The sequence below is a fragment of the Aedes aegypti genome, chromosome 3 (assembly GCF_002204515.2).
Source record: "Aedes aegypti strain LVP_AGWG chromosome 3, AaegL5.0 Primary Assembly, whole genome shotgun sequence".
Taxonomy (NCBI): domain Eukaryota; kingdom Metazoa; phylum Arthropoda; class Insecta; order Diptera; family Culicidae; genus Aedes; species Aedes aegypti.
The window spans coordinates 247,398,955-247,975,670 of NC_035109.1; the positions used below are offsets into that span (position 1 = coordinate 247,398,955).

Sequence of the window (576,716 nt, forward strand, 5' to 3'; positions counted from 1 at the left end):
TTCAATCAGGATAATTTTCATTACCTAGAAGCCCACAATATCCGTTGTGAAATGTTAATAGAAAAAAACAGCCTTGATTAAAAGAAGGAAAAAACACTGATCAATGTGTTAGCCATATGGCCATAGTAGTAAATAATCAAATGTTATTTCGGCCTAACGACCCTTTCGGCTTAACGACAATCGGCCTAACGACTTGCACCCCAGGAATCCTTCCAGGAACTTATCCAGAGATTTCTCAAAAAATTTCTTCAGGAAAGAAATTCCTGTAGGAATCTCTAAAAATATTCACGGGGGAAACCCTGCAGGAGTTCTTATTCTTTTTGATCAAATTTCTGGAATATTCTATGGGTACATCTCTGTAGTAGCTTCTAGAGGAATTCTTGGAGGAATCTGCGAAGGATTTTTTTGGAGGCCCAGAACCAATCTCTGGAGAAATTTCAAGAGAAATCACTGGGGGATTACCTGGAAAAGTCCTTAGAATAATTCAGGCGGCAATTTTAAGGGAGGTATCGCTGGAAGAGTTCAAAGACAATCTTAAGGAATCATGAAATTGATGAAGTTATTTCTGTAGAAGCCCTAGATGAACTTCTGGTAGAATCTCCCGAAGAACTCCTGGAGCGATCCCTACAAGAAATCTCAAAAATATTTCCTAGAGAAATCTCTAAAGGACTACTAGAGGAACTTCTGGAGAAATATCAGAAGTAATCCTTGAAGATATTGTCATTCGTAGTGTAACCTGAGGAAAGCCATGGAGGCATCTCACAATGCGTTGAACGTATGGAGATGCGGGACAAAAATCAAAACTTGAAGATCAAGCCATTTGAGCACCGTGGTATAGAAGGGAAAGTTGATTCTGATCAAAAGAGCAACAATTTGCATAAATGACGTATACTAGATGCATAATCGCAAAACTGTCCCAAGCGCCAATTTCATTATTTGCCAAGAAAAGTCTTGCAATTCGTACTTTTAATGCTTATAATGATGTAAGAAGTTATTTGCAAGTATGTCTCTTCTCACTCGTAGCTGCGAAAGTGACTTATACGCTTTTATGCAACAAAATCGATTTTTTTTAAATTTTTCGGTTTTCAATATGAAATTTGAATAAAATCTTAGAAACTACATTTAAAATAAATTATTTTAAGCATGTACTTGCTCTGGTGTAATGTCTGGTTGAGCCATGGCTACATTGCGTCGCAAGATTTTCGGATTTTTCATCACAAATAACTCATTTTCATACTTGTGCTGGTTAAGAAGTATACCTAAAAAAAGTCAAAAATCTCGAAGAATTGCAGGGAGTTGCAGCTGTATCTTTCAGACCTCCTAGAGGACACTCTAAGAAACGTATCTGTGAGTGATGTAGGTTGGAACTCGGTGGAACTTTTTCTGAATCGATAATCAAAGTTACATGTAAGTATTTCATAAGTTTGATTTTATAGCCAACTCAACGTGCCAATTTCTCATATTCAAAGTTAAAATTGTTGTTCTTATCACATCAAATATACTTTACCAACCTTCAGTCATGTTCTGTTTTAGATTTTGATTGAATAGATTGATTACGATACTCTCCGTGCTAGTTGAAAGGAATGCTGAAAACATGCGACAAAATTTGTTTTTTTCTGCTACTTCGAAAACTGTCTCTTCCGACGCTTGTCGTAGATGTTTTAGTGCTTCGTAAAGCTTATAAATACTTGTTTCGATAACGAATGGTATCTATATACACTTGTGGATACTTATTATCGCCGGAAAAAATAACTTGAAATTTGATTTTTGTCTATGGAGCGTTCTATCAAGTCTCGCATAGCAATTTGCGCATACCAAGGATGGAAATCTAGTGATCATGACAAAATAAATGATGCATCGCGGTTGTTCTTTATCGTGCGATCATAGCAACAACGATTAATCGTTAGTCGTCAAGTCCTAACAACAAACTCCGCTCCGCGAAAAATGAATCGCTTGGCATGTGTGCTAACGATCAATTGTTCGCAAACCAAAGTCATAACTTTTGGGGGATTTTTACGTTTTTATTCCGCGATCTGCTTTGTGGTATGTCATTTAAGATTCGAATGTCATTCGGGTATGATTTGGGTGAAAAATTATGCCGTGAACGCGTTCTGATTCATGTTAATCGCGGTTTGTAACAACATCCGACAAACGGTTTGTCCCGCGACAAACAGTTCATCAGATGCTCCATTTATTCTTACTATGCGCGCATGATGAGCTGTTCAAATCATGCTTCTGCAAGACCAACGGCCCTCTTCGACCATTCAAATACTAGAGGTGATTTTTTTCCATCCTTGGCGCATACACACTTTATTGTATCATCCTTCACAGGACAGACGTAAAAATAACCTACGCAAATTATGCATTTAGCATCCATGCGGCAATATTTTGTCCCATTACGCACAGGTGCCTTTAGATCGTCACTCTTTAATGCCACTAATTGAAGTTGACCGTCAGCAATCTATATAATCAAATCCCGTACATCTCCACAGGAAACGTAAAGTTGTAATGGTAATAATAGAAACGAGGAGTGGAAAGCTTTTTGGCACGACATCAAACTGGGGCACTTTTCCAGTTTTCCGCTCTGTTGCTTTTTTCTTGAACTTTCAGCAGCCTTGAACTAAAGTTCTTTGTAATTATCGCGCCAAACTTGGAAATGAGATCACTGTGGAAATTGCACCGACGGTTCATAGATGGCTAGAGGAAAACATGCAGACATACTCGTATGGTGAGTAGACTAGATTGTGACACACTCGAGCAGCGTGATTCACACATACCCACGGTGACGTTTAGTAAGCGACAAAAATGTTGTCGCATCAACTATTTTCCTTCTTCCGCGAAGGTGAGCTTGATTTTCACAAGAAAATTAACCATGACGTGTAGGTGTACGAAAATTGCTCGAGATTTGGGGTACCAATGATCAGTTGGGCAATAGTGTTGGACAAAATTTATATTCTCGCTCTAGTCCACTGGATTGCATTTGGGTCCCATAACAGCTGTGCAGAATTTCAGCTCAATCGGAGAAACTATTTTTAGCGCCAGCCGTTTAAAGTTAGTTTGGGATTTACTATGGAAAAACTTACTATTGCAAAGAAAAATCGCCAGAGGTCGCCCATTGAGTCTTATAAAAATTCTGCACGAAGAATCTGATACGTATTTTTAAGATGAAGAATATTGCCAAAGACTGCGAAACAATACGACACTTGTGAAAAAAGTTATTCAATGAAAACCGATTGGCAAGGCGACGTTGATTAACACGTGAAGGGATAACAATAATAGCAAAATTGGGCAAAATTAACGAATAGTCTATGATTGATAACTTGTTTTACAAGCATCGGACTGCTTTACGGTTGTTGTTCATCGTCAAAATACCTATCGACCTATAAGAATTTTTATAGAGGTCAATGGGCGACCTCTGGCGATTTTTCTTTAAAAAAATGAGTTTTCCCATAGTAAATCCCAAACATATTTTGAACGGCTGGCGCTAAAATATAGTTTCACCTATTGAGCTGAAATTTTGCACAGTAGTTATGGGACCTAAATAAAATCCAAAAAGTGAACTGGAGCGAGAATCTATGCCGTCCGTGCGTGTCAATGTGGGACAGTTATACTCCTATGGGTTTTCACTGCCCATTGGAGCATAACTGTCCCACATTGATTTTATAACCAACACCTTTTTTCATCTCATGCTTCAATATAAAGTATACAAATGTACACACCTTGTTTGAAAATGTTGTGGAAAGTTCAAGCAGTCCCATATTGAAAAATAAAGACATTACAGTCTTATATAAATTTCAAACCAAATAGCAACTGGAAAACGTGAATTGTGTTAAAGTTTATATTTGATCAAAAGAAGCAAAATGAGTTATCTGCGAGGCGAAGCTTTATGAATATAGCGTGCAAAAATGTTGTTGCTTGCATCACTGTTCCTCTTGGCTACTGTACCCATAGACGGAATCAATGCACGTAAGCGGTAGTATTGTTCCAACAGAAATGTCATTATTCGCCAGGGCAATGTGAGTTGTGACTTGCAAGAACTGTTACACTGTAGTTTGGCTGAAAACCGTACCGTGTAAATCTAACTTAATCCTATATTATATTAACGTTGCAGTTTGTACCAACACAAAGAATTCTACTGAAGCTAAACCTAACTATTATCACAGTTGTTATTTCTTAATCTAAATGCAGCTTATCTAACCTAGAACATTGATACATATAGTGAAACAAACACCCAGAACATAGAGACGAATTATTCGAACATGCGACAAACCGAAAATTGTAAGTAGTTTTAAGTATTTGTAAATCTAAGATCTAATAAAATATACATCAATAGCTTAAATCTGATTCGCACCCAAAACCCGAAGTTTGCGAGCTGCTAAAAAAAATTCGACGAAAAAGCCTCTGTGTTCCCGCAACAAATGTCCTAGAAAATTATAAACATGTGTATGAGAAAAAAATCTAACTTATACTTGATGCATTCTAACTTAAAAGTGAAGGCTCACAACGAGGTGGTATGGTTATTTATGTTAGAGAATTAATTGCACACAAAGAAATATCCAATGAGCAATGCAACGGGTTCCACCATTTTCAAATTCACCTGGACGTCGCTGAATCGCCGTTTGTGCTGCATGCTATATACCGTTCACCATCCTTTAGCTTGCATCATTGAGGTCCTACGTTTGCGCGATTATCGAGGATATAAATATTGTGCTTTGCTTTTATGTTGTGCTTTGCTTCGATAAATGGATTATTGGGAAAGTTGTGTATTGAACTTTGAAGGTCACCAAGCAGTGGTTCCAAATATGTTTCCATGCAAATGGATCCATACCCAAAGTTCTTCAAATGTACATTTACGCGACAAATTACACTAGTTTTTCTATCCAAATGCAGATTTGCACTTGACTGCTTCATTGCCACAATTAATTATAATCGAACAAGCCTATTTCAAGTGGCTGACATACTTTCACAAATGTTTTACAAGCAAGTTTTCGTGGAACAATGAAAACAAACAAACTAGCAACCCTGCTGAGAGCACATGCTTTTGCTAAAACATAAACAATTTTCGTTGGCGTAAAACCGATTCACTGCCTTTCCTTGTCCGCCAACGGCGAAAACAAAGGGTTTGACGTTTCCGCACTTATGAACCCGCCCGCACTTCTGAAGTGCGGGGTCCAATAAGGTGGGAACTGCGCTATATTCTAATCCACATAGAAGTGGGGCAAAAGTTCGACCTTAGTGGTATTATCAAAGTTTCCAGGAAAATAATAGCAGATGAAACAAATCAAATACCATACAGCGAACCTTCAACATATTGGCTATAACTTTGCTAAACAAACTTGTGTCAAAATATTTACCCATTTTTAGTTATAATAGTTTCAAAATTGATTGTCTAAAACGAACTTTTGCCCCACCGGTGGGGCAAAAGTTCGAATCTAGTGTGGGGCAAAAGTTCGTTGGCTGAAACACAAAATATCAATACTTTTATGCCAGGCATACTTTATACCAGCCGTAATCTTATGTTTGCCGAGAAATACACACTAAATTTTCATCAAAAAATGCCCAAAACAGGGTTAATTGTAATACACCCAAAAAATAGCAGTTTTTCGCAAAACTAAGTGAAAATGTAAAATTTTTGTGATATTTTTCGCACGATCAGGCAAATTTCGCTAAATTTAAAGATAATATGTAGATTTTAGGAAATTTGAAAAAAATTTCCGTGAGTTTATACATGGGTCGAACTTTTGCCCCGCAGATTCGAACTTTTGCCCCGCTTTTGGGCAAAAATTGACAATTGATTCCAACTATTTATGCAAAAACTAATACACGTCAAAGCATCTTTATGATAGGCCTAGAAACGCCCTTACATAAAATATTGAAAAATATGTTATCTTCATTTGGTTCCATGCATCGAAAGTTCGACCAAATGTTACAATATTTACGTCGAAAAACAACAAATGGCCATAACTTTTCCAAATCTCAATCGATTTTTATGATATTTGGAGTGAAAGTCTCTTACTTGAATAGCATTCGAACCACCATGACATTTCTAAGTTTTGATTTGATTTGAGCTAGAAATCTTAAAAAGAAACTCTTGCCCCACTCGAACTTTTGCCCCACTTTACTCTACTAATGTAAAGCATTGTGCAAGAACACCTAAATCTGCTGAATTGTTACAACTTCACATCTACGAATACATACTAAACCATGCTGGCAAATATTTGAAGGTTTGTTAGAACGGATCAAATTTGTTACACGTAAAAGTTGATGAGTGGTCGAATGTCCATGGCGGAATCCGAACTGTTCATTGCAAAAATTGGATTTTCGTTGATGTGGGCCGTCATTCTGTTCAAAATGACCTTTTCAAAAAGTTTACTAATGGAGGAAAGAAAACTGATTGAACGATAGCTATAAGGTTCTGCAGGATTTTTGTCTGATTTTGAAATTGGTACAACCTTAGCATTTTCCCATATGACAGGAAAATATGCTAATTGGAAACATTTGTTAAATATATCAACTAAGAATGATAAGCTACTTTCTGGAAGTTTTCCTCCAAAGCAGTCTCCCAGGAAGTTTCGAAAACGTACTCTTGATTGAGAATATTTTCGAAGTCCTGAGTGACTTGATTTTTAATTGGACTAGTAAGTCCTAAATTGAAATTGTGCACGCTTTCAAACTGCATAGCAAGTTTTTGAGCTTTTTCGCAATAAGTTAGTAATAATTTGTTTTCCTCATTCAATGCCGGTATTGGCTTCTAAGGTTTTTATTTTCAAAATTTTATATAATTTTCAAAAGGACTTAGAGCCAGGGTTCAATTGAGAAATTTCATTCTCCTGGCTTCAATAATGGAATTTGTTGAAGTTTTAAGAGCATTGTCAATATCATCTTTTATTTGTAAAGAAATGTTAACATCGTGATTACTATCGATATATGTTTCATATATGTATATTAACTTGCTGTCCAGAACGTCGAAAAGACAAATAGGCAGCTATGAAAGTATTTTTACCAATCTGTGTTTACAACTGAAACACCTAAAGTTTCAAAAACTTTAATTTCAAATGACGAAAACAGTTGATGTTTCATACGTATATGAATGATGATTTCAACTCCCCCACATGCCCCATCAAGTCAATCATTACGATAAACAAAACAGTTAGGATCTCGTTTGAGTTTAGATTCAGGTCTCAAAAACGTTTCAGTAATAACTGCTATATGCACGTTATTAGCTATAAAAAAATAAACAGCTCGTTCTCTTTTCCATTCAAGGAACGAGCATTCCAATTTAAAATATTTAAATTATTGTTTATTGGATCCATTAGAGAAACGTAATCCAATAACAATTTGATTAGTAAGTTTTACGCCGACTTGGACTGCTTCAGTCATAGTGGTGGCTTTGAACATTGCATCAATCATTAAATTCAATTGTACAGCTATAAAATTAAAATCAGAGGCAGACTTGAAGTGGGTACATTATCTGATGATTTTCCGTTAGAATTTTCGGTAGACGATGAGGCGGAATAGAAGTTACCTGTGGAGGCAGGGGTTTTCCATTTGATTTGAAACAATTAGTACCGTAAAATGGGGTAAAGTTGATCACTTTTGAGCGATTCTGTTCTATAATTCCTTGTAGGATGCATGTATTCTCATCCAAATATTTTTAAAACCTGTACTAATTGGATGTATATAGAATTATAGAAATGATATTTTTACGAATTGTTATCATAATATCAAAAACAATTTTTAGAAATCAAAAAGTGGAATTTTTGATTCCGGGGTGAAGTTGATCAATTACTGTGACATGTTTCCTAAAATAAAAAGACATGCTAATTACTAAATTTGGGATCACTGATCCCGAATCAAGTCTCAAAAATCTTACAACTTGTTGATAAATCGGTCAATTTTAGAATTGAATACTCATAGTATGAAAAGGGGAGGAGTTCAAATTACCTGCTACGATATCGGCAAAAGATTTTCCTTTGGGTAGATACATTCGAAATTAAAAGATTCGAACGACTACCCGACGGATTAAAATTAGTTTGTGAATGAGCATGATTAAGATCTTCCTGATGGGTATGATTCTTGATCAAGCGATCGTTAACTGAAAATAGAGCACTGTTCGGTACTCTACCAGGCAAATTCCGGAAACGACAGTTATCGTAACGGATTTTATCTTTCATCTGCCTGGCACGAGCCTCGACGACTCGCCTACGCGAAGGGCAAACCCAAAAATGGTGGTATCTTCCTTCACTGGACAGACGTCCTTGGCGTGAGAAAAAACCTCCGCAAATCATGCATGCGACAATTTTTTGTACCATGACTCCACTTTTGACACCGACGGCACTGAGTGGGGTTCTGGTAATTTCCTCCAGGTTTCTGGAAGTGTTCCCATGTCACACGAACATCGAATATAAGTCTAGCTTTTTCTAAAGCTTTAATATTATTTAGATCTTTTTTGTTAAAGTGAACTTAACAATATTCTTGAGAAAACCCCTTCCAAACAATGCCAGATTGTGTTCTCTTTTTCATAATGATTACTTGGACTGGGGAAAATCCAAGCAAATCATTAATTCCATTTTTGATCTCTTCAGGTGACTTATAGTCACTTTAGAGACCTTTCAAGACGACTTTGAACAAACGTTCAGTTTTGTCGACATAAGTGAAAAATTTGTGCTTCTTCTCTTCAAGATGTTTGAGCAGAAGTTCGCGATCTCTAAGAGTTTCCGGCAAAACGCGACAGTTTCCTTTCTTTGCGATTTGGAAGGAGACCTTGATTCTCCTAATGGAGTTCAAGATATCCTGCCTAAATCCCTCCTCCCCCTTTTTGCTTCCTCACTTGAATCAAAGAGCCTAGGCTAGAGGCTGCTTCGATTTGGTGTTCGGAAAATTTGTCTAGAGCATCGAACTGATTGCTCATTTCGATGCAATTATCAACACTATCCATTTCACCCTTGGAAGAAAGTTCGCATTCCGGAGAAACGTCCTTTCTTCCATTCTTGCCACGTTTAGTGACAGTTTTAAATCCCACTTTTTTGGAAGGAAGTTGTGAATCCAGAGATTCACCCTTCCTTTTGTTTATAGTTGCAACCTGAGAGAGACTCGCGAAGAGGAAAAATATCAACGTCATATGCAGCCCAGATTCCCCTCTCACGAAACGTCAAATGCAGCCCACCGTTTTTATGGCTGAAAAAGTGAAAAGTATTGTGTTCAAAGTAAACTGTTATTAAAACCCTCAGTCGGCGGAGCAGTTTTTTCCAAAGTTGATGATAAATCTAAGCAGAAGATTAATTATTTCAAATGTCTGCTACGTTTGCTGGCATGAAATTTCACTCAAACGGCTATTTATGATTCGATGTGTTGCAAACTCAATCATATTTTGCTGAGAGGTTCATGTGAGAATTTGAACAGCATGCGCATAATTGGTATAAACACAAAGTGGAATAAGAAAAAAACTCAGCAATCACAGAAAAAGAAGACCGTCTTCGCGAGTCTCGTCTCAGGTTGCAACCATGTTTTTTCCCAAGACGGTGTCCAAGAAGGATTACCACCGCAAGCTTTCACCAACGGGTCCAACGAAAAATCAATGGCACGGGTCCAAAAAAGGATCGTAAAGAGATCAATAGTAGAAAAAATAGTACTGCAAAGTACTGTTAAGTAGCACTGCAAAGTACTGTTTTATTGCTTTAGGTAGTTTTTGAAAAACTTCCAAGAGTAGAGAAGATTCGTGTACGCACAGCACGAAGGTACGATGCGCAGGTGCACTGATTGACTGAAATTGTTGATTATTGCATTTTAGTCTATAACTCAAAAACAAGACATGATACGATATTTTTTGAAACGGCAATGGATTCAGAAATCCTATTTTAGTAAGCAGTGGTATTTTGGTGCTTGAGCCAAACAAATATGTTTCGCAATGTTAAAGTTATTTCAAAATCAATCAAAGTTTATCAAAAACCTTCAAGATCGATTACATGAATTGTGGATACGTGGTGTAATATTATCCGTTTGTTAACTGATTATTAATTTTGATGGAAAAAAATATTCTAAAAGCTGACCATAAAAGCTTCGTACCAACAAACTTCGTACAAGATGATTATTTTTTTATATTTTTTTATTTTCCGATGCACATTAGCAATGGTGCATGTAGCCCTTTTTTCAAGAGAATACATATTTGCAATGGTCCATCTGAGTAAAGAACTGAATACGTAATAGCATAACCAAAAGCAAACTCAGATCTTACATGTAACTGTGGTAAACGAAGAACTATATGTGTAGTATGTACACGTGCGCCACCAAACAGCCATGTGCGAGATGGCAAGTACCGAAACTCAGTCAATGGAACTTAGTCCGATCCCTAAGAGGTGTATGGGTATTGCAGCATTGCAAAACGTAAAATGCCCGTTTTGTCTGCACAGAGGGAGCGAAGCAAACCAAAACAAAAATATTGCACGGACGGTTGGTTCCCCATGACTCTTTCTCCGAAGGCTACACGGTATTAGTGAAGCTGTAGCTCTCCTCAGTACGAATTGGACCGGCTTCATGCGAACAACCAAAACGTTTGCCGCGAACAGTTAGTCGAGTCGCATCGTAACGGACAGTGAACTGTTTTTTTTTTTCGGACTAAGAGTTTTCATCGTCCTGTGATTTTAGCGCGGAATTGTTTTGATCAACACTCGGACCCCTACCGGTCACTAAAAATTCAACTTGGATAGAAAGATTGTTTTGTTTTCCACGGATTATACAGTTCAAGGTTGGGTGTCCAACCATTCGGGGATAAACAACGCAGTGTGAAGATATCAATGCCTTTAATTGCTTGATACAGGCGAAGAAAATCTGACTACAGTATTTGATAGAGCGATTTTGGTAGAAATGAAACGTTTTCATCGCTCAAGGTGCCTTAGCAATAATCGGAAAATTTATAGCTACCAACTGTAGTCCTACATACCTTTTGGTCATTGCCATTTGAGTATCTGCTGAGTGTCGTAGAATGTGACCATTGAAAAGCTGAAAATGTCTCTCGTCGCTTGGTAAATGTGTCCCAATGGGTCGTGTATCTGTAGATGCTGGAAATTTGCAGTGCAGTTTGGTCTGCGGTTTGTCCGTTCGACGAAAATCATTTAAATATAGAAAGTGAATCGGCAATGTGCACAAGAATGTTGTCCTGAGGAAAGTGTGTAAAAATATGCCAGGATAAATAAAAGTGAAAGTGAGAATACAGTAAAACAGTGTCCCATTTCCAAAAGCTGAAGCAACCATGACCCAATCGGATTCTCGTTCAGGCGCCCCACAGCGGCCAAGGATCAACATAACCGTCCCGCCAGTCTACATGGCGCCACCGAATCACTCTGCTCAATATTCGCCTGCTCACTATTTTCAACACTACCATCAGCAGCACCAAAATCCACTGTATCAACCGCCACCTCCATCCAGCCCATCGCGAATATCTGTGGTCATTGATGGGACCAATCAGCCACCCGACTATACCGACTACTATTCCATGTACCCAGCAAAGGCTGGGGAATTCGTCTTCAAACAGTTCGAAGGATTCAAAGATTTCACTATGAATACTGCCAAGTCGGGACTGGGAGTAGGAGAGAAGTCAGTGTTCTGGCTGTACACGAAAATCACCAAGTGGTCGCGAAATTGGTTCACCCATATTTTCCTGTTTTTGATGCTGTTTCTTTATAGTGTGGCTGGTGCGGCACTTTTCATTGCAGTGGAAGGTAAGCTTAATTGTTTTCTTGGTTGCATGGTTATTATAGCGATGAAATTGCTTTCGTTCCCATGTTTACGCCAGTTTAATTATCGAATTTACTCTGTCTGACCGAAGAACATAGCCGGGTCGTTTTAAAATTGTTACCTTGTTTTAAAATTTTAATCACAATATTGAATTAACTTCATTGCCTTGAATTTCCTCAAATGCATCTGTTTTCATTTTTATAAATATTGACATGACTGAAAACATAATGCTCAAACTAGCAAATTTATTCATATTTTTGAAATTTAAAGTTTATAATAATGTGTTATTTTTTCATGTTTAGTAAGTACTCTACCGACTTTTCTCTTTTGCCTATTGCAAGCATTCACATGTTAATTCAAGTGGTATTCAACATGAGCAGATGAAATTATGTTAGCATTAAGTGTATTTGCTTATAACTTCATACAAATTGTATGCAAGTCAAAAAAAAACAAGCCAATCTTCTACGAATTATGCTTGTTAGCAAGTGGAACGGAAAAGTTTGAAAACAGTACAATATTTCAGTAAACCTAACACAAGATTCACCAAAATGTCGCTTAAACCCGTTAGCGTTTGGGTGCCTCAACTGTTTTGGAGGTATTCGTTTCACACACAAGACCACATTGACTAGAAACCATCACTACACTTTTTTTTTATTTCTGGAAGGGATTATTAGAGTATGTTTACGAGAAATTAAACTAATAAAACTTTAACACTTCACTTCACTTTTGCAAAAGAAAAAAATAAATACTGAAATCACTAGTAAGGCGAGCAAATACCTTTAAACTCTAATATGATGCTTATCCTGACAGATAGGCCTATTTCGTCTGCGTCGACGACGACGAAGTCGCAGACGAAGTAGGCCTATCTGTCAAGACAAGAAACATATTAGAGGTTAAAGGCATTTACTCACCTGACTAGTGATTTTTGTATTTTATTTTTTCTTTTGCAAAAGTGAAGTGAAGTGTTAAAGTTCAATTAGCAGTTTTTTTTTCTAGATGCCAACAGATAAGCAAAAAAACATGTGACACATTCCACGCTCATCTTCGTCAAGATATCAAAACTTCAAACTCGGGTGTATTTCCAAAGCTGTGCAGAATTTAAAATATAATATGTTGAAATGTATAAAAAACATGAATTTGATTGAAAATACAAATAAAACATACCTGAAAAGTCATATAAAGTTAATATAATTTATTGATGAGGAATTGAGACATTTAAAAACAAGACTCCTTATAGAACTATTATTTTGGAATCTCTTCCTAATCGTCAAGATACGTGTTTTCATAAAAAAAATCTAAAATCGAACCATTCTTCAAAAAGTTTCACTAGCCGTAAAGTTATGGTGTCGCGTTACGTTAATTTAAACCGTAAATTTTCTGTACGTACCGACAATTTTTCAAAATGTTCGCTCTCAGTTATGCTCCAAGCAATTTTAGAAATTTTTGGCTTTTGGTGGAAGGCAATACTTGTACTAGCTTTTAGTGTTGGTGCTGCCCCGCTGAAATCCTCCCCGTTTTTGTGAGATATGAATATGTCAGTTTTTTCTCGTTTTTTGCACTAAAAACTGATCACATAGCTCTTGGTTTTGAATGGACTCGTTGGTTAGTGACCCAAATCTTATCAGGCAGGAGCCGTTTAGTGAAAGAATAGTCTCTTACATATTGGGGAATATTTGGCTCCGATGGTAAACACCGTGGCTCTGCGGCGGAAAATCCGGAACTTCCGTAAAAATGGTCATTTCGTGAAAATCATCCAAGACCACTGCGGTTTTTTCCAAACATATCGGAAATTATAATTATGAAACATAACAGATGATTTGGATTATTCATGGATAAGAGTGTCCATTAAAAAGCACTTAAAAGGATCTAGAATAATCGTAAAAATGGTCATATCGTTAAAATCAACCTAGACACATGTAGTTTTTATTTTTAGATCTCCCGCACTTAAAACATTCTACAAGCTCGATCAACGTGTTTCACATGTGAATCTTCACTAATTGTAAAACATGTCAATCGATGGTGTAAAACCAGTCGCTTTTGGCAATCCAAACTCAAATGTAAAACACGTTAATTTACAAATTATCGAATTATTGCGCATTTCTTTCGTCACTGGACTATCGTAGAAGTTCTACAAGTGCGGGAACGCTAATAAAAGTGCGCGATTGCGTAAAACCGCTTATTAATCAAAGTCTAAAGAATAAGTGCTCTGAAGACACCAACATGATTCAATGCAATCTCGCACTTTTATTCGCATTTTTGCACTTATGAAGTCGCACTTCACAGTCCAGTAGTGGAATAAATAGGGGAACTGTGGGTAAAATGAACAGGTTTGTGTTTTACGGTAATTATGCTACAAACCTATGTAAAATCACCATCCTAACTCCTTAGAATAAGGAACTTTTTCGACAACTCTAGTGCGATCTAGAACTGTTAAAAGCTGGAAAAGTTAACAAAAACAAAGTACACCTCTCCGTTTTCTCATATGATGTAAATTTTTACTCGTGGAATTTGAGGTTTTTATGACTGAACCCATCAAAGATCTATTGAACTGCGTAGCACATCATATTTTTATAGTATTTATGATAAGTAAACGGAAATTGAAAGTATTTGTACCTTCTAAATTCCTAGATCAAATGATTTGAAGATGTTGATTCTTTAGGGTAAAATGAACCCCTCGAGATGGGGGTGATATGAATACCATGGCAGAGCAAATACTACTGGATTTTTTTTTAGATGCCGAGAGTTTTCCAGAGAAAATACAAAGACAGACACGGACAGCCATCCAAATGGTCGTGGCTAATCGTTCCATCGATTCCGGAATGTCTGTGAGATCTTCATTGATCATGTACCAGATGCCATGCTGCAACCCGTTCAATTTAAATGGTGTTCATTTTACCCCCAGTATATGTTCATATTACCCCCATACGGTAAATTTGATTGCTCACCAGCTAAATTTGTTCTCACTAGGGAACATACATTTATCGGTTGAAGCAGTTTAACTGACCGAAAACATAAGTTTCGTAACGGGTGACCTTTAGCAAACTGCTAAGAAGGTGACATATGTGTGGGGCCAAACTTGCAAATGTTCATTTTCGAAGCTTATTGCTCGAATATTATTATCAAGGCTTAGTTATCATCAAATACAAATAGGTTTATCATTCCTGTGAATAAACTAGCCGTTATATTCTAGTGAAACTATAAGAAAAATACCCTTTTGTTCCAACTATTGCCATAATTGGTACTATAGCCATAATTAGTACTTTTACCCTAGGTGATAATGAGTAATCTTTGAAAAAGTACATTTTAGCGATGATGTCGCGTTACGAAATACAACGTCTTTTATATAAGTGTTAAGTTTCAAAATGAATGTCACAACATCGAGTACATTTAATATGCAAAATATAACACCTGTTTAATCACATGATCACAAGGCATATTTTCGAGAACAGGCCTAATTTGTTAATGAAAGTCGATTCCACGTGGTGTCGCGTCACGCTGGAATTCGTCTAATGCTTCCAAAACTTATAATATTCTCACATAAACCAGAAGCTCTTTATTCAAAACATTCAAGTAGACATGTTTTGGCGATAATAGGGGTTCCAATAAATTGGTCAGATGAAGTTAAGGTGAAACAGTTTTGAATCACCTTCGAAGATTGCACTAGCACTTCAAATCTCGCGAAGAAAGCATCCCACAACAGTGTACCTTTTATTTCGGCTTTGTGCACTAGCAGAAAGCTTAAAATAAGAAGATCAGGAACGTTTGTCAACTATTTCTCCAGTTTTGTGCCTTTGAAAGCGCGAGTAGGGGACAAGTCGGCCATTGTGCCGGCCATCTTTGGATTCCAAGATGTTTCACCTTAAGTATATAGGGTTCATGCTAGATAAAAAAAATAAGTTTCTAATATCACATTAAGGGCATTCAAACACAATGTAACAAATATATAAAATGTCTGTATCCACTGACTAACAGAAAATCGAAACTTTGTCTTAAAAACAATCTTTTGACCTTCAAACAAATTTTTAGGCCAGCCATGTTGTATGCTGTACCAAAATGAACTAGCTGTTCTAGAAAGAAAACTCAGCAGAGTATTCAAAATAAAATTTGTAAAATGATTCTGAAGACTCCTACCTGGTATAGTACTAATGAGTTACAAAGAATATCCATTGGAACAAATGTCGAATAAAATGATTAATTATTTTAGACAAAAGTCATTGCAATCTTCTATTGCCACGAGAAATGCGTTAATAACTAGGTTAAGTTTATAAAACGTTTATTTTTTCTCATAAGCAAGTGAAATCAATTCATCTGTAAAAATTCTGAACTGCTATGGCAAATGAAATGTAATATGTTGCTAATTAATGCCTTATTTTGTTTTACCATATAAGGATGATAGAGATTTGTCCAATGCAGAACACCTAGCTTAAAGATATGAATGTAATATTTTAAATGATAATAACGAAGAATTTAAAAAAATGTAACAACAAGTAATATACAGTAGTTATTCTAGAAGTTTCTACTGGCATTCTAAATAACAGATGAATAACGTATTTTGATATGATAGCAGATTTTGCTATTGTGATGACATATGCAGCTTGCCGTGAATGTTTTAGAAGTCTCTATATTAGTGCTAATGACATTTTTTTTTATCATTTCTGGGAGCTGTGATTCAACAAACTTACCAAATGAAAATGGTAACTGCATGTTCCAAGAACAACAAAGGCAAACTTTTCACCTTCACAATTGTATGAGTCAGTCTGACTTTAATATAGTCTTAATTTAAAGCTCATAAATTAGGATCCATTTGTGGTCCAAAAATATCCCACATGATTATTAGCGGAGGCAAGCCAATATTGCCGCAAAGATGCTCTAAATATGCGCATAAAAATACGCACGTCCTTCAGCGCCACTCAGTGCCAATGGTTATTCGGTCACTCAAGATTTTTCTTTAATTTTCTCACTGTCAACGATAGCGGCCAAATGTCCGCTTTTCAGTTCATGCCATGCGCCACCCGATGGCAGACGGGTTACATTTATGACGCAGACATATCCAATTTAGAAAATACCTTGAAATGATCCGGGAATGCAGTACAGTAGACATGTGGTGCTCAAGGGCTCATCTGAGAAGCAAACATGACGCTCACACCTCTTGGGTTCCATCATCATGCATCGTCAGCAACAATTGACATAGTGCACGCTGCATTTCTGCCGATGGTTGTACCTTTCTCCATTATTGACGCGATAGCCTCCCGGTGACGGAAACGACAACAGTTGAGTAAAATTTAATTTTAGATTGTGATTAACGGAAAAATATTGAGGAAAATGATGAAAAATAAATAAATATAGAAAGTCGTGCCATCTCCATCGGACGTGGTAACAGAGTGATGATGGTGGACGATTACAGACTCTGACATATGCGCTTTGAATTGCATTTCCAGCTCAATGGGAGTACGGGATATACAAGACACGACTCAGAGATGATACCCAAATTATGTCACGCTAAATTGCGATTTTTTAGACCCCACCCTTAAAACACATTCTGTATAAGACCTTAAAAAATGCATAAGGCTGGTCACATCCATGTATAAATCCATGACATGGCAGTCTATAAAAGCCCATTAATTATTAACTGAGAAACTGATTATTAAAACATTTGTGCATTTTTAACTCTGTTTAGTGATTGTTGTTATTTTTTGAAACATGATCATCCGTTTTTTATTTAAATATGCACACTCCTGTGAAAAGTTTAATTTAATATACAAAAGATATAAGTTCATATCATGACACGCACTTATTAAACTGTAGAACTTAAAATTTAAATAAACGCAAAAAAAAACAAAAAGTTTTCACTAAATGCTGTGAATACTGATTGCTATTTAAACCCTCTACCGGCAGCTTCATTTTTTACCGCAATAAAAATATTCATACCTTGATAACTTTTTTTCAAAAACTCTTCTAGTTTAAGAATTTATGTCGATATCTATCATTGGTTATCTGGTTTTAAAGATATTCCGATGTTCCTTGGGGGACCGACATTCTCCATATGAAATGTCTTTGGCGGCCATTTTGTTTAACGTCAATTTATCAAAAAAAAAAATAAAATGTGAGCTACACAAAGCTAGGTGATAAGGAGCTACCCTGAAGAAATAATAAGGTTAAGTATTCTAAAAGATATCTTAAAATAACGATATTATGTTTTTTGAAGTGTTTAAGATCTTTATTTTGCCAGCGTGAATGCTCATTACTCAAAGACGGCTGCACCAAATTGCTTCATTTCACAACATGCTCTCATTAAGGCGAAGTAGGCCGTCATTGAAATTTGTACGCGTCGTCGATGATTGTTGCTAATTCATCTCACGATTTCGAATCAAAGAAAATCAGTTGGTTTTGCACTAACACAGCTGAAAAAGTATCAGCATACTTAATGCATGTTAGCGCGTGCAGTGATACTTTTTCAAGGCAATATAAACTATCAAGATTGAGTTTTATCACTTTGAAATGCAAGCTGAAAAGTCATCATTGTTGCCAAAACGAATGACAGGCTACTTTTTTTTTGGAATGAGGGAAAGCCTGTAGGAGTGAAAAAAATCTCTTCTCCTATAGGCATAAAACCTTCAAACCTATCTTTATTTAGGCCCTTACCATAAAGTATTAGGGGCTGATTCAATAATGTTATATACAATGTTTGTATTAATTTTGTTTAGCTTCTACATCTTGTCATACTTTCACGACAAGTTTGAAGTTCTAAACTCGGGGCTTGGGATGCATCGTAGGACGATTCTCTTGTCACTCCATCTTCTCAATGGATTTGTGAAGTTGCTCAGATGAGATGGTGATGATCAGCTCAATGGTATCATTGGAGGCGTCGTGCAGTTCAAAATGGTGGCTTGAGGAAAATTTGAGGAAACGGAATCGGTTTGATATATGGCTTAAGACATCCGTCAATCACTCAAGTCGCAGGTAATAGTAATTCACTGTTAAAGACAAAAATTATATAGGAAAGTCAATAGCTTTTTTTTTGCCGGTCTTCAGAATACGATAAAAATTCTGTAGCATGAGATATTTATGAACATATAGACCTTATACTGATCTATAGCGAGAAAAAATCCGATGTACATTCGATTTTTATAATCGTCTGGTTCAGATATAGCGTGCCAAGGAATTTCAGAATATCTCAGTATCCAGTTGACATATGAAAAATATTGACATAGATTCTGTTCGATTATAATATTTGATTTGGAAATTGTCTTCGCGTTTCTACCACACATTCTTATCAGTCACCTTTACGATCACCGCTCATGTTTGTCTGCCTAACACAATGCTGCTTCAAGTCAACACTGTGGGGCTGAGCATGCGATGAGAGCACAAAAGGCTATACATCAGACAGCAAGAGATACGATTCGATCTATCGTGCGGGACGGCAAAATTTGTCTTTTATGTGTTATTTATTTGAAACTTAGATTAAGCAAACATTAAATAGTTTAAGAATAAAAGTTATATACAGTGCATGCAACAAATAAGTGTCTATCAATAAACTTAAAGGTCTAAAATCTATGTGCTAAGTGTTTAAAATGATTGATTGAGTGCTGAAAGAACCGTAAATGTTTTGTGTACAAAAATTGCTCCGCTGACTTCCCTGGCTATTCGAACATGGTCCTTCGAACCGGATTGGTGCGTCGATAAGTATTCGCCCAACCAGAATATCTTCAGTTTACGCAAATATCCCAGCAAAGACGCCGTTGGATAGCATCAAAAGAGTTGAATGGGGAAAACAACAGGCATGGCGAATGTGGCACCTAATTGCATGCAGTAATAAATAACAATACAAGGCATATTCCATGCCTCACTAAGGTGAGTGTGGTTCCATTCTCTTACGATTTGATGAAATTTTCTACCGGATCGTTTTATTTTGCACATGTTCTGATTTACCATCGCATTACTGGCCCTCGATGAAGTGAATGCTGATTCAAGAATCTTTCAACCGAAGTTTTGGATGTCGGTCGATGAACTCGATGACCGGTCAATGAACTCATATCATTCAACGTTAGACAACTGGAGAAGTTGCCATATCGAACCTTCAGCTTCACGGCGTGCATCGGCAGAGAAATCATTTGTCACTGAGTCCGACCAACCCAAATTACTAATAAGCAAACTGAAAGCGGAAGTGATCACGAGCTATTTCAAATAATACAAGGCAATAAATTGCCTGTTACCAGGTAATTGCGATTCCATATCTGTTATCCTGTGTTGCGTGGTCTACGCGGATCCTTTGGTTTTAGATTCTTCCATCGCTATGTCGGCGGCCGACCGGAAGCTGCGCGGTTTAAAGAACCGAAAACGCAGCATCGTTTCATCATTTGCTGGCATCAAAACGTACGTTACCGGTTATCAAGCTGAGAGAGATAAATGTGAAGTCCCAGTCCGTTTGGAAAATTTAGTTGCCCTGTGGAACGAGTTCAACGAAGTGCAGACTGAACTGGAAACACTAGAGGAATCCGAAGAATCGCTCGATGGTTATTTAAAAGAGCGAACCGAATTTGAGCGGGCTTATTATCGCATCAAGGGTACACTTTTGATGCTCAATCAACCGTCGCCCGAAACCCAAATCGTCGCTGCACGTCAAGAAGGGTTGAATCAGTCGAACGTCAAGCTACCGGATATAAAGCTACCGGTATTTAGCGGAGAATTTGAAAGCTGGATGAATTTCCATGACTTGTTCATTTCTCTTGTACACTCTTCGACAAATTTGTCGACGATTCAAAAATTTTATTACTTGCGATCCTCATTATCAGGCGAAGCACTTAAACTGATCCAAACCATACCGATCAGTAATGAGCAGTACTCGGTTGCGTGGAATTTGCTAGTATCTCACTTCCAAAACCCAAGACGGTTAAAACGTTCTTACGTACAGTCCTTGTTCGACTTTCCAAGCATGAACAGAGAGGCTGCGCCAGAACTGCACGCTCTCTTAGAAAAATTCCAAACGAATGTGAAGATCCTCAAGCAGTTGGGGGAAAACACAGACCACTGGGATGTATTGCTCATATATCTTCTAAGCTCACGATTAGATGCAGTTACCAGGCGTGACTGGGAAGAATATTCCGAAACGCACAACGCTACGAAGTTCCAGCAGCTAATTGAATTCTTAGAGCATCGAGTTAATGTTCTTGAAACCATTGCCAGCAATTCAGCAAATTTGCCTCCTGTTGCAAAGAAGAACAATCTTCCACGTTCAAGCAGTTACGGTGCAGTCCAACAAGCGTTTCGGCCATGTCCAGCGTGTTCAAATCAACATTTGCTGTATCTGTGCGACATATTTTCGGGCATGACTATCGATGAAAAAGAAAACTTAGTAAGAAACAATCACCTATGCCGAAACTGTCTGAGATGGGGACACTTGGCGAGGAACTGTGTGTCTGAAAGCAGTTGTCGTAAATGCAGTGGACGTCACCATACGCAACTATGTATCACAGAATCAGAAGCAAACAACCAATCAGCTTCAGCAATCGAAGCTTCTAATTATTCAAGTGGCATTGACAGACAAGAAGAATCCACAGCATACAGTGGGATTACGAGCTGCACATCTCGAACCATAACGAACAGCTCAGTGCTGTTAGCAACGGCAAATATCATCCTGGTGGACGAAAGTGGCCACGAACATCATGCAAGAGCACTGCTTGACTCAGGCAGTGAATGCAGTTTTGTAACGGAATCTTTAGCTCAACGAATGCACGTTCGACGTTATTCTGCAAATTTATCGATAGTTGGAATCGGACAATCATCGACGAGGGTACAATGCAAGATTCGATCAACAGTGAAATCTCGAATAACTGATTACAACACCACAATTGAAGCATGCATTCTCCCCAGAGTTACAGTAGAGCTTCCATCCAAATCCATTGATGTTTCAGGTTGGCCAATTCCAACTGGAATTCATTTGGCAGACCCTGAATTTTATCAGTCTAGACCAATCGATGTGGTGCTCGGAGCTGAAGTATTTTTCAACATCTTCAATGTTGCCGGACGTATTCCATTAGGAGATTCACTTCCAACACTGATTAATTCAGCATTCGGCTGGGTTATGAGCGGTACTGCTGGGACACAAGGACACGTATCTTCATCTGCCGTGTGCAACCTGGCTGCAATGGCAAACAACGGGCGCTTCTCACAAGCACGTCACTCGCAATCTAGAGCAGGAAGCAAATCTGGTCGTTCACAGTATGCCACTCACAATCAACAACCTCAGAAATCACGAGTTTTCCGTTCTTCAACTTTATGTTGTGCTCAACCACAATTTCGACGAAACGACCGTTGTTATCCTGCAGACATAATTCGTCATTCAGGCATGAACCGTCAGAGTAAACCAACATCAGTTTCTCAACAACGATAAAAAAATCCAAGGCCCTTATAATTATGGGTCCAGGTAAGGACCTGTCCATTATTTTTCACTTATCAAAATTAGGCTACCGGTCTTATTCTATGTTACATGCTTATCTAATCAACGAGCTACACCAAACCAGCGAGGAATTCAAAGCACGAGCGGATTTACTACAGCTACTTTTCCAAATGCTGCTCCAGAACTTAAACGGAAACATCAGAAGATTCAGAAATGGTTATTTCTGCCGGGGGCAGGATGTTCGATTATAATATTTGATTTGGAAATTGTCTTCGCGTTTCTACCACACATTCTTATCAGTCACCTTTACGATCACCGCTCATGTTTGTCTGCCTAACACAATGCTGCTTCAAGTCAACACTGTGGGGCTGAGCAAGAACGATTTATCACTTCATGCGATGAGAGCACAAAAGGCTATACATCAGACAGCAAGAGATACGATTCGATCTATCGTGCGGGACGGCAAAATTTGTCTTTTATGTGTTATTTATTTGAAACTTAGATTAAGCAAACATTAAATAGTTTAAGAATAAAAGTTATATACAGTGCATGCAACAAATAAGTGTCTATCAATAAACTTAAAGGTCTAAAATCTATGTGCTAAGTGTTTAAAATGATTGATTGAGTGCTGAAAGAACCGTAAATGTTTTGTGTACAAAAATTGCTCCGCTGACTTCCCTGGCTATTCGAACAGATTCTAAAACTAGAAGAGTTTTATGAGAACTTCTGAAATAATGGTGCGCATTCGATATTAAAAAAATTCTCTGATCGTTTTCTGATTTTTCTGATTGTTTAATTGGAGATTATCATACTTTTCCATGAATGTACGTATATTAACCTTTCTAAAAACAATTGGTAAACGTTTCTCTCTAAAGATTTTGGTCAGTATACACAAAATAACTTACTACGGAAATAACACAGAGTTTAAATGCGAAATCATTGCAGCAATGTTGTCAATTTTGAAAGTTTTTGGGCTTTGAGAGGATTTTTTAAATAAAAATATTAACCTACCGTACCTAATTAGCTACTATATGAAGGCTTGTTGTTCTTCCTCAATCTCCTACAGTGATGGAAAGTGGCAAAAATGTCTCAAAAAAAAAATAAAATTGCATAATTTTCTAGAAATTTGAAACCAATTCAGAAATAATCGAAGAAATTTCATAAATCTAAGAAGTTTCGAGCGTATTTTATTATTGAGGAAATAATCCTCATTTTCTTAAAGCCAGTCAGGAACTCTTATTTGACAAAAATATTCTCCAAGAAGACTGGGAATTCACAATATTTAAATAGAAACCAAAGATTTTCCATACATCTTCACAGCTATAGTTCCAAGAATATCTACTTATTCTTAAATATCACAAATAGTTATTGAATAATAAATGACAATTCAGTAATAATCGCAGAATTTCCTAATATTCATGACTGTCCAATTATGTGTACACAATCTTCCATAAAGTTTAATGAATTAATTAGGTAAACCTTGACAATTTACTGGGAAATCCCGAGGAGAATTAATGAAAGTATTTCAAGATAAGTTTCAGAAAATTTCTCTGAGAAATTATCGAAAAAATCTCTATTGTTATTAACAGAATTAATGGTGGAATTCGAAGAAAAATATAAAAAAGAACTACCAAAGAAACTCTTGAAGGGAAGTTTTAAATGATTCCTTACGTATTTAGCAAAGCATTGCTGTAGAGAATGCCTGCCAATAGTTCTTCTTAAAACTCTTGAATGCATTCCGAAGAATGATATCTAAATTCCTTTAAATAATCCTAAATAACCTCCACGAAAATCATTGTGGACAGAAATAGCTGAAAAACCAGGAAAATCAATGGCGAGGGAGAAAAGGCAGAGAAGTCAGGAAAAGGATAATTATTTAGGTATATGAAGCCTCTTACACGTTTGTTGACCAAAATTGTTTTTAAGCTTTGTGTACTATTTTATTTTCTACAAATTTGACTAAGGGGCGATCCATTAATTACGTAAGACAATTTTGGCTATTTTCAGACCCTCCCTCCCCCATGATACAATTTTTTGTATGAACATTAAAACGAAATCTCTTAAAAATATTGTTTAAATCCTCGAAAATATAAAAATACGAACAAAAATTGAAACAACTCTGTTGGACTCTATTAAGAGAAATCCATGACAAATATAATTCAGTGTGATCTCGGAGTGAGGATAACAGTAAGACTTGGAAAATTTTTCGAGATATTCACATTCCAGTTCAAGACTGGAGGGGGGGATCTAAGCAGTACGATTGTGCTTTTTTGAAAAAGCTTATTCTGGCCCAGATTCAGATACACATTTTCTCTGTCTTCAATTTTCCATAGCCAATAAGTTACATTCACATCTCAAGAGTACCATTTATTTTGTGGTGTTATCACTTAGCAAGATAAATTTGATAATAAAGGTGAAAATCATCCGTCCCGAAAGGGATAAATAATCATATTTCAACAAAATTCGAATGCTGTCAAGATAAACGCAATGAAACGACTAATGTTTGTTTTTGCTTATGACAGATTTCCCTTGGAGCAAGAATATACGTCTAGACCCGTCTCTTGAAAAACAAATGAAGCAATCCTCTACGAAGGCATTTCAGAGTGAATCAATGGATGGTTTCTTAAATATATCTACGGCCTTAGTTAATCCCTTAGAAATATTTTGAAGAAAATTCCTACTGAAATTTTGTGGCATCATTCATAAAAATATTATGAGCAGATTTTGACGATTTTTTTTAATGATTTTTTTTTGGAAGGAATTTTTCATGAAATTTCAGCGGAATATTATATGGAGTTGTAGCGCGATGACACATTTTTCAAGCATCTTGACAAGCAAGTTTCTTCTGAATACTTTTGCGATTAGCCGGATTCATCCATTTGTTATTTAGAAATAAATTAGGAAATAAGAACAACCTCACTAATTGTTAAAGCAAGAAGTTTGGTCTATTTTCATCAAATTTGTTAAATAATATTGATTTAAATATAAAGGATATTCATATTTGTTAATATAAATAATTGCAAAAGTGGATCCAATGAAAGATCCTAAAGATAGGACTGGTAGTATGTTTCTTTTCAAAAAATTTATACAAGTCTCTAAAAAGTCTCTACTTTTAATCGAAAGTCTTTATTTTCCCTTATACAGCTTGTATTGAATCCTGATGCAAATTTGTGCAGGCTCGAAAGAAACTTCCAGAGACTATAACGGGTTTAACAGGCTCTATAGGCACTTCAATAATTTCTTCTTAGATTCCACGAGGAGAAGCGTCAGGAATTACCATAATGATTTTATTTAAAATTCTTTCACGGTCTTCCATAGGGATCTCTTCAGAAATTTTTAGAGATCCTCCCAAAAAAATTTTCAGCACTTTTTCAAAGGATGCTTAAAATAATTTCTCCAGAATTTGCTCCAGGTAATCCTTGAGAACTCCATACCTACTACCTCCTGTAATGTCCTCAGGTCCTTAGAATATCATCAAGACATTTTTACACTAATCCTTCAATCGAATTCTCCAGTTGTTGAGAAATCTTCCAAAGATTTAAACTTTTTTTTTTTCCAAATGAAAAGCCAAACCAGACTAGCCCAAGGTTTTTTTTTATTTTTCAAGAAATCCTGAAAGAATTTCTCCGCCTTTTCATGTAAATTCTTTCAAGAATCCATCCACGTTTCCTCCCTAAAATTTAAAATTCTTTGAGGGATTCATGGAACTAATCTTTTTCTTTCCAACATTTTATCCTAGTATTACTCCTGCAGTTCAACCAAACATTTCTTAAAAAAATTCTCGAAAAAATCCCATGCTATATTTAAAAGTTTGTTTGAGTTTTTATCGATTGATTTATTCGTTTATCTTAGCAAATTATCTAAGAAATATTCTTGAACTTCATCAAGAGTAGTGGAGTTATTCTAAAGATCCTTGTTCAATATGGTTGACTCTAAAACTTACCCTTATCAGAGGATATTCTAGGATTTAAAAATACCTCATGGATTTATTTTTCATAGAAAAAAATATTGGTATTTCCCTGGAGACATTCCTGGAAGAGTTCCTGAAAAAAAAACTTTCGAGACATACTTGAGAAATTCTCAAAGAATAACTGGAGGAATGTTTTCTACAGAAGAAGGAATCTCTGGAGCAATTGCTTAAGGTATCTTTAGAGAAACCTTTAGTTGAAATACATATCCTGAAAGACAATTTTAAAGGAAATCCCTAGAATTTTTTTTGAGAAATTATTGATTGATAGAAGACGTTTTGACCGGGAATCGTGGAGGATGTCTTAGGGAAATCGATAATGAATCTCTGGTTATAATCTTGGAGCAATTATGCCTTTCTTGAAAAACTTCTCGAAGATTTTTTGAAGGATTTCAGATAATTTCTGGAATATTTTTTAAAGAAATGTTGTTTCTGTTCCAAAACCAAAGTTGTACACTTGAGGTTTCCTAAATAAAATGCTTAGAGAAATTCCCATGGTAAATTCGTAGGGGAATTCCTTGTGAAATAATCACTAAATGAACACGTTTAGAAATTTCCGGAGTAATACTGAAAATACCTGAATAAATTCATGATGAAAGTCCTAGATAACATCATGAAAAAACACATACAGTAATACTTGCCGTAATGTCACTAGCTGTTCTCAATAAAAAAGAGATTCAGATCTTAGAAAAACGTCTGCTCTGATGCTATGAAGAGTCAAACTCTGATTTCCTGTCTCCTATTAGATTAGATTTTTCTTGGTTCCTTTTTGGTCTCTTTTCGATTCCTTTTAGGTGTCTTTTCTGGCAAGTGACATTCAATTTTCTATTTTTAGGGTCGACCAAAAGCTTTCTTAGTCTTGTGGTAGAAACTGGCATGAAAATTACGCCGCTTTGCGTTTGAGCCCCTCAAATATAGTAACTTTCAATTTTCAGCTCAGAGTTAAAATTTTTCTTAGCTTCACTGTGCACAAAAAAAAATTGCTAACGTTTGTCCTACCAAACATGGACGCGCCTCTGATCACATCATATCAACTGTTAAAATCAATTCAATACCCGCACAATTATTTTTACTTAAAAGCGGTGTAACATTTTTAACAAAAAAGTTTCATTATCTCAAAATCAGCATTCGTTTCACAATCTGAATTGTTTGAGTGTTTGTGAACTAATTTTGTTTATTGCATCCTCCTTACAGAATCATCTTCTTAATCTTGCCATGTTTTGCTTGCCCTTATTCTGTAGATAAATTGGCTAACCCAAGCACTAATTGCTATATTCTTATTGTTCCTTCCATTCGAATTTGCATGATATACCTGTATAGGTGAAGCTGATAATGAAATATTCCCAACTGATATTCCTTTCGACGACAACTTTACAGGTGAGCAAAACGTTAAATGTTTCCCTTGCAATCATTCACACCGATGCCACATTTAGCTGGAAAATAACATTTATTGTAAATAACGCAAAACATCATGAAAACCTACTCCTTCACTTTTGCCTAGTCTATAAACTTGAATTTGTTTACATAACCCATCAAGTGCCACTCTTGTTTATTGCGGGTAGATCTCGCCTCTTCCGAAAAGCAAAAATCATTTACTACTGGCCCAGGACAACACCACCTTTCAAAAAAAGATCGTGTGTTTACCGCAATGTTCGACAACCACTCTCAGTAGGTATACAGTAATCCTTCCATTTAAGTTTTAATTAAGTGGTTAAAAATGTTTCGTCTACACGTACTTCAAATTTGAAACGGATGAACGAAGTTCTTCCCAAATAATGAAAGTTCGACCCAAAAATTACAATTTTACGTCCACAAACCACAAATTGCTATAACTTGCCCCACTTAACTCTAATGATAATTGATTGTTTTCCTCAATCACCCAATCAAACATTTTTAACGAGTTACAAATCATTTTATATAAATACCACTAAAACCGGATTTTTAGTATAACTATGTTTTAATTTTTTATACAACAATGTTTGTTGTAGAAAATTGTGAACATTCCAAAAACCATTGTTTTTTTTTCTAAAACAACTACTTTATATCTCATTTTTAGGGACAATGGAAATTCGCGATTTCGCGGAAGCCGCGAAATCCGCGAAATTTGGCCTTAGCCGCGAAATTCCGAAAATCCCGCGAAATGCCGCGTTTGGTACACCATTGATTTTTCTGATTGTCGAGGATTGTGATACTCGTATTTAAATACGTTGGACAGCGTGTCCACACTCCAAGGGTTCAGGTCACTAGACTGTGTCTTCGTTTATTTACCTAAGGTCTTAAATACTAGATTACATTTGTTCAGGTAACTGTTTATTGTGTATTGTTTGTGTTTATAAATAACGGTGCTCAAGAGCGGGTAGCTCTTGGCATTGGATGGATGGTTTGGGTTTTTTCTTGAGGCTGTCATAAACAAGCGGTTTATGGCGGTCGGGGTTTTTGGTAGTTTGCAAAAAAATGGTTTGTTGCTGATGGCTTGGAAATTACTGACCTAAACGAGGTAATTAGTGCTTGCTAAAACTAATCAGTATTTATTGATGCTAAACAGTATTTATTACTCTACTTGGTATACTACACCTCCCCCCTTTAGGAGAATGGTGTAACCATTCGGAAAAAAGAAAATATAAGTCTTAATGTATCGGTAAAAGTATTTAACTAGCTTTTAAGCTTTTATTAATCTATTTTTATGGACTTTGGTGACTTTATTCGTTACAGTATGTTTGATGAAGCAATTTGGCTCTTCTAATTTTACAATTTTGTATGGACCTATATAAAAGGGATCTAGTTTCTTCCTGTTTTCGTTTGTGATGTATACTTTATCTCCTGCATTTAATGTGATGGGGTTTACATTTGTATTTGCTGTATTTTGCCTTTTGTGTTTATTTTTAATTAAATTGTTTCTTGCTATTTTGTTTGAATTTTGAAGTCTAAATTTTAGTTCTGCATCATATTGTTCGAAGTTATACATTGGTTCGACTTCTAAACTTAAGTTTTTAGACTCTTGCGGTAATCTTGCCTTTCTTCCAAAAATTAATTCATAAGGAGTATAACCATGTTCTGTGTGAGGTGTTGTATTAAATGAAAATTCATAGAATTTGACCCAATCATCCCAGTCTGTTTGATGAGCATTAGTAAAGCATCTCAGATATTCGTTTAAACATCTGTGATTTCTTTCTAATGTTCCAATAGACTGTGGGTGATATGCGGTGGAAAAATTTTGTTTTATTTCTAGGAGTTTACAAATCCGTTCAAGAATCTCGTTGTTATATTCTGATCCTTGATCGCTTCTGAGCTCCAAGAATGTCCCATAAATCAAAATAAAATTGTATACCAATGCTCTAGCTAATACTGCTGCTTCTTTGGTTGGTACCGGAATTAGCACGATGTACTTAGTTAGATTGCATTGTATTGTTAAAATATATCGGTTACCATTATTTGTTCTTGTCAGTGGTCCTGCAGTGTCCACTGAAAGTACTTCAAATGGTTTAGATGGAGTTGTAGTGACAACTTCTGGTTCCTTGGTGTGTCTTATTACTTTGTTGATTTTGCATTTTTCACAATTTCTGACGAAATTGGATATTAAATTTTTCATGTTTTTAAATTTGTAAATTTCTCTTAGTTTTAAATAAAGTCTGTGTTGGCCTACATGACCTCCCGTAGGTGTCATGTGATACTGTGATAAGATTTTAATAATTTCTTCTTCGTTCTCTATAAACGTCGGAGGTTTATAAAGAATTATCTCATACGTGGAAATGGCATTGTTTGCGATTTCCTTTAGTGTATGTAAAGAGATGAATTTGAAGATTTCGTTTTCCATTGACAATGCAAGCTTGTCTCTTTTGTAAAATTTCATATATTTCATTAATTCTAGAAGAGCAAACTCTAAGGCTTGACTTCCATTATCGCGCGTAAATTTTGTTGTAAATTGCTTGAGTATCTTTCTGCTGTTATGATTTAATAATATTATCGTTAATTGATTATGGTGCACTACACAATCAAGTTTTAAAAGTTTCTGGACCTCAGAAGGATTTTCAGTTTCACGCACAACCAGGTGATCAGTCTGTAAATGTGGTTCCACTAATTTTTGAGGTGTCACTTTATCTTGCCCTAAATTTTTTTTTCTTAACCATGGATCTAGTATTTACAAATAAAATGGATAGTTGCTTAAGTTCTTCGGAGTTTAGGACAATTCGTGAAAGTGCATCTGCACCCACGTTTGCTTTTCCAGGAACGAATTCTATATCGAATTCAAATTCCTCCAAATCTAAACGTATTCTAGTCAGCTTAGATGTAGGTTTTTTCATATTAAATAAATAAACTAATGGACGATGGTCTGTACGGACCTTAAATCTTCGTCCATATAAATAAGGTCTAAAGTAATCGATTGCCCAATGAATGGCGGTTAATTCTTTTTCTATAATTGGTTTATTTCTTTCGCCTTTTGTAAAACTTTTACTGGCGTATGCTATGGGTAAGTCTCCTTCTTCGTAGCGTTGCGAGAGGATTGCTCCGCACGCCACGTCTGAAGCATCGGTAGTCACTATGAATTCTTTAGTGAAATCCGGGTATCGTAATATTTGGGGTGACATTAAATACATTTTTAGTTTATTGAACGCTTCGTGGTGTACTGAATTCCATTCAAATTTTGTGTCTTTTCGTAACAGATCATTCAGTGGTTTTGCTATGTTTGCAAAATTCGGGACGAATTTGCGGTAATAATTGCAGAAAGCTACAAATCGACGAACTTCGTCTGCATTCGTAGGCGTGGGAAAGTTTTCCACGGCTTTGAATTTGGAATCATCTGGAAGAATTCCATTGCTTGTTATTTTGTGACCGAGATAAGTCACTTCCGTTCGGAAAAAATTGCATTTGTTCGGGTTCAACTTGAGGTTGTAATATCTCAGTCGTTCGAATATTTTTCTCAAATTGTCAAAATGGTGATTGACAGAACATCCTACGACAACAATGTCGTCAATGTATACAAATGCGCATTCTGGCGTTAAGCCTGCCATTGCTATGTTCATCATCCGTTGGAAACTATTTGGACTAATATTCAGTCCAAACGGTAACCTTGTAAATTGGAAATGTCCGGATGCTGATGAAAAGGCTGTATATTTGCGAGAGTCTTCATCTAGTGTTATTTGATGAAAACCCGCCATCAAATCTAATGTACTGAAATACTTGGCTCTTCCCAATTGGTCAAGTATTGTGTCAATACGTGGAAGTGGAAATTTATCTGCTAAGACTTTTTTGTTTAACTGTCGGAAATCGACAACAAGTCTCCACTTTTTTGTATCATTGTCCGATTTCTTCGGAACTAATAAAATTGGTGAGTTGTATGATGAAATAGATGGTTCTATTATTTCATCATTCAACATTTTCTGAATTTGGGCTTCCATTTCGCCATTTTGTGAGTGTATATTTTTGTAGTTGGGGATATACACAGGGATTTTATCGTTAACATGTATACTTTGGCTGTAAAAATTGTTCGTGGGTAGTTTCTCATCGGGTAGACTGAATATATCTTGGAATTCTGTGATGAGCGCTTGGAGATTTTTCCTTGCAAATTGTGGTACTTTATCGAAATTTATTTGTGAGATAACTTCCTGTACTCTATCTGAGTTCTGCGTTTTACTCAAATGATTGTGTTTAATGGTCACATAATGATTTAACGGTTCAATTTTTGGTTTAAAATTTTGTATTAGTACTTCTTTCTCAGTAGTGTTAATGAATTTTACACATGGTGAATTTTGGGAGACTAAAGTGTTTCCACAAAAAACACCGGGAAGTATCTCTTGTGAATGCACTAAAGTATCCTCTGAGACATTGAAGTTTGGAATTTTTCGTACTACTTCGCACCTTGCTGGTATAAGTATTTTTCCGTTGTAGTTGTCTTCAATGGGAATCGATATTTCCGATTGTTGAAATTTGAAATTTAGCAGCCAATGCTCGTAGTCAATGGTGCACTTAAATGTTGTCAGGAAATCACGTCCGAGTATGCCATCGGTTGGAATGGGGAAGTTAGATTCTACTAACTGGAAATTGTGGTTAACTATTAATCCGTTATTGAATTTTAGTGGGGTAATTGCTTCGGCTAATGTCTCCTTTACACCATCCGTTATACCGCTTATTCGGTAATTTTTGCTTCTGTCAACTATTTGGTGTGGTAGGAGCTTATTGACTTTTATAATTGATATGTCGGCTCCACTATCGATTATAAATGAGCATATTGAATTGGTCATGCCAACAAATACGTTGACGAAATTCGCTGCGCTTAAATTTAGTGCATATATTGTCCCAGATTGGCTTGGGATGCCAAATTCCCTAAAAAAGAGTTGTTGTTTGTTACAGGTTGAGATTGCGGGATTTGTGCAGAATTTGTAAATTGTTGTTGCATTTGTGGTTGATTTTGATCTGTTTCTATGTTTGTGGCATATATCCGACGGAAGGAGTTATGTCCGCCTCTGCCGTGATAATTGCGATTGGATTGTACGTTTTGTGGGTGATGTGAGGATCCATTACCTCTTTGATAATTTCTGCCAAAATTTTCCCTTTCTTGAGGTTGTTGGCGTCTAAAATCGTTATTTCGAAATTCACGTCTGTTATTGTTGTAATTATTGTTGTAGTTAGAATTGTAATTATCATTATAATTGTAATTGCCGTTATAATTGTAATTACCTCGGCTCCGAGTAGTGCCACTCCGGTTCCTATTGAACTGCCGATTGGTATGTAAGTTTAATATTTGGGAGTTGTTAGTGTTGCTGTTTGCATTTTCAGCAACTTTCTGTATTGCCTGTTTCACGTCTGTGAAATTTCCGGCTTTTAAAATAATTCTGGTCTCGTGGTTGGTTACTCCGGTTGCGAGTGCATCTACGCCTGCTTTTGTAGCCATTTTCTTTGCTACGTTGTCGGGAACTCCGCTTGCTATGTAAGTCGCACGGAGTTGACTGCAGAGGGAATCGACATCATTACAAAGACTGTCGATATCCCCTTTTTGTTTTATTGTTTTTAGTTTTGCCAAAACACTTTCAGGTGTTACTATTTCTTCGCATCTTGACTTTACGTTGTCAATTAAAGCATCGATGGTTGTAAGATTGTCAGGCAGACCTAGTCTTGCCTTGCCAGTTAGTCTGGTACGTAAAAATTTTATTGCTGTTTGTAAATTTGTTCCGTCGACCGATTCTTTTAATAGATTGGCCGAGTCTATGAATGTATCTAGTCCATTGGGCGAACCATCATACGGCTGTACAATGGCGGTAGCCAATTTGATATCGAGAGGCATGGTGGTGGTAGTAACCGTTACGTTAACTTCTTGATTTTTGAAGCTCAATCGATTGCAAATAATTGCTGCTTTGGCTATTGCCTTAAATGTTGGTAGTATTTTGGATCTGTCTAGAATTGTGTGACATTCCTCAAATATTAACTTTAGTTTCTCGTAGTTTGTTACTTCGAGGTCCCAAACTTTTGGTGTTAGTCTATATTCGTATGACTTTAAAATGGTTTTGTACTCGTTACGAAAATCTTTTAATTTTTCGGATTTTTGTAAGATTCCTTGGAGAGTTCTAGCCCTGTTAATACTTTTCTTTAGGTTTTGGTGTTCCCTCTTTGTTTCTTCTTCAATATCTCTTAACCTATTCATTCAAGAGGCTTTTAATTTACTGAGTTTCTCGTTAGGCTAGTTTGCAATTATTATTATTGTCGTTTTTTTTTTTGTTATAATACTAATAGTTATTCAATCCGTTTAATAAAACATACCGTTTTCTGCCAGTCTCATCCGGGTTGCTCATTGCTCATTCCTCTGCTAGCTGGTTAAAACATGCCTGTTTCTGTTTGTCTCGTCTGGTTTGCTTATTGCTCGTTCTGCTGCTCGTTTGTGACATCTGCGATAATCGATCGATGCGCTGTCGCGATGATGATCTGCATTAATTTCCTGTTCGCACTTTGCTTCTTTCTTCTTTGTCTGTCATAGTATACTAGCGCAATTGCTAAACAAGCTAGTGCTATCACTATTATTACCGTTAGCACAAGCTCACTGTTATTGTTCGATTCAATTTCGTGCACTGTGGTCGTTTCGATCGAGGTGCTGCTCCACGATGTTGTTGGTATCGTCGTTGTCGTCGTTGTCGTCGTTGCAGAAATTGGCCAGCAGCCACTCATTCCACACACTATTTCGAACATTTGCGTATTTTACGGGTTTGGTCACTTTAAACTTTAGCCTGCCACTTCGTTTCCATATTGTTCATGCGGATTTCTTGTTGCATAGTGTTTTGTAACGATTTCTTCTGATATTTGTTGTATAGACGTAGGATCAGGTATCCAACAAGCACGACACTGATGGTAATGGCAACACCGACCATAATTCGGATTTCTGTTGTCGGTATTTCGACGGTGTTCGAAATGAAATTATCCGACGTGAACCATCCCATTGTGTTTGACTTTCTTTGCACACAAATCACTGGAGTTGGGAGTTTATTGTTGCGACGATAATTGTTCAAAGTCGTGATTTTCACTTCACTTCACTATTCCTCGAGCTGTGTTGAGAAGAGGCTCAAGTCACAGGTCGCCATTTGGTACACCATTGATTTTTCTGATTGTCGAGGATTGTGATACTCGTATTTAAATACGTTGGACAGCGTGTCCACACTCCAAGGGTTCAGGTCACTAGACTGTGTCTTCGTTTATTTACCTAAGGTCTTAAATACTAGATTACATTTGTTCAGGTAACTGTTTATTGTGTATTGTTTGTGTTTATAAATAACGGTGCTCAAGAGCGGGTAGCTCTTGGCATTGGATGGATGGTTTGGGTTTTTTCTTGAGGCTGTCATAAACAAGCGGTTTATGGCGGTCGGGGTTTTTGGTAGTTTGCAAAAAAATGGTTTGTTGCTGATGGCTTGGAAATTACTGACCTAAACGAGGTAATTAGTGCTTGCTAAAACTAATCAGTATTTATTGATGCTAAACAGTATTTATTACTCTACTTGGTATACTACACGCGAAATTTGTTAAATTTTGAGAATTTATATGACAATTTCAGTAAATTTAGGATATTTGCTTATGAAAATGGGTAATTCATTTTTAATTCGAGGTTCCATCAGAAATGTTCTAATCATTTAGTTTCAAGTTGGATGGTTTTCTGGTTTTCTTGTTGTGTTTTAAATTTTGCATCGATAATATAATATTAAACTTATAATCTAAATTTGGAAAATGAAAAAAAAAAATGTAATAAAATTCCGTTAAGTTTACACATATAAAGAATATTGCCATTGTAAACATGCATTTGCATGTTAAATATGGTCAAAACTATGGGACCGCGACAAAGCCGCGAAATTTTGATTTTATTGCCTGGGCCACCCGCGAAATTTCTAAAATTTTGCCGCGAATTTCCATTGTCCCTACTCATTTTACTAAGTTTTAACGGTTTTGATTAAAACAAAATCACTTTTTGTCTCAAAATGTCGTGGAAAGCGACAAAAGCGGAAAACCAAACAACTTCCATTTGAAAGATACTCTTTCATCGTTTTTATTTTGATATTATGGTTTTGATCGTAAATAAACAGAAAAAAAAAACAAACAAACGAGAGCCAAACAATATATGAAATTTTATACATTTAGTTTAATTATGATTACAAAATAAGAGGATATGAGCTACCAAGTATATCACGAATAAATCTACGGATAGAATTATAAAAATTGAACCACTCATTAATTGCACTCTTGATATGTCCTACATCTGAAACATACATATTATAATCAATGTCATAAAAAATCCCAATAAATTATTATGTTCTATCTCATGTTCGTATAAGTTTCACGTAAATAATAACTTCAGTGTATTAAATTTCCCTCATCATTTTCTAATTGTGACGACGGCGCGGGATCGTATTCACCGCGATCTTCTATAAGAACCTCGATTCCGGTGAAATTGATGACGACATCGTGTATAGTCAGCAAGCCAGCCAGTGCGTGGGAAGTGCGGTTTTATTTACTAATAATGTCACGAAAATATTTTCTCCCAGCGTGATTATTAGTAAATCGAGCCGTGTTTTTGATTTCCGCACTTACAAACCTCCGAAATGGGTTGTCGTTGCTTTAAGCTGCACGAGCAAGTCAGAGTTGGCTTCCAAAAATAACCAACCAGTTGGTAGTCGCTGTGGTTGAGCGCGGCATTGACGACGTCATTGATGATTTAATGAGGTTTTTCGCGCCAGTTTTGATGGACCAATTTCACTGGGGGTGAAAAATCGTGCGGCGCCGATCTCTTCGGAACGCTTGTTCTCTTGACAGTCACATCGTGCCAAACACTGCGAAGATTCTAAACCCAATTAAATTAGCATCCAACCTAGTAAAACAGATGTTGATTTTGATTACATTGTTTGTTTCTGATAAACAAATAAATAATATCTTGGACGCATGTTTGAAAATTCATTGCGTCATTGTCAGAGTAGACAGTAATGATATGTGCGGAGGAATACGATGGCCAATTTAAATAAACGGTATCAGTCCTGATTTTAAAGTTTACCATTTGATAAATAAATTGAAACGATTGATTTATTGACCACAGTATCTTCCAAATATTCCAAATGAAAATTTTAAGTAATTCTCAAAGCCCAGCAAAATCTTAAATATCTCCCAAAGATATAAAAAAATCGTCTACGTCTTGTGACAAAATAACAAATCTGCAAAGGATAGTACCATAAATCTGTCAAGCATTTGCTGGATAATCTTGTCAAGACATATTTCAAAATTTCATCAATTTTTTTTCTAATGACATTTTAAGTAATTTCTTGAGATTTAAAAAAATGTTTTTGTAAGCTTTTCTGAGACTATGCCATTCAAAATTGCAAAATTGAAAAAGCTTAGTGTCCTAAGAGCACTTCCACAGTTATAAATGGATCATTGGTGGTGAATTTTTCGGCACTCACCGCGTGAACACTTCAGCCGTCGCGCTGTTGTGTTTTGTACAACAATGTTGAAAAAACCTCGCTTTTCATTCTAATAGCCGCGTGGTGGTTCTGACGGTGGCAAAACGCGCGACGACTGGAAGGTTAAATCAAAGGCACCACCGTATATGGGATTTATCGTTGTGATAGAATTGCTGTTCTGCCAAGCACACCAGACTGGCGCTGGTTTGGTTATTTCAATGATCCTTTAGAAGATTTTTGTTCCAAGATTTCCATTCTCGCATTATTTTATTTTATGACAGGTACGATGATACTAAAGCCTCTGAGAGATATATGAAATTAATTTAAAAACTTCAAAATCTCTAAAAGCAATTAAAAACTCAATAAACGTAAACTGTTTTGGTTTCAAAATCGATTCGTTCGTAATCCGAGGGAATAATGAACTAATCATGCCTTTTCGAGTCTGTTTCTATAACAATGATTTTTTTAGAATTTCATCAGTCTAACGTGTGTTCTAGTTACGATCTTTCAATAATATCTTGAAGTTTATGCATACGATTCCGCGTAAATGGAGATATATTCACAGTTTCTAAGTATGAGCATGTATCGTGATATTTGGCAACACTACTTTTAATGTCGAAATCATCGTATTGCACACCGCTCTGTAATTTTTTTATTACTTCATGAGCCTTAGAATCTACATTCGTTAGCAGTTATTGATGATTTCAATAACAGCATAGCTTTCTAAGAGGCAATACCCTTGACAAGCAGGCATAACACTCGGACTTATTTCATCGTACAGAAAAATAGCGCTCAATTATAATATTTGGCGGTGCGCTCGAGGCGTACGTGTCGCTGTTATTTATGGTTTCTTAAGGCTGATTTGCTACTGACAAGAAAAGGACTCGCCTATCTCGATGCGTGGAAAATTGCTCCCAAGAAATGGTCAAGAAAATCACTTTTTTCTGATCGCAGTACGCAGTTGAGAAGAAATGTCCCTTCAAAGGGGGCTCTCTGTAGAAAATTTCTTGACCCTTTCAGTCAAGGAATTTCTTTACTTTTCTTGAGCGAAACAGCATACTTGGCTTTAAGGCGAAAATCATTGCTTTTAGCATTGGGCGTTAATGTTTGCGGTACAATGTATTAAAAAAATAATTGTTCTAACTAATATGGCTTTTTGTCTGTGGTAGTACTTTAGCCTTAGCTTATTGATAGTACAATAATATACATCTCAGAATGATATTAGTAGACTATTGGAAATTTTGAATTATTTGTATTTTTGAAAAAATGAAGAACAAGAGAACTTAAGGCTCAAGAATCCATCATTCAATCATCACCATCATCAAGAATGAAAAACCAGTTTTTCGTTCAAATTCAATTAAATCCTCATGAAAATCTATCATCGCATTACAGATAGCAAGTACAGTGTCATGATAGATTATATTGAACATTGCTTCAATTTTGAGCGAAAAAACTGGTTTTGAAAATTTGTAAAACGATGATGGTTATTGCGGGGAAATTCAAATATTTGGATTGCTTCGCGGAAATAACGTGCAGCGAGCAATCTCCGCATAGAACAAATGAACCAAAGCAAGCTCTGCAACTAAGTAGTAGGAGAGTAGATTGAATTTGATGACAGTAAGCAGCATGACAATAGTTTCTTGATGCCGCTACGTGAAAATTGAAATTTTTATCTTTCGTTTAAGTTACTGTTTCTTAAATGGGGCATGATGTGACGATCAGCAGATAAACCTAATCAGTCCATGACTTTTCAAAGCCAAAGGCTTAGAAAATAGACCTTGCAATCCGACGATGTGGTCTTGTGAACCATTTAATTGATACATCATTGAAGTGCATAAGCGACCCGGGCTCTTTTGCTAGCTATCGAGAAACGGATCACTCATTGAGCATTTTCTTCTCGTTTCAGAAAGAAATACATAAATTGCTCCATCCCAAACCTATCAATGATGAGCCACTTGATTCATTCAAAAGCTCCGGATTAGAGAATCTTAATACACAGGTTCTCTAACTCAGAAAACTGGCTATCTCTAATCAGAATTATCATATAAAAATCAACATAATCCCTTTGGTGTCGCGGGCCAAAACTGCCCGTTGACAGTGCTGTGTCATAAACAAACATAGTTCAATATTTGAGGTCGCGGGTGACTATGATTAATATGGTTGAAAATTTTCCAACAGATTACCCTGGATTTTCCAGGAATCAAATTTTTTCTTGCAACGCGTAATATTTTCCTCTTAAAAAGGACCATTTCGCATTTGATGTGTAATTCAAAAAAATATAATTGATATTTTTCTCATTCAACCAATCACTCATTCGCCTGGTAAATTAAAACCTACTTTATTTTTTCGGATAATTGAACTGAACTTTCTTTGTATATACAGACAATTTATTCAAAGCTCGCTGAGTTCGTACTGAATTGAAAATACATAGGAGAAAACGAGAGATCAAAGTATGCTGTTATCGTGAGTGAACCTGAAATTTTTTCCTCCGCTTCACGTCCCGTCAAATTTTGGATTTAATTTCAATATTTACGAAAGCAAAAAAAATAAAGTTTGACATTCTAGTGGTTGCAGTTGCAGAGCAATAGAGTGCAGGACGACATTATGTGGACCAGTGTGGCGATTTTCAGGTTCAGGAGGGCGAAAATTGGGGGGCGAAAATGCTAGAAAGGGGGCGAAAATGAGAGCAGCTGAAAAACAAAAATAGATTCAAATTTTGTAAAAGACAATCATATTTTAATGATAGCATATACATCTGTGGAAGAATTTGTTTGACACCTAACTATTCCATCGATTCCTTACCTCTCTAAACACTCTCTTTTTTAAATTATGATGGACAAATTTGACGATTGTCATTATGATCTGAATGGTTTTTACCAAAAATAATATTGAATACACTTAGAAAGCAGAAAATATGTGAAAATTTTTGGCGATGCCTAAAATATATTTTCAAGTCCAAAGTAAAGTTTGATGACTTTTTGTTATGAGATTTTATAAGGCATAATAAGGCAGCTTAAGTTTCTATTATTTCTCACGCATTTGTAAAACTACTCATTTTGATATTTTGTTGACACGCATTCTAATCAGTATTTCTAGTACAATTCATTTATAAATAAATGTTTTTGGTGGACAAAACAAGGGTTCCAATGATAAAATCACTGAATGACATACACGTAAATTACTTACTTGATGGGCTACAATCCGCTACGTTGAATCTACGCCGAATGGATAATTCTTCTCCACTGGGCTCGGTCCTGAGCCAATCGCTTCCAGTCGCCCTGAAGGTTAAGTGCCCTTAAGTCCTCTTCAACTGCAAAAAGCCAACGTGTGCGCGGCCTACCACGAAGCCGACGGCCTCGTCCGGGTTCTCTACTGAATATTATTTTTGCTTGTCGTTCTTCCGGCATTCGTACCACGTGACCAGCCCATCGCAGCCTGCCGTGTTTTATGAGCTTGATAATATCCACTTCTTTATATACTTGGTACAACTCATGATTCATGCGACGCCGCCAGATGCCATTTTCTTGTTTACCGCCGAGTATTGTTCGTAGCACTTTACGCTCAAAAACTCCAAACGCTTTCCGGTCGACCTCTTTTAACGTCCAGGATTCATGGCCGTATAGATCAACCGGAAGGATTAGAGTCTTATATAGCGCGAATTTTGTTTTCGTCTGCAGGCTACGGGACTTAAGCTGGTTACGGAGCCCGTAAAAAGCCCTATTCGCAGCTGCAAGACGCCTTTTCATCTCACGGGTAACATCATTATCGCAAGTCACTAAAGTACCAAGATACACAAATTCTTCCACTACTTCAAATTTTTCACCACCTAGCACCACTTCACTACCAACGTCACGATTGGAACCACGCTGTCTACCAGCGATCATGTACTTAGTTTTGCTGGTGTTGACGGTAAGTCCAATCCTCGCTGTCTCCCTTTGAAAAGGCACGAATGCCTCTTCTACGGCTCGACGATCAATTCCGATTATATCGATATCGTCCGCAAAACCCAGGAGCATATGCGACCGGGTGACGATGGTACCGCTTCTTTGCACGCCCGCTCTCCTTATAGCTCCTTCGAGAGCAATGTTGAACAAAAGATTCGGAAGCGCATCTCCTTGCTTCAATCCATCTAAGGTTACGAAGGAGGTTGAAGTCTCATCCGCAACCCGCACACTTGATTTCGATCCATCCAACGTTGCACGAATCAGTTTCGCCGGAAAACCGTGTTCTACCATTATCTGCCATAACTCATTTCTCTTTACTGAATCGTACGCCGCCTTGAAATCAATGAACAGATGATGTGTCTGCAAGTTGTATTCCCGGAACTTATCAAGGATTTGTCGCAAGGTAAACATTTGATCCGTCGTTGATCGGCCCTCACGAAAACCAGCTTGGTATTCGCCGACGAAGGACTCCTCCAGCGGTCTCAATCTGTTGAACAGAACACGTGACATTTTTTTGTACGCCGAATTGAGGAGCGTTATTTCTCGGTAATTGGCGCATTCCAATCTGTGGCCCTTCTTATACAGAGGGCAGATGAGGCCCTCCAGCCAGCTTATCCTTAACATTACTCTCCTAAATTACTCTACTTAAAAATTGACCTGAGTGACAGAAAACGCATGTATCACAGGTTTTAAAAAAATAAGTTGAGCGTAATATTTCAATGAAGGAATAGATTAAAAAAGTCCAAATTATATATTTTTCCATATACACTCCCGTGCATAAGTTTGAGTTCACCCCCTTAAAAACATGCAAAAGTTTTCAGTCCATATCTCTGTGATTACAAGACCAATTGAAACTCTCCAAGCCGCATCCGAAAGGCAAAGAGTTATTCTTACTTCCTATGTAATTTTCCAAAAACATTCTTTGAATTTTGTATACTAAATTTTTACTTTAATGCGTGACATTTTTCAAAAAACACACTGAAAAATCATATCTAATTTCCTCAGCATTGGATCGACCAAAATTTTAAATCAAAATGTCATTAGAATCGTAATCTTACATTCTTTGAAGAGACCCCACGGAATTTTGACGGAAAATTCTAGAAAGTATTCAAAATCAATGAAACAGTCAGTCAAGCCATCGTGCAAAAGTTTGGGTTCACCCCTCAGTATGGTGTATCGTGCAAAAGTTTGGGTACACCTGAACATACTTAAATCTGTGAAATCTCGAACCAATCATGTACGTGTCATTATTTGCGCTCAAAAAAGCTTTGAACTATTAAAATCGGTTGAAAAATGGCAAATATATTGACAAAAATGATGTGCGTACGGGCCATGTGAACCCAAACTTTTGCACGATTTGCATCATACTGAGGGCTGAACCCAAACTTTTGCACGATGACTTGACTGACTGTTTCATTGATTTTGAATAGTTTTCAGATTTTTCCACCAAAATTTTAAGAGCGGCCTTCAAAGAATATATGATAATGATTCTAATGACACTTTGATTTTAAATTTTGGTCGATCCAATGCTGAGGAAATTAGATATGATTTTTCAGTGTAATTTTGGAAAAATGTCCCAACTTTAAGTAAAAATTCAGTATACATATTTTAAAAAATGTATTTGGAAAAACACATAGGAAGTAAAAATAACTCTTTGCCTTTCGAATGTGGCTTCAAGAGTTCCAATTGGACATGTAATCACAGAGATATGGACAGAACACTTTTGTATGTTTTTAAGGGGGTGAACCCAAACTTTTGCACTGGAGTGTATGTAATTCACATCGGTACTATTCGGTTTATGGATATTTTGGCATAAGATTTCTCTGTAAAAAGGAAACAATCATCGGGCACATTCTCTGCAAAATTCGGTCCAATATGTTTCATGCGAAATCGATTCCTGGAGTCCCGGAAGGTGGCCAATCTGGACAATTCATGACGATTTTATGTTTGGATGTATTTTGCCACAAGGACGGAAGGATGATTATTCTGGTCCTTTTGAAGTACCAAAATGGTCATCGGGATAGCCGTAATATGGGACTACTAAATTTTAGCACCAAAACTAGGAATGCGACGGCTCAATCTTCGTGATTTTGAATACATGTGACTCTTCTAGATCAATTATAGATGAATGATCACTTTGGCTCTTCTGGGCCATCGAAATAATCCAGGAATGACTACCGGAAATATCCGTATTGTGTAGCATTTCAATTTTTGTTTCAAAACTAGGCATGTGACGACTCATTCTTAATGATTTTGAATACCAGTGATTTAATTAGAGTTGGATGACCACTTTGGTTCATCTGAACATCCGAAATAACCTAGGAATGTCCACGGGAAAGACCCGTATTGTGGGGCAAACTAGGCATTCGATGGTTCCACCCGCCTAGTTTTCCAGGTATGTGAAATATCCTACTCAGTAATGAGTTAATGATCACTTATGTCCTTTATGACCTCTGAAATCAGCCATGAATTACCACTGGAGTATTCTGTATTAAGGGACATATCAATTTTTTTTCAAGACGAGGCATTCAATGGTTCAATCTTCTAGTTTTTTTTTAGAATCTCACACAATAGTAAGTGATTTGTTACTCTGTTTTTTAGTTGCCACTGAATACTGAATACAGACATGACCATCAGAGGAACCATATTAATTTTTGGACTTAATACAGTCAATCGACGGCTCAATCTTTCTAGTTTATTGAGCATGTGACATCTCACACAATAAAGAGTGGATGATCAGTCTGTTTCTTTGTGGCCATAGAAATGTCCACCGCAGAAACCCATACGAATTTAGGGACATTTTAGTCATAGTACAAAAATGATATATTCGACGACTCAATCTCCATGATTTTTGAGCATGTGCCATAATGCTCAAAAACTAGGGAGATTGAGCTGTCGAATGCTTGTTTTTGGTACAAAAACGGAAATGTTTCACAATGCGGGTTTCTCCAGTATTTCTTCCGGGTCTATTTCTGTATTCAAGGCACAAGCATTCAGACTAGCGAAAACCTGCACCAGGATCCGGACATATGGGATGAGTCATATACTCATAAAAAACAGGAAAATTGAACCATCGAATGAATGAAAAGGTTCGGTACAACTGGTACAATCAAGAAGTACAAACGTGGTGATTCGTCTACAATTGTACTAGATTTTGTATTCACAAAAAGGGTATCCCGGGTGGTCAATTCTGGGTTATTTCAGTGATCAAGAAGAACCAGAGTGGCCATTAATCTATGATTGAACTATAAGAAATACAGGTATTTAAAATCATGCATATTGTTTTGGTACAAAAACTGAAATGTCTCACTATATCCGGTAATCATTCCGGTGGGGCAGAGGAACCAAAGTGGTATCGTTAATTGAACTAGTAGAGTCACAGGGATTCAAAACCTTGAAGATTGAGCCGTCGCATTTTGGTGCTGAAACTTAGTAGTCCCAGATTACGGGTTTCCCGGTTCCCATTTCGGTGCCTCAAAAGGACCAGAATAACCATTCATTCATCCTTTTGGCAAAATAAATCCAAACATAAAACATCGTTAAGAATTGGACACCATTCATTTCGTTTTGGAACATAAATCCGTGTAATTTCATCTAATTTTCCAAATTGGCCACCTACCGGGACTCCAGGGAGCAATTTCGCATGAACCATATTGGACCGAATTTTGCAGAGAATGTGCTCCGATAATTGTTTCTTTTTACAGAGAAATGTTATGCCAAAATATCCATCAACCGAACAGTACCGATGTGCATTACATATACGATGCAAACTTACTTTTCGGATGTTCCGGGTTTCCGGAACCGGGTATGAATAAGTAGATGATTTGAGAATCTGTATTCCCAGTCCTCGTGAATACCTATTCAACAATATAAGGACGGAGGGGGTGGACCTGGTGTGGTGGTTAGAACACACGCCTCTCACGCCGAGGACCTGGGATCAAATCCCATCCCCGAGATAGTCACTAAAAATTTCAGTGACGACTTCCTTTGGAAGGGAAGTAAAGCCGTTGGTCCCGAGATGAACTAGCACAGGGCTAAAAATCTCGTTAATAAAGATAAAAAAAAATATAAGGACAGTTCATATTAAGGTAAGGTAAGTGGGGCGTTTCGTCATAGCTCAACTAGGAAAAGTTTTTCATGGGGGTATTCTTCTAGAAAGTTGAAGATACAATGACAAGGAATGTATTTAGTACTAAACATATTGTTATTTTTATTACCAAGTGGTTCATGTAACAGTTGTCAGTTCAGCGCCATTTTCAACTTGCATGACAAATTGTGACACGTTTCACGTTTTGCATTGGCTCACAAAAAATAAATGTGTTTTAAATCTAATTTCCATCAGTAAGCTATAATTTTTAGTATTATTACAAGCTGCATGAGCATGAGCATATATGACCGTACAATTCGTAGCTGCTACTCCGTGATTGACTAGAGCAATCGAAGTTGCACAGGGAATCAATGAATGGGGCTTGGGATTAGCTAACCATTCTTCAATGTGCACAAATCGAGAGCTCAAATTTTAAAAGTCAATAACGGCGCCGGCCACGTCCTTACGGTCATCGGGGAAGGGAAGGAATGTTAGCTAGACAACCGTTGTTACTAGAGACCGAAGAATCTTCTGCATCTCCACAGTTATCATGGAAAGGATATTGGGTTAGTGGGATAAGGTAAAGATCTGGGAGTCATCAGCGATTGGTGATGCGATCCATGATACATTCACGCCTAACCCGTTTAACGCCACTGTTTATTCATGCCGCGCGAGCGACGCGCAACACGATTGATCCTGCTCACATCACCCGCCCCCGCAGGAGCAAGCAACGCGAGCAAAGGATCAAACATTACTGACCCTATCCGCGAATCACGCCACTATTTATTCGTGCCGCGCGAGCGACGCGCAACACGATTGATCCTGCTCACATCACCCGCCCCCGCAGGAGCAAGCAACGCGAGCAAAGGATCAAACATTACTGACCCTATCCGCGAATCACGCCACTATTTATTCGTGCCGCGCGAGCGACGCGCAACACGATTGATCCTGCTCACATCACCCGCCCCCGCAGGAGCAAGCAACGCGAGCAAAGGATCAAACACTACTGACCCTATCCGCGAATCACGCCACTATTTATTCATGCCGCGCGAGCGACGCGCAACACGATTGATCCTGCTCACATCACCCGCCCTCGCAGGAGCAAGCAACGCGAGCAAAGGATCAAACACTACTGACCCTATCCGCGAATCACGCCACTATTTATTCGTGCCGCGCGAGCGACGCGCAACACGATTGATCCTGCTCACATCACCCGCCCCCGCAGGAGCAAGCAACGCGAGCAAAGGATCAAACACTACTGACCCTATCCGCGAATCACGCCACTATTTATTCGTGCCGCGCGAGCGACGCGCAACACGATTGATCCTGCTCACATCACCCGCCCCCGCAGGAGCAAGCAACGCGAGCAAAGGATCAAACACTACTGACCCTATCCGCGAATCACGCCACTATTTATTCATGCCGCGCGAGCGACGCTCAACACGATTGATCCTGCTCACATCACCCGCCCCCGCAGGAGCAAGCAACGCGAGCAAAGGATCAAACACTACTGACCCTATCCGCGAATCACGCCACTATTTATTCGTGCCACGCGAGCGACGCGCAACACGATTGATCCTGCTCACATCACCCGCCCCCGCAGGAGCAAGCAACGCGAGCAAAGGATCAAACACTACTCTTTAGTATTATTACAAGCTGCTAACGATAAACCAGTACTTTGTTTTTATTTCATATGAAATTTTCGATGGTCTATCTTACCCCAAAATATATTTGTACTTGGGGTAAGTGGGACCTATCAAAACAAAAACCAGAATCAAAACTTTTCGTACACGTTTCATACATTTTGCTAGAGAGTAGCACTAAACATTCAAACAAATGATTTTTATCAAAAAAAATCAACCCTCAATTACGTTATTGCATAAAAGGGAGAAAAAAAGTGGTATTATTCTTTATTTTTTAATTATTTTTTTATTTTTGAAATACGACTTCAAAATTGAACAAACACACAGCTGAAATTTGAACTTTATTTGTTACTTCTACCAAATTAATTAATGATGGAAAACAATTCCATCCCATAAGGTGGTTTTCTGCCATGCATATAAATAATAACAAAACATATTTATAATTTCGTCAATTATTGATTGTTTATGTGCTACATTTTAATTAACAACTAATAAATGATATATTTTGACCATGTTTATTTCTTTTTTACGCTTTTATTAAGGAATTGTCAGTTAATATTAAATGTGAGGTGACTTACTATTAAATAATGGGTTTCTTCCTAAAACGTAACGTATTTTATGGTTGATTCCTTATGTACATCAAATATGTACTTAAAATTAAAAATCTATGACTTATCAATCCTATTATTGTAATGGTTGACTTACTGATGTGGATTGACGCATGAAACTGGATGTGTCCCACTTGCCCCGCTTAGCGAGGTAACTGCGTCCATTGGCTCATTCTAAAACTTTCTCCCAAGGTTTTCACAATATCGAAATGATTCGATTAGTTCCATGCACACACCAGCAAATATATTGCCAAAACGTGATTGTGTTGTTGGATTTGAAAAATATTGACATTTGAAAATTTTATTGAACAATTTGTTTGAACTATCGTTTTTTTCGTTCCCACTTGCCCCGCGGTACCTTACTTGTTTAGTTACGAAACTACAGGTTGTCAAAGTGAGGGTCTCTATAGAGACTTTTCCAAATGTAGTGGGCTCCCGGTGGCAATAGTGATCAAATCCAGATCTCCGAGAGGGTTTCTGAAACTATACATGTGTGCTTTCATTGAAGCCCAACAGAATTGAAATCGCTCAACATACTGATTTTTGCGAGCTGATTGAATTTTCGGGTCGAAAACGACCCTAATTCACAAATTTTTAACTTTTTATTAGGGACTAAACAAGGTTAATATACATATGTACACCAACATCACATCAAAACAATATGTAGAACACCAATTACTTATTTTGCACATAAATGTGTTGATGTACGTTACCTGATTTACTACATCAACAAAACAATTTAAAATAATCCGTAAATTTTCTGTATAATAATCATATCTCCCATTCCACATACATAGGTACCCATGAGAAAAAGATGGAAACGAACGTAAACCACGCAAAAAATATTCTTGCCAAGAATTTGCGGATACTGGCGTTGGATCGTGAAAAATTGGAGGTGAGTGGCTATACCAACCCGCCGAACACTGACCAGATGATCTAGCTCTAGCTCTAAGCTGATGAAAAATAAACTAAAAAATGATGATTTGATGACCTGTTGATGAGAAGAAGATTAAATGGTCCCGTAAATTAATAGCAGTGAACGATCGTTCACTCAGTGAATTTGGCATTAATTTCTCACATTTTATTGGTTTTTCAGAATCCCGATCCAGATCTGTGGGAAGGCCGAGCGATTAACCTGGTGGAGGAGTACAGTGCAATACTGTACGAAGCATACAAGCAGGGATCGTTCGAAAATAAACACAACAAAAAGACGTGGACTTTTTGGAACTCGGTGTTTTACTGCGGGACGATCTATACCACAATCGGTAAGTGCGGAGATTTTCTATCACATATGGAATGGGGGAAAGCTAATGGCAAAAGCTTATCGTATGGCAATGTGGCTGATAAGTACGATATGATTGTTAATAATAGCAAAGGTCGTTTAACGGGATTAGACAGTCATTCTTTTTACGTTCAACGTGTTTAATGTTTATGTTGTTCATCAAATATAAAATGGTTAGTGTGGTGTTTAAGTAATCCATGACACGAATTGTATGATAAATGAGCAGAACATAAAACGTTTTCCACTTCTCGTCAATGATTTACCTGCTTAAATAAAAAGCGTCGATATCTATTACATTCTAACTCATGACACTTTCCGTTTAGGCATGAAAACCTTAATGATCAACGAATTCATACAAAAATATTGAAAACAACCATGAGATCGAAATTGTTTGTTGTTTATAAGCCATATGGTATTTTTATCTGAATTAGAGTGACCATTTCCCGGGCATTTTGTAGCATATCCCGAGAGATACCGGGATCCCGGGATTACTAAGAGTTTCAATTAAACAAGTATTTTTTTTTTGTTGAAATCGAAGTAAAACTTCAACAATACAATTTGTTTGCAATAAGCACGATGACGATGAAGCAACTTTCCAAGCCAAAAACTTAAATTTCAACATATTTTGTATGACTGTTTTATTCAGATCAAGTAGGTAACTCAAAAATAATCAAAGCTTCCCTTGACTTATTACCGATTTTATGTTTTTCAAATTATTCATAATATAAATGAAAGTGTGATAGACATTCAAGTCATAATATCAAAACAATTTGCTTCAGATTGAAGAAAGTGTAGTGGATCATGTGAAAGCCTTATTACTGAATATGATCGACTTAAGTTTAGATGTACTTTCAGATTGATCCTCTGAGCATAGGTTTATAAACACGGCCAATGTTGAAAAGAAACAAAATAAGCAATAAATAAGCTTTACATTTAGAAACATTGGAATACACTCGATTATCCGAAAAATCGAGTTTTTTTCACTCCGGATAATCTAATCACTAAAAAAAAGTTAAAATCTGCGATAAAAGAATTTAATTATATTTTTTTTTTGTTGTTTTATTTATATGATGCAATAACATAGCCAGAAATTATTTCTAAGTACTTAAGAATTCTACAGAAGAAAAACAAATTTTTGATAGGCAAACACAAAAAAATCTTTTCCATTCCCCCCCCCCCCCTTTTTTACCTACGTTCAAAACCTGTTGAATCATTCATATTATATATTGCAATACTTAATTATCTCAAATTTATGCATAAAAACTAAACAACATTTAAAAAACATATTCCGGATAATCGAGTCTAAAATTTTGGATAATCGAATCCTGGATAATCTAGTCACCGGATAATCGAGTCTGACCTGTATTGTTCACAATCAAATAGTTTGGTATTTCATGGAAAAATAATGGCTATTTATTCTCTCTTGTTTATGACACTTTTCTATTTTAGCGAATTAGGATTGAGCCATCATTTTACATTAACATTTAGTGGTTTTCATCAAGTTTAACGTTCATTTCGGGAATTCCGGGACGTTTGGACTGATATCCCGGGAAACGGGAAATCCCGAAATTTCTGAAAAAACCGGGATTTTTTGTCCGGGATCCCGGGATGGATACTCTAATCTTTCCTTCCTCTTCAAGAATATTCGTGATTTAGATAACTGCACCTCCAACTTTTTTTTGTCCTTAAACTCGCAAATTCCACCTCTTTACGCAAATTCGTTCATAATTCATAAAGAATCCATCATTCAATAATCAGTAATTATCGAGAAAAATAATATATTTTTCCGCTAAAGAGGAGGAGAGGAGAATCGTTTAATAAACTTTCATAACCAGTTAGTTTTGCACAACATCTAAGCAATGCACATGACAATCTATCATTACACTTCACTTGCCATTTCATGTACAGTTTTATGCTTTGCATGAAAATTTATTTATTTCATGCAAAGCATAAAACTGTACCGTAATCCGGGGTAACATTGATTTTTTTTTTTAGTTTTTCTTAAATTTTTCATTTCACAATACAAATGTTACAAGTTTCATATTTTTAAAACAAGTACTGGCACCCACCGCTCCTAACTATGTACTTTATTTTGCTTTTCGAAAGATTCAAACATGTTTAAATAAATGTTTTAAGTGATTTTTTGATTCAGCTGATATGGGGTAACATTTATCACCCAAGTAAACAATGTTCGCTAATATTGGAAATGTCGTTACTTACTAAAATCAGGGCCCCTGAAGCCGAATATGAAGACCAAGCTCTTACAAGTCATTTACTTTTTGAGTTATTGAGTGATTCCAAGCAACAGCACCAAAATTTGGTAAATTTTTTAATTCATTTTTTTCTATTGAGCTGAAACTTTGCACAGTTTTCCAGTTCCATCTAAATCGTCATTTTCCGATATCAAATCTTCAAGTTGAGTCACGACTAACTTTTCAAAAGGGTGTATGTGAAAATGGTTCAAAAATATTCAAAAAGCTGCACAGCAAAAACGGTTCGTTCGATTGTTAGACAACTAAAGAAACAAAGTTAGACAACTAAATAAAGATTCCAAAAAAAATACACACAGTAAAAATTTTTTTTTTTGCATTAAAAAACATAATTTTTGACACAAAAACTCAAATATCTCAAAACCCTATCGGAATACCAACGTAATTTTTTGAGGGAAAACGGTCCATTATACTAGCTATCTACCATAAAAATTTGGTGATGGTAAACCAATAAACAAAAAAGTTATGACATTTCAAACATGTCACAATTTTCACATTTAGTAGAAAAAAAAAAATTTTTTTTTCGGTGTAAATTATTACGGGAACCGCAGTTTGTTGCTGATTTTATTGTTAAGGGCCTTGCGTAAATTAAACAAGTCGTTTTCATGTATTCATTAGTATTATGTATATTATATGTATAAATATTATATGTATATGTATATATGTATAAATTAAAATGAATTAACAGATTACACGAAAATATTTTTTTTTTACCAGGATATTTTTTTTAGAGTATGATCAATGAGTTTCTAAATGTTATATATAAACTTTAAAAGTTTTGGATTTGGGTATGCGTTACGAGATCATGAAAACATTTTATTAATACTTATTTATTTATTTATTGTTATTCAATTTTTTTACAATATCGAACACTTTTGCATCATTTTCAGTACAGTTCGAGTATAGTTTTGCTTTAATTTTATTTTCTGACAATGGAATTTAACAGTGAAATTTTTGGGTTCCTTGGATCGTTTTCGCGTTATTATATTGCTCGCTGAGCTCTGATGCCGTTAATTCGTACTCTTCAGTAGTAGTAAAACAAAATGATAATTTTGTTAAATCTTCTTCTTTTCTGCGATTCGCCCAATCAAATAGTTCTTTTGCAGTTTTAATTGGATGCTCACGTTCTTTGGCTAAACTTGCTCTTGTGGCCATGCGCTTTATGGTTCCTCCAATAGCATCACAAGGACCTTTGCCATGTGACGTAGCAAAGAAATGCCATTCTGCATCAATTCCGTACTTTGATTTAAATTGACATAGGCTCGAAAAATTCTTACGGTTTTTGTACTGCGATGCTGCTCCATCAGACATGAAATATATCTTTCTGATTTCTTTATCCTTATCAACGCGTAAAAAGTTAATCATTTTGGCAATGAACAAATTTACAGATACTGAGTCGCGTCTTAAATCTTCGGAAATTACAATAAAACTAAAATGTTCAATTTGCGTACTTCCATTGAAATAAATAACGAATGGATGAATTGTAGCTTGTTGTACGTTCCAGTGATGAGACTGCACTTCATCATGCAATACAAAGCTATAGTTTTCAGAAAAATCACAAATGACTAAAAATTCAGAGTTCTGTTTGATCTTTCGACCTTGACACTTGCTTTTGCCGGGGCGAACGACGAGGGCAGGATCAAACATGTCGCGCGTTGGTCTAGTAAGTGAAAAAGTGGCGTGATCGGTGAGTTCGGTTGGAGTAACTGAAAAAGTGCCGCGATCGGTTAGTTCTGTTTGATCCTTCGACCTTGACGCTTGCTCCTGGGCAGTGCGTCAGGAAAGCCCGAACAGTTTTTTTTTTTTATTATTCTTTTTGGGTCGCGCGCTTATTTTTTTTTTCCTGAGTGCTTTTTTATAGCCGAGCAAACGAGTGAAGCCGAAAGTGGATTGTGGCTGCTCAGTCAAGGATAACGGATCAATTGGTGAGCTCGTTTCATGCTACTATTTCTAATCTATAAAATATGTATGACTGCACATTCAATCGTTACAATGGTGGGATGCAAATATGATTTTTCAACAAACTATGGATGGTTCGTCACTGTGAGTGTCGACACAAACTCTGATTCATGATTTATTTATGTTTAACATTTTTTTTTCAGAACACCTCTTATATACCTTTATTTTTGTAATTAAAAAAACTTTGAATGGTTCAACACTACAAGTGTAGACTTGCGAAAGGTTCACTTTATTCAACAAACTTTGGATGGTTCGCCACTGTAAGTGTCGGCATAAGAATAAGAGTGTTCTATGATGTCCCAACCAATCGAGTTTTTTGTTTCTTTTCAAATGAGTAAAATATAATAACACATGCTTTCGTCCTGACAGCTGTAGGAATGTTACATTTAGGTATTTGTTCAACAAACTTTGAATGGTTCGTCACCTCAAGTGTCGGCATAATTTTCCTCTACATAGAAATTGTTCATATCAAATGAAAATATTATATTTACGTATAAGCATGTATATATCTCACAAATCATTGTTTATCATGGTCTAATCGCTTATCAAAGTGAATCCTATGACCCAACGATCCTCCCCATTAACAAACATCCCTCCCAGTAACCTTTGTGGAGATGCAGAGGCAAACACGGTCTCCAAAAAGCAAAGGTTACACACTAACATTCCTTCCCCCAATCCCACCTGACTGCAAGGACGTGGCCGGCGCCGTTATTGACCCTGTATAAATAGAGGCACTGAATTATGCACACTGAAGAAGATTATGGCCAATCCCAGCCGAACTTCTAGTTGATTCTTTGTGCATTTTCACTGACTTCGGTCAATCACGGAATAGCAACCATTGATATGTGTAGTCAGTCTAAGCTAAGCTAAGCTAAAATCACAAATGACTAAAAATTCACCATCTTGTAATGTATTTTTCGTATTTTTTAAAAAGCGGGATTGCTCTGTTTTAATAAAGTCGTGAGGAATTAAACTTTCTAATTTCAAGCAAAAAAATGACACAAACTCATCTACAGGTTTTACAATAGTTTCTAGGTCACACCTATCCGTGGTCACCCATTGCTCAAATGATAACTGATCAATATAATTTTCTTCAAACTCAGCGAATAAAGTATTTTCCAATGATGAAGAATCTGGACAATCCGAACAAGATCGTAGATAGCAATTTGATGTTGTATTTTCACACAAAAGACTACCAGTTAACATTTTAATATCCTTTGATAAATTGATTCTTTTCAAACTATGTAAGATTAGATTAATATTTTCGTGTGTTGTACACACACAAACATTATGTGTTCCTGAATTCTATCCAATTCAGGAACACATACTGTTTGTGTGTGCACAACACAAACGGACGAAGGCTTGCAAATGAGGAAAAATCTACCTTAATATTTTCGTTAATTTCCTTGAAGCGTGTATACGCTTCTTTCAAAGTAGTCATCATTAATCGTTTTTGGATTGCTTGACGCTTTCCATCTTTTTTTACAGATACATAATCTTTTTGGCCAGGCATAGCTCTACTTACTTCATCGTCTTCAAAATATTGAATTATTTTTTCTTTTGTCTCATCTGTTAATGAAGTACTCGACCTAGCATTTTTGGTTGCAAGACAGTTATTTTTGAATTGTTTTGCCTCTTTTGCTGTATTTCTATTGGTTTTGGACTCATCAATGGCATCTTGAATAGACCACGAGCTTGGCAGCATCGACAACATCAATAATTTTTCTTTCCTTGTCGTGGCTAGATTCGAGAACCTTTCCTTCATATTCATAATTACCTCATCGTAGTCTGTATTTTCCACATCCTAAGGTCCTAATGTGAAGAGGTTTCTTCGTACAGCTTCGTTGATTTCACGGTATTTTTTCTCGGGATAATTGACGTAACCCATCTTCGTCCATTTAATCGGAGTCACTTTTATTCCAGCTATCCCTTCGTTGAAGCGTTCGATGTTGACCTTCTGGATGCACTCATCTTCTGATTGATTTGTTGAAACAGGTGTCGCTGATGGTACCGTGGCAAGACTATCTGCACTTGGTACTTCTGGTAACTCCTCAGTTGTTGTCGGTGCATCTAGTAATTCCTCAGTTGTTGTTGTTTTCGAACTTCCTGCAACCTGATCCACCGATGATGTACAGATTGCCCGTTTGTCAACGTTTAAACGGCAGGACGTACAAATGCGTAAATTTGTATTCAATGTCGCTTTCAGTTTATCTATGGTGCTTTCGGTGAGATTTCGTAGCTCTTTCGAACACTTTTTTTCTGCAAACGGCCTGCAACAGTTGAGAAAGCGACTACTCATGTTGCTCGTTAGATTTTAATAAACAAAATCACTTTTAAGTTTTTACTGACTAGTTTTGTGTCGTTTGCTTGACTGAAGAAAAATTTTACAATTAAATCTTTTATAACCATAGTGGTAGTATATTTTTAGCTTTTTCGTGAGTATGTTCATGGTATGTACCTATCATGTTTTTGATGTTGTTGAAGTTACTCGCTTTCTCCCAAATATGATTAACAAAGTCTATTCTCTACCAAGGCGGGTCTATACCCAGGTGTAATCAGATTTTAACTTTGTGGAGAAAACCAGCGCCGAGAAAACCGACCTGCTTTACGTATACTAGATCACCCGCCTTGTTCTCTACGAGGTTAACTTTTTGCAGGTAAACTAGTCGTATACCTGTATAGAAAACTTTTTTTGTAGCTTTTGTCTTCAATATTAGATTTCTTATAGGTTTCTTTTATCAGAAGGTTTCAACACTATTGAGAGAATTTTTCTTCAGTTACGTACAATAAAAAATATGACACTATCAAGACTTTAGATCACAACACTGGATCGCGTCTAACTTTCTAATAGATGCTATAATAGTTATGAATAATTAAATAAAATATCATGAAAACAACTTGTTAACCTCATGTGGTACCCTTAACAAAAAATTCAGCAACAAACTGCGGTCCTAAAAAAAATTAACAATGAAAAAAAAAATTCACTAAGTGTCAAATTTGTGAAATATTTGAAATGTCATAACTTTTTTGTTTATTGGCTTACCATCACCAAATTTTTATGGTAGATAGCTAAAATATTGGACCTTTTTCCCTCAAAAAATTACGTTGGTATTCCGATAGGGTTTTGAGATATTTGAGTTTCGATTTAGATGGAACTGAAAAACTGTGCAAAGTTTCAGATATTTTTGAAATGGTCGATCAGAATCGACTTGCATGCCTCCGTGGAATCCCTCTATTTCAAAATTAAAAACACCTTGAACCGCGGAATACGCCTAAAAGTAGGCAATTTCCTCAGGAAATTCTACATTCGTAATAGTAATTAGTTAATGTTGCCTAATTTAATAAACTTATGAAAGATTTGACAACGGAATCGTTTTCGGCGATGCCATTTTTAGTAACACCCGCATTTTCCTCGATCACATCGTCTGCAGAACTCATGTGAGACATGAATTTTCGGTAGTGTCAGTGAAAATGATAGAAATCATTGTTTCAAAAAGTTGACAAATTTGCGCATGAACTAAACGCAATTTTGGCAAAAACCTTAATTATCATTAGCTTATGAATATACGAAAGAGGGGCACCATTTATGGTTCGAAAATGTTTCATCAATAAATCTTTATTTGAACGTTTAACAAGATGAGTCATCCCGATCAATGTTACCCCGCTGATCAATGTTACCCCGGATTACGGTACATGAAATGGCAAGTGAAGTGTAATGATAGATTGTCATGTGCATTGCTTAGATGTTGTGCAAAACTAACTGGTTATGAAAGTTTGTTAAACGATTTTCCTCTTGAAACAGGCACCGGTTCGTAGCCACAAAGTGTTTTCAGTTTTCTGAATACTTTAAGCATGATTTAAATAATGTTGAAATTGATTTTTCATTTTGGTAATTTAGGGTAACATTGATCATTTCTGTTATGAACGATTGATAGTGCTATTTGGAAATACTGTTTCGAACAACTTGTTCGAAGACTTCATGTTCATTACTTCAACACTTTTCAAGATATAATATATTAAAAAATGCTTAAAAGTGTATTTTTTCGACATATCTTTTCTTATTTTGATTTTAAAGTTTTAAAATTAGTGTAAGCGTAGTATAGAGTAAGTCTCTTAGAGTTGGATCATTTACACGTCATTTATAGTGAACAACTTGTATTTTGTATGCATCTGATATAATTTCCATCCTTTTGCCTAACTAAACAACGTTGAAGGATTTTCATAAATACAACATAAACAACATAAATACAACAAAACAATGAAGTCATGAACATGGTGTCTTTGACTAAGTCATTCAAAACAGAATTTTCTAAAACTTTTGTAAAGACGTGAATCTTGTATAAAAAAATAATTTTCTATCTCACTCTTACGGGATTAGATCAAAATGCTGAATACACACACAAGAAGCGCATTTATTTACTGAAAAAATTATTACATTATTTGGACCATTAAAAAATATATACATCACGATATTTTGTTTTTTGTTTTCATTTCATTTTTTTCACGAGTTCTCACAATCTGTGTCAAATTTGGTCATTGGTTTCCTGATTGGCCAGTTGAGTTCTTTACAACTTGTAAAAATGATGCAAACATATCTGAAGTTTTAACCAAATCAAATTTAATCTTTCGGTTGTCGCGCGAATTTTTGTAACGCGAGTAGTTGCGCGTTGTATTTTGTACAACACCCTTGGTTTTGCGAATACCCCAGGAGTCTGGCCACTTAGAAAGATGACGTCTTCGGCAAAATTGTTCAGTAGCTCAAGGGCTATCAGTATTTTAGCCAAGCAATTCGGGATTTTGCCACTAGGCGGCGCTATTTAACATGAAACTTTTGTTTTGTAGATCTCAGGGTCCTGACCACATAGAGAGTCTTCGGCAAAGTTGTTTTGATAACTCAAGGGATATCGTTGTTCGAGCCAGTTGATTTAAAATTTTGCCACTATGCTGCACTAGTGAGCATAAAACATTTGTTTTGCAAATATCTCAGGAGCCTGATCACTTAGAAAGATGGCGTCTTCGGCAGAGTTGTTCAGTAGCTCAAATGCTAAAAATGGTAAAATTATGATGGTCCCTTCTGAACAGCTTTGCCGAAAATGCCGGTCTAAAAAGTCAAGATCTTGTAGTATACACAAAACAAAAAAATCATGCTCACTAGCGCGGCCTGGTGGCAAAATATTCTATTTCTTGGCTCAAAAAATGATAGCCCTTGAGCTACAGAACTACTTTGCAGAAGACGCTGTCTTCCTAAGTGGTCGGGCTCCAGAGATATCTGCAAAACAATAGTTTCATGCTCACTAGCGTCGCATATCAACTAGCTCAAACAATGATAGTCCTTAACTTACTAAACAACTTTGCCGAAGACGCCATCCTTATGAATGGTCTGATCCTGAAAAATCTGCAAAACAAAAGTAAAACTTCAATGCCCACTAGTGCCACCTAGCGGTCAAATTCCGAATTAAATACGGTACCATCAGATAGCGCTCCACAACATCTGTACTGAAGACCCCAAGTTTCTAAATTACCTGGATTTTGAGATATATCGATTTCAAACTGTGGTTTACTTGAACCGTATATAATGCGTTCAGCACCTTTGTTGATTTTACCGCATTATAAAGGGCCATACTGTATATAAAAACTGTCGAGTATCGTTCTTAAGAAAATTCTTGAGGAATACATTTTGGTTTGATGTCGATAGATATCTTTGTTGCAAAATGATAGCATATAAATCACAACTGTTGTACAAAGTAATACAGCGCGACAGCCCGAAGGTTAAACCAATGAAATCTCCCCATAATCGAGATAAAATAATAATAACAAACTCAAACCATTATTATACATCTACTATTTATTTATCAGCTCTCGTACCTGCAACAAACACTTGTTGCACAACTAACACCTTGCGAGTCGTGCAACATCGCAGCATCTTATCCCACTGGCCAAAACAAACTACGATTCCAACTTCGGAAAAATCATATGTTTTCCTTCTCTTCTTCGCTCAGTAGACCGACCTCACGCACACATTCGCATATTCCTCTCGGGAAAACTGTTGAATGGTTTCCCTACCTGTTAACTGCATTGCACCAAATCGACGGCTGCTTCATCATCCTCATGCTTTGTTTTTGTAACGTCCATACATTCTGTCAATATGTAAAGAGGAATGAAAATCAAAACAAACTAGAATTTCAAACGTTTCAAACGTTGAGCAATATTTGATCAATAATTAATTTGGGTTTAAAATAAATAGGAACATGCCCTTTGTCACGTTTGTACTGCATATGGGATGCACTGCAGCTATGAAAAAGTGAGTACTGCTGTCAAAAACGAAAACTAATAACACCTAATCAAACATTTTGAATGATGAATACCGAATGCAATACACTTGCATATATTTCTCACTCTCTCTTTAAAATTTGCAAATTGCGCTAGTTACGCAGCTGTTCTACAGGTTGCATTGTTAAAATGTTTCAAATCAAACATGAATTTTTGCGGAAATATAATTTTACTTTTAATCTTAACTAATTCTATAAACTTTATTTTTTGAGAATTGTACCTACCATAAGTGGAAATGATTTGAACTAACTATTCCATTTTTTAATAAACATAGTACAAACCACTGCCATGAGATACGTAACATGATTATGTGACATCACGTTACAGGTATAATACAGTTTATAACATCAATAAAATAATGTAAAAAAAAGAAAAGATTTCGGCTTTGTTATGCCCTACGGCGCCTGAGCCTGCCAAACAAACGAGATAAGTAAAACAAAAACATCAATAAAAATAAATCCTATTTTTTCAACTTTTCGATTGTTTTCCTATGCGTAATCTATTTCAATCAGAGTTACTGTTCACGTGCTGTAGACTTAGGTAACTCATTATCTACATGCAAGCGTACGGGCGCGCAGTACATTGTGAGATATTTTTGGTGCACCTCATTTTGCTTAAGATGTGTCTCAATGTGGTCTCATGCGCTTTGTCACATGTGCTGTTTAAAATTCAGCGCAATAACTTATGACAACATTTTTCAACGAGGATGACTCTCAGATCACGAGTCTTCGACCATAGTTTCAAAAACTTTGGATCTCGACCCTCTGTGGGGTCATGAGCCGTTTTTTGTTGGGCCGCAAATAATATCCTAATTATATATTTCCACATTTTTTTCCATCGATGAAGACTTGATACTTAGTATAAGCTCAGTTTACACTTACGAACAAGACTATTTGACTCAAAAAAGAACGTGTTTGTTTTTCAAGAACACCACAAAAATATTACAAAACTTTGCGAAAATATTCACATATTCCACATCAATGCTGCTGTATATGAAATTTACACATATTTTCTGTGATAGATGATATGTTGCGGGTTTTAAAATTACCGCATTTATGGTTTTGTACGTTTTTGTTACATATTTCATAGAGAACTAACAATTGCCAAAGAAACCTTTTTCTCCACGCCTACATGGACTTCGAAATGTAAAAAGATCAAAACGTTAACCCTTAAGAAGCACTTTATTTACACGCTTTATATATTTTTGAGAGGCCCCGATAGCCGTAGCGGTAAACGCGCAGATATTCAGCAAGACCAAGCTGAGGGTCGTGGGTTCGAATCCCACCGATCGAGGATCTTTTCGGTTGGAAATTTTCTCGACTTCCCAGGGCATAGAGTATCTTCGTACCTGCCACACGATATACACATGCAAAAATGGTCATTGGCATAGTAAGCTCTCAGTTAATAACTGTGGAAGTGCTCATTAGAACACTAAGCTGAGAAGCAGGCTCTGTCCCAGTGGGGACGTAACGCCAGAAAGAAGAAGAAGATATATTTTTGAGACTGTTGTTTAAACGAAACATTCTTGAATTGCATAGATAGTTTTAAAGTTATCATTGTTAGAAATTTATTAATTGAGTTCGTCACAGTCCTTATTTTTTGTATTTTGTTAACAACATTTTTTTTGAGTGAATTCGATACCACCAGGCTCTTCTGGGGCTGTCCATTCCGGTCATACGGTCATTTTTTTGAATTCCAAAAGTTTTTCAAAAAAAGTTTTCAAAAAACTTTTTGCTCACTTTTTTGTTATACAAAAACTCACAAGGAATTGATTGGATAACAGGGTGTTCCAAAAACACAATGTCTGAAAAGTCGTGATACTTAATTCTGCAATGAAAAATAAGCTTATTTATAGCATATTTATCGAATATGTGTATCAATTTTTTTAATAAATATGTTTAGAAGTTTTGCCAGCAGCATTACGAAATCTTATGTTTGAGATTTCTCACACTTGAGTTGTAACTCACGCAACCCAAAGCATCATGCATGAGTTGGCTCATCCGTTTAACTTATATTTCTACACAATCTTTTGTTTCCTTGTTCGCTTGAAGTAAAACAAACCATACCAATGTAAATAAAACCATTGGGTTTCTACAGATTTCCGATGGATTTTATGATTGAAGCATGCCTAACGGCATGAGCACATTTTGCATCAAAATATCATGCTTGAGTTTTGCGAAGCAGATCTTTAATGAGTTTACTCACGCGAGAGAATTCAATGTTGAGTTTTTAGTGTGGAGTCTGCTGACACTGGCGGTTCACCAGGTCGATCTTTGAAAAATGATAATTTGATTAGTATTAGTAGCAAGCATGGGAAATACTCACTCGATTATTGCGTTCCCCTCGATCACTTCCACACGCATTCAATAGCGAGGTTGCCGTTTCTCCAACCCAGCTGAGTATTTTTATTTCCAATGCGTATTCTACTTCTTCGGCGAGCGAAAATTTGGCCAAAAACGGCAACAGAATGATTCACTACCAACTCCGTGTGCGAAGGCATGATAAGCAAGCATTCTATAAAAATTGATTTATTAACTACAGAACAAAGAAAATAGATGGCTGTTTCTACTATTTGATAGAAAACATGTTTGTCTATGAGATAATGAATAAAAAAGGCTTATAATATTGTTCTTCATAGCTTAAAACGCTTTCTTCCTTAGAGGGCGCGTTTTACCCCCAGTTACCCTACGATCCGATTCCGTTCGAGTGGCATTCGCGTTTAAGTGCAAATGAGCGCTCATTGAATGGCAAAACAACCGGCAAAATGATTCAGTGAGTGGAAATCCGTTCAATCAACTGAATGCATTCAGTGATTGAATGCTGAACGAGTATTTTCGTGTTTCGCAGTTACGAGTCGATTGGTTCTCACTCCACTTCGTGTGTCTTTTGATTTTCGGCTAATTTCGGCTGTTACTGAATATTCAGTGGCAACAGATATTTTACTATATTTTATCGATAGTGAATAAGATTTTATCGGGTGAGTGAATGAATTTTCTTATGCTTAATTAGTAGTAAACACTTCATGTCAAAACTGTTTTCGTTGGAATCGAGAACATTTGAGGCTTCACATGCGAATAAAAAAATATTAAACGTCTCTGTACGATATGTTCTGCAATTATTTTTTGTTATTAAGTTTTAATGAGTTCATCACTTAGTCTCGAAATCTAGTTATAGTAGAACTTGAAATCAGTTTCAAATTTCTTAGCAAAAATCGTTTTTATAAATTGGGGTCATTTTAGTAATCATAGTCAATAATTTCCATAAAACGTTAAACACCTAAAGCATAGGTTCCGGTTTCGGGATGCACCATCCACCTAGCCGACAAAATTATTTTTTGCGACGCACCAGAGAAAAGCAGTGAGAAAAACTTTCTTATAGAACAAGGCTATTGTTTTCAATTTATTTAAATTTTCGGTGTTTGGCAATTGTTTACCATAACTTTCCAAAAAGTAATAAAATACTAGATAGATATACACTGTAACCTCCATTTACGAACTAGTGCGTAAATTGAATCAGTGCATAAAACGAGGGAGCTTAGTTCGTAAAACGAAGTTTTGATTTTTGGAGTCTACTTGTATGACATAAATTCTTATTATTTAGAAAACCTCCTACACCAACCTACATGAGTTAATGAAAAAAAAAAATATTTGTAGTAGAATATCTCACAATACTGGACCCTAGAAGATTATTATATTTTGAAGAATCGTCTGTATTGTCAGATTCAAGTTTTGGTTACTAAGTGAGTACAACAGATGTTCTAGTTCATCAAAAAAAACTTCGTGGACTATATACCTGCAATGTACTGGCGTATTTAGCGATCCTTTGATGTTTTTCTTTAAATATGGCAAATGAGTATTGCAATAATTTGTACCGGTGCGCTAGGTCCTCCAAAGACATCATCGAATATAGGCCTTAGGTTCTACAAGCGTGATCAATGGTCTGTCGATAGTTTTTTAATATGGTACAGCCTCTTAACCATTAATCTAAGTCATCGGGATATGTTGTTGGTTTGTACGGATGTTTTTGGTCCTCCAAGGACTCCATTGAACATAGGCCTTGGGATCATCGACCCTAATGAGTGATTTAAGGTTAGTTTTCAAATACTCCAAAATTCTCTAACCATTCATGTCAGTGTACAGTGTATTGTATCAATTTGTGCGGGTGTTCTTGGTCCCCCAACATCTCTATTGAAAATAGGGCTTAGGATATACAAGCGTTACCAATTATCAATAGATGCTGAAATGAGTATTGTTATAAGTCGTACCGATGTCCTTGGTCCTCCAAGGACTTCATCGAGTTTAGGCCTTAGGTTCTACAAACGTGACCAATAGTCTATCGATAGTTTTTTAATATGGCACAGTCTCTAACCCTCTTGATCCTCCAAGATCTTAGGATCTACAAGTATTTGTATTGAGTTGTGTCGCTGTTCTTGGACATCGAAGGACTCCATTGGATGAAGGCCTGAGTATCTACAAACATAAGTAGTTGTATATTGATGATACTTAGTTATGACATAAAATCTTTACTCTTCATATAAGCAAATAGATCAATAAACTAATCTGTACTGATGTTCTTGAATTTACTTCGTAAAAAAGTGACGTCAATTGAATTTGCGTAAACATAGAATTCGTTAGATGAGGTTTTGATGAATTTGATTCCAAAATGGCATCGAACATCGATTTTCGTCATCCCCTCTTCGTGTCCGTTCCGAAAATACCCATGTTACATAGGTTTCCAATGATTTTCCCCTACCGGATGTCGCCATCTTGGATTTTTCAATGCCGATTTTCGTCATCCCCTTGTCATGCCCGTTCCGAAAATACCCAAATTGCATGAGTTTTTAACGTTTTCTCCAACCGGAGGTCATTCCATTACATAATTTCCCACATACATAGTTATCTAGTCGCAATTTACGCACTTCGTAAAAAAGTAACGTAAATTGAATTTACTTCGTAAAAAAGTGACGTAAATTGAGTTAGCGTAAAAAAGACTTCGTAAATTGAGATTTTAGTGTACATTAACCCGTATAGGCCTGAGTGAAATCAAACATTTCAAAACCCTCACCGCTCAGAGAATTCTTAATGGATTCAAATGATTTTTTGTCAGTATACTGGCACACATATCTAGTTTCTAGAAGTGCATGTTTGCATGTTTGTTTCATTCAACAATACATTTGTTGCGGCGTGCAACGGGGTTTGCTCTGTTGAGCTTGAACGGAACGATCTGTTGATCGTCCGCTAACCTGTTGCTTGGTGCAACAGGGCACAGGACCGATAGCTCGACTGAAATGGACTATTGATGACTCAAGCCTTCACGGAAGGCTGCTTGGCTTCCACTGGTGGAGGAGGAAAAGATGCTTTGAATTCACTTGACTACTGTTCTGTATTCTCAACTTGATGTTACAAAGCTTCAAAGAAAACTGATACTAAACTGAATCGAAACTGATGTTAACTCAAACGAAACTGAATCGAAACTGATGATGTTCTTGCGCATGCAAGCTGCTTATATAAGCTGCAGGTAAACAAAGTCTTGCATGCGCAACGGTGTGGGGAATGATGGAAATTCCCACTGCCTGGAAGATGCTGCAGTGGGTTCGATGATGATGATGATGATGATGAAGATTGTGCAAGTGGTGGTGCAATCTGTTTGGTTGATGCGTTCACGCTATACATAGCTGGCTAGATGGATGGCAATTAAATGAACAGAAAAGGGACGCAAATTGTCCTTTGGGGTATTTTTCGCTCCCTATTTTGATGCTGCAAACCAGGTAGCACAATGCAAGGATGTTGATGATGGAATATTCCGCTGCTGCCTGCTGCCAGCATTTCTCGAACTGAATTTTGTGACGTCGGGACGGAACATTCTCCCCCCGGTTGAGACCTCGTATCAACAATTTCTTGCAGCGAAAGGTTGATGTTGTCCTCGATGGGAAGGATGGAATCTGGTTGATTGAATGATGAAGTGTTGAACTGCTGGCATAAACATCGCTGGCTGATTCTTGGATGAATTTCTGCTGATGACTTGATGGTGGCGGAATGCTTGGAGGATTGACTCGCATCTGATGGCTGGTGTTGCTTGAAGACTTTGTTACTAACGTACTCGTTGAGTGGTACTTCCTGCTCACGATCCTCGGTTACTATGCTCTGGATGATCTCTCGGTTGCTTGGGTGGATGCATACGGAATACGCACTCGGGGATTGCTTCGCTGACTCGACATTGCATGGTGGATTCATCTGGTGGTTTCTCCTGCCTTGAGTTGATATGGGGGTGCTTGAACCACTAGTCGGTTTGACCGGTGGCATCATCTCGATCGATCTCTGGTACAGAGCTTCTCTCAATACCGGACGTAATCTGGTGGGCATCAGGATTGTCTCCCTCACTGGACGGATTCCGGCTGTCGTCGGGATTGACATCGAGATCGGTGGAATTGTGGTTGAATGCTGGAACCACTTGGATACCGGATGGCTTCCGGTTGACTCTGGACACGACTGCTTCGCTGGATACATCTCGTTCATCTTCGGGATTGGCTTGATCATCGGAGGTATGCCTGCTGACATCCGATTCGGCTTGATACTCGCAGGAGCTAGCTGAGTTACCGGAGGAATACCAGTCAGCAATAGGAACGTCTTGAGCACTGGTAACATTTCGGTTGGCGACCGCAACTGCTTGGACACCGGAAGAGGGATACCGGTCGAATCTGGAGGCTTCTCTGGAATGGGATGGGTTCCGACAATACACGGGAACTGCTTGGGCACCAGTTGGAACTTGCTTACTGCTGGAAATCGCTGGGACATCGGCTGGCATCTGGTCACAGTATATGGTTGCTTCAGTACCGGAAGGAATCCGGCTACATTCAGATGCTGGTCCGAGTTCACACAGAACTCGGTCACAAAGCTGGGATGCTTCGACACTGATTGAAATCTTGCTACACGCTGGAAAGGCTGCACTACCGAAATGGATCCGGTCAGGCTGGATGAAAACTTCAATGCCGGAATGGATCCGGCCACACATGTGAATCGCTGCGGCGTTCGATGAGATCCGGTCAAACGGGATGATTGCTTGGACGCTGGACGGAATCTGGTCCTACAAGGGAATCGCTTCACGACCAGACACAATCCGGTCGCACTTGGGAACTCTTTGTTGATTGAGCGGAATCCAGTCACACAAGGGATCCGCTGGAGCACCGGACGGGAACCGGATGCGCACTGGAACGTACTTACTGCTGAATGCTGGAGTGGCTTGGGCACTGGAAGTACTTCTGTTGGCATTGGTGCCAACCTAGGCGTTGGATGGAAACCAGGTGGCACGAGGAATGTCTTCGGCAACGCACCAAATCCGGTAACTCTCTCGAATGGCGTCGGCCTCGGATGGATTCCAACATGGTTGATTGGAATTGGAAACGTGTTCGTCGCTTGATGAACTGCTGCAGGATCATCATCGTATGGTTGGTAGCTTTCACATGATGGGATGTTGCTCTCGATGTCGACAAACTTGGTTGTCTCATTGCCGACGTTGAAATCCGCTGCTAGTGTCGGATTTGCTGGATTAGCTTGATGCTCACTCTGCTTGCTTGGAGGGTTGGACTTGTGTTGGTAGGCAACTGTTGTCACCTCTACACATCTCTTTGGCACTTTTCCACGGTGGGTGGAATCTTCATGGGTTGGTAGCTTTGGTAGCTCACATTGGGTTAGCACCTCTCCTTGTTGGATTGGCACACCTGCTCGTTGGGTTGATACTTTCTCTCGTTGTGTTGCTTCTTCTTCTCGATGGCACTTCTGAGCTATTGGAGCAACAGAAGGCAGGACAATCGGCGTTGGTGCCGACTTGCTCTTGATGACCTCGGCGAGATCACCCTCGGAATGGACCAGGGCTGCTCCACACACAGGATTCAACTTCATGGCTGAAGTTTCAGCGCTTGGTGGCTGCACGGAATGGATTGGGTTGATGGCAAAATGGCTCACCTTCAACTCGTTGGCTTGATCTGGAAACAGCTGCTCTGGGGACAGTTCTCTCGGTGGCGACGTGTTTGGCTTCTCCATCACGTCCGGAATTGGAACGGACTGTTCCGGCGGTGGACTCGGTGATCGGCTTCGAATCAGTGGGGTGCGCCAACGTGGCGCAGTGGTCGCAGCGAAGTAGTTGGATGATGGTGAATGATACATCTGATACCTGTCACTGGTGCTCGGGAATGAATGCAACAAGGTTTCCACCAGTAAGCAGGCATCATCGTGGAGGTCATCGAAGCGCTCATAATCCTCGTCCACATCCGAGTACCTGTCGACTGGGACTGCGGACAAGATCTCACCGTTCACTCGTTGGTATTGCTTGTAGAGGAACTGCAGCTCTCTTTGATACAGCTTTACACGTGCCAAACTCGGTTGAGCGGTGCTGTCTCTCACTAACTGCTGCTGAATCTTGGTCAATTTGGCCTCAATGAGGCTGCGTTCGGCGAACAGCCTTTTCACGTTGGCCATTTCGGGACACACTTCACACACACGCTTCTTGTCTTGATTTGGACTTTTTCACTACTTCACTATCACTTTGGGAATTTCGTTTTCTCTCCGCCAATGGAAACCAGGAATATGTTCTCTTCGCTCTTGTGTCGAGCTACCGGGCAGGAACAACAGCAATCCTTTGGTAGGAAAGCTGATTGCTATCGGCGAATGGAATTGTCTCAATCTGTTGATTGACGACTGACTCTGCTGCTGTTGCAGCCTTCAAGGAACTGGCTCCTCGATCCGGCTCGATTGGACCATATGTTGCGGCGTGCAACGGGGTTTGCTCTGTTGAGCTTGAACGGAACGATCTGTTGATCGTCCGCTAACCTGTTGCTTGGTGCAACAGGGCACAGGACCGATAGCTCGACTGAAATGGACTATTGATGACTCAAGCCTTCACGGAAGGCTGCTTGGCTTCCACTGGTGGAGGAGGAAAAGATGCTTTGAATTCACTTGACTACTGTTCTGTATTCTCAACTTGATGTTACAAAGCTTCAAAGAAAACTGATACTAAACTGAATCGAAACTGATGTTAACTCAAACGAAACTGAATCGAAACTGATGATGTTCTTGCGCATGCAAGCTGCTTATATAAGCTGCAGGTAAACAAAGTCTTGCATGCGCAACGGTGTGGGGAATGATGGAAATTCCCACTGCCTGGAAGATGCTGCAGTGGGTTCGATGATGATGATGATGATGATGAAGATTGTGCAAGTGGTGGTGCAATCTGTTTGGTTGATGCGTTCACGCTATACATAGCTGGCTAGATGGATGGCAATTAAATGAACAGAAAAGGGACGCAAATTGTCCTTTGGGGTATTTTTCGCTCCCTATTTTGATGCTGCAAACCAGGTAGCACAATGCAAGGATGTTGATGATGGAATATTCCGCTGCTGCCTGCTGCCAGCATTTCTCGAACTGAATTTTGTGACGTCGGGACGGAACAACATTTTTGGTGATTTTTGCATCTAAACTATTTCCAACTGTAATGATGTCAAACAGTAGTTTGATTGTGGATTTTCATGTGCCTTTGGTTTTGAGAATGCAGGCCACATTTCCACAGACTAACTTTTCTTGATGATGAATTACGAACAACTAATGGAAATAGCCTGTTTTATTATTTGAATAACTAACATATTTTTGCATTAAACTTGATGTAATTTAAAAATGGCTACTTCTAGAGAAGTGATCATCAAAAGCATTTATGTTTAGAACAATGTAAACATTCTTGTTGTATCATTAAAACATATTTATTTGATAAAATCCAACTTTTTGTAAATCGACCAACTATTTTGTCCAAAATTCTTCCATCATGAAACTTTGTCCCAAGCATCTGTTTCCTATCAAGATTCTGTAACAAAAATAAAAAATGGGCTTTTGAATAATTTAAAATTTAAGTTTTATATCTCAAATTTTCATGATAAAAATAATTGAATCTTCAGTGTATATTTTTTCATGTCGCTCAAACGGTCACTATAACTCCTCCATAGAACATTTAACTTTAAAAACAAACAGTATCTGAACTTAATGTTTTCAAATAAACTTCATACAAAATTTCATAGGCCATTTTCATAATTATTCTGTTATTCTTGAGTCGAAATGATTGATGTATCTATGTAAATCTATGTTATTCTACCACACTAGAAACATGCGTAAAATTTAAACCAAATCGAAGGTTATCGAGCGTGATTTTTATTTATTTTCCGATCCATTCTGGATGGAAATCGTCTTTAGCAACTAGTGTTTTTTTTGTTTCGTTTTTACCATCCCATTCTGTCTAGCGCCAATAGCGCTCTTCTCCGCTAAATATGTCTCAAAATTAAACCTCCACAAAAACCATACCGGCATTTCTCTCGCTTTTTCGAAAATTTCCCACTTCTATAATTCGCTGCGACTAGTTGCCTGAAGGCGATGGATATTTTCGTTATTTTTAGCTCTTTCGCTCACAATTTTCCGAGCAGCGGTCCTGAACGGTCCGGTCCCCGTAGTTAGCGAAGCGATCACGTGAAAATTTTCCACATTAATTTTCCCTTAAATGGGCTTAACGATGTGATGCATCCGCCCCTAGTTCAATCAGCTGACGTGATGGCGAAAATTTGTTTGATTGGTGAAGATTTGAATTTTCCAGAACCTTGAAGGACAACGACAATGTGTGGCATATATTGAAAAGGAGTGAAAATACGTGACGAGAAGAAGAAACGGAGAATCAGGAAAATGTGTAATACTGGTGTCGTATGAGTGTGCAAGTTTGAATTTATTTTAAACCATAAATCGGTGACTTTGAGTATCTGTGGCCAGTGACATCAGTGAACGGTGACGACATCCGAAACGACAATGGACCCAAAATCAGATGTTCCGGTAGTTGCCCGTCGGCGAAGGAAGGCGGCCAGGCAGCTTCGTGAGTCTACACCGGATCCAACACAGCGAGGGGCGGTAACAGATGGAAGTCAGAGTCAAGCATCGGACGATCAGAGTGGATCGGATTGCAGAAGTACTGGCCGAAGTACGGTCGATTCTAGCCCTCGTGGGTCGGTTAATAGTAAGAAGAGTTTTATCGAACGAGCGATGGAATACGGAAGTCATCGGAATAAGATCCTCAGCAGGAAGGATAAGAAATTAACGGTCATGTCGCAAAGAAGCCGATCAGTACCACGCGACAGCGAGGAAGTTCCCAGCAGTCCGGAGATTTTTTCGTTGCTTCGTCGAGCGAAAAAGAGCTTGTCTTCGTCGCGGTATGTTACGGTTAGGTGATTGGTTACGACGTACACCATTCATGTATGAAACGATGACGTAGGGATGGGAACGTTCGAGGCATTTGGCACGCGACTTTACCAGACGGCTAGGTGACATGACCGAGGGAAACTATAGCAGACATTTTGTGTGACAACGTAGAAAAATGTTGGCAACGAATCAAAAATAAACGCGCACTTGTTTATGAAAATGATATTGATAGTGCAGGTTTAAGAACGCAACACGCCATCATTGCCGGCCGTGTTTTAGACCTCCATCTTCGTCGGTCTTGGATGATATATTTCCAGTTTTTCCTAACGTTTCTTACCCTTTTTTCATGCGTCGTTCCAATTGAGATAGAGCCTGGCTCTCAGCTTAGTATTCTTTTGACCACTTCCTCTGTTACTAACTGAGAGTTTATATTGTATTAATTCATCCATTAATTTTTCGTGTAGAAGCACACAGATACTTTATGTCCTGGGAAATCGATGAAATTTTCAACCCGAGAAGATCTTCGATCGGTGGGATTCTAATGCACGTCTCTCAGCTTCGATTTGCTTAGGGGCCTTCCTTAGATGAGTGGTTAGAGTCCGCGGCTACAAAGCACAGCCATGCTGGAGGTGGCTTGGTTCGATTCCCGGTCGGTCCAAGATCTTTTCGTAATGGAAATTTCCTTGACTTCCCTGGGCATAGAGTATCATCGTACCTGCCACACAATACACGAATGCGAAATGGCAACTTTGGCACAGAACGCTCTCAGTTAATAACTGTGGCAGTGCTCATAAGAAAGAATACTTAGCTGAGAAGTTGGCTCTGTCCCAGTAGGGACGTGATGCCAAGAAGAAGAAGAAGAAGATTCGGTTTGCTGAATAGCTAAGCGTTTCAGGGGGCAAAATCCGTCATTAGTTTTAAAATTTTCAAAAGCTGTTTTTTCGTTCAAAATTTAAAAAAATACATGAGAATGTGTTCACTGTATTCTGTTCTCCAACCGAAATACAGTGAACACATTTTCATCGAATAATTTTTAGTTTTGAACAGAAAAAATGCTTTTGAAGTTTCAATGATGACGATGATTACGATGGCGGAGCGTTGAACGTTAATACTACGGCTATGTGGGTCCCGACGGTTAAAAAAATATTCAAATCGTGATAACTTTTTTTTCTCGATATTTTTGCACCATTCGTTTATCGTATGGCAGGTACGATTATACTCTATGGGGAAAGGGAAGTCAAGGAAATTTCCATAACGAAAAGATCCTGGACCGATCGGGAATTGAACCAAGACACCATCAGCATGGTTTTGCTTCGTAGCCGCGGACTTTGACCACTCGGCTAAGGAAGGCCCCTAAGCAAACCAAAGCTGAGAGACGTGCATTAGAATCCCATAATCATTGCTGATCTAGTTTTGAAAATATTCCGATGTTCCTTGGGGGACCGACATTTTTCATATAAAATGTCTTTGGCGTCCATTTTATTTTTGGTCAATTTATAACAAAAAATAAAATGTGTATTATATAATGACAGGTAATAAGGAGCTACCCTGAAAAAATCATACAAATCTGTTCAGTATTCTTCGAGAAATCTGAAAATTACGAAATGAGGTTTATTAGAGTTTTCAAGATCTTTATTTATCCAGTGCGGTACCAAAACATAAATGATCATTACTCATAGACGGCTGCACCAATGTGCTTCATTTTTTCATAACATACTCGAATTAATGTATCATTCCGTGGAGTAAATATTCGAATACGATAAAAATGCTGATGCCTGAGATATTTAAGTGGGTTATGGCTACACGTCGGTCCCCCAAGGAATTTTGGAATATCTCTGGATCCAGATGATCAATTATCAATATCGATACATATTCTTTAACTAGAAGAGTTTTTTGAGGGCTTGTGAAAAAAATGGTGCAAAAATATTGTGAAATAAAAAAGATATCGCGATTTGAATGTTTTTTTTAGTGGTTAAAAATGAAGCTGCCGGTAGAAGGGTTAACGCAGGTTTTTCGAACCGATCGCCTCAAAGTGGCTTAGGACAAAAATGACTGTGACGCAATCACCCTCTCATTGACCAATCATGTCATTTCACAGATAATTTATCAATCGATTTACAATTTCAACTATTCGTCTTTGACAACTTTGTTTCACATACAATTGTAGTAAACCAAAAACGGATGATTCAAGCGATGGCGGTAAAATATCGGATACTGAAGTTCGCAAACGGCGTGAACGAATCGAGCGCTACCAATCCGAACGTAGCAAAGATGGCGATCAAAAATCGTCTCAACTTCAAAATAATCTGACTCGCTTCAACGAAGAGCGTCGTAAATTTGAGTTGGAAAAACTCAAATTCCTTCAGGAAAAACGAGAACTAGATAGGATGAGGCTAAGGCGATTCGATAAGTACCGCGAGGAATTGTTGGAAGAACAGAGACAAAAGCTCCAAATTGAGCTACGCAACCGGGAGCGAGATGAACGCTCCAAGAGCATTGAAGCTCCGATTCTGCCTCCAGCACCACCAACGAGATCCAAAACTCCTGTGTCACCAGGAGCGGCCAGGAAGAAAATTTTAATTATTCCAAAAACGTCCAGCCCATCGGCTTCGAGTAGCGAAGAAGAAGGCAACAATACAAGCGATGAAGAACATACAGCAACTATCAGGAGGCGATTTTCACCAAGAAAACCCAAAAGGCCTAGATCTGCAAAGATCGATCACTTAAAATTGTCCAAAACACCAGAGCCGGCGACGTCTCCGGAACCAGAATCAGAACTTCCTTCAGATTTTCCTCCGGAGCCGGAGCCTGCAGAACCGGAGACGGTTGTTATTGCCGAAACGGAAACACCTACTGTTGCCGAACCAGAACCGTCAGCCGATTTAGAGCAGAAGGTAGAAGAAGAGATGGTGTTGACTCAGAGAAAAACTGCGAAATCTAATGAGGATGGAGCAAAGGATGAACTAGATAAAAAGAAAATCGAAGACGACAAATGTGAAGGGCACGATACAACAGATCAAAAGAAGGTCGAGGCAGCTGTGGATGATAAGGAGGTTATAGGTCCTAAAGAAAAAAAGCGCAGGCGAGCATTGCTTATTTACGAAGAGAAAAAGGACGATTCGTTCACCTGGAGTGAAATATTAGGCGAGATGAAAGACTTCTGGTTAGACTTTTTAGATGATAACCCCTTAGAAATTCGACGGATAAGATTACAAATCAATGAATGCGTTTTCTATTTCGGAGTTATGGTTTTACTGTGTGGAGTAGGAGGCATCATTTTCAGAGTCACTGAGGGTACATTCGAATCACAATACAAATGCGGTGTCAAAAGGGTAAAGAGGGACTTCATTGATCAGCTGTGGGTATCCAGTCACAGTCAAAGGTATTGTTTGATCAAGCACTTCGATTTTTTTTTCGGAAGTATACATGTAATTAAATTATTTGAAGGGAAGAGGACTGGAAACAGACGGCTAGAGCCAGATTGAGGAAATTTGAAGAAGAGCTGCAGGTTGCATTTGAAGCTGGAATGAAAACCTACAGTGGCAATACAGCATGGAACTTTATCAACGGTGTGATCTATTCTCTGACTGTGGTGTCAACAATTGGTAATACTGTTGTTCTAATAAAGATGTTTCTTTTTAATTAAAAATCTGACATTGAAGTCAACAACATTTCTTCTATTATTTATTTGACTGACTAGTATTCTCGTTTCCTTTTTCGTTGCAGGATATGGCCACATATCACCATCTACAACGACGGGTCGAGCGTTGACTATTGTATATGCTATTATCGGTATTCCCATATTTCTCATAGTTCTTGCTGATTTTGGCAAACTGTTCACTAGAGGTATCAAATTTATATGGGCATACGTTCGCCGATTATATTACACCGGATCGATTCGAAAAGTGCGAAAAACAGCTCAAGTTAAGGTGAGAATGATGATTCGAATAATACATTTCAAAATTTGTTTCAAAGTCGTGACATAAGCGTATAAACCGGATCCCAATGTAATTGTTAGTGAGTATCAGAAATATGTATCTAACTCTCGTTCTAATTTTAGGAAGTAATGAAAGGACTAAACGTGATGTATGATATGGTGAGACGTCCCAGCGGTGACCAAGAACTGCAACCGACTAACATCCAAGGCACAGAACAACCACAGCCTTCAACTTCAGCGGATGTTCCTCCGACTTGTGAATCTCCAGCCACCCCAGTTCCTGAAACATTCGAAATCGACGACGAATTCAATCTTCCCATTTCAATTGCAATCTTCATTCTTGTCGCTTACATGCTGTTTGGAGCAACCATTTACTACACTTGGGAGAATTGGTCATTTTTCGAAGCTTTCTATTTTGTGTTCATTTCGATCTCAACTATCGGTTTCGGAGACTTTGTTCCTCAGCATCCTATCTACATGATGTGTAGCATTATTTATCTCATCTTCGGCTTAGCCTTAACTTCGATGTGTATCAATGTTGTTCAACTCAAATTAAGTGATAGTTTCCGACAAGCTAGCGCTAAGATTGGAGCCACTATTGGCTTGCAGATGGCAGAAGCCGCTTCATTACAGCAATCTCAGTCACAATCTCACGTACAAACCCCGGTGGAACTGAACACAGTTCACACAAGCACTCCAACAAGTGATAATGGAAGCCAACAACATCCAGTACCACCCACTAGTTTGAATGGAGATGCAACCATGACTCCAGTACTTCCGGAAAGGCCGAAAAAAGTTAGCAACAATGCTATCAAAGATGACAAAAAAGAGTAAACGAATTACATAACGAATTATATTTGAACACTGACTGATTAACGAATGAAAGTTGTGTGAAAACGAAAGTTTTAACAATAAAAACCGGTATTTTTCCCGATGTTCTATAGCTACTAAAATAAGCGAATATGCCATGCACAATCGCCATGTTATTTGATAAGCGCCTTGCGAGAATGAATTTTATCATATTTATATACAATCAATAGCTTTAAGAACAAAAATGCACCAAAAATACATATGAATTATATATTTGAACTCTTCGCCTTAGATAGGATATGTTAATAAGGGATTTTCGGTCCAAACGTGATCTATGCAAAGCGTGTTTGTTAGAATCTTGTTAAATGAGTAGAACGGCAGCGGACTAAACCGGAAACATGCAGTGGAAAATAATAAAATGCTTTTAACTAAAATTGTTACTATAAATTTATTTCGGCATTGCTGAATTAAAAAAAATGCGAATACATACCACTTTTTATTGCAATGTTGATGATCACATCCTCCGACCTTAAGTCAATCTTCTATCGTTTTCAGATAGTGTCACAAATATTTTTTCGCCCAGTTGGCATGTTAGGGTATAACAGAGCCGAACAAATATATAGTTTTATTGCTAAACACTCATAATGATACTAAATCCTTTCATTCCAAAAACTTTATTAATAATTTCACGGTCATAACTGCATTTAAAAAAAAGAGCACGATATTTGTTCCAATGTTTCATCATTGGATATTCTATGTAACTCATTAGTACTATACTGCCGTGAATCGCAAGTCAGTCTGCATTTTCGTTAAAATTGAGTTGAATTCAGTTTTCAATATATCTTCCTATGCTCTTTCAGCTGCACTAATGAGATAATAAGATTTCTTCGGAAAAAATAGGAAAAAACAGCAAGTCATAATGTCCCATAATCAAAAGTAACCGCATATAAATCCCACTATAGATTTCCGCACCGTGTAACACAAAAATGAACCGTGTATTGTTCATCTTTATATTTTTTCCGGAAAGATATCGTAGTGTTTAACCTTTCGGTCGTCGCGCGAATTTTTGTAACGCGAGTAAGTAGTCGTGCGTAGTACTTTGTACAACACCCTTGGTTTTGCTAATATCTCAGGAGTCTGACCACTTAGATAGATGGCGTCTTCGGCAAAATTGATCAGTAGCTTATGGGCTATCATTATCATAGCCAAGAAATTCGGGATTTTGCCACTAGGCGGCGCTAGTGAGCATTAAGCTTTTGTATCCCAGATCTCATGATCCTGACCACTTAGAAAGATGGCGTCTTCGGCAAAGTTGTTCGGTAACTCAAGAACTATCATTGTTTGAGCTAGTTGATTCAAAATGTTGCCACTAGGCGGCGCTAGTGAGCATAAAACATTTGTTTCGCAAATATCAGGAGCCTGATCATTTAGAAAGATGGTGTCTTCGGCAGAGTTGTTCAGTAGCTCAAATTCTTTCTTTGTTTAATCCTTAAAGTTCGAGATTTATTAAAATAACTAGTGGTCCCGGCAAACTTCGTCTTGCCATCAAGTAGGCTGTTGAAAACCGCTACGAATCGTCTCATACAAAATGACAGTTCCGTTCACTCTCGTTTTTCCGACTTTCCCGGTGAATATCCTGGAACATTTATACACACAAACACGTCGGAACCCTTGACGAACAGAATGGAGAAAGAATCATCAAAATCCGCTGACCCGTTCGTAAGCCATTTCGTGACATACAAACACCATTCCATTTTTATTTATATAGATAGATGATAGTCCCTGAGCTTCTGAACAACTTTGCCAAAGGTGCCTGTCTAAAAAGTCAAGATCCTGCAGTATCCGCAAAACAAAAATTTCATGCTCACTAGCGCCGCCTGATGGCCAAATATCGTATTTCTTGGCTCAAATAATGATAGTCCTTGAGCTACCAAACTACTTTGCCGAAGACACCATCTTTCTAAGTGGTCAGGATCCTGAGATATCTGCAAACAAAAGTTTCATGCTCACTAGCGCCGCCTAGTGGCAAAATTTTGAATCAACTAGCTCGAAAAATGATAGTCCTTAACTTACTAAACAACTTTGCCGAAGACGATATCCTTCTAAATGGTCAGGATCCTGAAAAATCTGCAAAACAAAAGTAAAACTTCCATGCCCACTAGTGCCACCTAGCGGTCAAATTCCGAATTAAATGAGGTACCATCAGATAGCGCTTCACCTCCAGAACAACTTTACTAAAGACTCCAAGTTTCTATATTATCTGGATTTCGAGATATGACGATTTCAAACTGTGGTTTCCTCGAACCGTACATAGTGCGTTCATTATTATGCGACTTCCATGTACATTTATTGATTTTACCGTATTATAAAGGGTCATACTGTAAATAAAAACTGTGGAGTATTGTTCTTAAGAAGATTCTTGAGGAATACATTTTGGTTTGGTGTTGATAGATATTTTTGTTGCAAAATGATAGCATATAAATCACAACTGTTGTACAAAGTACAACAGCGCGACAGCCCGAAGGTTAAACAAGTTGTGAAAGTTTCATTAGGATTTGAAAATTTTCCAATCCTCTGGATTTTTTTAAAATTCGTGAGGAAAATGATTTTGGAAATTTAACTGTCCATTTTCTCAATGCCTACTTTTTACAGATGGGATTCATGGCAGTAAACCAGGACAGGGAGAAAGCTTCAGAATCGTTTTCAAAATTTTATTTTGAATCCTTTGCAGGCCTGTGTCATCCAAAAACAAAGATTTTTGACATGCCAGAGCTAACTAAGGTAAGTCAGATTAAGACCGCTAGGGTAAAAGCACTATATTTCGACCCATGAAACCAGCATTTGATTGGAATACTCCCAAAAACGGCTAAAATATTAACGTCCCATAAAAAAATATAAAATTCCCATAAAAAATGCAAAATTTTCCAGTAAAGAAACAAGGGTAAAATCGACAGAAAAGTTAAAAATTTGCATAAAAAAATAAAGAAGTGCATAGAAAAAACAAAATTTTCCATAAATAAATAAATTTTGAGCAATAAATAGATTCAAAAGTGCAGTAGAATCGACAATAATCTCACTAAAAAATATCGAATTTTACATTTAAAAACCTCAAAATGTCCCTATTTTCTTCACAAAAAGCAGGTATCAGGTATCAGAAGGCCGGCTCCAAAGGCACGTTCCCCACCAGTTGGGAGATTTGTGCCATCGCCATATTTGAGCCTATTTCATCATCTACCCGATGGGAGAGGAAAGGGAAGGGAAAGATGGGAGGAAATAGGAGTGGGTCCCTTGAAGAGGGAAGATCGCATAAGCGAAATGAGAGCATGTAGCTCCATACCACAATGGGTTCGAACAGCGCCCTAAAAAGGGCACTGCAAAACGCGTGAGCGTAAAGAGAGCCTATAGCTCATTACCACAGCGGGTTAAGAATAACAGGATGTCCTGAAGATTCAGGCTTCTGTATTCAGTTTCACTTAATAAGTGTTTACCAAGTAATTGGAATCGCATTTGCGCAAAAACTGGACAGTTACATATCAGGTGATACGAAGTTCCATAATCGGAGTCACAACTATCACACACAAATGAGTCAGCACGCTGAATATTTGCCATGTGATAGTTGAGTCGGCAGTGGCCTGTCAACGCTCTGACCAAGAGACTGCAATTCTGCTTTGACAGATTTGTTAAATACTTCGCCACCTTTGGAGATGGCTCAGTAATATACAATTTTGTTTGACGACACGACTCCAAACTATTCCAATATTGCTTGTGCTGAGTTGCCGCCCAAGAGTTTATCTGAAGCTTCACCCAGCACTTCGAAATTGGAATAGCCGGCTCAGGGCCAATGAAGTCATGCGATGCTCCATCGCGAGCTAGCTCATCAGCCAATTCATTTCCAGCGATGGAAGAATGGCCAGGTACCCATACAAGGTTTACAGAGTTGACTGAATTCAGTTCCTCAATTTGAGTTCGACATGCGATAACAAGCTTCGACCTTGAGTTGGCCGAAGCGAGAGCTTTTATAGCAGCCTGACTATCTGAACAGAAGTATATGACTTTACCCATTACGCGCTGTTGAAGTGCTGATTGCACTCCACACATAAGAGCAAATATTTCCGCCTGAAAAACGGTGCAGTTTCTACCAAGTGAGTAAAACTGATTCAGCCTTAGCTCACGAGAATATACTCCTGCACCAGCTCTACCTTCAAGAAGGGAGCCATCAGTGTAACATACTATATTGTTTGATATACTTCTTTCCAAATAGCCAGACGTCCACTCTTCCCGTGAAGGGAATTGTGTGGTAAATGTCCTGTAAGGAAAGTTACAAGCAATTGTGAGATCACTTGGAGCAAGGACAATTTTGTCCCAATTCACCAAAAGTGGAAACAACGAAGTGTGTGTAGATCTACGATTCACTGGATTTTTCTCCAGTAGATCCAGTACCCATAAACGGTAAGAGCAAGAAAGTGCTTCTTGTTTAAGATATATGTGTAGTGGCGCAACGTCGAAAAGGGCCTCGAGCGCTGCTGTGGGAGTTGTAGAGAACGCACCAGACATCGCCATCAAGCACATCCTTTGGAGATGGCCCAATTTTGATTGGATTGTTCTCACTTCGCCCTTTTGCCACCACACAAGACATCCATATGCCAATATTGGTCGAACAACTGTTGTGTAAATCCATTTGATATATTTGGGTTTGAGGCCCCAAGTTTTACCAAAGGTTCGCCGGCATTGACCGAAGGCCATGCAAGCTTTTTTGACTCTGAAATCAATGTGAGGTGTCCATGAAAGTTTGGAATCTAGAATGACTCCGACATACTTTACTTGATCAGTCACATTAATCTCAGTGCCAAAAAGACGTAAAGGTCGAATTCCATCGCAGTTTCGTCTTTCCGTAAAAAGAACAATAGATGTTTTATTCGGGTTAACCGAAAGGCCATATTGGCGACACCAACTCTCGACTACCTGAAGAGCACTTTGCATCAGGTCGAATAGGGTGCTTATGCACATACCAACTATCAGAGCTAGATAGTCGTCGGCAAATCCATAAGTTGGAAAACCGCAATTATTGAGTTGCCTCAATAGCGTATCTGCTACGAGATTCCACAAAAGTGGTGACAAGACTCCCCCTTGAGGGCATCCGCAAACACTCAATTTTCGAATCGCTGCTTGACGCAATGTCGAGAAGAGATGTCGGTTTTTGAGCATTTGATGAATCCAATTGGTAATCATTGTAGGTAGCCCATGGTTTCGTGCGGCTTCCAATATGGCATCGAAAGACACGTTATCAAAGGCACCCTCAATATCCAAGAAAACACCCAAGCACGATTGCTTCTGAGCGAATGCTTTCTCGATATCGTATACAACTTTGTGTAAAAGAGTCACAGTGGACTTTCCAGATTGGTAAGCATGTTGATTCACATGAAGAGGCATGTTTGCCAAATAAACATCACGGATGTGATGATCGATAATCCGTTCCAGACATTTCAGAAGAAAAGAGGTCAGACTGATTGGTCTAAAACTCTTCGCTTCCTCATACGACGCACGTCCTCCTTTTGGGATAAACTTTACAGTAATATCACGCCAGGATTTGGGAATGTACCCGGTAGCAAAACTGCTTACAAGTAGCTTTTTCAAAACATGTTTGATAAACTCAAATCCCTTTTGGAGCAGAACAGGATAAATCCCATCCGCTCCTGGAGATTTGAAAGGAGCAAAACTATTAAGTGCCCATTGAATCGATTCAGTAGTTACGATACTGCGAGCCGAGGCCAGAGACTCGTAACTACATGAAAAGACATTTGATTCATCCGTAGATGCTATGTCCACACATCCGGGGAAGTGTGTATTGAATAAACATTCTAAAACTTCTTCATCGGAAGAAGTAAAGTCACCATTAGGTAAGCGAATTTCGTTCACTTGGAAATCCTTAGATTTTGCAAGAATTTTGTTCAACCGACTGACTTCACTCAAACTGGAAACATTTGTACAAAGGTTTTTCCAGCCGGATCGTTCAGCAGAACGAAGAGCCTTCTTGTAAGCCTTGCGAGCTGACTTGAACGACTCTGATCCAGCTGAACGGCGTCTGTTCCAACTCCTTCTACATTGTTTCCTGAGTCTAGTCAGATCGGAATTCCACCATGGGGTCCCTCTTGTAGTCTTTACAGACCGCAGAGGACATGCTTCTTCAAAAGCTTCCATAATGTAGGATGTTGTAGTATCAACGGCATCATCCAGATCACTTGGATTTTCAATGGACGGAGAATATCCATGAAATTTGGTCGCAACCAATTCAATGTAGAGTTCCCAGTTTGTTGACCGGGGATTCCTAAAACGCAAAGTCTGCGCAGTTACATTTGAATGTTCAAAGAAGATGTAGCGATGATCAGATAATGATTCCTCATCTGATACATGCCAATTCGTCAACTCGTGACTGATTCTATTCGAGCAGAGCGTTATGTCTAACACTTCTTCTCTATTAGAAACCATGAAGGTTGGGCGATTGCCTATGTTAAGTAATCCAAGGTCTGTACTACTTAAGTATTCCATCAGACTGGAGCCTCTCAAATTGATATCCGAGCTGCCCCAGATGATGTGATGAGCATTGGCATCACTGCCCACAATCAGCGGAAGGCCTTTTGTTACGCAGTGTACGACAACTCGTTTGAAGTCATCCGTTGGGGATGGTTCATCATGTGGTAAATATACCGAACAATAGACGTATTTCCTGTTGAGGTCACCAACAGAAACATCGATTGTGACAGCACATACATCTCTGGTAGTTAACTCAGAAATGAGTGTAGCAACGATTGCTTTATTAACGAGCACGCATGCGCGGGGCATGGAGCGCGAGTTTGCCATTTCAAGCTTGCTAAAAGTAGCAAAAACTGGGTCCACAAGGTTACCTAGATAGAAGTTCCCTCTACGAAAGTAGGGTTCTTGAACTAGCGCCACTTGGGCTGCACCATTTTGCATGAGTCTGCAAAGATTGATCGTTGCTGTTCTTTTATGCTGAAGATTGATCTGAGCTAACCTAACCGTAGCCACTACCCAAACTAGGCAGGATTAAGCTTTTTGCAATCTCAGCACGAAAAAGACCAGCAACGAAAAAACCAGATCGGTATCTATTTAAAGTCGCCAAAGGCGAAAGAGCACAGAATACACTGTGTAAAACGCATAATGCGAATCCATATAGGTGATAATTTAAATTAAATGTCAACATATTCATAATCCCACCCTTATTAAGCCTCAAGATAGAGACTGAAGAAGGGCAGCCGATTATCTCGGAGAAACACAAGGTCACCTGCACCATTGCTCCGGGTAGCACAGGAAGGACTCAATACTGTGGAGGGCGCCCTGGTACCCCACAGGCTCCGTTTGCGGTTAGGTTTTATTTAGACCCCCCTAACCATTCATTCTTAGGCACGGTACGCATCACACCATAAATTAGGGGTCACCTGTGAGGTGGACTTTTACCACCGGAACAGGCAATCCGTAGTGTTAATTCTTAGCCAGTTGAAACAACCGCTACCGACACTACGCGGCTATCTAGGCTGCTCGGGAAAAGGAGGTTAATATTGATGATTAACTCCTGACGTGCCCAAGCAGCCACTAAAAGTTAAAAGTTAAAAATTTGCATAGAAGTGCATAGAAAAAACAAAATTTTCCATAAATAAATAAATTTTGAGCAATAAATAGATTCAAAAGTGCAGTAGAATCGACAATAATCTCACTAAAAAATATCGAATTTTACATTTAAAAACCTCAAAATGTCCCTATTTTCTTCACAAAAAGCAAGAAATAATTATAAATTTTCCACAAAAAAAAGCCAAAATTTGCAATAAATAAGTAATACTTCGCCCATAATAAATCAAAAATTTCCATTCTAAAAATCAAAAAGAGCAATAACAGTAAATGCAAAGTTGCAATAAACAAACCCAACTGAGCAATTCAAAATGACAATCAATACATGAAAATGTTGTTCTTGTTTCTTGTTTCCAATATTTAAGTAAAACTTTCCATAAAAATAACGTAATTTTCCAATAATGATTAATAATATTACACATACGGAAATTCACTTTCATCTTTGGTGTAACTGCCCACAGCAGTTGCAGAAATGTGTATACTTCGATTGATGAGTTTTTTCCTAAATATTTTTTTTTTATTTGCATACGAACATAACGCTTTTTAATTAAAATTCTTCTAATAGGTTCATTTTTAGATCTAATGGGTTGTCTCAGTACTACAAATATGGTTAAGCATGCTGCATTATTTTTTTTTATATGGCAAGAAATATTTTTTCAAACCCGGCCAAACTCCCCGCTCTCCCCTCCCCTAAATTCTTATGTAATTAATTATCGAACTCTAAAATGCAATGACTACATCTACATACGACGACTAATTAGCTCCAATTGTGAAAACAATGCTTCAGTTTGACTGAAAATTTATGAAATCCATTACACACATTATTACTCATTATTGGATAATTACGTTATATTTATGGAAAGTTTTACTTAAATATTGGAATTTTCTACAACATTTTCATGTATTGATTACCATTTTGAATTGCTCAGTTGGTTTTGTTTATTGCAATTTTGCATTTACTGCTATTGCTCTTTTTGATTTTTTGAATGGAAATTTTTGATTTATTGTGGGCGAAGTATTATTTATTTATTGCAAATTTTGGCTTTTTTTGTGGAAAATTTATAATTATTTCTTGCTTTTTGTGAAGAAAATAGGGACATTTTGAGTTTTTTAAATGTAAAATTCGATATTTTTTAGTGAGATTATTGTCGATTCTACTGCACTTTTGAATCTATTTATTGCTCAATTTTTTTTTATTTATGGAAAATTTTGTTTTTTCTATGCACTTCTTTATTTTTTTATGTAATTTTTTTACTTTTCTGTTGATTTTACCCTTGTTTCTTTACTGGCAAATTTTGCATTTTTTATGGAAATTTCATATTTTTTTATGGAACGATTAATTGTCTGCCCCCAAAAACCCTGCAAAAAAGCATCAACTAATATTTCAATTTGGCAGTCGAATAGAAAAACATATTATTTGTTCATGTATAACTTGTATTAGATGATATTTCATTGCATTTTTTGTATTTTTGTAGATTACTGATTTTATTTTTTGTGCATGTTTTCGACCCACTGATTTATTTTTCGACCATGCATGTGCTAATTTTCGACATGTGCCAGATTGAAACAATATAGCGGGTATATTGTATGAAAAAAACTTGAAACTGTTGAATATTCTTCGATGATTTTTCTTTTAGAATTACATTCCAGTGGAAACAGTGTATGCTTACCATTTCCGTAACGAACTTTATGAAAAGCAGCTCAACAGTTATTATCTGATAGATCTATGGAAGGCTCCTGAATACCATAAATACTGATTTTGTATCCCTGTCACATCCTTTGAAGATATTGAATGTAAAAAGTTTCGTCAATAGTCTAATAGTTTGTTTGTGGAATTGCGTGATTAAGTTGTGAACTACGATATCATAATTTAAGAAGAAAATAACCATCATCGTTTTACGTTTTTTTGCTCAAAATTTAAGCAATGTTCAATGTGTGTGTGTGTTTTTTTTTTTTTTGTTTTTGATGATTGCTGATGATTGAATGATGGATTCTTGACCCTTATGTACAAGCTGTACGACCAAGGAAAAGCGACAAAACAAACGGTTTTACGTGGATCAAACTACATTATATTCTACTGTTGCCATAGGATATAATACAGCAATGGGATATTGTCATTTAAACATGTAAAATCATTTTGTTTAAAACATTTATTTCATTTCATTATTCAATAGTTCAAGTAAAAACTCAAATTCTTTTTTTAGCTCTCGACTTTGCTTGCTTTTTTAGGCTTTGACTTTTATTTTATGGGTCATTTCGGCACATTGTTTTCTGTTTTTTCACTACAAATTTTGCTCGCATCGTTTTGCTTCAGCGTGGTCTTGTTTCTTCATTTCGGATTCTCTCATCAACTCATTTCTAATAATATTGCGATATTATTTATCTTGCTCTATCAATTCACCTGGATGGTTGTCTTTAAAATAGTTTTGCCTTTCAGCAGTATCAAGAAACCCTTCAACATGCTCCAACATTGAGTCACGTTTCATTAGCCATCCCCGTCGCTGACTGCCGAATATCAACTCTTCAAATTCGGTCTCCTCCTCCATTGTGGTCGGTCCAGGACGAATAACGGACTGATAGATATTTCTTGAATATCTTGAATTGAATATGTATATGAAATTTCGGAATTCAATAATCGAGTTCTTGTTGACTACGTTAGATGCTATTTGCTGGATGTCGGCTTCTGCGTAGACTTGTCTGTACTTTTCTGGGTGCTCTAATATGTTGATCCATGTAATTTTGACAAAATTGAAGCAAGATCAGTATTTTTCTTACCGTTTTGGTTAAAAACCGTTGAAGCAAGAAATTCAACTCCACGAAAGAACAACTACCACTATGAACGATGTTTACTTTTGATGAAGGGTCGAAAACTAAAACACATCACCTGCTGAAATCATGGCATGCTTTTTCGACCGGTCGAAAATTGAAACCTGGTGTTTCAATTTTCGAACAATTTCAAACGCGTAATAAAATTTATTTTCGCTTACAGATGCACAAAATTAATTACAATTTGCTTAAATTTTACCAGGTTTCACCAAACTTTATCGATTAGGCATCACTTTGATCAGTTTTTATACTGATTTGAGCCTTTTCAATATGTGACGAATTTTCATCAATGGAAGAAAAAGGACTGATTCAGACACAAGAAAATCAGGATTTATCAATTTAGGTTTAAAACTCCGTTATATAGATGCAATTTTTATTGGATCATGATAGATATAACAGCAATGGCATATTCCAGTGATTTATAAATGTTTGAAAATTTCAAATAGTAGTTAAAATAACGTTTGTTTTATCAATGGGTCGAAAATTAGCACTGGGTCGAAATTTAGATCCCTTACCCTACTGCTTACCCACATCTGTTAGGTATGTAAGTGCTAGATTATAATACTACATATTATTAAAAAAAATGTATGATAATGGACAAGCGATGTAGAATTCGTTCACATATGATTGTGAAGCACGATCAAAGCAAGCGAAGAAAAACATTCCATCTGTAGGGGCTATGTCAATGTGCTTCACTTTTTTATTAGTTTCATTGGTTTATGTGGGAATAATATTAGTTGAGTTTTGGAAGCATTACGAGAAATCTTCCATTTTTGCAAGTGTGAAGAAAGAATATCCAAACTTGTTTGCAATCTACTACTTTGGCTTCCTTTGGCGGAGAGGCCTGTGTCATCCGCAAACAAATATTTTTGACATCCCTGAAGTAACTCAGGTAAGTCAGATGTAAAAATATTGGCCTAAAAATGCTGCCTTGAGGAAAACCAGCTCATAGAGGAAGTCTTGGTTCAGTGCGGAAGTCTTGGAGGAAGTCAGGCTTGGAATTCTAATAATTGTTCTGAAATGTACGATATAACAGATAACTTTGGATCAGTGTAACAATGTATGTTGGAAAATTAAATATTTTTAATTTTACAATCAAGCCTTCATGTTATACACTGTTGATGCTTGTTCTATGTCTAGAAGAGCAAGACCAGTAGAAATACCTTCAGATTTGTGCATAGCAAGTTTTTGAGCTTTTTCACAATAAGTTAGTAATAATTTGTTTTCCTCTTTCAATGCCAGAATTGGATTCTGAGGTTTTATTTTAATTTCAGATAATTTCTGAAAGGGGTCAGAACCAGGATACAATTGAGAAATTTTATTTTCAAAATTTTTATTTATTAATCGAGAAAACCATTTTTTAATTTTTTTTTCTGCAGATCCTGCCATATCATTTTCATAGCAGGATGGCGATTGCGTTGAAATTGCCTCATCCTCACGTTTTAGGACAATAATCACGGATTCAAATTGTACTTCACATTCTGGTATTGCAATGCCTTTTGCTTCAACAATGCAATTAGTTAAAGTTTCAAGAGTATTGTCAATATCAAGTTTTGTTTGTAAAGAAATGCTAACATCAAGATTATTATCGATGTATGTTTCATATGTATTCCAGTAAGCTCGAAAATAATTGGAAGTGGAGCCGATAGGATTGAGAATCGCTTGATGGGACATTTGAAATGTAACAGGTACATGATCAGAATCAGAATCAGTTGGCTACAAAGGTGACAAGAAAAGACCAAATCAATCGTAGAAGAGTTTCTATACGATGAAAAACAAGCAGGACTATCAGCCGATGATTTTTTTTTAAATTTATTGCGAGTCCATTTCCGCAAAGTCATTTTGAAGCAAATTAACTTCCTGTCCAGTGCATTGAAAAGCCAAATAGACAGCTATGGAGCTAGCTGGGTTTCAATAGAAACACCCAAAGTTTCCAAAACTTTGGTTTCAAATGACGCGGCGAACAGAGGCAACTTTTTTTGTATTTATTATTCTTAATTATTTGTCAAAGGTAACTAGATTATCATTAAATGTAATATAATCTGCTGTTTTCATAGTCAAAGTAATGAATAAAAATAAACATATTAACATAAAATTTTGCCTTTAACTAACAAATATTATCTGAGGACGGGGTTGGTAGTCTAATGGCTACTGCTTCTGCTTCATAAGCAAAAGGTCATGGGTTCAATTCGTTGTACTTTGTAGTTGCATCTTTCACTTGCTTCTATCTACCACTCTGAATATATCACAGTTGATCTATCACAGTTCATAGCATTTGCTAGAACCCGAGACGGACAGAAATAACCCGTTTCCCTACGATCCATTCTTCCCTTACGCCTGCTACATAGGTAGTCTGCTAACCGAACCAGCAAGCCTCTCTACTATAAAAAATACCCCACCCCTCCACCCTTCCCGCATAAACTGGCGTAGACGCAGTGGTATATACGGTCTTCCGTGGGAGCCAGTTGAATGAATCATCAACTCCTTCCCTTTCCCCTCATTGGTCTGCATTCGTGGCAGGCGCCATTATCGCCGAAAAATAGAAAATCACCAGCACTTATACACTGAGGGTGTCTGTTAATCCCAAGCAGTCATCTGGTTGGTTCTTTGTGTAAGTGCAGCTGATCTGGTGATACTGGAGTAGCCACTACGGGCGGCCAATCAAGCTCAAGCTCAAGCTCAACTTACAAATATTATCTGAGTATCCGGGTATTGCTACCGTCCGGATTTTGATTCTCCACGGTCATCAATATAAAAATGTAAAGCCATGTTTGTTGATAGATTTTGCTAATGCACACCAAGCAGCATCATACTACACGGATAAAAATCAGATTCCCATGGCATGATTTACAAGTCATGAAATTCATAAATTGGTTAGGTCTTGATATCAGGACGACAAATCATGTATCCTGGAGTCATAATCATGATTCTTCATAAACGTAACATTCACAGCGACAACACTAAGCGGCGCACTTTACTTCAACTTATCCGCATCGATCACCCACAATTCAATCATCAATCAGAAGGTTCTTGGTTCGATTCTCATTCTAAATTACCGTTTTGACTCATATTCCGAACACTTAAGGCCAAGCGTGTCTTCAAATGCATCTCATGGACATAAATTACATGATATCTGTAAAAATTTCAATTCATTCGTCAAGCCCAATTGTTAGCTGTTGGGTGTGTTGGTAAAAACGTGTTTAGTATTGTATAGTATTGTTGTGTTGGTTTTAACGTGTTTAGTATTGTTTTTAGGTAAAAGTATGGAACAACACATTGATTCAAATGCCGAACACTAAGTTCATTCTGTCTCATATTCCGAACACCTTGATTCAAATTCCAAACAGCACGAATAAATCGTATTCAATAATTTCGCAAATAAATTTATCTGAGCTGGTTTTACTAGCCTCGAACTAGAGAATCATCACTACTCCCGAAGTCTAAAACAGATAGGAATATGTTTAAATTGAATTTCAATTGACTGCCATTTCCTAGTCATTGGATGACATATTTCAGTGAAACATTTCAACCACATCGCCATACAAAAAGCGGGTGTTTGGAATATGAGTCTGTTCGGAATTTGAGACAAAACGGTATAATTATTCATTCAAAATATATTTTTTCTTGTTTTCATTTTATCGGGTTGAATGACAGAACTATGAATAGATCCAAAATGGATGTACGAGTCATGATTTTTGAGAATTCGATGCATGATTTCGAGCACTCAGCTACAAAAACATAACACTTGTGTTGCGTTACGACAATCTGGCTCATGATATCGTGAGTCCAAATCATGGTGTACCGTTTTGACTCATATTCCGAACACTTAAGGCCAACAGTGACTTCAAATGCATCTGATTGGCATGAATTGGCTGATATTTGTGTAAATTTAAATTTCTTTCCAAAGTCTAACTGTTAGATGTACCAATAATAATGTTGATTTAATTAGTTCTAGTATTGTTTTTACATAAAAATATAGAACAACATTTTGATTCAAATGCCGAACACTATGTTCCTTCTGTCTCATATTCCGAACACCTTGATTCAAATTCCGAACAGCATGAAAAAATTGTATTCAAATGAATAATTTCGCATATAAATTTACCTGAGCTAGTTCTACTGGTCTCAAACTAGAGAATCATCACTACTCCCGCGATATTAATTATATTGGAGACGTTAAAATTGAATTGCAATTGACTGCCATTTCCTTGTTATTTGGTGACATATTTCAGCGAAACATTTCAACCAAACCGCCATACAAAAACCAAGTATTCGGAATATAAGTCTGTTCGGAATTTGAGACAAAGCCCGTGCTCCATAGTTTTTTTTCTTGAAGGAATGTGGCGGAGGAGGCGCATTGTTCTTAATTGGCCAAATCTGTAGAAATGATGCGCGCAGCATTGAATCTTACTCGCATCTTACTGTTTTTTGCGAGTAAGATTCAAACCTGCGCGCATCATTTCTACAGATTTGGCCAACTCACTTAATTTAGAGTGATGAATCTTGGCTTGTTTTAACCAATCGAGATTTACACAACCATGTAGTCGGCAACCAAATATAATGGGATCTAAGGAAATAAAAGAACAGAATCCATAAATCGTGCTCCGTTACTGAGCAGCATGGCAATTTCTTAGCAAAATCTTGGTTAAAATTAAAAAACCAAGATTCGCACAGTCGAGCTCGTGATTAAAACTAATTGTGAACTTTGGAGCTATTCGCCAGTTTGTTATTTCATGCAAATCCAGAAATGGATGGAATCCAGAAAACGAGCCAGTCTTCTGCGAATGTGGTTACTCTTCCTGTTGGAAGTGAAAATCACATGTTGTAAGACTATGACTTCGAAAGGCAATAATAGAACCATGTATGAGCGTCTAATTGTTGCATTACCTACTAATAATGCTGCATAGCTACTAATAATACGATAAATTATGCGCTATCGTACTTCTCCGCTGTCGCAGGGTATCGTGTGCTGTATGATTCTACTATAATTTTGAAAAATAAACTATGCTAGTAGATTCCCTTGAAATGAAGTTCAAACGTTCCGATTTAAAACGACCCAACCACTTGTATGACTGCACCACCCGGACGCAACCACCCAAAAACCAGTGGCGAAAACTCGCTTTCCGTGGCGAACAGCATCATGTGGCTTTTGTTGACGTCCTTTCCGCGCGCAGCACGTGGCATGCGCAAAACGTGTTTCCACATTTGTTATTTAGAGAACCCCCAATGGATATGCTCTCTCGTACGTATTATTTACAAGGCAAAGTAAGGACCAAGTAAGGATATGAGCAGTTGGAGAGCCTTGTTTTGATTCTCAGCACCAGCTGGCTATGTCAAAATTCAACGCTGCCAACCCGATGATGACAAAGAATCCTCTACTGAGAGAGCCAAGTCGAGTAGTATCACAATACTGAAGGACTGCCCCTATCTGCTGTTGCTGGCAGGCTTTGGCTCCGGAGTGAGTGCAAAAAATCACGAGAAGAAGGACGTGAAGGAAAAAGGATTCGCCAAGATTTATGTTCGGTTTTCACATATCTTAAGAATTTAGGCTAATTGTGATATAAGCTGTTCAATTTCGTTTACCACTCGACATTGCCCTAGCTACTCGGTGCTGGAAAATGATCGTAAAGTTAGATTTAAAACGGGTACCATAATGAAAGTAGTGAAAATTTTCCATGGCTCCCAATCCGTTCTGGGGTGTGTTTATTTTAGTGAGCTCAGCCATTTTGGAAAATGATTTTTCTTCAAATTAGTAGAATGTCTTGAGCTGAAAATATTAGTGAAATTCTAGTCAATGGTGTGATTAGATGTGTAAGTTAATCGAAAATTGCGCTGATGTATAAGTAGTAAAAAAATATTCGAAGTGAGGATTGAAATGAGCAGAAGTCGTCGTTCATCGTTTGGTCATAGCCACTACCAGCAGCAGTTCACTGTCACTTCAACTATCAACTACGGTGACGGATTATGTGATAATGGAGCAAATGCACCACAGACTGGGGCCCCATCTCCTTCAAGATTTAGTGAATCATCATACTCCAATTTGGGTACCCGTTTGACGGCATTTGTGACCCCTCCTAGTGGCGAGTGCTATCGAAATGATGAAAATTTGCGACCCTGTTGTATTCCACCACCATCCTCTACAGCACCACCACCATCAAGCGATCGATATTCCACCAGTTCGGCCCCCACATCTATTATCGCGTATCCTGATAACAGAAATGCACCCCATCATCGTTCAATGTCCCCCAGCTCCAGAACCCGTTATCCTGTTCCTGAACGGTTTCGTGATCCCCCAGCACCAAAAACAGATCAATTCGGAAATTACCTAATGAATAATCCTCCTTTGATGACCAGTTCTGAGAGCTACAATTATTTGACCTCGACTGTACATACACCTGTTAAGCGTTATATTCCGACACCACCACCGCCGGAAAACTATCAGCAAGACATGGGACTAGGTCCAACATTGATGGCTGGTTTGATCGCTACGAAAGGAGGAATCAATATTATCAACCAATCGACTCCAAGAACACCAGTGGTCAGCACACTACCATACCGCCTAAAAGTAGAGCCTAAGGTCCCGTCAGTACAACATCTTTCAGACGATGCAACCGACCATTATGCAACTCCTCCACGTGCAAGACCTGTTAAATGCCAACAACCACTTTGCACTTTCACTCAATCTGCAACACTTGGCAGGCAACTATGTCCAGGAGGTCCGGATTATTCTATGTTGCGCACGTCAACGCCTGTAAGTATAATGAGTGAACCCATAAATGCAAATCCTACCGACGAAGAAAACTGCTACCACTGTAGTAGTCTACGCCGAGCCACCGGAGTTCACCAAACCACTCAAACATCCGGTCCAATCAGCCCTCAACCATTGTCTATTTCATCTGTGTCGATGTCCGAAATGGAACGCCAATCCCCACTTAGCCCACCGTCGCTTGTATCGCACACTTCCTACTCCCATCAGCATCCTTTGGTAGCTCCGGGAGATGACGGCCGAAATGCATCCTCCCTAATAATATCCCAATCGCATACGCTCAATAGTTCGTGCAGCAATCCTTCGATTATTATCCAGTACCAACAGCAACACATTCAGCATCAACAGATCCAACAGCAACCTCTCTATCAACAGCTTCAACAGCTACAGCAGCAGCACGCACAGCATCAACAACAATCGCTTCCTCTGCAGCAAATACCTACGCCCAGACTTCAACCAGATTCAACCCCATCTACGCTTCAACGCAACACTCAACCACAAATGCGAACTCGACTCTCGCACAAACAACGTATAAAAGAATATGTACGGCGAAGTACTTCACAGTTTTTCGGGGTGGATCAGCTCAACGAAGACTACGAACAACAAAAGTGGGAAGATCGTCAGAAAAGATTGGCTTTACGAAGATTTGGATCTCTGAAGGAAGATGTCGTAGTGGGACGGGTCAACGAGGTACACGCTGATGTGCTGAATGAACACAGCGATAGACCAGATGTTCTACCAGCACAAAGCCAGGACGAACCTGAAACAGAACAGAATAGACGCCAGCGGTTTAATCCGTACTATCGACATGACGGTAGTGATGGTTTTCAAGTTGAGCGAAAGCCATCCGTTTCGCAAATGATCGGAAATGGATTCGTTTTTGTAGTTCAAACTTTGAGGAACCGTATTCCTAGGAAACAAAAACAGTGGTCTAGGAGCTTTGCACCAGCACACGTAGCTTTAAATAACGACGATAACGATTTGTGCGACGGGTTGACTCCAATTCAAGAAGATGAGCTGTTTTTCGATATTCCAACTCTGAGCAATCAGCAACAGGTGGAGCACGATCTGGGAGCAGACGGCTCACGACAAATCTACTTGATCGATCCAAACCGTGCAACGGTGAGCAATGGTTGGATAACAAAATCCGCGGAAATTCAAATTCAACAGCAACGTCCCTCGCGCGGAAGAAATCCACTTTACCAGTACTATGGTCAACGGATAACGGCACATATACTGGATAGCGTATTGGATAACTCTAGGCGGCCATCCAATCATAACATCAAGTTGCTCAGACCGGAATCGCTAGATGACCGTTACGATTATAGACCGTTCTTCACTTATTGGGTAAACACAACACAGATATTGGTGCTGCTTCTTGCTCTTTTATGCTACGGAATAGGGCCGATAGGAACAGGATACGAACCTAAAACTAGTCAAGTTCTAGTAACTAGTTTGAGCCTGCAAATGGTGAGTATTTGTCGATCACTAAATGTAAATCGAAACCAAATGTGGAATCGCTTCATTCCAGGTGACTCATTACGAACAACAAAATATCTGGATCGGGTTGAGGAGGGACGACCTCGTACATGTGGGGGCAAAGTATGCGCCATGCATGCGGCGAGATACGAAGATAATGGAATTGATATCGAAAACACGCAAACAAGAACGAGAAACGGCCTGTTGTATACGAAATGATGACTCCGGATGTGTTCAAAGTTCTCAAGCTGACTGCTCCGTGCACTTTGGGCTTTGGCCAACGGTGAGTCAGGACGATAGCGGCTCCCAGGTAACCGCAGGCATCGCTTACGGTTATCTGGATGCTTATTATCATTCAATACCTTGTATCATTTCAGACTATTTCGACGTGGAAAAAATGGTCTCCAGGAGATTCGGGTCCAGGGGGAAGGATATCCGGCAGCGTTTGCGGCCTAGATCCGAAATATTGTGAAGCTCCGGCATCAATCGCACCGCACGAGTGGCCAGACGACATAACCAAATGGCCAATCTGTAGGAGAAATAATCAAGTTTCTCAGAAGTTCCGCATGAAGGATCACACCGCTGAGCATATGGTGTGCGAGGTAATAGGACATCCATGCTGCATGGGGATAACGGGGGAATGTCGAATCACCACTAGGGAGTATTGCGACTTTGTGCGAGGATATTTTCACGAAGAAGCCTCGCTGTGTTCACAGGTAGGCTTACAAATATTTTGCATAATTCAATTCCATACCACGACATTTTTGTTTTACGTATTGGCAGGTTTCTTGTCTGAATGATGTATGCGGAATGTTTCCATTCATCGGAACTGACCTGGCGGATCAGTTCTACAGGCTGTTCACATCACTGTACCTTCACGCAGGTATTTTGCATATATTGCTTACCCTTGCCTTCCAATACATTCTCCTGGCGGATCTGGAGCGACTGTTGGGATCGCTACGCACTGCAATCCTGTACATTGGTTCCGGCATAGCTGGTAACCTGGCGAGTGCAATTTTCGTACCGTATCGACCAGAGGTTAGTTTCTGAACTGCATGAACAACTGTGAACAGCTGTACTGTAAATATCCTATTATTTAGGTTGGACCACTGCCATCATTAGCTGGGATTATCTCCTCACTCCTGACGCTGCTGATTCTATGCCATTGGCGTAATCTAAAGCGACCCCACATAGCTTTGCTCAAAGTAGTCATCGTAGGTGTTCTAGTATTCGGTATGGGTATGCTACAATGGCAGCAGAACTTTACCGGATTGGTGTCCGGACTGATCTTTGGATCGACGTTCACGCTAGCTCTTACACCGTACCTTCATGTGAGGAAACATACTAGAAAGAGAAAGGTACGTATATCTTGATCATCTAATATAAATCAACATTTAAAATTTATTCTTTACATTTCAGATAAACCTAATCTGGACTTGTTTCGTGCTTCAGTTCGTGCTCTACATGTTTATGTTTCTTGCGTTCTATCTTATTCCGTCCTCATTCTCGCTCAATTTTGTGGACGGTAATCAAATTTCCAGTATCAATGATAATGGCGGTCTGCACGATAGCTCCAATCCTTACGATACTTTCAACTACTTCAACAATAAGAATAGTGATAGAACAGGCTTGGGAGGTTCCGCGGACAACGGTGCTGGAGGAGGTCAACCACCAAACGGCCACCGAGGCGACAACGGAGGACGATACGGAAATGGAGGTGCTATCAGCATGTCCGGCGGAACGATCAAAAATATTAACCCGAAATACAATAATATGCATAGCAGCAGCAGCAACGTAAATCTTAACGCTAAAAGTAATACTTTTAAAGAGGTAGCTATATGTGAAAAGGGACAGTGCAATCTGCGTCCAAACGCATGACGTCGATGTGTTTTATGGTTTATTCCATTGCAGTTGTTTTACGTTTTTTTCATTCTGGCCATTATTATTGTAACGTTACACGATAACGAATATATACTTATATACTATATATACCATAAATAAAGAAAACAGGAACACGGCAAGTAAACGTCAGATTTGGTGGAAAACAAAATAACTGTCGTAATATCATTCCTCTTCCGAGATCCCTTATGTTTTGTTCTATTAGGCTTAATTTGATAAGACTGATAATTTAGAGATGACCGTGTTGTCTTCTGCGAGATGATTGACTTAGCTGCCCAGATAGCAATAATGTTAAGTAGAAATATAGAGACGGTTGATGTTGCACCAAAAGACAGCCATCCAAAGAGATGTCACGGTGCCCTGACAGACCGTTATTATGCAAACAAATTGTCCATCAATTCTGAGCACAGGGCTCGATTTTTGAAGTTATTTTGCACCTCTGGACCAATTTTTAAAAAAATCCCTAGGAGGAATCTCGAGAAATCTTGATTTGAAGTTTTAGATCTAAAATTTCTATTTCGATTTAGAGCTAGTATCAATCATTTGTTTCAAATCTGGAATGGTTTGGTACAATACACATGAACATACACGAATGTCTTCCACGGGGCCGCTGACCTCCACCTGAATGATGTAACTTTTTCTTCCGGCATTCTCACTAAATGATCAGCTAACTGAAGTTTGCCTATTTTATTCACACAATAGTTTTCGCTCCTGTTCTCGAATAAATGTGCTTTTAGAGCCAATAATAAGCGTTTTATACAGGGCAAATTGACAATGGTGATTCATTTAGGCATGCTTGCATTCATCGTTGTTCTGTTTGCATTTTTATTGAAAACTGATTTAGTTTTCGAAACACTTTTCAGTGTTCGGCGATAAAGGGTCGCGAGGTGTTTTGCCGAAGTTGTTAACGAAATAATTGATCTATGAAATCAGATAAGCCTTTATCAAGCAACAGTGTAGAAATGTTATTTCCCCTTGCAAGTTGATCCCTTAGCTGGTTACATAATCCATAAAAGGAGATATTCACAGCTAGTACACGTGTCCCAAGTAACCAGTAAGCACGATAATGCGGCACGGTAACAGCATTATATGCGCATATAGGGTAATCATTTGATGCTTGTCAGTTTTATATACGCATATAATGCTATTATAATGCCAGAAAAGGCGAAATAGCGTGCCATTATAATGCGAAGATATAACCGTGCTTCTCGGCATCACTAGTGCTGATATAAGACCACGTGAGAAACGTCAGTTGTTTTCGCCAGGTTTTTCGGGCGAATATTTTGTGCTTTCGCGTACGCAGTCAGAGAGCTTTCGCGTATGCGGCCAAGCAGCTGGTACACGAGGTAAATAAATAAATGAATGAAAATGGAAACCTCGAATAGTATGCAAAATGTAATAAAATGATTGAGATAGTACTTCTCCGTATGAGACTTATTCATTTTGGTGGTTTTAATCCTTTTGAGGATTTGAAATTGCCACATATTGATCCTTGTTTTATGATGATGAAATTCCTCATTTTGCGTCTCGAACCTGCGACACCTGTATTGTTGAGTTGTTGAAATTCTGCTCTTTTGCTCCTTCGCCCACATAAGATGAATAGTATTGGAAAGAAAAGTGACCAATTTAAACCACCACTTTTCCCCGTCATAAAAGCTGCAATTGTAGTAGTGAGAAGACTTATGTTTGACTCCCTCTCACCACTATATGTAAACACAAAGCACGTGGTATAGCTGTCAAAACACTGGATGGCATTTAAACAGGCCCTGTATGCGAATATAGAGCCAATATAGTGCTTATTTAATGCCTGTATGCATCAGGCTTAGAAGCATTAATGATGCTGTAATAGGGTTTCTATGCAGCGGAAGTGCTGTTATAGGGTGTGTAAGCATTTGTGGTGCTATTATAATGCATGTACGCATTTATGATGCTGATTAAGGGCTTATTATTAGTGCTTATGGTTACTTGGGGTGTTATCATTATTATCATACGTCATAAGTGTGTTCAGAATAATAGTAGTGAAAGCCGATTTTCATACAAAATACTCAACTTTGGCATGCAGTTACTTTGTTTCCCTATGAGCAATCGGCTTTAAATTTAGAAAAATTCAAAAACTCAAAATACAGCAGATATATAAATAATAAAAACTACTATTATTTTGAACGATTTCGCCTGGTGCTTAACTTTTTAACCGGTAATGTGAAAATTAACAAATTATGTGATAATGAAATAGACTATATTTGTAGTTTACTGCCAAAATTTCATGCCGATTGCTCCTATGGAAAGAAAGTAACAGAAAGCCAAATTTGAGCATTTTGTATGGGAATCGGCTTACACTACTATTATTCTGAACACAACTGTAAATCTCCATCAAGCACTGCTTCAGCACCAACAAATCTGAACTTCCTTCTTTGTCTACATGCAACAATATACGTTTGGGTAGAGTACATGATATGACAATCTTATCCTAGTTATCCACCTTTAAAATAGTGAAACTCTGCTTTACTGCACTGCGGACGATTCCAATAAAGTCATCGTCTGCAAAATCAAGGAGTATATGCGACAAAACGCAATATTGAACAGTAAATTCTGAAACTCATCTCCTTCTATTCCATGTAATTTTCAAAAAAAATATGCTCCTCGTCTACAATTCTTACACATTACATTGTATGTGCCAGCCTATCAGCACAGACAAACAGACGTCACACTCTCATCATTGGCCATCGACAACCTTTTTAACGGTCGTTTCAAAAATATGGTAGGTGGCCGATCCACCACCCGCAGCGCTCACATTGTTTTTGTTCGTGATTGACGTTTGCACACTACCGCCATCTGTTGGCCTATCGGCCAAACACACCCATTTTAGCACATGTCCTCGTGACTATGATTTTGATCGACATTTGTTCTAAGTGTTACGTCTGTTTGTCTGTGCTATCAGCTTAATGTTAGGGGTCATGCACAAATTACGTCACGCTCCAAGGGGGGGAGGGGGTCGAGCCAAGCGTGACAAGCCTTACAAAATTTTCGGAGGACTCATACAAAAAGTGTGACAAAGGGGGGGGAGGGGGTCGAACAAGTTGAAATTTAGCGTGACATAATTTGTGTACCATCCCTTACCTGCAGTAGCTAGAATTTCGTTACTGAGTCGATCGTGATCTAGAAATCAATATACAGATTGACGATGAATTCCGTAAAAAATAAAACGAAGATTGTTGCAGGTATATAGAGTGGAATTTCTGGTGATGCTGATCTAAAGTATTAAATACTCATTGAGGATTTGTTTGAAGTTGTTAAAGACTTTGTTAATTTTCGAACACTTGTGACATATGACAATCATGTTTCCCGTGTAGTTATAATCCTGTTGTGGCTGGAGTATTGAAAAGGATATTTTTACACAGAATGGTGAGGGAAGAATCCGGCGGAAAACTAGACGTAAACATCAAGAGTAGTAAGTAGTAAGTAGTAGAAACAATTTTTTTAAAGCAAAATAAATACGGCAGACTTTGGTGGGCTGGTCATTTAGTGTGAAAGTCGAAAAATAAGCTGTAAATTACTTTTATTCAGCATTGAATGTTTCACGTTTTTTGAACGTAATATCAATTGTATATAAGAATTTATTGCTTAGATTTCATTCTATTGAACTAAGCTAACTGGATTAAGCCATGTAAAAACATACTTAAGCCACTCTGGTATGTTAAGTCAGTTTTAAATATTTCTAATTATAACAATGGTAACAGTTATATGCTAGTTGATAACAGTTTGGCCAACTTTTTGAGCGTTTTTTGTAGGTTTTTTCAGTGCTAATGCAAAATTTTATTAAGGATTATATTGAATTTTTAAGTCAAAAACTTCAAATCAAGATTTCTCGAGATTCCCCCTAGGGATTTTTTTTAAATTGGCCCAGAGGTGCAGAATGACCTCAGAAATCGAGCCCTGTGCTCAGATTTGATGGACAATTTGTTTGCATAATAACGGTCTATCGGGGCACCGTGGATGTATATTAGAGTCCTATTAGTCCTATTATTAGGTATTAGCCCTAATAGTCCAACATTACGACGGAATCATTTTTTCCGCTACCTTGAACCTACGTGCTTGTGCTCTCAGCGCCATTCAAGTGTTCGTCGTAGTGCTTCTGCCATCTTCCGATCACCTCGCGTCCATCCGACAAAATGTTCCCATTTTTATCCCTGCACATTTGCAATGATGCAATGCAACAGTACCATTTCTTCGCATTCCGTCTCCTCCAGGCGGTGCGTTTCCCCTGGAACGGACGAGTCTGCTGCTTCCGCTTCTGTCAAAAACATTCCACGTTCTGTCGAGTGCCTTGCTGTAGCATAAATGCCCGCACTGCGTTCTTCTTTTCCAGAATAATTCTACACTCCTCGTCGAACCAATCGTTCCGTCGACTCCGTTCAACGTACCCAACAATGTTCTCGCCTGCGACGTTGATAGCTGCTTTCATTGTATTCCAGCAGTTCTCGAGAGAGGTTTCAACGAGCGAATCCTCTTCCGGTAACACTTGCTCGAGATGCTGGGCGTATGCTGTGGCGACATCCGGCTGTTTCAGTCGCTCAAGGTCATACCAAGGCGGGCGTCGGTACCGTACGTTGTTAACGATGGAGTGTTTTGGGCGCAGTTTTAGCATAACCAGGTAGTGGTCGAAGTCGATGTTAGCACCACGATGGGTTCTGACGTCGATAATTTCGGAGAAGTGACGTCCATCAATCAAAAAGTGGTCGATTTGCGATTCTGATTGCTGTGGTGATCTCCAGGTGTATCGGTACGGAATTTTATGTTGAAAATAGGAGCTACGAATGGCCATATTCTTGGAGACGGCGAAATCACCCCGTTCCCGTTCGCCAGCCGGTGGGCGCTGAACTTTCCAATCGTCGGTCTGAACTCCTCCTCCTGGCCAACCTGTGTATATTTTTGTGGGTTTCAATGTCTTTTTCGTCAGTTACAGTCTTTTCTGTTTGGTTTTTTCAGACTGTCGTCTCTGGGTGTTCGTTTGGGAAGGTGGACCGGTATTGGCCATATACCAGTTATTCACCACCCCAGATTATATAGTATTTTACGACATATATGCTGCCCATAAAAGCATAACTGTCCCATATGGATTTTCGAACCAACACCTTTTTTCGTCGCAATATCCATATTTTAATATATACTTTACTATGCATATGAAAATTAAGGGGCCCAGATAGCCGTAGCGGTAAACGCGCAGTTATTCAGCAAGACCAAGCTGAGGGTCGTGGGTTCGAATCCCACCGGTCGAGGATCTTTTCGGGTTGGAAATTTTCTCGACTTCCCAGGGCATAAAGTATGATCGTACCTGCCACACGATATACGCATGCAAAAATGGTCATTGGCATAGTAAGCTCTCAGTTAATAACTGTGAAAGTGCTCATAAGAACACTAAGCTGAGAAGCAGGCTCTGTCCCAGTGGGGACGTAACGCCAGAAAAAAGAAGAAGAAGAAGATGCATATGAAAATTAACACACTTTGTTTGAAAATGTTGTGGAAAAATATGAAGTTGGTGCAGTCCCATATTGAAAAATAAAGGCATAACAGTCTCTATATAAACTTTTGACTCAAATAGCTACTGCAAAACGTGAATTGTGTTCAAGTTTATATTTTTTGCTGATCAATATAAGCAAAATGAGTTATCTGTGCGATTGTGTTAAATGCATATTGCATGTAGAAATGCACTAGAAAATTATGAACATTTGTATGAGAAGAAAAAACTCAAACTCTGAGTGCTATTTTCTCAATGCCTACTAATTCAATATGGAACAGTTATGCCTTCATGGACAGTATGGTTGTCAATTGTTCAGTTTGTTTAAGGCTAAGTAGCCCGTCATTCGTTTTGGTAACAATGATGACTTTTCAGCTTGCATTTCAAAGTGATAAAACTCGGTCTTGATAGTTTATATTGACTTGAAAAAGTATCACTGTACGTGCTAACATGCATAAAGTATGCTGATACTTTTTCAGGTGTGTCAGTGCAAAACCAACTGATTTTCTTTGATTCAAAATCGTGAGATGAATTAGCAACAGTCATCAACGATGCGTACAAATATCAATGACGGCTTACTTCGCCTTAAGGTGATTCGGAAACATTTGCTCAGAAAATAAAGGAAAAATCTTTTTCCATAAAAAATTTTCTCCTTTGCACCTTCTTTCGCCATGGCGTTCCTGATTCGCCACCCTCCATAAGAAAATTAAAGTATCCAATCAATTTTTATATTTTTCCTGCTGAACATGGATTGGAAGCTTTCGTTTAACGTGTTGACAGTAATCAAAGATTGTTAAAAGGAAAAAGATGATCGACTCTTTATTTTGCCATATATTTTGCCGACGACACGTTATTCAAGTAGCACTACTGCCATCTGTTGAGTCAAAAGCACGTAAACATTATATTCAGCTAAATTTAAATCATCGAGTAATCAAAAGCGAAAAGTGGAAGGAATCAAATGAACCACGCCTAAAAATTGTTACACAGAAGTGAGTTCGACTCTCATAACATCAGGCTTTTCTGGACTAACACAAAATTTGAGTAATTTTTATACATACTATAAAATGTTCATGTGCTGGTTTTTTCTTCTTTTTCTCTCATTTTATGCCATTTAGAGATGATTGGCAAAATCGAACATCCCCGTTTGAGCTGCGTACTTTGTTTCAAGCGTGAATGTCATAAACGAACATCTGAACATCTGGTGGCTACTAGGAGAACGTTGCATATTAGTTGGCTTTCGACTCACCAGAGCGGCACTATTCATGTCGCCTAGAAAAGACGGGAGTCGGTTATCTTTTTCCTTCTAACCATCTTTGCAGTAATCAAAGGTCATGTGATTGATTTATAAGCAATATTTTCCTTAGGGTGACGAAAACTGGTACTCCTCCCCTAGTTGATTTGATTATATTTTTGAATACATCATAATGCATAGTTACATTCCACGTTTAGCTTTTGACGAGAACGGTCGTGTTGGCAAAGCAGTGTTCGATTGTGGTATAGAAAGTGAAGCCTTTTGTTTCCTCCGTCGAGTGATCGTTGAACAAAGCTAAGTACCATTGTTTCTATCCTATCGAGAATTTGTAGCGTGTGTGAGCCAGTGACCGCAAGTCCGTTGCGGCTATGGAGACGGACATAAAAGATCCTCCTGACTTGGCAAATCCAGAACATTCACCGAGAGCCAGAGCATACCCTGTTACAGCTAAGCCTCCATATGTAGTGTTCTTCCGGCAAATCGAAAAACCATTAGACATCACAACAATCTCCAATGACCTCCATAAGCATTACCGCTCTATACAGCAGACTCGTAAAATTACCATGAGGAAAATTCGGGTAGTCGTGTCAGAACGTAACGATGCCAACGACATAGTAAAGAATCGCTTATTCAAGCAGTATAGAGTGTACATCCCTAGCGAAGAAGTTGAGATAGACGGTGTTATCTCCGATTCCACCTTGAGCGGCCAGTACCTATTAGAAAATGGAGTCGGAAAGTTCAGAAATCCCAATGCTCCATCGGTGAATGTTCTGGAGGTCAACCAACTAGTCGTCACTCGCAAAGAAGGTGAAGATGTCGTATATGATCCGAGTTACTCTTTTCGCATTACTTTTGAAGGAACGGCCCTTCCAGATTTTGTTGAAATCGATCACGTGTTGATCCCCGTTCGATTATATGTTCCTAAAGTGTTGATGTGTACGAATTGCAAACGATATGGTCACTCGGCTAAAATGTGCGATAACAAAGCACGTTGTGGCAAATGTGCTGAAATTCATGACGAATCAACGTGCTCTTTCGTGTCTCCTTTGTGCATTCGGTGCAATGCGGAGCATGACCCATCCCCGAAGAGTTGTCCCTCTTATCAAGACCACGTTAACATGACCCGGCGAAAATTATTGGAAAAGTCCAGACTTTCATTCGCTGAACTGCTTTCCACCGCGGATCAAGAAACAGTTGTCTTAGACAATTTGTTCTCTCCACTTGCAGACCTTCCAGCCGATGATCTCGATGATGACGAGAATGGCAACTGCAGCTACACCTACGTCTATCCAAAACGAAAGAAAAAGACCGCTAATATCAAAAGAAGATCCGAAAACATGCCTCCCCAAAACCAAGCTCCTCAGATCGCGTTAACAGCAGATCAGTTAACCTCACAACAGTCGTCTCCAAACACGTCTAAGCAAAACAAAACACAACAGTTCTATAGACTCTCTCAAAAAGTCCCTCAGCAAACCGTCGGCGCGACTTTTAGCATTCACGACAAGAAACAGTTTCCTCCGCTCCCAGCTACACAAGGTAAACCTGCAGGTAGCAGTCCAGATCAGTCCATTTTGTCCATACCACAGTTGATTCGTATGATGTGCGCAGTATTCCGTGTCTCCAATGTGTGGATGTCCGTTGTTGAAAGCCTGATGCCCCTGTTCAGCTTAATCTGGGAAAAGATAATCGCCCATATGCCCCTCCTTGCTTTCATTGCTGCTAATGATGCCTAGTGCTACTCCGCAACAACCAAGCTTACTTCAATGGAATGCTCATAGTATTCTCCCAAAAATAGCAAACTTCAGATCCTTAATCAATTTAAATCAAGTTCAAATATTCGCAATATCAGAGACATGGTTGACAGAAGAGAAAGATTTTTATGTACCACAGTTCAATATACTTAGAAGCGATAGAGACCAGCCGTATGGCGGAGTCTTGCTTGGTTTGAAGCACGGGATTGAATTTAAACGAGTTGAGATTGAACAACCCTTCCCTATCGAGATAGTGGCCGCTACTATTAATGTCACACCAACAGAGTTAACCATTGCCTCCATATATATTCCTCCCACTATCAACTTAAGATACACAGATCTTAAGCGTATTGTAGATACACTTCCTGCGCCTCTGATGCTCTTAGGTGACTTTAATTCGAAAGGATGCGCATGGGGTGAGCAAATAGATGATAGTAGAGCAAAGATTATTTACGATTTAACTGATGAATTTGATCTTGTAATTTTGAACACTGGTGAAATAACTAGAATAGCGTGTCCCACTCAGTCATGTAGTAGACTAGATTTGTCAATTTGTTCATCAAGAATAGCGTTAAACTGTTCATGGAAAGTAATCGATGATCCATCAGGAAGCGATCATCTTCCGATAATCGTATCACTTAAATCTAACACTCCAGAATCAGCTTCAACAACTAACTATGATTTAACCAAACACATAGACTGGAATAGGTATAGAGGACAATTAGATTCGATCGTCACCGAAATTAATCACTCCGAGGATCCGATAGAGACACACGCATTTTTGATCGATTCCATAAAACAAAGTGCAATTGCGAGTCAAACGAAACCAATCCCTAACGGAGGCAATGTTCGGAAGAATCCTACAATATGGTGGGATTGGGAATGCTCCAAAATGTTGACAAAACGGTCAGAGGCATTCAAAACGTTTAGATCATCGGGGAGTACCGAGGACTTTCTTAAATATAAAAAAGCAGAGGCGGAATCTAAAAGATTATTCAAGATTAAAAAACGTGGGTACTGGAAAAAACTCATTGAATCGTTTGATAAAGACACCGCTCTTGGGTCATTGTGGGCTATTGCCAAAAAAATGCGAAACAGTAGTACACCTAGGGAAAATTTAAATAGTTACTCTGAAGAATGGATCGAACAGTTCAGCAGAAAAATTTGCCCTCAATTCGCCCCAAATTCGAAGCCCGAGATTCAGAACTCTTCATTAGGAGATGGCAACTGTGATTTAACGAAGGCTTTCAGTTTGGAAGAACTGGAATCAGCATTGTGTCTGGCAGAGAATAACGCTCCGGGAATGGATGGTATCAAGTTTGCTTTACTGAAGAACATGCCACTCAACGCGAAAAAACTTTTATTGAATCTTTACAATGCCTTTTTCAAATTTAATGTTTGTCCTAGTACGTGGTACGAACTAAAAGTCCTCCCTATATTGAAACCAGGAAAAAGTGCTTCCGAACATGAATCTTATCGGCCAATTTCACTTTTAGTATGCGACAGAAAAGCCTTTGAAAAAATGATCTTGGTTCGTATAGAACATTGGGCAGAGAAACAAAAAGTGTTATCTCCTTCTCAGTACGGTTTTAGACGTGCTCGTGGAACGCGTGAATGCCTGGGAAAATTTTCTACTGCGATTCAACTAGCATTTGCCAAAAAAGAAAATTTGACCGCTGTGTTTTTGGACATTTCAGGAGCCTTTGATTCTATACGTATTGATCTTCTTTACCAAAAACTGGTTTCCATAGGACTCCCAAGGCAGATGAGCGACTTTCTTTTTACGCTGTTGAAGTTTAAAACTATGCACTTCATAATAAACGGATGTATTAGAGAAACCCGGATTGGATACGTTGGAGTCCCTCAAGGCTCATGCTTGTCCCCCCTACTCTATAATATATACGTGAACGATGTCGATTCTTGTATCACGGAGGATTGTGAGCTGATACAGTTTGCTGATGATGCTGTAATATGGATTTCCGAAAAAGACGAAGAAATAGCAAGAACTCACATTCAAAGCTCAATCCGAAATCTTGAGAGATGGTCAGCTGACAATGGTTTAACCTTTTCCAGTAGTAAAACCGAAATGATGATATTCTCGAAAAAGCATAAACTGCCAGAAATGAAATTAATGTTGGATCAAAACGAGATCAAAGCGGTAGAATCACACAAATATTTGGGAATTTGGTTTGATCGGAAATGCTTATGGGGTGGTCAAATTAGAGATATTGTTAGAAAATGCCAGAAAAGGATAAACTTCTTGAAAACTATCTGCAGTACGTGGTGGGGAGCCCACCCTTCAGATATGATCACGCTGTACAAAACAACCATATTGTCCGTGATGGAATATGGTAGCATTACATTCTGCAGCGCTTCAAAAACACATATTCTCAAATTAGAACGCATTCAATATCGAGCTATAAGGATCTGCTTAGGAAGTATGATGTCAACCCATACTTCATCTTTGGAAATCATGGCTGGAATTAAACCTTTGAAGCTAAGGTATGAGGAATTGAATTTAAGATTTGTTCTGAAAAACATATCCTCAGACAACCAATTTAAAAAGGACCTTGGCATTTTGAAAAATCTCAAGCCACAGAATTACCTCGTTTCGTACTTCAACACCATCAGTGAGATGAATGCTACAACAAGCACACATTCAAGCTCATCACATCTCAAAATAGATGACTTCCTATTTGTACCTCAAATTGACTTCTCTTTACATTCAGAGCTAGAGAACAGTTCTGAAATATGCCGCAAAAGCTTGGCTAATAGTTTATTCCGGAACAAGTCCGAAAACGTACCACCTGAGAACATGTTTTTCACCGATGGATCGAAATCTTACGAAACCGTAGGTTTTGGATTGCACAGCGAAACCGTTAGCTTGAGTTACAAACTTGAATCTCCTGCATCGATCTTCTGCGCAGAATCAACTGCAATTTACAAAGCATGCACCCTAATAGATGAACTTCCTATAGGACTCTATATGATCTGCTCCGATAGTATGAGTACACTTAACGCGCTTTCTTCGCGTGTTCTTGACAAAAACTCAAACAGTACTGTGTTGATGGCGAAACAAATTCTGAGAAAGCTACACTCTAACGGATACACAATACGGTTTTTGTGGGTCCCGGCCCATTGTGGTATTCATGGCAATGAGTCAGCAGATGATCTTGCAAAAACAGGAGCACTAACAGGAGAGGTCTTCGAACGTAATATCCAATATGACGAATACTTACCAACAATCAAGAGCTATATGCAAACAAGATGGCAGCAGAAATGGACCGAAGATGAATTAGGCAGATTTTGTTACTCAATATTACCAAATGTCAGCAATAAGCCGTGGTTTATCATATACGATTTTAGTAGAAACCTAATTAAAAATATGAGTCGATTGATTGCTAATCATTTTTGCCTTTCTTCTCATCTTTTCCGCATAGGAATTAAACAGTCAAACATTTGCGATTGCGGGGACGGATATGAGGACTTCGATCATATTCTTTGGCATTGCCAAAGATATAATGAACATCGAAGGAAAATGCTAGACGAGTTGCAGAAACACGGACACGCGACACCCTGCAGTATTAGGGATATTCTGGGCACATTGAACAACCAGATTCTGATTTGTGTGAATAACTTTATAAACGAAGCGAAAATAGTTTTATAGAGAACCACAGAAAAAAAAAAACGAAACTCTTCAATGATAATAGTTAAATGCTAACACCTTCATTTTTATATTTATATACATTTTAATTTTAATATTTTTGTTATCGCTACTCGGCGCCGTTATGCTGTAATTGCTTTTGTGCCTAATAAAAAAAAAAAAAAATAAATAAATAAATAAATAAATAAAAAAATAATGCATAGTTTATTGCTTTGCATTGTGATCATCAGCCACAAGTTTGATGTTGTCTGTAGCGTTTTGCAATGTTTGTTTTTTAGATAAATTCATTTCGTTTAAGTTTTGAGAGTACAGTTGCCAAAAACTAAGGGAATCTGGGGTTATATCAGTGTTGTGAAAAACTCAATTTCTCATAACTCACGCTTGAGATTTCTCATGCGTGAGTTGTCAATCACTAAACTCAGTAGTCAAAAATTCATAGATGAGTTGACTCATTGTCTCGTACATCCAATGTTTACTCACACACGGCAATAATTTCTCGTTAGATTTCATAGTTTTTCACTTACATTTGCTGATAACTAAATCACAAGAATTACAAACTTGCGATGTTCAGCAAAAATGTGTATTTATCATTACTTCCTCTGGAACTCTTCTGAAGACCACATTCACGTAAAACTGAAAACAAAATAGTTAGACCAAAATAACTGTTTTTTTTTTCAAGTTCATCCTAAGTTAAAACATTCAAAATCAACTTACTTAGCTCAAATGAAGAGTTAGAACAAAAGTGTCTTAGAAAAAGTGGTTCAAAATAACATTTTCTAAAACTTTGCAGAACAGTGCAGCCACAAATTACTTCAAACAAAAAAGTTTGAGTCAAAATTTGAACTTAAATGAAGGCCACACTATTCAACTTTTTACTTGGAAGATGAAAAACTCAATTACGAATAACTTCTCTGAAGACATCGAACGTCTAAAATCGATGATAACAGAGAAAACACTTTTTTCATGCTAAAATGTCGATTCGGACCATTGTGCAATGCACATTGGTCGCAAAGCCACATCTAGGAAGACAAAAATGATTGCGTCTAAACCATTGATTCCCAAAGTGGGCGAATTCACCCCCTGGGGGCGATTTTCATATCCATGGGGGCGAAAATTTGTAAAACTGAATTTGGGGGGGGGGGATCGAAAGTGCTGGTATGAGAGAAATTGAAAACAACATTATGAGTCGTTGTAGAAGACTTTCATTTTAAAGGAATATTATACTCTTTGAAGAATTATTTTTTTCACATCTTCCTCATCTCTAAGCATGCCGTTTTTATATCATGTTAGGCCAAACTTGAAAATTTTAAAGGTGAAGATGAATCGAAGCCAAATTTCAAATTTTCAAGAGCACGGATCTGGAGAACCAAACATCCGTTAAAGCTGAAAAACTAATCGATTGGTCACTACCTGGTGGTGACCAATCGATTAGGTTTTCAGCTCAAACGGATGTTGGGTTCTTCAGATCCGTCCTCTTGAAAATTTGAACTTTGGCTTCGATTCATCTTCACCTTGAGAACAAAATGTTCGATAATGTATTCAGTTTTTTTTTTTGTACCCTATGTGAATTCTAAAACACGAATCGGCAATTGAGAGTTTCCTTAAATATAGTGTTTCAAATTCGTAAAAAAATGTTTTGGTTTTTCGTAGGAAAATTTAATTATTAGTGTTCTCCTGAGTTTAAGAAAAAAAATATCACCTTTTTTACCTTATTTTACACCTCTTAGGTACAATTTTCAGGATTTGCATCAAAGAACATCTTCAGGATAGTCAAACAGTTATTCAAATAGTGGCGGACTCGTCAAGGGTGAAAAGCCGCTCAAATGATGATAAAAAATTCCTGAAACTTTTTTCAACAATGTCGGAAAAACAGGTGATTGAAAATGAAACGGTTACATATTTATATAAGATTTGAAAAGCAGCAAGTGGACCGAAAGTGTATCGAAGGTTGTTGTTTAGTGAAAACTGATTGAGAAGATAGTAATGATCGCAAGTTAATCTAAAATTTGCAATTTTAAAATCCATGCATTTTACATGGAAATGTAAATCGAGGATATATTTTGAAGTACTTAGATTTCTCCAAGTTTTTCTATGTGATTCTAGGAAAACGTACTCTAAGCATTCATAACAAGACAATACTTGTAGTATTTGAACATAACTGTTTGGTAAAACATCTGTATCAAATCATCATCAGAAAGATCAGAATTAATAAAGTTTTTAACTTATCTTTGCAAGGTCAGAATATCCCCTAGTCTAGTCTTTCTGAAAGTCAAAAAAGTTTGGGAAGCACTGGTCTAAACCGTTAATTTTAGATATATGGTTTTTTCGGCAAAGTTTCTCCATACTTTTCAGACATTTTTCAAAGTGATGTGAAATTAGAATTGCTCGCATGGTTTACGAGATCAGAGTATAAACTTTTTGCTGGCGCATTTAGGTCTATAGGGGTCGTCCATAAATGACGTAGCATTTTAGGAGGAGGAGGAGGGTCTCCAGAAATATGTGACGATTTGTGACGAGGAGGAGGAGGGAGGGGTCCCAACTAGTGAACGTACCATTTTAAGTCATGTCGGTAATATATAGCGCTGAAAAAAGTTTTTTATCAGACTTCTTTTTGTTTGAGTTGAATGATTCAGCTTAAAAGAAACCATATGATCAGATTGAAAATAATTTTCTAATGAATTTGGATATTTGCTTTAAAAATGCAGTTAAAAGATTATATAAAGCTTTAGATAAATTGTTTGAATGTCAATGAATGAATGGTAATCATTCCAATTCACACTTATAAATGCACTAATAAAAAGTTTGATAAAGTAAAAAAAAATCTTTTTCGGCTTAGAATATATTGTTTTCTTATTTGTTAACATTTTCTGTCGGAGCTTTATTTCTCCAAAAGAAGTAAATATGCTCATTTAGGCAAATAATAGCATTATCATAGTTAAATAGTAGTTTATGTAACAAGTTGCAGAATGATGAGCACTAGTTGTACATTTGTCCAACGAGGCTTGCCAAGTTGGATAGTTATGACGAGTGCTATAAAAATCGAGTTCTGCTACAACTTGCGCACAAAACTTTTTGCAATTGCATAGAAGAGCACTTGAGGGTATCAGAATTCATATCGAAAATGCATTCATAATTATTTTGCAACTTCTGAAAATTGTAGTGTAATGATTCATTACGGAAGTCAAACCAGTTGTGTAATGAAAAATCGTTGCGTAATGAGTATTTATGCAACTGAAATCAGTTGCGTAATGAAAACTACAACACTGAATGATTCAGTGCAGGCAAGGAGGCCTCTTCATGACAGTTTAGCGTGATGAAAGACAGCCTATTACGATGAGAAATTGCATATCTTTTTTTATTAAGTAAATGTTGCTGAAGATCTCAATTGTCATCTTTTCACTATCTGACCACTGTTTGCTGAATGGAGTCGAATTTATATATTAATGTATTATGTTGATCATATTCACTGATTTTATCTTGATTTCTGTTCAATATATTATATAATTTTTTGTACTCTAACTGTTAAAAGAAAAAAAAGTAAAAAATAATTGCTTGGATTGATCCAACCGAAATAACTGTATGTAAAGTCATTTTAAATTGAATACACATGTATTGATATTAGATCGATTACAGTAAGCGGGATTTAAGGAGTTGAAAGAAGGAAAATTATTTGCCGAAGCAGTTTTGAAGTGATCAAGGCCCATCTTTAGGTTCGTTACCTTACACAGACATTTGGAACTTATATCTGGTTCTTGTACAAGATTCATGCATTCTTCAACTGGCGATTGCTGCCCTGAATAACTCGTTGTTGCAGATTTAATGGATTGAATTGAATTGAATGGAATAAATTGGATGCCTTGATAGGATAACTGCAGATACTTACTTCTATATTTGCATAAAAAGATATCACAGAAAGTAAGGTATTGTTAATGTGAAGAAATTCGTCAAAGTATACGTTTTGTAATCATTTAGGATTGATAATATAATAGACGGGACCAGTATTGTACGTATACGGTATTTGCTTAGTAAGCCGAAGCGGTAGCAATTTATAACCGACCACGTCATACAATTAGCTGGACAAATTTTATTTCGCGTGATGTGACAAGACTTTGTTTATGGGTCAATGTTCCATGGTTCATTGTAATACTGGTTCAGCAAATAACTTTCCTACCCCTAACTCCTTAGATTCCGCTTACTGTGATCGATCGTATACAATACATGTGTATTTCAAATGACTTTATAAACAATTACCGTTTTGACTCATATTCCGAACACTTAAGGCCAAAAGTCGAAATTTAGCGTGACATAATTTGTGTACCATCCCTACTTTGTATGAAACACTTTCAGAACTTTTATTTTTGCACATTTTTGCTGAAAGCACTGTAGTGAATGAGCTGTATAAGTTGTTGAAATTCATTGAGCGTGTACAGTTTGGTAGCCGAAAGTTTACAGGAGTGTCAGAAAAGCTCTTCGACAGGAATGAAATGAAGGATGACGATGAGGAGTTATCTAGATTATTTTCCAAGTTATGGACGATTTTCGTTCAATCAGAAAACGTCTCAACAGTTTTTTTTCATCATAAAGGCCGGTTTGCTACTGACAAGAAAAGGAATCGCCTATCCCGATGCGTGGAAAATTTCTCCCAAGAAATGGTCAAGAAAATCACTTTTTTCTGATCGCAGTACGCAGTTGAGAAGAAATGTCACTTCAAAGGGGGCTCTCTGTAGGAAATTTCTTGACCCTTTCAGTCAAGGAATTTCTTTACTTTTCTTGAGCGAAACAGCATACTTAGCTTAAACAGAGAAAAAGATAATCTTTCTAATTCTCGCATAACTTCTGATCTCGCCCTAAAAGCCATTGGTAACCATGTATGTAGCTCGTTGTTTATGAGCATTTGAATGGATTGTATTGCAATTAAACAACGCTATGGGGAAGAAAGGATCATTATCTACCTGCCCTTGATGTTGGTTTGGATGTTTATTCCTTCTTTTGCTCAGAAACAACGAGCTACACAGGGTGCTACCAATGGCTCTTAGGGCGTTATCTCAGAGTATGCGAGAATTGCGATAAAAGATTATATAAATTGTACTAAAAAGTGTAAATTTTCTTCCCACGTTTTGCTTAATTTTCCCGCGAAGCTCGTTTAATTTTTATATTCGAAACCAAGTCGGAGCCCTTCAAGAACCTAACTTAGAATCAGGTTAAACTGTTGACTCGTTCTCAAGTTACAAACACCATTCCATTTTTACTTATGTGGTTGGCAATTAAATGATTCAACAAAATCTCCATATAAAAATCGAGTGTTTGGAACATGAGTCTGTTCGGAATTTAAAACAAAACGGTATCTGAATTCTTTCTTAGAGATTGCAACACCTTTTTCGGCTTTTATAAGGATTCTAGGTAGGGTGATGTGCTAGTATCCATCGTATTAAGCATTGATCAGTGAGAACTGCAATTTTCCCAGTATTGCAGTGAATGATGCTGATACAAACCGATGCCAATCAATTCTTTCTCAAAACTAGTTTAAGCATTGTACAGTTTGCAGATTCGTCTCACATCTTACGGCTCAGGGCTCATTCACAAATTTCATAACGCTGGAGGGGGTGGGTGGGTGTCCTCATGATGTTACGCCTCTTACGAAATTTTTAGAACATCCAAACTAAAAGCGTTACTAGGGGGTGGGAGGGTATCGAAAATGGTCATTTTTAGCGTTATGAAATATGTGAATAAACCTGAATAACTGTGATGTATTGAGTGGTTAAAACACAATATATCAACGCTATAATAAAAAGTTTTACTAGAATATATAGATCTACGAGCATCTCCCTCCATTCCTTGAGCATGATGGAATATACTAATTTCCTTTAAAATTAATTGTTCGTCATCAAAATTCAGCCCTTACATATGAACACAATTCCTTTTGGCCGTACAATTATGGCATTTGCTCACAGTACAGCGAAAACAACACAATAAAAGGAACCGTATTTTTACGTCGATCGTCGCGCACACATTGATGCGCACAAGCTTATTTTTTTTTCTCAGTACGACGGATTGAACTTTGTTTACATTCTCAATTATACGCGATTTATTGAAGTTTTACGGCGTGTGATTGGAATGAAATCCTTCAGTGAAGAAGTACGAAGGTTTTCCATAGTGAAAATAAGTGCCCGGCGAAGTAAGTCACCCACGGGGGCGGGAAGAAACTTGTGTTGGAAAGTGGTGTGGCTCAGTCGATCCATAAGCATTTCTCTCAAATCGTGTTCGTCCATGCGATTTCGGTGAAAAAGTACAAAGTGGATAATTGAACTGAAGTTATTTACCGAAATACAGTAGTTTTATTGCATTTTTGGTGTACAATTGTACAAACCATAACAGCTTTCACAAAATTATACTTAGATAATGAATCTATGTTGCAGGTAAGTTTGAATATCCGCCGTAGTGGAACATTTAAAGTTTGATACGACGGAGCGCTTACGACGAAGTAGAACGAAACCCTATTCGTCTGCGCAATCCACTAATAGCACCTTCAGGTAATTCTTCACAAAATCTTTAAGAAATTCATCCGGAAGTCTTCTTTGAATTTGTCATGGAATTACAATCTAAACTCTTCCATGACGTTTAGATTTTTTTTGGCATTCAGTTTTATTATACATTTTTATCAATAACTCCCCAAAAATAACTTCATTTCAATCCCTGTTTGCAAAACCGCAGCGTGATTTCATTATAACTCCTTCCACTATGCAACAGAAGGCATATGTTATTTAAATAGCATACTCATAGGCGCAAGCATTGCGTCATTATCTTTTTTTCCTATATTCTCTTTTTGAACGCAGCCACATTTAAACGTCAAAATTACACGTTGTTTACTTTCGCTTCACAGCTGATTTGGAGTCGATTTCGGTTGCTCTTGTTCGATTAGTGGATAGTTTTGTAATTTTAAGTGGAATTATTACTTAAACCTGCAGATTTTATCCATTGAACTTTCCGTTTTAAAATGGATATTGACGTGCAAGTAATCAAAAAGGCCAAACGACATACGCGGGAGGAGTTGACAGCCTTTACCCAACAGGTAAGTTGAGCCTAATATTTTGCTGATGATTAGCTATAGCTGTTCTATTTTCCAAGGAACTTGTCGATAGAATTGTGCAACTGGAGTCCCAGAACTTCCAACTTAAGAATATCATTCAGAAGGTTACTGGAATCAAAAACGATGAACCCAAATCGAATGATAAAAAGCAACGGAAATTCGATTTCGCAAGGTATGTTGTTCTTTAATATTTGTGGCAAATCCATATCAATCAAATAATTCCATTGATTTTGTTTTTCAGCTGCCACAAACGGCACATTCTTCTGAGGTTCTACTATCTAGGATGGGATTATCAAGGCTATGCTTCGCAGGAGGACTCAGCCCGAACAATTGGTAAGCTGTGAAATTTTGGAATGTTGGTAGATTGCAGGGATGGTAGTAAATCTCTTTTAAGAGACTTCTTGATTATTTATTTATCTTTATTTGAGCGGATTTTCGCCCTTGGCAAGTTCGCCACTAAGACTTCTTGATCTTTATTTTAATCAAAGTCTTGTTTTTTTTTTATTTCTCGATATAATTCTCCTGTGATGGTAGACAATTTTGTGACGAGTGGTGACAAGACAAAGTGACGAGTGGTTAAAGTCCACGGCTACAAAGCAAAGCCATGCCAAGGTGTCTGGGTTCGATTCCCGGTCAGTCCAGGATCTTTTTGTAATGGAAATTTCCTTGGCTTCCCCGGGCATAGAGTATCATCATGCCTGCCACACGATATACGAATGTGAAAATGGCAACTTTGGCAACGAAAGTTCTCAGTTAATAACTGTGGAACTGCTCACAAGTACACTAAGCTCAGAAGCAGGTACTGTCCTAGTGAGGACGTCAATGCCAAGAAGAATTATTATTATTATCTTCATTATTAGAGATGTACCGAATAGCATTATTCGGCTTTCGGCCGAATACCGAATAGTTGAGAAATTATTATTCGGCCAAACGAATATTCGGCCGAACATTCGGCCGAATAATGACTCAATATTCGGCCGAACATTCGGCCGAATAATGACTCAATATTCGGCCGTATAAAACCGTTAATTTCGGTCGAATAACATCTAGTTTTTAAATAGGGATAGCTTCCACGGTGAAGAATTGATCGGAATGATCGTTTTAAGCTTTTGAAACCGTGCGAAGAAAAAACAAAAGTCAAAAGCTCTGAGGATTTATATTTCTAAAGTAAGGGATTTGTATCTTTCTGATTGCAGTTTTGATCCATTTAACTTTTTAAGGAACTAGGTTAATACGTCGCTTTATTTCTCATCCGACTTCTGGAAGTGCTTCATATTAATTAGAGCTAATACATCGCATAGGGTCGGTGTTTCCTTAGTAGACAGTCCCCTATATTCGCACTAGTAGCTTTTTACGACCGTTTTCTATAAATCGTTGCAAAATATTTTTTGACATGAATGTCAGGAGTTATTTATCTAAGTACCATTGATTCACAGCTCAATTTTGTTCAAGAAATGATTTTTTGCTTAAAATTCTAGCTCCCTTGCACCTATAGTACACCTACTGTTCCTATAGTAGAGAAACTTTGTTTTTTTTTTTGAATAAACATATGATTTTGTTTTTTTTTTGTTTTGCCTACGCCGTAAAGCTATTGGAACAGGAATTAGAAATAGTGCATGTGTTCCTATAGGCACAAGCGGTAATAAAAGCAAAAGTTTGAATTTTCGTTGTTTCCATATTTTTTACAAAACCCGGGTGAAAAGCACTTTCAGTTTACGTAAAAATAATGCCACAATACAATCCATGCAAGATGAGTGAAATATTGAATGGCTTGTATATTGAGCAGCATCGCAATGCCGTAGAACGGAAAAATTCTCACATTTTTAAACATTTAGTATCAAACTCCATCCATGGAATTCACCAAAGGGAAAATTTGATGTATTATCACTTGAATAAATTAATCGTTTTTTTTTTAATTTTCCTTCGTATGAAACATAATGTTTTGTTACAATTTATTTTATGTTGTTATTATTCGGTCACTATTCGGCCTATTCGGCCGAATAACAGATTTCATTATTCGGCAGACCGAATATTCGGCAAAATCAAAATAATCGAGATATTCGGCCCGAATATTCGGCCGGCCGAATATTCGGTACATCTCTATTCATTATCGAGACTTTCAGCCGGAGGCTGGTTCGTCTCCAATGCCAAGAAGGAGAAGAAGAAGTGATGGTAGACAAAATAATCTCCTTTTTTCTAAATTACAACTATCATTTCGAAAGTCATCCAAACTAAATACAAAAGTTGTCAATTGTAATCCTAACAGCATGTTCATAATTTAGCTGAATTCTTATATTAAACGCAACACTATGAATTGATATTTCCTCATCATTTCTTACTCAATCAACAAACTTGTGATTGTGATTAATTCATTCATTTAACGTCAGCCTGCTAGTTAGTAAGTTAGAATTCCGCCGTGTGTTCTTCGAAAAAAAAAAGAAAATTTTCTTGCTGGTTCGGCGGAATTCATTCCGGAAAAGTTAACAAGACAAATTAAAAGGGCATCCGGGAAAAAACAAAAATCAAAAAGTGGGTTGTGAAAAGACACCCTGATGTTGGTAAAAAAAATCCTGTTAGCTAATGGATAATTCCATCAAGATTCATTTAATACATACATTCCTTGTGATCTGGATTTTCTTGAGAAATTTCATAAAACAATTTTGCAGGAATCTGAAGTAGTTTCATAAAACATCCCTTAAAATCATGGTTGACGGAAAATTTCTTGATTCCAAACAAAAATTATGGAGAAATACCTAAGCGAAAATTCCCTGAATGAATGTTTAAATATCTGAAGAAGTAGCCGCAATTTATTCTTGATGATTAGTCAGAGTTGAAAAACACTTATAAATATAAAAAAAAACTGATAAACTTGGAAAAAAATCATGACAAAATGTCTGGAGTAATGCCTGGCGTATTGCTACAAAGATTTCCTGGTGTAATTCTTGGAAGTGTCTGGTTAGATTCATCTTCTCCTTCTTCTTTAAGGCGTTACGTCCCAACTGCTCAGTTTAGTGTTCTTATGAGAATTGCACAGTTATTAATTAACAGCTTCCTTTGCCAATTGACCGTTTTTACATGTGTAAATCATGTTGCGAATACACTGTATGCTCTGGGAAGTCGAGTAACTTTCTAACTCAAAAAAATCCTCGACCGGTCGGTGCGACTCGACAATTTTAGTTTTCTCTGATTTTTCTCTGGTCTAGATGTTATTTTGTTATTTCCTACTTGGGTTAATTTTTCAAGCATGTGGACTGTAAAGTTTCTATTTTTAAGACACTTAGGCGCTACCGACCTGAATTTTTAACATCCGTTTCATTGCAGAACATCTACTTTTCAACGCACTGACACGCGTTTGCTTAATTGAGAATCGTGAGACATCTAACTACCATCGATGTGGCCGAACGGACAAAGGAGTAAGTGCCTTCCACCAGGTGGTTAGTTTGGATGTCCGTTCTAAGTTTGCCCCTGAGAATCAGCTCGAGCCAGAATCGATCGCAAACGAAATCAACTACTGCCAACTTTTGAATCGAGTTTTACCGCAGGACATTCGCTGCGTAGCATGGATGCCAATGGTAAATCCAAACTACAGTGCCAGATTTGACTGTCGCTCGAGAACGTATCGTTACTTCTTCCCCCGAGGTAGCTTGAACATCGATGCTATGAAAGAAGCTTGTACGTTTTTAGTGGGAGCTCACGACTTCCGAAATCTCTGCAAGATGGACGTGGGCAATGGAGTTGTGACATTCACCAGAAGAATATCGTATGTTTCCATTGAGGATTCGCAAAGTGACGCCAAGGAGTCTCCATACGATATGCTTTATCTTGAATTACGAGGGAAAGCATTCTTATGGCATCAGGTTCGGTGCATTATGGCTGTTTTGTTCTTGGTTGGAGAGGGCAAGGAAGAGCCGTCAGTGGTCAAAGAACTGCTTGATGTCAATAAGAATCCTTGTAAACCGCAGTACAGCTTAGCCAGTGATTTGCCTTTAAATCTGTACGAGTGCGAATATCTAAACAAAGGCACTTTTGACCCGAAAAGTTTCGATAAGAGCGCACCAGTGCTGGAAGATGACGAAGAGATCGCAGGCGATTCGGAATTGCGAGATTGGGTGTATGAAGAGGAAAGTCTTTCACGGACGATTTCAGAACTACAAGGACTGTGGGCTTGCAACAGTATCAAGTAAGTAATACGCATCTAATTGAAAGTTTTTACTCTAACGATTTCTATGATTTTTCATTATATTTCAGATCTACGATGTGTCGAGAAATGCTTAAAAGTTTACAAGACATCTACGATCAACAGTATCCTGAAAATGTCATTCAAAAATGTCAACATGCGATTCTTGTTCAAGGAGTGCAAGCACGAGACTATACGCCTTTGATGGAGCGCAAAAAATGTGGTAAGTACCCATGGTAAAATCCGCAAGGTTTGGTTTAACTTCAATTGGAAAAAAACCCTAATTCTTTTGGCAATGTCTAATCCCAATTATACCGTTCATTTTGAATTGTGTGATTGGAATAAGGCGTTGTCGAATAGAAGACTGGAATAAGGCACATCACGGTACTCAACCCCCTAATATCGAAATTTGTGTTGTCGATCCGGATACCTACTATTTTTCGCTGTTTAAAATTGATCTATAAGCAGATTTTAAGCAATGATTTTTTTTTCCAAAACCCCATCAATTTTAATTCTTGCAAGCCTTCTTTTAGTTATCAATTTTTGACAATAATGAGTTTTTGCAGTGCTTTTAGAAACATGAAAATTTCATTAAAGAAATACAGTTCATGATATCTTATTTCTCTTCATCTTGCATTTGCACTCCAGTCATTTTTGAGGATTGACAATCCGGAGATAACGGGTTTGATTTACGGTTCGGATCTTTCAATGCAAGAAATTTTCTCGTTGTTAGGACATAGTGGTGGTCATTTGCACTCGTAAGCTACTGGACGGATTCAAGGAAGCACCACACTATACAACGCCCAGTGACACTGTCGAAATACGAAAAATTATCTGAAGTGGGAATCGAACTGACACCTTGGATCGATGCGGCTAAATGCATAGCGGAACTAACCGCACGACCACAAACACCACAAAAGATTAAATTTCTTAGTGCTGAAAAATGTGCATAAAAATCTCAAACCTAGCAAAAGTCAAGTGAGTTTGTGCTCGCTGAGCTCGTGGATTGAAATTTGAATATATGTGAATATTGACAATAGAAAACGATGATCAACCTGGTTTCAGTTTCGAAATAACTTTAACATTCACATTCAAAATATACTGTTTCACACAAAAAAATGGGTCAAGAAATTTTCTACGATCAAAGAAAACAATATATTTTTGATCAGTCCAGGAATGTTATTTCTCACGCATCTTGATTGCGATTATTTTTCTTTTTAGGTGCACATGAAGAGAAAGATAAGGAGTTTAGCTATACTCAATATTTCGAAATCTAGATGATAATATCTGGGCTTTTAACGCCGTCCAAAAATAATGTAACGCTATAGGGGGAGGGGGAGAGTAGGCTCAAGCGTTGCGGCTCACAAATTTAAAACAATTTCATACAAAAAGCGTTTCGGAGGGGAGGGGGGTGTCAACGATTTTCAATTTTAGCGTTACGTAATAAATGGATGCCGCCTTTGTAAATTGAAGTAGAAAAAGACGCCATCACCGTATTTTAGCAACCATTTTCTTGAACAAATTATGATATCTTTCCAAAAAAATAAACAAGCGGAAGTTTAAATTTTGCCTAACTGTTTGTTAAGAAAACAAATCTTGCGTTCAGTATCATAAGGACGTAACTGCAGTGATCGATTTCTCTTCATCGATTAACTCTTTGGCTAATTACTTGGCCGGGAGAAAGTTTTCGGCCAATATTGTTGATTCATTAGAAAGCGCTCATCGTCCTTCGTCACATTGCATCATAAAATGTTCCGAAAATTGATTGAATTTCCAGTAATAATCCAAAGGGAAAGTCGATGAAGAGAAATCGATCACTGCAGATACGCCTGTATGATACTAAGCGCGAGAAATGTAATATTACTCAACAAAACATTTATAAATCTGAAAAAAAAAAACAAACTGAATGCTGTTAATTTCTTTTAAAAATTAAATGTCATTGGAATCATTGAACGTGTATTTTGTATTTTACTTCAGAGTTGAGTTGAAATGATTTGATTTAAATCTGCTTGTTTTTAAAATCATGAACTGTAGAGTAAAGTTGGGCAAGAGTTTCTTTTTGAGATTTCTAGTTCAATTCAAATAAAACTTATAAATGCCATGCTGGTTTGAATACTATTCAAATAAGAGACTTTCACTACAAATATCATAAGATAAGAACCGATTAAAATTAGGAAAAGTTATGGCTATTTGTTGTTTTTTTTTTGACGTAAAAATTGTAACTTTCATTAAAGTCTCTTTAATAAAGATAATAATAATAATAATAATGTAACTTTCATTGCATGGAACCAAATGAAGATAAAATCTTATTCGATATTTTATGTAAGGGCGTCTCTAGGCCTATCATAAGGATGCTTGAAGTTGTATTAATTTTTACATGAATGTTTGGAATCAATTTTTGATTAATAGTGGGGCAAAAGTTTGAATCAGTAGGGCAAAAGCTCGAACCATGTATAAAAATTAACAAATTGCCCCAAATCCATACGAAATCTTGCCCACCGCACGCTATGTCTAACTTTAGATCAAATGTACCTCGGATTTTTTCCCGCTGGATATCAGTACGTGATCTAGAATTTCATAATCGAAAGTTTACAAAATATTCTATCGGTAAAAATTTTCCCATACATTTTGTATGGGCTGAAATGTGTAGGAAAGCCGTGATTTTCATAGTCTAAAATATTTTAAAACCTTCCGATTATGAAAATATAAGCCAATCACTGAACTCTAGCGGAAAAAATCCGAGGTGCATTCAATTTGCATAATCTGTTTGTTTAGACATAGCGTGCACAGGTGGTGAAACTATTATAGGGGAAAGTGGGGCAGTTTGGCCACCTTAAGGAAAAGTCAATAAAAGTACTAAAAATATTACGAGTTTTTCGAATGTTTGCATGATTTCCAACACTTTTTAGATGAATACACTAGATCCGCATGATTTCATTTGTCTTATAAAGTTTACGGATGAATGATTGATTTTTAAAAATTTGTAATTTTTCGAGTCGATTTTTACTGATGGGGTGATATGAGCACCCTATTTTTGATTGCAAAATAATCTCATATAATCTAAAAAATCAGTTATTTTGATACTACACTTGAAAGTTATTAGTATTTTCAAATACTCTGTGCAAGAAGATATATTTTTTTAAGAACATTCCAACAGTCAAACATCATCATTCTGAAATGATGAAATTTAAAAGAGCCATTCGGGGCAATATGAGCAGTTTTTTCGAACATCATTTATTTCTTTTTCTTTGAGTTTCGAACACTGACTTATAACATGACTATTGTTTCATTTCCTCATCAGCTTTGGGGTTGCATGTTATTTAAGATGAAATTTCAAGAATTTATGCAGTTTTCAAGAGGTGCTCATTCTACCCCATTGGCCAAACCGCCCCGACTACCCCTAACTAAAAATGGATAAATATTTTGAAGCAAAATTAGTAAAAATATAGCCAATATGTTGTAGGTTCACTGTGTAGTATTCATTTCTTTTCAACTGCTATTGTTTTTATGGAAATTTTGATTATACCACTAAGGTCGAACTTTTGTCCCACCTTACTCTAAAGTGCCCTAATTCAGCGCATCGTTTAATTCTACGCATTTGGTCCAAAAATTGTGAAAATTTACGAAAGTACAGTAGTTTCTCCATTTTATCACTGCTCGTTTTAATATCGCTTCATTATATCACTTTCGATTTTATAACGGTTTTTTGTTCGATTTTATCACGCCACAATAATTGTACGAAGTGCATACATTTTACATTAAAAAACCTAAACAATTATCAAATATTTGTTTGACCAATCTCATACGAGCTTTTCATTTAACTCTCTAACATCCAAATTTTTATTTTGATCTAAATATCATTTTTCGTTATCTTAAACCGATCTAAACACGTTTTGAACAATGATTTATTTTTATTCACAAAACCATGCATTTTTATTTTTGGTAGTTCCAATTTTTATTTTTGAACATCCCTACCCTTTTTAATTTTTTCATGAAGCCTCTTCTGGGTGCCGATTTTTGACAATAATAATAATTTGAATTTTTGCGGCACTTTTGAAAATCCAAAATTTCTTAGTTTTTTCTAGAACATATTTTATTTTCCGTGTAACTAACGAAAAAATAGATTTGAAATTATTTTCATTCCCCCAGGCTTTTGTTCTATAATAAGATGATTGTAGAAAAATGTAAAATGTACACATTTTTGTGTTACACGTTAAATTAGACCCAGGCATTTGTAGGTTATGAAATAATACAATTTCCAAACATTTTTCAAAAATACAAAAAATTTGAAAAAGTCGTGTAAAACTATCCTAATATTCGTGTTATGGCCCAAGGATCAGGGAGTGAAATTATCGGTCACGGCGATAATAATAAGCCTATCGCTCAAGCCGATTTTCCGGCGAAAAGATACGTGCGATAATATCCTACCCGTCCAGTACTGCGAGAGTGTGCTCTCACGAGATCTGCAGCAGCGAATTTATATTATCACCAGCATCGAAAAGTTGGCTTCCTTCTTTTCTTCTCTTGTTTCGTCGTTTTGAATGTCCTTCGCTTCCGCATGTAGCTTTTATATACCAAATTTCTCTCCCCCTTCGTTCAGCTGGCGTAGCCGAGTGGTTATGGTGCACGCGCATTTTGAAAACGTTTTTGCTCATGGGCATAGGTTCGAACCCCGTCGGCAGCAAATATTTTTGTTATTTCCCGTCTGATAATTATCGCGATAAGTTTAGAGCCGATAAAGTTAGATCAGTGCATATGATCGGATCGATCTTGGCTTTTCGTCAGCACAATGATCAACAATTATACTGCCCATAACTGCATATTTGTAACATTCGACAAAAGTAGGCATTGAGTAAATCGAATACTAAGTGTGTGTTTTATGGCAGTATGGGAGGAAACTGAAACTTCTAAAAATTACCAGGAACTCAAAAATGCTTATTTGAGGCTGATATTTCATACAACCCATATCGCATACTAGGTGAATTGTCAGAAAATAATTCTGAGAGAAATTTCATTGCTAACACATTACGAGGCTCATTTATAATCTCAATGTGACTGTTATGCGGTTATAATTACCAATGTGACAAAACAACTTGGTATTTTTTTCGAATTTTCTAGAACAATCTCACAGATTTCAGTAAGTTAATCGAAAGTATTTATCATATGATGACTTTCCATGGTATTAACTCCATTTTGTCAAAAATGTCGAATGTGACTGTTTTGCAGTTATGGGCAGTATAGCACTTCACGAAAACTGTTTCTCGCTGATAAAGGCGGCAACTAATTGTCGGGTTGCTTGAAAAATGCCTATTTTCGTCTCATTTCCGCGATAATTTCATTCACTGCCAAGGATTAAGTCAAAAATAAAATCATTTTGATTTCTGAGCTAAGATAAAAACACAAAATTCCAAAGGATACCCCGTCTGAAGGCGGTGTTAGGTATTAGAGGGTGAATTCGTTCCATTTCTGCAACATAAATCTCAAATTTTGATGAAAATTATATGTCAGAAAAATACATATTTATTTTATTACGTTTCGGTATATTACCCCAAATTTTTTTGGATCCGTGATATGGTCGGCGTTAAGTTATAGTGGACCAAGTACAAAACTTGTGATTATTGGATTATTCTGTCATTAGATGCAAAATTACCTTTCCTCCATTTCACTTTGATCAGATTTGATGAATGTTGTAAACTTTGAGAATATGTTACAAATTTGCTTTGGATGACCAATAAAAATCGATAAAAGTATGTAGTCCGAGTGGACCAAGTGCTCTTTACCATAACAGCGAAAATGATCAGCGTGCTGAGAATTTGAAGAAAATGGAAGGTATTTCAGTGATTTGTCAGATTTTTCAGCACGGAATGATTCGATACATCTGAATATGATTTCTTATTATTTACCATATTTGGATAGATGGACAGAAATCGCAACAATTTCTGTGCAGACAGAGTGGACCAAACGCCAAAAAGCAAGAAACTGTATGATTATTGAACTTTTTAGGTCAATTCCAGAGTCCGATAGAAGTTTTTGGTAGTTATATGGCGCCTGTTTGGAATATCCTAGAACTCACTTCTTGGACAAGTATATTTTTGCCGTTACTTAAGATTTTTACTCAAGATTTACACTCTGATTGAACGCATATTGGAATATTCCTGGTCTTCAATGTCCTGTCTCTGTTCTCAAGCTATCGTAATGGCACTGATTTCGGAATTGAATATATGGATTCTTGAAGTATTTACGGAATTGAATATATGGATTCCTGAAGTATTTACGAAACTAATGTCGAAGGATGTTGGTAATCTGCTTATCTTAGAGATATGAACCCAGTTTGACCATGCAAATATTAAATGATTGTTATTTTCCTAGAAATGATACAACCAGAGTGAGCCAAATCACTGAACGGTGTACTTTGGTTCAGTCAGAGTGGACCGAGTGCACTTAGTCCATTAAAAAAACGTTCTGCTAGAGGTTTGGATTATGTTTTTCCATGATTGATCCAAGACTGTAAGCCCATTTATCTCGAAATATGAAAAATGTCACTTGGTCCACTCTGACTTAACGCCGACCATATTATCGAAAAATTACTGTATTAAAATGTATCGATACCGTTATCTGTACATGATGGTAATACATCACAATTGCACTTAAAATTATCATTAAAAATTAATTCCAATTTATTAGAAATATTGAAAAATGCGCGGAATTAGGAAACTTTACGTATTTTGTTCAAACAATATAGTTAATTTTATATATATATATATATATATATATATATATATATATATATATATATATATATATATATATATATATATATATATATAAGCAAACTGCAAAAACGTCAAAGCTGAATTTTCTTCCAGTGATAGAACAGTTCATATCTTCTTACGACGTCCAATGAACAAATCATTGAACAAAGTATCCTGTATGATATGATTCATTTATCAATCGTTTTTATATTTTGAAATTCGTAAACAGTTTTTGATCACAAATAAGAACGATTTGAATTATGCACATTGTAATTGCTTGTATAACAAGCTTCTTGATTTTAATTGAAATTCCTCGACTAGCAGTGCCGAATACCGAATATTAGAGTAAGGTGGGACAAAAGTTCGACCTTAGTGGAATAATTATTAATTCCAGAAAATCAACAATAGTTTTTTTTTTTTTATTGATGTACAAGGGGGTCAGGGGCCAAGTCTCCAGCATAAGTTTGAAAACTCACACCGTCCATAATACACCGAAGGGGTTTTGGAGTTTGGGAAGTAGGCAACGCAACATCTTTGACCAGAAGGTTCTTTAAGTTTTGCTTCTACTCTTGACTTCCAATACACGTATGAATGATGCAAGGCCAAAAGAACACGAATCAGTCATACATATAGCGGTAGTGAAGTGTTTTGCCTAAGGATATGGGAAAGGAGGGATTTTGGGTGGTGTTTTGTAAATAGCTCTGTGGAACAAGTTTGTTATTAGTTAAAAATTTAGTTAATCTGATTCACCTTGCAATCAGTAATAAGAATATTTACAAAAACATGATACTTAACTTTTCTTGGTCAATACGCTGCCATGTCTTTCCTCTCCAATGGATTTTTCCTCGTTGTAATGGCGGGTTAGATATGAAAACAAGGATAAAGAGAGAAGAAATGTTAGTGATTGTTACATGCTTTATTGCTGTATTGGCCTACAAAGAAATCATAGAAAATTCGCTCTTTGGATTCCCATGATAACAATCCCCATGCAGCTTACGAGAAACTCCATGGCAATGATCACTGTACGCCATGTGCGGCATTCAGGACATCTCAACAATACTGAGGACGAACAACAAAAAATGAATCTTAAAGAGCGAAAACCTCAATGTTTCAATGTAGGATAATTCAGCTTTAATGCATGTGAGAAGTTCTTGGTGATATTCTCACAACGGCCATTCAGAATGGTTCGACGGATGTAGATAAAAGATCATTATGATAAAATTAACGCGACGACATGTTAGTGAACTCAGAACGATTATTGTATTTGCAACTGTTAATTTCGATAGTTAAACTTAGGGTCGGTTATTGTATATAACTTTTAAGATAAGCAGGAGTAAAGCACGAACGCGAAGTAATGACCTTCCATCCCATCTTCAAGTGCTCCCCACAAGCACAACACTTCATTCTGGCACTTTAGAACGTCCATGTTGTAACTTGTTCACACAAGAAATCTGCCTCGACCGAGTTGGCAGAACGCGCCCATACCCCTTTCTGAACCAAAGGACAGGGAATTCCAGAAAATCTACAATAGTTGAAAAGAAATAAATACCGCAAAGTGACACTTCAAAATTTGCTTAACAAACTTTTTGTCTAAATTTTTACACATTTAAGATAATAATAGTTTTAAAATTGATTGTCTTAAACGAACTTTCTCAATCAATTATGCCAAAACGAACACACCTCAAGGCATCATTCTGAAAGGCATAGAAACACCCTTACTTCAAAAATCGAATAAGATATAATTTTTATTTTGTTCCATGCAATGAAAGTTAAACCGAAAATCAAAATGTTTACGTCTAAAATCAACAATTTGCCATAACATTCCAAAATCTCAATTGATTTCTATAATATTTGGAGTGAAAGTCCTTTTCTTGAATAGCATTCGTAACAGCATGATTTTTATAACATTAATAATTCATTAACCCTCTAATACCCAAATTTTTATTTTCGATCCAAATATCATTTTGAGTTATCTAAAATCATTCTAAACACGTTTTGGGCAATGATTTATTTTTATTCGCAAATCTATGAATTTTAGTTTTTGATTTTTATTATTTTTATTTTTGAACATCCCTATCCTTTTTCATTTTTTCTTGAAGCCTCCTCTAGTTACTGATTTTTGACAATAACAAAAATTAAAATTTTTACGGTACTTTTAAAAACATTAAATTTTAAACATTTTTTTGGAGATATTTTTATTTTCCGTGTAATTAACGGAAAAATAGGTTTGAAATTATTTCAATACTACCAAGCTCTTCTTCAGTGATAGGTTGATAGTTTGTTTGTTTGTTTGTTTATTAGAGACCTTTTAACCGCTTGGTCATTCAGGTCTTGGGTATAAGATTACAGAGTTTATTTACTTAATGGATAGTATAGTATAGTAATCTGGTCCGTCCTTCATACAGGGCTGATTGCGGCCCTGGCTGCCTTGGTCGCCTGCTTCTGCAGCTGGTTTTTGATTAGCCTGGATTGACTGTTTCATCGGTTTCCTCTGAGTCTGAATGAATATACTCTATTTGATCACACGGTGTCATTTCGGTGATTCCTTTCTTCTTCCTGGGGGGTGATTGTATGGTGTTTTCTTGGCTCCTCGTATATTTAGGGGCTCGCTTATAACCGTAAAGTTTCAGCATTTGCTCCAGTTTGATGCAGTTCTCCTTAAGTTTTTCAACTTCTTTTTCGGCCTGCTTTCTTCGGTGTTTTTCTTCTTTGTACGAAATTGCGAGGTGTTCGCATCTTTTCTGTAGTGCTAGCATATTTTCCTCCATTTGTTCCATTTTCTTAACTTTTTCTTGAATGGAGTTATTCAGCTCCTCTTTATATTGGTTCAGTTTTGCGTCAAATTGTAGTTCCAGTTCATTTTTCAGGGTCTCAGCGTATGTCTTTTTTTCTTCGTTTAACTCATCGATTTTTGCACTTTGAGCACTGTTTTCTTCTGTAAGCCTTTTCACTTCTTCGTCGATCGAAGCTATGACGGTGTTTGAGTACTTGGTTTTGAGTCCTTCTTCAACAATATTCCTGGCTTCCCAAAAGGTAATGTTCCTGTCGATTTTTAGCTTTGTGATTTGTTTTTCCTTAGCAAGCACTGGACACTCCTTGGCGAAAGCGCCATGCTCATTTTTACAGTTCACACATTTGGCTTCGTTGTTGCATTCATCGTGGAATGCTTCACCACACTTGCTACATTTTTTTTCACTATTGCAGTCCTTGCTAGTGTGTCCGAACTTGAGGCACTTGAAGCACCTTAGCGGGTTCGGGTACCATGGCCGGGTCTCCAGTAACAGATATCCTAGTTTTATTTCCTTGGGAGGACAGATTCCCTTCACGGTCAATATGAATATGCCGGTGGGGGTTTTGTTGTCCTCCGGGCCCTTCATAATTTGTTTTACTTCCGTTATTCCTTGTTCTTTTACGATTGTTAAAATAGCGGCGTCTGTATCATTTTTCACATCACGGCAAAAGACGACGACTTTGCACGAGTTCAGTGATTTGTGCTCGTATACCTTGACCGTTATTCCATCAGCTAGTTTGCTTATTTTAGCCAAGTTTTTGGCTTGGCTCTCGTTCCGCACTGTTACGAAGATTTTTCCATCCTTGGTCTTCTTTGCAGCAATGACTGTTCCACAATAACTTTGGATGGTCTTCTCCACTAGCACTGGAGACACGCCATGAAGATTTTTGCCTTCCTCTTGTCTTTCAATCACCATAATTTTTTCTCTGGAACCTCCGCCAGAGGTTTCCCCCAAACGGGGGAAACTAAGGTTGTTCATCTGGCTCGGTTATCGCCAGCTGATTTTAATTTAATTTGCACTCGCATATGCTATTCACTAAGGTTGTTCACTTTGTCCGTTTGCCTAGTAATCGTTTTCGCCGGTAGGCCGGGAGCGTAATATGACACCTTTTTAATTAATAACCGCGAGCACCGATTGCGCCGATGCGACTTAACACGACCGGGGTTGCACTCGAACTGGATAGGTTGATAGTAGAAAAATAAAAAAGGTACGATTTTTTATATTACACGTTAAATGAACCCCAGACATTTGTAGGTTATATAAGAATACAACTTTTCAAACAATTTTCAAAAATACAAAAAAAAGTTTCAAAAGTCATAAAAGACTTTTCTTAAATGCGTGTTATGAGTCAAGGTTTAAGTCAAAAATAAAATCATTTTGATTTCCGAGCTACGAAAAAATACACAAAATTCCAAAGTGTACCCCGTCTAAAGGCGGGGTTGGGTATTAGAAATATTCCGTTTTACGGTAGTACAGCACAAATCTATTGATCACTAATATACTTACGAATAGTAGACTTAAGAACCAAGTGATAGTTGTTATTACTCCAAAGTTTCTTTCCGTGTGTGTATCATCTGAGAAAATTACTCTAAACCTATCCCAGAGCGATTTTCTGCACGGGGAAAAATCTGTGGTTAAATTACTGCTGAATACACCTATTCTTAACACTACAATGGATTTTCAGAACAAATTAATATGTTTATAGTACATCCCACCAAATTACTGATGCATTGGACAGAAATCATTTTCATAAATCTGATTTCGACCACAGACATGGTAAAATCAAGTGCATTCCTGGTCTACTGAAAATAGCCGATGCGGGCGCTTAAGTAAACTCCTCAAAATGGGGATTTTTGACGTACATTTTTTTGCGTGTGAGTACGATATTTTTGAAAACGGAATCGGATTCAACATAGCTGAATTAATTATAAATCAATATTTTGGTGCTTGAGACAAAATGATTCCGCAGTTTAAACCATCATTATAAAAAAAAATGGGTTGGGTAATGTCTGTTACATTACCGCGGGGTTGACGTAGGACTGCTATGGACACAACTTCGATCAATTCTGGGTCAGACTCTAACAACAGCAGTGCAGTAGCTTTTTGCAGTTTCGGATTTCAAAGTAAAATATTTTAAAAAATCATTGGAGATTGTGTACAAGACACGACCGCATGACGTTAACTTCGCCATGTGATTTGCAGTATTTGAATTTAAGTCAATAGTCATAATTGCAATCTTCCTTTAGTTATAAATCTGAAAGTAGTGGTTTGTGAATTTAAGAACAGTGAGGAGCTCTCCGTTCGGAGAAGTGCCCCAGTCATCGATATCGTCATCGCCACCGTAAATTTAAATTTGACGTATTGTCAATTATTCTTCTTCTTCTTCTTCATCGCATAACGTCCTCACTGGGGAAGAGCCTGCTTCTCAGCTTAGTGTTCAATGAGCACTTCCACAGTGATTAACTGAGAGCTTTCTTTACCAAAGTTGCCATTTTCGCATTCGTACATCGTGTGGCAGGTACGATGAGACTTTATGTCCAGGAAAGTCAAGGAAATTCCAATTACGAAAAGTTCCTGGAACGACCGGGAATCGAGCTCAGACACCTTCAGCATGGTCTTGCTTTGTAGCCGCGGACTCTAACCACTCGACTAAGGAAGGTCCGTATTGGCAATTGTCAATTACACTGCGGAACACTTTTTTGTCTCAAGCACCAGAATACCGATCAGTGTCGTAAAAATTCAGCCGAATGATACCCGATCAGTGCGAAAACGAACAGAAACAAACTCCGCTAGCAAGAAGCCAATCTAACTTCGAGTGCGAATGCGACGAGAAAGAGAGTGGGTGCAACACACGCACATATTCAGTTCCACCCACTGTTGGTGTTATTTCAAAATTCAATTTCACCTAGAGGCACTGAAATTGAAAATTGACTATTAAAAATTACAAATGTATTTTATATTACTGGTGTAAGAAAACGGCAATGTGACGCCTCCAGTTGATGAATCATGATTGTTTTCTAATAATAAAAAAATACAACTTTTGTAATTTGCGGATGTTTTTGTGGGGTATTCTGACGGAATTGAATTTTTTCGCTAGCGAAATTGAATTTGCTGCCACCGAATGTCAGTAGGTGGATGAGAATCAGTGTAGAAAAAGTAATTGAAAAACTGAATGCACGTTTAACCAGATTCGTGCATGTAGGGGAACACGGGGCAGTATGGACACCCTAAGGAATTTTCCTATTTTGACTGTAAAGACACGAATATTATACAGTTTTCAATGTGCAGTATGCTTTTGGCTAAAATATTAACGTCCCATAAAAAAATATAAAATTTCCATAAAAAATGCAAAATTTTCCCCCATGGGGCAGTATGGACACCTTAACGTTTATAGGAAAATTGTCCCACGATCATTCCAAAACCTCGAAAAATGAAGTACACATTCAGAAAACCATAGCGATAGATCACTGTGCCACTGAAAACATGATTAAAACCAATTTAGGACATTTTTCGTAGTGATGCCTTAAATATTGCCTCCAGATTAGTTTTAATACAGAACTGACGATTTTCAACCGATTTGTGGTTCCGAATCATAATCATTGCATTGCATGCTTAATTGTTTTTGGATAGTTTTGTGTATGAAGTTACGTTTCTTTTTCTTTAAAGTGTCAGCTCTACTTTGTCACTCGGTGTCCATATTGCCCCAACAGCACAGGAAATTTTCATATAAGTTTTTCAGTGTCTCAAAGTAGCAGAAAAAAAATCTACTATATTTTTGAATTTAACATAAATAATTGAAGATTCAGTCAAGAGCTACATTTTCGGTCAACTTGCAGTCATTTGCCTCTGAAACCTTATTTGGTGAGGTGTGAATGTTATAATTTTTAAACCCAATAAAATCATGCTCCATTTTTTTGGTTTAAAATCAATGTATAAAACATTTTTTCTTAAATTTTAGTGGACAACTTACTCTTTCGACAGGCAACTGAAATATTGTTTGCATCTAAAGTGTAAAATTATTCGCATATGCGAAGATACAGGGGGTGTTCATTCTGCCCCGGGTGTCCATACTGCCCCCGGTACCCCTATTGTCAAAAAAAACATTCACACAAAGAAGAATTCAACGATGACGGATCCTACTGAGGATCGGCGTTGTTGACTGTATATTGAAATATGCAGACACTGATACCGATATTTACTTAATTTAGGGTTGCTGAATCCATTGCCGTTTTCAAAAATATCACTGCCCGTCTAGTTTCTGAGATATTGACTGAAAATGTAAAATTCGGCTATTACAGCCAACTTGCATGCAAATTAGTCACCTTGTATGGCAATTAATTTGCTTTATTTGCTACAGAATTCAAACTACATGTGTATAACAATACTTATCAACAAAGTGCATAACACTTCCGATGATCAAAAGTTGTGTTTTGATGGTTTAGAAAGTATTGAATTTTGCCATAAATGAGAAACAAAGAATTTTGTATGGAGACTGCAAGTATGTAAGAAAACTGAGACTGCACAATCCATTTGAAGTTTGCATGAGAATTACTATGGGAAAAGTAACCAAAAGGCCAATGCCCGACTTTCGAAGCGTTCGGCAATTCGATTCAGCACGGTAGCTGCTCTGCAGGCATCACTGAATATATGCAATAAAACATAGTAGCCATGATTTGTTTGTGCTATCTTTCGCGCCAGATGCAGCAATGTTGCCTGTTTCGAAGATAAATGAGCACCGTTGTAAAATTTAGGATAAGATATAAATCAATAACTAATTACTGAAACGTCCGATTTAAAAACAGTCTTCGGCGATGTTGCAGCTGAAGAATATATCCATCAATATTACCGTTGCTTTAACCCTCAAGAGCACGTACGCAAACACTAAGACCGATTGAACGAATAGCTTCCTTTTCCTATAGTAATTTCCATACAAACTTCAAGGGGCTTGAGCAGTCTCAGTTTTCATCCAAATGAACTCAAATATTAAGAAGACACTCAGCATTTGATCTAGAATCGAATGAGCGATGTGGAGCAAAACCGATATTTTGAACTATACATAGGACCTGGATATACATATTGTTCATTTATTCCTAGTTTGCAATGTTACATTTGTTCCATTTTCATCACTATTCCCTTCACAGAAAGTCTAGAAAGTCGTATCGACCATTACTCGAAAAAGCGCCGGATCCAGGTTAGCTCCAAAGACGCGACAGATGATGCACCGAAGAACTAGACAGAGCCGTAGACGGTTTAACCTACTCACGTATGCAAACTGACCAAGTGAGTGACGGAGATAAACTGAAAACTGAAATCACACTCAAATCCACGAGGTGAAGTCATCAATATTCAAAGCAGGTATGTTCAGAGTACATCGTTAAAATGTAAAATGCGTGCTAATGAAACTTTGGCGATGAAAACGAATGAGTGAAATCTGTACTTTATTATCATTGCATTGTTGTTACCTCAATAAAGTTTTGTACAAACATGCTGCATAGAAATCTAGGGTCAATCGTGACTTAGTCTAAGTTATTGATGATTTTCTTCGAAAAATCCTACTGTTTATAACATTCTTGATTTAACTTAAAATTATTATCAAACTTAGCATATCTAATAATTAATAAGTAGAATTACAAAGCTATCAATTTTTGCGTTGACGCAACATCAAAGATTGAGAAAAGTGACTAGAATTAAGTGCCGAGAGAACCAGATAAAGTTTCTGGCATTCTTTTTTGGCATAGCTCGAAAATGTTCGTGTCATAGGGAATGTTACGTATCCGCTTTTTGCGTGCTGGAAGTTCTGTTGGAAGACACAGCTGGTGGTCACATTTGGAAAGACTGATGTGTAGTGTAAAGAGTATGGCCTTGCTGATCTCAATTTGGCAAATTGTCCACTGATTTGGCGCGTTGGTACCTGGAAGAGGAGCATCAGTTTAGTAATGTATGAATCGAATAGTTCGTCAAGATTTCTTACTTTCGTCTTGCAAGCTTCAGTACAACTGGGCCTTCCTTGATGTTTTTGAACAACCCAATTGTTTCAGCATGACTCATTCCGTGCACAGTTACGTCGTTAATTGAGATTATTTCGTCACCTGAAAAAATGGGTTTGTTATTTATGATTTCTTGAATGGAGTACTCATCAAAATGTCGCTCCAGGTATGTTTTTCGTTTTGAAGTCTAAGAGCTGCATAGGTTCGATAGGGGCAGATGAGTCACCTGAGGAAACGCTCTTGAAAACTAAAATCTTATAAGATTTTCGCAGTAGCATTTTATTTATTTTTTTTTATAAAGTATAAAATTCGATTTTCGTTTTCAAGGTGGTGACTATGAGGTGCTACATTATATACGAGTGCCCAGAAGAGCTTATTGGCATTGAAAATTGTCAACAAACATTCTTACCAGCCATGAGGGTCCCATCTAGAGCAGCTTGTCCGCTGGGGAATACTGTCTTCACGTATATTCCCATGCTTCCTTTTGGAGAGTCTCGGCCTCCAACGATGCTAAAACCAAGTGACTTCATTCCGGCGCCTTTGTAGAATGTGACTGTCACATATATGCATTTATGGATTCCTAAACGTTCAAACCATCAAATCAATTAGAGCAAACATTAATAAAAAAGTTTAGGTTTCTTTCCTCATAATTTGAATAATGCCAACTTAATCACTTGTAAAAATATCAAGGTGAAAATGAATCAAAGCCACACCGCAATCTTCAAGAACACTTAAGTTAAAAAATCGATTGGACACTCATTTTTTGTGTTGAATTGATAAAATTGTCAGTATGAACTACTATGTATTTGGATTTCCGGAGCCATGCTTTTGAAGACTTGAGATGTGGCTCTGAGTTATCTGATTTCAGTTTTACTTACCTTCGATGTACGACGAACCCTCTTCATTAATCAATATTCGAACGCCCGACTCGTACTTAGTACTGTCCATTGAACATTCCATCTCTTCTTTGCTGCTGATATTTTGTTCTGTCTTTGAACGCTGCAGAGGACTTGCTTCCACGGGACCATCTTCCGAAGCGATAATAATTTCACCAGAAGCAGAACTTAAACCACCACTCGGTTCGTTACAAGACTTCAGTCGGATTCTTTGTACTGTCTTAGGGATTTCTTCAGGCTTTTTTATTTTGATCGAGCGGTAATCTATGTTAGCTTGTCGATTACTGTTACTGATGCTACCGAAAGGAACATTCCTTCGAATGGTATCCGAAATGATTTCAACCATGGTGATTGGACGAGATACAGTCGTTTCTTCGTCATCATCGCATTCGACGTTACTAGCCAAATGTGCGATCGATGAGTGGTGGCTCAGATTACCTTGGGACATCGGGCGGTAGAGTGTGCGCAGTCCTGCTTCACTTGAGTGACTCCCATTTGTCGCGGTGGATGGAACTATAACGATATCTTCATCACTGTCTTTGATCACTCGTTTCGACCCAAGGATTTGTGAGTATCCGCCCTTTCCAAGAGCTTCGCTCCGTTGCTTACTTAACATTTGCCACTTTTCATCGTCACATATGGTGTTGGAGATCGAGATACGGTTGGCATAGACCGGAACATAATCCGCTGATGAGTAGATCGGTGTCATAGGAAAAGCAGATTTGGGTTGCTGCTGATGTTGTTTCATTTGCCCGTTCGAAATCGGTGTTGAGCAGTTTATTGTGGTCGTACACCCCACCGTTTCGATGGTAGACTGCTGTTTTGGGTTCACATTATAAGTCATATTGGTCGACAGTAACCCTCCGGTGCCACCGTTGACTTCCAGCTCACTGACCTGCTTGGTCGTAACGCTGGCGTCGATCTTGATCTTTCGGTGCAGGTCGGCATTGAACGTAGTTAGCTCGTCATGTGCAATGACAAGGTCTACAATGTTGTTGACAAAAGTCGATAGTATGCGTTGTACCGTACTGGGAGATTGCAGGCCACGTAAATGATGTCCGTTTACGTTGACAATCTCGTCGCCAATGCGTAGGCGGCCGTCTCTGAAAAAGAATGGATGTATTAATAATTTTAACTATATAATTTTCTTTTGAGTTCAGTGACTGTTCGGATTGGCGGCACCATTTATAATTTCAAGCAGTCTCAGACACGGCGAACACATTAATCCCTTTTATACGAAGTTTTATGAGGAAAATTTGTGCATGAAATGTTTTACATGGAATGTGCATAAAATATTTCACGCCGAATTCATTTTCAGCGGCGGCGGCGTGAATCGGCGTGGCTAAATTTGAATCTCTCTATTTCAGTCTATTATTCGTTCAGAAATATTAGTGATTTGTAAACCTTTTTTTCAATTCAGATCGAAAGCTTTTCAAAAAACAATACGTTTCCCATGTGTCAGAACAGAATGAAGTGTGCGGATTAGCTTAACCCTTTTTTCCCATAGCTTTGTTCGACAATTTAACTGTCAAAATAGTTGATTTGAACGCTACCTCATGCAAACCATCGGGGTTCATTTTTAATTTGAACATCTAGTCACCCTAGAATCGTGTTTCTGGTTACCTCTTTCACTGTTTTGTTTTGATTCTGCGTTCCGTTCCACAGCGTTCCATTTCACTACTTCCATTTCACGTTCCATGAGCTAAATGACGTTTGAACCATTTTTAATCTGAACGATGTGCAAATTAGCGGGGTACAAATTAAAAAGTGTTCAGATTAAATGTGGTTAAACCAACGGGGGTAGGGTCAGGCGGGGCAAGATGAGCACCCTAAGGATAAGCGCGATTTAAGCCTACTTAAACGTTATTATTTTGGTAAAATTGGTAACCATCCTTATCTTTTACATTATTACTTTGACCTCCAACCATTAAAAGTTTTAAAAAGTGATAAATAGTTTTCCAAATAACACTTTAAAAAATAGCTTTTTTATCATCGGCCAAAAAAACTGCGGGGCAAGATGGGTACCCCCATAAACAGATGCAATTTACTAAAGGAAACTATTATTATTCAATGCTTGCAATATCCCAAGATATTATATTTAATATCTGATAATATTTATCTTCAACTAGCTTAGTTTTTAAAACTTTTATCAGAAAATAAATAACTTTTCATAAATTGCTAAGATTTTACTTAAAAAACGATTAAATTTGTTGTTTGTTTGTATATTTTTTAGAAAAATTGTTTTGTGCAAAGAAGATACCGTAAGTCAAGCTCACAGCTAAATGTGGTTCTCTAATTTCACACTTTTACTTAATTTTGAACATGGTGCACAGCTTGCCCCAAGGGTGTAAATTTATTAATATAATCAAAACAATTGAAATATTTTTTAAATTTGATAAAAAGTTTTGCTCCTGATTATCTACAGAAGATTATTCTATAACTATACGGCCAAAAACGTATGAATTAATTTGCTTACGCAACAACAATATCACTTTTAAATGAACAAATCTTATATGAAAAGGTTAATTTTTGGACTTCTATGTATTTTGGACAATATTTACGTTGTGCTGTTGATTTTTTAGCTGAAATTTATGGCCATCATATCAATTTAATGATATTCATCAGAACCCCAAATAATGTATTGAAAAAAAAAAATCGGTAGGAACGACACATACTAGGGGTGCCCATCTTGCCCCGGGTGCTCATCTTGCCCCACATTCCCCTACCCGGTGTTTTATAAGTCTAGTTGATCAAAATGAATCGACAAGAGTCACTGTCGACTAGAGATGGGAAAAACGGCTCATTTCAATGAACCGATCTGATCCGAATCACTTATTTAAGGCTAAATAGCCCGTCATTCGTTTTGGCAGTCATGATGACTTTGCAGTAGACTGGCCCTTAAACAAAAAAGTTGTAAAGCTCAACGGGGAACCCCCTAGATATGAGATTTAGGATAAGAAAGACGCTCTCTCAAAATTTCAACTCAATTGGTTGCTCCACCAGCTGGCGCATTCGATTTGAAGTTTGTATGGGATATTCGTCTCAAATATATTGAAAATTGATCCTATGTCACTGTTTCGTTCCGTATACTAATTGTTCGCGTTCAAATAAGCCCAGAATGACAAATATACTAGTTGATACCCTAATGAACATAATTGCAGAAGGTTGTATCTGTATTTAATCTAATTTTCATTACTCTTTCAGTTATTGAAAGTTAGGCTTAGATCAGCACTCCCGTACAGTCACTTATATGCATGCGATATGTGCCTCAGCTCGCTCAGCTTCATAGGTGGCTATGATGCGCTTAGTGGCTACCTTCAAGCTATGTTAAAGAAATACAAGCAGTATTGCATGATATACTTCAGATGGTTTAAACACCAACTTTATTAATTTTCTATAATATTCTTCGCTATTACATGAAGTAGTGTTTTTGTTATTCTGGGTCCAATTGAACGCGATCATTTATTTTCCTGAACCAACAGTAGATGATGTGCTGTTGATCATATGTTTGAGCTTAAAATCCCATATTAACTTCAATTCAAATGCGCCAGCTCATATGCACTGTGTTTTATTTTCTCGATTTCATGCGCTTTTTGAATAGCGCCCAAACCGTTGATTTTAGCGATATAGTTTGTTCGGAGAAGTTTCTTGGTATATCAGGGTGTCGACTACCTGTAAAAACCTGGAAAGTCAGGGAATGTCAGGGAATTCCATTTTTAACCTGGAAAATCAGGGAAAGTCAGGGAATTCCAATAAAGGTCAGGGAAAAATATAAATACTACAACATCAAACAAGTTGATTTTCTGCAATTTAATACGATGTCAGCATCCAATACAATCAATTTAAAACGTTGGTAATCAATCTTTCAAAATAGCAGTACATCGATTAGAAAATGCTCTTATGCATAGTAGAGTGAACTGTACTTCACTACTTATTTTCTAAAATTAGAAGCATCAACAGTGCTTTTCGAAGTTGACGTAGATTGCTCCAAAAATATATAGTTCTCCTAAATCAACTCAGTTCCTAGTTCCGCTTATTTTACTCATAATCTTGAGGAAAAATGGAGCTCGTCAGAGGTGAACCGACTTTGAAGTTGAAAACCTCTTTAATAAAGATAATAAAAATAATAAAATGGAGCTCAATTCATCAAATCATGTCAATTTTTACGAGTTTGCTCAGGATATCTTAGTAAAACGGGAAAAAGAGAAAAAACAGTGAGGGTTCTCATTTTCAATAGCACAAATCTGCAGGACAGGAAATTTCCTGTTTTTTATCAGATTGTTTCTGGAAACAGTACATATTAAGATAATGCCACAAAGTGCTCTTATACTGATATTTTCACATTTTGCAATATATTTCAATTTCGATTGTTTATTTCAATTTTCCAGAAATTTTTGAAAATGTGGTAAATTAGAGTTCAAGGATTTTTATCAGAAGCTTACTTCCAAATACGAATAGTTTGTTTTTCTAAGCTAATACTCAGGAAGTATTCCCGAAATAATCCTAAAAGATTCACAATGAACAAATTAAGGAATGCGTATTCTAAGTCCATAAAAAGGAAATAATTTTCAGCTTTCCTCGGCTATTCAAATTTAAATAAGTACGACGTGCTGCTTTCATCCATGATGATGATAATCACATCAAATGTCAGAAAAACTAGATATAAAATTGGGATTAAAAGGGATCGGGCAACATGAAAACTTTCGTGAAATCTAATGAATACAATATTCTTGATAGCTGCAAACGTTTTCTTCCTTGATCACACTGACCTGTGTTCGTTACTTTGCACAAAAATTAGAAACTTCCACTAGAAAAGTTAAGGAGTTTATGGGAAAAATATTAGCATAGTTCCTGAAGAAGTATTAATGGAATACTCGAAAAATACGATTGAGAGTTAAAAAAGGAATTTCTGAGAACAACATTTTCAACAATTCAACAGAGATGCCTTGAAGCGATTCTCTTAGAAAGTTCTTTAGTAATGGCTGGAATTTTACCTGGGAAAAGAAATAATCAAAATTCAGAAAGTAATCACTTCCACTAAAACATAATGATTAATCTTGATAGCAGGCTTCCGAATCATCACTCACTCTCACGATAATGGATTTATCCCTCACAACAATTTTCAGCGGTGCCTTGCGTTGTTATCCGTCCACAATACAAAGTAAAAATAGATAATTGCACATTTCCACAGCTGTTAGAAGTTTTTATTCTCTTTCTCCTATCCATTGAGAACTTTTTCTGTATCCATCCTTACGAGCAGCAGTTGCTTTTATGCACCAAATAAACCACTACTTTCGTCAAGTTGATGTGGTAGCATGGTTAGCGTGCACGCATCGCGGTCGTTTTTAGCATTGTTCTAGGTTCGAATCCCGTCGCCGGCACTAGTTTTTGCTTATCCATATAGTGATAATTCTCGGGAGCAGTTGGTGAGCGAAAATATGATGAAGTGAAAAAGAAATTATCTCCAGAGTGGAACGATTTTCGATTATCCTCCATCGTAACTCTAGGGAAAATTAGTATGAGCGAAAAAAGATGTTCACGTGAGAAAGCAAAAAGCATTCTCCTTAGTTGCGAAAATCTTAGATTTCGCATAATTGATACGAAAATTCAGGACCCTGCTTGACAGTATTGCGTCGTATATACAAAAAATGGTATAATCAGAAAGTGGAAGATGTCAAAAATTGTCGTCTACGCCAGAAATTTTTGAAATTACATCTTAGGTAGTTCAGTATCCGAGTACAATATTTTTTTTACAATTGCAAATGTATATTTTGCGCTTGCAGGTTTCAATAGATGACTCTGAAATTTTTGAGCTTATACTCATCTTTTACAGCTTTATTCATACGAATTATCAAGTTTAAGAAGTAAATACTCAAGTGCTCAGTTTTATCATATCATCTTGAATGAACGCTCGAGAAAGTTATCTGACAGGTGTATTTAAGCAAAGTAAAAGATTTTGCTCAGTTTATTCATAGATCTAAAACATACCAAACCAAGTACCAAACCAACAAATCAGCATGGTCTGGAATTTTTCTGGAAAACGACTGGAAGGTCAGGGAATTTTATTTTCAAAATTGAGTCGACACCCTGTATATTAAAGCGCAACTTTTGACGAAAAAAGTTTTGTGATCAATCCACCTAGCAGTGAGATAGAAAAACTATTTTTTCAAAACATTTGAAGATTTTTACCATTTTTTGTGTTTTCTACAAAGTTGTTTGTCATGAAAAAACCCGTGTTTTTGCTGAACATATCATCACCATATCTTTTGAAATAACAAAGTGTTTGTTCTCATCAACTTCCCAAATATCTATTGTCAAAAATCTATAGATTCGCGCCGAACCCATCTGCTCTAGTACTGCATTTGAGTGCTAGGCGATGGTAGTAGTGTTATAAAATGAGTAGAATATAATTTAATTCACCAGTTGTGGTAGCTAGCTAAGTTTCGTTAGAATAAGCTTCAAGAAATAAAATTAGTCCAAATCGAGCTCTTAAAGAAGTAAGAAGTTCAAACAAGTTGTAATCTCCCAAGTTATCCTCCGAATAAAGTTAAGTGGAAAGTGTTAGCCGTTTCTATTCGAGCCGAAGAAAGACTCCTAGTGGCTGTTAGCAGCACTTCAGTGCGATTTTAAAGTGCTTTTGCCTGTAGTGCCGTTTCCCGCCGAGCATAGTGGCTACTTCACAGCAAGTGGCCGTTTCTCTCCACCGTTCCAATTCCAACGGAAATCGCGAACCTGCCCCAACACAAAGTTATTCATAAATTACTATTTTTTCAAGGGGTAGTTTACCCAACTAACAATTTTAGCGCTATAAGCCAAGATTATTTGATTTGTGCTGTATAACTGTTGAATTGAAGCAGTGAACGCAGCAAAAAATGAAAGCTGTCAAAAATAGAACGATTAGCGTTAATACAGCTGTAACGCAAACGTTTTGCAGCTACAAATCTTAGCTGAATAAATTTCGTCAGTTATCGCTTTTGCTGCTTTCACTAAGCTGTAACTCAACACCGTCAAAGATAGGAACCTAATGATGTGAAATAAAACTCGCCATCATCAATCCGGCTGCTTCTATACAATATGATTTGTTATGCTGCTCAATATATATTTAAGAAGCGCTTTGTCGTTAGTTATACAGCGAGCATACAGCAGTATTCTGTAAAACAACAACTTGTGGCGCATCTACTCAGCTTGTTGGATGTAAACATTGCGTTTGACGTTTCGCACCCTTTTACAGCCTGATGAAGTGGTGTAAGCGCGGCTATGGCATCTTTTACGATCATTATAAAATATTATGTGAACCGTTTTCGATGTAGAACAAAACGGTGTGTTTTCTTTGCCTTTCGATATAGACTGTGGTGGCAACAAGGACAGCGTCGAGACATGTGGATACAGAGATCGTGAGTTCGATTCCAAGCGGTGGCAGGGTAACGTTGGGAACATTAAATTCAGATACTTATGATATGAATTCCGGAAGCTGTAAAACAGCTTGTAAATAATATATTTGATCGATAATACAGCGAAGCTGTATAATAATTATTCAACAGTTGCGAAATGGTTGAGAAAGCGCCTTTCGAAGATGTTACATAGCTACTTGTCGTATAACTGTCGAGATAGAGCAATGATCGGTATGAATAAGAGCTGCCAACACAGCTTTAAAGTAGCTGAGTAGATTCGCCAGATTTGTTGGTAAAAGGATCGCATAGAAGCTTTCGTTCGTATGTACAGCGCCTTTACCCAGCATAAAGCCGTATAAAGAGGGCCTAGAGAATGTTTACATTTGCACTAAATGTTAGTTGGGTAGGCCTCTATAACTGGCTTCGGCGCAAAATGGCGCAGACAACTCTTACAAATCATGAAACTACCATATCTCCCCTTTTGGCAGTTGATAAAAACTTTTGTCTATAAGCGTCTTTGCATGGGTTTTTACTATCAAACAAATAAGCCTTATTGAAACGAACTCGACTGATAATTCTTTTTCCTTAAGAGATAGAGAGGTGCGATGTTCAGCAAAAACACGCGTTTTAAGATGTTTAACAACTTTGTAGAAGACATGAAAAATGTTCAAAATGTAAGTAAAAAGTTATGAACAAAAATGATTTTAAACGATTTTTTTATACAAATTTGTGTACTTTATGTTAAAAAATTCTTAACTCTTTTACAAGATTTTTAACATTTTTCATGTCTTCTACAAAGTTGTTAAACATCTTAAAACGCGTGTTTTTGCTGAACATCGCACCTCTCTATATCTAAAGGAAAAATAATTATCAGTCGAGTTCGTTTCAATAAGGCTTATTTGTTTGATGGTAAAAACCCATGCAAAGACGCTTATAGACAAAAGTTTTTATCGACTGCCGAAAGGGGAGATATGGTACTTTCATGATTTGTAAGAGTTGTCTGCGCCATTTTGCGCCGAAGCCAGTTATTGAGGCCTAAGCTACCCCTTGAAAAAAAGAGTAATTCATGAATTACTTTGTTATTTCAAAAGATAGGGTAATGATATGTCCAGCAAAAACACGGGTTTTTTCATGACAAACAACTTTGTAGAAAACACAAGAAATGTTAAAAATCTTGGAAAAAAGTTATGATAAAAAATATGATTTTTAGGGGCCATTCACATACAATGGCATATATCTCAAAAAGTATAAGAGATAGAAAAATCGTGTCTTCGACAAAGTTGTTTCAAACTGCCAATTCTACAACTTTTTCTATCTCACTGCTAGGTGGATTAATCACAAAACTTTTTTCGTCAAAAGTTGCGCTTTAATATACCGAAAAACTTCTCCTAACAAACTATATCGCTAAAATCAACGGTTTGGGCGCTATTCAAAAAGCGCAAATAAAACACACACACTTAACCTTAGTTAGATACTGGGGTCATAATGACCCAAAATCGAATTTCAACCTGCAAAATCTCTGTTGTTATCAAACGGATCTTTCTGAAATTCCCTGACTTTTAATATTTTGTGGAAACGAAGCGCAAGACCAAAAAAATTTTTTCTTAAGGTGATTCTAAGATGGCGCCACAAAAAAACAACTTAATAAGATACTGGGGTCATTATGACCCAGAAGTGTATACCCCTATAAATCAGCGAAATATCAACCGAATAATGAAATTTATGCCGCATTCGAAAGATATACTCCTCAAGATTCTGATCACTACCTGGAATACCGGTTCCGGATCCAGTGGCCACCGGGAATCGGCTACGAAGGGGACCATGTTGGCCACGTGGAATTTCAGTACACTCAGTCCAGAAATCTGCAGTCATCACCAAATTGTATAAGATGCAGGCCATATAGGAATGTACTGTCTTCAGCAAACTTGCTTCGGGGACCAAGAACTTCCACATGGGATACAATTTAGTTCAGAACTTGACCACCGCGTGGCGCTAGCGTCGATATGAACTTCCGGTAGGGGCTAATTATGCGATAACTCGAGATTGCGAGCACATAGAAAGATGCAGTCTTCGGCAAAGTTGCTCAGGAGGATAAGGACTTCTACATGAGATACAATTTAGTTCAGAATTCGACCACCGCGTGGCGCTAGCGTCGATACGAACTTCCGGTAGAGGCTAATTATGCGATAACTCGAGATTGCGAACACATAGAAGGATGCTGTCTTCGGCAAAGTTGCTCAGGAGGATAAGGACTTCCACATGAGATACAATTTAGTTCAGAATTCGACCACCGCGTGGCGCTAGCGTCGATACGAACTTCCGGTAGAGGCTAATTATGCGATAACTCGAGATTGCGAACACATAGAAGGATGCTGTCTTCGGCAAAGCTGCTCAGGAGGATATGAACTTCTACATGAAATACAATTTAGTTCAGAACTCGACCGCTGCGTGGCGCTAGCGTCGATATAAACTTCCGGTAGGGGCTAATTATGCGATAACTCGAGATTGCGAGCACATAGAAGGATGCTTTCTTCGGCAAAGTTGCTCAGAAGGATAAGCACTTCATCATGAAGTACAATTTGGTTTAGAACTCGACCACCGCGTGGCGCTAGCGTCGATACGAACTTCCGGTAGAGGCTAATTATGCGATAACTCGAGATTGCGAACACATAGAAGGATGCTGTCTTCGGCAAAGTTGCTCAGGAGGATAAGGACTTCCACATAAGATACAATTTAGTTCAGAAGTCGACCGCTGCGTGGCGCTAGCGTCGATATGAACTTCCGGTAGAGGCTAATTATGCGATAAATCGAGATTGCGAGCACATAGAAAGATGCAGTCTTCGGCATAGTTGTTCAGGAAGATAAGGACTTTCACATAAGATACAATTTAGTTCAGAACTCGACCACCGCGTGGCGCTAGCGTCGATACGAACTTCCGGTAGAGGCTAATTATGCGATAACTCGAGATTGCGAGCACATAGAAGGATGCTGTCTTCGGCAAAGTTGCTCAGGAGGATAAGGACTTCCACATGAGATACAATTTAGTTCAGAACTCGACCACCGCGTGGCGCTAGCGTCGATACGAACTTCCGGTAGAGGCTAATTATGCGATAACTCGAGATTGCGAACACATAGAAGGATGCTGTCTTCGGCAAAGCTGCTCAGGAGGATTAGAACTTCTACATGAAATACAATTTAGTTCAGAACTCGACCGCTGCGTGGCGCTAGCGTCGATATAAACTTCCGGTAGGGGCTAATTTTTCGATAACTCGAGATTGCGAGCACATAGAAGGATGCTTTCTTCGGCAAAGTTGCTCAGAAGGATAAGCACTTCATCATGAAGTACAATTTGGTTTAGAACTCGACCACCGCGTGGCGCTAGCGTCGATACGAACTTCCGGTAGGGGCTAATTATGCGATAACTCGAGATTGCGAGCACATAGCAGGATGTTGTCTTTGGCAAAGTTGCTCAGGAGGATAAGGACTTCCACATAAGATACAATTTAGTTCAGAACTCGACCGCTGCGTGGCGCTAGCGTCGATACGAACTTCCGGTAGGGCTAATTATGCGATAACTCGAGATTGCGAGCACATAGAAGGAAGCTGTTTTCGGCAAAGTTGCTCAGGGGGATAACGACTTCCACATGAGATACAATTTAGGTCAGAACTCGACCACCGCACATTGGGAAAATCCGAACCCAAAGGTGGAAAAAATTGATAACTTTCACAATAGAAAGATAAAAAATAAGTTTTATAGCTCATTCGAAAGGAAATTTTCTCAGGAATCGATTAGTGATGGTTTCATGAATGTGGGGCCACTCTGGGATAAGCTATGGTGCCCGTTTTGCCCCAATTCCTTGAAAATTTTAGATTTTCATGTTGTTTTGAGTAAAACTGTTTTATTGTGGAGATTATTTCTCATGGAATTCATCATTTCTAGTCCATTCAACAATGTTTCACAGAGAACGTTATAAAAAGATGGAAATTTAGGGGATTTTGGGGCCAAATATACAATGAAATATTTTTGAAGAGGAATTTTTGTTTTAAATTTTTTCAAAGTGTTTTTATATTGAAATAAATTTTAAAATAGTCTAATATTAATGAATATAGCTTGCAGAAATATGTTGTATTAAAATTTGTAGAATATGTATGATAATTATGTATGCTCTATGCAACATATTGTGAAAAATTTACCTTCTTATATCACAAATTCCATATATTTCCAAACGATGTGCGATAGTTGGGGTAAACGATATTGATCTAAATGATCGATTGCCGTTAGCCTCATTGATAGGAGATGGTGGGAGCATATAGTTTTTTGGCTATGTTTGCCCCAATTCCCCTTAAAACGATTTCTTTCATAATTAATTGAACAGATATCTCTGAATTAAATTTATGATGTACTAAATTGTTTATTCAGTAGTTGATACAATATGTAAATCATAAAACATAGGAGATTATGGGGATCTTTTACACATAAATGAAAAAAAAAAACAAATAAAAACTCTCAAAAATGAATCCATTGAGTAACCATCTGCAATTTTTTTTCTGATTGAAACAAATCACTCAGAATTAAATTAGTTACACAATCATACCTGAAGAAATTTCATTAGAATAAAATTACATTTTGAGAATAAAATTGCGTGGGCACTTCCCAAGTAGCTCTGCCTACACCCTACTACTGAAAAAGTGATCATAAACCAGGGCTGCCCAACGTACGGCCCGCGGGCTGCATCCGGCCCGCGACCTCATTTTGTGCGGCCCGCGGAAGGTTCGAAGATTCCTCTCATATTTGGCCCGTTGACTATTCTACCAACTCAGAGTTACAACATACAAAGTTACAACTATGTAGTTTTCAATTGAGTTTCAACCTAAAATCTTAGCTAGGTAATTATTTGAATTGTTCTGTTTGATTTTTTTTATCTTCTTATATATTTAATTTCATGCATGATTCAAATTCTAAATCTCAAATTCTGGGAATGTTTTTACCATGATTTTCTTTGACATAAAAAAATATGTAGCCTGAACAAAACTTATGGGCAAAAGGCTAAATTTTCATACATAATTTCACTGAATCATAGGCTAATATTCTCGCAGAATCCTGTAAATATATTTAACCAATACCTAGGCGTAATTTACGCAGAATCCTTGAAATTATTATAAATAATACGGGATTTTTACTAAACCTTGAACAGGATTTTATTAAGAATTCTAGATCCGACTTTGATGGAGAACATCGGCAAGATTCTCACAGAATTTCCACCAGGATAACAAGCACATCTAACCAGGATTTTCTACATAATTTTCTTTAAATTCTGGGCTAGATTACAATATAACGCTATGTAACTTTTTGTCAAAAACATAAGCGAATTTGTAATACAATTTTGAGCAGGCTTCTTTTGAATTACTTGTTACCACTCTCAAAGATTTCAAGCTTTCGAAATGATTATTGAGTAAGATTCTGAAGGAATATGAGATTTTCGTTATAGCTTGTAGCATATTCTGTTTCATGCTTTTAATACTAGGGGCCTGTTCACAAATTTCATAACGCTTAAGGGGGTGGTGGATGTCCTCAAAATGTTACAGCTCATACAAAACTTGTAGAATATTCATACAAAAAGAGTTACAAGGGGGTGGGTGTCCAAATTAGTAATTTTCGGCGTTACAAAATTTGCGAATGAACCCTAGGTCGGATTCTGATAGAATTAAAAGTATAATTTTTATAAAAACCTGGGCATTTTCCCACAAGATCCAAAATTCTAGATTCTTTAAAATATTCTGAACTGGATTATTATCTAATTTTTTTCATAATATTCTGCAGAATGCTTAGCATCAATTATCTGTTTTTCGATTACTTAAAATAAATTGTACTTTATTCACAGATTTTATGAATTTCATTTGCTGACTTTTGTCAGATTTCATGCGAATATTTGTGCGTTTAAAAATGTGGCCCGCGACATAAAATTGTTTCTGTGATTTGGCCCGCGGTTCAAAAAGGTTGGGCAGGCCTGTCATAAACCAACAAAGTCTTTCATATATTTCAATATGGCACATTTTGATTGAAGATGTAGTAGTTAATAATGCTTAATTCAAAATAAATTGACGCTTATAGTGAGCTGTTCGGTAATCCAATCCGCATGATTACTAAATTGATTAACTCATTACGCGTGGTGAAAATGGACAAATCATGGGTGAAATTATGAAAAAAGATCCATGTGCTCGGCTGGGATTTGAACCCAGGGCTCTTGTATACTAGACGAGCGCTTTACGGGCTCGGTAGCTTAGTTGGTGAAGCGCTCGTCTAGCATACAAGAGTCCTGGGTTCAAATCCCAGCCGAGCACATGGATCTTTTTTCATAATTTCACCCATGATTTGTCCATCTTCACCACGCGTAATGAGTTAATCAATTTAGTAATCATGCGGATTGGATTACCGAACAGCTCAATATAAGCGTCAATTTATTTTGAATTAAGCATTATTTATTTACGGGCTCGGTAGCTTAGTTGGTGAAGCGCTCGTCTAGCATACAAGAGTCCTGGGTTCAAATCCCAGCCGAGCTCGTGGATTTTTTTTCATATTTTCACCCATAATTTGTCTATCTTCACCACGCGTAATGAGTTAATTAATTTAAATTTCTTTATGTTATGGATTTTAGAAGGCTATTGCTTGAAATTCAGTCAAACAGATGTAACCATAATTACTGTTTACAATATTAACAAAGTATGGTTCACCATGAGGAACATTGATGTCAACCAACAAGCAATCTGTTAACACAAATGTAGAGGCAACATAACAAACATAGTAACTATAAATTATACTAATGAAATGAATGATCGATTTTGGAAAAAAAAACTAGAATTGAGCGTTATCAACAACTGCATTATCACTTTTATGATAACTTTTTTTGTAGTGTATGATGGCAATTGGAATATTGAATACCAAACATCCAAAAAAAGACAAAATTATTTCCCGAATAATTTCTTGTAAAATACAATTTGACTCTCACGAAGTTGCTACAGTAATGATTGAGTAACTAACCTGATCCTGAGTAATTTGTTGCAATCAGAAAAAACGGCTTGATAGATTCATTTTTGATTTTTTTATTTGGTTATTTTTTTGTTTATGAATAAAAGATCCCCAAAATCTCCTATGTTTTATGATTTAAATATTGTTTCAGATACAGAATAAACAATTCAGTACACTATAAATTTGATTTGGGAGAAAAAGTTGAATTAATTACGAAAGAAATCGTGTTCAGGGGAATTGGGGCAAACATAGCCAAAAAACTATATGCTCCCACAGTCTCCTATCAATGAGGCTAACGGCAATCGATCATTTAGATCAATATCGTTTACCCAAACTATCGCACATCGTTTGGAAATGTTTGGAATTTGTGATATAAGAAGGTAAATTATTCACAATATGTTGCATAGAGCATACATAATTATCATACATATTCTACAAATTTTACTACAACATATTTCTGCAAGCTATATTCATGATTATTTGACTATATTAGAATTTATTTCAATAAAAAAACACTTTAAAAAAATTTAAAACAAAAATTCCTCTTCAAAAATATTTCATTGTATATTTGGCCCCATAATCCCCTAAATTTCCATCTTTTTATAACGTTCTCTGTGAAACATTGTTGAATGGACTAGAAATGATGAATTCCATGAGAAATAATCTCCACAATAAAATAGTTTTACTCAAAACAACATGAAAATCTAAAATTTTCAAGGAATTGGGGAAAAACGGGCACCATAGCTTATCCCAGAGTGGCCCCACATTCATGAAACCATCACCAATCGATTCCTGAGAAAATTTCCTTTCGAATGAGCTATAAAACTTATTTTTTATCTTTCGATTGTGAAATTTATCAATTTTTTCCACCTTTGGGTTCGGAATTCCCCAATGTGCACCGCGTGGCGCTAGCATCGATACGAACTTCCGGTAGAGGATAATTATGCGATAACTCGAGATTGCGAACACATAGAAGGATGCTGTCTTCGGCAAAGCTGCTCAGGAGGATTAGAACTTTTACATGAAATACAATTTAGTTCAGATCTCGACCGCTGCGTGGCGCTAGCGTCGATATAAACTTCCGGTAGGGGCTAATTATGCGATAACTCGAGATTGCGAGCACATAGAAGGATGCTTTCTTCGGCAAAGCTGCTCAGAAGGATAAGCACTTCATCATGAAGTACAATTTGGTTTAGAACTCGACCACCGCGTGGCGCTAGCGTCGATACGAACTTCCGGTAGGGGCTAATTATGCGATAACTCGAGATTGCGAGCACATAGCAGGATGTTGTCTTCGGCAAAGTTGCTCAGGAGGATAAGGACTTCCACATGAGATACAATTTAGGTCAGAACTCGACCACCGCGTGGCGCTAGCGTCGATACGAACTTCCGGTAGAGGATAATTATGCGATAACTCGAGATTGCGAACACATAGAAGGATGCTGTCTTCGGCAAAGTTGCTCAGGAGGATAAGGACTTCCACATAAGATACAATTTAGTTCAGAAGTCGACCGCTGCGTGGTGCTAGCGTCGATATGAACTTCCGGTAGAGGCTAATTATGCGATAAATCGAGATTGCGAGCACATAGAAAGATGCAGTCTTCGGCATAGTTGTTCAGGAAGATAAGGACTTTCACATAAGATACAATTTAGTTCAGAACTCGACCACCGCGTGGCGCTAGCGTCGATACGAACTTCCGGTAGAGGCTAATTATGCGATAACTCGAGATTGCGAACACATAGAAGGATGCTGTCTTCAGCAAAGTTGCTCAGGAGGATAAGAACTTCCACATGAAATACAATTTAGTTCAGAACTCGACCACTGCGTGACGCTAACGTTGATGTGGCCTTCCGGTAGGGGCTAATTGTGCGATAATACAAGAATGCGAACACATAGAAAGATGCAGTCTTCAGCAAAGTTGCTCAGGAGGATAAGGACTTCCACATAAGATACAATTTAGTTCAGAACTCGACCACCGCGTGGCGCTAGCGTCGATATGGACTTTCGGTAAGGGCTAATTATGCGATAACATGAGATTGCGAGCACATAGAAGGATGCTGTCGTCGGCAAAGTTGCTCAGAAGGATGAGGACTTCCACATAAGAAACAATTTGGCTTAGAACTCGACCACCACGTGGCTTATTTTAAATGAAAACAAATAAACAAATTGCTGAAAGAAATTCGTTGTAAATTCCAAAAAGACCTAAACAGTAATTTAAGGAGAAATTTTTAAAATCATTGGATAAATAAATAAATTGATAAACTTACGCCTTGAGGTGTACTAGGGGTGTCTCTCCTAGGAGATAATTTAAAAGGATGTCCCTGAAAAAAATTCTGGGCGTATCCCTAGAAGAAATAAGAAATAGAATTCCGAAAGAAACTCTTGAGCACATTTCATAAGAAACATCCTACATTTTTTTACCCCTACTTAAAAAAGTGCACGTCATAAACTTTGATTTGAACGTAATCCTCTGCTTGAGTTGTGATTATCACCTACACTATTCTTCGCAAGTTAGAGTAAGTAGATTTGCGAACATGACTTGAAGTTGTGAATGTGTTCGGATAGTGATAATTATCAATATTATTATTGAGATAAATAAAAGTTTATAGTACAGTGAAACCTCCATGAGTTGATATTGAAGGGACCATTGACTCATGGAAATATCGAGCCATGGAACAGCATTCCTTTGGATAGCTGCTTCTAGGGACCATCATAGTAACCATGCAAGTTTGTTTTTACTATGGTTCCATGAGTCGATATCGATTCATGGAACATCGACTCATGAAGGTATCACTGTAAAATCAATAGAGTGTGTGAATTTGATTTAACGTAAAATTTAGTGCTGAAGTAGTTGATTTGATTCAGAATCAATTAGTTTTGCGTAAGTAAAAATAATTAACAGTATAGTAACGACAACATAAAACATTCTTATCCGTTAACTTCTGGACATTTCTTTAGAATCAGCTTCTGCAGAAATTTCAACAAATCTTGCGTACAAGAATTTGCATAATGGTTTTGTATTAAAACAATATTGCCAGGAAGAACTCAGAAAAACTTCGTCAGATTATATTGAAAGAAGATTTGTAAAAAAAAAATTCAGCGATTTCGCAAACACCAATGAAAAAATCCCAAAAATCCAAATTTCTCGTAGAATTCCATAATAAAGTATTAGAAGAATCAAATTAGACTCATGTAGAACTTCGAGGAGACCTTCAGTAGATTTCTGGAACAATTGAATAAATGACCGTGGAGGAATTCATACATTAACTCGAACGAATGTTGGAAATATCTTATGGACTAAAACTAGAAAGAACAGCTGGAGGAATTCCAGAAAAAGCTTCATTGGGACGCATTATCAAAAAATACTCTGAAGTGTTTTAAAAAAATCCTCTTGAGAAAATTCAAAATCATCCTTTAGAAAAAAAATCAGACTATTATTCCATCAAATCAAAAAATAATAACTTGAGAAATACCGAAAACAATTTTTAAATCAGATCGTAGAAGAATTCCATAAAAAAAACACCTGTGAGGGAATTGCAAAAACTCTGAAGAATTCACTCCTGATAGATTTCTCCGGGAATTAATCCATCCTCAGGGAACTTTTCCAGGAATTATTGCATAGATTACTTCAAGCACTTCTCCAGCGATTCTTCCAAAGATTCTTCAAGCGATTTCTCCTGACATTCCTCTAATAAAAAATAAAAGATTCCCCTAAGGATACCTCCAAGAAGATCTCTACAGAGATTTTTGCAGAATGTCAGAGGTTTCTCTAAGGATTACTTAAAATATTTCCACAGTGAATTCTCCAAACATTCCGCTGGTAGTCCTCTCAAGATTCCTCTAGGATTTATTCCTAAGATTTCCTCCAGGGATCGCTCCAGGAATTCTATAACGAATTATTCCAGAGATTCTACCATTCAATTGGGGATTTTACAAGAAATTATTTAATGAGTTCTTATAGGGATCGCTGGAGAAATTTTTGCAAGAGCCCAAGAAGGGATTCTCGAGGAAAGCTCTGGAGGAATTCCTTACAAAAATCCCCAAAAAATCATATATGCTTTTCAGTTACGCAGTCTTTATTTTTTTCAACGTTCTATTTATAATGAAGACTGCGTAGACGAAACTCATATTTCATTTATATATACAGTCAAATCTCTACCAGTTCATTCCTGAAACGATATCTACAGCAAACCATGTAGAGATTTTTCTTGGATCCTTGGAGAAATTCCTGAAGAAAAAGCTGGAGAAATCTCTGCAGGAATTCCTGTAAAGATTTGCATAGAGAAATCTCTGTAGGAGTCTTTGTGTAGACTTCTGTACTGCCCATAACTGCATATTTGTAACATTCGACAAAAGTAGGCATTGAGTAAATGGAATACCAAGTGTACATTTCATGGCAGTATGGGGGGAAACTAAAATTTCTAAAATTTACCAAGAACTCAAAAGTGCTTATTTGAGGCTGATATTTTGTACAACTCATATCGCATACTAGGTGAATAGTCAGAAAATAATTCTGGTAGAAGTTTCATTGCTGTTACATTACGAGGCTCATTTAAAATCTCAATGTTACTGTTATGTGGTTATAATTACCAATGTGACAAAACAACTTGGTATTTTTTTCGAATTTTCTAGAACTATCCCACAGATTTCAGTAAGTTGATCGAAAGTATTTATCATTTGATGACTCTCCATGGTATTAACTCCAATTTGTCAAAAATGTCGAATGTGACTGTTATGCAGTTATGGGCAGTGTAGGCATCCATGAAGGACTCTTGGAGACATCTTTGGAGGAATCACTGATGAATCCTTGGAGGTATCCCAGGAAGAATCGATGTAGAAATTTTGCTGGTGGAATCGCTAGAGAAATCCCTGGAAAAACCTTTGTAGATTTGTTGCTGGAAAAACCTTTGTAGATTTTTGTTGGATAAATCCCTGGAAGAATCCTTATAGGAATATTTAAATGGGAAAATTATCGAAAAATCTAAGGAGAAATATCTAAACAAATTTTCAAAAAAAAAAAAAAAAAAAATGATGGAGATTTTATAAGAGGATATGTAGAGATTTTTTTTTTATGAAAACCATGGAGAAATTTTAGCATAAGTTCTGATAATATTCTAGAAGGAATTAATGGGAGAATCTCTAGAGAAATTTCATGAAGAACTCTTGGGGGAATCCATGGAGTATTATTGGAGACCCAGTACGAATCCCTGGAGAAATTCTTGGGGAATCCCTGGAAGATTATCTTGAGAAATTCTTGAGGCGTTTCATGGAATTTCCTTGAGGACTTCGTGAGTTTCAGAACACCTGAAGAAATTCCTTGTGGAATCCTTATAGAATTTTCTCGTAGATCATCCCTGGAGGAATCCCGGAATAATTTCTGAACGAATCTCGAGACAACTGCTTGGGGATATCTTTGTATGTATCGGTGGAGGAATCCTCAAAAGAAATTCTGAAGATATCACTAGAGAAACATCTTTAGTAACTTACCTTACCAGTCAGGCTAAGGCCTGGGTGGCCTCTGCTGTACGTAGGAGACGTCTCCATTCGACTCGGTCCATGGCTGCCCGTTGCCAGCCACGCATTCTGCGAAGGGTCCGCAGATCGTCCTCAATTTGATCGACCCATCTTGCTCGCTGCGCACCACGTCGTCTTGTGCCGGTCGGATTGTTTTCGAGAACCATTTTCACCGGGTTGGTATCCGACATTCTGGTGACATGCCCGGCCCACCGCAGCCTCCCAATTTTTGCGAGGTGGACAATGGTTGGTTCTCCCAGCAGCTGGTGCAATTCATGGTTCATCCGCCTTCTCCACGTTCCGTCTTCCATCTGCACTCCGCCGTAGATGGTCCGCAACACCTTCCGTTCGAAAACACCAAGGGCGCGTTGATCCTCTGCACGTAGGGTCCATGTTTCGTGCCCATAGAGGAGTACCGGTCTAATCAGCGTCTTGTAGATGGTCAACTTCGTGCGATGGCGAACTTTGCTCGATCGGAGCGTTCTGCGGAGTCCAAAGTAGGCACGATTTCCAGCAACGATGCGTCTCTGGATTTCTCTGCTGGTGTCGTTGTCGGCGGTCACCAGTGAGCCCAAGTACACGAATTCTTCGACAACCTCGATTTCATCACCGTCAATATGAACTCGAGGTGGGGGGCGTGCCGTGTCTTCTCTTGAGCCCCTCGCTATCATGTACTTCGTCTTTGACACATTGATGTTCAGTCCGATTCGCCTAGCTTCAGCCCTTAGTCGGATGTACGTATCCGCCATCGTCTCAAAGTTCCGTGCTACGATATCAATGTCGTCGGCGAAACCAAGTAACTGAACGGACTTTCTGAAAATCGTGCCACTCGTGTCTATCCCCGCTCTTCTTATCACACCCTCTAAAGCAATGTTGAACAGTAAACACGAAAGGCCATCACCTTGCCGTAACCCTCTGCGAGATTCGAAGGGACTCGAGAGTGTCCCTGATACTCGGACTACGCACATCACTCGCTCCATCGTCGCCTTGATCAATCTTATCAGTTTGTCCGGGAAACCGTATTCGTGCATAATCTGCCATAGCTGTTCTCGATCGATTGTATCATAGGCCGATTTAAAATCGATGAATAAATGATGTGTGGGTACATTGTATTCGCGGCATTTCTGCAACACCTGGCGGATGGCGAATATCTGGTCCGTTGTTGCTCGTTCGCCCATAAATCCTGCCTGATATTGTCCAACGAATTCTCTAGCAATTGGTGATAGACGACGGCATAGAATTTGGGAGAGTACCTTGTAGGCGGCGCTCAAAATTGTGATTGCACGATAATTGGCGCAATCCAATTTGTCGCCCTTTTTGTAGATGGGACACACGACACCTTCCATCCACTCCTCCGGCAATACTTCCTCCTCCCAAATCTTGGAAATAACCCAGTGCAGCGCTCTTGCCAGTGCATCACCACCGTATTTTAGCAACTCGCTAGGAAGTTGGTCCACTCCAGCGGCTTTGTTGTTTTTCAACCGTCTAATCTCCGTTTCTACCTCTTGGAGATCTGGAGGCGGAAGTCTTTCGTCGTCCGCGCGTGCTCCCAAAGTTATTTCCGTGCCACCTCCGCTACTGGCCACATCACCATTAAGGTGCTCATCGTAGTGCTGCCGCCACCTTTCGACCACCTCACGTTCGTTCGTGAGAAGATTTCCGTCAAAGTCTCTACACATGTCGGCTTGTGGCACAAAGCCTTTGCGCGAACGGTTAAGCTTCTCGTAGAACTTCCGTGTGTCTTTAGCGCGGAACAGCTCTTCCATCGCTTCGCGATCTCGTTCTTCTTGATGGCGCTTTTTTCTTCGGAAGATCGAGTTTTGTCTGTTCCGCGCCTGTTTATACCGTGCCTCGTTCGCTCTCGTGCGGTGTTGCAGCATTCTCGCCCATGCTGCATTCTTCTCATTCTTCAACTGCTCGCATTCGCCGTCGTACCAGTCATTTCTCTGATTCGGGGCCGCTGGACCTAGTGCTGCTGTTGCGGTGCTACCTATGGCGGATCTTATGTGCCTCCAGCCATCTTCAAGAGTGGCGGCGCCGAGCTGCTCTTCCGTTGGTAGGGCCACTTCCAACTGCTGCGCGTATTCTTGGGCTACTTCTGAGTCCCGTAGCCGCTCGATGTTAAGCCGCGGCGTTCGGCTTCGACGCGAGTTTGTCACCGTCGAAAGTTTTGAGCGCATGCATATAGCAACTAGGTAGTGATCCGAATCTATATTCGCACTGCGGTATGTGCGAACATTGGTAATGTCAGAGAAGAATTTTCCGTCGATTAGAACGTGGTCGATTTGGTTCTCGGTTAGGTTATCGGGTGATCTCCAGGTGGTCTTATGGATATCTTTACGGGGGAAGAAGGTGCTTCGGACTACCATACCACGAGAGGCTGCAAAGTTGACGCATCGTTGGCCGTTGTCGTTAGATACGGCGTGCAGACTGTTCCGCCCGATCACCGGTCTGTACATCTCCTCTCGTCCTACCTGTGCGTTCATGTCGCCAACAACGATTTTCACGTCACGCGGCGAGCATCCGTCATAAATCTGCTCCAGCTGCGCGTAAAACGTCTCCTTCTCGTCGTCGGGTCTCCCTTCGTGTGGGCAGTGTACGTTGATGATGCTGTAGTTGAAGAAACGGCCTTTTATCCTCATCTTGCACATCCTTGCGTTGATCGGCTGCCACCCGATAACGCGTTGTCGCATCTTGCCCAACACTATGAAGCCAGTTCCTAGCTCATTTGTGGTGCCACAGCTTTGGTAGAAGGTAGCCGCTCGATGCCCGCTTTTCCACACCTTCTGTCCAGTCCAACAAAGTTCCTGCAGCGCTACGATATCGAAGTTACGGGGATGTAGTTCGTCATAGATTATCCTGTCGCAACCTGCGAAACCAAGTGACTTGCAGTTCCATGTTCCAAGTTTCCAATCGTAATCCTTATTTCGTCGCGTGGGTCTTTGCCGATTGTTCCGGGTCGTATTATCTCCTATGTTATTCGCAATAAGGTTTTTTTACGGGTGGCTTATTGGGCCTACGCCAACACTCCTGTCTCGCCGGAGCGCCATCGTGCCAGCTCTGTTTAACGTCCCAACTAACACTAGGACGATCGCGCTGATGGGGCTACCACCTTGGATTTAGCTGTGCGCGATTCAGCATTTCTTGCTCAGCCGCTGGATACCAGAACAGACGCTGTTTGAGCCGCACCTCCTGGTGAACAGACGCTCGAGACGTACCTTCTCAATCTAGCTGATGTCAGAAGGACAACAGTGCCCAGGCTGCACTACCAGCTAAGTACGCAACCCTTAGCTGGCGGTCTTTGTCATCGTTTGACCCGTGGAAGCGTGAGGTAGGAACTTGTGAGGACCAGAGCTGTGTTGAACGCTCCTTCCTTGTTGTCGACTCACCGTTTTGCAGCCCAAACATCTTTAGTAATCTTTGAAGAAATTGTTTTAAGTATTACTTCAAGAGGAATTCCTGATTGCCTTGAAGATATCTGTGCAAGAATCCTTGTAGACACTTTCCTGGAGGAATCCTTGCAAAACTCTGTGGAAAATTTTATGGAGGAATACCAGAAGAAATAACTTAAAAAATCCCTGGAGAAATTTCGAAGTATTCCTGAAACGAATCCTGGAGGAATTCTTGGAAAAATTCCTGAAAGAATCCCAATAAAGATTTTTCTGGAGGAATCTATGAAGGAATCACTAATGACATTTCTGCTGGAAACCTTTGCAAAATCTCTAAAGAAATCCTTATACATATTTTTTCTTGTAGTTTCCTTGCAAAAATTCCATGTCAACTCCCTGGAGGAAGATATTCCATGCATGGCGAACAAAAGTTCTTCCTGAAAGAATCTCTATCAAAAGTCCTAGGGAAGCCCAGAGGAAATCATTGTAGACCTTAAGGTAAAGAATAGATTGGATTATTTTCTGATAAAATCCTTGGAGGAATCTTCCGAAGATTTCCTGGAGAAATCTCTGAGGGAGTCTCTGGAGATATTTCGAGAGGATGAGGACAGAAGGGCATGGGTTTGTATTCCATCGGATGAGCTCTCGGTAAATAACTGTTGAATCCATCATACAAATCATTTAAGGTTACTAGACTTTATCCTTTGAATACCTCCGATGTGAACTACGACTTGAGATCCAGATAACTTTTTGGAGGAAATCCAGAAGGAAATACTGGTATAAAGTCATAAGATTCCTCCGGATCCAATTAAAAACTAAAGTGCACATATACTGCAACAACTTCTAAAAAAACTAGAAGTATTTTTTTTGCAACTTCATGACGTTATCTGTATCTGAACTCTTGTTAGAATTTTAGAAGTGACTACAATATAGTTCATATCATATCATAGAGCTCATTTTATATTATATACAATCGACTCTTCACAACTCGATATTTTATAATCCGATATACTCTATAACTAGACGGATTTTCCAGTTCCTTCAAATTTCCATACATTGTGCTCTCCATAAGTCGATACTTCTGTAACTCGATATCTCCACAAGTTGATGTTACGTGAGATGTGAATTTCTCTGCATAACTCGATATCTATTTTTTTTTTGGGGAAACGTGATCTAATTTTTGTTTGAAGGTGAATAAATACTTACAAGTTGTAATGACATGAAAATGATAAAAATTACTGTCAGTAAAAATAACGTGATTTTTCGAGCACTTCGAAAAATGTTTTCAAATAATAGTTTGTAAAGAAATATCAACAAAATAATATTGCTTTCTTACAAAAATGATAATAAAAATATTGGAAATACAGAAATTTGTTCCTTAGATTTTGTGTCGGTATATTCTATTATTCGATAATTCTATAAGTCGATGGTCCCTTGAATATCGAGTTATGGAGAGTCAACTGTAGTTTATATCGTAACATATATTTCATGTCGGATCGTGTAGTTCATATCATATAAGAGCAATATATTGACGAGCGTCACAAGGAATTTACTACGCAGAATTAAAAAAAAAAACTGAACAACTTTGCCTAAGATAAAACCTTCAAAAAAGAGTTCCTTCTGGAAATACAAATAGACGCCAGCACCAAATGCTGGTTAAATTTTGAACGTATGTTCATGACTAATTCCTTATTCTCTCGAACAATTTTACCGCAGACAGCATCCTTCTATAAGTCGGGTCTCGGGTTTTCAAACCCAAACTCGAATGGTTCGGGTCGGATTTGAAGGCTAGAAATTTTTTTTCGAGTACGTCGGAATCGGGCTTGTAAAAATTCGGATTAAGGTGGACTTTGGTAAGAGTTATGATAAGAGTAACAATCGGAAAGCTTCCTTATGTATCAGAAACGATGAATTTATCTATTTTTAAAACTCGGTCTTTTCTTACAAAAAATGTTTAGGTTTCGAGTCAGATTCGGATTTGAACAGTGGATTTTTTTTCAGGTTCGGATCAGGTCTGAGTACGGGTCGGGTCCGGGTTTAAAAAAATTAAGTAAGTTGGGTATGGGTCGTGTATGAGCTCAAAAAATGTGGAACCGCCCTCTAATAATTAACCTCTATCGGAAATACAAATCGACGTCAAATCCACCGGGTGGTCGAATTCTAAACTGAAATACCTTATTCTTTTGTGAGACGGACCCTAATATTGTGGTTGGTTCACAAACCTCTCACGTTGAAGACCAGGGATCACATACCCTTGATGGTTACTTTTGATCTCAAAGCCGTTGGTCTTGAGATAAACTTGCAATGGGTTAAAAATCTCATTATAAGAGACAAAAAAATATCCTCTTGAGCAACTTTGCCAAAGACAGCATCCTTCTATATGCACGCAATCTCCAGTAATCGCATAACTAGCCCTTACCGGAAGTTCATACTGACGCCAGCGCTACGCGGTAGTCAAGTTCTTAACTAAACTATAACCAATGTGGAAGCCTTATCCTCCTGAGCAACTTTGTGGAAGACAGCATCCTTCTAAATGACCCATAACGCGGGTACGTCACATTTTCGTGGTGCGTTATGGAGAAAAGATATACCAGTGAACCCTAGTCCTGACTGCTTCAAACGAAGAGAACAGGATGTTCGAGTAATGAAAGGAACACTTATTAGTCCTTATTACATTTTAAACCTTGTTGAAAGTGACAAGTCTCGGTTTTCCCAGTTGCCGAGAATGATCTGACAATGATCGAGACAAGGAAAAAAATGGAGTCGAATTGAACAATTTGTTTCATAATCCTTCGTTAATTTGATTCTCTAGTTTGAAGAAGTAGGGACTATAATTCTGATGCACGGACAATATCTGTGTAATTTCTACCGGAAGTTCATATCGACGCTAGCGCCACGCAGCGGTCGAGTTCTGAACTAAATTGTATCTTATGTGGAAGTCCTTATCCTCCTGAGCAACCTTGCCGAAAACAGCATCCTTCTATGTGTTCGCAATCTCGTGTTATCGCATAATAAGCCCCTACCGAAAGTCCATATCGACGCTAGCGCCACGCGGTGGTCGAGTTATGTGGAAGTGCTTATCCTTCTGAGCAACTTTTCCGAAGACAGCATCCTTCTATGTGCTCGCAATCTCGAGTTATCGCATAATTAGCTCCTACCGGAAGTTCATATCGACGTTAGCGCCACGCAGCGGTCGAGTTCTGAACTAAATTGTATCTCATGAGGAAGTCCTTATCCTCCTGAGCAACCTTGCCGAAGACAGCATCCTTCTATGTGTTCGCAATCTCGAGTTATCGCATAATTAGTCTCTACCGGAAGTTCATATCGACGCTAGCGCCACGCGGTGGTCGAGTTCTGAACTAAATTGTATCTTATGTGGAAGTGCTTATCCTTCTGAGCAACTTTGCCGAAGACAGCATCCTTCTATGTGCTAGCAATCTCGAGTTATCGCATAATTAGCCCCTACCGGAAGTTCATATCGACGCTAGCGCCACGCGGTGGTCAAGTTCTGAAATAAATTGTATCCCATGTGGAAGTTCTTGGTCCCCGAAGCAAGTTTGCTGAAGACAGTACATTCCTATATGGCCTGCATCTTATACAATTTGGTGATGACTGCAGATTTCTGGACTGAGTGTACTGAAATTCCACGTGGCCAACATGGTCCCCTTCGTAGCCGATTCCCGGTGGCCACTGGATCCGGAACCGGTATTCCAGGTAGTGATCAGAATCTTGAGGAGTATATCTTTCGAATGCGGCATAAATTTCATTATTCGGTTGATATTTCGCTGATTTATAGGGGTATACATTTCTGGGTCATAATGACCCCAGTATCTTATTAAGTTGTTTTTCTTAACATCCGCGGAAGGTTAAATAATTTTACGGATTCCTGTGAAATCTCAACAGCTGAACGGTTCGGTGAAATAAATTGACGGAATACGGTAAATTTTTACAGTATTCGGCAAAAATTCACCGGAATCCGTAAAATTTCGACGGAATTACGGTGTTTTATTTCACCGAACTGTTCAGCTGTTGAGATTACGGTGAAATTCACCGTAAGAGCTTAGTGTGCAGTGCGGTGTACTTGTGTAAGCTTCTAGAAACCTACCGTTTTGACTGATATTCCGAACACTTAAGGCCAACAGTGACTTGAAATGTATCTGATAGGCACAAATTAGCTGATATTTGTGGAAATTTTAACTATTCTAACTAATAGCTGTTGGGTTTGCTGATAAAATTGTATATTTAAACTTGTTTAGTATTGTTTTTACGTAAAAGTATAGAACAACATTTTGATTCAAATGCCGAACACTGTGTTCATTCTGTCTCATATTCCGAACACCTTGATTCAAATTCCGAACAGCACAAATAAATAATATTCAAATGGATAATTTCGAAAAAAAAAATCATCTGTGCTAGTTCTACTGGTCTCGAACTAGAGAATCATCACTACTCCCAAGGTATAAAAAAGATTGGAAGGCGTTAGAATTGAACTGCATTTGACAGCCATTTCCTTGTTATTTGATGACATTTTTTTTCCTTGTTATTTGATAAACATTTCATCCAAACTGCCATACAAAAACCGAGTGTTCGGAATATGAGTCTGTTCGGAATTTGAGACAAAACGGTACTTTGATTGAAGGATTTTACTGTATGAAACAGAGGAGGGGCAGAAAAGCGTTCGAATTATCGCGGGAGTACCGTTTTATCTCAAATTCCGAACAGACTCATATTCTGAACACTCGGTTTTTGTATGGCGATGTGGCTGAAATATGTCATCAAATCTCAAGGAAATGGTAGTCATTTACGATTCAATTTTAACGTCTTCCAATCTATTTTATACCTCTGGAGTAGTGATGATTCTCTGGTTTGAGACCAGTAGATCTAGCTCAAATAAATTTTGCGAAATTATTGAGTTAAGGCCGCACGGGACGTCATTATAATCATCCTATCCATTTGAAGAAGCAGATCTCAAGTACCACTCTATATATGGATGTGAAAAATTTATCACTATATTCTATATATGTGGTGCACAATCGATTAAATTTTCAGCTTCATCGGTTCACTAAAACTCGAGATATGCTTCGGCAAAGTATTGATGATAATTGTTAGAGTGAGACAAAAGATAGGGAAAATAACACGGTCTCCCGTGTCCCCTTAAATACGATTTATTCGCGTTGTTCGGAATTTGAATCAAGGTGTTCGGAATATTAGACAGAATGAGCACAGTGTTCGGCATTTGAATCAAAATGGTGTTCCATACTTTAACGTAAAAACAATATTAAATATGCTAAAATAAAAAAAAAATCGGCACACTTAGGAGCTAACAGTTAGACTTTGCGAAAAAATTGAAATTTTCACAAATATCATCTAATTTAAGCTTTGAAGTCACTGTTGGCCTGCTGTGGCTTAGACACTGCTCGATAAGCGTGTCTAAGCACATCGATGCGATTTTCGTCGCGTCAGTCTAAATATTTCCATATGAGTATGAAAGTGCTTGCAGCGATACAACAACGAAATCGCGGCGATTTTTTGTCGCTGTCGCTGAAAAAAACACATTGATCTGATGGAGCCTTGATGCTGAACTTGCAGCGGATATAGCATGCCACCAAGGGTCGGTTGCAGAGGCCACTTCTGTTACAAGTCTTGAAATAATACCGTATGGTGGTTCCGGGGAGAAAGGGATTGAGGTCAAGGGTAATGTTTATGTCTTCTGTACATCTCAGATAGGGGTCATGCACAAATTACGTCACGCTCCAAGGGGGGCGGGTCAAGGCAAGCGTGACAAGCCTTACAAAATTTTCAGAGGACTCATACAAAAAACGTGACAAAGGGGGGGGGGGGGAGGGGGTTGAAAAAGTCGAAATTTAGCGTGACATAATTTGTGTACCATCCCATAAAGCATTGGCTGGTTTTGGTGAGTTGTCGTTGAAACGGCATAATCATAAATTGGCCTTTGTAAGTTGGCCTATAAAAAAGCCAATGCCTAGTTGAAAATCAAAAATGGAATTTGAACTCATAATTTTTCCATATTCTAGGCCGTTTTCATAATAAAATTTATTATAATAGTGTGGTTAGAGTAAATCGTCGCGCTCAACGAGCAAGAAATCACATTGACTGGTTTGAATACTGAGAAATAGGAATTGAAAATGTGATCAACATCAAATTTCCTAAGAATCAACGATCTGAGGATTGTATCTTTAGAACTGTTACGCGAGCTTTGGGCAGTTGCAAATTGCAGATGTACTCAAAACGAATGCAGCTTGCACTACTGGGTTAAGCGATTCTATACTTTTGGCGGGAAAATGCAAAATTCTAAATATCTGGTAGATGCAAAACTCCTGTTGCCATGAATAATCTCACCTGTAAGCAATTCCTTCCGGATCGATCTCTGTCACCAGATACCTAGTTTCGCAGTCTCCCTCGTCCATGTTGACCGTTTGTGGCGTCAGTTCAATACCGATGACCTCGTCACCACTGTGCTTCTCAAGTTTGATTTGTCGAAATCGTCGTCTGATTGTGCTGCAGTCCAAATTTTGCACCGATGCTATCGAGCTTGACGAGGACATTCTTCTCCGGCTACCGAACATATAAGACTGGTCCTTGCTACGTATAGCATCCGCATAGGGATCTACCAAACTAGAGGCACCATGTGGTACCGTTAGACTGCTGGCTGTCGAGCTGGATCCATTCTCGTCGATCTTATCCTCTGCATGGCGACCGTCACTATCGTATCCGGATTCATTGCTGCTGAGACAGCTGCTTAATCTTTGGTAGTTGCTGACAAAGCTGTGGTCATCCGTTAGCGTCTTGATGGAATTGTTACGAGATATCGAGCTCAAATCGCATGTCGTAATAGATTTTGAATCATTACCAGTCAAAAAGACGTCCCCATTGTCTGAAATATTTAACTGTGAATCAGTTATAGAAATGTTATCCAAATCCGATCGTAAACTGATGACCGATCCTCGGTTTCCCGATCGCAGAAGGTTCTCTTTTATCCGATTATAGTTGATTACTGATCCGCCGTTTTCCTCCGGCAGTACGGACAGTTTTGATCGGAGAAAAGCGTATGGAAAATGATTCTTCTTGGACAACTGTTCTTGTGTCGCGGCAACTCTCACTATGTCGTCGCAACTAGATGACTTCGCCGAAGCGGATTGTTTCGTTGCAGATTGTTCCATTGACGAAACATTCAGATTTGTACTGCTGACGGCGTTCTTGTGATTTCCATTGGCCAAATTAATGCCTTCGGTCGGATCGTCACACTTGATGTACGACGACGTGTTCAGTTGGCTAGTTGAACTACTACGATACAGCGTGGAGTGTCCGTCATTTTTGTTCTTAGTCGTGTATCCCTGCTGAGATGTCGTATTCTGCTGAGAACTTGATGGCTGCATTTGAAGAAGCTGTTGTTGGCTGGCTTGTTGCTGTTGTTGTTTTTGGGATTGACTCGATCGATGGTTGAGCATACCGGTAGATCCCATACGGTAGAAGAAATTTTTGAAGGTCCCCGATGACCGTTCGTTATTGAGCTTTACCAAAGGATCATTTGCGGGTTGATACGCCTTCAGAGGAATGGTTTTACTTTTTTTAATCGTATCCGTGTTGAAGATCGGTACGCAGCTGGGTGTGCTTGTTGATGGAGACGGCGGTGTAGGAAGTTTTTGAGCATCACTACCACGGCGTAGGAGATCGAATTTTTTGCCCATTTTCCGACCCCATGTAAAGACTGAAAATAGAGAAGAAAATCAAATTTGAACAATTACATCCCAAGTAGCAATTTCAGTGCTTTTTGATCTTAGATGTTATTTATGAAGGTTTTATTAGAGATGTATTCATTCCTAACAGATTGAATAAAGCATTGCAAAGTGCTAAACGTTCTTTTCAGCAAACCCACTTTAAAATGCTTTGAAGATATCTATAAGAGCTCCCGTTAAAACTTATTTGTTGGCCACATTTATTGATAATAAATTGTATTTTGAACGAGCTGTGTAGTGTCTATTAAAACCTATTCTTAAAACCTCATCTTGCTTGTCTTATAAAGGCATAGGTAAAACTTCTAAGACTGCACTAAGTCATGTTAAAGCCTTCTTAAATCTCAACTGTCTGATGCATGTTATTGGCATGCAGTCTGCGTGTGATTACCAATATCATTATGTTGATAATGATAATCATGTAGTGAATTATGAGTTAATCAGAACGCAAACATAGAAATGGCAAATATTCCTCTCGTACAATTATCAGACTACCGTATGAAGCATTTTTTTCCATGTTTGGCTGAACTTCCCGTTCTAGTGGGACAACTATTTGCACACAACAGCTGAACTACACGATAAAAGATTTCACTTATCACTTACCGTTTTCTGTATCAGTACAACCGATCAAGCACGACGGACTTTATTACAACAATTCATTCCAATAAAAACAATTTGATTCATAACGACACGAATTTAATAAAATGAATTGCAGCACAAAATTGAATCTTCCAATTTTTTTACGTTTTTGACAGCACTAGCTTTCCTGAATGCATTTAGTTTAAGTCAAGGCTCCTAAAAAACCTATTTGTCTTAGTGCAGAACAAATGTTCTGATTTAGGAATATTTTAGCCAGTGGAGGATTCTGCGTACAGGTCCTTAAGATTAAAAGCGTTTATGAATGATTATATTGTTCGGAATTATCACCAATTGATCTTAAACCATCCCAGACAAAACTATGAAGATTTAAATGGTTGGAATCCATTTTTATTGTTGCCGTTTGGGATTGATAATTACAATATGCGTGGGAAATTTCAATTTATGATTGAGATGAGCATGAAATCATTCCGATAATGGAATGGAGTCAAATATTAGATAGCCAATTATGATGTCGTAATTGTGGCGCGTTGCTGTAAATCGAAAAATTTTATGTCATTCCACCAGTAAATTTTTATTGGCAGGAATTTCACGCGGTCGTAAGGAAATTTTCTGGCACGCAAAAAATGATTATTTTCATTGATTATTATGAGTCGGTAGACATCATGATGGTTTCAATATTAAAAAAGGTTATGGTTTAAAAACAACTTATTGGATGATGTTTGTTCAATTTTAAGCTCTTAACATTGGTTTTATTCCGTGTATTAGGATATCGTAAAAGATTCAATACCGCTAGATGAGCTCAATAAGGCTATACAATAGCTCTTATGAATGTTTTATAGTATACTACAAGGGTAGATGTATTGATACGATACAAAACTAAGAAGTTTAGAAACGGTTTTAAGGTATAGTAACAACCCCCTGTAGAGTGGGCCTTTTCGGGCTTAACGGAGTTTTATCAAAGGTTTATTAAGGTTATTAAGACTAATAAGTTCTAAAATGAGTTTTAACGATATGGTGGTAACAACAGCTTGTAGTAAATGAAAAAACTAAAAATGTTACTTGGGATACGAGTCGATTTTATTGAGCTTATTAAATAACATATGTGGATGGAAACCAGTGCAGAATATCCAATACTAATAAGATATCATTTTAAAAATATAAACATGATGCGAAGCACGTTTAATAGACTTTTGAGAAATTTGATTTTTTTTGTATTGAGGTGCAAACTCCTGCGAGATACCACAGTTCTAAAATATTAGGGTAGAAGCACCAGTTTTGGCCAAGTTGTCAATTGTAACAATAGTAGATTTTACACCATTTCACTCAGAAATTTAGTATGAAACATTTTGAGTTTAGAAGAACACATTGACCTTCATTTATTCGTTCAAATTGATTCAAAATACAAAACAAAACTTATTTTACTTATATTTTTAACTTTTATATAAACATCTACGGTAACATAAGTGAGCTGGAAACAGGTTTTTTAGTGATGGGCGATATGCCAAGGCGCGTGACAAGGTGGTGGCCGATCAACGAAAGAATGTACAAGTTGAAAATTAAAGGCTGTTTCTATAACTTTAGCATAATCAACGTGCTTAGCCCACACTTCAGAAACACTAATGATGACAAGGACGCGTTTTACGCGCAGCTTGCATGCGAGTACGACCGCTGCCGAAGCCACGACGTCAAGATCATCATAGGAGATTTGAACGTTCAGGTTGGCCAGAAGAAAGATCGAGAACGGCCTACGACTGATAGATTTCGCCGCTTCCAAGAATCTGGCCATTCGTAGAACCTATTTTCAGCACAGCCTCCCGTATCGGTATACCTGGAGATCACTTCAGCAGACCAAATCGTAAATCGACCACGTTTTGATTGATGAACGGCTCTTCCCCGATATAACCGACGTCAGAACCTATCATGGCGCTAACATTGACTCTGACCACTACCTGGTAATGGTGAAACTGCGACCAAAACTATTCGTCATCAACGCCTCGGTACAATCTAGCGCGACGGAAACAACTAGATGTCGCCAATGCGTACGCGCGGCCAATGCGTGAGGGAGCGTTGCCGGATGAGGGCGAGCTCAATGGACCCCTTCTTGACGACTGCTGGAGGACAGTAAAAGCAGCCATCAACGACGCTGCGAAAGCATTGTCGGATACGTGGAACAGGATTCATGAAAGGATTGGTTCGACGAGGAGTTCCAGGAAGTTTTGGAGAAGAAGAATGCAGTGCGGGCTGCAATGCTGCAGCATGGTATGTGGCGGAACGTGAAACGATACAGACTGGATCGGAAGCAACAAACCCGCCTATTACAGGACAAAAAACTTCGCCTGAAAGAGGTGGCATGCCAAGAGATGGAGTTGCTGTAATGTTCTCAAGAAACGCGAAAGTAATATCAGAAGCTCAAATCATCCCGCAAAGGCTTCATGTCGCGAGCTGAAATGTGCCGGGATAAGGATGGGAGCATTTTGACGGACGGACGCGAGGTGGTCGAAAGGTGGAAGCAGCACTACGACGAACACCCGAATGACACAGAGGGTAAGGACAGCAAAGGTGATGGCTACGTCAGCACAACGATCGGTGGAAAATAACCAGCTCCCACGATGGGGGTAGTTTAGAATGCCATTCAACAGATCAAGAACAACAAGGCCGCTGGCAGGGATGGTATCGAAGCCGAACTCATCAAGATGGACCCGGAGTGATTAGCCGCTTGTCTGCATCGACTGATAGTCAGAATCTGGGAGACGGAACAGCTGCCGGAGGAGTGGAAGCAAGGCGTTATATGCCCCAACTACAAAAAGGGCAGCAAACTGGAATGAGAAATTATTGTGCTATCACTATCCTAAACGTCGCCTACAAAGCGCTATCCCAGATTATCTTCCGTCGTCTATCACCTATAGCAAACAAGTTCGTGGGAAGTTACCGAGAAGATTTAATCGACGGCCGCTCGGCAACGGACCAGATCTTTTCCGTTCGGCAAGCCCTCCAGAAATGTTGTGCTGGTACTCACGTCCCTACGCACCACGTCTTCATCAATTTTAAAGCAGTATTGACCGTGTAGAACTATGGAACAGCATGGATGAGAATAGCTTTCCCGGGAAGCTCACATGATTGATTTGAGCAACGATAGGTAGTGTGCAAAACTGCGTGAAGATGTCGGGCGAACACTCCAGTTTGTTCAAATCCCGTCGGGGATTACGATATGGTTATGGACTTTCGTGCCTGCAGTTCAACATTGTGCTTGAAGTTGTCATGCGGAGATCCGGACTTAACAGTCGAGGCACGTTTTTCACGAGATCCGAGCAATAGCATTATTATTGGGAAAACTTTGAAACGCGAAGCAACAAGAGTCGGACTGGTGATGAATGTGTCGAACACAAAGTGCTGGTAGGCGCTACTGAACGCGACAGGACGTCACGATAGACGGGGATACCTTCGAAGTGATTAATGAGTTCATCTATCTCGGATCCTGCGCACTACAACGTTTGTCGGAAGATACGAAGGCGCATCATCTGTGGAAGTCCAACTATGGGTCCAGAAATATTCATCCGCACGATGTACAAAACGCTCATAAGGACTATGCTCGAGGTTGATTTACAACCTCTTGGAGTTTTCGAACGCCGAGTGCTAAGGACGATCTTCTGCGGCGTGCAGGAGAACGGTGTGTGGCGGCGAAGAATGAACCACGAGCCCGCCCAACTCCACGACGAACCCGTGAGTTTACGTAATAGATTACCTATTGCTTTCCTCTTATTGTCGGGTTTATGCTTTAAGCAAATATTTGCATTCAGTCTAAAAAACTCAATGAAAATCATATAAATCATCGGCTACTTTATTGCTGGTATAACACATTCAACATTTCGATTTCCTTATACCAGCATACAAGGAGCTCAGATAGCCGTAGCGGTAAACGCGCATCTATTCAGCAAGACCATGCTGAAAGGTCGTGGTTTCGAATCCACCCGGTCGAGGATCTTTTCGTAAAGTAAATTTTATCGATTTCTCGAAATGTGGAGACTTATCATGTTTCTTATTCGGAGCGCTTCCTTACCTTTGCCTTAAATTCCAGATAACTCATACAAATCTTAAATAGAAAAGCCAAACCATCAATTGAAATCTCCAAACAACTAGAGCGAGGTTTTGGGAATTGTAAATTTTCATAGATATCAATGAAAAATGCGCCTAAAACCGAGCCTTTAAAATGAAAACTTTTAAACGGCTAAAATTGAAATATTTCGTGTAAAGTGTAGAGTGTCCGAAATTTGAAGTTGTCCGCTATATCAGGCCTGCCCAACCTTTTTGAACCACGGGCCAAATCACAGAAACAATTTCGTGTCGCGGGCCACCTAGAAAACAGAATTATTCGCATAAAGTTTGACAAAAGTAAATAAATGCAGTTCATAGAATCTGACAACAATCAGTGATTGAAGTAAATTTCATTTGAAAAAATCGAAAAACAGATAAGTCTTGCTAATCAAAACTATATAATAATCTCTTGCAGAATATTTTAAAGAATCTGCTCTAAAAATTTCAGATTCTGTGCAAATAAAGCCCAAGATTTTATAAAAATCATACTCCGCATTATGTAAGAATCCAAATTCTGTGCTAAAATTCTAATCAAAAATCTTGGTCATAATGTTCAGGATTTTACAAGAATCGTTCGGAATCTCACTCAAAAGTCATTTCGAAATGCAACCTTGAAATCTTTGAGAGTACTAAAAAGTATTTCAAAAGTAAGCTGCTCAAAATTGTATTATAAATTCGCTTAAGGTTCTAGCAAAATGTTATGTAGTGGTATATTGTAATCTTGCCCGGGATTTCAGAAAATTATGTTTTGACTTCGTTGAAAATCCAGGCTAGAAGTCTATAGATGTCTGGTGGAAATTCTGTGAGAATTGTGGAGTTTAGCTTATGCTCGGTAAAGGAATCACCCTTCACACGATGCACACTGAACTTACCCACGCAAGTATCGGTTCACAAGCGAGTCAGCATGAATGCATCAAGTATGCAAGTGACAGAAGCGCTTCACTCAGGGATGCCAACATTGACATAGTAAGTGTCACAGACAAACGTATAAAAAAACTGTTTGCTGTGATCGATTATAATGATAATCTCCATCGCAGTGGATTCTATATCTCACAAGAATATTGACATTTTTATCCGTGAAGGTCGTGTCCAGAGGTCTTTAAAAAATCTTGTTCAAGATTTTGTTAAAATCCTGTCGTTTTATAATCCTTTCAAGGAATCTGCGCGAATGACACTCAGGTGTTGGTTAAATTTATTTCCAGGATTCTGTGAGAATATTAGCCTATGATTTAGTGAAATTATGTATGGAAACTTAGTCTTTTGTCCATAAGCAAGCTTCCGAATTCACACTCACTCTCATGATAATGGATTTATCCCTGACAGCAATTTTCAGCGATTTTATCCTTCCACAAAACACAGCGAAAAAAGATGCTTGCACATTTCCGCAGCTGTGAGAAGTTTGTTTTCTCCTTCTCCGATCCATGGAGAACTTTTCCTGTATCCATCGCCACGAGCACCAGTTGCTTTTATACACCAAATTAACCACTTTTTTGGTTAAGTTGGTGTGGTAGCATGGTTAGCGTGCACGCATCGCGGTTGTTTTTAGCAATGTTCTAGGTTCGAATCCCTTCGCCGGCACTAGTTTTTGTTTATCCACATAGTGATAATTCTCTGGAGCAGTTGGTGAGCGAAAATATGCTGGAGTGAAAAACAAATTATCCCCAGAGTGGAGTGATTTTCGGTTATCCTCCATCGTAGCTCCAGGGAAAATTAGATCTTCTTTCTTCTTTCTGGCGTTACGTCCCCACTGGGACAGAGCCTGCTTTTCAGCTTAGTGTTCTAATGAGCACTTACACAGTTATTAACTGAGAGCTTATTATGCCAATGACCATTTTTGCATGTGTATATCCTGTGGCAGGTACGAAGATACTCTATGCCCTGGGAAGTCGAGAAAATTTCCAACTTGGAAAGATCCTCGACTGGTGGGATTTGAACCCGCGACCCTCAACTTGGTCGTGCTAAATAGCTGCGCGTTTACCGCTATGGCTATCTGGGCCCCTAGGGAAAATTAGTGTGAGCGATAAATGATGTTCTCGTGAGGAAGCGAAAAAAGCATTCTCCTTACGTGCGAAAAATCGTAAATTTCGCATCATTGATACGAAAATTCAGAACCCTGTCCATAAGTTTTGTTTAGGTTGCAGTTTTTGTATGCCGAAGGAAGTCATGGTAGAAACACTGTTGAAACACACAGAATATGAGATAAGATTTTGAGTAATTCATTAAAAAAAGTAGCTAAGAAGATTTAAAAGAAACCAAACAATTTAAATCACATATAAGGTTGAACCTAAATAGTTTTGGTATGTTTTAACTTCGGGTTGGTATGTCAACGGGCCAAATATGAGAAGAATCTTCGAACCCTTCGCGGGCCGGATGCGGCCCGCGGGCCGTACGTTAGGCGGCCCTGCGCTAGATAGATCAAAACGGTACACATACGAGAAAGGTCAATTGACAAAGAATGTTCTCAGTTAAAAACTGCGGAAATACCCATAAGAACACAAGCTGAGAAGCAGGCTCTATCCCAATTCGGACCTAACGCCATAAAGAAGAAGATACCATCATACAAAATTAAACTGGGTACAACTTTTTAAGCTCGAGTTTCACTTATTCACAGGAAAATCTACTCATGAATAATCAGAGTGCAGCATATCAAATTTAGCGTTATGCTACATTACCCTATGTTGATATACAAGTGCGAAAATAATAAGCTAAATGTATAGGTAAGCAAATGCTAAATTTCATCGTTCATATTGAACTCCGCATGTTCGATAATTAAATCGATAACTAACGGTACGAGCTGTAGAATGCATACCTCCAGGAATGTGTTCTCAGTGTCACTCAAACTCAAATATATGACCACAGATACTTCAATCATAATGTTTCGTGCTCTGTTTCACATCCATATCCGATCTAGGGCTGCGGTTAAATCGCCAATGACCGCAGCCTCTGATCAGCCAGCAGAAAATAATGTATCTGTGCCGTAGAGTGGAGTGGGGCAAACGTTTCATTCCAAGTCTTCTAGCTGAATCCAAAACAAATGTAACGAAAGCTGGGGTGCAAGGAACTTTCACTCCAAATATCATATAAATCGATTGAGATTCGGGAAAGTTATTGCGATTTTTTGTTTTCAGACGCGAAAATTTCGGTCGAACTTTCATTACATGGAACAATTGTTAGTTTTTGCATAAATGTTTGGAAATTAATATTGGCCCATAGTGGGACAAAAATTCGAATCAGCGGGGAAAAAGTTCGTCCCTTTTATTATCTCACGAAAAAACTTTTAAATTGCCTAAAATGTATATCTTCTTCTTATTGGCATTACGTTCTAACTGGTACAAAGCCTGCTTCTCAGCTTAGTGTTCATTGAGAACTTCCACAGTTATTAACTGAGGTCAGGTCTATATGAATTTAGCTAAATATCCCTGAGCGTGTGACAAACATCACCAACATTTCACATTTTTTCATTAGTTTTTCAAAAAACTTCTTTTTTACTATTTTACAATTAACACTGTTTGAGCAAATTTGTGACAGAATAGTATCGATGTTTTGTATTTGAGTTAGCTAACTTACACTTGATTTAAACACTTCCCCACCGATGTGGCAAAATTTTGTGTAACACAATCAATCTTGAAAACTGTTATAAATAAAAGTTGGTAAATATTTTGACACCAGCTTGTTGAGCAACATTGTAGCTGGAATGCTGAACACCCACGGGTAGTATTAATTACTTTTAACCTGTTATAGTTTTTCTAAAAATAAGGTCTAACTTTTGCCCCGTCGTACACTACATACTGCCGATTGGTGGTTATTCTCGTGCAAGTTTCCCGCGAGCTGAGCCCCACATGCCATAGTCGTGGCTTAGGCCGCTGCTGAACGTTGCTTTATTCGAAATAAGTAGATGTATAATTTATTGCCCACTATCGGCGAGGTATTATGTCATCTTTAGGGGACACCATTTCTAACCAGTTCGCTTCTGACCATTCCTGAACAGCAGATGGTGTTTTCATCTACGCGCAGATAGGATGGTCCAGATGCAGTAAATTGATACAGGCGGGCTCTCGTATCGCGCGAAACCCCTTTTGTGGTTCATCTATACATGGATGGTCACTCTGACGGTGTGCTCAAATATGAATGTTTTTTTTGGAAATTTCAGTACAGCGGTCGACATTTGTTTAGCCGAGCTATTTTGATTCTAAAATGAGACACAAAATTCCAAACAAATGTACACTGGGCCAGGTACAGAATTAAACCAAACACCCCGGGTTGGTGTATTCAGAGACTTATCTTAGATTTATTTGCTCTCTAATATGGTGATAAAAGTAAGTTCAAAATTTCACCTCATAGCTATGCCTAGGTGGCGATACAATGTTTTATTATTTCGCGTCTAGGGCAATGTTTTAAAACGTCAAAAAATGTGACAAAGTGTCGAAGACACCAAATCTCTGGAACTTCAAATAACAAAATTATGGGAAAAAATGTGAAAAATTACTAGAATTTTTGGCAACTCTCCATGATTTCATGATATTGAAGGGACCATCGAGTTAAGGAGACATCGAATTATAAAGCACAAAACCAGTGCAAATGCGATCCAGAAGACCATCGAAGTAGCCATGAAAACCATCTTTCACTATGGTTCTCTAACTCGATATCGATATACATAGTGAATATCGAGTAAGGGAGAGTTAATACATTAAAAATCATAAAATATTTCGTTTTAAACACTGCATCACTTAAATTGAATTTCGTGTATATTTTGTTCAAAAACAATGGTTATTTTAATTGAAAAAAAAAGCTATTTGGACAAATTATTGTGAACATATCAGTATTTTTAAATTTTTCTTTACTCAAAATGTCAAAGTTTTCCGAACATTTGTTATGGTGTATTTGAGATATATGAATCCAAAATTATTAACTTTTCTATATAAATATAGATATTTTACCATTATAATACAGTTAAACCAAAGACAAATTAGTTAAACCTCCATGAGTCGATGTTCCATTACTCGATATCGACTCATGGAACCATATTTAAAATCAAATTTCATGGTTACTATGATGGTCCCCTCAAACGGCTTTCCATAGCATTGCTGTTCCATGACTCGATATTTCCATGAGTCGATGGTCCTTTCAATATCGACTCATGGAGGGTTGACTGTACAAGATTATCAATACATTCCGGGAATAAGCATAAGCATGAGCATTGATGACCTACAATTCGTAGTTGCTACTCCGTGATTGACCAGAATAATCGGAGTTGCCCAAGGAACCAAGAGATGTAGCTTTCCATCTTCAATGTACATCTTCGAGAATTCTAAACATTAAAAAGTCAATGACGGCGCCAGCCACGTCCTTGCGGACATCGGGAAAGGGAAGGAAATTTAGTGTGACATCCATTGTTACTGGAGACCGAGATCACCTCTGCATCTCCATGGTTGTCACGAGAAGGAGTTTTGTTAGTAGGGAGGGATTATGGCTGCATGATCAGGATTCACCTTGGTAAGTGATGCGATTCATGCAACCTCGGTTCAAAACATCACCTATCAGTACTCTGAAGACAACGTTACCATACCATGATACCGTTACCATATTTTGTTATATCAATTCATTTAAGTAACATTCCCACCGTTGTCATGATAAAAATTCGTTTCATAGTATATTGGAAATTTAAAGTAAAAGCATGAAACGAACTTTGAAACAAATTGATTATCCATGCTTGATTGATTTGCTGTAGCCACTTTAATCAGCATGCTAATTTCACAATATCAAAATATCACTCCGGCTAAACTCACATCCTCAAGAGCACAAATCTAGTGAGTCAGACAGCGGTTCAAGCTGAAAGTCTGATCGATTGGTCACCATCAGCGAGTACCATTCGATCAAGCCCTCAGCCCAACCCGCTGTCTGGCTTTCCAGACATGTCCTTCTGAAAATTTGAGGTCCGGCTTCAATGCATTTCCAACTTCTGCTTGCACACTTAAATTATTTTACGGATTCCTGTAAAATTTCAACAGCTGAACAGTTCGGTGAAATAAATTAACGGAGTACGGTAAATTTTTACAGTATTCGGTGAAAAATCACCGGAATCCGTAAAATTTCGACGGAATTACGGTGTTTTATTTCACCGAACTGTTCAGCTGTTGAGATTACGGTGAAATTCACCGTAAGAGCTTAGTGTGTGGACTTTAACAAAGCACTGCCCAGCAGAACGCGTGCAGAATAAACCGTTACATTTCCATTACACTTTTTCTAGACACTTTTCCTTCAAAAACTACCCCACTACAGCGGAGACGAAAAAAAAGTGACAGAACCAGATTTTCGATACATTCCGGGAATAGGGTCCTAAAGCCCTGTCCCAATTTTAGTGCCAAACGCTTAAGTTTAGGCCAAAAACACATGTTTACTCAATTTTTTAATGTTTTTCGTTTGTTTAAGTCCAAAAAACATTTTTTTATGTTTCTCTAGATTTTGTCACACCCCTTGCCTTAAACTCAAATTTTGGGTGTATTTTGTTTTCCGTGTCCCTTCCGAAATGTCAGATAAGAATAACTCCAGTGTTAACCGAAGTTTTGCTCCCTTTTACATCATTCTTATGGGAGATAATACTGCGGTGTTTCATCAAACACGGTTATTTATTTTTCCGAGACCATTCGCCACGTGGGCTTTTTGGCAAATGTGTGTCTTTGGAAACTTTAAAAAGGCCGAGCGGAGTATCATATCCAGCGCTCAAGTCAATATATTATAATAAGCTAAATCTACTGCCGGAGGAGGCACAAGAACAATTCGAAACACAAGACTGTATGAACATTTTCAATTATTCCAGTGATACAAAGTGAGAACATGTCTACTGAACCGGAATGAAAACAAAACAAAATGCTTGCGAGCTTCAGAGTGCTGATTCACTCACATCTGTCGTGTTCGCGAGTAAACAAAGCTAAAGTGGTTCGTGAACGAGTTCGGAGCTGTTCATAGTCAATTACACGTTTCATACATCGTCGATAAGGCCGATGGGATGTATTTTCGAAATGAGCATGAGTATCAGCATAGATGACCGTACAATTTGTAGTTGCTACTCCGTGATTGACCGGAACAATCTAAGTTGCACAGGGAACTAATGAATAGGGCTTGGGATTAGCTTACCATTCTTCAATGTGCACTAATCGAGAGCTCAAATTTTAAAAGTCAATAATGGCGCCGGCTACGTCGGGAAGTAGTGTTAGTTAGACAACCGTTGCACACTGGGACAGAATCGAAAAAACGTGGAAACAACCTGTAGTTCTTCGGAATGAAGAGATAGACGTTTGATGTCTTCTGCGAAAATGATCCTTTCAATGAGGCCGATGTTTTGAGATGAAGTCTTATTTTTAAGTGTTATTCGCATAAATGACCCATATGCCATTTCGGTTAAATGGCAGTTTAGGTGTATGGTTTCTTCGGCAAAGTTGATCGTTATTTTATGCTGAAAATAATTGCTGAAGACGTCAAATTTCCAAGGCCTACTATTTTTGAAGTATAGGCATTTTTCATAAAAATGTGCTAAAAACCGTTTTTTTAGTTTTGCTTGTATTTTTTTAATTAAAATACCATATTTCACCTATCTCATTAATCAACATATAGCTAGTCTGGTGATAATTTGATGGTAAAAATAATATTTTGTTGGATTTTTTTTAGTAAAATTTTCAAAAAACAGGGATATTGCGTATAGGCCATTCTTGCGATCGGGCAAGTTCGGGCAGGTGTTTTCATCGCCATCCACTTACGAAAGGTCAGAATATTCGTGCCTTATTTTTTCAAGGATATGATATTTAATATATTTTTTCTATGTGATCTGGAAGTATGCTAAGTTTATAAAGAGGTTAAAAATTATCTTACTTGACAATGTAATAGTTTTCCAATAAAAACAAAAGTTCAACATAATTATGGGTATTCTTGCAGTGTACTGGTTGCTAAATGTACTTATCTATTTGCTTGTATATTTGCTATTCGCAAAAACGCCTTAAGCGCCAGACTCATTATTTCAAAACCATTCGGTCGAATGGAAATTTAGGTATATGATTTCTTCGGAAAAATCGATCGTTATTTTAAGCTGCAAACAATTGCTGTAGATGTCACATTTTTAAAGATGGCAATTTGACATCTTCAGCTATTGTTTTCAGCTTAAAATAACGATTGACTTTGCTGAAGAAATGATATATCTAAATTTCAATTCGACCGAAATGGTGTGAGTCTGGCACTTAGGACCTTTTTGCGAATAGCAAATATACAAGCAATGTAAAAACAAATTGCTAAGTACATTTAGCTACCAGTAAACCGCAAGAATGCTCATGATTATGCTGAACTTGTGTTTTTATTGGAAAACCTTTACATTGTCACATAAAATAATGTTTAACCTTTTTATGAACTTAGCATACTTCCAGACCGCATAGAAAAAATATATTAAATATCATATCCTAGAAAAAATAAGGCATGAATATTCTGGCCTTTCGTAAGTGAATGGCGATGAAAACACCTGCCCGAACTTACCCGATCGCAAGAATGGCCTATACGCAATATTCCTGTTTTTTGAAAATTTTATTGAAAATATCAAACAAAGTATTATTTTTACCATCGAATTTTCACCAGACCTGCTTTATGTTAATAATTGAGATAATCGTAGGTGATATATGGTATTTTAATTGAAAAATTACAAGCAAAACTCAAAAATTTCGATTTAAAGCACATTTTTATGAAAAATTCCAATATTTCAAAAATAGTAGGCCTTGGAAATTTGACGTCTTTAGCAATTATTTTTAGCATAAAATAACGATCAGCTTTGCCGAAGAAACCACCTAAACTGCCATATGACCGAAATGGCATATGGGTCATTTATGCGAATAACACTAAAAAAAGACTTCATCTCAAAACATCGGTCTCATTGAAAGGATCATTTTCGCAGAAGACATCAAACGTCTATCTTTTCATTCCGAAGAACTACAGGTTGTTTCCGCGTTTTTTCGATTCTGCCCCAGTGTGCGTTGTTACTAGAGACCAAGTCACAGATGTCAGTCCACTTTCAGACGGCCATGGTGTTGGCTCGTGTAGTTTCCAAGCGGACTGACAAAGAATTTTTTGTTGTGGGGGCTGGGAATCAAATCCATGACCTTCCGCTTATGAAGCGAACTTGTAGCCAACTACGCCACGTGCTCCCTCTGGTTTTAGTTATTAGCAGTTTAGAGCTGATTCAAGAGTAGTTTATTTTGGCAATTGAACGATGCAATTGTTTTATACTACAAATTCATCTACAATATAACGTGAATTTTTTTTTAGATTATCTTGTAAACTTGCCATGTGTACGTATTGAAAAATTAGTGTTTTATGTCTTTTCACTCTTCCAAATATTTATTTTAATTATTTAATGTAGTAAAATATACAAACCAAAACATTGTAATAAAATAAAAGTCGTAAAAATACGACCTTTGGTCAATAGTAATTTAATTTAATAAACAAACAATTTTAAGCAAAACACTATCACAAATTTTGATGAAACATGAAGATTTGATAGTTTAGTGATGTTGCCAATAACTTTGCACAACTTGGGAAAAAATCAAACAATGTTTGCATAGCCAATGTTTTCTACCTTGTGAATTTTTATTCGGACTTTTTTTTTAATGTTTTCTTGTTTATTCTGTTAATGCTGCAGTTGTTCCGAAAAAACTGATTAACAAAAGTGCTGAATACACAAAATTGCTCAGATTAATATTTATGCTGAAAATAAATTCAAAACGTGAGTGTCCAAAGTAGCCCCGTCCGATGGTAGCGGTTTACTAAAAAAAAATCATTTCTAACTGTGAACATTTTCATAAAATATTTTCATTTTGATTTAGTATTTTTCTAATTACTCTAAATATCTTTAAAAAAAATCAATTGGAAAAACGAATGTCTAAGTCGAAAATGATAATTGCTGTGTTTTGTACCTCGTTTTTCTTTCAGTGTATGTGTAAGGAAAGTACTGAACCTGAACAGAAGCAGTTATATTATTACCACAATCAAATAATTGTCCAATATAAATAGGTAATAAATTGGAAATTGGCTAAAAGCGAATTTCGACAAATGTTCATTAGTATCGTAAAACGAGGTAACTTTGATAGCTTTTTCGAAGAAAACTTCAATATTTATGCATGCTGTTTCAAAGAATTACAATTTATATTTTTAAAACAAGACTGACATCCTAGCTATTGATTGCACTTGATAGATTGTCAAAAGATTCTTCTGAATGGATATATTATTTTTCATATAATCGAAAGTCGTTTTTTTTTTTGTTTTGGGGTAACTTTGATAATGGAGTATACACTCATACGTTGAGTGACTACCGTTGAGAGCGGACGTGTCTGTGCTTGCGTGCTGTTACAGTGGTTCGAGTGAAAAGATCGTTTTTGCGATTGCCGTAGGAAGAATTGGGCTGGGTTTTGGGGTTTCCGGAAGTGCCGAAGTGGAGCAGTTGGGTGGTAACCGTGCTGGGTTTCCGACGGATTGGACCGTGATTTGGCCAAAAACAACGGCTGGGTGCTTTTCGGAGTGTAGTGAGAAAACGAAAAAGCAGCTGTCTGTGGAGTGCGGAGGGGGTGAAAGTACGGTGAGGGTTGCAGTCGGTAAATCACGCATTTCAGATTGCTGATTGTTTGTGTACTGAGGAGAAGGCTAAATCCTGTAATTGGGGCAGCTGGCGTGGATAAGGGATTGTTCCGGGGAAGTAAAAAGGGAGTAAGAAGTGTTGGCCAGAGGAAGTTGGTGGAAAAAAAAATTGAAACGCCGAAGAAAGAAGAAGAGTTTTGAGGCGAGAGTGGCGGGGGGAAGCGGTCGACAGCTTCACCAGAAGAATACACGAGTGGTGTTAGTGAGAAGACCTTGATCGGTTTTGGCGGTAAAGCGGAGAATAAAGTGCGGAAAAAAAAAATTGGAAGCGAGAGTGAGTGCCACGTAGAAGCGAAAGTGAGAGGAAAGTGGAGCATCGAAATAGGCAAGCGGCTGAGTAGCGAGAGAGAGAGAGTAAGGGGAAAGCGCATCTGTAGCGGTGAGGCAGAAATAAGAAGCAGGGCTCTGGTCGATCCGGAGCGAATACTGTGGAGAGCACGAAGGAAGAGCCCAACGCAGCGAGACTGAGTGCACCGGTTTCATTGGTGGCAGTATTGGTGAGTCATTCACTTTCTCGTTCCAATAATTTTTCCAAGTATCTCGAAGTTTGGTCCTCATGATGACGATGACATCTAACGGAATTAGGAGGTTAGGGTGGTTCTCACGTGTATTATTTTTAATAAAGCAGAGATTATTCAACAGTAGCCATGAATCGAATGGGCTGAGTAAATTGATACTAAAGCAGATTTGTACGAAATTGAACGGAGTTAATTTTAGACAAGAAGATGTAGATGAATTGAATTCAATTATTTTATCTAAAATTGAAAGATGGGAGGAAGATTTAAATGAGTTCGTTGAGTTTTTTGATAATATTCAAGATGAGGGATTTGATATCGCAGAGATGGCAAATCATTGTTTGCTTTTAGCTGTTGCTCAAATCTTTGAATGTGAAGTGAGGGTTAGAAACGATAAGGATGATTGTAAAATTATTGGGGAAGGGTACAAAAATAGCTGGTTTGGAGTGCTTGAAATTGGTATGCAATGGAGCGAAAGTGTTGAAAATGTAACTCGGGCTCTAAAAGAGTCAAGTATGATCGAGTTAGAAGTAAAGGAGAAAGAGGTGCATGTAAATGGAATGGCAGGGAAGGGTAATGAACCGTTGATAGAGAAGGAAGAATGTTTGTGGCACACTACAATAGGAAATTGGATAATTGAGATAGAATCGAAGGGGGAAGATGATGGCAAATTATACAGTGGATTGATGATGAATGTTATTCAGAAAATGAATGAAGGAGAAATTGGGGAGCAAGAGATGATGAAGATGTTAAAACAAATTGATCTGTTTTTTGAAATGTATGGCGAGATTTTGAATAGACTTGAAGAAGAAGTAATGATAAATGGAAACGCATTATACGAAATATGGAAAATGGTCAGTAAGTTAGCTGTAGCATTGAACAGAGAAATTATAGTTTTAATGAGAGGAGGTGAAGAGATAGTCCTAGGGGTGACTGAAAGGAAACGAAAATTCGCTTCATTTTGGTTGGTAGCAGAATTTCAGGAAGCGGGAGTCCGTTATTACTCAATTAAAAGCAGTAAACTAATTCAAGAATGGAAAGAAAACATGAGTATTAAGCCAGCGATAGACGTATTTGAGAAACGAGCTGAAAAAGTATCATACAATTTAAAATTCAAGGAGAGCAATCAAGAGGCAGTTATAAAAAGAATTGATGGAGATGGCAGTTGTCTGATCAGAGCAATGCTGGATCAAATGGGAAGAATAGATCAAAACTACTATATGTCAGATTACAACGTGATGAAGTTAAGAAACAATATTGCAAGCTATATCAACAACAGTAGGGAAAGATTCAACGTTTACCTGTATGAACATATTGAAGAGGTAGGAACATTTGAACGAGTGATAGAAAAGATAAGAGAGAAATCATATTGGTTAGGAGAGGAAGCAATAATAACAGTCGCTGAATTATTTGAGAAGCAAGTGGAAGTGTACACGAATCAGGGTTTGAGTGTAAGGATTGGTGTTAGAAAAGGCAATGAATCAGCATTGAAAATTTTTTATAATGGAAATCATTATGACAGTCTAATAAGTATTGCTGAAGAAGAAGCAGGAGAGATAGAAGCAGAAATGATAAATATAAATGAAGCAGCAGGAAACGAAAAGCAAGCAGAAGAAGAATCAAGGGCAGTTAAAAATAATAAGGTTAGAGAGGTCAACGAATCAAGTTCTCATTCAAAGAAAATCACACAGCATGGAAAGCAATCAACCAACACAACAGATGATTCAAACAACCACGAGCAAAGCAAGAAACAAATTGAGAAACAATTGAGTCAAGATACAGGAATTAAAGGTATGAAAAACAAGGTTCTGAAGATAGTTAGCTGGAATGTTAGAGGATGCAGACGAAAGGTAAAAAGAGACGAGATCGACGAAATTTTAGTTGCAAATGACGTAATGATTGCAGCACTTCAAGAAGTCAACACGATTGGAGTTGATTTGAGTACAAATAATTATAGTTGGCAGGTAAAGGATAATCATATGAACAAGGCAAGAGGATTAGCAATCGTTGTCAGGAAACATCAGAGAATCAGAATTCTTCAGGCAAAGGAATGCAGAAAAGGTATTATGTGGATTAAGCTAACAATAAATGGAGTTAAACTAATAATGATCAACGTACATGCACCAAATAGTATCCAGAAGAATTTCCTCAGCTATCTCAATGAAGTAGTGACTAGAGAAAGTGACCGAAAATCACTTATTGTACTAGGAGATTTTAACGCTCAGATAGGTTCTGAAGATTTTCAACCAGAAGATAGGGTATGGATAGGAACAAAACTAGGGCACAGGTACTGTAACGATAAAGGAGAGCTATTCAAATATTTTTTACATCTATCAAAACTTAAGAATGTGTCGACTAAAATAGGGAAAAGTATAGAAATCACTTGGAGAATAAGGACAAATCAAGCCAGATTGATCATGTTTTGGTACCACAGTACACCTCTTTCAGAATAAGATACATTAAAGGCTGTTGGACAGATTTGAAAACCGACCACGTAATGTTAACTATAGGACTAGTTTTTACAAATAATCCAGTCCTAAAGAAGAGTAATAAGGAAAGCGCAAGGATCAACGTAGACCTCCTTAAAATTCCGGAAAAACAAAAATGTTTTAGAGAAAAACTGTCATCGATTCCAACGAAAACAGATATTCAAACAGATACGTTAGACAAATGCTACGAGGAAATGGCCAGTAGATTGAGAATAGCAGCTTACAATACGCTTAAAGTATCTACAGTACCCAATACACCACGCAGGAAATATGCACTGGATAGGTTAAGAGATGCACTAAAAGTTTCGAAAAAGCATCCGGATATGATAAACTATAAATACAGGGTCGCAAATAGAAGACATGAATATCAGATAGCTGTAAAGGAGCATAGAGAAAAGGAAATTACAGATTTTTTCAAGAACCTCAATGATTATGATGCAGGAGTGAGAGTAAGGAAGACGTATAATTATTTGAAAGACTTCGTAAAGAGGAAAAAGCAGAAAAAAGCCATGATTAGCTCGAGAGTTTGGGAAGATATACTGAAGACATGTGAGGGACCTGAAGTAGAGTTTTGTGCTGAACATGATAACACTCCATTGCCTAATCCTCCAACAAATGATGAGATTAAAAGTATTCTGTTCTCAGCATGTAATGGAAAATCTCCAGGATCAGATAGAGTGGTAGCCGAATACATTAAAGCTGCAGATGAGGAAACCTTAGAAAGAATAATAGAAATTATCAAAGCAGTTTACATAAGGAATGATATGCCGAAGGAATGGAAGAAATCAACACAAATACCAATACCTAAGAAGTCAGGAGCTTCCGAAGCAGATCACTTCAGAAGAATCTCGCTGTGTAATGTAGTGTATAAGATATATGCAAAATGGATAGCAAAGCAGTTAAGTGCATATGCAGGTGAACCCGGATTACATCAGGCAGCATTCACGGCAAACAGGTCAACAGACGATCATATATTTGTGGCTAGGAGAATGATGGAGGAATACTGGAACTCCGGTCAGGATCTCTTTATTCTAGCGTTAGATATTAGTAAAGCATTTGATAATGTGAAGCTACAATCGATAGGAAAAGTGTTGATTGATTTAGGAGTTCCTTCGAGATTAGTAGATAGAGTTCTGAGCTGTGTTAAAGATGAGGTTACTAGAATTATGTGGGAGAATCAATATTCAGCTGAGGTTAAGAGGGGGAAAGGAATTAAACAAGGATGTCCGTTATCACCATTACTCTTTAATTATTTAATGCAAGATGTTCTCAAAACAGTAGTTGCAGAAATCCCAGAATTGAAACTAATGGGTATTAATCAATTGATTCTTCCACTAATTCTAGTGTTTGCAGATGACATTCTAATCATAGCTAGAACGAAGGCGGAGTTAGAGAAAATATTGCATGAATTAGAATTGCAACTCGCAAAAGTAGGCCTTGAAATTAATCGCGACAAAAGTCAAGTTTTAATTAGATATCCAAATGATAAAGCTCAACACCCAAAGGAGATTCTTTTAAATAATAAGATATTCAAAGTGAGCGACAGTTTAGCTTACCTAGGAATATGTTTGACTGCAACGTTAAATCGTAAACTTACATGTAAGCAAAGGTGTTTGAGTGCAGTGAAATCATCGAGAATAATAGTAGAATTTTGCAAAACTTTCAAGCCAAGCTGGGAATTAGGAAAGTTAATGTATAAGACCGTGATAGCACCGTCCTTGTTATACGGAACTAAAGTGTCTGTTATGACTAAGAAAAGCAGGTTAAAAATAGGTAATTATGAGAAACTTATACTCAGGAATATTTATCAATATTGTAAAAAACCAAAAGACTTGAAATTCAATGCTAGAAAATTATTAGACGGAAAAACCATTAACAGAAGAATTAGAGTAGGAAGAATAAGTTATTTTGGTCATGTAAGACGAAGAGAAAAAAACCATCCACTGAAGTTAGCATACAAATTGAAATTTGATAAAAAGAAAGAAGGCAGACCATCCTTAACATGGCTGAAATCATTAGATCAGGACTTTGAAAGGTATCAGAATATGAATAGAAGTAGTTGGGAGGAGCTATCAAAAGACAGGGAAAGGATTAAAAAGAAACTAGATGAAATTTATAAAAATGAGGAGAGCGAAATTTCGGATGGGGAGTCTTCAGATGAGGACCAAAACTCGAGATACAAACATTGGAAATGGAAAAGGAGGAATGAGAAATGATGCGATTCAGAACGACTGGAGTTGAAGAAGAGAGGAGAGAAGATCACCATATTGTGCATTGCCAGAATAAAGGTATTGTAAGTACAAATCAATGTTTTAAATATGTAATACGGAATTCAAACAAGTATACGTTATTCTGGGAAGGTTTAATTTAATGGTAAGTGAAATTATTACAAAACTTAATCAATAGCACCAATCGTATTTTTCATATATTATATATCAAACAGGACACCCAATTGAAGCAATATGGATGAGGAGAGTGGAATTGCCAACTCCTTATCGCTAACATATTGTTGATAGAGGGATGGTCCTTAAACCCCATTCATTGAGACATCCTTTTGTATGATGAAATGACCGGTAGATCGATGACCAGTATCTAGGTTATAATTTTTGGAATGCCTTAGGTAAACCTTAAATAATAGCAAAGAGCTGAAACAATCAACTGGATAACATCATATAAAATGGACAGTCTACTGTCTAACGGCTGTGCCTTGCAACAATGAGTGGTTACCCTTACATACATACATACAACTTTGATAATGGAGTATAAATCGAACAAAATTGAATGAATTGCAGAACATTTATAGGACGCTGCATACCTTTTGGCGTTTAACGCTATATGGAAATTTCTGACTAAGATTACAAAAATGGTCCCAGTGTGTAAAAATGATTTTCGCTAAGAGATTTGAGACCGAATTCATGTTCTACTATAACTAGGCTGTCATGAATAAGTGACGAACTCATTATGACTTTATCAAATAGTGATTGTAGAACAGATTATTTTTAAGCGTTTCAAAAATGCTAAAATCTTGTAAATTTTTAATATTTGCATATAAATCCTCAAATGCACTCGATTCCAACAAAAATAGCTCTGACATGAAGTGTCATAGTAATACTATTTACTTTTACTTACTGATTAACAGAAATTTCGTTATTTCGTTTAATATGTTGTGGGTCTCGCACTATCAAAGTTACCCGCATTATCAAAGTTACCACGTTTTTTACCGTAAAATAAAACCCATAAAAAAAATTGCGGTTTATTTTACTCTATTTTTTAGTTTTCAGCTTCAAATCGAGCCAACGTCGTTGCAAAAATTGCATCACTAATGGTAGCCCCTGGGGCAAGCAGTCACATTTGTGCTACCGATCGATATATCAATGATGAGCAATTATTCCATCGTTTGAGATTCTTTTCCTAAATGGCTACGCACACGCACAGAGCGTCCCATTATGGGTATAGGGTTGACTATCTTATCGATGGTACATCGGATGGCTCAACAGTGTTCTGGCCGTGGTGTGGCCCAGTGGGATTCCAGAACTCCGCTCGCGGTACATACGTCAACAACGGGACGAACGACGTGCGTAACCTGTTTCAATTAATTGCCATTCTGCGAATTGCAAATATGTGTACAGTAAGATGGGGAAAAATTCGAGTGGAGCAAAACTTTCTTGTCAATATTTCTAGCCAAATTCAAAACAAATGTTCTAATTGTTACACAGCGTAACAAAAATGACATTTTTGAGTGTCTCAAGGATCAAATTATGTGTCTCTAGTAGATTTGGGGTTGCTTAATCTGGTGCCATTCTCAGAAATGTTCCAGCACGTCACAATTTTTAGCTACAGGTCGCCAAAGTTGTATAAAACACTGGTTTTATTAATGTTTACATGAAATTTAAAGTACAATTTATCAAATTTTTTTATAATCTAATCTACCAAACATGCAAAATAGAACATGAACTTTCATTTCAGACACAATTTGATTGAAATTGAGCGATTAAATTTCGATTAAACCGATTTTTTCTACATGCTTGCAGTCTCCATACAAAATTCTTCGTTTCTTCTATATGGCAAAATACAACAATTCTCTAAACAATCAAAAAATAACTTTTCCGCGTCGAAAGTATTACAAACTTTGATGATAAGTATTGTTATACATATAAAGTTTGAATTCTGTGGCAAATTCAGCCAATATATTACCTTACAAGCTGGCAAACTTGCATGCAAGTTGGCTGAAATAGTCATTTTTTGCATTTTCAACAGTCAATATCTCAATAACTAGACGTGCTATGATATTTCTGAAAACGGCAATGGATTCAGCAACCCTTAATTAAGTGAATAGCGGTATTTTGGTGCTGGAGACAAAAACGTGTTCCGCAGTGTTATGGGGGTTCGTATGGTGTTCAACTAAAGAACTCAGAATATCATAGGAATAGATTGAGATTTTGTAAAGTTATGGCAAGTTGGTGATTTTTTTTTTTATTATAGTTACTAAAGTGTCGATATTCTGTGTTTCGGTCATCGAACTTTAGCTCCACACATGATTAGTTATTTTGCCCCAGTTTGTTTGAGGTAATTTTTTTCTGAGTTTACGACAACCCTGGTAACATTAGTAATTGAATAACAGTTAATTCAGCTGAAATAAGGCCGTATAAGTAGCATTTTAGCTATAAAAGCTGTTATTCAGCTACCAATGTTACTTAGGAATTGCACTTTTTCGAATTTATCAATTATTCTCCTAAGGTCGTACTTTTGCCCCATCTTACTCTACTGCACAGGCCCTAGATCGCGGTCTGAGACCAGATGCAGCTGCTTTAGTAGGAAGATACAGAGTTTGCCATCTCATGAGCTGTGGTTTATTTTGACTAGCTTCGTCTTGGATTCTTCGTACCAAACAAGCTGCAGGGTCTTCACGTGCCATTACTTGTTGGACATACATGGTAGCTAACTGTACAAATGGCTGCAAACAGACATTTGTCATCTGATTTTATCCACAGGTTTTGTCACGTCGTTGTTACTAATTTTTCCCGGGGATCGGAGAAACTAGGTGCTACATAACGAGAATCGTTTTAATTGCAGAGATTATTGATTCAATAATAGTCATTTGACTTCAAGTCAACGAGTAGCATACAGAAGATAAGGATCATGCTGTTTAATTGAAAATAACTAGATAAACAATTATAATCTGGAAAAAGAAGAGATTAATTATATAATTTGTTTGATCCTATTTCACAATCTAAAAATTATAAAATGATGTATTTCAATACGAAATAAATGATCGTCAACTACAAAATGCCTGGTAGAATGTTGCAATGGTTTTAAAAATTGGAGATTGAATTTTTGGCGGAGCTCGTTATTTTTCTGGTAGATCTCGAGAAATGATTATTATTTTTCTTCTTTTTTTTTAATTCATTACTAATGAGCCATTTTACGAAACAAGTCAAATGACAGGATACCTGGGACTACAGTATACCTTTTCAATTATCGCCATCAGTTTTCGCAATAGATGATTGTTGATGAATGTGCGCATTCCTAGCGTAGCTTTTTAAAGTTCAAGGTTCCGTCATCGTTATCATCAAAACTTCAACAGCAGTTTACCTTGGACGGATGTCACGCCAACTCGACACGCGATTGGCAGCACCCCTTCAGAATTCAATGAAACTTTCTCTATGTCAAAAGTATGTGAGAGTAAGATACTTTGCATATTTTGTTTTTTATTTCAAAATCGATCTAGAGTAACATTTGGAAAGGGTCAAAGTTTTTTTTTTACTTTTTTTATAAACCCATATAACTCGAAAACGGTAAAACCTACAAAAAAGTGTTGTATGGGGGACTGTCGTAAAATTTCCTGAAGTTTTAGAAAAAAATATTGAAAACATAAAAAAAATAAGTCGAGTCTAGTACACGACACTGATGACGGCCTTACCGTTGAGGTCGAAATACGCGTATCTGTCAAAGGATACAAACTCTAGTGGAATTAAATGGTATAGTACTAAATTCGTTTTTTTCATCTACTTAAAAAAAACATTTTCTACACCCCATCTACAAGAAAGGCGACAAGTTAGATTGTGAGAACTTTCGAGCGATCACCATTTTAAATGCGACCTATTAAGTATTATCATTCGGTGACGGCCGATCGACAACGGACCAGATCTTTACTGTACGTCAAATCCTAAAAAAATATCGTGAATACCCAACGCATCACCTTTTCATATATTTCAAGGCGGCATACGATAGTATCGACCACGTAGAGCTATGGAAAATTATGGACGAGAACAGCTTTCCCGGGAAGCACACGAGACTGATAAGAGTGACGATGGAAATTTGTGTGAAGGTTTCAGGCTAACACTTCAGTTTGTTTGGATCCCGCCGGGGACTACGATAATGTGATAGAATTTCGTGCCTGTTGTTCAATATTGCGCTAGAAAGTGTTATGCGGAAAGCCGTGCTTAACAGCCGGGAAACGATTTTTTACGAGATCCAGTCAATTGTTTGCTTCGCGAATGATATGGACATTGTCGGCCGAACATTTGAAAAGGTGGCAGACCTGTACACCCGCTGAAACGCGAGACAGCAAAAGTTGGACTGGTGGTGAATGCGACCAAGACAAAGTATATGCTAGCTGGTGGGGCCGAGCGCGACAGGACTCACCTAGGTAGCAGTGTTATGATAGGTGGAGATACTTTCGAGGAGGTCGACTAGTTCGTCTACCTTGGATCCTTGCTGACGGTTGACAATAACGTTAGCCGTGAAATACGGAGGCACATCATCAGTGGAAGTCGGGCCTACTATGGTCAAAAAAGATTCACACCCGCACCAAATGTATCATGTACAAAACGCTCATAAGGCCGGTAGTTTTCTACGGGCATGAAACGTGGACGATGCTCGAGGAGGGCTTGCAAGCACTTGGAGTCTTCGAACGTCGGGTGCTTAGGACGATCTTTGGCGGTGTGCAGGAAAACGGTGTGTGGCGGCGAAGGATGAACCACGAGCTCGCCCAACTCTACGGTGAACCAGTGTAGAACTAGCCCTCGTGTGTTAAAATACACTCAAATAAAGATTTAAAAAAAAAAAAAAAAAAAAAATCTACGGTGAACCCAGTATCTAGAAGGTGGCCAAAGCTGGAACGATACGATGGGCAGGGCATGTTGAAAGAATGCCGAACAGCGACCCTGCCAAGATGGATGATTCGGGTCCGGTTGGTACAAGAAGCCAGGTGGGCGGATCAAGTACGTATCGATTTGGCGAGCGTGGGGCAGAACCGAGGATGGAGAGATGCGGCCACGAACCAAGTGTGGCGTGAAATTGTTGATTCAGTGTTATCTGTGTAGATGTTAACTAAATAAATGAATGTTAACTAAATAAATGAATTTACATGCAAACTTAGCCGTACACTTCGAATAAAAAAACAGAGCTAATATAACACTGCGGATTACTGCTTTGTCTCAAGTTACGCTATTTATCGTTTTGATTCATATTACGGACAGCTTCAAATTCCAGACACTCTACTTTGTATGGGAAACATTTCACGCGAAATGTTTCAATTTTTGCTGTTCAAAAGTTCTCAATTTCAAGGCTCGTTTTAGTAAACTTTTTCCATAAATATCTTTGAAATTTTATAATGCCCAACTACCTTAGATGTCTCTTTGGTGGTTTAACGATTTTGATTGATGATTTGACTGTTCCATTAATGATTATCATGAGCTGTCCGGAATTCGATTCAAAGTGTCCGGAATATGAGGCAAAAGTGAGGAAGCGTCCGGAATAAGAATCATGAAAAGGCCACACATTTTGATTTATTTAAAATTATTGAAGTTGCGGAAGCGTACCGTTTTGAATCATATTACGGACAGCTTCAAATTCCGGACACTCTACTTTGTATGGGAAACATTTCACACGAAATGTTTCAATTTTTGCTGTTCAAAAGTTCTCACTTTCAAGGCTCGTTTTAATAAACTTGTTCTATAGAAATCTATGCAAACTTATAATGTCCACCTGCCTTAGACGTATCCGACGCTCGATAACGCTGAGAAATCATACAGAATGATTTATTTTGTATGCTCTATGCTGGGTTATATCTCCCTGAGTCCTTAAGTGTCCGTGATATGAATCAAAACGGTACTCAATTTAGGGTTGCTGAATCCATTGCCATTTTCAGAAATATCATAGCACGCTTAGGTTTAGAGATATTGGATGTTGAAAATACTAAATTTGACTATTTCAGCCAACTTGCATGCAATTTTGTCAACTTGTATGGCAATTTATTTGCTTAATTTGCTTCAGAATTCATACTTCATGTATATAAGAATATTTATCAACAAAGTTCATAATATTTTTATGCTTAAAAGTTATTTTTTTATGGTTTAGAAAAGTATTTTATATTGCCATACAGAGAAATGAAGAGTTTTGTATGGAGACTGTTATCATGTTGGAAAAATCGATTAAATCGAAATTCAATCGTGCGATTTCAACCAAACAATATTTGAAATGAAAGTTAAAGGTCTACTTTGCATGCCTGATATAATAAAAATATATAATCTAAAAATAATCAATATTTTAAATACTTACTATTCTAAAAGCTTGTAATTAGGTTTCACGTACCTGGAAATAAAGAAAACAAACAAATCATTAGAATTGCATTGTGTAGGAACAAAAAAGAATTGTCAGATCATGTCGGATTCCCTGCTAAAAGTCGAACCTTCGTATCATCTGCAGTAGAGTGCAAAAAAAAACTTGCAAAAATTGAAGATTTTTTCTAGTCTTTTCAAAATTTAACTTATAATATTCTCTAGTAAACCAGAAACTCTTTATTTGTAATCCTTAATTAGGCATGAAATAAATTCGTCAACTGAAGCAGCTACGAGTAGTGCTAGATAAAAATTTAACTTTCAAAAATCACTTTGGGGTTGGATGCCCTGTGCCATCTGAAACAAATATATGAAATATATGTATCAACTTACTGACAGAAAATCAAAACTTTGTTTTGAAAACAAGCTTTTGGTTTTCAATCAAATTTTCAAGTCGGCTGCTCGAATATAGACTTTCAGGCACAGACTTATTGCATGCTGCATACATATGAACTAGATGTTATAATATTAAGGCTCTACATAGAAATGAAAATTAAAATTTTGAAGATAGTTTTGAAGTAGGCTTGCTAGGTAGAACTAATGAATTATATGGAATAGCCTATGTTGAAACATTCGAGCAAATGCCAAATAAAATCAATAATAATTTTGAACAAATATCATTGCAATATCATATTTTTCGATTCTTTTTTTTTCTTTTTCTTCTTGGCATAACATCCTCACTAGGACAAAGCCTGCTTCTCAGCTTAGTGTTCTTATGAACACTTCCACAGTTTTTAACTTAGAGCTTTCTTTGCCAAACTTGCCATTTTAGCATTCGTATATCGTGTGGTAAGTACGATGATACTCTATGCCCAGGAAGGTCGAGGAAATTAGGAAAAGAACCCAGACACCTTCAGTATGGCTTTGCTTTGTAGCGGCGGACTCTAACCAGTCGGCTAAAGAAGGCCCCAATTTCCACGACTAGTATTTTGTTAATCTTGGTTAAAAAAGGTGACTTTCAAAAAACTTGTTTATCCTACAAGAAAGTGATGTCAATTTGCCTGTAAAAGATATGAAGCGCTGATGAAAATTATGTTTAATATGTTGTTAACAAAATGTCAAAACACATAGTTGCCTAATAAAGAGTTGCAACCTACGCATCAAATGACTATAATGTGTAATATCGCTGTAATATGATGTAACTGTTTTCGTCATCATAAGCATTGTGATAAGCAAAAATAGAGCCTGATATCGAATCCCATTCGACTGGAAACCGGAAAAGCGCAATTTAAGAAATTAAAAACGAATGAAGCCAATATACATACCACGATTGACCCCGCCATTCAACGGAACGAACAAGCTCCTATATCCACTACCTCAATCAAATTACGTTGCCGGCACGCGCTTCGATCGGCATGTGGCAGAACGGTTCGCAAGGGAAATTTCGCAAAACGATCAACGAGCAGAACTTCAAGGAACCACGATGGAAAAAATTCTTCCGCACAGTGGCAACCGGTCAGCTTTGTGTTGCTGAGACACCACCCCGGTCAACAAACCGCCCATAATTAGGTAGCTTGCTTCTTTATTGGTAGAGACCCTGGCTGGGAGAAACTTTTGATAGAATTTGCTGGTTGAACGATAGATGCTAAACTTAATCGGAATTTTGTTTCATTAGTTTGCATATTTTGTACGGTCGTCTATATGTGAAGCGTTCTAGACTATAGAAAAGAAAACGAACAAAGTCAATTATAGCAGATAATTAAAAATTCATAAGACACTCATTGCCATAGTGCAGGTTGTAGTATTATGAGCGACATATTACTAGTGAGTCTTGTGAGGAAGCAATTGAAACTGCGTGAGATTAAAAAATAAGATCGATGTCATGCTAAATTTCTAAACTGACTGTCATTAATTTTATTCATTATATTTTTAAAAGGTGACGTTTCGATGCATGGATGATTTATTAGATGGATAAATCTCCCTAGGGATATGGTATTGAAATGGAAATGATGTTGTTCTCAAATTCAGTGTGCTGTGGACCGCCAAGATTTAATGAAAGACCTTGTGTCTCTCCCATCACAGATTAACAGTGGAAGATAAACGAAAATGGTGAGCTCATTCCATGTTATATTTTTAATAACTTTCGCAATTGATTATCGTAATAGTCTGTTTTTCATCACGCAAATCTATTATGGAACAGTTCACTTTCCCGCGCCATCGTCAAAATATCGAAAATTGGGTCTCACTAGAGCAATTGAAAATCAAGTTGCTCATGATTTCGCCAGCATTTGTAATCAAGATGATGTTTTTTAAGGGCACACTCCCACTTATGAAAATATAATAAAAAAAATTGAAAACACCAGGCGATGATGGAGTTTTTTTATGATCTTATAGTGGAACTTACACCAAGTAGCTCATTGTTGATGGTTTATTATATTTGAAAAATGATTGCAAAACGAAAACATACATTATAAGAATAAATCAATGTTATATGTCAAACCGTAGACACATACATTGAACAAGTACAAAATGGACATCCATTATGTAATGAGTGTAAATACACTTGTGATAAGTCCTTTTGGTCAATAAATACATGTACGGTCATAATATAACAAACAAACATAATATCGTTTCAGTCATGTTATACACTAGGATACATATTAATTTCACATAACAGATATAACAGTAACCATGCCTAGCTATCACAATGTAAATTTCACTGTATGCGGCCCTCCTGCCATTCAATAGCCCCTAAGCTGGAGCTCCCGTATCGGATCGACCACAATTGAACGCCTAATGTACCGGAACGAATCCGATTGACCATGTCGAAGATGTTCACTTGTGTAACAAAGCCCACTGACAACGACGACGACGGGTCGTTGTTTCGCCCGTATGTGTGGAATTTGAGTTTATTTTTACCGTCACATCACATGAAGGCATCCCCATACTTGCGTGTATTTTTTTCCACGCTATCCAACGAGCACGCTCACGCCCGGTACTGTTGGGTGGAACTTGTTTGGAATTCTGTGCAGATAAAGCCCCCTGGCGCACAATGATCTAGTTTTTCAAAAAGATGACAAAAATTCCAAACATGGTTTGGAGTTGAAAAGCAATATCATCTACCAATATCAGATTGTTAAGAAAACATACAGTTTGACAGTTTAAAAAGAAAAAATGTTCCCATGTTTGGACGCCAAATAGCTGCACGTGTCCAAAAAGGTTGAGCTTCTTTTCCCCGAATGTCAGTTTCCCGAATGTCGTTTCCCCGAAAGCCAGTTCACCGCATGCTAGTTCACCGAATACCCTGTTAAAAAAGTGTTAGGCACTCTGAAATGCGGTAACATATTATGGTGGGAAATGAACTGGTCGTTTGATGCACCCTTCTTTGTTTAATTGGCGGTTCTTTAGAGTTGCACCAACTTCGTCATCTTTGACAATATGTGTATAGTTGAGACTGACCATATATACCCTTCTTTTGATTACTTATCGTTCTTTATAGTGCACCACGCTGTCACTAAAGACTATTCTTGCCCTCTTTTGAACTGCATTACTTTTCGGGGAAACGGGTCGTTCAAGGAAATGGCATTCAGGGAAAAGAGTTATTCGGGGAACTGGCGTACGGGGAAATGACATTCGGGGAAACTAAATTCGGGAAAAAGTAGCACAATCGTCCAAACACCTTAATTTTCAAAACTCAACGATTTCATCTTCATCAAAAACCCATGCCAATTTTGGTTTCAACATATTTTTCTGAGCAATAACTCATTCTTATCTATATTAACACTTCAGTCGTCGTGCTGTTGTATTTTGTACAACACTGGTGACAAAACCTCGCTTTTCGTTCACTAGAGCAGCGTGGTGGCTCTGACGGTGGCAAACCACGCGACGACTGGAAGGTTAAGCGTTCCTTTACAAATTAAATTTCATTTGCCGTTATCTTATTAAATTGACAGTTATTATTGTAAGTTTGTCGAACAACAAAATGACATCTTCATTATACAGTACAAATCGCTCCTCGTGAAGATATTTTGCACAAATGCGCTTCCAAGACTAAGGAGTTGATTTGATAAAATTCCTCTTGCCTAAGTTTGCCTAAACATTTGTTTTCCGAAAAGGTTAGGCGCTTCAAAATATATTAAAAAAATATAATTGTGTTCTATGAAAATAAAACAAAAGTTGTGACTATGGCCTAGATAGTATCTTCAACACAAAATCATGCTCCATCTCAAATTTGGACAAAAACAGTAAAATATTGAGAATGCGATCTTTTTGCCATGATAGTTTTTGAATCTGGACCGCTGTGTGGCGACGAGTGGCACACGGACGGCGGCACACGAGTCCCAGCTCCGAAACCGAACCGATGCGCTTTAATGTTCAATTATTAATTAAGAAGATCATTCCTTTGAAGCACTTATCGTGCTCGATCCAATTAGCGAAACATTTGAGAGAACGCGTTTGAGCGCCAGATAAAAGCTCAAATTTTCATCGCAGAATAGGGTAGAGGCACCGGGTTTGGCCATACGCCAGTCGTAGCCATAGTAAACTATCCACTGTTTTACAGTCAACTTGAAAGCTTTTGGGTTCGGTTGATCACATTCACCTACACCTAATTTGACTTGGATACTCTTAATTTTGTCGCTATCATAAGCAATCCATTAGCCAATATAGCAATCTCAGCTAAATTTCTGGCCGTAAGTTGCTCTGGTGACGTTTGACATATTTGTAATATAAATAGGGCTTCCCATAATCTTTTTTAAAGACATTTATTCTTAGGCTGGCTACACCAAGTGCTTTTACCCTATACATAAATAGCATAACAAATTGTCATTCGTTACCGTAGAGTAATTGTGCTTATTTAATTGTAATACATTTTATTTAACGAAGTGGGATGTTTACTGGGATACAACGTACATTCTTCGAGTATATGATGCACTAGGGTGGATAGTGAGGTGGTTCAAAAAATCGTTTTTGCCCCACACCGCTCATTCGATTCTTTGAACCACTCTAGTGGATAGCCTAGGTAACCATGTTTTTCAATCCAAGTTTTTGCTAGGGCTAGTTGAAAGGGAATGGGAGTTTGCTTCTACAAATCTAGAGCGCTGCTCTACATGTTAGGAGCGACTTACAACAGCACTTGTTCAGAGGCAGTTATTAATCGTTCGAGTGCCATAATCAAGAATTACTACTGTATCTCGTATTGTGCACAACTATTTGCCACAATATATGAATAATTTCGCAAACCATCCAAAATAACAGTAAATCGACAATAAATGAACAATTTTGCAGTTTGGTTAAAAATAACAGGGAAAATAACAATCCCCATAATCCCCATAGGCGGTCAAGATATGTCACCATTTAAAAATGACGATTTTCTTGAACAACATTTTTCGTTTACAGCTTGCCAAGATGTGGATATATTGCTGTGTGCGTTTGAAATGAAAATATCAATTGCGGGAACACCAATCGTGGTAAGATTTTTAGACAAGAAAGGCGAAGTCAACGATTGGTTTTCTTTGCTAGGTTGGCGGTGATATGGATCGTGGTTGCTGAGTATCCTTTGGATACTTTGTGTTACCGCATTTGAAGCTCAGTTAGACTAGATTTGCAACTCAAACGCAAACATAAATACTATCCACTTTTTGTCCAACAGTAAAGTAAACAGTAAAAGAATAATAGTGCTGTATTGTATTTTAATCGTATATGTTTTTGTTCGGATACAATTAACCTATACCGTGGTGCATCAATACCCGGACACTTAAGTCGACACAAATGTTCAAATGCTAATATCAAGGTGTTGTTTTATCAGTGCGCATCGTACCTTCGTGCTGTGCGTACACGAATTCTCTCTGCTCTTGGAAGTTTTCTTAAAAACTACCTAAAGCAATAAAACAGTACTTTTCAGTGCTACAAAAACAGTACTTTTCAGTGCTAAAATTAAAAACGGTACTTTTCAGTGCTACTAAAACAGTACTTTTCAGTACTATTTTTCTACTATTGATCCCTTTACGATCCTTGTTTGGACCCGTGCCTTCGATTTTTCGTTGGACCCGTTGGCGAAAGCTAGCGGTGGTAATCCTTCTTGGACACCGTCTTGGGAAAAAACCTTTCGAAGGTCACGTCTTCTTTCGTTTATTAATTAAACATGGTATCAACAACAAACAAAAGGAAGGGTGAATCTCTGAATTCACTACTTCCTTCTAAAAAAGTGGGTTTTAAAACTGTCACTACACGTGGCAAGAATGGAAGAAAGGACGTTTCTCCGGAATGCGAATTTTCTTCCAAGGGTGAAATGAATAATTGTATCGAAATGAGCAATCAGTTCGATGCTCTAGACAAATTTTCCGAACACCAAATCGAAGCAGCCTCTAGCCCAGGCTCTTTGATTCAAGTGAGGAAGCAAAGAGTGCCGCCTATCGTGGTCAGTTGTTCCGAATTTGGGGGATTTAGGCAGGAGATCTTGAACTCCATTAGGGGAATCAAGGTTTCCTTCCAAATCGCAAAGAAAGGAAACTGTCGCGTTTTGCCGGAAACTCTTAAAGATCGTGAGCTTCTTCTCAAACATCTTGAAGAGAAGAAGCACAATTTTTTTACTTATGACGACAAAACTGAACGTTTGTTCAAAGTTGTCTTGAAAGATCTCTCAAGTGACTATAAATCACCTGAAGAGATCGAAAATGGAATAAATGATTTACTTGGATTTTCCCCAGTCCAAGTAATCATTATGAAAAAGAGAACCCAATCTGGCATTGTTCGGAAAGGGCTTTCTCAAGAATTTTATTTAGTTCACTTTAACAAAAAAGAACTAAATAATATTAAAGCTTTAGAAAAAGCAAAACTTTTGTTTGATGTCCGTGTGACATGGGAACATTTCCAGAAACCTGGAGGAAATTACCAGAACCCCACTCAGTGCCGTCGGTGCCAAAAGTGGGGTCATGGTACAAAAAATTGTCGCATGGATGCTAAATGCATGATTTGCGGAGGTTCTTCTCACGCCAAAGACGTCTGTCCAGTGAAGGAAGATACCACCAAATTCATATGTTGTAATTGCGGGGCTAACCATAAGTCCAATTTTTGGAATTGTCCTTCACGCAAAAAGGTCATTGAGGCTCGTGCCAGGCAGATGAAAGATAATATCCGTTACGATAACGGTCGTTTCCGGAATTTGCCTGGTAGAGTATCGAACAATGCTCATTTTTCAGTTAACGATCGCTTGATCATGAATCATACCCATCAGGAAGATCATAATCATGCTCATTCACAAACTAATTTTAATCCGTCGGGTAGCCGTTCGAATCTTTCAATTTCGAATGTATCTACCCACGGAAAATCCTTTGCCGATATCGTAGCAGGAAATTTGAACTCCTCCCCTGTTCGATCCATGGGTACCCATTCTACTTGTTTCGAATCAAATGGAAAAAACCCTACCGCCACAGGTAACTCCGCTTCTTCGTCTACCGGAAATTCCAATGGGAAATCACATGACATGTCTGCCTCTGGTTTTAATTTTCTAACTGAACAATTGAATCTAATGATTGATGCAATGTTCAAAGCCACCACTATGACTGAAGCAGTTCAAGTAGGTGTAAAATTTACAAATCAAATTGTTATTGGATTACGTTTTTCTAATGGATCCAAATAATAATTTAAATATTTTAAATTGGAATGCTCGTTCTCTGAATGGTAAAGAGGACGAGCTGTTTAATTTTCTTACGGTTAATAACGTGCATATAGCAGTTATTACCGAAACGTATTTAAAACCTGGATCTAAACTCAAAAGAGATCCTAACTTTTTTGTTTATCGTAATGATCGACTTGATGGGGCATGTGGGGGAGTTGCAATCATCATTCATAGGCGTATAAAACATCAACTGTTTTCATCATTTGAAACTAAAGTTTTTGAAACTTTAGGTGTTTCTGTTGAAACACAGTTTGGTAAATATACTTTCATAGCTGCCTATTTGCCTTTTCAATACTCTGGGCAGCAAGTTAATTTGCTCCAAACTGACTTGCGTAAATTGACTCGCAATAAGTCAAAATTTTTTGTCATTGGTGACTTTAATGCCAAACATCGGTCATGGAATAATTCTCAAAGTAATTCCAACGGCAGAATTTTATTTGATGAGTGCTCTTCAGGATATTTCTCAATTCAATACCCTGATAGCCCCACATGTTTTTCCTCTTCTAGAAATCCATCTACGATTGATTTGGTCTTAACCGACTCTAGTCATCTTTGTAGCCAACTGATTACTCATGCTGATTTTGATTCTGATCATGTCCCTGTTACATTTCAAATATCCCAAGAAGCGATTCTCAATCCTATCAGCTCCACTTTCAATTATTTACGAGCCGACTGGAATATATATAAAACGTATGTTGACTCCAATCTTGATGTTAACATTTCTTTAGAAACTAAACTTGATATTGACAATGCTCTTGAAACTTTAACAAATTCCATTGTTGAAGCCCGGAGCATTGCAATTCCAAAATGTGAAGTAAAATTTGAATCCGTGATTATAGACGATGATCTTAAACTCTTGATCCGTCTTAAAAACGTGAGGAGAAGGCAATTTCAACGCACTCGCGATCCTGCTATGAAAATTATATGGCAGGATTTGCAGAAAGAAATCAAGAAACGTTTTGCTCAATTAAGAAACAAAAATTTTGAAAATAAAATTTCTCAATTGGACCCTGGCTCTAAGCCCTTTTGGAAATTATCTAAAATCTTGAAAAAACCTCAGAAGCCAATACCGGCATTGAAAGAGGAAAACAAATTATTACTAACTAATTGCGAAAAAGCTCAAAAACTTGCTATGCAGTTTGAAAGCGCGCACAATTTTAATTTAGGACTTACTAGTCCAATTGAAAATGAAGTTACTCAGGAGTTCGAAAATATTCTCAATCAAGAGAACGTTTTCGAAAATGCCTGGGAGACTGATCTGGAAGAAGTGAGAACTATTATTAAAAAATTCAAAAACATGAAAGCTCCTGGCGATGATGGAATTTTCTACATCCTCATCAAGAAACTTCCAGAAAGTAGCTTATCATTTTTAGTTAATATATTTAACAAATGTTTTCAATTAGCATATTTTCCTGACAAATGGAAAAATGCTAAGGTTGTTCCAATTTTAAAACCAGACAAAAATCCTTCAGAAGCTTCTAGCTATCGTCCAATCAGTTTGCTTTCCTCCATCAGTAAACTTTTTGAAAAGGTTATTTTGAACAGAATGATGGCCCACATCAACGAAAATTCAATTTTTGCCAATGAACAGTTCGGATTCCGCCATGGACATTCGACCACTCATCAACTTTTACGTGTAACAAATTTGATCCGTTCCAACAAATCTGAAGGCTATTCTACTGGTCTTGCTCTTCTAGACATAGAAAAAGCATTCGACAGTGTTTGGCATGAAGGTTTGATTGTAAAATTAAAAAACTTTAATTTTCCAACATACATTGTTAGAATAATTCAAAGTTATCTGTCAAATCGTACACTTCAGGTTAATTATCAGAACTCCAGATCTGAAAGACTTCCTGTAAGAGCTGGTGTTCCTCAAGGCAGCATTTTGGGACCAATATTATACAATATTTTCACATCTGACTTACCTGAGCTACCTCAGGGATGTCAAAAATCTTTGTTTGCGGATGACACAGGCCTCTCCGCCAAAGGACGAAGCCTGCGTGTCATCTGTAGTCGATTGCAAAAAAGTTTGGATATTTTTTCTTCATACTTGCAAAAATGGAAGATTTCTCCTAATGCTTCCAAAACTCAACTAATAATATTCCCACATAAACCAAAAGCTCTTTATTTGAAACCTTCAAGTAGACATGTTGTCACGATGAGAGGGGTTCCAATAAATTGGTCAGATGAAGTTAAGTATCTAGGGCTCATGCTAGATAAGAATTTAACTTTCAAAAATCACATTGAGGGCATTCAAGCCAAATGTAATAAATATGTAAAATGTCTCTATCCCCTTATTAATAGAAAATCAAAACTTTGTCTTAAGAACAAGCTGTTGATATTCAAACAAATTTTCAGGCCAGCCATGTTGTATGCTGTACCAATATGGACTAGCTGTTGTAATACCAGGAAGAAAGCTCTGCAGAGAATTCAAAATAAAATTTTGAAAATGATTCTGAGGCTTCCTCCCTGGTATAGTACCAATGAGTTACATAGAATATCCAATGTTGAAACATTGGAACAAATGTCAAATACAATCATTAATAATTTCAGGCAAAAATCGTTACAATCTTCTATTGCCACGATTAATGCGTTATATGTTTAGGTTAAGTTAGGTTAAGTATATTAAAAACATTTTTTTTCTCTTATAAGCAGGTGAAATCAACTCACCTGTAAAACAACTGAACTGCTACGGCAAATGAAATGTAATATGTTGTTAACAAAATGTTAATTAAATCTTAAATTTGTTTTACCAAATTAGGATGATAGTGTTGTCAAATAACACAGAACACCTAGATATAAGAAATGAATGTAATGTTTGGAATGATACTAATAAAATTATAAAAAAAAAAAAAAAAAAAAAAAAAAAAAAAAAAAAAAAAAAAAAAAAAAAAAAAAAAAAAAAAAAAAAAAATGGTGTTGTTTTAGAAAACCTTTAATGTAATATTGTTTTCTATTTTCTATTGCTATTACGGGAGCTATGCACAGCACACCTTCAAAATCGTTGGAAGCAATTCTGAATTTGCTGCCTTTGCACGAATATGTGCAATTAGAAGCGGAGAAGAGTATGCTAAGATTTAAACAATTTAAAAACTTCAAGTCAGGAGACCTTGTAGGTCATCTGAGTATTTTGAAAAATTTTCAATGTGAGCCAATGATGAATATGATTGGAGACTGGATGAAACCCGAGGTTAATCATGACATTCCCTTCAATGTATGTGATACATCACGTATAGACTGGGAAGTCGGTGGTCCCTCAGTCCGCTCCGGTTCCATAAAATTCTTTACAGATGGCTCAAAAATTGGAACAAAGACGGGAGCAGGAATCTTCGGCCCTGGGGTACAAATCTCAGTGGCAATGGGCCACTACCCAACGGTGTTCCAAGCGGAGATATTTGCAATCACGAAATGTGCAAATGTTTGTTTGAAAAGGAACTATAAACATGCAAATATCTGTATTTTTACAGACAGTCAAGCGGCACTAAAAGCATTGAGTAGTTATAAATGCTCTTCAAAACTTGTCTGGGAATGCATTCTTTCACTGCGAGAGGTGTACCAAGAAAACTCCGTAAATTTATACTGGGTTCCGGGACACTGTGGCATTGAAGGCAATGAGAGAGCAGACGAGTCGGCAAAACAAGGTGCAAACTTACAATTGATTGGGCCTGAGCCTTTCTGTGGTATATCAGATTGTGTCATAAAAATGGAATTAAAATCATGGGAAGAACAAAGGGTGAAAGCCAACTGGTTGGCCACCAAAAAGTATGCTCAGTCTAAGAGATTTATAATTCCAAACCCTTATATCAGCAAAAAGCTACTAGAACTCAACAAGAAAGTTCTATGTACATATACTGGCCTAGTAACCCGACACTGTCCGAGCAGATATCATTTGAAAAACATCGGCCAGCTTGAGAATGATATCTGTCGTTTCTGTAACATGGAACGAGAAACCTCGGAACATCTGCTCTGCAGTTGTGGTGCTTTGTACAAGCGCAGATTCAAATTCCTAAACAATTGCTCTTTGCAACCTAGAGAAATTTGGACTGCAAATCCTGGAAAGGTTGTTGGTTTCATAAACTCAATTCTTCCTGACTGGGAAAAGACGCGTCTTCGATTGTTCACTCGATAAATGGTGATCAACTCTGAGATGCGAATAATAAACAGGGGTATACCACAAAAGTTCAACTCAATTTTTTTTTTATCTAGTTCGTTTATTTGAGGCTCAAATGCGTTTAACGCTTTACGGAGCCGAAATTCATTTTTTGTATTTTTATTACATACAATTAATTGGCTTTTTCAACATTAATATGGGATGGAGCCAGGGTACTCGTGGCAGCTCGAGGTTAGTGGTCACAATTTTTGAAGGAAGGACATGGTAGGGATTGGAATCAGGGTTCTCAGCAGCTCATCCGGGAGGTATAACGTGGCATCTTGATTCTTGTTTCATGGCGTTGGTAGCGATTTCTTGCCGGTATTCGACTGCCGGATGGCCAGGATCCTCAATCCAACACAAAGTGGACAAAACACAATAAAAAAAAAACTGGGGAAGAGAACACAAGAGAATTAAACTTTTATACAAGACGAGCGAAGAAAATCGTAAATTGCGACCATATAAATAAGATCGCGGGTGCCCAACACATCTCTAACTGGAACATAGGGTTGTCTACCTCGGGCCGCAAGGGTATCCAAAAGTTGCGTTCTGGAGGCGTCCATATCCGGGCACTGCCAAACTACGTGATCGATGTCGTCATAACCGGAACCACACCTATTACAAATATTGCTCAGCGCGAGGTTAATCCTGTGTAGATGTGCATCTAGCGAGTAATGGTTGGACATAAGTCTTGACATCACGCGAATGAAATCTCGACTTACGTCCAAACCTTTCCACCAGGCTCGCAAGGAAACTCTAGGAATTATGGAATGTAACCACCGTCCCAGTTGGCCATTTAGCCAATCGCTTTGCCAACCGTGAAGAGAACTTTGACGTACTAAATGAAAAAATTCATCGTGTGAAATTCGTCTATCATAAATCTCACCTTCCTCAGCGCCCACCTTTGCGAGAGAGTCCGCCTTCTCATTGCCATAAATTAGGCAATGTGAGGGGACCCATGCAAAGGTAATCTTGTATGATCTTTCGACCAGTGCACACATCTGCTCTCTTATTTTTGTAAGAAAGTAAGATGCATGCTTTACGGGTTTCATCGATCGGAGTGCCTCGATTGAACTGAGACTATCCGAGAAGATGAAGAAGTGGTCTGCGGGCATGTTTGAGATCATCCCCAAAGCGAAGTTGATTGCTGCCAGCTCAGCAATATAAACCGTGCAAGGTTCTTGAAGTTTTCGGAAGGCGGAAGAGTTTTCATTGAAGACACCGAAACCAGTGGATCCATTTATACGTGACCCGTCAGTGAAATATCTCCTGTAGGAATCAACATTCTGGAACTTTGCGTTGAAAATACGTGGGATAGTAATACATCGAAGTTGATCTGGAATTCCATGAATAGCTTGTTTCATGGACAGATCATATTCAACAGAGGAACTGTCATTGGTGAAGCGTACACGTGGAGGGTTATAACATGGAAGGCTAATGTCAGATGACATGTAGTAGAGATAAACTCTCATGAATTTTGACTGAGTGTTTAGTTTGAGCAATTCTTCGAAGTTTTCGATGACGAGTGTGTTGCTCACTCCACACTTAATAAGTATTCTTAGCGAGAGCTCCCAGAATCGGTTTTGTAGCGGTAAAACCCCTGCCAGAACCTCTAGGCTCGCATTATGTGTCGAGTGCATACACCCTAAGGCGATACGCAAACAACGATATTGAATTCGTTCCAATTTAATCAAGTGGCAGTTTGCTGCTGAGAGAAAACAGAAAGAGCCATACTCTAGAACAGAGAGAATGGTTGTTTTATAGAGTTTTATGAGGTCTTCCGGGTGAGCACCCCACCATGTTCCGGTAATTGTTCGTAGAAAATTGATCCTTTGTTGACATTTTTCCGTTAAATACCTAATATGAGTTCGCCAAGTGCCTTTTGAATCAAACCAGACCCCAAGGTATTTTGAAGTCAAAGACTGGTCGATGTCTGTTCCCAAAAGCTTAAGCTTTAGTTGGGTAGGATTCCGCTTCCTTGAAAATACGACCAGTTGAGTTTTTTGCGGAGCAAACTCGATCCCTAAATTTCTAGCCCAAGTGGATAGATTATCAAGGGAATTTTGCAATGGTCTTTGCAAGATTTCCGGTCGTGGGCCCTTCATAGAAACCACAGCATCATCTGCAAGTTGTCTTAGCGTGCATGGTTCTTCCAAACAGTTGTCAATATCTTTAACATAAAAATTATAAAGCAAGGGACTCAGACATGAGCCTTGGGGAAGGCCCATATAGCTAATTCTGGAAGTTGTCAGTTGACCGAGAGTGAAGCTCATGTGTTTTTCTGACAACAGATTGTACAAGAAATTATTCAATATTCCAGGTAGTCCACTATTGTGCAAATTTTCTGACAATATTTCTATGGAAACTGAATCAAAAGCGCCCTTAATATCCAAGAAAACCGAAGCCAATTGCTCCTTGTCCGCAAAGGCTATTTGAATATCTGATGAAAGCAACGCTAGACAATCGTTTGTTCCTTTGCCCTTGCGAAAGCCAAATTGTGTACTGGAAAGCATGTTGTTTGATTCGACCCAGTGGTCGAGTCGCGATAGGATCATTTTTTCTAACAATTTCCTTAAACATGATAACATAGCGATCGGGCGGTATGAATTATGATCAGACGCTGGTTTCCCAGGCTTTTGAATTGCTATTACTTTGACCTGTCTCCATTCAGGTGGAACAATGTTGTGCTCCATGAATGAGTTGAACAGGTCAAGCAACCGTCTTTTAGCGATATCGGGGAGATTTTTAAGAAGATTGAACTTAATCATATCGCGTCCCGGAGAGGAGTTGTTTGATGAAAGAAGAGCCATAGAAAATTCCAGCATAGTGAATGGTCTGTCCAAAGAATCGTCTCTTGGAGTTTCCCAAAAAGGCGGATGAGCTGGAACTGAGTCAGGACAGACCTTTTTTGCGAAGTTGAATATCCATCGGTTGGAGTATTCGTCACTCTCATTTGAGGATGAGCGGTTTCGCATGTTGCGAGCCACTCTCCAAAGCGTCGTCATTGAAGTTTCTCGTGAGAGGCCATCGATAAAACGTCGCCAATAGCTACGCTTCTTCGCTTTAATAAGATTCTTCAGTCTTTTTTCGAGCTTCGAGTACTCTAAATAAAGTTCTGAGGTACCATATCTACGAAAAGCTTTGAAGGCATTAGATTTTTCTCGATACAACTGAGTGCATTCATCATCCCAACCAGGTGTGGCTGGTCGTCTTTTGAAGGATGCACTTGGAACTCGTTGTTTTTGGGATTCTAATGCACTTTTATAAATCAATTCTGTTAGGAATCGATACTCATCCAACGGTGGGAGAGTGTTGAATGATTCGATACCGAAAGTTACCGCTGATGCAAATTTTTGCCAATCGATATTCCTAGTGAGGTCAAAAGGAACCTGAATTGACTGTTCTGACCTTTCAAGATTATTTCTGATAGAGGTTATTATGGGCAAGTGATCACTACCATGGGGGTCATCAATCACCTTCCACATGCAATCGAATGATAGTGAACTTGAACCCAAAGATAGGTCAATGCGGCTTTCTTTGCCGTCGGATGAAATACGTGTCGCTTCACCGGTGTTCAAAATGTTCAAGTTGAAATCGTCGCATAAGTCATAGAAAATAGCCGCTCTATAATCGTCATAAGATTCGCCCCATCCAGTACCATGTGAGTTCATATCACCCAGTATTAAAACTGGAGATGAGAGCATGGAGACTGCATTCCAAAGATGACGGCGGTTTATTGAAACTCTTGGAGGAATATAAACAGAAGCTACGCAAAGATCTTTACCCTTTACGTTTATTTGGCAAGCAACGATTTCTATGCCTGGATGAGTCGGGATGGGGATTCTGTAGAATGAATGGCACTTTTTGATCCCTAAAAGCACACCCCCGTAATTATCATCTCGATCCTGGCGTATAATGTTAAAGTCGTAGAAGTTAAGATCATCTTCAGAAGAAAGCCATGTTTCACAGAGTGCAAATATATCACAATCGGAATTGTGAAGCAAAAACTTAAATGTGTCTAATTTAGGTTTTAGACTATGACAGTTCCACTGTAGCACAGTTATCATATCTTGTACCTCACTTGATGAATTAGCCATCGAAAGATATGATCGAAGCAAGGAGGGGCCACGAAATAGTTAATTCCCTGAGATACTCTTCTATTGCGGGGAGGAAAAGGTCGAGTATGCCTCTGAATGAGTCTGAAACTCCGAGAGCATTACATATGCGATCCACAAGGGCCGTAAAAGTTAACAGTCCTCGCTTAGCCCGGGGGGTTTTCGAGGAAGAGCGAGGGACTTCAGTAGCTTTTTTCTTGCTATCTTGTCTAGAGCTTCTTTTCGAAGTGTATTTAGTCGGTGGAGGCGGGGGCGGCAGATCTTTGCTGCAACACGGAACGGAAGCATCAAAGACCTGTTTCTTCGGGATTTTTAAATTTGCCCCACCTCCTTTGGGATTAGGCAAACTTCTGAGGGAAGATTTCAATACCTTACGGCGCAGTCCCGGAGAAGATGGAGACTTTCTTTTACCGGGTGCGTGTACCTCCGAAGAATCTCCCCCATCGGTTTCGTCGTCGTTCGCTTCATCGGAAGACAACTCTTGAAAAGAGTTACCAACTGGGATGGCTGATGAAGACTCTTCTGCGGACTTTTTTAAAGATTTTACCATTTCCGCATATGTCTTCTTGGAGCGCTTCACAATGGAGCGACTCTCATTTCGAATGCGCCTTTTGTATGCCGGGCACTTCTGCAAGTCATGAAGATCCTCACGACAGTAGCTGCATTTTACAGCTTCCTGTGTGCAAGCATCTTCCAAGTGAGCTTGGTTGCATTTGCCACAACGGGGCTTGTTGTCGCAAAAGCTAGCACTATGACCAAGCTGTTTGCAGTTGGTACAATTAAATACCTTCGGCACGTATAGGCGCACTGGGTAAAAAACACTATCGATGCAAACAAATTTCGGGAGAACGGAACCAGGAAAAGTTACACGAAACGAGGCTGACGGCGAAAACACTTTCTTATTTCCTTCCATGGAAACTGATTGCAATTGTTTACAATCCAGTATAGCCACATCAGGAATGGACCGGTTTTCAAAAATGCCTTTGCCAGTCTTAATGTCTTCACATGTCAGACTCGCGTCGATAATTTTCCCTTCCACCTCGACCTCTCTGGCGGGTATGTAGATAAAGTACTCCACAGTAAAAGCCTCATGCTGAGCAATCTCATTCGCTGCTTTGTAACTAGGTGCAGTTACACGCAGCTTGGATTGCTTCACTTGGTGAATAACGGTCCCAGGATATTTACGCGTCAGCTCTCTAGAGATCGAGAGCACATTCAAAATCTTATTTTTGCGCCGGAAATAGACAACCCAAGGCCCAGCCGAAGACGGTTGATAAAACCGCGTTCGAGCAACGAGATCTTTAGGAGGCGTATCGCCTCCATCCGATTCGTCCATGCGGAAAAGAATTCAACCGCAACCAAATAATAATAAAAAAATAATAATAAAAAAAAAACAAAAAAAAATGCAGAAAAAAATTAACCTATCAGTGGACTATTTTGTACACACCTCCCCTAAATAGGCAAAATAAATTAACAAAAAAAAAAAATCGAGAAAAAAAAAAAAAAACTTAACCAATCAGTGGGCTATTTTGTACCCAACTCCCCTATACGGCCGAAATTGCACCGGGAGAGAGACAGAGGAGAAACAACAAACAACCTTGAACTCAACACTGTTTGTTCGGAGATGTGAAAGCAATTCAATAGATGTGGAGTAGGTATACAAATTGATACTTATCCGTTCCCGTTCGATGACCGCTGCTGGTCTTCTACACTGATGTATGCGGGGAACCAATCACCGGGGGATGATGGTGATAATATCAATCAAATGGTGGCACGATACCAGTTGACCTTTGCCAATCTGGTTCGCTTCCTTCACGGTGCGCGGTCTATAGCACTACAGAAGTAAACTGCACTGGTAAAAACCCACTCGGGCGGTGGGAGAAAAAATCAAAAAAAAAACTACCGACTGCCAAAGGCTGAACTGTCTTGTTCAAGCGCACAGCAAGGAATGAAAGTTCAACTCAATGGACGCAGTGGTTCTACGCCCCAACAAACAAACAACTAATATTGTTTTAAACATTGTTTAACTCAAGATCTTCACGCTACTGATGAACTTTTTGGTAAAAGTCATGATTTCAACATGAAAATCATTCAAATACTTGAGCATGTCTTGTCCATAAATCCGGACAACTGATGCAAACGGTCTTTAAATCCGGACACTTATGAATCAAAATCCGGACACATAATATTCGTTTAATTGTAATGAAAATCATATCAATACACAATAAAATATAGATGTTTAAAAGCTTGATGTCTGCGTTTGCCCTATAATGTCAAAAAGAATAGCACGTTTGTATTTTAGTGGTTTGATTACCTGAGCCGAGAAGCGTGTGGCTTGAACTGCAGTCGGTGTGGCTCAAACTGTTATTATGAAAGCTTAACACTATTTATTTCACATCGAGTTAAATGTTGAATACTCACAAAGCTTCCAATAGTTATTTTTCAAATTTTCTCTTATTTTTTCTTGCACTAATTAAACCAGGGTCTTCTATACGATGTCCGGATCTTAAAACACTGGCTCGTAATCCAGGACAGTCTCTAGAAGCACCGATAAATATGTATTTCCAACTTATTCACCAACAGTGGAGTCACCAAACTTTTGAAATATCTTTTCCTTATCACTTATGGTTAAAACTTGCTATAAAATATAGTTCACAAACTGTTCCTTCAATCAAACGATGTTCGCGCGGTCATCGATCGTTGAACTTGAGATGGAGTCAGACCGCGGAGAAATGACGTTCAACACGAATTATTTGTTTTTAATATTTACTGACATGTCGTGGATTACTACGATGAAATCATTTTTCTCATTATGTCAATGGTCGTTACTTCCCGTTACAACATTAACATGTGCATTAATTGCGCTTCTTGAATTAAGGCGGTTAAATTAAGTTCAATCGTGCTTAGTACCTCCACTATTGGTACATCCACCCTATTTATTTATTTAATTGTGCAATTCAATGGAAGCCTACCAGAACTATTCCATTATTTTTCACATTTTTACATCTCAATTGACTTTTGTGTCAACTGAGATTTCACCCACCTTTTACACTTTTCACTAACAGACAAACAAAACAACCATGACAGCACAGCTAAACGGCAGAAATTTGTGTTATTAGACAGCACTAGCATCCTAATTTGGTAAAACAAATTTTAGATTTTATTAAAATTTTGTTAACAACATATTACATTTCATTTGCCGTAGCAGTTCAGATGTTTTTACAGGTGAGTTCATTTCACCTGCTTATAAGAGAAAAAAAACATGTTTTCAATTTACTCAACCTAGCTTAACCTAAATATATAGCGCATTAATCGTGGCAATAGAAGATTGTAACGCTTTTTGCCTGAAATTATTAATAATTTTATTTGACATTTGTTCCAATGTTTCAACATTGGATATTCTATGTAACTTAAGGGTATGCGATATGGATTTTTTCCATGTCGATATGAAACGAAACGATACGCGGAATATCTTGCGCTGATAATGACGAAACGAAACGATATTTAAAAATGTTTCGTGTAACTCGATACGAAATCAAATATCTCACGGAATTTTTCGAAACGCAACGAAATTTTTGAGTTTGTTTCGCGGAATACACGTTTAAGTTTTTTTCTTGTCAAAAGCTGGAAATTTGACCATAGGCATAAAAAACGTATTTTTAAATCCTCTACCATATGGAAACCTCAGCGGAATCCTTACATGTTTTGGTAATTTTTTTCTGTTTGTTTGAAATTTTCTTAATAACTTTATAAGGTTTCATTTCAACATATCTGACATTCACACAAGGCAATGAGTAGGTTAAATTTAAGGCGAAGTAAGCCGTCATTGAAATTTGTACGCGTCGTTGATGATTGTTGCTGATTCATCTCACGATTTCGAATCAAAGAAAACCAGTTGGTTTTGAACTGACACAGCTGAAAAAGTATCAGCATACTCTATGCATGTTAGCGCGTACAGTGATACTTTTTCAAGTCAATATAAACTATCAAGACTTAGTTATATCACTTTGAAAGGCAAGCTGAAAAGGCATCATTGTTGCCAAAACGACTGACGGGCTACTTAGCCTTAAATGTTACAACTAAGAAGTGGGTCGAAACATTTTTTTTAATCATTTGGATGTGATGTTATGCTAATACAGTCGCCTCTCCACATCTCGATATCGAAGGGACCATCGAGATAGGGAGAGATCGAGACAAAGAACAAATTTTTGATGAAATTGAATAGATTGAAAAACATTCCGTTGCCAAAAAAGTAATACACAAACAGACTTCATTTTGCGCTCCTAATTTGTTTTGAATCCCTAAACTTTGGTCTAGTAACCTTCGATATTGGTCATATCGACATACGGAGAGAAAATTGAGATGAACACATCGAGATATGGAGATATCGAGATAAGGAGGATATCCAGATAAAGAGAATATCGAGATATGGAGAGTGAAAATGTATGCAGACTGAAGGGACTTATGAAATCATATCGATATTTAGAACATCGAGTTGTGGAGAGTCGACTGTATATACCATAAAACATGGAATAATGATATTCATTTTTTTATGTACTTTATGCTTTGTGGCATGAATGAATGAGATTGGGGACACAAGTCGATAAGTGATCATGAAAACACTAAACTGAGAAGCAGACTCTGTCCTAGTTGGAACATAACGCCAGAAAGAAGAAGAAAAATAAGTAGAACAGACGAATCACTGGAATATTTGCTTTAGTATTTGCTGGAGTATTGAATTAAATTAAATTTTAAAGAATCCATCAACACATACCTAAGAAATCAATCAAGATAAATTTAAAAGAACTGCAAAAGTGATAAACTCCAAGAGATATTGCGGCAGCAGCTTAACCAGGATTGCCTATTGGGGTTAATTTAGAAGTTCCTAATAAATTTTCTGCAACAGCCTTGCATAAACTGTGAATTAATTCTTGGACGGATCAAATCTGGACGTAAGCAAACTTTTAGAGTAAACCTTGTAGAAAATACTGAAGGTATTTCTATTATTTTGAAGAGCAAATACTGGAGAAATGATCCTATTCCAAAATCTGTGAAGGAATTTCTGGAAGAATTAAGGATTGTTGATATTATCTCATTTTCAGATTCTTTGTTTCTAAAACTGACTACAAAACCACATTTTCACTAAATTTTGAGCCTCGAGTTTTGAACCTGGACTACATAGCCTAGAAGAACCGCAAATAAGGCTGACAAGTTCACCCATGTTCGTTCAGACAATCCGTTTTTCAATGAGCTAAGTTTAATGTTGGGCTCATTTTTTTTTCTCAGGATTTAGATGTGCGAAAATCGAAAAAAAAAAGTGTTGCGCTTTTCCATTGTGAAATACCCTAGGAACCCCACCAAACTTGAATCTATATCCGGAACCAATTTTGATGGTGCATGCAATGCATCCCAGGTAACGATAAGCCGTATATCGGGCCCTTTCAGCCATATACGGCTAATATAGTGCTATTTAACGGCTTATTGGCATTATATCAGTCGTAAATCAACATTTTGGCCCAACATACGGCTTATTGGTTACCTGAGATGAATCAAATTTATAAATGATTTGTGATTTTCCCTGAAATAAATCATCAAAATCGAAAGACAGATGGCGAAACTAGAGAATTTTGAAACTTGATGTCGGTATTGAAAAGGTTAAGACTTTTGTCTTGCGGCATTTGGCTTCTAATACTTGTAATGATATATTATCAATATTCGCATTTTTTTATTGATTGGGGGTCGTGAGGAAATTATGTCACGTTATAAGAGGAGGGAGGAGTTGATGGTGTGGTACAGCGTGAATAAACCTAGATTCACTTTTCGATAAAAAAAATAATGTATGCATCTTTCTTGTTTAAGGTGAATATAAATCGAAGGCATACCCCAGAATTTCAAGAGCACAAATCTAACGAACCCGATAGCAGTTCAAGCTGAACACTTGATCGATTGGCCATCGAGTAACCAATCGATAGAGTTTTCAGCTTGAATGGACGTCTGGTTCTTTAGATTTGTGCTCTTGAAGATTTGAGGTGTGGCTTTGTATCACCCAAATCAAAGCGATTTTTTACGGCGACAGCGACAAACAATCGCTGCGATTTCGCTGCTACATGTAGAGCAGGCCTGCCCAACCTTTTTGGCTCTTTTTCGACATAAATGATTGGTGCGTTCGCAAAAATAGACCGATATGAACAAAATTAGTGGTAAATGAATGCTTGGTAGTATATTTGTCTAATCCATGCTGAAAATTTGAAATTTTAATCAACCTCTTTGCTACCGATGCAATTAAGTCCAAAAAATGATCCGGCCCGGACTGATCTTTACCTTTGTTTGCATCGCTAACGAAGAGTTTGATATAAATTTAAACTTTTCAGCATGGATTAGACAGATACACTACAACGCATTCATTTGAGACTACTTTTGTTCATATTGGTCTATTCTTGAACTAATGCGCGCGTCAATAATCTGCACCACCTTAGCAAATCCAGAACATCAGGGACTCACGCTCCGCAGCTTTTTTTTACATTTGTGTTCAAACAGTTTTTGCGATATATTAACGGATTTGCTCAACAGGACACGCCATGTTTCCCGGAGGAAACCGTGGTTTTGCTTTCTTCATTCTTATGGAAGATAACATTGCGGTAGTTGATCAAACGCAGTTGTTCCTTTCCTGGGCTATTCGCCGCGAGGAATTTAGGGCAAATGGACGTTTTTGGAAACTTTACAACGGCAGTGCACTTTATCATATCCTGCGGACCAGTCAATACTACTGTCATCCAACAGTTATGGATAGCACACAGGTATGGATCAGAGTTGGATTAAACAAAGAATATCTCATCAAATAGAGTAGCAATTACGCAGAACCTATTTTACCTACGCGAACCATAAATCTATACAGCATCGCAATCAACAATAACATGCTAAAACACTTTTGTTCCATTCGTAGGATATAAAATGTCATGCATATGCCTAGAAGCGTTGATTCATATTTGTGGGGCATTGAAACCCATACCACAGTTGGTCGGTGTTCAGACAGACCGGACTAGATGATATTTTGGCGTTCTAAAGATACTCTAAGGACTCAATCAAATGTGATTTTTCCTATGCTATTTTTATACAGATGTAAAATCAAATAGATAAGTTCCATTATTACAGCAAATAACACAAATATTTGGTTATTTCGCATGCCTGGGGAACGTTTTTCTGGAACCATGAAAAAGCACTTGGTTCAGTCTGTCTGAACACCGACCAGTTATGAATCTAAGATAAGACGATTCCTAAAGAAACGCCAAAACGTATGCTTTCACTAGCATACCATTCGTTTACCTCGCAGATATTTTGCTGTTATAATATTCTGATCTATGATATGAGTCGATTTGATCCGTTGTACGGACCCATTTTTGACTGTAGCTAGGAGTAGAAGCGAACGCTTTGCCTTTTTTCGTTCGAAATTAAACTCGAATTTCGCGAAATTCCGTTTTATTCCGTTTGTTTTCAATTTTCCGTGGAAATATTTTAACAATTTTGCGAAACGAAACGAAATAGCAAAATACAAGTTTCGCCTGTGCGAGTTTCGTGGAATTCCGCGGAATTTCGTTTCGAAGCGTATTTGACGGAATCTTTCGGTATTTCGCATACCCTTAATGTAACTCATTGGTACTATGCCAGTGAGGAAGCTTCAGAATCATTTTCAAAATTTCATTTTGAATTCTCTCCAGAGCTTTCTTCCTGGTATTACAACAGCTCCATATTGATACAGCATACAACAATTTGTTTGAATATCAAAAACTTGTTCTTAAGACAAAGTTTTGATTTTCTATTAATAAGGGGATAGAGACATTTTACATATTTGTTACATTTGGCTTGAATGCCCTCAATGTGATTTTTAAAAGTTAAATTCTTATCTTGCATGAGCCCTAGATACTAAACTTCATCCGATCAATTTATTGGAACACCTCTCATCGTGACATCATGTCTACTTGAAGGTTTCAATTAAAGAGCTTTTGGTTTATGTGGGAATATTATTAGTTGAGTTTTGGAAGCATTAGGAGAAATCTTTCATTTTTGCAAGCATGAAGAAAAAATATCCAAACTTTTTTGCAATCGACATCTGTACGCAGGCTTCGTCCTTTGGCGGAGAGGCCTGTGTCATCCGCAAACAAAGATTTTTGACATCCCTGAGGTAACTCAGGTAAGTCAGATGTGAAAATATTGTATAATATTGGTCCCAAAATGCTGCCTTGAGGAACACCAGCTCTTACAGGAAGTCTTTCAGACCTGGAGTTCAGATAATTAACCTGAAGTGTACGATTTGACAGATAACTTTGAATTATTCTAACAATGTATGTTGGAAAATTAAAGTTTTTTAATTTAACGATCAACCCTTCATGCCAAACACTGTCGAATGCTTTTTCTATGTCTAGAAGAGCAAGACCAGTAGAGTAGCCTTCAAATTTTTTGGAACGGATCAAATTTGTTACACATAAGATGAGCGGTCGAATGTCCATGGCGGAATCCGAACTGTTCATTGGCAAAAATTGAATTTTCGTTGATGTGGGCCATCATTCTGTTCAAAACTACCTTTTCAAAAAGTTTACTGATGGAGGAAAGCAAACTGATTGGACGATAGCTAGAAGCTTCTGCCGGATTTTTGTCTGGTTTTAAAATTGGAACAACCTCAGCATTTTTCCATTTGTCAGGAAAATATGTTAATTGAAAACATTTGTTGAATATATCAGCAAAAAATGATGAGCTAGTTTCTGGAAGTTTCTTGATGAGGATGTAGAAAACTCCATCATCGCCAGGAGCTTTCATATTTTTGAATTTTTTAGTAATAGTTCTCACTTCTTCCAAATCAGTCTCCCAGGCATTTTCGAAAACGTTTTCTTGATTGAGAATATTTTCGAAGTCCTCAGTAACTTGACTTTCAATTGGACTAGTAAGTACTAAATTAAAATTGTGCGCACTTTCAAACTGCATAGCAAGTTTTTGAACTTTTTCGCAATTAGTTAGTAATAATTTGTTTTCCTCTTCCAATGCCGGTATTGGCTTCTGAGGTTTTTTCAAGATTTTAGATAATTTCCAAAAGGGCATAGAGCCAGGGTCCAATTGAGAAATTTTATTTTCAAAATTTTTGTTTCTTAAATCTGCAAAACGTTTCTTGATTTCTTTCTGCAAATCCTGCCATATAATTTTCATAGCAGGATCACGAGTGCGTTGAAATTGCCTTCTCCTCACGTTTTTAAGACGGATCAAGAGTTTAATATCATCGTCTATAATCACGGATTCAAATTTTACTTAACATTTTGGAATTGCAATGCTCCTGGCTTCAACAATGGAATTTGTTAAAGTTTCAAGAGCATTTTCAATATCAAGTATAGTTTCTAAAGAAATGTTAACATCAAGATCAGAGTCAACATACGTTTCATATACACTCCCGTGCAAAAGTTTGGGTTCACCCCCTCAAAAACATACAAAAGTGTTCTGTCCATATCTCTGTGATTACACGTCCAATTGAAACTCTTTAAGCCGCATTCGAAAGGCAAAGAGTTATTCTTACTTCGTTTGTATTTTTACAAAAACATTTTTTGAATTTTGTATACTAATTTTTTACTTAAAGTTGTGAAATTTTTCAAAAAACACACTGAAAAATCATACCTAATTTCCTCAGCATTGGGTCGACAAAAAATTTAAATCAAAGTGTCATTAGAATCGTTATCTTATATTCTTTGAAGAGAACCCACTAAATTTTGGCGGAAAAATCTGGAAAGTATTCAAAATCAATGAAACAGTCAGTCAAGTCATCGTGCAAAAGTTTGGGTTCACCCCTCAGTATGATGCAAATCGGGCAAAAGTTTGGGTTCACCTGAGCCGCACGCACATCATTTTTGTCAATATCTCTGTCATTTTTCAACCGATTCAAACTATCAAATTTGAAGCTTTTTTGAGCGCAAATAATGGCGTGTACATGATTGGTTTGAGATTTCACAGATTTAAGTCAGTTTAGGTGAACCCAAACTTTTGCACGATACACCATACTGAGGGGTGAACCCAAACTTTTGCACGATGACTTGACTGACTGTTTCATTGATTTTGAATACTTTTCAGATTTTTCCGCCAAAATTTCGTGGCGTCTCTTCAAAGAATATAAGTTTACGATTCTAATGACACTTTGATTGAAAATTTTGGTCGACCCAATTCTGAGGAAATTAAATATAATTTTTCAGTGTGTTTTTTGAAAAATGTCACAACTTTAAGTAAAAATTTAGTATACAAATTTCAAAGAATGTTTTTGGAAAAATACATATGAAATAAGAATAACTCTTTGCCTTTCGAATGCGACTTAGAGAGCTTCAATTGGACGTGTAATCACAGAGATATGGACAGAACACTTTTGCATGTTTTTTAGGGGGTGAACCCAAACTTATGTACGGGAGTGTATATTCCAGTCGGCTTGAAAGTGGAGCTGTTAGGATTGAGAATCGCTTCATGGAATATTTAAAATGTAACAGGGACATGATCAGAATCAAAATCAGCATGAGTAACTAATTGGCTACAAAGATGACTAGAGTCGGTTAAGACCAAGTCAATCGTAGATGGATTTCTAGAAGAGGAAAAACATGTAGGGCTATCAGGGTATTGAATTGAGAAATATCCTGAAGAGCACTCATCAAATAAAATTCTGCCGTTGGAATTATTTTGAAAATTATTCCATGACCGATGTTTGGCATTAAAGTCACCAATGACAAAATTTTTTGACTTATTGCGAGTCAATTTTCTCAAGTCAGTTTGGAGCAAATTAACTTGCTGTCCAGATCATTGAAAAGGCACATAGGCAGCTATGAAAGTATATTTACCAAGCTGTGAAACACCTAAAGTTTCAAAAACTTTAGTTTCAAATGACGAAAACAGTTTATACGCCTATGAATGATGATTGCAACTCCCCCACATACCTCATCAAGTCGATCATTACGATAAACAAAAAAGTTAGGATCTTTTTTTAGTTTGGATCCAGGTTTTAAATAAGTTTCGGTAATAACTGCTATATGCACGTTATTAGCTGTAAGAAAATTAAACAGCTCGTCCTCTTTACCATTCAGAGAACGAGCATTCCAATGTTTAAATTATTATTTTGATCCATTAGAAAAACGTAATCCAATAACAATTTGATTAGTAAATTTTACACCTACTTGGACTGCTTCAGTTATAGTGGTGGCTTTGAAGGCTATGCTACTTTTCTCCGAATGTCGTATCCTCGAATGTCGTTTCCCCGAATGCTGGTTCACCGAACGCCAGTTCTCCGAATACTCCGTTTTCCCGAATAGCCCAGTAACCCGAAAAGTTTTTAGCATTCCTAATTGTAATTACTTTTTGCTTTTTAAGATGGTAAGCGAACCGGTCATCTGATATGCATCCTTCATAACTTGATTAGCAGTTTTTTAGAGTGACACCGTCATCAGCATTTTTGGCGTGGTGTGTTTAGTCGAGAATGATTAAAGATCTCCTTTTTTTATTACGTATCACCATAATAACTGCATCACGTTTCGGCGATACGGGTCATTCGGGAAAAAAGAGCTCAGTACCCCTACATCCCAACCTTGAGATAAAAATCAGGACCGACAGTCTGCCGAAAGCGCAAAGCAACAAAGTTGCTAATGACGCAAGTGATAAAGATTCGAATAAGTATGCTGCATAAATTGGACCAAGTCTTGATTGTGGGACCCATTCGCGGGGAACGCTTTCAAAACATACATATCTCCCTTTAGAAGGTATCGATAGCAAAGCAAATGCACTCGATATAGAGTCGCTGTTTGCCATATAAATACGCACGCACACAAACCACTCTTGAGTGCGCAGCATTTGCGGTAATTAATGCAAACAATTAAGCTCAGACGTCTATCAATCTGGAATAATATTTACCAAATGCAAATGAATTCCAGGCTTCGGTTAACGAAGTTAGGCGGCGGTGACCGCTCGAGCTCTGGGGGCTTAAGGGTGGCATCGTCGCATTGCATCAATTTCTAGTCAACCATCTGACCGATAATTACGTGGCCATCCATCGCAAACCATATCGGGTCAACAGATCTTCGCGTCAATAGGTCGAATCTAGTTTATCAAACAGCACGGTTCAGAAGGTTAAATGGCATGTTTGCCGGTGGCCAAAAGCTACGAAACATTGGTACGGTGCAAATGTGTCACAATCCATGGTGCAGTACCTACAAGTCTGCAGTTTATCGTTGATCGCGAATGCATCGTGTTTTGTATGGCTGTGCAGATTTTAGTTTTCGCTTTTTGTTTTGCTCGTCAATTTGTTGTAAGCATGTTGGCAGCAGCGGCGAGAGAAAACTTGTTTTCTGCGGATTCATGTAAATAGCAGTCGTGTAGTTAGTATTATCTTGTTACCTATCTTCTTACAAAAAAAAAATCAATCAATAATTATTAATCAAAATTCAAAGGCTTTAGTTTCCAACTTTTATAAAGGTAACTAAATGTATCATTTCATTAAATGGTAGTATTTTCTCTAGGAAATAACAATTTAACTTAGAGCAATATTAGTAAACTATCAAAAAATTCTTCGCATTAGTAATGTGAGCAATTGTTCCGTAAAACTTGGCTTTTCGATAATTTTATCGGAAAGTTTTGGTCTTGACTGACTACGTTTCTGGTGTTTATGACGGAACGCAAATACTATGTAACTACATTGTGTACAACCAACAGTACGTCGTTAGTTCATAGTAGACATGCATAAATACAATTGCTGCTCCGACATATTACAGCTACAGTTGATTTCAACGAAAAAAAAATATATATATGGAGTCAATGACGGTTATGGATAATTTGCGTATTATTGACCATACAAAACAACATTATAATGTTTTTTTTATAAAGTCAAAAATCTTCAGAACCTTTTAACAGTTTTTTTAGCAACTCGTTTAGAAATCAAGCACTTTCGATTCGTTTTACCAAAAGTTAATCATAATTGTAGGAAAAATGATTAAATTCTCCGAGTTAGGATAAGATCCTTTGTAAAATCATCGAATGCCTAATCATTTGGGAAATTCCCAGTGAAATCATAGAAAATTGTTTAATAAATTTCTTGAAGAATAAGATAATATGTTTTTAAGTGTAAATTTACGCTTCTATTGAGTTGCTCGGTAATCCAATCAGCATGGTGATTAAATTGATTAACTCATTTCGCGTGGTAAAAATGGAAAAAATATGGTTGAAATTATGAAAAAATCCACGTTCTCGGCTGGGATTCGAACCCAGGACTCTTGTATGCTAGATTAGCGCTTTACCAACTAAGCTACCAAGCCACTTGGTGACCCACTAATTTAGAAGGTTTCGAATTAAAATCCCCACAGATTACGCAGACCCTTTTCATAACCCATATCCACCATCTCATGTACACTACACACGCGCGCAGAACGAGTGCGATTTATTTAGTGTTGAAACTGTTTGCCTAGTAGTCATGCCGTCACTTGAGTGAGAACGACTCGTTGATAGCCTTTCCGCATCGTTACTTTTCCACAATACAGTTGTTGTGGAAGCAATGTAGGCTTGAATATCAAGATTTTTCGCACAAAGTTAAAAATAAATATTTTTATATGCTTCCTTTTGTGTTTGGCCTTACAACCCAACCCGAATAGCAAATTTACCATTCGTCAGTTGATACATTCTGCCGAGCACATCAATTTTACACTAAATTTATAAAACTATTTTTATGGTTTCTTAAATTTCTAAATTATTTCCATTTCGAAATACCTTAGGCACTCAACATATTTGGTCCAAAGTCACTACCGAATACGATATTCTCAATGCATTAATAAAAAATAAAACCATTTATGATTTTTCCTGAAAATTTCATCAAAATCAATCGAACAGAATTTTGAAACTTCAATGTCGATACCCAGTACTGTAAATTTTAAAACAGATTTTAATAATACAGTCGACGGACTTCACGCCAACTCGACAAAGGGATTGGCAGCACCCCTTCAGAATTCAATGAAACTTTCTGGGTGTGAAGACTATGTGAAACTAAGATACTTTACTTTTTTTTATAAACCCGTATAACTCGAAAACGGTAAGACCTACAAAAAGTGTTGTATGGAGGACTGTCGTACAATTTCCTGACGTTTTAGAGAAAAATATTGAAAAAATAAAAACACATTTTCTACACTGAAAAAAAAAATATTCAAAACTTTAAAGTCGATTAAAAAAAACGGCCATTTCAGATTTTGATCATCCTTAAGCAAAAAGTTTCGTAATTAAATTTACTAAAAGTCGTCCATACATTGCAAATTGGGCATATTTTAGGGAAAAAAGTTTTTCTAACACCGAATTTTTGAAGTCCCAAAGTTTTTTTTTTTACTTTTTTTCATAAACCCGATTTATATCATGATGCATTATAAATTTCATTTCTGTCTATGTTCAATTTTGAATTCGTATTTAAAAAAATAAAAATAAAAATAAATTATAAAAATATAGATAATTAGACTTTTTTGCAATTTATCATCGAAATAGGCTGTTTTTCATCACGTCAATCTATCATGAAACGGCCTACTTTCCTGCACTGAAGTATGCAGTGCGGGAATAGTCATTACGCAACTGAAACCAATGCTGTAATGGTTCATTACGCAACGCTTTCTTATTACGCAACTGTTTTGAGTTGCGTAATGAATCATTACACAACAATTTTTCGGAAGTTGTTCAATGATGATAAATGCATTCCGATACAATTTCTGATACCCTCAAGTGGTCTTCTACGAAATTGCAAAAAATGCTGTACGTAACTCGTTGCAGAACTCGATTTTTACAGCACTCGTCGTAATTATCCTACTCGGCAAGCCTCTTAGGATAAACTTACGACTCGTGCTGTAAAAATCATCATTCTGCAACTTGTTCCATAAACTACTGTTTTCTCCTTCTTATGCAATTACGTAATTTGAGATAAAAATCATTCGTTTGAATGTTTTAGTGCTACTCTCTAGGAAAATGTTTGAAACGTGTAGGAAGTGTTTTAATTTTGGTTTTTGTTTTGATAGGTCCCACTTACCCTGGGTTTAATGATATTTTGGGGTGAGTTAGACAATTGAAAATTTCATATGAAATGAAAACAAAATACCGGTTTATCGTTAGCAGCTTGCAACCATTCTTAAAATTGTAGCTTACTGATGGAAATTCGATTTATAACACATTTATTTTTTGCGAAGCAATGCAAAACGTGAAGCGTGTCACAATTTTTTATGTAAGTTGAAAATGGTGCTGAATTGACAACTGTTACATGAACCACATGGTAATAAAAATAACAATATTTTTTGTACTTGATACATTCTTTGTTATTGTACACAGAAAGAAAAATCCATGTAAATTTCAGCTTCAAATCATGCACATAAAGGGAATGCCAGATTTGTCGCAATTTTACATGACACATCGTGTAAAATTACATCAAGATCATGTAAATTTATGAGAATTGTCACGTAATCGGTTAGAGTCCATGCTAGATTACACGATGTATAGCGGAAACTTACATGATGTTGTTGTAGTTTTACATGATGCGACTTGTAAATTTGCGACACATCTGGCATTCCCTTCATGTGCATGATTTTACGCTGAAATTTACAAGGATTTTTCTTTCTGTGTATCTTCAAATTTCTAGAAGAATACCCCCATTAAAAATATTTAATAAGTGAGCTATGATGGGGCGTTCCTCTTACCTCGGATTCTCACTTGCCCCGGGGTACCTAATAAGCGTTTACTATCACATAATAATGGCATAAATCGACACCGGGGAGCTATAAGCTCGATATTGAAACCAACAGTTTGTCATTGCTATACATTTGTATACATCATTCTTCCTTATCTTTGTTGCATTTACGCTCCCTCTAAAACCAAGCCTGCTACTTACTTCAATTTTCTATGAAAACTTTAATAAAACTTGATTTAGACTTTGCATTCCAAAAGACTAGATCTAACTCAGATTAGATTTGCGTGACGCTAGGCCACGCTGCCATCACCGTTTCATTTTACGTTATTTTGTTTGCTTTAGAAATTCCTACCGATATTCTACAAATTATTTCTCCAAGAATTTCATTGTTCTCCTGGAATTTCTACGTTATTTGCAAGTAGAATCATTCCGAGGATGTCTCCAGAGATTCCTACAATAATTTCCGCCATGGAATCAGCTTAAACTCTCCTGATATTCATGTATAAAACATACAAAAAAATATTCTTGAAATAATTCCAACGGGGATCTCCCAAAAATTCTACTAGTCAACCCTCCTGATATCCATGTATAAAAATTCTGAGATTTTCTTAAGATATGATTCCGTGGACTCCACACGATTTTCTTCCAAAGAGGTTTTAGAAATTTTTTTAATGACACGGACACTATAATTCTTCCAGTGGGCATTTTGCTTTTTGAAGGAAGCACGACACTCGAGACTAGACAACGGACTAGCATGCAACGCCCAGTGGCCCAGTCGGAAAACATTCCTGACGAAAAGTTTTCCGGCCTGAGGTAGGATTCGAGCCCATACTTTTTATAGCACGATGCGGCTAAATTCCTGGTAACACTAACCGCACGGCTATGAAGCCCAACCTTTGATCAAGAATTTCACCAAGTGATTTTTCCAGGATATAAAGTGGATTCAAATCTTTAGATCATTCAATCTACGAAACCTTATTTTTTTTGCCGTAGTCTGGAGATTCATAAATTATTCCAGAATTTATTTCATGAACTCTTCCAGCGGCCATTTCAAAGAACAAACCAGTTATAATTATTGGAATGCTGGAGAAATAACTCCAAAAAATCGTACATGATTCGTTCAAACACCTGAGAAACAATTTTTATCGGAATATCTTCTGCAATTTCATTATGAATTTCTGCAGAACTTTCTCCTAGTATTTATGCATAATCATTCTATGTACTACTTAAATCTTTTAAAGGATTCTATGTGGAAAGAAATCTTCCTCTGATTCCATCAGGAATTTCTTAAGAAAGTCCTCTTTGATTTTTCTTAGTGAGTTCTCCAAGTAATTTTTGAAGTATGCATCTAGAGATTTCTCCATTGAATTATTTTTCCACAAAAATATGTTGAGAAGATCGTCCAAAAGCTGATCAAGTTTCCCAGATCCCCCGGAGAATTCTCCTAGAATACTGCTAATAATCCTACCAAGTGTTTGTTCAGAAACTTTTCGTGGAAAATCCCTCAAGGATACTTCTTGTTTTTAATGGAGTACCGTAATCCGGGGTAACATTGATCATTTTTTTTAGTTTTTCTTAAATTTTTCATTTCACAATACAAATGTTACAAGTTTCATATTTTTAAAACAAGTACTGGCACCCACCGCTCCTAGCTATGTACTTTATTTTGTTTTTCGAAAGATTTAAACATGTTTAAATAAATGTTTGAGGTGATTTTTTGATTCAGCTGATATGGGGTAACATTGATCACCCAAGGAAACAACGTTCGCTAATATTGGAAATGTCGTTACTTACTAAAATCAGGGTCCTTGAAGCCGAATATGAAGACCAAACTCTTACAAGTCATTTACTTTTTGAGTTATTTCAAAATTGAAAACACCTTGAACCGCGTAATACGCCTAAAAGTAGGCAATTTCCTCAGGAAATTCTACATTCGTAATAGTATTTAGTTAATGTTGCCTAAATGAATAAACTTATGAAAGATTTGACAACGGAATCGTTTTCGGCGATGCCATTTTTAGTAACACCCGCATTTGCCTTGATCACATCGTCTGCAGTACTCATGTGAGACATGAATTTTCGGTAGTGTCAGTGAAAATGATAGAAATCATTGTTTCAAAAAGTTGACAAATTTGCGCATGAACTAAACGCAATTTTGGCAAAAACCATAATTATCATTAGCTTATGAATATACAAAAGAGAGGCACCATTCATGGTTCGAAAATGCTTCATCAATAAATCTTTATTTGAACGTTTAACAAGATGAGTCATCCCGATCAATGTTACCCCGCTGATCAATGTTACCCCGGATTACGGTACATACATACATTTTGAAAAATTCTTGGGAAGTTTATTCAAAAATTGTGTCAAGAAATTACAAAAGGATTTGTTATAAGAATTTTACCACGAGTTCCACATAAATAAGTTCTTGAAATTCAATAATTGCCTGCTAGAAATGTTCATGGACTGCTCAACATTAACTTTTTTTAATGTTTTTGAATGAACCCATCTATGAATTTCTTTTAGAGTTCCTCCGAGTGTTCAAGAATACAAAAAACATTTTGTGAGTAGATTTCTTTAAGAATTACCCCAATAGAGACGTAAAATAAAAAAAATAATAAGAAAAGAGAAGTATGAGAAAAGTAGAGCGGGGAAAATATGTAAAAAAGACTTAAAAGGCCTGCTAGGTCAAAAACATCAATTGTAGATTCATTTTCTAATCAAACAATACACGTTGATCGAAATTTATAAAAATAAAAAAATTGCTTCTATATGACGTAACTTCGATATAACGTTACGAAAATAAAAGTCGAGTTACGTTATATCGAGGTATTACTGTAATTTTTTTTTCTAATTGACGAACGTAATTTGTGACTTATTATTAGAAGTCCAAACTTTAATAAATCTTTTAAGACGCTTGTAGTATATTTTGGTGGAAGCTTTTTACAAATTGTTTGATGTTTTCATTATTATGACTACGCATTTTTTTGCCCTAATTCAATATGTATCTTTCAAAATTTTACCAAGTGGGTCACGCGTTTCGGCGCCTTTGGTGGGGCAAACCTGGCCTACCGCTGGTAATTATTATATGATAATCAATATCATATATACAATATCAATAGCATGGGGCTTGTCTTAGCCGAGTGAAAAGAGTCCGCGTCTACAAAGCAAAGCTATGCTGAAGGTATCTGGATTCGATTCGAAGAAGAAGAAGAAGACAAAAAAGAAATAGAAGAAACAAAACATGCAATCGTATCCAAATTGATCATTGGATCATATATTATTGTTTTAAAACAACGGATAACAGAATAATAAATATATATACTATCATGATCAAATTTGTAATATGTGCAAAAATCCTAAATAACATAAAATATCAATAAAATAACTGCTCAATGTTCAGACATACTGGACCGAGTGTTTTTTTTTTAACGATTTGAGGAAAACGTTCCCAAAGCAGTCATCATAGTAAATCGTGTTATTATTTTCATATAGGCACTAACAGAAAAAAAGTTTTAAGGCTACTTTGGATGTTGTCTACGTAATTTGCATCATAAGTAATCGGTGACTTCAGGTAAAAACAGCTCTAAGAATCATTTTGCTATGAATCATCTATCTTAATATGAGAGATAATCAGTTACTCAGTTATCAGACTCAGCAGAAACATATGTTTTTATTTGTCAACACATCTGTGGACATTATTTTTTAATTATGGTATATTGTGGTTGTGGCATACAAAGTACCATCCGATTGGAAGTTCTAACAACTACCGTTAATCTAGACATTATGTACATATACTTTGCAATGGGATCTAATGGATCTAATTGATTACAAAGAAGTTACACGTCTTCTCAGTGATAATCGAACTCAAGACTCCTTATTCACTAGACTGCAGTCGAACTCAGGTTGAGTTATGCGTTCATATGTTCGGTGCGTTACCGCTACGCATCGGTGTATTACGCTACGCCACGGGAGGACATATTATGAACGCAGAACTCAACCTGAGTTCGATTTCAACTCAATCGCAGCTCCCTCAAAATACTATTTATTACAAACAAACTTTGTCGGCAAATAAGCTTTAGCAGAAGCTCGTCTAGGTTTCTAGAAAGTAATTTAAATTTTTTTAGTACATTGACTGTTCAGCTATATCCAATGCTCCATTAATCTGTTATGATTGGATGTACCTCTAATAAAACCTCAATAAAAAAAGGCCAAGTCTAGAAAGCATTGAAATTTTTACTTGAATAGGTTTCTACGTTAGTTGACATCAAAATACTTTCAATTACGTTCTTCCCTCTTTGCTTACAGTAACAACTTAAATCTATGTACCTTTTAGTGTGTACTACGAAAGCTCCTCTTGACGCATTGCGCCCTGCAGCACGTTCGGCTATCAAATTTTAATTACTTCTCGTTTGCTCCAGATTAGCCTAGCCGACCAATCCAAAACCATCCGATCACGAACACTGCACTCTTTCCCATATTAGTCACAAACATCCTTCACATTGGTTTATCGTGAACGTGCCTGGTAATCTCAATTTATCCGAAAATAATTACTTCAAACATACGGTTGCCAGTAGCCAACGACACGATAAACGACAGTAGTGTGGCTTAATTGCTGCGGCCGTGTCCTTCCTTCCTTTCCGGGCAGTACCAACGTCTACTTAGTTATGACACATTAGGATTGCAGTTGTCGTCGTGGCGGCAACACTTCGCAATGGTTAGATGCTGTTCATCAACATCTGGTGAAGGCAGATTGTGGCGCTCTTGATTACATAGTGCAACACAGAAAATATGAACAACATTCTGACTGCAGTTCTTGAAAGTACACACCCATACTAGCAATACCTTGGTTGGGTTTTGAAAAACTAGTTCGAAATTTGGATTACGCCCTTTTCAATATTTCAACTTGTTTTTTACTGGTTCGCCTATATCTCATAAACTATTGGGAATTCCTCAATGTGACCTTCGGACGAAATGTTCTTCAGGCCAAAAAGCACATCTTTTTGTAGCGGTATTAACATTTTTTCGTAGAGTAATAGTACAAACACTCCTATTTCTCTGGAACATTTATGAATATGTATGTACCAGATACAGAAGGGTTGTCCTAAATTTATATTGAAACCTTAGAACATCAATATATACTGCCCTGATATTGAAAGATCTGAAAGTGACGTTTAATAGAATTCAGGTTTAGCAGTTTGACATAATTACATTCAATATTGCAAGAATATTTGTTGTCAAAAAAAATTGTTCGTGTTGAATACATCATATTTGAAAAAAAAAAAAATCATCGTAATCAAGCTCAATAACGAGAAAAAATTGGTATATCATCACGACATGTGAACAAAAGTTGTGCCTTTTTGTGTGAAACACATTTCGTCCGAAGAGACGTTGCATTGAGAAATTCCCAGTACCATGCCCACACAGTTACGGATCACCCACAGTGACGGATCACTTTGACGTTCAACAACGGATAACTCGCTCAAAACATAAACTTTGACGTAAAACATATTTTTCCCATGTTATACTATTTGTCTTCTCCCATTTGTAAAGTTAAGCACAACATTCAACCGCTTAATAACGGTGTATTTGACAAATGTTTAGTTGGTACCACACAGCTATCATTATATGGTCGTATTCTGTAAGAAGTGCCGTCAGCATTCATAAGCTCCCACAAGTGGTAAAATTCATATGTTATAGCATAAAACATGCTCGTTCGCTTCAATTTAGTGTGAACTCATCTTTAGAAAACAGTTTTCTTGATTGTTGATTCTAAATACCGAATATTAGCACTTCTAACTAGTGATCCATAATATGGACCAAGAAATGATTGTTCACCACGGTTATGGATCACTACCAAAGAATGTAGATTTCTACCATTTTAAGCATTGGAGTCGACATTTTCAGACAATAGCACTAAGGATAAAACTAATACAACATCAAGGTTGGTAAATTTCATTGTTTAGCAGACGAAAATGGTGGAATACTTGATGTGCATCGGAAACAGTTCATGCCTCAGTTACTACAATGCAGTATATCACAAAAATGGACATTTTACCCTTGCTTCCAGCTCTAACAATGCTATTTTTGGCAGTAATATGTGACACATTGTTAACTTTCACCAAATCATGCAATACAGATGCATTGAGTTTAAAATCTCTTGATTTTGCGCACTGATCCGTAATATGTCACAATTTGATCCATAATATGAAAATTGATCCATAATATGGTTTTCAGAAACCGATGCAATTTTTAATTTTTATGCAATCCTATGTAAATATTAGAGTAAGGTGGGGCAAAAGTTCGACCTTAGTGGTATAACCAAAGTTTCCAGGAGAACAATAGCAGTTAAAACAAAACACATGCCATACAGTGAACCTTCAACATATTGGCTATAATTTTGCTGAACAAACGTGTGTCCAAATATTTACCCATTTTTAGTTATAATTGTTTCAAAATTTATTGTCTTATTCGAACTTTTGCCCCACCGGTGGGGCAAGAGTTCGAATCAAGTGTGGGGCAAAAGTTCGCTGGCTAAAACTCAAAATATCGATCCTTTTATAACAGGCATACTTTACACCAGCCGTAAACTTAAGTTTGCCGAAAAATACACACTAAAATTTCATCAAAAAATTGCCCAAAACCGGGTTAATTGTAATATACTCAAAAATAGCAGTTTTTCGCAAAACTAAGTGGAAATGTAAAATTTTGGTGACAGTTTTCACACGATCAGACAAATTTTACTAAATTTGAAGATAATATGTGGATTTTAGGCAATTTGCAAATTTTTCCGTGATTTTATACATGGGTCGAACTTTTGCCCCGCTGATTCGAACTTTTGCCCCACTATGGGCCAAAAATTGGTTTCAAGCATTTATGCAAAATCTAATACACTTCAAAGCAACCTTATGATAGGCCTAGAAACGCCCGTATATAACATATTGAAAAAGATTTTATCTTCAATTGGTTTCATGCAACGAAAGTTTGACCAAAAATTACAATATTCACGTCGAAAAACAACAAATAGCCATAACTTTTCCAAATCTCAGTCGATTTTTATGATATTTGGAGTAAAAGTCTCTTACCTGAATGTCATTCGAACCACAATGACATTTATAAGATTTGTTTTGAATTGAGCTAGAAATCTTAAAAAGAAACTCTTACCCCACTCGAACTTTTGCCCCACTTTACTCTACACTCAAAACAGTTTACTAACCGAAGTTCCAATTCAAAACGATTCAATTCGTGCTTTTCAATTACAATTTTACTTTTTCCATGTCGTTTTATTGAATTTCATAGGTTGGACTCCACACTATTTGATCCATAACTGTGGGGTCATGGTACATAGTTTGTGAAATATAGGCGTATTGAAGAAACAATAAGGTAAAAAATTACATAGCGTGTAACTTCAAATTTCGAGCTTATCGTTTAAAACTCAAAAATATTTTTGATAGTATGGGTCTGTACTCTCAGGATCTCAGGAGACAATATTTTGTTCACACTCCATGACTTCGAAAATGTTGCACTGTGTTATTGTTCGGTACACATGAAAACGTGTCAAGTGTCGACATAACGATGTCCCAAAATCAATCAATATGTGATCAAAATTGAAACTTTATGCACGAATCTCAACGAAATTCACTGTTTTCTTGGAATATGTCGTCGTCATTATTCTTAATTTATGCAATACTAAAAATTCACAACACACATTTACACAAAATCCTAATTTGATTTTGCATTGCTTCTGCAGGAACATCTTCAACGTCGCAGTTTCAACTTGTCTCTCATTAGAGACTCCGGAATTCGCCATGCTTCACCACTTCATCCATATTCCCAGCTTCAAAATCACACATTAGTTTCATAATTTGAATAATTACACTGAAAAAAATGTCCGTGCGTTGCCGTTCATCTACCACACCACGTGCACCCGAGTCAACCGTATCGCCTAAACTGCTCTTACTATACTATCGACGTAAATGAAATCGTAACGATTCCTCGGACCGTCGCCGTGTCGTCGTTAGACTTATTCATTCACCCACCAAAAGGTAGGTATGCATTAGATAGCCAGCCAGGTGTCGATTATGCGCTGACCAATCAATTCTGACTTCTCTTTCGCTTTTGTTGTTGCGCTGCAGCGAGCTACCGTGTTGTTGTTAGCTGTTGGATGGTTCAGTGATCGCGCACATTCAAATCAGCAGCCGGCTTAGGACAGGCACCTATAATGGTTCGTTGTTATGATTTAAGTACATAAGTAGCCAACATGCATTTGCAAATAACTTCCAGACCTGTGTAGTTGCGACTGGTTTTTCTGCTGAGCATAATCAGGAAAAACCTAGCATTCGCTCACTGGGCAGTGTAGTTTGACATGTGGCTTTTATCGATGATAGCATACAACATAATATTGTGTTACAGAGAAAAAAAAGGATCAAATTGATTTTTGATGTGATTCGCAACAATTTGTTGTAGTTGCAATCAATTACTTGTTCTATAATTATCTGGTTAGTTATCTCCAAATGTTCTGTTATTGCCGAAACTAGTTTTGAATAGGTGTACTGTGAAAAAAACATTATCTTTCGATTAAATCTTTTTTTAAGAGATACTCTTAGCTTATTGTCTTAAAAGAAGATTTTTTAATTTCGTTTGTCATAGTTGTCATTTATGTACTTTACTGAAACCTCGTTAACGATATTACTGCCATTTACTTGGTCCATGACTGTGATTCTCCAAGCCGTTCGCGCCTTCTTTTTGAAATAATATTGACGATTTGAGAGTTAACTTTGAATTATTCTAACAATGCATGTTGGAAAATTAAAGTTTTTTAATTTTACAATCAAGCCTTCATGCCAAAAACTGTCGAATGCTTTTTCTATATCTAGAAGAGCAAGCCCAGTAGAAAAGCCTTCAGATTTGTTGGAACGAATTAAATTTGTTACACGTAAAAGTTGATGAGTGGGCGAATGTCCATGGCGAAAACCGAACTGTTCATTGGAAAAAAATGATTGTTCGTGTCACCAGTGAATGGCGATTTTAAACTGAACGCGAGCCAAAAGTGAACTGAATGCGTTCTAATTTTGTACGTGAACGCAGTAAACATTGAACTCTCGTGCAATATTCGGACGCTGCTCATGAACTGCCCGTTCACTTCAAAATGTACAATGAAGCACAAAACTTAAAGAAACTACATCAAACTAGATTGAATTCATATCACGCACAATGTACGGAACCTGAAATGTTCCTTGACATATTTTGTAAATCTTTCTGCATTGGAATGTGTTTTAAATCTGCCATGAAATCCCTTTCTAGTTCATTTTTCAGCTCTTTTGGGTTCAAATTTTTGAACTGATCAATGTTCAAGCCTACGGCGCGGTAAATGGCTGGACATGGCGTACCATTGGTACCTCGCGTACCTGTAGGAATAAAATAGACCCCTTTGTGCGGTCCTTAGCTTCTTGCCCAGCAACTCCTATCCCTACCTCCTCGTGGTACTGGCCGGGGTACGAGTAACCTTGGAGAAGATCGGGTAATCAACCCCCGGTGGGAACTTTGGTCGTATGCTGACAGGGAAGGGGGGGTTTGCTTTTACTTTTGCCTTTGCAAACCTGGAGCGTCTGTACTCCACGTTAGGAGCGGCTCAAAACAGTGTCTGTTTTCCATGTCAGGGGCGGCTGATCATCATCCGAGTGCCAGAGAAGGACTCTAAGCAAAACTGCGCACTATGGCCCTCCGAACATTTAGGGGGAATGGTCCTCTGGAAATCTAGGGGGTTGGTGTCAGGCCCTGCAAGCCAACCGTAAAACCACATCAGCACAGGAACGTCAACGAGAGAATACGGATCGGAACAATCGGCAAAGACCACAGCGACGAAAAAGGACTAGCGATTGGAAACTCGGTACGTGGAACTGCAAATCTCTCAACTTCATTGGAAGTACTCGCATACTCTCCGATGTATTGAAGACCCGCGGTTTCGACATCGTAGTGCTGCAGGAGGTGTGCTGGACAGGAGCATTGGTGCGAACGTTTAGAGGTAATCATACCATCTACCAGAGCTGCGGCAACACACGCGAGCTGGGAACAGCTTTCATAGTTATGGGTGATATGCAAAGGCGCGTGATCGGGTGGTGGCCGATCAATGAACGATTGTGCAAGTTAAGAATCAAAGGCCGATTCTTTAACTTCAGCATAATCAACGTGCATAGCCCACACTCCGAAATACTGATGATGACAAGGACGCATTTTACGCGCAGCTCGAACGCGAGTACGACCGCTGCGCTAGCCACGACGTCAAGATCATCATAGGAGATTTGAACGCTCAGGTCGGCCAGGAGGAGGAGTTCAGACCAACGATTGGAAAGTTCAGCGCCCACCGGCTGACGAACGAGAACGGCCTACGACTGATAGATTTTGCCGCATCCAAGAATATGGCCATTCGTAGCACCTATTTCCAGCACAGCCTCCCGTATCGGTACACCTGGAGATCACCTCAGCAGACAGAATCGCAAATCGACCACGTTTTGATCGATGGACGGCACTTCTCCGACATAACCGACGTCAGAACCCATCGTGGCGCTAACATTGACTCCGACCGCCACCTGGTGATGGTGAAACTGCGCCCAAAACTATCCGTCATCAATGATGTACGGTACCGACGCCCGCCCCGGTACAATCTCGAGCGGCTGAAACAACCGGATGTCACCAATGCGTACGTGCAGCATCTTGAGGCAGCGTTGCCGGATGAGGGCGAGCTCGATAGGGCCCCTCTTGAGGACTGCTGGAGGACAGTCAAAGTAGCCATTAACGACGCTGCCGAAAGCATTGTCGGATATGTGGAACGGAGCTCAAGAAACGATTGGTTCGACGAGGAGTGCCAGGAGGTTTTAGAGGAGAAGAATGCAGCGCGGGCTGCAATGCTGCAGCATGGTATGCGGCAAAACGTGGAACGATACAGACTGAAGCGGAAACAGCAAACCCTCCTATTCCGGGACAAAAAGCTTCGCCTGGAAGAGGTGGAATGCCAAGAGATGGAGTTGCTGTACCGTTCTCAAGAAACGCGGAAGTTCTATCAGAAACTCAACACATCCCGCAAAGGCTTCGTGCCGCGAGCTGGGATGTGCCGGGATAAGGATGGGAGCATCTTGACGGACGGACGCGATCAAAAGGTGGACGCAGCACTACGATGAACACCTGAATGGCGCAGAGAACACAGGCACAGAAGGTCAGGACAACGAAGGCGATGGCTACGTCAGCACAGCGGACAGCGGAAACCAACCAGCTCCCACGATGGGGGAAGTTAAGGATGCCATTCAACAGCTCAAGAACAACAAGGCCGCTGGCAAGGATGGTATCGGAGCCGAACTTATCAAGATGGGCTCGGACAGATTGGCCGCTTGTCTGCATCGGCTGATAGTCAGAATCTGGGAAACGGAACAACTACCGGAGGAGTGGAAGCAAGGCGTTTTATGCCCTATCTACAAAAAGGGTGACAAACTGGAGTGTGAAAATTATCGTGCAATCACCATCCTAAACGCCGCCTACAAAGTGCTAACCCAGATTCTCTTCCGTCGTCTATCACCTATAGCAAACGAGTTCGTGGGAAGTTATCAAGCAGGTTTCATCGACGGCCGCTCGACAACGGACCAGATCTTTTCCGTGCGGCAAATTCTCCAGAAATTCCGTGAGTACCAGGTCCCTACGCACCATTTGTTCATCGATTTCAAGGCGGCCTACGATAGTATCGACCGCGTAGAGCTATGGAAAATCATGGACGAGAACAGCTTTCCCGGGAAGCTCACAAGATTGATTAGAGCAGTGTTTCCCAAATTTTTTTGACTTTCGCCCCCTTGAGACCAATATTATTTGAAATCGCCCCCTTGATATGAAATTTATATATTTTTATTAAGCGCTAAACTTACGCTAAAGTATTGATCAATACCTCATCATAAGTATACCGAAAATAGGTCAAATTTAAAGGGTGTAGCAGTCAAACACAATGCTTCAATAACAATACCCCAAAAAGAATGTCTTCTACTTGTATATCCATAAAATATCATACAATATATATCACATGTTTGAGGTTATGGCTTTCAGTCTTAAATAAAACTCAAAAGCGGATTTTTGCTTACATATCATATTTCTCAATTGTTTTTTTTTATAAACAAATCTATTTTCCTGGCTAATGCGCGATCATTGAAAAAGTTTCGGCTATCTTTTCTGCTATTTTTTGTTTTCTTTTTTTAATTTCTTTTAAGTTGTTGAAATTAATGTACGAAATTTTGGGTAATACATTTTTGGCTGTTCTGGAAACAATAAAGAGAAAAATATATTTTTGCAATTCCGTTGCAAATCAATCAACTTTTCATTGAGAAGTTGATCAACATAACGGCCTACTTTTCCTACTGAAAAAAATAGTGCTGAAAAGTAGCACTTTTCAGTACTGTTTTGTTGGACATCAACCGAACAACCCAGTCTCTTCATGCCATTTGTGCTTATTTGCGCGGCGTGTGAGTCGAGACGAGTCCTTCCCATCTCGGGTGATGTGAGGCGACTAATGTTAATCCAATGGGAGCGAGTCGGCAATTGTCCCTCATTCGACTCGTCTTGCCTCACATGCCGCGCAGAATAAGCATAATTGCATCTGATTATAGATCCGTTATGCGATCTGATTCCGACAGGGGCTGTCCATTAACCACGTGATCAGTTTTTTGGGATTCCTGGCCAACCCCCTCCCCCCACGTGGTCATTTGTCCATACACAAATTTATAAAATTTGTATGGACCGTTATAATTGGCCAGACGCTCCCTCTCCCCATGAATGACAACGTGATTCTGATTTGGAATCGAATAGTCCAACATTTGTAGTCAGTTGCTGACAGTGTGCTGTCTTACCTTATTTCGATGGGAGCGTGAAAACCTGTGACATTCATGGGTAGGTACTACTGTATCACAGCCTACGTGATTGAAAAATACTGAATTGATACTACGCATGGATGTGTGCCCATGTGGGTTCTCTTGAAATGTTTGTTTGTGCTTTTAGAGTTCATCCAGCTGAAATGGTATTTTTCGAAATAGCAAAAAATGTTGTAGGCAACTCGTTGCAAAACTCGATTTTTTCAACACTCGTTGTATTTATCCAACTCGGCGAGCCTCGTTGGATAAATGTACAACTCGTGCTGAAAAAATCATCATTTTGCAACTTGTTGCCAAAATAACTATTTTTTTTTCAACTAATAATTCACTGGAATATAACGCTCAATTTAGATATTTTTGGAAGCTTCGATACATGCATTTTCATTTCGCTCAGGCTCATTTTTAAGTAGAGTAAGTTACGTGTATGGCATTCAGTGATTTTATCATTGGTACCCGAGTTTTGACCACCAAAGTCAAATACATTTATTCATAAATGAATTGTACTAGAAACACTGATTAGAATGCCTGTCAACAAAATATCAAAATGAGTAGTTTCACAAATGCGCCAGACATAATAGAAACTTAGGCTGCCTTATTCAAAAAATCTCCTAACAAAAAGTCATCAAACTATACTTTGGACTTGAAAATAAATTTTAAACATCGCCAAAAATTTTTACTAATTTTCTGCTTTCAAAATGCATTTAATATTATTTTCGGAAAAAAAAACATTCAGATCAGAATGATAATCGTCAAATTTGTCTATCACGATTTAAAAACGAGAGCTTTCAGAGGTAATGAACCGATGAAATAGATTGGTGTCAAAAAAGTTCTTCCTCAGATGTGTATGCTATCATTAACAAATGATTGTCTCTTGCAAAATTTGAATCTATTTTTGTTTTTCAATTGCTCTCACTTTCGCCCCCTTTCTAGCATTTTCGCCCCCCCAATTCAGTTTAACAAATTTTCGTCCCCCTGAACCTGAAAATCGCCCCCAGGGGGGCGAGTCTCGGCGGGGACTACGACAGGGCGATGGACTTTCGTGCCTGTTGTTCAATATTGCGCTTGAAGGTGTTATGCGGAGAGCCGGACTTAACAGTCGAGGCACGATTTTCACGAGATCCGGACAATTTGTTTGCTTCGCGGACGACATGGATATTATTGGGAGAAAATTTGAAACGTTGAATTTGTTCACCCGCCTAAAACGCGAAGTAACAAGAGTCGGGCTAATGGTGAATGCGTCGAAAACAAAGTACATGCTGGTTGGCTGAACTGAGCGCGACAGGACCCGCCTAGGAAGCAGTGTTACGATAGACGGAGATACCTTCGAGGTGGTGGACGAGTTCGTCTTCCTCGGATCCTTGTTGACGGCTCGCATGATGTTAAGGGTTAATTAGTACAGTCACCCCACGCAGTTGAATCACCCACAATTTATGTATCAGCTGATTTCAAAAGACAAAATTATTATCAAACTTGTCACAAAACATCACAGAATTATTTTTACTGATAAGAAGCTATGTGTAAAAATAACTCTGTGATGTTTTGTGACAAGTTTGATAATAGTTTTGTCTTTTGAAATCAGCTGATTCATAAATTGTGGGTGATTCAACTGCGTGGGGTCACTGTATTAGGAATTTCAATTTTGCATAAGGATAATTTTATTATTCTTTCTCTTTTCATTTTATCGTTCAAGTGAGCGAGTAGTATCGCTTCAGCCTAGGCTTCAATAAGAGCCAGGACACTAGGAGGAAAAAACCAGTGTTTTGGCTCTCTCCCATGGATCATTGGATACCTATGTATAAAACCATTCTTCATAATACACTCTTAACGGTCATATCCGGTCATATTACTCGCTTATAGTGAATCCAATCCCAGTAACGGAACGTGGCCGGCATTGGAAGCTTATATACCTTCTCAACTCTGAACTCTGACCGGACGGCTATCCACTCCAAAATGACACTCTTTAAGTGATCATAAGAATATTGAGAAAATATGAACATGAAAGCTCTCAGTATGCATTCTAAGAATTACTCCAGTACTAAGCAACGCAGCTCTTGGAAAAGTGATTTGATTAATTTTCTATTGATATTTTGTGACATTACCCTTTAACATATTTAAAGCTCATTTAGAAGATTTTCTGACAGATATTTTTTCTTGTACAATAGTTGCAGAGATTCTAGCGAAAAAAGCGAAGGAGTTTTCGCGCGAAGAAAAGTTGTTAAAATTATAAACTTTCTTCTGAAAACTTGTATGATTAGTCGGGTCATTTCGGTGACGAGAAAAAAAAAACAATTTACAGAATTAATACTGTTTATTCATTTGCTATCTAGAAATAGATAAGGAACAACTTATATTTTGGCCTATTTCTGTCGAATTTGATAAAACTGATTTAATAAGGATTTAAGCATAATTTACACACTTAGATTTTTTCACGAGCTCGGCTGTGCGAATCTCGGTTTTTCAATTTTAATGGAGACTCAGCTAACAAATTGTTTGGTTGCTTAGCAACGAGGTACGATTTACTGATGCTCGGCTTTTATTTCCTGAGATCCCAGGAAAGTTGTTTGTCGACTACTCGACTGCGTCTAATCCTTGTTAGGTGCCCTTTGATTGTTTTGTCCCACCGCATTTGGAGGAAATTTAGTAAAGATTTGCACCTCAAATGCACACAGCAATATTGTCACCGTCTCGAATTTTTAATAAATTCCACAGACTGTTTCCTATGCTTAAACTTTAAGCCTATTCTTAAAGACAAACTAAGCACTCACGCAATTGAACAAATGAAACCATCCAGATAGCGGATTGTTGAGTTCGTAGGAAGTTCTGTGACGTCATATCTGCAACAAATCCTCATGAAAATCTATCATTGCATTATAGGTACCAAGTACAATGCAATGGGAGTGTTTCATGAACATTGGTACAATTATTTCAAAAACAAAAACGGTTTTTTGATATCTGTAAAACGATGAAGTTTTTTTCCTTTTAAGTAATAATGCAATGAGAAATCGTTCAATGCAAGGCAGCCCAAATGAAAAATCAATGTCAAATTGTGTCGTTAAAGTTGAAATAAACGAGCTTCAAAAATTACTTCTGTTACCGAAAATACAGAAATCGAAAAAGAAACCAAATTACATACACTCAGTACAACAGGTTTAGACCCTTTCGTAAAATTATTGGTCCGTTGGGTCCCAGCTTCAACGATTTTGATCTGCTGGTCCCTACAGGCAGTTGATTCTCTAATAGATGCATTCAACGCAACACGCCGCGACTTACCTACCTATCTAGTTGCTTCGACTAGGAGGCAAAGTACCTATAATCAAAACCATGGATGGATGACCTAATTATTGGTGGGAGCACATTGTGATGATCGGTAATTTTCAATCAAGTTGCTTCACATTCGAATGTAATAGCACGATTAGTCCGAGGAAAATTGGTGGGATTAAAAATTTGCCATGGAATCGTTTATGTCAGGTCAATCAAATACAAGTTCGGCGATATATCTTCATCACAAGTATGGCTAATGTCAAAAGAGCGTGGCGTGCAGCGCATCTATCAAGAGTGACCCCAAAAAGTATTAATCATATTAATGAGTATCTCATTGCTTGAATTCATATGTACTATGAAAACGACCGCTTGCAAGCATACGAAAAGCTGCCTTGGACTGATGCAACGCAATTTGTGACAATCGTGAGGTTTAGGTGCAAGTAATTTTTAAATGGCGAATAATTGTTGTACACACCGTTCAAACCGAAATTATTGAGGCATCATAACGAAAGTGTTAAGGGGCCTTCCTTAGCCGAGTGGTTAGAGTCCGCGGCTACAAAGCAACGCCATGCAGAAGGTGTCTGGGTTCGAATCCCGGTCGGTCCAGGATCTTTTCATAATGGAAATTTCCTTGACTTCCCGGGGCATAGAGCATCATCGGACTTGTCACACGATATACGAATGCGAAAATGGCAACTTAGGCAAAGAATAGTTAATAACTGTGGAAGTGTTCTTAGAACACTACGCTGAGTAGCCGGCTCTATCCCAGTGGGGACGTAAATGCCAAGAAGAAGAACGAAAGTGTTGTTCGCTGTCGTCATCAATTCAATTAGCCTCGATCATAAAATTAATTGTCAATCATATTTGGCATCACGCATCCAAATTGCGAAAAACAAATATTTATAGGCTTTTAAACGTAACCTTTAACGCCAGTGCATTCCACCCATTGACAAATGTTTAACAAAAGCATCTATTCGCTCCGTAAAATCGATCTAAGGTAAACTTTTCAGTCGTATCTAAACTGTTCTTGAGCATTTTCCCATTGTTTTAGTTTGACCACGACTGGTTGCGATAATCGAACACGACATTAATTGTCACGCCCCCATGGGTTTCTTTTGTGAAAAAATGGAGTAGGTGCCATTTGTGTCTGTACTGCTTTACCGTTCCGCTGCACTGGGCAAATAGTAAACATGAAAGCAATTCAAAAAGTAGCAACAATCAAAATCGAAACCAATTCGCGTGGATGGCAGGCGACATGCCGGTTAATGATCGACCTTCAGAGAGGTATGCATATTTGAATGAGGTATACTTATAGTTTGATAATTAATTATGGTACCATAAAACGGGGTTACTTTGATAGTATTTTCGAAAAAGACTTGGATATTTATGTACGCTGTCTTCAAGATTTTTAATTTTTATGTTTAAAACAAGTACTGGTATTTTAGTTATAGATTACAGTTGATAGATTGCCGAAAGATTTATTATGAATGGATATATAATTTTTCACATAGTCGAAAGTCGGTTTTCTGTTTTGGGGTAACTTTGATGAAGAAGCATAAATCAAACAAAATTGGATGAATTACGAACATTTATAGGGCATTGCATACTTCTAGGCGTTTATCGTTATATGGAAATTTCTGACTTAATTTCAAAAATGTTCACAGTTTGTTAAAATGGTTCTAGCTAAGAGATTTGAGACCATATTCAAGTTCTATTATAACTAGACTGTCAAATATAAGTGACAATCTATTCAAAACCACATCAACTAGTGATTGTAGAACAGGTTGTTCGTAAATGTTTCTAAATTGTTAGAGTTGCATCATTTTTTAATATTCGTATATTAAGTCTCAAATGTTCTCGATTTAAATGAAAATAGCTCTGATTAGAAGCGTCATACTAATATTCTTTACTTTTGCATTCGTTTTGCTTAACTGATCAACAGATATTACCTTATTTCGTTTTATATGTGGTGGGTGCCGCACTTTTAAAGTTACCCGTATTATCAAAGTCACCCCGTTTTACGGTATCGTAAAACAGGGTAATATCGATCAGTGATTGATATGATTAAGATTGGGTTAGATTTTTACAGGTGAATTCAAAGCATTTCCTTGCATGGTAAAACAAGCTTTTAAAATAATCTTTATCTGACTCAACCGAACCATACAAAGACTTTATCATGACAATGATATTGTTATTAGCATTATTGTTTTTATTTTTTTATTAGCATTTTTGAATGCAGAGTTTCCCGGAATTTGACTTCCCGGGAAACGGGAAACAAAATTGTCATTTCCCGGGAATCTCCAGGAAATTTCAAAAAACGTGAAAACAAAGCAAGTTTTAAGCATAAATAAGGAAATTCTCCGTATTATATGTGTATTTAATTGAGAATCCGAAAATCTGTGTTACTGTTTTTCTTTTTACTTAGAGCAATTCTCGCTGAAGCCAGGCCGCCATCGGCACCAATCAATAGAATTCCAATTTTATGTCACTGATCGCTAGTATATGCTAAAACCAACGGATAGTCGTTTCGGTTTTATCAAATTGGTGGACCCCTCGTACACAAGCTAGCTAAACAGTTCGCAAAATAGCCCACGTTTTTAGATAAATCATAGGTGTTTCTTCTCGTAATATGTCTCATGTGTCCCTTGGAACACATAGCAAAATAATTCGACATGGTATAGAGGAAGGATATAGCTTTCATACGAAACTAAAAAAAATAAATAATTGGCGGCCATTTTGAATTTTTTTATAAAAATCGTTTATTTACCATTAGCGCACCGCTCGTTTTGAACTCTGGGATCACCATCATATAGCTGAGAAAAAAAGTGAGTAAGATAGGCTACAAAAACTAGGTGAGCAATGGTATTTACCCTAAGCAACGAAAGATTTTCTAAATCATTTTTTATGATTTTGACGTACATGGCTAGTGAGCTCGAAGCTTTTCAGTCGAATTTTCAATTTTTTTGTTGAAATCCTGAGAAAGAGGAGACAGCTGGCTCAGATTGTGAGCTCCCAAAAGACAAGGGAACCTGTCACTAGAAAACCACACATTCGAAGGGCAGAGCGCAAAATTGACGGTTTTCAATTCAATTCAAGTAATGTAAGTAAAATTTCTAGATGTTTTTCGATGTTTTTACATTTTAAAAAGTTGAATACCTAAGTATAGATGTGTGGGGGCGACCAGCTTTTGATTTTTTACCGGTATCCTTTTTAAAAGTGGACAGCAAGAAATGAATATGATTTTTACCAAAATAAGTTCGTCTGGCCGTTGTGCAAAACCCAAGAAAAAAAGTCAAAGAAGACAACAAAACATGCCAGCTGTTAGTAAGCTTCCTCTAGTGATCCTTTATAGAGAGATAAGCGGAAGTAAAATGGAATGATTTGGCAACAGACCAGCAGTGCTGAGTTTGCTCGGTGTTGAGAATAATATTGTAACACGGACATGACTTCCTCATTGCTATAAAGTGTATTTTGTTTCGTTATAGATCTTTGAGCTACATATCAAAACTAATAAACAGTCAAAAAAATCAAAAACTAAAAATCGCATTGACAAAAAATCAAAAAAAGTAAAACATTTCTATTTTTGCTTCATGCAAAATTACTTTTACCGAAATAATTTCAAGCGGATTACATTACTCCTCAAGAAAAGTTCAAAACAAACATAACCCATGTTCGTTTGGCTACACTTTGACAGCTCTCGCTGCTCGATTGGCTCACACTTTGACAGAAATGTCAGCTTCCGCGAATCTCTCTTATAAAGGATTTCTAGCTTCCTCCTCTCTCCCAGCTGAAATCCATTCTTGAACAGTATTATTGTATACCTTATCTACCATTTTTTTGTAATGCAGTGAATGATGCTGATAAAAACGGATGCCAAACAATTCTTTCTCAAGACGACTTTCGCATGTCATAAGATTTTGATAAATCTTGATCGTCCCATCCATTTTCATTCCGGTAGCAATCAGTTTTGATTCGTCTTTCAGGTGATTTTCTGGTCGAAGGAAGCAAAAATGTGCGAAGTTCAATTTGCGAGACGAAAGCTTTTACAAGGCGGTTAAATAAAAAAAAAATATAAATTACAATAAGTGACACATAAAAACATCTCAATCGCGATATGAAACATGATCTGTCACTATTTTTTTCATCTGAACCTCTAACCATACAAAGTCAAAATGTTCATTCCACTAAAATATTTGCTCTACGTTGAACCTCCAGAAACGAAACAACATTTTCAAAACAATATATTTTTATACTCCCAGTTCTTCTTGGATGAGGAGAACTTAAGGACTCGATAACAGTACAAGGACAATTTTTCGAGATGGTTAGTAATTAATCCCTGGCTGGTTTTGACAGACCGACACTCCTCAAATAAAACTTCTTCGATCGCAAATTTAATTGAATCAATTAATTGAAAAAATAATGTGTGAGCAATATAATGTCAAGTTTTGAGGGGTTTCTTAAAGCTTTATACAGCCAGAGTGAAGTAAATGATCAAACATGAAAACACATCTGTAGCATGAGATATTTACGAGAATAATGGTTACGTGTCGATCCCTCAAGCAATTTTAGAATTAAAATTTTGAAACCGTGTCACTAAAAATGATCAAAAGCGGAACACATTCTAAAAAAAGATTTGAGTTTTTAGAATGCTGGACCTCTAGATTTTTTGTTTTGTTGGGAAGGTTAAGCCACTGCAGTGCACTGCGTCCATTGGATTGAACCTCTAGATAGTTTGAAATGTTTTGGAGCCTCTCAAAAACAAATTATTTCTTAGACTTATATTGATTTCGAAATAAAGTGAGAGCTGACGATTCCTCTTGTTTTTAATGAATTTCTTCACGGTTTTGTCTAGAACTTTTACATTAGTTGTATATTGCCCATAAAAGCATAACTGTCCCATATGGATTTTCGAATCAACGCTTGTTTTCATCGCAACCTCCATGTTTCAATGCATATTTTACTATGCATACGAAGAATTTTACACTTTGTTTGAAAATGTTGTGAAAAAATTTGAAGTCTGTGTAGTCCCATATTGAAAAATAAAAGTATTGCTGTGTACGTTTGAAATGCAATATCAAATGCGGGAACACCAAATGCGGTAAGATTTTCAACAAGGAAGGCGAAGTCAAAGATCGTTTTTCTTTGCTAGGTTGGCGGTGATATGGATCATGGTTGCTAAGTGTCCTTTGATTAGTTTGTGTTACCGCATTTGGAACGCATTCGAGCAGTAAAGCAGAGTATCATTACCAAAAACTTTTATAAATGTTTGAGATTTTTACTGCTTTCAGATATACTTCAATGTTTCACATACCATGGGGGTTATTCTATAATTTATTGATCCGAGAAAGTTTTGGAAACGTTGTACTAGAAAGCTAGACCTACGGGCATCACCCTCTATTTCTTTGGCATGATAAAATATATGAATTTCCTTTAAAATTCATTTCGATCAAAACTATCATGTTAGGGATGATTCAAATATTACGTAACGCAAAATTTGTAACTTTAAAAAATTAACCACAACCCAAGAATTGAAAAAAGAAGTCAAAGAAAGCAAGAAAATATGCCTACTGTCAGTGAGCTGTCTCCTCTTTCTCAGGTGATGACAAGCCTGCCAAAAATTTTGTTCTTAGCTTGCCAGACATGACGTCATTTTCAGCAACTTCGTAAACTTTCGGCGAGCCGAAGTTGACATTGCACAACTACCACTACTGCAGGGTTGTTAACGTTAATCAACGATTAACGCCGTTTCGTTGATTCGTGTATGTTGATGTTAACGTTTAACGGAACTATCGTTGATATTTTAAAACAGTTAATCAAAGATAACGTAACGTGTAGCGTTGATTTAACGTCAACGATAAAGCGTTATTTTACACGTTATTTTTTAGGATCAGCATTTGGTGTGGGATCAGTTACCCTCAGGTCAAAAGAACTATTTCATATTGTGATACCTAGATTCAAAAAATCAATATCTACCTTTGGGATGAAACACGTATTATGTCACGATAAAATTGGACATTTTTGACCAAAAGGGGGGTGTTTATATGAGCCTTCTAAAAGAATTGTACGACTCGTCACATTTTCCATAACCCGATCTCTTCTAGGGGTTTGTTCATAAATTTCATAACGCTAAAAATAGCCAATTTTGACACCCACCACCCTTAACGCATTTTTTATGAATATTTTTCGGATTTCCTATGAGTTGTAACATACGAAGGACACCCACCTACCCCCTATAGCGTTAATAAATTTGTGAATAAGCCCTAGGAGCGTAACAAAATTTGTGCTAGTTTCATTCAAACTGGGTAACTTGAAATTGGAGAAATACTTATCGCAACATCTGACGACCATTATTTATTGTAACACAATTTATTATTTATAACAACAACTGATCTATAGCTAAGTGTGCATTCAGTTTGGAAGAGTCTAAGTTCCGAAGCCAAAGGCAATGAAGAATTGTAATTTCTAGTTCTGAGTTCGTTCTGGCAGTTTTCCATTTTCCGATAGTCATTGTGGTCCTGTTTTTAAAAAGTAGGCATATTTACTGGTCCAATATTTACTTGTGTCGGCTGTTGAAATCACTTATTATTTTGGTTTCATGAGTTTGAACAATTTAGCGCCTGGGAAAGCCGCTGGAAATACTCCTTGGTTATCAGGGTGCTCTTGGTGCACAGTATTTGACACGACAGTTGCACACTTGGGATTCGCGACAAGCTCAACCGTAAGTAAGAGTCTTCTTTGTTTATTGTTATCCTTCCCGCTCGATGAGTTGGGCAGCCACCAAAATCTTTGCAATCCTTGGGTAAACAACAGCTGTTTGAAACCTTCCAATTGCTTGGTGAAGACGAAAGAAGACACTTTTTTTGAGATTATGATTTAATGGATATGGGATGAATGTGATCAAACAGGCTGACTGCTGGATACAGAATAATGATAATAGATTTCTATAAAAAAATATATTTTCAAATATTCCTTAGTATTTCAGTGTTTATAGTGTTGTATAGATATGTAGTGATCCTTTATATGAGAGATACGCGGAAGTAAAGTGGAATAATTTGGCAACAGACCAGCAGTGCTGAGTTTGCTCGGCGTCGAGAATAATATTGTAACACGGACATGACTTCCTCATTGCTGAAAAGTGTATTTTGTTCCGTTATAGATCTTTCAGCTACATTGCCAAGCTAATAAATAGCAGAAAAAAATAACAACTAAAGATTGCATTGACAAGAATTCAAAAAAGGAAAATAATTCAAATTTTTGCTCTATGCAAAACAACTTCTACCGAAATAATTTCAAGCGGATTACATTACTTCTCAAGAAAAGTTCTACACAAACATAACGCATGTTCGTTTGGCTCACGCTTTGACAGCTCTCGCTGCTCGATTGGCTCACACTTTGACAGAAATGTCAACTTCCGCGAATCTCTCTTATAAAGGATTTCTATAGATATGTATTTCACAATTGTTCAATTTTCCAAAGGCTCAAGCGCTCTAAGGTATTAAGGAGCCATTTTTGTGTAATTATTATTAGCTTAGCTTAGACTGACCACACATATCAATGGTTGCAATTCCGTAATTGATCAGTCAGTGAAGATGCACAAATAATCAACTAGATAGGCCATAATCGTCTTCAGTGTGCATAATTCAGTGCCTCTATTTATACAGGGTCAATAACGGCACCGGCCACGTCCATACAGTCAGGTGGGATTGGGGGAAGGAATATAAGTGTGTAACCTTTGCTTTTTGGAGACCGTGTTTTCCTCTGTATCTCCACAAAGGTTACTGGGAGGGATGTTTGTTAGTAAGGAGGATCGTCACTCTTATAAGCGATTCAACCATGATAAACGATTATTTGTAAGCATGTTTATAATGCTTATAAATATAATAATTGATAAGAAAAATTTCCATGTAGAAGACAATAATGTCGACATATGATGTTCTGAAGTGACGAACTGTTCAAAGTTTGTTGAACAAATAGCTTAACGCAACATTCCTTTAGTTGTCAGGACGAAAGCATGTGTTATCATATTTAACTCATTAGAACAGAAAAAAAACTAAATTAGCTGCAACTGCTCTTGAGCTAATTCCGCAACAATTTTCTGGTAATGTTTAGGTTAAAGTGACCAGACGTCCCGCTTTTCGCGGGACAGTCCCGCATTTTGACTATTTGTCTCACGCTGAAAAGTGTCCCGCAAAAAGTTCCGCATTTCACTCAAATCATTAAAATGCCCCGCATTTCTGCGGCCATCGAAGGGCTGGTTTGGCAACAGAATACAATTTCAATTATGCATTCGTTGCTTTTCAATGGCGCGTTTGCAGAAACATAATATATGAGTGAAATGTGGTATCAGATAAGGTCAAATTAACTGTCATTGCTTTACACTGACTTCATTATTCACTGTGATTGTTATCTCACAAGAATCTGTGAGATTTTTGCTCTAGATTATGTGAAATCTCGCCCAACCTCTTTAAAAAAATCCAGTGAAGGGTTATGTGAGAATGCCATTTAGAGTTTTAAAACTCTACTTTACAATTCTATCCTAAAACTGCATAAGATATTTTCAGAATCTCATTGAGAATTATGCAGTACATTTCTTTTAATGTTCTCAGAATATTTCTAAGAAATCTGGATCCTAAAATGTTGCGGAGTAAGATAGTCTGTTAGTCTTGTTTAGGATTTCTAGAATGCTTCGAAATAAACACTAAAATTACGTTTCAAATTGAATAAAAAGTCGTACTTTGAGCAACTAAGACATAGAAGGAGAAAACGAATGCGGTTTTTGGAGTACAAAAGTTACTCATGTTTTATAAAACTTTATGTGAATTGGAAGAAAATACATCAGGTCACTTTAGTTTAGGTAAAATTGCAACATAAAATCGATGACAGGTATACGAATCGCAAAATGTACTGATTTTCACGCATGCTTTTGTTATTTTGTTGTTGAGTTAAATTAAATTTACCTAAATGTTGTTGAAAAAACATGAAAGGTCCGGAAGATTTAGATTGCAGGTTTTCTACAATTTAAATAAACCTTAGTAGGTAGAGTAAGGTGGGGCAAAAGTTCGACCTTAGTGGTATAATCAAAGTTTCCAGGAAAACAATAGCAGTTAAAACAAAATAAATACCATACAGTGAACCTTCAACATATTGGCTATAATTTTGCTGAACAAACTTGTGTCAAAATATTTACTCATTTTTAGTTATAACAGTTTCAAAATTGATTGTCTTATTCGAACTTTTGCCCCACCGGTGGGGCAAGAGTTCGAATCTAGTGTGGGGCAAAAGTTCGCTGGCTAAAACACAAAATATCGATCCTTTTATGACAGACATACCTTACACCAGCCGTAAACTTAAGTTTAACAAAAAATACACACTAAATTTTCATCAAAAAATTGCCCAAAACCGAGTTAATTGTAATATACTCAAAAATAGCAGTTTTTCGCAAAATTTAGTGGAAATGTAAAATTTTGGTGACAATTTTCACACGATCAGACAAATTTAACTAAATTTGAAGAAAATATGTGGATTTTAGACAATTTGCAAATTTTTCCGTGATTTTATACATGGGTCGAACTTTTGCCCCGCTGATTCGAACTTTTGCCCCTTTATGGGCCAAAAATTGTTTTCAAGCATTTATGCAAAAACTAATACACCTCAAAGCAACCTTATGATAGGCCTAAAAACGCCCTTACATAAAATAATGAAAAAGATTTTTTCTTCAATTGGTTCCATGCAACGAAATGTTGACCAAAAATTACAATATTTACGTCGAAAAACAACAAATAGCCATAACTTTTTCAAATCTCAATCGATTTTTATGATATTTAGAGTGAAAGTCTCTTACTTGAATAGCATTCGAACCACCATGACATTTATAAGATTTGTTTTGAATTGAGCTAGAAATCTTAAAAAGAAACTCTTACCCCACTCGAACTTTTGCCCCACTTTACTCTACATGCAAATCCATTTTCTTTTTCAAGTTAATAAATCAATAAACGACGCGCACGCCTTTCATGGCGCACCAGCTTGTTGCGAGCCCGCATGAAGATGATCAAAGTGAATATTTTCCTGCTCTTCGCGAAGAGCAGACAGCGTGGATTGTACTGTTCACATTACCGAGCGATGGAAAATCACCCGATCGTCGGGAGAAACAGTGATCCGAAAATGAAACACGAACGAATGAAGCGCCCGCGAACTGTTGTTCGTGTATTTTCGCAGATTCTGTTTTGATGCCTACGAAAATTCATCGTGCCTCGCGTTTCCGATCGGTGTTCAGCAACAATGATTAGCTGTACCATCACAGAACACTCTTATGCCGACGCTTACAGTAGTGAACAATTCAAAATTTGTTGAATAAGTGAACCTTTTGCAAGTCTACACTTATAGTGTCGAACCATTCAAAGTCCTTACTTAATTACAAAATTAATGGTAAAAAGATAGGGGTGTTTCAAAAACAAATATATGTCAACAAAAATAATTTATGAATAAGAGTTTATGCCGACACTCTAAGTGTCGGTGACGAACCATTCATAGTTTGTTGAAAAGTCGATTGTGTGTAACGATTTGATGTGCATTCTAACATATTTTGCAGATTTCAAATGAAAGCATGAAACGAACTCAGTAATTGATCCTTCATCCTTGACTGAGCAGCCACAATCTACTTTCAGCTTCACTTAACGCGTACAAACTAACCGAGATAGAAATCACTCTGGAGACGGGAGAAAAATAATACTTTTGTTTTACATGCAAAAGATCGCTCTGATGACACAAAACTAAAACACGAACACTTGGGCTTCCACGAAGCACCGCCCAGCAAAATGCGCGCAAACCGAGAGAACGAAAAAAATCTCAAATCTACAATTTTACCTTTTGGTTTTCCGGTCCTTTTCGATTACACAAACACATAAGAGCACATGATAAATACAATAGTGAAAGAATTGTATAAATCAATCAACCCTCAAAAATCTCAAGCTACCGCGTGAAGAGAAAGCCTCAGTACTTGAAACACGCTTAAGAAAAGTAAGAAACATGCGTTATTATTTGGTTTCATTGAATTTAAAATCATAACCCTTGCAGAGCTTAATGTTACATGTCTTTTTTAAAAATCGAAACTCTCTAAAGAAGATTCTATACCTTAATTATAGAATATATAATCCCTAATTATTCTGTGGCCATGTTGATTACCGTCTAGTAAACCTACCTTAATATGGTTTGAATCCTACGAAACTGAAGATTTCTATACAAACTTTTTTTTCGATCGCAAACTATGTTTGTGAAGTTTTGACTCACCAGCTGCTATAACCCTTCACAAACGAGCTACACATTTTTTCCCAACTGACAAAGACAAACATTTCAAAATTAAGCTCCGTAAATGCTACGATTTTGATTTCCATAAAAAAACATAATATCGGTGATCATGATCTAAACTTTGCATTGTTTTCTTTCATTTTGTATCGCTGCTTTCCACACCGTGAATTGTATTTTATTCCATACATTTCTACCCATAACCGAAAACTTAACTTGTAAAGCATCCTTTGAGTATATGTCGCTTCGATATACAACAGGTAGGAATCAGTAAAATAATATGAATCGTGAGTACATGGGTTCACCAAACTACTTAGCTAGAACATTGTGCTACAAGAACTAATTTGGTTACATGATTAAATTAGCTTCGCAATTTCTTAAAGCACTTGAGTCTATGAAAAATCAGTTGATCGTGGAAGACTTTTGCGGCATGTAAGTGCAATGTGTCATTGGAAACATTTGAACACGCTCAATGGTATTAGAATGCCTAATTATTTTATTCAAAACTAGTGTTTTCAATGGCTACATTTCCAAAAGGGCGAAATTTTATCTTCTCATTCAAAACTCCACTCAAAAGTTACAAAGAACTGTATAAACCAACTTCGATTTACTTTCACGGTCAATGAGAACCCCTTAAAATATCTCAGATTTTCTTTGGAATTAGTGGACTTATACAATCAAAAGGGCGTAACTTCAAAAAGAGCCCTAAGAGGTTTTCAAAGTTTTGCCCAGACATGCAGCTATAGAAAACGACTGGTGAGCGCAGATTTGATGGAGTTTTTTTTTCCTGATAATTATGGTCAGGGGAGCACAGTGGATTTGGCAATCAGATTTTTTCCATGTAATTACCAAGAATGATTATCTACTTTCTGAAAGTTTCTCGAACATGATGTCGTAAGAGTCTTTCAAATTTTTATTTTTGTTTAATTTCTTATTTCTTTCAAATTAAATCTTTGAGAAGTACCGGAACTTTTTCTTGATCGCTAATTCCTTGAAAATTCAGAAATATTTGATTTTTAATTGTATTCGTGATACCTGCAATGAAATTGTCAACCTTTTCAAACTTCATAGCAAGTTTATTTTTTTAGTATGGGTAATAATATTTTGTTTTCCTCTCTTGATAAATACCGGTGTCGGCTTTTCAGCCATTTTTTAATCTCAAATAATTTTTAAAAAGGCTATGAGAAATTCTGTTTTCAAAATTGTTGCTTCTCAATTCTGAAAAACGTTATTTAGTTTCTATTTGCAAATCCTGCCAAAGAGTTTTCATAACAGGAACGCGAGTACGGTGAAATTGCCTGCTGCTCACGTTTTCAAGATGGATCAAGAGTGTAAGATTGTCGTCTAAAATAACTGATTCGGATTTCATTTCACATTTTGGTATTGAAATACTCCTTGCTTCAACAATGGAATTTGTCGAAGTTTTGAGAGCACTGTCAAAGGAAAATTTCATTTGCAAAGAAATGTTTACGTCAAAATGACTATCGATGTATTTTTGTATTATTGACATTCTGCTCTTAAACAATTGAAAGTGTTAAGATTGAGTATTGCTTTTTATTGATTTTAAATGTAACAGCGACATGACAGTTTTGAAAGTTTAGGCCTTTTAACCCATTCGGCCTAACAGCTGATGAAATTGCATTGATAATTCTTTCATGAATTATTTGGCATTAATTTGGCATTGGTGTTTGGCATTAATGTCTCCGATCAAAACAAAATCATTGTGAGTCAATTTCTGCAAGTGAAGCAGATGAACATGCTGTACATATATGAATAGGCAAATATTGATTTATGAAAGTACATTTACCAAGCTGTGTTTCAACACTATCACTTGCGGAAATGGCGAATAAAAAACGCGGTCTACATCGTGTCTTAGAGATATAATAGCAGCTTTAAAATAAATCGCGGTATAGGAGCTCAACTGGCCATGAGTCCTGTTTTTGTAAAATGGTAAACCTTTTACTATAGGGGGAGATCCCCCAGTACCGGACACTTAAGCCACTAAATTCATAATTCGAAAAATATTGATTTTATGGGCTCGTGTTACCCCCATTTATGATAAATATTATCATTTTTATAGAGTACAAAAATAAATTTGAAAATATAAATATGAATTTTGATATTGCATTTTGATGATGAGTTTTAGTACCAAATTGATCGATCTCGAAAGGTGGCACCCAATACCGGACAAGATCTGGAAATGCCTCGAATTCTGTAAATTTGAACATCGTCGAATGTGTACACTATAGGAATAGTTTATAATTACCAATTCAATGCATTTGCTACATTTACAACAATAGTTTGAGTTTTTTTTAGTTTCCAAAATGCCTATCAAAAACCTCTTTCATATATGATGAAAAATAGCACATTTTACGATGTTGTTCTGAATGTTCATTATTCTTAATTTTATTGCATATTTGATACCATGATCGACGGAACCCATGAAAAATGAAAGTATTCTGAGACACTGATGCAATAATTACAAAGATATCATATAACAAATCAAGCTGTCCGAAACTGAGGGACAGGAGGTGCTTAACCTAAATTGTAATATGTCCATATTTAGTTCAATTATGGTACAAAATACATTCATACTATCAAATTAGGATTATTTTCGATCAGGCTTGCGGGATCCAAAGTATTTTTTCATATTCAAAATATTTACTAAATAGGCTCAAAATTAAGTGGATACGTCAATTTTTGAAAGATTTTCAAACTTTTCTACTTTTTTAAAAAGGCATGCATATTTCAATAGACTGGCCCTAAAACAAAAAAGTTGTAAAACTCAACGGGGCACCCCCTAGATATGAGCCTTAGGGTAAGAAAAACGCTCTCTCAAAATTTCAACTCAATTGATTGTTCCACCAGCTGGCGCATTCAATTTGAAGTTTGTATGGGATATTCGTCTCAAATATATTGAAAATTGATCCTATGTCACTGTTTCGTTCCGTATACTAATTGTTCGCGTTCAAATAAGCCCAGAATGACAAATACACTAGTTGATACCCTAATGAACATAATTGCAGATTGTTGTATCTTGATTTAATCTCATTTTCATTACTCTTTCAGTTGTTGAAAGTTAGGCTTAGATCAGCACTCCCATACAGTCACTTATATGCATGCGACATGTGCCTCAGCTCGCCCAGCGTCATAGGTGGCTATGATGCGCTTAATGGCTACCTCCAAGCTATGTTGAAGAAATACAAGCAGTATTGCATGATATACTTCAGATGGTTAAAACACCAACTTCATTAATTTTGATCATGATACAATCTTCTACAATATTATTCGATATTACATCAAGTAGTGTTTTTGACATTCTGGGTTCAATTGAACGCGATCATCAATTTTCCTGAACCAAACAGTAGATGATGTGCTGTTGCTCATATGTTTGAGCTGAAAATCCCATATAAACTTCAATTAAAATGCGCCAGCTCATGGAACGACCAAATGAGCTGAATTTTTCAGAAAGGCTTCCTCTAACCCCAAGAAATAATCCTGGGGGGTGCCCCGTGGAATCATACAACTTTATTTTTCTCCCATACTAAGCTGGACCAGTCTAATATTTCAAGGATGTGTTATTCTACGCAATCATTAGTCTACATAATAGCTTTCTTTTCTACTAATACACCATCTTGATTGGACCATGATTTCTCAATGTTTCGGCTTTGTCCGGTATTGGGTGCTGTCCGACACTGGGGGATCTCCCCCTACTCTTATGAACTGCCCATATAAGCATAACTGTCCCATATTGATTTTCGAACCAACACCTTTTTTCATTGCAACATTCTTGTTTTAATATATTCTTCACTATGGATATGGAAATTTATAGATTTTGTTTGAAAATGTTGTGGAAAAATATGAAGTTTCTGCAGTCCCATATTGAAAAATAAGGCATAACAGTCTCTATATGAACTATGAACCTCAGTAGCAACTGCAAAACTGGAATTATGTTCGACTTAATGTTTTTACTGATCAATATTAGTAAAATAAGTATTCTGTGGGGTGGAACTGAATGAATATGGCATTCAAAAATTTACTAGAAAATTATAAACAATTGTATGAGAATGAAAACTTCGAACTTTGAGCTCTATTTTCTCAATGCCTACTAATTCCATATGGGATAGTTATGCCTTTATGGGCAGTGGAATTGTTATCGATTCTATCCACAAGATAATTTCAAATCCAGCCTGAGTTTGAACAACAGTCCCTCTCGGACCGACAATCGCTAGAAAGTCAATTTTCCTCAATCCTATTATCCATTTACAGAAGGTAAGCAAAACGCATTTTTCCCTTCTTATGGTGGAAACCACAATGCTGAATGCAACAGGTACTTAGCCATTTCATTCTACCTACATGTGATGATCCATTGCACTGCAGTAGTTACGAAATGCGATTACAGCGTAATGGTGAAGTAGATTGTACCGGATTATGGCTGGGCTTATGGCATTGTGAGTTCGAAGTCGTTGATAGAATGCATGTGGTGCACAGTTGTTGTTTGAGTTTTATTGAACCAATGTTGGCTGAGCAGTCTTCAGGGAATTAAAAACGCTAATTTTTGATTTTTTCCCGACGTTTCGTTTCGTTTGGGACCTTTTTCAAGGGTAGTAGTGATTGAACCCTTGAAAAAGGTCCCAAACGAAACGAAACGTCGGGAAAAAATCAAAAATTAGCGTTTTTAATTCCCTGAAGACTGCTCAGCCAACATTGGTTCAATAACATAACCTCAGTCGAAGCTCATCCAAAAAAAAAAAAGTTTGAGTTTTAGCCATATACTGAAGGATAATTTTGCCGTATGGGATGATTTGCATTTTGCCATAATTTTAGGACAACCAAATTTTCTTTAGCGAGTAGTGTTCCTTAGAAAATATTCTACACCAATTATGGGAAGCTCTGCTCATTTTTTTCTCCAGATTTTGTTTATTTTAGAAAGATTCGTAAAGACATAAATTATCGTTTTCTTACAAACCAAAATAATTATCGCATTCCGAAAGATGTTTAACCTTAATGAGCTTCCCTAAGCTTGTTACCCTACAGTCTACACCATGATTAACCAGCACGCATTTAACGAATTTTCCACGACACTTCCATAGTTTAAAAGCTGAACCACTTTAGCAGTACCAATTAAACATATGGAAAATCATGGGCGCCGATTAACAAACAAAACAACTTCAGCAAGGGGCGTAAAACCGTTGTGATTGACGCGAATCGCCCATGTGGTTAACTCAAAACGGTGCGATGGAGAGGGTTTACACTTGTCGTCCGAACCGCTTCCATATTTGTTCATGGTCATTGATTTTGTCATTAATATCTTAATAGCATTAATTACTCAGCAGCTAGTAGTAAAAGCAACCCAAAGAGGACCGTTTGTCTATGCCTGGGCGGTAGGTGTATGTACCGAAGGCATTTCCTGTTTGGGTATCGTTCATTCATTTGCACATTTCGTTCATTCAGGTCTTTTTTTCCTGCAAGACGAATTGAAAATAATCAGCCCCTCTTTAATCCGCTAAAACACACAAACGTCCGTCTCCGGGGTTCGGTGTTGCCTAAGTTCCGTCTACGGATCTATGGCGGCATATTAGATGTGAATGACACTTGAACCAGAAGTGATTCGAAAAGTTGATTCAACACACGTCATAGGCGACAGCAGCAGTTGTGGTGACGCGACGATAGATATAGCATAGACAAACAGACATAACACTGACGAAGTTTCCATTGAACATTAATTGAGCGATAATTTCAAACCTCATAACCAGTGGCGCGCGCATCGTTTTTGTTCGTGTTTGACGTTTCACAGTAGCGTCTTCTGAAGGTCTGGTTGCACAACCAGAACCAGAACAGTATTTCGCGCAACATGCTCACCAGATGATGATGGTGTAGACTGGACGATTGATTGAAAAGGAATCTGTTCTAAATGTTATGTCTGTTTGTCTTTGGCGATAGTATTGAGTGCTTAGCTGCTTTTCATCTCCCGATTGGTTTTTAACAGAGCAGATCAGGCCCACAACGTAAGCGACATTGGCAGTCACTTCCATGGACTAGCTTTTAACGCCAGCTGCGTTTGGCTCTTAAATGCAAAGTGAAGAAAGGTGTGTGATAATAATTAGTATTCATTTCCGTGCCAAATAAATGTCAACAACCGATGCAACGTGCGTGTAACATATCTTTGCGATAGGTAATCAAGTTTAGTTTTGCACAGAAAAATATAATTAGTAAAATCATATCGGTATTACTTCACGCGTAATTGTCGTTATAACTTGATAGGTGTAATACTGCATAATTTCATCGAATTGCAAAGAAAACAAATCTCATTATTTTTTTTATTAGATAGGAATCATTATAATTAGGGAAAGTGTACCAGTTATGGCCATAGTGGTTCCCTATTTGGCCATATGCACAATTTGGACAACTTTTACATTTTTAATCTTTTTGAATGTGTTAACATGAAGATTTATCCTTTATTTTACTGCTAAAACATAAAAGATTTTTCAAAATGTGAAGGCATTCTAGATATCACGTATGGCGAAATAGGGAACCACTATGGCCACAACTGGTACACCTACCCTATACATTGTGTACGGAAGGAGATACTCATTTTAACAAACCTGAAAATACCATACCTGCGTCAATATGGATCATTCCATACCAAGTGTCTACAGCATGTGTTATCGACATTTTCAGATTTCAAGGAAATTATGGTCAAATGTTCATTATCTTTAAACATGCAAGACGCCAAATTTTTATGCAAATCGGACCACCCTATGGCCAGTGCCGTAGCGTGCGGTTGGCCAGGTGAGCGATCGCCAAGGGCGCAAGCCATCAGGGGGCGCCAAAATGCGTGACGCATTTGATCAAATTTTTGGAGATGCTTACTCAATATGCCTCTTAAACTTAAAATTTTGAGAAAAAAATCGTTGATAAGAACATGTCAAGTTGAAACAGCTTCTGAATAAATTCAAACAAAATATGCACGCTCAAAAAAGAGTTCTGGAAAACGTGAACTGTCAAAAATACACCATGAACTACCATCATGTTTACGCATAAACATGATCTAGTTCACGGTGTATTTTTGCTTGTTGACGAGTTCACGTCTGCTGTTCACGGATACGAGAACGGATTTTTTTTCTGTGTGTTAAAAGCATCCTTCAAGATGTTTTGTCGAATTTGTTCAGTGAAAATTCTTATAAGGAATTTTTATTATTTATAAGTTTATTAAAGATTTTCTAAAATAGTTCTTCATGCCACTAGTTTGTAAATCAGTTATGACAGAAATTATTTTAGAAATCAGTATGCTAGAAAACAGCCATCAATCGAATGCTTGCAAAGTCCTTTTGAATGAAAACAAAGTCTTTATAAATTCAAATTTTCAGTTAATTCTTGAGATTTAACAATGTTTATTTTTAAACTTTAACAAATATCAAAATAAACACATTTGAGATTTGAGTAAAGTGCGCTCTAATGGCAGTTTGCCAAGGGCGCCATGAGACTACGCTACGGCTATGCCTTTGGCCCATGGGACCACTCTCCGTGATGGACCAATGCACAAAAGCAAATTTGTCAAATTCGTCTACATTCTTCAATTTCTATCTTAGACGTAGAGAAAAATAACGTTTAGAAAAAAAAAAATTGTTGGATACAGTGTTGCCATATATACTTATTTTTAATTTTAAAATTTCAAATCGACTTTTCTTCGAATGAGTGTTTTTCAAGTAAAAAAAAAATTAAATCCTACAACAACACAAGACTGTTTGAAAATTATGAAAACTAAACCACAAAATGATGTTGAATTGCGACATGCGTACGAAATACTCACAAGCAGCACTCATGAAAGTCACAAAGAATTCCAATAAGAACCCAACAGTATTCCTACAAGATTATCAAAGTTTATTCACCAAATTCAGCATAATTTTCATTGGAATTTCCCCAAGATGCGCATAGAACCAACATGGGATTACCATAGAATTCTAACAAATGCAGTATTTCGCACAAAGCTCTCAACTTCCTGTATATTTATGAAAACTTATTTTAAGAAATGAATATTGGTTAAAATACGAAAAGCTGATTTTAGTGTACAGCCGTCTCTCCCATACTCGATATTGAAGGGACCATCGACTTAGGGAGGTATCAAGTTACAGAACACAAAACCAATGCAACTGCGATCCAAGAGACCATCGAGTTGGCCATGAAAACTGAAATTATAGAATCGACACTAAAACCTTGAATTCACTGAATCTACACCGGAATCCCAGATTTCTCACTTAAATCCTAGCTTCCATACTGGGATCCCAACAACAATACTGAAATCCCAGGATCAATATTGAAATCTCAGGATTCACACAACACAAACACAAAAATCCACGCTGGAATCTCAGAATCCACATCGAAATTCCAGGATCCATATTGGAATTTTAGAACCCACACTTAAATCCGAGAATTCACTCAACAATCATTGGATCCATATTGGAATATCAAGACACCAGGATCCACACTGAATTACAAACATTTTCACTGGAATCCCAGAATCCACATTGGATTTTCAGGATCCATACTGAAATATTAGGATTCACACTCGAATATCAGTATCCAAACTTGAATCCAAGGATCTACACTGAAATCCTAGCATCCACATTGGAAAAGCAGGGTCCATACTGAAATCCCAGAATAATTTTACACTGGAATCCGAGGATTCACACTATAATACTAGAATCCACACTGGTTACCTTACGATCCACATCACAGTCTAATGATCCACCATCCTACGATCTTCACTGGATTTACACTGGAATCAAGGGATCCACACGTAAATACCAGAATCCATGCTGGAGTTCTGGAATCCACACTGGTATCCCAACCCAAGATCCACATTGAAATCTTGTGATCCACAACACAATCCCAGGACCTTAACTGAAATTAGGAAATCATGGATCGTAATACTTCAATCCCGGGATCCACATCGTATTTGAAGAGTCCACATTGAAATATCAGGATTCATATTGGAATCCCAAGTTCCACACTGGAATTCTGCGAACTACATTACAATCCCAGGATCCACACTGAAATCCTACGATATACACTACAATCCCAAGATCTACACAGAATTCAAAAGAACCACTCTGAAACACCAGGATCCACACTAAAATGCCACTATCCACATTACAATCCTAGGATCCAAACTGGAATTCACACAAATACCACATCGAAGATCCAGGATCCACAATGTAATTGTAAGATCCACACTGGATTCTCAGGATACACTTTGGAATCTCAGGATCGAAACTGAAATTCTGCGATTCACACTTCAATCTCAGGGTCCACACTGAAATCATTCAATCCATTCTACAATCTATCAGGAATCTCTGATTTGGAAACCACGCTTCTTGTTACATAAGACAAGAGCTGCTGACAAAACAGCTTGAAAAGATTGCATTTTTTATGTCTTCAGTGCAACCTAGTGGAAGAAATCTGAGTTTAAAAAACTGTCATTAGACTGCACTTAAGCTCTTTAACAACTTTGCCAAAGATACCATCCATCCATTTTGCCTGGAAAATTAATATAATAAGTAATAAGTGATATTTAATAATATAATATGAATAATAGTTATATATTATGAGATCCAATATTACATCAATAACAATATATGCAATCATAACAAAATTTGTTGTTAATATGCTATTTTTGAAAATCACCTTAGTTATTAATAACAAAATAAACTATCATTGTACAATTTGTAATTTGAGAAAAAAATACCATATAAAACATTAATTACCATATGTAAACCATAAAATTTGTCATTATAGTAAAATATGTTATTATTTTAATATATATGAAACATTTGATTTTTTTTTAAAGACACTGACACGTTAATGCATCCAGTGGGCATTATGCCCTTTGAAGGAAGCACCACACTAGACAACGGACTAGCATGCAACGCCCAGTGGCACTGTTCGAAAACACTCCTCACGAAAAGTTTTCCGGCCTGCGGTAGGAATCGAACCCACACTCCCTAGCTCGATGCGGCTAAATGCCTGGTGACACTAACCCCACGGCTACGAAGCCCACAAATTATCAAGACAATAGAAGAATTCCAATTGACTATTAGGAAGGTAGAGAAATAAATAGTAAATATATTTATTTAAGAAATTTGCAGCTCGAGACTGACTCATCGTTTTGCAATTGCAAATTTTACGACTGAGCAAAAACACTTGATTGGCAAAATTTTTATAATTGAAATATTTGATTGAAATAAAAATTAAAATAAGAAAAATATTATACTTAGAACTATATACAAAAACTAAGAAATAATTTATTACGCCATTGTACCAACAAACAAATAGCTAAAATAAAGTGCAGAATAGAGATTGGCAAAATGGTCCAATTTTGGGAGTGAATCGTAGGTGACTCACTCACAAAAGTGAATCGACTCTTTTGATCGATTCGACGACTCATTAAAAAAATAAAAAATAAATCATGTATCTCATACAAGATACAAACCAATTCAACAGGTTTTGAATGAGCACATTTCTATATAGCTACGTCAAGTATTTATGATTGTCTGGTATACTTGACTATGGTAACTGCGACTTAAAAATAGTATCCCTAATACATTTTTAAGCTCTTTTCCAAAAACTGTGTTGCTAGTGAATCACGACTCTTTTCGAAAGAATCGTGATTCGTTCACTCATTTTCAAGAGTCGATTCATTTGAATGATTCGTGAGTGAGTCGCCCATCTCTAGTGCAGAATAAGAATTATAACAACTAAATTTACACTTTTACGCGAAGGAATTAATAAGTTATTATTTTGTTATCAAATAATTTGTTTTGTTATTTCTTCTTGTAGATATGTTTGCCGTTGGTTTGTTTTAACAATGGCAATACAATATATTCCTTATCTTTTATGCCATACAAACTGAATAATAATTTTTGTTGCTTAAAATCTAATTTCAAACAAACCCACAACACATTTTAACATTTAATCATTATATTTGAATGTTAAAATTTGATACTCATATACAATTCTCCTCTACTTGGTCTGGCACATGTTTTTATTATAATTGAATTTTAGTTGAATAAATTCAAGTAAATCATTCCTTTTCTGACCCTTGATTGCTTATAAAAAGTGAAGTGAGCATTATTTACCATTTTAAACATTACACTTGACCAATATTGAATGCATTATTAACGAACGGTTGTACTTCTTTTCTCCGAATGTCATTTCACCAGTTCTCCGAATACCCCGTTTCCTCGAAAAGTTTTTGGTGCTTATAATTGTTACAACTTTATACAATTTAGAGTGGTGAATGAACTGGTCATCTAATATGAACCCTTCTCAATTTTATTGGTTTGTTTCAATATTCTCGTCGCTTAGGTGACAAAAAGTCGAAAGACAAAACGTCAAAAGGACATTAAATCGAAAGAAGAGAATTGGAAGGAAACGAATAATTATTCTCTTCTAAAGTAATGAATAATTAGAAATTTTAACCTTTCGACGTTTCGTTCCGTTCGACGTTTTGTTTTTTGACGTTTTGTCTTTCGACGTATTATCTTTCGAAATTTTGTCGCTAAACTGTCCTCCACAAATTTGTCAATATATATCTAGACGAGAATAGCCAAATATATCCTTCTTTCTTCTTCACGATATCACTAAAGTTGAAGGTTGTTCACGTTAACATTGCCACACTCAGAAATAGCTTTAACTTTCTATGTTTTTAAGGTAATATGATTGAAATTTTGAATAACTTTTGTTCTGTACGTAGTTTTTAGATTCGATAAGTATAATTGATTAAACGTTGAAATAGATTGGAGAAAGTACAGTATGCTCGACGAATTTTTGAACATGGATATCGAAAATCCATATCTTTAACAACGTGGATCGTGATTTTTACTAATTCCCATGCCATTAAACGTCACGAGCATTAGAGGCTTCAGGAGAGTAATTTAAGCTTTCAGGCGCCAACCAAAATATTTCTGCCCAGGATATTGCAAAGAAGCTATCGTTTACCACAAGTTTTAAGCAAAAGGTCAAGCTTAGGGCTAGTCAACGCCCATTTTAAGTCTAAAAGGCGTTGAATCTTAACGACCAGCAGAATGTGGTAGAAAAATCACAGGTTTGCTACGGGGTAAAGATCCTACGTAAATTGTAACAAAAACATCATGTTGCCTAATGAATTATGAAATCTACATATGCTGAAAGTCCATCGGACCTTAATCAACCAAAAGCCTAACAGTCGAGACCGTTCGGAATAGGGCAGGAATTGAGTGCTATTCAATACTAAAAAGCAACAGAAGGCTCTTTTCAGTGGAAGTAAAAACGAAATCCTGAAGTAATAGAGCACCACAGAAGATGAACTAAACCCAAAAAGTTATCTATTATCATTTCTCTTGATTTCTAATCACTACTTTTTCGACTTGGTTCCGTAATTCAAAATAATTTACGTTTTTCACAATTTCCCATACGTTTTGACAGTTCTTGACTACCATTATTCCATGCGCTTGTATTGAAAGTTTGAGAAATTTGAGAAACGAGCATAGCGCGATCAGTGAGAGAAATACGAACGTCAGTGTCGCCACTTGGCGGACAGCTAGTGACCAACCGATTAAGTTTTCAGCTCAAACGGATGTTTGGTTCTCCAGATTTGTGCTCTTGAAAATTTGAGGCTCAGCTTCGATTCAACTTCACCTTAAATAAAACGAACATGGCAAAATTTAGTAAAGATGTTTTGTCTAATCCTCTGAATATTTGGAGAAAATTGGTTAAGAGCCGTGGACAACCTTTAAATCCTGCATGATTTTTTGAACTGCATCATTTTTCGGGGAAACGGGTCATTCAGGGAAATGGCATTCGAGGAAATAACATTCGGGGAAACAACATTCAACTAACGGACATAACATATTCTTCTTGGCTTTTAACGTCCTCACTGGGGCATAGCCTGCCTCTCAGCTTAGTGTTCTTCTGAGCACCTCCACAGTTCTTAACTAAGAGCGTTCTTTGCCAAAGTTGCCATTTTTGCATTCGTATATCGTGTGGCAAGTACGATTATACTGGCCCAGGAAAGTCAAAGAAATTAGCATTACGAAAAGATCCTGGACCGACCGGGAATCGATTCCAGACACCTTCAGCATGGCTTTACTGTTTAGCCGCGGACTCTAACCACTCGGCTTAGGAAGGCGGACATAACAATCGTAGCAATAAACTAATACTGTTTATTATTAACCCATTAAACTTGACATAAACATTCCGATAAAATGTATTAGTTTATCGAAAAATTTATTAGGTCAGCAAGGAGAATTTGTTATATATTCTTTTTGTGTACTAAAAGGAAGTTGCTGAAAAAAGAAAATCAATATTTTGGATGGGAGAAAAGATTTTTATACTTAAGCTCAATATGGGATTTTAGTCCAGCAGAATTCCCAAACAAAATTTGCTCAAAATGATATTATTCCCAATTTATTAAGTTTTTTTTAGCCCATGGCTAGTTTATCTCGGGACATAAGTGACTATCTCGGGAATGGGATTCGATCACAGTTCCTTGGCGTGAGAGGGAAGGGTTCTAACCACTATACCAAGCCCGTTCCTCCTAAAAAATTGGATTCTTCGGCAAATTTATGGGTAATAGATCAAAATCTAGAATGCCGTGAAAAGTGTACTGGAATCTGTCAAACTTGGGTACCTTTTGCAGTACTAAGGGACCTAATGCTGTATGGACCGATGCACGAGTTCACTATTTGGTTTATGAGCGGTGCCGTGTTATTTACGCGACTATGGACCAATGCACGAGTTCATCATTTGACGTTTGAGCGGAGCCGTGTTATTTATGTGACCATGGAAACGAGTGAATACGGCACCGCTCAAACGTCAGATTAGTGAACTCATGCATCGGTCCATGGCAACGAGTGAATTCGGCACCGCTCAAACGTCAAATTAGTGAACTCGGGCATTGGTTCATTAGAAGTGGTACCCAATCTGAACTCGACTATGTACTATTTCTCTATTTGTCTCTATTCCCATGCCTTATTGGAAGCAGCACGAAATCATAGACTGTCTTAACTGATTCCCGATTGGATAGGGTGCCGGTGCCATTAGTGGACTATCAAGCTATAAAAAATCATAACAAAATAACGAAAAGCCTTAGCAGAGATCTTTTGGCGTCAACAGAAAGATTTCAACCTCTACTATATAGGAAAAATATAAAAAGAGTGATAAAACTAATTTTTTAACATAAAATCGCTTGAGCCACTATTGGTACACGTGTTCCAGTAGTTGCGCTAGTGCTCCAGTAGTAGACGTTTGGGAATTATACAAGGAATTTTAAACAAAAAGGCAAATTTTTACACAGGTTTAACATTTTTCCCTTCGAACAGCAACTAATATCTTTCGAATGAAGCATTAAGAACATCTCTGGGACTTTTCTTCATTTTAAACATCTATTTTAAAATCTGCTTCCATCCGTTGATCCACTACTGGAACACGACGGCAACTATTGGTGCAAGGGAGCAAATTTTTTGCGTAAACTAAATTATTTATATGGCTTTTTGATGAAATAAAAAGCTGAAATTTGGCAAATCGACTAAACTAGAGGCGATCTATCCACCAAAAATAGCACATGTCGTTTTTATCGAAAAATGTACGTTTTATTCCATAGTCCAATCTACTGGTACATTACAACCATTGGTACCGGCACCCTATATCAAATAGAATGTTTGCGGATGCTTAATGTCGATGTTCAAATACAAAAATGGTCAATTGTCAAAGAAAGTATTTATTAAAGACTAGGCTGAAAAACAGTGTATGTTACAGTAGGAACGTATCGACAGGTGGATTAGATATAGCGTGTTTAAATAAGTTTTGAGTTATAAACGTATTAATAAATAGTGTTATTGAAATGAAATAATTTTCCAACAAGAAATTAACACGTCAACTGAAAGTAAAGTGTTATCAGGTTTTTGCTTTCGTTTATTTCCTGATCTGTGGCCTAAAGCTTCATCACTTCTCCTCTGCAGCGACGTTCTGCTACTACCAGTTAGGTAAATATCTACTAATACACGACATGGGCAGCACCGAAGCATTGGAAGCATAGCATTGAAAGTGAAATCACAACATGATGCAATGGGATGGAATGAGATCTAAAGGGTTTTTTTTATTCATCTGTTGCAGTCGAGGAAAGGTGAATTTCGTTCGGCATGAACCGCATGCAGTAAGCCCAGATAGACGAAATTGAAAGTATGTAGTGTGCTTTATATAATTATGTGTAGGTTTTGCTGTTCAGCACACAGAGTCAGTAAACCTTTGCCTAGTAGTTATTCAGCACAGAAACTAGTATCATTAGGCTGCAAGAAGTAAATTATTATCCTTTCACTTTTTAGCTCTTTGATTTTTGCCAGCAGAAACCTGTTCTTGATTTCCAAGGGAATCATCCTATCATCCCTACAGCTGTTAATCGTAAGAAAACAATGAACCGCGAAGTATCAACATGCTGTAGGCAATCGGACTGCGAGATCTGTACCACCTTGAACTGAGCGGTGCTTGCATTCGTTATGGTAGATTTCTATATAGCTGTGTCCGATCGAGAAGGCATAACAGAAAAATAACTCGATATTATCAACCATTGTTATATATATGAACAATCGTTATTTTTTATATTTTTAAAACTGTTCTGAGGGCACTTAAATTATATTACAATTTGTTATAATAATCATTTCAATCGTTCAATTAATTTTATCTTATTTTGTTATAATACAGATACTATTTAATCAAGGCTTGTTACAATTATGATATAATTGTGAGATTTTAAGTTACATGTTTTGTTATTTAAACATCTTAATTCATAACACACTCTGTTATAAAATATTGTTTGCAACGGTATCTCGAGATATTATGATTGTGTTACCTCTTTCTGATCGGGTAGTCTGTGCTAGGTCGGCTGCGACCGGCAAACGAATGGGGTGTTAAATCCTCCCTAGATTGGCATTCTTGATCTCTGCTCTGCTAGGACAAGTGCACTGGCGGCTATAAATAAGCCATAAATAACTCGAACATTCCTACCTCGGGAGGCCTACAGCGAAATCGGTGCTCTTTGCTTTGCAGATCAATAAAGTAAGAGAATGATATTGCAATGCAAGAAAGGCTGAGAATGATTTTAATAGGTTTATCTTTCCACGTCAGCTTTCATTGCCATGTGAACTTGATATTTGATACAAAATTCTATACCTGTTTTCTATTTGGTCAAGGGTTTGGTGTAGGTGAAACAACATACACTACAAAACATCATTTTTTATGTAATTTTAACTAATTACGGGTTGCTTTACATGAAATAACTTGAAAACATCGGCTTCTTGAGAGAAGTTTCAATTATTTGATCGTATAGTTACATAAAACATATTGGTAAGCTTGACCTTATTACTGTTTGTAGAGAACATTTGAACAAATTTTGTCGTTTATATAAGGGGGTATCGATTAAGCACGTGTATATTTTTCGGAATTTGATACTTTAAAAGTTTTTGATATTAATATGCAACGGAACTAGAACTAGGCAAGTTGCAAATGATTTCATTATCAGTTATTTGATACCATGTTTAGAGAATATCTATTTGAAAGATGTTTCGCGTACTACTTGGGTACATACTTAACACATGACAATTTTGATTGTCAATATAAAATCAAACGATTTCATGGTGAAAATTGCTGCCTCTTCTCATGGTCTGGAATTAAGTTATGCAATGACCTAAAATAAATCTCTTCCAAACAGACAAATCATTTCATGCTGTAATCGTAGTCCCAATGACATCATTGGTACGGTAACTGTGGGATTTGAAAGTAAGTCATATTTTTTTGCACAGAAGACAAAACTAAAATACCCCTCGCCGAGAAAAAAAACATGATTGCTAATGTGGGCACCCTTTCACTTACCATTTTTGCTCTCCTTGGTCGCCGACACAACAGAAGCGGCAGCAGCAGCATCCACAGTGATTGTGGGTGGATCGTCGTCTAGCACCATGACCGGAACAGCTGTAACCACCTTGTAACCAGGTAGGGGACCTATGTTAGAAGAGAGAGGAAAAAAATGGATGAAACGAAAACAAATAGTTTGTGATCTCCAATCAGTGCAATGATTATTAGTTTTTATATAATTATGTAAGAAGTATAAGTAGATTGATTCTGTACACGCTTCAACGAAGTTACACAAAATTGAGTATCAACCTCAATTGTACTCTGGCGATTGCCGAACAAATCAAATAATATTTTGAAGAAACCAGATATTTCCCATGAAAACAGGGATCGAACGATTTTTGTTAAATTATAGATGGTTCGAAGAAAAACATGGACAAAATCACTAAAAAAATACTTGATCTGGCAGGCCATATGCCAATGCGGTAAACTGAGTAAACCGTACATCAAAACTGCCTCCAGAAGCGTCTGTTGCCCTTCCTTCGGTCTCACGGGTCGAGACATTATTTTGACCGGATCTTGCATCATGCCATTACGCACGATCGACGTTGGATTGGTACAGAGACAATAACGTTGTTTTTGTATCAAAAACCGCCATACCCCTAAATTCACCGGAAGTTCGTCCGGTGGAAAATTTTGGGCTGAAAGCCAAAGTTCGAAAATGGTCCAAGGTGTTTAAAAACGAGCTGGAGTTGAAGAAAGCATGGATCAAAAAGGTTGGCTCCACCATTGCACAAAATGTTATGAGGGGTCTTAAGGGAAAGGTGTGCGCTTTCAGCGAAGGAAAGGCCATTGAATAAAGTAGTTATGCCGAAACATAATCAATATGTATTAGTTCATTCCCTGAAAGTTTCAAGAAAATCCGACTTAAAATAAATTTTTGCCGAACACTTTTGTCTGGTGCATTTTTTTTTCGATTATAGGCCTTAGTTATGGCATAAAATCTTAACTCTTCCAGTGCTTCCCAAACTTTTTCAACTTTCGCCCCCTTGAGACCAATATTTAGCTAGAATCGCCCCCCTAATATGTGATTCAAATATTTCAATAAATGTCCTCGACTCGTATATCCAAAGAATCATAATACAATAACTATTATGTACATATAAAAATATTTTCTTAAATATCAATAACCTGGACTGTTTCAACTCAAATGGAAGTTCTCAAACACTGAATCAAATGCAATGTTTTCCGAGGAAACGATTTATTTTTACATGAATATGTCATATTAAGGTGAACTGCATTGATTTTGTTCGCCATTGTTCGTTTTTGGAAGATCTCACCCCGTGAATTGTGATTTCATATTGATTTATCTGCTATTTAAAATTACTAAATAAAATTACTGCAATAATTTTCCGAAATTGTGAGTAAAAAATGTCTGACGTTTCTGAGAACGCTTTTCTTTATGCTAAAAACCCTGAAAAATACATGAAAATCCAAAATGTTTTACAACTCGTTTTATCAATTCAATTTATTCAAAGGGTGTTTTTTGTAACACTAAGCAAAAAAAGCGATTTTTTCGGACGTTTTGGAGGTTAAAATCTAACGCATCTCTGAAATTTCTATAAATATATCAATAAATAGTGTTTTTTTTGTCTTTGGCATCATTGAAACCCGATTTTATCTGCTAAATTTTCCAAAATTTGTTTATAAAATTATAAAAAACATCAAAAATGACACTTTAGATTTTTGTTTCTGAAAAGATTGATGCAAGAAATATTAACTTCCAGATCTTAAAATTCACATACAAAAAATCCTCCTTTTATAAAATATTGGGCACTACTCCTTATATAAAATATTGGGCATCTGCAAAATCTTGTGAAAATTTCAAATGCTGACCATTCTTAAAACTCACATGATATTTTTTTTTTTGAGTTTTAAACCTCAATGCATGACACAAATATATTGTGTTTGACAATCATATAATGTTGTCTATCATAATTTTGAAATGACCATGATTTAATAGTTAAGTTTGGAATTGATTAACTATCAGATGTGTGTCCTCCAAAAGTTTTGAGTAATTATTTTCAAATGCTCCCATATTTGCTATTTCGCCCCCTTTCTGGATTTTTCGCCCCCCAAATTCTGTTTTACAAATTTTCGCCCCCTTGAGCCTGAAAATCGCCCCCAGGGGGGCGAATACGCCCACTTTGGGAATCACTTATGTAAACAAATAGAGCAATATACTGATCTGTTCTGATGTTCTTGAATTTACTTCGTCAAAAATGTGACGTCCATTGAATTTGCCAGAAAAAAAGTCTTCATTAATTGAGGTTCTAGTGAATTGGATTTCAAAATGGCGTCGGACATCGATTTTCGTCATCCTCTTGTTGCGCCTGTTCCGGAAATATTCATATTGCATAGGTTTCCAATGATTTTCTCCAACCGGAGGTCGCTATCTTGGATTCCAAAATGGCATCAAAAATCAATTTTCGTCATCCCCTCCAGTGATGGAGAGTGGCGAACATTTCTGCTGAACTGGAACAAAAACAAAATCAAATGCTCCCGAGCGTCAGAGCACTGATTCACTCGCATCTGTCGTGCACCCGAGTAACCGAAGCTAAAGTGATTCGTGAACGTGTTCGGAGCTGTTCAGAGTCGAATCTATCCCATTACCCCGAATGCAATTAACCCGAACGCCATTACCCTGAATTCCAAAACCCAGAACTACCCATCATCTCGAATGACATTACTCCGAATTCCAATATCATGGGGAAATGTTATAAATATCATCATGTCAAGATAATTGTAAGTTCGGGGAAACAGCATTCGGGGTGATTGAATTCTGGGTAATAGTACATTCGGGTAATGGAATTCGAGGTGATGGCATTCGGGGTAATGGGGTTGAATCTCAAAATCAATTGTGCTTTTAGGAAAAAGCAGCTATACTTCCGAGATTTATGGTTTCCAAGGGTTTTTGACTACAAACTGGTAGTTTATTGTCGATTCGATGTTTATGCTATCAATTTGTCTGTCAAAATAGTATAGTGATTAGAAGAGCCTAAAAACCTATTCAAAATTTATTCTCGATAAATCGGTTTAATTTTGTAATTCAGACGGATCTACGTAACTATGCGGGGCCCATAATCGTATCTGAAATGGAGCTAGGAGGTATGTTACGGACTATATTCTTAAATAAGCCGATTTTCATTTCAATTTAAATGAAAACAATTATCGTTTTTGAGACATGGTTTGCACAAATTCAAGGTTACTAGTAGATCTTTTTTTTGAGAATTAGTCTTTATTTTAATACAAGTCTCTATTTTTAATGAGAGGTCTTAAAAGTCTATCTGCTTGCAGTGAATCCTGCTTTAAGACGTTCCAGGAAGACCTTCGGATACTATTTCACAGGTTCTCCAGGAATTTATTTTCAGATTCCTTGAGGAAAAACTTCAGGAATTCTTCTAGTGATTGCTACAAAGCTCCTCGGGTGTATTTCTGGGATCCCGTCCAGAAATGTCTACATTGATTCCACAACCAAGTCTCCCAAAAATATTTCCAGCGTTTTTTTCAAGGGATGGTTGGAGGATTTTTTCTTGAAATTTGCTCCAGGAAATCCATGAGTAGTAGAACGCTTATGTTGATTATTTTGATATCCCAGTTGTTACTTTAGGAGATCTCCAGTTTCCTACAAGGAATTCTCTCAAGAAAAGAAAAACTGCAGTTCTTAAATAAATTAATGCGGGGATTTTTCTAGGAAGATCTACGAAAATTCTTATGCCAGTTTCTCCAGTTATCTTTCGATTAGCTCAATAATGATGAGCAAGTATTCATAAGCTTATATATCTCACTAAATATAGATATATGTGACCTAACTATAAAACTATTGTTAAATAATTAGCTAACTATTGATGTTGAGTTCATAGTTCATTATTGATGATTGATTTAGTTTTAAACTATTGGGAACAAATTTTGCTCAGGCACTTTTATTAGAACGTCGTTTTCCAATGGTCCAATGGTTGAACACAGCTGTGGGTCTTCTATATTGCTTCAACAATTCCCTAGAAAAACTTAATTTGATGACAATACTAGAGATTCTTTTCAAATCAAGGTTTGGATCTTGTCAGTTCTGGTTTCCTGTACAAACCTGTATATTGTTCTACATTTGGTGGTATAAAAATAACTGATAGACTTTAGTATTGCCAAAATTCGAACGGCTTTCTTTATGATAGGCATCATTATAAAAAAACGACTGAACAAATCTATTCACTTTGAGTAAATGTCATTAAAGTTAATGTGAGCAAATACTTGAGTTTAAAAATAATACAAAAATGATCATAACAAGGAAATTCAGATAAACACGTTAGTAAAAAGAGCATTTTCAAAATTTAAAGCTATTAGGCAAAGTGTACTCTTTAGTACTCTTTTATAGAGTTCGAAAAAATGTACTCTTTCCGGTAAGAGCAAATATGGTAACCCTAGTAGTGAGGTGTTCAAATCATGCTTCTGCAAGAGCGGCGGCCCTCTTAGACTATTCAAATACTATGTCGTTAGTCACTAGAGGCGACTTTTTCATCCTTGGTTGTAACAGATTGCTGCTAACTTATTTTTTGTTTTGGAGTAAAGTAATATGAATGGTAAGATGGAGCATAGCTCTTTCAATACATTAACTGAACTGTTTTGTCCCAGCATCCCAAGAAACTTGATTTTTTGATTTTGAGAGGGTATTGATTGCGGCAGTATTAAACATGATGGACCCCATTTCAGTTGGCCTCGAAATCTGAAAGAGCCCATTTTGTCCCAATCGGTACAAAAAAAAAATTCTGAAATAATTGAAAAAGAGTTATTTTCTGACGTAGTCATCTAGAAAATGCATATATCCATACATCAATCGGTCTAGGAGTTATAAGAAACTAGTTGGCACTATTTTCTCCTGAAAACGCGATTTTCGAATGATTAAAAACATATACAATTGATTGTGACTAAACAAAAAAATGCAAGTGAATATTATAGAATGCGTTATATTCACATTCAGCAATTAAAGACCCCGTTTCGCCCCATTTTTCTTTAAAATGCTATTTTATATCATAGATGGCGTTGTTGGTGATGAATTTGTTCCATTTTTGATTTGAAAATCTTGAAGTTGTGATTGCAAAAAAAAAGTGTAATCACTACTAACTGTCAGTAAAGTAAATGGTCATAGAAAAAAGGTGTTTAAATACTTTTTTTTTATTTCCAGTGTATATCCAGTTTTGTACATCTGTGACATTTATTTTAACAAAGAAGAGATTACTGTTTTCTGAGTTTACCTTAAGGTGAAGATAAATCGAAGCCAAACCTCAAATTTTCAAGAGCACGGATCTGGAGAACCAAACATCCGTTCTAGCTGAAAACTTAATCGATTGGTCACTCGCTGGTGGTGACCAATCGATAAAGTTTTCAGCACAAACGGGTGTTTGGTTCTCCAGATTTGTGCTCTTGAAAATTTGAGGTTTGGCTTCGATTTATCTTCACCTTAATTATAAGTCACTTGTGTCATTTCACAGGCGTTATAGCATCGAAGAAACAGAAGGGAATCCATAATGCTGCATTGTCAGTGAATATGAACTGGAAAGTTTGTGAGGGGTGCACCCATAGCGACTGACGCCGAAAACTGGAGCCGCGGAACAGCCGGCGACCAGCTTACTGGTGGAATGACAGGCTCACCATGCTTCGCACTGCTTGTCTCAGGATCAGAAGGCGGGCTCAGCGAGCAGGGGTGGAAATGGAGAGAAGGGAGCAAACGAAGGCTTTTCGAGAAGCTAGGAACGCAAACACACGGGAGATTAAGATTAGTAAATCCATGAAACTGCCGAGTTGCATACACCAATCCGTGGGGTAATGCGTATCAAGTCGTTATGGCAAAGAACCAAAGCCCTTTGACCCCGACTGCAAGATCTTGAAGAGCTACTTCCAGAGCAGAATCTTGGTGTTCTAAATAAATGAAGGACAGAAATCAATACAAGTGATAGCGGGCAAGTTCCATTCTCGGTCCAACTCTTTGTAACGGCATGTATGATGGAGTCTTGACACTACGGATACCCAGGAAGGTGAAGATGGTTGGTTTTGCGGATGATCTGTCACTAACGGTGATGGGCGAGACGCTGGAAGAAGTGGAGATGAGTGGAATCAAATTGCAGGTAGCTCACCACAAAGCAGATGTGCTCCTTGCCAGCAACTGTAAGGTGGTTCAGCAGATGGAGGTCAACGTCGGAAGATATGTGATTGCAACGAAGCGTGTATTGAAGCACCTGGAGTAATGCTTGACGATCGGTTGAATTTTAACAGCCACGTTGATTACGCTTGCGAGGAGGCAATGAATACAATAGGGAGAATCATGCCAAACTTAGTCGGACCCAGCAGCAGTACAAAGCGTGTACTAGCTATTGTTCCGATTTCGATACTGAGTTATAGAGTTCATGCTTGGGGCAGGGTACTGGGAACAAAGCGGAATCGTCGAAAGCTGAACAGAGCGTTTCGGCTTATGACAGTGCGAGTTGCGAGTGCGTACAAAACGATATTGTCAAATACTATATGCGTTATAGTCGGTATGATCCCCATTGCATCACTTTGGAGGAGGATATCGAGTGCTACCAAAGAAGAGACGTCAGAAACGTACGTAAGATGCTCAGAGTCGGATATATGGCGAGGTGGCAGCAAGTGTGGGACTGCGCGATGAAACTAAGATGGACCTACCGGCTCATCCCAAACCTGTCGACGTGGATTCCTTTTCATCCACGTCGACAGGTTTGGGATGAGCCGGTTGGTCCATATTTGTTCATCGCCCAATGGTCTTATCCACTGGTGTACTAAACTGACTCGGTCGAAGAATTTTGACACTAGAGCGGGTCCAGATCACGTGGGGATCATACGGGAGCGTGCCCCGCTCAAGTGTCACAATTCTCAGACCGAGTGAATTTAGTACACCGGTGGATTAGACCATTCTACACTTGCTGCCATGGAGAGGTGAACTTCTACCTGTCATAGTTCCTATCAGATCATGGATGTTTCATAGAGTAGCTGCATAGATTTGGGCACGCAGAGTCGCCATACTGCCTTGATTGTCCAGACATCGAGGGAACACCGCAACATGTTGTTTTTAACTGCCCAAGATTCGCGAAAGTGCGGAACAAAATGCTCGGAAGTAGGGACGGAGATTTAAACCCGGACAATATCGTGCAGAAAATGTGTCAACACGTAAGTACGTGGCATGCGGTGAATAGAGCGATAAAGCACATTCTATCATCGCTGCAACGAAAATGACGAGAAGACCTGAGGGCGTCGAGCCGCGATCGAAGTAAGCAAGATCCTCCGTCGGGGCAACCGACCAGCATCGCGTCGGAGTAGCCTAGGTCTGCCGCCTGGGACTAGCTGAGTGTTCATTTTGGTAAGAAAAATAAAAGTAAATATATGAAGTACGTACGTGGACGCTAAGTGGTCCCCGAACGGCCTTGAAGGTATTAGGTGTAGATGATCTCCGTGCGCCAAATCTAGCTCGCTGCTTTAGTGCACGCAACATGAGTAAGAAAAGACACTAGTAACAAAAAGTCTTGCGCGCTGCGTAGTCAGCATAGAAGTTTATTTTTTTAGTTATGTCAACTAGCTTTGTAGAATGTTGTATAATTGCAATAATCCAACTTAATTTTCATTCCTTACGTAGAATTACTAGAACTGTCGCAATCAGTTGTAAACACTGTTAGATAAAAATAACTTTTTTTTCTTATTTTATAGCATAATCACTGTTCGACAAAAAAAGTCGATCTGAATGCACAGAGACCGGACAACCCGGGCTTGAAAGTATAAAAATAAACAAAAATAATGGCGTTTTCAGAATGTTCGTGTCTGCCCCAGGTCATTTTTAAAATAGACTTGAACTTTTTGCATTTTTTATTTAAAAATATAATCTAATCAATAAACCGACACAGTGTTTTATATTCAGGACAGCGGAATTCATGTACCATATAATGTTTAAAACGTTAAGTCCAATATGAAGAGTTGTAATAAGATTTGCAGGAAGCCCTCCCCCTTTTTTTGCACCCTCCCCATTTTTAAAGTATCGCAAATGATGGAATATTTGATATACAGGGGGTTGTCAAAATAACTGGGACAGGCAAAAATTGGGCCAACTTTGGAATGCTGTAACTTTGACAAAAATTGACCGATTTCAATTCTTTAAGAAGTAATGGACGGGTCAACTAATCTAGTTTTGAGGTGAATCCACGGAGATGAACTATGACCACCGGATACCGGTGATAATCCGGATTTCCGGAAGCATGTCTTATGCAGTGAAATTATGACATGTTTTTAGCAAAGGTTTCGGCTAAAAATTCAAAATTTTACTACACATGAAGATAGAAGATCAAATTCTGAAGCGATTGGTGCGCCAAGTATTAAGATCGATCCAGAAACAACCAAGATATGGCCATTTTCCCGGAATCGGTGCCGGTAGTGGATCCGAATTGGAATCAAACAATTTATTCACTCAAAATATGTCGCGCAATATTGTTTTCTCCCTAGCTTATCATAAAATACCCTATTATAAATTAAAAAAGAGTCTTGTACAGATTTGGCCACTCATGGCGCCGCCAAGTGCCCCGAGGGAACCTTGCATAGGGGACATTTCGATTTTGACACCAAAGCATATTATGCGACGGCTCATTCTTCATGTCTTGTCGTAAATAGGGCAACTGTAGACTCAAAACGGATAGCTGACTACAGTGACTACTTCCGGGACCACCGGATGTTCTAGAGGGAACCTGTAATTAGGGACAATTGAAATTGAACTCCAATACATATCGTGCGGTGGTTCATTTTTCATGTCTTGTGCTAAATAGGGCTATTGTAGACCTTAAGTGGATATTTGACTACAGTGGCCACTGTTGTGACCACCGGATATCCCTGAGGGAGGCTGTGATGTCCCCAATGACATATTCCTCCGGGAAATTCCGGTGGTCTTAAAAGTGGCCACTGTAGTCAAATATCCACTTAAGGTCTACAATAGCCCTATTTAGCACGAGACATAAAAAATGAACCGTCGCACGATATGTATTGGAGTTCAATTTCAATTTTCCCTAATTACAGGTTTTCTCTGGAACATCCGGTGGTCTCAAAAGTGGCCACAATATTTAAATATACACATTGAGTCTACAGTTGCCCTATTTACGACAAGACATGAAGAACGAACTGTCGCATGATATGTTTTGGTGTAAAAATCGAAATGTCCCCAATGATAGGTTCCTTACACACTTAGATTTTTTCTCGTTGTTCGGTAATTTATTTTACCGGAAACGTACGGTAAATAAATATTTTACTGATGTTTCGGTATTACAGACGAGATTTACCGAACAACCTTAAAAAAATTAAAATATCAAAACAAATTTTACCGAAATCGTCGTTTTTTGTACCGAAAAACGGTAAATCGTTTAGAGTCGCCGTAGACTGTAATTTTTTACCGTACTTCAGTTCATAGTGCTACAATGCTTTACCGAACGAATGGTAACTTGAAATGTCTGAGGCCGCCATATTTGTTTCGAAGTGCTTGTCAACACGATTTTATTGCATCCGATACGTTTTCTGTTTTTGAGGCCGTGAACACTGTTTTTGAAAAAAAAACTACAGCAGTAGGGGATGAGCGTCTGGTACTTCTTTTCCGTAAGTACAACCTGAGTGTTCCTATTAAAAGCTAATTTTTAACATGTAATAAAATGTTTTCGTTGTAGTATCACCGGTTTTGTTCGTGAGCGGTGAACAGCTGCAAATGAACCAGGATTGTTTTCTTATAGGTTAAGCGCGCGTTCGAGTTGTTGGTGATGTTTCTGATGGTGTTCAATGTCCCACCTTCACCAACAGACATGCAGTTACGTACTTCTCAAACATGTCTTATCGATTAAAAAATGGAAACACTAAATAAATCGATTAATTTGATATCAAGATAAGATTCATTGTTTATTTTAGATCATCTTATTCTATTCCGACTGCCTGCTGTTACGAACAATGCGTTCGGTAACTTATTGAACAATTCGCTCGGTAATAATTCACGAACATATTGTAATTTTTTGACAGCTGCCTTTTGGTTTTAATTACAGACTGTTCGGTAATTCTTAACATTACCGAAAGCATTACCGAGCGCTCAGTGGTTTATATTTCGGTAAAAAAATTACCGGAGTCGGTGATATTTTCTAAGTGTGTAGGGAACTATAGGAGATCCCCAAAGTGGCCATTCTAGTTAAATATCCATTTTCGGTCTAAAGTTGATCTATTCATGACTAGACATGAAGAATGAGCCGTTGCACGATTAGTATTGGAGCTCAATTCCAATTGTCCCCAATCATAGGTTCCCTAGGAGACACCCGGTGCTCCCAAAAGTGGCCAATTCAAATAAATTCCCATTTTGAGTCTACAGTTACTTTATTTACGACAAGGCATGAAGAAAGAGCCGTCGCATGATATGTTTTGGTGTAAGAACAGAAATGTCCCCAATGACAGGTTCCTCCGGGAAATTCCGGTGGTCCCAAAAGTGGCCACTGTAGTCAATTATCTTTTTTAGGTCTACATTAGCCCTATTTAGCACGAGACATGAAAAATGAACCGTCGCACGATATGTATTGGAGTTCAATTTCAATTGTCCCTAATAACAGGTTCCCTCGGGGACATCCGGTGGTCCCGGAAGTAGTCACTGTAGTCAACTATCCGTTTTGAGTCTACAGTTGCCCTATTTACGACAAGACATGAAGAATGAGCCGTCGCATGGTATGCTTTGGTGTCGAAATCGAAATGTCACCTATGCAAGGTTCCCCCGGGGCACTTGGCGGCGCCATGAGTGGCCAAATCTGTACAAGACTCTTTCTCAATTTATAATAGGGTATTTTATGATAAGCTAGGGAGAAAACAATATTGCGCGACATATTTTGAGTGAATAAATTGTTTGATCCCAATTCGGATCCACTACCGGCACCGATTCCGGGGAAATGGCCATATCTTGGTTGTTTCTGGATCGATCTTAATACTTGGCGCACCAATCGCTTCAGAATTTGATCTTCTATCTTCATGTGTAATAAAATTTTGAATTTTTAGCCGAGACCTTTGCTAAAAACATGTCATAATTTCACTGCATAAGACATGCTTCCGGAAATCCGGATTATCACCGGTATCCGGTGGTCATAGTTCATCTCCGTGGATGCACCTCAAAACTAGATTAGTTGACCCGCCCATTACTTCTTAAAGAATTGAAATCGGTCAATTTTTGTCAAAGTTACAGCATTCCAAAGTTGGCCCAATTTTTGCCTGTCCCAGTTATTTTGACAACCCCCTGTATATCAAATATTCCATCATTTACAATACTTTAAAAATGGGGAGGGTGCAAAAAAAGGGGGGAGGGCTTCCTGCAAATCTTATTACAACTCTTCATATTGGACTTAACGTTTAAAACATTATATGGTACATGAATTCCGCTGTCCTGAATATAAAACACGGTGTCGGTTTATTGATCAGATTAGATTTTTAAATAAAAAATGCAAAAAGTTCAAGTATATTTTAAAAATGACCTGGGGCAGACACGAACATTCTGAAAACGCCATTATTTTTGTTTATTTTTATACTTTCAAGCCCGGGTTGTCCGGTCTCTGTGCATTCAGATCGGCTTTTTTTTGTCGAACAGTGATAATTAGGCGAGTCTAGCTTGTCCAGTCATTGTCCCTTATTATCAAGACAATTCCACACCAAAACATATTTAGTGGTAAATACTCCTAAATATCAACAACTCATTTTTGAAAGAAAAAATATGGCAAAATGGGATTACAGTCATTGACATTAAATGTGCTCAATTTGATTACCCAGATTATTCTGCACCTAGAAAAATATATTTCGTTGGCCGCAACCATTTACAACTGTTCTTTATTCCAGAAAAAAAAGCGTTTTCTAGAGAAAACGGGAAAATTCTATTCTATTCTATTAATTCTTCTCAGCAAAGAGTAATTTAATTATAAATACACTTATGTAATAAAAAATCATTTGTTCAGGGAAAAATTGGACGACGGAATTTTTAGTCACTGATACTTAAGAGAAGGTGCTGAATCTTATTAAGATTATCTTGGACTAGGAAAAATATATTCAGGTCATCGCGATTGGTTACAATAAGGAATCTACAAAACATTCCATTACCACGAATGTTTTGTAGATTGCGTACTGAAAACTGTCATGTTCGTTACTTTATTACTGCTACTCCAAATGCTCATGGAAAACTAAATTGGAAAAAATGGCTATCCAATCGCTAGCATAGGGGCCTTCCTTAGCCGAGTGGTTAGAGTCCGTGGCTACAAAGCGAAGCCATGCTGAAGGTGTCTGGGTTCGAATCCCGGTCGGTCCAGGATCTTTTCGTGATGGAAATTTCCTTGACTTCCCTGGGCATAGAGTATCATCGTATTTGCCACACGATATACGAATGTGAAAATGGCAACATTGGCAAAGAAAGCTTTCAGTTAATAACTGTGGAAGTGCTCATAACAACACTAATCTGAGTAGCAGGCTATGTCCCAATGGGGACGTAATGCCAAGAAGAAGAAGAAGAAGAAGAAAAAGAAGAAGCTATTCAATTGGGAGTCAGAGATGAAAAGACATGGAAAGTTCCATTGACGGCCATGTGGTGATGTTGCTGCAACTTTGAATTATTTCAGAAAAAAAAGTATTTTTTGAGCCAAATGAGGCAAAAACTGACATCTTTACGCGAATCCTGGGAATAAAACTGTCACCAATGTATTTCTTGAGTTTTCTCGATGGAATTGGAATGTTTTCGAGAATCTCAATCATCCGCATGAATCAGGTTCCGTTTTTTTTCCATCGTGCAATGTTTTGGTGATAAGTTTAAGTATACTGCCTATACTATTATGGGTCTCCTGGTCACGATTATAAGTCACTCTGTTTAATATGCAATTCAAATGGAATTGACCATCCTTCAAATATAATTACTCAAGCATCATCGTTTGATAATCTAATTATTCAACACACTGATGTGGTAACAGTTTGTTTAACACAACATTATTTGTACTTTTCTGCGATCAAAAACGAAATGTAACACAGACAGACATTGAATGAACGCATATCCATGCCTCACGAAGCTATCAATAGATGAGGGAAAGTTATACCTTTCTAACGTAATAGCTGGAGCAGCTTTCTCATGCAAATACGCTTAACACGCGAAACAAAGAACACATTTTGAAGAAATTGACTACCTTTTGAAATCGTGCTCTGCTAATCCTATTCAAGTCCAAGTTCATTTCCCCCAGTTTATGTTGTCAATGTGTTGTCGTCAATGCCTATCCGACCAATTATAAAACCTGTAGAGCAGATCTCGTCGCATCGAACTTGAATCGAACTGCGTCAGGCTAATTAAAGCAGCACACAAACATAGATAACAAACTAAGGTTTTTTCTATTTTAAATGTATGATGCAATGTCAGTGTAATATCTGCTTAAAAAAAAATTACCATGTATCGATTTGGGCAAAGAGCTAGTTGGGCTCCTCCGTAATTTACTGTAGCATCGAATTTTTTCGGCAATTACAAATTCATGATAAACCTACTACACCAGGTCAACTTCAAACATCGTTTTCATATAAATTGACGCTTATATTGAGCTGTTCGGAATCCAATCCGTATGGTTATTAAATTAATTAACTCATTACGCGTGGTAAAAATGGACAAAAATGGACAAATCCACGAGCTCGGCTGAGATTTGTACCCAGGACTTTTGTATGCTAGACGAGCGCTTTACAAGAGTCCTGGGTTCAAATCCCAGCCGAGCACGTGGATTTTTTTTTATAATTTTACCCATAATTTGTCCATTTTTACCACGCGTAATGAGTTTATCAATCGTTTTCATAATTGACGTTATCTATTTTCATGACGCACTATTAAGCATGGTGTAATAAAATTGCGATTATTTATGTAAAAATGGTTTAAATATGCAAATACAAGTTTATCGCTACGGCTATCTGGAGTACTCCGACAGACAAAAAAATTGCCATTCAAAATTAAAAAACCCTACTTATGATAGAGCAAGGATAAACAAATTCGTCCATTTGAATAGTAGCTAATGAAACTATAGATCTTCATGTGGCCCGAAATTAACTCATAAATCAGCATGCAAAAAAAAATCTGTTGCACTAAGCAAACACTGAGGACGCGAAATTCACCGCAAGCAATCGTTGATTTATGCGTCCACTAAGTAGTGCCCTATCTGTGCAAAGCCGCTAGCATGAGATGGCATAGAAGTGGCTCATAAATTGTCCCGATTTTTGCACGTGCCAAAGACCCTATCTAGATGCACGTTTCTGGCTGCTGCTGCTGTACCTGCTCACCACCACACACAAAAGCTAGTTCCTGCAGAGGTCACGAATCGGATCAGAGTGCCTGTGGCGATCAGTTTGCACCCAAAGTGTCCCTTGGTCCAAGCAAATCCCTGTATCTCCAGTAGAGTGCCAATAAATTTTCATTTTCACTACCTTTTAGCCATTGGCACCAATGGGTATAGTTGAGGGAAGCTTCGTTGGACCTACATATGTATGTCAAACATATTTGGTGTCGAAAAAATGTCCAAAAGATGGTAATTAATGCTATGTTAATGTCGAGTATTTTCTGTCACATGCGAACAAATTCAATACATAAAAGGACATTCCAGTGAGACACTTAACTTATGAAGATAGAACATGAAATACAGGACAAATTTACTAAGTTTTACAGTTAATTATTGAACCCAATATTATCTTTGTTGAACTACATATTTTTTGCTCACAACCAATATCTTTTTAACATATTGTTAATGTTGCGTATCGAATGATTTGGAAAGGAACAAAGATGTCACCAGCACCGGCACAAATGGCACCGTTCTCAAATTACGTAACGCTCTATGGAGTGCCAAAAGGCTAGATCAAACGTTATAACTCAAACAGAAATAAAAAAAATAATTTTGATATAAAATACATTCCGTAGGTAAAGAAGTATATCAAAAATAATAAAAAAAGAACCGTATCGTATGAAATGCAACATACCTCATATGAACGTATAACGTGATGAAAACGAGAAAAAAGGCCGTAAAACCACAAATCAATGTATTTCTATGGTTTATCTAGTTTAAATGTAGTAATAAATAGACCGCTTCCGTCCAAAAGTTTTTAAGTGCGTCTACCTGTGTGCAAACTAATGCTATTACTCGAAACAAGCCCTATAAAAATCGATTATTGAAAAATAACCATTTTATCATAAGAGATAGCAAGTTGCAATGTTGAGAGAAAACATGTAGTTTTGATAGGTAAACAACTTTGTAGAGGACACAAAAAATGTTTAAATTGTTAGAAAAAAGTTATATTAAAATTTTGACGTTTAAGATATTTAAATCTATATTATTGACAGTCAGTGAACAATAAGTACAAGAAGAATGAGAGCAGAAGAATGAAGATGCGAAAAAGACAGTACACAATACCACTTGGCTAAATCATTAAAGTTTTTATAGGTATCTTAATTGAAAAATAAATAAAATAAGAAATTAATGTACCAATTTTCTTAATTTTGTTATCTAACTGGTTGGTCGACTGTATATTGGATGTTTTGGGTTGAAAATTGGCAGTTCAGTCTACTGAATTAATCAAAAACAACTATATGTTTTCGTTATCCGACGTTTCGGTCCTTATTGGACCTTTTTCAAGGATTCTGTAATGTCAATTTATTTAGAAATGTTTATAAATGTTGTATATAATGATTTACCGAAAGTTTTGTTGTTTTATCGTAAAAATGTTTGTTTAAACGTTCAATCGTCATTTAGGGTTGGCTGTAATAGAAATTTTTGTTGGTATTCGTTTTTTTTGTCCCTGATTTTCAACCGTACTTACTTTTCTCTATTAATTTTGTTTGGAAAACTACTTAGAAATTTTGAAAATCGGAATTCGTTCCACTGTTCTTGTCACTGATGCAATTTTTCAAAATGACTGTTTACGTTCTATCTATCTTATCTGTGTTGTGTTGATATTATCATATTGGTGTGTGTACATGGGGGTTGTCTGAGTGTTTTCATTCGTTCTATTTTGGTCTCTTCGTTCCGTTTTCTTAATATTTTTAATGGTGTGTAGAAGTCCAGCATATACTATACTAAGATTGACTGTGTCTGTTCGTCATTTTGAAAAATTGCATCAGTGACAAGGACAGTGGAACGAATTCCGATTTTCAAAAATTCTAAGTAGTTTTCCAAACAAAATTTATAGAGAAAAGTAAGTACGGTTGAAAATCAGGGACAAAAAAAAAACGAATACCAACAAAAATTTCTATTACAGCCTACCCTAAATGAGGGGACGGACCTGGTGTAGTGGTTAGAACACTCGCCTCTCACGCCGAGGACCTGGGATCGAATCCCATCCCCGACATAGTCACTTATGACGTAAAAAGTTATAGTGACGACTTCTTTCGGAAGGGAAGTAAAGCCGTTGGTCCCGAGATGAACTAGCCTAGGGCTAAAAATCTCGTTAATAAAGTCAACCCAACCCCCTACCCTAAATGACGATTGAACGTTTAAACAAACATTTTTACGATAAAACAACAAAACTTTCGGTAAATCATTATATACAACATTTATAAACATTTCTAAATAAATTGACATTACAGAATCCTTGAAAAGGGTCCAATAAGGACCGAAACGTCGGATAACGAAAACATATAGTTGTTTTTGATAAATTCAGTAGACTGAACTGTCAATTTTCAACCCAAAACATCAATTTTGTCAGTGACGAAATTCGTGTTTATGAACAAACTATCCTTTGCTTACGGTATTGTTTTTACTACAATTTCAACATGAAGTCGGAGATATCGCATTTCCTTCATTCCCAAAGTTTATGAGCATTTGGAAGCGGTAAGCGTGTATTCTGGCGCGTGCTCACTCTATTGCAGCGCACTGAATGAGTGGTGCTATAACATTTTTTTTTTTGAGTCGGAAGACTTTGTAACCACATTGTAGGAGTTAAATCCCTGCTGTTGGTTGACTTTTGCTCCGGTCAGAGCACCAGATGAAATCATAAGAAATTGTCTTTTTTGCTCATACGTTTACTTTTCCCGTTTAATTCATCCTCAGACAGACGGTGCAAACTATCCCACAGCGATGACCTAAAGGTCGAGATAGCAGTGGTGTAAGAATGGAAGACGATTAAATGCTTCCAGGCTAAACAATGTTTAAGTACGTTTTGAAGGGTCTTCTTCAACGTGACTCTAAGTTTCAAATGGAATATGAACAATGTAATGGCATAATTAGCACTAAATAATTGTTACCATGAAGTAAGGTGGGGTAAAAGTTCGACCTTAGTTAAATAATCATACAGAATAGAGAAACTGTTATAGAGAAACTATAACAGTTGAAAAGAAATAAATACCATTGGGCCCATTCACAAATTTCATAACGCTGAAGGAGGTGGGCGGGTGTCCTTGAGATGTTACAGCCCATACGAAATTCGAAAAATATTCATACAAAATGCGTTACGAAGGGGTGGGTGGGTGTCAAAAATTACCATTTTTGGAAATTTGTGAATAAACCCACTCAGTGAACCATCAACTAATTGGCTACATTTTCACTCATCGAATTTGTTTAAAAATATTTACTTACCCATCTTTGATTTGACAGTTTTAAAATTGAACTTTTTCACTTAAAACTATACTCATTTCAGCCACTCTGGAATATAACAAGTTGACGTTTGCACAATAATTGTTTTCGCAAACATTTTCCAATCATCTAGCTCCAATTACCAAATATGCCGTTCTGGTTTGCTCATAAAAAAATATCTCCTACACATCGTACGACATGCATTGGCGACATCGGTAACCATTAGGATTGCTATTTCCGTTCGATGGAATGCACAAACCAAAAACTGATTTATGACCCTACCAGGCGCTTCTGTGACTGCGCGCTCTGCCTACGCTAAATTGTGCCACAATTAGACCTGTGCGCCACGGCGCCACAGCGCCTTCGCCGATTTATTTTACGTCACGCCGACGCCGAATCGGCGGGTATCGGCGGTGCGACATACGCTGATTAGCATTATTTACCTCGAACAAAAAAAAAAAAAAAAAAATGGTGCTTCTCCAGGGATAAAAGCTTAAATACCTGCAAGGATTCTCTCATGAATGACAATGATCCAGGATTTTTAGCAGCCTTCAGAGATTGTTTCAGAAATTCTTTAAATTTGGTCAGCGTGGATTTTTCCAGGGATTTATACGGTGTTTCTTCTATGACTAATACTAAGCATTTCATTTATATTTTCCTGTAAAAAAAATCCTTTAAACTTATTTTTATAGAAATTATTCCATGAATTTTCCAGGAGAAAATAATTTTATCCGTTATTCGGTTAGTGAAGGAACTCTGTAGTTCTTTTCGTTTGGGAGTTTTTGTTGTTTTCTAGCATTCTGTGCATTCTGTGTATTGGTATTAGTGTCAGCTTTAGCCTTGTATATAAGCTAACCGACGCGCATGATGTCGACTTGCTGTCATTTGTTATTTGTTTACCGCGCTCGATGAAAGAGTTCCGCGACGTCGTAGTAAAGTTGTTTGCCAGAAGTGAGCGTCCCAGTGATATATTGGCGGTTGAATTCCCATGGGGTGAAGCCATCCGTCGGTACCGGGAGACAGGCTTGGCCAAGGATCGTGTGAAATCCGAGCGGCCGCATTTGGTGAGGACGCCAGCAGTCATCAAGGTGGTGATCCAGAAGACCGCTTCTGACCTAGACTGCTCACACAATCATGAAGAAGACTTGAGATATAAGCCGTACAAGAAACGCAAGGTTCGCGTAGTAACTGAGGCTACAACGAAAAAGAGAATGGACAAAGCTAAACTGATACTTTTACGGCATGCTGGTCAGGAGTTCGTGTTTACTGATGAGAAACTCTAAGTCTTGCAACAGCCACAAACTGTTCACAATGATCACCTGTGGGCGCCGACGTTCGCCAGAATCCCCCCTATCCTTATAAACATCCCGAGGTTCCAAAACGCCGCGTCGGTGATGATTTGGGGAACGGGGGCCCTATCCAGGCGTGGGCAGCTGGTGTTTATCGTGAAAAACGTGAAAATTTATTCTTCTTCTTGGCATTAATGTCCTCACTGGGACAAAGACTGCTTCTCAGCTTAGTTAGTGTTCTTATGAGCACTTCCGCAGTTATCAACTGAGAGCTTTCTTTGCCAAAGATGCCATTTCGCATTCGTATATCGTGTATCGTATATCGTACCTGCCGATGATACTCTATGTCCAGGGAAGTCAAGGAAATTTCAAATAGATCCTGGACCGACTGGGAATAGAATCCAGACACCTTCAGCATGGCTTTGCTTTGTAGTCGCGGACGCTTATCACTCGGCTAAGGAATGCCCCTCACGTGTATTATAAGACAGAGGTTTTAGAGAAGGTTGTGGTCCCGGCACTTTGGGACCTCTACGAAAAGGATCATTATGACTTTCACTAGGACAGTGTACTGGCCCACTCAGTGAATATCGTCCAAGCGTGGTGAAATTGACTGATTTTCTCGATAAGACTTTGTGGCCTCCTAGCTCCCCAGATCTTAATCCCATGGACTTTAATGTATGATCATACATGCTGCGATAGAAATTGACTTAGAAAAAAATATCATGTGTTTTCATTTTTTAACACATTCTAAAAGTGTATTCAAACTTATTGAACAACTTGTACATGTTTCTGCGTAAATCGGTTTTCTGGAACATAGTGCAATGGTTGTGTATGTACCAGTCGTGGAATAGAACCTATTTTTTCTTATTAAAACGACATGCGTTTTTTGTCGGATGGATCACCACAGCAAGACCAGCTGACGGTCGTGGTTTTTAATCCCAGGGGTCACTGATCTTTTCGTAATGGAAATTTTCTCGACTTCTCAGGGTACAGAGTATCTTTGTATCTGACATACAATATAGGGTAAGAAAGGACAATAAATCGATCTTAGTTGAATTATCGATATTACCAGTAAAACTGTAATAATAAAAATGAAATAAATGCCGTCATGCGGAGTGACATTGGACATAAGGATGTCTGGACCACTATTTTTTTTAGCAAAACAATACCAGAATAATGAAAACAATATGACAAGCTTCAAGAATGCGTTATAAATAGCCACTAGATGGTCATACACTAGTTCTTACTAGCCATGAGATGCATCAAAAATGGCGGTCAAAGTCATCCAGCACGGTGAACAATCAAAATTGATACTACACCTGTGAAAACCCTTTCGATAGGGCTTGAAACGCCATTACATGATCGAAATCGCCCTTACGAAATCAAAAAAGATTAATTGCAATTCCGTTCTATGTGAGCCTACTTTTCATCTAAAGGCTGATTTGCTACTGACAAGAAAAGGAATCGCCTATCTCGATGCGTGGAAAATTTCTTCCCAGAAATGGTTCAGAAAATCACATTTTTCTGATCGAAGTACGCTGTTGAGAAGAAATGTCACACTCAGGCAAATGGACTATCGATAAACATAGGAACCCCTTATGAAAATTCGCCACAAGAAATCGGGTTGAAATTCATAAATTTGCCTTATGAAACCAGAATTTGAAAACTAAAAACGTTTACGCGGCAACCTAGAATCGAACCAAGAACCTTGCGATCGATAGGCCCGAGCGTACACCACGCGCCAATCGACGCCTTGATGTGGAGTGATGCTAAAACGATACATAAAGCGTTCGTATTGCAGTAATCGTTCCACCTTTCATAAGGCAAAATGTATGAAATTCGATAGTCCAGTTCGCTGCGTGCACTTCAAAGGGGACCCTCTGTAGGAAATTTCTTGACCCATTCAGTCAAGGAATTTCTTTGCTTTTCTTGAGCGAAACAGCATACTTAGCTTAAAAAATTAACTACTTTTCCTACCTGTTGAAACAGTGCTGGAAAGTTCTATTTTTCAGTACTGTTGACGGTGCTGAAAAGAAGCACTTTTCAGCACTGTTTTTGGAGTCGTCAACTGTTAAATAAATCTTATTACACTTATCTTCTCTAATTGGGTCCTAAAATGTTTAATGAGATCTTAATTTCATTTAATGACACGAAAGCGCATGTTACTGCACAACTACTTTAGCAATATTTCTCGCTCAAATAGTGGCTACATCATATTTAAACTTTAATTTAAAAATTGGGTACATAAATGAACCTTGACACTTTTGATCATGTTTGACGTTTGCTTAGTCGACAAAAACACCACAGGGCTTTTGGTTTTAACACTGGGGTTGTTCCTATCTGGCATTTCGGAAGGGGACACGGAAAACAAAATACAACCAAAATTTGAGTTTAAGCCAAGAAGTGTGACAAAATCTAAAAATAACTTTAATAAATGTTTTTTGGGCCTAAACAAACGAAAAACATTAAAAATTGACTAAACTTGTGTTTTTGGCCTAAACTTAAGCGTTTGGCTCTAAAATTGGGACAGGCCTCTAGGACCCTATTGCCATGGATTATTCAAAAACTTATTCAATTAGTTTCTGATTCAACATCCGTTGGGCGATCCAAACCAGACTCAGGAGAGCTATTCTTATTAGGATTCGGTTCGTCTAACGGACGTCGAAGATATAGTAAAGCTAACAAACAACCCACAAAAAATCCGAATCTTCCTACAGCGGTACGTGCGGGCCTCATCTTCCAACATGAGGAACAACTGTGGGTAGAATATGACAGAAAATTGCATGTGCATTCAGCGTCTTACCTGCTTTGAATGTAGTTTAAATGTGATACCGATTAGTGACAGTGCAAACAGTATCATAGCCTACGTGGTTGAAAACTCGGAGTCGATACTACACGCGGATGTGCATCCATGAGGGTTGCCTTCTGTTTCTAGATATTACGATTCGTTTGAAAATTTTCCGTTCTGCGGTAGCCGTCAAGTTCTACCGCAGCTGTCAAAGTTCTACTGCAGGCATGAAAATCATTGTATCAATGAACGAAAACATCTAATCAAAGTATGCTAGTTGAGTCCAAAGCTTTGAAAAACAGGAGAAAACAACAATTATCATCATGGTTTCCAAGGTATCATCGCAGCCGATCGACGATGCTTTGTGAAAAACAGTAGGGGAAGTGGTGGAAAAATGAACAGGGGTGATAAAATGAACACCATGCCTTTTACCGAGAAAAAACAAATTTAAATGAATTTTCATCACGCACGGACGATTTTGATCATAAATCGGAGTGTTCGGGTTGATACGGAGGTCAACTGAAGTGAAAATATCAACAAAAACTAAGATTTTAGAAAACCACGATTGAAAACTAGAACTGACGTAACTTTTAGCTCGGAGGTCTTGAGGTTTTTCAGTGAGGTGAATATCATATCACTATGATGCTAAAACTGATACCATTAGATTTTTTTTTGGATGGGTTACAATCATTAATAGATATATTTTCTGAAATGCAACGAAAATTTTCAAAAATCTTCATTTTGCTCACGTTTTTTGCATGATGTTCATTTTACCACCAACAGCTGTTCATTTTACCCACATAGTGCAGGTAAAATGAACATTTGCATCCTTTTTTGCTGGTGATAAAAATATGTGAACATTTTACTATTTTTGTCTCAATTTGTATCGCTGCTATAGATAACATCCCTATTTTTGATGGTGTGCGATTGAATTATACAAATTACTCGTTTTTCTATTAGAAACAAGATGATTTCCTTAAGGTGTTCATTTTACCACCCCTTCCCCTAATGTGACTGCTTCGGTAGCTTTCTGTTCAACCGTATAACGGAAAGTTATCTCTAAAATTGCGATATGGACCAATGCATGAGGTCACTAATTTGACGTTTGAGCGGTGCCAAATTTACTCGTTTCCATGGTCACCACGTTAACACGGCACCGCTCAAACGTCAATAACACAGCGTAACAAAAATGACATTTTTGCGTGTCTCAAGGACCAAGTTATGTGTTTTGAGTAGATTTAGGGTTGCTGAATCTGTTGCCATTTTCAGAAATGTTCCAGCACGTCACAATTTTTAGCTACAGGTCGCGAAAGTTGTATAAAACGCTGGTTTTATCGATGTTTACATACAATTTAAAGTATAATATATCAAACTTTTTTCTGATCTAATCCACCAAGCATGCGATTTTGCACTGAAACTTTCATTTTAGATATAATTTGGTTGAAACTTCACGACTAAATTTAGATTAAACCGATGCGGAAGACACCAAACTGATCGGACAAACCGTTTCTAAGTTATATTTTTTTGAAAATTATTAAGGAATTTTTTCTTAGGCCATTTTCAAAAGTAAGGCTAGAGTCAAAATGGCGAACCGATGATGCAAAAAGGCATTTTTGGGCATAACAAAAGCATGTGCACAATTTCATCCAAATTAAAATATATGAAAATGAAATTTGGGAAAAAAGTCGTCAGTTTCTGTGGAACCGCTCAAGAACGACATATTTAGTAATTGCAAAAAATGTTGTAGGTATGCAACGCGTAACAAAACGCAAGAGAATGGGTCTTTTTCCAAACCTAAATAAAGAATGATATTTAAATATTTCCTTAACATTTCTCAAAAAAATGTTGAAATAGCCTTATCTCCGAATGGTTAACGAACTTTGAATACACTGCGGTACACGTTTTTATCTCAAGCAGCAAAATACCGCAATTTCCTTAATTTGGGACTGCTGAATCCATTGCCGTTTTTATTGATATCATAGCACGAAATATTTGCTGTTAAAAATCTGAAAATTGACTATTTTAGCTAACTTGCATACAAGTTTTCCCACATGTATGGCAATTTAGTTGCTGAATTTGTCACAGAATTCTAACTTTATGTGTATGACAATACATATCAGCAACGTGCTATAACATTCTACGCTCAAAAGTTTTTAGCCATATAAGAGAAACGAAGCATTTTGTAAGAAGACTGTAAGTATGTTGAAAAATTCGGTTTATTCTATTTTTTATTGTGCAATTTCAACCAAATTATATCTAGAATGAAAGTTTGATTCCTATTTTTCATGCTTAGAGGATAAGTGTATCAAAAAGTTTGATAAATCATACTCTAAGCCAGCGTTGACCAGACTCATTTCCCCGAAATTCGAATTGTGAAGCCATGAACTGTTATAACTGTGCGTTGTATTCCTGAGATGGAGGGGGAGGTGGTAGGGCTGGAGTGTTGCACATGGGATCCGACAGTTTCGATCTCGGTGGGCCGCAATTCAAGTTTCGGTGAAATGATTCGCACTCACTCACTCACTCATTTCATTTCACCGAAACTTGAATTGTGGCTCTCTGGGATCAAAATTGATCGATTTTGTGTGCAGAACTCAAGCTTAACCATCTGCTTTTCTATCTTAGGAGGATAGAGCATGGTTGTAGTAGTTCGTGGCTTCGTAGTTCGGAAATAGTTATTTATGCAACAAGTTGCAAAATGATGATTTTTTCAGCACGAGTTGTACATTTATCCAACGAGGCTCGCCGAGTTGGATAAATACAACGAGTGCTGAAAAAATCGAGTTTTGCAACGAGTTGCATACAACATTTTTTGCTATTTCGAAAAATGCCTTTTCATCTGGATGAACTCTAAAAGCACAAACCAACATTTCAAAAGAACCCACATGGGCGTACAGCCATGCGTAGTTTCAATTCAGTATTTTTCAATCACGTAGGCTGTGAGACAGTAGTACCCATGAATGTCACAAATTTCATCGCTCCCATCGGTATCATGCAGATCTTTGTTCCCTTTTAGAGGAATGAACAGGTAAGAAAGCACAGACATAAGCTGACTACAAATGCCTGAAGATCTGATCCCACATTAGAATCGCCAACCTGTGTCGGAGTCTGATGACACAACGGATGTAGACTCGTAGAATAAACTCAAGAATCAGATGCAATTGTGCTTATTCTGTGCGGCATGTAAGGAAAGACGAGTCGGTAACATGTCGACTCGCTACCATTTGATTAAGATTATTTGCCTCACGTCACCTAAGGTGAGAACGATTCGTCTCGATTCACACGCCGCGCAGGAAAAGCATGATATGCAGAGACTGGGACACTAGGTTATTTGGTTGACGCCTACCAAAACAGTATCGAAAAGTGCTACTTTTCAGCACCGAAAACAGTGCTGAAAAGTAGCACTTTTCATCACTGTTCCTTTTGGTAGGAAAAGTAGGCCGTTATGTTGACCAACTTCTCAATGAAAAGTTGATTGATTTGCAACGGAATTGCAAAAATGTTATTTTTGGGGAATGAGTCTGAACAACACTGCTTTAAGTTTCGTGTAAACATCAATGAAACCAGTGCACATTGGTCTCAAAGCCATATCTAGGAAGACAAAAATGATTGCGCCTAAACCGTCAGTTTTAGATATATGGTGTCTCCACATTTTTCATTTTTTTCAGTGATGTGAAATATGAAATACCGGTGAAAATTTCACATTTCGGCATTTGAAAACAATCAGTTTTTCGAAAAAAAAATCTTCGATAACTCAGTAGTCATAAGATATAGAACAGTAGTTTCTTCTAAAAATTTGCGAGATAGACACTTATGACCATAGTGACGACTTCCTTTCGACGAAGGGAAGTAAAGCCGTTGGTCCCGAGATGATCTAGCCCATGGCTAAAAATCTCGTTAATAAAGATAAAAAAACTTATTTGTTTAAAAAAATCATAACTCGCGAACCATAAGGGTTCATTCAAATATTACGTAACGCAAAATTTGGCAATTTTGAAACCCCTCCCTCCCCTACGTAACAGCTTTTGTATGGAAAATTTTAAATTTTTGTATGGACTGTAACACTATGTGAGACCCCCTCTCCCTGTCGCGTTACTTTACTTAATTATTTGGCTTTACATCAATTATCTTGATAAAGCCTCGCCAACAATATTTCGCCAATTCCCTCGGTTCATGGCCGCTTCTCTCAATCCTCGACTGTGACCCACGCTCTCCAGGTCCTGGTGTACCTGGTCAATCCACCTAGCTCGCTGCGCCCCACGCCTTCTTGTTCCGACCGGATTCGTGGCGAACACCATCTTTACAGGGATGTTGTCCGGCATTCTTGCAACATGCCCTGCCCAGCGTATCCTTCCAGCTTTAGCTACCTTCATGATACTGGGTTCGCCGTAGAGTTGAGCGAGCTCGTGGTTCATCCTTCGCCGCCACACGCCGTTCTCCTGCACGCCGCCGAAGATCGTCCTTAGCACTCGGCGTTCGAAAACCCCAAGAGCTTGCAAGTCCTCCTCGAGCATAGTCCACGCCTCATGCCCATAGAGGACTACCGGTCTTATGAGCGTTTTGTACATCGTGCATTTGGTGCGGGGGTAAATCTTTCTTGACCGCAGTTTCTTCTGGAGCCCATAGTAGGCACGACTTCCGCTGATGATGCGCCTTCGTATTTCCCGACTAACATTGTTGTCAGCCGTCAACAAGGATCCGAGGTAGACGAACTCGTCCACCACCTCGAAGGTATCCCCGTCTATCGTAACACTGCTTCCTAGGCGGGCCCTGTCGCGCTCAGTTCCGCCAACCAGCATGTACTTTGTTTTCGACGCATTCACCATTAGCCCGACTCTTGTTGCTTCGCGTTTCAGGCGGGTGAACAAATCTGCCACCGTTTCAAATTTTCTCCCAATAATATCCATGTCGTCCGCGAAGCAAACAAATTGTCCGGATCTCGTGAAAATCGTGCCTCGACTGTTAAGTCCGGCTCTCCGCATGACACCTTCAAGCGCAATATTGAACAACAGGCACGAAAGTCCGTCGCCCTGTCGTAGTCCCCACCGAGACTCAAACGAACTGGAGTGTTCGCCCGAGATCTTCACGCAGTTTTGCACACCGTCCATCGTTGCTCTGATCAATCTTGTGAGCTTCCCGGGAAAGCTGTTCTCGTCCATGATTTTCCATAGCTCTATGCGGTCGATACTATCGTATGCCGCCTTGAAATCGATGAACAAATGGTGCGTAGGGACCTGGTACTCACGGCATTTCTGGAGGATTTGCCGCACGGAAAAGATCTGGTCCGTTGTCGAGCGGCCGTCGATGAAACCTGCTTGATAACTTCCCACGAACTCGTTTGCTATAGGTGATAGACGACGGAAGAGAATCTGGGATAGCACTTTATAGGCGGCGTTTAGGATGGTGATTGCACGATAATTTTCACACTCCAGTTTGTCGCCCTTTTTGTAGATAGGGCATATAACGCCTTGCTTCCACTCCTCCGGTAGCTGTTCCATTTCCCAGATTCTGACTATCAGCCGATGCAGACAAGCGGCCAACCTGTCCGGGCCCATCTTGATGAGTTCGGCTCCGATACCATCCTTGCCAGCGGCTTTGTTGTTCTTGAGCTGTTGAATGGCATCCTTAACTTCCCCCATCGTGGGAGCTGGTTGATTTCCGCTGTCCGCTGTGCTGACGTAGCCATCGCCTTCGCTGTCCTGACCTTCTGTGCCTGTGTTCTCTGCGCCATTCAGGTGTTCATCGTAGTGCTGCTTCCACCTTTCGATCACCTCGCGTCCGTCCGTCAAGATGCTCCCATCCTTATCCCGGCACATCTCAGCTTGCGGCACGAAGCCTTTGCGGGATGTGTTGAGCTTCTGATAGAACTTCCACGTTTCTTGAGAACGGTACAGCAACTCCATCTCTTGGCATTCCACCTCTTCCAGGCGGCGCTTTTTGTCCCGGAATAGGCGGGTTTGCTGTTTCTGCTTCAGTCTGTATCGTTCCACGTTTTGCCGCGTACCATGCTGCAGCATTGCAGCCCGCGCTGCATTCTTCTCCTCTAAAACCTCCTGGCACTCCTAGTCGAACCAATCGTTTCTTGAGCTCCGTTCCACATATCCGACAACGCTTTCGGCAGCGTCGTTAATGGCTGCTTTGACTGTCCTCCAGCAGTCCTCAAGAGGGGCCCTATCGAGCTCGCCCTCATCCGGCAACGCTGCCTCAAGATGCTGCGCGTACGCATTGGCGACATCCGGTTGTTTCAGCCGCTCGAGATTGTACCGGGGCGGGCGTCGGTACCGTACATTGTTGATGACGGATAGTTTTGGGCGCAGTTTCACCATCACCAGGTAGTGGTCGGAGTCAATGTTGGCGCCACGATAGGTTCTGACGTCGGTTATGTCGGAGAAGTGCCGTCCATCGATCAAAACGTGGTCGATTTGCGATTCTGTCTGCTGAGGTGATCTCCAGGTGTACCGATACGGGAGGCTGTGCTGGAAATAGGTGCTACGAATGGCCATGTTCTCGGAGGCGGCAAAATCTATCAGTCGTAGGCCGTTCTCGTTCGTCAGCCGGTGGGCGCTGAACTTTCCAATCGTCGGTCTGAACTCCTCCTCCTGGCCAACCTGAGCGTTCAAATCTCCTATGATGATCTTGACGTCGTGGCTTGGGCAGCGGTCGTACTCGCGTTCGAGCTGCGCGTAATATGCGTCCTTGTCATCATAAGTGCTTTCGGAGTGTGGGCTATGCACGTTGATTATGCTGAAGTTAAAGAATCGGCCTTTGATTCTTAACTTGCACATTCGTTCATTGATCAGCCACCATCCGATCACGCGCCTTTGCATATCACCCATCACTATGAAAGCTGTTCCCAGCTCGGACGATAATCAGCCGCCCCTGACATGGGGAACAGACGCTGTAGTGAGCCGCTTCTAACGTGGAGTACAGACGCTCCAGGTTTGCAAAAGCAAACCCCCCCTTCCCTGTCAGCATACGACCAAAGTTCCCACCGGGGGTTGGTTACCCGATCTTCCCCAAGGTTACTCGTACCCCGGCCAGTACCACGAGGAGGTAGGGATAGGAGTTGCTGGGCAAGAGGCTAAGGACTGCACAAAGGGGTCTATTTTATTCCTGCAGGTACGCGAGGTACCAATGGTACGCCATGCCCAGCCATTTACCGCGCCCTGTCGCGTTACGTAATATATGAACCATCCCTAAGAGATAGAAATTTGGGTTTTTCGGCAAAGTTGCTCCAAATCGGTTGTTCTAAAACATTGTAGAACATTGTATAGGCCTAAAAGCGTCAGCAAACGAGTTTATATTCTGATCTCGTAACGCATGACCACCCTAATTTCACATCAATTAAAAACATGTCTGAAAAATATGGAGGAATTTTGCCGGAGATACCGTTTTGATTCATATTATGGACAGCTTCAAATTCCGGACACTCTCCTTTGTATGGGAAACATTTCACACGAAATGTTTCAATTTTCGCCGTCCAAAAGTTCTCATTTTCGAGGCTCGTTTTATTAAGTTTTTTCCATAAATATCATTGCTAATTTATAATGCCCAACTACCTTAGACGTCTCTTAAGTGGTTGAACGATTTCAATTGATGATTTGACTGTTCCATTAATGATTATCATGAGCTGTCCGTAATTCGAATCAAAGCATCCGGAATATGAGGCAAAAGTGAGGAAGCGTCCGGAATAAGAATCATGAAAAGGCCACACGTTTTGATTTATTTAAAATTATTCAAGTTGCGCACGCGTATTCTTTACCCACCATCCGAAAGTTAAGGGCTTCCGACGCTCGATAACGCTAAAAAATCATACCGAATGATTTATTTTGTATGGTCCAAGCTGGGTTATACTTCACTGAGGCCTTAAGTGTCCGTAATATGAATCAAAACGGTACCATATATCTAAAATTTGAAATTTGAAAGAAAACTAAATTAGATTCAGTATTTTACAACTAAGAGCTTATTGTGCCAGAAGTTTTGTTTGAATGTTTGAATGTGTAATGACCATTGCTCGACAGTTAGAGCCACCTGACGAAAAAGCTATTGTTTCTAATCCTTGAAAAAGGTGTTTAATACATCGAAACGTCGGACAATTGAAACGAATCGGCTTTTGATTTACACTGACTGCAACGCTAATAACAGATCACTGCCAGTTCCCTCAGTTGATACACCGTTTTACATAGCTTATCAGCATAAAACCTTTTGTGTTCAGTAGATCACATTCACATTCATTTACTCGTCCGCATTGATTCAAAACCTAAGGAAAATAATGAATTGTCCTTATAATTCTTACTCCCTTATATCTAATCTGGCTAGCGTACTCCTAATTCGGCCACTCTACTAAGAAATCAATGTGAAAGGCCAATTAAGCAAACGACGTTAAACCAACGTGATTTTCAATGCGGAAAAATGGTTTCAGCTTAGTTCCGATATTTTCAATTCATAATATGGACTGAAAACTTGCGTTTGACAGATTTGTATTCTTATACAATTAAAACAAAAATATTTTGGGTAGGCCAAAATCGGTGCTTCTACCCTACCAAAATTGATTAGAAACACACAAGAAGAGTTTACCTATAAATTACTCAACATCAGTTCTTCCAAAAATGTTTAAAACATTTATATAGAAGTTTCCCCTAGTATTCCAACGCAAATTTGTGTTCAAGAAACAAAAGCTAGTCGAATTTGATAAGAATCTTTCATGAATCTTTTCAGGGATTTCTCTCTCTCTCTCTCTCTTCAGGTTTTTTCCAGGAATATAATTCCATATTTCTACAGGGATTACTCCAGGATTCATCCAATTGTTCTATGCTATGTTCTAGGAATTCTTTCAAAAGTTTTAGCCACACAAACGATACCAATGACACCACAAAAATGCCGACACCGCCACCGATGAAAGTATATATCGGCGCACATGTCTAGTCACAATGAATCTACGGCAGATACTCATCTCGTTCAAACTTACCAATTCCGTTCCTGCCAATCAGTGGTCCGATTGCGTTTATTTTATTGGGCTGTGAATGTTGCTGCTGTTGTTGGAAACTTGACGATTGCTGTTGTTGCTGATGCTGCTGATGGTGATGCATCTGTTGTGGCTGTCCCGTTGACAGCAGAGCTGCACCAATGCCACTAGCAGCAAAACCCGCAGTGGCTTGATTGCGACCGTTCCCCGATAATCTAATATTCTCGGTTTTGTTATTAATTGTGCAAATTTTATCATTCGCAAGTGGTGCTGTGGCGTTGGCCATCAGTTTCGGCTGAATGATGGCTGTGGCACCATTAGCTTCGATGGCAACTTTCGTTCCGCTCGAGAGTTCTGTTGTCACTGTCGTCGTCGGGCTTGACGTTGATGGGTGGTATTGCTGCAGCAGACCATTGCTCGATAATGTGGTGACCACTGTGGCAGCTGCTGTCGATAAGAGTGACCCAGCGTTGGCCGATGCCGAACCTGATTGGGTGATGCTTGAAATGATAATGTCATTACGTTTGGCACCGGTAGCCTCCAGTGGGGTGCTGCCGCTATTGGATGGTGCTTCCGCCGGTGGTTCTGACAGGACAATCTGAATTTCCGACAGCTTTTTAGCTTTGAACAAACGCATGGCAACCGATCGGGATGCGGGATGCTGGTCGGCGTGCGTGTTTATTACGGCATCTGCAAAATTAAGAAATTATTGTATGAATGGGATGAAGGTCAGAATGATAGTTAGTTAAATTATAGTTAAAATTTAGTGATAAAAACGAGTATGATCACAAAGATGAATTCATTTTGTCCATTTCAAATTTTAATAAATATCTGTTAATTTGTGGTGCAAATCGACCCAACGCCGGACACATTCGAAGAGCGGAGAAATCTGCTGTATTAGAGGAAATCTGCAACGGACGCTTTTCTTTAAATATGCATGTACTCAGTGTTGATACACTCACACTCAAATCTCAATCAATACGCTCTCCCGTGTGAGCAAACTCATTTGAGATCTGCTTCGCAAATCTCATGCTTGAGATTTTGATGCAAAATCACTCAATCAACTCAAACCTTAAAAAATGATTCAGTCGCAAAACCCGTAAAAACTCGTAAAACCCGGATGTTGTTGTTTACGTTAGAAAGGATTACTATAATTTTACCAGATTAACAAGAAATTATTGCAGTGTGTGAGTAAACTGTGGAAAAAACGAGACAGTGAGTCAAAAATGTGAGCCAACTCATCCATGAATTTTTGACCGCTGATTTGCGTGATTGACAACTCACGCATGAAAAATCTCAAGCGTGTGTTATGAAAAAATGAGTTTTTCACAACACTGCATGTACTCATAGGAATTAGAGAAGAAGTTAAAAATTTGATAAAATCCGCGTTAATAAAGCCGAAAAAATGTATTTAAAAAATTATAATGTTAAATGACTATATGTTTGTAATTTGTAAAAAAAGAGGCGTATCACCTTTTTTTAAAATTTACTTTTACAGCGCTTTTGAACACCAAAATTTAATTCGAAAAAGCACAAGCATGATCCGAAAATCATATTTTTAAGATAGAAATGTATTTTACACCAAATTTAGAGTAACTGTTGAAAAAAGAGGGTTTCGGTTTGGTTTGTTCTATCCCCAGACCACTTGATTGGTTAATAATCATAGTTCATCATAGTTAAATAACGTGTAAATCAGTTTGTTTGCATAGTATCAAGCATCTAACGGCTTTGGCGCATTTTATATGTAAGATACGATAGAAAACAAATAAAAGAAATGGACATTCAGTGAAGGTAAGGCATTTTCGTACGGCTATCTTGAAGAAAAGTGGAGAATATTATTTGTTTAAAATTGATAAGTACATTCAAAACATATGTTATACATGTCATAGTGGTTTGAATGATTCTAAAGTAAAAGAGACTTTACTTCAAATATTATAAAAATGAATTGAGATTGGGAAAAGTTATGACTATTTGTTGGTTTTAGACGTGAGAATTATAGTTCACGTTCTAATCTTTATTTTATGGAACAATATGAAAAAGGAAACACTATTTGGAGACGCGGGTGTAAGTAGGCTCAGGCGTTACGGCTCATACAATATTTTGATTTTTTTCAAAGAAAAAGCGTACGGAGGGGGGAGGGTTGGTCAAAAATTGACATTTTTGGCGTTTCGTTATAAATGAACGCTGCCTTATTAAGAATGCATTTTGGGGGACTGCTATTTTGGGGTGTATTATAATCAATATTTTGTTTGGAGTAAATTCATAGTAGCAAAATTAATTGTGTAGTTTTCTACAAACATTTCCAATATACGATCAAGAAAGAATAGTATGGCATCGGTTTGTATCAGCATAATTCGCTGCAATACTGGGAAAATTGCAGGTTACTAATGCCTACTTGTTTTTAATGGGATGGTTATGCTTTTGTGGGCAGTAAAAGTCGATCGACATTTTGTGTTTCAGTCAGCAAACTTTTGCCCTACACTAGTTTCGAACTCTTACCCCACCGATTGGACGAAATTTCGATTAGGACAATTAATTTTGAAACTATTGTAACAAAAAAAAAAACCTGAAATTCTATCTGAGCTATCTTTAAAGTTAGCGTTTGCGTAGTTACGGTATACTTCGTAGATTGGATACATGTTTTTTTTTTGATAATCTCATTCAGACTGCTTTCAAGAACAAGGATGGGGAGTATTCCTTGATCCAATCTTAAACAAGAGTACCAAAACCATGAATATTGCTATTCCCGGCCACGCCCATCTTTAGCGTAACTTGGGATAGAGGAAGGAAATGTTGATGTAGCACTTACTTAATGAGAGGCCACCGAATCAGTGGCACCCTCATAAGTGCATAGACACAGCCCAAGTAACAATTCCACAGCAATTTGGCATTCGTGTGGATTTATTAATGTTTTATGACAGTTACGTGAATGCTGTAATAGATAGAGGCGACGATATTTTGTAAGTCAACTCTTAGTTGTTATCATAACCTTTTAGAGACGAAATATAAAGTCAAAATGCTGTGGCTACAAAACCAGCTTTATTGCAGCATAAAATACCGTATTTAAACTGCTTGCCGTGGCTAAACGATCCTTATTTGTGACGGCTATAATAAAAGACTCATATAATACAGCTTGTTGTCATAAAAGCTGCTTTTAAACTGATTAACTTCCACTTGAATCTTGATAACTTACCTTATTTATGCCTCCCAAATCATTATTTGGGCTCGTAAGATGCGATAACACCATTAGCATTGCGAGTTCATCACTCACCACACTAACATAACATCATAAACATTGCGTTATTACTCAGAAACACTAATTCCGGGTAGAAAAACGCAAAACTAATGTCTGTTTTCATTCTTTTATTTCATAGATTCTTCAAAACAGCACCATCAAACTGTCAAAGTTTGTTGAATGCTGCTTAGTTACTATAAAATGCGAAAAAAAGCTGAATCATCTTCGATCAGCATTTATTAAGGCAATTTTACATCCACAAATGTCGAATCATAACAGTGTGCCCTTATTTGTGTATTTATGAAGACAAAACAGCATTTGTCGATGAATGAATCAATTATGGTCCCGCCATATTAATTTCACTCTGGTTGCTACAATTTCCCTTTTTTCAAATCACATTATCTCCATGAATTCGCTCATAAGATGCTATGGTATGATTATTAAACTTTCTAAATATAATTTAGCGCACAATTACTGCCCAATCAAACCAACAAATGCTGAATATGTTTTATTCTTCACTGGTGGTTTATTTTAGCAAATGCTAAATAACAAGAAATATACCGCTTTCAGAGGGGGCACTCGCAATTTTGCTTCTTTTTCATCACATTTCACTGTTAATTAATGATTTGATCACTACAGTCGACTCTCCATATCTCGATGTTCTACATCTCGATATCTCTCCCTATGTCGATGATATTCTCGGTCCCTTCATTCTGCATATAAATTTTCTCTCTATATCTCGATATCCTCCTTATCTCGATATCTCCATATCTCGATGTGATTTTGTTGATTCTTCGCTCCCGATTTTCTCTCCGTATGTCGATAAGCACTTTATCAAAGGATACTAGACCAGATTTTCGTGATTAAAAAACATCGAAGAGCATGAAATGACGTCTGCTTGTTTATTATTATTCCTATTTTCCTAACAACGGATCGGTTTTCAATCTAGTATTCATTTAAAGTATAGAACATATCGATCTTACCCTATCTCGATGGTCCCTTCGATATCGAGATGTGGAGAGGCGACTGTATATCAAAATAAATCACTTCAATTATTTAACTGACACTACGAAATTAATTATCACAGACGTGTTTTCAATCTTATTTTGTTTTGTTTATTTTGGAATAAATCCGTCAACATCGACGTTACGATAAAATCATTTTCAAGGTGAAGCTACATTCATCTAGAACAGGTGGCCTCAACATAGCTACCATAAATGCTATTTTGCTTTATTTGTGTGACATAAATATGCACTTCATAGCCTCTTTCTGAGTTGGCCAACTAGTCACGTTCTAATCTACAAGAGGTTTTGAGGGATGCGATGAAGGTAGAAGTACCTTGACCGTGGTTTTATGGGCGTTTATTTATAGCACCCTGGAAGCAATTCGTTAAACTAATATTGTTACTTGGGAGAGCATTTGATGATTAATTGTTCTAAATTGAATCTTTTGAATGCCGGCAATCAAAAGACAGAAACAATGCTCTATTTACAGGATGAACAATATTGTTTTCCGTGAAAAAAGGAATGATCATGCGTTTGATGGTTGTGACATTCTGCTTTTTAAAAAGTAGAACCCATCTGTCCAGGGTCAACGGATGTATGCAAAAAATATAAAATAAACAATGCTGTCTAAATCACAAGAAACGAGCGCCTGTCTAACACGCATAAGCCGAGCAAAAAAAAAAAAAAATTGCAGTCAGGTCTCCTATTAGAACTAAGTACGATCTATCTTTAGAAGTTGAACTTGGCCGGTAGGGGCGCTCTTTCTGATTTACACTATATGAACCATGAGGGACAAATTTAGTAATATATGATATCTGTAGATCCTGATGTTTTGGAAGGTTCGTATCTTCGGAAGAGTTGTTCAGTAGCTCAAGGGCTGATATGTGATGGTCATTCTGATACGGAATTACAGCACCAGGTGGCACTAGTGAGCATGGAGTTTTTGTTCTGCGGATAACTCAGTAACCTGACCACTTATAAAGATGGCGTATTCGTCAAAGTTATTCAATAAACAAGGGCTAACATTATTTGAGCCAAAAAATTTCGAAACTTTGCCACAACGTGGCGCTAGTGAGCGTGGAATTTTTGTTTTGCGGATAGCTCAGTTGCCTAATCACTTAGAAAGATGGTGTCTTCGGCGAAGTTGTTCAGTATCACAAGGGTTAACATTTTTTGTGTACTGAAAGCTTTCCTTGCCAGTTGACCTTTTTTTTGCGTTTGTAAGTCGTACGAAATTGCTTTGCAATAGAAAGCCGAGAAAATTTTCAACTTAGACGACGGGATTCGAACCCTCCATTCTGAATGCTCCTCTCAATTATCAAATTATGCTATTTTTGTTACGTAATTATATATCTGTTTAAAATCAGCAAAAAATTGCAAAAGAACAATTAGCTTCAAAAACAATTTTCTTTCTAAAGATAGAAGTTTAAGTCTGCTAATACCTCATGTTCATCTGCTTGCAATTTATCAATTCAACACTTTATTAGCCACGAGCCACAATTCTCTCCTCTTCTGGTTTTATTTCGCTTCGCTTCTGCACTTTGCTACATATAAAAAAGACCAATTCATAGGGGCTGTCCATTAATTACGTAACGGGCAATGGAGGAAGAAGGTTTTAGATTTCTTACGTGTCATACAAAAATATCCTTTTTTTCATACAAAGAATCCACGGAGGATCGCATGCCCGTCAATTTTTTTTACGTATTCATTGGATAGCCCCATACCTACGGACGATTGAATGAGCCAGCAATGCAGCAGGCTCCTAACAGCAGTAGCCATGCTAATCTTGGTTTCATCGCAGAAAATCGAAACTGAACCATCATCAACGGAGTGACGCACCTAATGCCAGCCATGTGGTCACACTGAATAGAAGCCCCACTAGGTCTGGCCTTACAACTCAGTGGTGTGGTGGCTTCTGATGCGGCGATTCGTGGATTACTCAACGCTTCATCTGACTGATGATTCCAGCCGTGCTTGCCCGGAGGATAACTGTAAAATACATTCCGGAGAAGTGTTCAGTGGGCTCGCCATATTGACGCAGCATGAACACTTCCCCCGCATTAGGCAGCATTCCCGATGTTTTCTGATGATGGTGAAGCTAGTGGCACTAATCACTGCTGGCAGAAGTTGTCCAAAGGGATGGAAGATTGTGCAAACGAATTAGACTCAGCACCTCGGGTATTTAAATACAATGTCACAGCCTATTCGCAATGAAAAATTAATCTGAAATTTTCTACACCAAGATCAGCCAGTCAGTGGTTGAATTTCGACGTGTTAGCTGGAGACAAGTCCGTTAGAATTTTCACATGCGTTACTGATTAACGATCACGAGGCTTGTAATCACCATTACCATTAATTTCATTGAGTGTTAACGGCTGACATCGGTTGATATCATCACAATTCAAATGAAAATTACAATTATGAATGTTTTCACTGCCCATAACAATATAAAATACATACTGAAAAAAATGTCTGAAAAATATGGAGAAACTTTGCCTTGGAGAAACACTATATATCCAAAATTGACGGTTTAGGCGCAATCATTTTTGTCTTCCTAGATATGGCTTTGGGACCAATGTGCATTGAATAAACTAAGAATGAAACATATAAGATTGCAGACATGTCAACAAAATAACACAGATGATTTTCTAAGATGTTGCTTTTCTAAAAGAAGTGGAAAATCAAAAAGAACTCCAAATATTGTTAAACCAAAAATATGCTCGTGATTCATCTATGTCGTTTTAAAATAGCTATTAAGCTTACAATCATTCCTGTTGTTATATATACCGTCGGACGGGGCTACTATTGATTCCAGGGGCTACTTTGGAAACTCACCTTTTGTATTTATTAGCAGCGTAAATACTATTCTGAGTAACTTTGTGTCTTCAGCACTTTTATTAGCCAATGTATGCTATACTATTAGGCATGATTTTTTTGGAACAACATCAACAATATCAGGATAAACAAGAAAACAATTAAAAAAGTCCGAATATATTTTCACAAGGTATAAAACATTGGCTATGCAAACATTGTTTGAATTTTACCCATGTCGTGGAAACTTATTGGGAGCATCACAAAACTATCGAATCGTCATGTTTCATGAAAATCTTGTGATTTGTTCTGCTTAAAATTGTTGTTTTATTAAAATAATTGATCAAAGGTCTTATTTTTACGACATTGGTTTTATTATAATGTTTCGGTTTGTATATTTTACAACATAAAAAATATAAAATAAATGTTTGTAAAAGTGAATAGACATAAATCACACATATTTCAATACAGACCAATGAAAGGTTAACAACATAGCCCCTAATTTGTTTTATTTTACATGAATTTGCAGTACAAAACAATTGCATCCTTCAAATGTTTCTAATAAACTACTTTTAAGCCAGCTCTAAATGCTAAAAAGCTAAAAGTATATTATTTCTTTACGATCTTGCAAAGCCTTACTGTCTAGATTGTGTTTTTATTGAAAATTACTTACTGGTATTAAGTTTGTTACTGGTATTAATGAGATCCTTCTACACAGTGCTGGGAATGGTAATAGTAGTAGGCTTGACTTTTCGCGAAAATCACGTGGCTCTCCCAGTACAGTAGTTCAAAAACGTGAATCTCATCAAGTAGCCTCTGTTGGGTGCACGAATTTTCTGAATCATGAGTGTCATTGAAGGCTCTAAATGCGGGAAATGCAGCGGGAAATAGAACATTTTTCTACAGTAATTTCGGGTTGCCCTTAGCAACGGGTGTTTTGCAATTTTCAAGGCATTTTGCCTACAGCAGCGATGGGCGTGAGTTTAACTGGCTTCGCTGACTGTGATTGGCTTTGTTTGGCTACTGTAGAGTGAGTTTCAGATTTTTTCCCAACCCTGCTTCTACATATCGTTCATATGACAGTAAGAATAGAAAAAAATCAGTTTTGTATATAACTCATTAATCATCGCAGTACCTAGTAGTTACATCGTACGTTTATGTCAACTTAAAAATCAAGCACTCGTAACTGATAGTTCCATTTAAGAGGAAGTTGAATGTTTAAATTTCATGCTGGCATGTTTTGTTGAAATTTGTTATATATGTGTAATATATGTGTAATTGTATCTAGCTTTGCCATTTTCTAAATTATGTTTATCAATGAAAAACGTTCAATAACATCACAGCGAACGATAATCTATAAAATTAGTTTGAAAGTTATAAGGAAAAATCATTTCATTATCAAATTGTGAAAATGTCCAAAGTAGCCCCTTTATTGCCTTGAAGGACACACTTTTTTCGCTATTCAAGCATTTTTTTTATTTCTTGATGGATTTGCCTCATATTTTGCACATTTGTTACGTACATATACAATTATCAATATCTATCCATAATTCTAAGAGTTACAAATCCTCAAAGTTAAAGAATGTAGAAACAATGTCTAAAGAAGCCCCGTTTGACGGTATGCTACTTAAATCTAAATTTTGAAAAGCTAACTAATGGAAATTATGCAATGGAATTATCCCTTACCGTCGCCTAAATCCGTCGCATCTATTTTTATTTCGGTCGCAATCAGTTTTGATTCGTCCAATAACTAACGGTTCATTATGATATAGTGAGTGGTGAGAATACAAAACTTTAACGTTATAATAAAATGTTTAACAAGATTGATTAAATCTTCGGGCATTCCCTTAAAATTCAATTGTCTTATAAATTTATTGCTGAGAAATATAAGCATATAAGACTGTGTAGCCGTTAAATCCGAACGAGATAGTGTTACAGTCGAACCCCCGCCAGATTAAGCATAATTTTACACCGCTAGCGCATGACGGCTCACCATAGTAGCATGTCACAAAGTACTTGAAACTATTGAGAACCAGAGCTACAGGTTCAAAGCTCTGGTTGTGATGGCTATGACCGTGGTCATCATGTAAAGATCAAGCAGACAATGCTGTATCATGTCTGCGCCGAGGAGGCAGTTATTCTAGCACAATTTAGGTAGCGTTGCTCTGATTTGGTGGTTTATCGAAGGCTCGTCACCAACCAAGAGAGTCAAAAGTAGAGCTAACGGATTGATTTAACGGCAGTAGACCCGTTAACTGCGGAAAGTCGGCATGAACGTATCAGCTATCCTGGAAATACGCTGGTTTCAAAACAGAAGAACGTGAATTCCGAGCGGAGGATGCCATCGCCAACATTTCATTCATGAAGAACACTTCCGACCCGTCATTGGAACGGAAAATCTTCATTCCGTTACCAATGATAATGGACTGCGGCTTGTAACTTTCGTTGCTAATCAGTAGTACCTACTTCGTACGCAAGAATATCCGCAAACACACCTGGCAATACCCGAAAGGCGATACCTGCTCCCAAATAGACCACGTGCTGATTGATGGGCGATATTTCTCAGTTGTCATATATTTCGATTCGGATCATGATCTCGTTGTTTGGGCTAGGTTAAACAAAAATCACAGAACTATGCGTTTTAACTTCCAACGCTTGTCAACGGATGGGGTAGCTGCACAGTACCGCCAGTTAGATGAGTTAGACCGAATGAGATGTCAACAGCTTATGGGACCATATCCATGAAGCTGTGACCACAACGGCGCGGGATGTGATTGGTACTGGTGAACGACGAAGGCAAAACGACTGGTTCGATGAAGTGTGCAAGAGTGTGTCAAACGTTTAGAATGTTGTCAAAAGCCATATGCTTGTAGCCGGTACCCGACAACAAAGAGCGGTACAGGGCAGAAAGGGCCGAAGAAAAGCGAATCCAATCCACCGCATAAAGAAAAAGCAGCACGAAGAAGGTTTGGTAGCTGAAGCACAAGATAGCATGAACCGAAATGATGTGAGGAGATTTTTTGCAACGGTCACTATACCGTACCAGTGCCCGCCATATGCAATGATCGAGAATGGAATTTGCTATCTGATAAAACGGTGGTTGCTGACAGGTAAAGGAGCACTTTCAGCAGTTGTTGAACGGCGAAAATGGAAATGTAGCGAGAAACAGGTTGAATAAAGATGAAGCCGATCAAGCTGTGGACCCACCAATCACAGGAGAGGTTAAGAGGCCTATCAACGAGCTGAAAAATAGTAAGGCTGCTGGTAAGGAAGAGATCCTGGTTGAACTTCTCAAGTGAGCAGCTTCACCAATCGACCTACCGAGTACTTCTGAAGGTACGAGAAGGCGAAGAAATGCCTACCGGTTGGTTGGATTACCTAAAATGCCCAATCTACAAGAGAGGGCATAGACTAAAGTGCGCCAATTACAGAGGAATTATCCTGCTGAATTCGGCGTTCAAAATTCTGTCGTGCATCCTGTTTAACAGACTGAGACCGCTCGAGGAGTTCTTCGTCGGCGAATACCAAGCTGGTTTTTTTAAGGGCCGTTCGACAACGGACCAGATGTTTAGCTTGCGAACGATCCTAGATAAATTCCGGGAGTTTTTGGAGTTGACAGCCTACACTCGTAACCGTCGGACGCTTTTAGAATTTCTCCTGTGCTTCATATCAGCAGAATGAGTGGTGTTCGCAAAAACACACTAGTGATTGATTTTAGTGTAGTTCCAGTGCGACCTGAAGTTCGAAAAGTCGAACATTTTTTGGAACATGAAATCAAACTGAATTTGTCCGATGTTAAAAGTATCCAGTTACACAACACGCGTAACTGTGTATACATCGAGATGGTGGACAATAGTACAGCGCTGCGCTATGAAAAAGCGCACAATATTAAACGAGTTGTTGTCTGGAAAGACAAGCAATTCAAAATACCAGTATATGTGGACAGCGAGGCAGTGACTGTGAGAGTGCATGACCTGCCCCCATCCGTCCCTCATGCGACTGTCGGTGACTTCATGATGAAGTATGGGGAGGTGTTTTCAATACAGTCCGAACGTTGGAAACACTACTTTGCCGGCATACCTAACGGAGTTCGAGTGCTGCAGATGCGAATTAAGCACCCTATTCCGTCGTATCTCACGATAGCCAATGAGGTTTGCTACGTTGAACACCCGAACCAAATCAGGACCTGTAGACGATGCTCCAAGCCAGCCCATCCGAAACAAAGATGTATGGAGGTGTCCTTAAGTGGGCACGAAACTGTTACAGCAGCACCAGTAATCGCTTCAGTAACCGAACAAATTTTCAACCAGACGGATTTCCCACCGATTAGCAGTGAGCAATCGACCCCATCTTCCCCGGATGCGAGTGATCCGTTTGCCAAAATATTGGCAAAAGGCAAACGTGCGCTTACCGAACTCGACAACAAAGCACCTGAAGAACAACAGAGCTCAAGTGAAGGCGACGACGATGACGACGACGGGAACGGCAGTTCATCTTCTCCATGCGAGAACAACGATGGCACCAACAAGCGACGGCTGTCAACGAAACGTGGGAAGGAGAAAAAGAAGTTGTGTGCTATTCAGGGATCACAGAGTAGCTGTGATTCCAATTTGTCTAAAAATGATAAATGTTATCAGAAATAATCGGCCCCGTTAAGCCTTCGGGCGTTTGGGCCTGCCAAATAAATCGATTGAAAAAAAAAAAAAAAAAATTCCGGGAGTATAATTTGCAGACTCACCATCTGTTTATTGATTTCATGGCGGAGTACGACTCAGTGAAAAGAAATGAGCTTTGACAGATAAACTGCGGAACACGGTTTTGTCTCAAGCACCAAAATACCTTTTGAAGAATTCGATTCTGGCTTGCAGTCTTATAAAGGGCTCACAAATTTATTTTCTTGGCTCCAACGTTTCGATCCCAATTTGGATCTTCTTCAGGGATAAAGAATTATTCGCGACTGTCCAAAAATATTTAGCCTGTGCTGTTGTCGTAGTATAAAAGATGGGATGTCAGTTTGGTATTTTAGTAATATCATCTATACGCCTCCACTTGTCTAAGCTTTCGCCCACAATTCACTGTATAATAGTCACTATCTACACAGACAAACAGACGTAACAGCTAGAACAATTATCAATGTAAAATATAGTCACGCGAACATTTACGCCCAATGCTAAAAATACTTCATTTGGCCAACCGTGAACTAGGTGGCGGTAATGAGCAAACGTCAAACTCTAACAAAAGTGATGCGAGCGCCACGAGTGGCCCGTCGGCCAACTACCAAATATTAGAATTGGGCGCTATTCTGCTGAACGATGAAAATAATTAGAGTGTTACGTCTGTTTGTCTGTGCTATCTAGCTTTCACTTTGTTATTGTTGTTGTTTGTTATTGGTTCAAAAAAACTGTCAATTTTCCCCTGTTCTGATGTGATATGACTCCAGTACTTGAAAATTGATAGACAAACACTTAATGTAAAAATCAGTTGCATATTCATTTCGCTAGTCATGTTCAAATCTTTTTCAAGAATCAGTCATACAACAGATGTTCAGAGACTAGGGCAATTATCGATGGGATAACTTGGGGAAAAAACACGGCGATGAGGTCGAAATAGAGGTGTTATGTCCCATAAAGCGCTAAAATTTTACGAACGTGAATTCAGCACTCACAAGCAAGATATTGTTCAATTTTCTTTGGTGAATACAATATCTGATTACTGTAAGTATATTCTAACATGAATTCACTAAGTAGGGTTAGCTTAGACTGGCTACACATATTAATGGTTGCTTATTCGTGATTGACTACAGTCAGTGAAGATGCACAAAAGTAAACCAGAAGTTTGATTGGGACTGGCCATAATCTTCTTCAATGTGCATAAATCAGTGCCTGTGTTTATACAGCGTCAATAATGGTGCCGGCCACGTTCTTGCAGTCAGGTGGGATTTGGGGAAGGAATGTTAGTGTGTAACCTTTGCTATTTGGAGACCGTGTTTGCCTCTGCATCTCCACGAAGGTTACTGGGAGGAATTTGTTAATAGTGAGGATCGTTGGGTCACAGAATTCACTTTCATAAGTGATTAGACCATGATAAACAATTATTTGTGAGATATAAACATGCATATAAATAAAATATGTTCAATTGATAAAAAAAACAAATATAAGAAAATAATGTCGACACATGAAGTGACAAACCATTCAAAGTTTGATGAACAAATAGCTAAACGCAACATTCCTGCTGTTGTCATGACGAAAGCATGTGTTATTATATTTTACTCATATCAGAAGAAAAAATTGGTTGGCTGGACCATCCAAAACTAACTGAGAAAGAAATCACTGTGGAGAACCGAAAAAAATACACTTTTGTTCTTCATGCAAAAAATCACTCTGACACAACACAAAAACACGAATGCATGGGCTTCTACGAATCACTGTCCAGCAATACGCGCGCAAACGTGAACATCTGGAAAAAAATCCAGTCAGGCGACGCTTGAAAAAAAAAACTCATGCTTGTTCAGGCTTCACAAGCTACATGCTCTAACATGAATTCACCAAGTAGGACACATTTTGTCATATTTTTTATTACCCTAGTTAAAGATCAAAGGTTTTGTTCTCTAATAATCAGGAAAAAGCCTTTGATTGTCGCATACTTTGGTAAGAAACTTTACATTCCTAAAAATTGCATATAATTGTTAAAAATATATATTTTATTTGCCTCAGAGGATGGAGGAGGTCTTTGAGAACCTGTTTTTATGACCACTGTAAAACAGTGGTAACCGAAGTGCGGCCTTTTGCATGGTTTTGCGCGACCCGTGAGTCCATTCTTGATTTACGTACTATGTGGTCCGCATGGTGTGTAAGATATATATTTCGTATCTTCACATTATTGCAACCATGGCTAGTTTTTTCTGAGATTTTACAATTCATTAACAGTTCTGCATTTCGTTTGGGTATCCCAAGTTTCTGTTTGTGCTGATTTTTTTTTGAATCTGAATGAGAGGTTTTGAAAAGGCAAGAGACTGAAAATCTTCCTGAAAGATATTTGCGATACTTAGAGTGCGTTTTTATGTTTGGGATGTCTGGTCTCAGAGACGGGTCTTGATGTTAATTCTAGATTTAGCACAAGACTTAAGGATTAAGTGGATCATTAGATATAATTTTAAATTCTCTACGCTCAGTCATTGAATTGAAGTTTTGCAGAGGTTGCGTTTCTTCCAAGATTCATCTTAAAAAAATGGATCAACGCCTGGAAGTGAAATCGGGGAATCTCGAATATTTTACTGTGGTCAAGAATCTTTCATGACCCTCAGATCTTCCATAGATTTTTGTTGTTGGAGACACGTAAGAATCTCTAAAGTTTCTTCGAATCCATATATTTGAATTCTGGAGAGCTAACTGAATTGATTAGGTCACGTTTTTTAACTATACTCTCGCATTCGTAAACTTTGTTTTGTATTTAAAACTAGTGGTCCCGGCAAACTTCGTCTTGCCATCAAGTAGGCTGTTGAAAACCGCTATGAATCGTCCCAAACAAAATGACAGTTCCTTTCAGTCCCGTTTTTCCTACTCTCCCGGTGCACATCCTGGAAGTTTTACACACACAAACACGTCGGAACCCTTGACGAACAAAATGGAGAAAGAATCATCCAAATCCGTTGCCCCGTTCGTGAGCCATTTCGTGACATACAAACACCATTCAATTTTTATTTATATAGATTAGATGTAATTGAAATGAAGTCTAAAAGGAAAAAACCCAAAAAAATCTTAATGCATCAATTTGTGGCATTTTTATAAAGCTTCAAGAGACAAATATAAGTAATAATAATTTTCAGCTTTTCAGTTGAGTTTTAGAACATTTTGCCGAAATCTACCCACAAATGTTTGCACAGTACCGTTGTTTACCTTAACTGTATTTCTTTTAAAAAAAATCTATACCAGACGGTAATTCTATGATTTTGATGTATGTTTTAGATTAACGCTTCGTTATTGCTCAAACTTTGTGATCTATTGGAAATATGGAGAATTTGATGAACTGACACATTTTCATCGACATTATTGTGCTAATACCAGATACATACCACACCATTCTATGACGTCATATCTGTTATGGCCTCTGGCTAAATCGGGTTAGAAACCACACAACCGGAAGTCGCATAAAAGTTCACGTAATAACTCGTTAATTCATTAAAATTACATCAAACCCGCAAAACACGGTGGATAAAATCGTCAGATTGATGAGATTGCGTTAATTTATTTCACCGATATTTTCAGTTGTTAAGATGAGATTAGGAATATAAAAAAATAGGAATTTGTGTGATCGTTTCTCCCGACGAATTTCTCAACGTATTTGTGCAGAATACTCTCATGTTTTTCATGTTCCAACTTTTGCCAATATGTACAAATGGTCATGAAATATTAACCTTTGGATAAGCCATTCTTCTGTATTAAAAAACTGTAATAAGTTGCTTGCTATGACAACTAGAGGCGCCATATCTATTTAAAAGAAGCGGCCAAATACTAAGTGGAACAAATTTTTTAAACAATGTTTTAAAAATACTTAAAGGACCCATCAACATGTTTTATTTACACTTTGCGACCCGGGGCTTGTTCTGAAAGTATCGAAGCCGCGGCCCGCATAGTCAGTTATGTTGAAAACCAATGGTATAAAATATTTTTGTGGTCGTAGAGTCATGGTTTTGGAAGCAATCGATTTTTAAGGTTTAATGGGTCATAATTATTTTTAAAAGTTTAATACAACGTTAATACAGATTTTTGTTCTTTTTGGAAAGCAATTTATGCCTTTGGCTAAGGACCCAAAGATTTACACCGGCTTATTGTTTTAGCAATACAGAGCCACTGAAAAACTAAACATTACATATATTTTGCAATTAGTTTAAATGGACAAATTGATGTGAAGTTTTGTGAAAAAGTTACACATATTCTCGGTGAGAATCGAACTCATGACACCCTGATCTCTAGTAAGGATGCGTTACCCCTACACCACGAGAGGACTTATGGACGCAGAAGTTAACCTGAATTCGATTACAGCTCATTAACCACGTGGTCCTTTTTCGCAAAGCGCACCTCTTTCGGAAGAATTAGATGCCCATCCAAACACAACGCTTTCTATTTATACCCAATGCCTAGCCCGAAAGCGCATTATTTTTAAGGTATTGAAATACCAAACCACACTCGCCAACAAAGTGATGACTGAGATTTCTATTGTGTGGGCTTCCAATGGGTTGCGACGTTCTCAAATGACCGGTTATGGAACATGGAACATTAATTATGATTCATGGTTTACGGCTTACCAGCCAAGTGGAATCGGCAACCAAATTTCAAACGCCAAATACACAGTATTTTTCCATCAAAACACACCAATTAAAACATTCAGAAAACTATTTGTTCTGTCAGTTTCCCACTGACGAGATTTCCAGAACTGAACAAACAATTTCGCCAGAGGTGTCATCAATTCAAATAAAATCGCCTCAAAAAGCGGCTGATTTGGAGCTGCCTAAGAGATTCACCTGCAGTTCTTAGGGGAAAGCTGCCGAAGAAAACAAGGCTTTTAAAAATTCTGTCCTTGTAAATCGATAGGAGATTGAGCAACGCATGAATGTAAACAGACAAACACGTAATTTGTCTGCTAATGTCCAAGAAAATGGCAAAAAAAAACGCGGCATCGACTTAGGCAACGTCCATTTATTACTTAACGCTATAATTGACAATTCTCCCATCCCCCCTCCATAACGCTTTTAGTGTGAAAAATTCCAAATTTTTGTATGAACCGTAACGCTTGAGCCTACCCACCTCCCCCTAGAGCGTTACGTAATTTGTGGATGGCACCTCAGACTGCCGAGAATATATAAATATACAGAATATATAAAAATTATAACGATATAACATGATATAATAATTTTCTAATTTTTTATGGCCCTGCCATACTGTATCTGTCAAAGGACACGAACTCCAGCTTTAAAACACAATAATTCAGGCACGTTTGGTCTCAATTTTGTGACACCCTTTGCCCCAAAAACGAGTGCATTCTGCCATGCATACACTTCCCAGGGTAGACATAAATCAACTAAATTCACATATTGAAACACTACATATAGGGTGATGTGCTACACAGCCAATTCAGATTACCGACCCCAGTAAAATTTTACTGGGTTTTGGAACTACGGTTTTTTCGGTAATTTTAATAATTACCGAAAAAACCCAGTAAACCAAAATATGTTTTGATTGATGGAAATTACTGACTTAGTCGGTAAAATTGTAGAGCGTTTTTACTGGCTTTCCAGTTTCCAATGCTTCATGCTTTGCTTCTCCGGATTCTGTTTTATTTTTTATTTTTTTTTCAGAAATCAATACAAATTAAAACCCAACCGACATGGACATCGACATGCATTTTTCGTGAGAATAAACCTATACCGTATGCTCATATCTCAGTGGAAGTAATCGAAAAATGTGTGACAAAATCATTATTTGGTTGGTTTACATACAAGAGGCATACTCAATGATCCAGATGAATTTACCTCTTGTATGGAAAAAACCGTAGTTCCAAAACACAGTAAAATTTTACTGGGGTCGGTAATCTGAATTGGCTGTGTAGTATCCATCGTATTAAGCATTGATCAGTGAGAGCTGCAATTTTCCCAGTATTGCAGTGAATGATGCTGATACAAACCGATGCCAAACAATTCTTTCTCAAAACGGCTTTAGCATTGTACAATAACATTTTGATAAATCTTGATCTGTTTTTGAAAATAATGCAAAGAAAATGCATCTTATCGTATTCTCAATCCGTCGTATCGTTTTCAACTCCGTCGCAATCAGTTTCCAGATTCGTCTCACAACCTACGGCTCACTGTGATGTATTGAGTGGTTAAAACACAATATATCAACGCTATAATAAAATGTTTTACTAGAATATATAGATCTACGGCATCTCCCTCCATTTTTTTCAGCATGATGGAATATACTAATTTCCTTTAAAATTCATTGTTCGTCATCAAAATTCAGCCCAAACATATGAACACAATTCCATTTGACCGTACAATTATGGCATTTGCTCACAGTACAGCGAAAACAACACAATCAAACGAACCGTATTTTTACGTCGAGCGTCGCGCACACATTGATGCGCACAAGCTTTTTTTTTCTCAGTACGACGGATTGAACTTTGTTTACATTCTCAATTATACGCGGCGGTTGAGGAAATTTCGTAAAGTTTGGTGATTAATTGAAGTTTTACGGCGTGTGATTGGAATGAAATCCTTCAGTGAAGAAGTACGAAGGTTTTCCATAGTGAAAATAAGTGTTCGTCCATGCGATTTCGGTGAAAAAGTGAAAAGTGGATAATTGAACTGAAGTTATTTATCGAAATACAGTAGTTTCATTGCATTTTTGGTGTACAGGTGGACGAATCATAAAAGCTTTCACAAAATTACATTCGGAAAATGAATCTATGTTGCAGGTAAGTTGGAATACCCGCCGTAGTGGAACATTTAAAGTTTGATGCGACGAATATTAGCTCTTACGACGAAGTAGAGCGAAACCCTACATTGTTTGGACTTCATTTTGGCAGATCTTCCTCAAATAGTGCATTTTACCAAAGGTCCCCCTACTTTCTTGGTCCGCAAAACCAAAATGTGGGGTGGAATGATGCTGAAGTGCGGGTAGAATCAACATGAATAGAATTCGAGCAGAAAGAGTTATGCTAACGATACCACCACGAGAACGGGAATGAAATGATGGAATGGTTGTTGCTGAGGAAACAAGTGAAAAAACTGGGATTTTGTGGGAAACTATCATCAAAGCTTATATCTATTATCAGTGCTGGGCACTATGTAGATCAATGTTGGAGTAAGAAAAAAAGAAACAGAAGCATACCCAATTGGAAATTACAAGGAATGGATCGTTAAAATGCCTGCAGAAATGGGTTTTCTCGCCGCATTGGGATCCTATTATTCGCTCAAGAATCAGTACGATTGCTTATTATCGCTTTTTGCACAATTCTCGGATCTCTAGTGGGATGTGCTTTGATTTGCGGCACGAGTCGGCCACAATGACTGATGGAGAAAAACGAGAGACTTGCAGTTCCAAGCACCATCATCGTGGACAAAACAAGATGCTCGTGGTTGTTAGCATTAAAATAATAATTATAATTAGCGAAGGAAATAATTATTGCGATTATTTTCCAACTCATTCACTTGAGCGGTTCTTGGGGGCTATTGCGCCATTTGCGGAAGAGCGGAATGAACCGCGACAATTCGAGCGCACTAAACGGTCGCATTTTGAAGTCTTACCGAGGAGCAATTTCGCTGTCATTGTCTTTTATGGGCTCAATTATGTGGAACACTTGCTCTGGAAGCGGGACGATGGAGCATCTTCCGAATGGCTGTGTGGCACTAGCAAGGGAACAACGGGTTGTTTCTCGACCGTTTAGAATGATTGTTCATTAGGGGTCCATGTAGAAGTGAACAATCTTCCAATGGTAAAGTTATTCTTATAAGCATTTATAGGCCACACGTGAATGGACATGTGAGTTAAACAACTGAGGAGATGTTGATGGCTGGATACGTTCATTGCTCACATTTACTGCTAATGTTTTATGGTGGAACATTATTATTGAATCGTTTAAGAATTAAGATGAAATTTGATTGAGTACACAAATGGCCGCCAATGGGGAACCTCACCCCATCCACACTTCTCGGTATGTGTTGAAGAGCGACCACGAGAAATATTTATTTCAAGTTATTAACCTTACCATACAAAAAATGTTTTGAAGGAAAGCATGTAATTGTTTCAAACAATAATGTTTTCAATTTGTTTTGTGAAATGTATTATTCTCTGAGTGTGAATGTATGCAAACAATTGTATGGAAACACGTGTTTTCTGATAATTTGTGCGAAATAAAGCTTACAGTCACCTCACATTTATGGATCATCCAAAGGTCGTTTTCTAGAATAAAATGTTATTAAAAATCAAGGTTAGGCTGCACAGTGGTTTCATTTGCTCTACGAATCGGTCATAAATCGTTTCATACAAGATTTGATGAAAAATACCGTCAGAAATTGCCAAACCAGTCATGTTTGGCTCTCGAGGTTGTTGACGTTATTAATATTACCTCAAAATATTCCCACATAAACCAAAAGCTCTTTGTTTGAAACCTTCAAGTAGACATGTTGTCACGATGAGAGGGGTTCCAATAAATTGGTCAGATGAAGTTAAGTATCTAGGGCTCATGCTGGATAAAAATTTAACTTTCAAAAATCACATTGAGGGCATTCAAGCCAAATGTAATAAATATGTAAAATGTCTCTATCCCCTTATTGATAGAAAATCAAAACTTTGTCTTAAGAACAAGCTTTTGATATTCAAACAAATTTTTAGGCCAGCCATGTTGTATGCTATACCAATATGGACTAGCTGTTGTAATACCAAGAAGAAAGCTCTGCAGAGAATTCAAAATAAAATTTTGAAAATGATTCTGAGGCTTCCTCCCTGGTATAGTACCAATAAGTTACATAGAATATCCAATGTTGAAACATTGGAACAAATGTCAAATAAAATCATTAATAATTTCAGGCAAAAATCGTTGCAATCTTCTATTGCCACGATTAATGCGTGATATGTTTAGGTTAAGTTAGGTTAAGAAAATTGAAAACGTTTTTTTTCCTCGTATAAGCAGGTGAAATCAACTCACCTGTAAAAAATCTTAACTGCTACGGCAAATAAAATGTAATATGTTGTTGACAAAATGTTAATAAAATCTTAAATTTCTTTTACCAAATTAGGATGATAGTGTTGTTTAATAACACAGAACACCTAGATATAAGAAATGAATGTAATGTTTGGAATGATACTAATAAAGAAATAAAAAAAAAAATATTACCTCAATAATTCTGATTAAGGTATTCATTACATATTGAGGAAGTTAAATGAGTTACATCAATACTGGTGAACGTTTACGCGTTAATTTATTAAGTGATTAGACTGAATTCGATCACAAAATCGCATTTTATCAATAGCAACATAAAATACGATTTTATGATCGAGCTCAGTCTAATCACTTACGATATTAACGCGTTTGGAGCACTTAAGCATTTTTATTGGCACCAATTATCAAAAACGATAGCACCCATAATTGATTGATCCTTAATTTTTCCTACTGTGAGTGTAGATCCTCAACTCGTTAGGTTCCAAATCCTCGAACCTTGGCCGTCAAAACATATGGTAGGTCATTTACTGAAGTACGGCGATTAAAGCCAAACTATAACAGGTTAGTCAATCGTCAGTATTCCATCCGCAGCAATCGTTTTGTTTTTGTCCATTTGCCCCATTGACACAGTAGTAGAGCGAAACTTTGTGTGTGTCTGGGGTGGCCACAGTGGCACATCACGCTTCAGCAGAGCAGCCGACGACGGTTTAAATTGTGCTGTAATTTCAAGGAAATTAATCAAAATCCGCATCACGCGTGTTAATTAATTATGTTGTTTGTAATTTACTCCACTTCCCGGTTCGCGAGCGATGCAAACAAAAGCGTGGTAGTTTTTCTCTGGTTTGGTGTGCGATCTACATTTTGGTATATTCGTCTCTGCGGTGCTTCAATATGGACAACCTGGACCCGTAATAATAGTATTGTAAATTTTGTATTTTGTAATTGTGAGTTTCGCATCATTTTGAATAACACTAGTGTATTAGCCGAGTGGTAAGAGTCTGCGGCTACAAAGCACAGCCATGCTGAAGGTGTCTGGGTTCGATTGCCGGTCGGTCCAGGATATTTTCGTAATGAAAATTGCCTTGACTTCCCTGGACATAGAGTATAATCGTACCTGCCACAAGATATACGAATGTGAAAATGGCAACTTTGGCAAAGAAAGCTCTAAGTTAATAACTGTGGAAGTGCTCATTAGAACACAAAGCTGAGAGGCAGGCCCAGTGAGTACATAATGCTATGAAGAAAAATAATTAGTGCCTTAAATTTCTAATATAATACATTCACAACAAGTGAATGTGATTTCGGTATAGTAATACCGAAGGATTCAAATGAGTAATGAAACGGGAACTTCTTTAGCCTCCTTGTACCGCCCACAGCTACAAAGCAAAGCCATGCTGAAGCTGCCGGGATTTGCTTCACGGTCGGTTCATTAACTTCCTTAGACCTAGAGTATCATCTTACCCGTCATACGATAAACAAATGCAAAAATGGCAAAGACGTAATACAAAGAAGAAGATTGTGACGCAAAATTGCGTTTCGTAACTAGTATTCGTCACCAAAAAATTGACTGCATTTTATTCGTTTTCACTCACAATGAATCATATATTTGACCAGTCTACTATAAGTAAGTAGAGACACAAAAAGACAACAGAACATTGTTCATGAATTTTGTACATGATGTGACTTGCTCAAAATAAATCATATTTGTACTATGTAATACTAGGGCGATTCAAATTTTAAAAATGTTTGAAAATCCAATCTCCCATATGCTCCTTACCATCTTTACCATAAAAATAGTGTTCTGTGAAATTTTCAGCTTTCTAGGTGGTGATTTAAAGGTGGCCCAAAGGCAATGTAGGTTAATATGGATATTACTATGGAGAAATTTTGAGAAATGTTCCAACCACGTTAGTACCATAATGTAAGTAGAAACATATCATTCCATATTGAAAACTCATTCTTCAAATCTTAATGGAAGGTGTTGCTGAAGAAACAAATTCCTTTCGGGCTAATTTTATTTGGGATTTTCGTACATGTTTGCAGGGCTATTGAACTAAATAATAGCAAACAAACTCAAGAATATCTCTTCTGCTATCCGTCGGATTTAATTTCTCTCTTTAGCAAATTTCTTCATTATGGTTTGAAGAATGAGTTTGGATAATAAGTTTGTACTTACATTACAGTACTAGCGTGTTTGGAACATATCTCAAAATTTCTCCAAGTAATTTCCAAATGAACCTACATTGTCTTTGGGCCACCTTTAAATCACCACCTAGAAAGCTGAAAATTTCACAGAACACTATTTGTATGGTACGGATGGTAAGGAACATTTGGGAGATTGGATTCTCAAACATTTTTATATTTTGAACCGCCCTAATGTAAAACGCAGTTAAATTAATACAATGTATGTGCCATTCTCAAATTACATTATATTACATTTAGTTTTTGCTTGTTTCCGTAAGATAAAGGGTTCGATATGAAACCACAGGGCCATAAATATAGACACAATTTTCAACTATCAGTATCTTTGCAATTGAAAGAAGTAGTGTTTAGCAACAAAAATAGTTTTTTCAATCTATTTTTCGAGTATATATAAATTTAAATGAGAAAAAAAAGCGGATCGATCCTCATTAGAAAATTTTAGCAATTTATTGCGTTTAAATTCACTAGCGTTTCGTCTATTGAATCCGGAACCCTTGATTAGTTGTTGGTTGACGATACACTTCTCACAAACGGTATTGCATGATGTTTAATGAAGTCAACTACTTGCTTTTTTCCTGCAGAGTCAATGCAATACGATGCATTTACTTTGAACTAATGCGTCTATGAACAATGCTTGATGTCGTGTCATGGAGCATTTAACGGGTTTACTCAATGGGCACATAGCTCCATGGTAACGCATTATCACTGTCGCAAATTGCCAGGCATTTGTGTGGGTGAAATAAGACGAAGAGTTTAACTAAGGTTTGATTTCTCATGATGAAACGTTCCAATATATCGTTCGGTGGTTTCTATATACGAATTAGTAAAAAAAATCCTAAACCACAAACTTTTTTAGTTAAATTAAAAGAGATAATTCTCCCAACAGTATTGTAGAAAAAAAATACGAATAACTAATTACTAATTACGAAGTTAGAAACCAGCCGAGGGTAGCCGAAAAATATTGGTCCTAATCCCCCTACAAATCCTTGGCATATTAATAATATAACAAATTTTGTGGAATTAAATGATTTTCAATCTGCTGAATGCTTTGTCAAAATTTGTAATATTTTTGTGTGAAACCCCTAATCAGAACGATTCCATAATTTTTTACAATTTCACATCTCAATTTGTCCAAATAGACTCTTGTGTCTACGAGCTTCAGGATTTATTTTCACCGTAAAAGACATGATAATCCTCACTCTTTGACACTACCCCGAACGCTATTAAACCGAACTCCATTACCCCGAATGTATAACATTTGGAGATTTATTCTGATTAGAAGGGAGAAAGATAATGGTACGGTCTCTTATGACCATTGAACAACCTTGGCTTAAACAATTTATTGACAAATTTCAGAAGATAAAAAAGAAGCTAGGTTGTTGGCAAAAAAATCCTTACATACTATGTTTCGTTGGGTTTTGTTTTTGAATTTCTGGGTGATTCATAAAGATATAATGCAATGCTCTGAAGAACGGCCTATTTCAAAAAGACGGCTTTAATATGCGCAAAATTACGATGTAGTAAATTCTTCTTTTGGTCCTTGCTGCCCACTTCCTTCACTCACAGGATATAACCTCTAATACCCAAATTTTTATCTTCGATCTAAATATAATTTTAAGTTACCTATTTGAATGATTTATTATTTTTCGCAATTATAAAAATCAAGTTTTTACACTACCTTTAACCCGTATAGGCCTGAGTGAAAGCAAAAATACTGAAACCCTCACAGCTCAGAGAATTCTTAACGAATTCAAATGATTTTTTGTCAGTTCACTGGCCCACATATATAGTTTCTAGAAGTGGCCAGAGGATCGCGGAAATATTCCTGTGGCCGGAGTTATTCCGGTGGGTCACTGGGTCAAGTCGGGTAAAAAAATGCTATTTTTCGGGACATGCCAAGTTAAGTTTATTTATTTACAATGATAATCATTTTAATTTGCATATATCATTAAGAACTGATATTCAACTTTATAAATGAAGTGTTTTGCATCTTTTAAAATAAACCGGATGTGGCCATTCGGACGTAATGCCCGGAAGAACTGGCTATAGATTTGTTGGATACTAAACCGTTTCAATTCTCAAAAAGTAGGAATCAAACATAATTGTGCACCAAAATGCATTCCCATAAGCTTGGCACAGATGTTCAGATACAAATTGGCCACTTTATCGCAAGTTTGAGGCGTCCCGGGACTCAAAAATGGTCATTTGTAGGATTAATCAAAGGCAAAACTCATAGTTATCCAATTCAATCGTTTCTCAAAAGGATTACACTTATGCAATTTTCTTAAAATTCCGTCATGTAGTGGCCACATTATAACCGATTCCAGAAATTATCTGTGACTTGAAATTTGCCTACCTCCAGAGGCACAAACCCACAGTACCCTTCTCACCCGACCTGACCCAGTGATCCACCGGAATAACTCCGACCCCAGGAATATTTCCGCAATCCTCTGTCCACTTCTAGAAACTAGATATGTGTGCCAGTATACTGACAAAAAATCATTTGAATCCATTAAGAATTCACTGAGCGGTGAGGGTTTTAGATTTTTTGCTTTCACTCAGGCCTATACGGGTTAAAAATATTATATTATAAATTTTATTCAGGATTTTTTTCCGTGTAATGATCGGAAAAACAGATTTAAAATTATATTAATACCACCAAGCTCTTTTTCTGTAATTGGTTGGTCGTAGAAAAATATAAAAGGTACGATTTTTTATATTACACGTTAAATGAACCCCAGGCATTTGTAGGTTATATAATAATACAATGTTTCAAACAATTTTCAAAAATACAATGGAGTTTCCAAAGTCATAAATAAACTTTTTAAAGGTTTAAGCCAAAAATAAAATCATTTTGATTTACGAGCTATGAAAAAATACATAAAATTCCAAAGTGTACCCCGTCTAAAGGCGGGGTTGGGTATTAGAGGGTTAACGATGGCTATGGATGATCATCGTTATATTTTTGCTGCAAGAACAGCATTTGCAGTGAAAATATCAAGATGTTTTTGTTTCTCTTCATTAGTTGATCAATCATGATCATGAATAACAAAGTGAGCGCATTTGCAACCGTTCGTTCTAATTTTTGCGGATTGAGATCCACAATAGAAAATCCCCTCTTCTGTAAATAAAGGTGACAAGAAGCAGGTTTGTTGACATTTTTTCACTTCAGGACGCTAGGCAGCGATTCAATATTCCTTCCTGAGGTGAAATAATGATTACAATCCCGCTACTTGTCACCTTTATTCACAGAAGAAAGGTTCGATGAAGAGAAATCGATCATGCAACGTACGCGCTTATTCTAGTACACGCTTAAAAAAAGAGGTGATTAGAAGCAAAGGGGTGTAAGTGACAAAAACCTATTTGTAGGAAAAACGACTTTGAGTTTGTTTTCAGTCAATCTTAATGCAAAACAAATTGCATGGAAGCTAAAATAAGCCATTTTTCAAAATTATTGTATTTTTCTTCTGAACGAGAAAAAAAGCTAAACATATCTTCAGAAAGCTTGAAAATAGTAGAATTTTTTAACATACACAACTTAAAATAGACCAGTCACTTAAACCCCTTTTCGACCCCTAAAATGTGAAATATAGGGCGCCGGATCCTATTGTGGGCACTTTTGTATACTTCGGCAGTTGGGATTTTTGAAAACTTCTGAGCCCATATTTGATCACAGTGCGTCGTATTGAAGTGATTGTTATTGCAAAGTTTCAGACAATTCGACCGAGAAAAATCACCCATGGCAAAGTGAAACATGGAATTACTCAAGTAGCTTTGCACCCTTTAAGGGACTTTACGTATTTTAAGCAATTTTGTTCTCTCCACGACGAAGAGAGAATCTTCCTGAAATCCAGCAGTTCGATGCACTTATATATTTAAAAATTGATGCAAATGTTAAGCCCAATATGTTTTAGAATGATAACCTATGACGAAAAGAACAAAGCTACCGTGGCCGTACGGTTAGTGTTCCCAAGCATCTAACCGCATCGAGTCAAGGAGTGTGTGTCGATTCCCGCATCAGTCTGGAAAACTTTTGGTCAGACACGTATTTCGATTGTGCCACTGGGCGTTGCATACTAGTCCGTTGTCTAGAGTGGTGCTTCCTTGAAATGGCAAATCGTTTACTGAAAGCATTAAAGTGTCTTTAAAAAAACGCTCTAAAAGTCCTCTGGAAATTCTCATTACCCATATTATTCTACATAAGATAAATTTTACTTAGTTAGCCGTAAGACGTTGTATTCTTTTGGTGATGTTACGTCATAAAATAATGGTTGGAACTGCTGCAATCAGTTGTAAATACTATTAACTACCAAAACTATTTTTTTTTTGGACACCATAGTGCAAAACAGGGCTCTTTCACTCAGTGACACTGAATGAAGTGTTCTCAATCTTATTTCGCAGATTACTCTACACTAAAAAATATGTTTAGCTTGCCACAATCAATCACAATTGCTTTTTATTTCATTAAAAAAAAAAAAATTCATGGCGAAATGGGTTTATTTGCAATTCTACATTACATCGGTGAAAGAAACTATCACCATTCGATTCATTGACTTTTTTACATGGAATATGGAGGTTTTCGAAAGCCGCAATTAGCCGCATGGAATAGGTGCCGTTTTTGATCCATTGTTTCCCACCTTGCGATGATACCTGAAAATCGCAGTAAAAGTTCTATCTAACCATGTAAATAATAGATATATGTAACTTACCTTTTCAGTACTAAAAGCTTGGCACCAACGCATCACATTTTATCTGAAAGTATAAAAAAACATATGTTTTAAGTATATTTTTCAAGAAATTATTTGGCATTAACCAATTGTTTTATTTAGTGTGAAAAAATCGTAGTTCTTCCCAGAATGAGTTTTGTTGAGATTCTTACACGACTTCAATATTTTTGTGTATCGTTTTTAATTTAAAAGCATAATTTCCATTTTCACGACAGATTGGCGTCTTGAACAACATATTCAACCTATCATGAGCAGTTCTGTTAAATGTCATGAATATCTCGTGACTTTGATATTTTAATGTTGCTAATAACACCATTTGCCGTGGAAAATGTGATCGGAAAATTTCGGAAGCATTTTTCCAAGTGACCATTGCCTAATTACTCTTGGTTTATTATACTTCCTGATACTATATTACACATGGAAAAATGCTATTCAAATTTCATTTTTCCAAAATTTTGACATATAACAGGACTGATCATGAGAAATTGCAAAACAGTAATTTGTGCAACGGATAATAACGAAGAGTGCTGTAAAAATCGAATTGAGGGTACCATATCGAGATGCGTTCGTCATTATTCTGCAATTTATGCAAATTGGTGTGTAAAAAGTAAGGGTATGCGATATGGATTTTTTCCATGTCGATACGAAACGAAACGATACGCGGAATATCTTGCGCTGATAATGACGAAACGAAACGAAATTTAAAAATGTTTCGTGTAACTCGATACGAAATCAAATTTCTCACGGAATTTTTCGAAACGAAACGAAATTTTTGAATTTGTTTCGCGGAATACACGTTTAAGTTTTTTTTTGTCAAAAGCTGGAAATTTGACAATAGGCATAACATCGTCTTTTTAAATCCTCTACCATATAGAAACCTTAGCGTTGCTCAGCGGAATCCTTACATGTTTTGGTAAAACTCTTTTCTGTTTGTTTGAAGCATTCCTAATAACTTTATATGGTTTCATTTCAACAAATCTGACACTCACACAAGGCAATGAGTGGGTTTAATTTATATGTAACAACTAAGAAGTGGGTCGAAAAGCAGTTACAAACATTTAAAACAATCTCAAAAATATTGAGAGGAGTCCAAAATTCATTTGATTTTTAGAAACGCCTTACAATTTTTTTTAATCATGTGGATGTGATGTTATGCTAATATATACCATAAAACATGGAATAATGATATTCATTTTTTTTTGCTGTACTTTATGCTTTATGGCTTGAATGAATGTGATTGGGGACACAAGTCGATAAGTGATCATGAAAACACTAAACTGAAAAGCAGACTCTGTCCCAGTTGGAACACAACGCAAGAAAGAAGAAGAAAAATAAGTAGAACAGAGGAGTGACTGGAATATTTGCTTTAGTATTTGCTGGAGTAGGGGAAAAGCACCAATTTTCGCCCCAGCACTAAATTTCGACCCATTCATACGATTTTGGCCTACTTCGTATGGAAATCCGAAAATTGGCACAGAATTCTTGTAGGTCGAAAATTAGTGCTTTTCCCCTATTGAATCAAATTAAATTTTAAAAAATCCATCAACGCATAGGGGGAGATCCCCCAGTACCGGACACTTAAGCCACTAAATTCATAATTCGAAAAATATTGATTTAATTGGCTCGTGTTACCCATTTATGATAAAAATTATCATTTTTATAGTGTACAAAAATTAATTCGAAAATATAAATATGAATTTTGACATTTCATTTTGATGATGTATTTTAGTACCAAATTGGCCGATCTTGAAAGGTGGCGCCCAATGCCGGACACCATCTGGAAATGCCTCGAATTCTGTAAATTTGAACATCATTGATTGTGTACACTATAGGAATAGTTTATAATTACCAATTAAATGCATTTGCAACATTTACAAGAATAATTTGAGTTTTTCTTAGTTTGCAAGATGCCTATCAAAAACGTCTTTTATATATGATGAAAAATAGCACATTTTACGATGTTGTTCTGAATGTTCATTCTTCTTAATTTTATTGCATGTTTGATACCATGATCGACGGAACCCATGAAAAATGAAAGTATTTTGAGACACTGATGCAATAATTACAAAGATATCACATAACAAATCAAGCTGTCCGAAACTGAGGGACAGGAGGTGCTTAACCAAAATTGTAATTTGGCCCTATTTAGTTCAATTTTGGTACAAAATACATTCATACTATCAAATAAGGATAATGTTCGATCATGCTTGCGGGATCCAAACTATTTTTTCATATTCAAAATAATTACTAAGTAGGCTCAAAATTAAGGGGACACGTCATTTTTTTTAAAGATTTTCAAACTTTTCTACTTTTTTAAAAAGCATGCATATTTCAAGGATGTGTTATTCTACGCAAATATTAGTCTACATAATAGCTTTCTTTTCTACTAATACACCATCTTGATTGGACCATGATTTCTCAATGTTTCGACTTTGTCCGGTATTGGGTGCTGTCTGGCACTGGGGGATCTACCCCTACCTAAGAAATTTATCAAGATAAATTTAAAAGAACTGCAAAAGTATGAACTCCAAGAGATATTGCGACAGCAATTTAACCAGGATTGCCTGTTGGGGTTAATTTAGATGTTCCTAATAATTTTTTTGGAAAAGCCTTGCATAAACTGTGAATTAATTCTTGGAGGGATCAAATCTGGATGAATGCAAACTTTTAGAGTAAACCTTGTAGAAAATACTGCAGGTATTTCTATTATTTTGTAGAGCAAATACTGGAGAAATGATCATGCAATGCATGAATCAAATTTATAACTGATTTGTAATTTTTACTAAAACAAATCATCAAAACCGATCGAAAGATGGCGAAGCTAGAGAATTTTGAAACTTGATGTCGGTATTGAAAAGGTTAAGACCTTTGCCTTGCGGCATTTGGCTTCCAATACTTGTAATGATATATTATCATTACATATTATATTATTTTTTTTTCCTTCTAAGCAATGGGGGGATAATCTGCTCAACAGCATCCAAACCGAGGTCCGGGAGTGTGGGGTTGGAGACCATTTACTACATACAAGCAGTAAACAGGACTACACCCCCGAGCCACTAAACCATTTCCATTGCCGCCAAACCCTTCGTCTCTCCGGGACCACCAAGAAGGCATTGCTTCGGAGAGGGGCTATTGCACATCGCATCCTCCAGGTTAGCTGCGTAGCCATGCAGCAACGAACATCGATGACACGTTCAGGGGGGTCCACCAAGGTAGCATGCTGGCGCTTTGCCAGCTTCCCAGGTGGTCCTCACCTCCCATTGGAAGGGTCGACCACTACGCCCGCGCCCAGCTGCACCGCAGGTATCAAGAACTGATACTGAGGGCTTCGCAATTTGACCTACTGAAGGCTCAGGCCGTATCAGCTAGCACCAGCTGGGATTGCTGACGAAGGGGCCTCTACCTGCCCCGAACAACCAGAGGCTCGTATCCAACCCAGTAGGCCGGCGCCTACTAGAGGCACTGGCCGTGCTAGATGTCGATCTGGCTAATGTTGGTACCAAAAGTACCTAAAGCCGTAACGGAGTGGAGTCGATTATCGACGTTACTTTTTGTAGTCCTGACCTAACGAGTAGTTCGAACTGGAGGGTAGACGATGCCTACACTCACAGCGACCACCTGGCGGTTCGCTACAGTATCGACTACAACAACAGCAGGCAGCGGGTTGAGGAAGCGGCTAGGTCAAGGCCAAGCCCTCGTAGGTGGAAGACATCGTACTTCAATGATGAAGTACTTAGGGAGGCGCTCCGCCGTGAGCGTAACCTACTTGGCCTAAGCGGGGACAAACTGGTAGCGGTGCTTACGCGTGCATGCGATGCGACCATGCCTAGAAAAGTCCACCCTAGGAATGGGAGACCACCGACGTACTGGTGGACTCAAGCTATTGCGAACCTGCGCCGTGCCTGCCTACGGGCCAGGAGACAGATGCAGCGAGCACGTACCGAGCAGGAGCGTGAAGAACGACGGGCGGTGTTCACCGCTGCCAAAGTCGCGCTGAAGTCCGAGATAAGGGCAAGAAAAAAGGCCTGTTTCGTGGGACTCTGTCAGAGTGCCAACGCGAACCCGTGGGGTGATGCCTACAGGATCGTTATGGCGAAGACAAGAGGTGCAATTGCTCCTACGGAGCAATCTCCACAGATGCTGGAGGGGATCATTGAGGGGCTCTTCCCGTGCCACAACCCTAGCCCATGGCCTCCTTTTGTAGGACAGCCGGGGATTGGGGCTGGCGATGAGGATAGAGTAACTGATGAGGAACTTGTAGGGATTGCAAAATCCCTAAGCATGGGGAAGGCACTAGGTCCGGACGGAGTTCCAAACCTGGCCCTCAAAGTCGCAATCTTGGAGGCTCCCGGTATGTTCAGATCTGCTATGCAGATATGCCTGGACGAGGGAGTATTTCCAGATGCGTGGAAAAGGCAGAGCCTGGTACTATTGCCAAAGGCGGGGAAACCACCCGGTGACCCGTCGGCATATAGACCAATATGCTTGATTGACACGGTGGGGAAAGTGCTCGAGAAGATCATCCTCAACAGACTGTCGAGGTACACCGAGGGTGTAAATGGTCTCTCAGGCAACCAGTTCGGCTTCCGGAAAGGGAGGTTCACCGTAGACGCTATTCTGACGGTTAAGAAAACCGCTGCGATAGCACTCCAGCGTAAGAGGAGGGGTATTCGCTACTGCGCAGTAGTGACTCTGGATGTAAGGAACGCATTTAATAGTGCCAGTTGGGCGGCTATTGCTGATGCGCTCCTGCGTCTGGGGATACCCGAGTACCTGTACAAGATTCTCGGAAGTTACTTCCAGAATCGGGTATTAGTCTATGACACAGAGGTGGGTCGGAAGTGCTTTCACATAACCTCAGGAGTCCCGCAAGGTTCCATCCTGGGTCCGGTGTTATGTAATGTCATGTACGACGAGGTGTTGAGATTAAAATTCCCGGCCGGTGTGGTCATCGTTGGCTTTGCCGACGATATTACGCTGAAGGTCTACGGTGAATCGATCGAAGAAGTGGAATTGACTGCAGCCCACTCGATCGCAATTGTGGAGGAGTGGATGAGCTCCAGGAAACTGGAATTGGCTCACCACAAAACTGAGGCGGTTGTTGTCAACAACCGAAAGTCGGTGCAGCAAGCGGTGATCAGTGTAGGCGACTGCACAATAACTTCGAAGCGCTCCGTCAAACACTTGGGGGTGATGATCGACGACAAGCTTACCTTCGGTAGCCATGTCGATTATGCCTGCAAGAGAGCCTCCACAGCTATTGTGGCACTGTCCCGGATCATGTCCAATAGCTCTGCGGTGTACGCCAGCAAGCGTAAGCTTCTGGCCAGTGTCGCCTCGTCCATACTGAGGTATGGTGGCCCGGCTTGGGGCACGGCTTTGAGTACCGATAGCTACCGTAGCAAGCTAGAGAGTACTTATAGGCTAATGTGCCTGAGGGTTGCGAGCGCGTACCGTACCGTGTCACATGATGCACTCTGTGTCATCACCGGTATGATGCCTATTGGTATCCTTATCATGGAAGACATAGAGCGTTTCGAAAGGCGCGGCACAAGAGGCATACGCAGGACTGCCAGAACGACCTCCATGGTCAAATGGCAGCGTGCGTGGGACAGTTCCACCAAGTGAGTGTGGACTCACAGGTTGATTCCGAGGTTAGATATCTGGGTCAATAGGCGCCATGGGGAACTAACATTCCACCTAACACAGGTCCTTTCGGGCCATGGATGCTTTAGACAGTATCTACACCGTTTCGGTCGTGCGGGTTCTCCCGAATGTCCAGTTTGTGCAGGTTTAGAGGAAACGGCGGAACACGTTTTGTTCGTGTGCCCGCGTTTCCGCACAATGCGTGACCGCATGTTTGCCACATGCGGTCGGGACACGACTCCGGACAATTTGGTCCAGAGGATGTGTGCAGACGAGTTTGGCTGGAATGCCGTTTCATCAGCTATCACCCACATTGTCTCGGAACTCCAAAGGAGGTGGCGTGTGGACTCGAGGAGTGACCAGTGCAGACGCTAATCAACAGGTGGTCCAAGGGTTCGCAGTCGGCTACGTAGGTCATACCGGTGCCCTACGGTCGAAATCGACCCTTACAGCGATTAAGTGGCCGCGGGGAGAACATCCTGGTAGCGCTGCTGTCGTGGCGCCGGCCTACTGGGTGGATACGAGCCTCTGGTTGTTCGGGGCAGGTGGAGGCCCCTTCGTCAGCAATCGCAGCTGGTGCTAGCTGATAGGGCCTGAGCCTTCAGTAGGTCAAATTGCGAAGCCCGCAGTATCAGTTCTTGATACCTGCGGTGCAGCTGGGCGCGGGCTTAGTGGTCGACCCTGCCCGCTTTCAGCGGACAACGGGAGGTGAGGACCACCCGGGAAGCTGGCAATGCGCCAGCATGCTACCTTGGTGGACCCCCATAAGCGTGTCATCGATGTTCGTTGCTGCATGGCTACGCAGCTAACCTGGAGGATGCGATGTGCAATAGCCCCTCTCCGAAGCAATGCCTTCTTGGTGGTCCCGGAGAGACGAAGGGTTTGGCGGCAATGGAAATGGTTTAGTGGGTCGCCTGTTTACTGCTTGTACGTAGTAAATGGTCCCCAACCCCACACTCCCGGACCTCGGTCAGGAGACTGTTGAGCAGATTATCCCCCCATTGCTTAGAAGGAAAAAAAAAAAAGGCCGGCGCCACGACAGCAGCGCTACCAGTATGTTCTCCCCGCGGCCACTTAATCGCTGTAAGGGTCGATTTCGACCGTAGGGCACCGGTATGACCTACGTAGCCGACTGCGAACCCTTGGACCACCTGTTGTTTAGCGTCTGCACTGGTCACTCCTCGAGTCCACTCGCTGCCTCCTTTGTAGTTCCGAGACGATGTGGGTGATAGCCGATGAAACGACATTCCAGCCAAACTCGTCTTCACACATCCTCTGGACCAAATTGTCCGGAGTCGTGTCCCGACCGCATGTGGCAAACATGCGGAAACGCGGGCACACGAACAAAACGTGTTCCGCCGTTTCCTCTAAACCTGCACAAACTGGACATTCGGGAGAACCCGCATGACCGAAACGGTGTAGATACTGTCTAAAGCAACCATGGCCCGAAAGGGCCTGTGTCAGGTGGAATGTTAGTTCCCCATGGCGCCTATTGACACAGATATCTAACCTCGGAATCAACCTGTGAGTCCACACTCCCTTGGTGGAACTGTACCACGCACGCTGCCATTTGACCATAGAGGCCAGTCTGGCAGTCCTGCGTATGCCTTTTGTGCCGCGCCTTTCGAAGCACTCTATGTCTTCCATGATAAGGATACCAATAGGCACCATACCGGTGATGACGCAGAGTGCATCGTGTGACACGGTACGGTACGCGCTCGCAACCCTCAGGCACATTAGCCTATAAGTACTCTCTAGCTTGCTACGGTAGCTATCGGTACTCAAAGCCGTGCCCCAAGCCGGGCCACCATACCTCAGTATGGACGAGGCGACACTGGCCAGAAGCTTACGCTTACTCGCGTACACCGCAGAGCTATTGGACATCATCCGGGCAGTGCCACAATAGCTGTGGAGGCTCTCTTGCAGGCATAATCAACTACCGAAGGTAAGCTTATCGTCGATCATCACCCCCAAATGTTTGACGGAGCGCTTCGAAGTGATCGTGCATTCGCCTACACTGATCACCGCTTGCTGCACCGACTTTCGGTTGTTGACAACAACAGCCTCAGTTTTGTGGTGAGTCAATTCCAGTTTCCTGGAGCTCATCCACTCCTCCACAATTGCGATCGAGTGGGCTGCAGTCAAATCCACTTCTTCGATCGATTCATCGTAGACCTCCAGCGTAATATCGTCGGCAAAGCCAACGATGACCACACCCGCCGGGAATTTTAATCTCAACACCTCGTCGTACATGACATTCCATAACACCGGACCCAGGATGGAACCTTGTGGGACTCCTGAGGTAATGTCAAAGCACTTCCGACCCACCTCTGTGTCATAGACTAATACCCGATTCTGGAAGTAACTTCCGAGAATCTTGTACAGGTACTCGGGTATCCCCAGACGCAGGAGCGCATCAGCAATAGCCACCCAACTGGCACTATTAAATGCGTTCCTTACATCCAGAGTCACTACTGCGCTCTTGAAAATTTGAAGTGTGGCTTTGGATCACCCAAATCAACGCGGTTTTTTACGGCGACAGCGATAAACAATCGCTGCGATTTCGCTGCTACATGTAGAGTTTTATGACACAACAACGAAATAGCGGAGAGCCTTAACTCATTGATGCGTGCTATTAGTTTTCTCTTCTATTCTCCCGCTGTTCTTATGCAGAGTTAAAAGTGACGTCATAGCGGGAAAGCAAGAGAGAGAACTAATGCGCGCATCAATAATCTGCACCACCTGAGCAAATCCAGAACATCAGGGACTCACGCTCCGCAGCTGTTTTTGACATTTGTGTACCAACAATTTTTGCGACATATTAACGGATTTGCTCAAAAGGACACGCGATGTTCCCCGGAGGAAACCGTGGTTTTGCTCTCTTCATTCTTATGGAAGATAACATTGCGGTAGTTCATCAAACGCAGTTGTTCCTTTCCTGGGCTATTCGCCGCGAGGAATTTAGGGCAAATGGGCGATTTTGGAAACTTCATAACGGCAGTGCAGTTTATCATATCCTGCGGACCAGTCAATACTACAGTCATCCCACAGTTATGGATAGCACACAGATGTGGATCAAAGTTGGATTAAACGGAGAATATCTCATCAAATAAAGTAGCAATTACGCAGAACCCATTTTACCTACGCGAACCATAAATCTATACAGCACCGCAATCATCAATAACATGCTTAAACACTTTTGTTCCATGCGTAGGAAATAAAATGTCATACATATCCCTAGAAGCGTTGATTCATATTTGTGGGGTATTGAAATTCATACCACAGTTATGAATCTAAGATAAGACGCTTCCTAAAGAAACGCCAAAACGTATGCTTTCACTAGCACACCATTCGTTTGCCTAGCAGATAATTTGCTGTTATAGTGTTCTGATCTATGATATGAGTCGATTTGATCCATAATACGGACCCATTTTTGACTGTAGCTGCTAGGAGTAGAAGCGAACGCTTTGCTTTTTTTTGTTCGAAATTAAACTCGAATTTCGAGAAATTCCGTTATATTCCGTTTGTTTTCAATTTTCCGTGGAAATATTTTAACAATTTGGCGAAACGAAACGAAATAGCAAAATACAAATTTCGCCTGTGCGAGTTCCGTGGAATTCCGCGGAATTTCGTTTCGAAGCGTATTTGACGGAATCATTCGGTATTTCGCATACCCTTAGTAAAAAGCACAGCATATTTATATACTACGCAACTGAATTCAGTTGCATAAATAAATAAATAAAATAATGAATCGTACGACTCTGCAGGTCATTTGATAACAAATTGTCGTAAAAAAACAAAAATTGAGTTTCTTAGCTAAAAAATTGGAAAAAAGATATAGTCGTTTTAAGTCTCGTTTTAAATCCTTCCTTTTCAACCGCTTTTTTTCAACAACAACTGGGGAGTCGATGCCAATTATAGACCCCCAATGACAATACGGAAATTTGACACTCAAAAGCTATGAAAATCCATCGCAGGAACTTCGATTGCATTGTAAGTCAGCATTTGCAGACGAAATATTTGGTCTGAGGCGCATAAATACGTTTCTGGGTCATTTGGACGAATGTCGTTTTGCTAAACGCCATTTGGCCCAATGCCATTTTTCCGAATACCGTTTGGCCGAAAATGATAACAATAGTGAACTACAGTTAGCATGCATTCGTAGTGAATTCCGAAATTGAATTTCAAAGAACAGCTTATTCTTAAAGAAGAATAAATCACCATTGACATACAACTAATTAGCTCTTCAGTAACAGTTCAAGAAACAGTCAGATCTAAAAGAAGGATATCCTTAATGTAAGCAACTATTCACTTCTCTACTAACTTGAATAACTGCGAGTAGAGATTTTTCTTATTGCGTTTGTAATCAACTTTTGACAGCTTACGGTTTACAGCTTATTCGTCCTTCTTCGTTCTTCGATCAGTTTGCTTCGATACTTCCAGAATCGTACCTAGTATATTATTCCATGGCTCTAGCAATCAAATCAACATGCAACTTTCGTAAACACAAAAATTTGAATTATTTTTTCCACAACGGAGAAACAGTGGGCTTCTTTGACGTGAGTGTATACCGAGTCGTTTGGTTTACTGCTTCACGCAAGCAACGGTGTATTCCACACGTTGAAATCTTAATTTTGGAAGAGATTGACATCCCCCATTAACCCTTGTGCTGTTTGGAATAAGACTCTTTATCAACGTAATTACAATAATTATGAGGAATACTTTTCTCTTCAAAGAACAGCCTTTGGTTAAAAGAAGGGAAAATCTCTTATAAAAATATAAGCAAGTATAATGCAAATAATCGTCATATCAGCATAACTACAAAGAACTGCCGATGAATTAAAGAAGGTAAAATTCCAAATTAAATCAGTAGAACTCGGAAGAATAGCCTATTTTAAAAGAAGGAAAACGTCGGAAGAAGTCATTGATAATCACTTTAAACTCCTGCACACCGTTAGTAAACGAGAGACGAACCAATCATCAGCTTAGAGTCTGTTCAACAAATATGACGTCTCATCATAGTTATTGGGCCACTCTTCTGAATCCTACACATCAGCTTTGTGGCAGAAATATTATTGTTTTGTTAGTAACTCGGCCAAATGGCATTCGGCTAAATGGCGTTCGGCCAAACGGCATTCGCCAAACGTACAGATATTCAAACAGTTTTGTTAATACAATCAAATAATTAGCATTTCCAGGTGAGTCCATAATAGGCACGTCGGCAGTGAGCTGGGAATCAAATAGAGGGTCCATAATAGGAAACGTCAAATTTGTAAACATTCTTATTATGGACACAGGTGGGGCATGCAGACAGCAGTTTTCCAAATGAGTATTTCACAGGCTAAATTGAACGATTTTGTGTGTTTTAGAGGTGCACTATGAAGTAAAGACATGGAATTTGTTGACCCCACCAAGATATCATTGCAAAAAAGCGTCGAGAATTAATCTCAGCTACTAAGTCCATTACTAGCACTAAACCCTACATCTACAATCTGCGGTAGTTCCCTTCGGAAAGTCTTAGATTATACAGCGTAACAAAAATGACATTTTTGCGTGTCTCTAGTATGTTTGGGGTTGCTGTATCTGAGACCATTCCCATAAATGTTCCATCACGCCACAATTTTTAGCTACAGGTCGCCAAAGTTGTATAAAACACTGTTTTCATTGATGTTTGCATGAAATTTAAAGTATGATTTATCAAACTTTTTTGTAATCTAATTCACCAAACTTGCAAAATAGAACTTGAACTTTTATTTCAGATATAATTTGATTGCAATTGCACGATTAAATTTCGATCAAACCGATTTTTTCAACATGCTTGCAGTCTCCATACAAAAAACTTCGTTTCTACTATATAGCAAAATACAAGAATTCTCTAAATCATCAAAAAATAAGTTTTCCGCATCGAAGATATTACAAACATTGATGATAAGTATTGTTATACACATACAGTTTGAATTCTGTGGCAAATTAAGCAAATAAATTTCCTTACAAGCTGACAAACTTGCATGCAAGTTGGCTGAAATAGTCAGTTTTTGCATCTTTAACAGTCATTATATCAAAAACTAGACGGGCTATGGAATTTCTGAAAATGGCAATGGATTCAGCAACCCTTAATTAAGTGAATAGCGGTATTTTGGTGCTGGAGACAAAATCGTGTTCCGCAGTGTTATTTTTATTTGTGTATCATAAACCAATAATTTAGGAAATGCCCAAACATAACCACTCGTCGAATTAGTTGTCCTACATGTTATGAAACCGTCGATCTAACTCAACAAACAACACTAAGCAGTAGCAATGTCAGGTGTTATTTAACTGAATCAGGTTTTGAAGTACACGTCGGAAGGAAGGAAGGACGGAATAAGGAAGCAAAAAACGCAGATTATGACAAGGCGCTCAGGAGGGCCCCTTCTGTTAATGATCATCTACGGATGGGCGAGTACTCTTGAGTGCTGGAATAGACGAATCGACTAGCTAGGTAGTCGGAGAGTAAATTATGAAAGATCATAAATCCACGAGATGTAAGGGAAAGTGATTGCTCGCACCATAAGTAGCACACCTTTGCGGTACGTAATTTTGTCGAGAGGGAACATGTTTCCCTGCATCTAGCCGTCTTTGGGCGTTTTTCCACGGCGATGGGTGATAAAATGAACCACACGGAAGTGTGAGGGCACACCGCTAATACACGGACACTCGATGCGTTTGTTTTATTTGGTTTGCGATGTGAGACTATACTTGAACGTGTCATTAACGTGATTACCGGGTAACCGTTTGTGGTTTAGTTTTACAAGAGGCATATAGCATGGACAATGTTGCAATTTGCGTAACGGATTAAGATAGTGTTTTGGGACATGGATGTATTGAGCTTGGCTTTGATTTATAACTGCTGATGTTACCACAAAGCCTTAAATAGGTTTTTCCCTGTTTTTTTATTTGATAGGGCACATTATCCATCGTATTAAGCATTGATCAGTGAGAACTGCAATTTTCCCAGTATTGCAGCGAATGATGCTGATACAAACCGATGCCAAACAATTCTTTCTCAAAACGGCTTTAGCATTGTACAATAACATTTTGATAAATCTTGATCTCTTTTTGGAAATAATGCAAAGAAAATGCATCTTACCGCATTCTCAATCCGTCGTATCGTTTTCAACTCCGTCGCAATCAGTTTCCAGATTCGTCTCACAACTTACGGCTCACTTTGATGTATTGAGTGCAGGCGTTGCAGAATTCGCTCTCATTTGAGAATGAAGCACGATCAAAGCAAGCAAAGAAAAACATCCCATCTGTTGCGGTCCACGATCGTCATTGTATCGCAAGGTGTAACAAGTCTGATAAATGGAAGCAGCGAGCGAGAGCCCCAACGAGAGAGCGATGATAAAATCCATTTTTCTCGCTTGTTTACCGTTGGGGATAGGTGTTTTTCTTTACTGGCACGATAAACAATCCACGAACTTCCAATATCAACAGTCTCCCCCAGGCTTGGAGCATGTTTAGAGGGGTTTTATCATGCACTACTATCCCCCCAATCTGATCAAACTTGTAGCAGTATACGATAAACAGTCTCTCATAATGTGCAGCATGTTATGATAGTTACAGAGAGCGATACGTGAGCGATTCTCTCAATTTTCTCAGGATTCAATCCCTGATTGAGTGGCTAAAACACAATACATCAACGCTATACACCCGATTCTGTTTTTGCACGGGGGATGCGTACCGTGCAAAAAAAGTTTTCAGTTCAAAATTTCAAAAACCGTGTAAAAAAAGTAACACCAGTTCTCGACGTTTCGTGCAAAAATAAGGTTTTGGCGGAAAAAAATGTATGGAAACTTTTTTTGCACGGCCGTGTAAAAAAAATCCGTGCAAAAACAGAATCGGGTGTAATAAAATGTTTTACTAGAAAATATAGATCTACGGGCATCTCCCTCCATTCCTTCAGCATGATGGAATATACTAATTTCCTGTAAAATTAATTCAGCCCAACCATATAAACCCAATTACTTTTGACCGTACAATTCTGGCATTTGCTCACAGTACAGCGAAAACAACACAATCAAAGCAACCGTATTTTTACGTCGAGCGGCGCGCACACATTGATGCGCACAAGCTTTTTTTTCTCAGTACGACGGATTGAACTTTGTTTACATTCTCAATTATTCGCGGCGGTTGAGGAAATTTCGTAAATTTTGGGGATTTATTGAAGTTTTACGGCGTGTGATTGGTATGAAATCCTTCAGTGAAGAAGTACGAAGGTTTTCCATAGTGAAAATAAGTGCCAGGCGATGTAAGTCACACAGGGGGGCGGGAAGAAACTTGTGTTGGAAAGTGGTGTGACTGATGCCGATCGCTAAGCATTTCTCTCAAATCGTGTTCGTCCATGCTATTTCGGTGAAAAAGTGTAAAGTGGATAATTAAACTGAAGTTATTTATCGAAATACAGTAGTTTCATTGCATTTTTGGTGTACAGGTGAACAAATCATAAAAGCTTCTACAAAATTACATTTGGAAAATGAATCTATGTTGCAAGTAAGTTGGAATATCCGCCGTAGTGGAACATTTTAAGTTTGATACGACGAATAGTAGCTCTTACGACGAAGTAGAACGAAACCCTACTAGTGCTCCCGGCAAATTTCATCTTGCCATCAAGTAGGCTGTTGAAAAACGCTTTTGATCGCCCCATATAAAATGACAGTTTCGTTCGCGCTCGTTTTTTCAACTTTCCCGGTGAATATCCTGAGATTTTTGTACACACGAACACGTCGGAACCCTTGACGAACAAAACTGGGAAAGAATCATTCAAATCCTTTGACCCGTTCGTAAGCCATTTCGTGACATACAAACAGAATTCCATTTTTATTTATATAGATTATCCAATTGACAAGAGTTTTTTTGTTTGCAATTTTTTTAAATATTTCTTTTTCGTTGTCAAAAAAACATGTTCGATTATATAGGGCTGAAAAAAGACATACAATCCGACACTTAATTCCGAAAAATTCCGCGGAAAAGTATACATCCCACATGGTTTAAATAAAATAATTGAAAAGAAACTACGGTGCTTCAAGGTACACACTCATTACACCCAAACGAAACCCATTGATTGCCCACCGCACCAACCCACAAAATTATCGGCAATTAAAAATGTAAAAACCGACACACTCGGGAGACCATCGCGGAAATGCAAAATAACCGGACAGGGCAGCAATGCTCGGAATCGACAATGCGACGGGTTGATCAATTTGCCATTTGCCGATTGATTGTGGACCCAGCTCAGTTCTGAAACATCCTCCACGGGGCGGCACCGGCAAAGGAAAGGAAGGATGGGCATATATAAATTACACAACCTTATATTGTTTCAATTAGCGCCTTTCCAGGCACACGGGAGGTGGAAAATCACCGTAAAATGGGGTAATATTGATAGTAAGAATAAAAGATTATTTTAGCATTCTGTTTGACAGAAAAATATTTTTATATATAAAGCGGTATATCCCAAATTTTGCACGATACATATATCATACTGAGGGGTAAACCCAAACTTTTGCACGATGTCTTGAATGACTGTTTTAATCATTTTGAACTAAAAGTTGTCCCATCTGCCGATATATTCAAATTTCACTTCAACTAAACCCACACCATCAAAGTTACCAACATCACCAAAGATACCCCATTTTACGGTACGATTTTTTCGTCTGGTTTCCAATTCTGATGAACAATTTATCCGTGCACCATTCCGATGCATGCCAGCACCAGCGTCGAACATGGAAATTAAAATGAAAAGTGGTCATGACGATGACGGCCCTCATGACAATGATGATGGCGGTTGCCCACAGTTAATCATGCCAAACCAATTTTCCAGCTCGCTTACTTGCACGGCGGATCCGCCTTTGGTCCCACAGAGGTGATCACTGACAGATGATAGCGCGATGAATGTGTGGACCATCATGGTTGACGAGGATTATTAGGAAAATTTGCTATTAAATATTGCCCAGTTGCACCTGTTGCCATTTGCGAGACTGACTTTCAAGTGCTTCAATTAGGTTTCTTGTTGGAGTGAAACTGGATTTAAATGACTATTGGTGCACCGGTCATTACCATTGAAGCTTACCGCTGAAAGGAAATTTTATGTCTCAGTGTGTACCAGTAGGGTTAACTGAATAAACTGGGTTCACACTTTTGCATTCGGATATTAGATTTATTTTCTACTTTTGATAATGGTGAACGTACCAATCAAATTAAATATTTTTATGATCTAGATACAACGAGGGGAGAAAAACATTAAATACGACCACGACATTAATGAACCACCACTCATCTATGTAGCATTCTATGAATATTTTTGTCTTGTCCACCAAGTAGCGTTGGGCAAATTTATCTGTAACATCGATGTTACTGAATCGATTCACATCTGAGTTACCAAATCGATTCACCGATTTAATCGAATCCTTTGAATCGATGGTTTCGAATCGATTCGAATCGAATTTGAATTAAAATTAATGAAGTTTGAAATTAGACCGAATGCTTTCGCATCCGATTTTAATATCTTTCAATTATTTCAGTTTCAGAAAATCAATAGAACAGATATATTACTTGGCAAGTTTTACATTTGATTTATTTTTCATCAACACATTAAGGAATATTTATCGATTTCAACAAATTGAATCGAATTAAAAAATCGAATGAAGAAAATCGGTTCACATGATTTTAGAGGCTCCAAACATCGATTCAAAAAATCGATTAATCGGAATAAAAACATCGGTTTTCGGAACATCGATTCAAAATCGCCCAACGGTACCACCAAGGCGTAGAACAATAAAATTCGAACTGCAATGCCCGAAGGATGTGGTCATATATAAAAAAGATCCAACCCACATCATACGGCTCAAAATAATGCTGACTTATTTCAAATCTTAGATTATACAATTGCTGATCACTAGTATATGCTTGAACTTTAAAGATGATCCTTTCGGTTTTCTCAAAATGGTGGACCCCTCGTACGTCAGCTAGCTAAACAGTTTGCGAAAAAGCCCATTTCTTGATAAATCTTAGGTATGGGGCGTGATATATCTCATATTACCTTTGGAATACATTGCGGCATCGTACAGAGGAAGGATAAAGCTTTCATTTGAAGTTAATCAAAGTTTGGCGGCCGTTTTGAATTGAGCCGCTATCTTGAATTTTGTCAGAAAAATCGTTTTTTCATCATTAGCGCACCGCTCGTTTTGAATTCTGAGATCATCATCCGAAAGCTGAGGAAAAAAAAAAATGCGTGAGATAGGCTACAAAAAATAGGTGAGCAATGGTATCCATCCTATGCAATGAACGATTTTCTAAATCACGTTCTAAGATTTCGACAAGTGTGATCAATGCAAATAACATTTTCTGTACAACAAAGAACAAGTTTTAAATTGGTGGTGATTTCTTCGAGTCGAATTAAGAATACTACTTTCTGGCGTAACGTCCCCACTGCACAGTGGTCCAGGAATCAGTTTTACGCGGAAAGATGCATTTTGAGCTTTAGAATGAAACATTAGACAAAAACGGTCTTCTACAAAGTTGTTTGTATTAGTTAAGCCCTTTGTTTGGTGTTATTGAAAATTAGGGTGGACCACATTTTCATAGAAATTGTGTAACTAACTTTCTTATTTGTAGAAATTATATTATACATGCTTCAGCAAAGTTGTAGACCATTCAATTTCAAGCAACTTTGCCAAAAAAAGTTTTTTTGTATCTCTTAAATTAACCGATTTAGAGCTTTTTTCCTGCAGTGACATAGGGTGGTCCGAACAAAACTGGTTTTCTGGCTCTAGAGTTTTCAATTCAAATTTCTCATCAAAGTAGTCTATGAGACACTTTTAGAACTTTGAAAAATGCGTAATTTGGTGAGTGAAGAAACTCGCTATCTCCTTCCGTTTAGGAGTTATTGTTGTTTTTCTCTCAAAAACATGCCTACTTTGATTGTGAATATCTCTGATTGGGGCAAACATAAAAAATATCTTTTGACGGCATTCAAAAGACAAAATGAAATTGTACATTATATCAAAAAATTACAGATGTGTTATTTTTGTAACTCTAATAAAATGCCTTGAAAAACAAAGGATTTCAAGCAGAAAAACTTCAATAACTTTTGAACTAAAATAGATATCATCAATATTTTTGCATGAAAATTTGCGTTTTGTCAAGTTCTTAAAGTCGTTCATAGACGACTTTGACGAGTAATCTGAAATAAGAAAGATAGGGCTCTAAAACTATTTTGAAGATTTTCATAGTATGTATTTTTTTATTATTTTGCATTTTGAGCCTGAAAATGAAATTTTAGACAAACATGATCTTCTACAAAATTGTTTCTAAAATGTAAGCTTTCATACTGTGTCATTTGAAACTAGGGTGGTCCACAATATCACACATATCATATAATCAATTTTTTTTATTTGCAAAAATACTGGTATATGCTCTTAGGCAAAGCGGTAGAGCTTGAAATTTTGATCAACTTTGCCAAAAAAAGTTTTTCTGTAGCTCAAAATTTGACCAATCTAGAGCATTTTTTCCTAATCATAGCAGGGTGTTCCAACAAAAATAAGTTTTTCAACTCTAGTTTTTTAATATTATTTTCTCGTCAAAGTCGTCTATGAACGACTTTTAGAACTTGACAAAACGCAAATTTTCATGCAAAAAGATTGTTGATATCTATTTTAGTTCAAAAGTTATTCAAGTTTTTGTGATAAAAAATATTTGAATTTCAAGGCATTTTATTAGAGTTACAAAAATAACACATCAGTAATTTTTTGATATAATGTACAATTTCATTTTGTCTTTTAAATGCCGTCAAAAGATATTTTTTATGTTTGCCCCAATCAGAGATATTCACAATCAAAGTAGGCATGTTTTTGAGAGAAAAACAACAATAACTCCTAAACGGAAAAAGATACGGAGTTTCTTCACTCACCAAATTGCGCATTTTTCATAGCTCTAAAAGTGTTTCATATACTACTTTGATGAGAAATTTGAATTGAAAACTCTAGAGCCAGAAAACCAGTTTTGTTCGGACCACCCTATGTCACTGCAGGAAAAAAGCTCGAAATCGGTCAATTTAAGAGATACAAAAAAACTTTTTTTGGCAAAGTTGCTTGAAATTGAATGGTCTACAACTTTGCTGAAGCATGTATAATATAATTTCTACAAATAAGAAAGTTAGTTACACAATTTCTATGAAAATGTGGTCCACCCTAATTTTCAATAACACCAAACAAAGGGCTTAACTAATACAAACAACTTTGTAGAAGACCGTTTTTGTCTAATGTTTCATTCTAAAGCTCAAAATGCATCTTTCCGCGTAAAACTGATTCCTGGACCATAGTGCACTGGGACAAAGCCTGCTTCTCAGCTTAGTGTTCTTATGAGCACTTCCACAGTTATTAACTGAGAGCTTACTATGCCAATGACCATTTTTGCATGCGTATATCGTGTGGCAGGTACGATGATACTTGATGCCCTGGGAAGTCGAGAACATTTCCAACCCGAAAAGATCCTCGACCGGTGGGATTCGAACCCACGACCCTCAGCTTGGTCTTGCTGAATAACTGCGCGTTTACCGCTACGGCTATCTGGGCCCCGATTGAAGAATAAAAGTATTAATTAAAGTAAAAAATCTGGCGGCCATCTTGTATTTTGCGTTATCTAAATGAAATTCAAGCATTCAAAAACTTTAATTTTCAAAAATCTTTTGAAAATGAAGGAAAACAATTTGAAGGTCACATAAATATCCCTGCATATGCTCCTATCTTTTACCCCTAAAAGAGAATCATTTTGATATCCGACCTACAAAAAATATATACTCAAAGGGTATCCCGTCTAAAGGCAGACTTGAGGCTACGCAAAACGGCATTGATCACGCATGATTTGTCCACCTCTTCATTTTACAAAATATTGCATAATACTGTGTTTGGCTCCCTGATTGTTTGCGTTCCTGTTTATGCACATATGGTTGTACCTTCCCCTTCACGGCACAGTATTCCATCACACAATCGATAATTTGCCTGCAAGAAGAGGTGCGGATGATCGCGATCACGAACAAGAGCATGTTTGCACTGACTGATGCACAGATTGATTTTAATGAGCCAATGGGCCGTATGAATAAAATGTAGAAAAGTTGAGTTTACTACATTCTCGGTAGTAAACGCTATATGTGGAACACGAGTGGAACATGTTTGTGTCATTTTCCTTTCTACACCTTTCGAACATACTACAAACAACGCATTGCTATGAATAAAGGTAGCATTTACTACAAAGCTACTGGTAGTTAGCTTCAGAGGTTGCTACACATGCTTTGAGATTGCGGAATTGAATGGAATAATTTACTTTTGAGTAAAAATCATGGGAAAACGATATGAGTTTTGATATTTCGGAAGGTATTTTGAGTTTTGCTTAGGAATTCTGAGGTTACGAAAACATTCGCCCCGCCAATGCTGAGATTCCGGTAAGATTACCGGCAGTAGCAATTTTTAATATCCGTGTGAATTCTGGCATTATGATAATCATGTTATTTTCTAGGAATTTTAGAATGTCGGTAGGAATTCAGATATTAATAATGTAATTTGGAATTTTACATGTAAATTCTAACATCTCAGATTTCCTTTTGAATACCGGAATTTCTGTAGGAACTTTGAGATTCCGATAGGGATGTCGGATTTTTTATGATAATTCTGGAAGTTTTAATACCATTCTAGGAAAATTGCGGAAATATTAGAAATCTGGTAAAAACTCTAGAATTGGGGTGGGAATGGGATACATAATATTAATCTCTTGGAATTCTGTGGGTATCTTTGAGACGGTATTTCTGTAAGAATCTATGAGATTGCGGTGGGATTCCTGCGAATTATTGTGTATGAATATTTGTAATTCTGAAAATCAATCTTTGTAATTATTGTAAAAAGATTCCGTTGATGTCCAGTTCCGTAGTAATTTCAAAGCAAAGCTTTAATATAAACGTTTTGAATGTCGGTAAATATTTTATAGATTTCAATGGGATTTTTTGTGATATCGATAAGAATTTTACCATGGTGTTTTAGGGGAGATCCTCATTGAATTCTAACGACGATTCCCATAAAAATCTCGACATTCTAAGTTTTAGAAATTCCAAGGATACTATCAGAAACCCCACAAAAATAACGAGAATATCACAGAAACACTTCCGGAATCAACATGCTGTTAAGAAAACACACGGGGAGCATCAAAATTCTACAGCAATTTCACCAGAATCTCAGTACTGGTGCTAGAAAATATGTGGTTCCAAATTTGATAGCTGTAATATCAAGATTTCTTCATAGATGTTGAGCTAGTATTTAAAAAATCATCAATCACTGGCGTTGGCGAAGGCCGAAAACCACCCAGAAAAGTATTTGATGTACCATCATCAGAAAATCATAGACATAAAGAGGATACCAGACCACCATTGGGTGATATGAATAAAAAACTTTGAACTTTACTACATGCATCTACTCAAAAACAAAATCCACAAAGTTTACTACACTTTTGGTATGAATAAAAAACTTTTCGAACATGTAGTACTTACTACTTTCTTAGGGTCTGTCTCAATTGGGCTATTAAAAATAATTCGTACTTAAACTTGACAGTTCGATAATTATTCCACCCCTGATTTCGATCTGTCAAAAATAAGTCTGCTGCAGAGCAGACTTAAATTTGACAGATCGATAGTTAATTTCTTTTTCGCTCGCTCGGGCGATCGGTGTTAGTTGTTTACTTTCAACATAATGTTGTTTCCCCTATCCGATAATTCATCTGCGGTCGGATATTCCTGCTGCCTTCGCAAGATTCAAGACCAGTAAAAGTAAGTTTAACGAAATATTTATTCTGGCCAGAATAGCTTTATTTACGATCACTTTTTCTCAGTGATGGAACAGGTTGCAAGGGTGGGATGAAATCCTCACAACCAGAATTCTTTCCTGAACAGCTGGCAAGGTACTCGCAAAGCATTTCGACGGACAAAACATCTGGAAAGCAGCGACCACAGGAGACCTGATGATTTCCAGTATATCTCAAGCCGGAATCAACCAAAATAGTCTCATCAAGGTGCAAAATACAAGGACCTGCGGAGATTTGCACTATGTCGAGCTTCTAGTGTCCAAAATAGAAGTCAATAAAGTGCATGTTGGAACAAACGCCGCCAAGGCACACTTTCTAGTCTGCATCAAGAAGATTAGGATTGAGAAAGCTGAGTTGCTATTGGTGAAAAATCCCAAACCCCGTCTATGTGCCCAAAACAAGTTCATCAGTTCTCTACATGTAGCCGTGGAACGGCGGAACTGGAGTCTGGTTGAACTACTCCTTGATTATCATGCGAACTTGAATGTTTCGGATTTCGCTGACGAGACGCCACCCCCACAGGATTGGAATAAGGAGCCGTAAGAATAGGTACATTAATTCCTTACGTTTGTTTCAACAATATGATAACGATTCTCGTTCAATTACCAGCAGGAAAGCAAGGCGACTATTTTCAAAGTGTTTCCATCAATGACGAATTTGTTCGGCATCTACATTTCTATCTAAGCTATTTAGCTTTGAAGATGAAGCCAGGGAATTTATGGTCGGAATTGTGGACGGAGTTGTTCTAATAACCAACTACTCATAGTCACGTCCCATTTACGACAAATTATGATCATTTAATTCGATGAATCGCATCAATGACAGATCACCAAACTGCATTCTCACTGGAATTGCTGAACGTTGAGAATATAATGCAGCATCAAAGGACTACGACGACTTTGACTAATAGATCTGATGAAGCTCGTCAGAGGCCTTGCATAAAACACCTACGTAGATAAACATTTAGCTCATAATAAAAAGAATTGTGCATAACATTAAGGATCCAGTGTCCAAACTGTGTTTTTATTTTCTTCAATTTGTTTAAAAACTGCATTTTCGAGGCTTAAAAATGTCTCAATTTCTATTAGGACCAACGTTCAACGATCCGTCATCGTCATAATGGGAACTTCAACACCAGTTTTTCTGATCAAAACTAAAATTTATACGACGAAAGTGTTATCACTGTGTTTTGGTTGAAGAATGGAATACAGTGAACACATTCTCAAAAAAAAACTGCTTTTGAAAATTCTCAAATTGATGACGGATTGTGCCCCCTTAAACAAGGTCAAGGAAATTTCCATTAAGAATAACAGTGGATTCTCCGGAAATCGAACCCAGACTCCTTCAGTATGGCTTCACTTTACAGCAGTGGACGTTATCGCACATCTAAAAGACGCTTATATCATACATAACTCGGTATTCGCCTAAATACGAGAAAATGCTTGACACATTACCCCTGGAATATATAAGCCAGCTTAGCTTCACGATACAAACAACTATCGAAAATAAAGTTTAGTCCCCATAACATTAGTTTATTTAATAACATTACAAGTGGAACACTTTGCTAGAAAATACGTTGAACCAAGTGTCGCAATTTAGTACTAGTATAACATGGTCTGTTTACTATGTATTATTTATCTCTAAAAATAAGCCGCTAGAATCAATAATTTCAAGCAAAGCTAATACAATTTCCTTTTCAATAATGTACTCTTCAGCACTAACTCTTCTCTATACTGTTTTAAATAAAAATCATTCGATTGAATGAGGTGGCTCATACTGCCCCGTAGGGTGGCTCATAATGCCCCATATGGTTGGTGACCACGTAGAAAAACATGGTTTTTCAAAAAGTTCCTGAAATAATTTGCAAGTTGATGTTAACATTAATTATCGACGTAACATGGAAGATGACATTTGATAGTACGAGTCACTTGCATTTAAACCATATTTTTTGCTGTTTTTCTATGCATTCCATGACGTTTACCTTAGGCGGCCCATATTGCCCCGATCACCCCTAATACAATTTTCCTCATCAAGGCTGGCGATACATTGACGGCATATTTGTAGAGTCTTGTTCCCTAGAGATCAGAAATGTTGAACATTATTACAACATATCTCATATGTTTGATAAATAAAAAAAAACAGATACACTTCCAATGATTCGAAGCAATTTTCAACAGACAAACAAAATAGATTGAAGTATTTTCTTTTCACGAATCATCATAAATTATTATAACATTGGTTCGGCAACTTTCGCGAATCGGACCAGCAAAAATTAATATTTGACAGTTCATTAATCGTTTGTAGGGGAAATTATTTTCGAACTGTCAAATTTAAGTGTGAATTATTTTTAATAGCCCAATTGAGACAGACCCTTACATGAGCAGTGACTGAAGCTGCACGTTAAGAAATTTCCATTCAGAGTGCAGAGTGATTCTGCACGTAAAGAACAATCTATTCAGAGTGACGCCTAAAATTAATACAATCATGCATATGAAGAAAATGCATGGAATCTAATCGATTACGCGACAATTTGCACAAATCATGAAGGTGCTGTTATTTGACAAAATTTGTAGTGTAATTTTGCGATTAGTCTGGTATTCTCTTTATGTCTATGATTTTATGATGATGGTACATCAAAGAATTTTCTGGGTGGTTTTCGGCCTTCGCCAATGCCAGTGATTGATGATTTTTTAAATACTAGCTTAACATCTATGAAGAGATCTTGAGATTACAGCTATCAAATTTGGAACCACATATTTTCTAGCACCAGTACTGAGATTCTGGTGAAAATGCGATAGAATTTTGATGCTCCCCGTGTGTTTTCTTAACAGCATGTTGAATTCCGGAAGTTCTAAGTGTTTCTGCGATATTCTCGTTATTTTGGTGGGGTTTCTGATAGTATACTTGGTTGGAATGTCTAGAACTTAGAATGTCGAGATTTTTATGGGAATTGTAGTGATTCCATTGGTAGTCGTTAGATTTCAATGATGATCTCCCCTAAAACACCAGGGTTCCCTTTGAAATTATCAAAATTCTTGTCGATTTCACAAAAAATCCCATTGAAATCTATAAAATATTTACCGACATTCAAATCGTTTATATTAAAGCTTTGCTTTGAAATTCCAACGGAACTGGAGATCAACGGAATCTTAAAGGTTTTTACAATAATTACGAAGATTGATTTTCAGAATTACAAATATTCACACAATAATTCGCAGGAATCCCACCGCAATCTCATAGATTCTTACAGAAATACCGTCTCAAAGATACCCACAGAATTCCAAGAGATTAATATTCGGAATCCCATTCCCACCCCAATTCTAGAGTTTTTACCAGATTCCTAATATTTCCGCAATATTCCTAGAATGGTATTTAAACTTCCAGAATTATCATAAAAAATCCGACACCCCTATCGGAATCCCAAAGTTCCTACAGGAATTCCGGAATTCAAAAGGAAATCTGAGATGTCAGAGTTTACAAGTAAAATTCCAAATTACATTATAAATATCTGAATTCCTACCGACATCCTAAAATTCCTAGAAAATAACATAATTATCGTAATGCCAGAATTCACACGGATATTACAAATTGCTACTGCTGGTAATCTTACCGGAATCTCAGCAGGCGGGGCGAATGTTTTCGTAACCTCAGAATTCCTAAGCAAAACTCAAAATACCTTCCGAAATATCAAAACTCATATCGTTTTCCCATGATTTTTACTCAAAAGTAAATTATTCCATTCAATTCCGCAATCTCAAAGCATGTGTAGCAACCTCTGAAGCTAACTACCAGTAGCTTTGTAGTAAATGCTACCTTTATTCATAGCAATGCGTTGTTTGTAGTATGTTCGAAAGGTGTAGAAAGGAAAATGACACAAACATGTTCCACTCGTGTTCCACATATAGCGTTTACTACCGAGAATGTAGTAAACTCAACTTTACTACATTTTATTCATACGGCCCAATGTGTTGGAAATTTCTGTCGAACATTTTTTACTCGTTCCATTTCGTTCGTGAGCTATTAATTAATACAAACAGTTCGAGTACAGCAAAAAAAGTGTACACAGAAAGGAGCGCCCAAAACATTCAATACGGACTACACCCGAAAAAAATAAGGAAAAAAACATCGAAAATGAATAACGAACCGTGAATGCTTACTGCACGGTGTGAGGTGAGGATGTGTGATGATGTTTGGATGGTACATGTTGGTGTTTTCAGACCGGTGCACATCGCACAGTGGCGCATGGTCGGACTAAACCTTTGTTTTTTAACTTTCCGTTGATATTTGATAATAGATTCATATACTAAATAGTGAATGACATTTCCCCAAAATCTTAGATAGATCGAGGCCACATGATAAACGAAAACAAAAATGGTAACGTAGGCAAAGAAAGCTCTGTTTATGACTGTTAAAGTGCTTATAAGAACACTGAAAAGAAGGTTTTGGCCCATTGTGGACATAATAAGAAGCCGAAGTGAAGAAGAAGAAGAAACAAAAAGAAGACACATAAAATCATTAAATTTTATTTTTCGAATTTTATATGAGGGGCTGTTTATTTACCACGTGCTATTTTTTTTTTATTTCCAGACCCATTTTCTCCAAACGTGATCTTTTGCCTATACAACAATTTTATGGACCGTGCTCTTTGACCAGCCCCAAAACTCCCTACCCCCTTATTTATCACGTAGTTTATGGATTGCACTTAGCTACATTCATTCATCAATTCATTTATGGTGATACAAATCATATCAGACGCTAGAAAAACGATACATCTATCTTCTATATAAATAAAAATGGAATGGTGTTTGTATGTCACGAAATGGCTCACGAACGGGGCAACGGATTTGTATGATTCTTTTTCCATTTTGTTCGTCAAGGGTCCCGACGTGTTTATGTGTATAAAAGTTCCAGGATGTTCACCAGGAAAGTAGGAAAAACGGGACTGAACGGAACTGTCATTTTGTATGGGACGATTCATAGCGGTTTTCAACAGCCTACTTGATGGCAAGACGAAGTTTGCCGGGACCACTAGTTAAAAATAAAGTAGAAAACCGGGCCTTCCTCAGCCGTGTGGTTAGAGTAAGCGGCTACAAAGCAAAGACATGCTGAAGGTGGCTGGGTTCGATTCCCAGTCAGTCCAGGATCTTTTCGTTATAGAAATTTCATTGACTTCCCCTGGCAACTTTGGCAAATAACTGTGTAAATGTTCATAGGAACACTAAGCTGAGGAACAGGCTCTGTCCCAGTGAGGACGTAATGCCAAGAAGAAAAAGAAGAAGAATAAGAAGAGTCGAAAGCAAGGAATTCATGACAAAAATCTAAATACAAAAAGTCGATAGATGAACGGCAGAAAGACAAAAGTTCAAAAAGATAAAAAGTCGAATGGACAAAAGGTCGAAAATACCTATGGATGAATGCAAGATACACTACAATCTAAAAAAAATGTAGTGGCTCAATGCCGCATTTTAAAAGCTGTTCTGAGAAAGAACTTTGAAATTGTCTTTCGAAATCTCGAAAACTTATCAAGGTGCTGCAATATTCAGTATGGATAGTGCAATACGCAATTCCATACTTATGATGGGTAGTACAGATTCAATAGAAAAAGGGTCCAATGGACAAAAGGACAATGAAGCAAATGGACAACTGAACAAGCATGGATTGATAATGAACCATTAGCTTCGTGACCATGTAGTGAGCAGTTTCTGCCGATTTGATAAGCTATAAGATAATTTACTGATAAGATATTTTACGGCTTCTCAACGCCTCATCAAAATTTTAGCTTGAGATTGTCCCAACATACCAATTTACAACAATACAAAACCATACAATAAAAGAGGGGAAGGGGTGGTAAAATGAACACCGTGCCTTTTACCGAAAAAAAAAAATTTGATTGAATTTTTATCACGCGCGGACGAATTAGAGCATAAATCGGAGTGTTCGGGTTGATAACTTTTAGGTGTTCATTTTACCACCTCTTGCTCTATCTACACACCAAAGCAAAATACCCTGTAACCAAACAAGACGTTAATAGTGTTATATATAAGATACCACTCAGAAATCGCGAAAGCTGTTGTATTGATATGACCACAAACAATTTACGTAAAAGATTAGCAGGACATACCATGACCCCACAGTTATGGATCAAATAGTGTGGAGTCCAACCTATAACATTCAATAATACATGGAAAACGTAAAATTGTAATTTAAAAGCACGAATTGAATCGTTTCAAATTGGAACTTCGATTAGTAAACTATTTTGAGTGTAATATTTACATAGGATTGCATAAAAAATAAAAATTATATCTGTTTCTGAAAACCATATTATGGATCAGTGCTCATATTATGGATCAAATAGTGACATATTACGGATCAGTGCGCAAAATCAACAGATTTTCAGCTCAATGCATCTGTTTTGCATGATTTGGCGAAAGTTAACAATGCGTCACATATTACTGCAAAAAAATAGCAGTGTTTGAGCTGGAAACAAGGGTAAAATGCAGTAACTGAGACACGAACTGTTTTCGCTCCAGACCAAGTTTTCCACCCTTTTTTGTCTGCTTAAAAGTGAAATTTACAAACCTTGACGTTTCATGAGTTTTATCCTTAGTGCTATTGTCTGAAAATGTTGAATCCAATGCTTGAAATGGCAGAAATCAATATTCTTTGGAAGTGATCCATAACCGTGGTAAACAATCATTTCCTGGCCCATATTATGGATCACTAGTTAGAAGTGATTCGGTATTTAGAATCAACAATCAAGGTAAATGTTTTCCAAAGATGAATTCATACTAAATCGAAGCGAACGAGCATGTTTTATGCTATAACATTTGAATTTTACCACCTGTGGGAGCTTAAAAATGCTGACAGCACTTCTTACAGAAAAAGGCCATATAATGATAGCTGTGTGGTACCAACTAAACATTTGTCAAAAACACCGTTATTTAGCGGTTGAATGTTGTGCTTAACATTACAAATGGTAGAAGACAAATAGCATGACATGGGAAAAATATGTTTTACGTCAACGTTTATGTTTTGAGTGAGTTATCCGATGTTGAACGCCAAAGTGATCCGTAACTGTGGGCGATCCGTAACTGTAAATTTTTAGTCATATACTATGCCCACGGTATATGACTGAAAATTTCTCATATATTATTGAACACCCGCTACTTCTGAAAGATGTTCCCAAAAACAATTGTAGATTGTTCAGAATTGTTTTAGATTTTTGGTTTTGAAAACTCAGGCACTCTAGTATTTTAAATATACACCTAAAGTGGGTGCATCACTCTAGTGGTATTCTTGCTGATTTTTTATAAAAAAATGAATATTTTTCAAAAATATCTAATATTGTTAATATTCTGGCAGCAACAATTTTTAGAGCATGAGCATGAGCATGATTGACCGCGTTGCTACTCCGTTATTGCAAGAACAGCTGTACATACACAGGGAATCAACAGACGCTACTCAGGATCAGTAGCATCTTCAATGTGTAAGTACTGGTGCTCTCGATATTAAAATAAACAATACCGGTGCCGGCTGCGTCCGAAAGCAAAAATTTGGATGACATGTTACTTGCTTTACAGAAGCTGAGAAGCCCTCTGCACTTCCACAAGAATACACTGGGTGTTTGGATATAGGAAAGGATTCGTTTTGGTAAACGATTAACATATAATTTGAAATAAATACGTAAGCATATACACCGATGATCGATACCGATTGTGCGGTTACTACGTGAACCGGACACGATCCCGATTTCATTGCTTGCTCCACTATTGACGCGCTTCGTTTGCACAATATGTTCTTTTTTTTACCCGCACAACGCGAACCTGATACAATTGATCCGGATTCCGTCGGTTACCCGCAAAGGGGAATGCAACAGATTCAACGGATCAAACACTAATCTAGAGTAACAAATACTTTTTGAAATCTAATAGTGAAGTTTTAGATTTCGGGGTGAAATTGATCAGTTACTGCGAAAGGTTTCCAAAAATAAAGAGATAGGCTTCTCAGTTTATATTGGATCACTAAATTTTAATCAAGTTTTAAAAACAGTTCAACTTTTTGAGAAATCGGTAAATTTTAGAAATGAGTTTTGCAGATTACAGATTCAACCACATTAAACGCCTAATTGTAGTCAATTTCCTTACAAATTGACACTATACACACGAACAGAACATTTATTTTCCTCTGGAAATGAATTAAGATCACCAATGTAAATTCGAAACTGGGTTCAGAAAATAAATCTGGCATGTTTAATACAGTTTGTTTTATAGGTTTCTTTGTATGGTCATGGCAAAAGTCGATTGTTTGGAGAAGAACCCTCCAACAGTTCATCAATTTGAATAACTAAAATCGAATTATAGCTCTCTTAAGTCAAGATTCTTGACACGCAATACATTTGGTACGGGAATGGTCAACTTCTCCCTTCTGATTCTGTACTCCGAATTGCGGTACAAGTTAAACAAGGTAGGTTATTTCAAGTTTTAGTGGAATTGTGAAACGAGATGCAATTCTGTATTTTAGATTGTAAATGAACAATAAACATAATGATATCGATATTTTATTTTTTTGACATCGATAAGGAAATGTTGATTATTTGTAACTTCTTCTTCTTCTTTTCTGGCGTTACGTCCCCACTGGGACAGAGCCTGCTTCTCAGCTTAGTGTTCTTATGAGCACTTCCAAAGTTATTAACTGAGAGCTTACTATGCCAATGACCATTTTTGCATGCGTATATCGTGTGGCAGGTACGAAGATACTCTATGCCCTGGGAAGTCGAGAAAATTTCCAACCCGAAAAGATCCTCGACCGGTGGGATTCGAACCCACGACCCTCAGCTTGGTCTTGCTGAATAGCTGCGCGTTTACCGCTACAGCTATCTGGGCCCCATGATTATTTGTAACCTAATAGTAAATAACTCGTTTTAGTACTATTAAAAAAAAACAATATACATAAGGAAGACTCCCTTGTACCGGACACCTAAATTTAGTAATCAAATGCTGTTTTGGCCGAACGCCATTTGGACGAATGCCATCTGACCGAATGGGTCGTTTGGCCGAATGCCATTTGGCCGAATTACGTACAGAAAAATGATCAAATTGATAAGTGTGGCACAATAAATGATCAGCTAATTAATTTGTTTACATTTTATGTTGGACGTCATGTTTGTCTCTATATAAATGCCTGAAGAGAATGATAAAGTCAACTCGTTAATTCAGGACTAACTTTTGAACTCCACAAGTCGCGTCAATGCTTTAAGCTGATGGTTCTTCCGTGTCTGGACTACCAACGGTGTACTAGGGTATCGAGTGTTTTTTTAATGATTTCATCAGAATTTTATCTTTCTTTTTAACATCGGCTATTCTATTGAGTTATATTGATTTCATTACTGTTGGCAATAATTTAGCCTATATTTTAATTGCTAATTTTACCTTATTCAACTTGATTAAATTTTCATAAGAAACTAGTGGTCCCGGCAAACTTCGTCTTGCCATCAAGTAGACTGTTGAAAAACGCTATGGATCGTCCCATACCAAATGACAGTTCCGTTCACTCTCGTTTTTCCAACTTTCCCGGTAAAAAGCCTGAGAATTTTATTCACACAAACACGTCGGAACCCTTGAAGAAAAACAAGGAGAAATAATCATTCAAATCCGTTGACTCGTCCGTAAGTCATTTCGTGACATACAAACACCATTCCATTTTTATTTATATAGATTTTTCCTTTTTTTATCATAGGCTGTTCTTTCAGTACAAGTCGTAAACCGTTGTAGTTACTGTCAAAAGCTGACTACAAATGCACTGCAAAAACCTCTGCTGGCAGCTATTACCATTACAAAAGAAGTGAATAATTGCTTACATTTAGGATGTTCTTTTTTCAGAACTTGCTGTTTCGTGAGCTAAAGCTTAAATGCTGATTGTTTGTATATTAATGATGATTTATCCTATCTTTCAGAATAAGCTGAATAAGCTCTTCGATATTCAGATTTGGTATTATTTACAAATGTATCCCAGCTGTAGTTCACTATCAGTTTTCAATTTTGGCCAAACGGCATTCGGCCAAATGACCTTTTCGGCCAAATGGCGTTCGGTCAATAAGGTAGCGAAGGAGAGCTCCAAAGAGGTAGCAAATGAATTCCATTTTTCTTGTTTCTTTACCATTGGGGGTAGGTGTTTTACTTTACTGACATGATAAACAATCCACGAAAATCATATAAGCAATAGTGTCTTCAGATTAGGAGCTTTTTTAGATGGGTTTTATTATGCAATGTTATCCCCCGATATAATCAGAGCTGAAGCAGTAGACGATAAACAGAAACTCATGATGTGCAGCGGATCATGATTGTTACAGAGAACGATTAGTGAGAGATATTCTCAATTTCATGAAATTCTCAGAGCTTGACCTCTGCCCGCACGCATTTTTCGAAGGTTGATGAATTAACTTCAAACAAATGAAAATAAATAGCCGTTTTTACTATATGATAAAAAACATGCTTGTCTATCAGGTCATGATGAAGAAGAACTTCTAGTAATGAATTTCGTTGCTAAAATCGCGTCTATCTTTAACATGCGCGTCACGACATCAGTCTTTTTACTAACTTTGGCACTGACTGTTATTCAGTAAAATCGTCATTTCAAAATTATTAGTTTCATGCGATCTAGTCAGAAATCTTAGCATTTTGAAGCGTTCAAATAGGAATTTGAATATATAAACACGAATTTTGAAATTGCATTTTGATTATGTATTTTAGTACCATATCGACAAATCCTAGAAAAAGAACCTCCAATATCGGATAAAAAAAATAATAAATTTCTTGAATTTCCTGTACCAGGAACCAATTCATCACCTGGGGGCATCATATAGCCGTTCTTTAACCAATAAGGTAAAAATCATTTACATTTAAAAAAAAATGCGTGTGTTGCACCCACGCTCACTCTCGTTGCATTCCCTCTCAAACTCAGATTGGCTTCCTGCTAGCGGAGTTTGTTTTTGTTCTTTTTCGCACTGATAGGGAATCATTTGGCTTTTTATTACGGTAAATTAGAGAAAAATTCAACTTTTTTAAAATTTTAAAAAATAAAAATTATTTTCTGCGCCAGAAAATTTTGTTTTGGAAATTAAAAGTTTTTCTCAAAACCTCGTGTAAAGAGTCGAACGGATTTTTTTCTAAAGATGAATAATATAATTATAAAATCTTGCGCACTTAGAACAAACATAATTCGAGAATAATATAATATAAAGGCTCATTTACAGATAAAAAAGATCGAGTTGTGTAAAATTGATATTTTATTCAATATATGGTTTCGTCTTGGTAGATTAAACAGCTGTCTGAAAGGCCTTTTATACACAACATAAATAAAGTTTGAACAAGTGAATGAAAAAAAAACAAATTTAGTACTATACAATTTAATTCCACTAGAGTTTGTATTCTATGACAGACATGCGTATTTCGACCTAAACTATCGTGTACTAGACTCGAATTGAAGAAACCCATTGTATGCACACAATATATATTCAAACTAGGTATAATAATTCCCTACTATATTGAACTGTTTGAGACCACGCCTCATTTTTCTTGCAACGACAAACATTCACATTTTTGTTTTAAAACCTTTCGTGGTTTTGTTCCAAATATTATTTATAGCTTTACATACCAAAAAACTTTTCCCAAGCCCTTTCCTTTTCAGTAACCACGTTGTTCATGGGCGACTTCAAAGAAATTACTTGTTTTGGCTGGCCTCTGCTCTAAGTTGATGTCCATTTTTTGTATTCCATTTAAATTATACTGTTACAATTCTGCTCTTCATTGCTATAAGGTATCACACAGGGTGAACCTTTGTGAAATCACTGCAAAACAACTGCATATATAGGTTAATTCGCCTATTGTTGAACAGCTCAAAATCTGGTCTATTGTTGGACTGTCCGTGTATTCCTTACGGTGAGTTCAACAATTAGTGACCATTTAAGCCGTTCAACAATTGGCGAATTGCCCATATTGATCCATACTGTTGATCCATAATATGAGAAATGATTTATAATAGTGTTTTCAGTAATTGATATAATTTTCAACTTGTATGCAGTACTGTGTAAATATTATACACAAATAATTCACCAACCGAACGGTACGATTCGTACTTTTATACAAAAATAGTATGTTCACGCTATGTCTAAACCAGCAGATTATGCAAATTGATTGTACCTCGGATTTTTTTTGCTAGAGTTCAGTATTTGGTCTATAATTTCATAATCGGAAGGTTACAAAATATTCTATCAGTGAAAACGTGATTTTCATTGGTTTTCATAGTCTGTATATGAACAAATAGCTAAAAAGTGATTAAAATCAAAATTTCACCGATGGAATATTTTAAAACCTTCCGATTATGAAAACATAACCCAATTACTGAACTCTAGCGAAAAAAATCCGAGGTACATTCGATTTGCATAATCTGCTGGTTTAGACATAGCGTGTGTTTTCTATTTTTTTTAATGAATATAGTAAGTTGCACCCTTTTTTAAATATTGTCAATCATTAGGTAATGAATGCGCGGGTTTGAAAGAATGGCATCAGGACATAACACACTCAAGAATAAAATATTATGTTTTGTTCATTCCATATAGATTGCTTTGAGCATCAAGTAAAGTTGGTAAATTATCATTTTCAATTGGTTTGAAATCCATTTTCGGTTTTTTGACCTTTTTTGGAGGCACCCCACTGTGCATCGGGCCAATTGAGCTGCAAGGTGGATAATTTTTTATTCACTTGGGTACATCCAATCGAGTCTATCTTCATGCTGAACTACGCGTCGCGCCGAGGGGCCTCTGAGGGAAGGAGCGGTAAATAGAGTCGGCCTGGTCTGACTAACTGACTGACTGACTCAGTTGCCTAAGCCATCATGGACCTTAGTGCGGCTAAATGGTATTGAAAAGTGAAAACCGCTGGTGCACACAGATGATGAAACATCAAATATCTCATAAGCGTAACGATTTTTTTTATGAGTTTTTCAGCGAAAGTGATACCTACAAGGCCCACCGAGCCGGGCATGTTGTTTCCAATAATTTGAATTACTTCAACGCTCCATGGAAATTGAATGCACCGACTAAAGTAACACGATCCCTTGCAGTGCGATTTCTGAGGCGGCGGTCATTGTCCCCGGCTTGACTGGTTGGTTATCCTGTCAAATATTGCACTTCGGGCGATCGGTTATCCGCTCAAGGTTGTCAACGGCAGTGCCAAAAGCCCTGTTTTGCATGACATCACTAGGGGAAGTGGTGGTAAAATAGACACCTTGAGGATTTCATCTCGTTCCTGATTGGAAAACGATGAATTTGTATAGGTTTTAAAAGGGAAGTTTTTTTGAGCAGGAAGGCAAATTCAGGCTTAGCATCGATGGGAGTGACAGTGGTTCATAGGGGTTACAATAGGTCAACACATAATAAGAAATATATCAGTAAATATTTGAAATATGTATATACAGTCAACTCTTTCTAGCTCGAAACTGAAGAGACCATCAAGTAAGGGAGGAATTGAGTTAAAAAACACAAATCCAATCCAAGGGATTGATCCAAATGCCATCCAAGGGATTGTCGAGGTAGCCTGATATCCATCTTTTACTATTGTTTTCTAACTCGATATCGAGATACCGAACATCGAGTAATGGAGAGTTGACTGTGCTTACAATTTTATTTGATGAATACTTGATTGAAAAACACTCCGTTGCCAAGAATACACATACAGACGTCATTTTGCGCTCTCAATTTGTTTTGAATCCCTATATTTTGGTCTAGTAACCTTCGATATTGGTCATATCGACAAACGGAGAGAAAACTAAGAACGAAAAATCAACAGAAACACATCGAGATATGGAGATATCGAGATAGTAAAGAATGGAAAAACTTGATAAAAGCGCGTAATTAACCAAAACAAATTTTTGCTTTTCAACAAATTTGACAACAATCGGTTGAAAATCAATTCCTGCACACCCAAAAGCAATGCGATGAGAGCACCTTTTAATTTGATTGAATATAAAGTATTGAAACACGCAGGGGCTCAGATAGCCGTAGCGGTAAACGCGCAGCTATTCAGCAAGACCAAGCTGAGGGTCGTGGGTTCGAATCCCACCGGTCGAGGATTTTTTCGGGTTGGAAATTTTCTCGACTTCCCAGGGCATAGAGTATCTTCGTACCTGCCACACGATATACGCATGCAAAAATGGTCATTGGCATAGTAAGCTCTCAGTTAATAACTGTGGAAGTGCTCATAAGAACACTAAGCTGAGTAGTAGGCTCTGTCCCAGTAGGGACGTAACGCCAGAAAGAAGAAGAAACACGCATTTTTTTACTGTTTTCCAATCAACATCAAAATTGAATGCACATAAAACTATGGCCCTTTTTTCAAGTTTGTCCAGAAAGATCGAAGGTACACAATAAAAGCAAACTAGCGATGTTTCCCAAGCCTGCCTTGATTGTCGTTGGTGAGTAGGAGTTATCTTGCAATTTGGAAAAGTGTTGTGTCATATTTCGTGTGTCGTATCTGTGCCTCCCTCCCAGGGGGCGCCCCATTAATTACGCAAGACAATTTTCGGGGTTTTTCAACCCCCCCTCCCCCAATGGTAAGTTTTTTTCGTATGAAAATTAAAAAAAAATTGTATGGCACGTAAGAAATCTCAGACCACCCCCCCCCCCCCCTCAACCCTTACGTAATTAATGGACAGCCCCATAAGCAGGATATCGAGACATGGAGAGTGAAAATGTATGCAAACTGAAGGGACTTATGAAATCATCGACATAGGGAGAGATATCGAGATGTGGAGAGTCGACTGTATGTGATTATTGAAAGTCAACATTGATCTCACTAGTATTTTTGTATATTTTAACAAACCTTTGCGTTGTTCTAAAAAAATTTAAAGTTTCGACACTCACCATTCAACACGAATTGAAATTTTCATGTCGATCTATTTGGGAAATCTATCAATCTGTTTGGGAAACCTTAATTCCTGTGTTTAAAATTACGTAGTATGATATTTTCAAACGAGGTTTTCAAAATGTTTGTTTTCGCTAATTTTTCAGTTCCAGCCCTCTTCATGAACATGTACAATACGCCCTTATGTGACAAAAATTTAATTAAGTTTTCTTTTGTATTCATCTAGGTGTTTATTTTACCATCACTTTCCCTACGGTTGGAAGAATCGAACATAAATCTTCGAATAGCTTGATGCAATTTACAAAACTTCACAAACCTGTTATCTCACACGTTCGAAGCGGAGCTTGTTTGTACCTCGATGGGTGGTGGAAGATCCGAGCTGATGACCGACTGGGGTGCCGCCCGAGATACAACCATAGTGAGGTAAAATCGTATCCTCAGGCCAATGGTTGTGCGTACCGTTTAATCATTAACGGTAGCAGTAAGAAACGAACTTTGCTTCACGTAATAGTGGTCATTAGTGACTCTTCGTCTTGGTTTCGATGGATGTTCGTTAAGGTCGAATTTTTAAATAAACTATCGAATATCATGCGTCTATCACACAACCTACCAAACCATTTGGTATTTGGTATCATTTTAACCTTTACCATTTTGAACCTTTTTTCATGACATATTGCAGTTATCTTTGTTTCAAATTTTTGCTTGCTAAAATTTCATTAGTCAGAAATACATCTCTCCATTCATGTTTACTAAAACCTGTTTTTTTTGTACTGCCGGCATGTGGATACATTATGGGTTTGATGAATAATAATTTGCGGTAGAAGGAATTCTGGTCATTAGTCAATGACCTTCAGAATGTGAATATTTTTCAGACGAGCCCAAAAAAAGTGACTGTATCTACAGAATGGTTCAGAAAAAACCTGAAAACATTTTTAATATTCGAGATTTAAAGAATTGATTTTTTATCTTCTTCTTTCTTGCATTATGTGCTAGCAGGAACAGAACCGGCATATGAGCTTAGTGTTCACAGTTATCAAGTGAGAGCTTTCTTTACCAATTATTGTTTTTGCACTCGTAAATCGTTTAACAGGCGCGATGATATTCCATGCCAGTGAAAATCATCTTCTTCTTTCTGGCGTTACTTCCCTACTGGGACAGAGCCTGCTTCTCAGCTTTGTGTTCTTATGAGCACTTCACAGTTATTAACTGAGAGCTTACTATGCCAATGACCATTTTCGCATGGGTATATCGTGTAGCAGGTACGGAGATACTCTATGCCCTGGGAAGTCGAGAAAATTTTCAACCCGAAAAGATCCTCGACCGGTGGGATTCGAACCCACGACCCTCAGCTTGGTCATGCTGAATAGCTGCGCGTTTACCGCTACGGCTATCTGGGCCCCAAACAAGTGAAAATCATGAAAATTTCCATTACGAAAAGATCCTGGACCAATCGGGTTTCGAACCTTTAGCATGACTTTGCTTTGTAGCCGCGGACTTTACCACTAGGCTAAGAAATGCCAACATTTTTTAAGTGTGTATAAGAAATAAGTGTTCTAGTTCCATATTGAATGTTAATTTTTGTTGATCTTATGCTATGAATATAAGCCATGTTTTTTTTTTTCAATATAAGCTATTTTTGCAAAGTGAATGGTAGCTTGACGGTTTATCAAAACCACGTCGTTCACCTTCCAATTCTTTCCCCTCTCAAATTAGACGGAATTTTGATCTAGTTGTAAAATATATTAACTCGCGCGGCATCTTACAGAACTCATGTATAGGCAGAGCTAGTTTTTTATGCACTTGTTTACATGTGCCAGCTGATTTCCAGTGGTGCCAAAAGACGGCTTTGTATGCAAGTTTAAATCGTTTTGTAACGTTATTCCATCATGTTTGTAGAAGTGACAAAATACGAAGCAATATGGATCATCTTAGGGAAAATCTCTCTAAATTTTAATTCAGTATGTATGCAAAATTCGCGCTTTTATTAATGTTTCATTGAAAATTTCACAAAATAATGCTGGCAATTTAATCAGCTGTACCGATGTGGAATACCATACTTTGAACAACATGAGAGTAGTTGAGGCGGAAAACAATTGATGTTGATGAGTTCCATATTTTGGTTTTGAAACGGTTTTCACGATTTTAAAGACTTAGTCGCGAGTTTTCTTGCGATTGCTAACTTTCTGTGTTGCTAAAATAGCGATTAAACTTTTCAACGTAGCAGAATGTTATAAAGTAGATTGGCTGAAAATTGTGTGTTGTGAGCGAATGTTTGTTTAGTGTAGTACAGTGTGATACAAATTTGCAGTTTTCATTGGAATGTTGTGAAAAACCTATGCAATAAGGACTGTATGGTGAGGTAGGTTATATATTATTTTGCTGACAATGCTAACTATTCCGCATGGACTCTAAAAACGCTAAAAAATGCTATAATTTCCAAAAAAGTAAAAATCGCAATCACTAGCAGTTATGTTATCTTCACTACTTAAAAAAAAAACAAAAAATAATATTTTCTTTCACCTGAAGTGAAAATTTGGAAAATGAAATTAAAAAAGAGGTTCCTATCAAAACACATTCGAAGTAAGATCGACCCATTACCTTTTGAATACGCCAAAATTAGTTTCAATCAGACGTGTTATCACAGAGATATGGATAAACAACTTTGGTTTGCTTTTTGAGGTGATCCAATTTTATTTTCGCACGGGAGTGTAGGCCTGAGTAAGTGCAAAATAAACTTAAACTCCCACCGCTCAGCGAACACTTAACAGATTTGATTTTTTCGTTGTCAGTTTGCTCGAACACATATTTTGGTTTTCAGAAGTGACCAGAAAAGGAAATTTAATGCATTAGTTACACTGGAGTTATTCCAGAATGCTGATCGGGTAAAATGGGTTATTTTAGAGAATACGACAAGTTTTTTTTTCATTCATTTGTAATGAAAGTCATTCTCATTTACAAAAATAATTATTATCTGATATTAAATATTATAAATGAAGAGTTTTGGACCGTATAGAATATACTGGTTGTGACCACCTGAAGGAATCGGCTACAGCGTTTTTGTGTACTAAAACTTTTTTAACCTCCAAAAGTCGATATACAGAAAAGCATTCCCCAGAAACATATTTGAGCTATCCTGGGAAACCTGAAAATAACTATTTGTAGGATCACTAGTTGTAGCGGCACTCGAGCAGAAGAAATAAATCAATACCTCAAGCAGACCTCAATAGCTCGCGAATACCTCAATTAGATATTTTTAATTGCTTAAAATGATATCTTCAATCATATCAAATTATAGTACGGACAATACATTTTTTCGTATGATGCATATCATAGTGAGGATTTTTTTAGTGGTCAATGAAATGTCCACATCTCAATTTGGTATGATTATGGCATTGAAAATATTGTACAGAACAATTAAAAATACCTCATTGTGGTATTCGAAAGCTATTGAATATTGCCTAAGATATTCAACTACTATTGGAAATTTTTCCTTTTATGTGAAAATTCTTCTTGTATTATTTAGGTATTCCAATACCTGATTCAATTATCTGTTTTGTGTTTGTAGTATATGTATTAGATATTGTATGAGAAACTTCACGTCTTATGCAGGGCTTTTTCATTTCTTGTTTAGCTAGTAAGTATTGGAAATTATAGCTGTGTGCGTTTGAAATGCAAATACCAAATGCGGGAACACCAAACGCGGTAAGATTTTTAACAAGGAAGGCGAAGTCTTTGCTAGGTTGGCGGTGATAGTATCCTTTGGTTACTTTGTGTTGCCGCAGTAGAAGCCCAAATAGGTTGGATTTGCACGTCAAACGCAAACAACAATATTTGGTATGAAATACCACAGCTTGGCATTCTGCAAGTATTTTTTCTGCTCGGGATGCATAGATAGGTGCGAGTTATTTGTTCCTGCTCGGGAAGTGCGCAAGTATTTAGTAAAACCATGCTGAGAGACGTGCGTTCGAATCCCACATGTCAAAGTAATTTTCGAATCTGAAATCTACTTGCTGAAGTCACCGTATGCATATCTTTTGTTTTTCATGTACATTTGTGGAGTTTTTCGAGGAACACGTTGGATGATTTTGTACAATTTTCATTTGTTCTAGTGTTATTTGTTACTTGAAAAAACGCATAATTATCTCGAAAAGAGCATATTTTTATCTCTCATACTCTTCGAGTTATTGATAGATTTATATGAAATTTTTCTCCTTTTTGACACTAAAAATCATTAGGTTGCGCACATTTCCGCAGTCTGAATCTTGCACAACCAATGGTTTGAAACTAATACTATTAAAAGCAGAGAAAGCCACTTTTAGCCTGCTTTAGCCTGACGGTCAAAAGAAAGTCTGAAAAAATGTTTGTGCATTATTGGTAAAAATCGCTGGGTTGAGTGACATTTGAAATATTTGTAATATTCAATATAAAACATCCGCAACATTGCCGCCTCACTAGAGCGAAATCAAACAAACTTTGACAATTGGATTTCACAACATTATTGTTGCATGGAAAAGTGTCTGTTCTACAAGCACATGTACAGTTTTTATGTGGTTTCCTTTCATAATGTACTTAAGGTGAAACAGTTTGGAATCAACTTCTAAGATTGCACTAAAACTTCAAAGGCACAAATCTCGCGAAAAAAGCATCCAACAACAGTGAACTTTTTATTTTGGCTTTGTGCACTAGCAGAAAGCTTAAAATAAGAATATCAGGAACGTTTGCCAACTATTTCTCCAGTTTTGTGCCTTCGAAAACGTGAGTAGGGGAAGAAGTCGGCCATTGTGCCGGCCATCTTTGAACTCCGAGATGTTTCACCTTAACAATACTCCGCGTAATCAGTTGCGGATTCAGGTAGCTTGAACAGCTACGTGCTTCCTTTGCCTCTTTGCGAGGAAGCGAAAAATTGCTTAGCAGAGAAGTAACGAAAAATGAACGAGGAAAAATAAAGATACAGCGCAAAACATAACAGGGTAAAATTCAATCAACTTATCATCACAAGTCCCCGAGGCCTGTCTTGTTCGGGCGGGACAGTTCTTTTTAAGCGTGAGCAAAGGTGAGCATAGCAACAAGGGAAAGAGAGTAGCAGAAAAATCCTTGTATTTGTTTGCACTCTCACTCGAATCGCTCGAAGATCCGTGTTTAAAATTTTGAGTTCAGTTTTTACTCCTCAGAAAAACGTCAAACTCATCTCATTTTTGCATCGCAGAGGAGTTTCTATTAAGCTTGAGTTTGAGTCGTTCCAGTTTGGAGGGCGTCGATACCAACTGTTGTTCACAACGGAAAGTCTTAGGCGCACTTTAACCGTCACATGATAGTGGTCCTAATCGATGTTTGCGCCGCGATAGGTTCTGACAATTATATGCGAATAGTCCGTTTTAGAAGCCTCGGTCTCTGCCGATTAGAGTGTCCATTTCCCGGCCATTTTGCTCGTCTCGGGATTCGGGACAAAAATCTATGCTTGTCCCGGGAAATCCCGGGATCCCGGGATATATCAAATTTTCAATAAAATTAGCATTTTATTTTATAGCACAAATTTAATAGTGCTTTTTTAAATAATACTGATAATGTAACTTTTCAAAATAATATGTTAATTATAGCAAATCACATTTCAGTTAAGACTTTCTTATTCTGATGAAGTAACCTAACAAAAATCAAAACTTAGCTTGACTAACTGCGAGTTTGATATTATTATTTATTTTTCAAATTCTCAATAATACTTATGAATGAAACTATGGTAAAAACTTAAGTCATAATTTTAAAGCAATTTGCTTCAAACATTTGAAAACCATTAAAACTTTAGAACAAAAGAAACGATCAAAGATCATTGAAGGTATTGTAGATCATGCTTAAAGCTAATTACTGAAAATTATTGACTGATGTTTTTTTTGCCGTGAATCGCAAGTCAGTCCCATCCGCATTGTGGTCAAAATTGAGTTGATATCAAGTTTTCATTATATCTTCTAATGATCTTTCAGCTGCACTAACGAGAAATTACTTTTTGTTCAGTAAAACTAGAAAAAAAACACCAAATTGAATTGTCCCATAATAAAAAGTAAACGCATGTCAGTCCCACTGCAGATTTTTGCATAATGTAACACAAAATGAATCGTTATTTGGTCAACTTTAGATTTTTCTTGGAAAAATGACGGAGTGAAAAGCAAAGTATGAAAGTTTCATGATCGAATCATGTTTTAATATCCGGGTTTTTTTTTTGAATATTTGTATGGAAAACGAGATTGAAATCAATTCTCTCAATGCCTACTTTTTACGGATGGTACTGACTTGCGGTTTGCGGCAGTTTAGGTGTACTATCAAATTTGTTATCTCAGCATAGGCTTATAGAAACGGCTTATGATGAAAAGACAAATATTAAAACTTTGCAACTAGACAAGTAATTCTTTCTTGGAAAATTGATCTTTTCATGAAAATAATTACTCGTTTATTCATTTTTTCATTATGCTTTTCTACTTTATAAAATAAGGTTGATTGTGAGGAAAAATGTCAATGTTTTTTTTAATTGAAATTTAGTGGTTTTTATCAAATTCTACGTACATTTCGGAAATCCCGGGATTCCCGGGATGTCAGAGATAAATTCCCGGGAAACGGGAAATCCCAAAATTTATCAAATCCCGGGATTTTTTGTCACGGGATGTCCCGGGATGGACACTCTACTGCCGATTATTCCGGTGCGATTTTACATTATATGCTTCCTGTAGTGATATTTTTTACGGCTTGTTTGTAGTTTGTTGGCCTGCACCAATCTCCTGTCTCACCGGAGGACCATCGTGAACAGCACTGTTTAGAGTCCCACACAGGCACTAGGACGATGATCATCCGCTACTAACATGGATAACAGACGTAATTTTGAGTAAAATAGACGCACTACTGATATATACCGTTCTGATTCAAATTACAGACAGCTTCTAATTCCGGACACTCTACTTTGTATGGGAAAGGTTTCAATTGAAATGTTTCAAAATCTCCCGTTCGAAAGTTCCCAACTTTCAGGCGCGTTTTAATTATAATTTTAAATAGCAATCCATGAAAATTTATATTTGCGCTACTAGTTTTGACGTTGCTCTTACGAGTGTGGGAGTTTTTTTTTTATAATTTAACTAGTTCAGTTTTGGTTCTCGAGAGCTATCCGGAATTTGAAACAAGGTGTCCGTGAAATGGAGCAGAAGTGAGGTTGCGTCCGGAATAATAATCACGGAAAGATCATTAATTTCTATTTATTTTAGGTAATTCAAGCTGTGGAATCCGAATCTTCGGCCACCGTTCGGAAGTTAAGTGTTTTAGAAGCCTGGCTTTTCAACCGGTTATACTTCACTGAGCCCTTAAGTGTCCGTAATATGAATCAAAACGGTACCCATGGATACCCGATCATTCATACATATGGTTTAAAAGAGCTTATGACGCGTTTGTTGGCACATCATATTCGGAGTTTCTTGGATAAAAAGTGTCGACTAGAAGAGTTGGAGCAGGTCCGTCCCACTCGGGCTCGGATTGCGTACCACTTCTAGTACTGCATTTGGTCCCTCGGTAGTGCAAAAGGTACCCAAGTTTGACAGATCGCAGTACACTTTGAACAGCGTTCAAGATTACCTTATGAGCCATAAAATTTTGGGCAACTACCGTTTTGATTCATATTACGGACACTTAAGGCCTCAGTGAAGTATAACTCATCAGACAGCATATAAAATTAATCATTCTGTATGATTGTTCCGCGTTATGGAGCCTTCAAAACAATTAACTTTCGAATAGTGGATGAAGATTTTGATTTCACAACATGAAAATTTTAAATAAATAGAAATGTGTGGACTTTTCATGATTCTTATTCCGGACACTTCCTTAATTTTGCCTCGTATTCCGGACACTTTGATTCGAATTCCGGACAGCTCATGGAAATCATAGATAGAAAAGTCAAATCATTAATTGAGATCGGTAAACCACTAAAGAGGCGTCTAAGGCAGCTGAGCATTATAAATTTTCATAGATATCTATGGACAATGTTGACTAAAACAAGCCTCGAAAGTGAGAACTTTTGAACGGCAAAAATTGAAACATTTCTTGTGAAATGTTTCCCATACAAACTACAGTGTCCGGAATTTGTAGCTGTCCGTAATATGAATCAAAACGGTACAAGGGACATAGGGGTCTTTAATTTGTCTTTGGTTGGAGTGTGAAGATATGTAGCAGCTGTATCGTTCTCAAAAAACGCGTAAGTTCCACAAGAAACTCCATGCATCCCGCAAAGGCTTTGTATTGCGAGCCGAAATGTGCCGGTGTGAGGATGGAGGTATCTTGACGAACGAACGTGAGGTGATTGGAAGGTGGAAGCAATACTACGATGAACACCTGAAAGGGGTAGAGGCACGGTGGATTAGGGAGACGAGCCAACTTCCACAGTGAAGATAAGAATGCTATCAAACAGCTCAAGAGCAACAAAGCAGGTGAAAAGGAAGGTTTTGGAGCGGAATTTATTAAAATTGGCCTGACTTCTTGTTTGCGACGATTGATACCCAGGATCTGGGATACAGAATACACAAAAAGGGTGCCGAGTTAGGATTCAAGAACTATCAAACAATCACTATTCTTATCGCACCAGGTTAGATCCTTTTAGTTCCCTTACACACACTAAAAATGAATCAAACAAATTCCAAATGATTATTTGAATAGAAAAATTGTTAACCATGCATAAATTCAGTTTCGAGTTAGTCTGTGAGCAATTGTGACTTGATGTGAGCGAAGCTCAATTTGGTTAGATCAGCTTGGGTTATGGTTACGTTTAGTCTCACCAAAATTGAGGTTTGGTTGAGTTCAGTATCGTTCGTCCGTTTTGGTTTACGAGATTGGATCGCGTCCACCTGCCCTGAGACCGCTAACCGGGCAACAGAACGTGCGACTTCGCAACAGTTCCTTCAGAACTGTTGGCGCATAAGCGAGGTCGTTTAACAGCAGAAAAGCTGAGGATTGTAACAGTTGGCTGCTTTTAGTGAGTTGATTAGTTTTTGAGTTCCGTGGCTTACTGTTACCCTGTACAACATCACGTTACAGTGTTGGTCACTAAAAACCATTAATAGTTTGGATAATTACCACGTGATCACTCGTTCTGCAGTGATAATGATCTAGAGTGCGATGTCACAACATTGTTGTCAAATCAAAAGAATATTGATAGCTTACAAGTGATATTGATAGTTGTAGTACATCAGCCATCAACTGATATGACTGATATTGAGCAACTCTGCCAGAAAATCCCAAAAGCTGGAAGGGTGTGATGGGCGGGTCACGTTGTGAGAATGCCGGACAAAAATTACGCAAAATTGGTGTTCACCTCGAATGCAGCTGGTACAAGAAGAAGAGGGGCGCAACGAGCTAGATAATTTGACCAAGTGGAGCAGGATCTCGGAAGTGTGAGCCGATCGAGAAACTGGAGTTCTGGGATTCGGTTGTCTGTCGGGATTTGTTGGTTAGATATATGTGGTTTCAGTTATTGAAATGTTAGATTCCGTCGAGATCAGGTTGAAGCAAGAGTATGCTCAAGTGTTCACGAACACTGTTGAGTGTTTGGAAGCTGACTCTTCGGTCAGTATCTAGCCGGGCATCGTAAAACACGACTCCTTGTAGGTGGCGCTCAAGCCACTTGTTCAAATACAGTCCGGAACTCAGTTGCAGACTCCGAACCGACTTTAGGCCGCTACATATCAAGACCGAATTTCTGAATGATATGAGAATTCTATGATTCATTAATTGGTTATTGGATATGTCTGAAGACCTTGGGATTGATAATATATTTGGTATCATTTCTGAATAAATGATGAATGATATAATAATTCCATTATTATTAGTTTTATTAGGGAGATTTTCAGTCCGCGTCTGGTTCATCTTCATGATAATACCATTATGAGATTCTCCCAATGGATTTTTTTTCCGAAATAGCTACGAAAAATTAATAAAAATTTCCTTCATAATTCTATAAACCAGTGCTGGGAATGGTAATAGTAGTAGGCTTGAATTATCGCGAAAATCACGTGGCTCTCCCAGTACAGTAGTTCAAAAACGTGAATCTCATCAAGTAGCCTCTGTTGGGTGCACGAATTTTCTAAATCATGAGTGTCATTGAAGGCTCTAAATGCAGGAAATGCAGCGGGAAATAGAACATTTTTCTACAGTAATTTTGGGTTGCCCTTAGCAACGGTTGTTTTGCAATTTTCATGGCACTTTGCCTACAGCAGCGATGGGCGTGAGTTTCACTGGCTTCGCTGACTGTGATTGGCGTTGTTTGGCTACTGTAGAGTGAGTTTCAGATTTTTTCCCAACCCTGCTATAAACAACTTTTCAGAGATGCTACGAACAATATCCATGATTCTTGTGGATTTTTTTTTGGGTGTAGTCAATTTCAACTTTTTAAAGATGCATCTAAAAATATCCACCATGATTTTTGTGGATTTTTTTGGTCAATTTCTCAGAACTTCTCAAAAAATACGCTGAATTCCAATAATTGAACAATTCTCGCTGAAACCAGGCCACCATTGGTACCCATCGTTAGAATTCCAATTTTATGTCACTAATCGCTAGGTGGTCCTTTCTGTATTCTCAAATTGGTGGAAAATATGAAATTTACAAACCTTGATGTTTTATTAGTTTTATCCTTAGTGTTATTGTCTGAAAATATCGAATCCAATGCATAAAACAGCAGAAATCTACATTCTTTGGAAGTGATCCATAACCGTGGTAAACAATCATTTCCTGGTCCATATTATGGATCACTAGTTAGAAGTCCTAATATTCGGTGTTTTGAATAAAAATTCATGTAAAATGTTTTCCAAAGATGAATTCATACTAAATCGAAGCGAACGAGCATAAAACATGCTATAACATTTGAATTTTACCACCTGTGGGAGCTTATGAATGCTGACGGCACTTCTTACAGAAAACGACCATATAATGATAGCTGTGTGGTACCAACTAAACATTTGTCAAAAACACCGTTATTTAGCGGTTGAATGTTGTGCTTAACATTACAAAAGGCAGAAGACAAATAGTATAACATGGGAAAAATGAGTTTTACGTCAACGTTTATGTTTTGAGCGAGTTATCCGATGTTGAACGCCAAAGTGATCCGTCACTGTGGGTGATCCGTAACTGTGTGGGCATGGTACGTGAAAATAGACACACCACAAATTCAACAAGCTTTGTCTATTAATTGCTTCCACTGTTTGGTGTTTGAGGTGTGCCATTTGGTGGTTCACTGGTTGTTTTCTGTTGATGTGATTGTGCAATAATCGTAGGTGTTAGATCTTGGAAACTTTAATACTTGTCATATTTTATTGTCCTTTTTACAACCCGATAAAAAAAACTCGGAAAGACACACTTTGTTACCAGAGGTTTTCAGACAATTTGACTCGCGGAGCACTTTTCGTTTTCATATTGTTCATATGCAAAGTGAATCTGTTCATTCTCGCTGTTCTGTTTGAAATTCGGTATTTTTAACATGCGTAAATAGATTTCAACGAAAATCAAGAAGTGTGTCGTCTTCATAAATTTTGATTTTCCTTTCATGTACTTTATTTATGATCTGAAAACATGCTATTTTTAAACAGCTTGCCTGATCCGTTTAAGGTTGAAAATGACACAATTTCGCATTCAAATTGAATTAGAATTTGGGTTTCTGCTAACTATTCCGAAATAGATTGGCAAACAACATAACTACTGTCATTTAAATATAATTTCGCTGTTGTTTTGAATTCGGACATCCAGCAAATGTTTGCGACATAGTCATTATTTTTTCTTGAATTCTCTTGAAAAATTATGCATAGTCGCTTTTAAAACTGCACGTACAAATCAAACTTTCTCCAAATATATGCTGGTTCATCCATTTGAATGATTTTTAACCATTTACATATTTGATTGTTTTATCATCAACCATCCATCCAACCATCCGGAGAGCACGATCTGAAAATCGCTGATTCGACTTTTTCAAAACTGTAACAGGGTATTTGAATACATTGGGTAACGTCCGCGAGGTGAATCAATCAAGGTTCATATGCCAACAAATAGGTCACACAACGCAGGGGATACTTCTACCTCATATTGCAAATCACAAATTGCCGCATGCGGAAAATGAAGTACTATCGCACGACATAACATGAAAAACGGGAAGAAAGTACAAATTCCCATTTCTTCCTTCCATTCCAATTGTATACACTCAAAAAAATCCAAACGTCATTGCTACGTGAAAAATCACGTAGATCATTCCAAATTCATTTTACCCCCACTTCACCTGACTAAAATAAAGATCACTAAACCATTAATAACCACCAAACAGTGACTCGGTAATGTTTACTGAGGTTACCTATCGCACTTACGTGGAATTCACGTAGGTGCCTAAGTTCATTTTGACATCTGCATATTGTACGTACATTCGGTGTTGAGCTCAAATCCTAAGATGGCGCCCGCTTGATTTGTGAAGAACTTCAGAAGCTGCTGCTGCTTTAATCTCTGTGTAAGATTGATTTCAAGGTAAATATGCTTTGAATATCGAAGAATCCCTGCATTACTTTATATTTTGCACGTGATTTATAACCTCTTATCAATTATAGCACGCGAAGGCTACAGCAAGACAGATCAAACTCACAAAATTGAGGAAACAGGATTCAAAATGCTCAGATTGACAATAAAAATATCACAATCTTTTAAGCTTGTTTCCAATTTTCCAATTGGGAACTAGTTTTCTTCCAAAGCCTATTAGAAATAAGATTGATCTTTATTACAGTTAAATTTAATGCAAAACCATCTAGGTTCTATTGAAACGCTTCGTAAGGGCTCCACGTAGCTCTTACGTTTAACGACGGTGGAATGGACGAACTTCCAAAGTTCATGCGTTCATTCTGGGCTACCTATGGTTTGCGTAGGAGCTACGTGAAAAGTGCGATGGAAAAAAATCACGTATGTTTTCACGTAACAATGACGTTTGGATTATTTTGAGTGTACACAAAGCAAGCATAAAAATCACAAACTATTTGCCAAAGGATTTATTACCCTCCAAGCCAACATACTTCTCCCTTTCGGTGCTAGCCAGCAGTATGCGGCGCCGCCATCTTTTCGAATCCAACATATTCTAAGCAACCGATGGATACTCAAATGCATTTCAATGTGGATACTCAAATGATCTTGGCTGCTGTCAAATCCATTTGGTGGGATTGGGGTTGCCATATACGTGGTGCTAGCGTAAGTCAACCTATACACAAGTTAGTCATTTTCACCACCAACCACCCCTATTTACCACACGAAACTAGGTTCACCTGTTACTGCTTTCAGCGATTCAAATATAATTGTCCTATGTTACGAGCAGAGTGATACTAATTGAGCAGTGATAATTTACACGTTCGAAAAGAAAATTATTTCATGAAACAGAGTAATTAAAATTTTAATGTATTTCGCCATCACATTACATAGGACAGTTATACTTGGAACGGATATCACAATTACAACGAGGAAAGCATGGAGCTCCACTGTCGTAAATTTGGTTCGGGAATTGCGAAACACTTGGGTTTGGTTGTTTATGAGCCTTTGTGGGTTGATATACTGCTAGTCGCGAAGGATTCCGTTTGGTCGTACTTATACGTATGTAAATGTATAGAGCATATATTTAGGGATAATCGTTTTATTCACATTCCTTCACGATGGACATGCTGCATTGTTGCCAGTACATTTTTTTTGCGACAAGTACATAAGAAATAGTTTTGGGTGAAAATCATCGATTTACGCGAGATAAAGCGGCACGTGACCGAAAATTTTCATAAAAAATATAAAACCAAAAATGGTTCACACAAAGATATGGATGCGTTTTAACCAAAATGATCTCTAAAGTCACTTTTTCCTTATTCTGATTGTAGAGATTCAAGATGAACACACGGTGCCCCGACAGACCGTTATTATAAAAAAAAATCGTCCATCAAATCTGAGCACAGGGCTCGTTTCCTGAGGTCATTCTGCACCTCTGGACCAATTTTTAAAAAAATCCCTAGGAGGAATTTCGAGAAATCTTGATTTGAAGTGTTTGACGTAAAATTTCATCAAAGCCAAACCTCGAATTTTCAGGGGCACAATTTTAGAGAACCAGATAACCGTGTGTGTTGAAAATTTAACTCACTGGTTACTCGCTGGTGGTGACCAATCGATCAAATTTTCAGCGCGAACCGGTTGTCAGGTTCTCTAGATTCGTGTGCTTAAAAATTCGAGGTTTGGCTTCGAAGCATCTTCACCTTAAGGCGAAGTAGGCTGTCATTGAAATTTGAACGCGTCGTTGATGATTGTTGCTAATTCATCTCATGATTTCGAATCAAAGAAAAGCAGTTGATATTGCACAGACACAGCTGAAAAAGTATCAGCATACTTTATGAATGTTAGCGCGTACAGTGATACTTTTACAAGTCAGTATAAGCTATCGGAACTGAGTTTTATCACTATGAAATGCAAGCTAAAAAGTCATCATTGATGCCAAAACGAATGACGGGCTACTTAGCCTTAATGTGAAGATGAATCGATGCCAAACCTCAAATTTTCAAGAGCACAAATCTGGAGAACCAAACTTCCGTTCAAGCTGAAAACTCAATCAATTAGTCACTAGCAAGTGGTGAACAATCGATTAAGTTTTCAGTTTAAACGGAAGTTCGGTTCTCCAGATTTGTGCTCTTGTAAATTTGAGGTTTGGCTTCGATTCATCTTCACTTTAACTTACCAGAGTGACTTCAGTATGTTTTTACATGGCTTAAGCCAGTACGCTTAGTTTAATAGAATGAAATCTAAGAAATAAATGTCAATATAAACGTGAAACATTCAATGCTGAATATTATTGATTAACAGCTTATTTTACGACTTTCACACTAAATGACCAGCCCACCGAAGTCTGCCGTATTTATTTTGCTTAATAATATTTGCTTCTTAGTACATCTAGTACTATTCTTGATGTTTACGCCTAGTTTTCCACCGAATTCCTCAGCACTTTACATGAAAAATATTCTGGTGTCGAAAATCTGTTTTTAAACTAGGAAACATTTCCCACCAAGCAAATCATTTTCGACCTTTTGTCCTTTCGACCTTTTGTCTTTCGACCTTTTGTCTTTCGACCTTTTGTCCATAAACCACGCCAGCTAGCTTAACAGTTTGCGAAAAAGCCCATTTTTTAAATCTTGGGTATTTCTTCACGTGATATGTCTCATATTTCGCTTGGAACATATAGCAAACTTAGTGTCATCGTATAGAGAAAGGAAATAGCTTTCATTCAAATTTGAAAAAAATTTGGCGCCATCTTGAATTTTGTTAGAAAAATCGATTTTTCACCATTAGCGCACCGCTAGTTTTGCCATTCTGATATCACCATCAGAAAGCTAAGGAAAAATTGCGTAAGATAGGCTACAGAAACTAGGTGAGCAATGGTATTTACCCTATCAAATGAACGATTTTCTAATTCATGTTATACGATTATTACGTATATGGCGAGTGCAATCAATACAAACATCATTTTTTGTACAACAAAGAAACAAGTTTTCATGAGCTTGGATGACCGCTTCATAGCTGCACTCCGTGATTGACCAGAACAATCGAAGTTGCACAGAGATTCATTGAATGTGACTTGGGATTACGCATTGCACGCCAAATGAGTAGCTAAGCTTTCGGTCCCATCGCTCGTGGGAACAAACGACACAATCGATGGACCGAACACTACTCCAAAAGATAATCGTGATAAATTTCGTAAAACTAAGTTATGCAAAGTGGTTTATTTTGTCAAGGCCTTTACATCCAGAATGTTTCATTGAAATTTGAGAGGGTCTCTGTCATGGCAACTCTTATGTACTGAAAATGCTTTCAAAAGCATATTCTTAAACAATCTTGAAATTGGATGTTTATTTTGCTGTATTTTAGAATATGTTCCAAATTGACCACTAAGGCAACAACAGACAAAAGTTGCATCTGAAAATGGACATTAGTTTCCCTCTCATGCTCATCCTCGAACAATCTAAATTGAAACACAGAGCTAACATATTCCGAAGAAACCTTTCCTGATTTCAGCTCCGGATAATTCGTTAGTTAAGCTTAGCTCTGATGATCGCAGCTGTATTTGTAAATAGGCCACGAGATTTTGATTAACAATGCAATTATCTTGTCCTAACCTAGTAAGCAAATCAAACAAAGAATAAATGATTTATAGCAATTGAGGCGCAATAAACCACGGAAACCATAGTTTCAATAATGGCGCTATTTTATTCAATAAGCCGAAATGAGTTGTTGGCACGCAAATGTTTGGACATGATTGATGACGGAACATTGTTTTACGACAACTAGATAAAAGTCTGCAAACAAAATTATGCCTGTTACCAAACACCGGCATTGTTGAATAGTTAAAGTGTGCATAGCTACAAAAATTAACAATATTTTAGATAAAAAGGCTGTGGCGTGAAATTCAACTGCCTAACGAGGGCATGGCAGTGAATTTATCTTAATCATCGTTTGAATTATCTATCAAATTAAAATCCACACTGACAGTTACTACTGGTGAGAGAAGGAAATGCAGCAATGGTTTTCTTTTGCAGTTGTTCAAACTAAATGACCACCAGTCTGGAGCTGGCTTGGTACCATACCGTTTTAATACTTTTATCCATTAACCATTTTTCTAAACGTAACCGTTTTGGAAGCGTTTTAGCACCTTGGTTACCTGACACACATTTGTTGGCGTTGTTGGTCTGATCAGCAAAGTGCCGAGAACGTCTTTCCGCGGAGTGCGATTCACTTGTCGACCACCGCACAGAGGAGCGCCTTCATATAAAGGTTGAATAAATTCTTAAATGCGTCACAAATTGATTGAAAGTGATAATCCTTCAACCATCTTCGATACCTGATATCCTTTCGTTCAAAATAAACGTCAAATAATAAATTCTATTACTTAGATTAATTTATTCAGGCTGAGTTTTTCTTGTAGTGCAATATGTACATAAACCTTAAGTATAGATATAAATTCACCGACTTTTGATAATGTCAGTAATTTTTATTTTTAGGAATGAGAGTGAAAGCCATGTTTTGTTACAAATAGCAACTTAACATGTTATAAATAAAATAAACACCATCAAGGAAGGAAGGCTTGGAACACATTTTCAAATGAAGCGTATTGTGCTCAAATCAATTATGATTCTAGTGAGGTACAATTGTTTGAAGTTTGCTAGGAGAACTTCTTTTTCTACTTGGCATTACGTCCTCACTGGGACAGAGCCTGCTTCTCAGCTTAATGTTCTTATGAGTATTTCAACAATTATTAACTGAGAGCTTTCTTTGTCCAAGTTGTCATTTTTTCGCATTCGTATATCGTGTGGCAGGTACGATTATACTTTATGCCCAGGGAAGTCAAGTAAATTTCCATTACGAAAAGATCCTGGAGAAGATCCAGATACCTTCAGCATGGCTTTTCTTTGTAGCCGCGGACTATAAGCACTCGGCTTAGGAATCTGCTAGGAGAACTACAGTTGATGAATTGCAGCGCATTTTGTCTGACCTGTGCACACTTGAGATGCTTTTAAAAATCGGAAACAAAATTGATCAATCTTAAATTTTGAGATATTTTCATTCAATAGTACAGAAATCTATAAAAAAGATGCTGACAAGTGATTTGGAGAACATTAAATTTCGAGGTTTCGTCCGTCTTTGCACCACTGCGCAACGTCTTCTGTGCGCCTTAGATTGATGTACCGAGCTGTGTAAAATAAATTCCTCACAATCAGCAGCGAGCGAAAACCAGAAGCAGCAAACGACGAGCACATGAATTAAATGTACCAAACGAAACATTCATAAAACATAAGGTTCGCTTTTAAACTTGCCATTCACGAGATTTAATCCAATTAACCGATTACCACGTTTGAAGTTATCGCTGCTTTTGGAATACCGTTGGGGCAATACAGTTACTTTGGATTAGCATCAGTTTATTTTTAGCTAGTTAAACATATTCGGTACAAATGAGGGTCTGAAAATAAATTTCAACAACTGAAGGGGATAAAGATTATCTTTATCAAACTAGCGCATCGAACTTTACGGGTGTGAAATCATTACAACCCACCAAAACTGAGCATAAAAAAGAACCCATTTGATTATTAATGCTACAAAGTTGGATAATTAACTCGTTCTTTTACTCGTGCTACGCATGATTGAACCATAAAGGGATTCGGTATATCACGTTTTCCCTGTCCATAATGGAGAAGGGTATCAAGGAGGCCGTCCGATTTTTTTATGTTTCTACATGCTGACATTCATCAACCAGCATCTGGTAGATGCTGGAATAATCGATGAAATTTGAGTGGGATGACTTGGCACAGCATCACACTGGACGGATGTACGTGTTTGGGAGCAGAAATAATGATCGACGATGCATGGTGATTGAAGATGATGCTAATTAGCGATAATGGCCTTTGGGCGACGGTTTGAGGCGGACAACTAGACGTAGCACTTGTGGTAAGTTCATAGCACACATATTTAGCAAAAGAATCATAAATGGGTAATTTATGTTTTAGTATCGTCTTTGCCCGAGTTGAGCGTTCAGCGTGACCTTAGCTATCGGTTTGAATTATTCTGCTGTCACGTCTGTTTGTCTGTGCGCATAATAAAGTTAGAGCTGGTGCAGAGCCCACACAGTGGGTGTCTGATTGCTTCTGACACGGTACACAATGCAAAATGGCTCTTTGATGATGTACGAGGCTAATTTTATTCTATAAAAAACGCCATATGCGAGAGTGAAGGATTTGGTGCTCCTCTTTGTTTACCTCTCATGGACGAAGAGCAAGTTTATTGATTATTATATCGTATTATTATTGCTGGTTTTTACACTGCATGGTGCCTTGGAACATATAGGGAGGGATACATCTCACATCAAATGCAAAGCAAGGATGATTCAAAAATGACCGATCAGTTACAGACACCGTCAACAATAACTTCACATATAAATGTATCTTGAAGTTATAGTTTCTAAAACACAATTAAATTACATATAATGGAGCATGAAACTTACAAAATGAATTAATGGTACATTAATTGAATTAATTCATTAAACGAGGTTTTGCTTTTTAAGAGACTGTAAAAACTCATTTTAAACATACCTTATCAGGTTGAAATATTTCCAAACTAAACTCGTCCAGTAATTCCTTGGAATTAAAGCAACATTATTTTTACGTTAAGATCCTCGGTTTCGTGTCGTTATGAGTGCAACAGGTGTTCTAGTCCATCCAACAACTTTCTGGAACATGTGCTTCTGATCTACTGAAGTAATAAGAAAATGATACAAAAAAATGATTAGCGCAAAACTGGGGGATGCGAACAGAAAATCAACAAGCAGCCAGGCGGCTTCAAACTAAAACTTTTATAAAAATGATCAGAGTACGCTTAAAAATGTACGGTCGTGATTTCGACACGCTTAAAATCGTTTTATGATTTATGTAACACAAAGACCGTCAATTGTTGAAGAATTGTTGTGCTAGGTCCAAATTGTGCACAAGTCATATACAACTGCTCAAAATATGTTTCCAACTTAAATACGGCCAAAAACTTTCTGATTAAGTCTATTCATTGGGTTCATTTCCAGCATTGAACTGAAACAGCTTTGTATGAAGTATTTTAAGTGTGCATTTTGAATATGGTTTCCTACGAGACAACCAAACACACAACGGCTAGCACTCGTGGAAAAGATTATGTTCAATTTGAACAACCTAAATCTTCGACTCCGCACCCCTTAGGCGCAAACGACAGAATGTGGAGGAATTTCATGGCTGACTATGACGAAGCTTCTCCTGGCCAGACTTGACTGTAATTTGAGTGTTAAGCATTCACGCAAAATCTTTTAAGCAGTTTTATTTTATCCATTGATTCTGTTCATTCATTTTTAATTAAATTAATATCGTTAACCAAGATAAATCTTGCAAACAAACAAACAAACTTTTCACATATCTAAAATTGAAACTATTGAAACACAGCTTGGTTAATGGTAGCCTCTGGCGATGATGAAATTTTTAATATTTTCATAAAGAAACTTCCAGAGTGTAGCTTATCATTCTTAGTTGAAATATTGAACAAATGTTTTCAGTTGACATATATTCCTTGTAAATGGAAAAATGTCATGGTTGTATCAATTTTAAAACCGAACAAAACCGGATTTTTTTTTTCTAGAGGGGGCTCATCAAATTTTTGTTTTACAGAAGTAATGTCGGTCACAATAATCACTATTCTCACAAATTTCGTAGTTTGCATAGATTAGACTTTATTCGTTTTCAATTTTGTCTTATATCGCTGCATTCTGTCAAAAGTGCTTGACGCGATCGGACGGGTTCTCGCTATCGTCCCAAGTAGTTATTGCTTCTGACTACCTATTGTTATAACTTGCTTTGTTTGGTGCTCCACCACCTGGACATTTTAATTTGTGCAGTAGTGAGAGTGTTTGGTAGTGGTATATAGAGAAGATCGTTGGTGCTTCTATTGGTGTGAACATCGTGAAACAAAGGGATTCAATCCCTATATAAAACGTGAGATGAGCCACAAAAAGCCTCCGGATGACCCGGCTGGAACAAAATTACCAGGTTGGATGCGATCGAGTGATGATATAGGACAGGCATGTGCGTTGATGATGCGTTTGAAGGAGGATCCTAAAACAAATGCCATCAACAATCCCATACTTTCAACGAAAGCGTTCGTCATCAGGGCTACAGTACAAGCAGCGATCGGATTGGAACAAATGAAAAAACTGTCAACGACAAAAGAGGCACGTGGTACTCGCTACATACTAGGCACCGAATCAATCAGCGTCCGCAATGCTCTGTTGAAAATCGAGAAACTAATTGACGATACACCTGTCGAGGTTGTTTTTCATCCAACTCTAAACGTGTCTTGTGGTGTTGTCTACGACCCTGATACGGTTAATTGCACAGAAGAGCTCCTCCTTGAAGAACTTTCATCTCAAGGAGTGGTACATGTTCGTCGAATTCGTAAGCGCGATGGTGATAACTTCAAAAATCTCCCACTGTTAGTGCTCATTTTCCACTACACAAGTTCCGGATTTCATCTACATTGGTCTGATTCGAGTCAAGGTAAGAGTTTATTATCCGTCTCCTCTGCTCTGCTTCCGATGTGGGATATATGGGCATTCCAAGAAGAACTGTGATCCATCAAAGTTCGAAGCAACCTGTCTTCGCTGTTCTCAGCAACATGGTGCTGACGACCCTGCTCCTTGTCGAAGAGATCCTTACTGTAAGCAATGTAAAGGTACCCACGTGATTAGCTCGCGAGATTGTCCGGTTTACAAAAACGAAGAAAAGATAATCAAGATTAAGGTTGATCAGGGTTTGTCATTCGGAGAAGCACGATCTTTGTTTAACAGCAACTCTAACTCCTATTCGGCAGTTACAAAGCAAACCACTGAAGATGAGAAAGATCGCCTCATAACTCATCTACGCAAGGAGGTGGAGGTGCTTAGAAAACTTGTTGAGAACTTGCGCTCTAAAGATAATGAACCGAAAATCGATGAATCTATGCTAACCAAGACTAACACTCGCCCTGAAAAAACCCTAAACAAATATGTCCGATAACTGAGCCGAATCTGAATAACAGCAATCACGACAAGCATATCAAAAGCAATGGTAACAAAAAGAGTGAAAAAACTTCTACTACCGAACTAAAAATGGATTATGATCAATTAAGTAATAAAAGAAAATCCGAAAGAAATCTGATGTCCCCTCCGAATTCACCAAACTCGAAGAAAACTCCGACTAAGCAAAACCATGCAAAATCTCTTTCACCTCCACGATCTCCCTCAATTTTCGCCGACTTTTCGGATGACTCAATATAAACGAAAATTGGGGTCATCCAACTCCAAACGTTAACATCTCACAAAAGATTTTAAAAATAAATTTGAATTCACGCCCAAAAACATATGCCATGACTCTGAAATGGAAAAGGACCCCGATTATGAATCTCGCTTGATACCACGCACTGAAAATTCCTCTATAAATTGCGAAACACATTCCTCTCTGCCCATAGCGGGCATGCGGTGTGGGGAGGGAGAGATGAAAGTAACCTCCCCCCTCCTGATCGAAGGAGTGAACGCCTGGGGGAACAAGGAAAGAACCTGTTCAAGTTCCTTTCCTAAAACGTTCTCCTGGGGTTCGGCCGAACCAAATTGCAACGCATTACCTGCACCTGCTTTGACGGACTCTTTCATCTACGACTGCTTCTATCGACAACATCAAATGCCAACTCATAGCCGACATCAAACCTCCGATCCATCCAAGGATAACCAAAGACGAGCTACGATAGAAACCTGCTGCAGTATTCCACCGCCAAGTGCGAAGCATTCCACGCTGACCCTGACCGGGGATGTTCCGGGATTGCCCGATGAGCCCTCGGCGGCAGTCAGCGTGGACAACCCCTCTCCACAGGCAAGTAGCACATTTTCGAATTTTTTACTCCGAGCAGATCACTCTCCCGTTTCGAAACGTTTTTCAGACTCATCTACCAATGGAAACTCCACTTCTCGAAACATGGTTCGAAAAAAAGTCTGGTTCCAATGGAATATTCGCGGGTTGTGGAGCAACCACGCGGAACTTCGTCAAATTATAGAACTTAACCCACCGTTAGCTATAGGGCTTCAAGAGCTGAAAACCAATAGAACGGAAAACATCCTCAAAGGGTTATATGACTGGAATATTGCCGACAGAAACATTGCTAATGGCGCTGGGTATGCTGGCTTAGGTATCCTGAAGAACATTCCGCATCAATTCATTCAATTACCTACAACAATCCCTATCTGTGCTGCAATCCTTGGCTCTCCTTATAATATTACCGTTGTATCCGTTTACTTCCCGATTGGAGCATCTAACAGCGAAATCATTAACAACTTGAACCTCCTGATGAAACACGGTAAACCGCCGTATCTCATTGGTGGGGATTTCAACGCCGCTCACGAGGCCTGGGGTAGTTCCAGGTCTACATCGAGAGGACGTTCCCTGCTCAATTGGATCGTCGACAACAATATGCTAGTTCTTAACGATGGATCCCCCACATTCGTCAGCGGCTCACACGGAACATTCACTGCGATTGATGTTACGATCGCATCGAACTGCCTTGCTCCCAGACTTTTCTGGGAGTCTAGCAAGGACACGGGAGGGAGCGATCATATGTATTTATCGACATTCCTCGACATTGTGAACACAAAAATGAAAAAACCTAGACGATGGATATATGATAACGCAGACTGGTCATCATTTCAAAAGGATTTTGACAATTCATTGGAACAAGACGCAAATTATTCCATAGAACTCCTCTCAAACAAAATTTTCGATGCCGCTGAAAAATCTATTCCTCGGACATCCGGAAACATTGGTAGAAAAGCTATGATATGGTGGAATAATGAAGTGAATGATGCTGTTAAGAAAAGAAGGAAAGCTTTGAGAAAACTGAAAAAACTTCCCGTTGAAAATTCGGAAAGGCCTCGTGCACTTAGGGAATTTCAATTGGCAAGAGCTCTGGCCAGGAAAACAATTAATGAATCTAAGGCAGATTCATGGAAACGTTTTTGTGAAAGCTTTACACCAAACACAAACATAAAACTAATGTGGGAAAACTACTGAAGATTGTGTGGTAAAATCAAAAGAAGCGATATCAGTTTGATTATTGATGGAGAACATATATCGGATCCTAACAATGTCGCGAATATCCTCGCTGACAAATTTGAAGAAAATAGCGCTGACCGATTTGAAATCGATTCTATATCAAGTAGGGTGCAGAACCACTTGGGCACTTCCATGATTCACTTTGGCATGGGGGGTTTTTCTTGGCCGAATTGTCTGAAACTTTGCAATAATAAGCACTCCAGTGCGATGCATATTGCGGCCAAATATGAGCTTTGAATCTTTCAAAAAACCTCACTGCCGAAGTGAATCAAAAGTGCCAAGAATAGGATCCGGCTCCCTAATGATGATTATGACGATTATTACTCAGAAGAAACTCACTCACTCCGGTCAACTAACCCAGATTCTCCATTAGATGAGGATTTTTCTATAGCAGAGCTTATGGATGCTTTAAAAGCTGCTAAGGGACAATCCGTTGGAGACGACTTGATTGGTTATCCCATGATCAACAACCTATCAATGAATGGTAAGTTTGCACTTCTTAAGGCATACAACGATATTTGGGCAGAAGGACGTTTTCCTGAGGACTGGAAAAAAGCAATTGTTGTTCCTATTCCAAAATCAGAATCAGTTTATCGTGCTGCAGATGGTTTTCGTCCAATATCTTTACTCAGTTGCGTCAGCAAAGTGTATGAACGAATGGTTAATAGGCGACTTGTCAACTTCCTTGAAAGTGAAGGTTTTCTGCACCCCAATCAACATGCCTTTCGTTCTGGTAAAGGTACTGGAACCTATTTTGCACAATTTAGAGAAATAATTGAGAATGCCCTCCGAAATGATCAGCATTGTGATGTTGCCATTCTGGACATCAAGAAAGCGTATGATCAGGCATGGCGTCCACACATAATGAAGAACATCAGAGACTTAAATGTCGGAACAAGAATGACAGCTTGTATAGAGAGTTTCTTGAATGAACGAGAGTTTCAGGTAACAATTGGAGATCACCGGAGTTCAGTTCGAATGCAAACCAATGGTGTCCCGCAAGGCTCTGTGTTGGCCGTAACTCTTTTTCTGATTGCTATTAATGCTGTTTTTAACAACATACCAAAAAACGTGTATTGTCTAATGTATGCCGATGACATTGTATTGATCTCCGTTGGTAAATCTTACCGATGGGCAAGACGTAGAATAGCTGTTGCTATTGAAAATGTGAGCAGATGGCTTCACAAGGTGCGCTTTTCTCTATCTGCAGAAAAATCGAAAATGATTCATATTTGTCATCGACATCACCGATGGAAAGGTCAACGAAAACCAGTCAATATTAACGGCATAAATATTCCGGATGTGAAAGTAGCAAAGATTCTTGGAGTTACTATAGATAGCAGCTGGAAATTTCAAAAACATTTCCGTGAAACCATCCAGAGCATGAAAAATCGTGTAAATCTTCTTAGAGCGATTAGCTTCAGAGCAAATCGTACAACGCTTAGACGAATTGGTGAGGCAGTATGTTTATCAAAGCTTTTATATGGAATTGAGTTATTCGGGACTAAATGCATAAAACCATATAACAAAGTATATAACAAAATATTAAGAATTGTAACGGGGGCTTTCTGCACAACACCAGGACTAACTACCGCAATTGAAGCAGGCGTTTTATCTTTCGATGGTAAAGTAGTTGAAACATTGGTCCGAAGATATTGCAAATTAGCTGAAAAACCTAATACCACTATTACAATCTTGGAAGCTGAAGCCAAAGAAGTATTTACGGCGATGACTGGCTCGAATATACCGGATATTGAGAAACTGCTCTGGGTTGGCTGCCGTTCGTGGAACAAATCTGTACCAAGTGTTGACTGGTCTGTACGAAATATAACTGACAAATCTGAAACACCAACCGTTAACCGAATGAAAGCTTTATCCATAATCGAACAAAAATACAATGATCATCACAAACTGTACTCAGACGGATCGAAAGCGGGGAGATTAGTAGGAATAGGAGTTGTAGGCCCCAACACAACAGTAAACAATCAACTTCCACGTGCATGCAGTGTATTCACTGCAGAAGCTGCAGCGTTATCAGTAGCCATTGATCATACACATCATTCACCAACAGTAATTTTTTCCGATTCCGCCAGCTGTTTGTTGGCAATTGTAAAAGGAAGCCTGAATCATCCATTCCTACAGTTAGTAGAGCAGAAAATGCGTAACAAGCCGATTGTCCTATGTTGGATTCCTAGTCACGTGGGGATATCAGGCAACGAAGCAGCTGACCGCGCCGCCAATTTGGGAAGAAATAGTGAATTTCTGACTTCTAACATTCCTGCTATTGATGCTATTAGGGAAGTCCGGAAACAAATTTGGAGAAGTCATCAACACAAATGGAATTCTGAACAGCATCATGTATTAAAAACCATTAAACCAACAGTATATAAATGGAATGATCGGCCAAGAAGGGAAGAGCAAAGGATCTTATCACGTTGTCGCTTAAATCATACACGCTTAACCAAACAAAGTTTACTACAAAACAAAAATGTTAGCAATTGCGATGCTTGTGAAGCGGTTTTAGATGTAAAACATATTGTAATTGATTGTCCTAACTTTAAAGTGGCAAGGAACAAATTCAAAATAAGTGAAAGATTTGATGTAGCATTGAGTAATGATAGAAGAGAAGAAAATTAGCTAATATCGTTTCTTAAGGATATTCAATTGTATAATAGACTATAATATATTGTAATTGTAAAATAACAGAGGTGAATGAACCATAGGGTTTAAAGCCTCTCTAATAAAATAAATAAATAAATTATATCGCTGCAAATCAGTAATATTTGTAAATTTAAATTTTCACTGTGAAAAATAATCTTTCATTGATTAATCCAGTAAAATCCATCAAGAATTCTTCCACAGCATTGACGAGGAACATCCCTTGTGATTCTTTCACGAACTTTTAAGGTAATCAACCTTGTGCTTTTAAGAGATTCCCCTCAGAATTCTTTATGCTTTCAGACCCTACTAGAAATTTTCTCGACGAGTCCCTATTAAAATGCTTTGCCTTTGAGGTTCTTCTTAAAGTTTCTCTTCAGAATCCTTAGAAAATATTTTTTTTTAATTTCGGAATTTAATCTGGGATTTTTTCAAGCGTTTACAGCAAAACATAAACATGACTTCTTGCACAAGAACATTAAATATTTTTTCCAAGTGTTACTCAAATGCATTTTCATAATATTCCAGATAATTTTCGTAATAATTGAACGAGATTTATTTCGAAAAATGTTCCTAGCGATATCTTAGAAAGGTTCTCTTTTTTACGCAAAATTCCCTAAGTGTTTTTTTTTAATTTTTCCTAGCATGCCTTTAAATTACCCTCAAAAATACAATTTAAAAATTTTAAATACCGTAAAACGGGGTAACTTTGATAGTTTTTTCGATGAAAACTTCAATATTTAAGCATTCTGTTTCAAGGAATAACAATTTATATTTTTAAAACAAGTACCGACATCCTAGCTATCGATTGCACTTGATAGATTGCCAAAATATTTATTCTTAATGGATATATTATTTTTCATACAAACGAAAGTCGATTTTCTGTTTTGGGGTGACTTTTATAATGGAGTACCGTTTTGACTCATATTCCGAACACTTAAGGCCAACAGTGACTTCAAATGCATGTGATAGGCATAAATCAGCTGATATTTGTAAAACTTTTAATTTATCTTCAAAGACTAACTGTTAGCTGGTGGGTGTGCTGAAAAAATTGTTTGTTTAAACTTGTTTAGTATTGTTTTTACGTAAAAGAGTGGAACAACATTTTGATTCAAATGCCGAACACTGTGTTCATTCTGTCTCATATTCCGAACACCTTGATTCAAATTCCGAACAGCACGAATAAATCATATTCAAATGAATAATTTCGCAAATAAATTCATCTGAGCTGGTTCTACTGGTCTCCAACATGAGAATCATAACTACTTCCGAGGTATAAAATAGATTGGAAGATGTTAAAATTGAATCACAATTGACTGCTATTTCCTTGTAAATTGATGACATATTTCAGCGAAACATTTCAATCAAACCGCCATACAAAAACCGAGTGTTCGGAATATGAGTCTGTTCGGAATTTGAGACAAAACGGTATAATTCGAATAAATTTGATTGAATTACACAACATTTATAGGGCGTTGCATACCTCTAGGCATTGAACGTTATATGGAAATGTCTGACTTAGATTACAAAAATGGTTCCAGTTTGTAAAATTGGTTTTCGCTAAAAGATTTCAGACCGAACTCATGTTCTGCTATAACTTGGCTGACAAGGATAAGTGACAAACTTATTATCACTTCATCAAATGGTTGGCGTTAATTCAAAGTGGATCAAGTGATATTTTTCATATTTTGAGAAAAACGGGCTCAAAGTCTAACGCTTTGTAATTTTTTAACTCAGTAAAATTTTGGTTCAATATTTCTACCCATCTTTGCGTTACTTTCAAACAATATAATGTGAAGTGATAATCATGAAAAATCACATTCCAAACCTCTGATAGAAAGATTTTTTGATGGACTATGTGCACTTGGTTCACTCTGACTGAACTAAAGACCACCGTTCAGTGAGTTGGTCCACTCTGACTGAACAGTTTCTAGAAAAATAACAATCATTTAATGCTTGCATGGTCAAACTGGGTGCACATCTCTTAGACAAGCAGATTATCAACATCCTTCGACATCAGTATCGTAAATTGTTTAATAATCCAAATATTCATTCCCAAAATCAGTGGCATTACGATAGCTTTAAAATTATAGTTTTGCAGGGTCAGGACATTGAAGACCAGAAATATTCAAATATGCGTTCAGTCAGAGTGGACCAAGTGAAAATCTCGAGTATTGGTCTAATAAGCGGGTTCTATGACAGTCCATGCATATATCATAGAACTACCATAAACTTCAATCTGACTCTGAAATCGATTCAAAAAATGCAATAATCAATCAGTTTATTGCTTTTTGACACTGGGTCCACTCTGTCTGCACAGAAATTGTTGCGATTTCTGACCACCTAGGGTAAATGTTCCCTTAGTTGTGGGTGTTCCTACACCCAAAAGTTGAAACCGTCATTATAGGCGTTTTCTGCGTCTATTGATGGCGGAAAAGTGTTCTTCTGAGCGACATGACGTTTTTAAGCGTCTATTGATAGGCAGATAATCCGGTCATTGAGTCGAGCAGTTTTTACGGTACAAATGGGGAAGTACAACTTGATATGCTTTTTGCACCACGCATACCAACAAGCGGGTTTAGTGCTGTGGTATAGTATTTGGTTCTCACGCTCATGACCATGGATCGATCCTGGTTGATGTGTATTTTTTTTCATGTGCGTGCATCACCAATACATGTATTAAAAAATAAAACTTCCACACATATGCCTCTTTTAAGTGCATGTATTGGAAGTATGGAAATTTCGCAAAAAACCGAGAGGGTGCAAACCAGCTTCGAACCATAATCATCGGATCGACTAGCACACTGTGTATCTACTGCTCCATACTTACTTCTGAAATGAAATGTAACCAAAGTCGATGTGGTTTTACGTTCCATATGCATGATTGCTCATGCTGTTGATAAACATGTGAACATGTGTTATCCCCAGCAAAATAAAGATATACAGTCAAGTCTCCTTTAAAGCGTTAATCATCGTATGTTGAACAAGTTTAATGTATATTCATAATAATTTATCACCTACCAGAGTAGCCACATTCTCTATTGTAGAACTTACTTAAGGACTGTTCATTTTATAAAGTGGACACCTTGTGCATGCTATATCTTTATAATATATCAATAGAATCGTAATCGGTTTTCTGCATACAGTATCGTTAGACTATTATATTATTACACGATGGTGTTATAACAAAAAAGCCATCAAAATAATTATAATTCACACGAATAAGGAACAATGTTTAGAATGGTCAAAGATTGGTAGGTCTGGAGCCAAGTATAATAGTTGAGTATACCAAAACACAATTCATTCATAAAAATTCGGATTTTTGGTATGTGAAAAATATTGTTTAAGTTTGAAGAACATCTTTTCTAGGAAGTTTTTGTCGAAACTTCTTTGTTCTTCTTTGTAAGATCGTATATTTCCATATAAGAGGAAAATAATAGTATTACGATGCACAGAAAACCGATTATGATTTCATTGATAAACTAGCTAACCCAGCGTGGCTAGTCACGTTCCATAAGAATTTTCAAGCAAAAACCTTTTTCAAAGATTGATAATGTTTATGTTCAATTGCAAAATGATAACATGGACAGAGAAATTTCTCTGTTGATTAATATGCCATTGGTGTATGAATAATAAGCTGAGACACGCATGATATTTATGAACGCAAAATCGCCCAAATTTATGCTCTAACCATACTCCATTGTTATAGTGCCGTTATTCTGATCTGAAATAATTACAGCCTTAAATGCTGTTGTGAAATATTTCAAAAGTTCCAGAAGCTTCTATAAATTAGAGAGAAGAATCTGACTGAAAATTCTAGAATATTCTATTGAATCCCGATTAACCAGTGCTACAATTTCTGTATAGATCTGTGTGCTGCGATGGCGATCGTCAACGATATACAACGAATCGAATTGTAATTAGGGGACTATCGACTAATGAATATATCGAGTCATCGAACAGGAATGCTTTGGAAAGCTCTTTTAGGGGACCATTATAGTTACCATAAAAAAATATTTTTATTTTGCCTTCATAAGTCGATATCGAACCATGGAACATCGACTCAAGAAGGTTGTGTAAATAAAAAAAAAACTAGAATATTCGGCCCACAATCATGTTTATCTTTCCTTTGCAAATATCTTATTTGTTTTTGAACCTTATATTGAAATGACGAAACCCGTAATGAATCACATTTTCAACTTGCATCGGAATTTAAGTGCGGTCGAACAGCATAAAGTTGGTTTGTTTACATTTTGATTACCGTCCAAGTTCATAAAACCGGAAAACTACAATGATAAAAAGATCGTGACTTTTATACGAATTAGGAAGGACAAAGCTCCGGAAAACTCTAGAACACCCTGTGCAATAGCTGTTATAGTGCTCCACAATTTGCAATAGGGTCCTAAAATGGTTAATTAAATCTTGTTTTCATTTAATAACACGAAAGATCATATTACTGCAACTACTTTAGCAATTTTTCTCGCTCAAATAACGGATATATCATATTTAAACTTTAATTTCAAAATTGGATCCATAAATGAACCTTGACACTTGAGATCATGTTTGACGTTCGCTTAGTCGACAAAAATATCACAGGGGTTTTAGTTTTAACACTGGGGTTGTTGCTATCTGACATTTCGGAAGGGACACGGAAAACAAAATACACCCGAAATTTGAGTTCAAATCAAGGAGTGTGACAAAATCTATAAAAACATAAAAATAAATGTTTTTTGTACTTAAACAAATGAAAAACATTAAAAAATTGAGTAAACATGTGTTTTTGGCCTGAACGTAAGCGTTTGGCACTAAAATTGGGACAGGGCTTTAGGACCCTATTGTAATGTTGTTACATTCAAATGGACTTTTGCAGTGCTCTTAATTTGACTGTTGTTGTGCTCTTAAATTGCTGTTGTATGCTGCTCAATGAAACCTTTCAAAGCGTTACTGACAGACAGAAAACTCTGGGATTTTATATACATGATAAAAAAAGATATAGCATAAACAAGGTGTCCTCTTTATAAAATGAATAGTCTTTAAAACATGAAAACTCTGTGGAATCTTTTGCTGGTGCTATTCAAAGAAAACAAGATCACGGTTCTACTTTCACATTGATAAAAAAAAATATCGATCCAATGCTGATGAATGCTACCCAAAATGAGCCGATTATAAGAAACCGTGCCCCATATATGGGATTAAATTTTAACCATGGTTTTAGTATAATAGTAAAAGAGTTTTCTATAGATGAATCGATCATTTTGACTCAAGAACAACTTCTGCAAATTGGCTATTAGTTTTTGCAAGCAATTTATTTTAAGAATTATGGCACCGATATGTTGATTTTAGAACAGAACGTTCAGTGGGGAGATTGTAGTAAACCGTTTGGAGAAGTCAAGAGAACATATATACTGATTTTTTTATCATGAAAAATATGAAAACAAAATTTCATTTTTATGTAACGCAATAATCTTTTTTTTATCATTTTTAATTTTGACTATCTATGAATTGTAATAAAAATTAGTCGTTCAGGACAAAATTTCAGAGACATTTTCGATAAGAAAGTTTTTCTAAGAACAACTTATGCTGTCCATAAAGGCCCATATTGAAAAAAGTAGGCACTGAGAAAATAGCGCTCAAACTTTGAAGTTTTTCTTTCATACAAATGTTTATAATTTTCTATTAGGGGCCGTCCATAAATAACGTAGCATTTTTCACTGATTTTTTACACCCCCTTCCCTCTCGTACCGTTTCGTCACAAATGCTGATACTTCCCCTTGGAAAATACGTAGCATATCAAGCACCCCCCCCCCCTTCTTCTTCTTCTTCTTCTTCTTGGCATTGACGTCCTCACTGGGACAGAGCCTGCTTCTCAGCTTAGTGTTCTTATGAGCACTTCCACAGTTATTAACTGAGAGCTTTCTATGCCAAAGTTGCCATTTTCGCATTCGTATATCGTGTGGCAGGTACGATGATACTCTATGCCAAGGGAAGTCGAGAAAATTTCCAACCCGAAAAGATCCTGGACCGACCGGGAATCGAACCCAGACACCTTCAGCATGGCTTTGCTTTGTAGCCGCGGACTCTAACTACTCGGCTAAGGAAGGCCCCCCCTTTGCATTTTTTATTAATTTTCCTCAGTGATTGGGTTGAAACAAAAAATTAGAATTCAGAAGTTCAATACAAAATTTGATATTAATTACTGACTAAAATGTAAGGATAATCTAATCTAACAGTATGATATACAGTAGCGCTCGAAAGTTATTTGGAAAACAGTTTCAAATAAACACAGTTCCTGTTACATAATTTTGGTATCTAGTTTCATATAGGCTAAATTGTATTACTTTTGCTGTTGTCACCAAGCCAAACAAGTTTACTATAGAAAATGTGAAAAAAAAATGATTGGATTGATGAAGCTCGTTATTGTTGAGTTAGGGTACAATATATTTTTAGTTTATTTTTAGTTGGAACAAAAATTTCGTTATTAAAGGATTGTTTTTTTTTTTTAAATTATTCTTTGTTAGGAAATAGATTTCAATGAAAATGAACAATACAATATATTAATTCGAAATGAATTATTATCCAAATTCAAATCCATTTGGCAATCAGTGGCCAGATATAGAAAAGATTACACTTGATATATTTGGAATGTTTAGAAAATTTTTGCGATTATTATACAAATTATTTATCTCTATTAATATTTCAGCTGAACTTCATTATCTTTCTTCATAATAAAATAAACCTACACAACCTATAATGAAACAGTTAAATAATAAAAAATTATCAAATTACCAAGTTATCAATAAAATCGAATGATAGGGCAATTTCGATATCACTCGAATCTGTTGTCCTCATTAATATTCAGGCTATTCCATCAAGAGCATTGATACATCAAAACAAATCGATGAGTTGATTGAGTGAGATCTCCTGCAACATTGAATGCATAATACACGGTATAAATATCTTGTTTCATGTAATATTTGCCGAAATGAGCTTAATTTATTGTCTTGAAAACGGCTGACTTTATGACTTGTTAACAAATGAGAAAACAATGTACTCCAAGTAGTTAAAGCATTGATTTTTAATTTATTTATTAAACTTTGATTTTGTTTATTTATAAATTTATCAATTATGACACGAATATAATATAATGTTTACATAACCATTTAAAGCTTTGAAAAATCTGTTTGATTGCATTTATCAAGAAAATCTAAAATTTCTCAGATTTCTTTTCAATCTTGATGAATGTTTTGAAGCTGAATCATCATTTTATAAACCAAGTTTATAAGTCAAACAAAACAGAGGACAGAGCCTGCATCTCAGTGTTCTTATGAGCACTTCCACAGTTATTAACTGAAAGCTTACTGTGCCAATGACCATTTTTGCTTGCGTATATCGTGTGGCAGGAACGAAGATACTCTATGCTCTGGGAAGTCGAGAAAATTTCCAACCCGAAAAGATCCTCGACCGGTGGGATTCGAACCCATGACCCTCAGCTTGATCATGCTGAATAGCTCCGCGTTTACCACTACGGCTATATGGGCCCCGTAAAGATCCCCCTCCCCCCTAAATAGCTACGTCATTTATGGATGACCCCTTACATTTCTTCCTGACATATTTAACACAACCGCATAGCTTACTAATTTTGCTTCTAATGATTCAAATAATAAACTTGAACACAATTCACGTTTGCAGCTGAAATTTAAATTAAAAGTTCATATAAAGACTGGTATGCCTTTATTTTTCAATATGGGACTGCACCAACTTCATATTTTCCAATACATTTTCAAACAATGTGTGTTTATTTTTATATGCATAATAAAATGCAGATTAAAATAAGTTTTATTGCACTCATTCGATAACTGTCAAGCAATGATACATAGTTTTGACATCATGAATGCTCTAAAGCATGACTTTAAATCGACAATATGTTGAGCATTATTATTATAAGTAAATTTTCTGGGATGTAGAAAAAATATTGTTCGGAAAAGATCTTCACGAGTTTTATATAGTTATGCGGCTTGGCAAACCTCTGAACGAACACCAACACCAAAAAATCCACTTAAGGGTTGAAGAAATCATTTCGTGACGCGTTCACCATTATATTGCGATTATGTTGTGCACATAAGTTTTTTGAGAATTATTATTTATGTATATCAATTCCAAAAATATGGAAAATCTGGCTTTGGTGTAAAATGTTGAGTGCGATAATTAAACCTTATTGTAATTTCTGTAAATTCCAATTAGGTACTATTGCATCTTCTTTACAAAAAAAAATATAACGGTAAATGTAAATGACTGCTAATAAGAGCGGTTTTAAATTTAAAAAAAAGTTTGAAATTCCAATCCCCATATCTTTCTTAGGGGTCGTCCATAAACCACGTGAACATTTTTCCTGACTTTTCAGTCACCTCCTCCCCCCTCGTGCTTTTGTGTGGTTTTAACGAATAACCCCCCGCTCGCCCAATGATCATGTATTTCATTTGTTCATGAATGAAACAGAAATTTGAAAAATGGGAGAAGAGATATTTATGAATTGGTTTGCTATTATTAAGCGAAATGTGAGATTATAGTGTGACAAACTTCTGCAAAAATCCCTAACAAAATTAGCTCATAAAAGATTTGTTTCTACTGCAGTGTTCCTTATTATTGTTTGAGGAATTAGTTTTCACTTAGAGATAATTTTGTATTAACATTACAGTACTAACATGTGGGGAACATTTTTTTTTCAAATTTTGTCATAGTAATTTCCATAGAAATCTTAATCGTCTTCTAATCGTTGTTGGTAAAGAAGATATGAAATATTGAATTTCAAAACTTTTTTTTTTAATTTGAACCATCCGACTGCTAATGAAACCTTTCAGGTTTAGTTGATGGTGGAATTTTCTTTGAAACACAAATGGGTGGACCGTGGTCTTTGGCTAGATACCCCTTCCCGCTAAATGATAACATAGTTTATCAACGGCCTCTATTTTGATAAGTAATTGTTAAAAGAATTACGGTAATCCAGTTTGCTGTATGCACACTTAGATGTTTGATTACAATATTACATCGTCAAATGAATCGAATCCCACAAACCCTGGGTCTCCTACTTCGAGGAGTCTCATACCGTCCCCAACCATGCGACTAATAGGAGACCAAAATGTAAATAAATGAAGAGTAAATCAATCAGCAAACGTCAACGATAAAATTCTGCTTATAAAGCGCCCGACTGTTATAGTCAAGTGTGTTTATTTGTTTCTCCCTAATATATTACCCAATCCAACACGCACGGCATGAAATTCTATTTCCACTGCAAATGTATAAGTCATTGCCGATAATAAAGATATACAAACATATAGATTTTGACTCTGGTATAAGTAAGAAATTCCCGCAGCACCGCGTTGGACCTTTAAATATATTTATAGAACATATCATCTCACCCCTTCTCGCACTTGGCTGTCCAACGGGTGTTGTATTTTGCTCCTCTTGCAGGTTGTCCTTCGTGACAAGATGGTTCCATGTTGTGTGATGTAGAGATCTCCACACATGAGGAATTGTGATAGGCGAGTGGTGTGGGTTAATGTTTCAGGATCCGAAGGTTGCGGTTTCGAATCCAGTTACTGTTATTTTTTTTTTGTTTTTCATATTTTGGTGTCTAAGGCAAATTTCTTGTGGCGGAGCCTTGGAGCAATCGGGTATATGGGGTAGCTAACAAGGGAAGGTCACGATGTGTTACACGGGGTTTTCAACCGGACTATTTTTGTTGGATTCAACATGTCGAAATATGTGAAACCCCAAAGCCTTTCGGGTGAAGAGCCAGGGAGATGTAGTATGTTGTTAACAAAATGTTAATAAAATCTTAAATTTGTTTTACCAAATTAGGATGATAGTGTTGTCTAACACAGATCACCTAGATATAAAAAATGAATGTAATGTTTGGAATGATACTAATAAAGAAATTAAAAAAAACATGTACATCGTAATGTTCTGAATGGCTTCAACGGATGACGCATGAATTGGGATACTAGGTTCAAATAATGACTTATTCAGTAGGTACAAGAATGTTAACACTTTTGACCGGGTTAAATCCGCTCGATAAAGGCAATAAATACATTGCTTAGAAAAGAGATAACTTAACTTTATATAAAATGAGTAGTAGAAAATCGGTAAAATAGAATGGTGTTTGATTTTCGATGATGTTATTACTTTCAATAAAAGTAACATTGTTGATAAATAAATAACTTTACTCAAGAAAATTGTTTTAAAAGAACAAAATGTTTATTATTTATGTGTGATTTTTTGTGTATTCATACACTAACAAATGAGGCCATATGAAATCACAGATCTGACTGTTATTTTTTTAGTTTCAGTTCAGTCATTTAAAACGACAATATTTTCACTTGTCCCACTAGTTTCCAAAATTTTCAATATTTACCTTGAACTTTGGCACAAACATTAAATTCAAATATAGCATAGATTTAGTAGGAAACAATCTGAAAAATATAGTAGATCTTATTCATTTTATTTTTTTAAGAACCCTCTCTATACGATTTCCTTTACCCATTTGTCACACGGTACCTTATTTCGATAGTCACTCAAGCAAAATGATTATCTAAATACAGGGACCGGAATCTATTATGATAATTCGCCACAAGAAATCGGGTTGAATTTCATAAATTTGCCTGAAGAACCAAAAAATAAAAACAAAATATATGTTCGCGCTTATTCAGAATCGAACCAAGGACCTCCCGATTCATAAATCAGTACTAACTCCACGAACCTATCGACAGCTTGCTGGGAGCAGTGACAAAAGCAATATATAAAGCGTTTTATATTGCAATATTCATTCCATTCCTCTGACATGTCCACCATCCATTTGCCGCGTGACCATTTGCCTAAGTGTGCGTTTCCGATGCCATCATTCGGCTTCGGATTGGTTGTGCAATTGTGTGGGTCGGGCGTAAACATTTAGATTGCTCGAATTTTCAAGTCCATTGTGCTCGATTTCAATTGACGGGTTTGCCCGTCTACGCTTAGGAGGCGAATCTTACCATCAATAGGTGGATTTAGCACCTAATACGCTAGGAGGGAAATCCGCCATCCGAATTATTTTGGGTGTATAGTTGTGGTAGTGCCGTTTTCACTGATTTTATTCCATAAACCACAGAACCGACAATGCCAATCGACGTATTGGCTTGATAACACAAGGAATAGTTGAAAAGAGCGTACAAATTGCTTTTAAACTGATGCAATATCACTAAAATTGCTAAAACTTTACTTGCTTGTACCAATAGTTGCGGTAAAGTGTTCCTATAGTGGAGGATTCCATAAGAAAACAACGGATACCGCAACTATAGGAACACATATTAAAAATTTACCTCAACTAAAGGAACAGTGTATCAATAGTGGAGGTATTATTTTTTCACTGACATGCCGTGGATTACTGCGATGAAATCATTTTTCTCATTAATTCTAATGACAGAATAATTCAATTTTCCCAAGTTTTGTACTTGGTCCACTCTGACTTAACGCCGACTAAATAGTGATCGTAGAACAGGTTGTTTGTAAGCGTAGCAAAAATGCTAAAATCTCATAAATTTTTAATATTTGCAATTAAATCCTCAAATGCACTTTATTCCAACAAAAATTGCTTTGACATGAAGTGTCATTTTAATACTCTTTACATTTGCATTCGTTTTGCTTAACTGATTAAAAGAAACTTCGTTATTTCATTTAATATGTTGTGGGTCTCGCACTATCAAAATTACCCGCATTACACAGTTACCCCGTGTCACGGTATTATAAAATGTAAGATAATGTTAAATTTTTATCTATTTTTATATTTAGGCATTGCCTATAAAATTTCTAGCGGAATACGATAAACTTTTCCGCAAAAACACTCAACAATTTCTCGAGCCATTTGATCAGGAATTTATATCGAGAATTATACTATTGTTTCACCTGGGATGTCGTCCTCGTCGATTTAACTGCAAAACTCACTAGAGATCCATCCATTCAAGTTTTTTTGATATTTTTTTTTCTTTAAACAACACTACAAATTGTTCTCGGGATTTTTAAATGAAATTTTCAAAAGATTTACTAAGAGATTTCATAATTCATTCGTAAACTTCTCTAAAAGCTTCTGCAGAAATCCCATCAGGTATTATTTTATGGCTTGTAAATAACTTAATTTGTTTCTTCTAAATAACATCTAGAAATTTATTCACTATCTATTTTTGGTTTAAAAACTACTCCAATAATACCTCAAGAAATTTTTAGGGATTTATTGAGCTTGAGCTTGAGCTTGATTGGCCGCCCGTGGTTGCTACTCCAATATCGCTAGATCAGCTGCTTTTACACCAGAAATGACTGTATGAGACAAACAGACACCCTTAGTGTGTGAGTGTGCTGGTGATCTTATATTTTAAGGCATTAATGGTGCCTATCACGTCAGAATGCAGACCAATGATAGGAAGGGGGAGGAATTGTTGATGCATTAAACTGGCTCCCACAGTAGACCGTATATACTACTGCGTCTACGCCAGTTCATGCGGGAGGTTGTAGGGCTGGTGTAATTTTTATGGCAGAGAGGCTTGCTGTTTGGTTAGCAGATTGCCTATGTATCAGGCGGATGACAAAACGTCGAAAGACAAAATGTCGAATGCCAAAACGTCCAATGACTCAACGTCGAAATGAACAAAAATACCCGAATGTCTGACAAAACATTAACTTATTCGATTAATCCCTCTACTAGAAGGATCATTTTTTAACAACAAAATATTTAAATCGGTTTTTTGATAATATGCAAAAAATCGATTTTTTCACAATTTCTCAAAAGACTCTTGTACTTTTAGAATCAGCGTCGAATTGATTATTGATAATCTGGATCCGGAGATTTTTCTAATTTTTCCGAAATCTCAGGCTACAGATTTTTTTCCAGTTCGGTTATTTGCTTTTAGAAACAATAATTTGATGGAAGTCTGTTATGGAAAAATAGTTAAAAGTAATCATATAATAATTTAGAGATTACTTGGAGAAACCTCGACCGATTTTTATGATTTATTAAGAGAAGCTGTAAGCTGACATTGTATAGCCCACATCTAATTCTGTTTTTTTTTTATAAATTGACTAAAAACAAAATTGTGACCAAAAAATTTTATACGGGGAATGTCCAACCCCCGGAAAAATAAGATTACAGTCATCCCTCCAGAAGTCGATTTTCCATTAGGGGAAGGGGTGGTAAAATGAACACCTTAAGGAAATCATTTTGTTTCTGATAGAAAAACGAAGATTTTTCATAGTTCTATCGCACAACATCAAGAATAGGGATGTAATTTATAGCAACGACAAGGATTCAGACTAAAAAATCTTCACCTTGATGTCACTGATTTGTTGAAAGAAGAGCGAGTCAAAAGGTGTGGCGAAAGAAAGATTATCATGTTCTTCATTCTTCTATCGGTCTTATGCTTTAAAAGGCTTGTTTTGACTCGTGTAATTGCCTTCTCATCACTTCAGCAATTATGTATAGTCGTATAGTAGTTTACGAAATAAGTTGCAGAATGATGATTTTTACAGCATGAGTCGTAAATTACGTAAATTATGATGAAAAATTGCAAAAAGAATGTAACCTTACTTTTTTGAACATATCTTCATTATTACAGGGTGTCCTCAAATTATCCGTACAATTTTTGAAGACCTGGCTCTATACAATCAAGCATAATAAACTCAATATCCTTGCATGGTTTCAAACATTGGCTTATTATCTTCTTAAGAAGTAAGTTTGACACATTTCCGATTTCAAATAATTGCAAAACAAACCCAAATGTATTGAGGTGTCTTAAAAGGAGCTGTTTTCCGAGCTTTATGGTGGAAGAGAAATGTCCATATAACTCACTGGATTTGAACCGTACAATTTTCTATTTCCATTCTAACTTGAAGCCACTAACCTGAAGATTACTTCAAATAATAATAGGACATTTGGATTCATCTCTTTTAGGTTTAGGGATAACACATCTCCAGTATGACTAGCGGCCCTCAGGAAAAACGTCTCCGAAAAAAGTAAATTTGCCTATCTCAGTAACAAGCAATCCATTCGAAATTTTTTAAAGTTGGATTTTGTGTTAACATATAGATGTATTATAAAAGGTACATGGACATTGATTTTTCATTGTTTTCAATGCGAGATCATCTTTCCAATATTTTGCTGTTCGGATAATTTGCGGACACCCTGTACACATCATCTCAGGCTTCCATTTCAGTTTCCTTCTCAAAGTGCTTCACTCCTTCTTTACACGCCAGAAATGACCTTTTTATGAAAAAATTGTCCCACGATTACTTTGATGAAAATTGTGAAGTTTTGTTTTCCAACGCCGTGCCGTTCGCATCGCAACCATTTTTTTGTTAGTAACGCTTGCCAATAACATTCGCTAGAAAAATGGCTGCTTTCGACGTTTTGTCCCTTCGACGTTTTGTCACTATTAAAGTTTTGGGATTCGATGTTATGGCATTCGACGTTTTGAGTTTCGACATTTTGTCTTTCGACATTTTTCCCTAAACCGTATCAGGCGTTCTATAGTCATGAAAGAATGGAAGCGTAGGGTTTTTTTTTCCGTCTCGGGTTCTAGCAAATGCTATGAACAGTGATAGATCAACTGTGATATATTGAAAGTGGAAGACAGAAGCAAGTGAAATATACAACTACAAAGTACGAGGAAAGAGACGGGCCTGGGATTGAACCCATGACCTTCTACTTATGAAGTAGAAGCGGTAGCCATTAGACCACCAACCCCGTCCCTCAATAAGTTTTTAGGGATTTATTTACAAAAAGCTCAACGTATCACTCGATGTCTGTATCCATATCCAGATTTCTAGGGAAAGAAATTTGTTTGATAATATCGGTTGACAATGAAAATACGGCTCTACCCCATTTGGCATAATGCCATTTGGCATAATGCCATTTGGCATAATGCCGTTTGGCATACTGCCATTTGGCATAAGGGTCATTTGGCATAATTTGAAGAAAACATTTCTACAAATTATTGTTTTCAACTTCGAACTCGATAAATCCAATGTATGTCATCTTCGACTTTACACAACAGGATTGAATCTCTGCCGAGTTCTAACTGGCACCGTCCAAGTCACACTTGTAGCAGGGAATATTCGTATCGCTCATGAAGAAGTAATATGAGAAGTATTAAATTTGGTATCATAGAGTGAGCTCACTTTTATCAATCCTGTAATGTCTTCTGAACGTCTGCCTTCAGTTATTTGTAATAACGTTGTCGCTCGATTTGTGTCTGTGGCTTGGGTACCACGTTTTTTTTCGTAGCTGGAAACACAGTTATATGAGACCGTGTGGCCTCAAAATTATATTGTGTTTTTTTTTTTAATTTATGGGAGTGCAGATATTAAATATGAAGAACAGCCAATGTTTTAAAGAAGGAAAATCTCTAGAGAGTTGCTTAGCCTCAAGTTTCATCAAAAATCAATTAATACACGGGTAATAATTCAGTAGGATGATTTGACTATTGTAGAACGGATGAAATTTTGCCTATTGTTGAACAGTACGTGTACTAATTATGACGTGTTCTAAAATTAGCGAGCATTTTAGGGATTCAACAAACGGCAAATTACTTTATTAGAACTTATACCTTCTTTCAAACATAAGCTGTTCTTTTTAGTTTGCATTGGAATGAATCACAACCACGCCAAGATTGATATTTATTTACATAAGATTGCCTTGATACCGTGTTGATTTGAATTGCGCGGACGCTTTGAATCCCGGACACCGGTTTTAATTCACTCAAAAAAAAAAAAATTTTTTTTGTTAGTTCTATGCATGGAGAATATAGAAGACGTCGCAATTATGAACTATAGACGAAAAAAAAGTCTTCTTCCTTTTTTTTATAGTGAACTATCACCGTTTGGCGTCAGTTGTTTGTTTAACGTCGGCTGAGTCTAGGATCGAAGTAATAAAATCCAGACGCCCAGAGAGGCAGCCACACACATCTGGGACCCATCAGCACATGCGCCGAAACCAACGGCCTACCTTCCCTTCCAAGTGAGACGTGATCAGCGATTGTCTAAAAAAATTCCCGACCGGAATTGATACCCGACTGACTGGGGTGAAAGGCAATCGCGTTTACCACTACTCCACCTACGACGCTACGAATAAAGCCGGAATTAAGTCCAAAAACACAATGAAAGAGGCCACTGCCCGGCTTTTGAAGCTTCTAGCAATTCGATGCAGCACGGTATAAAAAATAAGATTTGCTAAACTACAAACTGAAAAAAACAGCTTATGTTTGAAAAAATGCGAAATTTAGGTACAAATCAAAATTGATTACTGTGCACCAATGCGTAATTTTTCATTTTCGAAGTGCGAAGACAGTATACCTAATTCTACCACTTCAACTTCTCCTATGGATGCTTATCGTATACGTTATATTCACAATATTCCAATCAAGTGCACAGGCGCACGTGGAAATGCATAGTCTGAGCCCATTCTTCCATTTAGTCAAATTGTACGCAACAATCCGGTTTGGTGTTTCACTACACTCACTTACTTCCCGAGCAACACACATGCTATAATTGTGTATTATCAACTTATATATGACTAGTTTTGGTCATACATCAGTTGATAATACACAATTGTAACATGTGTTTTGCTGGGGTTATGATACTATATTCAAATCAATTATCCTATATGGTTGGATTTCCATCTACATCATACCTCTTCAGCGATAAGCTCAACCCTAGATGTGACCTTTCGTTGCTGATGTTTTTATCATCAGCCTCAAATGCTGTAGCATGGCTTTGCTTTGTAGCCGCGGACTCTAACCACTTGGCTAAGGAAGACCCCATGGCATTACTGTTACAGTGATAAGTAGAAATACTAATGTACTTTCAAATAATTTCACTTGAAAATCTTAAAGGGCTTTTGTTTAAAATAGTGATTAATTTTAGTTGAAACTATTACATTATTATTTTTTAACAAAACGCCAGGAATTCGACAAACAAAAGTCATTGTAAGCATAGGCACAGTTAAATTAATCCGAAATTAAATTAATTAAATTAAAGTTAAATTAATTGAAATTATTTTTTTAAATATAATTGCCCTTAAAAAATGGTTGATTTGAGCTAGAGTTCACATGCGTTAACAATTCATTTCTCTGCATGTCACACATATGCCAAACTGTATAGTTTTCACATTGACATCACTGCATACATGGTCATTGAAACTCGGATGGCCGAACAGGCTGTAGTTAAAAAATTTAATCAATGATTACCCGCGAGCTCAACTGAGAGACAACACATTGGTGTATCTGATGGCACAAATTTCTCGAAAAAATGATACAAACAGCTTTATGATTATGATTTGCAGTTAGAACGATTTTAATGATGTTTTGCTCATGAGTGATTCCAAGCAACAGCACCAAAATTTGGTAATTTTTTTAATTCATTTTTTTCTATTGAGCTGAAACTTTGCACAGTTTTTCAGTTCCATCTAAATCGTCATTTTCCGATATCAAATCTTCAAGTTGAGTCACGACTAACTTTTCAAAAGGGTGTATGTGAAAATGGTTCAAAAATATTCAAAAAGCTGCACAGCAAAAACGGTTCGTTCGATTGTTAGACAACTAAAGAAACAAAGTTAGACAACTAAATAAAGATTCCAAAAAAAATACACAGAGTAAAAAAAAAATTTTTTTTTGCATTAAAAACATAATTTTTGACACAAAAACTCAAATATCTCAAAACCCTATCGGAATACCAACGTAATTTTTTGAGGGAAAACGGTCCATTATATTAGCTATCTACCATAAAAATTTGGTGATGGTAAACCAATAAACAAAAAAGTTATGATATTTCAAACATGTCACAATTTTCACATTTAGTAGAAAAAAAAATTTTTTTTCGGTGTAAATTATTACGGGAACCGAAGTTTGTTGCTGATTTTATTGTTAAGGGCCTTGCGTGAATTAAACAAGTCGTTTTCATGTATTCATTAGTATTATGTATATTATATGTATAAATATTATGTATTTGTATAAATATTATGTATATGTATAAATATTAGATGTATATGTATATATGTATAAATTAAAATGAATTAACAGATTACACGAAAATAAATTTTTTTTTACCAGGATTTTTTTTTTAGAGTATGATCGATGAGTTTCTAAATGTTATATATAAACTTTAAAAGTTTTGGATTTGGGTATGCGTTATGAGATCATGAAAACATTTTATTAATACTTATTTATTTATTTATTGTTATTCAATTTTTTTACAATATCGAACACTTTTGCATCATTATCAGTACAGTTCGAGTATAGTTTTGCTTTAATTTTATTTTCTGACAATGGAATGAAACAGTGAAATTTTTGGGTTCCTTGGATCGTTTTCGCGTTATTATATTGCTCGCTGAGCTCTGATGCCGTTAATTCGTACTCTTCAGTAGTAGTAAAACAAAATGATAATTTTGTTAAATCTTCTTCTTTTCTGCGATTCGCCCAATCAAATAGTTCTTTTGCAGTTTTAATTGGATGCTCACGTTCTTTGGCTAAACTTGCTCTTGTGGCCATGCGCTTTATGGTTCCTCCAATAGCATCACAAGGACCTTTGCCATGTGACGTAGCAAAGAAATGCCATTCTGCATCAATTCCGTACTTTGATTTAAATTGACATAGGCTCGAAAAATTCTTACGGTTTTTGTACTGCGATGCTGCTCCATCAGACATGGAATATATCTTTCTGAATTTTTTATCCTTATCAACGAGTAAAAAGTTAATCATTTTGGCAATGAACAAATTTACAGATACTGAGTCGTGTCTTAAATCTTCGGAAATTAAAATAAAACTAAAATGTTCAATTTGCGTACTTCCATTGAAATAAATAACGAATGGATGAATTGTAGCTTGTTGTACGTTCCAGTGATGGGACTGCACTTCATCGTGCAATACAAAGCTATAGTTTTCAGAAAAATCACAAATGACTAAAAATTCACCATCTTGTAATGTATTTTTCGTATTTTTTAAAAAGCGGGATTGCTCTGTTTTAATAAAGTCGTGAGGAATTAAACTTTCTAATTTCAAGCAAAAAAAATGACACAAACTCATCTACAGGTTTTACAATAGTTTCTAGGTCACACCTATCCGTGGTCACCCATTGCTCAAATGATAACTGATCAATATAATTTTCTTCAAACTCAGCGAATAAAGTATTTTCCAATGATGAAGAATCTGGACAATCCGAACAAGATCGTAGATAGCAATTTGATGTTGTATTTTCACACAAAAGACTACCAGTTAACATTTTAATATCCTTTGATAAATTGATTCTTTTCAAACTGTGTAAGTTTAGGTTAATATTTTCGTGTGTTGTGCACACACAAACATTATGTGTTCCTGAATTGGATAGAAGATTGCATTGCCTTGGACGAAGGCTTGCAAATGAGGAAAAACCTACCTTAATATTTTCGTTAATTTCCTTGAAGCGTGTATACACTTCTTTTAAAGTAGTCATCATTAATCGTTTTTGGATTGCTTGACGCTTTCCATCTTTTTTTACAGATACATAATCTTTTTGGCCAGGCATAGCTCTACTTACTTCATCGTCTTCAAAATATTGAATTATTTTTTCTTTTGTCTCATCTGTTAATGAAGTACTCGACCTAGCATTTTTGGTTGCAAGACAGTTATTTTTGAATTGTTTTGCCTCTTTTGCTGTATTTCTATTGGTTTTGAACTCATCAATGGCGTCTTGAATAGACCACGAGCTTGGCAGCATCGACAGAATCAATAATTTTTCTTTCCTTGTCGTGGCTAGATTCGAGAACCTTTCCTTCATATTCATAATTACCTCATCGTAGTCTGTATTTTCCACATCCTCAGGTCCTAATTTGAAGAGGTTTCTTCGTACAGCTTCGTTGATTTCACGGTATTTTTTCTCGGGATAATTGACGTAACCCATCTTCGTCCATTTAATCGGAGTCACTTTTATTCCAGCTATCCCTTCGTTGAAGCGTTCGATGTTGACCTTCTGGATGCACTCATCTTCTGATTGATTTGTTGAAACAGATGTCGCTGATGGTACCGTGGCAAGACTATCTGCACTTGGTACTTCTGGTAACTCCTCAGTTGTTGTCGGTGCATCTAGTAATTCCTCAGTTGTTGTTGTTTTCGAACTTCCTGCAACCTGATCCACCGATGATGTACAGATTGCCCGTTTGTCAACGTTTAAACGGCAGGACGTACAAATGCGTAAATTTGTATTGAATGTGGACATTGGAGCATAACCAGCCGCTTTCAGTTTATCTATGGTGCTTTCGGTGAGATTTCGTAGCTCTTTCGAACACTTTTTTTCTGCAAACGGCCTGCAACAGTTGAGAAAGCGACTACTCATGTTGCTCGTTAGATTTTAATAAACAAAATCACTTTTAAGTTTTTACTGACTAATTTGGTGTCGTTTGCTTGACTGAAGAAAAATTTTACAATTAAATCTTTTATAACCATAGTGGTAGTATATTTTTAGCTTTTTCGTGAGTATGTTCATGGTATGTACCTATCATGTTTTTGATGTTATTGAAGTTACTCGCTTTCTCCCAAATATGATTAACAAAGTCTATTCTCTACCAAGGCGGGTCTATACCCAGGTGTAATCAGATTTTAACTTTGTGGAGAAAACCAGCGCCGAGAAAACCGACCTGCTTTACGTATACTAGATCACCTGGGTATAGACCCGCCTTGTTCTCTACGAGGTAAACTTTTTGCAGGTAAACTAGTCGTATACCTGTATAGAAAACTTTTTTTGTAGCTTGTCTTCAATATTAGATTTCTTATAGGTTTCTTTTATCAAAAGGTTTCAACACTATTGAGAGAATTTTTCTTCAGTTACGTACAATAAAAAATATGACACTATCAAGACTTTAGATCACAACACTGGATCGCGTCTAACTTTCTAATAGATGCTATAATAGTTATGAATAATTAAATAAAATATCATGAAAACAACTTGTTAACCTCATGTGGCAACAAACTGCGGTCCTAAAAAAAATTAACAATGAAAAAAAAAATTTTTTTTTCACTAAGTGTCAAATTTGTGAAATATTTGAAATGTCATAACTTTTTTGTTTATTGGTTTACCATCACCAAATTTTTATGGTAGATAGCTAATATAATGGACCGTTTTCCCTCAAAAAATTAGTGGTTGGTATTCCGATAGGGTTTTGAGATATTTGAGTTTTTGTGACAAAAATGATGTTTTTTAATGCAAAAAAATTTTTTTTTACTGTGTGTATTTTTTTTGGAATCTTTATTTAGTTGTCTAACTTTGTTTCTTTAGTTGTCTAACAATCGAACGAACCGTTTTTGCTGTGCAGCTTTTTGAATATTTTTGAACCATTTTCACATACACCCTTTTGAAAAGTTAGTCGTGACTCAACTTGAAGATTTGATATCGGAAAATGAAGATTTAGATGGAACTGAAAAACTGTGCAAAGTTTCAGATATTTTTGAAATGGTCGATAAGAATCGACTTGCATGCCTCCGTGGAATCCCTCTCATTTGTTGTAGATGTCTAACTAGCAATTAATCTCATCAATGCTGTCCTCGTTGTCGTTGTCGTGGTCATTTGCCTGGTATCTATGGTCAAATTGTTATGCTTCAACTGTCAAATGTTACACGGTAACTTCCACATGAAACCGCGGCTTGAGCACATTTGAACGTATACAGTAACAACTACACACATCTAATGAAACTGCTTTCACTCACTAATGCACGGGTGCGAAGATGTTTGCAGTAACACTACTCTGCTTTGTGATTGGGGATAGGGAAAAGTTAATCGACGCAGACAGCAGGAAAAACTGTATTGGAAGTCAAGTTGTTGAATGGTTGATTGGAACGTGTGCCTTACTCACAAAGCCTTTACGATTTGTCGAACAGATTTCGAAAATTTTCGGAACTGCTGCTGTGAGTCACCATTGACGTTTGAAACATTTAATTTTCTCTTGCTGATCAAACTTAGCTTCAAAGTTATTGGTCATCAGGATGATCTACAATAAATGAAAGCCAAGGAATAGTTGATCGAACTCAATTGGCTAGTGAATTTAAAATTGACCTAGTGAATTTAAAATTGACCTAGTGAATTTAAAAGTCAACATTCAAGTGAAATTTTGAAGTAGTTGCCTCAAATGTTTGAATAATTTAGTTGATTAACATCAAATATTTTTTGAGAGTTTGTCTGCAAAGAGGTAAAGGGTCACAATATGTTTACTTTTGTCTCAAATATAGTTATATTATAAATTGTAATATAACTGTATTGTATCATATAAAGAAAAAATCAATTGTCGAGCTTAATTAATTTTGCATAGTTGATCAACAAAATATACTTTGAAGGGATGCAAATAAAATATGCTCACACTTTAGATTTGAATAAAAAAACGCTACCAAATCAACATCCAATCATTAATCTTCTACCTCAATTCTGAATTCGTACTATCACCTTCAGCATAAGAAATTTGCCTAACCGCAAGAAACATAGTCAAACAGGCAAATTGCTCTAGTTCGATTTGGCCAACATACTTCAGCAATAGCGTGCCATTTATCTATTTTTATTGTGCCATATCGAAACTGGCACGATCGACGACCTACGGGTTCAACCAAAGATCCGCCGCACCGTACGGGGTCCAAAATGTATGCAATGTGCGCCAATGCCCCATGCTTCCAACGCGCAATCTTGCCAATAAATAGCCAACACATGCCCACGTCTCTTTCTTCGGCCAGACTAACGGACTCTTGCGGGGTCCATAAAACAGACAAAACGAAACAATCGACTAACAGTCGTCGTAGGTATAGTAGGGCGGTCCAAATTATAAAAGCAATGATCCAATAAAAATCCAATCTTCCATAGTTTCTAAACAATTTTCATGATGAAATACAGTTCGCTGAAATTACCAGCATTTACAGTGATTATTTGAAGGAAGTGAATATTGACGATATAGTTTTTCAAGGGAACAATAATTATTCAATCTGAATAATAGGATAAAAGATATTGAGTAAATTGTTTCCAATTTTCTGCTTCGTTTGAAATTATAGTGAAGCAAATTCTTGCATAAATTTCAGACAAAATCAACTTTGGAACTACTGATGTGAATCACCATTTAGAAAAATATTTGTATATACCATCATCGCCATTGGGCCAACTTTTAATTCTACCCTGAAATTTACGGCACCATTATCGGATAGATTTCCAAAAGAATGAAAAAAAAAACATTTCTTATACCAATTTAAAGGTTTAGTTTAAAGTTTAGACAATATAAGGATACGGGTGACTTTTTTCCACTATTTAACCGCCCTAACGCACATACACACCCTGGCGGCCAGAGATAATAGCAATTGGATTGTAATCAAGAAAGCCCCTAGTAGCATGAACCAGATTGAACGGTTTACTGACTTCCAAGAGACAGGCCATTTCTGTGGTACCGCTACAGTGTAAATGTGAAGCAATCAAGGAACTGCTGTTTTCCCAATTTTCGGTTCGTGAGGAATGCTATGGTGGAGCACAAACAAACAAAACCACTGCCAATCGTGATAGTTAACTGAAGATAGTTCGTCTCGACACATGGTAGTTTCTTGCCATGTGCGAAGCGTACTTGTTAGAAATTTCGAATCATGGCGATAAGAAAAGCTTTGCTGTTCGTAACGCCAGCTCGGGAGCCATGTGAATTGATGTGTGAATTTTGCTTCGAATAGTAATAGCTTTTCTCTCGGAAAACAACCAGTGGAGGAGACTTGTTGGACATGGCAGTTTTGTTTTTGCTTGCAGATGATAGGTTTATTCGTAAACAACTAAACGTTTTCACTTTGTGAGTGTGTTTCTGTAACAATAAATACTCTCATCAGCTACCCGTGTTCAGCTCGGCACGTTGCATATCTACACCGCCGGAGACAACACCGGGCAGGTCAGTTGTGGCTGAAGTCCGATGAAAATTGACGATGACCTGCGGTAGGGCTAATCGCTTCACTGACTGTTACAACTGAGCCACGACGGTTTTCTCACGTGGAACATCATGTCGATGGCATATGGCATTCACTTGGATTTCTTCTGCAGGTAAGGCTGTACAGAAAATAGAGATACAGCAGAAAAAAGAGGGAAGAAAAGTCAGAGTATAGTCGAAGTGAGAGTACCTTTTGCTTTTCATGGTCAAATGAAAGCATGATGGAAAAAGGTTGCCCTAGCCATGATATACTTCACAGTGGGGATAGGTATTAACGAGCGCTAATCTAATTATACCACCACGGAACGATTGGACACATTACTATTGCATTGAATATGGATACCATGCATACAGTCGATGACAATAAATAGTAATCAAACGTTGTTTTTCTAAACCGCATACCTTTGTCAAAAGTCATCCACCTCAGCTTCTTGTGTTGCTATCAAGCCAAAATTTGATCTGAGCTTGTATTTGGCCACAATATGTAACGTGTTGAAGTTTTTTTTATTTTAAAGTTTCAGACAATTGGGCTGAGAAACCCCCTCATGCCGAAGTGAATCATGGTAGTGCCCAAGCAGTTTTTTACTCTATCTTGAAATAATCTGAAATTTAGCGAACAGTAAATTTATCAATATACCGATATGCAAAAACCGGAAAAAATCCTTAAAAAATGTTTTAAAATCGTTTATATAAATATATATATATATATAAAATATTTTTTTCTAAAATTTTAAAATAAGCTCATATAATTAAAAGCTTATATAATTATAATTAAAAAGTTTTACACGAGTGGGGCCTTCCTTAGTTGAGTGATTAAGAGTCCGCTGCTACAAATCAAAGCCATACTGAAGTTGTCTAGGTTCGAATTCTGGTCGGTCCAAGATCTTTTCGTAATGCGAATTCCCTAGATTTCCCTTGCCAAAGAGTATCATCGTACCTGCCACACGATATACAAATGCGAAAATGGCGACTTTGGCAAAGAAAGTTCTCCGTTAATAACTGTGGAAGTGCTCAGAAGAACACTACGCTGAGAAGCAGGCTCTGTTCCAGTGAGGAAAGAAAAGAAAAAGAAAAATATTTACAACAAACATCCTTAAAATAGTATAATGATGGAAAGGCGTGTTGTTACGTGAAACAGAAGAAATCATGACAATTTTAATTTTAAATGCCATCAACACACATTCAAACATATAACCTTAAAAAAGGAAATATATTTGAACAAACAGACTAGACTTTTACCGGAAAAGCAATGTAAGTCACGTGTACCCTCAATATGTTATGTCACGTAGATGCTAAGAGTTGCCCTACTTTTCTCCATAACATTGATATCTACGTTATATTTAAATAATTTTAATTTATATGAAGCACGACATTGAAAATTTTCTGAAATGGCCTCAAAGTCCCATTTTTTATGTGCACCTCTTTGTCAATGAGAACCGTTAAACTAGGCCTCGTGTGTAGAAAAAAACTGTAGCACCTTCTTATCGCAAAACAATTACCTGGGTCAAGCCAGCAGCAGTATATGCAGTACAACGTGACACAATTCCAAAGTCTTCGCCGAGCTCCGTAGGTATATATTTTCTTTCCTGCAGCCGACAGTTCGCAGTGTCATCAAATTCAGCCCCGGCGCCGACAGAACTTCGTCACACCCAATGACATATGCGCTTAACAGACGGTGACTACAACTAGCAATTAAACAGATGAGAAGCACTCCGACGCGAAACGTGACTTGTGTCGATGACCGTCAATGGCCTACGCAGCAACCGTGGTTAATCCTTCTGATTCGACTTCACATTTGGCAACTTGGCCTGGTAATCCATGATTAATTGTCAAAATCACTTACAAGAACGGAAACATGTTTCAGCAGCAGGTTGGTGGCTTTTTTGTATTTACTGTCGCGATGCACTATGAAGTTTTACACTGATCTTCTTACTCGCTTTTCCGGTGCAGGAATCTTTACACGATGCTATGATAAAAAAGATAACGGTCGATATTTTTAATCCAGTTTGTTTATCAAGTTACAGTAACCTCTGGACGGATTGAAAAAATCGTTTGACGAAATACAATAACCTTATGTTTCAAAATCAAAAATCATTCCTGAACGTTTAATTTTATAAAAATTCACCAAATGTAATTGTTTATTTACAGACTCAAGCTCTTTAAGGCATTGCGGAGCAGATTTTGAATTATTTAAGTACATGAGTGCACATTATATATCAATGCGTATAATGCCAACGAGCCCTTTCAATTGATTTTATTATGTTAAGCTTTAAGTTTTCCTTTGGAAAACGGTAATATTTAATGCAGATGTATGACTTGGGTACTTCACTCTTGTTTATGGGGATAAAACATTTTGAATTCATCATAAGTGGAGTATTCTAAGAACAGAAATTGAGGGTAGTTTTAATCTCATGCAGGCTCAGAATTCATACATTTTATATAAATAGAAGGCGTTTTGTATAAAGTGTATGGATTAAGATTCATTTTTTCACTGTTAACAATTGCAGGGATGCAAACGTCTGTCCTAATAATTCAGATGAAAACACTTGAAAACGTATACCTAACTTGTACTTGATTGTTTTTAATTGCAATTGTGTTTCTGTTCCAAAGAACTATAGTTTGTAATGTGACCTAGTTGGATGAAGTGGTGGTCTAGCATTCATGGAGCCTTGGATTTGAATTCACTAATACGGGAAAAAATTGCTGCGGAATATCAAGCCAAGGTGAATAAGCTATGAATAAAAGCCCTAGTATACCTTAAATAATGTCTCATATATATTCTACAAACACCAAACTGATAAGGGATGGTTCAAATATTCCGTACTGCAAAATTTGCCAATTTAAGACCCCCTTCCTCCACCAGTAACAACTTTTGCATGGAAAATTTATTTTTTTTTGTATGAACCATAACACTACGGAAGACTCCCTCCATCCATCTGTTGCGTTACGTAATATTTTAACGACTCCTAATCGTCTAATATTGCAATACCTCAATAATACATGATGAATTAAAAGTAGTTCAATATCTAAAGCATTGCTTGCAGGCTTTTGAATATCTCATTGAGGCATTTTTGGTTGTTTTAAACAATACTTTCCATACCATAAAACTATCAAATAGATATGTTGAAAAAAACCTGGACTGCTGAATAATACCTTATTGAAGTATAATACTAAAACTTGGTATGTATAGGTATATACGAGTTATTTGTTCCTCCTCAGAAAGCCACAAATTTGTTCACTATAATTGTGGATCGAACATAAACTGGCCTCTTCTTCTTTCTGGCGTTACGTCCTCACTAGGACAGGGTTCATGGATTAAAGGTCGAAAGACAAAAGGTCGAAAATGATTTGCTTGATGGGAAATTTTCCCTATTTTGAAATAAGGTATTCGACCTTTTGTCCCTTCTTTTTTGTTCTTCGACCTTTTATTCTTTCGACCTTTTTTCATGGATTCATGGGACAGAGCCTGCTACTTAGTTATTCTTATGAGCGCAATGTCATAAAATACACTTATTAGATGTCATTGGCTACACAAATCCCTATAAACTGGAATAATATAGATATCTACATCTAAGCTTGTTAGTACAGCGTTATGCGTACGCTCTCGGTTGGGAATTAATAATTAGTAGAACAACTGTAGGCACAAGATTGTTAATGCAAACATGAAGAATCAGACTTCATAAGCAGATGCTAGAAATATTAAACAGTTTTGTTATACATAATTTCAGATTTTATGCACTGTTTCTAATGACTTTCTATAGCGCAACTACAGCAACTACAGTGAAACCATTACTCGATATCAACTGGTCGGTTGGCCTTGAAGTTAGGTAAAAAACTCCCTCAATTTTGACTTTTCCGATGCTGTTTTAAATGACACGGACACCGCCTTCAGACATTTATCAGCACAGACTGTAACTCAATTTTCGACAACAGACAAGTATGCTCCATTGGCTCAGCCGAAAAACATTTCTGACGACAAATTTTAATGGCTGCACCTGGAATCAAACCCACACCACTGTACACTAGGTACAAAGCAGCACAACCACATGACACGATACGTTTAACAGCCTGACGACACTAGCCGCACGGCCACGAGGCCCACACAGTTTGATACAGATGTTTCATCAAATATATAAGTTGTGTTTTTACCACAAGTAATGCAAATATTTTATTATTTAAAATGGTTAGAGTACGTTTTCCTGAAGCTATAAGGATAAGGGCGTAAGAATTTTTGTATTTTGTGAATTCTACTGTTACAAGTACATTATTAAGTTATGAAGTTATGGTTGACGGGGTCTAATTGCTACTGCTTCTGCTTCATAATCAGAAGGTCATGGTTTCAATCCACCACTTATACTCTGAGGGTGTCTGTTAGTCCCAAGCAGTCAGCTGGTTGGTTCCTGACTAAATGCAGCTCATCTGGCGATACTGGAGTAGCAACCACATGTGACCAATCAAGCTCAAGCTCGAGCTCTACTTTTATAAGCACAGTGTTATGTTATGGATGTAACATGACAATAGTTAGAAAAGAAATGTTCTTATGATTCTTAGCTTTTCATTAAGAACAACTTCAAAGATTTGGAGTTATCTCTGGAATAACAAATAAATCTCGTTGTCAATAGAGTTTTCTGCGTTAAAATCAACTAACCTTCTTTGTCTTCCTTTGCTTTTCATTAATATATTTCACCTATCGCCTACAGGTATACCACCCGCCTGCAACATGTATGCAAGTTGTGTCACCGTCTATAACGTAGCGTAACAAAAATGACATTTTTGCGTGTCTCAAGAATCAAATTCTGTGTCTTTAGTAGATTTGGGGTCGCTGAATCTGATGCCATTCTCAGAAATGTTCCAGCACGTCACAATTATTAGCTACAGGTCGCCAAATTTGCATAAAACATTGGTTTCATTGATGTTTACATACAATTTAAACAATGTTTTATCAAAAAATATTTGGATGTAATCTTCTAAGCATGCGAAATAGGACTTAAACTTTCATTTCAGATAAAATTTGATCGAAATTGCATGATTAAATTGAGGTTCAATCAATTTTTTCAACATGCTTCCAGTCTTCTAATCTAATCTAATCTAATCTAATCTAATCTAAGCGCTTGCACAGCCAATATTGAAAAGCATCCTGGAAATACCTAAATTTATTCAGGTATTTTCCTTTCAGCATTAATATTTGCAGAATATCAACGATATGATACAAATATTAAAATGGCCAGGCCCATTGTGCAACATGCTTCCAGGCTTACAAAATTCTTCGTTTCTCTTATATGGCAAAATACTATACTTTTCTAAACCAACAAAAAATATTTTTTGAGAATCGGAAATTTTATGAACATTGATGATAAGTATTGTTATACACATGAAGTTTGAGTTCTGAGGCAAATTAAGCAAATAAATTGCCATACTAGCTGGAAAACTTGCATGCAAGTTGGCTGAAATAGTCAAATTTAGCATTTTCAACAGCCAATATCTCAAAAACTAGACGTGCTATGATATTTCTGTAAATGGCAATGGATTCAGCAACCATTTATAAAGTAAATAGTGGTATTTTGGTGCTTGAGACAAAATCGTGTTCCGCAGTGTAAGTAGATACGAATTTCATCCAGAATGAAAAAAGTTTTTTCAAGTACGACTCTGGTCGATTTTCAAAATTTGATTTATTTTTTATCAATCTGATGGTACAATAAAAATCTTGATACCATTTTAATCACAATAATCATCATGATCACTTCTCTAGAAGTAGTCATATTCGGTGGTATCAATAAAGTGTAGTAATGTTGAGTTTACTACATTATCAGTAGTAAACGCTACATGTGGAACATGTTTGTGTCATTTTCCTTTCTAAACTTTTCGAACATACTACAAACAACGCGTTGCTATGAATAAAGGCAGCATTTACTACAAAGCTACTGGTAGTTAGCTTCAGAGGTTGCTACACATGCTTTGAGATTGCGAAGTTGAATGGAATAATTTACTTTTGAGTATAAATCATGGGAAATCGATATGTGTTTTGATTTTTTGGAAGCTATTTTGAGTTTTGCTTAGGAATTCTGATGTTACGAAAACATTCGCCTTGCCAATTCTGACATTCCGGTAATATTACCGGCCGTACCAATTTGTAATATTCGTGTAAATTCTCGCATTACGATAATTATGTTATTTTCTAAGAATTTTGCGATGGCGGTGGGAATTCAGATATTTATAAAGTAATTTAAATTTTACGAGTAAATTCTGACATCTCAGATTCTCAAATTTCCTTTGGAATTCCGGAATTCCTGTAGGAATTTTGGGATTCCGATAGGGATGTCGGATTTTTAATGATAATTCTGGAATTTTAAAAGCCATTTATGGAATATTGCGGAAATATTAGAAATCTAGTTAGACCAATAGAATTCTGGTGGGAATGGGATTCCGGTTATTAGTCTCTTAGAATTCTGTGGGTATCTTTGAAACAGTTTTTCTGTAAGAATCTATGAGATTTCGGTGGGATTCCAGAGAATTATTGTGTGAATGTTTTTTTTGGAGTTACTGTAAAAACCTTTAAGATTTCGTTGATCTCCAGTTCCGTTGGAATTTCAAAGCAAAACTTTAAAATGAAGCTTTTGAATGTTAAAAAATATTTTCTAGATTCCAATGGGAATTTTTGCGAAATCGATAATAATTTTAATAATATCAAAGGGAACCCTGGTGTTTCAGGGACGATTCTCATGGAATTCTAACGACTACCATCGGAGTCACTACAATTCCCATTCAAATCTATACATTCTATATTCTAGAATTTCCGGTATTCAGCATGCTGTTAAGAAAACACACGGGGAGCATGAGAATTCTACCGCAATTTCACCAGAATCTCAGTACTGGTGCTAGGAAGCTGTAATCTCAAGATCTCTTCATAGATTTTAAGCTAAAATTCAAAAATTCGCCAAACAGTGGCGTTGGCGAAGACCGAAAACCACCCAGAAAATACTTTGATGCGCCATGATCATAAAATCATACACCTAAAGAGAATACCAGACTAATCGCAAACTTACACTACAAATCTTGTCAAATTACAGCACCTTCATGAATTTGTGCAAATTGTCGCTTAGATTCCATGCATTTCCTTATTATGCATGATTGAATTAATTTTAAGCGTCACTCTGAATAGATTTTTCTTAACGTGCAGCATCCACCACTGCTACCCGTATGAAGTAAAAGCTGGACCTTGTTCTTGAGTAGATGCTACATGTAGTAAAGTTCAACGCTTTTTTTTCATCCACTCAATATATCTATCTAGCTATCTTCTTCTATATAAATAAAAATGGAATGGTGTTTGTATGTCACGAAATGGTTGACGAACGGGTCAACGAAATTGAATGATTCTTTCTCCGTTTTGTTCGTCAAGGGTTTCGACGTGTTTGTGTGTATAAAAATCCTTAGAAATTCATCGGAAAAGTTGGAAAAACGGAACTGTCATTTTGTATGGGATGATCCATACCGTTTTTCAACAGCCTACTTGAGCAATTCTCGCTGAAACCAGGCCGCCATCGGCACCCATCGTTAGAATTCCAATTTTATGTCTCTGATCGCTAGCTTTCGATAAAACTTAAGGGTGGTCCTTTTTGTTTTCTCAAATTGGTGGACCCCTCGTACGCCAGCTAGCTAAACAGTTTGCAAAAAAGCCCATTTTTTGATAAATCTTGGGTATTTCTTCACGTGATATGTCTCATATTTCCCTTGGAACACATACCAAACTTAATGGCATCGTATAGAGAAAGGATATAGCTTTCATTTGAAGTTAAAAAAAATCCGGCGGCCATTTTGAATTTGGTCGCCATCTTGAATTTTGTTAGAAAAATCGTTTTTTACCATTAGCGCACCGCTCGTTTTGAATTCTGAGATCACCATCAGAAAGCTGAGGAAAAATTGCGTAAGATAGGCTACAGAAACTAGGTGTGCAATGGTATTTACCCTATGAAATGAACGATTTTTAAAACATGTTCCACGATTTTGACGTATATGGCGAGTGCAATCAATGCAAACATCATTTTTTGTACAACAAAGATACAAGTTTTCAATAGTTGGTGTATTTTTCGAGTCAGATGAAGAATAGGAGTATTATTTAGAGTGATAAAATCTGGCGGCCATCTTGGATTTTGACGCCATCTTGATTTTGACTAGTAGAATGAATTTTTCACCTTGATAGCACTCAGCATGTCGAATTTAGAGGTTACCAATAAAAACAAGGTTACGTATACTATTCTTCTTATTATTCTTCATTTTCCTGACGTTACGTCCCTAGTGGAACCGAGCCTGATACTCAGCTTTATTAGTTATAAATACAGGTTATTAAATAGGAATTTTCTTTTATAATACGATTTTTAATAACAGAATATTTCTTCGACATATCTTTGAATTCAGTTATCTATATAAATAAAAATGGAGTGGTGTTTGTATGTCACGAAATGGCTTGAGAACGGTCCAACGGATTACCGCAAGATTTTCACTGTTGCACTTCTCAAGAGATGCGACGTGTTCGTGCGAAGAAAAAAATTGGGAAAGTCGACGGGTTTATCGGGAAAACGGGAGAAGACTAAGGTGTTATTTGTATGGGGAATTTCTTGACGTTTTCCAACAGCCTACTTGATGGCAAAACGAAGTTTGCCGGGACCACTAGTTATGAATAAATAAATTTATTGAATAAAAACCGTCCAAAAACATTGATTGAAATAAACAATATTTTTTTTACCATATGCTTTTTTTGTCATCGAATGAAGTTTATAAATTGTGCGTTGGGACATTAGTAAGTTTTGTGGTAATATCTGTAGTTTTAACGTAAAACATTTCCAAAAGTGCATTAATTTAGAATGGAAATCTTAAATTTTTAAGCAAAAAAAATTCTTGATTTTCTGAATCATAAAGTATTGTTTTTACTAACACCCAACATGCATGTGAAAAATAGCGAAATTGAAAGGTGAGAAGCAGGCTTTGTTCTAATGTGGACGTAATTCCGAAACTCAGGTGAATCATTTTGAGTTTGGAAAATCTGGTGGCCATCTTGGATTTCGACGCCATCTTATTTTTTAGCAGTAGAATGATTTTTTACCATCTCAGCGCTCTTCATGTTTAATTAATTAAAGATCTCCGTTAAAAAAAAAACAAACAGATTCTTTATTTCTTATCTTATTTTAGCTGTTCAACAGATTGTTCATTTCTATCAATGGTTTTAGACCAAATAAATGAAAGAATTAATGCTATTTTTCAACTCGCAGATATGCAGAACAATCATTCAGGTGGCAAATAAGCGTTAAAAAATTCTACTTGTTAATTTATTTTTGAAGCTTAGGGGCTGGCTCTATTCCAGTAGGGACGTAACGTCAGGAAAAAGAAGAACAAGAAGAATAGTAAGTGTAACGGTGGCATTAAAATTCAACATGTTGAGTGTTATCAAGGTGAAAACTCATTCTACTACTTAAAACCAAGATGGCGTCAAAATCCAAGATGGCCGCCAGATTTTTTCACTCAAAATAATACTCCTATTCTTCATCTGACTCGAAAAATACACCAACTATTGAAAACTTGTATCTTTGTTGTACCAAAAATGATGTTTGCATTGATTGCACTCGCCATATACGTCAAAATCGTGGAACATGTTTTAGAAAATCGTTCATTTCATAGGGTAAATACCATTGCACACCTAGTTTCTGTAGCCTATCTTACGCAATTTTTCCTCAGCTTTCTGATGGTGATCTCAGAATTCAAAACGAGCGGTGCGCTAATGGTGAAAAAACGATTTTTCTAACAAAATTCAAGATGGCGGCCAAATTCAAAATGGCCGCCGGATTTTTTTTAACTTCAAATGAAAGCTATATCCTTTCTCTATACGATGCCATTAAGTTTGGTATGTGTTCCAAGGGAAATATGAGACATATCACGTGAAAAAATACCCAAGATTTATCAAAAAATGGGCTTTTTTGCAAACTGTTTAGCTAGCTGGCGTACGAGGGGTCCACCAATTTGAGAAAACAAAAAGGACCACCCTTAAGTTTTATCGAAAGCTAGCGATCAGAGACATAAAATTGGAATTCTAACGATGGGTGCCGATGGCGGCCTGGTTTCAGCGAGAATTGCTCACTTGATGGCTAGACGAAGTTTGCCGGGACCACTAGTATTAAATAAAAATATAGGCCATTTTCAATAGTTATTCGCGGTTCTCTATCAAAAAATAAAAATTAGTGCAGATATGACCTATTCTCTCGAATATGTATTATTTTTGAAGGAGAATCGCGAATCACTATTGAAAATGGCCTATTTTATTATTTAAATAATCAGTTTTTTTGCATTGTACTTGATATAATTAAAAAAATGGCTACTTTTAGAGAAGTGATCATGATGATCATTATGGTTTAGATTGATTTCTAGTTTATTATTGTATCATTAGAACCAGTGTTTGGATTTTGATCCGAATAAGCCGATCGTTTCATATTGAGTAGTGATTGATCCTTCGGTAGTGTCGCTTACCCCTGCGGGGGTGGGCAGAAGAAGCAGGATCAATCGTGTTACGCGCCTTTGTTTGGGTAAGCTTTGTCTTGAAGAGACAAGCATCCCTGATTTTAGTGTTTTATTTCTGTTGTACTAATAATAAGTCCTCTTTCAGAAGTGGTCAGGTAAATTCAAAATCAATACATATTATTATTTCCATTACCAAAAATGTTCTAAATTGTCGAATTGAGCTGATCCTTATCTTCACCCTACCCTACTACCCAGACAACCAGAAATCGCATGAAAGTTTACGTTATAACTCGTTTAATCATACTAATTACATCAAACCCGCAAAACACTGTGGATTAACTCGTCAAATTGATGAGTTTCCTCGCATAAAACACTTTTTTCCTAGTTCTTTTGTACATTTTGTTTCGTCCCGTACACTCGTACAAAATAAGTCGAATCAATCCGTAGCAGCTGTCAAATCAACATTTGTTATCATAAGTTAAGTCGCATAAGATCACAGGTTAGTTCGGCGGAATATTTATACACTCGCATTGTATGTTATTATTCATCACATAATATATGCACGCATATCGCCTCCACTTTTGTACGTAGAAGGCCGTTTCGCGACATCTTATAAGTGAAATTTTGCACATACAAAGCCTCCAGGAGGTTTCATAATGCGTACATTTTGGTTGTCTGGATAACACAATCTCCCTATCTCGTGACGTCTATTAAGATAGATAGATTAAGATATCTTCTTAAGGAGACGTTGAACTAACATTCCTTCCCTTTTCCTAGCGATTGTGAGGACGTGGCCAGGCGTACAATGTGATGCTTGTTTTGTGTATTTCTATTATGTAGAAAAAGACGTTCATCTCAAACGTTTTTTCGTGACACTACATATAGATTTCTCAAAACCAATAGATTTGAGCATTGTACAGCCTCCCACGATTTGTACAGTCGTTAATGCTATGCAATGCTAGCAAACCGATCGTACCATATTCAGAGAGTGTAGCAGTTCGTGAGCCATAACAGTTCGTGGCACATAGCAATCGGAGAGCCATATGGATGTAAACATTCACTCTCTCGTTTGGAATGTGGCGCGAGAGAGTTCAAGAGTAGAAACTATCACAGACTTCAATGGTATCGAGCCATTCGGGTGAATTATATTTTTCATAACATTAGACATAACTTTCATATTTTCTGGTGATGCAACCTTTAACAACCTAATTATAATCTATTTGGCCATCAAACATCCCTTTGGTTGTATGAGCTGGATCCTATTCTTAACACTTTTGATCCAATTTGGCAGTGGGTTTTTTTTTAAAGCTGCTGAGCGTATTTGGCCACAATATGCGTCATTTTAAAATGTGTCTTGTTGCAAAGTTTCAGACAATTCGGCTGAGAAAACCCCCCATGCCAAAGCGAATCATTGAAGTGCCCAAGTACAGGGTGTCTACTCGTTTACCGAAATAAAATTCCCTGATATTTCCAGGTTTTTCCAGGTTTCACTAAAAAAAAATCCAGGTTCAAGAAATACTCTAAAAACAAACTAACAACTCTTAAAACAAACTAATGACAAATTTTGAAGTGTTTTCTATTTAATAGCTATTTATACGCTTTTAAACATTATTTAAAGCATGCTGAAGCTATTCCAATATCCAATATCACCATATGAAGGTACTAACAATACCAAAGCTTAAGTTTTATTCAAATGAATTGTATTTTCCAATGATGATGTCTTTTATTTTGTTTATAAGAGCTATGTGAACAGAACGGAACTTTCAAGTACATCAGTATGCTTCTTCTTGAAAGTATTTTTAGTACATATTATTTACCATTTATTTCCATTGGTCGTTTAAATAACTAAGACAGCTTCATGGGCGCAAAAGTAAAACTTTATTTGGATTTGTGGCAATAAATACTAAGGTAACCGATTTATTAGCAAATAATCATACAGTTCTGCCCTGCAAAAAAATCCAAATTCTTTAAAATATCTCAATTGAATCAATTGTTAGTGATTATCTGCTACATATTTAAGTAAATACATACCCATTTAAAGTTATTTAAATAATCCATAAAACTTTTGGCTCCCGGGTCCATTTCCGCGGATAATAGCAACACGGATTATCAAGCCCCTGGGTAATTGCATTTGACCATATAACAATTTTATTTAATAGATGATGAACTTTTGCATTTCATTCGAAAAATCAAAGTTAATCATGATTGTTACGAAATTTTAAATTTGAAGTTGTTTAAATTCCAGATTATTTTTCTAAAAACATTTTTTCTGAAATCAAAGGCCTGGTGGTGACTGAGTTTCTTGGAAATAGGAAAATAAAAAAACCTCTCTCCAGAAAAAAGAGACTAAAAAGTAACCAAACAGATTTTATTTTGTTTATTTTTTCGAAGTAGGGAAAAAACCCGTTTGAGTTGAGCTGTCAACTAATGCTCTCTCTCAAATAGGCACAAAACCTACCCTTCTTTTCGTATCAACAGATTACAATTCCCAATGATACATATATAAAACTTAACTCAACTTTTTCTTATCTACATATTAAACACCTTACATTTGGACAAACTGATGCTTCAAAACAGGACGGGAAAGATGAAAATCGAAAACATTACAATATTGGTTGAACAGACGGCACATGCTAATCACAGGTTCATGATAACCATAATTGGTCCGATTTGTGGGTAATCGGAAAAAGAGATGAGACCGAAGAGTTCGAATATGAATATCAAAATTCAATTTTTCTAAAAGATTTGAACAATCAATTCTACATTGAATCAAATCCGATACAAAAAGAAGTTTGCAAACGTCTCGACGTGTGGATAGCAGGTTCAAATATATTAATTGACATCTGTCAATGTAGCTAGGAAGATGCAAAGGATCTCTCCAATGCAAATTCCGTAGCGCAAACCGCAAAAATTTGCGTTGAATGGATTCAATGCGTTGAATGCTATTCTGGTAGAAAGGAGCCCACACAATTGCTGCATACTCTAAAACGGAGCGTACTAAAGAGCAGTAAAGCGATTTGAGGCAGTGAATATCAGAGAAGTGTTTGGTAACGCGGAATATAAAACCTAGACTCTTAGATGCCTTCGAAACAATATATGAAATATGATCATTAAATGTCAATTTATAATCTACCATAACTCCTAAATCTTTTATCGACTTCACGCGGTTCTGATACTGAAAAGAGACAAAACAGTAATCAAAAAACGAAATCTCACAGGAACCAGTATGAAATAGTCTGTCTGCATTTCTCTGAGAATCTTTTTAAAACTTTTTTTTTGTCGTGACATTATGACGACATATCAGCAAATCTGGTATATGTAAGTAAAGGACAAACTTTCATTGATGTTTTACGACGACATTATGAGTGAGATAGACTGATATCTTTATTTGAGATTTTCACTCTCCAAGAATTTTCGTAAGGAATTCTTCCAAAAAATTTGTTTTGGATATTTCGAAATAAAACCAGGATTTTCTCCAAAAAATATCACAAAAAATACCTTCCATTAAAAATTCCTTCATATATTATTTCAGATATTTTTTGAAAAAAGCCCTTAGTCCTCTAGGATTTTATCTGATGATTCTCCACTCAGTTTTTCTAGAACATCCTCCAAGACTACCGTTTAAAACATGTTGTAATATTCAACCAGAGACTTGTCCAGATGTCCCCAAGGAATCACTCCAGAGATTGCTTCTAAGATTTCTTAAGAAATTTCATTAATTACATAAATTCCATTCCATAAACTCGATAAACATTACAGAATCCTTGAGGGCCGGATCGTTGGATAACGAAAACATATAGTTGTTTTTGATTAATTCAGTAGACTGAACTGCCAATTTCAACCCAAAACATCCAATATACAATCGAACAACCAGTTTAAGAAATTCCTCCATTAATTCTAAGAAATTTCTCAAGGATGTTTTCAAAACTGTTTTTTAAGCATTCTTCCAGGAGTTTCTTCAAAGGTAATTTAGCAGAAAGCTGAAAAATTGCTGAGAAAAACTCGTGACGTATTCCTAAAGTATGTTTTAGGTTACCTTCTGTTACAGTCACTTATGTAATTTCTTAGGTCACCTTTGATTTTCAGGAATACTCACTCTTGAAGAATCTCTTAGAAGGTTTCCAAGATTATTGCTAAGATAATTGAGAAAAAAAAAGAAAAAAACATAAGATCTCGCAGAATATTGTGAAGGAACTCCTGGAAAAAGAGGACGAAATTCCTAAAAAAAATGTGTTGGAATAATTATTCCTATAATCAGAGGAATTCATAAAAATATGCTGTAGTGTTAACTGGTGTGGAACCTTAAACGAACTTTTCAATATCCCATGGGGATTTTTTGAGTAATTCATTGAAAAATGTTTGGATGAGCGCTCCAGTAATCCTTGGACGAAATGCTGGAGAAATTCCTATAACAAAATCTAAAGATACTTAATAATAAAACACAGGTCGAATTTAAGGAATTATTTGAAATGTTCTTAATAGATTCACTCGAATAACCTCTCGAGGAACTTTTGGAGCTATTCTTTGGAATAACCGTAGATGAAATGGCGTTGAAATTCTTGTCGGCTTCTCTTGTAAAAGAAATCTGTGGGAAACTTTTGATATCTCTTAGATTAACAACTGTAGAATTCGGTTGAAAAGATAGTGAAAAAATATCTGGATGAAGTCCTCGGATAGTCTTTGTTCAAAGTACTCCCTGAGAAAATTAGTAGAGGTAATAACGTTAAAATGCTCAAGGATTTCTTGAAGCAGGAGTAGAGGAATTTCTTGCAGAATTTCTGATAAAATCTCTGGAGAAACCGCAAGGATAATTCCTGAAGCTGTTCTCGAGAAATATGAGAAGAAATTTTGTATCTCAATTACCTGCAAGCAAGAGAAGAGAGACTATTTTGGTTTAAATAGAGACATCACCTTTTCAAAAATAGACTTTTTAGAGACTTGCATAAAAATGGTAAGTATCTATAAAACCCTGCTACCAGCTCTAGATATGTTCGTCAGTTCTTTACTGAAGAAATATAGAGACATTGAAAACATCAACCATGTGTTGGTAAGCTGATACAATTTCATACTCGAAAGGATCCTCACTCAGGATCAAAACAGCTGATATAGTGTTTTGAGAGCGGCGCAGCCGATTTTTTTTTTTTTTTGAATGAAGAGAGTTTTCTGGCGAATAATGGTAGCTCTGGGTTATGACCCAAAAATCCTTTGTCGCGAACATCATGAATCTCTGCCTCAAAATAATTTCCCTGATAGTGATCGGAATTCCCTGAGAATTCCAGGTTTTTTCCAGGTTGAATAAAATTCCCTGATAATTCCAGGTTTTCCAGGTTTTTTCCAGGTAGTAGACACCCTGAAGTAGCTCTGTACCCTATACATAGCACAGAAAATGGAAAATATTCGCCTCTGTTTATTGATCAGAATGAGAGTGTGTCAGCAAATATTACAAGTGGTGATACTCAGTAATCGGCATTAAACAGTGGGTGGTGAATGTCTGTCTTGTTTTAGTTCATGGCTCGTTATCTTACACGAACGATCAATGTCATGCGTGTTGTATGAATGCAGGCGGATAAATAGAATGAAATTATGGCTCGTTTGTAAATGATCGTTAAATTTTCCAAAACCTGATCAGAAAACGATTTATTTTGAGAAAAAAAAACATCAAAATTTTGGAATCGAAAAAAGTTGTTCTCAAAAATCTCTCTTATAAAAATTTCTCCATCATGAAACTTTGTCCAAAGAATCTGTGAAATGATCACCATATTTTGGCTAGCACTGAACTAAACTAAATTTCAAGTTTTTTATTCAGTTAAACTGACATTAAATAGCTTCTCGAAACACATAAAGGTGTTTATACTTCAGCATCTTTAGATTAGAACTTTTTAGAAACTCTTTTGTTAATAGTATCATGAACATATTTCATCAAACTTTTGCTCTCCATGTGGATATAAGGTGCATGCACATTTGGGATGGGAACGGGCGTGGTCTGGAAATGTGCAGTATCAGCAGTTTCTCGAATTATCAGCCATTTCAGCCCTTTTATCTCTTCCTTCATGTTAACTTATACAGAGTTTCCGAAATTTTCAATAGATTGCTAAGTTTTGCTGAACCTCTTGCCCTACCCCTTGAAGTAGGACCTAACAAATGGTTGTTTCCTTTAATCTGTGAAATGCTTGGTTGGTTGAAACCAAGCGTTACAAGCCTTATATTTATTTAAAGAACTAATTCAAAGAGCGATACATAGGAGGGAAGGGGTTATAAAAGTCGAAATTAAACGGAACATAATTTGTGTACCATTTCTATTTTTAAAGTTTTAGGGATCACTATGGCAATAATTACCGATATTCAATTACTGTACGTAATTGAAAACAATCGGAAATGATTTTCGAGTTTGAAATATAACGTTATTGTAATAGAATTCAATGATTCTGCCAGTAAGGTACCGCGGGGCAAGTGAGAATCCGGGGTAAGTGGGACGTTCCGTCATAGCTCACTTAGGAAAAGTTTTTTATGGGGGAATTCGTCTAGAAAGTTGAAGATTCAATGACAAGGTATGTATTAAGTACAAAAATACTCTTATTTATATTACCATGTCGTTCATGTAACAGTTGTCAATTCAGCGCCATTTTCAACTTGCTTGATAAATTGTGACATGTTTCACGTTTTGCATTCGCTCGCAAAAAATAAATGTGTTATAAATCGAATATCCATCAGTAAGCTACAATTTTAAGTATTATTACAAGCTGCTAACGATAAACCGGTATTTTGTTTTCATTTCATATAAAATGTTTGATAGTCTAACTTACCTTAAAATATGTTCATACCTGGGGTAAGTGGGACCTATCAAAACAAGCACCATAATCAAAACGATTCCTACATGTTTCAAACATTTTCTCAAAGAGTAGCATTGAAACATTCAAACAAATGATTTTTATCAAAAAAGATCAATCTCAACTAACGTAATTGCATAAGAGGAAGAAGAAAAGTGTAATTCTTCTATATATTTTTTTATTTATTTTTAAATTTTTGAAATACGAATTCAAAATTGAACAAAGACTGGGATGAAATTTAAAATGCATCATGAGAACCATTACTTTTTTATTTTAATTGAACTTTATAAGTTATTTCTACCAAATTTAGTAGTTACGGAAAACAATTCCACCCCATTAAGTGGTTTTCGGCCATGCATATAGGTAATAACAGAACATATTACAATTTCGTAAATTATTGAAATTTTATGTGCTACTTTTAATAAATAACTTATAAATGACATATTTTGAACGAGTTTTGTTCCTTTTTACACTTCTATTGAGGATTTTTCAGTTAATATTAAGTGTGACGTGACATACTATTTAACACACGTTTTCTTCCTTAACCGTTACGTATTTTATGATTGATCCCTTATGTACATCAAAAATGTACTAATATATCTATGATTTATCAATCCTATTATTGTAATGGTTGACTTACTGATGTGGATTGACGCATGAAACTGGATGTGTCCCACTTGCCCCGTTTGGCGAGGTAACTGCGTCTAATGGCTCATTCTAAAACTTTCTTCTAAAGTTTTCACAATTTCGAAATTATTCGACCAAATTCATGCACACACCAGCAAATGTGTTGCCAAAATGTGATGGTGTTGTTGGATTTGAGAAATATTGACATTTCAAAATTTTATTGAACAATTTGTTTGAACTATCGTTTTTTTAGTTCCCACTTGCCCCGGGGTACCTTAATACCTTCAAAATGTGCGTAGCTCCAAGTTTCCTCCAACGCGTTGCAACGGGTTTTTCATCGGTCCAGAGATGTAGAATAACTATGCTATCAAACTGTCATTAATAGTTTTGATGATAATGAAGCACCGTGCTTCATGTTGTCAATAGAACACTTCGATTCTAACACTTCTTTATCATACAGGGCTGAATTTTCTTCATTAGATTTACCGTTTAATGATTGACGACCGCTGCCACCTTACACATTCCCTATTCCAGATCAATCATCACATTCTGAACATCTCCCAGCTTCACCACAAAAGAAGCACTTTTTTGTTTTTATCTCGGTTTTCTTCTTCAGTTACTCTTCACGGCAATCTTCCAAGCAAATTAGCTTTAATTGAATGATTAAACGGAAAATGAGTAGCAAAACAAAATCCCGAAAGGTGAGGCAAACAACACTGCAAGCGGCGACGAATGCACGAGTTGAGGAAAATCTCCCCGAGGCGAGGCGGCGACGAACACTTTTTTTTCCTGTAGCGTTCGTTGATTAGACTCGCGCGCGCACTGACTGACGAATCGCGGCAATGCCGATATGCAAGCAAGCGCTCCAATCAGACGCAAAAGATGGCTCGAAGCGTGGTTCTTCGGGCAGAAGCACAACAAACAAAAAAACGCGAGCCGAAGCAACAGGTGCTGCCGACCGGGCTGTTGCTAGCTACGGTGGTGTTCACCTTCGAGCGTACGCCGAAAGACTAAAAGGCCGCTTGTTTGTGCTCGGTTAAAGAGCGATATTACCAACCGACCAACCATCTGGTAGCCTATACCTTACTAGCTAGCCGGCCACAACATGCATGTGGAGAGAACCGGCCGATGCAGAAAACGACGACGTCCGTCGTCTCGGTGGCACAAACCGCGAGAAGTCTTAGAAAATGTGAACGTGTGTGGCGTGCTCAGCATAACGCAGTCTCTGGCGACGAACCCGTTGCAAGTAAGTTTGTGCGAGACAGGAGCCTGCTAAGTTAAAAAACTGAGAGACACTTCTGTGCAGCAACCCCTGCATGTACAGTGGGATTCCGTTTTTGGTGTGCTCCATTTTTGGCAACAAAACAGAAACATTTTTATTACTAATCTCGTAATGAGTATCATAAAGGCGTAACGGCTGTACCCCATTTGGCATAATGCCATTTGGCATGATGGTCCTTTGGCATAACGGCCATTTGGCATAATTTGAAAAATACATTTCCACAAAAAAAATCTCTAATTTGGACTCGATAAATCCAATGTGCCATCTTCGACTCTTGACAATAGAATTGAATCACTTCCGAGTTCCGACCGATGCCTTCCAAGTCACACTTGTAGATGTGAGTACTTGTTCGTATCGCTTCATGAAGGAGTAATATACGGAGTATAAAATTTCAAACATAAACTGTTCTTTTTAGTTTGCAGCGTAACGAATCATAGGCACGCCAAGATCGACGTTTATTACATCGGATTGCCTTGGTATCGTCTTGATTCGATTTGCCCGAACGCTTCGAATCCTGGACACCGGCCTTTATACACAGTTTTTTTTTCGGCTGCTTTTATGCATGAATAATGTAGAAGAAGCTGCAATTATAGAGTTTAGAGAAAAAAAATAATATTTCGTTCAATTATGTCAAATGGCCGTTATGCCAAATGGCTATTATGTCAAATGACCATTATGCCAAATGACTTTATGCCAAATGGGGTAGAGCCAGGCGTAACAGCAACGATCGATTTCTCTTGATCGTTATTATTTTTCGCTTATAACTTGGCAAATATATTTGACTGTCATTCTTTTGTCATTATGAAATTCTCATCGCCTTTCTTCGTATTGCATAAGGCGGCATCCACAAATTACGTAACGCTCTAGGGGGAGGGGGGGAGTAGGCTCAAGCGTTACGGCTCATACAAAAATTTTAAATTTTTCATACAAAAAGCGTTACGGAGGGGGGGGGACGGGGTAAAAAATTTCCAATTTTAGCGTTACGTAATAAATGGACGCCGCCTAATAAAATCCAAGATAATTCACTGCATTGCGCGTGCAAATATGGGCATTTTTCAAACTATCGGTCAGATTTGGGCCGTAAATTTTTCGACATGTATGAAATTTTTACCAGATGTAGAACTCGTGGTTATATGACCAAAAGGAAAATTCAACAAAAAAAAAATAAAAATAAATATAGTGGCTTAGTTTCCCGGAAAACTCTACATGAACTTCAAAAATTCTTCTAAACCACTACCTCAGCAATCTATTAAAAATATAAAAAGAAAAACATTTTCAGGAAGAAAGTCGTCGAAAAAATAGAGGAAGAACTATCGTCTGTAGCATGATAAACTTAAAAAAAAAATTGTTTCATGAATCTATACCCTAATGTTCGTCCATAGACGTAAAAATGGTGTTTTTTACCGTTAAGGCGACAGAACGAAAAAAAAAACCGATGTCCGATGATGAAAATTAAAATTAAGGAAATTATCTCCGGAGTTTATTCCTGACTTAGAAGAGGTACCGAAGAAGTTCACCCTGGAATGACCATTTCACAACAGGTTCCTCTTAGGCCAATGCTGTTCTCAAGCACTTATGAGTGCACTGCAGACATATTGAGTGACGAATGACCTTCGGGTTAACGACCCTCTCAAACAACAACAACAACAGCAGACATATTAATGTACACGTGCCCCAACATATCGTAATTATGTTAAAAAAATGTTCATCAAATCTGAGTACAGTGCTCGACTTCTGAGACCATTCTGCACCTCTGGGTCTATCTATCGAGAAAACTTGATTTGAAGTTTTCGACTAAAAGTCTCGGTAAAAACCACATTAAAATTTCGCAATAGCATTAAAAAATCACAAAATTATATATTCACATTTACATCTGACTTAATCTACCGGAGTGGTTTAAGTATGGTTTTTAATAGTTTACTGGTTTAAGTTCAATGGATTGTTGTTTTCTATGTTAAACCGATTGAAAGGTAAAACAAATAAATCGACAATGAATAATGTTGTTATTCCGAAGAAAACAAGAATATTGGATGTAGCATACTAATAGTCAGAAGATAAGCCATGTGATCACTGTTATTGTCGATTAGAGCAAACGTTTGTTTCAAACCTGGAATGATTTGGTTGCTCCGGTACGCTCACGTCAATATCAGAATGAACTTAAGCGGATGTCTTCCACTAGGCCTCCACCTGATTGATGCAACTTATTATTAAGGCATTCGCACTAAATGCCCATCTCATTGAAGTTTGCCGTATTTTATTCGCTTAATAGTCTTCGCTCCTGTTCATATATAAATGTGGTTAGAGAGCCAAAAATCAGCTTTTATATACAGGGAAAAATGACAATGATATTTCATTTGAGCATGCTTGCATTCATCGTTACTTTTTTGCATAAATATTGAAAACTGATTTACTTTTCGAAACACTTTTCAGTGTTGTACGATAAAGGATCCTAAGGTGTTTTGGCGAAGTTATTAATGAAAGAATGGATCTATGAAGTCAGATAAGCCACAGTGTAGAAATATCGTTTCCCTTTGCAAGTTGCGAGTTTCTTATCTGGCTACGTAATCCGAAAAAGGAGATATTCGCAGCCTCACATGTTTTTACTACACGGGAAACACCAATATCACACGTCACAAGTGTGCTATGGCTTTTTAACAACTGCAACTTCATCCCCATTAAATACTGCCTCAGCGACTCTATGACACTATCCCGAACGCCATTACCCCGAAAGTCATTACCCCAAATGGGTCATTACCCCGAACGCCACTACGCCGAATGGGTCACTACCCCGAACGCCATTACCCCGAATGCATAACATTTTGAGACTTATTCTAGTTAGAGAGTGGGGAGACAATAGTACGATTTCTTATGAGTATTTAACGAGTTTAACTCAACAATGTATTTTTCAAATATAAAAAGATAAAAAAGCAGCTAGTTTTGCAGAAACATTTACATACTAAATTTTGTTTGGATTTGCTTTCTAATTTTGGTAAGATTCACACAGCCACATTGAAATGCTCTGAAGAACAGCCTATTTCGAAAAGAAAGGTGAATTCATTATGAAATGGATATTAATAGTATGCACAACATTAGGATGTAGTAAAGTCTCTTATTGGACGTCGGCACCCACTTTCTTTACTCATTTTTGTAGGAGTCGGGCTACTAGCATTGAGATCTTCTTGAAGATTTTGTTTCGTAAACGATGGTAATAGAAGATCTATCTACCTGAGATAGTCGATACAAGTGTTGTTATATGGAACCCTCCTTAAGACCAACCTAATAGACAATAGTTCCGCTATAGTAAGGAAACGTTAATACACATATACATCTACCGAAAAGCTAAACATTGCATATATTTTGCAATTGGGGTAAATGGACAAATTTGATGTGAAGTTTTGCGAAAAAGTTACAAGTCTTCTCAGTGAGAATCGAACTCACGACTCCCTGATCTCTAGTTAGGGCGCGTTACCCCTACGCCATGAGAAGACTCATGACGATGCACCTCTTTCGGAAGAATTAGACGCCCATCCAAACACAACGCTTTCTATTTATATCCAATGCCTACCCCAAGAGCGCATTATTTTTTAGGTATGGAAATAGCACACTACACTAGCCAGCAACTGTGCTTGCTGAGGTTTCTATTGTGTGGGCTTCCAATGTCGCGACGTTCTCAAACGACCGGTTATGGAACATGAGTCCGTTGCTCGATAAATACTTGTTTTAAATTATGAATCGTGGTTTACGGCTAACCAGCCGAGTGGAAGTTTAACAACTACCGAAAAGCTAAACATTGCATATACTTTGCAATTGGATTTAATGGACAAATTGATGTGAAGTTTTGAGAAAAAATTACACGTCTTCTCAGTGAGAATCGAACTCACGACTCCGTTTTATAATAAATTTTATTGCAATTTCTCATCGTAGTAGGCTGTTTTTCATCACGCCAATCTGTTATGAAACGTCCTACTTTCCTGCACTGAAGTATTCAGTGCGGGAATAGTCATTACGCAACTGAAATCAGTGCTGTAATGATTCATTACGCAACGCATTCTCATTACGCAACTGTTTTGAGTTGCGTAATGAGTCATTATAAAACAATTTTTCAGATATTGTAAAATAATGGTGAATGCATTCCGATATAATTAATGATATCTTCAAGTGGTCTTCTACGAAATTGTAAAAAATATTGTACGTAACTCGTTGCAGAACTCGATTTTTACAGCACTCGTCGTAATTATCCTACTTGGCAAGCTTCGTAGGATAAATTTACGTCTCGTGCTGTAAAAATCATCATTCTGCAACTTGCTCCGTACACTACTATTATCAAAAATCGAACTTCGCACGTTGGTTAACCCATTTTACGATGCGAAGTAGTTTATCATTTTGCAAAAGAGGTAACTATTAATACCAAACCAACAAAAATGTATTCTTCACTAACCTTCTCAGGAAAAATATTCGACAGTTTTATTGACAGTATGGCCCCGAATAATGCGGTGTAATGCATATAGAAGTCGCATAAAAATGAACGCTCTCTAAACGGTTCAAGCAGACTACAAAAAGTCATCCATAAATTACGTAGCATTTTAGGGAGAGGGGGGTTTTCACGAATTTGTGACGATGTAGACGAGGAAGAGGGAGGGGGTCGAAACTAGTGGACGTATCAATTCAAATCATATTGGTAAAACAGCATGTGCTAAAAAAAATATTATCGAAAATGTTTTTTGTATAAGTCATTCAGCTTAGGCTTCAAAATTAATACTCATCTTCAAATAAGAATATTCCAAATATTATATGCTGATAATATTCTGAAATTACGGATTTCTATTCGATATAATATTAAATATTTAGTATTTCAACTCTTTTTTCAACTTCATACAGCTAAAAAGAAGTTTTCTACTTTTTTTAAATTTTCAGTTGTAAATTTTTTAATGAAAACAAACAACAGCGAAAACACTGCAAATTGAATTTGATCAGCATGAAAGTGATTTATAAATACCATAATATCATAAACCATAATATTATAAAACCAAAATAAGCAACTTAAACAAGAAAAAAAAAGTTTCCTAATGGCTTCTTAATACCACAGTATATTTAATTACACTACCCGCCATAAGTATGGAATCGCATCATCTAGTATTGCAACACCTCAATTGAATATTGCAGCACCCCAAAAAGTTTAGCATCACCCGTAAACTATTACACTAATGACGCAATATCTTGGAAACCTTACTTTCTAGAAAGCTGCGGTCTTCAGCAAAGTTGTTCAGAAGCCTTACGGCGTTCATCAGCTGAAATTTTTAATGCGCCATTTTGCCGCTACGTGGCGCTAGTGTGCATGTAAATTGGTCATATTTTAGACGGCTCTAGCTCATGAACCTGACCACTTAGAATGTTCGTGTCTTCAGCAAAGTTGTTCAGAAGCTTAAAAACAATCTGAGACAGCACTGATTGGTTAGCAGTTTTGCCGCTACGTGACGCTAGTGTGCATGTCATTTGATCATATTCTAGCAGGCTCTAGCTCATGAACCTGACCACTTAGAATGTTCGTGTCTTCAGCAAAGTTGTTCAGAAGCTTAAAAGCAATCTGAGGCAGCGCTGATTGGTTAGCAGTTTTGCCGCTACGTGACGCTAGTGTGCATGTAAATTGGTCATATTTTAGACATCTCTGGCTCATGAACCTGACCACTTAGAATGTTCGCTGATTGGTTAGCAATTTTGCCGCTACGTGGCGCTAGTGTGCATGTAAATTGGTCATATTTTAGACATCTCTGGCTCATGAACCTGACCACTTAGAATGTTCGTGTCTTCAGCAAAGTTGTTCAGAAGCTTAAAAGCAATCTGAGGCAGCACTGTGGCGCTAGTGTGCATGTAAATTGGTCATATTTTAGACGGCTCTAGCTCATAAACCTGACCACTTAGAATGTTCGTGTCTTGAGCAAAGTTGGTCAGAAGCTTAAAAGCAATTTCAGACAGCACTGATTTGTTAGCAATTTTGCCGCTACGTGGCGCTAGTGTACATGTCATTTGATCATATTCTAGCAGGCTCTAGCTCATGAACCTGACAACTTAGAATGTTCGTGTTTTTTTGACCCGATTTTGTCGGCTTGTTTTAAATTTATCAAAAAATTGTTTTCGCCATCTTCTTCTTCTTCTTTCTGGCGTTACGTCCCTACTGGGAAAGAGCCTGCTTCTCAGCTTAGTGTTCTTATGAGCACTTCCACAGTTATTAACTGAGAGCTTACTATGCCAATGACCATTTTTGCATGCGTATATCGTGTGGCAGGTACGAAGATACTCTATACTCTATGGGAAGTCGAGAAAATTTCCAACCCGAAAAGATCCTCGACTGGTGGGATTCGAACCCACGACCCTCAGCTTGGTCTTGCTGAATAGCTGTGCGTTTACCGCTACGGCTATCTGGGCCCCTGTTTTCGCCATGTTCTACCATATTTTCATTAGAAATGATGATGATGTTTAATGTCATGCACGCATGGGCATAGCCAGAGGGGGCAATGGGAATGCCTCCTCCCCTTTGGATGATGCTAAAAACAATATTACGGGAATTTATCATGTGTTTGTATTCTTAAAAAATTGTCTTCAGCACTCATATTTATATAATTGTTGCATGATGATAGATTGGAAAACTTATGGAGTATTCCAAACAATCAGCTTTTTGAAAAACTTCTTGCAATAAATTTTTCGAAGGGTATATCAAATCTGTTGGGAAACTCAAAAAGGTTCTACAAAATTTATTGTCAGCAGAATATTATCATTAGAGTAATCGGACTCCTCGTATTTCCCACAGGAATTCCACTCGAGATATCATTCATAATCCTCCAGATATTTCTCCAACGTGTTTCTCCAATTATTCCTGAAATTATTCTATAAATCGTTCCTGGCTGTACCTCGAATTTCTCCAGAGATTCCTCAACAAAATTTAAAGGTGTTTTCTAGAGGTGATTCTAAAAATTCTTCCATAAAAACTTAATTTAATATGCCAAATATTAAACGAGTTATGCACAGCGATCTCAAGTATCATAAAACTGCGTTTCGTTACTTAGCAACTTGGCAACTCGCTAGTTAAATCATTCTTAAAATTAAAACAAACGGAATTCATACAGCCGAGTTTATGACAAAAAAAAAAACATGTGTGTAGGTTCATTCATGAATTCCTCCGAGAATTTCTCTCAATACTATTTCAAAAATTAATCTAGGGATTCCTGTTGAAACTTTTCTTTCGAAAATTTCCAGCATGTCGAATTTAGAGGTTACCAATAAAAACAAGGTTACGTATACTATTCTTCTTATTATTCTTCATTTTCCTGACGTTACGTCCCTAGTGGAACCGAGCCTGATACTCAGCTTTATTAGTTATAAATACAGGTTATTAAATAGGAATTTTCTTTTATAATACGATTTTTAATAACAGAATATTTCTTCGACATATCTTTGAATTCAGTTATCTGTATAAATAAAAATGGAGTGGTGTTTGTATGTCACGAAATGGCTTGAGAACGGTCCAACGGATTACCGCAAGATTTTCACTGTTGCACTTCTCAAGAGATGCGACGTGTTCGTGCGAAGAAAAAAATTGGGAAAGTCGCCGGGTTTATCGGGAAAACGGGAGAAGACTAAGGTGTTATTTGTATGGGGAATTTCTTGACGTTTTCCAACAGCCTACTTGATGGCAAAACGAAGTTTGCCGGGACCACTAGTTATGAATAAATAAATTTATTGAATAAAAACCGTCCAAAAACATTGATTGAAATAAACAATATTTTTTTTACCATATGCTTTTTTTGTCATCGAATGAAGTTTATAAATTGTGCGTTGGGACATTAGTAAGTTTTGTGGTAATATCTGTAGTTTTAACGTAAAACATTTCCAAAAGTGCATTAATTTAGAATGGAAATCTTAAATTTTTAAGCAAAAAAAATCCTTGATTTTCTGAATCATAAAGTATTGTTTTTACTAACACCCAACATGCATGTGAAAAATAGCGAAATTGAAAGGTGAGAAGCAGGCTTTGTTCTAATGTGGACGTAATTCCGAAACTCAGGTGAATCATTTTGAGTTTGGAAAATCTGGTGGCCATCTTGGATTTCGACGCCATCTTATTTTTTAGCAGTAGAATGATTTTTTACCATCTCAGCGCTCTTCATGTTTAATTAATTAAAGATCTCCGTTAAAAAAACAAACAGATTCTTTATTTCTTATCTTATTTTAGCTGTTCAACAGATTGTTCATTTCTATCAATGGTTTTAGACCAAATAAATGAAAGAATTAATGCTATTTTTCAACTCGCAGATATGCAGAACAATCATTCAGGTGGCAAATAAGCGTTAAAAAATTCTACTTGTTAATTTATTTTTGAAGCTTAGGGGCTGGCTCTATTCCAGTAGGGACGTAACGTCAGGAAAAAGAAGAACAAGAAGAATAGTAAGTGTAACGGTGGCATTAAAATTCAACATGTTGAGTGTTATCAAGGTGAAAACTCATTCTACTACTTAAAACCAAGATGGCGTCAAAATCCAAGATGGCCGCCAGATTTTTTCACTCAAAATAATACTCCTATTCTTCATCTGACTCGAAAAATACACCAACTATTGAAAACTTGTATCTTTGTTGTACCAAAAATGATGTTTGCATTGATTGCACTCGCCATATACGTCAAAATCGTGGAACATGTTTTAGAAAATCGTTCATTTCATAGGGTAAATACCATTGCACACCTAGTTTCTGTAGCCTATCTTACGCAATTTTTCCTCAGCTTACTGATGGTGATCTCAGAATTCAAAACGAGCGGTGCGCTAATGGTGAAAAAACGATTTTTCTAACAAAATTCAAGATGGCGGCCAAATTCAAAATGGCCGCCGGATTTTTTTTTAACTTCAAATGAAAGCTATATCCTTTCTCTATACGATGCCATTAAGTTTGGTATGTGTTCCAAGGGAAATATGAGACATATCACGTGAAGAAATACCCAAGATTTATCAAAAAATGGGCTTTTTTGCAAACTGTTTAGCTAGCTGGCGTACGAGGGGTCCACCAATTTGAGAAAACAAAAAGGACCCCCCCTTAAGTTTTATCGAAAGCTAGCGATCAGAGACATAAAATTGGAATTCTAACGATGGGTGCCGATGGCGGCCTGGTTTCAGCGAGAATTGCTCACTTGATGGCTAGACGAAGTTTGCCGGGACCACTAGTATTAAATAAAAATATAGGCCATTTTCAATAGTTATTCGCGGTTCTCTATCAAAAAATAAAAATTAGTGCAGATATGACCTATTCTCTCGAATATGTATTATTTTTGAAGGAGAATCGCGAATCACTATTGAAAATGGCCTATTTTATTATTTAAATAATCAGTTTTTTTGCATTGTACTTGATATAATTAAAAAAATGGCTACTTTTAGAGAAGTGATCATGATGATCATTATGGTTTAGATTGATTTCTAGTTTATTATTGTATCATTAGAACCAGTGTTTGGATTTTGATCCGAATAAGCCGATCGTATCATATTGAGTAGTGATTGATCCTTCGGTAGTGTCGCTTACCCCTGCGGGGGTGGGCAGAAGAAGCAGGATCAATCGTGTTACGCGCCTTTGTTTGGGTAAGCTTTGTCTTGAAGAGACAAGCATCCCTGATTTTAGTGTTTTATTTCTGTTGTACTAATAATAAGTCCTCTTTCAGAAGTGGTCAGGTAAATTCAAAATCAATACATATTACATTACCATTACCAAAAATGTTCTAAATTGTCGAATTGAGCTGATCCTTATCTTCACCCTACCCTACTACCCAGACAACCAGAAATCGCTCATAAATTGTTCCAGAAACATACTGGGTACACCGAAAGGGTTTTGCGTCTAAATTAAAATTGCTTGAACTTGAACTCGACCACAAACTTCACTCAAAATTCTAATAGAATATTTTTATTTTTCAAGTAATTACTTCAATAATTATCTTCTTTTAGTCCTTGTTGAATTCATTCCATTTTTATCTTCAGTATGTCTCGAGATAAACTTCAAAATTTGCTCACATCATTTTGAAGCATTAAATCATCCCTTAGGTATAGGAATAAGGAGCCCAGATAGCCGTAGCGGTAAACGCGCAGCTATTCAGCAAGACCAAGCTGAGGGTCGTGGGTTCGAATCCCACCGGTCGAGGATCTTTTCGGGTTGGAAATTTTCTCGACTTCCCAGGGCATAGAGTATCTTCGTACCTGCCACACGATATACACATGCAAAAATGGTCATTGGCATAGTAAGCTCTCAGTTAATAACTGTGGAAGTGCTCATAAGAACACTAAGCTGAGAAGCAGGCTCTGTCTCAGTGGGGACGTAACGCCAGAAAGAAGAAGAAGAAGAAGGTATAGGAATAATTTATGAGATTTATTCACACTTCATGTGATGTAATTTATGAATACTTCTGCGCTAAAAACCCAGCAAAAAATCCATGAAAACTAAAGAAAATTTCTTGGTTTTCATACAGTAAGAAATATTTTTACACACATTCCATTTCCAAACATTGAGTTTTAAAACAATGTTTAGGAAAAAATATGTGAAAACTCCGTATGAAACATTCTTTGAATTATACTAAAATGAATTCCAAGAAGAGCTTCGAGGCAATTATTTCTGCTATGTATTTCGAAGGAGTTTCTAAATAAAAAGGAATTTTAATATGAACCTCATTAGGAATTTCTGTGTTCTGTGAGAAATTTTTAGATAATTCATCGATCATGTATAACTAGGAACTCAGGTTGATTCCATTTGTTTTACTGGACAAAGCAAAATTGCCGATCAAAGGAACCACAACGAATCGAATCTTTGGAATTTTTCCAATAGGTAAATCTGCATGACTTTAAATAGACCCATCACTCAACATTGAAATAAGACGCGTTTAGGATTTTACTTAGCTTACTATGAAAAAAATACGGTGGGTATCTTGTATAGTTTTATGTTTCATGCAAAAAGAGTATAATGTATAATGATCGTTTTGTCGTGAAAATCGTGACTGAAATGTTAAGATTCGATCTTCTCAAGCCCCCCCCCCCCCCCCTGATGAAAAAACCTGGCTACGCCAATGGTCATCGACCCCTTAGGGACCGTTCAAATATTACGTAACGCAACAGGGGAGGGAGGGGGTCTTACATAATGTTACGGTTCAAAGAAAAAATTAAAATTTTCTATACAAAAGTTGTTACGTGGAGGTGAAAGAGGGCCTAAAATTGACAAATTTTGCGTTACGTAATTTTTAAATGAACTCTTAAAAGTCCACGCAAGTTCTTGACGCGGTTCACAAGCAATCATTAACACGTCGAAATTTGAAAAACAGGAACATAATAAAATGACCCGATTTTGTCAGGTTCCCCATTTTGTCAGCCTAAAATTCATCGAGAGTCTGACAAAATCGGGTCCTCACTGTATTATATTCCACAATGTTTTGAATTTTGTCTAAGTAAACAGGTTCGTAGAAAATGCCTTCTTCTAAATATTTGCTGAAGATACGAACATTCTAGGTGGTCAAGATCATGTGCTAGAGCCCGCGAAAATATAACCAAATCTACCTGCACATCTGAGTGAGAAGAGACAGATGGCTAAGATTGCGAGCTCCCAAAAGACAAGGGAACCTGTCATTAACTGACACTGGAAAACCACACATTTGAAGAGCAAAGCGTAAAATACCGTTAGAATTTAGGTAAAGGTAATTAAACTTTCTAGGTGTTTTTCGATGACTGCACATTTTAAAAAAGTTGAATACTTAAATATAGTCGTGTGTTGGCAAACTGCTATTGATTTTTTTATTCATACCTTTTTCACATTCAACAACAATGAGTGAATGATAAGATCATTGGACCGTTGTGAAAACCCAAGAACTGAAGAAAGAAGTCTAAGAAGGCAAGAAAACATGCCAACTGTCAGTGAGCTGTCTTCTCTCTCAGCTGTACGCTAGCACCACATAGCGGTAAAATTGCTAACCAATCAGTGCTGCCTCAGATTGCTTTCAAGCTTCTGAACAACTTTGCTGAAGACACGAACATTTTAAGTGGTCAGGTTCATGAGCTAGAGCCGTCTAAAATATGACCAATTTACATGCACACTAGCGCCACGTAGCAGCTAAATTGCTAACCAATCAGTGCTGTTTCACATTGCTTTTAAGCTTCTGATCAACTTTGCTGAAGACACGAACATTCTAAGTTGTCAGGTTCATGAGCTAGAGCCTGCTAGAATATGATCAAATGACATGCACACTAGCGCCACGTAGTGGCTAAATTGCTAACCAATCAGTGCTGCCTCAGATTGCTTTTAAGCTTCTGAACAACTTTGCTAAAGACACGAACATTCTAAGTGGTCAGGTTCATGAGCTAGAGCCGTCTAAAATATGACCAATTTACATGCACACTAGCGCCACGTAGCGGCAAAATGGCGCATTAAAAATTTCAGCTGATGAACGCCGTAAGGCTTCTGAACAACTTTGTTGAAGACCGCAGCTTTCTAGAAAGTAAGGTTTCCAAGATATTGCGTCATTAGTGTAATAGCTTACGGGTGATGCTAAACTTTTTGGGGGGTGCTGCAATATTCAATTGAGGTGTTGCAATACTAGATGATGCGATTCCATACTTATGGCGGGTAGTGTATCTTTTGAAGGAAAAAAAGGATTGTCTGTTATGCTACGTATTTTTCAAGGGGGTGGGGGTAACAGCATCTGTGACAAAAAGTTACGAGGGGAGAGAGGGGGCTATAAAAAATCAGAGAAAAAATACTACGTCATTTATGGACCGTCCCCAATTTGAAATCGGTATATCCTAAAACCAGGATAATTTTTAAACATGGAGTTTTCAGTAAATTTGTACTGGAAGTGAGGTGGTATCTAATAACACTTCATTTAATTCGGAAGTTGTCCACTAGGCAGCACTAATGGGCATAAACCTTTATTTTTGTTTTGCAGATATCTCAGGAACATGTATACTTAGAAAGATGGCGTCTTCAGCAAAATTGTTAAGTAAGCCAGGGGCTTAATAGTCCCTGCATCTAGTTAGTTGATATTTCCACCAGGCGGAACTGAAGAGCATACAACTTTTGTTTTGCAAATATTTCACGATCCTATCTATCTAGTATGATGGCATCTTCGGCAAAGTAATTTCGTAGCTGAAGCGCTATCATTATTTTAGCCAACAGACTCGAAATTCATACACAATGTTACGCTAGCATGGTACTTTTGTTTTATCAAATATCTAAGGATCCTGTCCACTTAGAAAGATGGCAAAAGTTGTTCAGTAAGTCAAGGCCTATCATTGTTAAAGCTGGTTGATTACAATTTTCACCACTAGGCGCTAGTTAGTATCCCATGATTCAAGTACGGAAGCTTTTGGGCTACTGAATAACTCTTCCGAACACGCCATCTTTCTAAGTGGTCAGGCTCCTGAGATATTTGTAAAACAATGATTGCTCTTTGCTCACTAAACAACTTTTCCAAAGACGCCATCTCTAAAAGTGATCAAGATCCTGAGATAATTGCAACTCAAAAGTTGCATTTTTACTAGCGCTACCTGGTGCAAAGTCTTGAACCTGTCGACAGGAATATAGCGCTTGAGCTTCTGAACAATTTTGCCAAAGACGCTGTCAAGGTCCAGAGAAATCCGCAAAACAGAAGTTCTAATAGCGCCACCAGGTGGCAAAATTCCGTATCTCATGCCTCAAATAAAGATAGCCATTGGTTACACAAAATGTTGGCCTTCCTTATTGTGAACCAAATACTAACTTAAAAATGGCATGTGATCAACCCATTATCTTTAAAATTATTTTAACCATCAGGAAACTGATTTTTAACACTATTGGCACCGTTTAGGTGCATGAAAGCAAAAACTTAAAAATGTGGGTCTATATAATGCAGTGGTTGTAGTTTCTACAAAATGAGGCATTTATTCAGTATAGCAGTAAGTTAAGAATAGGACAAAAGATTTAAAAATATCAATCTGTTCATAATTGAGAACTTATTTCCTTAATAGATTTATCACGTGAAACACATTTCAAAACTTAATTCCTACATTCCTAATCAAAAATCACAAAAATAACCTAAGAAACTATTTGTTTTGCTTACATTTAACTAGGCATAATAATCTTTTTCACTCGAATAATCGTAATTTCTTCGGTTATGTCCTCTATACTTGTCTTCGTCTTCATCGTCATATTCACCTCCTTGGTATCGATCTTCATTGGCCGTCTCGTCAACTTGTTCGCGATCAACTTCTTCGTCATAGTCAAAATGGTTCCTATTTGAGCTTACACGATCATCATTCCTATTACTATGTTCCTCGCTACGATCGTGTCCACCATCATCGTCAAAATTTTTCGAGAAATCTCCAAATTCATCGTCATATTTGAAACTGTTATAATTATCCCCAAAGTTCGATTGATCTGCATTATCTGTATCATCTTCACGATCTTGAGATTCTTGTTCTGCTTCTGCTTCATCCTGTTCACCATCATCAGATTCATCATCCTTTTCATCGAAGTTTTCTGTCTTTGATGGTGCGTTATGATGGTTCCTTCTTCCGTAACCCTTTTCTGAACTTTCGTTTTCATGGCCGTGATAAATTACAGTCTCGTAGCCGTTGTGATTCTGTTTCAGTGTAGTTCTCTTTGGAAGGGTAAGCCTAGTGCCAAATTCCGGGATAGAAGGCCGTTTACTTGGTTTCGTAGGTTTTGTGGGTTTTGCTCCGTAGGTTTTATGCTGATTTGGATTTTTGTGATCATTGCTAGAATGAAAAAAAAATATAAATTTCGACATCCTTGCTCACTTAAGCGACTCAACCCACCCATGTTCTTCGACCACTTCATAGTTTCTCTTATGGGTTTTCAAATCACGATTGTTATCACGTTTCTCAATGTTCGGTTCTGGTTGATCTTCGTAGTCGGTCTCTGGATCATGTTTTGACTCTCCATATCCCCTTTCATGTTCGTGTTCGTATTCATCCCCGCCCTTTTTCTGAAATGTCTCCACGTGATGAAATCCTCCTTCTCCTTTCTCACTGTTTGACTTAACATATCCAACTTCGTCATCTTTTGCGCCATTTGACGAATCATATCCATAATACGGATCATATAGAGCACTAGAAGTAATTTTTAACACTTGAGCGTTCATCTTCGGGATGAATGGGTTTGGGTCAAATATTCCTGGGTACAAGCTATAGCTATGAGAGCTCTCTAATGCAAAAACACCCAAAATAACAACTACGCTTAAAAACTTCATTTTTTTTTAAATTTACACTTTCTGAATAACAATGAACTCCACTCTGCTTCATACAAACTGCGAATGACACTCTATTCAAATCAAACAGTGATTTTTATAAATCTTATACAAAGTCAAAACGACCTAGTTACATAATTTTATATACAAACGAACGCTGGTATGGAAATCTTTTTTGGTTGACACTTTTACCACATAACACCAGCCACCCACATCTACAGCGATCGATACCAACATAAAGTCATGTTTCCAGAACTCAATCGACCGGAACTACCAGCAGTTGAAGAAAGTACGCATGCCAATGTCTACGTTAAACCGAACAAAACCAGCTGCTACAGCCTTAACTTAAGAGCTAGGTGTCCAGCGATTTATACTTTGAATCGATTAGCTACCATTAAATGTTTCGGAAACTTAAATCGCGTTGCAATGTTCGTATGCATGGTGTTGGTGAGTTTTGCACTGACGGAGAATAGATCATTGTACTCTGAAGTGGAATGGTGACAGAGCTTTGCTGTGGTTACCAATACGATACATTGTTGTCATGTAATTTAATTAGATTTGGGTGATGGCGTTACTAAAGAGGTATCAAAACTAATTGAAATGTACCAATTGGCTACAGCATCTAGTATCAAGGTCTATACATAAATTATCACTGTTGTGATTTGAGGGAATTTTTCATACAGAGAGCGTTGTCCATATGAACAATTAGAACGAGTAGATCAATTTCAACTATTTTATCAATTCGAAATTCAAAATTCGTTTCAATTCAAATGCAATGTATCTCGTCAAGTGGTTCATTGCGTTGCACTACGGTAGATTGAAGTTTCCTTGTACTTTTTAATCAGTGGATACGAGTAACTGACACTGAAGAAGGCTACATGTGATAGTCGAAGTATGCGTATCTATCAAAAATAAGCAATTAGGGCAATTTTCTGATCCTCTATTGAGATTATGGTCCAAAAGCAAATACACGAGGAGAGATGCATTTGTAGATTTGGAATGTAAACTTAAACCAAAACTGTTTGCTACAAAGTTATTTGTTTTAGATAGGCCATTCGTTAACTTTGTAAAATACTGCTTAATTACCATGAAAAAACGACAAAAAAAAAGCTGAATCATCTTTGATCAGCCTTAAAAAAATAAAAATACGTGCATATATGCCGAATCATAACAGTGTGCCCTTATTTGTATATTTATAATAACAAATCAGCATTTTTCGATGACAATTTTTCAATTATGGTTCCGCCATATTAATTTCACTCCGGTTGCCACAATTTCACTTTTTTCAAATCATATTATCTCCTCGAATTCACTCATAAGATGCTATGGTATAATGATTGAATTGACTAAATATGATTTGAAGCATAGTTATTGACCAAACAAATCATGAAATGTAGAATATATTTAATTTTTCACCTGGTGGTTCATTTTAGCAAATGCTAAATAACTAAAAAAAACACTTTCAGGAGGGAGCACGCAATTTAACAACTTTTTTTTTATCACATTTTACAGTAAATCTCAATCAGCATTAAAGATTTGAGCACTATATCAAAATAAATCACTTCAAATGACAAGAATTATGAAACAAATTATCACAAACGAGTTTACAGTCTTATTTTGGTTTGTGTACCTTGGAATAAATATGGCAAAATCATTTTCAATATGATGAGACATTGTTGTAGAACAGGTGGCCTGAAATTAACTACATTTATGATATTTTGATTTATTTGTATGATATAAATATACACTTTACATAGCCTCTTTTAGAGTAGGCCAACTAGTCACGATCTAGCCTACAAGAGGTTTTGCAGGATAAGATGAAGGCAAAAGTACCTTGACCGTGGTTTTATGGGCGTTTTTTATAGCACGCTGGAAGTAATTCGTCAAACTAAAATTATTACTTGGGTCATCAACGCCCCCTGGGAATCCCTGCTCTAGAAGATCCAAAATAGCTGCATAATTTCCTAGCAGGTAATGAAATTCTTATAGTAGTTATTACTGCTGCTTATATGAAACCCCGATTCGAACTTTAAAGAGATCCGAACTTTTTCGAATTTATAACCTGGAATGAGCATGTGGTGGAATTGCTGATATCAATCATAGGTTTTCAATGAACAACTATTTTCGTCATTTGAAACCAAAGTTTTTGAAACTTTGAGTGTTCCTGTTGAAACAGAACTAGTTAAATTTCAATGGTAGGATTGTATTTGGCAAATGCTCTTCACAATACTTTTCAATTCATTCCCCAATAACCCTACTTGTTTTACCTTTTATTAACCTACCGTTACTTTTGATCTGGTTGACCTTTTCAAATCAGCTTTGAAGCCAACTTTTAATTCACGCTAAGTAGGTAAGGTTCTTTTGACATCTCAGTTATATTTAAAATATCTCCACAATTGAAAGTTTAAGGGCTGACTAGAATACACATAAAGCATACGTCGATAGCAATCTTTTCTTTTTCTGAATTAGGAAATTAAAAACATTTGAGACCAAATCTCACAATTGGACCTTAGCTCTGACCCTTTTTGGAAATGATCTTTAATGTTTTAAAAGCCTCAAAAGCTGAATCCAGTGTTGAGAGAGGAATACAATATAATAATCTAAGACAAATAACCTTATCAATAAAGCCCATAATTTAAAATAAAATAAATTTAATTATTAGGTTTGTTATTCAGTCCAATTGACATCAAGTTGCTCAAGAGTTTCGAAGCATTTTCAAGAATTCTATAGAACGACAATTCTGTGAGAACTAATTTGAAAAAAAAAAAAACACACACCATCAAAAATGTGAAGCTTTTGACTTGAATGAATATTTTTGCATACTCATAAAGAAGCTTTTAGGAAGCCGCTTATCGTACTACTTTGATACCGCTTTGAAGATGCGAGTAACTTCGATACCCACGGAACCCACGACAATCAAAGCAAAACAACAGAGAGCCAACACGATTGCAAAAGTAAAGAGTATAAGTATGCCGCTTCATATTAAAAATTAAACACTTAAATTATTTTTGAGTGTTCGGTAATATTTTTGCAGAAAAAAAAAATTAAAATGTCACGGTTGACGGAATGCTGTTCAAGTAAGAGACTTTCAGACTGAATTTTATAGTTTCACTGCATGAAGCAACATAAAAATACAATTTGATTCAAATTTACGTAATGGCGTTTCTAAGCCTATCATAAGGATAGTTTTATGTGTATAAGTTTTTGCAAAAAATGTTTGGAAACGAGTTTTAGCTTAAAGTTAAGCAAAAGTTCGAATCGTTGGGGCAACCGATCGAGACATTTATTACCATATATTATAGCGGAAAAACTAGGGAAATGTCTAAACCTACGTTTTGAATCATATTACAGACACTTAAGCCTTTCGTGAAGTATAACTTTAAAAAAAGCTTATAAGTTATATCATGTGTGAACTTTTCATGATTCTTATTTTGGACAATCCCTTTTGCCCTATATTCCTGACAAAATCCATTTGATTTTGCGATAGCTTATGGAAATCATAATTAGAAACGATAAATAATCAATTGAAATCATCTAATAACTAGAGAGAAAAGCAAGTCGTAAGGCTGAATTCCGTTAGGTTGAAAAGGTTTTCAGGCCAAAAGAGTAGTTAGGCTGAAATAACATTTGACTACGTACCCAACGTTGCTCTCAGCTGCATCGTTGATAGCTGCTTTCACTTTTCTCCAGCAGTCCTCAAGAGGGGCTTCATCCAGCTCATCCTCTTCCGGTAATGCAGCCTCGAGGTGCTGCGCGTATGTAGTTGCGACATCCGGTTGCTTAAGCCGCTCTAGGTCATACCGGTGTGACCGTCGGTACCAAACGTTGTTAACGACGGAGAGTTTTGGGTGCAGTTTGACCATCACCAGATAGTGGTCAGAGTCGATGTTAGCGCCACGATAGGTCCTGAAGTCAGAGAAGTGCCGTCCATCAATCAGAACGTGGTCGATTTGTGATTCTGTCTGCTGTGGTGATCTCCAGGTGTATCGGTACGGAAGGCTGTGCTGAAAGTAGGTGCTACGAATGGCCATGTTCTTGGAGGCGGCAGAATCAATTAGTCGTAAGCCGTTTTTGTTCGTCAGCCGGTGGGCGCTGAACTTTACAATAGTCGGTCTGAATTCCTCCTCCTGGCCAATCTGAGCGTTTAGATCTCCTATGATGATTTTGACGTCATGGCTTGGGCAACTGTCGTACTCGAGTTCAAGCTGCGCGTAAAAATCGTCCTTATCATCATCAGTGCTTCCAGAGTAAGGGCTGTGCACGTTTATTATGCTGAAGTTGAAGAACTGGCCTTTAAGCATCAACTTGCACATTCTCTCATTGATCGGCCATCACCGATCACGCGTCTCTGCATATCACCCATCACTATGAAAACTGTTCCCAGCTCATGTGTATTACCGCAACTCTGGTAGATGGTATGGTTACCTCTAAACATTCGCACCATTGACACCTTCCAACACACTTCCCGCAACGCTACGATGCCGAATCCGCGGTCCTTCAGCACGTCGGCGAGTGTGCGTGTGCTCCTGATAAAGTTGAGTGATTTACAGTTACACGTACCGTAATTTCGGGTGAAATTGATCATTTTTCACGTTTTTTCTAGTCTGTTGTCTATAATGTTAACAAAGCAAAACAACTAAATGCAGGAAAACAAGTACGAATGTGAGCCTCATCGACTCATGTACCGAAATTTTCTAACAAACGTCATTTTAGTGTTAAAAAATATATCTAAAATAAAAAAAACAGGAGATCTCATTTCGGGGTCAAATAGATCACTTGTCAATGCCATTATTGTTAGTTTTCACAACAACTCTACATGATAAATTTGAGCTCCCTGAATCCGAATATGCTCGTCAAATTCTTAACAATGCAATATTTATATAAATAACGAATAGTTGAATTTCAAGAATTACGCGGAAAACGCCTAAATGTATGCAATTTCCTAAGGAGTTCAATGATATCTAACAGAAATTCAATTATTTCATCCATTTGAGCTAATTGGTACGAGTTTTGGTAATGAAATCTGGTTTAGGGATATATCTCAAGCATCCTCACAAACTTTCAGGTTTATACCATGTTAAAATCCTTGCTTAGAAATAGAAGTTCATAGGTGTTTGTTAATACTTTACCGTGCATGATTTTGAAATTTTACATTATTTTCATTCTCTACCGCAAAAAACTTCACAACACACAATTCGACAAAAGTTACGACAAACAACGTTCACTTACTGCAGCTTACATTGATATTTGTGCTCCATTACGAATAAATAAAATCATGTGATACGATGATCAATTTCATCCTTCTGATCAATTACACCCGATTTTACGGTACCAAGCTTCCAATTGTTCCGGTTCGTATTCTCTCGTTGCTTGATTTTTTTTACGGCTGGCTTGCAGGACCTGACACCAACCCTCTAGATTTCCGGAGGACCATTCCCCCTAAATGTTCGGAGGGCCATAGTGCACAGTTTAGCTTAGAGTCCTTCTCTGGCAGTCGGACGATGATCAGCCGCCCCTGACATGGGGAACAGATGCTGTTCTGACCTCCTAACATGGAGTACAGACGCTCAAGGTTTGCAGAAGCAGAAGCAAAAGCAAACCCCCCCCCCTTCCCTGTCAGCATACGACCAAAGTTCCCACCGGGGGTTGGTTTTCCGATCTTCCCCAAGGTTACTCGTACCCCGGCCAGTACCACGAGGAGGTAGGGATAGGAGTTGCTGGGCAAGAGGCTAAGGACCGCACAAAGGGGTCTATTTTATTCCTGCAGGTACGCGAGGTACCAATGGTACGCCATGCCCAACCATTTACCAACCCTTCAAATTTTATATACTCAAGTATACCATCTGCAATAAAATAAGTGATAGTCTGATCATATATCATATCGACAAAGAAAAATATATTTTTACAGATTTTTAATGCACGTACTTTAGACACAAATTTCGTACAACAAAGTCGTTCAGATACAATGCGATTCGTGCAAAACTGATAAGAAGAGCTTTCAGAAATGCAACACCATCAACAAATAGGTAGCGGAAAAATCGTTTAAAAGGCGATTTTTGTTTTGTTTTTTTTTTTTTCACGGTTAGGACGTCTGTCCAGTGAAGAAAGATACCAATAAGTTCACATGCATCAATTGCGGGGGCAACAGTGCGCATCGTACCTTCGTGCTGTGCGTACACGAATTCTCTCTGCTCTTGGAAGTTTTCTTAAAAACTACCTAAAGCAATAAAACAGTACTTTTTTAGAGTGCTACAAAAAAAAGTACTTTTCAGTGCTAAAATTAAAAACGGTACTTTTCAGTGCTACTAAAACAGTACTTTTCAGTACTAATTTTTCTACTATTGATCCCTTTACGATCCTTGTTTGGACCCGTGCCTTCGATTTTTCGTTGGACCCGTTGGCGAAAGCTAGCGGTGGTAATCCTTCTTGGACACCGTCTTGGGAAAAAAACCTCTCGAAGGTCACGTCTTCTTTAGTTTATTAACTAAACATAGTATCAACAACAAACAAAAGGAAGGGTGAATCTCTGAATTCACTACTTCCTTCCAAAAAAGTGGGTTTTAAAACTGTCACTACACGTGGCAAGAATGGAAGCAAGGACGCTTCCCCGGAATGCGAACTTTCTTCCAAGGGTGAAATGAATAATTGTATCGAAATGAGCAATCAGTTCGATGCTCTAGACAAATTTTCCGAACACCAAATCGAAGCAGCCTCTAGCCCAGGCTCTTTGATTCAAGTGAGGAAGCAAAGAGTGCCGCCTATCGTGGTCAGTTGTTCCGAATTTGGGGGATTTAGGCAGGAGATCTTGAACTCCATTAGGGGAATCAAGGTTTCCTTCCAAATCGCAAAGAAAGGAGACTGTCGCGTTTTGCCGGAAACTCTTAAAGATCGTGAACTTCTTCTCAAACATCTTGAAGAGAAGAAGCACAATTTTTTTACTTATGACGACAAAACTGAACGTTTGTTCAAAGTTGTCTTGAAAGGTCTCTCAAGTGACTATAAATCACCTGAAGAGTTAAAAAATGGAATAAATGATTTACTTGGAATTTCCCCTGTTCAAGTAATCATTATGAAAAAGAGAACCCAATCTGGCATTGTTCGGAAAGGGCTTTCTCAAGAATTTTATTTAGTTCACTTTAACAAAAAAGAACTAAATAATATTAAAGCTTTAGAAAAAGCAAAACTTTTGTTTGATGTCCGTGTGACATGGGAACATTTCCAGAAACCTGGAGGAAATTACCAGAACCCCACTCAGTGCCAAAAGTGGGGTCATGGTACAAAAAATTGTCGCATGGATGCTAAATGCATGATTTGCGGAGGTTCTTCTCACGCAAAAGACGTCTATCCAGTGAAGGAAGATACCACCAAATTCATATGTTGTAATTGCGGGGCTAACCATAAGTCCAATTTTTGGAATTGTCCTTCACGCAAAAAGGTCATTAAGGCTCGTGCCAGGCAGATGAAAGATAATATCCGTTACGATAACGGTCGTTTCCGGAATTTGCCTGGTAGAGTATCGAACAATGCTCATTTTTCAGTTAACGATCGCTTGATCATGAATCATACCCATCAGGAAGATCATAATCATGCTCATTCACAAACTAATTTTAATCCGTCGGGTAGCCGTTCGAATCTTTCAATTTCGAATGTATCTACCCACGGTAAATCCTTTGCCGATATCGTAGCAGGAGATTCGAACTCCTCCCCTGTTCGATCCATGGGTACCCATTCTACTTGTTTCAAATCAAGTGGAAAAAACCCTACCGCCACAGGTAACTCCGCTTCTTCGTCTACCGGAAATTCCAATGAAAAATCACATGACATGCCTGTCTCAGATTTCAATTTTCTAACTGAACAATTGAATCTAATGATTGATGCAATGTTCAAAGCCACCACTATGACTGAAGCAGTCCAAGTAGGTGTAAAATTTACAAATCAAATTGTTATGGGATTACGTTTTTCTAATGGATCCAAATAATAATTTAAATATTTTAAATTGGAATGCTCGTTCTCTGAATGGTAAAGAGGACGAGCTGTTTAATTTTCTTACGGTTAATAACGTGCATATAGCAGTTATTACCGAAACGTATTCGGAAAGAACATCGTTCGTGAAAATAGGATGCCACAAGTCAGAATCGTTTCGCACGACATCGGGCGTGCCTCAAGGTAGTCACCTAGGGCCACTGATTTTCATAATTTTTGTCAATGACCTGTGCACTTATCTAGAGTCGTGCAAACTTATGAATGCTGACGACCTAAAACTGTACAGAATAGTAACCTCTGTGTTAGATTGCGTCGCTCTCCAATCAGATGTACAGCGGTTAGAAGAATGGTGCAGCTTGAACGGCATGGAAGTGAATGCCAGCAAATGTAAAATAATTCGATTCAACAGAACCCGATCCGATATAGTCTTTGACTACAAGCTGATGGACAAGACTCTAGAGAAGGTCACATCAATACGGGACCTAGGTCTGATTGTGGACAACAAACTACGCTTTTCTGAACACATTTCAGCAACAATCGCCAAAGCTTTCGTCGTACTCGGATTTGTGCGTCGTAACGCTGCTGACTTCGAAGATGTTTATACGCTGAAAGCTCTATATTGTTCGTTAGTACGCAGCATTTTGGAGTACGCGGTCCAAGTCTGGTCTTCCTATCATGCCATCCAAGCAAACAGGATTGAACGAGTCCAGAAGAAGTTCTTGCGATTTGCACTCAGGAGGCTGCCGTGGAATGACCCGTTGCGTCTACCACCGTATGAGCAAAGATGCCAACTTATCTCCCTGGAGACGCTTGCTTCGAGAAGGGCACTTTCTGAGCGAATGTTCGTATTCGACGTGCTCTCTGGCAATTTGGATTGCCCAGAACTTCTCCAAAGGATTAATTTCTCCTTTCCGTCACGTTCGCTCCGTAGACATTCTGCACTGTGGCTGCCCAGGCATCGCACAAATTTCGGCGAGAATAATCCGATAGATCGCTGTTTTCGCAAATTCAATGAAATAGCTCATCTACATGAATTTGGCATATCCAAAAATGTTTTTAAATGTTGCATCCGTAATGTTTTATATTTTTAAGCATCAGTCTGTAGAGTTTTTTTTTCAACTGAAGACGTAGAACAATAAAATAAAACCTGGATCTAAACTCAAAAGAGATCCTAGCTTTTTTGTTTATCGTAATGATCGACTTGATGGGGCATGTGGGGGAGTTGCAATCATCATTCATAGGCGTATAAAACATCAACTGTTTTCATCATTTGAAACTAAAGTTTTTGAAACTTTAGGTGTTTCTGTTGAAACACAGTTTGGTAAATATACTTTCATAGCTGCCTATTTGCCTTTTCAATGCTCTGGGCAGCAAGTTAATTTGCTCCAAACTGACTTGCGTAAATTGACTCGCAATAAGTCAAATTGTTTTGTCATTGAGGACTTTAATGCCAAACATCGGTCATGGAATAATTCTCAAAGTAATTCCAACGGCAGAATTTTATTTGATGAGTGCTCTTCAGGATATTTCTCAATTAAATACCCTGATAGCCCCACATGTTTTTCCTCTTCTAGAAATCCATCTACGATTGATTTGGTCTTAACCGACTCTAGTCATCTTTATAGCCAACTGATTACTCATGCTGATTTTGATTCTGATCATGTCCCTGTTACATTTCAAATATCCCAAGAAGCGATTCTCAATCCTATCAGCTCCACTTTCAATTATTTACGAGCCGACTGGAATATATATAAAACGTATGTTGACTCTAATCTTGATGTTAACATTTCTTTAGAAACTAAACTTGATATTGACAATGCTCTTGATACTTTAACAAATTCCATTGTTGAAGCCCGGAGCATTGCAATTCCAAAATGTGAAGTAAAATTTGAATCCGTGATTATAGACGATGATCTTAAACTCTTGATCCGTCTTAAAAACGTGAGAAGAAGGCAATTTCAACGCACTCGCGATCCTGCTATGAAAATTATATGGCAGGATTTGCAGAAAGAAATCAAGAAACGTTTTGCTCAATTAAGAAACAAAAATTAGGAAAATAAAATCTCTCAATTGGACCCTGGCTCTAAGCCCTTTTGGAAATTATCTAAAATCTTGAAAAAACCTCAGAAGCCAATACCGGCATTGAAAGAGGAAAACAAATTATTACTAACTAATTGCGAAAAAGCTCAAAAACTTGCTATGCAGTTTGAAAGTGCGCATAATTTTAATTTAGGACTTACTGGTCCAATTGAAAATGAAGTTACTCAGGAGTTCGAAAATATTCTCAATCAAGAGAACATTTTCGAAAATGCCTGGGAGACTGATTTGGAAGAAGTGAGAATTATTATTAAAAAAATCAAAAACATGAAAGCTCCTGGCGATGATGGAATTTTCTACATCCTCATCAAGAAACTTCCAGAAAGTAGCTTATCATTTTTAGTTGATATATTTAACAAATGTTTTCAATTAGCATATTTTCCTGACAAATGGAAAAATGCTAAGGTTGTTCCAATTTTAAAACCAGACAAAAATCCTGCAGAAGCTTCTAGCTATCGTCCAATTAGTTTGCTTTCCTCCATCAGTAAACTTTTTGAAAAGGTTATTTTGAATAAAATGATGGTCCACATCAACGAAAATTCAATTTTTGCCAATGAACAGTTCGGATTCCGCCATGGACATTCGACCACTCATCAACTTTTACGTGTAACAAATTTGATCCATTCCAACAAATCTGAAGGCTATTCTACTGGTCTTGCTCTTCTAGACATAGAAAAAGCATTCGACAGTGTTTGGCATGAAGGTTTGATTGTAAAATTAAAAAAACTTTAATTTTCCAACATACATTGTTAGAATAATTTAAAGTTATCTGTCAAATCGTACACATCAGGTTAATTATCAGAACTCCAGATCTGAAAGACTTCCTGTAAGAGCTGGTGTTCCTCAAGGCAGCATTTTGGGACCAATACTATACAATATTTTCACATCTGACTTACCTGAGTTATCTCAGGGATGTCAACAATCTTTGTTTGCGGATGACACAGGCCTCTCCGCCAAAGGACGAAGCCTGCGTGTCATCTGTAGTCGATTGCAAAAAAGTTTGGATATTTTTTCTTCATACTTGCAAAAATGGAAGATTTCTCCTAATGCTTCCAAAACTCAACTAGTAATATTCCCACATAAACCAAAAGCTCTTTATTTGAAACCTTCAAGTAGACATGTTGTCACGATGAGAGGGGTTCCAATAAATTGGTCAGATACAGTTAAGTATCTAGGGCTCATGCTAGATAAGAATTTAAATTTCAAAAATCACATTGAGGGCATTCAAGCCAAATGTAACAAATATGTAAAATGTCTCTATCCCCTTATTAATAGAAAATCAAAACTTTGTCTTAAGAACAAGTTTTTGATATTCAAACAAATTTTCAGGTCAGCCATGTTGTATGCTGTACCAATATGGACTAGCTGTTGTAATACCAAGAAGAAAGCTCTGCAGAGAATTCGAAATAAAATTTTGAAAATGAATCTGAGGCTTCCTCCCTGGTATAGCACCAATGAGTTACATAGAATATCCAATGTTGAAACATTGGAACAAATGTCAAATACAATCATTAATAATTTCAGGCAAAAATTGTTACAATCTTCAATTGCCACGATTAATGCGTTATAAGTTTAGGTTAAGTTAGGTTAAGTATATTAAAAACGTCTTTTTTCTCTTATAAGCAGGTGAAAGCAACTCACCTTTAAAAAATCTGAACTGCTACGGCAAATGGAATGTAATATGTTGTTAACAAAATGTTAATTAAATCTTAAATTTGTTTTACCAAATTAGGATGATAGTGTTGTCAAATAACACAGAACACCTAGATATAAGAAATGAATGTAATGTTTGGAATGATACTAATAAAATTATAAAAAAAAAAAAAAAAAAAAAAAAAAAAAAAAAAAAAAAAAAAAAAAAAAAATGTTATATGTTGTTAACAAAATGTTAATAAAATCTTAGATTTGTGTTTCCAAATTATGATGATAGTGTTGCCTAATAACACTGAATACCTAGATATAAGAAATAATGAATGTAATGTTTGGAATGATAGAGAAACTTAAAAGTAGATGGAGTACCGTGTACCTTATAATACCGCTCCTAAATGCTTATCTTTGACAGATACGCGTATTTCGACTACCACTTGCAGTCTTCTTCAGTGTCAGTTACTCGTATCCACTGGATACGAGTGGATACGAGTAACTGACACTGAAGAAGACTGCAATTGGTAGTCGAAATACGCGTATCTGTCAAAGATAAGCATTTAGGAGCGGAATTATAAGGTACATGGTACTCCATCTACTTTTAAGTTTCTTTGTTTGAGATTCTGCTCAGAGGATTTGAACATTCATTAAAGAGTTTGGAATGATACTAATAAAGAAATTAAAAAAAAAAAACATACACGAGTATTTCAACCTAAACTGTACGGCCGTTTTCAGTGTCGTGTACTAGATTCGACTTGCAGTTGATTTGAATTGAGTGGCCCAAATGCAAAGGGGTGTAAGTGATATTTTAATCGGTTTTGAGTTGAGTATACTGAAATTACCTACTGTTTCAAGCTTTCTAACGGTATTTTCAGGTTATTTTTCTGTTAACCAAAAAAAATAATTGCAAAATAATTTGCAAAAGAAAGGCTTGCTTTTTTGGAATGAAAAAAATCCAAAATTGATTTTCTCAAAATTAGGTTTTGTTACTTATGCCCCTTTGCTTCTACCCCCTCAATTCTTGATACCGTTTTCGACTATTCTTGAGGAAACAATTTGATAAAATAAAATACAAATCATAATAAAAAACCAAAAGTATTAAAGCTTTTGATGATGATTGAGTTTTTGAAATCCTCATCACGAAGCCTTCAGAAAGCAGCTTACCATTCTTGGCTGATGTATTTGAAAAAAAAAGTATGTTGAAATATTCTCCAGAAAAATGGAAACCGAACAAAAACCCTACCGAAGCATTTACTTTAGAGTGGTTTAAAATATCGTTTTCGACCTTGGGATTAGGACTTTGCCGATACTGAAGACACAACTGTTTGTATATTCTCAGTTTTTGTCCAAACCAAACGAGCTCGAACTTTGGAAAAAGTAGAATAGAAACGAGCTCAAATTTTAGGAGGACATTCGGATTTTGATCTAAAGTCGGATGAACTCTGTGGAGTTAAACCAATATCTATCGTCCAGTTACCCTGCTCTCCCCTATCGGTATTATTTTTGGAAAGATATTATGAGCAGAATGATAATTTATACAAACAATTTTTCAAAATTTAGTTATGAAGGGCTTATGCAGTCTTGGTTTTCATCAAAGTGAACTTTTAGGCCGCACGGGACGTCTTTATTATCACGCTATCCATTTGAAGAAGCAAATCTCAAGCACTCCATATATCAATGTGAAAAATTTATCATATAATTCTACATATGTAGTGCATAATCGATTACATTTTCAGCTTCATTGGTTCACTAAAACTCGAGATTTGCTACTGCAAAGTTTAAAAAAAAAAAACTTATAGTGAGACAAAAGATAGGGAAAATAACACGGCCTCCCGTGTTACCTTAACTATAGATGGAATCCAACAGTCTGATCGATTGCCCATTGTGTAACAAAACGATTATTTGAACCATCTGAACTGTATGGACCCCAAGACGTTGTACAATAATTAATTTTTTTTTTTTTATGCTGTGGGACCCCAACAAGCTCAATCCAAGTGATCCGCCGTTTTGATACCAAAACGTCGGCAACTGTCACTTCGTTTGATAAAAACAACCATCATGTTCAGGCGCCTAAAATTTTCGCGTGATCAGCTTTCGTACGCCAGTGACCTTCTGAAGAAGAACTTTATCTACTCGCTGCAGCTGGAATCCAATTCTGACGCTGACAAATGGAACCAAAAGCGAGGTCAAGGTGTTTTCACTGTTTCAGTAAGTTTTTTATTGAAGATACAAACGTTGTGGTTTGAAGGTCGAAACGCACTATTCAGTTTCTATACAAACAGGCAATTCCTCGGCCGTTCAGCATTCGATTGGCTAAGTCACAGGATGAGCCTCATATTATGCACTTTATACGGGAGAACTTTTACGAAGAAGAGCCTTTGATTAAAAGTTTAAACATCAACAAATCCGTGGCTAATCCTTGTTTGGAAGAATATCTTTGCAACCATCTGAAAGCAGGTTCGTTGAAATCAATTTTGTCTTTTCGCTGCATTTATGTTATGTTTTCATCGTTTTAGGGTTCACTTTGCTTGCCGTGGAGGAGAAAGACAACAGAATCGTCGGTATTTCCGTCAATCAGCGCAACTGCGCCTGGGATGGCGACAGACTGCAAGAACAAGCCGATCGAGTTCAATGCGATCCTCTTCGAAAGCTTTTCTACATCTGGTCCATAGTATCGAAAGAGCCGCGACTGCATCAAAAGTTCAAAACGCCGTGCATCTTCGAGGTAAGTTACCAAACGCCCTAACGGTATCAACATTTTTATTCCACACTGTGCAAGCTCATGCGCAAAAGCACGCTGTCGGGTTTAAAGTTCCGCTATTCACCACATGAGGCGCTGTGGTAGTTTGGTTTTTGCTTTTCCATTCTCCAACCGTTTCCACTTTTTTTTGTACCAGATTGCCATCCTCGCAACGGCACGCGAAGCTCAGCGCCAAGGCATCGGATATCAATTAACGGTTCACTCACTGCGTTTGGCACGTGATTTAGGCTTCGATGTGGCTCGGATGGATTGCACCAATGAGTACAGGTAAGCGAATGTGCAGTCAAGAAGTCTTATGTGCGTGCTCTTAACACTGCACTATGGGCCATAAATCTAAATTTCACGACGAAAGTCCAAACATTCTCATGATCTAAAAGTAATACAGTCAACTCTCTCTTATTCGATATTTCGCATCTCGATATCGAGTTAGAGAACCATAGTAAAAGTTGGTTTTCATGAACCTGACTGCATTATTAATTGAAACTAATGCTCCCAGCTTCGTCTTGTCATCAAGTGGGCTGATGAAATACGTGACGGAATATCCCATACAAAATGACAGTTCCGTTCACTCTAGTTTTCCGACTTTCCCGGTGAATATCCTGTAATTTTTATACACATAAACACGTCGGGACCCTTGACGAACAAAACGGGGAAATAAACAATCTAATACGTTGACTCGTTCGTAAGCAATTTTGTGACATACAAACACCATTTCATTCTTATTTATATAGAAGATAGATGAAAGATGGGTTTTCGAAATTTCGTCGCGTAATATCCATTTTCGGCCCATAGTGCACTGGAGCTGTGTGCAGATGTTATCAACTTGTGTTCTTTTTTTCTGGGCTCTGCCTATGATTCTATGGTCCGCACTAGCTCCAGACTAGCGCAGCGAGCCGGCATGGAGTGCATGTGGTCCGTACCGTACAAACATCTGGTGGACTGTGACAAAAAACCAGTGGTGAAACCGGACAATCCTCACACCCACATTCGAGTGCACGCAACACAACTGAAACGCGCTTAGGAGCTTATTGTGTGACAATGTAGTTTTGTACAAATTAAATAAATTATATAATATGTTTAAAATCAGGAAGTCTAGGGTGCCGTATCCATTTTTTAAATTTCCATTTACGTCAACGTACTTTGGATAAACCTAAGTATATTAATCTTTTTCACACCTAGGTCACCTAATACACAAGCTGTAGTTTCCCAGAAAACACAAACTCGTATACGATATTGTCTTGTACTCTTAAAAGTGGAGCCGATATACGTAACTGCGCTATTACACTGCATGCAAATGTGTATATATCGCCTCCACATCTGTACTCTTCTATTCTATACACTCAATCTGTTCGGTAAAAATGACTGGATTTTGGAACTACCGAAAAAGTCAGTAAACTAAAAAATAAGTCAGAAATCGAAAAACAGAGATTTTTTTACTGAAATTTTGCAGAGAGCTTTCTTTTTATACCATATATCGATAAAAAACAAAACATGGTTAAATTTGCTTTTCAATTACGCGTGGCGACAGTTTTCATTTAACTGACTTTTTCGGTAGTTCCAAAACCCAGTAAAATTTTACCGACCCCAGTAATTTAATCTAAGTGTGTATCATATACAATTGGGTGTTTACTGCGTTGTCTCTTCAATATCACTCATATTCTGGCGCTCCGACGACACGAACCGGTGATACGCTCGGCGCCTCGACGATCATTCGCCGCGATCTACTCAGCTAGTCCCCGACGGAATCTAGTCGCATCGGTGGTCGGCAAAGTGTTGGGGTTGGTTCTGCAATTCCGGTTGAACGGTGATTTCCGGTTTGCAGGTGCCTCGACGGCTTATTTCCGATGCTACGTTACGCTTGTTCTACTCGGTCTAGTCTTTTTTTTTTTCTTCTAAGCAATGGGGGGATAATCTACTCAACAGACTCCGGACCGAGGTCCGGGAGTGTGGGGTTGGGGACCATTTACTACATGCAAGCAGTAAACAGGACTACACCCCCGACCCACTAAACCATTTCCATTGCCGCCAAACCATTCGTCTCTCCGGGACCACCCAGAAGGCATTGCTTCGGAGAGGGGCTATTGCACATCGCATCCTCCAGGTTAGCTGCGTAGCCATGCAGCAACGAACATCGATGACACGCTTGGGGGGGTCCACCAAGGTAGCATGCTGGCGCTTTACCAGCTTCCCAGGTGGTCCTCACATCCCATTGTCCGCTGAAGGCGGGCAGGGTCGACCACTACGCCCGCGCCCAGTTGCACCTCAGATATCAAGAACTGATACTGTGGGCTTCGCAATTTGACCTACTTAAGGCTCAGGCCCTATCAGCTAGCACCAGCTGGGATTGCTGACGAAGGGGCCTCCATCTGCCCCGAACAATCAGAGGCTCGTATCCGACCCAGTAAACCGGCGCCGTGTAGTTCCGGCGTCCAGAATAGAACTACGGACAACCCGTTCCGGTGGTAAGAGTCCACCAAACGGGGTAACCCCAATTCAAGGTGTGATGCGAAAAACCGTGTTGAGGAATGAATGGTCGAAGGGGTGAAAAAGATGTTCGGCCATTAACGGAGCCTCACAGTATTTTGTCCCTTACCGCGTTAATGCAGGGCTCTGGCGTGGTTGACCTCTTTTCCCGTGCTACTCGTGGGATCCAAAATGAGTACAAATTCAAATAACAATCAGATTAGTAGTGGTAGTGCAGGTAGTAGCAGTAGTAGGGAAGCGAACCCCTTCGCAAGAAGTGGGCTAGCTAGATGTGGCAAACATGCGGTCACGCATTGTGCGGAAACGCGGGCACACGAACAAAACGTGTTCCGCCGTTTCCTCTAAACCTGCACAAACTGGACATTCGGAAGAACCCGCATGACCGAAACGGTGTAGATATTGTCTAAAGCATCCATGACCCGAAAGGACCTGTGTCAGGTGGAATGTTAATTCCCCATGGCGCCTATTGACCCAGATATCTAACCTCGGAATTAACCTGTGAGTCCACACTCCCTTGGTGGAACTGTCCCACGCACGCTGCCATTTGACCATAGAGGCCAGTCTGGCAGTCCTGCGTATGCCTCTTGTGCCGCGCCTTCCGAAGCACTCTATGTCTTCCATGATAAGGATACAAATAGGCACCATACCGGTGATGACGCAGAGTGCATCGTGTGACACGGTACGGTACGCGCTCGCAACCCTCAGGCACAGTAGCCTATAAGTACTCTCTAGCTTGCTACGGTAGCTCTTGGTACTTAAGGCCGTGCCCCAAGCCGGGCCACCATACCTCAGTATGGACGAGGCGACACTGGCCAGAAGCTTACGCTTATTGGCGTACACCGCAGAGCTATTGTACATCATCCGGGACAGTGCCACAAAAGCTGTGGAGGCTCTCTTGCAGGCATAATCAACGTGGCTACCGAAGGTGAGCTTATCGTCGATCATCACCCAAAAGTGTTTGACGGAGCGCTTCGAAGTGATCGTGCAGTCGCCTACACTGATCACCGCTTGCTGCACCGACTTTCGGTTGTTGACAACAACAGCCTCAGTTTTGTGTTGAGCCAATTCCAGTTTACTGGAGCTCATCCACTCCTCCACAATTGCGATCGAGTGGGCTGCAGTCAATTCCACTTATTCGATAGATTCACCATAGACCTCCAGCGTAATATCGTCGGCAAAGCCAACGATGACCACACCCGCCGGGAATTTTAATCTCAACACCTCGTCGTACATGACATTCCATTACACCGGACCCAGGATGGAACCTTGCGGGACTAAGGAGGTTATGTGAAAGCACTTCCGACCCACCTCCGTGTCATAGACTAATACCCGATTCTGGAAGTAACTTCCGAGAATCTTGTACAGGTACTCGGGTATCCCCAGACGCAGGAGCGCATCAGCAATAGCCGCCCAACTGGCACTATTAAATGCATTCCTTACATCCAGAGTCACTACTGCGCAGTAGCGAATACCCCTCCTCTTACGCTGGAGTGCTATCTCAGCGGTTTTCTTAACCGTCAGAATAGCGTCTACAGTGGACCTCCCTTTCCGAAAGCCGAACTGTTTGCTTGAGAGACCATTTACACCCTCAGTGTACCTCAACAGTCTGTTGAGGATGATCTTCTCGAGCACCTTCCCCACCGTGTCAATCAAGCATATTGGTCTATACGCCGACGGGTCACCGGGTGGTTTCCCCGCCTTTGGCAATAGTACCAGGCTCTGGCTCTTCCACGCATCTGGAAATACTCCCTCGTCCAGGCATATCTGCATAGCAGATCTGAACATACCGGGAGCCTCCAAGATTGCGACTTTGAGGGCCAAGTTTGGAACTCCGTCCGGACCTGGTGCCTTCCCCATGCTTAGGGATTTTGCAATCCCTACAAGTTCCTCATCGGTTACTCTATCCTCATCGCCAGCCCCAATTCCCGGCTGTCCTACAAAAGGAGGCCATGGGCTAGGGTTGTGGCGCGGAAAGAGCCCCTCGATGATCCCCTTCAGCATCTGTGGAGATTGCTCCGTAGGAGCAATTGCACCTCTTGTCTTCGCCATAACGATCCTGTAGGCATCACCCCACGGGTTCGCGTTGGCACTCTGACAGAGTCCCTCGAAGTAGGCCTTTTTGCTTGCCCTTATCTCGGACTTCAGCGCGACTTTGGCAGCGGTGAACACCGCCCGTCGTTCTTCACGCTCCTGCTCGGTACGTGCTCGCTGCATCCGTCTCCTGGCCCGTAGGCAGGCACGGCGCAGGTTCGCAATTGCTTGAATCCACCAGTACGTCGGTGGTCTCCCATTCCTAGGGTGGACTTTTCTAGGCCTGGTCGCATCGCATGCATGCGAAAGCACCGCTACCAGTTCGTCCCCGCTTAGGCCGAGTAGGTTACGCTCACGGCGGAGCGCCTCCCTAAGTACTTCGTCATTGAAGTACGATGTCTTCCACGAGGGCTTGGCCTTGACCTAGCCGCTTCCTCAACCCGCTGCCTGCTGTTGTTGTAGTCGTACCGCCAGGTGGTCACTGTAAGTGTAGACATTGTCTACCCTCCAGTTCGAACTACTCGTTAGGCCAGGACTACAAAAAGTAACGTCGATAATCGACTCCGCTCCGTTTCGGCTGAAGGTACTTTTGGTACCAACATTAGCCAGATCGACATCTAGCACTGCCAGTGCCTCTAGCAGGATTTGACCTCGCTGGTTCATGATACGGCTTCCCCATTCCACGGCCCAGGCATTGAAGTCACCCGCTATTACTACTGGCCTTCGCCCTGTCAGCACGGTCGTCATACAGTCCAGCATCTGCGTGAACCGCTCGGTCGACCAACTCGGAGGCGCATAGCAGCTACAGAAGAGGACCCCGTTTACCTTGGCGATCACAAAGCCCTCGTAGGTAGTAGACACCAACTCCTGGACGGAGTATTTACCCGTCGTCCATATCGCCGCCATTTTTTCGGATACATCCTCGACCCAGTTGCCGTTGCCGGCGGGTACTCGGTATGGGTCCGATATGATGGCGATGCCCGTCCCCCACTCAGCAACTGACTGATACAGCAGTTGCTGAGCTGCGTCACAATGGTTCAGGTTCAGCTGTGTTACCTGCACTGTGACTTTTCGTTTATGGCTCTTTTGAAGGTCAGGCACCTTGAGCCTCCCGTTGGATGCTTGTTGTTCACGGACTTCCCGGAACAAACCAAGCACTTGGGAGGGTTCTTGCAGCCTAGTGCCTTATGACCTTCTTCACCACAACGCCTACACAACTTGGTCCTATCAGGGCCTTTACAGCCCCAGGACTTGTGTCCTGGTTCCCTACACCTAAAGCAAATCACCGGTTGCTCATGTATGTTCAGTGAGCATACTGACCAACCAAACTTGATCTTACCTACCTTAGCGGACTTATTTGCGTCTGCCACAGGTAGGTATACTAAGGCCACCTGAGTACCTGCCGGACCTTTCCGTAGCTGAATGGCAGCGGTGGGCACCTGAATCTCACACTGTTGCCGCAGTGCCGTGACGAGCTCTTCTGCGTTGGTGATCTCGTCAAGGTTCATCACCTTCAGAGTCACTGACTGCGTCAGAGCCCTCACCTCGACACCCTCGCCAAGGACCTCTTCCGCCAAACTTTTGTAGGCGGCGCCCTTGCGCTCCTTGTCGCGCTTAAGCTCGAGGATCATTTCACCTGTACGAGTGCGTCTGACACTGCGTACGTCGGCTCCTAGATCTGCGAGCTTCGCGTCACTGCGCATCACCTTCAGGACTTCCGAGTACTTGAACTCTTCCGTCTTGATGATGATCGCATCACCCTTTTCGGACTTGGCACCTACCCTCCTACCTTTCTTAGGCCTGATATCCCTGCGCTCCTACACTTCCTGCTTCTTCTTCTTCTTCTTTCTCACTACTGTTGTCCAAGGGGCGTCCCCCCCTGATCCGCCCTAACCTGTGGTGATTGAGGACCTCTCAAAGGTCGCAACCCCCTGTTCCCATCACTCCGTGAGGGGCCAGCCTTTTCGGGCCCACCCTTCTCGGCTTCCCGGGACGCCTGGCTGGGGTCCGATTTTCCGGCACTTCTGCCGGTTTTCGGGGTTAATATCCGCCTGACCTTACGAGCGCCGCCGGGTAGCTCCTCGCATGACGGCTGCCTCGCACGCTTCTGCGATTGCTTGTTGTAAGCATTCGCTTCCGCACTTTTGGGGCTACCCGCGAAAACGAAGGGCTCCGTCTGGGTAGACTTCGGCACCTTCAATTCCACTGGTTCTGCCGCTGCCACAGTCGCCATGGTTCTGCTTGGCCGCCAACATCGACTTACGAAGTCTGAACAGGGCCTGCTTGAGGTCCTTGCTGATGTTAGACTTCGAGGACGCAAAGTCAATGATGGAGTCAAGCTGCTGTGCAGCCACTTCCATCGCAGAAAGCCCATCTCTACTTTTATTGATGGCCCTCATCAACCACGTCCATCCATAACCTCACCCGATGCGTTAGCCGGGGATGAAATATGGTTTCCAGCACTAGCACTACGTGCACTGCTGCCTCTTCCTGCTTCCATTCTCCTCAACGGAGACCTAGCTAACCCCCTTCTTGCGAAGAGATTCGCTTCCCTACTACTGCTACTACCTGCACTACTACTACTATTTTGATTTTGGTTTGAAATTGTAATCATTTTGGATCCCACGAATAGCACGGGAAAAGAGGTCCACCACGCCAGAGCCCTGCATTAACGCGGTAAGGGACAAAATACTATGAGGGGTGCCCAGGTGCCCCACAGGCTCCGTTAATGACCGAACATCTTTTAACCCCTTCGACCATTCATTCCTCAGCACGGTTTTTCGCTTCACACCTTGAATTGGGGTTACCCTGTTTGGTGGACTCTTACCACCGGAACTGGTCATCCGTAGTTCTATTCTTCAAGCCGGAAACTACACAGCAATACTCGGTCTAGTCTCAGACGGAGGATCTAGCCTACTCCGATTGAGCCCGATAGTCTACTTTATGTTATGGCCGATAGATTCGGGATGATCCTGAGGCATCCCATTCTTGCTGCCACTTAGCCAGCGAACAATTTCTCGACAAATTCTTCGCCTGCCAGGTTTCTCTTTGCTGATAGCAGTTATCGGATAGGATGATATAGTCCTGTACGCGCTCACCACTCGCATGGTACTGAGTCGAAACGCACTGTTTAACTTCTCCTGATTCCGCTTGGTCTGTAGCGCCGCGCCCCAGACTGGTGCACTGTATCTTAAATGCGAAGTAGATACTCCAGCCAGAAGACGCCTTTTACTGCTTCTAGGACCACCTATTTTGGGCGTAATTCTTGTGAGCGCATTAGTCCCCTTCACCGCCTTTTAGCATGCGTAATCGACGTGACGTGACTGAAGTTCAGACTATCGTCTAGCTTTACACCCAGGAGTTTCAGCGTTCGCTGTGAAGCTATTATGGCATGCCCTCAGACAGTGATCTCGGCGTGCATGACAGCTTTGTGTTTGCTAACCTAGCACCTCTGTTTTGTTATAGACTATCTTCAGCTTGACTCCCTCCATCCAATCTTCGACCAGGCCAATTGTCTCCATTGTCAGCATTTCTACTTCTTCCTGTGTCTTACCTATTATTACCGTTAGGACAACGTCATCGCCAAAGCCGCAATCTCGACCCCTTGGGTAGCTCCAGCGATTGGACCCGTCATACATCGCGTTCCACAGCGTTGGACCCAGTGTGGAACCTGGTGGGACTTTCAGCCGTTATTTTGACTCCTTTTTTAAGTAGTCGGGAACCCGCATTCTGTGCAGCGCTGTGGCAATAGCCTTCCAGCTGACACTGTTAAACACGTTCTTCTCATCTATCGTGACCACGGCACAGTAAAGATTCCCTTTACGCCTTTGCTTCAATGCTTTCTTGGCCCTCTCCAGCACCATCCGTCCACCGTCAACCTTCCTTTCCAAAATGGTACTCCGTTCTCGCTTTCTGCGCATTTTATCATCCTGTTGAGGATAACTCATTCCAAGAGTTTATCGAGTGTGTTCAATAAACATATAGGCCAATATGATCCTGGATCCCTGGGCGGTTTTCTTGGTTTCGGCAGCAGTAAGATTTTCTGAATTTTTCATATTTCTGGAAATTTACCTTCGATCAGGCATTTCTGCAGAACCTTCCTAACCATATCTGCAGGGCCGCATATACGGGGGGGGGGGGGGGCATGTTCCCCGGGCCCCCCACAAATCTTGACAAATATATTTGTAGTTAAACTTTTACGAATATTTGAATCAATGCATTGCCGTGAATCGCAAGTCAGTCCCAACTAAATTTTCGTCAAAATTGAGTTGAGTTCAACGCTCTTTCAGCTACACAAATAAAATAATAGGAAACTTTAGGAAAAAACAGAAAGTCAAATTGTCCCATAATTAAGAGTAACCGCAAATCAGTCCCACTACAGACTTTCGCTCTGTGGAACACAAAAATGTAACTTGTTTTGATCATCTTTATATTTTTCTCGGAAAGATATCTGTGTGGCATGTGCCAGCCTAGAGAATGGACTAGTCTAGAATGACACTCAATATACGAGTCCGCATTAACGGGCGACGGCATTTGCTCCCCGCATCAGTCCTACACAGGAACGCAAGGTTGTCGGTTGTGCTTTAGCATGCCGGGTGATTTGCTAACTCTCTTCTCAGTTTCCACATTGGCGAATCCTGCCAGGTTTTGATTATAATTTCTTGTAAAAAAAATCACCCGGCATCGCTTGAGTGCGTAGTTTGTGAGAAGTGCGTGGAGTGATTCAGTGATGATTGTGGTTTGGTATTCGTTTGTATAGTGAAGTGTAAATAAACGGAGTGGCAAGCGGATCCGAACTTAGGAAAAGGTAACTACGCATTTTATTCATTGCTTGGTTGATTGAGTCGGTGCGTCACTGTTTGTTTGTATGTGTGACTCGAAGGTGCAGACGCGCTGAGCCGCTGATACATATCTGCACGGAAACTGTTCTTCGAACCCATACACGTAAAAATCGGACTACTCAAAAATTATGTTCTTTCAATTCAAATTTGAGAAAACTGCATTTAGTGTTTACCCACGGTTGGGTTGTTTTGCCGCTCTCGCAACAGTAAAAATAGACAGACGCACCGACCCAGCGTCAAATGTCCGTGGAATAAGCCAAATTTGGGTACTTTCGAGTTTACCCAAATTTAAGTTTTTTAACTCACTACGGAGACTTTAAAAGCTAACACTGGGTACAAATGGTTTGGCACTGAGTTTTTTTTTTTCGCTGTTATCAAATGAAAACTACCTACTGATAGCTATAGCCAAATTTGGAATATCCCTCGGAACAGCCGAATTCAGTCAAAGTTGGGTCAATTTGTGTCTCCATGTAATTTGAGCATGACCCCTTTCTTCCCAACGAGTGTTATAAAAATAGAGAGAGCTGCGTGTGTGTCTATCCAATGAGGGTGAATCGGCCCAGTGACCAGGTTTAGGTAAATGAAATGTTTCTAATACTTAAGAAAAAAAACTCAAATTTGATTTGAATCAACCTAGATTTGAGTAAATTTTTATAATGAAGTCGAGAGTGAACTGCCTAATGAGGACTTTGGAAATTGGAACAATTTTGGATTGTTATGCCAAATACAGATTTTTGGTTTGTTGGGCTCAACTCATGTTCGAGGGGATCTGCGTTTCTGTGCATGTTGGTTTTCGCGCTGAGAGAGGGAGGTCACTGTACAAGAATTCACATCGATAAATTTTTTAATTTTATTTTTCAATGCATAAATATTTTGTGTAGTGTTCATCGTTCTTTTGTGAGTAAATTGAATGTTGCAAGATTTCCTTAACACAACGGATTCTTGGGCCCATGTTTTATGGAAAATAATGAGGTTCGTTGAGAGGTTGGTTTTAAGCTTTGATCACGGTACGTTGTTGGGCTTAAGGTGTCATTTGACAAAGGTCTTAAAAGTAAAACAAAAAAATGGTTAAGTACCGTCCAGGATTTTCTAGTGTTGAGAGTACCTACCGGAGAATGATTGTAGTGTTTTTGTCAGAAGTCAAACAAGATTTATTTTTAAATGTTTCTCCTACAGTTCATTCGATGACCTTTTCACAAATGGGTCGGTGTTCAGAGAGATTGAACCAAGTGTTTTTCGATGGTTTATAATTCTCTCTTCTCTCTTTGTCGTATGTGAGAGTACTGATATTTGTTTTTTTTTCATCTAAAAATAACCTCATTATAATTTGCGTCACATTTTTCTGTACTTCTATGCTGCAACTGCTTGCCAATTGTATTTGTTATCCGAATAAGCTGGTCAGAATTGATATTCCTTGTTTCGCAGAGACCAGACGTTCGTCTTTTTTCGTCAACATGTGTAAAGCTTTGTACTGACCGTTATTAAAATATGTCTGTAAGGCTTTATTGCCGACCGTCATCAAAAATATATCTTTATTTTTCCGTTGTGATTATGATTGAAATTCCGATTTCATTTCATATTGGTGTTGGTGTCGATTGTCAAATTTTCCACCTGTGGCTTGTGGTTTAATACATTTTTACAGTCGTTTGTGTCCTCGTGATGTCTAAAGAAGTTCAAATGGCTGGCAGTCTGTAATGGCTTGAGGTTCAATTAAGTTTTATTTACACGTTTTGAAGAGTTTTGTTTAAGTTTGATATTGGAATATGTTTTGTTCTGCTTGGTGACTATGGCAGAAATTCAATTATATTTATTGAGATCATTCAATCATTATTAAATAAATTGCCCTTTTTTTGTGCTTTTGAATGTAATTTGCAAAAATATATAAAAAATAAGACTAATTCACGAGATCGCGACAGCTAAGCAAGAAACAAAAAGAGGTAGCATGTTGTTCGGGACGACCATGCATTAAATGAATTGAGTCTAGAGAAAAGACCAGTTAACGTGTTGTTCGGGACGACCACGCAAGAAACAAAAAGAGATGGCATGTTGTTCGGGACGACCATGCATTAAATGAATTGAGTCTAGAGAAAAGACCAGTTCGCGTGTTGTTCGGGACAACCACGCAAGAAACAAAAAGAGAAAGCATGTTGTTCGGGATGACCATGCATTGAATGAATTGAGTCTAGAGAAAAGACTAGTTCGCGTGTTGTTCGGGACGACCACGCAAGAAACAAAAAGAGATAGCATGTTGTTCGGGATGACCATGCATTAAATGAATTGAGTCTAGAGAAAAGACTAGTTTGCGTGTTGTTCGGGACGACCACGCAAGAAACAAAAAGAGATAGCATGTTGTTCGGGACGACCATGTATTAAATGAATTGAGTCTAGAGAAAAGACTAGTTCGCGTGTTGTTCAGGATGACCACGCAAGAAACAAAAAGAGATGGCAATGTGTTTCGGGATGACCATGCATTAAATGAATTTATTGAGTCTACAGAAAATACTGGTTCGCGTGTTGTTCGGTACGACCACGCAAGATATAAAAAAGGAATGGCATGTTGATCAGGACCACCATGCATTTAAGTATTTGAGTCTAGAAGGGAAGATAATTTGCATGTTGCTCAGGAAAGCTACGACCATGCGTTATATGATTTAGATAGATGATATATAATATGAGATATTGATCCGTATAGAGTATGATATGACAGAAATTAGAGCTTAAATCAGAATACCAATCTCAGCTGTGCAAATCTCGGTTATAGTTCGTTTGCTGACATCTCAACAAAAGTGACGTTTGATGTCAGCGGCACCCACAGGTGCTGCTATAAATCAACTTAATTGTTTTGCTAACATATAAGCTTAAAATCAGTTGCTTACCACTCAACTGTGCGGATCTCGGCAAAAGAATGAAAATTAGCCATGCTGTGTTCGTTTTTCAGAGATATTGTGGCAAATATACAGACAAGGGGTATCGGCAAAGATGGTTGTAATAAACTTGTTATTTATTGCAGTGAGCAGACGCCCCAAAGGAATTGAACGATGATAAACCCTCTATTCTAATTGTATCAATCAGTGCTGGCCCTCTAATCGGATCTCGTATGTAGTAATGAATGATAAACAACCTCACACGATGGTTTGCCGATCACGATTGTTACATTAAGCGATAAATAAGATATTGTCAATATCATCCATTTGTAATCCCTGGTGGGGAGTGCACATCGTCGATTGTTGGAAGGTGAAATCGAGTTGAAAAGTGTCAGTACCACAATGTCCTTGATACAGTTGCATGAAAGAAAACCTAAAAGACGTTTTCGTAAAACTACTGAACAAAATTAATTTGTCATCCCTAAATACTTTCGTGAGAGGTCTCAAGTTTTCTCTAGGGAAGGAAGTTTTTTTTTTGAGATGAAGGGAGATGTGTGGCATGTGCCAGCCTAGAGAATGGACTAGTCTAGAATGACACTCAATATACGAGTCCGCATTAACGGGCGACGGCATTTGCTCCCCGCATCAGTCCTACACAGGAACGCAAGGTTGTCGGTTGTGCTTTAGCATGCCGGGTGATTTGCTAACTCTCTTCTCAGTTTCCACAATATCGTAATGAAAAGCAGGTTGTGAAAGGTTCATTAAGATTGGTTCATCAACCAATCCTCTGGAATTTTTGAAATATACGTATGGAAAATGAGTTTGAAAACTTCACAGTCCATTTTCTCAATGCCTACTTTTTGCAGATGGGACTAACTTGCGATTCATGGCAGTGCAATAGTACATACTTTTTTGAATCGCATCATATGATTTGAAAGCTTCATTTTTTTTGAGAATTCCGCAATAATGGGCGAAATTTGTGCAAATAAACTCAAATGAATTTCCAAAACAAAATATTAGAACATAGAATGGGATTTTGTTGACTTCATGAGAAACAAGGAGATTGAGAAAGATTCAAAAACGATTTGGATAAACAAACCTAAATTTCTAACGATTTTTAATGTGACTTTTCCAACTGTACCGAAAGCTTTCTCAACAAAGTCTAAGATTACGATCGAATTCAATTTATAGATCGGCAGATTAAGTGATAGAACTTAGTTATCTAATATTAATTTTCAAAATGACTATATATCACATTGCAAGGTTGGTAGTATTTAAGTGCCTTGAATATAGGAACTTTTGAGATATTTAGCTTGAAGAAGACCAAGAAGAGACCAGACAGTAAACAAAAAGTGACCGAAAATGAACCAAACAGGAAACAGAAAAACAAATCGTATCCTAATAGGCACTAGAAGATGAGAGATTGATTCTTCATCATTGAATCAGGCCAGACATTTATCACTCGTTTTTGTAATTTCTTGTGTTTTTCGGTCAGTATTACTGTTTGTATTTTTTCATGATTTTCTCAAGCAAATTCGTGAGAATTCAGGTATTTCGAAAGATTCATAGCTAATTCCGAAGATTTCTTCAGAAGTTCATTAAATGATTATTTCTCGTGGAGAATTTTCCTAAGGAAATTTTCCAAGAATTTTGTTTCGGTATCTCAAGAATGAAACCTATGTTTTTCCAAGGATAATCATAAAAATTACCTTAAAGATTGCATCAAAAATTTCTTGAAAGATTCGTTTAGATATTTTTCAAGGAAGTCCCAAGTCCCCAAGAAGTTTCCGGTGATTCTTCCATCAATTTTCTTAGTCCAAGATTCACGTTTAGAACATCTTCAAAAAATATTTGTGAGATAACATAACAATTGATTGAATAACAACTGGAGCATTCGGTTGAAGAATTAGTGAAAACATATATGGAGGAAACCCCTAGTATAGTTTCCGAAAAAAATCGGGGTAATCCCTGAGGAAATTAATAATGGTCGTATCGATGGAGTGCTCAAGGATTTCCTGGAGTAAATCCTTTAATCATATTTTTGAAAAACCGCTGAAGGATTTTTTTTGGGAAAATTGGAATAGAAATCCTTAGAAGAGTTTCAAGAAGGATCCCTGTATGAGTCCTTGAATCTCTGGACAATTCATTAGAAGATTTTCTGAACTTTTTCCCCGAGACATGTAAGACGAAAGCCTTGATAAACCTTTTGAATAGCTGCGTCCAAGTCTTTGAAATTTTCTCTGGAATCTGTAGAATTTTGCATCAGGATTCACTGCAATCCAAATAAGAAAAAAACAGACTTAAGAGACACATTTTGATTAAACAAGAGACCTTAGAGACCTTCCTTGAAAAAAAAGAGACCAAGTTCCTAGAAAAAGACTTACCAGCTCCACACCGATTTCTTCAATTTGAATCTGTTAAAAAAATCTGTATTTTCAACAACTTGAATATTGAAACTGAAATAGAATACGAATAATTTGAATCATGATACCATTAAAAGATGAATCATCAAATGTATTTTGTGTTGACATTTTTTTTTCTGCAAAATATAAGATGATTTTTATTTCTGGGAAAAGGGCCCCCACAAAACAATGGCCCTCGGGCCCCCACATTTGCAAATCCGGCCCTGCATATCTGGATACGCAAGGACCGCTGCTTTAAGGGCCACATTGGCGGTTCCGTCCAGACGCGGGGCCTTGTTCAGCTTCAGCGCTTTCACCGCTGCTGTAAGCTCATCGTTGGAGACCAGACGATCTTCGGCATTTCCAACCTCTTCTTTGGCATATAGAGTGGCAGGCCACATTGTGAAGTCATGCTTTGGGAATAGACCCTCGACGATGACTGTCAGTTTGTGTGCACATTTTCCGACCGGCGTCGACAGGACCTTGATTAGCATAAACTACTCGGCATTTCTTTTTGAAGCAGTTGGACTTACTATGCTTATTCTCTTGTTTCAAAGCTTCTCTGGCTTGCTAAAATACATTTCTCCGTTAATTACGAACTTCCTCATGTCTTGCTCTCTAATATCTCTCCTGGCTCTAAGACAAGCAGCGCGAAGAGTACAAAGCACCAGTATACGGGACGCCGGTTGTTTGGAGGTTTCCATTTTTTCGGCATTGATAAGTCACATGCCCTGACCATTGTCATTGTCAGCTCCACATCGAGATCTGGACATCGTTGTCCACACGAAGTGCCTCAACAAAAAGTTCCTTGTCGAAAGCCTTCGTTTTCAACTACTGCACGAGAGCCGTGTTTCTCGGCATTGCCACGCAGGCCCATCGATTAATGGTATAGCGGATTGCCAATTGATCGCTATTAGGGGGGCAACGTGGCGTAGTTGGCTACACGTTCGCTTTATAAGCGGTAAACATGGGTTTGATTACCAGCCCTCTCAACAAAAAACTTCGTCAGTCCGCTCATGAACAACACGAGCCCATCCGTCCAACACCACGGCCGTCTAAAAGCGGACTGCCATCTGACCCTTCTTTGAACGAATGCTGAACTGCACCCGGATTAACACGGCAATCGAAAAACTATAAGGGTACATCCCTATGGGGTTGTACGAACTGGTGACGTAGGACCACGATGGTTAGTTTAACTGAATTTGATGTCGTTCTTGTTGCTCGTTTTGGCTTCATACTGTTTTCTGTGCTCGAAACTTTCGTAAATATTTATGCATATAACGATTTGCAGCCAAGTGTACGTATAATCATGTCTCAACTATACATTATCTTTATCCGATGAATTCGTCATATTTATCTATGAAAATGTGAAATTTCACTTCAGGTTGTATGATCATTTTGAAATTATATTAATAACCTCCTATAAAATATATGGTAGCATTGGAAAGAACAGTAGTGATTGAGGCTTGTTCAGCATGCTGAAGTAAAATCTAAGTAATTCTAATTAAAGAAGCTTCAGTCATTTGTTAATCTTATAGTTTTAGAGAAATATTTTTCTATTAATGTGATAAATAAAGTCGGAAATATTACTCTGTTGACACTTTTACGCACATTTGGTGGCCCTGAAAAGAGCCAAAGGCTTTGTTAGCTCGGATGCTGTCATAGATGAATCGCACTACAGGATGTTATCAGTTGATTGCCATAGTTAAACGAAGAATCTTCAACGCAAGTGTATAAATATGAATAAGTTCTCTGCTTATACGACGAACCAGATGAATGTTTCGTGGTGTGGATGGCACACATTGTTGCTGATGTATTAGATAACACGGCTGAAGTCGAAATCTGAAAACGTAGCTTAAGTTTGAAAGCTTGAGCGATACCACAAGCCGGACGCTAACGCCTAACGGGCTTGATTCTTGACTGCACCACAGAGATGATGAGTTTATCACGAGTCGAAATCTGTAAGCACAGGTCAATCCAGAAATCTTGAGCGATTTCACAAACACGACGCTGATCAACAGCTCAGCAGGCTTCTGGCGGCGAGGTACTCCTTGCTTAGCAGGTTCGAAGGAGAGGGATTCCACGGAGGCATGCAAGTCGATTCTGATCGACCATTTCAAAAATATCTGAAACTTTGCACAGTTTTTCAGTTCCATCTAAATCGTCATTTTCCGATATCAAATCTTCAAGTTGAGTCACGACTAACTTTTCAAAAGGGTGTATGTGAAAATGGTTCAAAAATATTCAAAAAGCTGCACAGCAAAAACGGTTCGTTCGATTGTTAGACAACTAAAGAAACAAAGTTAGACAACTAAATAAAGATTCCAAAAAAAAAACACAAAGTAAAAAAAAAATTTTTTTGCATTAAAAAACATCATTTTTGTCACAAAAACTCAAATATCTCAAAACCCTATCGGAATACCAACGTAATTTTTTGAGGGAAAACGGTCCATTATATTAGCTATCTACCATAAAAATTTGGTGATGGTAAGCCAATAAACAAAAAAGTTATGACATTTCAAATATTTCACAAAATTGACACTTAGTGAATTTTTTTTTTCATTGTTAATTGTTTTAGGACCGCAGTTTGTTGCTGAATTTTTTGTTAAGGGTACCACATGAGGTTAACAAGTTGTTTTCATGATATTTTATTTAATTATTCATAACTATTATAGCATCTATTAGAAAGTTAGACGCGATCCAGTGTTGTGATCTAAAGTCTTGATAGTGTCATATTTTTTATTGTACGTAACTGAAGAAAAATTCTCTCAATAGTGTTGAAACCTTTTGATAAAAGAAACCTATAAGAAATCTAATATTGAAGACAAAAGCTACAAAAAAAGTTTTCTATACAGGTATACTAGTATACTAGTTTACCTGCAAAAAGTTTACCTCGTAGAGAACAAGGCGGGTCTATACCCAGGTGATCTAGTATACGTAAAGCAGGTCGGTTTTCTCGGCGCTGGTTTTCTCCACAAAGTTAAAATCTGATTACACCTGGGTATAGACCCGCCTTAGTAGAGAATAGACTTTGTTAATCATATTTGGGAGAAAGCGAGTAACTTCAACAACATCAAAAACATGATAGGTACATACCATGAACATACTCACAAAAAAGCTAAAAATATACTACCACTATGATTATAAAAGATTTAATTGTAAAATTTTTCTTCAGTCAAGCAAACGACACCAAACTAGTCAGTAAAAACTTAAAAGTGATTTTGTTTATTAAAATCTAACGAGCAACATGAGTAGTCGCTTTCTCAACTGTTGCAGGCCGTTTGCAGAAAAAAAGTGTTCGAAAGAGCTACGAAATCTCACCGAAAGCACCATAGATAAACTGAAAGCGGCTGGTTATGCTCCAATGTCTACATTGAATACAAATTTACGCATTTGTACGTCCTGCCGTTAAAACGTTGACAAACGGGCAATCTGTACATCATCGGTGGATCAGGTTGCAGGAAGTTCGAAAACAACAACAACTGAGGAATTTCTAGATGCACCGACAACAACTGAGGAGTTACCAGAAGTACCAAGTGCAGATAGTCTTGCCACGGTACCATCAGCGACATCTGTTTCAACAAATCAATCAGAAGATGAGTGCATCCAGAAGGTCAACATCGAACGCTTCAACGAAAGGATAGCTGGAATAAAAGTGACTCCGATTAAATGGACGAAGATGGGTTACGTCAATTATCCCGAGAAAAAATACCGTGAAATCAACGAAGCTGTACGAAGAAACCTCTTCAAATTAGGACCTTAGGATGTGGAAAATACAGACTACGATGAGGTAATTATGAATATGAAGGAAAGGTTCTCGAATCTAGCCACGACAAGGAAAGAAAAATTATTGATTTTGTCGATGCTGCCAAGCTCGTGGTCTATTTAAGACGCCATTGATGAGTTCAAAATCAATAGAAATACAGCAAAAGAGACAAAACAATTCAAAAATAACTGTCTTGCAACCAAAAATGCTAGGTCGAGTACTTCATTAACAGATGAGACAAAAGAAAAAATAATTCAATATTTTGAAGACGATGAAGTAAGTAGAGCTATGCCTGACCAAAAAGATTATGTATCTGTAAAAAAAAGATGGAAAGCGTCAAGCAATCCAAAAACGATTAATGATGACTACTTTGAAAGAAGTTTTGAATACACGCTTCAAGGAAATTAACGAAAATATTAAGGTAGGTTTTTCCTCATTTGCAAGCCTTTGTCCAAGGCAATGCAAGCTTCTATCCAATTCAGGAACACATAATGTTTGTGTGTGCACAACACACGAAAATATTAACCTAATCTTACATAGTTTGAAAAGAATCAATTTATCAAAGGATATTAAAATGTTAACTGGTAGTCTTTCGTGTGAAAATACAACATCAAATTGCTATCTACGATCTTGTTCGGATTGTCCAGATTCTTCATCATTGGAAAATACTTTATTCGCTGAGTTTGAAGAAAATTATATTGATCAGTTATCATTTGAGCAATGGGTGACCACGGATAGGTGTGACCTAGAAACTATTGTAAAACCTGTAGATGAGTTTCTGTCATTTTTTTGCTTGAAATTAGAAAGTTTAATTCCTTACGACTTTATTAAAACAGAGCAATCCCGCTTTTTAAAAAATACGAATAATACATTACAAGATGGTGAATTTTTAGTCATTTGTGATTTTTCTGAAAACTATAGCTTTGTATTGCAAGATGAAGTGCAGTCCCATCACTGGAACGTACAACAAGCTACAATTCATCCATTCGTTATTTATTTCAATGGAAGTACGCAAATTGAACATTTTAGTTTTATTGTAATTTCCGAAGATTTAAGACACGACTCAGTATCTGTAAATTTGTTCATTGCCAAAATGATTAACTTTTTACGCGTTGATAAGGATAAAGAAATCAGAAAGATATATTTCATGTCTGATGGAGCAGCATCGCAGTACAAAAACCGTAAGAATTTTTCGAGCCTATGTCAATTTAAATCAAAGTACGGAATTGATGCAGAATGGCATTTCTTTGCTACGTCACATGGCAAAGGTCCTTGTGATGCTATTGGAGGAACCATAAAGCGCATGGCCACAAGAGCAAGTTTAGCCAAAGAACGTGAGCATCCAATTAAAACTGCAAAAGAACTATTTGATTGGGCGAATCGCAGAAAAGAAGAAGATTTAACAAAATTATCATTTTGTTTTACTACTACTGAAGAGTACGAATTAACGGCATCAGAGTTCAGCGAGCAATATAATAACGCGAAAACGATCCAAGGAACCCAAAAATTTCACTGTTTCATTCCATTGTCAGAAAATAAAATTAAAGCAAAACTATACTCGAACTGTACTGATAATGATGCAAAAGTGTTCGATATTGTAAAAAAAATTTAATAACAATAAATAAATAAATAAGTATTAATAAAATGTTTTCATGATCTCATAACGCATACCCAAATCCAAAACTTTCAAAGTTTATATATAACATTTAGAAACTCATCGATCATACTCTAAAAAAAATATCCTGGTAAAAAAAAATATTTTCGTGTAATCTGTTAATTCATTTTAATTTATACATATATACATATACATATAATATTTATACATATACATAATATTTATACATATAATATACATAATACTAATGAATACATGAAAACGACTTGTTTAATTCACGCAAGGTCCTTAACAATAAAATCAGCAACAAACTGCGGTTCCCGTAATAATTTACACCGAAAAACAATATTTTTTTCTACTAAATGTGAAAATTGTGACATGTTTTATATGTCATAACTTTTTTTGTTTATTGGTTTACCATCACCAAATTTTTATGGTAGATAGCTAATATAATGGACCGTTTTCCCTCAAAAAATTACGTTGGTATTCCGATAGGGTTTTGAAATATTTGAGTTTTTGTGTCAAAAATTATGTTTTTTAATGCAAAAAAAAATTTTTTTACTGTGTGTATTTTTTTTGGAATCTTTATTTAGTTGTCTGACTTTGTTTCTTTAGTTGTCTAACAATCGAACGAACCGCTTTTGCTGTGCAGCTTTTTGAATATTTTTGAACCGTTTTCACATACACCCTTTTGAAAAGTAAGTCGTGACTCAACTTGAAGATTTGATATCGAAAAATGACGATTTAGATGGAACTGGAAAACTGTGCAAAGTTTCAGCTCAATAGAAAAAAATGAATTAAAAAATTTACCAAATTTTGGTGCTGTTGCTTGGAATCACTCAGGAGCTCTTACCAGCTCGAAAGCGAAAATGGAATGAAACCGAATCCGGCGAAGGAAGCATGTTCTAAACCCTTAGATTAGCAGATGATGCTCCTCCCTTTTGTGCTCTTCTCTTTCTAGTCAAGCAATCTGGGAAATGGGTATGTGCCAATAATGAGTTGGGCTTAGAATTACTTGAAAATTGCGGATAATGATAATGCGTGAGAAATTTGTCGAACATGAATAGTTGTAATGGTTGACATTTACTAAATATTTAATAGTTAGCCTTTTATAATCAATAGTTTTCTTTAGCATGAAGGTAAATTTCTGATACATGGGTGCCAAAATGATGAAAATTGTTCTAAGAAAATTTCTTTTCAAAAGCATTCTAAATATTGTAAATTTTGCCCCTTATCGAACGCGACGATTGTTAATCGTCGCCAGAGAAACCGTCGCCAGAATCGTCGCGAGAGTAGACGTTATTTGCTCTGTCAACCAAAGCAACAGCTGAAACTGACATTTAGAGAATCTAATATTCATTAACAGAAAATATTGTTATCTATACCCTTGAGTTTCCTTGAAATTCCGAAATTATCAACACTATTCTCGTTACGATTTCTATACCAACAGCGTAGTTGAATTACAGTAAGTATGAAAAGTGAAAATTTTTAAACAAGTTCCACGATAAAATGTAATATTTTCAGAAATGTCCAACATAATTTGGCAAAATGTACGTCGGCAACGAGCAAGTCTCAACACAAAATACCACTGCATCTATGGATTCTTTTTCCTTGGGCTATCACGGCAACAATTATGTGAAATCGTTTCCTACACCCAAAATAATTCGGATGGCGGATTTCCCTCCTAGCGTATTAGGTGCTAAATCCACCTATTGATGGTAAGATTCGCCTCCTAAGCGTAGACGGGCAAACCCGTCAATTGAAATCGAGCACATTGGACTTGAAAATTCGAGCAATCTAAATGTTTACGCCCGACCCACACAATTGTACAACCAATCCGAAGCCGAATGATGGCATCGGAAACGCACACTTAGGCAAATGGTCACGCGGCAAATGGATGGTGGACATGTCAGAGGAATGGAATGAATATTGCAATATAAAACGCTTTATATATTGCTTTTGTCACTTCTCCCATCAAGCCGTCGATAGGTTCGTGGAGTTAGTACTGGTTTATGAATCGAGAGATCCTTGGTTCGGTTCTGAATATGCGCGAGTATATATTTTGTTTTTATTTTTTGGTTCTTCAGGTAAATTTATGAAATTCAACCCGATTTCTTGTGGCGAATTATCATAATAGATTCCGGTCCCTGTATTTAGATAATCATTTTGCTTGAGTGACTATCGAAATAAGGTACCGTGTGACAAATGGGTAAAGGAAATCGTATAGAGAGGGTTCTTAAAAAAATAAAATGAATAAGATCTACTATATTTTTCAGATTGTTTCCTACTAAATCTATGGAATATTTAAATTTAATGTTTGTGCCAAAGTTCAAGGTAAATATTGAAAATTTTGGAAACTAGTGGGACAAGTGAAAATATTGTCGTTTTAAATGACTGAACTGAAACTAAAAAAATAACAGTCAGATCTGTGATTTCAAATGGCCTCATTTGTTAGTGTATGAATACACAAAAAATCACACATAAATAATAAACATTTTGTTCTTTTTAAAACAATTTTCTTGAGTAAAGTTATTTATTTAGCAACAATGTTACTTTTATTGAAAGTAATAACATCATCGAAAATCAAACACCATTCTATTTTACCGATTTTCTACTACTCATTTTATATAAAGTTAAGTTAGCTCTTTTCTAAGTAATGTATTTATTGCCTTTATCGAGTGGATTTAACCCGGTCAAAAGTGTTAACATTCTTGTACCTACTGAATAAGTCATTATTTGAACCAAGTATCCAAATTCATGCGTCATCCGTTGAAGCCATTCAGAACATTACGATGTACATGTTTTTTTTTTAATTTCTTTATTAGTATCATTCCAAACATTACATTCATTTCTTATATCTAGGTGATCTGTGTTAGACAACACTATCATCCTAATTTGGTAAAACAAATTTAAGATTTTATTAACATTTTGTTAACAACATACTACATCTCCCTGGCTCTTCACCCGAAAGGCTTTGGGGTTTCACATATTTCGACATGTTGAATCCAACAAAAATAGTCCGGTTGAAAACCCCGTGTAACACATCGTGACCTTCCCTTGTTAGCTACCCCATATACCCGATTGCTCCAAGGCTCCGCCACAAGAAATTTGCCTTAGACACCAAAATATGAAAAACAAAAAAATAATAACAGTAACTGGATTCGAAACCGCAACCTTCGGATCCTTAAACATAAACCCACACCACTCGCCTATCACAATTTTTCATGTGTGGAGTTTTCTACATCACACAACATGGAACCATCTTGTCACGGAGGACAACCTGCAAGAGGAGCAAAATACAACACCCGTTGGACAGCCAAGTGCGAGAAGGGGTGAGATGATATGTTCTATAAATATATTTAAAGTACCAACGCGGTGCTGCGGGAATTTCTTACTTATACCAGAGTCAAAATCTATATGTTTGTATATCTTTATTATCGGCAATGACTTATACATTTGCAGTGGAAATAGAATTTCATGCCTTGCGTGTTGGATTGGGTAATATATTAGGGAGAAACAAATAAACACACTTGACTATAACAGTCGGGCGCTTTATAAGCAGACTTTTATCGTTGACGTTTGCTGATTGATTTACTTTTCATTTATTTACATTTTGGTCTCCTGTTAGTCGCATGGTTGGGGACGGTATGAGACTCCTCGAAGTAGGAGACCCAGGGTTTGTGGGATTCGATTCATTTGACGATGTAATATTGTAATCAAACATCTAAGTGTGCATACAGCAAACTGGATTACCGTAATTCTTTTAACAATTACTTATCAAAATAGAGGCCGTTGATAAACTATGTTATCATTTAGCGGGGAGGGGGTATCTAGCCAAAGACCACGGTCCACCCATTTGTGTTTCAAAGAAAATTCCACCATCAACTAAACCTGAACGGTTTCATTAGCAGTCGGATGGTTCAAATTAAAAAAAAAAAAGTTTTAAAATTCAATATTTCATATCTTCTTTACCAACAACGATTAGAAGACGATTAAGATTTCTATGGAAATTACTATGACAAAATTTGAAAAAAAAAAAAATGTTCCCCACATGTTAGTACTGTAATGTTAATACAAAATTATCTCTAAGTGAAAACTAATTCCTCAAACAATAATAAGGAACACTGCAGTAGAAACAAATCTTTTTTGAGCTAATTTTGTTAGGGATTTTTGCAGAAGTTTGTCACACTATAATCTCACATTTCGCTTAATAATAGCAAACCAATTCATAAATATCTCTTCTCCCATTTTTCAAATTTCTGTTTCATTCATGAACAAATGAAACACATGATCATTGGGCGAGCGGGGGGTTATTCGTCAAAACCACACAAAAGCACGAGGGGGGAGGAGGTGACTGAAAAGTCAGGAAAAATGTTCACGTGGTTTATGGACGACCCCTAAGAAAGATATGGGGATTGGAATTTCAAACTTTTTTTTTAAATTTAAAACCGCTCTTATTAGCAGTCATTTACATTTACCGTTATATTTTTTTTTTGTAAAGAAGATGCAATAGTACCTAACTGGAATTTACAGAAATTACAATAAGGTTTAATTATCGCACTCAACATTTTACACCAAAGCCAGATTTTCCATATTTTTGGAATTGATATACATAAATAATAATTCTCAAAAAACTTATGTGCACAACATAATCGCAATATAATGGTGAACGCGTCACGAAATGATTTCTTCAACCCTTAAGTGGATTTTTTGGTGTTGGTGTTCGTTCAGAGGTTTGCCAAGCCGCATAACTATATAAAACTCGTGAAGATCTTTTCCGAACAATATTTTTTCTACATCCCAGAAAATTTACTTATAATAATAATGCTCAACATATTGTCGATTTAAAGTCATGCTTTAGAGCATTCATGATGTCAAAACTATGTATCATTGCTTGACAGTTATCGAATGAGTGCAATAAAACTTATTTTAATCTGCATTTTATTATGCATATAAAAATAAACACACATTGTTTGAAAACGTATTGGAAAATATGAAGTTGGTGCAGTCCCATATTGAAAAATATGAACTATGAACTTTTAATTTAAATTTCAGCTGCAAACGTGAATTGTGTTCAAGTTTATTATTTTTTGCTGATCATTAGAAGCAAAATTAGTAAGCTATGCGGTTGTGTTAAATATGTCAGGAAGAAATGTAAGGGGTCATCCATAAATGACGTAGCTATTTAGGGGGGGGGGAGGGGGATCTTTACGGGGCCCATAGAGCCGTAGTGGTAAACGCGGAGCTATTCAGCATGATCAAGCTGAGGGTCGTGGGTTCGAATCCCACCGGTCGAGGATCTTTTCGGGTTGGAAATTTTCTCGACTTCCCAGAGCATAGAGTATCTTTGTTCCTGCCACACGATATACGCAAGCAAAAATGGTCATTGGCACAGTAAGCTTTCAGTTAATAACTGTGGAAGTGCTCATAAGAACACTGAGATGCAGGCTCTGTCCTCTGTTTTGTTTGACTTATAAACTTGGTTTATAAAATGATGATTCAGCTTCAAAACATTCATCAAGATTGAAAAGAAATCTGAGAAATTTTAGATTTTCTTGATAAATGCAATCAAACAGATTTTTCAAAGCTTTAAATGGTTATGTAAATATTATATTATATTCGTGTCTTAATTGATAAATTTATAAATAAACAAAATCAAAGTTTAATAAATAAATTAAAAATCAATGCTTTAACTACTTGGAGTACATTGTTTTCTCATTTGTTAACAAGTCATAAAGTCAGCCGTTTTCAAGACAATAAATTATGCTCTTTTCGGCAAATATTACATGAAACAAGATATTTATACCGTGTATTATGCATTCAATGTTGCAGGAGATCTCACTCAATCAACTCATCGATTTGTTTTGATGTATCAATGCTCTTGATGGAATAGCCTGAATATTAATGAGGACAACAGATTCGAAAGATATCGAAATTGCCCTATCATTCAATTTTATTGATAACTTGGTAATTTGATAATTTTTTATTATTTAACTGTTTCATTATAGGTTGTGTGGGTTTATTTTATTATGAAGAAAGATAATGAAGTTCAGCTGAAATATTAATAGAGATAAATAATTTGTATAATAATCGCTAAAATTTTCTAAACATTCCAAATATATCAAGTGTAATCTTTTCTATACTTGGCCACTGATTGCCAAATGGATTTGAATTTGGATAATAATTCATTTCGAATTAATATATTGTATTGTTCATTTTCATTGAAATCTATTTCCTTACAAAGAATAATTAAAAAAAAACATTCCTTTAATAACGAAATTTTTGTTCTAACTAAAAATAAACTAAAAATATATTGTACCTTAACTCAACAATAACGAGCTTCATCAATCCAATCATTTTTTTTCACATTTTCTATAGTAAACTTGTTTGGCTTGGTGACAACAGCAAAAGTAATACAATTTAGCCTATATGAAACTAGATACCAAAATTATGTAACAGGAACTGTGTTTATTTGAAACTGTTTTCCAAATTACTTTCGAGCGCTACTGTATATCATACTGTTAGATTAGATTATCCTTACATTTTAGTCAGTAATTAATATCAAATTTTGTATTGAACTTCTGAATTCTAATTTTTTGTTTAAACCCAATCACTGAGGAAAATTAATAAAAAATGCAAAGGGGGGGCCTTCCTTAGCCGAGTGGTTAGAATCCGCGGCTACAAAGCAAAGCCATGCTGAAGGTGTCTGGGTTCGATTCCCGGTCGGTCCAGGATATTTTCGGGTTGGAAATTTTCTCGACTTCCCTGGGCATAGAGTATCATCGTACCTGCCACACGATATACGAATGCGAAAATGGCAACTTTGGCATAGAAAGCTTTCAGTTAATAACTGTGGAAGTGCTCATAAGAACACTAAGCTGACCCAGCCAACAAATTTGTTCACATAACTGAGATTCAAATCAGTAAAGTGAACGCTTATTCGGAAATAAAAGATTGTTTAAAATGCACAGATTCCCTCTATGTGGACATAAGTGGAGGCCATATACGTACATTCCAGAAAATGTAGTGTGGGAAATACAACTTCAGACGAGTTCGTTTGGTGCTTTCTATAATTTCGTATATAATAGTATTTTGCACTTTATATGACTTGGTTTTAACAAACAAACAAAAAATAAAAAAGGCAAAACGAGTAGTTGCAAGTCTTCACGCAATGATCTTCAGATCGGTAATCATATTGGCTACCACTGTTCCGTTCAGCCACTGTTGAATGACACGGAAATCTGGCAAATATAAATCCAATAATGTAGCTCATCTGCAGGTATGTACGTCTACCCAATTTATACTGCCACCCATGTTCAAGAGAAGTTTTCATCGATACATATCGTAAATACATCGGTTAGCTACAATAATGATACATTAGTAATTATTATTATCACCCAGCCAAAAATTTTGTTCACGTAACAGAGTTCGCAATTCGGTAACACCAAATTGTTGAAAATGCCTTTATTCGCATAGGGTAATTCGGAGTAATATGCCCGAACGGATCAACACGCTCAACTTCATTCCCACAGGATTGAGGCTTTTTACACGTAAATATGATCCGTCCGATAAGCAAGCCTTATTGTGAATGATTTCCATGCTTTATTATTGTAATTTTTAAGCAAGCTTTTACCGGAAGACGACTGCTTATGGATTCATTTAAGCTTAGCAGGTGGTGGAATTCTATTTGAGAACATTTCTACAACGCTGTGCAACTTGTTTCTACGGGAGGGGTATACTGCACGGTTTGTTTTGAAACGTCCTGATTTGAATCGTTTACAAAAAGCATCTTGTACCCTTTTAAGTAGCTACATGGCACGAAAAAGTTGCGTGCAGAGCAATAACTAAATAAACAACACCCAACATATCAGATTTTATATGTAATGTATTTGCTACTGTGATAGAACACTTTTCTCCTTAGGGGGGCGTATTACACTTTTTAACCGTACATATATTTTAGGCAATTAATCATGGCCAATACAACTCCAAATGAATTGAGTTGGCGTTTAGTATGACTAACGCGTATGACAGTGTATTGCACTTTGTATGATTTGATTTTTACAAACATAGCAAAGAAACATAAATGAAAAATCGTGAGACATGCTGCAAAATTGTGACCATCGGTATTCAAGTATTACACTAAAAGTAGTAATAATTAATCAGTAAATCGCTGAAGCAGCTTTTCATTTGTGATTTTCATCAAGTAAACGTAGGTATGTAACTGTAACATCACCGTGAGTCAGGAGAGTAAATGCGGACCAATTTATGACCCCAGACGCTGACCCAGTACATCCACCTCATAGTGAAGTGATTAAGGAAGAAAATAAGCAGAAATCTTATGTAAAGTGATGTCATTGGGTTTGTGATAAACATTTATATTTAAATATCCAGTATAAATTTATTCATGTGTACCGCTTGATCGGTTTATGCTTGGTTATTGAGATGCATCCAGCGATCTGCACTCTTCCGTAGTATGATTTTATATTTACATCAGATGAACTCATATCTAATCTCTCATTCAAGATTATAATAGAATCATATCAAGTGAAATAGAAATCACAAGGGAATGACAATTTGAAGTTACATATTTTGTTATATGAAGTTGGAATTTGTTAAGATGCAAATTTAAATCAGATCAAATTACTGACTCCATAAACAATTTCAATTAATTCAATTTTGCGTCATATCCAACTCCAACGTAAAATGCACAATTATACAATTTGAAATTTACATCCTTATATGATCTCTGGTTTGCTGGGGAGAAGCAGGCTCTGTCCCAGTGAGGACGTCAATGCCAAGAAGAAGAAGAAGAAGAAGAAGGGGGGGGGGGTGCTTGATATGCTACGTATTTTCCAAGGGGAAGTATCAGCATTTGTGACGAAACGGTACGAGAGGGAAGGGGGGTGTAAAAAATCAGTGAAAAATGCTACATTATTTATGGACGGCCCCTAATAGAAAATTATAAACATTTGTATGAAAGAAAAACTTCAAAGTTTGAGCGCTATTTTCTCAGTGCCTACTTTTTTCAATATGGGCCTTTATGGACAGCATAAGTTGTTCTTAGAAAAACTTTCTTATCGAAAACGTCTCTGAAATTTTGTCCTGAACAACTAATTCTTATTACAATTCATAGATAGTCAAAATTAAAAATGATAAAAAAAAGATTATTGCGTTATATAAAAATGAAATTTTGTTTTCATATTTTTCATGATAAAAAAATCAGTATATATGTTCTCTTGACTTCTCCAAACGGTTTACTACAATCTCCCCACTGAACGTTCTGTTCTAAAATCAACATATCGGTGCCATAATTCTTAAAATAAATTGCTTGCAAAAACTAATAGCCAATTTGCAGAAGTTGTTCTTGAGTCAAAATGATCGATTCATCTATAGAAAACTCTTTTACTATTATACTAAAACCATGGTTAAAATTTAATCCCATATATGGGGCACGGTTTCTTATAATCGGCGCATTCTGGGTAGCATTCATCAGCATTGGATCGATATTTTTTTATCAATGTGAAAGTAGAACCGTGATCTTGTTTTCTTTGAATAGCACCAGCAAAAGATTCCACAGAGTTTTCATGTTTTAAAGACTATTCATTTTATAAAGAGGACACCTTGTTTATGCTATATCTTTTTTATCATGTATATAAAATCCCAGAGTTTTCTGTCTGTCAGTAACGCTTTGAAAGGTTTCATTGAGCAGCATACAACAGCAATTTAAGAGCACAACAACAGTCAAATTAAGAGCACTGCAAAAGTCCATTTGAATGTAACAACATTACAATAGGGTCCTAAAGCCCTGTCCCAATTTTAGTGCCAAACGCTTACGTTCAGGCCAAAAACACATGTTTACTCAATTTTTTAATGTTTTTCATTTGTTTAAGTACAAAAAACATTTTTTTATATTTTTATAGATATTGTTACACTCCTTGATTTGAACTCAAATTTCGGGTGTATTTTGTTTTCCGTGTCCCTTCCGAAATGTCAGATAGCAACAACCCCAGTGTTAAAACTAAAACCCCTGTGATATTTTTGTCGACTAAGCGAACGTCAAACATGATCTCAAGTGTCAAGGTTCATTTATGGATCCAATTTTGAAATTAAAGTTTAAATATGATATATCCGTTATTTGAGCGAGAAAAATTGCTAAAGTAGTTGCAGTGATATGATCTTTCGTGTTATTAAATGAAAACAAGATTTAATTAACCATTTTAGGACCCTATTGCAAATTGTGGAGCACTATAACAGCTATTGCACAGGGTGTTCTAGAGTTTTCCGGAGCTTTGTCCTTCCTAATTCGTATAAAAATCACGATCTTTTTATCATTGTAGTTTTCCGGTTTTATGAACTTGGACGGTAATCAAAATGTAAACAAACCAACTTTATGCTGTTCGACCGCACTTAAATTCCGATGCAAGTTGAAAATGTGATTCATTACGGGTTTCGTCATTTCAATATAAGGTTCAAAAACAAATAAGATATTTGCAAAGGAAAGATAAACATGATTGTGGGCCGAATATTCTAGTTTTTTTTTTATTTACACAACCTTCTTGAGTCGATGTTCCATGGTTCGATATCGACTTATGAAGGCAAAATAAAAATATTTTTTTATGGTAACTATAATGGTCCCCTAAAAGAGCTTTCCAAAGCATTCCTGTTCGATGACTCGATATATTCATTAGTCGATAGTCCCCTAATTACAATTCGATTCGTTGTATATCGTTGACGATCGCCATCGCAGCACACAGATCTATACAGAAATTGTAGCACTGGTTAATCGGGATTCAATAGAATATTCTAGAATTTTCAGTCAGATTCTTCTCTCTAATTCATAGAAGCTTCTGGAACTTTTGAAATATTTCACAACAGCATTTAAGGCTGTAATTATTTCAGATCAGAATAACGGCACTATAACAATGGAGTATGGTTAGAGCATAAATTTGGGCGATTTTGCGTTCATAAATATCATGCGTGTCTCAGCTTATTATTCATACACCAATGGCATATTAATCAACAGAGAAATTTCTCTGTCCATGTTATCATTTTGCAATTGAACATAAACATTATTAATCTTTGAAAGAGGTTTTTGCTTGAAAATTCTTATGGAACGTGACTAGCCACGCTGGGTTAGTTAGTTTATCAATGAAATCATAATCGGTTTTCTGTGCATCGTAATACTATTATTTTCCTCTTATATGGAAATATAAGATCTCACAAAGAAGAACAAAAAAGTTACGACAAAAACTTCCTAGAAAAGATGTTCTTCAAACTTAAACAATATTTTTCACATACCAAAAATCCGAATTTTTATGAATGAATTGTGTTTTGGTATACTCAACTATTATACTTGGCTCCAGACCTACCAATCTTTGACCATTTTAAACATTGTTCCTTATTCGTGTGAATTATAATTATTTTGATGGCTTTTTTGTTATAACACCATCGTGCAATAATATAATAGTCTAACGATACTGTATACAGAAAACCGATTACGATTCTATTGATATATTATAAAGATATAGCATGCACAAGGTGTCCACTTTATAAAATGAACAGTCCTTAAGTAAGTTCTACAATAGAGAATGTGGCTACTCTGGTAGGTGATAAATTATTATGAATATACATTAAACTTGTTCAACATACGATGATTAACGCTTTAAAGGAGACTTGACTGTATATCTTTATTTTGCTGGGGATAACACATGTTCACATGTTTATCAACAGCATGAGCAATCATGCATATGAAACGTAAAACCACATCGACTTAGGTTACTCTTCACTTCAGTAGTAAGATTGGAGCAGTAGATACACAGTGTGCTAGTCAATCCGATGATTATGGTTTGAATCTGGTTTGCACCCTTTCGGTTTTTTGCGTATTTCCATACTTCCAATACATGCACTTAAAAGAGGCATATGTGTGGAAGTTTTATTTTTTAATACATGTGTTGGTGATGCACGCACATGAAAAAAAAATACACATGCGACATCAACCAGGGTCGATCCATGGTCATGAGCGTGAGAACCAAATACTATACCACAGCACTAAACCCGCTTGTTGGTATGCGTGGTTCAAAAAGCATATCAAGTTGTACTTCCCCATTTGTACCGTAAAAACTGCTCGACTCAATGACCGGATTATCTGCCTATCAATAGACGCTCAAAAACGTCATGTCGCTCAGAAGAACACTTTTCCGCCATCAATAGACGCAGAAAACGCCTATAATGACGGTTTCAACTTTTGGGTGTACAAACAGCACGGTATGCTTCCGGAAAAAGAACGCAAATTGGTGTACAGAAAGTTTGGCATAGCGAAACGAAAGTGGATTGTGAAGTTATACATGCATGAACCAACTTTGTTTCTTGATGAAGCCCAGAAACGATTCTTTCACAAATTCGGAACACCAATCAGTCGATCTTCGATAGTAAGGATCCTACATGCAGAGGGTATGAGTTGGAAGAAACTTGAACGTCGAGCGATGCAAATTCGTAATGCTGATATTTCAAAATACTGCAAGGAGTTAACATTTCAGTGGGATCTGCCCAATTTGGTTTTTCTAGACGAAGCGGCTTTTGATAGTCGAGACATGTTACGAAATAAGGGTTACGGATTTGTTGGAAAAAAGTTAATATTTCGTGGTGAGTTTCGTCGACGTCCAAGCGTGTCAACTCTTTGTTTTCTAGGTCAAGGCGGCCTTCTTGATTCGTTCATGACGAAAGGAACATTTACACGCAAGAAATTTTTTGAATGCTGTCGTACATTTGCACTTAGTTCTGGTAATGTAGAGACATACCCCGGATTCTATTCTGTTTGGATAATGGACGGTGCAAGAATCCACTGCGACAAACATATTACTATGTACTTAAGGTCTATTGGGATTATTCCAATATTTTTGCCCCCGTACTGCCCTTTCTACAACCCAATTGAAATCGTATTTGGTATAATCAAGAGATATTTAAAACGACACTATGAAGAAAATAGTTCTAAGGATCTCAAAGCAGTTGTAGGTGAGGCGTTGGTCAGCTTCAAAAATTATGATTGTACCAACATTATGAGGAAGTGTGGTTATACCGAAGGAGGACAGTTCGACCCTAAAATTGGGCTTCATCAACCCACCGAAAACTTTGATTTTTGTTCCGAACTCGAATCCAATTAAGTGTTCCAAGAAAACATTAGATAACCTGTTATAATTACATATCATTTAAATAAATTTATTTATCAAGTCTATGGTTTTATCACACACGAATCCAAAACTCAACCTATTTCTTTCCTGTGCTATTTTTATTATAGTTGAACATATCAGAAAACTAAAAAAAAAATGTTCCGGTTCCTTACGAATGATCAATATCATCTGCATCTGTTACAAAGTTTGCTAGCGCTCGACTGAGTTCATTTTCCACAGGTGCAAGTGAACGTTGCATTGACGTCAACATATCACTGTAGCTCTTCAATTGGATTTCCATTCCCGATACTCGCTCTTCGATCTTGCAAGCTGCAGCGGACAGTTGAGCAGAGTGTTCTCGCAACTCTCTAATATTCCCCTCCATGGCACGAACAATCGTTTTAGCCAGAAAGAGGCCTCGGCGGTTTTCTTCCAGGACCGCTGAGTCGTCGTTTGGAGCAGGTCTTAATAATGGTCGAATGTCGTCAGGTGGAGTTTGCTTCATACTCTCGCGTCGATAGCCTGGTGCAGCTTCTATATGCTCCGCCCAATTGTTCCATACAAATGAATCTGCTGACAGTTCTGGGTGCAATGCTTTTAGCTCGTTAATTAGTCCTTGAAACGACTTATTGCTGCATGCTCCCGATCTGTCTGGATCTTCCGGCGACTCTAGCTTCTTCACTAAATCGTACATCTTATGGTTTGCTACTGCCAACGAATAAATATGCAAATAAACATCGATAACTTTTCCTCTCCATTTGACCATGATATCCGACTTTTCCTACAGATCGGATGCTCGATATGTACGTTTACGTTGAAGGTCCTTGAATAGTACAAACTTATCCATATCTTTGTACTCTGGATCCATGTCGTCCGCCCACTTAACCTTTTTAAACCCTTGATCGTCGTACACAAGAACTTCCCGACGAATGTGGCTTTTTACGACTTCCCACGTTTGCTCCAAAACTTCGTCAGCTGAGTTACCAAAAACTTCTAAATCCTTGACGATTAACTTCTCAACCGTTTTTCCTTTGTCATGATGTTGGCCTCGGAACTCCTTTTTATAACAAGAAATCTTGAACTCGTAGTCACTCTCAGCCCTTTTGCGCTTTACAGTTGGCGAATCATCCGATAGATGATCCGTTTCAGATTCCATTTCCGGGAATGCGTCCAGCTCTGGCAGCTCGTCAATGAATCCATCAACTTCGTATTCAAGGAATTCCGCTGAATAATTATCATCGGAGAGATTCAGATATGAGTTCGATGTCTAAAATTGAAATAAAAAGATAGCACACTTATGTAAGTCATTGATACAGAAATTTCTTACCCTTTCCATCCTCAACGCTGTAGAATATCCCAAAAATACTCGGTTATCTTTTTTTTCGTTAAAATTAGATGAAAATGAAAATAAGAAAATGTTCACTTCAAGAAAACTAACAAAATTGAACCATGCAAAAAACCAGAACAATTCTCAGTTTGTTTACCAATCAGTTGGCACGCACATGACGTCTCATCACTTACACGATAATTTAAAAAGTACCGGGTTACTTTTCTTGCGACGATTCTTAGGTGTCGGCCAGGGTAGACGCGTCACGCGACGCGACGCGAAAATCCTTTGGAGTTTGACATTTCATTATTAATAATTGTTATTCCTTCCCAGGCAATTTTCGCGTCGCTTCGCGTGACGCGTCTACCCTGGCCGACACCTTAAGCTGTTTGAAAGTGGGCGGCGCGTTTTGTTTTCAAAGAAACAGACAATATGTCACAATTTTGGCACATGTGATCATTTTCGTAATCGAAGTGTTCACATAAAATATGGAAAATCAAAGACGCTGTTGGAAATGCCACTCTATTTGACAATCGTTGTAAAATGTTGAGCTCTCACCCCGACGGCACTGCAGCAGCGTCCGCGAATTCAGTCACAAATTGTCGTGTCATCAATTAATTATTCATGACGAATTAAATTTTGTATGGAGATGTGAGATTGATTGAAGAATATAAGATGTGATAAGGTCGGAAATATTATTCTTTCAACTCTTTTCCACACATTTGATGGCTCTGAAAAGGGACGATGGCTTTGTTAACTTCGATGTTGTCACAGATAAATAGCACTGCGGGATGTTATCAGTTGATTGCCATGGTCAAACGGGGAATCCTCAACGCAAATGTATAAATTTAAGCAAGTTATCTGCTTATACGACGAATCAGGAGAATGTTTTGTAGCGTGGATGGCGAACAACAGTAACAGGTAGTGGATCACACAGCTTAAGTTGAAATCTGGAAACCTAGCTCAATCTTGAAACCTTGAGCGGTTTCACAAGTCCGACGCTCGATTAGCAGCAGCTTCTCGGATCAGCAACTCTGGGGGCTTCTGGTATCTGGTTCCTAACGGGCTTGCTTCTTGACCACCGATGCTGACTTTATCACGAGTCGAAATCTGGGAGCGCAGATAAATTTGCGGCGGTGATGACGATGGCTTGAGCGCTTCTCTGAGCGGCAGTAGTAAACAATCTTGCGTCTTCCTCTTCCGACGACTCAAATTGGACTGTGACGCGGGTGCAAACGCAAAGCGAGAATGACTCGCTCGACCGTGTTCACAGTCCGACCGCAAAAACCCTGAGGGAAGAAGTTGTTGTTATTGTTGTTGTTGTTGTTTGAGAGGGACTTTAACCCGAAGGTCATTCGTTCCTACTGAGGGAAGAAGCAGGGACCCATTTGCTTTTATAGTGGGAAGCGATACCGTCAAAAAATGCTCGAACGTGATTGGTTGGATAAGAAAGGGACCAAGTTTAATCAATGTTTCAATAAATTGACGCTTATATTGAGCTGTTCGGTAATCCAATCCGCATGGTTATTAAATTAATTAACTCATTACGCTTGGTAAAGATGGACAAATTATGGGTGAAATTATGAAAAAAATCCACGTGCTCGGCTGGGATTTGAACCCAGGACTCTTGTATGCTAGACGAGCGCTTTACCACCTAAGCTACCGAGCCACTTGGTGACCCAATAACTGAGTTGGTTACAAGTTTAGAATTCAAATCCCTACAGACCAGGCGGACTCCTTTTATAACTCATTTTTTTTTCTGTTCGGAACATAAACCACTGCGACCAATATTTGATCTATTGTAGTATATCCCGTGTCCTTTGTGTAGTGCATGTCGTTTTACTTTGTCACTATCAAGAAGTGATAAAGCATTCGGTTTTCTTACAGTTGTAATTCCTAACTTGATCACAGGAAAGGATTCTAACTGAAAGGTTCCTACCCTTCGAAGAGTGTGGAGCATGCACTCTCCACAGGCGCGCCCCTTTATCAGGCAAAATCGGATCACTTGATAAAGCCAAGAAATTACACCGATATTGTCCATGCATCAGAATCCTAGTCCTTACTTCTTCAAACTAGAGAACAAAATAAATAAAAGATTAGAAAACAAATTGTTGAATTCGACTCATTTTTTTTCCTTGTCTCAAGATCATTCTCGGCAACTGGGAAAACCGAGACTTATCACTTTCAACAAGGTTTAAAATGTAACAAGGACTAAAAGTGTTCCTTTGATTACTGTAACATCCTGTTCTCTTCGTTTGAAGCAGTCAGGACTAGGGTTCACTGGTAGATCTTTACCCCATAACGCACCACGAAAAGGTGATCTACCCGCGTTATGGGTCTTTATAACTCATATCCATCTATCTCATGTTAACTACACAGAAAGAAAAATTCATGTAAATTTCAGCGTTAAATGATGCACATAAAGTGAATGCCAGATTTGTCGTAACTGTTACTTGATACATTACACATAGTGTAAAACTACAACAACATCGTGTAAATTTTCGCTATACATCGCGTAATCCAACATGGACTCGAACCGATTACGCGACAATTCGCATAAATTTACACAATGTTGATTTTATTTTACACGATGTGTAATGTAAATTTACGACAAATCTGGCATTCCCTTTATTTGCATCATTTTACGTTGAAATTTACATGGATTTTTCTTTCTGTGTACACACGCGGGAAGAGCGAGTGTGATTTATTTAGTGTTGAAACTGTTTGCCTATCGTACCTACATCGCTTCCACAACAACTGTATTGTGGAAGAGTAAAAATGTGGGAAGGCTATCAACGTGTCGTTCTCACTCAAGTGACGACATGACTACTACAGGTTATGAAAGGGGTCCGCGTGATCTGTAGGGATTTGAATTCTAAACTTGTAACCAACTCAGTTATTGGGTCACCAAGCGGCTCGGTAGCTTAGTTGGTAAAGCGCTCGTCTAGCATACAAGAATCCTGGGTTTAAATCCCAGCCGAGCACAGGGATTTTTTTTTTCATAATTTCACCCATAATTTGTCCATCTTTACCCACGCGTAATGGATTAAATAATGTTTCAATAGTTTAGCAACAAAATTCACTTATCGGAAATATTACTAACGATGCGTAGATACATTTCTGATCGAATGATGGTTCATAAACAACTGAGTTATAAACGTTCAAAATCTCCCCTAATTTCGTTACATGTCTCATTTTCCGTACTTTTAAAGTGCACCCCAATATAGAAAACAAAGACGTAGTCCTACGTCAAAAAAAAAAAACGGCTATGAATAAATGAACCGATCTTGGACTGAGAAAGCATCCCTGCGTGCTATTCGATCTACCTGCGAAAAGTAGAGAGCGCAAATAGACAGCGTAGCATCAGATCCAAGAATAGATTTAGTAATAAAATAGTGTGAATTTAGGCGTTGCGTACAACATTTCAATCGATCTTCACTCAAGTGATGTTCAATGGCGTAATGAGTTACCAATTAGAATATAAGTAAATTGAGAATGAAAAGAAAGATCGCTATGGGAATACTCCTTACTTATGCGCAGTTAGAGCTTATGCCAAGGGTAGTTGAGAAAAAATCCATTGGGGTCGTCCTTAAACACCGTGCGAAGGGGGGTTCATGACCATGAGCATTAGCATGGATGACCGCTTCGTAGTTACACTCCGTGATTGACCAGAACAATCGAAGTTTAATGAATGGGGCTTGCGATTTGCTAACCATTCTCAATAAGCACAATTCGAGAGTTCAAAGTTTCAAAGTCAATAACGGCGCTGGCCCATCGGGGAAGGGAAGGAATGTTAGTTAGACAACCATTGTTACTAGATACCGAACCTCTGCATCTCCACAGTTGTCATGGAAAGGATATTGGTTTAGTGGGATAAGGTGGGATTCATGATAAAATCACGCATAACTGGATTCGCGATATTACTCGAATATGCATTGCATGTCAAACGATGTACTTCCGGTACAATAGCTCGCTCATGCAGGATCAAGCGACACAACTGTTAGACCATACATTACTGATGGGATTACGCCGCTTTTCCTTCGCGCTGCGCGAACCGGACCCGACTGTTCCTTACCTTTTTTACATCGCTCTCCCCCACTTTTTCTACGCGCTGCGCTAACCGGACACGACTGATCCATATTGCATCGCTCTCCCTCACAAGGGCAAGCAACCCAATCGATGGATCAAACACTACTTACACCATGCGAAGGATTAAAACCACCGTCCATACAAATTTCAAAATTTTTGTGTGGACAAACGACCACGATTTTGTGTGACCAAGTGGTTTGTGGATTGAAAAGATCCCCGACTGGCGGGATTAGAACCCACGACTCTTCGCTTGGTTTTGCTGAACAGCTGCCCATTTACGCCTACAGTTATCTGGGCCCCGAAAATGCAAACCTCAAAAAAGCAAATAAAAATTCAATTAGTACTTCAATTTCTTCCCATATTTTTTTGCGTTTTCATCTTTGCTACACTAAGAACTTGATCAAAACACTGGATAGCATATAAACACTATATTTGCTCTATATTTGCATATACGGTGAAACATACTCTATAATCCTGATGGTTACATAGTCTATAACTAAGATAAATAAATCAGGAGTTTTCCTTCACCCTTTCACCCCATATTTTTTGTTTTCAACTCCATTTACATATGCCCTCGTTTCAACCAGAGGGTTTTAATAAATTTAACATCTCCACGCCGAGGCAGCTCTACATTCCCAGTGCGGCTGCAACATGTGTCACTTGTTCCCTCTCAACGATTAGCAACAAATGCTCTCTCCGGACGAGAAATTGGTGGCATCCTTACCTTGCCGTACTGCATGAATGAAAGGTTCCCACTGCACAAAGTGAATGAAAAGAAGTACCATCTTGGAAGGGGGCCCTGGTTGGAGACGTGGCTAATGCTCGCTCTATCTGTAGACACTTACAAAACCGAGAAACATTCCTCAGAGCCACCCGAGGGTGGTGGCAGAACAATAATGTACAGCATCAAATCCTGCAACAGGGAAAATATGTAATTCTTTGGAGCGCTCAACGAAAAGCTTTCTTCCCTAGGTCGAAAGCCAACCTGGAGCGGTAAAGCATGTGACTTTTGTTACCTATCGTACGAGCCCTACGCTTTTTAGTCAGATAGATGGCACCTACGAGAAGCCCTCAAGGCTGTTAAAAGAAAAGGAAAAGCGCTTCCCGTCAGTCAAGGAAAGAATTCAGCGAAAAAGCTTGGTTTTGTGCCAGAGCGAGGTAGTGCTGCGAGGCAACAAGAATTTCTTCGCTGCTGATGATAGTGTTGGTCTCATTTTTTTGTGGTTCAACGAGAAAAGTATGATCCTGACTCTCCCAAGCAATTTTACAAACGGTTTGACAAACAATAATGGAATTCTTAAATTATCAATTAAAATGCGATAAGCCAATACTAATCAGCACCTTGTTGGACATGAGTGCAACCCTACTTTCAAAGTCCTGTAAATGCTATGACCGGTCGGCTGGTGGAAAGAGGTTGACAGATATAGAGTAGATGACACCCTCGCAAATGAAGTGTTTTCAGTCTTCTCTACGGAAGTTGCACTGTGGCGATGGTCTATGGTTGAGTTTTGTATGTCTTTGGGGTCGGTATGTTGGCTGGAACGTCACTAGGTGGCTTACCGTTCATGTTGGCTGCTACTAGCCTGTTTGCTGAATGGGAAAAGGAAAACGAAAAGAACCATAAATAAATCAACACCGTCATCTAAAAATAATTTCGAGATTAAATATTTTGAAAGGTTTTTATAATTTATTATGACTATACAGTCACAGTGTCTTAGGAAGCCACCAGTGTATATAGCAGCAGATCCTATTTTCTTTTTCTTTTTATTATTCTTGGCATTATGTGCTCACTGGGACAGAGCCTGCTTCGAAGCTTAGTGTTCAATGAGCACTGTTACAGTTATTAACTGAGAGCTTTTTTCGACAAATATTGCCATTTTCGCATCCGTATATCATGTGACAGGTACGACAAGACATTTTATGAAGACATTTTCATCACGAAAAGATCCTGGATCGACCAGGGATCGAACCTAGACACCTTCAGCATGGCTTTGCTTTGTAGCCACGGACTCTAACCACTTGGCTAAGGAAGGCCCTCCTGTTCACTGTCGTGGTTGAGTGAAACTGGCAACATTGAGTGACAGAGATCAGTAGTGAAAAGTGTACTTGAAATGTTGGGAGGTCGAATTATGGAAAGCCCGAAATAAACGCCAAATTGTATGTATATTCTTAAGCTCTAAATAAGTTTTATAATAAAAAATGAAATACAGCTTTGAAGCTGATATCGCGAAGGCTGCTCTCAATAATTAGTTTTTTGCGTTAACGATGACGATTCCCAACATCTATTATCCCGAAAAAAATTTTAGACATTAAGGGGTCTATTTTGTAAATCGAGCAGATTCATGTGACTCGTCTGAGCTCATTGTCGATCAAAATAAACATGCATATTTCAGATATCACCCGTCGACTCCCATAGTAATCCAGTCACATAGAGTGACAACTGTCGATAAATTCGAGTGACAGAGCCAAGTCGAGCGAAATTTTTGGTCGACAGTGACTCCAGTCGAGTCGTTTTTGATCGACTTGACTTATAAAATAGGGCCCTAAATAGCAAATTGCTTTTCCTGATGCCTATGCTAAGCAAAAAGTTAGAAAGAGCGTCATGTTGCTTCAGTGCATTAATGAAAAATGATGAAATCTTGTCCCCCACCCGTTCACATAATTTTGAAACAACGAGCGCTGCACGAATCAGTCTAATTAACTTTGCCTGAAATCCATTTTGGGACATAATATACCGTTACTCACGTTTCTTCAGTAAATCTTACGCAGCTCAAAAATATACTAACAGTCTGTTATTAACAGGAAGTTGTTAGTAACAGATGAAATCCGCAAGTTGTACTCCAGGATGATTTTTTTTTAAATCCATCACGAGGTAAACATTTGATAGGTCGTTGAACAACTCGCTCGAAAATCAGCTTAGTAAATAGAATTTTAGACATTAATTTCTTCACCGAATTGAGAAGCGTCATTTCTGGGTAAAAGTCACACTTCAGTCGATGAATTTCTTGTACAGAGAGCAAGGCCATCCACCAACTAGTAGGTATATATTCTTGCTCCCATATATTCTAAATTTTATGATGAAAACGTTCAGTGGTTATAGTAACCACACTAGAATTATACTTAAAATGAAATAGTGGTCTGAGTCGATATTTCAGACCAAAGAATTTCCTCCCCCTAATGTACACATCGTGTTTAAGGCATTATCCATCAATCTTATCGAGGTGTTCATGTAACGCATCCTTCGGGTTTGTCATTTGTCGGCGCATAGACGTTTACCTCAAATCTTCAAAACGCAAATCCGCTCGTAGATCGACCTCCATCTTATGACGCGCTTTATCCCGAGAGTCGAATTAGGCATCTCAGAGATCCGGATGAGATGTAGAGTTGTGAAGGAGAATGTGGGGTCGTGACGGACTTTGGTTTCAGGTTTGCCGCCGGCGCTGCAGAATCGTTACCCGTTCTGTGGCGTTGTTGGTTAACGCGCCCAGTCTAGCGTTTTGGGAGTCGTGGGATCGAAGCCCACCAGAACGATTCCAATATTTTTCACAATTTTACATCTCAATTTGTCCGGAGAACCGAACACCCGTTCGAGCTAAGAACTGACACTGAAGGTAATCGATACACGCATAAAGCTTGCAATTGCTTATCGTCTCTTTCGTCTTAATTACGCGGTATATTAATCAACTCTGGTGTTACGCACCAGCTCTAAAACCATCTATGAGACACTCATCAAAATCACACAGTTAACCGATGGCACTGAGGCCAAAATAGTTCCACACCCTACACTGAACATGGTCCAAGGTGTAGTATACGACACAGATACAATCAACAAGGAAGAAACCTCAAGGCTCAGGGCGTACAATCAGTCCGCAGAATCAAAAAGCGAGTGAACGGTGTCCTGAAAAACACCCCCTTGTTGGTTCTCTCTTTCCACGGCACAATTGTACCCAATCACGTGTTTTTCGGATTATTGCGCATCAAAGTTCGTGTATATTACCCCTCCCCGATGATTTGGTTCAATTGCGGTGTCTATGGTCACTCAAAAAAGTCCTGCCAGCAGCCTGGAGTTTGCTTACGGTGTTCTGCGTCTCATGAAATCCCCGAAGAAGAACAATGTTCGAATCCTCCCAATTGTCTCCATTGCAGGAGCGGACATCCCACAACATCCCACAACATCGCGTGATTGCCCGATGTACAAACAAGAAGGAAAAATAGTGCGTCTGAAAGTTGACAGAGGCATTAAATTTTCATTTGTTGAGGCGAGGCGTATATATGTAGAAGAAAATAAGCAAGGAACGATCGCTGAAGTAGTTCAGGAGCAAGTTCAGCAACAACTATCCGCTGAAGACCTAGTAAACACCTCTTTACAAAAGCAAGTAGCTGTACTAACGAAAGAGCTCGTTGCACTAAAGCAAACTCTGGAGGCATACTCACGTAGCCAGTCCTCCTCACCACTCAAACAAAATGAAACTGTATTCCAAAAACCAGCACCGAAGACTACTCCAAGTAAAGCCGTTCAGCAAAACGCAACAGCAGAACACGATTATCGCGAAAGGATCAGACACTCCTCTCTTTTTCATCTGGTCAAAAGGAACTCAACAACAATACGCAAGATCATGGCATTGATACACGCAGCAGAAGCGGTAAACGCCAAATGGAGATATCGCCCACTGAGAGAACGAATCATCGGGGTAAACGCATCTCAGCATCATCTGTCACGAATAGCAAACTCACCTACACCGAGAAGAATAATGGACCCGAAACCTGACGAGAACAAACTGATTCGCCAAGCGCGAGGCCTCCCACGTCGACCCTGACCAGGGATGTCCCGGAGCAATCCGATGAGCCCCTGGCGGCAGTTGACGTGGGCTTCCCACTATATCGGGCAAGTACCTTTTTGCACATTTCATAACAAAAACAATCAAACTTCACACTTAATTTTACGAATCCAGGATCCTGGGAATCAAACTGTACCGAAGACGTCACCAACACGACTTGTACACTTGGAGTGGATCTCTGGGGGAAGACGGATGAGGTCAGCCACCGGAACCTTGCACCCCTCTCTTTCTCCTGGATTCCGGTCAAAACAGATGCAACCGACATCATACCAGCATCAACCTCAACAAACAACTACGATTCACCGTTGACCGTATCGACAGACCCGCATCGCTTTGATTCGCCACGCGCGAGACTTGACCAGGGACGTCCCGGTGTATTCCGATGAACCCCTGGCGGTAGTTGGCGTGGGCCGCCCACACCCATGGGCAAGTATCACATCCAATCTACATCACGAACAGTTTGAAGCCAACATATTTCCAACCTATTCAGGAAACAACGCCAATGGAAAAAGAAGAGGATCCCCCATAGAAGTTATTCAACGAATGAACAACAGCGGCAAACTACCATTATCCAAGACAACCACGATTCGCCAAGAGCGAGGCCCCCCACGAGGGTCGAACCAGGGATGTTCCGGAACAATGCGACGAGCCCTTGTCGGCAGTCGTCGTGGGCCGCTCGTACCACCGGGCAAGTATCATTACACATTCCTCATCCGAAGAATCGGCAATTTCTGTTGTATATCCCCAACTAACAGCAAGTGACGAAGAGCATGCGACCAGCGGAATGGATCTCTCGTGTGTAGTAGCCGAACAGGGTCAGCAATACCACATCACAGAACTACATTCACCATCAGAAGCATCTACCAACTCCGAAGGATGTCTCCCCAGACCGGGGAAAACAACTCCAAACATAGCAATCCAGTGGAATATCAACGGCCTCCGCTCGCACTTAGGGGCACTCCAGTTAATGATTGCTAAATACCAACCATTCGTGATCTGCCTTCAGGAAACCAATGCCGATGGTAGCAAGTTAGGATCAGACAGCCTTGGTCCGAATATCAACTATTACTAAGTCAATGCTCACCACGCGGTAGACAAGGTGCTGGAATGGCCATAAAGAAAGGGACTCCGTTTCAACAAATCAGCTTTCGAACCAAGTTACAAGCCGTTGGAATGCAACTACAAGCGCCAACGTCTATGACGATTGTTTCAGTTTACCTTCCACCCAAGGATAAAAATGCTGTAGGGTTATTAGGTGATTTGCTGAATGAACTCCCAAAACCAATTCTAATACTAGGAGACCTGACCACCATTCTGCATGGGGAAGTAGGATCACAAATACAATATCTGAAGCGAAGAAGAGAGGTGATAAAATACTGGAGTTGGTATTGCAGCACGACATGCTATACCTCAATGATGGAACTCATACGCGCATCGACCCTTCCACAGGGGCATCACAAGCCCTTGATGTTAACATCTGCTCAACATCACATGCATCGAAATTCCATTGAAAAACTTTGATGGAATTCTCTGGAAGCAATCATCTCCCAACCATGATAGGTATACCTTGCAACACAAATAAACCAAAGCGTAAGCCAAACTGGATTCTTGAAAAAGCCAACTGGGATCTTTACGCGAAAATCACAAGCGAAACCTTACATCCAAAGTCCATTTTAACAGTGGATGAATTCACGAACAGAATAATTTCGGCAGCCAACTCTAGCATCCCAAAAACTACCGGAAACATGGGACGAAAATCTGTAGTATGGTGGAACAAGGAGGTTGAAACGGTGATTAAAGCCAGACGCAAATGCCTGCGTGCGCTTCGTCGATTGAAAGAGGACGACCCACGGAAACCCGCTGCGTTGAAGCGGTTTCATGATGCACGATTTGTCTGCCGCCAGTGCTGTAAAACGGTGAACAGAGTCTGTTCAAGCACAAAAGAAAAATGCTATCACAACGTTGGTTCCTTTTGTGCGATTTCGTTCTTGTTTTCTCTGCTCACGATCGCCCGAACACATATACTGTAGAGAGCATCGCAAAATTTTATTTTGACATGCAATCACGCATCCGATTCCCTGTGATATTTCTACAATAACACCATATATCGATCAATTTTCTCAATACTGTCGTACATTAGTTTGTAATCTATCTATTATAATCATAATTCACCCAATTATTAACAAAAACAGCTATGAACGGAAAAAAGAACGGCTGTGAGCAGATTCTGTACATCCAGCAATCACGCTCTATCTACATATGTTTTGTCCTGGTTCTCCGATGCAAGAATCTGTGAGCAAATCAATCACTGTTGGGTCGTCAGCGTGAGAGCATGGATCCTGCTTAATATTGGTTCATTTTGCGTAAACGGCATGATTCTGTCCACCACTGGTTGGGAGGACCTTGTGGAAAGTATTAACCCAGATACAGCGTTAACAGACTGCAGGAAAAAAGGAAAAACACCACGATTACCTTGAATCTACCGACTGGCCACACAAATGACGGAGAAAAGATAGCGTACGCACTGGCCGACGAATATCAACGGAAGTCATCGAACGAAAATTACTCTGCTGGATTCAGGAGAAAACACAAGGATAATAACTGCACTGCCTTCAAGAATCAACGTCCAAGCCTTCACAAAAACTAGAATGTGGACTTCACCATCGAAGAGCTTATGTGGGCACTCAAACGACGTGCTGGTAGTTCTACCGGCGATGATAACATAAGCTATGTGCTAATACAACGTCTCTCTTTCTCATCAAAAATTGCTCTTCTAATCGACACAACAAGAGTATAAGTGGCGCCAAAACAGGCAACTGCGTTTTCAGTTCTGCGACCCGGATCGTTTTCAGATTTCTACTCCCGTATAGTACCCGAACGGGGAATTTTAAGTACCCGGACGATAAGAAAGTCCGCCTGCAAATTTTGATCGCCTGGTAACTGATACTCTTGTTGTAGCGTTTCATGCTGTTGGACAAATGTTGCCTATGCTGTGGGTAAACGATAAAACGGAACACAGCTAGTGAGTACATCACACATAATCAACACATATCATGAAATAAAGTATCATTGTCCACAGATCCTTGAAAAAGGCACAATACATGTGTCAGAAACGTCGGATGTAAGCAAAAATCCGTTTTTGAGTTTTATTTAAGACTGAAAGCCATAACCTCAAACTCAAGCAGACAGAAGTAAACCTGAAGGATACAGACCTATAACGTTCCTGGGTTGTGTAGGTAAACTTTTCGAAAGAATGGTTAATCGAAAGCTCATCACCGAAACCACAGGTAGATTGCATCCAGGCCAGCATGCATTCCGTGCTGGAAAAGATGTCGACTCCCACTTCGCCGAGTTAGAATCTTTAATCAGTCTAGAAAACGATGAACACGTGCGGAAATCGTATCTCTTGATATTTCAAAAGCCTACGATACCACGTACAGACCCGCAATTCTGCGTACCTTAACAGAATGGCGGATCTGTGGACGTTTGATGAATATCGTTTCTAGTTTTCTCTGCGACAGATATTTTCAAGTAGTTGCCAATGGCTCCCTATCTACACTACGAAAAGCTGAAAATGGTGTGCCTCAAGGGTCAATCCTTTCTGTAACGCTTTTTTTAGTTGCAATGCAACCTATCTTTGAAGTCATTCCATTTGAAGCACAAATACTACTATATGCAGATGATGTGATATTAATAGTGAAAGGAAGAAACCACGGTACGATTCGCAAAACACTGAGAAAAGCAGTTGCAGCGGCAGTTGGATGGGCTGCGAGTGTGGGGTTTTCTATAGCTCCAACGAAGTCTAAACTGCTACACGCTTGCCTCATCCCCCACTGAAAACGTGGTCGTGCCATCAAAATCAATCAAACTCCTATTCCTCTTGTACGAAGCCTCAAAATTTTGGGAATCATATTAGACTCGAAATTCAACTTATTAAAACACTCCAGAACAGTTAAAGAAAACAGCGGTAAGAATTTTGGGTTATCGAATCAAACGAAGCAGTAGAGTAACACTGCTAAACATAGGATTCGCTTTAATTGTCTCAAAGATATTCTTCGGCCGTGGGCCAACGAGCCTCAACATCGAAGCAATACAACGGATTCTTGGTCCCATATACAATGAAGTGGTTCGTCGAGCAACTGGAGCTTTTCCCACAAGCCCTGTTATCTCAATAATGTCTGAAGCTGGATGCCTTCCCTTTAATCTAGCACTGATCCAAAGGCTTGGCCAACTGGCTATCCAATTGCTGAAAAAAAAAACGAAACTGACGTCGAATATCTTTTAGATAAAAGAGCTAGAGATATTATATTGGACACCACTGGATGGTCTCTCCCAGTCGTCTGCAAATTGTTGAGGCCAACACACAGAGCATGGTATGCATCACCCTCTAAAATCGACAATCACCTTAAGGTACCTTAAGGTACTGCCCATGTTCAAAAGTTTCATCAGTAATCGATACCCTACTCACGAACAAGTTTTTACAGACGGTTCGAAAGACAACAATAATATAGGCGCCGGAATAGCTACGTCTAATAGACATATTATCTTCCGTTTACCAGACGATTGTAGTGTTTTTTCAGCTGAAGCTTTTGCTCTGAAAGCCGCAGTATCTAACATACAAGTTGGCAAAAAAAAAACTATAATTCTAACCGATTCTGCTAGCTGTATTGATGCTCTGACGACAGGTTGGTCCAAACATCCATAGACACAGTCGATCGAAAAAATGACAGAAAACTAAGACATCACATTTAGTTGGATCCCAGGTCACTCTGGGATAAGAGGTAATGACAAAACTGACGAAGCGGCTAAACAAGGAAGAAATGAAACGAAACTAGATATTCCGTTATCGGCTCAAGATATTCTGCGATCGATGAGAAACAAGATCTGGGAAGTATGGCAAACGGAATGGCATCGGACCTAAGTTCATCTACGGCAAGTCAAGGCAAGTCCTTGCAAATATCCAGACCGGAAGTGCCCCACGGAACAACGTGTATTATCTAGAATGCGTATAGGACACACTCGAATCAATATATAATATTAATTAAGTTCATAAAAGATTTTAATTTATTCAACGAAATTTGACAAATTGTTTTAAAAATCATGTAACTCTATTATAATTACTATCTGACACGAAAGCCATATGTTTGGTAAAGTGTCATTAATAAATAATAACAATAATATTCGTGTTCAATTTTCAAGTTGTTGAACAAACAGATTTATTTAACAGTTTTGAGTTGAATAAATTGCCGTAGGGTTGGTAGTAGGTCTTCTTGTAGAGACTTCCCATCAAACATTTTCACGAAATAAGAGTTGAACCAACCCCTCCTAAAATATTTCAGCTGAATAAACTGTTATCAGATACTAATGTTTGTTGGGTAGGTCTCTATTTTCATGAAAGTCTCTATTTTAATAGAAGATCTCTAAGATCTCTGCTTCAATTAAAATGTTATTTGCAGTCTCGTTTTTACCTCATTCGGATTGCAGTGGACCCTGATGCAAAATTCTACGGGCACCAGAGAAAAAAATTCAAAGACATTAAAGCAGCTTTTCAGCAGATTCTTTAAGAATTCCCTCTCACATGTCTCATGGTAAAATTTCAATAAATCTTCTAGTGATTTTTCCAGAGATTTCTGAAATACTTTCATATGAGTCCTTGCGATCCCTTTAGAATTTTTTCTATAGATTCCTCTACCAATATTCCCAGATATTCTCCCAGAGATTTTGCAAAGGACGCTTAGGTCTTTCTCCAAGAAAACCTTGAGCAATTCAACGATCACCTCCAGTGATTTCCTCAGGGATTAACCCGAGTATTTCCAAAGGCTATACTAGGAGTTCCTCCAGGTATTTTTTTTTCACTGATGCTTCAACCGAATTCTACATCTGGAGGTGTTGAACCAAAAATGTTCTATCAGGGAGTCTGGAACGATTTTTTGTAGCTATTTTTAACTTAAAAAGTATGGGAAAATTAATCTGATAGATCATTTTAGTTTTAGCATCAGATAAAAGGGGAGGGTCCATGCTTTCATCGTGTGGGTGTCTCACAGATAATTATTGTTTCGATAATATTCCTCCACCGTAGAAAACGTGCTCTTTAAATGCGACCTAATGTCTACGCCCAATGATCATGCTAGGTCTATGCTATTAATACAAACATGAATTGCTATACAATACACGGTGAAACAAGTTGATGACAGATTGATAATGGTTTTCTATGACAAATATTTGTCCCTGCAGCTATGTGGGTACCTATTGTTAAATTATACACACAATTGCACAAATTCAATCGATATAAAAAGAAAAAAAGAACACCCATCCAAATAATTGACTATCACTTGGCCTTTGTAACCCAGAAGTCATAATTGTGACGCAAATTACATCAGTATAATTCAAATGAACCATCTATTGTAATGGAACATAGATAATGTGAATTGCAGATAAATTAAGCATCAAACCGTACCAATTTCCAGCCCCACATTCCCCCTCTTCGAAAGCAGCCCTGAAAGCCCTGATGTGTGTTCGCCGTTCGTTCGATGAGATATTTAATTTGATCAAATATGTAAATTTGAATAGTTGGTTTGCTTCGATTCCACCAATCTAATCAACCTGGGTGATACTGAAACAAATAGTGTCGTGTGGAGTAAAAAAGTACCATCAACCGGAAACATCGTCCCCCTCGCATTTGTTTGCTGTCGTGCCAGAACGTAATTCATTTTCCAACGCCACATCACCCTGTTGCATGCGATGTGGAGCAAATGCAGGGCTGGTAGCAGGTCTGTGTTTTTTGAAAATAGCTCCCCTTTTGAATGTGAGTATCCAAAAATAGTTTTTAGTCTTCGTCCTGCCAACATACTTTTCACATGCTGAAAACATTTTTTTTTGTTTCTGATGGATTTTGTAAGAATTTTCAGATGTTCCAGAAAAAAAATCTGATCTTTTTCGGTTTCTGTTTAGTTTTTGTTAACTCTTTCTCAGGCAATAAGTCTCTAAGTTCATATATTAAAGTCACTTAGTTGCTACCAGCCCTGCAAATGAACGATGATCGTAGAGATATGCAACATTCATGTACACAACCCACTCAGATAGCATTGGGTATCCGGTGGTGAGCTGTTGGATATGCGGTTAAAGGATAAAATTTTTGTTCGTTTAATTATTTTTGCAATTTCTCATCGTAATAGGCTGTTTTTCATCACGCCAATCTGTCATGAAACGGCCTACTTTCCTACACTGAAGTATGCAGTGCGGGAATAGTCATTACCTAACTGAAACCAGTGCTGTAATGGTTCATTACGCAACGCTTTCTCATTACGCAACTGTTTTCAGAAATTGCAAAATGATGGTGCAAGCATCTAGATGTTATTTCTGATACCCTTCAGTGGTGTTCTACGAAATTGCAAAAAATGTTGTACGCAACTCGTTGCAGAACTCGATTTTTTCAGCACTCGTAGTAGTTATCCAACTCGGCAAGCCTCGTTGGACAAATGTACGACTCGTGCTGTAAAAATCGTCATTCTGCAACTTGTTACGTAAACTACTATTATTGCACCACCGCATTTTTATCGAGTGCATAATGTTTATTTAGTGTACCACGCGCCATTATCAGCAAATAGAAACCCATACCAACTGCTGGCCACTCTAGTGGTGGTGGTAGGCTACAGGTGCCAATAAAGTAGTTTGACCTAACTTGTCACTGTGTTATACTGCCGTGAATCGCAAGTCAGTCCCATCTGCATTTTCGTCAAAATTGAGTTGAGTTCAGTTTTCAACATCTCTTCCAATGCTCTTTCAGCTGCACTAATGAAATAATATGATTTGTTCAGAAAAATTAGGAAAAAAACAGCAAGTCAAATTGTCCCATAATGAAAAATAACCGCATATCAGTCTCACTACAGACTTTCGCACCATGGAACACAAAAATGTAGCTTGGTTTGATGATATTTATATTTTTCTCGGAAAGATATCGTAGTGAAAAGCAAGTTGTTAAAGTTTCATAAGGATTGGAACATGTTCCTATCCTCTGGAAATTTTTGAATATTCGTATGGAAAACGAGTTTGAAAACTTCACAGCCCATTTTCTCCATGCCTACTTTTTACAGATGGGACTGACTTGCGATTCACGGCAGTATATGCTGGGTGGATCGCTAAGAGCGAATGTGGAAATGAGTGGAGCCAACAAACATCACAAGTGAATTAGTTGTTTTTTTAATGTCCATGAGTCGATGTTTCTCTACTCAGTATGAACACAACGAAATTTATTTCAAACAAAACTCATTGGTTACGGTGATGGTCCTCTTGAACAGCTTTCAAAAGCATCCAAAGTATACTCATACACAGTCAGTACCTGAAATAATCTTGAAAAATAGGAGAATCTACTATTTATCGTTTGGATTCATATTCCGAACACTTAAGGCAAACAGTGACGCATAGTTTAACTGTTAGCAATTGAGTGTGCCGGTAATAATGTTTATTTTAACTTGTTTAGTATTGTTTTAACGTAAATGTATTGAACAACATTTTGATTCGATTGCCGAACAGAGTTGCTTAATATCAATCATGTCAGCTGATGGCTGATGGTCTAAAACTATCAATATCACTTGCTAGCTATCAATATCACATTGATTTGACAACCAACAGCAGTGATGCGACATCGCACTCTAGATCATAATCACTGCAGAATGAGTGATCACGTGGTAATTATCCATGCTGTTAATGTTTTTCAGTGACCAACACATAGTTTCAATCTATCTGCAACACTGTCAAAAATATCGTACAGATAAATTGCCATTTTATCTGCTTGATTTAAAGCTAAACTTAACCCATCAGTGATATCCATAGTCTATCGCCATCAATGCACTGGTGATGGAGTAGACAGCATGATGTTGATGTGATATGGAATGATCCGATTTGTATCGCAGTCGGCCTGTACAAATCAGCAAAATTTAAGCATTGATAGTGACAGCGAGCAACACTGTTGCCGAACACTGTGTTCAATCTGCTTCATATTCCAAACACCTTGATTCAAATTCCGAACAGCTCGAATATATCATATTCATAGCTTAGCTTAGCTTAGCTTAGACTGACTACACATATCAATGGTTGCTATTCCGTGATTGACCGAAGTCAGTGGAAATGCACAAAGAATCAACTAGAAGATCGGCTGGGAGTGGCCATGATTTTCTTCAGTGTGCATAATTCAGTGCCTCTATTTATACATGGTCAATAACGACGCCGGCCACGTCCTTGCAGTCAGGTGGGATTGGGGGAAGGAATGTTAGTGTGTAACCTTTGCTATTTGGGGACCGTGTTTGCCTCTGCATCTCCACAAAGGTTACTGGGAGGGATGTTTGTTAATGGGGAGGATCGTTGGGTCACAGGCTTCACTTTGATAAGCGATTAGACCATGATAAATAATTATTGGTGCGATATAATGCTTATATGTAAATAAAATATTTTCATTTGATATGAACAATTTCAATGTAGAGAAAAATTATGCCGACACTTGACGTGACGAACCTTTCAAAGTTTGTTGAATAAAGTGAACCTCTCGCATGTCTACACTCGTAGTGTCGAACCATTCAAAGTTTTTTTAAACACAAAAATAAAGGTAAAAGGAAAAAGGTGTTTTGAAAAAAATAAATAGACTTAAATAATTTATGAATCAGAGTTTATGTCGACACTCATGGTGACGAACCTTTCATAGTTTGTTGAAAAATCATATTTACGTCTCACCGTTGTAACGATTAAAGGTGCAGTCATACATATTTTATAGATTAGAAATAGTAGCATGAAACGAGCTCACCAATTGATCCGTCATCCTTGAGCAGCAACAATCCACTTTCAGCTTCACTCGTTTGCTCGGCTATATAAAAGCACTCAGAGAAAATAGATGCGCGACCCTAGAGGGAAAACAACTGACGACTGCTCGGGCTTTCTTGGCGCACTGCCCAGGAGCATGCGTCAACGTCGAAGGACCAAAAAGAACTAATCGAACGCGGCACTTTTTCACTTTACTCGACCGATGCGCGACATGTTTGATCCTGCCCTCATCGCCGACCCCCGCAGGAGCAAGCGTCAAGGTCGAAGGATCAAACACAACTCGCTCGAATATATCATATTCAAATGAATAACTCGAACTAGGGAATGATCACTACTCCATAGGTGTGAAATACATTGAAATTGAATCAAAATTGAATTGCCATTTCCTGATGATTTGATGACATATTTCAGCGACACATTTCAACTAAACGCCATAAAGGGTGTCCACGATGAAATTGCCACACTATGAAATTACTCTAACTTTTTAACCGTTGGGTAGAATTTAATGATTTAATGAGATTTTAATAATTTAGGTGGATTTTGTTCATAGTGCATTATTTACATCCTGCAAGTTTTAAAGTCCTGTGATCAAAGCTCGCGGAAATGGAGTCCAAAGAACAGCTCGTACGTGATAAAATCTTGCGTATTCATCACGAAAACAAGGATCTCTCGCATCGTTCCATCGCTAAAACGTTGGGAATCGCGAATTCCATGATGTCGCGAGTGATTAAGCGGTTCGAGGAACGATTGACCACCGATCGGAAGCCCAGAAGTGAAGGAAAAAATATTCCGTACAACACCAAAAATCACAACCGCGTAGTTGGGGCCTTCAACCGAAACCCGAACGCCTCCGTTCGGGATGTGGCTAAGAACCTACTCCTAAGCCGAAGTTTTGTCCAGAAGGCCAAAACTAAGGCTGGGCTTCGAACGTTCAAGGTACAAAAGGCCTCTAATCGCGACGAGAAGCAGAACAAGTCCACCAAAATCCGTGCCAGGAAGTTGTACCTCAACATGCTGACGGAAGTTGAATGCTGCATCATGGACGACGAAACATATGTGAAGGCCGACTTCAAACAGATCCCCGGCAACCTGTTTTTCACGGCCAAGGATAAGTTCAGCGTTCCGGAGCATGTCCGCATTCAGAAGATGTCCAAATCTCGAAGTCTCGAAGTCGAGTCTAGTACACGACACTGAAGACGGCCTTACAGTTGAGGTCGAAACACGCGTATCTGTCAAAGGATACAAACTCTAGTGGAATTAAATGGTATAGTACTAAATTCGGTTTTTTTATCTACTTATAGGTATTCTACTAAACAGCTCGAAGATTTATTATCAATTACATATGCTGATACAGTTCAACAAAGTACTGATTTTGAAGAAATTAATTTGACAAAAATTTAATTCCTTAGGATAATATGGAAAAATGGGGCCTTCCTTGGCCGAGTGGTAAGAGTCCGCGGCTACAAAGCAAAGCCATACTGAAGGTGTCTGGGTTCGAATCCCAGTGAGTCCAGGATCTTTTCGTAATGGAAATTTCCTTGACTACCCTGGACATAGAGTATAATCGTACCTGCCACACAATATACGGATGCGAAAATGGCAACTTGGGCTAAGATAGCTCTCAGTTAATCAGGGTTGGGAAAAAATCTGAAATTCATTCTATAGCAGCCAAACAAAGCCAATCACAGTCAGCGAAGCCAGTGAAACTCACGCCCATCGCTGCTGAGGGCAAAAAGCCTTGAAAGTTGCAAAACACCCGTTGCTAAGGGCAACCCAAAATTACTGTAGCCTTCAATGACACTAATGTTTTAGGAAATTCATTCACCCAGCATAGGCTACTTGATGAGATTCACGTTTTTGAACTACTGTACTGGGAGAGCCACGTGATTTTCGCGAAATTCAAGCCTGCTACTATTACCATTCCCAGCACTGCAGTTAATAACTGTGGGAGTGCTCATAAGAACACTAAGCTGAGAAGCAGGCTATGTCCCAGTGAGGACGTTAATGCCATGAAGAAGAAAAATATGAAAAAAAATAAATAAAAAAAGAGATCCCTGATTATGGCACTGACTAGTAGTGTTTCATCCATTGATCGCGTCGCATGCTCTTGTGGGGGCGAGCGATGAACACTTGTTCATCGTAAAATGCGTTTATCGAGTAACATCGTAAATCCGGTCAGGCGTAATTATATCGTAGATAACCAACCAGAGATGACTCCCAAATTCTTATCTTATCACACTAACCAAATATCTTTTCCATGACAACTGTGTGGATGCAGAAGATTCTTCGGTCTCTAGTTATTAAATCTCTGTGCAACTTCGATTTTTCTGGTCAATAACCGTGTAGCAACTACGATTTGTACGGTAATCTATGCTCAATATTGTAGAAGGAGACCTGGTACAGTAAATCGGGTGAAGTTCACTTTTGAGAAATTCTGTCCCATATGATCTGGTTGGATGCATATATTATCTCATACAAAAATTAGCTTCACAGCATAACTGAGAACTTACTTTGCCGGATGACCATTTCTACACATGTATATGGTGTGGCAGGTACGAAAAAAAATCATGCCCTGGAAAATCGCGAAAATTTCCTTTATGAAAAGATTAACTATCAATTGAAATCGAACCCCCGACTTTCAGTTGATCTTATTGAAGAACTGTGCGTTCAAATATTACGTAACGCAACAGGGGGAGGGAGGGGGTCTCACATAGTGTTACGGTTCATACAAAAATTTGCCAAATTTTGCGTTACGTAATATTTGAATGAATCCTAAATGGCTATATGTTCACAAAAAATCAGTTTTTTGTCTGAAAAAAAAAACGTTTTTGAATGGAACATTGCTTGGAGAAGAACCTTCTTCTGAAAGTTTATACATGTGGGTTTAGGAATCTCCTCACTGATCAACTACACGCTACTCCCTAAATTACGGTACTGCATAGGCTCAGTTACTGTACATGGCAAGCATAAATCTGTATTCACAACGTGAATTTGTTGCTACCTATGAGTGAACTGGTAGTCTACAGTGCTATTTTTTGCCAAGTGAACCCGTCACTATACAGCTATTTGGACTTGTGGGGAAGAAAAGGTTTACTTTGTTATTTTTCTCAACGTGTCTGAACATCCTAAAAAAATGAAAGATTTATGCAAGCTTTATAACGATGACTATCGTTACAAATTTATTTACAGTTTGCAAGACAAATATTGAAACGAGTAGCATTCCTCAGCTAGGCATTAATTTTTCATCCAATCCAATGCCAACCAGTCCGAAGCCAGCTCCAGCAAGCGCATCCGTTCAACAGTTCCAAAAATCATGAGCTGAAAGTCATCCGAAGCCAATAAGTATCTTGCAAACTGTGTGCAATGTTCGAAACTACCAAGTTGCTACCATGCTACGGGAAAGTGCTTGTAGCAAAACGAATAAGCTTCTTAGAAACCAGACTGAGCTAGAAATCCCCATCAGGTTTCCTAGGGAAATAAGAAAATGAGACGTTCTGTCGGCGCAGGGGGCAGCTGGTTCTGGTTGTTTCTGGATCTGGAAGCTTGAGTACAGTTTAACTTTTCCGAAATGAAAACAGAAAACTCGACTGTTGAATTTCGATGGCAACTTTGCATGCACTTAATGACAACAATCCAAGCTGTCTGTCTTCAAGTGGGTGTATTTGACAACGGTGCTGGAAGAAGAGAAGTCTATTTTCACTTTCCCTCCCCGATGCAAACTCTCTGCTGGCCTGAATGTTAAACATTTAAGCCCTTAAAAGTTCACTATCTTCTCGTTTGTTCATTGAAATTGAATGGAGCCTGAGCTCCAATTGGGAAGCAATGGATGCATGGAACGGAGAAACTTCCAACAATGCGATTTTTGCGAGAGTTTTGTTACAGTCGTGATGCTCAAGATGCCCCCACTCACTCCCGTTGGAACAATCGTTTGCATCTTCACTGCAGAATGTTAGAATTTTGTTTGTAAGAAATGCAGTACCGTTTTGCCTTTTGTTTGAATTAAACTTTCATTTCCGCTTCCGTCCTGTATGTATACCGAATGGACTACGTCATGCCGTCTGTTGAACTGGCTCAGTTTTACTTGAACGTTTAGATGGAATTCTGTGTTTTAGATTTGTGGCTATATTTTTGAACACTTGATTTTTATTTGTTCAACTTGGGATGTGTTCAAAATATGGTGAAATCACTAAAGCAACACAATACCCTATATTCAGTATTTTTTGTGAGATGTGTTAGAACTGTATGTACATTAGGGTGGCCCTTAATAATCACATAGTTCACATGATCCACATAGTTGATAATTTTGATCCCCAGAAGATAAGGTGATAGTTTTAGCAGAATCTGTCAATTCTAAAGTAGGTTCTAAACGAGTGGTCGTTTGATCAAGCAGCAAAAAATAATACATATTGGAAATCATCTAAAATTAAAAAACAAAAAACTCGAAAACCTATCCTGGCATTGAAATTGGAGAACAAATAATACCTATCTGATTGCGAAAAAAGCTCAAAAACTTGTTAAGCAATTTGAAATCGTGCACAAATTCAATAGAGGATTGATTTCAAAAGCACTCTCAATCACGAGAAGTGAGAACTATCGTTAGAAAAATATGGAAGCCCCTAATGATTTTTTTACATCCTCATCAAAAAACTTCCAGGGAATAGTTTATCATTCTTGGTTGATATATATAACAAATGTTTTCAGTTGGCATATTTTCCTGACAAATGGAAAAATGTCAAAGTTGTACCAATTTTAAAACTGGAAAGAACCTGCCGAACTATCTAGCTAACGCGCGATTAGCCTGCTTTCCTCCATCAGTCAATACTTTAATATGGCCATTTCAACATAATGATGGATCACATCATTTGTTCTCTGTCGAATTTTATTTTTCAAATTGAAATTTATTTTTTGTCCATGAGTACATATTTTTCTGATATGGACATTCGATTACTATACTTTTACGTGTAAAGGATTTGAATTGTTCCAACAAATCTAAAGATTATTTCTGGTAAAATTGAAAATCTTTCAATGAGTGCGCATCGCACCCTGGTTCTTTTCGTACAAAAATTCTTTCTGCTCTTGAAGTTTTTAAAACTACCTGAAGCAACATAACAGGACCTCTCAGTGCTAGTTTTTCGTCTATTGGACCCGTTAGCGAAAGCTAGTGGTGGTATACTTTCTTGGACACAGTCTTAAATAAAAACCTCTTAGAAGATCACTTCTTTCTTCGTGTATTCACTAAACATGGTTGTAACCATGAACAAAAGGAAAGGTGATTCTCTGAATTCACAAATTCCTTTTTCAAAAAAAGTGGGTTTTAAAACTGTCACTAAACGTGACAATGGAAGGTTAAACGTTTCTCCGGAATGCGCGCTCTCTTCTATGATGAAATGATGATTGTAAATGTCGCACCTTATCGAATGCAACGATTTGTAATCGTCGCCGGTTAAACCATTGCCAAAATCGTCACCAGCCAACCAGCCGCTGCGTTTTGCCGGAAACTCTTAATGATCGTGAACTTCTTTTCAAACATCTTGAAAAAATGAGGCACAACTTTTTACTTATGATGACAACACTAAATTTTGTTCAATGTCGCCTTGAAAGCTCTCTCATGTGACCATATTCCACCTAAAGAGATCAATAATGGAATTGATGATTCACTTGGGTTTTCCCCAGTCCAGTCATTATGAAAAAGAAAACCATAACTGGCATTCTTCAGAAAAGGCTTGAGAAAATATTATTTAGTTCATTTTACAAAAGTGATCTAAATAATATAAAATCTTTACAATAAACAAGACATGGGAACATTTCCAGAAACCTGGAGGAAATTTCCAGAATCTCACTTAGTGCTGTCGGTGCCAAAAGTGGGGTCGTGGAACAAAACATTGCCACATGGATGCTAAATGCATGATTTGCGGGGGTTCTTCTCACGCTAAGGACGTCTGTCCAGTGAAGGAGGATACCGATAAGTTCATATGCGCAAATTGCGGAGGCAATCATAAGTCTAACTTTTGGGCTTGCCCTTCGCGTAGTGTCCGTTACGATAACGGTCGTTTACGGAATTCCCTTGGTAAAGTATCGTAAAATGCTCATTTTATAGTTATCGATCGCCTGATGAAGAATCATACTTTTCAGGAAGATTATACTTATGTCCATTCTAATTTTTATTCCGCCGGGTAGCCGTGATGGGGCATGTGGGGGAGTTGCAATCATCATTCATAGGAGTATCAAACATCAAGTGTTTTCATCATTTGAAACTAAAGATTTTGAAACTTTAGGTGTTTCTGTTGAAACACAGCTTGGTAAATATACTTGTATAGCTGCCTATTTGCCATTTCAATGCTCTGGACAGCAAGGTAATTTGCTCCAAACTGACTTGCAAAAATTGACTCGCAATAAGTCAAATATTTTTGTCATTGGTGACTTCAATGCCAAACATCGGTCATGGAATAATTTTCAAAGTAATTCCAACGACAGAATTTTATTTGATGAGTGCTCTTCAGGATGTTTCTCAATTCGATACCCTGATAACCCTACATGTTTTTCCTCTTCTAGAAATCCATCTACGATTGATTTGGTCTTAACCGACTCTAGTCACCTTTGTAGCCAATTAGTTACTCATGCTGATTTTGATTCTGATCATGTCCCTGTTACATTTAAAGTGTCCCATGAAGCGATTTTCAATCCTATCAGCTCCACTTTCAATTATTTTCGAACCGACTGTAATATATATGAAACATATATTGATTCTAATCTTGATGTTAACATTTTTTTACAAACAAAAAGACGATGATCTTAAAATCTTGATCCGTCTTAAAAACGTGAGGAGAAGGCAATTTCAACGCACTCGCTATCCCACTATGAAAATTATATGGCAGGATTCGCTGGAAGAAATCAAGAAACGTTTTTCACAATTAGGAAACAAAAATTTTGAAAATAAAATTGCTCAGTTGGACCCAGGCTCTGAGCCCTTTTGTAAATTATCTAAAATCTTGAAAAAAAAAAAACAGAAGCCAATACCGGCATTGAAAGAGGAAAACAAATAAATACTAACTAATTACGAAAAAGCTCAAAAACTTGCTATGCAGTTTGAAAGCGCGCAGCTTCTAGCTATCGTCCAATCAGTTTGCTTTCCTCCATCAGTAAACTTTTTGAACAGAATGATGGCCCACATCAACCAAAATTCAATTTTTGCCAATTAACATTTCGGATTGTGACATGGACATTCGACTACTCATCAACTTTTACGTGTAGAAAATTTGATCCGTTCCAAAAAATCTGAAGGCTATTCTAATGGTTTTGCTCTTCTAGACATAGCAAAAGCATTCGACAGTGTTTGGCATGAAAGCTTGATTGTAAAATTCAAACACTTTAATTTTCCAACGTGCATTTTTAGAATAATTCAAAGTTATCTGTCAAATCGTACACTTCAGGTTAATTATCAGAACTCCAGATCTGAAAGACATCCTGTAAGAGCTGGTGTTCCTCAAGGCAGAATTTTGGGACCAATATTATACAATATTTTCACATCTGACTCACCTGAGTTACCTCAGGGATGTCAAAAATCCTTGTTTGCGGATGACACAGGCCTCCCCGCCAAAGGACGTCAGCTGTAGTCGATTGCAAAAAAGTTTGGATATTTTTTTTCATACTTGCAAAAATGGAAGATTTCTCTTAATGCTTCAAAAACTCCACTAATAATATTCCCACCTTCAAGTAGACATGTTGTCACGATGAGAGGGGTTCCAATAAATTGGTCAGATGAAGTTAAGTATCTAGGGCTCATGCTAGATAAGAATTTAACTTTCAAAAATCACATTGAGGGCATTTAAGCCAAATGTAATAATTATGTAAAATGTCTCTATCCCCTTATTAATAGAAAATCAAAACTTTGTCTTAGGAACAAGCTTTTGATATTCAAACAAATTGTTGTATGCTGTACTTATATGTACTTTCAGGAAGGAAGCTCTGCAGAGGATTTAAAATAAAATTTTGAAAATTATTCTGAAGCTTCCTCCCTGGTATAGTACCAATGAGTTACATAGAATATCCAATGTTGAATCATTGGAAGAGATGTCGAATAAAATAATTAATAATTTTAGGCAAAAATATTCTATTGACACAATGAATGCGTTATATATCTATAGATTGAAAGCGTTTGTTTTTTCTCGTATAAACAGGTTAAATCAACTCACCTGTAAAAAATCTGAATTACTACGACGAATAAAATGTAATATATTGTTAAAAAAAACTTAACATAGTTTTCCCACATAAGGATGATGATACTGCCTAACACAGAACAGATAGAAAAAATGAATGAAATGTTTTATATGAAGTGAAAAAAATATTTTGTTTGTAATATTATATAAGTGCACCATGTTATTTTCGAAACTGGGTCCTAAATTGGCAATTAATGCGCCATTATCAAGCAAGTACATAGCTCAACAACAACTATCATCAATGAACGTCCGCAACTAAAATTACGGAATCCTCATATCTTTATCTAATGACTCACAAGTACCAAAAAACTACCGTAATTACCCGCTCACATTGGAGCCTTGCAAACGAAATTCAACACCCATTAAAAGTCTTATCGCGTTGCACTATCTGCCGGCTGCCTGACTGGTCCGCTTTTACTGCTTATTGCCATGCACTTCTGTTTCGCAAACACATATTCTTGCGCGACGGATTCCACCTCCACATCCACCAAATTTCCTCTGAAGCTAAAAGCCAACCAGTCTCGAAGGACAACTGTCGTCGGCAACGACGACGTGATGATAATAATTAGCGCATCAAAAGCCATCTAGCTGCCATGTCCAAGCCAGGCTCAGCAGCCCTGTGGAAGGGAACGGGGATTTCAAAGGCAGCCTTTCTGAAGCACCAGTTAACAATTGATAATAGAATATTAAGAATTTATCGATAAAAAAATGGTAGTTATTCACCATAACAATTTATATTTTAGTCCAATTTCAACGAATGGTCATAGTAATGTGATATATGAAGTATATTTTAAAATGATAAAAAATCGAAAATATCTCAAAATCATTTTTGGTAGTTTTAGTCGTTTCTTTATATGCATTGTTTTATTGTAATGGTAAACAGCTCTAACGTGGGGCAGTTTTTAATTATCTATGGAGCATTTCAATTTTCTTATGGCCACAAAACCTTTTTTCCGCTTTCAATGATCGGCTGCAGTGGAGGACAACCGTTCGTTGTTGGGATTTTCTGCAGAGCGACCAGAGCAGACACTTCGGGACGATTTTGCCTGCAAAGTTTTAGTGCAAATTACACTTAAACTTTCTCCTTTTGCTGATTGTGGAACTGCAGCGGGCTCTTCCAGGGGGTGGTCATAAGAATTTAGTGTCGCTATCTAGTTTGAGCGCTGTTTTTCTTCTTTTTCCTCATTATACTCAGAAGACGCGGTCGGTACGTCACATCCGAGCGGGAGAACTGGAGGTGATGGCAATGAGACGATTTCGGCCGGATTTTGGCTCTGGCTGGTACTGTAATTAAGCGGGAGCCGAAAGTTGGCAAGGCTATTTTCCGTATTTGAAATTTTATGCCCTTTTTCGATGGCATTCTAGCAAACGAGACGTTAGAGTGGATGACCAGGCGTGGATCTGAAAGAAATATTTTAATCAGGACTATTAGAGTGACAGGCGTCGTAGGAGTTGAAAGGAACTCGTTGGAGTTTCTTTTTACGATGTACTTCAAATGCTAAAGTTGCAGGTGGATGTTTCAAAGTGTGATGCACAGGGATAAACAAAATTTGAGAGAGTATTTTGGGATAAAGTATTCAAAATTTAGCTAACATTTTCCTGATTACGTATTCTTTGAAAATTTGTTGCAAAATTTTTATAATATGGCGGCTTTGGTATTGGTATATTTTGCACAAAAATGGAATTGATGATGCATTAAACTGGCTCCCATAGTAGACCGTATATATCACTGCGTCTACGCCAGCTCATGCGGGAAGGGGTTCGACTGGTATAATTTTTATGAGAGAGAAGCTTGCTGTTTGGCTACCAGACTGCTATGTATCAGGCGTAAGGAAAGGCGTGTTATAGTGATGAAAGATTGGAAGCGTTTTTTCCGTCTCGGGTTCCAGCAAATGCAATGAACTGTGATAGATTAACTGTGATAAATAAGGAGTGGAATACAGAAGCAAATGAAACATACAATTACAAAGTACGAGGAAAGGGACGGGCCCGGGATTGAACCCATGACCTTCTGCTTATGAAATAGAAGTGGTAGCCATTGGACCACCAACCCCGTCTTCATAAGCATTCATGTGGAGAAATTAGTTTTTTAAAGCGCAGGTCTAGCGTACACGCCCAGACAACCAAAATGTACGTATAACGAAATCACCTGGAGGCTTCCCAACTAACATTTAGTGCAAATGTAAACATTCTCTAGGCCCTCTTTATACGGCTTTATGCTGAGTAAATGCGCTGTACATACGAACGAAAGCTTCTATGCGATCATTTTACCAACAAATCTGGCGAATCTACTCAGCTACTTTTAAGCTGTGTTGGCAGCTCTTATTCATACTGATCATTGCTCTATCTCGACAGTTATACGACAAGTAGCTGTGTAACATCTTCGGAAGGCGCTTTCTCAACCATTCCGCAACTTTTGAATAATGTTTATACAGCTTCGCTGTATTATCGATTAAATATTATTTTCAAGGTGTTTCAGCTTCCTTAATTCATATCATAAGTATCTGAATTTAATGTTCCCAACGTTACCTGCCACCGCTTGGAATCGAACTCACGATCTCTGCATCCACAAGTCTCGACGCTGTCCTTGTTGCCACCACAGTCTATATCGAAAGGCAAAGAAAACACACCGTTTTGTTCTACATCGAAAACGGATCACACAATATTTTATAATGATCGTAAAAGATGTCATAGCCACGCTTACACCACTTCATCAGGCTGTAAAAGGGTGCGAAATCTGCAAACGATGCTCAGTCTTAAAATCTTGAGCGATTTCACAAGTCAGACGCTCGATTAGAAGCAGCTCCTCGAATCTGCAACTCAGAGGGTCTGTGATATTTCGTTCCTAGCGAGCTTGCTTCTTGACCACCGATGCTGAAATTCAAAGTCGAAATCTGCAAGCGCGGATGAATTTGCTGCGGCGATGACGACGGCTTGGACGCTTTTCCGAGCGGCAGTAGTTCGCCGCTCGGAGAAGCGCCCCAGCCATCGTCATCGCCGCCGCAAATCAACCTTGCGTCTTCCTCTTCCGACGACACAAATTGAACTGTGACGGCGGGAGCAAACGCAAAGCGAAAATGACTCGCCCGACCGTGTTCACAGTCCGACCGCAAAAAGAAGACTGAGGGAAGAAGCAGGACCGGTGCGCTTTTATAGTGGGAAGCGGAACCCAAAAATGTGCTTGAATGTGATTGGTTAGATAAGAAAGGGGTCAACATTTTACGATTTTTCAATAGTTTGTTGCCAATAATCAATAGTGTCCTCCATTTGAATCGACGCGTAGATAAATTTCCGATCGATTGATGTATAAATATTGAAAATCTATCGACAAATGGCTGAGTTATTAGCGGTCAAAACCTGACCATTTTTCGTTACATGCTCAATTTTTCGTTTTTTGAAATTGTATTCCCATATGTTGCCGAAGGACGTTATCCAACGTCAAAAAATCACTTCTCAATTTTATTAGTTAGTATTGTTGGATCAAATAATACGAGTTGAAATGTTCGTATTTCTAACGGAGTGACGATAAAGATTCATTTACAAATTTTGTATTGCTGGAAATGACCTTTTCATATACCCACCCATGCCTTCGTAATGATTTTTGTGTGATTTTCTATAAATTATGTATAAGCCATAACATGATGAGGACCCCCACTCACCACTTTTAGCGTCAAGGAAATATCTGTTTGATTTCTAATGAGCAGCTGCTCTACGCAACAATTTCATTGCCAGAAGTGCTCTGCTAACCAAGAAGTCTGAAAACACCTGATCTTGACTAGTTTGCTTCCAAACGGCTACCATAAAACCCCTATTGCTTAATTTGTGTGGCATATTTATGAATTTCACAGCCTTTTCTAGAGTGGATCCAAAAAGGGCCATAGAGTATACACCCGATTCTGTTTTTGCACGGGGGATGCGTACCGTGCAAAAAAAGTTTTCAGTTCAAAATTTCAAAAACCGTGCAAAAAAAGTAACACCATTTCTCGACGTTTCATGCAAAAATAAGGTTTTGGCGAAAAAAATGTATAGATACTTTTTTTTGCACGGCCGTGTAAAAAAAACCGTGCAAAAACAGATTCGGGTGTATTGAACACCCTGGAAGAAATTTATAAAACTGAAATTATTGCTTGGGTTGTAGCAGAGTTGATAAATAAAGAGTCACGCAAAGAGTGAAGCCAAATTTAACCTATCGAACTGTTAAACCGTCTACCTAGCAAGCATACTAGCAAAGCAGAAATACTTATACTTATCAAATAAGTATCTTCGCGCAACTCTGTAAAGAAACTCTGGGTTGTAGGAATAGGGAATGCAATCATCTACCCATTTCTCCTGTTATCAATTCACAGCCAGCTGATAAAGGTCTTCCGGTGGGCCTATACAAAAAATATCGAAATCCATTCAACGCTCATGAACATCACCTTCTTTAACCTGAGAGTCCGCTTTCTCAATGCCCTGAATTGAGCAATGAGAAATGGCCCAGGCCAGCGAAATATTATATAAGCGATTTGAAATTTCTTGGCAACATGGAAAACATCAAAAAGTACGCTTAGTGCTTTACTGGCTTCATTGACCAAACAGCCTCTAGAAAACTGAGACTGTCAGTGAAAAAATGAAAAAGTGTTCGGGTGGAAGATAACTAATGTACTCCAAGGTATAATATTTAGCTGTTAACTCAGCAATACAAACAGAATATAGTCTTCGAAGCATAACAAATGGTTGTTTTTCCTTTTCAATCAAAATGTTATTTGTATTTCACAGCAACATATTTCAACTGATATGAGTTTTATTTTATGCTTCAGCTCTTATCTATTTTTCTCCAAAAATAAAAAAAGGTCAATGGTATCTTTTTTTTAAATAATTTTCCAAAGGAATACCACATAGAGACCCGTTTCAGTATTAACCATAACATTTTTTTCTGTTTTGAAAATAAAACCCATTGCTTTCTCAAGTCTTATGCCGCACACCCTCATATGAGCTTCAAACCGGAGCTCTTTTATGTTCAGTGCGTTCCATGACAAACTAATTAACACGGAGCACTCACACGTGTGTAAATTGTCGCATGGGGCAAATTTCCGCAGAAAATTCGCTGTGCATTACAAACCTCGAAAAGTCCCGCAGGCGTTTGGAGCAAAGCGGCAGCCTCTTTGGTGTTCCGACACAAAGCCGTATGTAGCAAGCAAACCGTTCTGGAAAAAAGGCTACCACTATTTCCCAGCAGTTTTTCCACTGAGCAAATCGTAAAAGAAAACCTCAAAGGCCTGAACTCTCCGGCACAAGGCGGAATGAAGTAGAATGGCAGTCAGTAGTGGTTTGCAATGCCAATGGCATAAAAAAAAGCCCAAGCGCAGGAATTCACTATTCACTCAACCGACGATGAATGAGCTTCACTTTTGATTGTTTGAACTTCTGCATGCTCCTTCCGTCGGTTGGAGGGCTGTTTGATCTTTCTACCGGGGTAATTGGTTCGTAAAAAGTTAATTGCAGTGGAAAAGCGAATGAATTTGCTGCCACTGCTGTTGCCGGACGAAAGGAAACTTTCATATCACAGCATTGCGAAGCTTGCCTCCATAATAATGGCAAAAATACTGCTCTGCCAAATCTAGAAAAACTTTCAGCCGACTGAGCATAATTTTTCTGGGCCTTAGGGAAAAACAGTCCTTCGTCACAATCTACTTGAAGTGGAAACTGTATGAGATGGATTAATTTTGTTTTTCCTCATTTTTTGCAATAATTATATTACAAATAGTGAATGATAATCAATGTAAAACTCAAAATTTCATGTCATGCTTCAATTGTTTTAATATTCTAAAATTCAATAAAAGAACACATAATACACAAAGTTTAGATAAAAAGATTGAAATAGGTAAGATTCTAAATTGACTAACTCATTGCGCGTGATTGAAATGGATAAATTATGAGTGAAATTATGTATAAAATCCATGTGCTCAGGGTGGATTCGGTACATTCTTAGCAATTTTCTTCTTCTTCTTTCTGGCGTTACGTCCCACTGGGACAGAGCCTGCTTCTCAGCTTAGTGTTCTTATGAGCACTTCCACAGTTATTAACTGAGAGTTTACTATGCCAATGACCATTTTTGCATGTGTATATCGTGTGGCAGGTACGAAGATACTCTATGCCCTGGGAAGTCGAGAAAATTTCCAACCCGAAAAGATCCTCGACCGGTGGGATTCGAACCTACGACCCTCAGCTTGGTCATGCTGAATAGCTGCGCGTTTAGCGTTTACCGCTACGGCTATCTGGGCCCCCAAAAAAAAATTTCTATTTGCCAGAAAAACAACCAACTGAAAACATTATTTTTTTAGTAAAGAGATTTTTAGCCCTAGGGAGTAGTGTTTGATCTTTCGACCTTGTTGCTTGCTCCTGCGGGGGCGGGCGACGAGGGCAGGATCGAACGTCGTTCGCGTAGGGAAATGAAAAAGCGCCGCGGATCGTTAGTAGTGTTTGATCTATTGATCGCGTCGCTTGCTCTTGCGGGGGCGAGTGATGAACACTTGTTTGGCGTACATGCGAGTATTTTATAATATCGCGAATCTGGTCAGGCGTGACTTTATCATGGATCGCATCACCAATCGTTGGTGAATCCAAGATCTCTACCTTATCCCACTAACCCAACATCCTTTACATGACAACTGTGGAGATGCAGAGGTGTTCTCGGTCTCTAGTAACAACGGTTTCGAGCTAACATTCCTTCCCTTCCCCGATGACCGTAAGGACGTGGTCGGCGCCATTATTGACTTTTAAATTTTGAGCTCTTGATTTGTGCCTTTTGAAGAATGGTTAGCTGATCCCAAGCCCCATTCATTAAATCTCTGTGCAACTTCGATTGTTCTGGTCAATCACGGAGTAGCAACTACGAATTGTGCGGTCATCTATGCTTATGCTTATGCTTATGCTTATGCTTATGCTTATGCTTATGCTAAGAGATTTTTAGCCCTAGGCTAGTTCATCTCGGGACCAACGGCTTTACTTTCCTTCCAAAGGAAGACATCCCTATAACTTTTTACGTCATTAATAACTATCTCGGGGATGGGATTTGATCCCAGGTCTCCGGCGTAAGAGGCGAGTGTTCTAACCAATACACCAGGTTCGCCCCCCAGAAAACAAAAAAAAAACATTTTTTAAATATATCAATCTAGAATGATAAGCTACTGTCTGGAAGCTTCTTGATGAGGCTACAAAATATTCCATCATCACCAGGGGCTTTCGATTTTTGATTTTTTTTTCAAATCAGTCACCCACGAATTTTCGAAAACGTTCTCTGGATGGGGAATGCTTTAGAAATCCTGAGTAATTTAACTATCAGTTGGGCTAGTAAGTGCTGAATAGAATTGTGTGCGCTTTCAAACTGCATAGCAAGTTTTTGAGCTTTTTTTCAATTAGTATTTAATTAATAGTAATTATTTGTTTTCCACATTTTTTCCTAAAGTGCTTAGAGCCAGGGTCCAATCAAAAAATTTTGTTATCAAAATTTGTGTTTCATAATTGAGTAAAATGTTTTCCTGATTTCTCAAGTGCGATGAAATTGACGTCTCCTCACGTTTTTAAAACTGATTGAGAGTTTTAGTTTATCGTCTATAATGACGGATTTAAATTTTACTTCATATTTTGGTATTGCAATGTCCCTAGCTTAACACACCGATGACTAATCCTCAGAATCAGTTAAGAAGCTGAATTCAACCCAAGTACTATGTATATCTCAGCTATCCTAACCCTGACTTACATAACTAAAAAATCTGCAGGACACGATAAAATATCCACTACATTCGTAAAGGTTCACCATGACTTTTTCGCCGAACTTCTGCATCATGTATTTAACGAAATTATCCAGACTGGACAATATCCTAGCTGCCTGAAGCAGGCACGAGTCATTCCGGTTCTTAAATCTGGTGATCCGACAGAACTGAACAACTATAGACTGATATCAACTTTGTCTGTAATTGACAAAATCTTGGAAAAACTTCTTGTCGCAAGACTTGTTGAGTACTTGTCACGATTCGACCTCATGTACAGTCGCCAATAAGGTTTTAGAAGAGGTTCGAGTACACTTGCTGCTACTTGCGACCTTGTTGAAGATCTCTATGATTCTCTGGACAACCGGAAGCTCGCTGGAGCTTTATTCATCGATCTCAAGAAAGCTTTTGATACTGTAGATCACAATCTTCTGATTGAAAAGCTCGAGTGTCACGGAATCAGAGGAACGCCCAAGCAGTTGTTGGAGAGTTATCTTGCGGGACGGACTCAATATGTCTATATGGATGACTGTGAGAGTCCTCCATTACCCATAACAATTGGAGTACCACAAGGTAGTAACCTTGGTCCTGTACTTTTTCTGCTGTACATCAACGACTTGTGTAGACTAAATCTCCATGGTAAGCTTCGTCTTTTTGCTGATGATACGTCATTATCATACAACGGGAACGATTGTGCCAGCATACTGAGGTACATTAAAGAGGATATAGAGCTACTAATGGAGTACTTCAGTGAAAATATGCTTTCGTTGAATCTGAATAAGACTAAGTATATGGTGATTCACTCTAAACGTCGGCGCATTTCCAGTCATGATCCTGTTATTATCCGAGGATACACTCTCGAAAAAGCATCCGAGTACTGTTTCTTAGGATTAACCATCGATGAAACAATGAGTTGGTCAGCCCACATCAAGTCACTCAAAAAAACGTTAAGCTCGCTTTGCGGATTGCTTCGGAGAGATTCACCATTTATGCCATTCTCTTGCTTGCAGAAGATATACTTCTCGTTAGTACATTCCCGGCTGCAATATCTTATCGCCAATTGGGGGCTAGCCAGCAAGTCACTCTTAAATGAGTTGCAAGTATTGCAGAATCGATGCCTGAAAATAGTTTACAACAAACCGTTCCTGTTTCCAACAAATCTTCTGTTTTCAGTTGTCGATAAATCAATTCTTCCGATTTACGCTCTGCATGAACTTCAAATAGTAGTTCAAATCAGGAAAATCATCACGGATCCTACTCTGCATCACAACACAGTCTTAACCGTCAATCGACAAGATCGAGCCTCGCGTCAGGCGGGAAATTTCATACTCCCGCGGCCCAGCACTGACTTTGGTCGGAAAAAATTCTCTTTTATTGGAAGTAAATTGTTCAACCAGCTTCCAACGACCTGTAAAACTTCTAGATCTCTTGCTGAGTTCAAAAGATCTGTCAAACAATACCTCAAGAGTAAAATCCAGCAACGCTAGTCTTTACTGAATCGCTCTTTGCTTCTTTTTTTTTCCTCCTTTCCCGCATGCCACCGCCACGAAATGCTCCGCCGACCGCCATCCACCAACCACCCATCGCCAACTGCCAACCACCCACCGCCCACCACCCAACGTCAACCGCTCACCACAAACCGCCAACCAACAATCGTCACCACTTGCCGCCCTTTGCTTTCCTGCATTCAACGTCGATTTCGAGTTACGTATCGCCTATCATCATCTTCATTCTACCAAGCATTTAAAACACGTGAACCATATTGTGATTAATGTAGAGTAATTGTCAGAAAACTACTAAAACACTTCCTTCAAAGAGCTCATTGCTCACTGGAATGTGTTCCAAATGAGCTGTATATACTTGAATTGTTCTCAATAAATGAAAAGACGAGGAGGTTTTGTGCCTGTTGGAGGAAGCAGCTTTAAAAAAGTTCACCTCCAATGGGTTTTTCCCTGCTCCACCTTAAAAAAAAAAAAAAACTAAGGAACCTACAGAATCGTTTGATCGTTTTGATCGTTTGGATATGATCACACAATAAGCATTGAGGTTTTGATTGTTAGCTATTTAAAGAACAACAATAAATTTACAAACCTGCGTATAATACAGAAAAAATACATTTTTAACTATTACTTGAAATTCAACGCGATGACCCATACGTTTTATTTTTTAAAAATATTCTCATATTTGAAGTTGACCAGTTTGCAGAACAATGATGACGATTTTTCTATGACAGAACTAACAATGTTCTCACAAATTTGTGAGTAATACAGAAAAAAAAACAAACTTTGATACATATTGATGACTCATTATTTTTATTGTTTTAAACCGTTTTTATATTTTCGAGAAACAAATAAGCTGAACATTGGTAGTGGATGTTCGTTCAAACAACTACAATATTTTCACAACATCATGTATGATGCAGACATATCTGGGATTTCTTCTGCCATCTGATTATTGTCTCATTGTGGTAAATATGCAGAAAATGTATGATTATTTTTTCAAAGAACTACAATATTAAAAAAAAATGGAGAAATACATACAAATCGGTTTATAATAGGGCTGCCCAACATACGGCCCGCGACCTCATTCCGACAACTGTTTCATTGTCTTGACGAAAAGTGTAAGCTAACAAGTTATAGTTAGGAATAAATGAACAAATTACAAAATTACCAACTTGAAGCCAGAATCTACTAAGGCTAACTGATTAAGCTCGGTAATTGTTTAAATTATTCTATTGGATGTTTATAAATACTTTTGTCGATGGATTATTCAAAGTTTCAATTTCAAATTTAAAAGTTTATTGTGTGTCTCTCAGCTAGATTTTAAGCATTGTTGATTGGAGTTTTATTAACTGGCTAAATTTTTCTATACATGAATCAAACTTGAGTATTATTATTTAGAAATAAATAAGAAGTAACGGCTTATACTTAAAGCTAATTTTGCATTTTTGTCTCGGGAAGTTTTTGGTAGAAGATTAAAAAAAAATACGAAAACATCCAGAACGACGAACCATTCAAAAGATATTTTTAGTAAATAATATATGTATATACTTATAAATCAGGAATGATGCCGACACTTGTAGTGACAAACCATACAAAGTTTGTTTGAATATTGCATAAAAGTAAAGCTGTCATGAAAAATTGTGTTATCACAAGCATGAAACGAGCTCACCAGTTGTTAATCCAACCTCGACTGAACACAAATACCTTTTCGCACTCACACAGCGCGAAACGCAAAACTTCTCGGTGACGCAAAAACGAACCGTGTTGTTTAGGCTTTCCGAAGCACTGCCTAGCAAAGCGCGCGGGAACGGAAAACAAACAAACTTCTCGGCGTCCCGAGAACGAACCGTGCCCCTTCGGCTTTCCGAAGGACTCAGTTCTGTTTTCATAACACAGCGAGATAAAAATGACATTTTTGCGTGTCTCCAGTAGATTTGGAGTTGTTGAATCTAGTGCCGTCCTAAGAAATGTTCCAGGACGTCACAATTTTAGAAACAGTTCGCCAAAGTTGTAAAAGACATTGTTTTCATTGGTGTTTATATGAAATTTGAAGTATGATTGATCTAACATATATGTGATCTAATCCACCAAGTATGCGTAATATGATTTAAACTTTCATTTTATACATAATTTGTTTGAAATTGCACGATTTAATTGAGATTAAATCGATTTTTTTAAACATGCTTTCAGTCTCCATACAATTTTTTTCTTTTATATGGAAGAATACTATACTTTTCAAAACAATAAAAAACTACTTTTGAGCATCGAAAGTGTTATGGACTTTGTTGATAATAATTGTTATACACATACTATGGCAAATTAGGCGAATAAATTGACACACAAGCTGGAAAACTTGCATGAAAGTTGGCTGCAATAGTCAAATTTTGCATTTTCAACAGTTAAAATATTAAAGACTAGACGTGCCATGAAATTTTGGAAAACTTGTTCCGCAGTGTAATGATTGAAAGGTCGATGTGACTAGGAAAAATAAAATTTATCAAATTATTTCATTTTTGATCCTTTCAGGTTATACTAGTCACTTCAAAGACCTTCCAAGACGACTTCGAACAATCGTTCAGTTTCATCGTCATAAAGTAAAAAAAATGTGCTTCTTTTCTTCAAGATGTGTAAGAAGAAGTTTGCGATCTTAAAGAGTTTCCGGAAAAATACTTGACTCAAAGAGTCTGGCCTAGAGGTGGCTTCAATTTGATGTTCGGAAAATTTATCTGAAGCATTGATTTGGGAACTAATTGCTTATTTTGAAGCAATTGTAAACAATAACCTAGGAAGAAAGCGCGCATTCCGGAGAAGCATCCTTTTTTCCGTTTTTGTTTGGTGACGGATATAAAACCCATTTTTTTTGTAAATTCAGACAATCGCCCTTCCTTTTGTTTGTTATAGCAATCATGTTCAATGAATAAATGGAAAAAGAAGTATTTTTTTTAAAGGTTACTTCCCAAGACGGTTTCCAAGAACGAATACCACCGTTAGCTTCTGCTAACCGATTCAACGAAGAATTGAAGGCACGGGTTTGTCGGTGATGTTATTGACCTTTTTTTCTAGAATTCCAATAATTGAAGACGTAAAACATTAGTGTCTTTGATAATCTATCCTATTTTTTAGGAAACTCTAAGCTTTTTTGTAGAAGTTCTTTTAAAATCTCTCAAACCTCTATGAAAATCTTACTTTATCCTACCAATTTACCTCTGGGAACTTTACATATATTTTGGGGAAGCTCTTTACAAAACTTCGGGCGAGCTTTCTCAAATGCTCTGGGATGCTCCTGAGCAGCTCTTTCAAAATCTTCTGGGAAGATTGTCAAAGAGCTGCTTTAAGAATCTACTTAGAAGCTCTTTCAGCAGTATCTGGATAGGTGTATCCGAAGCATCTAGAAAGCTGTGTCACAATCTTCTGGAAAATTCTTTCAGAATCTTTTGGGAAGCAGCCTCAAAAGCTCGTGAGATTTTTTTTTCAAGAAGTATATGTGAATCCCTTTGAAAAGTTTCTGCGAACCTAATAGAGAAATTTCTGTGAATCTCTTTCAGAAGTTTTTGAGAGGCTCTCTAAGACGCTTCCTGAGAATACAACAGGTCTGTTTACTTTTCCAAATATGCTATTGAACCTTTAGGTTCCCGAACTTTTTTTGCTTTACGTCCCAAAATAAATAGAGGCTGTAAAAATTTTATTCCAGTTTCATTGTGATTGAGAGATGTATAGAATCGGACTTGTAATATTCGCGTAATTATTTCAAGTATTATTTTTAACCGTTCAAACATTACTAAGATCAAACAGAAAAACCACGGTTGGAGCTATTAGTTTGTGTAGCTAATTAAAACCTGTCTAAGTTGGTTAACGGTCAGATTCTTAGCGAGTTACCTTAACGTCAGATAGGCAGGAAATAAGAAACACGCTCACTTTGTATATCAACCCTATAGAAAGAACTGAGAGTAGGTACTCAGATAGCGGTGAACAGAAGTAATTACATCATCCTTTTGCAAAACCGCCCTCTCTAATCCTTCAGAGGAAATTGCTTTTTGTTGCCACCCACAAAAGAGGCCCACACTCATCCACGTCTGCGAAGAAAATGAACAAACTTTGCCCAACTCGTCCGGCCGGCGACGAACATTTTCCGAGATCCTTCCCGATCAGGAAGGTATAATAAGATTAAAATACAATTACATCAACTGTTGATGTTTATATCAAAGTATGGTTTATTAAGATATGCTGATGAAGTGATGCTTCCATAATAATAATAAAACTCCTATGATATCTACAGTCAAAATGTTGAACACCGACCAGACTTTAACCCGATGTCAACATGACATTGGTTCGACATTGAGTCAAAAGTGTTCCAGACTCGGAAACGGCATCTTAGTTCAGAATCAGCAATATGTTTCCTTTGTAAACTAATAGGGACGTTACCCGAGTTCACGATCGTCGAAAGGGGTGCCAATCATGCTGAGATGAGAAGATGAAGAAGTCTGAATCAGGAATAGTTGAAATGTAGATCTGGTTCGATTCATATCAGTCCTCACTCATGTGTGTTGATAACTTCAGTGGTAGTGGCAGCGTCAGACATGTCGTAGGCCCTCTCCTTGATCTTGTCATGAGTATAATGATATTCCAAATAATGAATACTAAAATAGAGTTAAAAGTTACTTGATTTAGTTTCTACCATAAGTTTTATATGTATCTAAATCTGTCAACATTTTGGATAAATTATCGTATCAATATCTTTTACAATTTTGCTATATTCAATGTTTTAATTTGTCTAAATATTTATAATTTTAACTACTTATCTGCTTAATTGATCTCACTCTCTGCGACAAAAATATTTAAATAAATAACACCAAATGCTATAATTCTGGCATTCTCTTCTGACCGGGTTCCTTCCAGCTGCACATCATTTCGTCCTACACAAAAGTAAATCGGGGCAGTGCAGTCGTAAATGATGACGAGTCGGTACGACGATGATGCAACCAACTGATACAATTAACACATTAAATTTACTCTCCACTAGAGTGTGGGCTTTTGTGCGAGTGCTGCTGCTACTGCTGCCGTACGTGTGTATGAAAATGTAAAGAACAAGATAAACATAAGCTATGCCTCGGAGTTGCTTTTGCAGTCAAGGACAGTGCTTGTGTTTTATAGCTTTCTCTGTTCATTCTGTCGCCTATTTGTTGTTGTTACATCCGGCCGGAGAGAAACTCCATCGTTTACTGGTGGGAGCTTTATTAGAGTGGTCTATAATTTTTGTATTACGAAATCCTATGATAATAAAAGCTACTAAGTTATTCAGAATTGAAGTATATTTTTCATCACATAAAAGATTCAAGGATTTCCACATGTTCATTTCTGTGTTTAATTATAAATAAATTTCTAGATTGTTCGGTCCGGGCTTTATATGGGAAACATTTCACTCGATTTTATTTTTCAATATTTACTCAAAAGTTGGTAGTTTTGAGGCTCGGCAGCCGGTCATGGCAGCCGGTGATGCTGGAAATGCTTCGGAAAGCATAACCTTTGAAAATCATGGAGTTTGATGCCCATATTGATATGGTTCCGGATATGATCCTAATTGACCACTTTCCCCAGGGCACCTGGAACCTTCTATAGAGTGGTCTGTGCATCTAATGGTTCTGAATACGCTGCAGGAAATATAATTTTTAAGGTTGGTGTCTGCTTGGATATAGCTCCGGATAATATTTACATGATTGGAAATACAAATATGACTGACCATGCTTTCCGGAACCAGTTTTATGGAAATGGTCATATTTCTGAAGACTTCCAACCAATCTTAATGCGTCCGGTGGCATTCAACTTCCTAGATTCTAGTTTCTAGGAAAATTGCAAACATCTATCGTACTATACACCGCACAAAAATACAAGCGACAGAAAAAATGACATTTGGACATGACCTCAGAAAATCCGGAACATCTCCGGTGTCCAATGGCCAATATGCATGGCCAAGGAAGTTCCTAAAACTAGACCAAATTTGCGTCGACTGCTTCCAGATGCATCCAATTTCATCCATTTTTCATAAAGTTACAAGCCTTTGAATTTGGGCAAAATTTTGCCTATCTCAATCATTTTGCCTATCCCCTGTACATTAGCATGATAGCGTTCAATCGATCTGCTTATTTCCTCCCTAATTTTTTTTCTCAAAATTTTAAACGATGAGAATGATTTTTCAGCGCATTGAATTGCAGAATGATTGCGATTATTTTAAGCAGTTGATTGAAAAGAAATCGGCATAGCAGATTTTGACCCCCAAACCTCCCCCCCTCTCTTGGTTGCGCCACTGTAGAGCAAGGAATATTTATTTGAATTGCAGCTGTCCTGGCAATTCTAGAACCAAATCTTGGGTTTTGATTTGTCTGTAATCAATATGTTTTAAAAGCTATTTACATAGAATCATTCATTGCCGAGTATCACCCTAATGGTATTCAGTGTCACACTTTTCACAAACGTTGTTCCCTATGGATGGTAGTTCTGCGAACCACCCTCAGGCAGTTTTGCGTGGTGTTTTTACGGATACAGTTTTTCCATGTTCTGTGCGCTGCAGTTTTTGGCAAACATGAATGCTGTTGCAGGAGGGCGGGCCCATTATGGCTTTCGGACTACAATATTGACATAGATGAAGCATTGGGGTGTGACTAGCAGAGTACGGTGTGGATACATATTTTTTCTTCTTCATTATACAGTCAACTCTCCCTTACTCGACATTGGAGGGACCATCGCGTTAGGGAGGTATCGAGTTATAGAACACAAAACCAGTGCAAATGCGACCCAAGGGACCATCGAGGTACCGTTTTGATTCATATTACGGACAGCTTCAAATTCCGGACAATCTACTTTGTATGGGAAACATTTCACAGGAAATGTTTCAATTTTTGCCGCTCAAAAGTTCTCAATTTCGAGGCTCGTTTTAGTAAACTTTTTCCATAAATATCTTTGAAAATTTATAATACCCAACTACCTTAGATGTCTCTTTATTGATTCGACGATTTTAATTGATGATTTGACTGTTCCATTTATGATTATCATGAGCTGTCCGAAATTCGAATCAAAGTGTCCGGAATATGAGGCAAAAGTAAGGAAGCATCCAGAATAAGAATCATTAAAAGGTCACACATTTTGATTTATTTAAAATTATTCAAGTTGCGGAAGCGTATTCTTTACCCACCATTCGAAAGTTAAGGGCTTCCGACGCTTAATAACGCTAAGGAATCATACAGAATGATTTATTTTGTAGGGGGAGATCCCCCAGTACCGGACACTTAAGCCACTAAATTCATAATTCGAAAACTAATGATTGTAATGGCTCGTGTTACCCATTTATGATATATATCAACACTTTTATAGTGTACAAAAATAAATTTGAAAATATAAATATGAATTTTGACAATGCATTTTGATGATGTATTTTAGTACCAAATTGATCGATCTTGAAAGGTGGCACCCAATACCGGACACGATCTGGAAATGCCTCGAACTCTGCAAATTTGAACATCATTGAATGTGTACACTATAGGAATAGATTATAATTACCAATTCAATGCATTTGCAACATTTACAAGAATAATTTGAGTTTTTCTTAGTTTGCAAGATGCCTATCAAAAACCTCTTCCATATATGATGAAAAATAGCACATTTTACGATGTTGTTCTGAATGTTCGTTCTTCTTAACTTTATTGCATGTTTGATACCATGATCGACGGAACCCATGAAAAATGAAAGTATTTTGAGACACTGACGCAATGATTACAAAGATATCATATAACAAATCAAGCTGTCCGAAACTGAGGGACAGGAGGTGCTTAACGAAAATTGTAATTTGTCCATATTTAGTTCAATTGTGATACAAAATACATTCATACTATCAAATTAGGATTATGTTCGATCATGTTTGCCTGATCCAAAGAATTTTTTCATATTCGAAATAATTACTAAATAGGCTCAAAATTAAGAGAATACGTCAATTTTTTAAAGATTTTCAAACTTTTCTACTTTTTTAAAAAGGCATGCATATTTCAAGGATGTATTATTCTACGCAAACATTCGTCTCCATAATAGCTTTCTTTTCTACAAATACACCATCTTGATTGGACCATGATTTCTCAATGTTTCGACTTTGCCCGGTATTGGGTGCTGTCCGGCACTGGGGGATCTCCCCCTATGCTCTATCGTGGGTTGTACTTCACTGAGGCCTTAAGTGTCCGTAATATGAATCAAAACGGTAGCCATGAAAATCAACTTTTTCTATGGTTCTCTAACTCGATATCGAAATACGGAATATCGAGTAAGGGAGAACTAACTGTAGTTTTACGTCCCCACTTGGACATACCTTGCTCTCAGCTTATTGTTCAATAAGTATTTCGCGCAGTTATAAATTGAGAGCTATCTTTGCCATTTTCTTATCCGTAAATCGTGTTACAAGCGGGAAATCTGTAATCAGACGCCTGAGAAGGTAACTCAGAGAATGTGGGGATGTTGCACCGCCGACGCCAACGATTCACTGAAGCCAGCCCATGCACTGTAAGTGAGCAATACTCGCTGAATTTCTCAAGTGGTGTATAGTATGTTCAGACCATGTTTTCCCCAGAACCGCCTCAAGGTATTACTTCGGGGAGGGGTCAGTGCATATAGTACCATCAAACGGGGTATCTTGCAAGCAACACTTCGACCGACATGTAGCTTAATTGGCGGTTCGTTTAGCACTGAGTTGAAATATCGTCGTTTATTCCACCGTGCATTGACGTTAGTTATAAAACATAAGATTTTGGCGATGATTTGGGTATTGTTTCTTTTTTGATTGGTTTGCTGCACGTGAAAATCATATTGCACGTTGGATTGTATGAAAATCATGCTGAAAATCGTTCCTCGGTAGGAAATGTAGGAATATGTTATCCGAGGCATTTTTTATCAGTTACAGAACTTAGTAGTGTACAAATTGACTAAATAAAAGATTAGTAAATTTTATGCTTAAAGACTGTAAACATTCAAAAACGTTTTTAACTACTTTTGCAACCTTTGACAGCCTGCCCAACAACCAGTTTGGATTCAGGAAAGGTAAATCTATTCTGGACGCTATCCAGTCGGTCGTTCAGACAGCTGAGGTGGCAATCGAGCATAATCGAGCGGCATCCGTTACTGCGTGGTTGCCACTGTGGATGTGAAGAATCCTTTCAACTGCGCAAGCTGGGAAGCGATAGCCTTAACGTACCGGTGGAGTTGTGTAAACTTCTAGAAAGCTATTTTGATGGTAGGATTCTACTGTATGACACAGTGGAGGGGCAGAAAAGCGTTCGAATTATTGCGATAGTACCTCAAAGTTCAATCCAGGGCCCAATGTTACGGAATGTACGATGTACGATAACATACTGAGGCTGTTCCTTCTTAGGGTGTTAAGATTGTTGGCTTCGCCGACGATATCACCTTAGTGGTATATGGCGAATCGATGGAGGAAGTTGAGTTGACAGCAGCGCACTCTATTTCCATAGTTGAGAAATAGATGTAGTCTTGAAAACTAGCATTAGTCCGTCACAAGACTGAGGTGGCGGTGGTCAATAACCGCAAGTCAGAGCAACGGGCGGTAGGTAATTGCATCACAGAGTCCAAGCGAACCCTTAGGCATCGATGACAAGCTCAGCTTTGCTATCTACGTTGCATATGCCTGCAAAAGGGCATCTACGACTCTAGCGGCGCTACCGAGGATGATGTTTTACAGCTCTGCTGTAATTGCCAGCAACGCAAGCTCCTGGTAGGTATGGCGCTATCCATACTTAGGTATGGATTTTCTTTTTGAGTGCGAAAATTGACTCTCTGAATGCTGCATCGCGTTCTTCTCTTCGCCTGAAGGCAGATCGCTCGAAGATTTGCAATTGATTCGCACCACCACACACTGGTTCAAAGCCCGAAAAACGTGCGTTTTTTAGTTTTCGATGTCCAAACCTGATTTTAGAAGGGTGATATGTTCTGAATAGTTGGAGGATATTGCTTAAGCTTTATTTTGATATAAAAATAATTGTGATCTATCCACGTAGCAGTGCAGTGTGAAAATATTTTTTACAATATTTGCTCAAATCGAGTAGCAGTCTTCAGCAAAGTTGTAGGTAATGATAATTGAATTTTTTTCTTCTAAGACACCAATTTTGTACAAACGTTTGTTCAAGAGTTTCAAAATGCTCTGAAACTCTTACACGAAACACCCAGTAGCTCAGAGATGAATTTTTCGTTTGACGAAAAGTTTTCACCGACTGGAGCGGGAATCGAACCCACACCTCGTAGCACAATACGCCTAGACGACTGACGCTGCTAATCGCAAGGCCACGACGCCCACTCTTGAACAAACGTTTGTACAAAATTGATGTCTTAGAAGAAAAAAATTCAATTATCATTATCTACAACTTTGCTGAAGACTGCTACTCGATTTGAGCAAATATTGTAAAAAATATTTTCACACTGGACTGCTAGATGGATAGATCAGAATTATGTTTATATCAAAATAAAGCTTAGGCAATATCCTCCACCTCTTCAGAACACACCGTCCTTCTTAAATCACGTTTAGACATCGAAAAATAAAAAACGCATGTTTTTCGGGCTCTGAACCAGTGTGCACCAGTACAACGGCGGCCTGTTCTCTCTGGGAGGGGCTTTTCTCGGTATGGAAGCATCACATGCTCGTGGTATCACAGCAACTATTTTCTTCTTTCTGGCATAACGTCCCCACTGCACAGTGGTTCCATTTGTTCTACGAAGCGGTCATAAATCATTTTATTGAATATCCGATGGCAAATACCATCAGAAATTGCCCAATTAATTATTTTTGACTGTAAAACTATTTAATATTTTATTGATAATACCATGAAATCTATACATTGAAATCAAAATATCAGGATTATTATTGTCCAACTTGAGATGATTCCCAGCACAGAGTTGCTTCACATGCTCATCAGCCTACTATCAGGATATGGATCGATATGGATCTTAAAAGCTAATGAACAGTTTTCTAAGTGCCGAAGATGTACATACCAAATAAATACTTGAAATACTTTTTAATTGACAATGCTAATTCCACATCAAATCTCTATCAAAACCAAATAACGAACATGTCACTTAATGTAATGAACGTTACGTTTCAAATACCTACAACTAAGAAATAACTGATGCATTATTTGTTAATATTTTGTTGCTTCTTAATATTTTTTCATTCTCACAAATTTATTTTTTTAGCACTGGATATATAGATACTGGCATGTTGTTGAATGTCTCATTTTGATGCTCACAATAAATACAAGAACAATTTCATGTCGTTTCTCCTACAGTTTGAGAAGTCATGTCATATATATCATTAGGCTGTTGTACGAATCCTAATTTAACAGGATTTTATTGTCTCAGCGTCCTACTAAAACTACTTATTAAATCAATATACAATGTTGCAAGTGCATTCATATCGAATTGAAATATGAGTAGTGAAAATTTCATTATATTGTATATTCATTCCAGTGAGCCACAAATGTCCGGTATGTAATAAATTCTATGAATATTTTTAGAAATGCTTTTATTTGTAAAAACTAACAACTTCGAAGGCACGCTGTTAACTTATTTGCAAATATTTGCAGCTAGAACCTTCACCGGTTCGTTTTCTTATTCAAACATGATCATTTGGTGGTAGAAGTTTGATTAAATGTGATTAAGAACATATTCAAAAACGTACTTCAAATAAAAAGGATGTAGTTTCGAAGTGAGGATATTTCTATCCTCATTACTCATACAATACTGATTCCTAGATGTTAAATAACACTCTAAAATGCATTAGAAGTGATAGATATACATCTGCACTAATGTTCTCTAACCTATACTGATTGAAAAATCATTTGATTCTGGTTGGCAAAGACAATAAACAAAGTGGGGAAATCGCTTTTTTAACGTATTTTTAACACATGAAAAATACACTCAATCATTCATAGCCCTACTATGCATATATTATAAGATTGTCTATAATATTTGTGTTTTTACATTCTTGAAATCATATTTGATCCACGAAAAGGTGAAGGAATGACAATCAAGACATTTTGTTTTTCGATTTATGACCTATGGGCGGTACCACTGTGCACTGGGACAGTGCCTGCTTCTCAGCTTAGTGTTCTTATGAGCACTTCCACAGTTAGTAACTGAGAGCTTACTATGCCAATGACCATTTTTGCATGCGTATATCGTGTGGCAGGTACGAAGATATTCTATGCCCTGGGAAGTCGAGAAAATTTCCAACTCGAAAAGATCCTCGACCGGTGGGATTTGAACCTACGACCCTCAGCTTGGTCTTGCTTAATAGCTTCGCGTTTACCGCTACGACTATCTGGGCCCCTATCTCTTCACCATTTAGGTCCAGAGTGTTCCGTTCACGCCTCAGGGCTTCAGTGAATACATCGTCGTCGAAGTGCGCTGTTTTCCATCCTCGGACTTGTGACAAATACGATTATACTCAGTGCCTAAGGAAATCAATAAAATTTCCATTTCGAAAAGTGCATGAACCCTCCAAGAATCGAACCCAGGCACTTTCAGCATGGTTTTGCTTTATAGCCGCTTACGTTACCACTAGGCTTTGAGTTGTGTTTGATACTTCGACCTCGACGCTTGCTCCTGCGGGGGCGGGCGATAAGAGCAGGATCAAATATGTCGCGCGTCGGTCGAGTGAAAGTGAAAAAGTGGCGTGATCCTTTAGTTGTGTTTGATCCTTCGACCTTGACGCTTCCTTCTGCGGGGGCCGGCGATAAGTTCTTTTTGATCTTTCAACGTTGACGCTTGCTCCTGGGCAGTGCGTCAAGAAAGCCCGAGCAGTCGTCAGTTGTTTTTCCTCTCGGGTCGCGTGCCTATTTTCTCTGAGTGCTTTGATATAGCCGAGCAAACGAGTGAAGCTGAAAGTGGATTGTTGCTGCTCAAGGATGATGGATCAATTGGTCAGCTCGTTTCATGCTACTATTTCTAATCTATAAAATATGTATGACTGCACCTTTAATCGTTACAACGGTGAGACGTATATATGATTTTTCAACAAACAATGAATGGTTCGTCACTGTGAGTGTCGACATAAACTCTGATTCATAAATTATTTATGTCTAATTTTTTTTTTCAATACACCTTTTTCCTTTTACCTTTATTTTTGTAATTTAAAAAAAAACTTTTGAATGGTTCGACACTACGAGTGTAGACTTGCGAAAGGTTCACTTTATTCAACAAACTTTGAAAGGTTCATCACGTCAAGTGTCGGCATATTTTTTCTCTACACAGATATTGTTCATATCAAATGAAAATATTATATTTACATATAAGCATGTTTATATAGTCTAATCGCTTATCAAAGTGAATCCTGTGACCCAACGATCCTCCCCATTAACAAACATCCCTCCCAGTAACCTTTGTGGAGATGCAGAGGCAAACACGGTCTCCAAATAGCAAAGGTTACACACTAACATTCCTTCCCCCAATCCCACCTGACTGCAAGGACGTGGCCGGCGCCGTTATTGACCATGTATAAATAGAGGCACTGAATTATGCACACTGAAGAAGATTATGGCCAATCCCAGCCGATCTTCTAGTTGATTCTTTGTGCATTTTCATTGGCTTCGGTCAATCACGGAATAGCAACCTTTGATATGTGTAGTCAGTCTAAGCTAAGCTAAGCTAAGCTTACGTTACCACTAGGCTAAGGAAGACCCCTGTGTACTCCTACATGAAAGAAGTGGTATTTCGATTTTAAAAATGACAAGAAGTTCAAAGAAAATCAGTTAAATGGTGAAAAAAAATATTCCAATTTTCATCGAATAAATCCATAGTTTGAAAGGTCATGATTTACAAATCCACGGAACATCTAGGATAAGCATTTTTCCACCTGCTTTTTAAGGTATGTTGAGATGATTTAATTTTCAAATTTCTCGTTCTAATTGATTCCCAAACCATGTTTTATATAAATTCTGAGCCCCAACGATTAAAAAAAATGTTTGAAAATTTTATAAACAGGTAGTCCCGTAGCCTCGAGGTTACGCTTTCGCTTCGTAAGTGGAAGGTCATGGGTTCGATTACAACCCCCCCTCCCACACACAAAAACAAACCGTCCAGCCATCAGAAAACGCCGCACGAAGGAACGTGCATAGGGGAAACACATCTATACTCAAAATGAACCACCGCACACCAATGGACTACGGCTATATGGATATGGATTGGACCAATGGCAGCACTCTCATCTACCTGTTCGGTATGAGAGAAATAGCAATAAGAATTTGGATATAAATAGATTCTGAAGCTGTGAAGCTATAGACACGCTATGATAGTCGGCATAGTAGCGGCAAAGTGCACGGGGTGTCTAACAAATAAAAATAAGGAATAGAAAAATATATAAATAAGTAGAGATGTATGGGTTCTGCAAATTAGATTAAATGGTACATCTATGTTTGTTTAGAAAACCTAGTGTTCATTTTCAAGCCATGGCCTCTTTCGCGATTTGTAAACAAGCTGCGCACCATCAACCGAAAACAAATGTAAGTTCAAGTAATTAACAGGATAGTAATCTCAACATTAGGAAATTCTTCTGCGTGTAGGTGTTTTGTTTCAGGCTACACTTTCATTTGAGTTTGACAAAACTGAATATGTTTATTACAGTGACCCCACGCAGTTGAATCACCCACAATTTATGAATCAGCTGATTTCAAAAGACAAAATTAATATCAAACTTGTCACAAAACATCACAGAATTATTTTTACACATAGTTTCTTATCAGTAAAAATAATTCTGTGATGTTTTGTGACAAGTTTAGTAATAATTTTGTCTTTTGAAGTCAGCTGATTCATAAATTGTGGGTGATTCAACTGCGTGGGGTGACTGTATTTAAATCTCATTATCACTTATCACATTTTGTTTTTCGCTTCCGCTCATAATATTCAAGGTGATTGACACATAAGATGAAAAACTGCTTTCAATGAAAATTGCAAGGTTGCAAATATTGTTAGGGGAAATCAGGGTAAAACCGACACTGTGGGTAAGATCGACACCCTTTGATTTTTCATGTTTTGAGCAGATTTTCATGCAGTTTCCACCACACTCTATCTTTATTTGTGAAATATTGTTTTTCGGATGACATTACAACTGACGCTATCAATAAACTGCCAAAATAAACAACAAAATCATATTGGATAACATAGAAGCAACAGCAGCTGCAATAGTTCGCTGTTATTATTTAACTATTTCGCATGTGAAAATTTTAAAATGTCATTATATGTTCTGCGTCTCAATCATAATTTACTATTATTATGTTGATACAACATGAAGGAGAATTTGATTTTTGGTTTTTCGACAGCTATTAACGCCATTGAAAAATAAATGTCCACTCGGGGTAAGATCGACACTTTCATTTGGGGTTAAATAGACACCTTTCTTTGCTTCATAATCTAACTCCAGGAAATCTTTCCTGTCGGAAGACTTTCTCTGTAGTTTATGTGAGTCTTTATTTACGAATTCCAGTGAAGTTCATAGGTGGCGAACTTGTTAACATGTAAAATATGACACTATATGACTTGCCACAAGCTATCATTAAGTATCAAAAAAATATGTATTTAAAAATATGTTTCACGTTCAAACTTATTTGATAAAGCTTGAAGAAATTTTCCTCATTTATAATTGAAGAATTAATAGAATTTGAAATGTTTTCACATAAATTAATCTTATTGTTTATTTACAAACCATGAGGTTCGACAGTTTTTATAATCTAAAAACATTTACAATTTTCTGGTTGGTTAAAATAAAACAGTATTTATTTTCAGAACCAATCATTCGCCACAACTTCATCTTCGTAAACATTGAATGAATACAAATTTATAATATTATTTTTATTCACCTCAACTTTATAATCTTAGCATGGGACATTTGAAATTTTCACATATATTTAGTGCATTTTTGTCTTCTCCTCAATAATTTACGTATTATATGTATAATCCATTAGAGGAAGGGGTCATAAAAGTCGAAAGTAATGTTTAAAGCATTCTTTTTAATATGCCATGTGATGGTGATGTTCACAACGTATAAATTCTACTCAAAGTGCATGTGACGGTTTTACCCCAACAGGGTGTCGATCTTACCCGCACTCTCAATTGTCTCACCTAAAAATGATGAAATATCAATTTGGTTTAAATCACTATATAACCTTAAAATATAATCCAGCGGTCACAAGGATTGATAGATTGATAAACGATATGTGATTCTACAACAATTTTAGGTTTGTTTGACAAGCGAAAGTACACAAATTCTATCAATAAGCTTAGGGTGTCGGTTTTACCCCGAATTCCCCTACCTCAGACTATTATTGCTAATTTTATTCGAAATGTGCTACAATGTTCTTCTTCTTTCTGGCGTTACGTCCCCACTGGGACTGAGCCTGCTACTCAGCTTAGTGTTCTTATGAGCACTTCCACAGTTATTCACTGAGAGCTTACTATGCCATTGACCATTTTTGCATGCGTATATCGTGTGGCAGGTACGAAGATACTCTATGCCCTGGGAAGTCGAGAAAATTTCCAACCCGAAAAGATCCTCGCACGGTGAGATTCGAACCTACGACCCTCAGCTTGGTCTTGCTGAATAGCTGCGCGTTTACCGCTACGGCTATCTGGGCCCTGTGCTACAATGTCTCAACATTCTACATTATATGTAATTCATTGGTACTATACCTAAAAGACAGTTGCAGAATAATCCTGATAATCGGGTTTTACCCGATCAGAAAGGCATAACATAGCATAGCATATGTATGTTAAATTCGCTCGACACTCCCTATTTGACGCTTTCCAGCCCTGATCGGAACTGTTGCTTCCAAAGACCGAAAATACACCTGCATCTCCACAATCACTTAATGGAGCCTTCCTTAGCCGAGTGGTTGGAGTCCACGGCTACAAAGCAAAGCCATGCTGAAGGTGTCTGGGTTCGATTCCCAGTCGGTCCAGGATCTTTTCGTAATGTAAATTTACTTGAATTCTCTGAGCATAGAGTATCATCGTACCTGCCACACGATATACGAATGCGAAAATAGCATCTTTGGTAAAGAAAGCTCTCAATTAATAACTGTGGAAGTGAGGACGTAATGCCAAGAAGAAGAAGAAGATCTTCACAATCACAACGGAAGGGGTATAGAAGAAAGAGATTTGAGATACACCTTTGGCAGGCGATGTGATCCATGTTTATGCTATCTGTGTATCACAACATAGTTGTATTAGATTTTAATACTCAGTAAGCACGTCTTCTCTAACAAAATTTGTTATTATTTTGGCTGGTTAGTAGTTGAAAAACAAAAATAAGAGCAAAGTTTCCTCTGTGAATTAATTGTGTTATTAATCATACCTGAATTGAAAAAAATATATTAACTCGATTCTCAATTCCTTTCACATTATTCATATCAAACTGTTTTTATAATTATGTTTTTAATAAAATAAACTTTGAAATAAACTTTGTCTTTATAACTAATTTTGTTTTAATTGTTATAGTTTCTTTGACCTACTCAGATGTTTTCTAGCAAAAGTGAAACAAATTTGTAACAAATTTTAAAATAATTATGATACAATTTGGTTGTATTCTACTAGTCGAGTAAGGCGGAAACATACGGCTCTTACTTAAAACTAGTTTGCATTTTGGTCTCATGGCGAAAATTTTTTCTAGAATATTAAAAAAGTGTTAGGTAAGTGTACCACCCCTGATTTTAATAAAAACTAAAAAATATATTTTTTCTTTGAGCTTATCAATATGTTCCCTTATAGTTCGTAATACAATGATCAAAATATGATGAAAATTTCTCACTTCGACTTTTGTTAAAACAATCAAATTCCAGTGAATTTTTTTAAGATTTCGTAGTTTCTAAATAGCATGGTTAGAGGTAAATTAATAACAGATTTTTCAAACGTACTGTACATCGTGAATCTTTATAAATGTGTAAGTTATTATGGCATTTGAACGGAAAAATATTAAGTTTTACATACGAAATCCAATTGGGTTGAAATCTACACGTTTTGGGGTAAGTATGCCACCAATTTGGCAAACCAAAATGGTTGGAGTGAAATTCATAAAAATGTAAACATCATCAACAAAATAATAATAATGAACCAAAATGAGGCACCCGTAGTGGCTTCTGAAGTGTAGAAGGGGAATAGCGAAAATTTTTGCACCCAAAGTGAAGCCTCAATTGGTGTGTTTGTTAAGCTTAAGACAAAGTTAGAGAACAATTTGGTTAAGGTGGCACACTTGCCCCAAATCCCGCTATGTGTATATTAGAATTGCAACAGGTATAAGGTTTATGTCAACAGTTGAATTGACGGACCACCAAAGTTCGCTTGAAAATTACATAAACGTAACGTCCCCTCAATTCAAATGTGTTATCATAAGCATGAAACGAGCTCAACAGTTGGCAATCCATATTTGCTGAACACGAATATCTTATCACAATACGAACCGAACACGATTGATCTTGATCCCGTCGCTCGCCTCACATAGGCATGCAAAGGAATCAAAAGACAACATACAAGAAAAATAGAACATATTCGCCGGCGCCTTGCTTGGATTTTCCGAAGCACTTTGTACCTGTTCAGAAAGACATCACAAAGAAATAACTCATTTAGTATATAAGAACCTGTTATGAATATCAACGTTTGTTATATTAAGATACTTAACTGAGTATTGTGTATTTCTTTCACTATTGGACTGCGAAGTGCGGTCTCATAAGTGCGAAAGTGAGAAGAAAAGTGCTGGATAACATCGAATCATGTTGGTGTCTTCAGAACACGTTTTCTCTGATTTGCGAGGAATAAGTCCCTCGAAGACAACTACCCGATTAGATGCCATTGCGCACTTTTATTACCGGTTCCGAACTTGTAAAAACTTCTGCGATAGTCCAGTGGTGAAAGAAATGCGCAATATAACTTCACATTTTTTGTTGTTTTGACACTCAATAGACTATGATTTATAACATTTACTGTTGAAAAATTATTTCGGAATAATCCGTAGTCGTAATAATTTTGATAATCTTTTCTGATCGAGTATGTGTCTTCATATGCCCAAAAAACCTTTTCCGATGATAAAAGAAAGCATGCTATTTTTATGTTCTATTAGTATTTTTCATTTTTTCAACTCGTCGCGACTTCAATTGTTATCAACGAATCATTAATAGGTTTAAATTGTCACATTTCACGACATATCAAAGTTACGTTCATGCTGAACTTCTCAGTTTTAAATTATCATCAATTAAATAATAATAAGAGATAAGATTATTGATGCGGATAATTACGCATGATGGATTGCTATTTTACCAGCATAATGATAATTCAAACAACCATTTTTAACACCTGCATCAATACTTATAAGGCAGTTGGAGTTTAAATATAATTGTATTTTATAAATAATTGTACTTTTTTTAAAAAGCAAGCTTAAGATTTAATACTTCAAAAGTGCTAAGCCTCGCTGCTTCAAATAGTTCCATACGAACGGAAGGTGATTGTTTTCGTTGACTCGATATAAATTGCTCTTATATTTGACTACGGAATTGGCATAACTAACGACGACAGGGAATTGTTGACATTGTTAATTATCATGCTTGAAAACTCATTTGAGGTACAGTGCAAAGCAGTAGCAGTTATCGTTACGGGTACAATTGGTGTAATAAGCCTAAAGGTAGGTATTCCAATATTCGAGCACGTACAAAATCATAATATTAGAATATTTATTTATATTAACGTCAGGCAAACTGGGATCAAAACGAATTTTGGCAATAAATATTTCGAGAGGTAAATGTGTCTCTTAAGCTTAAGAACCTCGAATAACTAATGAAAATGGCCATTTATTGTTCAATTAATACATTTTTGCATAAAACTGCAAATAACATTAAAATTGCTACTACAAGAGAGGTGATCATGGTAATAATTATGGTGAAGTATAATTTCAACATCCTTGTTTTATCATCAAAACTTATTTATTTATATAAAAAATCATAAATCTACGTTAGAAAAACTTTTTATTAAACATTTTTGAATCATGAAACATTGTCAAAACGTCAAGATACTATAGAGAAAATTTGAAGATTTTAGAAATGGTATTTTTTGTAATTCAATATTTAAGATATTTATATGATTTTTTATGATATGCAATGAAAAATCAGTGTTTTTTTTTCTCCTATAGCCAAAACGGTTCTCCATAGAACGTTTGCCTCTAAAATTATCAGTTTCGGGGCTATCATTTTTCAAATATATTGCAAACAAAAACTCATAGGTCATTTTCAGAAGTTATTCTTGAGCCAAAATGATCAATTTATCTTTGGAAAAAACATATTCTATTATATCGAAAAATGTGCAAAATTTTCTGTAAATCGGAGATGGTCAGGTTTCATTACTGACCAATTTGACATGGAATTCGTCTTTTTATACAGACGTGCTTCGTGTCTGTTAGAACAACCACTAGAAGAAACAGTGTCTAATAAAGCGTTAATTTTGCTTATGTTTACTAGCTGTGAGATCTCGACTCGTGACGTAATCCATTGACAGTACAATTAGTTGTAACAACATGTATGTTCACTTCACGACATAATTATGAGTGTTCCAAGATAAAATGGTGTTCCAATTATTGCAACGGCTACCTTAACGGTTTTCCAATGTTTTGAAAACAAAAAATACTTTTTGTAAATGAAATTTTTTATATAACTACGCGGAAGTGGTATTTACAACCAGTATGGTGTTGTTTTTCCTTCATCAAACAACATGAGAGCTTGTTGGGAAATTTGCTTAATAATAATTTTAGGGGCAGTAGTACACTGCACAGTATATCATATTTCACGTACAAAAGTAAGATCGTAGCAATAAGTGCGTATGAGTATTCGTTGAATTATGGTTAATGAGTATGTTGAGCTGATCAGTATTATGAGCACAAGTTAATTTCAGTTAAACCATTTTGTTCGTCTTGGTCCCTAAACCTAAATCATTATTTCATTCTTAAGCTATTTCTAAGGACAAATTTACTTAACGGCTCAACTGAACTGAGAAATAATACATATTCATTTTTATTATAACACATCATTTTCATAAAATGACTTTAAAATTATATTTTTCCTTTTTGTTCGTCAAGAAAAACTGGGTCGGTGCTATCGAATACTGCAAATGCTACGGGATGCATCTGGCGGTGGTTGACACGGCGGCGAAGCAAAAATTGATCGAACAAGCGATTGTTGGATCCTCTATCTACAACAAATCTTGGACTAGCGTATGGATCGGAGCAAACGACAGGGCCAAAGAGGGTGAGTTCGTTTGGCAGCCTACAGGACAAAAAGTTAAATACAGCAATTGGAGAATTAAAATGCCGGACAACTATCTGGGGAATGAAAATTGTGTACACATATTCTATTCACCTGGTTTCCGTTTCAAGTGGAATGATTGGCCGTGTACTTCAAAAACCAATGTAGCGTGTGAAAAAGCAAAACCTTGTTAGTGATGAATGTGAATAATTGTATAAATCGTTCATTGTTGAAATATATCGTGGGAACCTAAGCCGTTATAATATCAATTTTTAAACCCCGTTAGTATAAAAATCGAGAAACCCTTTAAGTATTGCTAATATTAATTATTTGTCCATAATGCACAGCTGTACTCATTTTGCTCATAGTTGCTATGAAGTCGTCTTAGTATTGTTATTATTTTTCTTCTTGGAAACACCGGACTTTCACTATACACTTAATTTATAACGATGGCTTAGTTATACTTACCACACGGTCGATCGGTACAATAGACCGATCATGGGGACACATGGTCTTTTATAGGGTACAGAACGAAAGGTATTGTTTTACATTCTATTGAGCATGGGGGAAAGTGTGCGTGGATTATGTACTTCAAGGTCATGACTACTTCTATACACTATTACTATTGCTTAATTACCACAGTATATAGTTAATGGATTCTGCAATGGTAATAGGGTTCACAATACCTACATTAGACTATTGCATGCTTGTTTTCTTAAATTTTCATATGAGCTTGAAAATCGAATCGATTCAATTGATTCGATTTAATCGATGAATCCATTCGAAATATTAAATTTGAATCGATTAAGTAACATCGATGTTCTACCTAACGCTAGCCTGCACATATTAACCTTCTAGAAAATGAATTCTCAACAGATTTACCGCCTAATTAATGTCTGTCGAAGACACATTTCTTAAAGCTTAACATGATCTAGAGGGTTGTAGGACATTTCCCAGAAAGCCAAACCCCAGAAAGACATTCCCCAGAATGGCGTTCCCCAGAATCCCATTCCCCAGAATGGGACATTCCCCAGAAATCCATTCCCCAGAATGGGACATTCCCCAGAATAGGACATTCCCCAGAATCGTTTTTATACGTTATAAAAGAGTGGAAAAAATAAATTTGGATATTTTGTTTTATTATCGTAAAAAAATGTATCTGCTGAATTGATTCCAATTCCCAGATACTTCGAATTCGGGACACAGGCGTCAATTCACCCAAAATATTGTTTGGTCAAAATTATTATTATGGATCTCAAGCTCGAGATGGAATCAAAAAATAAATATTTTAAAAGGCTAGTGTCCCTTTTCTCAGGCAAACCATCTGGAGCCGTCCATAAACCACTTGGTCATCTATGGGGGTGCATGGTTTGGCCAAAGACCACGGCCTATACAAATTTCAAAACGTTTGTACGGACAAAAGACGAAAGATGGGGGTTTGAAATTTCAAAATAATTGTGTATGTGGTTCACCAACCAAAATCTTAAGGGGAAAATACTATTTAACAATTTTACATCTGCTTAACTTGAATTTGCTACTGTCATTTCCCTGAATATCATTTCCCCGAATGCCAGCTTACCGAATGACCCATTTCCCCAAAAGACATTTCCCCGAATGACTCGTTTCCCTAAAAAGTGATGCAGTTCAAACAGGTGCAATAACAGTCTTTGGGGACTAGGTGCTGAACTAGAAAGAATGATAAGCAATTAAAAGAAGAAGATAATGTAGATTATAAGGTTATCCTCGAATAAATATGTAAGTAAATTTTGCCAAAAATGCCGATGATGGTGAAACTCGAAAGAACCGCAAATCAAGTAAAGAATAGTAAAGAATAGTCATGAAGTTATGACAATTATAAGAGGTTAATACTATTTGGGGAACTAGGCTATTCGGGGAAATAGGATATTCGGGGCACTGGAATTATGGTAACTGGCGTTCGTGGAAACGAAATTCGGGGAACCGTCATTCGGAGAAAAGTAGCACAACCGTGCAAAGTAAGCTGCTCTTACACATGTCATGTTATGTTTTATGATCGAACTTGACCCAAGCTATTGATTTTTTTGTTCTCATAATTATTCTTCCTTCTTTTAAAATTGGCTGTTCTTCCAAAGGGTGATTTTTGTTAGTGTAATATTCTTCATATGTACAAAATAAATTGATAGAATGTTTTTTTTTTTGCTTTCATAGCATATTATCCCTTCTTTCGAACAAATGCTGTTCTTCCTAGGTTTATTGTCTTCGCAATTATGTAAATTAATGAATCACAGTTACACTAGAAAATTTCTCTTGTCTTTGATAATTTCTTTTTACAGCAAAGCTTAATAGCTACAAGATATCGTAGTCCGTATGCACTAGAGTGGCCGACATTAGTCAGACTACAATAAACTACTGTAAAAATTTGAACAGAATCTATCAACTCTAAGGAGGGGCTAAACCAGCTTGAAATTTGTAAGGAAAAATCGTCAAAATATATAAAAATCGTCCAAGCGGTTCTAAAGATTTCTAATTGATAAATGGTTCCAAAGATTTCTAATTAATAAATGAAAGACTGCAACAAATCGGAAGTGCTGTTGCTAAAAAAAAAAAACTAACATGTTTTACCTATGACAACTATAATTTGGTTTTCCTCGAATTTTTCAGTTAAACTATTTGTTAATGATTAAATATTTATAAATTTAAGGAACTACTATATGCCACTTACCTCTAAACATATACTACACTGATACACTTTTACACTTATAATTATAATACACAGCCAACCCATAGAACATGCAGATACGTATCGAACCCTCAACAATACTAGCCTATAGTCAGACGAATAAAGCATTTCAAATAGAACGCACGTGTTCTGTCTTTCTCGCGTCGTGTCGGTCGGTCATTCCGAATTTGCCCAAGTGCCAATTTTAGTGTCCCGTTTTTTCGCTACTTTCGCCGTCGTTTTTCCTCCCTAAAGCTGCTACGTTGTGATCTTATCACAAGCCGTGATCCGAGCCAAACGCCGCGAGTGATCATTAGAATTGCAAACACTATTAAACCTGGATTTTAACAGCCCAAAAATCTCTTGTAATTCTTTTTTCTGGGGAATGTCCCATCCTGGGGAATGGTTTTCTGGGGAATGTCCTATTCTGGGGAATAAATTTCTGGGGAATGGCGTTCTAGGGAATGTCATTCTGAAGAACGTCATTCTGGGAAATGTCGTACAATCGATCTAGAGAAAAGGAATTTCATCACCTAGCAGAAAAATCTCAGTCAGAATCAGAAAGCATTTGATCTAATGAACAAGAATTTTAACCTGCTTAACCTTAACCTGCTGAACAACTTTGCCGAAGACACCAACCTTCTAGCTCATCAAGTTCTTGAGATATTTGTTAAATGATTGATATGGCCAACTTTTGTATGCGAAAAGTATGTTGGCTGGATGAAGCCTAATACGCAAGGCTCTAAATTGATTAATCTTTTCTCGAAAGTAATTGATCAGATATCATATTTGAATAAGAATAATCGTATTAAATTTTACGACGCAAACAATTTCATTTAATATCTGTAGCCCTCATATCTTCCAATCTTCCAAGTGTGGGTGATTCACGAAGTAGTAAACTACCAACTTAGCTGCAACAGATGAAAGTGCAGCAGTGCAGTCCAAAGTTTGACATGTTGTATTTTGTATTTTATATTGTGCCATAACTGTTCTTCCTCATTTGGTCGAGTTTGTTGGTGTACAGCAGAGCGAAATTTCCTTCCGGAGAGCTCATCCTGATAGCATGAGGACCACAGCAGCACCATTCCAAGCGACTTTGGCTGGTGCTTAAGGTCTTTGTCATCTTCCCCAATCTTGTGCTGTAGGGGGACTTGGTGCAAAATGCGCAGTCGGGGTAAAACGTGCCATGACAAAATCTCCAAAATAAGAGATTATTATTATGTGCGTATTCTGCGTGGTGTGTGAGTTGAAACGAGTCGATCTCACCTGTCACCTCAAGTGACGTCTAATGTTAATCAAATGAGCATTTTGTATATCGTTCATTTGGTGCGGTCGTGAATCTTTCGACCGCAGTTTCCTCTGGCGCCTATAGTAGACTCAACTTCAACAGATGATGCGCCTTTGTATTTATCGACTAACATTGTTGTCAGCCGTCAGCAAGGATCCGTGGTAGACAAGCCCTTCGATCAACCACTTTGAATGTTCCTCCGTCAATCGTGACACTGCTTCCTAAGCGGGTCCTGCTTAGTTCCGCATACCAGCATGTACCAGCATTGTTTGCATTCACCATCAGTACGACTCTTGCTCCGCGTTTCGGGCAAGTGGCCAACCTCTCCGGGCCCATCCTGATAAGTTCCAACACCATTCTTGTCAGTGATCTAGTTGTTCTTGAGCTGTTGAATGACATCTTTAACTTTCACTATCGTGGGAGTTGGTTAGCTTTCACAATCTGCTGTGCTGACGTAAACATCACCTTTACTGTCCTGACCCTCTGTGCCTGTGTTCTCTCCGCTATTGAGGTGTTCATCGGAGTGCAGCTTCCACCTTTCGATCACCTCGAGACCGTCCGTTAATATGGTCTCATGCTCTTTCCCAGCGCATTTTACTTGCTGCATGAAGTTTTTCTCCGTTATTTTGAAAATCGTCTATGATTTTGTTTATTTTAAATTGATTTTTCTATAATGCCTCAACCCTACCCTAAGAATGATTTTTTTTTTGCGACACTCGCAGCTTCAAGTTTTCCTGAGGGGGTGCCTATTACCCCGTCTTCCCCAACCGGGCTGCAGTGTCACCCCGGCTGGTGCAACGATCGGGAGATGAGCTGTAGTGTGTAGTGTGATGTAGTTTTATGTTCCGGCATCGTCATACTTTTTCCGCTATCTTTCTTTTCACATTGTGTTTGCTCCTGGCCTGATGCTTCTCGCCGACGGCAGTGTTATAGTTTATATAAACTTTTCGATATACTCGACTCGGCTCTAATTTGTCACCATTTGGGTTAAAGTCACGTACCGAAAGCTCATTAAATATCTTCGGAGCTGCTGTTTCTCGGTTGAATAGGATATTCAGTTTTCTATGGGATGTTGTCGTTGTTTCACTGCGTATTACAAACACAATTATTTTGATCTCATACTGGGGGTTATTTATCAACCACGTGATTTTTATAAATGAAAATCGGATCTGTCTAAAATTCCTATATATGAGAGCGAAAGGAATCTCCGCAGATATTATGAGGAAATTTTGGAAACCCAAAATGTGCAGTGTACTTAAATGTTATTAAAAGAAGGTATTCACTTAAAGTTACGTTAAACGTAATATGCGTATTCATTACAATGAAACACTTCAAACGAAATGTTTTCTTGAGACAGAGAAATGTCAGTTGAGTTAAACCCTCGTTCAAATTGGAAATGGAGTTGGAGTAACGTGTGATGTTTTGTACTTGCTAAAAACCGAACTAATATGTTGGTGACTGATGGCTGATCTTATTTTCATTCAAGATTATTTATTCTATAAATCGTTTTATTCTATAAATTAATAAATTTAAATATTCATAAGCAATTATTGACTGCGTCCGTTTTGTTGAGAACCTTCTTTATTTGCCAAAGTAGTGGATTGGCGAGGACTTCCAATCGCCAAAGTATCCCAAAAGATAGCCATCTACAGTTCTTCTGATCAAATTTGTCTGGGAACTTCACTAAATCTGCCTCTTATTCAACATATCTCAACATAGCTCCAATACATATTTTGATTCACACAACTCAGTGTCCAGTGTATAAGAATAACAGTATTTGTATCTGCTTGCACACAGTCCTTCCAAATCGTTGAGCAGCATACATATATCTCAAGAGACTCAAGCTTGTGCCTTTCTGGGAGTCTCTTGGGAGTCTCCAGCATCTTCTCACTTGAATAGTAGAAAGTAATGCAGAACATAGATTCTTTAAAAGGTGAAAACTTCGGAAAATATACCATGATGAATCAATACTCGGACGCTTAAGCAGTGCAATATGTTCTAATACTAATATCAATACATTCTTCAAAAAATTAATTAAAACGCAGATAATACTCATTTTCACGCTTTGGAGTTTTATATAACACATGCAGACATGCAATGCTAAAAAATATGATTAATTGCTCTTATCTGATATAGTTTCTAATTGCTAATGTTCCATAATGATGTATAAGTCCGGATATTGATTCAACTGTGTCCGGATTTTAAGACCTGACATGCATCATGTTTCCGGATTTAAGAACAAGACATACTCTATTGTTTAAACGATTTTCATGATAAAATCGCGTTTTTGAAGGTAAAACTCATCATTTCAACCAAAATAAGGATAGAAACTGTATGCTACATAAAAAAGTTTTAATCATCTCCCATGCGAACTAACTTCAACTAGAGGTTACGCATTTGTCTCTGCTCAAGGTGAAACAGCTTGGAATCAACATTCAATAATGTACCAAAACTTTAAAGGCACAAATCTCGCGAAAGAAGCATCAAAGTACAGTTCAATTTCTATTTTAGCTTTGTGCAGTAGCAGAGAGCTTAAAATAAGAATATTGACTTTGTACGTTCATTATTTCAGTAGATTAGTGCCTTTGAAATCGTGAGTAGGGGCACAAGCTGATCATTGTGCCTGCCATGTTTGGATTCCGAGATGTGTCAGCTTAAGCGTCCGGGTATTGATGTAGCAAAGTATATTCCAGTTAAAATAACGAGTATAATATGAAAATAATGATTTTTATTACACATGTCTGGTTTTTAAATCTGGACATGTGGATCAAAAAGCCGGACACTGTCGAATCAATTTCCGGGCATCCGTACTTTAGCCAACTAAATTCAAATGAAATAAATATAGAACATTCCATTTAAATGTGACTATTCTATCATATTTTTGTTGTTAAATACAGACAAGCACATAATTATGTTTTTAAAAATGAATATCAATTATCAAGATTATTCTGTATTTCGGTTACTCACATTTTTTAGTTCTAGTCGCAAGCCAATAGTCTGCAACGACCGTCGATTTTATGATCGAGTTTCCCCTTCACAACTTAATTTCACAAACGATCATCCAATTGTTCTTGCATTTCTTTCAGTTTTCGGTGCAATGTTATTACAAAATAGTTGTTCACTCAAGCAAACTACGAGTTAAGATGAAAATAACCACCATCGTTTCACAAATTTTCAGAATCGGTTTTTTTTGCTCAAACTTGGAGCAATGTTCATGAAAATCTATCATTACGTTGCACGTGCTATCTGTATTGCGATGATACATTTTTATGAGGATGTCGTTAAATTTGAGCAAAAAACCTGGTTTTTCATATTTATGAATGATTGAATGGTTGTTTCTTGAGCCTTAAACGTATAGCGTCTGGATTTCAAATCCACACACTTAGAATAAATCGCAGTATACCGTTTTGACTCATATTCCGAACACTTAAGGCCAACAGTGACTTCAAATGCATCTGATTGGTATAAATGGGCAGATATTTGTGTAAATTTTAATTTCCTCACAAAGCCCAACTGTTAGCTGTTGGGTGCACCGATAATAATGTTGATTTAATTTAATTTCGCAAATAAATTTACTTGAGCTTGTTCTTCTGGTCTGAAACTAGAGAATCATCACTACTCCTGTGGTATAAATTGTATTGGAGACGTTGAAATTAAATTGCAATTGACTGCCATTTCCTTGTTATTTGGTGACATATTTCAGCGAAACATTTCAATCAAATCGCCTTACAAAAACTGAGTGTTCGGAATATGAGTCTGTTCGGAATTTGAGACAAAACGGTACTGTGAAATTAATCACCGAATATGAACTGTAAACAACAAAAATACAGATTTTCCTGTGAAATCTAGTATTTTACCGACAAAATCTATGAAATTTACTATTTTACCGCCGAAATCCGTGAAAACAAACAAATGTACCGTAATTTTGTAAAATAGCAACGAATAGTTCGGTGAAAGCATTATTTTCACCGAACTTCTGTGAAATCATTTGACAGCCACTCTGGCAGGCATGAGCTCCTTTTGTTCAACTTTTAGCACACCACTTATCAGCAGTGAAAGCTGGTGTAGTGGTAACAAGCCTGCTTCCTGATCGGTAGGTCGAGAGGTCATTTCTCGATCGGACCATTTTCGTGTTTTTCTTTACGATTTTGTTCAGCGATTTCACAGATTGTTTAGTGAATTTTCACCGATTGTTCAGCTGTTGAGATTTTGGTGAAATTTCACAGGAATCCGTAAAAAAATCTAAGTGTGCATGGTTCACAAATCCGGACACTCTTTTATAACACAAAAAAAAAGTGCTTTAACACTTGTTTTCACAGTACACGCGTTTCACTATCCACTATTTTCGCGAGCTGCACGTAAAAGGCGTCTTTATCATCATCAGTGCTTCCGAAGTGAGGGCTGTGCACGTTTATTATGCTGAAGTTAAAGAATCGGCCTTTGATTCTTAACTTGCAAATTCGTTCATTGATCGGTTACCACCCGAGCACGCGCCTCTGCATATCACCCATCACTGTAAAAACTGTTTCCCCAGCTGACGTGTGTTGCCGCAGCTCTGGTAGATGGTATGATTACCTCTAAACGATCGTACCATTGCTCCTGTCCAGCACACCTCCTGCAGCGCTACGATGCAGAAACCGCGGGTCTTTAGTACGTCACAGAGTATGCGGGTACTTCCGATGAAGTTGAGAGATTTACAGTTTCACGTACCGAGGGTCCAATCGCTAGTCCATTTCCGTCGCTGTGGTCCTTGCCGATTGTTCTGGTCCGTATTCTCTTGTTGACGTTCCTGTGCTGATGTGTTTTACGGTTGGCTTGCAGGACCTGTCAGAATACAACCAAAGCTCCCACCAGGGTTGGTTACCCGATCTTCCCTAAGGTTGCTCGTACCGCGGCCAGTACCACGAGGAGGTATTGATAGGAGTTACTGGGCAAGAGGCTGTAACCCGATAGCCTTGAGTGTTTCCTTGGAACAAGTAAAAATGGCTTATGCGCCACTCCCGAGGGAGACCACTTACCGAGATTGAAAGGTTACCCGACCCAATTGAGACCCTTCAGGGGAGGGTTCTGTTTTTTTTTACGAAATGAATGGGCAGGAAACAAGCTGGCTGATCAGGGAAACGAAATGCCTTACGACCAAAGTCGTGCAAATAGAGAAATAGACCATTTCCGTGATATTTTTTTATTGGCTTATATGCTTTCTGTCAATTTACTGAACAAACTTTCCTAAGGAACCGATATGTTGTGGAGCCTTTAACTATTAGAAAACAATGAAAAACTTGCGGCACTTTAGTTCACCCCTCGGTCCCCTACAATTTGTTTCACCTCGAAAAAATACAGACCCCTTTTTCCCCTATGGTTTTGCCACCACGTTGTGGTGAATTTAAGATCAGCTGGCATGACCAAATGATTTTTATTTATGTTTTCATTCATCATAATGGGCTCCCCTGGTTTCGTTCCCTCCTACCTCCTCCCAAGGTTCCTGAAGTCTCCGTAATCACCGCGGAAACCACCTTCACCGCTTCGACCGGTTATGACCGCAGCCGGCGAACACTACACGGTTCTGTAACGCAAGGACTGTAGTTGACAGATGCCTGATCTCTCTGTTTTGTGCCGACAAGGATTGAATAAGCCGAAAAATTCCCGTCTAGAGGCAGCAACAGCCGCTCAAAATTTCCTTGCGCAGCTGTTGCCGCCTCAAGGCGGAAATCTTCCGGATCAACAGTCAACAGATAGATTTAGGCATTTGTCAGCATGACTAATAAAAATTAGCCTCTAAAAGAACTAGCGATACCGTAACTGTTGGGTCGATGAGAAATTTGTTGTTAGGGGGTGGTTTTGAATTTTGAATCTGTGGAGAAACATATATTTTCCTAAAAGAAGAGCTGAAACGGGTTGGGGTTAAAACTGTGATTCAGAACGGGTTGCGCAAGCTCCGAAAACATTTGTTTGAGTAATTTCAGGTTAGTTTCGTTGGCGCTCCTGTTTGGGGCGCTCTGACGATCACGGTCAGTTTGAGCGCGCACCTGATTTGACGTTTCCAAATGTAAACAAGCATCCCAATGCAAGGGTGGAATCGAAAAACTGTTGCAAAATCACCACGCTGATACCCTTACACTCAGGCAAAAAAACTAAGAATATTCATTATTTTCCCTTATGTTTATTAGCCACAAGAAATCGGTAAGCATTTCATTGATTTACCTTAAGGCTCAAGAATCCATCATTCAATCATCAGCAATCATTGCAAATCAAAAACCAGTTTTTTTGCTTAAATTTGAAGCAATCCTCATGAAAATCTATCATTGCATTACAGGTTGCAAGTGTAATGCAATGATAGATTTTCATGAACACTGCTTTGATTTTGAGCAAAAAAACTGGTTTTGAAAATTTGTAAAACGATGATGGTTATTTTCCTCTTGAGAATTGATCTGGATCATGCCAATGTGGTGTCTGGCTTATTTCATTAAACAGCATTATGAACATTGAAATAAAATTTTAAAAATTTCTTCTATCAGCAATATAAACTACCATCAAGCTACCATTCACCGTGCATTTAAGAAAAAATTGCACTTCAATAAATTGTATAACTTTGCCAAATAATTTGATGCGTACTAGAATACCACTACGTAGCGTGCAATTATATAATAATTCAGGAAAAAATATTAAACTAGTGTTGGATAACAAAAAATACTCTAAAAATATGTTTGAAAATGTAATGTTAAGGTCGCCTCGTACCGTGCTATGTCACCATTTACCGTGCACACTAGTGCACCATTCACCGTGCATATAGTTTTCGTCATGATTTAATTTTGTATCTTGAAGAAACGTTGGTAATGGAGCAACTATGTTGCTAGTAGTGTGCGCACTCATTTTTAAGAATATTAAAATCTTTATTTATAATAGAAACCATAAAACGTTTAAAAATTTACTAAATAAATAATTTTTCATTAAAATCGTTATAGGAGGTTTGACTGTATTGTCCAAACCATTTCATATTCACTCAAACACTCAAAATGAAGTTTTTTAATCACGACATAACAATAAATCTAATATTACCAAATAAATTCAAGCTTTTTACAGTAATGCACGGTAATGGGAACCATACATATTGAATAGGGTCCATTTACCGTGCATTTGGGTTTTGACTGAAACACAATGAAAAAATATAAATTGCATAACATTTCATTGCTCATACGATGAAATACATCTAACTAGTGGTATCCACAATGTAAGCTTGTTGAAATTTTGAAAAATTTTCTACTCTAACGTTAAAATGAAAAATGGTAATTTTTGGCATTTCTACTAAGAGTGTTGAAAAATCTCATTATCAAATAGAATTCACATGATTTTGACTACATAAACTAGGTTTTTCAAAATGCTTTGTGACAAAAACTACTTCATTTTATTAGTTTTATTTTTTTTTGCTGACAAAAGAATAATTTGTGAAAATTGTATGAATATTTTGTAGGAATTTGTATATGTGCACGGTGAATGGAGCCCGCACGGTGACTGGTGACTTAACGGTATTGCTGTGTGCGTTTGAAATGCAAATATCAAATGCGGGAACAACAAACGCGGTAAGATTTTCCACGAGCAACCCGATGTCAAAGATAGTTTTTCATTGCTAGGTTGGCGGTGATATACGTGATCGTAGCTAGGTGTCCTTTGATTGTTTTGTCTTACCGCATTTGAAGCTCGTTTAGTTGAGATTTGCACCTCAAATGCAAACAGCAATACATTACTTTTTGTGACACAAACTATTATTAGGGGGAGATCCCCCAGTACCGGACACTTAAGCCACTAAATTCATAATTCGAAAAATATTGATTTTATGGGCTCGTGTTACCCATTTATGATAAATATTATCATTTTTATAGTGTACAAACATAAATTTGAAAATATAAATATGAATTTTGATATTGCATTTTGATGATGAGTTTTAGTACCAAATTGATCGATCTCGAAAAGTGGCACCCAATACCGGACAAGATCTGGAATTGCCTTGAATTCTGTAAATTTGAACATCATCGAATGTGTACACTATAGGAATAGTTTATAATTACCAATTCAATGCATTTGCTACATTTACAAGAATAATTTGAGTTTTTCTTAGTTTGCAAGATGCCTATCAAAAACCTCTTTCATATATGATGGAAAATAGCACATTTTACGATGTTGTTCTGAATGTTCATTATTCTTAATTTTATTGCATATTTGATACCATGATCGACGGAACCCATGAAAAATGAAAGTATTCTGAGACACTGATGCAATAATTACAAAGATATCATATAATAAATCAAGCTGTCCGAAACTGAGGGACAGGAGGTGCTTAACCAAAATTGTAATTTGTCCATATTTATTTCAATTAAGGTACAAAATACATTCATACTATCAAATTAGGATTATGTTCGATCATGCTTGCGGGATCCAAATTATTTTTTCATATTGAAAATATTTACTAAATAGGCTCAAAATTAAGTGGATACGTCAATTTTTTAAAGATTTTCAAACTTTTCTACTTTTTTAAAAAGGCATGCATATTTCAAGGATGTGTTATTCTACGCAATTATTAGTCTACAAAATAGCTTTCTTTTCTACTAATACACCATCTTGATTGGACCATGAGTTCTCAATGTTTCGGCTTTGTCCGGTATTGGGTGCTGTCCGGCACTGGGGGATCTCCCCCTATGCTATTCATTTTTTATATATAGTTGACAATAAATTCCATTCGGGATATGTACTTCAATGCGTTCATCTACTTATTATTAGGAAATTTTGGTGTGGAAATTGAATTTCCACCTACTTTGCAGTGTGGCTGCTTCATTCGCAATAATACGCATCAAATTACTATTCCTCATCGAGGACGCGGTGAAAAATGAACATCCGATATTCACACGTTGGTCAAGCAATTTTCTAACGCAGATATTGAAAAAAATATTCGTAGTACAATATATTGTTGACGTAACCGCAACCATTATTGTCCGTTTATTTAAATCCACATTTCCGTTTTATCGACAATCTTCCATTGCTTTCCCATAACTGGACTTTCCATAACTGAAAAAGTTGACGCAGTAAATATGTTGGATGCCAACGATGGCAGTGATTTCATGCTGCAAATTTTCATAATAACAATCTTATGCGTTTTTCACACTAGGGACATCTATGTGAATCATAAGGCGGCTTAATGGGATTGATATACGTTAATTAAGTATAACTTGCTTCGAAATTATGTTTTCCATTGAGCTAATATGAAATACACAACAGCCTTATGAAATATGGTATCATTAATGGAATTAGTCATTAGAACAATGGAGATCATAAGGCGCGCAATGAAATTTGTATACCCTCATTATGTTCTCCTATTTTTTCGATTATGGTTATCATTGCAATGGTATGAAATCTATATTAGCCTTCAGAAATCGGCTTTTATAGATTTTTCAATGCTTCACAAGGGAAAATTTAATTAATTTGCCTGAGTGTAGGGCTGAACAAACTGTGCCGCATCTCGAATATTTTTTCAAAATGTGGTGAGTATCCTTGTTTTCAAAAAATTGTTAGAAAATCAGGAGTGCATATAAACAAAATCTGAAAGCGTTAATATTCATTAAAAATGATTGTCTTTCGAAGAAAAATACAAAAACTGGGGGTTAAATGGTCTATTAGAGTGCGTGAAGGTGTTTTTCGCCGAAAATCTGTCTGGTTGATTTCGGAGTCAACCTCTCCAGTAAGTAATCAAAATAACTCAAAAAAAAAACGACACGAAACGTGAAAATCCCTTCACATTTACTTCTCTAGATTTCTCCCTTTAAAAGTTTGCTCAAACACTTCTGAACTGCAGTGTAATCATTTTTTCAATAATCATCTATTTCAAACTTTTCCATCTCCATTTCACGCTATATTCAATCCATTCCCTAACTTCTACTTTCTCGACAATTCATATCTACAGTCTTATTTTCCAGGCTTAGCTCTACTACTTCGCTCCCTCTTTTCTCTAGCTACTCTCTTTCTCTCTTGTGTGCGGTAAATTCACTAGAGTGTGGTGCGACTGGCGGTGTTCATCTAGGTGCAAATTATGTTGCCGACTACCGACGCATAAACGGGTGGAATGGTACACGCTTAGATCAGTCTACCCGAATATGGATAAAGTTTACCCATAATCGCCAAAGAGTACACACTGTAGTGTGATCCTCAAGATCGGAAGTCGAGAACCATCATGACTATATCACATAAGTATATAACTAAGTAGCATCAAATGCGAAAGTTGTTTGAAGCACGACTGCATTGATGTTATTTGCTAGCCGTTTGCTTCAATCATCGTCCATCATTGAAAAAGCAAAGCTACTATGTTCAATAGGGTCCTAAAGCCATGTCCCGATTTAAGTGCCAAACGCTTAAGTTTTTCAGAAGGCCGGCTCCAAAGGCACGTTCCCCACCAGTTGGGAGATTTGTGCCATCGCCATATTTGAGCCTATTTCATCATCTACCCGATGGGAGAGGAAAGGGAAGGGAAAGATGGGAGGAAATAGGAGTGGGTCCCTTGAAGAGGGAAGATCGCATAAGCGAAATGAGAGCATGTAGCTCCATACCACAATGGGTTCGAACAGCGCCCTAAAAAGGGCACTGCAAAACGCGTGAGCGTAAAGAGAGCCTATAGCTCATTACCACAGCGGGTTAAGAATAACAGGATGTCCTGAAGATTCAGGCTTCTGTATTCAGTTTCACTTAATAAGTGTTTACCAAGTAATTGGAATCGCATTTGCGCAAAAACTGGACAGTTACATATCAGGTGATACGAAGTTCCATAATCGGAGTCACAACTATCACACACAAATGAGTCAGCACGCTGAATATTTGCCATGTGATAGTTGAGTCGGCAGTGGCCTGTCAACGCTCTGACCAAGAGACTGCAATTCTGCTTTGACAGATTTGTTAAATACTTCGCCACCTTTGGAGATGGCTCAGTAATATACAATTTTGTTTGACGACACGACTCCAAACTATTCCAATATTGCTTGTGCTGAGTTGCCGCCCAAGAGTTTATCTGAAGCTTCACCCAGCACTTCGAAATTGGAATAGCCGGCTCAGGGCCAATGAAGTCATGCGATGCTCCATCGCGAGCTAGCTCATCAGCCAATTCATTTCCAGCGATGGAAGAATGGCCAGGTACCCATACAAGGTTTACAGAGTTGACTGAATTCAGTTCCTCAATTTGAGTTCGACATGCGATAACAAGCTTCGACCTTGAGTTGGCCGAAGCGAGAGCTTTTATAGCAGCCTGACTATCTGAACAGAAGTATATGACTTTACCCATTACGCGCTGTTGAAGTGCTGATTGCACTCCACACATAAGAGCAAATATTTCCGCCTGAAAAACGGTGCAGTTTCTACCAAGTGAGTAAAACTGATTCAGCCTTAGCTCACGAGAATATACTCCTGCACCAGCTCTACCTTCAAGAAGGGAGCCATCAGTGTAACATACTATATTGTTTGATATACTTCTTTCCAAATAGCCAGACGTCCACTCTTCCCGTGAAGGGAATTGTGTGGTAAATGTCCTGTAAGGAAAGTTACAAGCAATTGTGAGATCACTTGGAGCAAGGACAATTTTGTCCCAATTCACCAAAAGTGGAAACAACGAAGTGTGTGTAGATCTACGATTCACTGGATTTTTCTCCAGTAGATCCAGTACCCATAAACGGTAAGAGCAAGAAAGTGCTTCTTGTTTAAGATATATGTGTAGTGGCGCAACGTCGAAAAGGGCCTCGAGCGCTGCTGTGGGAGTTGTAGAGAACGCACCAGACATCGCCATCAAGCACATCCTTTGGAGATGGCCCAATTTTGATTGGATTGTTCTCACTTCGCCCTTTTGCCACCACACAAGACATCCATATGCCAATATTGGTCGAACAACTGTTGTGTAAATCCATTTGATATATTTGGGTTTGAGGCCCCAAGTTTTACCAAAGGTTCGCCGGCATTGACCGAAGGCCATGCAAGCTTTTTTGACTCTGAAATCAATGTGAGGTGTCCATGAAAGTTTGGAATCTAGAATGACTCCGACATACTTTACTTGATCAGTCACATTAATCTCAGTGCCAAAAAGACGTAAAGGTCGAATTCCATCGCGGTTTCGTCTTTCCGTAAAAAGAACAATAGATGTTTTATTCGGGTTAACCGAAAGGCCATATTGGCGACACCAACTCTCGACTACCTGAAGAGCACTTTGCATCAGGTCGAATAGGGTGCTTATGCACATACCAACTATCAGAGCTAGATAGTCGTCGGCAAATCCATAAGTTGGAAAACCGCAATTATTGAGTTGCCTCAATAGCGTATCTGCTACGAGATTCCACAAAAGTGGTGACAAGACTCCCCCTTGGGGGCATCCGCAAACACTCAATTTTCGAATCGCTGATTGACGCAATGTCGAGAAGAGATGTCGGTTTTTGAGCATTTGATGAATCCAATTGGTAATCATTGTAGGTAGCCCATGATTTCGTGCGGCTTCCAATATGACATCGAAAGACACGTTATCAAAGGCACCCTCAATATCCAAGAAAACACCCAAGCACGATTGCTTCTGAGCGAATGCTTTCTCGATATCGTATACAACTTTGTGTAAAAGAGTCACAGTGGACTTTCCAGATTGGTAAGCATGTTGATTCACATGAAGAGGCATGTTTGCCAAATAAACATCACGGATGTGATGATCGATAATCCGTTCCAGACATTTCAGAAGAAAAGAGGTCAGACTGATTGGTCTAAAACTCTTCGCTTCCTCATACGACGCACGTCCTCCTTTTGGGATAAACTTTACAGTAATATCACGCCAGGATTTGGGAATGTACCCGGTAGCAAAACTGCTTACAAGTAGCTTTTTCAAAACATGTTTGATAAACTCAAATCCCTTTTGGAGCAGAACAGGATAAATCCCATCCGCTCCTGGAGATTTGAAAGGAGCAAAACTATTAAGTGCCCATTGAATCGATTCAGTAGTTACGATACTGCGAGCCGAGGCCAGAGACTCGTAACTACATGAAAAGACATTTGATTCATCCGTAGATGCTATGTCCACACATCCGGGGAAGTGTGTATTGAATAAACATTCTAAAACTTCTTCATCGGAAGAAGTAAAGTCACCATTAGGTGACACACATATATCACACATATATATATCACATATATCACATAAGTATATAACTAAGTAGCATCAAATGCGAAAGTTGTTTGAAGCACGACTGCATTGATGTTATTTGCTAGCCGTTTGCTTCAATCATCGTCCATCATTGAAAAAGCAAAGCTACTATGTTCAATAGGGTCCTAAAGCCATGTCCCGATTTAAGTGCCAAACGCTTAAGTTTAGGCCAAGAACACAAATTTACTCAATTTTTTTGATGTTTCCCGGTAGTTTTAAGTCCAAAAAACATGTTTTATGTATGTTTTAGATTTTGTCACACCCCTTGGCTTAAACTCAAATTTTGGGTGTATTTTGTTTTTCGTGTCCCGTCCGAAATGTCAGATAGGAACAACCCCAGTGTTAAAACTAAAACCCCTGTGGTGTTTTGGTCAACTAAGCGAACGTCAAACATGATCAAGAGTGTCAAGGTTCATTTTTGGAACCAATTTTTAAATTGAAGGCTTTATATGATATAGCCGTTATTTGAGCGGGAAAAATTGCTATAGTAGTTGCAGTAACATGCTCCTTCGTGTTGTTGAATAAAAACAAGATTTCATTAAACATTTTAGGACCCTATTTTATAACATGACAGCAAGTGCGCCATTTGGCAACAGCTCTAAATGCCGTGAAATGAAAAATGTTGTATTTCTGACGAATTTTTATGATTAGGCATGAGGTTAAGAATCTCGTAGAACAAAAACTGTAGAGAAATGTATGTTTTCAAGGTACTTTAATGAACAGAAATCAATTTTATAAGGTCGAAACCATCTCCAATCGGCATACACCGTTCTAAAGTACAAATAATACGTTCAACTAGTGGTATTTATTTTTATTTTCGTTTTTCCAAATCCTCCCAATAAAGGTAAAAAATAGCCAAGAAACACAAATTTGACTTGAGGCACCTCCTAATCTTCTCCAAATTGGATGAAAATTTGTCTGGTAGTTTGTTTTAGTATTGCAATTAGGACTAGTGGGTGTCTGATTGAATCCCAGACTGTTCGATTTTTGCAAAATGGTCTAGACACGCACTCATTTTATGGGTAAAGTGGGTTTACCTCATAAATAGGTAAACGACCGGTACCCATATATGGGTATTCAAGCGCAAAGTAAATTGTTAGGAAAATACTCAAATATGAGTAATTTTTTTTTTACAGTTTTATTTGTCTTAATTATTTGTTTAAAGTTTAATTGGATTTTGTGATTGATATAGTAATCAAAACTATATTAATACGTACACCTTAACAAGAGAAAGTAACGTCAACATTTTTAAATCACTTTTGTCATTTTCAAATAGACAAAAATTGCCATCGCCAGAGTGACTCTGCCGTTTTTTTAATGAAATTGTTCTTGACTGAAGAGCATTCAGAAAGTTTATCCATTGAGACGTTTTCGGCCAGCATATTTTATCAACGCTGAAACTAAAAACAGAAAATAGTTACATTGATTGAAACAATGATAATATGAAAAAACTCACTTACCTTCTCAGACTTGGCAATTCAATCTACACACTTAGAAAATATCACCGACTCCGGTAATTTTTTTTACCGAAATATAAACCGCTGAGCGCTCGGTAATGCTTCCGGTAAAGTTAAGGATTACCAAAAAAAAATTGTAATTTCAATCGACACACAGCTGTCAAAAAATTACAATATGCTCGTAAATTATTACCGAACGAATTGTAAAATAAACTACCGAACGCATTGTTCGTAGCAGCAGGCGGTCGGAATAGAATAGGATGATCAAAACAAAATAAAAACAATAAATTTCATATTGATAGCAAATGTTCATCGATTTATTTCGCGTTTTCGTTTTAAATCCGTATGAAGATGAACTGCATGTCTGCTTATGAAGATGGGAAACCACCAGCGACATCACCAACAACTCGAACCTGCGCTTTTGCACAAAAGCGCCACTGATTCCGTCATGGGTGGTTATGCTCGTTAGTGTTACGATTCTATCCGGAACCGTAATATACTACAACGAAAATATTTTATTAACGACCTTAAAAATAGGTTTTTTAAAAGAATCCCTAAGCTCATGCTTACGGAAAAGTAGTTCCAGGCGCTCATCCTGCTGTTGTAGTTTTATTTTTTTCAATAAACAGTGTCCATGACCACAACACAGAATATTAAACGGTATTGGATGTTGACTAGCACATCAAAACAAATATGGCGGCCCCAAAAATATCAAATCACAATTTGTTCGGTAAAGCATTTTGGCACTATGAACTGAAGTACGGTAAAAAAATACAGTCTACGGTGAATCTAAACGATTTACAGTTTTTTCGGTAAATAAAACGACGATTTCGGTCAAATTGGAAGAACATTGTTTTGATTTTCTTGTATATTCAAGGGTGTTCGGTAAATCTCGTTTGTAATACCGAAACTTCAGTTAAATATTTATTTACAGTACGTTTCCGGTAAAAAAAATACCGAACAACGAGAAAAAACCTAAGTGTGTAGTGATCGCCGCATCATGATTGTTAACTATTTTGAATTCTTCATCCAAATATGGGTAAACGCCACTACTCATATTTGGGTAAATTAACTAGACTTATGATATGGGTAAAGTTTACCAATTTTTATTGGTTAATTTTACTCATATTATGCGTTTTAAATATATAACCTATATATGAGTAAACGAACAACCAATTTATGGGTAATCTGATTTAACGTGTAGGGCTGAAATGAACGGTGTACACACTTAAATTATTTTAAGGATTCCTGTGAAATCTCAACAGCTGAACAGTTCGGTAAATAAAATTAACGGAGTACGATTAATGTTTACAGTATTCGGTGAAAAATCACCGGAATCCGTTAAATTCCGACGAAGTTGCGGTGTTTTATTTCACCGAACTGTTCAGCTGTTGAGATTACGGTGAAATTCACCGTAGGAGCTTAGTGTGTAGCAACTCTAGCGGTTTAACTCTGGCTAGGGGCGAAATTCATCATGCGCATGGGAAAAAATGAATGAGTACTCACGATTTGTCTTTACTAATTGCGTGGAGGCATTGATGGTTGGTGCTGTTGCTGCGGCACCTTACGTGGCCGACATGCAAAATTCCTCCGGGCTTCGCTTGTACTGCTCGCTTATCGGGTTGCCGTTCTCAACGGTGCCTCACGCGGGATTCGTGGACTTGCTCGACGGGGTACAGCCGTTATAACGGTTGTCGTCACCAACGATGGCTCAGTCGGTAGCGTGCGTGACTCCTACGCGGGAGTCACCGATTCAAAACCGGTTCAGGACGCTCAACGGAATTTCACTGGTTGTTGACACTGAAATCTTCTGGGTTGCTGTATATCGTTGCTGGGTTGCTTGCTGTTGCCGCCCTGTCAAGGGCGCGGGTTGATGGTACACTTGCCTTCTCCGGCCCACGTGTACCGCCGGGCAAAACTCCGAGGCTGGAAAGCGGGGTCGAAAACGGTCGCTAACTTGAAGGTGTGGTGTGTGGGCCTTTCAAATTTCCACGAATCAGTCGCATCAAATGGTCCACACTCGCACTATAACCGCCAAGATATCACACAGAGCTCTTAACTTTGAACTAGGTAGATCTGAACTATCACACCACGGCGCGATTAACTAAACTTGGACCGCTCTCTCCTCTTCCGCAGAATGGGCGCGAGATATGCAAGTCTTCGTCGCCAGAAATCACGCAAAATATACGAAGTAGAATTTTGCGACGGTCAAAAATCGCCTGAACGCATACTACTTTCTCTACCCATCGGGAGAAAGCATGTAATTTCCCTAAGTAGGCACGATCATCCAACTAACTGCCCACCCGAAGTTTTATAAAAGAATTAAGGGGT

General features: G+C 37.8%; 6 protein-coding genes and 2 long non-coding RNA genes across 13 annotated transcripts; 6 read left to right on the plus strand and 2 right to left on the minus strand.

Annotated features, from left to right (window-relative positions):
- Window positions 1-10,513: 10,513 nt before the first annotated feature.
- On the plus strand, window positions 10,514-75,589 carry LOC5565223 (potassium channel subfamily K member 18). 2 transcript variants are annotated; one of them, XM_021848858.1, is made up of 6 exons: window positions 10,514-11,717; window positions 27,417-27,473; window positions 48,095-48,192; window positions 48,394-48,562; window positions 74,084-74,286; window positions 74,418-75,589. In XM_021848858.1, exons 1-6 carry the CDS (start codon window positions 11,249-11,251, stop codon window positions 75,126-75,128), a joined length of 1,707 nt encoding a protein of 568 aa, XP_021704550.1. In that variant the 5' UTR covers window positions 10,514-11,248; the 3' UTR covers window positions 75,129-75,589. The 2 variants fall into 2 exon arrangements, with proteins under 2 accessions (XP_021704550.1, XP_021704549.1); XM_021848857.1 differs by lacking the exons at window positions 10,514-11,717; window positions 27,417-27,473; window positions 48,095-48,192; window positions 48,394-48,562 and adding exons at window positions 69,565-70,368; window positions 72,525-73,739; window positions 73,805-73,962.
- A 15,353-nt stretch (window positions 75,590-90,942) lies between these two features.
- On the plus strand, window positions 90,943-95,866 carry LOC5565212 (inactive rhomboid protein 1). 2 transcript variants are annotated; one of them, XM_021851037.1, is made up of 6 exons: window positions 90,943-93,807; window positions 93,869-94,099; window positions 94,194-94,532; window positions 94,600-94,854; window positions 94,917-95,174; window positions 95,236-95,866. In XM_021851037.1, the coding sequence occupies exons 1-6, from the start codon at window positions 91,447-91,449 to the stop codon at window positions 95,692-95,694; spliced, it is 3,903 nt and encodes a 1,300-aa protein (XP_021706729.1). In that variant the 5' UTR covers window positions 90,943-91,446; the 3' UTR covers window positions 95,695-95,866. The 2 variants fall into 2 exon arrangements, with proteins under 2 accessions (XP_021706729.1, XP_021706728.1); XM_021851036.1 differs by having other exon boundaries at window positions 90,944-93,807; window positions 93,869-94,126.
- Window positions 95,867-114,756: 18,890 nt separating this feature from the next.
- Window positions 114,757-134,192, plus strand: LOC5565232 (tRNA pseudouridine(38/39) synthase). The gene is made up of 6 exons (XM_001649520.2): window positions 114,757-114,966; window positions 115,023-115,156; window positions 115,226-115,317; window positions 118,306-119,164; window positions 119,233-119,384; window positions 133,847-134,192. Exons 1-6 carry the CDS (start codon window positions 114,892-114,894, stop codon window positions 133,936-133,938), a joined length of 1,404 nt encoding a protein of 467 aa, XP_001649570.2. The 5' UTR covers window positions 114,757-114,891; the 3' UTR covers window positions 133,939-134,192.
- LOC5565211 lies at window positions 134,117-433,731 on the minus strand. 3 transcript variants are annotated; one of them, XM_021855192.1, is made up of 10 exons: window positions 433,198-433,731; window positions 416,254-416,720; window positions 327,966-328,008; window positions 300,292-300,978; window positions 269,602-269,730; window positions 165,271-166,639; window positions 135,571-136,691; window positions 135,102-135,272; window positions 134,677-134,794; window positions 134,117-134,616 (listed from the first exon to the last, which is right to left on the minus strand). In XM_021855192.1, the coding sequence occupies exons 4-10, from the start codon at window positions 300,923-300,925 to the stop codon at window positions 134,577-134,579; spliced, it is 3,582 nt and encodes a 1,193-aa protein (XP_021710884.1). In that variant the 5' UTR covers window positions 300,926-300,978; window positions 327,966-328,008; window positions 416,254-416,720; window positions 433,198-433,731; the 3' UTR covers window positions 134,117-134,576. The 3 variants fall into 3 exon arrangements, with proteins under 3 accessions (XP_021710884.1, XP_021710883.1, XP_001649571.2); XM_021855191.1 differs by having other exon boundaries at window positions 432,994-433,731; XM_001649521.2 differs by lacking the exon at window positions 416,254-416,720 and having other exon boundaries at window positions 432,994-433,731.
- Window positions 376,909-377,125, plus strand: LOC110679680. Its single transcript, XR_002502704.1, has 2 exons — window positions 376,909-376,948; window positions 377,029-377,125. It is a non-coding gene; the product is annotated as an uncharacterized LOC110679680 (long non-coding RNA).
- A 14,358-nt stretch (window positions 433,732-448,089) lies between the features above and the next one.
- Window positions 448,090-449,193, minus strand: LOC110679506 (protein PFC0760c-like). The gene is made up of 2 exons (XM_021854305.1): window positions 448,813-449,193; window positions 448,090-448,752 (listed from the first exon to the last, which is right to left on the minus strand). The coding sequence occupies exons 1-2, from the start codon at window positions 449,136-449,138 to the stop codon at window positions 448,101-448,103; spliced, it is 978 nt and encodes a 325-aa protein (XP_021709997.1). The 5' UTR covers window positions 449,139-449,193; the 3' UTR covers window positions 448,090-448,100.
- A 13,772-nt stretch (window positions 449,194-462,965) lies between these two features.
- LOC5565219 lies at window positions 462,966-464,813 on the plus strand. Of its 2 annotated transcripts, none has more exons than XM_021853129.1 (5): window positions 462,966-463,175; window positions 463,235-463,424; window positions 463,484-463,692; window positions 463,865-463,995; window positions 464,602-464,813. In XM_021853129.1, the coding sequence occupies exons 1-5, from the start codon at window positions 463,026-463,028 to the stop codon at window positions 464,747-464,749; spliced, it is 828 nt and encodes a 275-aa protein (XP_021708821.1). In that variant the 5' UTR covers window positions 462,966-463,025; the 3' UTR covers window positions 464,750-464,813. The 2 variants fall into 2 exon arrangements, with proteins under 2 accessions (XP_021708821.1, XP_001649572.2); XM_001649522.2 differs by having other exon boundaries at window positions 463,250-463,424.
- Window positions 464,814-555,176: 90,363 nt separating this feature from the next.
- On the plus strand, window positions 555,177-555,653 carry LOC5565216. Its single transcript, XR_002501850.1, has 2 exons — window positions 555,177-555,298; window positions 555,579-555,653. It is a non-coding gene; the product is annotated as an uncharacterized LOC5565216 (long non-coding RNA).
- Window positions 555,654-576,716: the final 21,063 nt, after the last annotated feature.

Coding starts and splice junctions, on each gene's coding strand:
- LOC5565223 (XM_021848857.1), top strand. CDS start 69,971: ATGGACCCAAAATCAGATGTTCCGGTAGTTGCCCGTCGGCGAAGGAAG. Junction 73,740..73,804: donor GTATCCAGTCACAGTCAAAG/GTATTGTTTGAT, acceptor AATTATTTGAAG/GGAAGAGGACTGGAAACAGA. Junction 73,963..74,083: donor GACTGTGGTGTCAACAATTG/GTAATACTGTTG, acceptor TTTTCGTTGCAG/GATATGGCCACATATCACCA.
- LOC5565212 (XM_021851036.1), top strand. CDS start 91,447: ATGAGCAGAAGTCGTCGTTCATCGTTTGGTCATAGCCACTACCAGCAG. Junction 93,808..93,868: donor CTAGTTTGAGCCTGCAAATG/GTGAGTATTTGT, acceptor GCTTCATTCCAG/GTGACTCATTACGAACAACA. Junction 95,175..95,235: donor AACATACTAGAAAGAGAAAG/GTACGTATATCT, acceptor TTTACATTTCAG/ATAAACCTAATCTGGACTTG.
- LOC5565232 (XM_001649520.2), top strand. CDS start 114,892: ATGGATATTGACGTGCAAGTAATCAAAAAGGCCAAACGACATACGCGG. Junction 119,165..119,232: donor TGGGCTTGCAACAGTATCAA/GTAAGTAATACG, acceptor ATTATATTTCAG/ATCTACGATGTGTCGAGAAA. Junction 119,385..133,846: donor GATGGAGCGCAAAAAATGTG/GTAAGTACCCAT, acceptor TTCCCTTCACAG/AAAGTCTAGAAAGTCGTATC.
- LOC5565211 (XM_021855192.1), bottom strand. CDS start 300,925: ATGCGTTTGTTCAAAGCTAAAAAGCTGTCGGAAATTCAGATTGTCCTG. Junction 166,640..269,601: donor GACCAAGGAGAGCAAAAATG/GTAAGTGAAAGG, acceptor CTCTATTTTCAG/TCTTTACATGGGGTCGGAAA. Junction 134,617..134,676: donor CTGAAGCTTGCAAGACGAAA/GTAAGAAATCTT, acceptor CTCCTCTTCCAG/GTACCAACGCGCCAAATCAG.
- LOC110679506 (XM_021854305.1), bottom strand. CDS start 449,138: ATGAACGCTCAAGTGTTAAAAATTACTTCTAGTGCTCTATATGATCCG. Junction 448,753..448,812: donor GAAGTGGTCGAAGAACATGG/GTGGGTTGAGTC, acceptor TTTTCATTCTAG/CAATGATCACAAAAATCCAA.
- LOC5565219 (XM_021853129.1), top strand. CDS start 463,026: ATGTTCAGGCGCCTAAAATTTTCGCGTGATCAGCTTTCGTACGCCAGT. Junction 463,176..463,234: donor AAGGTGTTTTCACTGTTTCA/GTAAGTTTTTTA, acceptor CGCACTATTCAG/TTTCTATACAAACAGGCAAT. Junction 463,693..463,864: donor AAACGCCGTGCATCTTCGAG/GTAAGTTACCAA, acceptor TTTTTGTACCAG/ATTGCCATCCTCGCAACGGC.